A 515,356-nucleotide genomic window follows, 5' to 3' on the forward strand; every position below is an offset into this window, starting at 1 on the left:
AAAGTACTGAACAGAAAAAACGCTACAGAAAGCAATCTAGAACATAGACAAAGGACAGCAGCAAATAGCTTGTGAAATTCCTGGTACAGAAAATCTGAAAGTTTTACATATACTTCATTATTCAAAAGGAAGAAAGAGTAGCAATGACTGTTTTATATTGCTGTGGATTACTCACAGATGATGAAAGGGAAAGAAAATGTGGAGTAAGTAATGATCTCTTGGTTGAATCACAAGTATCTCTTAATATATGTAGTATAGTTAGTGATCCTACCTGCTGGCTGTCCTCTGCAACAGGCATGATCATCCATCTGCAGGGCTGAAGATGCACTGAGGTGGCTATTGTTGCCAATGCTATTCGCTGCTGCTCCCTTTTCCTATTTGGGAAGAGGAAGATGTTACCAGATTACTTGGAACACCGGTCCCTATGACAATAAAAGTAAACATAGTTAGTGTATAATGATACTGATAGCTCTTCTCTGGGATGAAAATAAGTCTTGTGAAACAGGTGGAGATGCAAATAATAAGCAGTTCTCTGCAGCAGTAGTGGAGCACAGAGTTATCAGAAACAGACAAGCAGCAGGAATGGACTTCAGCTGTGAATGTATTTTCTAAATTAACTTTTAAAACTATTGCATTAATCTGGATGTTGAGTAACTGCATCAGTAACTAATCCTTCATTCCCTTTGAGAAGAATCACGTGCTTTCCCCAGCTACAGAAATCTTTAACAAATTTCCCAGAGCATATGTGTGCAGTCTAAGTGCTCTCTTAATGATTCAGGTTTCCAAACAAACACTGTCCACTTATCTTCACTGATAACTTCAAATTTTGGTGCACAGCATGTCAGCCTTAAAAGGGAATTCATTTAAGGGATTTATTCTGTATTTAGAGTACAAATGTTGCATCACCACGCTTCCTTAGGTAACTTGCCTGTGGGGCTTTCTTGATATATAACAGACCTCAGAACCAGATTGTAATGTATGGTGTTGAAGGCACTGGCTATTTTTGTCCAGATTTGACTAACAGTTTTGTCAGAAAGCACTAGGTGCTGAGACTCTGAAAGTCATAGCCCAAGCAGAAGTTGTAGAATGTAGAATGTCTCTAATGTAGAACTGAGTGGTTTACTTAGCTTAATCTACAATTAAGGAGCAATACTGGGTCTGAGGCTAAACTCTTCATGTACCAGACCCTGAGTAAGAACATCTCAGTCCCTCCTGGACTATTCTTCTGCAAGTGTCTTCCCTGTTGAAATCCTGTATGTTTTTATCTTTCTAAGTACTATTTAAACTGCAGTATTCTGTCAGGCAAACCTTTTTTTGCATGTTCTCCCTTCTGCTCAAAGCAGGTGTGTTTATTATTAACCCATTTCCTAGACAGTTTCATTACCTTTTCTGGAGAGTTCTAATAAGGCTTGCTGGCCACTCTGACCAGTCATCACACCCGTGCGTGTGTTTTCCTTTCTGGTAGCTTTCCAGCCTTCCTATCAATCTGCTAAGAGGGAAATAATGCTTGAGTATGAAGATTCATAATTGATTACTATCTTAGAGATGCTTGAGATGATTAAAAGTTTTGTAAGCTGCTGAATGCACCTGCTATACTGCAAATTCATGACACTGTTTATTCAGCTCTTCCCACTGTCTTGCTCATGCTGCCAGTGTATGTGCAATGACTTATTACTTACATTCTTTTGTCTTATAAGGTGAAACTTTCATTTGAATGTTCATTGAATTGAACTGTGTCTAATATAGCATTTGGGTTGCTGCACCCTCAACAGATTCCCATTTCTCCCCCTTTGATTATTAACCCCAGCCATTGATGTGGTGATGGGCTGTGTTTGTTTTTCCATTGTACAATGGCTGGCCTGTAACTTAAAAGATCAGTGTTATCAGTGACAACTAAGTCTGTTACTATGTGGCTGATAAGCCAGGTTATGTCCATTTCCGTGTTTGTTCACATGGTGAAGTTTCACAGCAACGGCAAATGCAAGGAAGAGGAAGAATCTCTGTATGGTATCAGCAGCAGCTAAAGCATTCATTCACATTTGTGTTTCCATTCAAAAATACAATGTCTCGATTTAAAATCCCAATGTTAGTAGCTCTGTCTGCACACCAGAACTTTGTACAGTGTTCTAAAGCATCCCTACCTTTACACTGAGTAATCCTGTTTCTCTTCTTCCCCAGCAAATCCGGGTGCTTAACATGCAACCGCATTTATCATCACAGCTACAAAGGAGGACAGTGCTATTATCCCATTTACAAATTAAGAACCTGAGGCACGAATAAGAACAATGACACACCAGAGGTCACACAGGAAGTCTGTGGGAGAACTGGGAGCTGAACTCTGGTCATTCAAGTCCAAGGTTAGAGACTGGAACTTTCCTCTTTGATGCGAGGACTGACAATGCTTTCTTAAATTCAGTATACTTACAGGAATTTGGTGTTCTCTTTGATAATTTCTTATTATTTATTATGCAAAGCTGGGTGATGTATCAAGTCAGTCCAGCCTATTTTTCTGTTTTCTTTGTTTTCTTTTTTTCCTTTTGCATTGCCAGCTACCCATCAAACTACTAAGTTTATTAGGGTTTAATTTTCATATATCATTGCTCGTAATGGTAAATGTCAAATGTTATGCTATTCTCTTTCAAGTATTTGCCTAGATTATTAACAGAAGTCAAATCACAGACATGTTTTCAATGGGAAACATGGGCTAAGCCATCCGCCTTTTTTCTTAGAAAATACTTTCATGTTCTCTGCCCCGTCACCAGCGTTTTGGGAGTCCTAAACTCCTGGTGCAGGAGAGACCATTGTTTTACAAGTAGTGTAAAGAGATCAGTCTGCTACATCTACAACACCATGTAAAAACTGGACAGGAGGGCCCTCTGTATTGAAAAGACCCTGCAAAGACCATGTAAGTCAGTACTGAAAAGATGCTAGGCTCAGATCCCTAGCTGCATCAAATTACCATATTATGACATAGTTTATAGCAGACAAGTAAATGAGTTGTATTTTGTGTTTTGTTGCATCAAAAGAAGTCACTGAATCACCCTCCCTTTAGAGTATCAGGTCTCCTGTATTCAAAAATAGGATGATTTTTATAAGCTACTTTGTCCTGTTTCTTCCCTGACTTAAAATGTAACACTTCAATAAACAGTTCTGTTGATGCCATTTCTGTGATTATAATAAGGCAGCTTGTCCCACTGAGGATCAGTTAGGCTGTGACCAGCTAGCTCTGCACTAGAAACAGGCATGCATGTCTGTGGCCAATTAATATTACATGGGTGCAGCTGAAAGTGGGGACAGCGGTACAGTAAGCAGAGCTCCTTGGGTGAAGGAATTAAAAAGAAAAAGGAGCTAGAAGCTCCTCTAGCAGTGAAGGGGAGGTCTAGGGAAGTACCCTTCAGGGACAGTGGTCCTGTGCCAAGTGTGGGGAGAAAATAACAGCAAGCAGATGATACTAAGTTTTCAGTCTTTGTAGATGCTTCTGGGATCTTGAGATAAACAACTCTTGCTCTGATTACAGCAGAATTAGAGGAACTGGGAGAGTAGTGAGAAACAGCGTTGCTTAAGATATCATCTCCGTACAACTGTATTTTTGGTATGTCTACACTTCTAGTATCCTGTCAAGGGATTTTAACTAGCATGATCAATTCTAGCCTAGAGCTCACATAGAGATTTGACTGTTAGTCACATAGGTATCTCCAGTTTAGAAAAGTAGCAACAAATGATTGTCTACTACAAACTTTATCTTTCCTTAGCCTATAATTTAGAACCACAGTTACTGGGTTCTAAAAAACTCTGAATTTTAAATGCAAGCTTACTCCTCAGAGAGTACCTCAATTTCTCTTTAAAAAGATATGTACCCTAAAAAGAGGTTTACACATCAGATTATTCAATCGTCACACCTGAACAAGACAGATTTCTCAAGTAAAAGACTTGCTGTGTCAGAGGACATTCTGATAATAAGGTATTACCTCTCTTTGCCTTAAAATAGACCTATAAAAGAAAAAAAACAAAAACAACTGTGACTGTGGTTGAATGGCAAAGTTGAGCAGGCTTGCAAGCAGTAACACAATTTCCTACTGTATGAAATGTCTTCCTTATTCTTAAAGTGCCAATTATTTTCCCTTTTTCTTAATGTGACAAATCTTTTTATTACTCTTTCAGTTTATTTAGAAGGAGGAATTATCAATGTTGAGAGACTATTTACGTCTATTATGAGAAATATCTACAAGAAAAGAGACTAAACACCTGTACCCCATTAAGCCAGAGCAGATAAACTTGATACTTTAGCCACTAGAGGGACCTCCAGGAAAAGAACATACAAAAACATTTGCAAAGGCTATTTTGAAGTATTAGGTGTCTTTAAAGAAAAACAAAAAAGCTTTGCAGGTCAAACGAATTGTCCTTTGTTTATAATGAGCTCTGAAATAATAGGAAATATGAATTAACTATTTACCTCATAGATTTTGTCAAGAAAAAGCAACTTTTCTTCTCCTGGTAGGATATGAGTTTGGAGGGTTTTTTCCTCTTCACTGAATTAGTGAGGTTAGTACATCTGCTTTCAAGAGACTTGTAATTTAGCAGTAAGGTTATGTGTTGCTCTTTTGAGGAGTACAAAGCAAATACAGTTATTCTCTTTTCAGAGTTTCTGAGAAGAATAGGATTTGGATGTGGTTCAGATAGTCTGCAATCAATAAGCTTAGTTTCTCACTGAATGGTACTTTAGCAGAGCCCTCAGCTTATTTCAAATTTTAACAGCAGTTTAATAGCCCAATTAACAAATGTTAGTGCCTCACCATGCCTGCAAGTGCTTTCTAAAAAGTAGTTATGCTACCACCTGGATCACTGGACTTGTAATTAGCAATCAATCAGGGAGATGACAAGGGCACTCTAATGTTTCCTTTTATACTTCTGCAATACTATGGAGGTTGTGTTCTTCACACACAAAGTTTTGGGGCTCTGCAGAGCACAAATTGAGCAACCTTTACCATAGATACTGTAAAACATGAAATCCTGCTAATATAAGCAACTGTGCTTCTGAGACACTGAAGATGAGGACACAAAGACAAGAATTGCAATTAACCCAATTAGCAAAAGTTAAGGGATAGGACTAGAATTTGGCATTAAATCACAATTATGGAACAGGTCAAAAGAATTTTTGCAAGACCTTAAATTATGTTGCATTGTTTAGAATGGTACTAGCAAAATGAAAACTCTTATTTTGTGAGATGAAAGCAACCTGAAATTCCAGTTTGGCAGAGCTGATTGTTGCACAGGTCTCCTGTGGTCTATCCACTGAGTTTTATAGCTTCCATTTTGTTTGCATTGAGAGGTTACTTGCTGAGAAAAGCTGTAGCGGCAGGGGAGGAAACATTGCTAGTGCCTTTTCTATCATTCTTTGTTGTTTTTTGTTTGGGGCATTAGAAAGCTCTTTGATGAATTATTGTTTGAAAAATGTTCCCTTCTGCCACAGAGCTAGCATTATATTCCTTGCATTGCACGTGTATGACCTCCCACTGAAGTTTTCTAGTGAACTACCTGCAATTAAAAGACACATTCAACCACAGTTATGCTTAACTGGCAAACTGATGACTCCTGACATCAGAAGTGGGTGGCCAAGTGGGCCCTGCTGAAGAAGAATGATTACGTATCCCATGTCATTCCATACATGTGAAGTAGGATATTATATGTTACAGATTAACACGGTAACACAGTTGCAGGGAGGAAGTGTTCCTTGACCAGGAAGAGATTTAGTGATAACTAGTGATTTCTTTCTCAGCTACAAAGAGTGAAACCCTTCCTGAAATACCAGAACATTGTTTTATTAAGCACAGTCCCCTCCCTAAGTAACTATGGAGCAAAAATTTGGGGGGCACTTCAGAATTTCAAAAGTTCGGTTAATTTATTTGGAGCTTATTCAGCAGTGTTATTTGATACTGATTTTAGTCTAACAAAGAGAGGGTTTGTGACTAATGCAAGGAGGAGAATTTTCTTTTGATGCAAGGAGATGACATAACAATCTCTTCATTTGAAGAATGCCATTAGTCACTCTGCCCTCAGATACCTTTGCATGTGTAAGAATATGCATACCATATCCTGTATCCTGTATGGCATTATATCAGTAATCAAATGCCTGTTGAGTCTTACATGCTTCTGAGATTAAAATATACCACATCTGCAACAATGATGAAAATGAATGTTGCAGCATTTTGACAGCCTCTTTAGTTTTGTCGTTTGGAGTGATACTCAGAAGAATCCTTTTTCAATTATGAACATTGCTGAATGATTAAACACATCAAAGCACTGGGGAGGATGGGATACCACGGGCAACTGCTGAAACAGACTGGAGAGAATACATATACATGTGTGCACAAGTGTGTCTGGCTGTCAGAAATCATAACTGAGATCTAAAGGTATCTTCTCTTAGTTTTATCAGGCTTTCACAACTTTTAGATTTTTATTTTTACTACTGATGCTTTATTCAAGATTTGCAAGTAGGCTGGGAGCTGGAAAAAAGTATTGAGAGGGACATTTACAAGATGTGAAGCACCAAAGCAGTTCAGCTACATTTCTAGCTCCACTTTTTCTTTCTTACTGCCAGTGAGCCCTTGAAGGGCTCTGCCCTGAAGTCCTGCTCCCAAACAAGTAAACATTTAGGACCTGAATTCTTCAGAATCACTTATACCTGGAAGCTTTTGGTCAACCAGCAAAATAGCAACAATAGCAAAAAAAACAGGCTAACATTGTAGAAAAAATGTGGATGTTTATTGAAATAAACCAAAATTCCAGTTGGCTGGTACTGGCCTTTCATATAAATGAATGTTCACTAACAAGAAAAATTAAGAGTCTACCAAGTATTGTTGCAGAGATACGTTTGCTCAGTCTTACTTGGAAGGGTTTTTACTTTTATTTTTTTGACACTTTTTTCCTTGAAGACAAAGAATAGAGTATGTTGTAAATAACAGGACTAATCCTATGGACAAATAGCAAACATCTTTTTTTTTCCACTTGAAAGGTTCAAATGTAAGTTGCAGAGCAGTTAAGCATTTGAACATATGCATAACTTTGACCACATGAAAACAAAACAAAAAAATGGTTTGTGTGCTGCAAGTCTAAATACATGCTCAGAACCTTTCTTGAGACTTTGCTTTAGGACTTAAAACCTGAGCGTTGGTAGACAATAACATTCTTTCCCAGAACAGCACCACTAGGCTTTAAAAACCTATAAAACAATGTGAAAAGAGATTATAAACGTAGACATAACCATGCAGAAAGATAGCATTCAAACAGATAATGTTAATCAGGATTGTCAGCTGCTGGACTGGATAGCCTCCAAACTCCAGATATCTCGTGCATGCTACTATCTTCTGCCTACTGACCAGATTCCTAAACTTACTGCATCCACAATTAAAAATAAACCAACAACAAAGAGGGGGGAGAATTAAAAGCCAGTTTAAACTTTCTGAATAGAAAGTTATTCACTATTTTCTGTCTCCCCATTTGTCTTGAAAGAGACTGATAGAGGAGCAGACTGCATAAACACCTTTTAAAAGTGTGTCTTTTTTGACAGTGATTCATCTTTTTATGACGTGATTCGTTACTGTGGTCTCTGACTTACAAGTGATCAACTGCTAACTTGTTAGGTTGCTCCTGCTTTGTTAATGTTTCAAGAGGAGGCGCATGTGTTTCTTTTTGTTTTTCCAAGTCCTATTCTGTCTGTAGATAGTTAATTTGCCACTGAAGGCAGCATTTCAGAATAGATGAGGCTATATTGTCCAGTTTTCAGGAAACAATTTATTGAGTGTATGGTCCAGGCCATACTTTGCCCGTGGACTAGGCTGCTGTAATCTCTGTAATTCTTAAGGATGAACATCTCCGGTGTCTTTCTATGCAGCACTTGTCCTAATTACCAGCACTGTACTGTGGTGCTTTTCGAATGAATGGCAAAGGTGTCACCTTCCCTAGATATTCTTACCCCAGTACTTCTTGATGGTGCTACTGGTTTTGTTGACTCAGAGAAAGCCTAGACAGCAATCGTTAAGAGATGCCTCAGTTGCAGGTAGAGCAATGACACAGTAACTGTGGATCATGCTGATCAAGGAAGCTGGAATAAATTCACTTGAAGGAAAAGGTTGGCTTGAACTAACCTGAGGATTCTCCCTAGCCATACAGCTATGGGACCACAAGGCACTGTGGAGAAGGACAAAGTTATTACTGCACATTATAGTAATTTTTTCTTAATGGGCAGGCTTTAGGGGCATACTGCAGTTTCAAATGAGTTACGCTCTCCGTATCTGAAGTTTCTACCGGTGTGCTACCTAAATTGTTTGACTAGCAATGCCTGTCATCAGGGAAAATCTGCTGGATTTATACATAAGCAGCATGAACGTATTCAAGAGCCTGTAACAAAGATTTTGCTTAAATTTAAAACCTAAAGTTAAGCTGGCATAAAAGCATACCAGTTGTATATTAATAGATTGTGATCAATTAAAGAGAATGGTAAGTAAGATTACCAACGTGTCCAATGAAAAATGTGTACAGGTACTAAGAAAACTGTTCTTAATTGCAACTTGATGAATGAATGAAAACTTATAGATATCTCCCCATCTCCCCACTGAAATGTCTAAGTCATAGTCTTCCCAGGATTTAAAAAATGAAGCAAACTCTTTTATCTCTTTCCATTTTCCTTGCCTCTGCTTTGAATCATAAGGCTGAGCTTTATTTGTTCAACATGTTATTGTTGTGTTTTCAAGCTTTTCTTTGTGTCTGAGGTCTAGGTACTTAGTTGTTTTGCAGCTTTTAACAGGAACAGTTTTAAAGTAATGACACACCTCTGTGAACAGAATTTTTTAATTGTTAGAGAATATTTCAAAAGTTATTGTCATACAGTTATTCCTGAATGAAAGTATATAAACAGTCTAGGACTTTATTCTCAGTTCAGTACTGAGTCGCATGTACCTTCATCACTGGCTGTGTTTTTAAAATGACCTACTGACTTGATTAAACTGTGGATTCTCCAGGAAATGGAATGCAAGAAAATATTTGCTTTAATTCAAGAAAAAGAATAAAAAGATTAAGAGAAAACAACTCTCTCTTTCCTCTCCTTGAAAAAAGTTCTTTAACATGTCCCTTACTATAGCTGGGCAGAAATGAAAAGTGGCATTTAAAAAACAAAACAAACAAAAACCATCCCCCAAAGTAATCTAACAGCAAACAAGATGATTTCCATACCAGTGGAGAACTGGTGCAACCTGTAATCGCAAGGTAAAGGCTTTCAGAAGACAGAGAACACTCAGATACTTACTGTTTGTTTGAGTCTTAGCTTCCACAGGGAAGTAATCACATAAAAGACCAAGGTGTCTCTTTATAACTGGCTGCAGCAATTCCAGCCTGTAAACATTCAGCAGTGATTTAGCAGTATGACCTTACATGATAGTATGGCAGGCACAAAGTGAAAATAGAGCATGTAATGAGCATATCTGACAATGCATGCATAATATCGGTCATAATTTGGTACAGGATAACAGAAACACAGCCCCAAGCTGGTACAAACATTTCTGATCTACTATAGCCCAATGGCGGGATTTTCAGAAATGCTTTACCACTCCTCTTCCAATTAAATCACTAGAATTGGAGCTTTACCATCAGCTTAATTGGTGCACTATCATCATACTTTAGTGACTTATGATGTGTCATTTCTAGAATCAAAATCCTCTTAAAACATGCAGATTTAAAACAGTACTTGCACTCTGTGAAATAACAAATATCATGGTTGTTATTCATTTTGCTACAGTTCTGTAAATATTCAAAGTAGACTAAATTATTATTGTTCTAAGAAACAATTCAATGTCGTAGTTCCACCTTAATATTTAAAACCTATATCCTCTTTATCCAACATATTTTCCTACTCTCTTCACTATCAAAGCCTACCTACCTGGCTCCATAAATGTATTTTAACACTCATCTGCCTCTTCCCATTTTTAGCTCTTCCATGTATACACTGTACTCTCTGGATTCTTCTTCTCTTCTTTGACTTAAATAATTCTGTTGTTTTGTAAAACGAACATGATTAATATAAAGACATGGCTGCTTATGAAGGGGAAAAACAGGAATTGTCATTACCATGTTAAAGTATTCATCTTGAAAATGCTGCAAATTATAATACAGTTTTAGTAACTTAATGTATATTAAAGATAATTATTCCCTGGATACTCCTCACTAAATTGTTATCTATTTGACACTTTTATTTAAGTATGCTTTTGCCTTCACCTATGCCAGACAGATGTTTTAGCATTCAGTAACATGAACTATCTGGGAATCATCTAACAAAATGATTTTTGCTATAGAAAATAAATGTCATCATCCATCAGTAACACATTAAAAAAAGTGGATTTTGATTAATTCCTTGACTCCAGGGAAAAGATGTTTAGATATTGCCAAATACTAATTTAAAATATTTTAAAATTCCTTTATTTGTGATGATTCTTTGAAAGATTTAGCCAACATTAGAGGTCCAAACCAAAACCTTATGAAAATATTTCTGACCTGAAAAACAGTTCAATATATTGGGCTATGGAATATATTTGAGACTTTTCTTGTTTTGCAGTGAGAAAATTATTGAAACAAACTTTGGTTGCTTGGAACAGTTTCTCACTGAACACTGAGGATCAAATTTAGTTCTTAACAGTTTTCTTCCCTGCTTAGCTACATAATACCTCTCTAACTTTTGTTTTGGAAGGAAATTGCGTAAGTAATACAGAAAAATCCATTTTCTTAGGTTCAGATATATTGGGGTTTCTATTCTGTGTTTTGTTAATCAGTGGTTAAATGAGAACAAAATGCCATGATATTTTTTAAAGATTTTGAACAGTTCTTGAAGAACAACATCATATACATATGAACATACAGCCTCTTGTTTTGCTGAAGTCTGTAAATTATGTTTTGCAGCTGGCTCCACAATAAGGTCCTGTATAACTCAGACAATATGTTGGTCTTTAAAATAAAGCGAAACACTTACATAAAGAAACACATTTGTTAACTTTAATATCAAGACTTTATTAGGATAGTCCTCAAACAGTGAGCCTTCAAAGGTAGCAATGACATTCATTCTTCCATTAGTCATTTTTCTTGCAGGCTTATTGCAAGAAAGAACGATTTCTCAAAATAGAGAAACCTGGCTCTATTTTGACCAGATGCAGGAAAAGTTTCCTTTGAAATGCTGTTTTTATCAAGCTAGTTTGGTCTTCTTGCTCTGGTGGAGGGGGGGTAAGCCTGAAGAGTATGTTGTTGGTTTAGAAACAAGTTTTGCAAATTCTCTTTTTAACACTTCTGGGTTTGTATTCCTAAGAAGGAGCCAGATCCTTCACAGGTGTAAACCACTACTTTACAAGAGCCTACAGTCTTGCTTGTTTACACTAGTGAAGGATCTTGCCTAGTTCCCCTACATATGTGCGGTCTGACATTTGAATGGAGCTGCAATTAGCAGGGTTGTTTTTGTTTAACTTTATTTAGCACCTTATCTTCCCGCAACATTCTTGTCCGAGTACCAGTATCAACCATAGCTCTTACTAGTTCTGTTCTATTTCGGGCTAGAAGGAAAAACCCCAGCACTCCAGATCAAAGAGCACCCTCCTCTTTCGCTCTGGGAATAGAAATTGTTAACTAATTGGTGCGAAAAAGGCTCTCATTACCATGACAAATTGATTCACACCACAGTTAAGTAAGTCATAACTTACTCCACTACACTAGAAAGTTATCCAAGCCCTCAAAATAAGCTGTTATGAATGGCCAAACACACACACACCCTTCCTCAAAGACAAAATGTTTTGGTGTTGGTGAGAGACCCAACTTGTAGAGGATGCAAGTCTGCAGAACTGTGTTTACTGTGTTCTACAATTTGCCCAATTACTCAGATATTTGCTCCCTTTTGTTACAGTAACACCAGGGACTGCAAGGTCTGTTGGCCAGGCCCTTATTCTTGTTGCTTGTATTAAAAAGAGCCTCCCAGAGGATCCCAAGTTCAGCAGAGCTCTGCTGCTGCCAGATGCTGAAATTCCGCAAAAAGGGATGGAGGAGCAGGCCCTGAAGGCTCTGGTGGTCCTAAATCTGCGCTAAGGGGTTGTAACCCACGAGCTCAAGCCACTGACAGGCCACAGGCCTGGGAAACCCTTACTGGAGCTCTTTGTCCCCACAGATGCCCACTGGGCTGAGAAGGTGTGAAAACCTGTTGGGTTTCTGTGGAGCTGGCAGGCTGCTCCCGGGTCTCTACCCTATCACCCCCTGCAGCACGCTGGGCCTCGCAAAGGGAAGAGGCTGCCTCCACGCAGCCACGTTGGTGACAAGGAGACAGGTGAAACAGGTCCAGGTCAGCAATGAGGAGAGTGGCCTGACACGGAGAGGGGGTCCAGGCTCCAGCCAGGGCTCGCTGCCCGGCCCATGTCCTCCGGGGCTTACGGGCAGGGCCCTGAAGCAGATGCAGCCCTGGCCGCGTGCCGCCTCTGAGGCCGCGGGGACGCCCCGGCCCCCTCGCTGAGGCGGCGCAGCTCCCGCCCCGCCGGTCCGGGGCCGCCGCGCAGCGCCTCCCGGCGGGCGGCACCGGGACGCCGGGTCGGGCCCGCCCCCGCCGCGGCTTCCCCTCACCTTTCCCGGCCAGGAGCCGCCCCCGAGGGGGCCGGGCCAGCGGCGGGAGAGGGCGCCCGGCGCCGGTCCGCAGCTCCTTGGGGCAACGCAGCCCCGACACCGCCGCGCCGCCCGGCCTCCCTGAGCTGCCCCAGCCATGTCCTCCAGCTCCCCCCCGGGCGAGCACAAAAGCCGGAGCCTGGGCCGCCTGTCGCTGCCCAGGAAAGGCAGCATGACGCTCGGCAAGAAGACCTCGGTGCTGGAGCTGGCCGAGGGCACCCCCAACGCCCACTACGCCCCACTCTCCGCTGCCCAGGGCGGGCAGCCGCCGGCGGGCTGCAGCCCGGAGCCGGAGCGGCCGCTGCGCCTGAAGAGCGAGGTGGTGGTGGTGAACGCCGACTGCCCGCGGCCCCCCGTCAGCCTCGACCCCCGCGTCTCCATCTACAGCCTCCGCAAGCCCCTGCTGAGCCGCAGCAGCGTTCAGGGCAGGGTCTACAACTTCTTGGAGCGGCCCACGGGCTGGAAGTGCTTCGTGTACCACTTCACCGTGTGAGTACCCGCCCCGCTCCCCGCCGCCCGCCGGGCCCACCTGCTCCGCGCCCGGCGCCCGTTACAGCGGCTTGTCCTGTCAGCCGCGGCTGTCCGGAGCGGGGAAGCCGTCTCCCGGAGCGGCCATCGGTGCGAGGGGCTCTCAGGGCTGCCCCTCACGCCTGCTCGCCGTCCCTGAGGCGTGAGGTGGCCGCTGCCGCCCTGCCGCCGTGCCCCCTCCCCTCCCAGGGCTCGTCCTCGCCCGGGAGGCGGGGGAGCGGCAGCCCCGGCCGTCCCCTCCGCCGCGGAGCTTTCTAGACCAGCCCGGTGCTCAAGGCTTGAACGTCTTGCAGAGACAGCCTTCGGAGGTAGTCGGGTTTTTTTCCACAGCTGTGAAGCAAAACAAACAAACGAAAGTCACACTTCGAGGGAAAGTTTCTCTTATTTTAAACAGAAATGCTGTGTTTCAGTTCAGGAGCTCTTAGGTACATCTGCCAGATAGAGCAGGAGCTGGCTTCAGGCAATTTTCTTCAGAAAGTTACCTTGGGAGTTGAAATAAATTGTTCATTCTGAGCGTGGAAATGAAGTAGGTAACAGTGTCATCCATTCTTTAGTAATTTTTAATGCAGGGACTCGGGGGTTTCCAGCTCACTGCACAGCACCTGTTTCTGACTGAATAGGTGTGTTATCAGTGTCGCAGCCCTGTTTGAGGAGGATGAGAGACGGGTGACGCTCCTTTTTCTTGCCTCTTTTATTGCCACTTACTTTAACTCCCTGTCCTATTGGGTACGAATGCCATCACTGTTATTTTTAGACAGGAAGGAGGATGACGAGGTTTGGAGGATGTTAAAACCGCTTAGCTGCAGGCAAGTTGAAAACTGCTTTGAGTATAATATTGACTATGGAGCGCAGCATCCACCTTGAGCCAGTGCTTGGTAGGTCTGTGGTGCGCAAGGATCTCAAGTGACTCCGTGAGAAATCTGTGCTTTTTAATCGAGATGTTGTGGAAGGCTTGCATGACCCTTGAGCAATTTGTGTATATTAAATGTAGGTAATAAGGTCAGGCAGAATCATGGTGTCTGTTTATTGTATGCATGTACAAACATACATATATACGTACTACATATATACATGCTTATTACAACAGCTCGAGGTAAAGACATTTTACGGTCAAAATCCAAAGACTTTGATAAAAATCAGTTTTTATGATCCAATTATTGTATTCTGATTTTAAATTTTGTTTTCTAAGTAATTATTATTTTAATCGATTCAGGATTGTGTGCTTATATTCCACATTTGAGGATTCTGGAGTCTTTAGGTAGTCAGGTAAGTGGTACCAACTTTATTTTAGTGGAGGGAAAACAGCTGTCATCAATGTATTTAACTGGGAGATGACTGTGTGCAGCTGCTGAGATAATTGTGGGCTCCATTCTCTTTAGCATTATGATAATGCCATTAGATGACAAAACAGCTAATGGCCGTAATTATGAAGTGTCTAATAGTTGTGGTTGAACAATGTAAAACACTTTCAGGAATAGGAGTTCCCCCCCAAAAAAAAGGAGTTTTAGGCTGCTATCTTTTATGATTTCTGAGCTCTTTCAGGTGTTTCAAGTTATGTATAGAAGGAACAGTAAATTGTGTTCAATATCTTAACTAATCTTCTCTAAACCTTGACAGTGGGCCTAGGAAAACCCTGAAAAAAACCCTGTTAGATCCCTTTATCTACTTAAGATTCTAGCCTGAATTTTACCTTTTTTTATTTTTTTGTCTTCAAATATTAGCAGTGTGGATTAGTCCTATCTGTGCAAGAATTAAGATCTTGTAATTTTACTTTAGGAAAGAGATTGTAATATGTACGGGAAGTTATTGCCTGTCTCTCTCCCCAGTACACGCTTATGTGTGGTGTGAGCATTAGCTCCAGCATTTCCCCTCTTTCCAGAAGAGCTCTTCTGGTGCAATGGTGAAGGACAGTGGCAGTAAATATTCTCAAGCCTCTTACTAAGCATTGTGCAAATTCCTTCTCTTAGGACTCTGAAGAGACAGAAGAGGGTACTAATGTCCTCATATACAAGGCAATCTGCAAGTACCATGTGTGTATTTTTAGGCAGCCTCACTCTGATTTCCACCAGCAGAGGGAATTGAGTCTGTACTGTCCTCAGCTATCCCAGCTTCTCCTCATTTATGTGGTAGATAAGCCTGCACTTTTTGTGCCCATTAAATGTTTTATGTTACTGATCTTTGATCCATACCTCTCCAACTCTCTTGCGTTCTGAGCTCCCAAAGCAGCTTCCTCGGATGCTTGTTTTCTGCTGCACCAAGGAATGCTCTCTTTGAGTACAACCACTGCCAGCCAGATGCTGAGTATTGGTAAATTAATAGTTGCTACACAGCAGAAGTTTGTTACTAAAATCGACTGACAAAGCAGACGGTTTGTCTGATCCAGAGAAGCTGTTATGCCTCAGCCTCTACTCTGGAGGAGGCATGGGGCCTGCTTTTTGCACATGGTTTGCTAGCTTTTTGCACGTGGTTGGTGACAAGTGATGAGCTGCAGAGCTAAAAATGACTCAGAGTTATAAGACCTCCCTCTGCTGTCGTGCATGCACTTCTCTCCCACTGGAGGAAAAAACTTGATTGTTTTGTTGTCAGCATACAGGCAGACATTCATAGAGAGCTAAGCTGGGTTTTACCTTGTGATGTGCAAGGACCCTGATGGTCACCTCTCCTGCCAAAATGAGCTTAAGAGACTGATGTCACTTGCCTGTTGCCTCTTTGTGACTCCCTCTGCTGGCTACCTCATGCTTTATTCTGGGGGCTTTTGGCTGCATGGGAGGGCTCGGTCACTTTCTTAAAGGTTCAGAGGGGAAGGAAAGGGAACAGGAGTGGTGTTAAATCAGGGCATAAAGACCAAAGCTGAGGGTCCTGGCCAAGATCTAGTGCAAAGATGGGAACAATGAGCACTGTGGGCTTCTTAATTTTCTGTCTGTCTGTTGCACTGTTCTACGTTGTGTGGAGTGTGTGGCTGTGTTCTTAATTATATGCTGAAATGATTAAATTTAAAAACAACTCCTGGAATAGTCAATGTAACTTGTTCTGGACCTGTATCTCTGGCTGGTTGTTGAAACACTGTTTATCAAGTGATAAGAGCTACATCTACTGATTGCCTGTCACACCCTTTTCCTGCTCAGGAATCTTAGTCAGTGCTAGCTAGAATACTAATAGCTAAGAACTGATATTCAGAACTGATTTTCCTGAGTTTTGTGTTATAACGGTTAGAAAAGGGAAGTTGAACATCAAGCTTTAATCCACAGAGTCTATGTTGGTATGTTTGTTTCATATTGTTTAGATTGCTGTATGTTTTGGTGTGCAGCAAAGCCTCTCCTGTACCCCTTGATCTAAAGGATGGAATCTGCTTATCTCATACAGCAATAGAGGGTTGCTGTACTAGATCAGGCCAATGACCTGTTGCTTCTGAATTGTTATTTCTTTCAAAAGGCAGCTGAAATATCTGTTTTCCAAGATGCAAATGAATATTCTTTCTCTCTTCTTGATGTTTTTAATCTTCCAGGATAATTGGATAGCACAGTCGCTGATTAAATTAACTGAACTCTGCACAGGTCTTTTCTGAGATTTGTCTTATTTGCTCAGACCAAAGAGCAGAAGCATCTCAAGGGAGCAGAATAAGAAATGAATTATTGTACCTCATTTATTCTAGATTTTTATAGGCTTAGAAATAGTCTCTATGGGGAGAAGGAATGGGGAATGGGCTATTAATTTACGACTCGAAAAAATCTGCCTAAAAATACTAGTGGAGATGGTAGAAAGCCACACGACTTGGTTTGATGTTGTATTAAATTTCATTTAAATATATGAAGTGTATAGTATATGTACACTTAATTCTACCAGTGCAAGTAAATTGTGCTCGATGGCTGAAGATATACCTGTGTGGCTTCTGCAAACAGAACTGGTGGTTGCTTGGAAACTTGGATTTTGCAAGCAAGAGCTTGCCCTGTGGTATGGCTGCATGTATGGTAACGTCCTGCCAGAGCCACCAAACCCCCCTTGGCTGTCAGAGGTGAGGAAATGACTGAGTGCCACTGTTCTCAATGACCTTGGGAGCTAGGGCATCTTATCACACTTATCATAGTAGTGCACCTTGGGATAGTGGCTTTGAGAGGTGAAATGTTCTGCGGCCTTAACGAATCAAGTTTTCAGGCTATGTGAAGAGACGTGGACAGACAAAAGAAGCTTAAATTCTGTCTTCATAGTGGCCTGCTGAAATCTGAGACTCTGTCCCAGTGTTAAAATGACTGTAAAGAATAAGTGAAGTGTTCAGATATTTTAAAAAATTATTTTAGATTTAAGTGCATGAGGGAAGAGCTTCTCACCCTCTTTAAGTAGTTTAAAATAAAACCTCTTAAAATGTGCCTGAAGAAACTCAAGTTACGAGCTTTCTGGTGTTTTCTCATGTTCTCAGTATGGCAAATAATGACTTCTGGCAATGTACACTGCGTGTTGACTCCCCATGTTCTTTGAAGTGTTGGTTGTTACCAGAGGGAACAATTCAGAAACCGATGGACCATTGGTCTGTTCTGGTGTGGCGGCTCTCCTTTGTTGCCATGCAAGATAATCAGCTTCTATCTTATCTTTGCATGCCTGTACCTGGTTCAATTTACTTTACCTTTGTATAGGTTTGGTTTAATCAGCAATGATTGTCATTGAGTTTGTTTGAATCCCAAGATGTTTACATAAGCTTGGACTGGCTGGTGGTTGAGATTTGGGAGACTGGTCTCTAGAAACAGGCAAACTCTCAGAAGTGTGGCTGCATGTGTACACATGCAAAGATAAGAAGCAAGGGTACATAGAATATTCCAGTTGTGTGTGTATCAGGACTTCCAGTAATCAATTATTAAAGGCAATACAGTGTTTACATAGTGCTGTTTACATACAATACTTTAAGAAAGAAGCATAAATCCAACTTAAAATCCTGTTTTTGTCATGTTTCCAAATGTACTGCAAAATACTTCCAAACCTACTGGTTCATAGTGTGTAAACTGTTGAGGAGGGAAAAAGATCCATAAAATAATTAATGTGTGCATGTGCTAAATTTTCTTTCAAACTGAGTAAACTGAAAAAAAAGGGCAAAAACTGTAGGGGTTTTTTTTTTTTTTCTTTCCCGCCCCTCCCAGCCCTAGTCCACCGTTTAGCGTTTTGATTTGCAGCAGAGGGGACATCTTTGCAACCTAGCACTGCGTATCTATCAATATGCCTGGCAATGCTTTTATCTGAGACAAAAAGGGATTGGAAAGCCAACTTTACTTATTCCCAGAGAGGAGGGAAGACCTTTTGCCTGTCCCATTATTGCAGCTGGTCGTATGCGTAAGACAGTTTGCTAATGTTCAGGAGTTGCTGTTGCAGGGTCAGCCCTGTTTGCTGATCAGCCAGATATTGAAGTTTTGAGTCTTGGCAGATTTTGGACACAGGTGAGGTGTAGAAGTGACTTAAAGGTTTTGCTGCATGCAAAACTTCTCTGCTGCATGCCACAGGGCAGCCCCTTAGCTACTATATTGCATGAAGGTCCTTCTTTGGGACTTGTGTGATTGAGATAGTATTTGGGTTGGCCGGTGTACAGCTTTCCACTCTTGCCTTGTGCTATGTTTTCCAATCTGTAACTTGACAGAAGTTTCGTTTTTGCTGAGGACTGTCTGGCTGTCCTGTGACTGAGACCAATCCAAGTCCGTGCCAAGAAGACCTTAGGAGTGACAGCATAGTTATAGGGCAGGAGAGGTCCCCATTTCTCTCTCCCAGTGGGACAGTAGAAGTTCTCAGGATAAGAAACGCAGATAGTAATAACTGCATAATTGACTAAAAATGAAAAAAAAAATTATCCAAGTTTAGTTAGTAATTGACTGTCATCAGAAAGAAAAGCAGTATCAGAAACCAGATCCTCTCAATGTCAACCACTAGTAGTTAATGCCTGGAAGTCTCTTTGAGTAAACCACCATCTTTGCATCATTTGTCGCGTTAAATGACTGCTGCATGAAAATGATTGTGGAAACGTATTTTGATTGTTGAAGGGGAAGGAAGGTGAAAAGCTGGGTATCTTCTAATTAAAATGCCTTTTGAAGGCTCACAGTAACTCTAGCAATAATTACGAAAATTCAATTTCTGTTTGGAAATGGATAGTGTGATGTGGTTGGCTACTTGAAAAAAAAAAACAAACAACCAAACCAAAACAAACAACTTGAGTTTCATTTTGACCTGTGGTCTGCAGGCAGACACAGAAGCTGTGTGAGGGGAGGGAGTTCTGTCGGGGCAAAAAAGACTTTGTAATTGTACTGATGTTTAGGTTTTCACATAACTGAGGGAAGCAGAAGGCTGTAAACTTCTGAACGCTAATGCTCAGTGTAGACAGGTTGCATGCAGTGGAGAAACAACTCTGCGGAATGCACACATAAAAGTTATAAATGTATTAAATTTGGGCAGGCTTTCCTGGGGGTAGGCCTTCTCTCTTTTCCTATCATCCTTCCAGTATAACATTTCAAGTCCTTCTCTGGTGTTTGCTTTCTTCCAGGAAAAGAATTATTCTACCTTTAAAAGTTGCACATGAATGATCTTAAGAAAACCAGTAAATGCAGTATTCACATTTCTGTGTATCTGTCAAATGGTTGGTTGGGCAATTCTGGCATACTTCCTTGCCCTGGCTCTTCAAGTGCCAGGGAAAAAACGTGCAAGGCTGTGTAGATAGGCCTCTTTCAAAACTTTCATTGCAGCTGAATCAAGGCTAGAGTTGAGATTCAATTGCAGTGAACTAATTAGGCTGAGCTCCAAACGCCTGAGCGCTGGATGTGTTACAAACAACGGTGCCAATATATGCTGTAGGGAACTATGCACAGGCACAGTGCTTTGCTGACTTTAAACTTGGCAGTACCTCATTAATTTTGTGTGTTAATAGATTGTTTAATGTGCATTAGTGGCTGAACACAAAAGCTGTGAACACTTGCTCATTCAGTTCCAGATGGAAAATAGTGTCTTGTTGGGGGCAAGGTGTTTTCTGCCTGCCACCGAGAGGTCCAACACAAGTTTCAAATGCGTTGGAAAGTTGCCAGTTGCAAATAAGCCTGATGGGTAGTCTAAGTTACAGAAGAAGAATGTGTAGATTAGTGAGTTTTTAGGTAAGGTACTAGCTCTCCTTATACAGTCATGCTTCATCTGGCATAATGGCCTGTGAGAACCATTATAATGCCAGCAATGATAATGGGAGAGCATATGTATTTGCAAGCTTCTGCTATGGTAGTAGCTACTGTAATTTACCTCTTATCAGAAAGATATATATGTGTATATATATATTTATTTTTTAATAGCAGAGGGAGTGTTCAATGCTTTAGAAGTTAAACTTAATTTTACGGTATGTTTTTTAGACAGTGATTTTTTTTTTTTAATAGGAAATTCTAAAGCTGCTCTAAATTAAGTAGTATTCTTTGGCCACCAGTTTGTGCACACCTGGAGGACTAGAGAGGTGCTTGTTGTGAACTTTTCCCTTGTCTGGCATGACCAATTTTTGAGGACACATGGATTTTCATCCTCTTCTTTTCCCTACTTCCTGGTACAGAATAGTGAAGTTACAGTTGTTTTCTGTGTTCAAGGAGCTATAACAAATTGCACAGAGTGCAAAGCAGGGCCTGGGTAAGTGTGTAGGTATAGTGTAAGTACTTAAAAAAAACCAAAACAAAACCAACAACAACAACAAAAAACCACCAAAAAACACCACCACCACAAAAAAAAAAAAAAAAAACACAAAAAAACCCAAAGTACCACATTTTTAAAATGCCATTTTCTCCCTTGACACCCACACTTTACAACAGAAAACTTAGAACCTGGAAAAATTACAATAAAAAATAGGCAGGCACAGGGGAAGCCAGTGATTAAAGCTTAGGACAACCACTAAGACAAAAGCAAGTTTTTACTCTGAACTGCTTTAGTGTCAGAACTGCCAGCAGTATAAGTCAATGAACACACATTTTCTCAAAACTGGCTGAATCCTTTTTGAGCGTAAGCAAAAAATTTATCTGTTTGTGGGACTTTATGCAGGGAATATATCAGGCACTAAAACTGCAGCCTTGGAATTTTATCCTTTTGAAAGCTATAAACTACCAAAAATAGGAAATTATACTGCAAATCATTAGGTGGCCTTTAGATAGTCCTAGCAATGTGTCTAGAGTAGGTCTTTTTAGTTTTTCTCATATGTTCTTCACAATCAATGTGGTGTGTTAAAATTTTATGAAAAATGTTAACAAAAGCCAAAATAAACCTTGGGCGAGGTTTCTGCATCCTTTTAAATTTCTTCTGCTTCTGCAAACATTGATACTGATCTTTGAATTTCATATTAAAGTTTTCAATAGGAACATAAATCTCACACGTCTTGCTAATGCCAATGGACTTATATGTCATTTGACAATACAATTTTGTCATATTTGTAATAGAAAACTGAAAGGTTTTACTCCTAGCTATGGAATCCCTTTTCTTTTGCATGTCTTTTTCTGCTGGAGTTATTTAAAAAGTAAATGCTTTGTTATAGAACTTGACTAGTGCTTACTTCAAATGAGAAATATACCGTTCTTAGTGAACTAAGATCTTGAAATAGTAGAAAATCTTTATCTTTGTTTATCCTAACAGGTTGTGCTCTTGTTTATCATCTATTAGCTTTACTCTAACACAGCCTGAAAAAAATAGAGCATACATTTTCTTTTGCAATAATAGGAAAGTAAAAGACATTTGTTGAAGTAATCAGTTTTGATTCTGCAAGAAATGATCATCATGAGTTTAACTTCACTGTGCAAATAGATACTTGCTTTCCAGTGGGAGCAACTAGTAAAGACCAACTAGTAAAGGCAAAAACTTGTATACACATCTCCAAAATTAGGGCAATTAAAATTACTTGCCAGACATTGTTCACAGGATGTGTAGAACTCAGTTAAAATTGTTTTATTTAAAATAAGGTATTTTTTTTCTGAAAGACTAAGCATCTTACAGTGCTAATTCTGTATGAACTTTTACTTTGTCCATATGGCTGTTGTCTCTTGCCTGTAGTAAATATGTGAAATTATGTAACTTATGTACCCAGGTTTTTCACCATCTCACCAGTAGTTTCATTGTAGATTTTTAGAAGTAAATGGTCTTCCCTCTCTCCTTCCCTACTTGCATGTGTTCTAGACTGGGTAGGAACACAGATTTGTCCCCTCTGTTTAGACCAGAGAGTGGTCACACTTGCAATAAGCTGCTTGCTGTCAGGCAGCAGTCTTAAACCGGCACAAGAAGATTGTGCTGGCTTGGATATGTGTAACTCCTGTGCTCAGAAGTTACTGGTCTCCTCTGCAAATGTACTCCTTGAAGTCTTGGGGATGTATTAACTTTTTTTAATTTTTAACAATATTTTTTCATTGCAATGTTAATATTACATGATTTGATATGGGTTGGATAGGGAAGAAGATTGGTCACAGTTCAAGAACAGAACATAAATCATCCATCAGGTTACTTCCCTGAATTCTCCCTAAAGACACTAGGTTTAATAGCAGAGGTGTGGTACTGGTGGCAAAGATTACAGAACCCTTGCTCGTCCCTAGTACAACAAAGGCTGCAGTCTTTGTAGTGAAAGTATCTTCCTTCTGTGAAGTAAGGAATTACCTTCAAAGAGTATGTTTGTTCCTGCAGCAGCTATCCCTTTCCCAGCAAAACTGAATCGTCTGAAAATGGGCTGGAATTACTAGATTCTTTCATGATAACCCTTGAGGGCACCACAGTCCAACTAAGAGCTGAAGTAAAGGTGCCTCATCTCCAGTAAGGATGTTGACAAGTAGAGCAAAGGAGAAGGAGTGCAGGAGATAGTTGCTGCTGCTAATCTCATTCTTACACCCTTCAAATGCCTCTGCCCAATTATCTGTGCAGAGCAATGCAGATAGGGGACAAAGACAAGAGGAAAGATCTTCCATCCTGTGGCTTCCAAAAAAGAGAATGCCCTGTACTGATGGTGTTAAGAATCAGTGGTGTTTGTATTCTGTAGAACAAAGGCTTTATCTGTCCTTTACAAACTTCAGCAAATAGTTCTTAATTTTTTTTTCCTGATATTCTTCCTAAGTAGATCTAGTTGAGATTATTTGATTTGTTTGTTTTTCACTCCTGTCTTAGAAGACACTGAAATGCAGTCAAACCTGACAATGAGTAAATAAATAAATGTGTATTGCTTTATCCGTAGTGTGAGTAAACTTCATGTGATTGTATGCTTTTATCTTATCTGTGACCCAGGAAGTATTGATAATGGATTATCTCGGCACTTCACACAAAATAAACCTGCTCACTTGATGTTTTTCATGTCGACAGGTCATCCAGCATCCTAGCACAAAACAGTCTGAGCTCCCTGTTTAAACAGTATGTAAAGTATGACAGGCACAGACATCTAAGTCTTACATGGTCATGTTAGTTGTATGCCTTTGTAGTTCTCTTCATGCAAGACAGCTCTTCGTAGCTTTTAGTCGTTATTATGACATGATCTTATTTGGACAGCTATGTATTTGAACCATAAAAATGAGAAAAATGCTACAAGAATGAGGGGGAAAACAAGGCTTTTGGATTCTGCAGGTTTTACAGCAAATGCAAGACTGTAGCTGTACTGTGTTAATGCTAGCCCTTCCTGAATTGCTTGTTGCACTCTGATTGTCAAACACTGAGGTTGTCTCTTGATGACTTCTGTGGCAGTTTCTTTGTGTGGCTTTAATATAAAACATATGTTCATAGAATCATTAAGGTTGGGAAAGACCCTTAAGATCATCAAGTCCAACCGTTAACCTATCACTGCCAAGTCCACCACTAAACCACGTCCTCGAGCACCATGTCTACCCTTCTTCTAAATACCTCCAGGGATGGAGACTCAACCATTTCCCTGGGCAGCCTGGTCCAGTGCCTGACTACCCTTTCAGTGAATAAGTTTTTCCTAATATCCAACCTAAACTTCCCCTGGAGCAGGTTGAGGCCGTTTCCTCTCGTCCTATCGCTTGTTACTAGGGAGAAGAGACTGACCCCCACCTCGCTACACCCTCCTTTCAGGTAGTTGTAGAGAGCCATAAGGTCTCCCTTCTGCCTCCTTTTCTCCAGACTAAACAACCCCAGTTCCCTCAGCAGCTCCTCCTAAGACTTGTGCTCTAGACCCTTCACCAACCTCGTTGCCCTTCTTTGGACATGCTCCAGCACCTCAATGTCCTTCTTTTAGTGAGGGGCCCAAAACTGAACACAGTACTCGAGGTGCGGCCTCACCAGTGCTGAGTACAGGGGCACTATCTCCTCCCTGGTCCTGCTGGCCACACTCTTCCCGATACAAGCCAGGATGCCATTGGCCTTCTCACTGTAAAGTGAGACTGAGAAATTGAGCAGACTGTGTGAAAATGTGCTGTACTATGAGAAGAGCATAATTTCTAGATATTTTCAGTTGATAGTATCTGTAAGAGTAAAGTGACACTAGCTTATATCTCTTATATGAAATAACGTAGATAACATTTAAGCAGGTTTTGATAGTAGCTTTTAGCCTCTGCTGAGGTGGTCTGCTTTTTCTGAGGAAAGTTTTATATCAAATGCCATTCTCTTCAAACAAACAGCGTTCATTTCAGGAAACTTGCATGTGGTCTGTGGTGGTCATTATTGAAATAATGTATGCAAAGTGCCATGTGATTCTTCTCTTGAGGGATTCTGCTAGAAACTACCTAGCAAGTAATCAAACTATTTCTAAGCACTTGGAGGAAATCAGTCTGTTAATTTATACAACATATGTTAGCAGTCAACATGGATTGGTCAAAACCCAGTAATCTGTCAATTTAATTTCAGACTGTGATGGAGTAAAACGGTTTGTGACTAGAGGAGACCCAGATGTTGCCATATATACCTTTTATCAGATTCTTCACACTTTCTGTGTTTGCTTATGAACATGGTTTGTTGATGAAATTGATACTGTGTGGACAGGAAATGGAAATTGAGAGTACTGTATTTCAGCAAAGGTGTAGACCAACTGAAAAAAAAACCTGTCTGGTGGAAAATAAGAACCACCCAAGGACCAGAAGACATGATATTGTGATCTGAGGGAAAGATAGCTTAGCATGAAGAGTAACAGTGGGAGAGTGGAAGGTGGATGACTTGAAGTCTTAAAAAAAAGACTGCCCTAGGTAGGAGGAAAAAGATCTGTTCTTCATGTTCAGATGAATTAGATAAGAAGTAATTGTCTTTAAAGCATACTTTGAATTTTTCTCGTCACATGAGAGGGATAGTGGAGCAATGAACTGCATTGCCTGGAAAGGCTGTAGAATCTCCTCCCTGGAAGGCTTTAAGCACAGGGTAGACAAATATTTGTCAGGGTTCATCTAGGTGTAATTGATCCTGCTGCGGGACAGGTGTCCAGGTTTTTGCATTCACACTGTGAAAGGAATATGTGCAGATCCTGGGAGCCGGGCAATTTCTTAACCTTGTGGCACCTGAGTTCTCCTGCATTTGGCATGTGTGTGCGTACGGTGGAGGGCTGGCGCTTTTTCTGTCCCCAGCCTTTCTGTTTCTTCCCCTGAAGTACCTTTGCTCCTTTCATGTTAGGTCAATCCAAAACCCGCTATGAGTTTTTTGACAACAGGTTTGTTAAACATGCCACCTTCTTTGCTGTTGATGTCATCTCTGCAGGTAATCTTCAGGCCTTTGTGCTACGTGCGATGACCAGATTCCTTTGACTCTGGGGGTTTTAGCTGGATGGATACATGAAGGATATGTGCTGTTTAGGTGCTTCCTCTGTTGATCCTTCCAATGTGCTTACAGCAAGATGGAGTAAAATTTTAAGACTTTTCAATGTGTTGCTGCTGTGGTAACAAGAACTGCTCCTTTCCTGTCCAGGCTGTTCTGTCTTGCTGTTGAAACTGGCAAAGATCTTTGGGATGAAATACTACGTATTGTAGATTGTTAGTTGAATCCACCGTATTTTGAATTTACAGGCTGATTTAACAGTGAGTGGCTGATAGAAATCTAGCAGGTTGTGGTGAGTGGGTGGCTCTTCTCACATAGTTAAGAAAAGTGACAGTTGTATCAGGGTTTCAAAGGAAATGTATCCTTTCTGTTAACTCTCTTGGCATCATAGTCCTTAGCAGGACAGCCTTGTGGCTGAGGCAAAGACCTTGCGTGCTTTGGGTATCTCATGAGAACTGGATCTCACTATGGGGAAGTTTAGAGAGCATCTTGATTGTTAGAGCTCTCCTCCATCTGGTAGCATACGTGAAGTTGGGTCTACATTGTTCGCTACTGTTTTCTACTTTGTGTTTTTTCCATCTCAAACTAGTTTCCCAGCTTTTTGAGAATGGCCTAGTTTATTATCCTTGATAGAAAATATCGGATGCCTGGATCTTGGACAGAGTTACCAGAAATAATTTGCTTCATTTCTGTCATTCTCCAGAGTACTTCCCTCCTCCGCCCCTTTTCTGGTACCCCTCTTTGTGAGAGAGAGATAGACTCACAACTGAGCATGCTGTTGAATAGGTTCTCTGTATCTCAGGGATGACAGGTTTTGTTGCAAGAACTTTCTAGTTTCGGCATGAAAGGAGGTGTCAACCCATTTAGGACTTAAGAGAGCTGAATGATCTCATCCACAAGTGATGGGTGATAGCTGTGCCCTTGAAAATCCATAAGAAGGGCACTCTGTGTCTCAGCCTTTGAGTCTCATTTTACCAGCAGATTATTTTATGAACAGTACTTGTTTCCTCATGGCATGTGACTATTCCTGCTATGACAAGGTGACCTGCTTAGTGGGTGAGGGAAACGCTGTGGATGTTGTCTACCTGGACTTTAGGGCCTTTGACACCGTTTCCCACAGCATTCTCCTGGAGAAACTGGCTGCTCATGGCTTGGACGAGCGTACTCTTCGTGGGGTAAAAAACTGGCTGGATAGCCAGGTCTGAAGAGTTGTGGTGAATGGGGTTATTCCCAGTTGGCGGCCGGTCACAAGTGGTGTTCCCCAGGGCTTAGTATTGAGGCCAGTTCTGTTTAATGCCTTTGTCAATGATCTGGATGAGGGGATCGAGTGCACCCTCAGAAAGTTTGCAGATGACACCAAGTTGGGCGGGAGTGTTGATCTGCTGGAGGGTAGGAAGGCCCTACAGAGGGATCTGGACAGGCTGGGTTGATGGGCCAAGGCCAGCTGTGTGTGATTCAACAAGGTTCAGTGCTGGGTCCTACACTTGGGCCACAACAACCCCATGCAACGCTACAGGCTTGGGGAGGAGTGGCTGGAGAGCTGCCTGGCAGAAAAGGACCTGGGGGTGTTGGTCAACAGCTGGCTGAATATGAGCCAGCAGTGTGCCCAGGTGGCCAAGAAGGCAAATAGTATCCTGGCTTGTATCAGGAATAGTGTGGCCAGCAGCACCAGGGAAGTGATCGTCCCCCTGTACTCGGCACTGGTGAGGCCGCACCTCGAGTACTGTGTTCAGTTTTGGGCCCCTCACTACAAGAAGGACATTGAGGGGCTGGAGCGTGTCCAAAGAAGGGCAACGAAGTTGGTGAAGGGTCTAGAGCACAAGTCTTAGGAGGAGCTGCTGAGGGAGCTGGGGTTGTTTAGTCTGGAGAAGAGGAGGCAGAAGGGAGACCTTATGGCTCTCTACAACTACCTGTAGCGAGGTGGGGGTTGGTCTCTTCGCCCCAGGAACAAGCAATAGGACAAGAGGAAATGGCCTCAAGTTGCACCAGGGGAAGTTTAGATTGGATATTGGGAAAAATTTCTTCACCGAAAGGGTAGTCAGGCACTGGACCAGGTTGCCCAGGGAAGCAGTTGAGTCCCCATCCCTGGAGGTATTTAAAAGATGGGTAGATGTGGTGCTTAGGGACATGGTGTAGTGGTGGACTTGGCAGTGTTAGGTTAACGGTTGGACCTGATGATCTTAAGGGTCTTTTCCAACCTAAACGATTCTATGATTCTATTCTTATGAGGCTTTTTTAGGCTTTCTGTTAGTCCATGAGCCAGCTCTAAGTTATTAACAGTAGCAAATGTGTCCCTGAAATTCAGCTGGTTAATGGGATCATCAAGACAGGTTACCCAGCATCAAGAGTTGTGTTGTAATAGGTGAACAGGTGACAAAATCGCCCCATCTCTTGCTTAGTCGCTAGGGTTAATTGACATGACCTTTGACTCGCTCGTGGCTGGTCCTTCTCCAGCTGAGATGTACCTATGTGCAGGAGTTGCTTTAACCCTGTACTGCCTGGTTGTCACAGATATGTGGTGGCCTGTGGTTGTATGATGCTCTGTGGCAGATAAACTCAGGCCTTCTCAATAATCTTCAAGGTTGTTTGTGTGAAGCTGAAAAGAGATGGAAGAACATAGTAATATGTCTGCAGGTTCCGAGTTAATGCAGTATGTTAAGATCTTCCACAAGACTGCAGAAATGAAGTATCCTTCTGTTGTCAAAATTCACCAGAATTCAGCATACCTGATTATCTTAATGTCTCCTTTCTTGTGATCTGTCAAATGGTGACCTGGAGCAGTGTCCTTACCTTTATCTAGTTCTGTGCTGTTGCAGCTATGTTTAGAGCTCGTGTGGTACTTCACCGAACGGTTCTGCGGTTATTGTTCGTCTGAAGGACTCCGAGTTTTGCCTACGGGTAGGGCTTAGTATGTGGAAGTTGCTAGTTGAACATGTTTATCAAGAACCATTTCTGACAATGAGTAATAATGTTATCTACTGTCAGCTGAAGACTTCAGAGATGCTGAAATTCCACTGTGTCCACTCTCTTTCCCACTTTCCCACAAGAATTTGTTTGCACTGAGTTCTATATTTGATAGGGAGTTGAAAGGAAAGATAAACCTTTCATCAGATATACTTGTGTCCTGAGCAGAGGGAACACCACATGGGCTCACTTGCCAAATACAACAAAGCTGCAGTATTACTCAGCTTGTGGTGGGATGCCTGTATATCTACAGTGGATGGATTGTATGTGCAATTTATGTATTTCTAAGAGCTCTGATTACTGCTTAGTAACCTCTTTTCCTTTCTGTGTAAATTTTGGGGGAAAAAAAAAATCCACAAATGCATGTTCTAAGTATTTTTTTAAATTTTTTTTTTTCTGATTTAAAAAAATACAAAAAAGTAAGAATATTAATTGGATTTTAATTTTGTAATTCCTCTTCCGCACGCTTAAACTTTATAGATGTTTTTAACTAGTGCTTGCCTATATTGAATTGAGAATTTTATCAATGAAAACTTAGGGAGGCAAAGGCAAAAATGTCATCCAGATTCTTAACAAAAGAAAAAGGAGTCTGTTGCCACAGCTGAATCAAGAAATAATAATGGACTTTTGTTCTGGTTCTTTGTCAGGTAAATCTCTGATGTGCAGTAAGGTACATGATCTTCCAGATTGTGTGTTCATATATGCACCTAGGTGCGCACATATGTGTACGTAACTCTGAGTGTTACCAAGCACTTTGCAAAAATCATTATAATGGAGATTGAGGCTATCATTCTGTCTTTTTCCACAAATGGGAACTCAAGGCATAAGACTAAACTCAGGTTTTGCCCTGTTTGGTGGTATAGTTCAACTGGTCTTAAATATTTAAACAATTATTTAGTGATGCCTCCTGTCTGTTTTTATCAATTACAGCTCTTCTGTTAAAAAGGATATTTTTTATGAGCTGAGAGGTATTTTTATGTTTCAGTTACCACCTGTTCAGAGGAAAAAAAAAAAAAAAGAAGAATCAATACAGCTTCATTTAAAATTGTTTACTTAATGAGCTAAAACTCAGTAATAAGGAGCTTGATCCAATCCATCAACTGCCACTAGCTGTGCGGTGTACTGGTTGCACCTGGCTTCAGGGCAAATGCAGTTTTGGGAGGAAGGAAGAGAAGCAGTCTTGCAATGTTAGGAAAATAACAGCCATGTGTATCTTTGGTTTTCTTCGCCCTCATAGAAAATGCAATCTGGTGATGCCTCTCTCTGGTTGCTAAAATGAAGTGCTCTGTGTGTTCATTGGAATTGCAGCCTCTCTCTCTCTCTCGAACACCACATCTCTTTGTTAAGCAGGCTTCGTTGTCACTGTCCTTTTCATACGGTCCCTCTTTTCGCCTGCTCCCCACCCTCCCACCCATCCCAAATGCTCAAACCATGTGGTGTGTAGAAGAGACTTTATATTCTGCTGAATCTTAGCCACCAGTGGCTGTGGAATACCACAGCCATGGGAAAACTGTGCGAGTTTAGGACAGGAACTGAGGGCAGAAATTAAATCAGTTGGGGTAAAGTGCCACATAGATGGCAAATGATTAACCAGAATAAAATTTGGCTGTACCACTGAGATTAGCACCTACCTTGTAAAATAAAACTAGTATTATAGGGCATGTCTTTTAAAGGTATTTAGTAATTGAGCTCTGCTTTGAATAAGTGGTTTTCCTATATAGTTAGGAGAGGCCATGATGGTGAAAGTAGTTTCTTCACTTTTCTGTGTTCTTCCATTTATCTTATGGTAAACATAGGGAGGAATGAAGTGCTTTTTACAGGATACTTGTAGGGAAAGTGTTGCTATTGCAATGCAAGGAAGATAAATAGCCATGGGAAAGCCAGACAATGTACGCTTTCATTCCCACAGTGTAAACGTGACTTCTTTATATTAATGAGCTGAAATAAGTTTGAATACATGGAATGAAATGGAGAAAAATAGCCTAGACACTAAAGAATAAGGACTGCCTGTAAATTTACTTCTTCCTTGCAACTCCTCTGAGTCAGCTTTACTGGCTGCTTCATATCACTTTGTTTACAGAAGAGGGGAGGAAGAGACTAGTTCTGTCAACACGCTGTGGACCTGAATGAAACAGATTTACTGGCTGTAGCTTTCTCTCCACTTCCTATCTCTAAGAAATTTCATGCTAGTCAGATGGTTTTAAAATATGTGTTTCTACTGCTTTCCTAGACCTAAATGTGGATTGTAATTGAGCTGTGACTGCTAGATCAGCCTGGATAAAGCTGTGTTAAGCATGAAGGTAGAGGGAACATATATGCAAACCCTGCACTTGTGCCAACTGGCAGGGCGTGAGTTGGTTCTGGCTCAAAAGCTACGTAGCTTCAACAGTGTAGGTTTGCGCCTGCGCTAGCAAAGCCTCTGAGAGGCAAGGCTTATTAGCACAGGTAGGCACTAACAACTCTGGTTGGTGTTGGGACCAAAGTTGGCATTGAGCCTAACAGAGGTAGTGACTACACCTAACTAGGTAGACATCGCCACTATGTACTATACCGTTATCTTCTAGGGCAGGGATCTTCACGCCTTGTATGTCTTTACAGCATCTAGTAGTGTGGGAATACTCATGGCCCTACGGTAAAGTGACAATACAAATAGGTCTGTACCTCTGAGTTTACCCTTCCCTGATATGGCACTAGTACCTTAGAGCACTTTGCTTTCCGTACCCCAGGATATGCGTTAATACAGTGCCATCAGGGACTGACCAACACCTGTATCATAGATAAGGTTTGATCTTTCTTCCTCCCTCACCCACAAGTTAAAGTGAAGTTGTAGGCCGTTTGTTCTAGCTGTAGTGAATAACACCATCTGACCGCTCTCTCTCCTGGCATCCAAGTCTAAAGCTGTTATCAGCACTGCTGTGGCTCTGTGAAATCACAGCGGTGGTTGATTTAGGGGGAAATTGGCACCTCTCTGACAAGTGCTGGAATGTCCCAGTCTGTCCTTGGCGTGCTGTTGGCATCTTTCACAGCAATAAATCCCTAGTCAACAGTCTTGATCATGGGCAAACACCAGCCGAGTGCACAAAAGCGCTTATCTCCTGTTAGGCCGTGCATTCATAAAAAGCAAAGTCATAAAAACCTTCAGTGGCTGGCAATTCCAGAGCTTACTGTTAGACTTGAAAAGAAGTGATGAAGAACACAGGCTTCTTATCAATTTTAATTGCTGGGCAGTAGAGAGTTGCCGTTTGTTTAACATCATCTGGTATTAGCAACTCTGTTTTACACTGTGTGTTAGAGAGATGTTGCTGGCAAGCAATATTCTGCTGAATGTGAAATTAAATTCAACAGAAATACTTTTTTTCAGGAAGAAAGGTTGAACAATTGAATTCAACAGGTAAAGAAAAGCAAAATGGAGTCTTAAGATTAACTGGAGCTGCATAGTGCAATGTTAAGATGCTGAATTTTAGACAGTTGTTTTTTTTTGAACTATAGATGCTGCTATGTTGTAATTACTCAGCATTGCTGCTGAAACTAAGTTCTGTATTACCTAATCTTTTTATATTGCCTTTTTAAACATTGCATTAATGCTTTTGCATTTATGTAAAAATAGAAACTTCAAAGTTAATGTTCACTGAATGGTCCTATATTCATGCCACACACTTAAAACCAAAATTCATGCCACCTTTAGGAAACTGGGCCAGAGGTAAAGTCACTTTAAACAGTTGCATTAACGTTCATAGGTGGTTTTGCCCGTGAGAGGTGTCTTTACGTTTTTTGCTGGATTTGAGCAGGCATGAAATCCTACGTGGGTCTACAACTGGATCAGTAGAAACTGGTAGATGTGCAGGTTTTTGAAATGCCAAGCAAGCATTTTAAATGCAATTAAAAGTGTATCTGAGCTACTTTTAAACAAAATAGTAATAAGAAAACTCCTTGGATTTTAGTTTCAAAATTACTCTGGAACTGCGACTTTGAAGCAAGAAGCTGATATGAGAAAAATGTGTACTTTGTGGCAGCTGCCAAGGAGCAGATTGACAGCAGTTAGTTAATCAGGAGGAGCTGCAATGGAAGCCACTTCTCTGATCTCAGCTCTACCCCTTAAATAGCAGCTGTGTCCCAGACTAATCAGTGTGGTATGTAGGTGGGATTTTCACACATGGCTGGGGAAGATACGTTGGAACGTTCCTCACTGGCTTGAAACGAGAACTGCATTCAGTCACTCTCTGTAGCAGCTTTGAAAGTCATTTTTAAATGAGACTTGACCAGAAATAACCAATTCTAGGAGTGTGAGTGTGGCTGTTTGCATTTAATGCTTCATCCTTTTTGTTGAGATGGTCAAGAAAGTTGGTTGTTTTGATGGGCAATTTGTTTGCAACTGTCTATTGCCAAAAGACATGTAGATGAATTGGGGAAGGGGAAGAAAATAATGTGTAGAACAGTCCTGTTGGCACTTAAAAGAGGTGATAACAAGGACATCTGTATTTTGGTGCCATACATGTACGTGTAGAGAATAGATGCCATTACCTCTCCTACAAATGTGTATGCCTGTTACTGTGCTGTTTCAATGTCTGGTATTTGAAGTAGCATACAAACATAATTTCTCTGCTTCCTTTCTTTGTATGTATATCTGTCTTCATTTGAAATTTTTCTTTTTCCTCTGGCATTTTTGTTTCTTCTTTTCTTGTGTGTGTATGTGTCTCAGCTTCTTTGGACTCTTGGGAGAGCAGTTGTGTATTAGATTAGAAAAAGCAGCAATGAGAAGCTAGGGCAGTTGTTTACTTACTGTGTTAAACTCTGTCCATGCTTAAAGTGGAAGGAAGCTGCTTTTCCTTGTGACTGCCAGTCACCAGGATTTTAGTGTTGTGGTTGTGTGGAGTTTTTTTGGGTTGGTTTTTTTTTTTTTTTTTTCTTCTTTCCCCTCCTGTATGAGGAATTTCATAGTTGAAACTGCCCTGGCTTATGAAATGCTGAACTACTCATGTCTCTTTAGTTAGCTTATGGAGAGGAACACTCCTACAGGAATAATACATATAGCAATAGCCAAGCTATTGCTGGCTGGCTCCCTGTGCGTGATTAAACAGAAGCAGGAGGTAGAATCAGTCAGTTTTGAACTGGTGACCACTTGAAGTCTGTTAGTTCAGAGTACCCTGGCAGCATTACTGTGCTGCTGCCTTTGTGTAAATGGATAGGAGGTGTGTATTTTTTCACTTCTCATCTTTGATTTTTCTTTTACTCTTTCCTTGAAATAGCAAAAGCTAACAAATACATGTCAGAAAATAAATGTTTACCTTTCAAGCAAAATCTTTCTAAGCTTTCACAATTCTAGCCAGGGAATAGATTTGCATTTTTGTTTGGAGCAAGCAGTTCCTGTTACTCATGAAACAGGAGTGGCTTTTTAATAAAGACACTGGATCTCTGCTATGCAATTACCAGAAAATAACCAGTACAGGAATTCTGTAGCGTCAACAGCTTGACAAGCAAATGCTTTCCGAACTGCTTGTAAGCTCTGGTGTCGACATAAACACTGAAGAGCAAACTTTAATGCTTAATACATGCACTGCTTGTGGATTGGAAAATTTCTGCCTTACCCAATATGTAATACAAATGCATGTATATACCCAGTCTTGTTAGCTGGGAGACTTGCTGGGAGTTCAAGGAATATGAGCGCTGCAGAAGGTATGGTACACATAGCTATGAATATCTGAGTGTATGTTCTGAAGATTAATTGGCTGAATGTAGACACCTTTTGAAAGGCACCAAGTCTCTACCTTCTCACGCCTGTGCTGATATTAGATGTTCTGTAATCTGTTTTGAGCACAGCTGATCTTTTAAACAACTTTACGGTAAAGTTGTGTGCGTGTGTGTGAGTGAGTGTGTAGTGTTGTGTTTACCACCACACCACACTGCTTCATGGTAGAGGTTGCTAGGTGCTAGGGCAATGCAAACCATAAATAATAGGGATCATGCTGGAGTCTCCTGATGAAGTGTAGCATGAGACAGCCTCCACAGTAATTGCTTCTGTTTTGCTAGCCTCAAGCACAGCTATCTTCTCTAAGGCTGGGACACATCCAGTTCAAAACAGAGGGCAGTGCATGGAATGAGAGGTGCCATAAGCAACCAGAAGACATTAGTGGCGGATATTCATGAAGGGGATCTTGCCTGGAGCCAGCCCAGTGAGCTGAAGCATGCACCTTGGGGAATGTGGAGCCCTGCAGCTCAGCCAGTGGGATGGAGGTTTCAGGCTACTGAATAACTCTGAGTTCTGCCAGGGAGTTATGCATGACAATCTGTTTTGCTTTCAGTGATTTTTTTAAATTTTTTTTTTCTTCCTCTTGTCGTAACTTGTATTTCAGTTTTAGTTCTCCTCTGTAGGTGGGACTCTTGCTGATTTCAGTGTGATACAATATTTGAAATGTTGAGTATTTAAAAAAAAAAAAAGTAATCAAAACCCACTGTATAATTGTTCATTCAGAGAGTACTCAAACATACTGTATCCTCTGATGAGATGCACTCTTATTTGTTTTCCGTCTTCTTGACCTATGGGTCTTCCATGTGGGCCTGCCAAAGACATGTGACTGTATGATACGTATCTTAGGAAAAACAAGAGGAGATAGAAAGCCGAGGAGAAATGTGAAGAAGGGCAGAAGTTTGTGTAATACCAGCTAAAGCAGTGAAGGTAAACAGATAACTTTTTGGTGTGGTGGCAAAGTTAACCCAACAGGAAGGTTATTAAGCCTAGATATCCTTGTTTGAAGAGCACTTCAAGCTCTCTCAAATATTGTTGGCCAGATAACTGCAGTAACACATTGGGGGGTACTTGTTTATCCTTGTTCCTTTACCATCCTGATATGTGTTTCTGCAGCATAGAAAGCGTGTTCTAGTGTGCAGCTAGAGGCTGAGGCAGGGGTATAAAAGCTTGGAAAGCCTCCTTGGTGTTTGCTGAATTGAGCTACCACACCTGAAGATTTCTGACCGCATTCTTTTGTAATCCTCTAGCTCTCAAGCCATTTAAAAGCTATGATTTCAGGTGTGTGATGAAGGCTTTTATGAATCTACTATTACTGTGTGGTTTTCAGGCAGCTGGCAGGATCCAGCTCTCTCTGGTAAGTCTAAGGTTTCAGTAAACAAGAGGCCCTAAAAATCAAACTAACTCTTCCTCCAAGAAAAATATTCTACCAAGGTTAAACTTAAAGAAGCCCAGAACCCGTCATTAATTTTTGCTTATACATTCTCTCAGATCTCTTTAAAACATCTGTGTCCCTGTAGTACAGTGACTGTTTATTTACTTGGTGGTGATTGGGTATTGTGTATGTATGGCTGTAATACTGCTGTAGGGTGTCTGTATTGTGTACTTAGAAGCCAGCATGGGTAGGCATATGGCTACCTTCTTGCTGGCTGGCATAGAAATTCCTTAACTTAACTTGAATTTAGTGCTGTAAATTTCTGTGCTACCTGGCAAATAGATTTGCATATGCATGCAACTTTCAACTAATTGCAGTGAAACTCTTAATAAGGTTGATCATCATCTTCCCTTCTCTCCCGTTACACACATTTGAAAGCATCCTAAGCTAAAATATACTTTGCTGTCTGCATCACTGCACCTTAAAATCTGAATCTTTATTCCAAATTCTTGAGCTACTTGAATGAGAACTGTAGTTCTCGCTCATAGATTATTGCACTGCTGTATTGCAGTTGCAGAGCCTAAATCACCTATCAGTGTATGAACCTCTTAACCACTGGTAATACTGTCATCCGTTTCTCCTGTGTGAAAACAGTGTTTGAGTCCCTGTGTGAACCTACTCTTTGCTTTGTTTGAAAGTAAGTGCCCAGAAATGGAAGAAAACAATGTGCTTCTTTTTGGGTCAAACTAAAAATGGGTTTGGAACTCAATATGTATATGTTGTACTGTTAACTCAGAGATATTTTCCAAATGTTTTATTTGAGAATGTGTCAACTGAGGCAAAGATCAGATCCAGAAATCTGTCATTCTCAAGGCTGTATCCTTTGTGGTGCCTGATGATAACCCGGACCAGGGAACCAGGCTGGCCAATGGTTCAAATTCTGGTATGCTTTTGGATCATCAAAGCTTCAGGCGGTGATAATAAATGAACTTTAAGTAATTTCATTTGCTACAGGAAGCTGTACTTTTGTATCTAGAGTATAAGTAATACATTGTGTGTAATGGACAGATTTTTAATTGATTTTTATGAACTGTGGGTGCCATTTTCATTGCTGCTTAGACAACACAGTTCTGCTGGCAATTAAAGGGATCTGTGCACTTAGGAGTTTGGAAAAAACCTATCCTGAACAACGTAAAAACAAACAAACTCAAAATACTGAAGAAAAAAACCCAAAACAACAACAAGCTAAACCCCTAAAAAACATCTCCTTTCTATTCACTGCTCAGCGTTACAGCTGATACAGGAAAGTACCTACATGTTAGAATTACTAATGATTTCTCTAGTGTATATACTAAATATTTAGAATGTTCAGGTATTACCGCATATTGATTTTTCTTGTCAGGCTGCATTGGGACTCAAATCATTAATGTTGTTGATTTAAACCTTGACAGTTAATACATTGAAAGTTACCTGTCATTACATAATCGTAGAATTATAGAATGCATTGGGATGGAAGGGACCTTTGAAGGTCATCTAGTCCATCCCCCCTGCAGGTGGCAGGGACATCTACAACTAGAGCAGGTTGCTCAGAGCCCCATCCAGCCTGACCTTGAATGTTTCCAAGGATGGGGCATCTACCACCTCTCTGGGCAATCCGTTCCAGTGTTTCACTACCCTCATTGTAAAAAATATCTTCCTTATATCTAGTCTGGATCTACCCTCTTTTAGTTTAAAACCATTACCCCTTGTCCTATCATTATTGGCCCTGCTAAAAAGTCTGTCCCCATCTTTCTTATAAGTCCCCTTTAAGAATTAAAAGGCTGCAATAAGGTCGTCTCCCCGCAGCCTTCTCTTCTCCAGGCTGAACAACCCCAACTCTCTCAGCCTTTCCTGATAGCAGAAGTGTTCCATACTTCTGATCATTTTTGTGGCCCTTCTAATCTTCAGGCTTAGTTTATTTTTCCCATTTGTTTGGGATGATGGGAAACAGTTTTGATTAAATCTAGTTTCAAGATCCACAATAACCGAGGTGACAAAGTTGGAGGGAGGAAGAAAACTTAATTGGAATAATCTAGGCTGAATAACTATGGTTATGTATTCTTCAGGTGCTTAGAACTAGGACACCCTATTGAGTGTCTTATAAAGACAGTCTTGCTGATGGTGAAAACTGACTCAAAATACTGGAAAGCAGTTTTGGTTTTGTTTCTCTAAAGTAACATAAAACTACGGCCAGCAAAACTAAATTATATTTGGCCTATGTTTTGTTCTCTGTTTTCAGTGTCCATCTTTCTTTTGGGGGAGGATACTTTGGAAGAGAAAAGGGAAAGCAGGCAGGAATGCTAGCAGCCTGTGTCTCATGATTGGACCTCCAAGAACAATATGCTCAGTTCAAGCAATGGTGAACTTTTCCCTGTATTAATGAAATAAGTGACACTTGTAAAAGGAAGATTGAAAAAAAAATTAAGAACTCAAAACTCCCCAAACTGTTTCATTAGGTGACTGAAATTATAAGATAATAGAAGTATATCTTAAGACTCTTCAAACCAGGCAAATGAGAAATTAATTAGTACTTAATGATTAATTAAAACCCTAATTTGGAATGAGAAACTTTTTTCTTCAGCACTGTCAATTTAACCAAAATAAATGCATGCTAATGATTGAAAATTCAAAGGAAAATTGTTCAACAGCATGAATAAAGTGAAAATCATCCTTAAGTAAGTTGTACACAGTTGTGTTCCTCTCTTTGAAGAGCTTTGAGTATGCATTCAAGTTAAACTCTTGTATCTTTCAGCTGATGAACAAAAAAAGGCCTACAATCCTCAAGAAATGCTAAAAACTATAGGAAGACTTTTTCTAGTTTTTTTTTTAATATATATATATTTGGAACATTTTTGAGGGGAGATCACAGATAATCAATTCTTCATAGCTTCTTGAAAGAAGCAGGATGTTAAATGTGTTCTTCCAAGGCTACCTTATTGTTCAAGTTCCTTGTTACGCCTTTTGTCCTGTGATGCCTAGAAGAGGACTTGATGACATGGAGAAATCCCACCAGTCCCTAGCAAATATTGTGGTGTTGCTTTTCAGTACCCTACCTGCCTCTCTTTTGTGGTTTTGTTCCTTTTCTTAGGTTCCCGAGTTCCTCAGAGGAGACAGCGTCTTTCTATTCTGCGTGTGCTTGTAGGATATCTAGTTCAGTGGAATCCCTGTGCTTGCTTATTGTCCTCTGTGGTTGCAAATAATTTATCATAGTTTATAAGTGTTTTTTCAAATGAAAGCAACAACGAGATGATGTATTGGAAAAGCAGCTACACAAGAAATTGTTAAACTGTCCTTCAAAAAGATTCTGCTTTCTTCTCCTTGGTTTGGCCTATCTGTTGTTCAGAATAACCTGTTCATAACACCTGTTTAACAAGTGTTATGCAGAAACGACAAAAAAGAGTAGCCTTCATTATCCATCTTGTGTTGAGTTAAACACAATATTCCAGGAATGAGGAAAAAATGCAGTGCATGCAGATAACAGTCACACATTGAAAGTTTCAGATGTCCTTTTTCTGCGTTTTGCTGTGGTGGCTTCTAGGGCCGTTTATTGTTTGCACTTCTGTAGTACTTAAAAAAAAAAAAAAAAAAAAAAAATTGGGCAAAAGGTGCCTAAGAATACTTAGGGCTAGCTGCCATTTCTGGCAAAGCAGACTGTATTAATAAGCTTGGCACTCATCTTTTTATGGGTGTATTTTATTGTTTCTACATGTGCATTTGATTACCCAGAAGACCTTTAGTTTCCTGCCCTCTCAAGGTGGAAAACGGCAACAGTTATAACCATCAGTGCAATCTGACATGCAAACGGTGACCTTGAATGTGTTGGACTTGCTTCCTAGCCTTATTTGGGAACCGCTGGTAAAAAGCCATTCAGCTAAAACACAAGTTTGAAAGGGGCACCTTAACAGCAGTGTAGTGGCCTAGGGGAAACAATGTTATGAGCTGCACTTTAAATATTTATGGTTAATGAGTTAATGTTACAAATCTTTTGCAGAAGAAACAAAGGCTGTTTGCGTCAAGAGTTTCCATGTTATGTATTTAAACGGTGTTAGGAAGAACTTTTGTGTGTGAACAATAGCACATGATGATAGGACGGGTTGTTCATCTGGTGTGTGCTCATCTAAACTAGATTGTTATTGAGTGCCGTCAACGTACCTGGGAGGAGTAAATATGTATGGCATTCTGCAAATGGATGTGCTCTTGCATTACACTACCCTGTGGGCTTGGAGGGTTTTTTTCCCCCTTGCCCCCTATAAGAGTGGTGTGCCCTTAGCTATTTCCCATTTGCATCTGCAAACCTAAGAGCCTACTACAGCTGCCAGTATTCAGTGGAGTAATCCATGGCTGCTGTCTCTTTCAGTTTGTGACTATGGTGTATCTCTGTGTACGTGAGCCCATTCTTCTCTGAGCCTCTGTGTGTGCAGTGTCTTTGCAGCTGGTTAATTGTGTAAAAGAGGAACTCACTTTGAACTGATGAATTTGGTTGAGCATTCGGTTATCTCTTTTGCCTAGAATCAGAAGTGCAATGAAGTTAGTTTACTTTGAGAGACTGAATAAACAAGAGCATGTGAAAGAGCCAAAACTAAATTATTTTTTATTGCCTGAAAGTTCTGTTAATTCCCCAGATATACTGGTTATTGTTTCCAGAGATAGCAAACAATGAACATTTGAGGGCACCCCCTTGGACTATATCTGCATTTTTTAACCTGGCTTGAAGACTTCCTAACTCTAAAAAAAAAAAATGCTGTTAGAGTGCTAATTAAAATCCAAAACATACTGCAAACATCCCCCTGTTGAACATCCCCTTTCTGAAAATTTCTGATTCTCTATTTTTAAAATTACTGAAAGTGGGCCATGAAAATTATTTTCAATTGGTCACTTTTCCGTGTTTGCTTGTTCCCTTTGCAGCAGTGACAGAGCAGGAGAAAAAGAGGGGAAAAAGTGAGTTTAGAAGACTAGAAATTGGGGGAGGGAGAAAAGAAAATTATCACCAATTGTTTCTCCCTAAAGTCATGACAGAGACAGGATTTAGATCCCACAGCTTTTTGGAAAATGCCCTGAATCTCTTGGGTAGGATTTGGTCTCAGTGTATGGTGGGGCACCTCAAAATGTGACAGAGGCAGTCCCTGGAAGCCTACCATTTAAGACCTTTTGGTAACTTCTGCTGCTAAAGGCGTGTGTATTTGAACGTTTGTGACCTGACAGTATACCAGGCTGATCTTCTCTGGAAGAATCACTGGTAGTTAGGAAATTCTTAATGCAGTTCTTTTAATGCCTGCATGCTACCTGACGAGTCTGTCTTGTATACCATCAGGGCGCTTTTCTAGGCCTGCTGGCTAAAGCACATTATGATGACTCTATTTTATTTGGTCTGAAGTGAGGTTTAATTTTTAAGTGCCTTTTTTTTTTTTTCTTTTAAACTTCAGTGTAGCAGCTATTGTGATGAGTTGCCATCAACAGATGATGCCTTTCTTAAGAAAAATATCAAGCCATTTCTGTTGTTTTTAATACGCATCAAAAAATTAATGCATATTTTTTCTGGTCCCTGTGAGGACTGACATACTGTTTCACACAGGAAGAACAGGGGAGTGACAATTATCACTTTCTGCTACATTTGTGTTGGGCTTGTGGACAAAGGTAAAAGCACTGATGGCTTTATTCTTATACTAAATCTAATGGACTCATCCATGCAAGGATTTGTCTGCTGGTGGAAACAAAAGCCACTTTTCCAACTCCCAAAACCTATGGGAAAAGATTGTTAGGATTTTATGAGACTCTACTAGCATCATCACTCTCGTACCATGAATCCTCTGCGTCTTTCATGCTAAAAAAGGTTAGAAGTTGCAAAATGCCAGCAGGCTTACTCCAGGCAGTCTTCCTGATTGCGTGCTGGCTGATAAATTACTCATAGTATTCCTCCGAACCTCTGATTTGAAGGGCGTAGCTGTTGCGTCTTTCTCCCTGATTTTTGGGTTCATGGAGTTGGCTTATTTACCGTATCACCCCAGAGATGTGAAACAACAGGATTTCATCCTTTTGGAAATAAGTAGATTAAGGGGTACTGGTTGGAGAAGGATGAGGAAGGGGCTGTCTGTCTTAGCATGGAAAATTTTTACTTCTCACTTAAGTCTTCCTCTGAGCTATATCAAACCAGAGAAGGATGTTCAAGTCTGTTCTGGGTCAAAGCCCAGGAAACTTGTGAATCTTTTTTGCTTGGATTTCTTTAGAAAGTATGCTGTGAACTTTATATCCTGAAGAGTCAATTTCCAGATGGTTTCAGGCAGATGAATCTTGTGATGCAAGGGATTTCCTTTTTCCTGATTGCTCCATTGTTGGCTTCTTGCCCTTGTGTCTGTGGCTCGGTGGATACAGCTTTTGAGGGTGAACTTCCAGTAGAGTTGAATGAGAGTGCTTACAGTTTGTGGCAGTCTTAGCTACAGCAGGACACTGAAAATAGTGGTGTAGGCTGTGACCTTTTCAGTTCTAGCTGAGAACTCTAGTTGCATAAAGAAAAGTCTCTGCTGTATTCTTTTTTGGCTGTTTTGAAGATGGGTGCAACATCTACCTTTCTCCAGTTGTCAGGGGACTCTTCACCCCATCTCCGTTACCCTCAGAGCGACAAATCACAGTGACACAGTCCATCTCTCTCAGCACCCTCAGACGCAACCTGTCTGGTCCTGTGGTCTTGTGTAGGATGAGTTGTCTCAAGTCATCCCTAACTTGATCCTGATTTCTTCCTGGTAGTTTGTCTCCTCCTTGACCCTTGCATCTAAGCAGAGAGGTCAGGGAGACCTTGCTCGTGGAGACTGAGGCAAAGAGGGCACCGAGTGCCTTAGCCTTAGGTGTCTCTACTGCCACTAAGTCACCCACTCTATTCACCAATAAGTCTGTATTTCCCTTGTTTAGTCTTCTACTACTAATGTAGCAGTAGAAGCTCTTCTGACTGCCCTTGACGTTGCATCCAAGTGTCAACTCCAGCCAAGCTTTGGGAGCCTGTGGCACCTAGTACTCACAAGCTGTCTCCCATCCAAGCAGTAACTGGGCCTGACCCTGTCTAGTTTCCAAGATGGGTGATATCAAGTGATGTGATGATAGACCACAAGAGATAAAACTTTAAGAACATTCTGTGATTTCAGAGAGTAAGATAATCCCTCAGCTTCTAAAGGAAATGCGATATAAAATGTAAGTGTGTGCCTGCATATGAGTATTCTGTGGTTTCCCTTTCAGGCTCTGTGCAGTTCCAGCAACCAGCTGTCTTTCACCTTCTAAGACTGGAGCCGTGTAGCTGAGGAACATTAAATTTTGAGTTGGGACACTGATCCTTAAATGCTGGTTTGTGGAACTGAAATAAGTTGACTTTAACATAATTTGAACTATGATTTTAGAGGTATACAGTAATTCCTATAAAGCTTAATCTTTGATGGAACAAATGGTATGGCTAAAGTCTTTAATACTGCTTTCCTTCTATCCTTAAACACACAATGAATTTAAGTCTTAAACTTCATTCTGAGTGAAGGCAGACAGTGGATAATTATTCTCTCTTGGTATTGCGTGATGTTGTAACAACTTAGAATGCTGCATTGTCATACACAGAAATGACTGCAGGTCAGCCACTTGCTCTTGCTCTTTGTATGATGTGCACAAATAGAGGTAAATCTGTATTTGTGTTACTTTAGCTTTGGATTAGAGATGGCTTTATTGCTGACTCAGGTAAAATACCCGAAGTGAGGTCACTGCTTTAGCTTCTCTCCTTTTTTGTTCCCCTTCTCCCAAAATAAAATCAGAAAACCTAAATCTTCCGGTCACTTACTTGAAGTAAAACACCTTTCATATTTCACACCCACCCTGGATTTCTTGTGTACCCGATACAGCTTTGAAGATCTTGGTACCCCGTATCTCTTTGATGGGCTTGACCACTGCTCAAATGCTTATTTCCTCATTGCATGGTTCCACAACCTGTTACAGTGTTAATAAGGCCAGAAAGAAATACTGGGAGGTCTGTCCATCATAGCATTTGAAAGGTCATGCAGGCTTAAAAAAAGCAAATGAAAACCTCAACAGATGTTGACTGCTTTATAATAGGTAGAAATTAATTTATCCCCATACAGGATGCTCATGTGAGGCCTTGTCTTGCTGCAGAGGCTGAGTAGTGCAAAGGGATCTGTATCTGTGCCTACTGCAGTGGTGTGACTCTTCACCTCTGTGTAAGTAGAGATCTCTGCTTACACAAAATCCTGAATCAAACAATGGACTTGGGCACCGTGTGTGCAAAATTAATAAACCCTTGGTGTTTGGGAGGTTAATGGAATGGAAAAGGCTTCTTCAGAGAATGGTGTCTTTCAGCCCTTTGTTAGCTAAATCTCAAATTATTTAGTAAGCAAAAATCACTACAAAAAAAAATAAAAGCACTGTAGCAAAAAGAGCTACACTGCTGCACAGTCGTCTTTCCAAATTTTGATAGGAAACACTGATCCTTCCCTCATGCTCAAGCTTGTAACATGCGGTTTTATCTTCAACACAGATTCTTAAGTCCTTGCATACATCTATATCATGAGCATTTTCTAGTATAAGATGCAAGGAGAGAGATGGTGTTCTGTGTCCTTTTTGGCCCATAAAACTCATCTGAGTTAATATCCTCTTGTATTTGAGTTACTGCTTTGTTTTATCTTTGACAAATGCAGCCTTGCTCGGCTTATAAACATACATGATGCTGCTGCTATAAAGCACTTCCCCCCCCCCTCCTTTTTTTTAATCAGATGATTTTGCCCTTTCACTGTTCTGTTAGCATTACCGGTGGTCTCTCCCTTTCAATTTGTCTCAGATATAAGCTACATGACTTTGCTTTTTAAGGCCTTCAGCTTTCCACTCTGTATCATTTTCTCAATGTCAGAAGGCCAGCATCAACTTTTGCTTTCTGCTTTCATTCCTTTGAGTGAAATTATCAAGCAAATACTTTTGCCCCATGCTTATGAGTGACTCTCTGTAAGCCTCCTCCAAAAGATGCACATTTCTTACTATTTAAACACCTACGTAGATTGTCAAGTTTATTCCTAGCTGTCATGATAAAGCAGTTTCTGATGGGAAACCGCAGCCTATAATCAATGTTACACTGTGGGGAGTGTCGGTGGTGATTATTGTAGGAAAGGAAAATAGAGCTGGATGTTAAAAATGAGGGTGGGAACCTTTGGGGTGGCCAAAGCAGTTTCAGTCCTTTTGCCCCACATCCTCCGTACCCCCAGCCCCCAGGCAGGATGTCTCCCCTTTGCTGAGGGGCAATGCAGGGATTGCCCTCCCTGTATGGAGCCTTCCCTAGAAGACAAGAAGGAGAGGGTACCAGGGATGCATAAGGACTGGGTCAGGGTCTTTCTTGAGGCTGGTCCCAGTTCTTCAGGCTTCCCCCCTTGACATTACTGACCAGCAGGGTGCTCAGCATTGGGCACCAGGGTAGATGGCCAGCAGGCTGGTGGGTGTGCTGGACTTGTTCAGATGCGGCCGCCTTTGTCCCTGCTGAGCTGGCAAGAAACATCTCCTGCAGTGTCTGTGCCCAGGCTTGGTGGTGCCTGCACTGGAATTGGTGAGTGGCTGGGAGATGGCTGGCTAACTTAAATGTATGCCACACTGGGCAAAGACAGGAGGCAGCTCTCCCCCTGCCTGCTGGCTTCTTTGGTGCAAAGAGCTGGCCCAGCCAGCACGTGGAAATCTGTCTGAAACTCACTGTTAGAAGCCAGGTCCTTGAGGATCTATCTTCAGCTCTGCATTAGACTTGCTGTATGACCTTGTACAAGTCACTTGATCTCTCTGCTGTTCGTTTTTCTTTGTTAGCAAATGAAGATGACAGTTGCTACATAGGTCACTGCAGTGGAAATTTGCATGCACTAGGAAGTAGCTAGCATCCATTTTTTTTCTCTCCCATTGTTAGCCTGACGAAAGAATGTGCTCTGTGCCTGCAAACTTGAAATCTCTATACTATGCAGTATGCTTTCAGTAAAAGTCAGTCTGTAAGAGCAAGGGAACTACCTGAGATCAGGAAGTATATTGGGGTAGAAGTTATCCAGAACTTTTAATTTCTTGGTTTGTAACATATTTTTGAAGTATCAGACTTTAATGCATGACTAGTTGATAGCTGGCAAATAAGAAGATGGTGGAATTTTAGGAGGAAGTAGAGTAAGAGAACTAGATACTACTGAATTTCTTTAAAATACTAAGTAGGGAAGGCCATGGAGTGGGAGATCTGTTAATGTAAATTAATTCGCCTAGAACTAGACCTATCTTGCCACAGTGTATATTGCAAAGCATGGAAAAGATGGCCATCCTTGATTTATGTTAATTGCTTTGGTAGCTCTGAGGTTCTCTATAATCATTATCTGTAGTAAACATACACAGGCTAGAGAGGTGAGCTGTAAATGGCTCTTTATGAATAGGTTTTCCACTTTTAATGAACTACAGGCTGATTGTTAATGGTGAAAACAAAATTCTCTTCGAAGCCTTCTCATGGTGCAGCAATAATAAAACAAGTGGTGGTGGATATAATGTAAAAAGGAATATCAGGCTGACATGTTAAAAAAAAAAAAGTCAGCTTTCCAAGACTTCTAAAAGCTTTTGTGGACAGTGTTTTAGCTGGTGCAGTGCTGCAGTTGCCTCTGTGCAGTGTTCTTGTTTTTACCCTGTGACAGACTTGTCTGCCTAAAGGATATGTAGGTGATGAACCAGACAATATGCTAGCATCTGCTGCTCTTTATCCTGTTGGCACATTAAAAAAAAAAAAAATTGAAAAATTGGAAACCTCTTTCTTTTTAACCTTTTAATTTTCTTAGACAGCAAGTTCATTAATCAGCACATCTGCGTTGGGGCCAAGCATACCTTCCTGAACACAGAGGAAGGCCAGTTTGGTTTTCAGCTGTGATTAATGGAACAAATTTTCTGAAGGAATAGATTTAAGGAAGACATTTTCATGAGACTTGAAAGTCCCATTTCAGAATGTAGTAATTTTTAACCAGAATGCATTGCTTTTGAGTATGTGCCTTTTAGATGTTCTTGTAGGAGAAACAATTCCTAAGTTTCTTAAAAGGGCTTTGACACAGCTAGCCTTGGAAGTGTGTGGGTAATGACATGTAATGAAATATGTGCAGTACCCTCTTTCTGACCCGTTATTACTGGAAAATATCTGCCTAAAATACTTTCTAAAATGATTTGAAGTTTTTAAATCACAATGGAAAAAGCTTTGAAAAGCTGTGCAGCACTGTAACAGTGTGATTTTTGTCACATTGAAATGATATTTAATGGCTTATTAAGGGCAGGATCAGGATATCCATTGAAAAACATTTCCCTATAAAAAAGCATTTGTCTCAAAAGAAAACTTAAGAGTATATAAAATTCTCATTTTTCTCTGAAGTGTAAAATTTCCATTTTTATGGAAAAAAGGGCCAAAAACTTTTTTTTTTTCTTAGAGTTAATGGCTTGTCTTTTATTGCCTAAGCCAGAAAGAGGGAAGGATAAAAAATAGAAACAATGTGCATAGAAAATTTAAGTTTAAAAAAATAAATGTCCATCTAGGCGTCACAACTTTTGACCAGATTTAGTTTTGTGTATTAATTTATGTTCTTAAAAAATAAATATATAAATTAAAAAAAATATAAATAAAATAAAGCTTTCACTCATTTTAATAAAACAAGGGTGCCTTCTCAAATGCATCAGTACCAGCAGACCAAACTGGAGTTGGGACTTCACCTTGCCTTTGCAGTGTGTTCGGAAAGCTACTGGAAATGGCACTCCTTGTCCATGAGCTGTTCTGAGAAAACTTGCTGCTGCGTTGGGGCCATCTGCTGGAGTCTTCCCTCAGGAACCTTGTTTCTTCCATGCCTGTGTTACTCCAGACAGACTTTATTTGTTTCTTCACTGAACCTTTTTTTCCCAAACTCTTATGAATGCTCGACTTCTGATGCTTTCCATCCCCAAACTGTTCCTGTGCTCCTATCCCTTAATCGTGATAGGGAACAGCAACAATTTCTCTGACAATTTACCTTTAAGTAAAGGAGTTTGTCTCAAAAAACAAAAAAACAAACAAACAAAAAAACCCAAAACAAACAAACAAACAAACAAACAAAAAACCCCAAAACTTTCAAACAGGTGATTTTTATTGGTTAAAAAGGAGCCTGTTTCTGGAAGTTGTCTTTACTGTGGGAGTAATAATATAACTTATGCTTAAGTGGCTGAGGTGAATGAGAAACATGTCTGTGTGCCAACTTGAGCAAGGCACAAAAACTTCATGGATCACTTTTAAAAGCTTAAGGATTATTGTTTCAGATAAAGAAGTTTCTCACTGTTCAGAATAATTGGGTTGTTTTGTTGAAGCCTATTGCCGAGGGAATTCATGACTTCACTGCTCAAACATAAATATTTTCTTTGCTGATGTGCCCCACTTATTTCTTTACCTGCAATGCTAGGTTTTTCTGAGCTCAAATGAAGTTCTGGAGCCAGTATTCTACTGAAAAGAACATATTTTTATTATAAAATACTGCTCTCCCATAAATCTGTGTCAGAGACGGACGATGTGAAATTGCCCCCTCCTTCCCAATTAAGAATTCACATCAACAAAATTTGTTAGGATATCCCACAGTAGCATGATTTTCTTTTGGTATTTGTTGAGTAATGGGAAACAGTATATAAAAAGAAATCTGGAAATGTGAAGTTTATAAATTAGTTGTCCTTAGGTTCCTTTTTTTGAGACAAGTTATAATAATTCTCTTTTTGAAAAGTGATTATTTTATGGGGAAGACACCTTGGGCATGGGAACTTGCTATTTATTTATTTATTTATTTCTATTTTTAATGGTTGTGGCCCTTTAAGCAGCAGATAGTCAAAATCTGTGTCACTATCTACTGTATTTATCTAAGAGATATTAAGAAACATATAAACAGTGTCTAAGAAATCCAAAAGCCAGAGGCTTGCACTGGTATCCAGTTTCTGGCATTCAGTGTTGCTTCATGTGGTAATCACATGCAGACTGTCTAGAGTAGGAATCTGCCCAGGCAATTGCTTGGAGAAGAAAAAAAGGAGTACATAGATGAAGAAAGTTCCCTTCCACTTTTTTTTTTTAATTAAGCATATCCTGTCAGCTGGTCAAGAAATTAATTCTGCTCCATCAGATTATGAAACAAATGTTATGTGCTATGCACATTAGAGATACTTTGTTATTTTCCCAAATCTGCTGCCAAAGACTTTCCAAGCAGAACAATGCTTTTGTTTGTACTGACGAAGGTGAAACTGCATAGAAAAGTATTCTCCAATGGCACAGGTGCCATTTCAATAATGTCCGTAATCAAACCATGTCCTTCAGGCTTATGCTGTACTGCTGACTTTTCTTCTAATGCTGTTTGGCATTACTGGTGTTCCTCAGCCTTCTGCAGCTTTTGAAGTGCTTTGTGTCTTTAAAAACAATATTCATTATTGCAGGGTGGGTTTTGACATTGATAAACAGAAAGAGTAACCCCTCTGTCTCCAATTGGTCCTGTGGACTTCAAGGAAACGAAGCATGGTACTATTTAAGCTTTAAAAAAAAAAATCTTCATGGTCTGGCCTGAAATTCTGAACTCTATAGGACTTTCTTAGCCTGTTCTGAAAAAATTCCATTAAAAATGAAGTTGTGCTTTAATCTGGGCAAGCCTGTTGCTAAAATCATTTGGAAATAAGAAGTAAATATTTCATTAAAGCTGCAGTTTGAAAAGGAAGGTCAACTATTTTTGTCCTTTGTAATTTTCTTTTCTTTGTCTTGTGACTTGCAAGGTGACTAGTATGTCCTGAATATTGTAATTTTTACCTCTTTTTAGTTATTATAAAATTTATCAATTAGCATGTAATAAGGATACTGATTCTTCTACTTGACTAGCTTTTTAGTTTATTAAATTCACTAGAGACTGAATGGTCAAATAGATTAGGATCTGTAACTGGAACTACATGTTCAAAAGGGATCAGTGCTTCAAGTTGAAAATCTATGCAAAAGAATCATGGCTGAGGTCCTGGATGATGAACGTACATGGAAATCTGATCCTTACATGGAAGAATTTTATGGATTACTTGATGCATGTGAAGTGTAATGGTTTAATTATGATGCACTTCCAGAATTGCCTTCAAAATATTAGGCTGCTTTTAATCGCTTTCATTATAACCATACAAATCTTTTGTTTGTTAAAAAGCAAAGCAAAAAGTTCAGTGCTTTTAATGGGTGATTCTATGGTACTGTGTTTCTCTCTTCAACTTTCATCTCTGCTTTTTTCCCCTCAGTGCATTGCCACCAGAATCTACAGGATGTAGTTCTAAACAATAAATTCCCATGACTGAAAACTAAACAGGCAGAATTAATAGATACTATGAAGCGAATGGCTACCAGAGAGTATCTTACGGAATATTGTGACTGGCAGCCAGTTACGCACATGGAAGGATATGCATCTACTGCAGTGTCACATAGGTGGATGAACTTGACCCTGCAGTTTTCTTAGGGTTTTGGATGCTGTTGCAATGTTGTTAATGCTTGTTTAAAATGTCTTTAAAATGTTTAGGGCCAAGAATAGTATCTTTAAGCATAATTTTGCCATGAGGTCATATGTTACTCAAATGGATGTTCTTAATATGTTGGCAGATCATATCAATACATTTTACTGACACTTTCTAAACATACACTTGAAATGACAGATTAATCTCAAGGGCACTGAACTTTGACAGAAAATCATCATTTTATATTTCCTGGTAGTTTAGCTATGATATGGTGACTTCCCGGAGAGAGCTCTTCAAGGTCTGCCTCTCATAAAGGCTTGCCCCCCCATACTTAGCTTTATGTATTACAAATGTATGTTTATGATTATTATTCATTGCAGAGGACCACATATAAAACTAAGTACATATTTAGAAATATTGGCGCTTTTAAAAGAAATAGGCAGGACTTGAAATAACAAGCACTATGGTTTAATGCCCTAATACTTCTGGTATGTATAAAGTTTAAATGAGATGGAGTTCTTTTGAGTCCTAAATTTGAGTAATTTAATATTTTGACATCTTAATGTTGCAGATGTACTGCATGCTTTCCTCCACACAACTGAAACAAGTTCATGTTCAAACTTTTACATATAATGTCAGGCCTTGCAGTATTAACAATTAACTGGAATGTCATTTATTGTTCAAGTCAATTAATGTGCCAAAGAATTCAAATCTCTTTTTTGCCTTTTTCTGACTTGTATCACTCTGTTCTAAGAAATGTATTCCATGCTGTTAGCAAGCACTTGCTATGTATAGTTTGAAAGCCTTAGTAAGAGCTGTAATAGAAATCATTTTACGTCCGTGTTAACATTGGAATAGCAGAGCAGGCAGTGTGCTGTCTCCCATGCCCTGCACCCTTGCTTCCTCATACTGTCTTGCGATGCTATACCAGAATTATGAGAAATACTGGAAGATCTTAATAATCCCAAGCTAAGTTTCATAGCTAAGCTCCACTGCTGTTTCCAATGAATATGTATTTTTGAGCTGGAATCTGCCCTGAGTGAAGCCCAAATTCAGCAAGCATTTAATAAAGTGCTCAATGGCCAATTGAATTCAGATGAGACTAACTATGTGTTAAAGGAGAGTGTCAAATCATAGCCTTAAAATGATGCAGCTTAGGGACAATTCTTTGTAAGTTCAGGGAGATGGAATAGCATAACAAAGTTCAGAGGGAGTTTCCATCCAAGGCTTTTTTTCTTTTTTTTTTGCTCTGTTCTTTTGATTGCTTCGCAGCTAGTACGATGAATAGCCCAAGCATCTGGTCTACACGAGTGCACTGACCTTTTCCACTACTGTGGAGGTTGCAGGACTAGCAGCAAAGGTTAAGAATCTTAAGATAAATCATAAAAGTTATTCATCGGAATTCTGAATCTGAGATCTCATTTACAAGTGAAAAATAACATTTATACATACAGCAAAATACTTGCCAGCTCCCTGTGGAGATAAGTTGGTGTTATACGCCAGGCTTTAAAGGGACTGTGCTAGCTTTCCCGTCCTAAGGCTGTGGCCCATCTTCAAATGTGCCACAAAATGTTATCATCTCTCAGGTCTTTTTTTCATGAATGAATTTTGACAAATCCTTGCTCCTGAAGTCACCTGACTGAGAATTTGAGATTTCGCTACAAAATAAATACGGCTTCTTTCTTCTTCAGCATCAAAAGACAACTCCCAGAAATGTTTAGATGCCTCATATTTTTTACAGTGGAAACATGATGTTTGGGCAGCTGAATTAGGTATACGCATGCTGATATATTTTTCTTGTATAATGTTACAGCAAGTATGCTTTTAATTGGTACTGGTTGGGGAAGACAGTCTCAATGAATATACTAATATTTACAATATAAAAATATGCATTTTATAACCAAACTTTCTGATCATTATAGTGGGCAAGTCTTCTAAAATTCCAACTACAGAAAAGTTCATGGAAGAGGAAAAATAAAGCGTGTGTCTGGCAGCTTCAGCGGTGAGGCCATTACTATGAGCACAGCAGGGTTGTGTGTCCAGTCAATAGTTGATTTTTTGTTATGTTATGTAGAGCCACTGTGTTCCTGAATAGGAGCCCTTCCTGTAAGGTTCAGTGTATTAAGCATCTCAAACCTTTGATTACATCAGCTTAACTCCTCTTACAAGGAAGTTCTTTGGTAGTTGAGTGTACAAGTTTGAAGTTCCATTTTGAACCTTAAGTGTTCTGGACACTAAATCACCTTGTAATGTCACTTGGATGCAGGCCTCAGAACTGATTATAATTTTCTTGAACAATTTTCTTCTAATGTTACTTTATTTTATTTGGGACAGAGGGGTTTTTTTCTTGATTTTATTGCTTTCCTTTAGTATCCCATTAGAATTTAATCAATTTTTTTCTGTTCAGTGCATTGGCTAGCAGGTATGGCTGTAAAAGACAGATAAGCTCAAAGTCAAGTGAGTCTTCCATTTGATGCTTAAGAGTTTGCCTAATTTTCTTCCACCTTTATCAGTTCATTTTGAAAGATGCTACTTTCCTCTGTGAGTCTGGGTTCACTCATGTACTCAACTTGCTATGGTCACAACACCACAGCTACTGCCATAGATTGTCAAACAGATGATTGCTGTTGAAGGAATGCTACTGATATACTGAAGTATTAAGTTTCTTATAATTTTGCACTGAACTGTAGATTTTCTCATATGCTGACACTGCCAGCCTGCTGTTGGATTACAAATGGTTAGTGACGGCACTTAACAGAAACAGTTGACCCAGGCCATGCCATTTTTGCGCTTTCAAGAAAATACTTTTTTCTGTGATACAGCCAAACTTGTTTTGCTTCGGTTTCATCTGTGGGTGATTGTATTATCACAGATTCTTGTATTACCACTCATACAGTGTATGGTATTAACAAGTATGCCAGTGTCTGTGGGGATGTTGTATAGATTTGCAAGATTTATTTCTGAAAGGGTAAAATTAATTTATAGATCAAAGTCTTGAATGGTTTTAATGCAAGTTCAAATGATACAGCAGAATTTTTAGCCCAGTGATAGACAATTGGAATTTCCACAAAGAGCTAACTTGACTGCTGGAATGATGGAAATAATTATCCTCATCATTTTCAGCCTGGAAAAGTGTCTATTGTTTGATGAGGGCACAAAGCTAAAGCTCTTTAAGCACAGCATGGATTGCATTTTAGGAATTTAATCTATTTAGGCTTTTTTGAGGAAAAGGAGTATTAAGTGTTTCTGTATTTCATGGCACAAATTTATAGAGATTTCTGTATTTACAGAAAGATTCTGTCACTGTAAATGTAAAAGCTGCCTGTCACTTTCTAGACTTTTTTCATTCTTTTCCTCCGGGGCACTTAAAATTTCCATCATGCTTAAAGCAAACTAAGAAAGTCAAGTTGCCATAGCTTCCAAGTGTTCCTTCAGCAAACACTTTCTCCTCTCCGGAAATGGAAATATGTCTATCTGCTGAAATCCACTGCTTTCACCTTAGGAATGTTATCCTGTCATGGAGTTTCTCTTCCTTGTTTCTAAGCTGTGATGCATTAAGGGTGTCCTGTTTCTCCCCCCAACGCCCTAGATACGTGCAGCAGAGAACTGAATGTGGAAAAGCTCAAAAGATGGCGCCAATACTGATTCCTGTGAAAGCATCTGTTGACTGTATGTTTAGATAATTAAAGCAGAGGATCATAATGGAAATGGTGGTGAGAGTACTTATCCCAGCTTCAGATCTTTCTCGCAGTCTTCATCTTACTTGCCAGCACTGATGAAAGTGCCTTTCAGGCACAGTTGTTTCAGGAGAAAGGAGAGCGAAAAGGCATTTGGGGGATCAGGTGAGGTGGTAGGCCAGAGCTGCTCAGGTCTGGTGTCACTTTTGTGATATTTGGAATAAATCAAATTAAGCATCTATCCAGGTCAGTAGCTCGAGGTATGATTACTTCTTTCCCATTTGTGTATTTACCTATCTGTGGCTTTTTAGTCCCTGTCACTGTTTCACTCTATTCACAACTAAAGGTAAAGGTGCTGTCAAAAATATCAATGTTTTCCTGTCGTGGAGGGATTTTACTGAGCTAGCAATGTGGGTGTTTCGTTATAGAACATATAGACATGTAAGTCCTGATTTGTACCACAATAAAATGAGTATATGAGTTTACGTGCACTAGTAAATCAGTTGTACAACATTGTGGGATAGTGCCTCTCTCCTTAGGTGTGGAGACAATGTTTGCTTTCTTCTGCCTTGTTTTACTTCTTTGGGGTAGGATAGCCTTCTTTGTTGGCTACGTGCAATATCCAGAAGCTGGTTACGAAGCAAGCAATTCTGTGAGCTGAGAAGCTGACCAAGTCTGGGTTTTCTGCAGTATTATAAGATGCATATGCTTTAGGAGGCATAATACAGTGTCCTTTGATCTTTAATTAGGGAGGGAAAGTGATTTGCAGCAGTATTGCTGTGATGAAAGTAAATGGGGGGGGGGCGGGGGGGAAGAGGGGTAATAGATACAGCTCTTGAAAATGCTCTGTCAGATGAAGCTATCAAAATAGTGTCTGGCGAGCCCAAACAAGAGAAGCCATTAGGAGTAAATATTGTTGCTTGTTTAAAGAAATATTGTGTATTTAAGGAAAGTAATTTCAAATTTATTTAAAAAAAAAAGTACAGTATTTTATTTAGAAAGATTTATTTAATTTAGGTTTGATAACAGCAAAGCAGAGCAATAGTCTAGGCTTGGCAGTTTTTCAGAAGCTGGGTTTTACAAAGCCTCAGAGAGCTTTTAGTATTTTTCTTTTAATATTTGGATATTAAATTATTTTAAACTCTGCTGTCTTGAATCTACTGTTACAAGAAAAGTGGAATAGTGATGGAGTGAGCCCTCAGACCAACTGTATAAAACTCCACCTAGAAAACAAGTTTTACTGGTATCGTGGCACTCAGTTTCTAAAACATACCTCTCTCCTGTCTTTTTTCCCTTCTTATTAAAATGAAAACTTATCCAGAATTGGCCAGTAAAAAGAGAAGTCCTCTATTGCAATAAGAACAAACCATTTGCTTTCAGTGGTGGTGTGCAACTGATGTATTGTCCTAAGCCCCTGTTTGCAACTCATGTTTGTTTTTGCCTAAATCTGCCTATTGTGTACAATAAGGCAGGTGTCCACCCCCAGCCTGACTGCAGCACAGTGTAAGGGTGATTTAGTCTCAAATCCTTTGAGGGCCCTTTGAGGGATGCTACCTGTTCTCTTGCTGGTGTGAGCACCACCAAGTGACTTGGCCTGGGCAGCTGAAAAGCCATGGTTCAACTCTACTTATGCTTGCATGTGTGCTTAAACCAAGCATAGGCTGAATTTGGCATGGATGCTCACCTTGAGACGGGCAGTGTGTTAGAGCTGCAGGCAATGAGTGCGCAACGGTGGATGTCTTTTGGAAGATGCTGCTGGATGGTGGGTTTTGCTTTGAATGGTGGGGTGCTACAGGACTTGGGCAAACCTGAATGTGGAATTGAGAGGATGAGGACAGCACGCAGGACTGTACTGGTTTCCTAATGGTATTTTAGAGTGACAAAAACTGAGGACAAGATATTCCAAGCAAAATAACCTGTGAAAATTGCATTTTCTCTCCTGCTTTGTAGTGTTTCATCAAACCACAAGAATAAGAGAAAATCTTTCATTGTTTTACAGTATACTCAGTGTACTTTTCTAGTCTTCAAGTAAGAGCACTAATGACACATTTTTCTCTTGCTAAGCCTGAGGTGCATGTGAAAAGAACTGCAAAAATTCTTTTGATTTGTAGTACTGGGTGACATCCTTTCCCCGTTGCGCTTGTGCACTTCCTCCTTCCGTGGCTGTCATGTTGCTATGCTGGGGTTTCATGTCAGTGATCAGGCACATCGGAAACTCGCTATCAACCATCTGAGGAGCCCTGGTTAATCTTCTGCAGTCCAGTCGTTCACATCTCTTGGGCCATGCACTTGTTTTAAATGTAGCATATACTTTTTTCCAGTTTCTTGCACAGTACCTATCATCTTTTTCCTGTTCAACCATGCCTATTCTCAAAGGAACCAATACCTCGTTGCAGGATGCAATAACATTGCTTTTTTTTTTGAGCAGTTAACCTTTCTTCTTGAAGCATCTTGACGTCTGGTTTACATTTCTACTGCAATCATACCCTTTGCCAAGACCTTAAAGGCCTTTCCTGCAATAATTCTGGTGCTGTATCCTAAATGACTTTTGATTCATTGTGTGCTTTGTGCTTTGGGACATTGCCCGTAATTTAAATTATTTTTACAGACTCTAATCTCCCAGAAGAGCCACGTAAGTGTGATAGAAGCCTTGCTTATTTAGCCGTATAGCTAACCTGTTTTTCTTGGTATCAGACTATCCTGTATTGTATATTATCTTTCTTGTACAATAAAACTGCTTTCTCACATGGAAGCTAGCAGACAGCATTTCTTTGACAGGGAGTCAAGGAGCTGGTTAAAAATTATGCCATTGTTTCCTTCAGGAAGCACCAACTATACTTTGCCTTACGGTTGGAACAAATACATATTAACAGGAAGCTCCATCTGATAGACCTAAGCTAACACAAACAGAGCATTCGCACTTTGTCTGCTGAAGGTTTTTTGGTGGCAAGTGACAACTGAGAATAGTGATCTGTCTATGAGCTTGACCTGTGTAGGACATAACAGAGAGGAAGCGTGTGTGGTACAGGAAACTGTTGTAGCCAGTTCCTGGAGGGAATCATGCTCCTCTGCATGAATGCAAGTGTACTTCTCCTTCTGCTGGGCATCCTCATACCACAGAGAGGCTGGAAGATGGGAAGGGGCTGTACCCCTCCTTCCTTCCCCTGCCTCAAAAACAAAACAGAAAAAGATAAGACAAATCCTTAGAGGAAAACCATGCAAAGAGCCTGCATGGCCAGAGATTTAAACCCCCACCCTTTTTTTGTTATCAGGAATAAGGTACTTTTGTTTGGTGTTTTTTTTTTTTTTTTTTTTTTTAACTTGTTTCATCTTCAGCTATGGTTTCTGTAAGTTGCTGGTCACTTCTAACCTCTTGCTACAGTGATTTTTTTTTTTTTTAATATTTTTTTTTAATAGTTTGCCCTATTTGTGGCTCTAGACCCAAATTAAAATTTATATATTTTCAGCAGTTAAACAAACTGGCTAGGCAGCACAGCTAATGCAGTTATTATGCAATTTTCATTCAAGGATTAGAGAGTTCACAGCCATATTCTGGAAGAAAAATACAGCGTTAATAAAAATGTCAAAGTTGGCCAAAGGTATGGGCAAAGATGATTTGAAGTACAGGGCTCCTTCATTCTAATCATGTACCTTCACCAGACCATTCTCTTAAACAAACACTTGTTTTTTAATGGAGGAAGTGATGGAGGACCTCTGACGTCCACCAGTTGCATAATTGAATGCTCATTTAGTCTTCTATTAGTAGACTGGCACTGTGCTCCGGTAGTTTACAGTCATGACAGAATTAGTGTCTTTTCAGTGTTCAGTTCAGAGTAAGACCTACGTATACAGGATGTTTGTGTGTGACTTTCATCAAGAATGAAAGGTTGTGGGGTTTTTTTGTGTTTTTTTTTTTTTTTTTCTTCTCTGCATGGTGAAATCCAGTTCCTTTTTTAAAAAACAACCCTATCTGAGTTTTTCACTTCTAAAAGCACCAGTTGGCATTTTTATTCGACACTATACCTTGATAATGATCCCATAAAATAAATTCCCATCCTGTATTAGCTTCCTGGTGATGCTGTTTATGATCTAGAGTCCTTTCCTCTCTCTTGTTGTCAACTGTCCTCCATTTGACAAGTTCTAGCTATTCCCCTTCTAACTTCTACCTTTTATTAGAATTTTTTTTCCTCAAGCAACCCCAAAATGCCTTGAATGAAAGAACAAGAAAGACCTGGTGTCTAGCTGCAGTAAGAAATTACTTGATATGGATTAGTATGTATGTTTACCTAGTTGCACCATGAAAATGACCGTGCAGTACTGCGTGAGGTGGTTAGGGATTTATGTTGACTTGTAGTAATAAAAACCCGTTCAGGTTTTTTATCAGGGTTTTCCTGATGAAAATTAAGTAAGGAATGACTTCTCTGGCCTGGAATGGGACAGAATATATGACAAAGTTAAAGAGTGATCCCTTGTCTTCAGTGTGTGTCTTACCTGAAGTTGTCTGTCTAAATCCTCATTGCAATAACTCTTTTTGTTGCGTGAAAATGTCCTTTTATGTTACCATTGACCTTCTGTGTTCACGATCTGAAAAGCAAGTGTCGGTATATGTAAGCCACGGAGATGAAAGATGAAATAATGATGCTGTCATATGTTTTAATGAACTAACATGAACTGGGTATGCAGCAGCATTATAGTTTGCAAATTATGATGATCAAGATAAGAATCTGCCCATATTTAATCTGCACACTCATGTCATTCATTCTCAATGTCATCCTTCCACTTCTTCTAAAACTGTATGCTTAGAGGAGGTTAAACTTTGTCTGTATTACTTTGTTTACTGTGTTTACTCTATGAAATCTATCACAGTTGAAAGCTAAATGGCAAAAAAGTTATTTACTCTGTAAAAACCAACCAACCAACCAAAGCCCCACAAAACAAAAAACCAAACCCACCCCTGAGTTACAGGGTTGGTGAGGAAGTTGCATGGTCGGTGATTGATCATGCATATGACTGAATAAAGCTGTACATTCAAAGGAAGACAATCCAGTTCCCCAAAAGTAAGGTGCAGTCAGTGGGAGGCTTAAGGTAGAATGTTACCAAAGACACGAAAGGACCCAAAAGACTTTTTTATTTACAGAATATTTCTTTTTTAGTTTCAGTCATTTTCTCCAGTAGACAGACAGGATGAACTACAACTAGCCGTTGACCTCATGCCAAAAAAAAGAGCACAGATTTAGCAGTTATATGCTAAAAATAATATTCCCTGTATGCAAGGGCACTCATAGTTGGGTATCTTCAAGATTGATAGATGTAATGAATAAAAGTTGTTCAAAAGTAAAGAGCAGACTTAAGCCATCTCTTATGTGACATTGAACAAGGAAAAACTGGCTGTCTTCCTGGAGGGTTAGAACTCAATTGAGCTGAACTTTGCATGTCCCTTCTCCTCTATTAAATATTTTTGAGGTTTCAGCTTAATTTAGGGCCTAATGCCAACCTTTTCCAGGTTCATGGAAAGACTCCCACTGAAAGTATGTAAGAAACACTGCAAGAAGGAATAAAATCTGCCCACATTTTAATACTGGTTTTGATGATGATGGCTGCGTGTGCATGAGACTATTAATCTTGTGAGTAAGTACTTCCAGCTTGTTTCATGCACCTTTTTTTTTTTTTTTTTTTTAAATGTTCCTGGTCGTATCACTGGACATATTTTATAAACCTTTATCGGTTCTCCTACCTATGACATTTATTCAATGAGCATTGTTATCTCTCAGTAAGTGGTTAATTGTTCCTTTGATCATTCCACACATTGTTTCAAGCCACAAAAAAGACATGCTAATGTTCTAAAACCATAGTTAAATACAGAAAAACAGTAGCAGCTCAGGGCTCGACGCTGCAAAGTACTGATAGCTACCTGTAATGTGTCAAGTTTCTGCAGCTGCCACTGAGGTCAGTAAAAAAGCCCTAAGTCTGTATCTGTTCTGAAAGTCAAAATATATCCTAGAATAGTCAGAAACCATTAAATCCATCTGTAGCTCTTAATATATTCCCTATATATTTCCTATATCGTGCTAAATATAGTGCATACACTAGCTGGTCATGTTTACCTGTCAGCTGTATGGTTCTTTCCTGGAGATGCTCTGACGTCTCAAACCTGTTTGAGACCAAAAAGTATCTAAATTGTCTGGCTGACTTCATGGAGTAAGCCAAATTTTATTATTTATTATATGTTTGCCCACATATACACACCTGTGCACACACTGTCTCATGTAACTCTACATATGCCTTGTCTATATATGTGCTTTTCTCTTTAATGGGTAGTATAGCATAGACACACATCCCAAGTTGATGTACAGGCTTAGATGGATGTAAGCTCAACCTGTTACTGGAGGGCTGCATCCTGATGTTGTTTCATGGGTGCTGAGATATCTCCGCTTCTGGGTATGACTCTACCAGGTATGTAGTGCTTGTAAAACAGAGTTGAAAAGGCAACCACAGAAACAGACTTCCAGTAGAACAGTGCTGGCTGTCTGAGAGGAAACGGGTCACCTTGTAATAGTCTACTGAAAACCGCGTCCATGAAAGAAAACATCTGCTGCTTTGTAAGTGTTAGTGTCCACACTGCTTCAATACTTGTTTCATGGTTTCACATCCAGAAGTACAGAGATGATCAGACACTCACAAAATTCTTGGTATTAAAAGAAACGTAGCTCTGTTAGCTACGGGTTGACCACAAAGCCAAGTATTTTTGAGTGCATCTGATGCAGTATCTGTCATTTATCTGCATGCAGGCAGATGCTACTTGGTAACCTGGGACAGGCAATATGAAAGCCTTCACACACTATTGCCTTATCTCTAATGCTTGCTTGGCCCCACAATCTAAGAGTTAGATCAGAGCTCATGAAAGCCTGAACTTCTCATCACTCTGCTTCCTTTCTTGAAGATGGTCACATTTGTACATAGAGTATAAAAAAGCAACGGGTTTCAGGAGATAAGATTGGCGGTTTCCAGGAGATTAAGCCTTTTCTGACTGCTAGAGTTAAAGATATTCCGGTGTTCTGCTGTCTGTCTCTCCTTTAGAGGAAAAAGGTGTATTATACTGGAGTCATTAGGGCAGATACAATGGTGAATGTTTGTTCAGCTACCCCATATACAACTGGTGAAATCAGCACAGGGCTCTATGCTTAGCAAAGTGTTCCAGAGTGGCTGGTGCTACTGGTTAAAACATTCATCTGTCTTAGATCTTTAAGTCCCTGAGTGATATTATATGGGAGCTAAGGTATTTTTAATTTTTTACTGTGAGACAGAGAAGCAAGGCTGGCTAAGTAACATGCTTTTCCACTTGTTACGTTACAGTAAAGCAGCTTGGCTATGACCCAGTGAAGAGTAAATGACTGTTCTGTGAAGTCTCGTAAGTGTTTGGGGATTAGCATGTACACTGGATAGCCCACACTCAGTTTGCCTAATTTAAATGTCCGTGTTTAGATCCTTTACCTGCTCAACAGTTGAAATAACTAAACGTTTTGCACAAAACTTGTTTCACGTGGGATATAAATTGCTCCCTGACGGCGTCCGGTGTCTTTCCACTGACAGCAGAGCTTTGACGTGCAGGTGAGGCTTAGTTTGTCTGAAACAAAGCTCTCAACTTAGCTATCTGGAATTATGTGGTTGATTAGGGTGGGGCTGATACATCTGCCTACTAGTAATTTGTCTCATGCTGCTTATTGTAAGGTTGGTTTCAGTTGTCCATTAGTTTGTCTGATATTAACTGGTTGGATTAACAGTTTACATGCTTAGCATCTGTATCAAGGTGAGTACTTTTTTGGGAAGATGTAGTAATAGTGATTACAGTGAAGTGATATTAAGTGTGATAAGGTTGTTTTGGGCATGTGGAAATTGTAACGTTTGCTTTGAAAAAATACACCAATTTGGAGGCTTTGACATTTCATCTTCTGTTGTCAGGGTTGTACCTTTGATTTTTCCCTGTGAAAATTCACACAAGTTCAGTTACATTCTAAATACCTGGGGGAAAAAAATCACAGCTCTCACATGAGTAGTGGAAGCTTTATGAGGCTTGACAGTTAAATTTCCCCAGGATGATTTTCACATAGAGCAAATTCAAGTTTGAGGCAGAGTCTGTCCTTGCAGCTGTTGTTTGTAACTATTTAACTGCTGTGGACTTGTCTGCTGTCAACAAGTTGAAAGTAAGCAGTAACTGAGAATCTGCGCTCCACTTCTGGCTGAAGAGAGGGGATGTAGCTGTCAAAAAAAGAAAACAAACAAACAAACAAAAAGTGGCAAACTGTTTTCCATTTTCCTGGTGCCTCACTCCCTTCTTATGCTTCAAAAGTTGAGGAGGAAGCCACTAGTACTGAAACAAAAACAGGGTAAGAACCAAGTGTTGGAAGGAAACGAACAGCAGGCTGATCTCAGAGGAGGACTGTGTATTTTTTAATCTCTTAATTTTGAACCCTCTGTTCCTTATGTGCATTCATCTAGTCTCAGAAACAAAATAGTGATGCCAGCGTGACAGGGTTAGTAGCTTAGCTGTGGTGCTCCACTGGCACGGCTGTACTAGTGGGGCTTGTGGGCATCTTCTCTCTAAGGCCAAAGAAAGAGATAAGAAGCAGCAATATCTGACTGAACATCTTTGTTTTGCTTGGGATAATGTGTATTTGTGGGTATGAAAGTGTTTCATGCTTCAGCCTGGAAAGAGCACAACAATACATTTCAAGAGTTTTCTCTGAGGGTGGGGAATAAAAAGAGAAATTAGTAAGACTGAAATGGATCCATGTGCATAAAACTCCATAAAAGTAAGTAGTGCGGTGACTGGCACTTGATGCAGTTCTTATGTCAGCCTTCAGTTTTTCTAATAGTAACAAGCAAAGAGCTTTGGCAAATGATTTACCGTAAGTTTATCTTCTTGTCACTTAGGCATACAAATGTTCACCTTTAATCCTTATTAGGTTCTCTTTAGTTGTGTTTGTTTAGGAAAAGTACAGAAAAGGGATAGTCTTTGCTTTGGTGCCCTCTTGTGGTTTCATGTATTGGCCGAGTTACACTTTTAAGAAGTCTGCTACTCTTAAGGGATATAATAAGTATTAATTGTTACCGCTCAAGGTGTATTCAGACAGCTTACACCATCCCATGCAACTCGTTGTTTGCTGGACTTTTTATCCAGAGACGCTTAGCTACCTTCGTGTAACTGAAGCCATTTATGTTCATGTTGTCATATGTATTAGTCTTGAGCAATTGTGGGAATATTGCAGATAGAAGGGCTAGACGCTTGGGGAACATTTATGTTATGTTTCAAATGACTGGCTCATCTTTGCGTTCCCCTGCCTTGTCTGAGCACTTTACTTCCATTTAAGAATGGCTAAAGTTAGAGATATAAGGTAAAATGAGACGATTTTAGAGATAAATCAGAAACACCCATATATTTATACTTTGCCTAGGTAAAAGTATATTCTCATATGTGTATTTGTGTCAATATGTGATAATCTCTGTCCTATTAACTTCAATTTGTTATCACTTACTAATGTGATTTTTGTACCTAATTACCTACAAACTTCCTCTCCACGATTTTGTAGTGTGCTTACAATATCATTTGTCTATGTGTGCATTGGACTTCCATGTGCTGCATTTTGAAGCAACCATTGGGCAGTCTAGCTTATAATGTCAGCCTTGACACACTTTTGTTTTCTTGAGGGCTTGGCCCTTCAACAGGTTTACCCAATGCAGTTCTCACTTATGTGAAAAACAGATAAAGCCTCTGGGTGACTTCGGCTGAGCCGTGCCACTTTGCAGCCACTGATGTCCTGTTTTAATATTTCTCCTCTTGAGTTCAGTTTTATTCATTATGTCAATTCCTTTTTGTTTTTGTTTTTCTGAGGAAAAAAACTTGATTAACTGTTTTAGAGATCTGTAACGGGGGGATGATGTAGTTACTGGATTTTGCACCAAGTTTCTATCAAGTGCAAAGGATTGGTGTTGCTTGTCTCAACAGAATTGTGAAAAATATCCCTAACAACTAGCTCTGTGTTTAATAAGTGAGTGTTTTAAGTCTTCTTCATGGCTCATGTCATGTTTTAAAAAGAAACATGCAGTTGTTTGGGAACTGGAAGCTGCCTATGCCTAGTGTGTAGTGGATAGCATCCAGTTTGGGTCTTAAATGTTTTGCTTCCCAAATGCGTTATGTTCCTTTAAGGCAAGCAGCAGTCCTGCAGGGCGGTGGGCACAGCTGAAGCTGCTCAGGGAAGGGGTTTGAAGGCAGAGGCTGCAGGGTTGGTGGTGTGGTTTCGGCTGGGATAGAGTTTATTTTCTTCCTAGTAGCTAGTATAGTGCTGTGTTTTGGATTTAGGATGAGACTAACTTGTTAACACACTGATATTTTAGTTGTTGCTGAGCCGTGCTTACACTAAGTCAAGGACTTTTCAGCTTCTCATACTGCCCTGCCAGTGGGTAGGCTGGAGGTGCACAAGAAGCTGGGAGGGAGCACAGCCAGGACAGCTGACCCCAACTGGCCAAAGGGCTATTCCATACCATATGTGTCATGCTGAACAAAAAAAATGGGGGGAATTGGCTGGGGGCGGGGCAGGGCACAGCTGCTGCTTGGGAGCTGCTGGGTTAAACCACAAGAGCTGGGCAGCCTTGCTCCCCAGCTGGGGGAGGAGGCTTTCTAGGGGCTACAGGCAGTTGGGCTGAGTTTGCTGCAACTCCCTGGCTGTCCCAAATCTTACCTTGGGAACCAGGACCCTCTCCCTAAGGACTCACTTGGGCAGGGGGGACCAGGAAACAAACCCTTATATTCCCACTCTCTCTCTGATAGTTGCTTTGAAATTTTGTTTTATTTAAAAATGGAGTCACTCCTAGGTTGTGTTTCAGCTGCCAAATGTCAGATTTTATTTATCTGAAGCCTTTTGGAGATTGGTTATAAAAGACAGCGTGGGCAGAGCCTCTTAAGCTTTGGCTTAGCTGGGATTTCTCTTTGCAGTTTATTAGAATTTGGAACAGCAAAAAGGCAAATATTTGAAACATTTGGGGGGGGGGGGGTGTTGTGTGGTGGTGATTCAGCTGCAGTAGCCCTTAAAATGGGAAAGAACAAGAAATACTGTTTTCCTGAGGGGCTAGGAAACAGCAAGTCTTAGAGGTAGGCTAAAGCTAATGTCATTGTGTGGTTTCATTTGATAATGTCCAACCCAGAAGCTCAGTGTCTGAAGAGAAATAAACTATGCAACAGGAAGCAGGATCACTCAAAAGTTACCAGCCGTGTTTTAAGATAATCCAATACCAATGACATTTCTGTGTGTACAGATAATTTGTAATGGCATAATTATCTGTCCTCCTTCTAGGTTCTTACTAGACTGCATTACATTATTTTTATTTTTTTTTTTTATTTACAGCTTCCTTATTGTGCTGATATGCCTTATCTTCAGCGTGCTTTCTACAATTGAACAGTATGCAGCTCTTGCTACAGGGACGTTATTTTGGATGGTATGTATGTGGACGTTAATGTGATTGATGCATGTTTGTTCTTAATGTGCAAATTCTGATCTCCTGAGCTAGTACCATACCAAGCAGAATGTTCCTTATGGTTTAATTGACAAGAGGCTTTTCTGCTTTTCCCTAATGAGACTGTAAAGCCACAGAAACACCAAAAGTCATGGTAGCACAAACCCCAAGTCTTACCCTATACGGCCTGTGCTTGAGGGCATCTATGTTGTGTCCAACACACACAGCTGTTCTAATTAAGCTTGAATCCCTCATATTGCTCAGGTTAATCTATTTTTCAGCCATACTGAAGACCAGACACCTGACTATAGGGGGGGGGAAAAGTGAGTGGAAGTCCTTTCTTTTAGTTGATGTCAGATCCAACTTTCTTTCACAAGTGGAAAACTCGTGTATTTTCATTGACTTTAGAGTTAAGACAACTTGCACTGCCTGTCTTACGCACTTTCCCTTCAGTAGCAAAAACATAGTTACCTTTTGTTTATAGTACACTAGTGCTGCAACAGATATGTATCAAGAAATGTTCCAAGAGTATTGCTGTCCTGCCAGCTTAGATTTCATTGAAAAGCCTTAGTTTTAAAGTTGGAGAGGCATGATTTTAAACCTACAAAAAAAAATTTATAAATTTGTTGTACCTCAGCGGTGAGGACCCCCCTGCTAAATCATTGATTTCTCTGTATTTGTAAATAAATGACCATTATTTTAATTGTGAAAACACTGTCACTGTATTGAGAAAATCCTAACTAGCAATTTAAATGTTTGTTCAAAATAGTTCTTGTAGCAGTGTACCAGTAATATCATCGATATGTATGATATCATTATTAACGTGGAAAAGTTCACTTAAAAACCCCATTGATTATAATAAATTTTGTCAATTTATCTATTCAATATGCTAAGGTTTTATACCTAATATGAATACTGTAAGAATAAGAATATAGTATATTAAATTTAGTGTCAATCACGCTATTTCTATTTAAGGTGTCTTCATGTCTGGTATATTATTTTTAACTAACTTGTAAGATATTATAATTAGTTGCCAGCTAAGAGAGTCTCTATGTGTATTTCTGAATCCAGTATCTTTTCTGTTTTGTGGTTTGGGGTTTTCTTTTTGTACAGATTTAATTTTTTTTATCCATAACCAGTAGTTATGGATACTTCTACCAATTTCTGTGATGAATTTCACTTGTGATAATCTCACTCATCTTTGCAATATATCATAATATTTTACATGTGTGTTGTTTCAGTGAAAACTTCTAGTGAGAACATAACCAGTGATGTTTCATATTTTTTTTTTCTCCTGTGAAATCATGGAACTCATTTGTGTGTTCATACTGTACGCAGTATGTACTGTCTGTATGTGTGTAATACATTCAGTGTAATATGTATGCAATGCGTTCAGGATTACATACAATGTATGTAATATCCGCTATGTGTGCTCACACATCCATCCACTGTGGGTGTTCATAGTACTCTGTGTTATCTTGCTTTCTAACTAGCGTGACTCGGTGTTCCTGCTCTATATCATGAGAAGACCTATGGTTTATTTGTAACATTGAAATCCTGTGATCATGGTTTCTTGAGAATTCAGCAGTTGTTTGTTTGTTCAGTATTGGCATATTCTGATATTGTTTTCTTAAAGGATTAACTGTGGTAATTTTTAAGAAATTTAAGGGGATTACGGTGATCCATTGGTCCAAAGCAGTAGATGGGCCAGGGTGCACTCTGCTCTACCCAGTTTTGGTGGCACTTTCAAAGGAGCTGTGCACCTTGCAACACAAATATAAATGTCGGAATCTGGTTACTGTTAGTGTGTACCCATTAAAATTTCCTATTCTGTTCTTATTTTTATTTTAAGATTTTACTTTAACTCTAATATATCATTGCAAGCTTTCAAAATTAGATGTAACTGAATTCTTAAGGGGGAAGTTAATCACAGGTGACTGGTTGAAGAGAAAGCGTAAAAGGCAAAGAAACAAGTAAAAGAAAGTATAACAGCATACAGGGATTAAAAAACAAAACAGGAGAAAACACAGTACAAGCTTCCAACCCAAATGGTGATGTAAGAAGACTTATTAAAGTTTAGGAGGGCATTCTTTCTACTGCTTTGCAGTAGGAATTAATTTCTCTTCTGTGTTTGTAGAGGGACTTTTAGTTATTCCACAATAACAGTTTTAATTTGGAGCCAGACAATGAAAGCAGGTAACATTGTCATCGTAGGTGAGCAAAGAAAGGCAAACAAGTTGATTTACAAACTAATACTGAGTGAGAGAGACCTCAGAGGAGCAGCAGCGTAGCAACAAGCTATCAGGAGGAGCACGGGAATCTTGAAGAAGGTTTTCTGCTTGGGCTTAACTGGGATAGTGAGAAGGAGGGAACCTTCGGCCATGTGGAGTTTGAGGTTTGAGACCTCAAGTCATTCCGTGAAACTTGACTTATACTGCCCGAGTGTGTGCTTTGTGAGATTAAAATAATTAAACACTTCGAGACCTCTAGCTCTTTCTTTTGAAGATTATAAAATTGAGTCCACCTTTCCCTATCTGCATTCCAAAGGGAAAATTCCTGAAGCTTTGTCAAGAACAGATTGCCTTTTATTTAGACATAATTTCCTATGTAGGGTAGAATTCTCTCTAAATGAATTATGCTTTGTAATGCATCAAATATAAGGCTGAGATAGTTAGTGGTACAAAATGTGCAGTGTCACACTTTGAAATTTTGCCTACTTGAGATCTGTGGATGACTTGTGTTTTGGGGGGAGGCTTTGACCAGGCAGCCATAGGTCTGGAAATGCAAGAAATGACTATTTCAGGCTGAATGTCTGGAAATGAGTGCTCAGAGTTAGCATGTGGGTATGCTGAGCTGAACAGCCCCATGGAACAAGTCTGATTAGATGAGCTCACTGCATGGGCACTGTTCATCTTGAAAATGAGATGGAATAATAAAAGCACGTATGTGTTGTCTGCAAACTCCTGTTGTTACAGAATCCCTTCTACAGCCCACTTGGGAGTTGCATGGCATTGAAGATGCATGTTGGGTAAAGTACAGAATCTGTTCCTCCTGACTGAAAAACTATTCAAACAAGACCCTTGAAAACACTCACAATTAAGAACTATACTGCTTTGTTTCCTCCAGCCAAAGTATTTTGCTCTGACCCCGTGAAAGATCTAAGCACCTACACAACTTCAGCAGATAGTCTTTTTGAAAACAGGGACACTGGTCACATTAAAGTTGCAGATGGAAGCTGAGTGTGCCCTTTTTCATGAACAAGAATTTCATGCTTCAATAATATAGTCATACAAGATATTACAATTGTATGAAAATAAGAGCTAAAAAGGTGGTTGAGATTATATGTATGTATTATTTCCCATTTACTCTGGAGCTGCTTGTCTTACAATATCGCCTCCTGCTACCAGCAGAATAAATAGAAGATGTTATGTTACCAATAATTTTAAAGCATTTTAAAATGCTTCTATTTTTCCTAACAATAAGAAAAATGCAAGCTTAACATTGGAAAAATAAACAAGGGAAAGTTTATATGTGCTCCAAGTGGTGTTCCAGCTTTAGACAAAAAGCTTACAATTAGCTGTTGAATCTTTCTCTACTTGTCACCACACTTCACGAGGCAAAGAGCCTTGATGAAAGCTATACCTAAATGCAGTTGTAATGGGAGATTAGGAGAGAATTGGCCTTTTGTTAGTTTCCAGAATGCAGTGAAAACTGTTTAAATTTGCATGTGTTTATTTTGTCTTTTTTTCACTAGATGGTGCTGTTGGAGGGGTTTGACTCCAGTTACTCGTTGGCACTTGCCCAGCGTGAGCTGGAGTCTGAGCCAAGACTGTGAAAGGATCATCATTTTGAAGGGTATATGTACACTTGGCCCATTCAGAATAGTGGTGCGGGAGAGCTTTTGCCATGACTCATAAAGAGAATGTGGTATATCTGTGTAAAAATTGTTTTTGAGACTACAATATTTAAACTATGGAAAAAAAGTAATTCAGAGATGTATGTTCCCAGAGAGGCCATATTTTTCTTTTATTTTCATAAGCAAGGATTTTATGGTGCCAGAACACAGCAGAATGCTGTTATCTCAGCATGATCTAAGAAAATCCAAGTGCCTGATCCAAGGGGATTAAATATTCTGCTGAACCAAAGGATATTTAGTGTGCCTGAAAAAGCTATTTTCTGGTAGGAATCTCATTTCAATATCGATTCCAACAAAAAAAAAAAAGGAAGGCTATGTTTTTATGATGGAAGTGTAAGCTCTTTCCAGGTTTCTGTTTTCTGAGTTCCTTTTCTACTTTAGCATACTTCTTACTGAAGAGATTAAACAATTTTTAAACATTAAAAAGAGTCAATTAAGATAAAAGATAATAGTTTTGGGTGGCTAACTTTGATGTTACTGGCATTGAAATTATTCCTACAATTAAGAGAAAATGGCACAGAGTCTAGGCCTACGAGAAATCTAGACATTTTTTCTTTTTTTAATATAATCTTTTGTTTTGAGTATAAGCCTTGGATTTTGTGTGCTGCAGTGTTTTGAGCGTCTCGTGAGAAAGAAAGAGAAAAATACCTACGGCTTTTGATTCTGAAGATGGTCTTCACAGAGAACATTTGTTTGAAATAGTTCGAAGTGGTGCCAGCATTTTTTTTTTTTTCCTGATCATCTTCCTTGTTTAAGAAGGCCAAGACAGAGACTTACAATCTGGACATTGGTGCATTTTCATCCTTTTGAAAAATTAAATGGGATTAATGTCTGTAAAGGATGCTTGGTGATAGCTCTACAGACTGATCTAGTCTACAGACCCTTTATAAAGAACAACTGTAGCTGAGAAAGTGAAAAATCTGTCTTTGTAGCCTCAGCAATGTCTCCTGGTCTGACCCAGAGCGAGGTCAGCTGGTGTAGAAGATGTGTTGTGGACTTGTGCTCTTTAGTCCTTTTCCCTTGTTGGACCTGCAGATAGACCTGCCCAGGGAATCACTCACTGCAGCATTTCCTTTCCATCACTCCGTTAATGGCTGAGGTTGAGAATCCTAGCTTTCATTTAAAGCCAGCTCTCTACATTTTAGTTTGTAGTAAAAAGGCCAAATGTGAGTGATTCGAAGGCTCACCCTTTTAATTAGGTGACTGTATAGTTAGTAGCTGGAACAAGGAGCTTCCTCTGAATCTGAACCCAGGTGTTTCTCGCTGCGCTTCAGTCTGTGGTTCTGATGTTTGTGGCTGAGCTGTGCTGGCAGATAACATGAGTGCTTCCAACCCGCCTAATTGCAAAATCAACTGTGTTGGTTTGCAATGCTGCTGGTAGTAACATCTTAACTTGTTCCAGTTGTTGGCAAAGCAATCCTCTGTCAACTTTCTGGTCTGTATAGGAGAATTATGTGTTTAATGTAAATGTGATGTTAAAGGGACTTAATTAATTTGGTTCAGAAGGTTGCATGAAAATTATTTTAGTCCAGCTTAAATTCTGCTTTATGCTCATTCTGAACAGGTCTGAGGGAGCCAAATCAAATGCTTTTAAAGTGGAAATAAGATTGTCTGTTAGGGACAGCTGAACCAATTTAATGAAATGGGCTTTAAAAAAAAAAAAACAACAAAAAACAAAAAACAACAAAAAAAAAACACACACAAAAAAAAACCAAAAAAAAAAACCAAAGACATGCCTGTTGTTATTGTTTGGTGTAGGTGAAGTCTGAGCTGAACAGGAATGCCAGGAAGGAATGAAGAGGTGATACGGAAGGAAAGTATGCTAAGACCAGTAAGGGAAAGATGAGCTGCTGCTTGTTTTCGCATGTGCTAAAAATCAAACACTTCTAGAAGGGAGCTATAGTTTCCCTTTAAAATCTGCAGAGGGCAGCATTGGATCACGCTGTGTCCGGTCTGGGGTGGCTGGATTCAGACCTCGGATGGTGTCCTGAAGCAGATAAAAATATCTTTTGGAAGAAGTGAACTATTAATAAAGAGATGGTTTTTCACATGGCCTTGGGGAATTTTATACGAGTAATCAACAAAAATAATTCTGGGAGAGAGGGGTGGAAGATAAGGGCTGTGTAAACATTGCTGCCAGAAACAACTCTGGCCACTTTGTGGTTGTAGCCACAAAATTCATGCTGTTTGGCCTACCTGATTTCTCATCATGTGGATGGCTTTTAGAAAAAAGTGAGAACAATTAAAGCTTTCAGTGAAATGAATTGGACAAGCATCTGCGTGGAGAAGAAAGAAAAAGATACTAAACTTGTTAGCACACTGAAAGATTTCCAGTATGTTATGTCCTTCCAGGTATGCTCTTGTTATTGTGTTAGATGTTTCCTTTTCAGTGGGGAAAAAAGAAAAAGTTTATTTGGCTAAACTTCTCTAAAGTTATCACCAAAAATGACTTTTAGATATATATGATAAAAATAAGCAATGATTTTTATAGAAAATTAAAACTTTTTTATATGTATTGCATACACTTCCTCTAGCAGGTTCAAAAGTTCTGGGTTTGAATTCTTATTTTAGTCTGCTACACCGCAGTGTGTATTTGATAAAGATAAGATTGAATGCAGAAAATTGGTTACTTCCATCTCTGCCTTTTCTAAGAACTATGAAAAAAAAATAATCCCTCTTCTTGGATTTCTGTACCTGGAGTTCTGTGGTGGCATACCTCAACGCTGTCATTTAAAATAAAGTCTGCAACTACCTTGCTGTGAGTAAAGGAAGTGGAATTTAGCATTTATCTCCACAGTACGCTGGGATGAAATGGCTATGAAGCACCAAGCTATTGGGGCTCGAACTCTGAAGACTAAGACAGGCTCTGGGAAGAGCGACCTTCCTCAAGCTCACGGTGGAGCTGGTGACAGATTGCAGGCCAGCACGAACCGCTGCTGATAGATTGGTGCCGTCTGCTGGCTGCTTGGTGGCCTACATGATCTGACATGGTGATCTCTCTCACTGGCAGCGCGGGGCTGTTGGCCAAAGCCTGAAATGAGCACGGTGCCAAGTTGTCCTCTTGTGCTGAGCAAGCTTCCCAGCTTTTCATACATGAACTATAGTAGCGTGATAGTTTTCAGAAAACGTTGCTTTTATATTGTATGCAACATTTTGAAAAATAGGGGGATATGTGCTCCAGAGTTATTAATAGTTCACTTGTTCTCAAGCTTGTGTTTGCTCTCTTAAGTCACATAGTATACCGGTGTTTTGTTTCTTTATTTTTTAGTATAGCTGCATTCCAGTAAATTCTGTTCAAAGGTGTGTCTAAGAAAATACCAGCACTGAAAAAAGTATGTTTCATTCACTGTTACATCTATTGTTTAGATTTGTCAAGCTTTCCACTTAAGGGTTAACGTTTGACTAAACTTTTCTGGGGTGTAAATCCCCATCAAACTCAGAGCATTTGCTTGGTAAACTCTAAAAGAGACATGGTAAACGTATTTTCTTTGAAATTATACACATTTTTCACTATTTAATATTTTAGTAAACAAGCAGAGTAATACGAATTCCATCTTGGAAGAAAATTTAAAACTGTGAAATACTGGTGCATAGTAGAGCCAAGCAGTGAAAAGAAAGATTTTTAAATTTAGGGTTTATCTGGATTCATGTGTAATGTTTGCAGTGACAGGTGTTTCCTTTATGCTTTGCCCAAATGTCTGGAAAGTAGTTTGTCATTAAGTGCTACATTCAGTGTGTATCTCAATTTCAGTATAACTGGAGGGTCTATGGCTTTGTTAGGTCCTTGTTTTCACATCTGACCTCAGCCAGCTGGAGTCTATTGTTTTAAGCGTAATGTAACAGCTGACATAACATAACGGATATCAAGCTGAAAAACTGAAACAGTGCAGTGAACTGATGCAAAGAGAGGGGAAAGGGAGAAGTTAGGAAGGAGGGATGGGCAAAACTAGCTTCATGATTCAAAGTGGAAGCTTGCTGGCTTGTTTTTCCAGGGGGAATTAGCTAGGAAATAATGGGATGGCTCTGTTGAAGTTCTATTTGCAATTGATTACATATGATAGACTACTGAGACAAGTTTGAGTTTGCCAGCTGTCACTAGCTGGTGGCTCTTGAATGGCTTTAAGTGGCCCTTGGTAGGCAAAACTGGAATAAACTCTGCAGGTGTGGTGTAATTGTAGTACAGAAGAGCAGTGAGTGCCAATGTCTTAGAAGAAAGGAGGTTCCAGGAGTTAGCAGAGAGAAAATTAAAGAAATTGAATGCATTAAGAATTTTATTTTGCGATGTTGGATTAAGTGGGTTCAATTAACTGGCTAAAAAGCAAAAGCAACTGGACTTCTTGGTGGCTTTCTTTTTCTTGGCAGTTTCTAAAGTAAGCTTCTATGAGTTCATTTTCTAAAAACTTCATTATTTCATTTCTTGACTTCTGTGTTTGATGGTAAGAAAGCTGTGCTGGTTTTGGCTGGGATAGAGTTCATTTTCTTCATACAGTGTTGATAACACAGGGATGTTGTCGTTATTGCTGAGCAGTGCTTCCACAGTGTCAAGCCCTTTTCTGCTTCTCACCCCACCCCACCAGCGAGTAGGCTGGGGGTGCACAAGAAGCTGGGAGGGGACACAGCCGGGACAGCTGACCCCAACTGACCAAAGGGACATCCCACACCATATGACGTCATGCTCAGCATGTAAAACTGGGGGAATAAGAAGGAAGGGGGGGATGTTCGGAGTTATGCTGTTTTTGTCTTCCCAAGTAACCATCACATGTGATGGAGCCCTGCTTTCCTGGAGGTGGCTGGACACCTGCCTGCCGATGGGAAGCAGTGAATGAATTCCTTGTTTGGCTTTGCTTGTGTGTGTGGCTTTTGCTTTATTAAACTGTCTTTATCTCAACCCACAAGTTTTCTCACTTTTACTCCTCCAATTCTCTCCCCCATCCCACTGGGGCGGGGGGGGAGCGAGCGGCTGTGTGGCACTTAGTTGCAGGCTGTGACAAAAGTGCATCTCAGTATTGAGCGCTAACTGCTCTTGGAAGGAGAACGAGTAAACGAACATCCTGTTACAAACTTAACACACCACGGAAAAAAGTGACAAATATCTGACTTTGTGCACAGAGAAGGAGCAAGAAGGTATAGAGAACACCCTGTTATTTCTTCATATGTATTTATGCGTATGCTTCTTTACATATGTATTTCTATATATAGAACATGTTTCTATTTTTAGCAATGACTAGAAAAAATACTTCTAGCTGGATTTCATTTGTATTGAGTAGAGCCTCTGGCTACTCCACCCTACTGAGAGTTTATTCTATGGTTTTAGGAGAGGCGGGGGTGGGGGGAGTTAAGACTCTATATGCTGGCTTTTTTGTGTATATGGGTATAGGCGACCAAATTAGGTTCTACATTTATAAGTGAAGTTTTTATGGCATGAGACTTGCAATTGTGCAGTATGTTTAACTTTGTGCATATGAGTAGTCATCATGACTTCAGCGGAGCTTCCTGTGTGCATAAATATTAACAGGATCGGGGTGTAATAAGAAAGGCTTCTTCAACAGTGTCTGCTTGTACTTAGGGATAACCTAGGAAGCACGAGAGTTTGATTTATGTAACTACAAGCTGTATTTATCTCACATTTAATGTTTTAAATTTATTTTTATCTAATCTACTTTTATTTTGGTAGTATGAAAAATGTCAGCATGACTGAAGCATCAGTTCTGTTAGACTTGTCTTGCACAAAGAGTTTCTAGGATTGTTGCTGTTGTAATATGGGGCCCTGTCCTATTTTATCTCAGTAATCAGAAAGGTCTTGTGAAAGAGTTTATTTAGACCTGTTGATTCAGTGGCTAGTAATACACAGCATGGGCATTTACACTTTACCTCAGCTTATAAAATAAATTAATTTTGCTGTAGAGCTGAGAACTTGGTATTTGTATTGATGTGCTGGAGAAGTCTTGATAGGCCAGAGAGCTGCCACATACTGCATTTTCTGCTCTGCGTACCTGGCATGTCCTGTGCCTTGGCTGCAAACAAGGATGGGTGCCCGTGTGCCCTGGTGGGGACAGCGTCAGAGGCTGTGCGACGGAGTAAGTTCTGTAGGTTTCTCTGAGTTGCCTCTAGGGACCAAACATTGGGACAGATGCCCTAAAACTTCTGCTTAGGTATGCCAGTTGTTCATTGATTTCAGGGACCTGTACCTTAGTGTATTGTTTACATCAGGTATTTCCACCTAATGCATCAAACATGAGCATATTTTTAAGTTGACGGGGAGTCAAGAATTGTTATTAGCTTTCAGAAACAGTAGGACTTTGAAGAACTAACAAAATAACCAGAATGCCTGTTTTCACACCCAGTCTGTGAAAGCAGGCTAGGTACTGCCTCACTTTGATGATTTCCCTTATGCTAATGACACTGAGGCTGACCCTTTTTTTCCCCTCTAGCATGCTGTTAACATCCTTATTAAGGTACCTTTCAGAAACGTTCCTTTTGGTTGTTGTTTCTGTCAGCTTGACAGGATGTGTTTGCACGTGGAATGCATGCAAAAGGAGTTGATTTACTTGTCCTTTATCCCTCTGCAGCTGTTTCACAGATAAAGGTGAGAAAGGAGGTCTGCTGTAGAGGTAATTTGACTATTACATGGTTCCCTGCAGGAGGGTGGGTACAACGTATTTAGGTGCTGTTTTGGCTGCAACGTTGCAGAACAGTTTTAAATCAGAATATGTGTGTATGATGACTGACCTCCATCTGGCCTACGGGCAGGGAGCTTGACAGCTACCTTCTGCGAGACGAGCTGTGCCCAGTCATTGATTTAGTATATGAAACTCAAAACGAGTTATACTTAGTGGCCAGGGCAGGGGAAAAGGGAGGAGAGAAAATTAAATATTTACTAATCTTACTTCTGTAATGCCTTACAAACATGAATGTACTTAACCTTGCAGCATTCTTGGGAGGTGAGTATTAGCAGTTTTACGAGTAAAATTGAGTGACCCATAGCTTTTCCACCCTAACTTGGCTTTGTGGGATAAATCCTTCAGACAACCCAGGCTGCACTTTCAAGAATGGGTTTCAGCCTGCATAAACTGGCACTGCCACCTGAAGAAATGGTCGTGCTGCTCCAGTCCTTGTGCCAACGCAAGCATTTGTGCAGCTATGTTGTAAACTGCCTTGGAGAACCCAGATGGGTTCAAACTAACCTTTTTTTTGGCCAGATGAGATTGCTTCTTTTGGCAGCAGTGCTGGGTTAAAGTGTTTGTGGAACCATAGAGTAAGATTTGTTAGCTTTTGATAGTTAAAAGCATGATGGAAACTTTCTGCAACACGATTTACAAGCAGACTTGTGTGCTGTCCTTCTAAGAAAGGATATTGTTGTTGTTTATGTTACAGCCTATTCAAAGGGCCCTGCCTGTAAGATCAAGTACAACGCCTAGTAGAGCGGGGGGCCCATACGCTCTAAAAGATAGTTCCTACCCTCATAGACCTTGCAGCCTAAACAGACGACGTGGTGAAAAGGTGAGCGGAAGAAAGTGTGAGTTGCCTCTTGCGCAGCCAAGCACTGAAGCAGAGAAAGACTGTAACTTACAGAAGTCCTAGCGTTGGCCTGCTCCGTGTGTTCAGGTTCAGTGATGGGCCTCAGCAATCATAACACTGAAAAGACAAATATAGTTAATTTCTTGTCTCATTTCTTAATTTAGAAAGCTGATATTTTGGCTCTTATTTTACATACTTAGCTCTGTGCCTCTCTTGTATTGATTTGACTGAATAATGAATTAAGTAGCATTTTATATTTACTTTGCATCTGTTTTGCTGCAGGACAGCAGGATATCAGCCTGACAGCTGATTGAGACCAACTTGACTGAAATTAATTTTATCATACAGGTCTAAGCATGCCTGCTATAATCCGGAGCCAGTTATTGAACTCGAATTGGCAGCTAGGCTGCCTCTACAAACAAACCTGTTTTGTTCAAACTCGACTAGAACAGACAGGGTGTAGGTAGGGTTGCAGAAACAAGTCTCTCTGGAAAAGCCTAAGAAGCACTCATCTGATAGCTCTTCGCTTCTGCCCCTCAATGGATTTTACTCTGCCCGGGATTGCATTGTACTGCGTTTGCTTCCATAGTCTGCTGCAGCGCCTAGCTGCCCCAGAAAGCTTTGTTTACCACCAAAGGTGGTTAAAACTAATTTGATTAGATTGAAGAAGACTAAGAGCACTTCCACAACGGGTTACTGTTGTTCAGCTTTGTGGGTGGTAATCTCCAAGATGAGAGGTACAGTAATGAGGAGTTGGGTGTGGTAATATCTTCAATCTTTTACTGTCACTGAAGTGATCATGAGCACGTGGTTGCACGTGTCAGTATAGGCTAGTCCCATAGGGTATAATTGTACTATTATGTCATCATTATTTTAATACAATAGCAGGCATGTTTGGGTTTGAATTACTGTAACTATTTTGATTTAAAAAAAAAAAAGAAAACCCACAGCCAAGCCCCAAACCCCACATATCTCTACACAGAATACCAGTACTAAATGTATGTGTAGATTAGTCCTGAGATAGCAACTTACCTTATAGATTCCTAGTGCATGTGTGTATATATATATAAATATAAAAAGCTGCTTGGAAATGAGTGGGATTTTTCAGACATAATGACATGTCTTTTCATACTTGCATGTTACGAACCAGCTCATTAGTGAAACAGTTAAATATTTAGCCATTATGAGTCATGTGCTTTTTTAAAGCAAACGAGTTAAAAAGCATGTAAAGAAAAAATTCTTCCCTTACTCCCAATTCTGAACTGGAAGCTTAGTGAGTTGCTATCTCTTCCACAAGGAAAAAAATGCAAGAAAATTAGGGGCAGAACTCTCCACTGGTATGCGCTTACAAATACATTTGTGATACAGTGGGTAAGATGGAGGGAATCCGTCTGGGATCTTATAGACCTTGAAAGCAGAACAAGTTTTGCAGCAGTAATCAAAATGAATAACTGTAAACAAAGACCTATTTTTATATTTTGGTAACAAAACTAGGAAACTCCATGTTAAAATGTTGGAAAAATGCTTTCAAGTAGTCTAGTGATAACATGAAATTTCATTTTCTTTTCTTAATTGATTATGTCGGGTTAATGGCCAATGAGAGTCAGAGGTGAGCTCAGCCATGTGTCAAGTCGCACAAAAATGCGCAGTGTGGCCATTCTGTCAAATGACAAATCCCAAAACAAACAGGCAGCCTGTCAATCTTTACTTTCTCAAGGTCAACAAACCATGGTTCTGAAATGCTAGTGAAGCCATTAAGAGAAAGCTATTTCAGGACCTGATTCCACTTTTGGAAAGCATCTGAACTCTGGTTTCTAAGTGTTCAGACACAAGGGACCGTTAGGTTTCACGTCGCAGGCAGCTTCATTTATTTCATAGCTTATGTTTCTCTCTTTAAAGTTTCTCTCTTTAAAACCAAATCATATCTTCATAGATATGTAATGAGCTCTGTGATCTCTATCTAAATTGCTGATTTCTTCCGAGTTTGTCTGCAGTTAGCTTTCATTTGGAAAGAAGAGACTAGTGTTTGTAAATGGGCAGGGTAAGGCATTTTCTTTTGGTCCTCTTCTCACTGCAGTGTTGCTTGCGCTCTTTGCTAGGGAGAGAGAATCGATGCTAATTCAGACAAATATCCTCTGGTACTTTAAATCTCCGTTAAGTAGGGTCGGGTAACAGGGGCCTAGATTTTAATGTCTTTTTAATATAAGAACTCCTCAGCGCTATGGTTCCTGTAAATTTCCTGCAAATCTTTATAAGTCCTCTTTAAGTATTGAAAGGCCACGGTAAGGTTGTCTCCCCGGAGCCTTCTCTTCTCCAGGCTGAACAGCCCCGACTCTCTCAGCCTCACCGCATAGGTGTTCCAGCCCTCTGATCATTTTTGTGGCCCTCCTCTGGACCCACTCCAACAGGTCCATGTCTTTCCTGTGCTGAGGGCTCCAGAGCTGGATGCAGTGCTCCAGGTGGGGTCTCACCAGAGTGGAGTAGAAGGGCAGAATCAGAGAGGTTGTAGATGTTTCCACCCCTGGAAACAGTCAAGGTCAGGTTGGACGGGGCTCTGAGCAACTTGACCTAGTTGAAGATGTCCCTACTTATGGCAGGGGGGGTGAACTAGACAACCTTTAAAAGTCCCTTCCAACCCAAACTATTCTATGATTCTTTAAAACTGCTACTGTTTTTCTTTTTTATTCTTAGTCTTGGATGTAAGGCTGAAAACAAACAGTAAAAATCTTGGAAAAGATTTTTGTTTCTCTCTTCTCATTTTGTTTTATTACCCAGTAAGATAACTTTTTCATGTGCTGTGGGACCAGGAGTAAAACAATGGCATCTGACTGACCAGCATAGCGGAAGTGATATACAGAACAAAGAAGGCTTTTTATTTGTAATCTCTTAGTTTTTTATTCATCTCAATTCATAACACAGGAAATCAATAATTTTCAGTTGCTTTGGTAAAGTAGTATTAGGTCAAAATCAAGCAGTCCTTTTAACAAGTGAGCTTACTGTAATGTTCCCGGCCATAAGGCTAAAGTTTCAAAGCAATCTGCTTTTTACTTTGATTTATTTATTGTCGGTAGCTTGTCAGGCCTTTGTTTGAATTAGGAGCCGTTGTGGGCAGCCAGAAATTGAACTTTATGTAATATAATCTATCTGTCACTTAATATCAATTCCCTAACAATGATGCTAACACATTCAGACTTTAGCATCTGGACCTCGCACTTGAGTTTTCAGCCACTAGGTAGGGTCTAATGTTTCAGTGCTTCCATGTAGCTCCTTCCCAGCTATTTCCCATCTGTGTATGACTGTCCCACTTCCCTAGGGGTCAGTCACCAGTGCTGCCAATGTCACCAGACAAGCCTTTTCCCAAGAGAATTTTTTTTTTAACTGTATCACTTGTTAAACTGTACTAGACTACTAGATTCATTGCCTTCACCTCAAAAACCAAAAAATTCATAATAAAGTAGAAGGTTGTGGGATTATACTTGAGCATGTCTCTGAGATGAATATATAGCTTTTTATTTCATGGGCCAATTCTAAAAAAGTGGTTCTTCAGTCTCCTTTAATGTTTTACAAAATGAAGGGTAATGTTTCCATGGAACAATAAGGTGTGATTGCAGGAAAGACTAAGAACAAGTGTTATAGTCTACAGCTGGGTTCTCAACCTCCCTGACAGTCAGTTCTTGAAAGAAAAAACTATAATATTTAATGTACTAAATGCTATTAAAATTTCAACCTGCCTTCCACCTCCTTTAGTACCTTTATGGCTGTGAGGCTTTTCTGGGAATGTGCCTGTAGGTATTCCATGCTTTCCTAGCTGGGGAAGGAAGACCTTGGAGGAAAGCAGGCAAGCCTGTCCTTGAGCAAGAAAAAAGGATCTCCACCCTGGGCTTCCTGTGAACTTCCAAGAATGTGCTTCTGTGATTGCTGCTGCTGTTTCACATGCCACTTGTGGTGCCTGGGAGTTGGCTGTAAATGAGGGTCCCTTTGTGCTTTGGGCCCGAACGTAATATGGAGACTTAAGTATTGAAGAATAAAAGCAGTAGGCGGACTGAAGGACACTCTTCCCCAGATCTATGCTCTGTTTTGTGGGCAGGAAAGTACCTTTTAGTGCTAATGACAGAGGTCTGAACCATCAAATAAATAGGATATCTTTTCTCCTATGCTGTCCCTATGTTTTCTTCTGTGAATTGGCTTCTTATTTTAGGTTCACAAGTTGGAAAGCTTGACTAGAGCCAGTGAGGCGGAAGCTCAGCCCGGAGCAGTACCTCTTCTGTCTCTTGAGCAAGTAGCAGGGAGGGAATGAAACTTCCCTCAAAACATCTGGCTGCGCTGAGCTGTGCCAGTATGTCCACCCCCAAGGGAAGACGACTGACTCCTAGGGTGGGGCCAGATCAAAAGGAAGGTGCAGGGAAATGGAAACGGGTGAAAAAGTATGCCAAAATGTTTAAAATATGGCTGCTGCATCTGTCCAGTGGTCTAGCTCCTGTTTGTGGAATAAATTTTATGAAAGATGCACTTATTTATGTTAGCCTGTGATATGTAGGTCTATACCAACCGGCATGTTTTAAGAGGTTGGGAAAGAAAAGAAAAAAAGACTGAACTATTTTGCTTACACTTTTTGCTTTAAGGTAATTTAGTCTACAAATCTTTGAAGTAAAATAAACAGTGTATTTTAAGTAGCTGAAGGCATTTACTATGTTTGCAAAGGCCTTTGCTCTTTGCAGTCTGGTTTGAGGAGATTTGTTTTTGTCTAGAAGAAACAAAAATATTTGTGAGCTTGCTTTTGACTCCTAGATTGCCAGGACTCCTCTTCTGTGTGAAGTAGAATTGTACAAAATATCATTTTAATATGAGTGCAAAGGAGAGAGAAACTGCTAGTGGGGTGATCTAGAACAGCTACATTAAAATCTTTCTGTCAGTGGCTGCTTTCAAGAATGATGGGTTGTATTTGTTTCAATTTCCTTCCCTGTAGTGTTGCTGGCAGGGTTGGCGCTAACAGTGGTGTTGATGTAGGTGGTGTTCAGAGAGGTTGCCCTCAGGAGCCGAAACAGGTAACTACCGCTGCGCGTCAGGAACTGTCCCTGAAAGTCTCCTGTGTGTTTGTCACCACCTGAAATTTGGAGCGCCTTTCCAAGTTTTGAAACAGTCAGTGGTCCTGCACTGTGAAATCTTGTGTTCATCTGGTGTAATTGACTCAGCTGGCAGGGACAGATTTATTATTAGCAATGGAAACCCTGTGAAACATGACAAACCTTGAAGTCAGATGAAAAGTGGCATTTTCAGCTGCATTTTACTTTGATTTTCCCTGCCAGCTGCACTGTGAATGTATATGGACCAGACCTGAAAATACATTTGTAAGCCCAAAATGCCAATGCCTGCAGCACTGTTGTTAAGCTTTATGGGATACAAAGGTTTCACTTGCAATTTAAAATGGTGAGCTACAGATGCTTATTTCCTCTTCACACATGGGTGGGAATTTAAATTCAGGTTTGGTACCTACCTGTTATATTTTTCAGTGCACTTGAAATTGAGTTGTGGCCTTTTGTGGAGCTTTGGGGTTCAGAGAAGTATTGCTACTGCCTGATTCAGAGTAGCATTACTGCCAACTCAGAGTAAAGGAGTATGTTTACATCTTTCTACACTATAAATGTGTAAAAAGACTGTCCTATAAGCTAGTGATTCACTGTAAATATTAATCTTTGCCCTTCATTTTAAGTGCATATGCACAGAACAGTCATCTTATCTATGAATGTGCTTTGTTAAATCACATGTGATTCTTATTCTGCAGTCGTTTGTGTTAGTATACCCTGAAGTTTAGAAAGAACAGTTAAGAGCAATTGAGAACATTGAGTGTAGAAAGATATTATGTTTTTTTCTAAGCAATGTGTCAGAATCAATGACCATTATGAAATGAAAAATGATGGCAATTAATTACTGGTATGTAATAAAGTCAGAAAACACCTTGAAGTGTGAAAATGTGATTCTGGTAAAGAGATAAACACACCAGATTAAAAACCAAACAAACCAACCCCTCCCAAAAGACTTGACCTCAAGAAAACAAGCCACACAAAAGTTGGTGAAATCTACTCTGATGTGAAATGCTTCATTTTTCTGGCCATCAAAATACTGAAGTAAAACCTCTAAATTTGTTCAAGTAACTCTTGCAATAGCAACAGCCATGCATGAATTTCTCTGCTGTCTTCTGAGATATTTACAAGGAAAACTACTTAAATCCTGGGTTTGCCACTAAATCTTTCAAAAAAGGAAAAAAAACACACAGGAAAGGTTTGTGTACATGACAGAATTTTGCTTGCTTATGTTGTTAGAGCTTGATTTTGCTCTTTGAATATAAGGTTATGTTTAAAAGCTACATTCTTCTGGCATCTGCCCAGGTTATGTTCTTCAAAAGTCTTTAGTATGGGCTAAAATAAGCAGTAGTAGTAGTTAAATATGGCACAGTCAAAGCAAATGCTTTGATCAAGTATCGTTGACAAATGTACTGTTATGGAAAGCTTTAAATAACGCATTTTATTTCTGTCTCACTGTAGTGCATGGTATTAGATGAATCAAAACAGGTGGATTCTAAAAGTTACATATCTATCTGGTTTAGAAATTGATATGGTTAATCAAGAATTATAGTAGCGCTATGTGCATGTCTTTTAATAAGTGCATTTAAAAACACATTTGGCAATAAATACATCATTTAGTTACATAACCAAACCATTAATTTAAGGAAAAGGTTAAGCAAAATGATGATGATGTCTAACCTCTTGTATGTATATTGAACCTAGCTACTTAATCCTGTTTGGATAGAGATTTCAGCTTTTGATAGTGTTTATACTGTCTCAAGCACCTGTACATTGTAACCTTCTGGAGGGAAATATTAAAGACACCAGCTACAAAAGCCTTGTACTGCGGGGTTGTTCTCTTAGTGTTTGTGAGATACTGTCATGTTGCTTTGCTGCTTCTTTTGCACTTGTAGGGTCTGCAGTGATTGTGATTCAGAACAGTGTCCCTTTTTGACAGAGAAAGACATAACTGTTGATTTTAAACAGGGAGAGGCCTTTGCCATCATATAAATATGTTAAGGAGCTTTCTTGTGCCAAAAACTTAAAGCTATGATCTGCTAGATACAAACCGCTTGGTAAATTGGCACAAAAAGTGACAAGCTAGCAATAGCAGCTCTTTCAATATACATTGCACCACAAAACATAACACCTAAAAATGAAGAATCTCTCTCCCTGATTTTTTCAGGTGTTCAAAATCTGACCTGCATAAATGATGAGAAGGAACTGTAAGATGCTGTGTTGCACTGCGGTGGTTCTGTCTGAAAAATTAAACCTTTGAGCCAGCATCTATGAGACTGTTTCTGTTGAATTCAGTATCAACAGATGCAAAAAATTCACCTGCCTGTCCCCCTGGGTGTGAGTTGTTCCCATAAGAGGTGGGAGACAGTCATCTCCAGTGGCTCCTTTGCTGCTGCAGTTGTTTGCAGTCTGCATTGTTGGTTTAACCTTCTGTTGGTCTCAGATTAACTTAATACAATAGAATGAGAATTTTATGGCCTACTGAAGAGCTGGCATGCACTCACTTCTTTTATCCCTGCTGTTGGATCTGGCAGAAAATCAGTGTGTTTACCTCACTGTGGTATGGCAAAGCTCTTTCTTGGTTTGGGTGGGGTTTTTTTGTTTGTACTTCATAGCTTTCAGGAACCTGAGTGCTGCTTTTCCTTGAGGCTGAAGTATGAATACATGCCATCGAACCTGAGGCTGAGATGTCAAAATTAGGGTCTCAGCATGTTTCTGGAGGTGCCCCTCTTCTGCACAAGTTTATGGATGGAGCCATGGGTTTTCCAGCAAAGAGCAGAAAGTGAGGTGGGACGAATGCAGGCCTAATTGCATTTCTGAAATGAAATATAAGCTTCTAAAATCTCTAAAAAGCATGGGTGAATCTTTATGATGTAGGTGAGGAAGTGTCAGTAGACAGATGTCCTGTCACTACCATCTCTCTGGCACAGTTTACGCTTAAAGAATCCAGCTTTCTTTACAGGTGTGCAAATTTTGCTCCTAGTGCTTACATCGCTTTGGAAGATATGATAGGGGTTACTAAACCACTGAAACACTTGTGAAGACTTTGTCTCAGGATATAATGCATATTTATAGCTGTTGTGTAGCTGTATCAACCAAAACTGTTGTGCCTTGTGATGCACCCCCTGATTTCAGAGTCCTATATGTCCTCAGGAGAGCTAATAAGCTTGTTTGTTTTTCTGATTTAAACAAAGTCGTTACGTTTTCAAAGCATGGAGAAGCAAACAAATTGGATACTTCATTCTCTTTTGTTGGATGCAGTTGTATTTTATTAAAAATACACAGTTGTGTACTGCTGTTGCAGTACAATGTTTATGTTGTACGCTTTGAAAGAATGGTAGGGATGGTTGTGATATAATGTCCAAATACCATTTCATCATGTGATTTTTCTAGCAAAATTGCTTTAAAAATAGAACAGAAAAATCATCCCTTTACTTCTGTGGAATGTAAATGCCCTGATCATCTCTGGGAAGACTAACATTCTTCAGAGTTTAAATGAATTCCCCCCCAAAATGGGAAGCCAGCTCCATGGTCTTGTTGCAGCAGTGTTGTACTCGACTATTCATTGAAAGCCTTTTTTTAGCATGATGCAGACTGACTGCTCTCACTTTATTGCTTTACATTTTATCAGATCTTAAGTGATCTTTAGACTCAAGCATCCGTAATCCTTTGCTGTGGCAGGGCTGTAAGGGTAAGTACCTGAATGTAATGAACAAACGCACCATGAAGTGGAAATTGCCACATAGATAAGGTCTAGGGAAGCTGGATTTAAATGAAGAAAGCAGTAAGATGTAATCTCCCAGCAGATCTGAAAGGAAATCTGATTGCACTGCCCGATTTAGAGAGGAAACACTGATTTTCACTGGTGTAGTTTATCCAGCTTTTAGTTATCCTACATGTTACCATACAATTATTGTGGTCTATAACTGCAGCACTGGGAAAAAAAGATATATAAATTTTCTTTGTTGATAATACCCCATATATAAGCCCCTGTGTGCTTCGTTCATTACAGCCCTGTCACTCCGTGCAAGCCACAGGGTGGCTGTTAAATTGATTGGTCAAACCTGTGAAATGTTCCTCTTAGTGTCCAGCTCTAGAGACCGTCTCTGCTTCTTGCTATGGATGTTTTCCTCATTTGTAAATTTAAATGGGAAAAATGTCCAGCCCTGTTGTTCAGTATAATGCAAAGGAAAATGTTGGTGGGGATCTTGCAGGCAACCTAAGGTTTTGCTTTTTTTTTCCCCCTCCGCTCACTTCGGAGGATCAGCAATTGCTGCCCCCTCATCTATAACTCCTTTGCTGTCCTAAGTCCTCGCTTAACTTTTATCAAGAGGTTAATGCCTTTTACCTTCACCCTTGTATGATACCTGAGGGGGGGACACAAAAAACCCTCTGCAAAACATGTCTGGTGATGCTGACTGGCAGGATTGCTGTAAAAGGAAAGCGAGGAGGAGCCCGACTGCTTTCTCTGCGTGCTGCTCCAGGCTGAGCGTGCCCTTATTGTTATTTCTGCATGTGCTGATTCAGCATTGCAATGGTGCGTAATATATACAAAATATGAGTGGCTACACATGTCAGATTAAAAAGTAAACAGGTCAGAGTGTGTCCTCCAATGCATATTTATAGCTCACTGACATCAGCAGGAGCTACATACGTCTGAAGGCAAATTCAGCTTTTGTGATAAGTGGAAAAAAGTGTGCCTTAAGCAAAAGGAGAGCAGAGGCTGCATATCATACATTTAAGTAAACATCACTTTTCACTGTCTTAATATATACCCTACTTACATTGTATATCTAACGTTAGTGATTAGCGCCTGTTAGGTATAAATGTGGTGACAAGCTGTACCTTTCTGTAGTTGCTTAAAAGTTACAAATAGGCATGACTGAGTAGTTGAAGGACATTGAATTAAACATGCTTGAATTAATAGGGTAATGATTTGTGTTGCTCAGAGCTATAAAATAAACACTAACTAGAGCTCTGTGCTATGTGGCAACCAGATCGAGCCGTGGGGTTGCTGGAAGTATTCTGAAATGACTCAACTTTGTTGTTAAGTGAGAGAGATAATCCTAAGAAAGCTCTCTATGTAGGCTCCCTGTTAACGTTTTAAACCTCCCTTTGGCTTGTTGTTATGACTTCAAAGATACTCTAAAGCCTTTGTTAAATTGATCATTAACTCGGCAATGTTATAATTAGACATTTGAACTTGGCTGCATTCAAAAAGAAAAAGCAAGAATGAAAATCCTGACCGGCGTTGTTTCTCTGCAGCTCATCAGCATGGTCAGAGACGGATTAAAGTTCCACAGGAGTTAAAAAGCAATGGGAGTTGAAGGCATTATCCAGCCTTGCAGGAAGGATAGGGAGCCATTAATCCACAAAGTTTTTCTTTGAAAGTATGGAGCAAGAATAATGTCAGGAACCTGAAATGGGTTACTGCTGGAGATTTAGGTTTAAGCTCATAAAACCATTTAGATGGGAATGTTGGGCTAGAAGCGGGAGTTGGGGAAGCCTTAAGTTTCCAGCCCAGAAATCGAACATGTTTTTCCAAGTGGTTGTGTGCTGCTGCTGACCTATTACGAGTCTGTAAAACCAGCGGAGGACCGTAAGGCAGCTTTAAACAATAGCAACGAGCCCAAGTGGCGGCTAAGAAGATCGAGGGTTGGATGCTGTGGTTAAAGTTAACGAGGTCCAGGGCTGGGAGAAGCTCAGTCCTGTATCTCCCACTTTCTTTCCTCAGTCTCTCCTGATGGAGTACGAGTCGAGACAACAGCTGGTAGCTACTATAAGCCCGGCTGCATAGTGGATGGGAAAACCCATCTCCATAGTAACAGAGAAGGCATTGCATGTGCTGCTCCTGCTTGATCTGGGGAGTAGCTGGCTAAAGACATCTGGTCAGTGTAGCCAGTTCTCAGGGGAAATTAGCTCATTTCATCTGATAGTAACCACAGAAACTTTTGACTTAGTTTAATAGTATGATGCTGAACATGAGAGAGAACTGACTGGTTCAGCAGTTTTGAAAGTCAAAGATTATCTAACTACTTTTAGAGAATTATTTTTTTTTTTAAGTAAGGCTATTGCTTGTGCTCGTTCCCCCACCCCCCACTCTTCCTCATGGTGATGTGTCTGTCTAATATGATGGTGATTCTTCAGTGTGGGGTGGGTTTTAGGAATTTAAAGGCAGTTTTCTTTTTGTAAATATTTATTTCTTCTGCTTACATGAGCTCTTTTTATTATACAGTGAACCCTCTAAGCCTTTCATCTTGGTGGAGCTCAATATAGTGCGAGATACTGTCTGTGTTAACGTACTATGGCTTGTACTCTAGAAAGTTCACTCCCCACCCCAAAAATCTTGAGTTAATTAACTCTTAACTATTTTCAAAAGAAATATTCTGAACAGCTCATATGGCTACAAATAAACCTCAAAATAACTGGTGAATATGTGTAAACGTCTTGAACTATTTAACATCAATGAAATCAACTACAGATCATATTTTTGTGTACAATACAGGAAAATTCCTGATTGATTTTTGCAGAACAAGTTCTGCATCCAATATGCAGAGACTATGCTGAGGATATGGTGGTTGGGTATGCTGTTGTTTTTTTCTGTTTACCATAAAGTTTGTCAGCTCATACTATTCTGTGAAACATTCAGAAATTTGGAGGAAATTGAAGAATGGAAACTTTTTTTTCTATTTGCACTTGAGGACATCATTATGTATTTTTCACATGCCAATAAATGAACGTAATGGATAATAGCTTTTCTAAAAGTATAACACATGCAGAAAAGTGTCTTATAAGAGGCCCAAGAGTAACATCCAAAATGTGTGAGGCACAAATAAATGCCTGATCTTCCACCACTTCCCACCCACTACTGACACCTACTTCTGGTTGTAAATATTTGAACTCAGTGGGTTGTTGTGACCATCATGAACTAGAAAATGAAAATGTGTGGACAGGCATAAGCCTGAACCGTATGTCTCTCTTATTGAAGACCAGCAGAGCTGTCAGTCTTTGAGAAGCCCTACCCATGATGTCTGTTTGAGCATGTGTGGTTGAATGAGAGAAGTGTGTTCGGCTCTGCTGCACAATGGCAATAAATTATTATATGGAGACTAAGAGCTGCTAACTGCCATAGTTCTTAAGAAAGATCAGGGGAATCTAAAGGTCTTAAGAGAAATCTGAGAAATGCTTATAATAAACAAAGGGGCCTGAGCTTCCTAAAACAAGTCAGACAAGTGCAGCAGATGTTCGAGGGCCCCAGGTGGGTTACATAGATGTTAATAAACCAGATGAGCTGAAATCAGTTAATGAAAGAAGTTTAATCAATCTGAGTTGATTCAAGAAGTGACTACATGATGAATACATACTCCTTATTGAATGAAGATTCATTGGTTTGCTTTCTCTCCTGAGCTCATGCTCTGATGAATCAAGAGCTACATCTCTCTGTGGAGTTAAACCACTGAAACTAGGTGTCAGGTTTTTTTTTTCCCCAAAATGCTTCCCTTTCCTACCTGGAAACAGTCATGTAACAATGTGAATAAGTATGTGGGTGGGTGAGGGTAGAGAGGACATGGAGGAAATCTTTCCTGTTTTACTCTTAACTTCATATTGAGTTTCATGGCAAGTGAACTGTCCTTGAAACTGAAAAATAAACATCTTGGTTTCAGAAGTTTAAAAATTTCTTTCTGAAAGTGATTAGCATTTAGTCACTTTTTTTCGTAAACTGAGGTTACAGGAATCAATAGGCAAAATTCTACTTAATCATAGAAAAATGGTATTATTCTAGAAAACCTTATGATGCTAGGGGGCTTTGGGGGTCTTGAGGTGGACGGTTGTTTGCCTTTCTGTTTTTTTGTTTGTTTTTATGAAGCTGAATGGCTTCGGTTGAAACTTGCAATAAGTCTTCCTGAAGCTGGATGTTGATGAAGATTAGAGAATCCCAATGAGTGTGATTATTAACATGAAATCTTTTCTCCCAGGGTCTAGAGAGGGTATTTCTTTTCTGCTGGGCCTCTTATTTTCACAACACTTTCAGGAAATTTAAATCTCCTCAGATATGCCTGACCTTCTGAGCTGTCCAGATCAGCTAGTGGATTTGGGAGTTTTGAGAGGAAAACTGGAGGCAGACAAGGTAATCACATGGACCTCTCTAGGGAGACCAGCCCAAAAATAGAAACCCCTCATAAACCTCTCTTTCAAGTGAAAACCGATAGTAAATGTCCTCTGCTGTTTATACCATTGCTCCAAGCTGAGAATACTTTATTGAATAATTCAAAGCAGTTCTAGGCTGACTCTAAATTTTTTTGCAGCTTTTAGCTGTCTAAAAGTTAGGTTAGGTAAGGTAGCATAAGCCAATCACATAGGCTTTCTCTTCATGGAAAAGGATAGGTACTCCTGTAAGTGTAGTTTATTACATCTTAAGGTGCCTAGGACACTTGAGATTAATTTCCCTTTGTATGTGCCTATTTCTCTCCATGAATCACAGAAAAAGCCATGCATGTTTACCCTATTCAAGTACTTGGAGTTTTCATTCTCCATGAAGTCACTTTCTAGCCAGGCAGTTAATACTAACTTAGTTAATCAGTATTAATACTAATGTTGTTTGTATAATTGTTTGCAGTTATGCACATGCTTGAAACACAGCACATGTGGTCATGGAGGTTTTTAACAGTTTAGCTGGTATTTGGAATATGGTACAATTACATTTCTGATGCCTGGATACATGCTGGCTTTTGTTTGTGTTTTCCTTTCAAGAAGCATAAATCGTTGATTATGTGGCTGAGTACTTAAATATATGTAGTGTAAAGGTGTAATCTTCCCTTTTCAACAGATAGGTTCAACTCTGCTTGTTTGTTATGGGTTGCAGTTTGCTTCAAGGGTCATCCCATTGATTTGGATGGGAGTATTCAAGTATAAAGTGATATACAGTGGAAGAGGTGTCAGAAATCAGCTCTGTGTGATGTAGCACGGGCAGCTTAGTGTTAAAGCCCTGAGCCAAAGTCTAATCCTGTGATCCAGATGAAACAAAATGTCAGAAGTATTATTCCTGCCAAAACTTTAATAGCTTCTTTTATCATTGAGTCCTATGATCGTGTTGGCTCACAGGCAGAGTTGCACAATGTACTGAGCAGCAGTAAGAGGTACAACCTGAGCAAAAGAAGAGCTTCTCGGCTCTCAAAGAGGAATAAATACTTCAGTGGGGTTCCTTTGAGCCTGAATTCTGACTGACTTATGTTTGTATTTATTTTAACAGTAAAACAAGTTGAAGGTTGGGGAAAAAAAAAAAAAACCAAAAACCAACACCCTGCTTTCCCTGCTTTAAAGAGTAGAAAGAACTACAGGACATGAAGTAAAGTTAAAAGGAACTCCTTGAATGTTGTTAAGGATTCCAAAAGTAGTCCTTAATTGCTGCCAAAACTAATGCGGCTGGAATTTCCATGGAAAACATCAGTGCAATAGCCAGTTAGTATACAAATACCTCCAGTTTGCAATAGATTCCGCCCCCCCCCCCTCCAGCTTGTTCACCCTGTTCTCTGTATTAAGAAAATGTATCTGTGTTTAACACTATGCTTAAGACTGAAACAGTCAAACATGAGTTCTCATAGCAATATTAGGAGTCACGTGGTGGTAACTACTTGGTGTTGTGCGGGGAACTGATTGCTTATTCTACAACCATCATTGTTTGCTATCTTTTTAAACATAAAAACTAACCAAATTTGTTGAAGAGAGAATTCCCGCAGCCTGCAAGTAATTCACAATGTTTAAAAAAAGGGCTTTTGTAGCATTTTTCAGGGTGATTTAGCACCCGAGATGAACACATTTCATGTCTTCATAGTACGAAATATTCATTACTATTACTCAAAAAGTGTGAAACCACAGTTAGTATTACCAGAGAGTTTCTACCACTTTTTGAGTGCTGTCAAGCATGCTGTTTAAATAGGCACAATGTTTCTGGCTTTAACAGTATGCCGTTTGGGACAAGTAATATGGCTCACGATAACAGAATTCTCTGATGTAACATGCTAGGGGCAGATTTCTAATGAGGAAAGCTTTTTTGATGGACTTATTAAAACATGCGTTCATGTCATCAGCTTTGGTATCCCAAGTGCAATAGCTTATAAATATTAAAATACCCAGTTATGGGACACAGCTGTACCATACTTTCATGTCTATAGGTTTCCTTTGGCCATCCAGCTGATGAGGAAATGCACGTTGTACACAAAGCAGTCCCTTATGTGCTTTTCTAGTGTAATGTAATTGTTATTAATTACACCCTGAACAGTACTAGCAATTGACACTTCTGTACAAAGTTAAATGTGCAATGTATTATGTGTTTGGGAAGGGGAAACATGAGGTTGTCATTAAAGCCATTTTTAGTGGAGCTGGAAATAGGATGCAGATCCAAGCATGGCAGACCCACTGTTTCATCCACTGAGAAGGAACTCATCAAATGAGTGAGTCTGGTTTTGCTGCCTCGCTCCCTTCAGCAGAGGAGGACAGGCCTCTGGTTTCCATTGTAGCCACCTTTACTGATGCTTTAAGAAAACTGGAAAACTATCCAAACTGAACTGCAGTTTAAGTAGCCTCTTCCTTCTGTAAGATCTGTACAGTTGGCTAAAACCTTTGACATTTGATCATTTCGAGAGATCTTGGCCACTTGAGATATTATTTCTTTTGTAAAACCATTAAAAAAGGATGTAACCCAAACTCTTTACATGCACTATTCATGTGTCAGTATTTGATTGTTGTGCATCAGGACTCCCTTTTTTCCTCGCCCTTAGCCCTAGAAAAGAACTTAGCCTGGTAATTATTTATTTTGCACACTGAGAAAACATTGCTTTAAAAGAACGTGTTACAGTGGAAAGAACATTATCACCTCTCAGTAATGACATGATGTGAAAAATATCACACATTTCAGTTGTTTGTCACATAAAGTGGTGGCTTGCGTATTGGGTTAGTAAATACTAAGGTTGAGTAGCAAGGAGTCACCTTTCTTTAACGTAACCTCTTGCTTGATTTCTGTTAAGTGGTACAAGTCTCGGTTCTTACTAGTTTCTCCATTGCTTTTTGTATCTTTTTGGGTGGGATGAGCATCTTTGGTTCCAGTGGGTAATCTTAGCGCTCTGGATTGGCAGTAAGACCTTTGGTGTCCAGACTACACTTAGAGGTTTTTGTTAATATTACTTCTAACATAACAGGATCTTGAGGGGCTTAAGCAGGACAGACATACTAAAACCAAGTTTTTGAAACAGTGAGTATCGAGAACTGCAGAGAAGGTGTAAAGGGAAGGCTAAAAAATGGGATGATCTTTTTTGACATTTTAAAAACAAAACAAAAAAGTTTTTAGAATTACTGATACAATGTGTCTAGCCGTGGAGTAAGACTGCCTTGTCACATAAGGTATTGGGAAAAAATGTTTGGAAATTGGGCATTTCCAAAGATGTGTTTAGTTTAATTACTAATTTAAGCAACAGTAAATCTCGGATCAAAGAGAAGGCCCTAGAAAATTCAGCTATTCCTAGAAAAAAAAAATCATACCATGAATCACCTGGAAGTATCGCTCCCATAGAGAGCAGGTATGCCTCAAGCTTTAGAAAAATGAGTGCAATAGCAATGCAATAATATGAAGTCCTGCTCCACTGCTACCAGTTGGATGTTCTGATATGTTAATGCACTTAAAATGCATAACCAGTGCTTTGGTTGTTCTAATAACGTGTATTTTAAAGCGGACTCTAAATCTGTCCTGCATTACCCAGTGTTACAGCACAGAAAAGCCTCATCTGTCTCTAAACCATGCTCCTTGTGCCCCTTCCTTTAAGTTGCACTTGTTTTTCCCTCTTCAAGTACCACTCCACAGAGGGGATTCTTCTGGTTGGGTGGCTTTTGCTTGCTGCATCAGCTGCCTGCTAGCCTATGTACTGTTGCAGAGCCTTTAGTTTATTCTTGACATGTCCTAGGCATTGCTTTTATAAGGTCTCTCCTTTTCCAAAGAGTTTTGAAGTACAGTGTTGCTGAATTCTGCCAAATATCAGTTTGGGGTTTGTTTTGTTAAATTCATTCCGTATAATGCCTATTAGTTTCCTGAGGTATTTGATGTCTTGAAGCTCAGACCAGCTGCCACTGAGAAGGCCATGGCTTTTTTAAGAATTTTTTTCTTCCAGCAATGAATAGTGCACTTGTCCTTTATTTGTAAAGGGAGCAGGGGAAAGGTGATAGTGAGTGAAGGGGGTTTCACAGAGCTGGAGTTCTCCTTTCGTAACTTTGAATTCTGCAAAGAGCTGCCTCTGTTGCACCATTTATTTATGTTGGACCCAAAACTGATAGAAACATGAATCCAAGTAAAAATATAAGTCTTTGCACATAACGGTAGCTTGGTTAATGGGGTATGCAACTTCAGAGAGATCTGGCTTATATCTTCATTTTGCAAATGTAAGTTTAGTTTGGTCCGTTTGGAACATTATCAAGGCTCTAGGGAGCGTGTGCACTGAGTTAATCATGTGCTTTGGTTGGTATAAATTAACTTCCCATTTTGGTATGCTATAATCCTGATGCGCTGAATGATAGCCACAACTGTTTAATGCTCGCTGATTGGAACGAGCGCAGGAAATTGGCACGAGGAGGAAACTACTTGCCTTCAGTATGTGAAATGTATTTGCCACTTAGCTGAAAATGCTGACTTTGTTGCCTTCAGTTAGGTTTATTTTGCATGTCAAATGATTCTCCTCTCCTCCTTCACAAATTTTAGAGGCAACTGTAAAATGCTGACTGAATGGGCTGTGTACATATGACATCTGAGAGGTTTTTTATTAGCTTAAACTAGCACGTGTTTTCCTGTGAGGAGTATTAAGTGCCTGGACTACAGGTTTAGTGTATGACTGTTTTTGCAGCTGTGTGGAAGAGCATGATGCGTATTCCCTGGAGCAGGCCTGGGAGCGAGCTCAAGTATGTTGAGGCAAAAGCAGGTTGTGTTTATGGGAATGTCAAACAGAAATATGGCACTTGAACTCTTATCGACACTCAGCCTGATACCGGTAACTGAGCGGCAGTCACCCAGATGTGTGAAAGGAATGCCCCACTTCTAACCACACAGGGTTTTGTTTCAGAACTTGACAGCTCTATTCTGCAGTGCTGTCCTGCCAGTCTGCAAAAAATGAGAATTTTCTTTTTGTTTTCTGGAGGTGGTTGAAACCAGCGTTAGACCATTTGAAATTTAGTTCTTGTTAAACTGTTACTGAAGAGCATGGTCATTGCTCAGGCCAGAAATCTTACTTTTGGAGGATGAATTTTGAAAACCTGCTGCTTCTAGAAGAAAAGGATATCACGAGTATATGTAGAAGTAGAGGTAATGTCCTGCTTTTGGTGACCTCTCACTCTTCTGGAAATGTCTTACTTGCAGAACACATATCACATTCCAGAGAGGGTCCCATAAAGCTGAAAACCATATAGAGGAGCTGGAAGGGTAGAGCTGAGAATCCTGAAGCAAGGCTGTCTGGCACACTGTACCATTCTGTAACTCCCTTCTTGGAGGGGGAGCAGGGCTGGGGGGGATGTCTTGTCTACACAAGAGGGGTCAGAAATTAGAACTTCATCAAAGAATTCCTCTTTGGCATACTCTGTACCTGCTTGTGCAGGAGCAAGTTGTTGAAATAGCTCATGGGGTTTAGATGGGGGAGCCTCGTGATGTCGCTGTGCATATCCAGCTATACTTCCATCCACAGTGCTACTATCTCGTTGTCTTGGAGCATTGGTGTGGGAGAGGGTGGTGAGAGAAGTGGGTTTCTCAGACTTGGAACAGAGTTAAAGACTGCATGTGGTTTGCTCAAAGCCATATGAGAAACCTGTAGCTGAATAGCAAGTCAAGCCCTCATCTCCCTTGTCTTTTCAGTTGTCTTGACTCCTGCTTACCTATGGAACAAAGAGGGGCATTGCTACAGCTTTCAGGCGTGTTTTCTCTTTGTCTGGACTCTGGGTAGCGCCCATAAGTTGAGAAATCTTCATAGGTCAGGATGTCTGGGCTGTGGGTGAAGTTGAGATGATGCACATGCAGTGCTGTCAACTTTGGAGGAGCGAGATGCTTGAAGAACTAATAGAGCTTTGGAGGTCAGGTTTACTCCAGAGTGGGGATGTAGATATCTTTCGTCAACTGGTGACTGTACAGGGGGAGAGAAATAACAAAAAAGGAAAATTAATTTCATTAAAGCTTATTTTCTTACAGTCCTTGTTTTACAAGTTTCTAGAGAGAAAAATGTAGTTCCTAAATTTTCTGCTTTATAATAAAAAAGTATTCCCTTTCATGCCTTAAATCTGCAGACATACATCTTATGTTTTAAAACTCTATACATTTAAAAAAAAAATCTCTAAAATTTAAATATAAAATGAAACTTGGCTGCAGTTTGTGTAAAATATGACTCTGAAAAACACCAATTTTCAAGAGCAAACATTGATTTAATGTAAAAGATAATTGAAACCTAGAGGTTTCTAGCTTCCCATCCTTCCCAGTCTTTTTCTTTTCTTCTGCTCTTTTCTTATAGAATGAAAAGAGATGAGTAAGGAGGAAAAATGAATATTCACAGAAAGCTTATTTTCCACTTGTCAAAACCAGTAGAACAAAAACATTTTTTCATCAATAATCTTTCTAATTTCTGTTTTACAATGTATTGTTGCTTCCTGGCTGCTATCACAGTGTGGCCTCAAACAAAAAACCAAATGTACGTTGGTGTGTCTGAAACCACTAAATGTCAAGTGTTGCTGTTACCAAACTGTAGAGCAGGTGATCAGAGCTTGGCTGATAATTCTTAAAAATGCCATGTACCATTACATTCCCCTTTAAGTATACAAAGTGAAGCTATTGCAGGTTAAGCTGGGCTGATAATGGCCAGATTCTTCCTTTTGTGTGGCTCTGCTTTCAGGTAAGAGATATTGTGCAATATTTATTTTTCTCTCAGAAAGGAATAGTGTTGTAACAGTGATAGTCTAAGGGTATAAGAGAAATATGGTTTGCTGGCAGACACAATAGCTTTTATTGCCCTGTCATTTATAGCTGGAAAAAAACAGGCATACAGTCTCTTCATGAGGTCCCCCAATAAATTCAGTGTTAGCTGTGGACCAAAGGGAAGACTTATGAACTGCTCGGTGTAGGACATGGTGCGTATGAAGTAGCTTTTTTAAAAACGAGTGAGGAAGGTTATTAAATAAAAAGCATGCATCAAGATATTTGACAGGATAAAAATAATCGGATCAGGGAAAGTGGCCACTATATAAATAGTTTTAATATGAAAAGTTCTCTGTAACATAAAAATATAGACTGCTTGACTTAGACTGATTTTTTTAGTAGTCTGTAACAGTTCCTTTCTACTCGTATTAGCATATTGTATGCGCTAATGAATGAGTATGCATCTCTGTGAACTGCCTGTATGTGTGCTTAATCTTAAGTAGGTGAATAGTTCTTTTGAATTCAGTGAGATATAAAATTAAGCATATGGTGCACTGGGTAGAAGCCAGAGCATTTTTCACTTTGAAGGAGAGGGTCCTGTATGAATTCCTTCTAGAGACTTTTATGAAGCCCTGAATAAGAGGTTCATGAAATACACAGAAAGGAGTGGGGTTTTTTAATCATTTTTGCAACAGTGTTAGCATGTTGACGCTTCCTTTCTCTTGCCAAATACTTTGGGTTTAAAGTCTAGTTATTGAGCATACTTTTTGATGGGGGAGAACTCCACACTAAAACAAGTATCGTAAACTAAACGTGCAAGCCCAGCTTAATTTACTTCTGTAAATTCCTGGTGGATATCATCAGCAACTAAGTTCAAAAGCTAAGGACGGCGGCATTATGAGGAGACTTGTGCAGGGGTGACGGTGTGGAAAGTTGTTCTAACGCAGCCGAGCTCTGAGACCGTGCCTTCACGTGCAAAGTTACGCCACTGACATCTGAGGCCTTTCGTAGTCAGTGGAAAAATTTCAACTGCCTGCGTTTGGATTTGGCTGAAACCTCTGGTGAGAAGAGAGCTAAGGAAATCAATTAAAGGCTTTTTAAATGCACCTAAGGGAGTTAGGTGCTTGACTCCTACTGAAATTCAATAGGATTTAGTTGCTTGGAGCCTCTGGAATATCTCTACCTAAAATTGCAGGCCTGCGGTATTCTTTATTGGTCCCAGTGCTATTGTTCTGTGCTCTCGGCACCGATTAAGGGAAAATAGAAAAGCTTCGGCACAATCAACTGTTCTAACTCTGTCTCCCAGAAAGCGTCCCCTTTTTTTTTTTCAGGATATGAACACTTACGTAAATACTATTTCATCTTCATTCAAAACATTAATAAGGGGACTTTAATGATGTCCAGTAACTTCTTAGGATTAATTATGGGCCTCTGAAGATAGAAATGTGATACTGATATGATGTTTTTTGTTTTCCGTTGCCTGTTTAATCATTTGGTGCCAAATATGCTAACTAAAGAATTTTAGCAAATGATACTAGGCTTTTTGAAAGGAAGGAACACCAAGTGTTCTGGCTTTAAATGTCTTTTAAAAACTTCTTGTTATTGTTTTTTCACTTGAAAAGATGCAATTTACAAGACCTTTGGAAGTGAGGAGATTAAGTAGGGGGAGAAAAATCCCCAATCCTAAATAGTGCTTTTGGCACTTGCTGTTGCTCAGTAAGTGTTTATATATATGAAAAACCATTCATCTTTTTATTTTTGATCTGTACTTCATCAAGTTGGGATTTTTACATTATTGAGCTTGGTGTCTGTCTTTGTCTGTTTGCCTAGGCCATCTGATTTTGCTGTTCTGCGTATCTTAGAAAACACAGTACAGCTTTCAGGAAAAAATCCTGCCTTTCTCAACAGAACAAAGAGGGGCCTCTCTATACAAAGTGAGTGAGATTAGAAGAAACAGTTGCCGTCACTGCCGTTAATTTGCATACCCTGCTCGGGCTATACACAAGTGCTGTCTGAAGCATTTTGCAAGCCCTGGCATGTCAGGTGAACAGTGTGCTGCGAAGTGGACTCTAGCTCGCTCTGAACTAACGTGTAGCCTGCAGTGGTGCGGTTTTTGCATGCCACCCTTCTCTAAGTGTAAATGCAACCTATTGCTCTACATGAGAGACACATTCCTGCCTTTTTTGACCTTTCGGTGGCTGTAGAGTATATGCTGAGCCTGTTTTTCTGTTGCCCAATCCAGCTCCACAGCCCTTGGCTGACAGCAAGTGCCCCATTCGTCACTTCGCATTAGCATCAGCAGATCTATTGTCCCCTCTCTTGGCTCCTTCAGAGACCTCCTTGTCACGACTTCTGAACAAAACTTTTGGCAGTGTCCTCGCTCTACTACTGCTGCCGGAGATTGTGAGGAGGTTACTGTTCCACTTTACTGTTGGCTCACTAGCTCTGTAGCAGAGCTCCTCCGTTGCCTTGCCTTACAAATAGGTATCGGTGCAAGTAGTGCCACAGGAATCTTATAGCTGAGGTAATGCTAGTTGTCATACAACCTCTATATAAGCTACGGGAGAGCTTATTTCCTTGTTTAAAGGGATTCATGGGAACTTTATCATCCTTGAAGCTAGAATCTGAAAGAAGCCAGATTTGAAAGAATCATGGGAATAATGTGGTTGATCCCTCCAATGAGGATAAATGTAATAGAGCTTGTGATATGGCAGAGATAGGTGGGAGTCGTATTCCTGTAAAACGTTGGGGTGGGAGGAAATTCTTACAGTACAAGAACTGTGTGCTTATGAGGCTTGAAGTTGTCCCCCTCATCAATGCCACTGGTTTTCCTGTGCTTGTTATCTCCCTTTCCTCTTAGGGCAGCCACCTCTATGGCAGATGGAATAAGCTGCATGTTGTCTTTGATTTTCAGTCTTCAGTTGCCAATCAGAATAACACAGTGGTATGCTTTGCCTCCTTGCTCCTAAAACATGTATTTTACCTCTCATGTTTATGGACTTCATTGGAAAAAAAAGTCTAGACTCAGAGTAAAGGCATTCTTGTTCATAACAGGTTTCAGATGACCTCATCTAGTCCTCCCACATCAAACGGCTGCATGAACTTCTGTGATGCTCCGTGCCCAGTTACAGCTTTGAGGTCTACAGGTAGAGCCTCAGGCAATGTATTCTCTATGCAGATGCTTTCTCAGCTTCCAGAGACAATTTCTTTATCTGTTAAATAGCTGCTGTTATGGTGTCATGATCCATTCTATGTCAGGGTTTTGTTGCGTGGTTTTGTTTTGGTTGGTTTTTTTTTTTTGTTTGTTTTTTGTTTTTTCCTCCTTTTCCCCCTCCAAGTTATTAATCTGCCTAGTTGCTCAAAAACATCTCCTTCAGCTAAGTTTAGGGGCTCTGTCCTTCCTTTTGGAGTTGCTACTGCACTTTATCTCACAGTGTGGATGTTGGGTGCCTCCCAACATTGGATTGTAGCTCTTCCAATCCAGTGGGGGTGGAGTAGTAAAGGAAAGGCTTTTCAAGATGCATTTATTAGCAAAATAAACCAGACATTAATTTTGCTAATATACTTGTGTGTATTTGTTTTCATAGATCTGACTCTCCAGTCACACAGCTGAAGAAGTCTGGTTCCTCCTTCAATTCAGTCACAGTCCTTTTCATAAGTAACTTTTCCCTGTTGTCCACTGATGGAAGGGACTTTCTTGTTCTTTTGCCTAATAGCATCCTGAAGTTTGTCAAGACAGTAGTTAGTGTCTTTACCCATAGCAGGTCCGGTTCTTCGGTGTAAGTCAAACTTAATATGTGGGCTTTTAATCACAGCTGTTTTTTGAGCCCTTCTCTGTATGTTCCCTGTGTGGGCTTATTATGAAACTGTGATTAATGCATGGGAACTGTGGAGATGTGGGCTGTAATGACGGATAGCATGGGTGTGTTTGTCAGGGGACTGTGTTTTTATGGATCTTGCCTAAATTCCTTCATCAGGTGATGAGAGCTGTACTTTAGCCAGGTGATTAAGTTACGACGTATTTGTCTTGGGCTGAGGATAATTTTTATATTTTGATGGCTCTTTCATTATACTTGAAGCAATTCCCAAAGCTGTTCATGTAGTACCCGATCAGCTCAAAGGAGCTCTGTTTCGGTGTCAAAACTGTGAAAGTGATTAGAGAGATGCACTGAAAAAAAATCTGTCATGAGACTTCTGAAATGGATTCCACACGCTGACCCCAGTCCTGCACCAATGCACCAGTGAGGACTCAAGCTCCTTTACTTGTCTTTATGAGAAATATTCCATTTGCTGGCATCTGCTAAATGGCTACCTGGAGATCTATTGTAATTTCACCAAGCACTGTACCGCAGTAGAAATGCCCAAGGCTTGTCACACTAGTCTTGTCTACCTGTTCCTTTTAGTTGAAAGTGTTGTGAATTTACACATGAGAAGTTGCTCGCAGATGAAGAGTTACCGACACTGATAAGAGTTCTTCAAGAAAAGCGATCCACATGTATCTCATGTTCGTTTTATCTACCTTTTCATCCAGAGTTAATCCAGTACTCGGCTATGTTGGGATTATGTGGTTGAGAAGGCTTGAAGATGGCATTAAACATATGCCTGGGCTGAGCAGGAAGGATGGCAGAAGTGAGGGTACCATGTACAAATCCGTAATTAAAAGGAAAAAGAGTCTCTCTTCTTAAGCAAGAGGGCTTCTGTATGCCCACAGTATGAAGGTACGCAACTGTCACATCTCAGAGGGCTCTCTTTACCATGTCAATGTAAGCTTTTTATCTCAGTGTTGTATTTCTGTTTCCACCTTGTAGAAAGGAGATCACAATTACGTTACATAACGTTGAGGAGATCCTTGCACAGTGCAGTTCTTGTGTGTCTGTAATTTTAACCAAGAAAACTCTTCCACTGAGCTTTAATCCCCACTCCTACTAGCGTTTTGCAGGCAGTTTTGTCTGTATTTTATTTTTTCCCTTGTGCTGAATGTTGCTTTGTTTCTTATTTCAGTCATTCTTTACATCTTCTCTGCTCAGCCCTTTATCCTGCCATTTTCCTATATCAGCTTCTTGAAGCCATATTTCAATCTAGCTGGTTCATTGTGAGAAGCCCAAGCTTTTATACAGGGCACTTAGTAGGTAAGTGTTAACCAGGCAATTAGAAGAAAGTATCAAAGGAACAGTGGACCAAATTAATCTGTAGTGCAACTCAGATTTGCTGAAATTCTCAGGTGTGAGGCATTGCTGCTCTCTGCCAGGGTAACTGCTATTAAATGGAATTAGCCCTAATTACCACCAGCATAAATGAACTAAGGATCAGGTTGGCATCCTTCTAGTTAATGTAAAGTTTCATGTTAAGCTGTTAATCAGGAAAATATAGGCAATATTTTAGTAGCTCAGGAAGGCATAATTTGCTAATCTATTTTTTCCTGCAAGTTTCTGGCTGCTAGTATAAGTGTGTACTGACAGAAATTCATCAGCCTCCCCCACCCCCAGGAGACTACTTATTAGACTTGTGCAACGCCAGATATTAAAAACACTTTTGTCTGTCACACAGCCACGGGCAGGGGAGGGGGAATTTGCCAGTTGCTAATGGATACCTGGAGTTTTTGTGTATGACCATGAAGAACAGCTTGTGCACTTTCACCCCCGATGTTCCCTGAATAACTTGGGTCTCATTTAGGTCAATAAGCCTTTATCAAAACGTCAGGAGTGAAAAATGTGTCTTGGTGTAAGCCGACTGGTCGTTCCCTCCAGTCACCGGAGTCTATAGGACAATCAATGTTCTCTAAGCTTGTCTGCATGTCACGCAAAGAGCTGGATGACAGTAACCATTGACTGCGTGTCTGTCGCATTGTCTTTGGGACAGCCTCCATTTGCATACTTGCCGGTGTGCCTGTTATCCAATGAACCATGGAGGGCCTTTAAAAAACATACGCGCACAACTCCGATGCAAATTTCCTACGCAGAGAATACACGCTTCTTTAAAGCACAATCCAGGCTTTCACTTCCTACCTTCTTGCTATAAAACTGAAACTGTGATCCTGACAAGGGCACGGTGCCTGGTCAGAGCGCTGTTTGTGGTTTCATTGTGCTGAAACATGAACTTTTCTCTGGGTTTTTCTTTGCCTACCAAGATAACTTTTTTTGTTGTTCTCTTGCTTTTGGGGATATCTGAACAGTATTATCTGTGCTATCACATCTGATGGGAGGCCATACATCCCTTCCTCAAATCAGTTATTTTGAATGAAGGACAGTTTTTGCTCCCTGTATGGTTGCTATTGTCTTTTGCTAAGGGAGTTTCCTCCGTGGTAGTGATGAAAGGAGACGCACCAGCCTTCTGCATACAGAAGAGTAGTTGGATATTAGAGTTTATTGACCACGTCTGTGAAATGAATACCATCACCTGATTAGAAAAGACAGCCTCTGGTGCTTTATTTTGCTGTGACGGTTCCACAGCACCTCATGTAAAGCAGGGCTTGTAATTTTGCCATTCACCGTATGTTTGCAAATGACATTAGGTGGAGCTGGACAAAGGGAGAGTTTCATTGCACTTGAAGCTTCTGTCATAAGACACAGGCTTTCCCTAAAGCGTCTGCTGCAGATGCTGCTTCTTTAGATTTATGATGTTCATTATGACTTTATTTTATTGAAAAATATTTAATAATAGTTCAATTTAGAAAAAAAAAAAGAAAAGGTGAAGGGCTCTGGTGGATCCTTCAGAACAAAGCTGTAGAAGAGATTCTTGGCTGGGTTGCAGGGTCTGAGCTTCATGTTTATTACAACCAACAATCTGGACAGTTTCATTATATCTTGAAAATCTAACTGGAATACAAGTGACTATAAACAATTGTGGTAGCTGTTCTGCTGCATCTGACACCTTTCACACGTTATGAGATTGTCAAAACTAAGGGAAAGAGTCCTGGCTAATGTTTTCCTAGTTTTTCTAGAAGTGTCACAGAGTCGAACTTCAACACTGTAGTGCCCTGAGATGAACAGATTGTTATGCCATCAGGAAACCGGTGGTTTGGGCCACAAAAAGATTATAGCGAAGTCAACTGATGCATAACATTTTTTTCCTCTCTCTGCTGTATAGAGACCTATTATTTTACTCAGTATTCAGGGCAATGTCCCATGCATTTTTGAAGCTAATAATATGACTCCCATTCATCTTGACTGGACTAGGGTTGTATCCTGGTTATTTCAGTTAATTTAGAAAATAATCATAGGTACCACCTTGAGTCTCGTTTGCCAATCTGTTATGAAAAACAGCAGTGAAGCCTGCAGAAATGCAAGGAGGCTGGATAAAATGTTCAGCAGCATGTTGTCATCTCTGGAGTTGCTCTTTATATTAAATCACTCTCTGAAATAAGCAGTTCGTTCTCTTAATCTGCATTATCCTACGTAACTGTGATACCTTACAATTGGGTTCTCTGCTTTACTCTTTCCATATGCCATGTGTGGTATGTTTTCAATTACAAGCCACTATTACCTTGCCAGTCAGTACATTTTGCTGTTGGCTCTGATGGAGAATGTGACCAGCTATTAATCGAGTTGGCCAATAAGGAAGTATTGCAGCTGCCTGATACTCGAGGAAACTATGCTGAGTATGCTGTGCTCAACCAGTCTGTAGAAAAGCAAGGTTTATCTGCATATTGACTTGCAAATACATACTGAGTTCCAAATACAACATAATTGTACCTCTGTCTAATCAACAAGAATGTCAGATGTCTTTGACATCTATCACTTTGTAGGCATTTCCAAAGACATACCTTAGCGTAGGTCTGCGGTTAACGCGTAGCTTGATACCAGCAGTGCTTCAGGACTCGATCTGTGTTTCTGCTGAAGTGTCTCATTGTTGACAAGAGGATGGGAAAGGTGTGCTTGAGATCCCACTATGTTTTCAGTGCATCTGGAGACTGACGTATTGGTAACGGGTACTGAAATCTTTCTTCAGTCCATGTGAGATTAAAGGAAGACTGGAAAACTATAAATAAGTGGGAGGTTAAGCTGATACAGTAAATGGAATTGAAGCACACCTCTTCCCGAAATGAAATACGCTAGCAAAATACTCATCTTCAGAATACAGACTCTGTTTGTTTTCTTTGGCTCAGTCAGGAAACTTTTTGTTTTAATTAGACCAAGTGAATTGAACAGAATCGTTTTCAGTTTTAGTACGTGTAGACAAGCCAAACTGCATGCAATTAAAGCATTTAAACGTACTCTTAATCTTTTCTTTCTTTTCTCTTACAGATTTTTCTATGTTACTTTAGATCATTTTGGTATAGTTGACATTTTTTTCACCTTTCAAATTTTACATTTTATTTTAGCGTTTCCTAATACATTCTGAAAAAAAAAAAAACACCAACAAAAAAACCCCAAACAAACAAAAAACAAAACAAAACAAAACACACCAAACCCATACAGTAGAGAATTAACCTAGTTCCCTGTCTGTTTCTTTTAGGAAATTGTATTAGTGGTATTCTTTGGAACAGAATATGTGGTTCGGTTATGGTCAGCAGGATGCCGCAGTAAATATGTTGGAATATGGGGAAGGCTTCGTTTTGCTAGGAAACCTATTTCAATCATTGGTGAGTATGCACAGCTTGCAAAGTTGATGTAAACAATGAGTAAAGCTTGTCCTTGAAAGTTTTGAGCAGTGGAATTTCTGCAGTAGTTGAAGCCAAGTTAGAGCAAGGGCTCTTGTCATTAGCATTAATGTAGATCTCAATTTCCTTTCAGGAATCCATGGCACTGTCATTTGAGAACAAATGTAGCTTGGTTTGTTTTTCCAGAAGAGCAGAGTGTTTTCTTTTCACAAGTGATCTGAAGCTTTGCCAGAAATAAGTCTTGGCCATAGGCCTGTCTCCTGTGACCTCAGGATCCCAGACACTGTACAATAACTACAAATGTATTTTTTTGTAAAGATGCTGAACGGCCTTTTTTCTTTTCCCAGCAGCCGTTTGAATAATTTCCTATGAGTTTATTTTGCACACCAATTGAGCTATGTACTGCATGGTGGAGCATGATAGATGGACTGTAGTTACTTTGTGTATCTATTGGATAAAAATACAGTTTTCAGTGTGATGCATTTGGAACTGGGCACCTGACTTCCCTTGATATTCACTGTAGTTGGCTTCCTAACATGACTTCAGTGTTCTTTGAAATTGCATCCATGTATTCCATATATGCCTTCGGCTGGGGCTGCACGGCTAGAAGGCGCGTCCCCTGGGTGGTGGATAGGGGATCCCTCTCTGGAGGGTGCACCGGATAAAATTGAAGAAGGTGCCGCGAACCAACGCAGCCTAAGGGAAGGCCACCCTGACAGAAAAACCACTGGCCCTCCAAGTCATGGGGGTTGGGCAGGAGGCCAACTACCTCCTCCCGGAAAACAAATAAAAAGTTGCAGAAACGACGAGCATCAACTCAGAGATGGAGAAAATCAGTAATGAAGTGAGGAGGAGGAGATGGAACTGGATTGGTCATGTCTTGAGGAAAAAACCAACAGAAGACTGTGCTGTGGCCCTTGGGACTCCAGAGCACGCAGCCGCAGACCGATCGAAGTGGAAGAACGATGTTCGCGCCTTGTGTGCCTCCTGGCACTGAGAGAATTCAGATCAGATTCCATATATGTCACAAACCATTTTTTTTTCAATGCTTGTCATGCATTTAACCATTTCACTGAAAGAAACATAATAATCCAAAATCAGTCTGTATTTTATTAGCCAATGTTGAGAGAACTATGTAAAGACTCTTGCCCTGAAGCACTTAAAATATAAATGGATTAAACGAACCAGATTTTGGAAGAGGACTATTGTTATAGAAGCATAGTAATTCTTGTTCTGTGACATAGTTTTTTCCACTACTCAGAAACATTATTTGTTGTTGAGTAGACGATATAGTTTTTCATAAACTATTTACAATTTTGCTGAATATAAATTACAAAATTTTGTACATGGGTATTTTTACAATCATAACATAGTTTAGCTTCTCTGTGCATATATATATACACATATATATAAAATAACAACTGTATCTCAGGTGTGACTGCAACTATAAAATGGCTTTGACTGCCTCTTTGCGCACTGTCCACAATCCATTTCTCTTGAGACCTAGAACACTCAGAGTTCTGAAACATCATCCAATTTATTTCAGCTTGGAAAGCAAAACAAACCTCCACTTTCCCAGATATGTATCAAGAAATATTTCATTCTCCAAAATACAGAGTTCCTTTCCAAAATTAACTAGGCCTGAGGCACAGTACAGTCCTAGGGTAATGACTGACACTTAATTAGACTTGTACACTAATTCCAATTTTTCTCTCCCTTTTAGACCTGGACAGATGAAATAATAGTAAGGCAGTTGTCTTATATATGAAATAAATCCCAAAACCTCTGTCAGTGAATATAATACTGTCTAAGACAGGAGAGAAAATAAGATGCGCAGAAGAGATAATAGGTAGAAACTGCTGAAATCCTCAAGGGTTATAGCTAATAAGGATTCCAGGCTGCTGAGGCTGCTTTACAGTAACTCATATCACTCTCATCATTCATCTAGAATGTGGCCATCTTGGACCCATCCCAGTAAAACCTTTATATCATATCACACAATTATATTTTCTTTATATGCTACAATAGAGACCTCTTGATATATAAACAAAACTCTTAATTTGGGGTGACTGTTCAAATTGTTAAAATAATCTTGGCATTCGTTCTAGTAACAGTCTAGCAGAAGTATTGCAAGATGCTACTAACTCATTTTTTCAATTTACTTTTATTTTCCAGATTTAATTGTAGTTGTTGCTTCCATGATAGTTCTTTGTGTGGGCTCTAAAGGTCAAGTCTTTGCAACCTCAGCTATCAGGTAATTATATACAATGCAAGAAAATAGTGTGACCTGAATAAGGTGTGTGGGTTTTTTTTTTTTTCTTACCTCCTGTTTCAATTCTTGTACGAGAAAATGAGTCACTGCTCAGAGTCATGTAACAGCGCAGATCAGCAATCATGTATGGGTGTGAAACAGTGATCCCATTAAGTGTATGGGAAATTTTGCATGTGTTGTCTGGTTGTAATGCATTTATGTCTGGTGGGGATAGAGGTGCACATACTCCCGCCCCCTTTCCCCAACTTGGTGGGTTCTGCCCAAATCCTGTTTTAGTTTCTTGGCTCAGTTTTATAGCAGCTCTTTCATGCTTCATGTCTCTGTCTTCAAGCTGCTTCTTCATAAAATGCCAGGGGTTAATGGTTGTAAATTCCTGATGGACTGAATCCACCTTGTGCTCAGGAAAGTCACACCACTTGGTTTTCTTGAATGAGAGGGTACATGGCAGTGTACTGTGCTCTGCGCACTAGCTGCAGTGATGCTCTAGGATTGCAGTGACTCTCATAAAAAGAACATTTTAAAATATTATTGGACTGTCTAGTTCAAATTGCCTGTGAAATTCCTCAAAGGTGAGGAATTTGGATCTTTAGTTAGCTGTTTCTGTATGTTGTTTCCTATCCTGGCGAGCAGGTCAAATATGAGTTGATGAATGTTTTCTAGAGCATTCACAGTTTGTATCCAAAATTCCTGAATCCTTGAGTTATCCTTACTAGCCATGTGTACAAAGGTCTGTCCATCTTGTGCAATCTCCCCATGCTGTCTTCATAACAAACAAGATGAAAGATGGGTGAATGGAGTGAAAAGAGACAGGCTGCTAAGTCTAACATAAAATACTATGTGTCTCTTAAAACGGTCCTTTGGAAGAGAGAGACTTCCCCTCTCCGCCTCTATTTCTTCTCTTGTATCTTTAGGCTCTTCATTAATTTAAAAATTGTGTTCCAGGGGCATCCGTTTTCTGCAGATTTTACGAATGCTGCATGTAGACCGTCAGGGTGGTACGTGGAGGCTGCTGGGATCAGTAGTCTTCATACACAGACAAGTAAGTTTGAGAACTCTGAGGAATGGCATAATAATTGATGCAAAAGTCCTTATATTCAGAACAGCATGTATGCAGACATGCTGATGATGTCAAATATATTGAGTGTGGAGGGAGGCAGGCAGTCATTTATTTTAACCAAGCATGGTTGTTCTGCCTTGTTCAAGGGACAAAAAGTTCCTAAAAGATTAAAAATATTCACCTCCACTATGGCAAACTTTTGACTTGTAGTTGGACTTAACCACAGAAAATGAGACTTCAGAAAAGAAGTCTGAATATTTCTAAAAGTATGTTTCTAAATTCCAGAGTTGTTTTGAATGTGGCACTGTCTGAAAAAATTACCCACCTACTTTTTGGTGACCACAAGGTTAACGAGTCACAGTTGCAAGTGAGGAGGTTGTTTTGACTCTGTATTTGAAATATGCATGCTGGGCCAAGTCATCAGCTATGGTGTAAATTCGTTCACCATTATGTGCAGTGGATTTTTGTTAATTTGCACAGCCAACAGTCAGTGTCAATGTTTATTAATTGCTGAAATTACATTCTTCTGTTCTAATTATCATTTAAAAAACCATCAGTGATAGGCAGTTGAAGTGTCTCAAGAGTATTATAATGCTGTTATTTTGATTCTCTTTGCAGGAACTGATAACTACACTCTACATTGGATTTCTGGGCCTGATTTTTTCCTCTTATTTTGTGTACCTGGCTGAAAAAGATGCTGTAAATGATTCTGGAGAAACAGAGTTTGGCAGCTATGCAGATGCCCTGTGGTGGGGAGTAGTAAGTATAACAATGTCACATGTACTAAAAGTAGTTAACGCCTTCAAATATGGAGTAAAGTTCAAGGAAGCATGGAGTAAGAACAGCACTTTGAAATGGCCTTTTGTTGCTTCAATACACTTTCTGGTTTTGTAATTCTGTGAAATTAAGAAAATACTATAGATGATCAGTAGTTTTATTTGGTGTTTATAGTCTTATTTGATCCAAAGTTATGAAATTATGTATACAAGCTGTAGAAACATCTATTCATGTTTCTTTATCCTGTCTTTCCGTCTGTTATAGTGATTACTTCTTGCTACCTTTCTCATGGTAGGGTTCAACTTTCTAAAGTGGTTAGAGTCTTGCTAAATCAGGGCTAGTGTTTTGGGATTTTGTGTATGTGTGTTTGGGGTTTTTTTTGTCCTGTTTTTAAAAACAAAACAAAAACCCCCAGATATCTGTGGTTTGCAATTCACAAATTACTGTCTGGGACAGTAATTCCCTGTTTATTCAGAATGGATTAACTCCAGAACAAGGAGCATCTGAGACACTTAAGAAATCCAGGCACAGGACTGTTTTAAAGTGATTATATTGCTTTGGAACCTACTTAGTATCCTAATGTGGCATTTGTCTGTGCTGTGTCGACATACCATCTTGCTCAGAGATTTCTCAGGTTTCTCAAGGTTACTTGGCAGTGCTAGGTTAATGGTTGGACTTGATGATCTCAAGGGTCTTTTCCAACCTTAATGATTCTATGATTCTAAGGTGCTGCCACACTTTGGTGTAGATGTATCTTTAGTTCTGCTAATAAAGTTCTGCTTTCTTGCTGTTGCTAGTGACAGTTGGCTCTCTATTTTCATTTAGTATATGTACTTACTAGTTTGGCAGGTCTATTCTGGGATTATATTTTAGTAAACATTTTAATTTTGTTGCTTCTGCTAGTAACAATTCCCTCTTTCTTTTCTCTCATGATATGCAAATATTAGGTTGGCTGCCGTGCTCTGGGATTTCCCATCTGTAATTGTTTCCCTTTCCTTTTCCTATTACAGTTCAAAGAAGGGTACTTTCTGGAAGCTGTTTTTCCTTATCGTTAGCACTCAAGCAATGACTTGTTTTCATCTGCTTTAATTGTATGTAGCATAATAAAACAAACTGTCATCATTAAATGCTACAGATCTTTAAAATGCATAGGCGTCACTAGTGATTCCATGCTGCATTTTTAAAGTGTGCTAATCTTGTAGAGTCTTCTCTTTGTTGTTTTAAATCAGAAGACATTGTTTCTTTTTTCGTTAAAAATGAGACTACTGGTAAGTCCTATGTACAAGAACGATAGGACTAACACCTCCGTTTCACTAATAAAACATTTTTTAAGAAATATTTTTAATAAACCTCTGCGTGTGTGCGCTTATGTAGTCTTCTCTCTATAAACAGTACCACTTGCTGTTTCAGGAAGGAAAGATCTATTGATGAGCAAGCCTCTTGCAGGTCTCCTGGTGCTGAAATGCATATGTAGCCTTTTTTGAATACAACAGGTTCTGTTTAGGTTGCTACTGAGATCTGCTGCAGAATTCTTTCCTCTTGCTGTCTGCCGTGGTTAAATACAGCCTCTCTTAGGATCAGAAATTTTGCTGTGTAGCACAAGGAAGTGGCTTTCTAGCAAGTAGCTTTTTCAGTGCTTTCATGTCATCACAGCATTTTTATTTTCCAGTACAGTGGTCAGATGACTCGGTAATTAACAGTGGCAGATGTAGCTGCATTTAAAAACACATGCTGTCGTTGGCGTTGGCATTAAAAATTGAGTATGTGACAGACCAGATTGGCTTACTGAAAATACAGTAAAACCTTCCATAGAAGCAATATGATCTGTCAGGATATTGAAATATTCTTCTTTCAGGGAATTATTGCTCAGTTAATAGGCATGACAGTTATTTTGTCTTTTTAATTCCAATAAACTTATTATCATAATTACACTTATTGATTAAATATTCTCTCTCTGTTATAACTTCTATTATGTTGCAGCATGCCACTTGAAGTGTGAGACTGCATTTAACGAACCCATAATGTGATTTCTTTAATATTAAAAATAGAATTTAGTGTCCTTGTTCTGCTCTAAACACAGATGCTATATTTCTGCTAACTGCTAAAAGGATTTAGCAAAGCAAAACTGAAATCGATTCAGGTCTGTCCATTTCTGGTGTTTTGATACTGTAATATTCTTCATGCTTTCTGCTAGGAAAAAGCCCTTTAAAGATAGGACAATAACTGGGAGGTCATTAAGTATCAGGATGCTTCCTAATGAAGGTCTCAAACTCATACAAAAACCTTCTCAAAGTGTTAGGTCTCAAAGGTTTCGGTTATGTTTCAGCCAGAATTTTTAGAATCACTTAAACACCACAAATGCTGGCCACTGAAAGCCTGTCTCAGTCTGTTTTGAACTGGACACGCAGAAGAGGATAATCCACAGCTCCTGTTTCAAAAATCATCAAAGATACATGATCTGTCTGTAGCTGATCTCACTTCTCTGAAAGTGCACTCACCTTGCATAGTAGAGAATACTTCTAAAAGAAAAGTACTTGATGATGTTTTCAGATCCCCTTTCATACTCTACAACATTGCACTTTTTTGGTTATCTCAGTGTATGTCTGCGCTGCTAAACAAGTTCTTCGAGTAGTGGCAATAGAATGTGTGGCGTAGCAGAGAACAAAGGAAACCATATAAAAGGTCTGTGTTACCACAACTAAACTGCATCTGGAATTGGGTACTTTTATATTACTGTGCTTTGCTGACTAGAGACATAACCATAGGGTGCATAACTTTTAATTAAATGTTCTTCATTGTCATTGTTATTTATAAATCTATATTGCTTTTCCATTTCCATATGTAAATTGGCCTCCTGGGCTTTATTTGAATTTCCTTAAGAACTCTGGGCTGTAACTATTCACCATTCCAGTTTATGGGCTTCTTGAAGAAACCTGAGGTTACCTTGTGGCACAGAGTAAAGATTTGTTTGTGTTATTGCTGGTTTTGAATGCAGTGCATGTTATATAAATAATTCTGCCAATGGCTGCGTATCTGTTTGTCTTTCAAAAGACAAGTTTAATATTTGCAAGTAAAATACAAGTAACATTGCATCTTTTAGCTCCCCAGAGCAAGTACTAAAAATTAGTCTATGTTGTCCTTCATGTCCAGACTAACAGTCTTAAAGACCTAGTATAGATTCTGGACAATAAAAACAAGAAATTTTTTTTTAAAAAAAAAAAAAAAAGGCATGCTAAATGTTCTCACCAAATCTGTCAAAGCTGACACCTTCAGGGACTGTTATTGGCTCACTGTCTCTGGGGTTTTTTTGTGTGGTGGTTTTTTTGTTGTTGTTTGTTTGTGGTGTGGTATGGGTTTTTGTCCCACCCCTGTCCCCCCCGCCCCTTCTTAAGCATTAAATTCAATTGTGCCTCAGGCAGACTGAGGGGACCTCTCCTTTTGATACCCACTGAATGATACACGATTTCCAACCTTCACATCTGAACAAACATCTTTCAGGAAAACCATTATGTGGATTGTGCTAACAGTCTCTTTGATCATGAACGCTGTTTGCCACAAGCAATTATTGAATATAGCCATGCATGGATATTGCACTGCGCCTGTTCCTTTGAATTGGTTTGAATTGGATCGAGCAATTGTCTGCAAGTACCAGCTTTAGTTAAGAGTTTCTTGTTCCTTTAATTCACCAATATATGCTTTCTCACCAAGGACCAAATTCAACAAAACATTGATAAGTTGCTGACTTCTAAGCATAGATAAAACTACGTTCCCATTTAGTGAAGCCTATCAGTATGTGCTTAACGTAAACTGAAAATCAAAATTGTGGGAAAGCTGTGCTGAAAAGTTGCAGAAAATACCACTTGAAACTACATGTGCATAGAACTTTTGCTAAATTAGAACAGATCTGATTTAATTTATAAATAGTTGAACATAAATATTGAAAAATTGCTACATAAAAGGAATCTTGTGTTATGCAGAACCCTTCCCCCCCTCTAAATTAAAAAAGCTGTTGAGGACTGTACACTGACTTCAATGTTAGACAGAAGGCAACACTTCATTTTTATTCTTTTTGTGATTTGCAAGTCAAGAATACAACAATAGTCCTGTTATATCATTTTTTTTTTTTCTTTTATTCTAATTTTTGGGATGAAGTGTTTGGGGTTTTTTTTTGGGGGGGGGGGGGGGAGTTGCTTATTTTAAGAATTTTTGGAGTGAGGGTTGGAAGATGTAAGGGTTCATGTATTTGAATGCAATGCATTGCAATTGCATGCAATCTCCGCATCTTGCAACTGCCTTCTCATCTCTGAGCTTTAACTGCATGAGCAGTTCCAGCTACGTTTTATTCTCATTTAATGAAGATCTGTGGGGTAGATGTGGAGAAACCTTTTAAAATTCTTACTTACAAAGTACAGATGTAGATATTCTTACATCTAGAAAACACTCTTGGGACTTATTTCCTTAATTCCCAAATCTTTAAACCTCTATAAAAAGATATCAAGGAGCTAGGAAAAAAATTATATTTAGAAGAATCCAGAAATTTTCAACAGTTGTTTTCCATTTGATGAAACAAAAGCAAAGTATTTAAAAATTTAGATAATTTTCTATGTCAGGATGTAGAAAAAAATAATTATAATTAAGGAATTCAGCTTTCATTTAAATTTCAATAATTAGCACAAATTGTGCTTCTGTTGAAATGGGTCTGTAGGAGGCCGAAACTAACTTCGCTCTGATTTTCCTCTGTCACGTGGCTAGAATTATCCTCATAGGAAGATGTTTTAAAATTTCTGTCCTAAGATATTTTGCTACCTTGTATATGCTTACGCATTCTTTTTTTATTCCCCTTGTTGTACCTAGATAATGCTGTTTCTTTTCAGTGTAATTACTATGTTTTGTGAGGTATAATATCGTACAAATACTGAATGGAAAATAAATAGATGCAGAATTTCCATGAACAGTTCAGAGATTGTAGTCAAACTATCTGCATATGTTGATAACTTACCCCAACACTTCCTTCAATGTCACACTGAGATATAGAGGGTACTGCTTCAACTGACTGCTTTTTCTGACATTTTTTGTACAGAAGTGATCTGTTGAGCAAGGTCTAGGTAAGAGTAACTCCTCTACTATAGATTAAGAGCTATATGCGCTTGAGTTCAACACTGGTGAGATCAAGTCCAATAGGCAGAGCTGGCTGTTGACTTTGCCAGCAGCGTGACTGACGGTGGCCAGCAGAGCTCCCACCATTTGCCATTCATCTGATCAGTAAGCAGAGAAGGGCTGGCATACTGCAGCCTCCCAAAGAAAGAGGGTATTGCTGTACTGTAAAATTTAAACAACTCATGATGGATTAATTATCAAGCTAGGATACAAAGCTGCTGGATCTCCTATGAGTTTTATTGCTTGTGTCCATGTATATGTTTATTACTGAGTTCAGATCTAAAATTGTCTGTTCGGTCCAAGTAAAAATGATCATAATAATGATCAAATGAAAAAAACAAATCAAATAACCATCTTCCTGGGAGGTTTTAAGTCTTTTTTGCTGGACTATGTTTTCCTGATTTAGTTACCTTTGTATTTTGGTAGGGGTGCTTGTAGGGGGAAGGAAAAAAAAAAAGCGCTCAGATGAACCGCAACACTTTGCCTATACCTTCAGTAATAATAAACAATTCTCCCTATTTCTGTGCAAGTTTATGTCCTGTATCTTGTCATCCTTGAGAACTACTGCCAGGATGATCCAGGGGATGAATAGACTATTTTGCAAGAGCAAGCGACAACAGCTTTTGTTTGTGAGGCTAAACACACTGAGAAAGGGATTCAGCGGCCTTTGGAGCGTGCTGTGTTGCAGGTGTGTGTACTGCAGGAGCGGGATAAACTGAAGCCATGAAATGGTGGAACAGAAGAACAAGGCTGGAAACCCATCTTTCAGAAATGAAGACAGGAACCTACAAGAATGTCTGGTACCATCATAAGCATGAGGTTCTGGAATAACGTCCCAACAGGAACAGTGAGGGGAAAGCCAACTCATTTTCAGATGGAGTTGCATTTTCAAGACATAGTGAATGAGATGACATAGTGGGGCAGACTTGAACTAGCCAGAAACTAGGAATAGCAACCAGAAAATCCCTTCGACCCTTGTATTCTTACTGACTTGGTTAAAGCTGCTGTAGTCCCTTTTTCATTGCACAGAACAGACTTAGCAAATTTATGTGACCTCAATGCTCTAACTTAATTTTCCTCAGTTGTTTTTTTTAAGACTCTTCTAGTTTTATCTCTGAGATCTCACAAGCGGAGATTTTTAGTTTGGGCCACCCTTTGATTAGGACATTTAGAGTGGCCAGTAATTTGGTCGGAATTGATTGATGGCTGAAAATGACATCTTGAGGAGGTATTAAACTAAGATCCAAGAGTGATGGCTAGGCAGCACTGAGGATCTATTGTTTGAGAGACATGACACTGAAGTTAATATGTCTGTCTGTTGCATTTGCGGTTGGATGTACGGTTCCATTTCATTTCATATCCGAAGTTATTAGAAGTGTTTCAGTGTCCTTCAGATGTGGTTGTGTATCAGTTATGTACTTCAACTGAATCAAGAATGACTGTGTGAGCCTGCAATGATAACTGTATGAAAACGACTTTGAAATTTTAAGAAGAAAAAGAATCCAAACATCCCCTTTAAATGTTTGTAATAGTAGTAACCAGGAAGTCCTTTCTTCAGCTTTGGATTACAATTTTAATTCCAATGTTTCAAAATATTCATGTCCTGTAGAACATGGTCTTTTAACTTGTTCATCTGAAGGATGTAACTTGAATCTTCTGAGAGTGCTGCAATGTACATAGGGGTCATTGGGAGCAGAAAGTGGAATTTCTGTTGTGTGAATCGGTTCTTATTGCTAACATCCTTATATGCACAAGGAAGAAAAATATTGTCATTTGGAAAAGAATTCAAAGTATCAAAAGATCACTAGGGGTTTTTTTAGTTTTATACAGGTTGCATACTTTACACTAAAAAAAAAAACCATGAGTGTCTAACCTGTTTGCACTTGTTCTGCATAGATTTTAGCAACTTGGAAAGATTCTATTTGCATGAATGCAGTTGACTGAATAAGATGTCAAGCAGTAGAAAGGCTTTTAATGTGTTCATTAGAGGTGTAGAAGAAAGCATTCATACCATTTTGCAATTTACTGTACTTTAATTGCAAAGAAGTCAGGGAGCCGTTTTTGTTTCTGGTATATCACTGGACGTTGTTCTTGTGTTACTTGATTTAATCAAGATGGGTATTGCGAGTGGGTCAGAAAATTCTGAGTGGTATTTGGTATGCAAAACAATGCCTAGTGCAGTTGGTTTTGAAGTTGCAGTGCTGAAAATTTAGAAACAAAGTAGTTAAGGTATTTTCTATAAGGTGACTTTCCCTTATTTGCTTTAATGCGTGGCTTTTTTAATCTTTTGGCTTGTGTCTGCTCCCTCAGTCCTGTGATTTCTGCCTTTTTAATACTGCTGAATCATGTGTTCTTGTATGTTGTAGCTGTTTAACTATCCAAGTTTTTGCAAGGTACACGGCAAGGATTTCATCAACAGAGCGTTGTTACTCACCTGATTAGTTTGCTGGGCTCACTTTAGCCTGATAGCCTTGAATAAAATCCCTTCCCTATTCAGTGCTGACGAACATTACTATTTCTTCTTGCTGTGTGGATTTTTGCTTCGTATTTCCTCCCTCAGACTATTGATGCATATTTAATAGGAACAAGATTAGTCTTAATACCAAAGCCTGTGGTGATGTACACCAGATCAAAGTTCTGAAATAGTCAATGGATGAATATGATTTTGTTCCTAATTAAAACAATTAGTTTTACATGCTGCTTTTCAATGAAAATTTAATGTGTGAGCTGTTGTATCAATTTAATTTCATTATGCCAACATATTTACTATGCTAGAGTAGAAGTTGAGTCAGTATTTCCATTATAAGATCCTATTTTACAACTGTAAAATTAGTATTGTACTCTTTAGGGCGTTATAATCTGGCTGTAAAAATTCATTTAGGGCAGAAACTTGGCATGTAAGGTTTCAACAGCATATATCTTGGGGGAAAAAGAAAATGTAATTTTGGAATACAATGCATTTGTAGATGGATTAGAGTTATGAGGGCAGAGAAAAATGTTAACTTAAACACACGCTTTGATTTGCAACCCGATTTCCAAAGTGTTTTTTAAAAACCTCCTAAACAAACAGCACAGAAAAGACTTTTCTGGTGTCACTGGTGCTTCATGTAGACCAATTCAGAAGGGATGGGTGGGGGTGGTGGTGGGAAAGGAGAGATGAATACTACTTAGTTGTATATGAATTTTTCTTCAGTTATACTTCAGTGAGCTCAAAACCACCTATTTCTTTTCATGTTTCTAGTTAATGTATATATTTCAACATGATGGTAAGATTGTAACACAGAATAGATGGAACTTCTCAATGACAAGGATTTGTAAATATTTTCAAAAACTGAGGCATAAACCACTATCTTGTCTCATAATGTTTTATGTAAGAAGGTATTGGAGGCCGTCACTTTTCCCATAATTTTATTTCCTTTTTTATACCATATTTTTTGAACAGGAAATTGTAATAAGAATTTAGGATTTTTTTTTTTCTTGTTTTAAAAACCTGGCCCTCTTATGTAGGTAAGGAGATAATGTCATCCCTTCTGTTCCTCATCAGGCCCTGATTTAAGGTGGTATTTCAACAAAAATTTCAGGAATACAGGCAAAGGTACTTAGGTACATAACTCACCTTACTAATTCTTAAAATACTTTTGTAGGATATGAAACAGTTTTGGAAATAAGCCACTTTTTAAAACTTCTATTAAAAATTAAATGCTAATACTTAAATATTCTAAGTATCAATAAAATAGCTTGCAACAAAACTTTTAACATCACCATCTCGAGCAGCTAGAGCTGTCCCTTTTCATGTGTTTGACAGACACATAATGATGTTGTGTAGGTGGGCAGGTTGAGTATGGATGGCTTGCTTCGTGTGTTTCTGAGGTACAGCTCAGGTCAGAACTTACACCCACAGGATTTCTGTCTGGTGTCTCATCTTTTAGTAGGAATGGACAATTATTAAACTGGCTGACAGCCACACTTTTCCTGAAGCAGTTGTCATGACCTTTTATTTCCCCAAACCCAAGTTCTCCATCCCTTCACCCCCTTAACAAACATCTTGCCTCTATAAATCTGTGCTTCCTTACTCTCCTCCTCAGGAGATGCTGCCCTGGGCATTGCCTGCATTATGCAGTCACTAGGTAGTACACATTACAGCAGACAGGCGAACTAGGAGCAACTGCAGGACAAGGTGGGGATGGCCTCTGTATATTATTGTCTGGGAGTAACGTCCTCTGTGTCCTGGGCAGCTGAAGGCTGTCCTGTCAGAAGAAAATCTGAACAGCCAGCAATTGAGGTGTGCTTCAACTGCTTGAGAGCTTCATGCGGTTTCGCATGCTCTGATTTGGTTAGCCTTCTTCAAAGCCACAGATAAAAATCTCTCTAATTTCCAAATTCAGAAATAGCTTGTGGCATAGGTGAATCTAAATTGCTCTCAAATGCCAAATGTATCCTGCTCCAAACAAATCCATTCTTTCCTTGAGCTCATGCAAATAACGACTTATTAAGCCTTGTTATGCTACATCACTCTGGTGGTAATCTTTACTTCAGTGTTTTGAAACCCAAACTCAACAGATGTTTCCTGCATGTGTGCATTAAATTATCTGTTCTTGCTCTCGATGTATTATATGAAGTAGTGATTCATTAGACTATGTTTTCAGGATCTTTACTGCACGGAAATTTTTCAGCTTCTCTTGCTATTTATACCAATGTTATTCTCTAGAATACTTCATGTCTGACCCCAGTCATAGTCCATGGTTACAGTGTATATGTATGCTCCTTCTATGCCACAGCCCTGTAATACTCTCAGCAAACATCTCCTGCCCATAAAGAAAATCAACAATTCAGAACTGTTGGCAGCCTCCCCTTAAGGAAAGCGCATGATGTGGGCAGGCCACCCATATCCCACTAACTTCATGTGCTGTAAGCCACAAAGACTTAAATTAATGGTTTTACATTACAAGATTTTAAACATGTATTTTATTGTAATTCCATTTCCTGTACCTTTTTCCATCTATTACAGATAGGGAAGCAAACCTGGAGAGGAAAGTTACCTTCATTAATGTCACACAGACTGTCATTGGGAGAGTTAGGAATGCAACTAATGTTTCTTTAAATAAAAAAGGAAGACAGAACAACAACCCAAAATTGCCACGTTAATACTTGCTATAATGCTCTATGTATTTTTCTTTACAGGTGACTGTTACAACTATTGGCTATGGGGATAAAGTACCTCAGACCTGGATAGGAAAGACCATTGCATCTTGTTTTTCAGTATTCGCAATTTCATTTTTTGCACTACCTGCGGTAGGTTATCTTGTGCTTTTGCTGGCAATTTGGTGTTGACTCATTAGTTGTCTGAGGAAACTTTTGTTATTGATTTTTTAACCTTTCATTTAACCTGATGTTATGAAAGGTTTGGATTAAACTTTTATATTGTAGTTAAAATATATGTAGCTTGTAGAAGCAAAAGAGCTTCTCCAAATAGCTAAAAAAAGTAAATATGCAGTGTTTATTGTATGCAACGCTAGATTTGGTATGTATTTGAGAAAGATATATTTAATTCAAAATACTTTTTCTGCCCGTCTCAGAAGCGTAAAGGAAACTATTTCTCATGCTAATTATTTCTGGACTCAGTGACTTAGTGATGTTTTGGCTTTTTAAGGCATTTGCTCATAGTTTACTCAACTGATTAGGTCCAGGGTGAACTGCAGAATTTTCATACACATCCTTCTTCTAGCAAAGCTGCCAAAAAGGTGTCACTGGCAGAGAGACAACAATAAGCAACCAGGGACACTGATGCAGCTCTTTTGCCAAATTAGCATCTGTCCATGGCCAAAGTCCCATTTTCAGAAGTGATGTAGGGCTGAGCTTTTAAAGGTGTTTGGCACTTTGTTTGCATGGAAAACAGGCTCCCAAGTACTTTCTCACAAGAAACAAGGAACTTGAGTACCAAGGGTAAATTCAAAATCAGGGAAACCTGGACTGTGGCTTGAAAATGCAAAATGTTCAGTGCTAAGGGTAGTTAAGGGTATTTTTTTCACAAATTTAGCAATACTCCTGAATTGTGCTGTTAAAATGTTTGTGCACCCTGAAATGTGCTGTTAAAATGTTTATTTTTCAGCAAGTTTTTCAGTTCAGTGACACAAACAGTTCTGTTAGCAGATGTTAATGTAGTTGTGGCGGGGGAAGTGGTGGGGATAAGCACAGGATGGATGAGAAGAATACCTTTATACCAGTACTGTCACAAAAATTCTTCACAACGTGAAACAGTAATTATTAAAACTCTTGTGGGTTTTTAAAATTAGTCGCTTACTTTAAAGGTATGCAAGCTTTTGCAGAGGAGGGCAAGTGTCGATTTTTAGACTCCCCAGTGTCGGTTTGCCTTTAAAGCATATTCTTCCCCTCTCCTCATTCTAATCTCTTTCACATTTATTCCTTGTTTAGAAGAGAGATCCAGTAAATGAAATGATCGGTAAGAAAAATGCCAACAGCTACTATTTTGACTGAAGAGTTGTTTGTTTTTTCCTCAGACTCGGATGCCAGCAAAGTTGTTTTATAAATAATTGTGTAGCAGCCCCACCTTCACAGCAATGCTTTTATGTTTACCTGTCAGATTTCCCTAGTCTTTGGAGAAGTAAAACAACAACAAACACCCCTTTATCAGTGTGATTTTATTACTGAATTAAGTTGTTCTTGGGAATTGGCCCAAAGGGGAAATTTAGGGTTTGAAGCTCTAGCAGTAAATAGTTGATAGGTAGTAACTATTGCACGCTGCCTTGTTGACGTTTTAAATAAGGGGAGCTGGCTGAGATCACAGTCAAAAGTAATTGTTGTGGCTAAACACAACTGATATGGGTTCTGGATCTAGCAACGATCCTTCATTTCCCAAATAAGTGATGTTTGAGCATTGTTAACTCTTTGATCTTTACTAAATGAACGTAATAGGAAGGGCCTTTCCTGTTCCTTTCAAAACACTTGATGATTAATACAGTTCTTAGAGGTTCAGCCAAGATCACTGGCTGCTCTAACACCTTAACTACCATATGTAGAAAATGAATTATGCTTTTGTTGAGTAGGTGTAGTCATGTAAGCTGATTTAAAGAAGATGTCATTTTTATTTGTGTTACTAAAACCTCTATTAAATATGTCTATAGCTATGCAAATGACTACATAAATGACTCACTCTGTACTTAATTTTGGACTTAATAGTTTTACTATGTTTGGAGAATATTTTGAGTTGTACACCATCCAGTGCCATTAGTCCATGTCCCTTTGTCCTGAGAGTGGATTAGATGGCCTTGCGTTGAACTCACTGAAGTCCTGACCATTTTGTAATATTCCTTTTCCTCCTCTTTGTCCTCCCCTCCCAGCATGGGTTAACATATGGAAATAGAAATTACTGTATTATGGTTAAAAGGTCTTTCTTGTGGCCTGAATCATGCCATGGCAAAGCTTTATTTCTTATAAAAATGAAGTTGAGCACATCAGGTTGATATTTCTCCCTATTCTGTCGTTACACTGCACAAGCATTTATAAGGCTTTTAGAGGGCATGAAATATCATTTCTGCTTGGTCTTTAGCATTGGAGTCCAGCTGACTTAAATAGGCTTTGGATCAGGGCATGATAGCATTCATAGTTTGTTTCAACAAGTAATACTAACTGAGTCTAAAAACTTAACAGTATTAAGTCATTTCCTCTAAATAATTAGTTGGGTTTTATGATGCTGAATAGAAGTTTATTAATACAACATAATTTGGCAAGCTTATGTGTGGGTTTTTTCTCCCTGAAAAAAAATTAGATCTGTGTTTTCTTTCTTCCCACAGGGAATTCTTGGTTCAGGCTTTGCCCTGAAGGTACAACAGAAACAAAGACAGAAGCATTTCAACCGTCAAATTCCAGCTGCTGCCTCTCTTATACAGGTACTGAGTTCCTGCGTTTTGCGTACTATAATTTCTTTCCATTTATAGTTTTTTTTTCAAAACTGTTGGCAGTATTTCCATGCCTGATTCCCATTAAATATTGTATAGGAGTTACAGATGCAAGTCTCTTAAATGATTTTGGAAATCCCACCTTTAATGTAAACTAAGGAGCAGAAAAGTTCACTCCCAAATCAGTGTAAACTGTTCAATTCAGCTGGTTAAAATCAAAACTGAAGGCTATCCTGTAGTTATTGAACCATTTACCTGGGGAAAATATTACGAAATACTATGCTTGCAGTAGTGAAAAATAGAGAGGAGGCTTCATGTAAAATTGTACTTTTAAAAAATACATTGTTGCTTGTAAAGACAAATGTGGCATATGCTTCATTTTCCTTGGGACAAATAAATTCTTAAAAATCTCAAATTTAGGAGAATTAAGTCAGAATGTTAAATAGGAAAATCTTGTCTCAACTTTTCAGCTCCAGGATAGGTGGCTGGGAACCATTCTGATTCTGCAAAATCAGTCTTTTCGTGTAGGATAGCATACAGGCAGAAAAATTTTGATCTCCTCTGTTAAAAATACAGTTGCAGTTCAGTGTCAGTCAGGTCAATGAGATTTTATCCTCTACTTCAGTGGAGCCAGCATTTCACTCTGGAGAAGTATTAATATTGTTTCATTCTAGGTTTTTCCAGCTTTTCCTCCCTGACTCAGTAACTGCATGTAGCTTTAGAAGCACAGGGATCAAATTTAAAAGAAATTTAGATGTACACCTAATCCGTATCATTTTTGCATTCTCATATGACTTATTTCTCTAGCTTCATGAGTGAATGTGGATTTCCAGGTCAGGCTCTTTATGGAAACAGTAGCTAACTGTAAAGTTTATGCTTGAAACTAAACAGTCCCAGAGTTAATGTGAAAAAGGTTTAAATTTAGAGCTCTGGTTATAGCCAGAGATTAGCCAAAAATCTTCAGACTCAATGTGTTTCGTTTGGATTGCATGATCAGAAAAATGTATGGTTTCGCAAAGAATGGATTTTTAGTGTTCCCACTGATTCTTTTGGGAAATCAATCCCAAATTATTGGGAAGCCTGAGATTGCATGTCCAGAATGTTGTACTTGGCTCCATCTGAAATGTTAAGGAGGAGTGGAGGACAGACAATGAGTTACTGACTGCCCATTCTTAATAGTGATAATTATGATTTAGTACTAGTCTCAAACTTCTAAAGGTCCAATTTAATAAGAGCTCTACAAATGTAGTACAAAAAGTTTATTCTTAAACGAAGAAGTTGGTGAAATAAGTACAAGACAAGACAAGAGCTGAAATGAGTGATACTTTTTGCCTGTATTCCTTCTTGTTTTATTCTAGAAGCCAGTTGTTTCTTCCAGTATCCTGTTAACCATGGTGGGAATTATATGGTGATTGTCTGATCCTTTACTTTCCAGCTGCTGTCTCTTTTCCTGTGTCATTTTGCCTTGCTTTCTTTCTTTCATCTAGTGTTTTCTGGCCTTTCCCACTTCAGATTTTGTTTGTGTATATGTGTGTCTTTTTTTCGTGTAGTGTGTAAGTGAGGATCTGCCTTTTTAGTCTGGAGACTAATTACTAATCAACTCTGATATATTTACACATTTAAGAGAGAATGCAGTAGTGTTTTGTCTCTGGTTGGTCTTGTTTCCTGGCCCTGCTTTTCCTCCTTTTTGTCTTACAACATAGTACTTTAATCATTGGTGGTTGGCAGGAGAGAGGATTGGTTTGGGGTTTTGGCTCCTGGTTAACCATTGGTGCTGTTCCCTCATGCTCTCAGTCTTATTTCTTCATATGAGTATAGCCCTACTGACCACATCATAATTGTTTGGTTTGGTGTTTTTTGGTTTGGTTTTGGTTTTTTTTTGTTTTGGTTTTTTTTTTTTTTCCCCTCTCCTGATAGTACTCTTGTGAGGCAGGGAAGAACGATTTTTGTTTTCTGAGTAGGAGCCTGAAACACAGGATGCAATAGGCAAAATGCTCAAAGTCAGAGAGGGAAACTAGGGCAGAGCAAGAAATTCAACCCCAATCTTTTGAGGCCAGTCTAGAATTCTCTCTTCTTATTTGTTTGTTACTAATGCAAGCAAAAGTCACACTTGAAAAGACTGATCTTCCTTTCTGGTTTGCCCAGTTCAAACTATGTGGCTTCCGTTTACTAAATAAGGGTTCTAAACCATGCTGAGTTTGTTTCCAGTGGGGAAATTCAAGAATACTATTAAATAAAGAATGACTAACATGCTACTTGGAAGTTACTTTGTGGTACAGATAGCTACAAATCTGATTGCATTGATTGTTCTGTTGCTTAACATATTTGTTCTAGACTGCATGGAGATGCTATGCAGCAGAAAACCCAGACTCTTCTACATGGAAAATATACATTCGAAAACCTTCCAGAAATTATCATTTGCTGTCACCCAGTCCAAAACCGAAGAAATCAGTGATGGTACCAGTAACTAACATTTCCTATTATAGTAACTTAAAATTTTTAAATTAGGTTGAATTTATTTACTCTATAGAGGCTATTTGTTGTGTTTGTTTTACAAATTATTACTTGGTTTTAAAGTTTTATTTTAATTTCAGTTTTGAGATTTTCAGTATACAAACATTTTAAACTATAACTTAATTCGCTTCAGTTCTCAAGCTTGACTTTTTAAATGGATCTGTGTGTTTGGAAAAGAGCAATAATGACTTAACTCAGGCACATCAATCAGTAACTTATTGTTGTTGTCTGGAAAACTATAAGCAAAGGAAAAAAACAAAATTCCTATTTCCAAAACAGTAACTTTTAATTGTTTGTTTTTGTTTTTGTTTTAAAAAAAGCAAGCTGCTGCCTCTCTCAGCTTTTGATTGTGGCTTTTTTTAAGCTTCTGTGGTGAAGACATGTTGTGCCTACACACTGTAGTATTTTCATATAAACTCATTCCATAAGTTAAGAATGTTTTTGTTTAAGAAACAGCAGCAAAATACCTTTGTCAGAATCTTTACATTATGTAATATTTCATCCTCTCAATTGTAAGAGTATTGCACAGTTGTCTCAAGCTGGAAGGAGAGGATGTTGTGCAAAAATCTTCCCTAGTATCCCAGGTTCATCTGAATTCAGTAGCAATATATCCATTTGCTTTTTTCTGAAGGTATGATTTATTGCATCCATAAAATGGTAAAGATATTCTAGAATAGTTTGATTTATATAAACTGTCACAGAGCTAGCAGATTTTTTACTGCAGGCAAGGGATTTGCTAATGGCAATGTGCAGAATTCTAGTCATTAGCCAGTTTTGGTGGAGTGGGGGGCAATCTTACCGAGAAACGCACAGTGTAGCATCATGAAAATGTAATTGGTCAGGCACTCTTTTGACTGGTTATTGCTCATTGGGGACTGCATTATTATTGAAGACATTACTGAAGAGACAACTAAATGTGGCTTGGTTTGAGTAATTTAATGTATGTGTATTTTTAGGTTAAAAAGAAGAAATTTAAGTTAGACAAGGACAATGGGCCTTCTTCTCCAGACAGGATGTTAACTGTTCCACACATCACTTATGACCACGTGACGGAGGACAGGAAACCTGATTTCAGTTTTGAACCATATGAAAATTCTGGTAAGAAATTCCATTATAAAATGGCAGTAACTGTAATGGCTTCTATTAGTGATTTACACACAGGTCCTCTTTAATATCTGTAGGAGAGAGGATGAGGACAGAACAAGCACTTGTTCTCGTCATGTTCTTTGCTTTTTGACTTTGATTGCTGGCTTCTCTGGATAAGATTCAACCATTCCGTTAATAAGCATGCTCCACTGCAGACAAACTAAGATTTGTCATTTCTACCTGCCAGAAGAGGTACTGTCTCTGAGGCTGGTGCACACATTCCCCAGTTCTGCATTTGATTGAAACTACAGGGATTAGCTGTCAGCTTTTCCATGTGAAATTTACCCAAGATGTGTTACTGTTGTGCTTGTACCTCAACCAAAAAGGATTGACACATCTTGGCTGCACTGAACATAGTCTGCTACGTGAAACCATCATGTGCTCCTACCATCTGCTCAGTGGAGTAGGCTGTGAATCAAATTTTGAAAGCAGAAGTACTTAAGATAAATATGGTTCCATCTGTATTAACTGTCACTGTACAAAATGGTACAGTATGAGGAAAAGAAGAAAGGACTTTGATAGTCACCTTATAATTAATAGCTTAGTTATAGTTGCTTTAGCTGTAATGAACTTCCAAAATAACTCTGAATTTACAATGTGGCTTTTTTACAAATGTACTTTTATTAGAAGCTTTTAATGTGTATTGCTCAAATTTTGGCAGCAAGAACGAGGTTTGGTTTTTAAGGTGTGTTTTATTGATTATAGATACCTTAAGTACTTATGTTTTCTCTCCTCAAATATTTTGCTGACCTGATGAAATTTAATGGCCTTAAAAATAAGATAGCAATGTGGGCTGGCAGCAGGCATATTTTAATTCAAGCAGAAAGTCTCACCTTCCATGTACTTTTTTGGTTTGCTTCTGTCTTGTCTTGTTCTGTAACATCCATGCTTCTCCACTCTTTCTTGGCCTCTGTTACGGTATGATTGTGAATTGTATCTGGTGGTAGAAATGACATAGCTGTTAAAAGGTGGACAAGTACTAAGTTTAGTCTGTGTCTCAGGCTTTGAGTACAGATACTTTTCTTAAAAACAATTCAGTGAATGAACTGTACAAATGCTTAGATTTGTGAAGTCCCACCTTTTATCACTAAGTTTCTAAGCTGGTTAAAGGACAATATGATTTGCAGGCAGCCTACTACTGCCACTTCAAAAATCAGCTCTAAGGCTTTCAATAAAAGGATTTTCTCCAATTTCTTCTGACACTTATCTTTTTTCTTTTTTATCTGTGTTCTGCTCTCTCTAAACTGTTACAAGTATACAGGACAAACAGGAATGTTAAAATTGCTTGGTAAGTTGAGGAAAATAATTCTATCTATGGCATGCCAGCTTATGACAATGTAATGTTTGCAGTGCTTTTCATGTGTGTCTAGTGCTGTATAGTTTCTAAGAAATCTTTTGCAGCCAAGGAGATCTAGACAGACAAAAATGTACATTCTCAACCTTGTAATCTCAATTGCACCCACAGTTTCATTACAAAGAGAAAAGTGAGCACTCATTTATAGTAGATGATCTCTTTTTTATCATTGAGAAAAACTGCTCATGTATATATAACAAATAGAAAAAGATAATCTACATATAAATAAAGTATAATTCATCCAGTAGTTATCTGAGCATATAGCTGAGAATAAATTTCTAAACAAGTAGATCGGGATGGAAGAAAAACTTCCAGTTTTGACCTCCAATATTGTGCATTCTGAAGTGCATGCACCTGTTCCTGTAAAAATGCTCTGTAGATATTTGTTAACAGATGGGGACCCATAAATTAAATAATTTATTTTACTGTTTGTCTGGATTCTGTGATCACTTAAGCAGCCATGTAGTCCTGTGATGTTTCCAATGTGCTTTCTTAGGCACTTTCTTAACAATTCAGTGTTCCCCAAAGACTCTAGGATTAGAGCTAGGTCTGAGCAAAAAACCTCTGTGATTTAGTGAGAGTGCTGTGAGCCACCTCTAAGTTGTCTGCTCTGCATCCACTAAAGACAATAGAGGCTTCCTTTCAGTGATCGAGTGCAAGGATGCTCAGGCTTGAATTAAATTGTCTGAAAATACAAGGTTCAGTTTCTCCTCTGAATCCACGTGGAACACAGGTGACCCCCTGACCAATCCTTGATTTGCCCATTTTCCAGTTTCCACTTTTCTCTTGTATTCCAAGCGGTGCATCTCTGTTGGGGCTGAGCATGGTGCAATAAGCTCAGGAGAGCAGCAAGAGCTGCTATTCTACATGAACAAGAAATTCCTTCATCTTGGGGAAATACCAGAGGAGCTTTGCCAGCCACCATAGGTTCAGTTTCTATTTCCTAGCCAGGCAGCGTGAGCTCGGTGGACTTGGGAGGTTATCTAACACTGTTCTCACAGTGACTCAAAGAAATAGAGAAGAGAGTGTATTTGTACTTACTGTGAATAAGATCACCTACACAGAAAACTGAAGCTGCCAAATCAAAAGCTCAGAAACAAGAAATTAGAAAGTACAAGAATAAAGCGTGCTCATTCAGCTTTAATGTGGTCCTCAGAAAGTCTCTAGTTACATATCCATATGCTGCTTTCTCATATTCAGTAAATTTTGATTCTCTCTTTGGGCTGCGCACTTATATTAAAGTCTTCACGCTCCTGGATCCCCATCTGGCTTCCCTGCCAGTATCCTTGTGCAAGCAGAGATTTCCACCTCCTTTTCTCCCCTCCTCCTTTCTCCTGGCATCGTCAGTTCAGCAAAGACCCAAGAGCCATGGCTGGAGCGTGCCTAGCACTGGTAGAACACTTGCAAAATGAGGGTTTTTTCAGATTTTTTTAACTCTAATACATTTATATTTTGAGAGTTTTTCTCTCTGCATAAAAGTAAGGCAACACTTCTGAAAAATATCTCTCTGTCCCAGTGTGCGAGTCCACAGGCATTTCTTAATGAAATAGTTATTAAAAGGATAACACTATACAAAAGAACTAAACATAGCATAAACATTATGTTTTGCTGAACCTCTTTCTCATCATTGACTCCTCTTGCTTGCCTGAAACTTTTCCCCAAGAATTCAGCCTGAGGCAGGCACTTGGCTTAAATAGTTGATGTGGGCAGCGTGAAATGCTTCTTTATGGGATGTGTCAGGCAGCTTCAAATGTGGGTGGCAGTACTGGTCTGTCCACCTGACAGCACTGAAACGTGACCAGGAGCTAGCTACACCGTGAACCAGAGCAAGAGGGGTCTGACCTGTGTGAGGTTGTACACTTGGGAAGGGGAACCACTTGAGGAAACCCTAAAGTCAGGAAGGAAGGGGCAAACATAGAGATTAATTTCCTCAAAATGGGACTGGTATGTAGGGAGAAATATCTTGCAGCAGGTGACACTGTCCTGAAAAATGGGTTTGAAGACACAACAATGCCTCCCCTAGCGGTGATTTAATATTCTGCTAACATGAAATGCACACTAGAAGAGTTTCATACAAACTCTTTTCCACAGTATTTTTTATTTTGTTTTTAAAGATGTCAGGTACAACATACTATATTTTAGGTATGTCTACATCTCCTCAGCTGCCTGTCTGGAGCTTTTTTTCTCCCCCCTGCCCCATCTCTCTTTATTTTATGTGCATCTTTACTCTGACTCAGATTGTCAGCGCTCCTGGCCATCATTTTCCGCAGATCAGCAGTCTCCCAGCACTCCTTCCTCTCCAGGTAAAGCTCATAATATTTCATTGCTCCATCACCTTTGTTAATTACTAAATCTTTGCAATGCTCTGTCTGGAGTTGCTTGCTGTAGCACAGAAAATTATAGTGCTGTTTTTTAAAGAAAGCATAGGCATGTCAGTAGAATTTTGAGTTTGGAAGGTTGTTCAGGTTATAAATTGCAAATGTTTAAATAAAAAAAAAAAAGAATTTTTCTGCAGACCAGAGGTATTTTCTAAATGCATTAATTAAAAATCAGAGTTTCCATGAAAAATACTTTAAAGCATTTTAAATTTTTTGTCTGTGCTTGCAAAAGAGAAAGCGTAAAATATTTTCTGTCATGCTAGCCAAATACTCCACTACCAGAAAAGCATCTGCTTACATGTCATATTGTGTATAAAATTGTTGTGTTGGTAATATAGAAAATCCATCAGTAACTTCTTGTTATTGTGATTATAATCCTCGATTGAAAGTTCATAGTATCATGGAATGGTTTGGGTTGGAAGGGACCTTTAAAGGTCATCTAGTCCAATCCCCTTGCAATGAACAGGGGTATCTTCAGCTAGATCAGGTTGATCAGAGCCCTGTCCAACCTGGCCTTGACTGTTTACAGAAAGTTCAAAATTTCAGTTTTAAAGCAGGGGTTCTCATATTGTGGGGAGTGTATTTTCTGCCATTTCAAAGTAGTACTTGGCTCAACATTATCACTTGGATAGTCGTGCCTATTACCATAGTTGCTGCTGCTACCCATCAAAAAAAGAGAATATAAAGCTTGGGAACCCCTGAATTATGGTAAATATCCCTTGCTACACGTGTTTCCTGTTTCTTTTCACTCATTATCCATTGAAAATGAGTTTCTAAAGCTTCCTTTATTTTTTTTTCCTTTAGCCTACTTATTTAGAAATTTAGTGTCTTTTTTTAACATACTTTTTTTTGACACTGCTTTGTGAGAAAGACTCCTTCAAAGGCAAATGGCTATGAATTTATTTCTATAAATAAAATATGCTGTGGCAGCATATGCTCCCTGGTGCTCTGCTTGAGCATTGTTTCAAGGCACTTTGTGGCAGGGAAGCTCTCATCAATGTCATGTTCCTTTTTTGGTCCCTCCTCTCTGTGCAAGCAGGTTGCATGGTAATGTTCTGAAGTGGTTCCTCCTTCACGTTGGAAGCAGCAATATACATTTAAGAATGAGAGCATACAGAGCAGAGGGCTGCACCGGTCACCAGAACAGACTGATCTTGGTTACGATCTTAGAAAATTTTAAAATAAAAAGAGGGAGGGAGATACCATGTTTGCCTCATATTAAACCGCTCTTCATCTCTGTATTCTCAGATAACAGCACTTTCAAATAGGCTGAGGTACAGTCTTGACTTCTTGTTCCTTTTTCATTGTGCCACTCCCCTCCCCTCCCATGAAACTAAAAAGCAATAACTGTGAATGATCCAAGAACAGCCGTTTTCTGCAAATCCACTTGTGTACTGTGTGTATTGTCTCTCGTAAGCACCGTTCAGTGAGTGCTCAGCAAACACTTCGCATGGTTTTAGGTACAGCAGTTTTGTCACTTGTCATCAGGAAAACTAAAGAGGCTGTGAGTCCTCATTTCCTAGAAACTACGAAAGTTTCATTTGTGTATTGTAGAAATGAAAACAGTGAAAATTAGTGAAAGCCAAAAGGATTCTGTTTTAAAGACATTTTGCTGGAATTATTTTGTTTGTTTAACAGCCACTACCTTGGATGATGGCTACAGCAAAGTGATTAAATAACATGATACTAAAACCGAAAAAAAGAAGCTAACATTTGCTAAAACTTACTATGGAATTCTCATTTTTAATTGCTGGAAGTGGCTCCTGCTTTTAATAATTGTATCTCCTAGCAGTTGTCTCTTTAGCCCCCCCCCCCCCGGTGATTTCATGGGTCTTCCTCTCCTACTACAATTTCTGGAGAGCAGACTTTCCCGTTGTAATTTTGAATGGCCCTGTGCCTGATGATATAACAACATTTTATCTTCTGATTATTTGTAAAAGTTCAAATCCATTTCTGCCATATGATGATATCTACTTGCTTGAGTAAAATGGTTGCCTGTTAAAAAAAATTTGTTTCCTGATATCTCCACTTCTATTCTCATTAAATTCAGCTACATTTAAGTTAGCTGTTTCTGCTATATTCCTTTAGCTTTCATGTTGCATTTTGGCAGGGCATTATTTACTGTTATAAAGTATTTTATTTAATACAGTAGAGACTTCATAAATTACAACGTTATAATGATTTCATTGAATGGTCCAGCCAGTTGCACAGATAAAGATTTCTATGAAGGTGTCACAATCTACCTATGATTTCTACAGAATTTTCCTTGTTGTTTTCATTCTCTATAAAATTAATTTACAGTCATGTATAAATACAATAGTGGTTTTATTTATATGCAGATTTTTTGGCTTCTCTAACAAATGTTAGGACCATGCTGGAAAAAACACTTAGGGTTCTTAGTGTTAGAGTCTGGCAGAACTTAGGAGCCTGAATTTAAAAATGAAGTCTGTAATACTCTGCCTAATTTCTTGGATGCATGAAAGTGTTGGTATACAAGTAACTCTGCCACTAGGATCTTTCAATATCTGAAGTTTTGTGAAACGGCCTTCCCACTAAGGACCTCATCTTGGATGAACTGAACATCTTGCCACCTGTCTCACATCTGGGCTCAAAGATGAGGCATCCTTGTGCCTAAGCGTGAAAGGGATCAGGAACCAGCAGATCAGCTCAGACAGTGCATGACAGGAGCTGACTGCTCACTGTGAAAATGCCTGGGCTCCTTTGTCGATCTAGGCCAGGTTTCTTGATTTTAGTCGCAGTAATTACAGCACAGAATCTGGTATTATAAACTAAAACATGAAGTAGGGGTGGTATAAAAAGGAATTGATCTTGTCATTGAATTGCACTCATGCATTGTTGCTGTAGAGCGGTGATCCATGGTGTGGCTCAGTTGTACAATAAGTTTTATAATGCACGAAGCTGCTTGTTATATAGGTACTCTACATTCTAGCATATGAGGAGTATGAACAAAAAAAAAGAAAAAATATTAGCTTTAAGTCTTCAGCAGAAGTTGAAATTCTTCGGGTAGAAGACGACTTAAAGTTTTACTTTTCATGAACTCTGCAGTGTATGCAATTTTTTTTGTAGTAACTTCTGTTTTCAATATTCTGTTAAAATGTACAGTATTTCAGAGAGCAAATGAATGGTAGACCTTTCTTGAAAAAGCCAAATGCTGTTGCTTTAACTGTTATCTGCATGTTCCCTCACAGTGAAAAAAAGCCCGACGTTTTTAGATGTGAACACAGGACCCTTCATCAGGACCAACAGCTTTGCCGATGAGCTTGACCTGGAGGGTGAGACACTGTTGACCCCAATAACTCACATCTCGCAGTAAGTCAAGGCTATTGAACTGTGCATTAGTTGACTTAGGCAAGAGAAGCCAATGCAGGTGGGAGGAGCTGAAATACGGAGCTGATAGGGCTATCTCAGATATCTGCGTCAAACTCTTTTTACCTTGAAGTTGGTGTATACTGTTCTGAGTGCCAGTAAATCTTCGTGTTGACCGAAAGAAAAGTTCACTTGGCTGTGACATGAGGCTTTAGTTTTTAGCTGATGTCTCTAGAGGGCAGCTGGGGGGTTCATAGCCTCAAGATTTTCACATGGAGACAATGTGTGGGAGTACTTGCCTGTTGAGAATCATATTATTCCCTCCACCATTTTACAGTGGAATAGCCTTAAGGTGCAAATTTTTAAATACTACTTGTATGAAATACCAGCGTTTCCATTTCAGCAGCACCTTCTCTAATGGTCAAATGATGATCTGCATTGTAAGAAAAGATCTGTTTTGATCTTTATTACTGCTTTGTGGTATATAAAAATGGTCTGAAACAGGCTTGTATTTTTTATTTTGTTGGTTTTTTTCTTTCTAAGAGAAGATTTTCTGCACGTCTTTTATGCTAAAATGTTATCTCCAGGTTCTCAGATTATTCTAAAAAATTGAGACTTGCAAAACATTTTTATTCAAATGCCTTAAAAAAGACCCCAAACTTCGGTCATTGTTTAATTCAAACTCCTAACAAATGCTTATTATTTACCATAGTAGATGTGTGACAATATGTCCGCTAGCAGAGGATTGAGACAATTTTTCCCCCCTCCTATTGCTAGAAATCTGAGGATTTCTGCAGTGAAACCACAGATGAAAATTCTTGGCATACTTGTATTTCTGAGGTACAAAACATGCAGAAATGCCTGCTGCCAATTTTCAGGCCTTCTTCCTATACAGTGTAAATAGCAGAGAAGCACGAACGTACCTTTTATAGCCACTTTAGAAGGGCATTTTTTAAAAAAAGTAGGTTTGGCGGCAGTCTTCCCTGCCCTCAAACAAAAGGATTTGCATTTTCAGCTGAATCGTCTAAATGTACATATGTTTGTAGGCAGACGATTTAGGAGACTTCTATTCTGGAAGATTTCTTGGTGGTGCAAGCAGAAGGAGGAAGTAATAAATTTTCTCAAGCCTTAGACAAGAACAACGGAGCAGCAAAATCAGATCTAGAAGTTTCCTTTGCGTAGCTTTTTTTAAACTTTAATTTACCGCAGCATTGCAGGCTTTCTTTAAGAGAAAGGAGCTTTGGTGCTAGGAGTTTTCATTATTCTTTTTGGGTTTGGGAATGATTTAGTTATTTCTCATTGTCACCTTCATTGATACATTTCAAATAATAAGGCGCTCCATCACTTTTAAGTCCAACTTGTGTAACAGCTGAGATTTTTTTTTTTTCTATAAACTACCTGTGGGAGACATTAGGATACAGGTAATGTGTATCAGCTGAAGAACCTTACTAAAACACTAGGGTGTTTATTTGGTAACTTATGTATTTCTCTTTTATTTCCTTCATTTTTGGTTGTAACCTTTGAAATCTTCCTAGATTGCTCTAGGTTGTCAGTGATGGGATGGTACAAAACATGTCCCCATATATGACTTGAATTAAGTCTCTGCTAGGGTGGAAGAAAATGGAAATCATTGTTTCTTTTAAGACTTTGGTTTTAGATTCAAAACTGGATAAATTGGATTAAATGCAAAACTGGAAAAAATATTAATTGAAATGTGTCTCTTTCTTTGAAGCATGGGTGCCCAAACGTTGTAGAGCCTGAGAACTGTTCACTTAAAAGTGCATTTACTTTGTATGCAGTTTATTAAAAGGCCTGAAACAATGCTGACCAGCCTATAGATATTAGGGTTTGGCAAAAAGTTAGTGAAAACTCTGTGGTTTTTAATGTCAGTTGGCGGATTGGCATTCAGGTAACAGATATTCCCAAATATTTTGAAACGAAAAGTATTCTAATGTTTGTTTTACTGTTGGGTTGTGCATTCTGATTGCATTTGAGGCTGTTGAAAAGCAAGCTGCTGTGCGGTGTTTCACTGGGTACCTGTGTTGCTGGATGCTGAAGACCAGTCAATTTCAATGAATTATTTAGGACAAATACTTCTTTTTCATTCTGCATTTCAAAGTCCTAGGGAACAAATATTTTTGAGCTGGTCACACATGTTAGTAGGACCTGCAAGTTAGACATGTGGGCATAGAATTGAGGATCGAATTTGGAATTATGCAATAGATACATCTCTGTGTGCAGAGCCACATACTAATTTTCTTTTATTATAAAAGTGGTTAGTCATTTCAGATCCGTGTCTGTGTGTGTTTTTAATTCAGGCTTGAAAGTTACGCTGTGCCTGAGAGAATATAGGATGAATTATTTTGTTCTGATGTCCGCAGTTGTGAAGCATTTTATTTCCTTAAAGCCATCATATATACAGTATGATCGCTCCAGATTTGTTGATAAGGAAATAAGCAACCATATGCAAGTCTAAACCCTAGTACTTCACAAAAATACAGCACCAGCTATGAAAACAAATTAGTATGGAAAAGTCAAATGCAGTGCAAATATCTCTAGTTTCAGGTCTTAAAAGCAATTCAGAATCTATCAGAGGATCAGAAACATGAAGACAGTTTCAGAAGTGGAAGCATAATATAAAACACTTGATCTAAGGATGCTTGGATTTGGGATTCATAGAACTGTTTCCTGGTCAATTATATATTTATTGCAACATATGAATTGGCTTATCCATAACCCACAGAAAGGTGACTCCAGAATAAACATTAATTTTTGAAAGTCATAAATACATGAATAAATATTACGTAGTTAATTGAAGACATGCAACCGGAAAGTGACTTTTAGTTGACAGTATGAAAAATATTTCCTTTTGACAGGTACTGTAAATCTGGCAGAAGTGTGGGGTACCTACTGTGTTACTGAGAGGCAAACACTTGGTATCGTTGTGGCTTAAAAAAAGAATGAGGCTAAGTTTGTTTCCTCACTTGCATTAGGTCACGGAAAGAAAATGCCATCTTTCAGCCCTTATGACAACGGGCTTTAGGCTTCTAGGCCTAAAGTCCCCTTTAAATTGAATTTCAGTGCCCTGCTTGTTTATGCAAAAAATATTCTCTTTTTGTAAATGTAGGTGCATATTCTCACTGAATTTAATAGGACTGTTTTTGTGTCTAATAATAAAGATGCAGGTGTAGGCTTTTTTGCAGGACATACTTCTGGCTGTATTTTAAATCTGTTTTGAAATAAATATTGTACTAAATGTAGCCCTGCTTCTGTGGAATTAGAAATGGGAAATCTTTCATGTGGAAAGATTACTGTTCCAGTTAATTATTTGTCACTGCCACTTTGAGGAAACAGAAATAATAACAGAAGCACTTTGAGACCTGATGTTCAAACAGGAAAGTGATGAAAATGTCATAGAAAAAAACAGATTTGCAGCAGGTGCATGCAGAAATATAGAGTAAGATAGCAGTGCATGGAAGAGTGACTGCACTCTTCCTTCTATGTGAGAAGTCTTATAAGCAGAAGATGCAGGTTCAAGCAGAGCAGTCTGTAATTAGCTGTTACGGATCTCACCTATAAAATGAAGCGTAACAGTTTGAAGAATGCAGTACACACTGTGTTTGAGATAAGACTTGGCTCTTCAGTGGTTTGTTTAATGATTGTTGTGGTCTGTTCTGTTGTAAAAGTGAAATAAGAAACTAGACTGTAGCAATACCACACCTCTCCTTTGGACTTCTCACTCTTTCGTTCTCTCTAATCAGCACGTTCCCATATTGTCTCCTGTTCCCTGTTTCACTGCATTGGGTCTTTTGTTCTATTTGCATTTTAAAGCAGTGGAAAATCGATGCTACTTGTAGCTGAGCCTCAGCTACCAGAGGTTCTTTCCCTGTGTTCATATAATAGTTTAATTTCTTTAATTTTTCAACTTTACATTTGGCATTAGCTGAAGTAGCAAAAGAAATTAACCAAGCTTCTAAGCATACAAATGGGAGGGAGAGGGGGAAGTGGTAGGTGGAATTGAGCTGAAAAAAGGAGAGAAGAAAATAATGAAGAACTCTGTCTAATGTTTCTTTATATAAATATTTCTCACCTCTTCAAAGAAGTTTAAAGAGCTCTGCATTCTCCATGGATCTTTCAGAAATGCTACTGAATCAAAAATAAGTGTGTATATATATATGTATTCTATAGTTTTCCATTCTTGGGGTTCAGCAGCTCATTAGACAGTGGCTTGTTTAATCAGATCTGATGTATAGATGTTTGGTATTTCTTCCTGCTTCTTAGTAAGAATAATCTTTTAGGGAAATACTAGCTCTAAATGTATTGTAAATTTACTGCAGAAATCGAAACATAAATCAAAGGTCATCTCTGGATACTGTATTTAAACTCTTCATATATAAAAAAGTAGCTTGATTTTTTGCAAAGTTTAAAGAAACTGGGGAGACCCCTTGAACAACTTAGACCTAGTTCTATCACCTGGAGTATCATACCAAACAAGTATTTGCTGTTATAAGACTAAACCAATGTACTCTCTAACTATGCAAATTGCTGGCAAAATTCTTGATCTTTAAATTGTGACTATGGTATTACTTCATATACATCTTTCTCTCTAATGTTTTTTGAAAGAATTGCTGTGGATCCAGCTGCCTTCAGGGAATGTATTTCTTGCTGAAAGCAGTTGCTGTATGGTCAAAATAACAATAATTCTTGATGTTTTAATGACTCTTCCCCACATGTTTCATGTACCTCTTTATTGGGGTGATGAAAATACATTTCATTAGCTAAAGATTGGTTTTGTCAGTATACATGTAATATAATTTTTCAATGGAGGCTTTCTTGCAATGGCATACTGCTGTGATCTTAGGTTTAATACAGTAGGCTTACACTAAAATAAAAGCATTAGATTAAAAACAAAAGGCACTTTCTTTTTGTTGTTAAGTGTGTTTCCATCCTGAAAAAATTCTGTGTGGTGACATCGGCTTTATCTTCTCTACTATCTCCGTCAGCATCTCAGGGGTGGTAGAGAGCCTTTTAGGCATTGTATTAGGAGTAAATGGGAGGCTCCAGTGGTGGAGGTGTTTTTAAAAATAAACCCAGCTTTGTTAAACAGCACAATAGATGGAATAATTAAGCAAACAAATTTAGTGCTTTTTAATAATTTCCAGATTAAGAGGAAGTGATAACAGGTGGATCTTTCTGAATGATTGAAATGAATGCTTTTGAACACTTTGAAATATAATTGAAATAATCAAAATAAAGTGTGCTGGTAAACACGCAGTGCAGTGTCCATGGTGCTGCAGTTACCACTGGCTTTTCTTAGAGATTATATTTTCTTTCTTTTTCCTTTAAGATTTTCATTAAGTGTTCTGTGTTTTAATTACTGGCATATAATCTGTTGGCATGAGATATAACCACATTGCCAAAAGCAAACAGTGCTGAATGTGTTTTAAAACTGTCTCTTTTCTGTTGGATTATCACTGAGTGGAATCCCTATTTGCTTTGATTTCCTAGCTCATATTGTAGAAGATTCCTGCTTTTATCTTCCTCTTCTATATCAAAATGACCCTCTGAAGTCTGAGCAAATATTTCTTTTTCACTCTCGAGTGGCCAGATGTAACGGCTGACTTCTGCTGTCACAAGAATTCTCTCTGAAACGCTGCTAACAATATTTAAACCATGATTTGCATGGGGCCCATTTTATCGTTAATGACAGGGCACGTTAGAAGAATAGCAGTGATAGCAACTGTATGTAAGAACGTGCTTGAGTTAAGACCAGAGCTTAATGTTCAAACATCGCTGGTTACTGTTATGTGCTGTTATTCCAGTAATTTACTTAACTTGCAACAGGAAAGTCTTCAGTACTTGCTGTACGCTGGGCAGCATCCCTTTTTCATTTGGCACGTTTCAGTATGTCGTCAAGCTCCCTTAGGTATGCTGCCTACAATCGCTGCTGGTTTAATAGTTATTCCCTTTGGTATGGAAAAGCATCATTATATCCTGTGTTTTCATTATAAATTAACCATAAACTTGGCCGTAGAAATCAACCCTAGAACTCTGGATGTATCAGGAATCTGATTTTTCTCATCTATTCAGCTGCTTTGAGCCACTTGAGGATATGAAGTGTCAATTGGGAAAGTTCCTTTTTCAGAAGGAAACTCCAGAACCATGGTAAACGAGACACTGTAATGATTTCAGTGGCGTCACCCCATTCTGGTTTCTCGTTGCAGGTTACATGGGAGGAGAAAAGAGCTGTGGCAATCCAGTCCTAAATATGGCTAATCCCTTAAGTAAGCAATGATCAACACAGTATAGTCATCAAAAAGGACTCGGAGCGTCTCTGATTTAAGTTAAATTGATTTAGTGTGCTAGGTAGTCCCAGTCTTAGGGGGCTGGAAAGCTTGTCTGCAGCTCAAGAGCTAGGTGATGGTAGTAGAGCAGGACATAAGCAAACTTGCCTCTTAAATGTTGAGAGGCAAATGGGTATTTTAGTATGTTCATCATACTTTGTAAGAACTTTATTTCTGGCTTATGGGTATTGATACCAGCTGAAAGCACTGCCAGAATAGCTATGGCATTCCCACTGTAGCAATGAGTTAATAGTACCAGTGTTGTGTGTTTTCGAGTGCAGCTGCCCTGATCCAAAATCACTGTAAAATCTTCCCTGTACCTGAAGAGTACTGTAGCCACTGCTGTGCTGAGACAAATGGGATGCCTTGTTTCCAAGTGCTTTTGCATCTGTCTGTCTGTACGTATTTAATCTGCCATCCTACACCTAGATTGGAAGCTTTTTGAGCTGGGGACTGTTGTTGTTCTGTGTTTGTATGATATCTAATAGGCGGGATCCCAGCACACAAACTGTTTCTGTGTTCTGCATCCGATGTCTGCCACAGAGTTGACTGAAGTTGACTGATTGTGTCTTCCCTGATACAGGCAGTTACTTATAATCTTTGTTTTCATAGATGGATTACCTGAGATGTGCTGAAGACTTGGGCAGATCTTCATGGTGTCTTATTTCACCATCAACACTGTAGCAACTGAGCTGCTTCCGACAGTGCAATAAGTAATGTGGCTAACATCTGTCCCATGTGGTTACTTGTCCCTTTTATCTTTAGGGAGAAGTTCTCGTGTACTATGGTGGGTGGTTGCTTTTTTCATAGATTAGATAGAGTGTGTAGTTTACATCTATAGATCTGAAGACCAGAAGGGATAATTAGATCATCTCCTTTGATCTTGTAAAAGACAGGCTGTAGCGCTCCATCGAGTTGAATGCAGCATTGCTGTGCTGTGTTCTTAATATTAGCAAAAACGCAGTAACAGACTTGTATTTCACAAGCTTCGAGAGTGAACAGATGAAAAATTCAGGCAGGAACCTAGAGTTTGCAATTTCACCTCTCCTTTTATTTTAACTTTCTATCTATTTATTTTTCGAAGAGGGAAGTGCTATCATATACTGGTGCTGCTATTTGCCCGAAGGTAGTACTGGACAAATATGTTCTGTGTTAGCGGCTGCAAGCCTTTATGAAATAATATTCTCGTGATCTTTTCTCCCTTACTACAAATTGTCACTGATGTATTCAAGTACAGCGTAAAATTACTATTTGGCTATTTTATGTTACTGACGTAGTATAAAAGTAATGTGTTGACTTTTCCTAGTGTACAAACTGTCTAGGCAGAAGCTAAGATAGCTTAGCTATTTCTTTTGTGTTGCAGATGAACGTTGCATTCCTTGGTCTCCAAGCCCTGGTTTACATCTTGATTGATGTTAAGTAATTAAAGCAGACTCCAGCTGCTTAGTGATTCAGAAGTACAGGGCTCCTATGCTGTAAAAACAACAAGCAACTCCCCACTTACTAACTTTTATCATCGTTTACTTTGGGCACCATGCAGAATAATAAGTGCAAAAACTTTTTTTTTTTTTTGGGGGGGGGGGGGGGCGGGAGACAATAAAAGTGTCCCACTTTTATCTAGCATTTCTAAAATTTAAATTTATTATCATCTTGAGTTAACTCCAGAATTAAAATTCAAAGTGTAACTAAACATTTTCTTTCTGTTATGAGGATGGAGGACGGCTTTACTTCTTGTTTAGGTGTGGTAGATATACCAAAACAAGTTAAAAACTTGAGTAGTTTATAATGTGCACGCTTCTTTTGTTGGGAGTCATTTTATCCAATAAACAGTATAGAAATTTTGTTTAATGGTTTATTAATTATATGAGAAATAATAGTTTTCTTCTAATGTGGTAACAAATATTCATTATGAAGTTGTAAAATTTAATACTTTTAAATAGCAGTTAAATTAGTATACTTCAGAAGCTATGGGAAGCATTATGCCCACACCTGCTGCATATACTATGCTCAATCAGTGTAGCAAACATACCTGGATTTGGCCTCACGGCTCTCCAGCAGCAGTCAATCTGATATCAGTGCAAGGTTGTATGAATGCCTGTCAGGATCGATATGTGCCAACCACGAGACATAGTTGACCACTGAGATTTATTCCGTGTGCAGGCACAAACTAGTAAATAAGCATTTTTAGCAAAATTATAATTCTAATATTGGTCAAAATGTTAGCATTTGTAAACTTTTTTTTTTTTTTTTTTTGTGGATATGAGTGCAGTTACAGATATCTGTGTCTGTGTTTGGGGTGGACAGAGCGGAAACCAACACAGCGTAACAAGCAAATAGTTTGTGTAATGTATTTTTGACCTAATCATCTAATTCCAGGCTCAACTATCAAATCCAGGCATGGAACATTATGGTATTAAAACCCAATAGCATGTGTGACCCAAGGGACCTTTGTATTTTAATACTTGGATAACATTTAATTTCTTGTGAGAACATCTTTTGTAGCGAAGTGCATTACACTGGAAAAATGGAAATCAACAGCTGGTTTAAATATTGCTGAATAGTGCAACGGGACAGCAATGCTGAAGGAAAATCCCTTTTTGTAACAGTATTAATGCACAGGGAAACAATTCCAAAAGATGTAGATGGGTTAGTTTACCTGCTGTAATACTATAATTGTTCAGGAAATTGCATGCTGTACATTCTGTGGGTAAAAGTGATCTGAAAATTGCTCAAACATATCGTCCATACAAGTTGGTTTTTCCTTTTAACTTCATTCCACAGTGTTTTACAAAGATAAATATTGCAGTTGCAGTTTTTTTCACAAGTAAATGCTGCTCCCAGTATGACCAGGACATAGTTCAGAATTGATATAGCATTTTCCTCTTGCTGTACTTCTCTGGAAATCCTTTCACAGCGTTAACACAGTAAAAAGCTTCTCCTGCAGCTGCTGTTTCTGATCACTAGTGATGATTTTTTTTTCTGAAGTTAAAAACATGGTCAAGTACACTTAACACCCTACTGATGTAGCAAAGCTCACTGCAATGGATGGTTTTGTTTGAAACATTTGCCAAATCTAAGGCAGAGCTGTAAAGTAGGGAGCTCTACGGATCATCTCGGATGCTGGTTCCATGAAGAGCAGCATGCCTGGCCGTGGCTGCTTGCCCTGGACAGAGAGCCCATGGGAGGTCATGGAGCTGTTGACTGAAATTTGCTTTCTTCATGTGACTGCAAGGACTGAAAATAGTGGTGATTTCACTCAGTGTCTCAGGGACTTTGTGTCATTCCCATGTGTAGAACTGTATGTTTTGTTTTACTCGCTGCAGGAAGTTATACTGGGAAAAGCTAAAGCATTTTCTTTGTGTTGCAGACAAAATACCTTAAATACCTTACAGTAGTTGTCAGCCTGTTAGCAAACTAAAGCTAAGCACCTGACCCGTTGCTCATGGTTGTGTTTTGGTCTGTGTTTTTCTCGGGTTCCTGTATCACACCCATTTCTGTGGCTACTGAGTGCCTCTTGGGATAAAAGTAAATACAGAAGCTAGTCATCGCTATGTCCGGTTACACCTCTATGTCTGTCTTTCCCAAAGAAAACTGATGTGTTTATGTTTTGTTTTTTCACTTTTTCTCCACATGTAAAATGCATAAATACAATGTCAAAAGGGAAATGGATCAGAAAGTGGTAACTGTTGTTGTTGTCGGTCTGTCTTCATGTCCTTTTGGTCAGGGGCCTGCCTCACAACCAAGTCCCTTCTGTGCAGCCAAGTGTCATTTGTACAGCAACGTCACTGTTCCTGAAAACGGGAATTATTGGGAGTGGTGGGGATCCCAGGGGCTTGATCTTTTAGGAATTTTGGGCCTGTATGAGTTAGAGCCTTGAAAATAAAGGCAGGGGATGTTCAGTGTGACACAATGTCCTGTGGAGAGCCAATGAAGTGAGCAGAGCACAGCAAAAACATAACACTCGCTACGTGATTCTTGGTTTATGAGAGGTTGTCACGCTGCGTTTTGTAGGGGCAGTGATTTTTGAGGGATGGCAGGCTAGATCTGTAATACAGGCTGTGTATGAATGGAAAATACCAGGGGATGCCAAAAATGTTTTGCGGTCACTACAAAAGTTCAGTTTACATGCAGGAATATGAAAGGTGATGAACACAGAGCTGTAGCTGGTGCGATCTTGCATTTGGAATTTACTTGTTTGTCTACATCTGATGGTAAGTTCACTTCGATTAAACCTTTAACATACAGGCAGTGAAACTTACTTGAATTATCCCCATGATTTTTTTTTTCCTTTAGTGCAGCTATTACCCTGGAAAGCAGTTGAACCTTTGTAGCTTTTTTTTTTTTAAATCCGTACCTATTTAGACACTGGCTAGAATTTGAGAACACATCATAGACACAGAAGTCATACCAGTGTTGCTGAAAATTTGACCCCCATATGTATGGGATCTGATTTTTTTTTTTTAATAAATGCAAACAAAAAATTGTGAACAAACACCTTTTTTTTGTTAAAGGTATTATTTTATTAAAGAAATAATCTAGTATTTAAAAATTATTTCCTCATTTTTATTTGATGAGAGAACCCCAAAATACCACAACATTCCTTAATATTGTGTAAAGAAAAGTACTAATTGAATTCCAGGGCAACCAGTTTATACTCACGTTTGCCATAGAGGCTTTCTCCATGCAAGTTAGCCTCAGTTCAGTGACTGCTGAGCCCTACCTTGCTTGGAACATTCTGCAGTAGGAGTGGGATCCAGAAGTGCTCAAACTGAGCATAACTCTTTGCAAGGTGCGGGTTTGGTATGGTGGGCTTCACAGGCATTAGGCAGTGGCGAATGGTTTGAAAATCCTCACAATCCATTATTTTAAAGTTGATTTTAACACAAAATGGAAGCTTTTCTTGGACTGTCCCACAGATGGTGGGACATGCAGGACAGCATCAGAGCGGTGCGGGATGTCAGTTTTCTTTTTGTTAGCGACATGAGCTGGCAGCAGCGCTTAGCTGACCACAGCTGGGGTTGAAAAACTGAAGAAACAAGCTTTCTATGAAGCATTTGTTATTCACCTAGGTCTGCAAGTCAGGGGTCAAATTCCCCCCGTTGCTGAACGTGAAGTGTTCCAAGAGCTTTGTGTTGGGAGCATAGGGAGGTTGCAGGGGTGAAATGCATCCTTTTCTTCTCCAGTCCTACCTGAAGGCTAGGATGCTGAGCTGCCAGAAGTGTGTGCTTTCATTGTATTGGCTTCCAGAAACCCCGTTCTGGATTTAATGGTTGGCAGTATGCATACAAACAACAAAAGTGAGTCCTGTCTGGAGATGTTATGCTGTACCTGTTACTCCTGAAAAGGGACTGAGACAGAAAGCTTGGTCTGAAAGTACTACTTTATCTTAGCGCAGTATTGAGGAAAATTTGGCAAACTGGGATTAACAGGCTGTATCATGGGCGTGTGTTCTCCTATACTCATCTGTTTTTAGGGAAAAAAAAAAAATTAAGATTCTGATATTGAGAAATTTTGGTTTAGCAACACAACTCCTCTTTCTTCTCTTTCCACCCTATACTCTCAGCTGTTTTTCAAACTGTGCAACACTTAATGGTTCTTGTTATTACCTATTCCATAGAATAAGTAATGCAGGGGAAATAGGAAGTCAGGTGCATAATTAAATAGATGTTACAAAACTTCATCCATGTTCTAGCTGTGATAAATACGCTAACAAGTTGAAATGCCAGTCATTATTATTCCTGTTGTTTAATTACTTATTACCTCAAAATGTTTATGTTTTGTGAGAAATGTCTTTATTTAGAAGGAGAGGTAACGATTTGCATATGTGCTTTGTCCTAGAGGATGTGCACTGTGCTTGCGGGTGTATACGGAGCCTATGCTGAGAACCATGTACATGGAAAGTACTATACGAGAAATAGTTGTGTCTGAGTCCTAAAATGGCTGCTGGGATAATAAATAATGGAGGGATGCAACCACAGTGTATTTGTTCTTTAGTGAACTTAGTAAGTGTTCTCAGTCCATCTGCTTTTTATTTTAGAAACCTAATCCAATCCTGTCTATGTAAAATTTTCAGATACTAATTTGGAATGCATTCTTATCCACACCCTTTGTTACACTCTAGAATCTTGATCTTTTATATATATATATATATATATATATATATATATATATATATAATTTTTTTTTTTTTTTTTTAAGAAAGGCTATTTGCAGTCTTCCTTTTTAGGCCACCCACATGGTGGCACCTGCCAGGTCTTCAGGGGTACTTCCTTTACTCTGCAGGACTCTGAGGTTTTCTGTACGTGTGTGTGCTGTGTCTCATCCATTCATCATTATTACATCTTAATGTAGGTCTCAGGTTTGCTAAATTATGTTAAATCACTTCCATATTGAAACACATGAATAATTTTAAATCACTTTGTGCTGCGAACAGCAGGATCAGATTATTAGAGCTCTTAATTGTTTCTGTCTTTTTGTCTGAAGGCTTTTGGTCTTTTACTGTATATTATGAACTGGCAAATAATGTATACTATAGGCCTTGCAGCGTTACCACCAATGGCATATCTGAGACACGGTACATCTAGGAACTCTCTTTTTCTGAGGGAAGTACAGTTAAAGGTATGAATTTCTCAAAAAGCAGTTCAATATAAATCATACCTAATGGAGCTGTAGTCATTATAGTTTGCAGATCCCCTGAGAGAAGAATGAATTATTAGAAATATTTGTATGGCAGGAGTCTGTCACTTGTTAATGGCTTTTTTTAGGCATGCAAGGTGTCCCTGTGTCAGAAAGAACTGAAAGAGGGGAAAGGAGGGGAAGAAGAAAAAAAAAAAAAAAAAAAAAAAAAAAAAAAGAGGTGAAGGGAGGCAAGGATAAAAGCAAGCCAAGTGTCTGAAGTCTGGGAATATTGACATCTAAATTGCAAGCTTTGGAGTTCGGTTCCTCTATGATTAAGCAGGGCATTTGTGTAGAATGCAGAACATATAAAACATGCAGGAGAGAAATGAGACCGATAGCTATACGGAGTTACACGTGATGGAGAAAACATCCAAAGTGCATGTGGCAGTAGTGACAGATCTACTACAGAGACTGAAAAAACAAAGATAGAGTTTTGATAGCAGGAAAGCAAAACGAGTTGGAAAGCTCTGCCTTAATTACTGGCTTACCCTTGTCCCATCTGTACTTCCTCTGGTCAGCTCATTTAAAGGCTAGAGCATTACAAATGCCTCAATAAATTTTTTGGGGGGAGGGTTGGGAGGAAGGGGACAAGTCTTGGAGATGCTGTAGTGAAGTAGACGGGTTGTTGGAGAAGGAGAGAAGAGGAAAGAGAGTAATTGAAGGATGTAAGCTTCGGTGAACAGGAAGGATAGTCATGTCAGCAGTGACAGAAGGAGGAAGCGAGCTGAGGGTATGGAAGAAAAGTTGGCTGATCTTGGTGATACCGTCAGACACATTTATGCTTGGAATGTGATGCCTTTAATTCTGTTGGCATTGGTGTATTTCAGAGACTCACATTATTAAGGTTGGTTTGATGGCTTCCTATTTTTCAGATATTAAATTTGTGATGCTGCATTCTAGACACTTGGTACTTCTCTAGGAGCTGTGTGGATGTGGATATATGTTCAGAAGATGCAACTTCCCGGAAATTAACTTTGTCATTTTTTGCTCCTACATTTCTATCCAAAAGCTTACAGGTTCCTGATACGGAGATGTGAAATCTGCTGTGAACAATACTGATCTTTTAGAATATGCTGCTCGTTTCCATCAGTTCAACTCAGTTCTTATCTGCTTAGTTTCAGTTCTTCACTTTTTCCCCTCAGTGTTTCCCTTTTCCAAGGTTCAATGGAACACTTTGGCCCAGCATATCTCCCTGCACCAGTGCTTCATCCTGCCTCCAGACTTCCGTGTAGAGAAGACATTGGAGTTCTGCAGATAGGAAATTATTTCTTCCTTCCCTGTTCATCTTGCCTACCGTCACTCCTAACTAGTGTGTGTGCTCACACGGGGCATGTGCCAGTAGGACAGAGATGGCTGCTTCCTTAGAAGAAAGGAGAGGAGTCCCTGATGGCTCCACAAACTTTAGAGAGCACCAAGGGAAAACTGAAGGAGAGACCTGTGAGCTGAAGTCAGTGCTGAAGGCCAAAGGGCAAGCAGTCTGGTGGTTTGGATAACAATTCATATAACAGTGCTTTTTGTTTTAGCTTTGCCAAGGACTGATAGATGGGTGAAATAGGCAAAAATGATGCATTTTCTGTGGCCGTATTGTGGCTTAGGTTTTTGAGGGGGAAAAGTTCTAGTTCAGTCTTTTTATGCTGCTTTTCAAAGATTGTCTTCCTTGGCCAGAGGGCATCTCTTTTTTTATTTATTTGTTTGTTTGTTTATTTAAATTTCCTTTACCTTAGTCATAAAGAAAGGCACCCAGTTCTTCCCTTGGTTCTTGATGGCAAACATCTAATCTAGCTCTGACTGACTGCTATCTGCCAGTATCATCGAGAGGCTCTCACTGACATTCACCCTCTTGGCTTAAAAAAAAAAAAGTGTCAAAAAAGCATAAAAATCTGTCCGTGTTTCCTTGATGGCAGTGCTCTCCTATCTCGCCTAAGTCCAGAGCCTTGTTTAGCACTTCACAGGTGCCACGCGGGTTACTGATGCCTGGATAAACCCCACATACCTATCTTGGCCCCTTATGCTAAAGGACAGATCATAGCATTTCGTAACACATTTGAAATAATTTCTGAGTTTCCAAACACATACATAGTGTGTTAATATATGTAAATTATGCATGGGACCAAATTCTCATTAGAAAAATACTACAGCCTTTATGAATCCCTCAGAACTTGCAAACTGAATGTGTTCAGCAAAGGTGGTGGTTTTGCTGTTGTTTGAGCAAATAATTTTAAATGTAAGTGGATATCCTGTATATGTCTACGTGCCCACTTGGAACTCTGATGTCCTTTGTGAGTTTTCCCCTTGTAGTATAGTATGTTGCACGTGTTGACATAGGCTTCTGTACTCAGAACTACTAGTGAATTACACTGTATGTCTTAACTTGGTGCAGTTAGCTAATAATCTTGCTATATGATTTCATATAATTAACTTTAAAACTGACCCATAAGAAAAAAAGGAATTATGTAAAAAGAACAGCCTTTGGGATGGAAACAGCTTTTTTCCCTTTTTTTTTTTTTTTTTGTTGTTAATAAACCTCAGTGATTTAGGATTGTATCACTTTGGAAATGTGTTGCTATTTTCAAAATTGCTTTCTATCATCCATACCTTACATTTTGTTTTGCCATAGTTTCAAGAACTGTAGAGCTCTAGTTTCATACTCAAGAAACTAGTTTGTTTGGATTTTTTGGGGGGGTTTTGGTTTGGTTTGTTTTTTTGTTTTGTTTTTTTTTCCTCATATTAAGGAAAGAGAAAGAAATTAGAGATGTGAGAAATCCCCCTGCTAAAGGAAGGGGATCTAGTCTGACACAAGGGGGCAGTCATGTTATATATGAAATTATGCCTACTTTTGAGTTACTCCGCCATGGGTTAACAGTCAACTGGATGACAAAATTAGTGTTGTAGGGTGGCATGAGTGCAGTCTTACATTTCAGCAGGATTCACTGATGTTCCAAGTAGAATGGTTGCCAGAATTTTAGGAAAGATTTATTTGTAATCTTTTTTTGAAGGGGAAAAAAAAAGTCTGTGTGTATATGATAAACTGTTTTGTTCTTGAAGGTTAAAATATATATGTATATGATAATGTAAGTGTTAGACAAGAGGATTGCATTGCTTTCCACACTTGTCACCTACAGGCATCTCACTTAAGTGTAAATATCGCCTCAGGGCTGGGGAATAAGAGGAAATCTAAACATAATATATCTTTTAAAAACTCTGGATACGAAGGATTTTAGTTGGAAAGTGGACTGGGTTTAAAGATTGTTGATTCTTTGAGAGGGATTGAGTAGGACATCTCTCCAAATTTGTTTTGGACGGGAGATAGGATAGTGCTCAAGAAGCCTCATTTCCCTCTTTCGCATCCCTGCACATTGCATTCCTGGAAAGGCCAGCTGGGTGATGTTCGACACAATTAGCGAAGACTCCGTACAATTACTGTGCTTGTTGGGAAGCATTAAAATTTAAAGTTGGCAGATAGTGATAGTGTTTTACCTGGGTCATGGTCCTCTTTTTTTTTTTTTTGTTTGAAGGTTCCAACTACTCTCAACATGAAAGTGAATCTGCTTGATTTGCCTTGTGGGTAAGGTTGCATGAGCACAGAGTTCCAGAACCACAGTTTTAAAGTAAAGTGATTTTAATCCTAGTCTGTCTTGACACATCATGAACAAGTCTTGCAGCATAGGTCTCAAACATGGCCTTGCATACAAGTTTCAAACATAGGTCTGTGATGAGAATAGGTCATAGGTCAGAGGAGAATGCAGAGTGGAAAAATAGTTAGCAGCTTAGCATGTTATCTACCTTTAAGTTTCCTATTAAGAGAGATCATATAGTTAAAAGCGGATAGATCTGATCATTAGTTGCTTTAGTATTCTGCTGCTGAACAAGGCTACCTATAGCATTCTTCACTTTAGCATGTCAGAAATCTCCCTGGTTTCTGGAAATTATTGATAGAAGGAGGAAAAACCCTTGAAAGATGAGATAAAATGTTATAAATAGAGCTGGAACCACTGAGCCTTCAACTAGACGTAAACAGGGTGTGACTTCGATGGGTGATAATCCTAAAGTTTATGTTGCCATCTCCTAGTGTGTCTCATTGAGGTCATTATTGTAGAATGTGAGCTTTTACTTGGAAAACAGTGGTACTTGGGAAGTTGCATTTTTTAATGTTTTTTTGTCATGGCTGACAGCATTTTGTTATATACATTTTTTTGGGACTGAGTACTAGGTTCACCATGTATGGCATACTTTGCTGTCATGAAAGAAAAAAAGATTCAGATGATTTCTCCTTCATGAATTCCCTTATTTTAACCTTCTTAGCCAGGTAAGATTAACGAGAAAAAAAGAGGCAGACGTGCATGCACTGCTGCATAAATCTTGTTTTTTGCAAGGACGCATCTTGTTTTTTGCAAGGACGCAAGGCCAATATGATCCCGTTGTCTGCGTGTCACCAGTCGCCAATCCCCAGATAGCTGTTGAAGATGTTGTCCGGTGTTACCTTAATTTCATAGGAGTTAAGTCTAAATGATACTCAGTTTCATTAAATAAGCAGTTGTGTAGGAGAGGAGGAAGAGGGAAGCTCACAGGTGGTTCCTCCACTGAAGTGAACGGTTTTAGTCCGCATTCAGTCTTACTGTCACACGAGGCACAATCCACACAGGGAGCCACAAGAAAACAAGTTTTGTAAATTCTCCTGTGCATACAACTATTTCTTCTATTAGAGAGAGAATGAGATGATATCTAAGCTTGAAAGTTGGGAAATGCCTATAATTTAATGAAGTGAAGCCCTACAGTAAGTATACATGTGTACACCACATAAGCAATGAAATTGTTAGGGAAGATTGCAGCGACAGGCTGTTTTCTCAACTATGCTTAGACTTCTTGTAATAAGCCAGTATCTTTACAGCTGTTAAATGGTTGACACCTGGGGACAACCCCTGTCCCCTCCGTAATTTTTCTGTTCTTGACAAGTGGGTTCAGATTGATTTCATATGACACTTTGATGGATGTTTCGATTCAGGGAATGAATATTTCACTCTCGCTCAAAGCCTGACTAGTGAGATTACACTAACCTTGAACTCGGTGTTTTCACTTCCAGCATCTGTCTGCTCCCGACGTGAAACTGTATATTCTACTCCAGGTTACAGAGGGAAAAGTAGATATAACAGCTCTGTTTGGGACAGATGGTGAGAAAGATACTGCAGCAGTTCTTTGACAATGTAAGGCTTAGATTATCAAAGTAATTCATTTTTCTGACATTTTACTTGTCTCCATGAAAGGACAAAACAAGTGAGGTGTACATGCCAAAAATATCCATATTCTCTGATAGGGCTTGAAGAATTTTCTTTTTCTTGAAATTACATCTCATAAGGATTGTGTAGGAGTCCATGACTGACTTTTCTCCAATACTTGTTCCTCTAAGCTGTGGCATCTTAACCTTGGTTTTGATGCATTCATGAGAGGGAAAGTGCTGCTGCATTATGGGAAGTAAGCTACAGAGTGTGCTAATTAATCTTTGTTAATTATAAGTGGGTGAATATGTTCTTATGGGCCTTCCTATAAGACTGTTAAACTACAGTTTTTTTATCAAATGGAAATTAAGTTAAATGTTTGTTCATCAGCTTGTCACGGGAGTTGGCAAATCCATGGATAAATCAGTGGCTGGATTCCTTTGTCCTTTTGTCCCTTCTTTTCACTGGAAAGACAAAGTATATAATTTCATAATCTGTCCCATGGATTTAAATGATTTAAAAAAATACCTTTTTCTCTTGTAAATCTTTGCCATAGGATAAAAGTTGTCAATATCTGAAGGATGAAATTCAAAGTGGTAGCATGTATATTTTCAGAAGTTCAGTTTTAACTTTGGGCAGAGGGCTCATTTATAATCCCTGTTGAACAATGCGTTTGTTCTCTTCGACAGTTGAATAAGGGGAAAAGACATGTTGAAAAATGTGTTCCTGTCCTCTTTTTCTGTGTGCTTTTCTCTACATCTGTGCTTAGCAGAATCCCTCAGGGTATCCTGAATTGTATTTACCAGGAAGAAAGAATACCTGACTAGACTAGCATTACTCCTCATGATTATGGTGTCATCAATTAACTTATATGACTCAAAAGTGAAGCTTGCCAGTCATTTTAAAGCTTTGGATAATGAAACTCAGGAAGTTTGTTCCTACGGCAAATTTCTTCAACCTTTGTTTAAAATAGTATAAAATAACTTCCTTTAATTGTGGAAATATACTGTTGGCAAAAGGCAAGGGCAAACTATAACTCTTTAAACATTAGAAAACATGAGTCCATCATATCTGACAGGTTAGAACTGGTTTCTCCGCACATCCAATAGTAGACAAATAGCAACACTGTAATAATTAAAGCTTAATCCATGTAGTCATAAGCTATTATATGTAATTGTGATTATTGCAGCTTAATGAGTTTTGCTTTTCTTATCTTTCAGAGTGGGATTTTTTTTTTCCCCCCTCCTTAAAGAAGGGGAAATGCCTCAGTGCTTTCGAAGGGCTGGTAGGACAGCTTTACAGTTATGTAAGCAGCTGTCTGCAGAAATTCATTAAATGTCCAATTGTGCATAGCCCTGTCTGACCCTTGGTGCTCATGCCCCTGCCAGCTACTTTCTCGTCTCTGGTTGATATTGTGGATGTTCATTTACAGGGATGCAGACTTCACTGGTCCTCCTCACAGTAAAGTATGCCATGATCCCTTTAACTTTATAGGCAGGGGTTCATGTTTTTATGTGAAATGCAAAAGGAATTAGGTCTCTAAATGGTGTGGCTTCACAGAAGAATGAATATGGTCCTGTAGACATACTTGTTTCTTACTACTTTTCTGTTTAATTGTTTGAGGCTCTTCCATTTTCTTAGGTGATCTTCTAAGAGATCCAAAAAGTGGGGGCTTTTTAATGTCCAGCTGTACAGATTCTGTTTTTGAAAGTACTGGTGTTTACTGGCCTACGACGCACCCCACCATGTCAATGAGGGAATCATGAGCAATTCTAATATTAAAAGGAAGCATAGATTATTAGTATTTCAAGGGGTGCTCAACAACTCGTATATTTGGAACTTGTGACCTTTACATCTTGTGCTTATTCTGTTCTGTTTTATACCACTATATCCATCTTCTGTATTCAGATTTTTAATTTTTCAACATCATAGTTCCATTTAGTTTTCTTCTTTAATGAAATTTCATGAAGATTTCTAAAACAGATCTCACAGCTGATGTATTTCTTAGTTCTACCTACACAATGATGCCATTTATAGCCAAAAGAATCTTAAGATCAATGTGGGATTCCTTCTGGCTTCTGTTAAGATAGTGAACAGTTTGGTTTTGTGGGTTTTTTTTTTTCCCCACTTGTTGAAGCTGAGAGGTGGCAGGACTAAATCATGCCAAGACCGAAGCCACTAGACTTAGCAGGGTTAGTCAATAACCAGAAGATAGGCTATAGCTGGAAGTTTTGGGAAACGTTTTCTTGACAATGTACGGCAGAACTAAAAGGGTTGTTCTAAGGTTGCAAAATACTGTTAGGCTGTGCTTTCTGCTTCTTCTGCCCCAGTAGCTGCACTGATAATTTTGTTTGTTGCTACAAGTAAATATTGTAGCATGCATTTTGTTGGACGGTAATTCTGGTATTGACCATCCCATGCTTCCCACAAAATGCCAAACACACTCAGCTGAGTTGGTAATTAAGCCAAAGGAAGCATACACAACTTTGGGGAGTAGCAGTCTTGTGAACATGTAGACCCTGATTTAGGTAATTGGTTAAGCACGCACTTTGAGTGTTTTCTGAGTCTTAATAGCTTCAATGGAGGTAACGTTTTGTTAACATACAGCATGTGCCTGCATGTGTTGCTGAATCAGATCCAGCTGAATCCCTGTAAAAGATCAGGGATTAGAACTGAGATTCTTCCATTTTCTTGTTTGGACTGTGTCTGCCAACTATGAGCCAGGTTGAGTAATCATAGCACTGCCAGGCTTGAAAAGGTCATAAATTGTGAGTTGGGCCCTGCTGAATCACAAGACTTAAGGAAGTATTGACATCTCTTTTTAACCTTTTGTTTTCTTAACACTTAGGCTACACATAGTTTCAAGCCCTTCTGTAAAGCTAGAAATACACTTAAAAAATTGAAGGCGTTCCCATAAATCCTTGGAGTTTTTTTCTTGAATTCTTTCTGTTGATCCGTATATCATTTTTCTCACACACATGTACATCCTATGTTTTTGTTTACTTTTGTCATCCAGAGAAAGGACACCAGATCAGTTGATGACTTTGGAGAGGGAGGAGAGTTCTGGTGTCCTGGAGGATTCTTATGTATGTACAAAATAGACTAAAGGATAGTGAAGAAACTGAAGCACAGAGAAAAAGGAAACCTTTATTATTTCACTAGTTAAAACAACTTTTACTATGATTTTGTCTGCTTTGGCCGGTACATATGTAGAATTTTAAATCTAGAGTGTTCGTGAGCTTGAGCTGTGAGATATATGTCAAGAATCAACAGTGGGTTTTTATTGCCTAGGATATCTGGGTAAAAGGCCTCCGTTTTTGCGACAGCGTAGCAGGAAGTACGCAGCAGAAGTCCAGGGAAAACCCAGCACCTCGGCCCCTTGAGCTGGGGGAAACTAGAGAGCATCCGAGCCCAGTGCCGAGCAGACCCCTGAGCCATGTCCAGCGAGGACGCTTTACCCTGACGGCGTGGAAGGCTGTGGGTGTGCGTATGTATAAATGTGTGTGTATGTTCATTTACAAACTCATTAATTCAAGTGAGCACTTCCCTTTTTCTACACCATTTATTCTTCTCTGCTTTTAAGCTGATTTGTGCTCCTTAATTGCTCTTGTACTTTTGGCAGCTGAGGTGCCTTTTGTGCAGGGAAACCTGATTCCGTTTTCTATCTAAACTATGACTTGCTTTGCATTTTGTTAATATTATGAACGGATTCTCTGCAGTGACCTATTCACACCTCCTCCCCCCAGCGTTTTATATCTCTGAAGTTTTCTGTCGATATCCATTTTCTTTAATCTAGGAAAATTAATGTGTGTCCAATAGGGTTATCCTTCCTTTCTACTCAGCTGCCAATGCAAGCAATAGGAGATGTATATTATGTACTGTTGTCATAAATTGTGATTCATATATTGACAATTTCTACTTAAAATCTTTGCGACTGCATGCATTCTCACAAACATGCCCACTTAGTTCTCATCGGGAAGTATAAAACGTATTTCTGAAAACCAGAGCAAAAGTGTTTGTGAACTCGACCCAAAGGTAGGCAGCGGGTAGCTCGTTTCCCGCCCAAATCCCGAGGTTTGCTCTGCATTCCATTGCTGTGCCGTGTGTTTGTCGTCCAAGAGCAGACACATGTTCAGTCTAGCAGCTCCTCTTTCAGCCAGTGTTTGAGCAGCGGTTAAAAGAAGATGCACTCATGTGGAAAATCCTGGCAGCAGGCACCCTGGATTGTGTTACAGCAGCTGTCCTCAATGGGAAGGCATTGATGTTTACAGTGTGTGTTTTTCCATGGAATTTTGTTTGTCTGCTGTATATATACAACACAGGCTATTCTTCTCTGTCTCATGTGTTTTTTGGTGCTTTATATACAAAGTATTTTCTGTGGTAATATTTATATATTAAATGGGAATGCAGATGTAAGGCAGACACTGGCTTGAAAACATTCACAATTAAAAAGTCTGATATATGTAGTAATTTAGATTAATCAGCATCTTTGAAACAAACAAAAAAGAGGGGCAGAAAAAAGTCTTACTGATACAAAACATGCAATCTTGCTTCAGCATACATACTGAAAAATCTGGGGAAGAATAAGAAATGCTTTTTTAAAGAACCTATTTATCAGCACATTAATTAGTAAATTCTTTTTCATAGATAAGTTATTTTTTTCTTTATTTGCATGGAACCTTGAGGTGGTGGTGTAATCTGAATTGCAAATGGTTTAACTGTCAGTAACAATGTTGGATGTCTTGATATAGGATGAAAAACCCTTTTTTGCATTATTTGTCCCAACATATCAATGCAATGTGGTATCAGTTTTTCATAGCTATTTTTAGTGGAGTCGTTGTTTTAGCACATAGGCCATAATTGGCACAAGTATATGATGATGTCACTCCTTCTGCCTCTGTCATACTTCCATTTATTTTGGGGGGAGGAAATTTTTTCTTGTTTTATTTTTCACTTGCTGAGGTCATGCCAGTGGAATTCAGTGGGCCTTGCATTGTTTTCCAAAGCCATAGTTCAGCAAAATGCTTCGACGTGCTTGCTCAAAGTGGATGTTAGGCAGCTACGGGCTTGGGTAAGATTTAAGCACTATCTTAAGTGCTTTCTGGAGCATCAAGTGATTTGTAGCTTATGGATAAGCAAATGCTATTTTTTTTTTTTTTTCCTCTCCTCTGGGCTCACGCCTATAACAAGTTGGATATGAATTAAGTCAAAAGCCATTTCCACATCTGTGCAACACCCCTGGATCATTCCAAGATCTGCCGGTCCTAACAGCACCATTGTGCAATGCAGCGAGGTGTGAAAAGGGAGCCTCAAGGCAACCAGACCCTAATCCTTTTGAATACTTTGTGAATAAAAAGGAGCTGCTTAATGCATGTATGAAATTGAATGGCATCCCGAACCCTGTGTATTCTACCTGAATATGTTTCTTTGATCTTGAGAAACGTCTGCCTTTGGCTTGGATCACTTGCTGTTTTGCCATTGTGGTACGATGTAGATGGAAAGCTGAAGTCAAGTAGTCTAGCCACTCTTTGGCAATTGCATGCCCTGAAAAAATTGTAGAACAAATTTTTACATAGCATTTGGATAAACACGTGCAGTACTAGATGCACAATTGTCTTAGGTTTACAGAAAGAAGTAGCGTGTTTGTGTACAGGTCAGCCAGCCTCCAGTGTCTTCCCAGAGACGTACAAAATCACACCCTGAGGCTTGCAGTCTGGCATAATTAATGAACATCAGCGGGGGGGGGGGGGGGGGGGGAAACCAACAACAACAAACCAAAACCCACAGAATTTGTGAAATAGTCTGCTTTGACTTTTTAGAAAAAGTCAGTGTTCAGTACTGGGACTTTAGTCCCTATGCTGAGGTGGTGCATGGGAACCCATCACTGTGTTACACAGTGAGACAATCTCTACCCGTACCACCAGGAGCTTGAGTTTCCATCATTTGCTAGCTTCTGTCTTTGTATGCTGGAAGAAAAGCCCCAACTTTTAATTGCTACACTTGCACAGTCTTTTAATTGAAAATACAGCTTTGTGTACAATGTCAAGCCTTCACATCTAGTCCAAATGTTTTTCAAAGATGCATATGCCAGCAGGAGGCTCTTACTGCAGTGTGGCTGCAACAAAGGCCAAAACAGCGTGAAAAGTGGAAGGTGTACAGGGCTGCAGTTCAGACAGTCTTCCTTAGGCATCAAAAATATCTTATTTTTACTAGTACCTCACACAGTCAAGCAGTCATAGTTAGTTTCAGCCAAGTCTTCCTTCTCTTTGATCTCTATGCTGCCTGCTATTATAAGATACTGGATTATCACCTCCTCCCTCAGGCTGTCTCCGAAGTTTACAGATGCAAACTTCCAAATCAAACAGTTTATGTTCAGCTGGTTTCCCCTTACTCCCTACCACTGCAAACCACCCAAAGCAAAGTTCACAAAAGAGAAAAACAGAAGTGCAAAACAATAAATTATCACCTATTTCTTCTTAAAATCTTTTCCAAAGTAATGTTGCTTACTCTTTAATATGGAGCTATGATGAAAGCAAAATCACTTTGCAACTTGCATTTTAGGTAGGGCATTTGTATATTGGCACTGCTAACAGTGATGATTGTTTCTAAAGAATTCACAGTAATTAATTGGTGTGATTTTGTTTTTGTTTGTGTGCATGTGTAGCTGTACCTTGTGCCATCAACTTTGGCTGAAGTGCTAGCTCAACAATAGGAACATTGTGTGGGAAATCAGACCTACGTGGAGCTGCATATCAACATTTTCACCAAATTGCTTCCTTTTTTTCTTCTTTCACTAGAATTATTAAAGATGTAACCACAGAGCCTCTTTTACAAAGTGCAGATCCACACTGCTGTCAGTTCTCATTGCATTTCTTGAACACGTTGTGGCCTTGAAAGCAATTTTACTATAAATAGTGCAACTCCAGTTTGGGAGTTTGGTAAAAAAAAAAAAAAGTAAGAATCTTTTTAATTTTATTTTCAGAGGGAAATGTTGCTGCCTTTTCCATTCCTTTGTCTGGGATTCGAAGCAAACTAAAGTAATAGCTTGAAAGCTTTTTAATTTCCCAAGTGTGTCTTCCATTACCAATGACACTTCCAAACTCTGTTGCTAAACCTTCTAATCTTTAAGGTTGTGTGAGTGTAGGCAACTGTCAGGGAAGCTGCATAATTCGGCAGTGAAGTCATGCCTGATTCATTGACCATTATTTATTATACAATTATTTCTGCAGTTCCTAAAGATTATAATCCTAGTGGTAAACGTTGATGGGAAGACAGCAGACTTGGATCAGGAATGAGATGATCATCATTATATGCTAGAGTGAAATCTGGTAGAAGGCATTCCATTGAAAAATATTGTATTTAACACAGACTGCCTTTTTAAAAAAAATGGCTTAAAGAGCTTTTAAAGTATTTTTTTACCAATTCATTTGAAAAAAGTGTGAAAATAATTTATAATTCCTTTTTGTTTCTTCCCCATTGGTGGATATGTTTTTGACTTTTCTTTGTTTCTTTCTCCCTCCTCTCCTCAGCTTTTCTTGTTTTCGTTCATTAATGTAATTTAATTAAAAGATGCTCAGGAAATTCCGAGTGCATGGTGCAGGTGGCTGGTACAGCCTTCCCGCACTCAGCTTCTCTGTATCTCAGTAGTGTAACCTGTGTATTCCTGTCCTTGAACTCTTCTGAGCTGGCAGTCAGTGGCTCTAAGTAGTGACAACCTGTATTGTGGCTCTGAGAAGATGACAAGTGGCAGCTGGAGACTGGTTTGGGAACAACTGCATTTATTTTCATTTGAAATATAATCTGCGCCTCCTCCCGCTGTCCTTCCCCCAGTGTTTTGAATAGAGCACTCAGGGAAGGGAAGGAGAAAAGAGAAGTTTGGCTGACACTTGTTTACCTTGGGTTTAGTTCAACAGCGGCCTTGGCAGATTGGGCAGCCCTCGGAGTTGGTAGCTCGGTGCCGCAAAGCAGTGATGTGTATTTTGCGTGCTGCACAAAAATGGCCCCAGCAGCTCAGGCAACATGTAAATTTATATTCAATGATAGCATTCCTTTGTTGTGAGATAGAAGGTGGGTAGTTCCTGGCTTCATGGAAGTCGGTGAGGGTTTTGCCAAAAATTTGAGCAGGCCTTAGATTTTATCCACAGTTTTCAGCATTGTTTTGTTTCCAGGATTTGTCCCAAACTGTAACCTTATGTGCTCGGCTGTCTTTAGTAGCTGCTTTGTACAGTGGATGGATGGCATAATCAAAACTTAGTGCTTGTCTGAGGGTCTTGGATACTGCTGCAGTAGAAATGGTGCTAATCTAAACAGGATCTGTGTGCTTGTGATTATGGTTTTTAAACTGACCTGAAAGCAATGTACTGTGAATTACTTCAGTACTGAAGCTGGAATTGGAGTTGGATGTACCAGAAAACAACCCAGCAGCTGTCTTGAGATAATGAATGGTGCTGCAAGAAGGGAGGGGGGCTGATTAGTGGGGTAGAAGTGCAGTAAGCATGATGGATGTGTTTCTTAGAAACCAGCCTGCAGAAAGCTGGATATAAAGATACAGACCAAAATAAAAAGCTTCATATACTCTCCTTAGGGACGTTAGAAACTTCTAACACATCCAGTTTTCTGAATCAGTACTTGTCATGGTGTAATCCCATGCAGGGGAGACACATGCTTTGGAGTGCATAGAAGCATCAGAACAGGGCAGTTCAAAGATATAAGTCCCTATTCATAGAACCATAGCATGGTTTGGGTTGGAAGGGACCTGAAAGATCATCTGGTTCCAACCCCCCTGCCATGGCCAGGGACACCTTCCACTAGATCAGGTTGCTCAAAGCCCCATCCAGCATGGCCTTGAACACTTCCAGGGAGGGGGCATCCACAGCTCCTCTGGGCAATCTGTTCCAGTGCCTCGCCACCTTCAGAGTGAAGAATTTCTTCCTAATATCTAATCCAAATCTACTCTCTTTCAGTTTAAAACCGTTACTCCTCATCCTATCACTAGAATCCCTGAAAAAGAGTTCCTCCCCATCTTTCCTGTAGGCCCCCTTTAAGTACTGGAAGGCTGCTATAAGGTCTCCCCGGAGCTTTCTCTTCTTCATGCTGAACAACCCCAACTCTCTCAGCCTGTCCTCATTGGTGAGGTGCTCCAGCCCTCTGATCATCTTTGTCGCCCTCCTTTAGACTTGCTCCAAGAAGTCCATGTCCTTCTTATGTTGGGGGCCCCAGAGCTGAAGGCAGTACTCCAGGTGGGATCTCACAAGAGTGGAATCGAGGGGGAGAATCACCTCCCTTGACCTGCTGGCCACGCTTCTTTTGATGCAGCCCAGGATACCATTGGCTTTCTGAGCTGCAAGCACACATTGCCAGGTCATGTTGAGCTTCTCATCAGCGAGCACCCCAAGTCCTGCTCCTCAGGGCTGCTGGGATTCTCCGCCCAGCCTGTATTTGTGCTTGGGATTGCCCTGACCCATGTGCAGGACCTTGCACTTGGCCTTGTTGAACTTAATGAGGTTTGCATGGGCCCATCTCTCCAGCCTGTCAAGGTCCCTCTGGATGGCATCCCTTCCCTCCAGTGAGGGATAGAGACGAGGATGTCATGTGGGACAGTGTCAAATGCTTTGCACAAGTCCAGGTAGGTGACATCTGTTGCTCTTCCCTTATCCACCAACACTGTAACCCCATTGTAGAAGCCCACCAAGTTTGTCAGACACAATTTCCCCTTAGTGAAGCCATGTTGGCTGTCACCAGTCACCTCCTTATTTTCCATTTGCCTTAGCATAGTTTCCAGGAGAATCTGCTCCATGATCTTGCTGGGCTTAGAGCTGAGGCTGACCAGCCTGTAGTTCCCTGAGACTTCCTTTTTTCCCTTTTTAAAAATGGGGGTTACGTTTCCCCTTTTCCAGTCAGTGAGAACTTCACCGGACTGCCGCAGCTTCTCAAGTATGATGGATAGTGGCATAGCAACTTCATCTGCCAGTTCCCTCAGGACCCACGGATGCATCTCATCAGATCCCATGGACTTGTGCACCTTCAGGTTCCTTACATGGTCTTGAACCTCATCTTCTCCTACAGCGGGCAGTTCTTCATTCTCCCAGTTGCCTTCTGCGACTTGGGCGGTGTGGCTTGAGCACTTGCCGGTGAAGACTGAGACAAAAAAAGTCATTGGGTACCTCAGCCTTCTCCATATCCCAGGTAACCAGGTCTCCCGTTTCCTTCCAGAGAGGGCCCACATTTTCCCTAGTCTTCCTTTTATCACTGATGTACCTATAAGGAGCCTTTCTTGTTGCCCTTGAGATCCCTGGCCAGATTTAATTCTATCAGGGCTTTAGCTTTCCTAATCTGATCCCTTGCTGCTCGGACAATTTCTCTGTATTCCTCCCAGGCTGCCTGTCCTTGCTTCCACCCTCTGTAGGCTTCCTTTTTGAGTCTGAGTTTGTCCAGGAGCTCCCTGTTCATCCACGCAGGCCTCCTGGCGTTTTTGCCTGACTTCCTCTTTGTTGGGATGCATTGCTCCTGAGCTTGGATGAAGTGATCCTTGAATATTAACCAGCTTTCTTGGGCCCCTCTTCCCTCCGGGGCTTTATCCCACGGTACTCTACCAAGCAGATCCCTGAAGAGGCCAAAGTCTGCTCTCCTGAAGTCCAGGGCAGCGAGCTTGCTGTGCGCCCTCCCCAGTGCCCTAAGGATCTTGAACTCCACCATTTCATGGTCACTGCAGCCGAGGCTGCCCTTGAGCTTCACATTCCTCACCAGCCCCTCCTCGTTGGTGAGAACAACATCCAGCACAGCACCTCTCCTCGTTGGCTCCTCCATTGGTTGGAGAAGGAAGTTATCATCAATGCATTCCAGGAACCTCCTGGATTGCTTATGCCCTGTTGTGTTGTCCCTTCGACAGATATCGGGGTGGTTGAAGTCTCCCATGAGGACCAGGGCTTGCCAACATGAGACTGCTCCAGTCTGTCTGTAGAGGGCCTCATCCGCTCGGTCTTCCTGGTCGGGTGGCCTGTAGCAGACCCCCACTATGATATCACCTGTCCCTGCCCTCTCTTTAATCCTGACCCGTAAGCTCTCGGTCGGCTCCTCATCCATCCCCAGGCAGAGCTCCATGCACTCCAGCTGGTCATTGTCATAGAGGGCAACATCCTCTCCTCATCTCCCCTGCCTCTCCTTCCTGAAGAGCCTGTATCCTTCCATTCCAACACTCCGGTCACAGGAGCCATCCCACCACGTCTCCGTGATGCCGATAAGATCATAGATAGCCCTGCAGGTGTGCGTGCATCTCTAACTCCTCTTGTTTATTCCCCATGCTACGTGCATTTGCACAGAGGCATTTAAGTTGGGCCCCCAATGAACCTGACTTACTGGCCGGAATTCCTTTGTGCTGCTCTTCAGGTGCTCTCCTGCTGCCCTGTGATCCTTCTCCAGGCTCTGGGAATCTGTTGCTGGCACTGGCATCCAGCTGGCAGGAGTGGGATGGATTGAGGTTCCCCTCCCCTGGCAACTTTAGTTTAAAGCCCTCTTCACCAGCTTGGCAAGCCTATGACTGAAGACGCTCTTCCCCTTCTCTGACAGAAGGACCCCATCAGCCCCTAGTAGACCAGCTTTCTCAAAGCGAGTCCCATGGTCTAAGTAGCCAAACCCCTGGCTGTGGCACCAGTCCTGTAACCGTTTATTGATTCGCCAGATTCGACTGGCCCTTTCAAACCCCTTCCCTTTCACCAGGAGGACTGATGAAAAAACTACCTGTGCTCCAGAGTCCCTTACCGCCGCTCCCAGGACTCTGTAATCCTTCTTGATACTCCTCAGGCTGTTCCTGGCTGTATCACCAGTGCCCACGTGAAACAACAGCAGCAGATGATAGTCAGTGGACTGTATGAGTCTTGGTAGTCTCTGGGTGACATCCCTGATACAAGCCCCCAGTAAGCAGCACACCTCTCTAGAGACTGCATCAGGTTGGCAAATGGGTGCCTCACTCAACAAAGCATCAATAAAGTAAGCACTTGATAATAAATTAGGAACATATATGAACTAAGAAATAAAGTACAGGTTTTATTCTTAGTAACTCTGCCAGTACTGGTTTGCCACAACTTATTTGCAATTTACAGCAGTCATAGTTTCATTTGTTCTCATAATACCTAAACAGTATTCTAAGCTAATAATAGATTTAAATTTGTATTTTAAAAAAAAAAAAGCTTCTTTATAGGAGAGACTTGCTACATGATATATGCGTGCTAAACACAAAGTTACGTGACAGGTTTGCACTGCAGTACTGACCATGCACGGTGTTCATTCCAGTTGCTAAGCAGTGCAGAGCTTTCTAGGACTTGAGAATGAAGATGAAAAATTAAACTCTAATTGAAGAAATTTAATATAACCGTCCATTGGGAATATGTGCAAAAGACAAGATAATGTTGAAAAAGAACTTTTAAAAAAATATTTTAGTTAATATCTTAATTTAGCAAATGTTAGAGTAAGCTTTTAAGAGAAATTTGATTGAAATTTTCCTTAAAAACTATAGAAGGAAAGCCTCAGGATAGGAAATTGTGACTGATGCCCTTAGCTAATTTTAAGGAGAATACCCACTTTTACTATCCTTTTATGTTCTGCTAGTAAAAAATATTGTACAGATTATCAAATTACATTAAACCCTGAGAAGAAGCTGACAGCAAAGCCAAACACTGTCTCCTGGACTATTTTACTGTGTGCTTTGATGAGCAATGTTTGATGTTTACCATTTGTTTTGTAGTAGAAATATATTTTGTGGCCTCAGGCAGAGAACTGTACCTGAACTGTTCTACTGTTTCTCCCTCTTTCCTCTGAGTATGGAAGAACTGTTGAGTCACCTGTGTCTCCTCCAGTGCCTGAACTTTTTCTACACCTACAAGAGCTTTTGAAAGCAGTATCCTCAAGTAAAGTAGGAATGAGCTTTATTTTGAAAGTTTTACTTCTGTGAAAAGGTTTTCTCTGTGGCACCTTTACATACTTTGTGCTAGTATTTACCGCCATCATGCTTTCTGGGTAAATTTCTGAAGTGGTATGTACATTTCGTAGGGTGTGTAGGTATATGCTTAAGGTTAAGCACATTACAAATCGCATCCTTACTGAGCAAACAATCTCCTTAAATTTAATTAAAGTTAACGGGATTGATGATATGCTTAGAATTGGGCACAGTCTTGAATATTTGTCTGAACTGAGACTTTATGCCTTTGAAGTAGTATTTTAGTCAGTTCTGCAAGCAGAATGGAATAAAGGATTTGTTGCTGTAAATGTCTCATAACCATGGTAAACTCTTTTGCATGAAGGAGACTGATGAACAGCATGTACCTGGTATAGTAGAGATTAAGAATGTTGTTATTGCAAAGGAGAAACCAGGTTTGTTGGGTTTTGTCTTTTTTGTTGTCAGTTTGAAAATATAAAAATTCAGGTTTAATTCAAATGCTGACTTGAAATCAACCAAAAAATATCTGTGATGCTTGCGAAATAATTAACTTCTGACGGTTATTCTGAACTAGTGCATTGCTAGTTTGCAGTCTGAGCAGTTCAGAAATAGTGCACTGACCGTTGAATTGAAGACAAGCAAATCAAAGCCGCTTTTCCTGTCACACATACTTGTGTTAATCCTACTACAAGAGACCAAGCAGAGACACAGTAGGTGTTAAGAATTGTTGAAAAGTTCAAAGTGTGCGTACGCGGTAGGATGCAGTGACTCCAGGGTGCACAGGCTTTGAAAGGGTGATGTTGCAGCCTTGCAGAAAGGCTCTGTTCCTTTTGGACTGGTTAAAAGGTACTGTTATATTTGGTATAGGAAGAGGCTGTGGAAAGCTGAAAGGGAACGACTGGTAGCCAATGTCTGTGTGGGGTCCTGAATACTTTATTTTAACATATTCCACTGCAATCACATTCTGAACAATTCACACTTCACAGAAATCAAAGAAGGAAGAAAACCATTTAGATCATCTTGGCTAATACTCCTGCCAATGCAGGACTGTGTCCTACTGTATTTTCCTCTGGTGTTACACTGTCCATTTTTATCTGACTCAAGGGATAATGCATTCCCTAAGAGACTGTTTCACAGTCTAATAGATTTTACTGTTAGGAAATTTTCTGTCACTCTGTAAACTAAATTTAACTTTGTTTATATTCAGACCATTACTGTGAGACAAATCTCCAGGAACTTAAGCTAAGTCATTCCCTTCGCTGTCCTTGGCAGTTTACACCATTCAGGTACCTGTAAGTCTGATAATTGTGCTATTAAAGAAACAATCCTACTGCATAAATTTTTTCACAAAAAAAACCCAAACAAACAAACAAACAAAAAAACCAAACAAAAAAACAAACACAAAAGCCCAAACAAAAAAAAACCCAAAACACCAGTTGAGTGTTCATCAACCTGGCATTTTTCCATTGTAACTATGTAAAAGTTTGTGATGAAATTCAACCCCATGTTTATAGCAGCACTTGTGGCTCAGCGATGTAGCCTATGCTACATATGCTATATATTTGGTTTAAAGGTAACACTGTACACAGTGACAGAAATACAAAAGACATATGAAGCTGAAGGCAGGGGTGGTTTGGTTTGTGTGGAGGGTTTTGTTTTTGGGTTTGGGTTTTTTTTGTTGTTGTTTTTGGGTTTTTTTGAATCACACATTGGACTGTTTAGTTTTGATCCAGATGTGAAAAGGAATTTCAGCCCCTTTACAACAGGCTGGTAACTTAAAAGAGCCATAAAACTGATGGTTTGGCGTATTCCCAGTTTAGGGAGATCTACATAGACTCTGCAGCATCTGACCTGTAGGTACAGAAGAAGTATAGAAAGAAGGGGTAAAACAAACAGTTGTTGATACTGCTGTCAGCTCAGTGGGAATCCAGCAGATATCCCCAAACCATCAGCCTTGCCACCTAGCTGTATCTAGGACACAGGCATACATGGACAAAGAGACCAAAGTGCAGTTCCCAAACTGTGTTTGGTTCAACCCCTGGCTACAGGAGGATGCAAAATGGGAAATTATTCTGTGAGGTCTGACAGATCTCTGAGAGATAGATCTAAAGTGATAGACACAAGGATAGGATTCACAATGCTTGCATTAGCCCCAACGAACAAGTCTTATTTGCCTGTGCAAGTTGCATGGACATATGGCTGGCACTGGCCTGGCAGCTCAGCTTTTGGAGGTACCCTTCTGCACTGTGTGGCATGGCTGTGAGTAGATAAAGGTGTCTGCAGTTGTATTTCATAACTGCTTTCTAGAACTCCTCCAAAGTTTGAATACTCTTGAAACCACATCTCTGGCTTTGGCTGTGGATGGTCTTTTTTAAATATATACCTCTATGCCTAATACAGACCCAGCATTGTGTTTCTCTGGTAGAGAAGGGAGAGGTGATTATTGTGGAGTCAGGAAGAGAGAATTAGGGCCTGATAAGGGCCCTGGAGATGGAAGGCCGATGTGGTAGTGTGTCCGAACTGCCTCCCCTCTGATTACTGGTTGAAATGTCTCATCTTAATTAGAAGCTTCCTGGCAGCTGTGGATAACCTTCAAGGTTGTAGCGCCTCATTTTTATTACCTTTGGCTCTCTGGTCTGTTACAAACAATGTGTCTCATTACAAAATGAAAAGCTTTGTCTTCCAAAATTAGACTTATAAAAAGTTTACACTCCATATTCTGAACTGTCTTTGGCTGAACCTTCTGCTTTCCTTTTTGCTATGTGTTTATCCAGTACTACTTGTGGAATCATTGTGCTCGATTTAGGTATCTGACTTTGCAAGAGCTGATTTATACCTATGCTTGATGTACATCATCTCTAGATGGAAAAAAGTCAGTTCAGAAAGCTTCTTGCAACTGCTTGATAAGTAGAAGAACATTGTGGAATTGCTGGAATGTACTACATCTGAGACGCTAGGGTTGAGAGCAATGCTCTGTGGTTTCTTTGGGAAGAGGAAGGTTGAATCAGCATTGCAATTAAATACAGTCCGTACAGTGAATGGACTGTAGACCTTGTCTTTTCAAGGTGGCATTTGTTATAGTAGCCTCTGAAAGCACTGCTGTAGTTAAGCATCTGTAAGTACTTTTATTATAAACCCTTATTTTTATAGCCTTATAGCTTGACCATAGAAATTTGCCCTCAGCAAGAACTTGGCACACAGTCTGTTGTCAACACAGGAGTCTAAGTTATGTATTTATTATCTTCTCCTTCTTAAATCTAATTCATTCTAATTAGAGATGGGCTTGTGCTGCAGAATCCAGATCCAAATCTTAAACTCTCCTCCCCCAGGTTTAGAGGATGTATAGACTTGACACTTAACTTTTGGGCCAACCTTTTGTTTAAATTCAGCTGGCAACAGTTAGGCAGTGTTGTAGTGTCAGATCCTTTTACTATTTTCTTTCAAAGAACAAAATTTTTGTCGGCAGTGTCCTTTCTTCCATTTAGAATGATGTCTTCAGAAATGCTCGATTTATTTTTGACTATTATATTTTGGAAAAAAATCAAATGGCTTCTAAGTTTTGTTCTGTTTGGAAGAGAATAAAAAGTTGGAAGGCATCGCAACCTGGTTTGGTTTCCTGGAAAAACACTAGTCTGTACTGCTTATGTTAATAGCTCCTAAACTCCCGGGCCTGGGTAATGGCTTTTAGCTCTGGGTGTCTCTGGAAGTGAGGTCAGGCTTTGCAGGAAGATACAGAGCCATGGCTTGTATATGCAGGGAGAAGCTCAGCTGGAGTTGAAACCGGCCGGTGGTGTGTCAGACAAGAAAAAAGGCTTTTTAAAGTATGTTAATAGCAAGAGGAGGTCTAAAGAAAACATTGCACTGATACTTGTTGAAGATGGTCACCTGACTAATAGGGACGAAGAAAAAGCAGAGGCATTCGATGCTTCTTTTTTTTTTTTTTTTTTTTTTTTTTTTTCCCCTCAGTCTTTAATAATACAGATAGACCTTGGGCAGCCTGGTCCTCTGAGTCGGAGGACCATGAGTGTGGGAACAATGACTTTCCATTTGTGGACGCCAAAATTGTAAGGGACCAGCTGTATCAGCTGAATGTTCACAAGTCCATGGGGCCTGGTGGGATTAGCATCCCAGAGTACTGAAGGAGCTAGCGGATGTTATGGCAGGACCCCAGACCAAAGGTCTTGGGAGTCTGGGGAGGTCTCGGCTGACCAGGAGCTAGCCAATGTTATTCCAATCTACAGAAAGCATGTGAGGGAAGACCCAGGGAAATACAGACCTGTTAGACTAACCTCAGTTCCTGGAAAAATTATGGAGAAGATTGTACTGGGTACTATTGAAAGGCATTTAAAGACTAATGCAATCATCAGGCACAGTCAACATGGGTTCACAAAGGGAAAGTCCTATCTAACTAATTTGACATCCTTCTATGACAAGGTCACCCGCCTAGTGGATGAAGGGAAGGCGGTAGATGTAGTTTTTCTGGATTTTCGTAAGGCTTTTGATACTGTCCCTCACAGCATCCTTCTGGACAAGTTGTCCAACTGTGGGATGAGCAGGTTCACGGTGTGCTGGGTGAAGAACTGGCTGAAGGGCAGAGCTCAAAGCGTTGTAATGAATGGGGCTGCATCTGGCTGGTGACCGGTCACTAGCGGTGTTCCTCAGGGCTCAATTCTAGGGCCAGTGCTGTTCAATATGTTTATCAACGATCTGGATGCAGGAGTTGAATGCACCGTTAGCAAGTTTGCTGATGGTACCAAACTGGGAGGTGCCGTGGACTCTCTTGAGGGACAGGAGGCCTTGCAGAGGGATCTAGATAGATTGGAGCATTGGGCAATGATCAATGGCATGAAATTCAACAAGTTGAAATGCCAGATTCTACACCTGGGATGGAGTAACACTGGGCACAGGTATAAATTGGGAGAGGAGTGGCTGGAGAGCAGCCCTGCAGAAAGGCATCTGGGGGTGCTGGTCGGCAGCAGGCTCAGTATGAGCCAGCAGCGTGCCCTGGCAGCCAAGAGGGCAAACCGCATCCTGGGGTCCATCAAACACCGTATCGCCAGCCGGTCAAAAGAGGCGATTATCCCGCTGTATTCAGCATTGTTGTGGCCTCACCTCGAGTACTGTGTGCAGGTCTGGGCCCCACAATTTAAGAAGGGTGTGAAGGTCCTTGAATGCACCCAGAGGAGGGCAACAAAGCTGGTGAAAGGGCTGGAAGGAGTGTCCCGTGAGGAACAGCTAGGCACTCTGGCTTTGTCTGCTTTGGAGAAAAGGAGGCTGAGGGGAGACCTCGTTGCTCGCTACAGCTTCCTGAGGAGGGGAAGTGGAGAGGGAGGTGCTGAGCTGCTCTTCCTGGGATCCAGTGATAGGACTCGTGGGAATGGTTCAAAGCTGTGCCAGGGGAGGTTTAGACTTGGCATTAGGAAGCATTTCTTTACCAAGAGAGTGGTCAAACACTGGAATAGACTTCCTAGAGAGGTGGTCGATGCCCTAAGCATGTCAGTGTTTTAAGAAGCATTTGAACAATGCCCTCAATAATATGCTTTAACTTTTGGTCAGGCAGTTGGACTAGATGATTGTTGTAGGTCCCTTCCAACTGAAATAGTCCAATCCTATTCTATTCTGTTCTGTTCTACCTCAAGTAAACTCCTAGGAGCAAACACTTTTCCGGGGGCAGAGGAACAATTCAGCAGCCTGTGCCTTAGAAAACTAGTGCTGCAAGAATCCCCCTCAGTTGCGCATATCCCGCCCAGGTTCCCCCTGGCTGTTCAGAACTCTGATTTCTACTTAGATCTTTCAGAGGCGATGTGTCAGTAAAGCAGGGAAATGCAAGTTTAGCATGTATAGACCCATGCTTCCTTCTTACAAAACCAGGATAAAATCTGGGTGAATTATGTGTCTAAAAAACCACTGAGCTCCTCAGAGCAATCCCTCAAGAGTCCTGGGTATGGGATGAACTTTTTTAGGCCAAACAAGCTTTTCAAGCCTCCTTTGGCCTGACTGTTGTCTTGCAATGGTGCAATGACCTGCTTGCCTTAAGAGGATGTACCTCATCTAAATTTCTCATATACCTCTTGTCCCTGAGTTTATGCCTGGAATTTGCAGGCTGGAATCTCTTTTAGTTTCTGGCCAAAGAATTTCTCCAAGGTAGTGGCACCGTCAGTAGCAATCCCATTGCTGTTCCGAGGTGGAGCCATCAGTGCGCTGAGGCTGCTCTGCCCCAGCTTTCCAGGCCTTTCTGAATTCCTGATACAGTATAAATGCTGAAAGCCATGTTGATGGTAACAGTTGCCTTGGATGTTGAAATACAAAAAGGCTTTGATGAAATCATACCGAATTTGTAAACAGACACAAATCTCTCTCCCAGTTTATTATGGCATAATCCAAACTTTGCCTAACTACTAGCATCAGTATATATGAAATCCATGACAGACATTTAGCTAAGCATATACTCATGTTTTTAATGAGGGAGTAAAAGATGTGGTCAGAACATGTCTGCCCCCAAATCAGAAATGGGAAATCCTTATTCACACTGTGTAAGTTAGGGTTGACTTTTGTCACCACCTGTCATTCTCAGCTGCCTTTTCTACATGTGGATGTGCAGAACTAGTAAAGAAACAGTGCTTACACTTTTCCAGTATTAGTTGAAAGGTGTTAGTCTCTCCTTCCATTCTCAGTCAGGGCATGTAATTAACTTGCGGTGGTTTCAATCATCAGACTTCTGAATACAGAAGTTTTCAAGTATCGGTCTATTTAAGTATTGTATACAGGGATTGTGAAGCATATGAGGGGGGTGTTATAGATAAGTCGGTCCTTTCATCCTTCCCTCCCTGTGGGGAGGACCAGGGTAAGGATAAAACTTTTTTTTTTTTTTTAACGCGATTTGTTAACCATTAAAAAGAAAATAATTTCACTTTCAAGCTTTGGCAAAAGTTTGGACAGCTTCTTACTTCATTCCCTGTGGTTGTTTTTTCTAGGCAGCCCACTCCAGTGGGATGCATAATATTTAGTACTTTCAAAGTGAGTATGAATATTTATGTTCCTATGCCCCACCTCTTCAGGTATCCTCAGCAGAATGTATGCACCTTCTTTATGTCCTTGCTTTGAATCTCAGTCCTCTTGAGAGGAAGAATTACATGTTTGTCCGTATCTCCTCTTTCCTTTAATTCTTTTAAAAAAATGCTCTAAATGTTAGCTTGGGGACAGAGATATTTGCTGATAATGTGTGATGGAGAGCTGCTTGCCTCTGGAGCAGCTGACTAGTCATTCTGTGATATGCTATTGCTAGATACTTTGTTTTGCCTTTATGGCAAAAAATACGGCAGTATTTCAGAAAATAGAAAAGGAATTTTTTTTGGTATAAATATTTTTTTAAAAAATAATTGAAATAAAAAATTATCTGTGAATGGGCAACTGCAGTATTACTTTTTGTATATAACTTGTTTAATCTGTTTAACCAGTAAATCATAGAATGCTTTGGGATGGAAGGGACCTTTAAAGGTTATCTAGTCCATCCCCCCTGCAATTGGCAGGGACATCTACAACTAGAGCAGGTTGCTCAGAGCCCCATCCAGCCTGACCTTGAATGTTTCCAAGGATGGGGCATTTACCACCTCATCTGCTTAAAAAGTGTCTTGTTTTTATCGTAGGACTTTCAGTTACCGGACTATTCAAACCCCTGTCTTAGGCAATGGCAAAGTACTCTGTATACTGCAGCACTTCACCTCCTGCTTCTATCAAAGGTCATTACGTCTGCTTAACTGGCTGGTAATCTGGAGTTCAACAAGGCTCACTTCTCATTAGCCCATTTGTTTTCCCATTGTCCTTCCTTCCCTGTGCATTGACTACACCGAGTCTAGCTGGTTTAGAAGAATAATAATTGCAGTTGGAACAAGAGGGATTTGTTTTGCACATTAAGCCCTTCTAGAAGTGCTTTATCCATGGAGTATAGCCGTGGTGTTCGTAGTCAGGAGGCCAATAATAGTGGTTTAAATCTGGCATAAATCAGCAGCGTGCTTATTCACTAAACTCAAACTGACTTCTTATCCTATGCCTTTCCAATTATGCATTCATATATGCCTTCATTTTATAGATTCTTCACTCTGTGCTCTCAGTCTCCATCCTTATTCCAGATTACTTTGGAACTGGAGATAGTTTAAAGAAAGAAATTCTCACATAGATAATCCTGGTGATAAGGTCTGTGTTTGCTCTCTTGTTCCTGCCTTTGTTTCCTGTCAATGCAGATAGTGTTAGGACTTTGTACAAAACAAAGGCAGACAAAAATTACTAATATCCCATGTATTGAATAGGTCTTACATCTTTAATTACTGTATAACTGCTTAATTGCTGTATAAAGGGCAGTCTTCCATAAATGTCCAGCCCTGCTTTTTTAGGTCATGGCAGTCGGTTGCTGTGGTTATGTAACTGGGATGTTGTACAATTATGTGTTTTGGTGTGGCTGAACACTTCAGAGTGGAGAAATCTGAAGAAATCAAGAGACTGCTTTCCCACCATGATTCATGTTAAAGAAGAAAAGGTTACAAGTGCATACAGAGCCAAGTGTCTCCTAAATACTTTGGGCTTGTGTTATCGTTTTATTGCCGAAGGGTTTTAGATTAATTTTGCAAAATTAAGTGATCACTTTTAATATGAGTGGTTACCCTCAAAGTCACATTCCGAACCTGTTTACTCATACATAGTACAAGCACAGGTTTTGTTACTGTATGTTCTCTTTAATACATACTCAGTCCATTCATACTAAATATATCAGGGTGATCAGCACATGACATGAGACAATACTTGAGATGCGGGTGGCTCTTACGCTGGGAATACGTCCTGTTACCAGCAAAAGCAGGACTGAACCAGAGGGAGTGCTGAGACCATGCAGGATGGCACCATGGTGATGGAGTTGCAGTTGTTCCCTGTATGTGAACCTTTCTCAAAGCTCTGTTTTGTGTTGGCTCTCCAAAGTATGTGATATATCATAGGATTTTTTTGATCACATGAAAATTTCAGGGTCAGGAAGATGCATCTCTTTGAAATACAACCATGTCAGTGTAGTTCAGTGCCATCTACAGAGCCGTGAATATCGCCCCATCGTTTGTGTGTCTCTTCACTATCATGTATTATCCAGTCGTTAGTGGGTGAATCCACAGCATTGTTTAAACTTTACTTTCCAATGATAATTAGAAAATTATCAGAAAACATGTGATCACTAAATCAGGAGAAACTAAATCCTCATTATATCGTGCTCACAAAATCCAGGCCAATTCATTCAAAGCTGGGGAAATAATCCAGATTTAAATCCATGTGACAAAAAAAAAGAATTTGACCCTATGTGTATAGGTGCAGATTAGCAGAACCAGTAATACTGTACTTGCAACACACACTTGTAACTTACAGTGATCCATTGTAAAATGTGTTCTTTTCGGAACATAAGGTAGATTAAAGTGGTTAATGGCTTATTACTCTAGCTCTTGCTTCAACAATATGATCAAGAAGGTTAATGACATTTTGTTTCCACAGTGCTGTACTTTACTCATGTCCATAGCTAATATGTATTTTTGTGAACATTGCAAGCAGCTTTTTTGCTGTGGCTATAAATCACGTTGTTTCCTTGACACTTTGGGTGTCAATAGCCAAGAGGCGTATAAAAATAACAACCAATTTGTTCATTGGTTTGAATTTGTGCATGTCTCCATTGACCCACCAGGTATGTTTGAGTGGTGTCTAGGTGAGGTTACAGAAGGGACCAAGAATTCCTTAAGCTGTGATCTTATGGGCAGGTGATATTGGTTGGTGAAAGAGCAAAAAAGGTTTGTCAACAGTTACATTGGCTCCTGAGTTACAGGGGTGTGCTCTCTCAACTTCTCCATTTCAGGTGCTCTGCTTGGGCGTTTAAGAATCACTTGATTTCACTCGGTGGTGAAGTCAGAGCTCTTAGCTAGCTTCTTTTTTGGAGTACTGCTACTGTATTGGACACAGATCAAGCTTATCATCAGTGTAATAGGTATTGCTCTCTTAGAGTCAATAGCTGAGTAAATTTAGGTAAAAGACTGGATCACTAGCTTTCCTGTCAAACTGCCGCCTTCTCACTGTGTGTTGTGCACTCTTGTAGGGCAGCAGTGGAATTTCCATTGAATGTCTAATCATTTAGTTAAAAAAAATTTTAAAAAAATTCACCTGTAGAAAAACAAGTAACTAAAAGAAGAAATAGCTAGCTTAGAAGTTCGAACTTCAACCGATGTTTCACGTGTTACTGTCACACAACGGAACTGGAGCATTTTTGGAGAAAGAGGGCAGACGAGAGAATTGATGCGGTGCTCACCAAGAAGAGCTATCCGTATGACAAATTAAATGTAGTAGCAATGAAGAGCTTTGCCCAGGTTTAGTAACAAATGGTAGTTTGGGCATGTTCACAGTACCACCATGCTGCATGAAGAGCCTATATGTTTGAACTCTACATTTCTTTAAAGGTGACAGTTGAATCAAATTGTATATACGAAATAATGCAAACAATGTCCGTATGATCAAAGACAACTGGTCTTGAATTTGTAATACTGGGTTAATGTTAAGGGTTGTTTTGTGTTACCTGTTCTTGTCACTCATCTTTTTTCAACAGAATGCACGTTGCTCTTCTATTTATGTATTCCTTGCTACCCTGACTATAATAGCATGTATTTTTCTCTCTAGTTTCAAAATGTAATATGAAGTGCATTTGGACTTGTATGCCTTATACATATTTATTAATTGAGTTCAGTCTTCCTGTGCACAAAGAATCAACATTTTTGCATTTGTAGAGGCAGTCCAAAAGCCTAAACTATATGTAGCGTTAGCCAAAAAAAAGGCACCTAGAGCTGTGGTGCATGAAATAGTCCAAAACACAAAAATCACTTTACAGTATTTTATTTATCTGAACAATGGAGAGCAGTGTGTGGATAGTGTTCAGTGTCTTACCAACTAATTGTGGTTGAACCTCACTGGATAGCAAAAGCTTATGTTAAAATATTTGCCTTTTTTTTTTTTCTTTCTTTTTCCTTTTCCTTTTAAAGACCTTTCTTTCTTCATCCCCCCAGCAGGGAAGTGATACAAATGCAGCAATGTTGCCTTAAAACAATATGTACTAAAATAAATATTAAGAGACTAAATTTTGGTAATTATAACATTATTAATAAATATTGCTCTTAGAACTTCAATGTAAAGCATCTTCATTACCTAAATATCTGTGCTTTTGTCAGATGTTTTTTACATCTGAGATGTTTTCTCTAGTATGTTTTTTACATTGCCTAATATTGAGTGAATGTTGACTTGAAATATTATTGAGAAAAGCAAAAAAAACACACTGGAAATGTGTGACTTTGTTTCAAGTGCAGCTTCACTGCAAAGGACAGCTTCTTAGGCTGTACTACTCATGTAATTCCTCCAAAATGCTGACAGAGATGTTAGTGAATTTTACAGCCATTGTGAGCCTGAGTTAGCAGTATAGGGCCTTCATTTTATATAAAGAAAAAAAAGTAATCTGTATTGTATGTTCAGTCTACCTCCTCCAGATTGTAACTAGATCTAGTTTGTGGTGTTTTTACTTTGCAGACAGCTGTTCTTGATGTACAGCCGACTAGTCCGATCTCATATTCATTACCAGTTTGACAGAGAGGAAGCTTACATGAAGCAGTGTTCGCTCCACACACAGAAGCATTTACAGTTTTGACAGTAGCTTGTTTTACTGTACCTGAATGTTGTACGTATTCTTTTATCTGTTGTTTTATTGAGGCGTTTGTTATTTACTTGGGCACACAAGTTCATGATGGTGACTAGGTTTGAGTGGAGTGCCTTTTGGGTTTGTTGCAAGGTTCCTCTGCATTTTAGTGTCTTGTATATAACCCTGTTCCCCGTTAAGTGAGAACTGCTAAATCATATATTGAAATGAAGCGGTGGAAATGGTGATGGTGAACTGTTCGCCCATGTCCTATCAAGGTGATTTTCCTTCCTGTTTGTTGGAACTGGATACACATTAAAAATCTTGGAAAAGAATGCGCAGATGAGGTTTTCAGAATAATAAATTAAATTACACAGTTTTCTCCAGATTTTCCCAGTGAAAGACCATAAAATTAATTACAATTTATTTTGGTCCTAATAGTCATGAATTTGCATTCAATCAAACAGAAATTGCCCTCTGTGCCGTGTTTTTTATTTTGCATAAAGCAGTTGCCAACTGGACGCTCCTGGGAATATTTTTATGCCCAAGGTCTGTATTAATCCTTTCTTGCTAAAAGACACATTTCTGAAATATTCATCCTGAACCTGCCATGCTGTTGTCACATTGTGCCTTTCGTGATGTGAGCAGTTCTGGGACTTGTGCCAGCATTGTTCCTTCCATTCAAATAGAAAATTTGCTACGAAGTGTCTGGTTCTCGGATGAATAGCACGATGCTTGTTCGTCGACCTGACTTTGGTGATTCATAACCCAAATGTGTGATGCCATGCAAAGCAGGAGTAGCCAGTATGCGGCCTGTCAGGTTTACTGACATTATATTTGCAAGTATAATTTTAATTGTATGTGTACATAGGAAGGGGGGAAGGGTTGATCATTTTAAATAGGAGTCAGATCTTTGAAATACTAAGTTTGTATTGCTTCATAAGTTCTACAAATAATTAAGTAAAAACTGAATGAAAATGAGGCTTTGATTTATAGCTTTTTTAAATCAGAAAATGTGACAGTGTTACTACTTCTGCTGTCTTTGTTCCTGAGACTGAATAACTGAGAAATATATGTACGTACTGGGAGAGGGTCTTGAATCTCTTGAAGTTGCAGTGTGTTCAAAATGTGTGTTGGAACATCTCACTCAGAAGAGTGTCCATTTTAGGGGGGTTTAATCTATGAAAGATTTGTTTCAACTGGTAAGCTAGAAATAGTGTTCCTTCAAAGGAATTGGTGTACAGCAGAAAAAAGTCAGTTTGCAGATTTTTTTTTCTTACATGCTTTGCAATTTTAATTAGGTTTTTGTTTTTTTTTTTTAATATCTACAACAAATGGTTTGAATGCCTTACTCTGGTCTCTGTGGTTTCATTTAAAATGCAGTTCTATTTTAGCTCTGAGTATTCTGGAGAATAGCAAGAATAATTTGATAATACTATTCCCTTATGAAAGCATTTAAAGTATAATAAGTGTTTCCATTTCAGGACTGTGGAGTACTGTCTCGTTAAATTATATGTTGTACTTGAATACATCATTTATGAGCTTCTTGAACCAAATTTTGCCAGCTATTCTGAAATTATGCCAAATTTGGGATTATTTTGTAATACGTACTAGAATCTACCTGCAACACAGCTGATAAGTTCTCTTAAGAAATTGTGATAGTTTTTGTATATAAAAATAAATTATTTCAATTAATTACTAGCCAAGTTAAAATTATATAAATAAGGATGTTTCTAATAGTAACTACATCTTATACACATCAACATGAAGTTCAACACAAGTAACAGGGAAAATAATAAGAGTTCTTTCAACTTTCAGTTCATGGGGCCATTGAAGGCTTTATGGTCAAGATGCAGTTATTAGTTTAGAGACCTAGGATACTTCTGGATCAGGCTACCATATTCCCTATCGTCAAAAGCAGGACACAAAATATGTGTGTTGGGGGAGAGGCAGCACTTTCGTTTGAGCAGTAGTTACATGCCTGAGGCTCCAAGCCACTGCATTTCTACCAACTCTCTTGTAGTAGCCCTCCCTCCTTAATCTAGACATCCTTCCACTGTAGAGCTCCTGTCCTCCTGTGTCTTGTCCTAAAGTATCCACAAGCCTCCAACTGTACCCTTTCCTTTCATCCTGCTTACCAAAAAGTTATTTATTCTCTCATTCCTCATCAGATCACCCTGGCACCTCTGGTCTCCCTCAGATCCCTGGTGTTTTCCTGTCTCTCTGCCCCATGCTTCTCGCGAAAGTTGGTTGCTATTAAGGTCACCCGCTGTGTTGTCCCCATAGCACTAAATGCGAGACCCAGTGCTCAAATTCCCTGGTGTCACTGGCACTGTGTTCTCTTGTCTGTTGGAGCCTGCCCTTGCGTTGGCCATCAGTGTGGTACTGAGATCTTGCTCTTGCTTCTGACTAGGATTGCAGAAGCCCGGAAAGGAGCTGCCTTTACTGAAATCTGTGGACATACTACTGTGTGTAGTATATCTATCTATCTATCTATATATGTCCTGTATATGTCCATATATGCACTACTCCTGATGGAGGTGGAGGAACTGGCTTGGGAAAGGGTGAGATTCTTCAGGGAAACCAGAGCATTCTTTACCCCTGTGTGGACCTCTGAAAAAAAAAAAAAAAAAAAAATTCCCCTCGATTTCTCTGTTTCTCATTAGCTGCTAATATGGATAACAGATAATACATATGGGTCATTTTTTTTGTTGAAAGTGGCTGATTTAAAGTCATTGTATAATGAAGAAGTATAAAAAGGGCATCACTTCACTACCTGTCAAATGGCTTGATTTCTAAATGAATGTATATACTGTCAATATTGCAAACTCATCCAGGAATATGAAAGTCAAGAGTTGTTTCTTTGCTCCTGTGTCATTGCTGGTGATATATAAGAAATTAAAACGAGGACCTTATTTTGATGCACCACAATACAGTTCCAGGCAGCCTGCAATAACATGGATATAAGTTATGATAAATAAAATGTACCACAATAATAATTATTACTATAAGCTTGTAATATTTGTTAAGTTATAGAATCAGCAGAAGGTCTTTATCATCACTTTAATGAATATAAGAGTATGGTCCCATTGTAACTATCTTCTGTGTGTTGGAGTCAGTATTTTGTTCTCAGTTTTGACCACCTTTCTCCCAAATTCTTTACCTACTGGGTATCACGTGCTGGTAAGGCTACAGGAAACGCTCACATCATGCTTAGGCCATTGCTAAATCTATGAGCTAGTATTTTCCAAGAAAAACAGTGTAAATTGTATTTTAAAAGGGAAATGTTATTAGACACACAGTTAATTGAATTGGATTAGCTATGCATCAGCTCTTCAGTCGCAAGGATTCACTGTCCTGCATTTCTTCTGGATAGAGATAAACCAGAGTGGTTTGACTGAATTCTGTCTTTCATAAACAGGGAAGAAATTCTTTACTGTGAGGGCGGTGAGGCACTGGAACAGGCTGCCCACAGAAGTTGTGGATGCCCAATCCCTGCAAGTGTTAAAGGCCAGGTTGGATGGGGCTTTGAGCAACCTGATCTAGTGGAAGGTGTTCCTGCCCATGGCAGGGGGGTTGGAACTAGGTGATCTTTCAGGTCCCTTCCAACCCAAACCATTCTACGATTCTATGATCTTTGTATCAACAGAAGCGTGGTAAGACATTGTATCTGAAAATGGCGATGCTGATTTTGGTAGGCTTACCTGCATTTTACTTCAGAGGTTATCTGCTTTCACCAGCAGTTGTCAAGTTCTTAACATGGCTGGAAGCATAACTGGAATCACAGTTAGTTATTGCCATTAGTATTATTCATACAGCTGCTTAACTCCCATGTGTGTTTGCAGAAACTGAAAATATTCCACTGGATGTAGCCAGCATCTGCAGCCCTAGTTCAACAAAGCTTAAGGAGTTTCTTAAATCACGTAGAAGGAGCTACTGTATCATTCAAATTAAGCGCAAGCTTAAATGCTTTTCTGAATGTGTGAGGGTCTGCAAAAAATGTACAGTAGGTCAGGTACAGTAGGATGTTACAGGATGCTCTTAAGTACAAGACACTTGTTTCAAGCACGTTCAAATTGTGCTCATAAGCTAGGAGTTCTGCCATTAGCAAAACAATAAATAATTTTCAAGGGACAGTAAATCGGGTAGAAAACATTTGCTATATCTTTACAACAAAGTATAATGCAGTAAGTCCTATACTTAAAAATAAATAAATATTTATCTACTAGAAATAATTTCTTGACGCACAAATCGCTATTCTGTTAAGTGCTTGTTTCACTTTAAAATTTAGGATAAACAAATTTCCCTGTTAGATATTGTGTATTAAATGTTGGCTTTTCTAATTGTTCTAAAATTTAAGTCACTTTTAAGGATCCACTTAAGATAAACAGCTTGGTCTCTTCGTTATGCAGCCAGCCATATTTCCAGATCAGTAGCACATATTTTGATCATTGAATGATTTTATGAAAACACTTGGACGGTTCCAGGGTTTAACACTCTGGTGGATTCCTGTAAAATTAACTATAGAAATTAAACCACATTTTTCTGACACACTGCATTATCTGCCTATTCAGAATGAAAAAACTTTCAGAGTAAATACTTAAACCTAGAGTTGTTTAGCCCCTATTTCCCAGCTTCTTGCTAAGCAATTCAATAGAAAAAAGTATTATTTTTATCTTTAAATTTGTTGAAGTCGTCATTCTATTTAGAGTCAGACAAGCCTGAGGTCTAAAGTTACATGAATTTGGTCAAACTGACCCTGAATTCTTGACTGTAAACACCATAAATCTTCCCTGCAATAATTAGTTTCACATTGTAAAGGCCATGCTGTGAAGGGTAATCCCTCATGCAACAAGTTAAGTTTCTAATTTGTTTTCCATAGCACAATGAATTCCAAAAGCTTTCACCATGTTTCTAGCGAGTCATTTATCAGCTTCATAATAAAGCATAGAAGGGACAGCACAGATCATCTGCAACAGAAACCAAGTTGTGTATTTCTTTATGGCAAGAGTAGGCAACAGTGCCCATGGGCGACAGGCTTTAACATGATTTTTTTTTTTGCTTCCATCATTCACTTTGTTTTATAAAATTTTAAACTTAAAAATCTTTCTGAAAAGTAATCAAAATCTGTAAGCTGAGCCCAGAGATTGAGTTTCTCTATTAATTTTCATATAGAGAGTATATCCAACAGACCTCGGTAATATGCCAGTCTCCAGTACTTCTCCATTGAAACACAACTTTGCAGTATTGCAAAAGGCTTTGCCAATCGAGGGAAACATCAACACTGTGACGCAGCTAATACATAAGTACAGAAAGTGCTGTCTTTCATTCTATCGTGTCATTTTTCAGAATTGGTCTATTACAGTTTTTCCTAGTCTAGAGTATAGAATTTTGCATATCTATGCTTTATAGAGTAATAAAATATTTAGCATAATTCCTTTTCAAGTAGGTTGTAGTAATTGGTTTGACAGCAGTAGCATATATCTCAAGAGCAGGCATTTGAACTGCGGCTTTTAAATCACTGCTAAACTCAGTAATATCCTTCATTCCATCTTGATTCCAGTGAGACCTATCTTACTTTTTTCAGTATTTCAGGTTCAGTTGGGGTTTTGGTTTTTTTCAGGTGGTGGTGGTGTAAGAAACACTTTTTTGTGCTTTGTTTTTTTTAAGGAAGTTGATTTTTGGGGAAAATGTATCAGATACTTTTGACTCAAGTGAGCGTCCCTTTAAACATCATTTTGCTTCTATGGTGAAGCAAAAGTCGTTTCAGCCAAATAGCTAAAAGAAGTCAGCAGAAGACAGCATTAATCATGACATACCTTTTTTAGGATAATTTGGTTAGGTCAAAAAATATCTGCCTTTCTGCTTCAGCACATGCCAATCAAGAATTCCAGACCACAGTCCTTTTCTGTCACCCTTGGATTTTTGCTTGACCTAGAACAGCATGTCAAAAATGTTTATAGGAGAATCCTGTGAATGCCAGCCAGGAACACAACTCTGTATCTCTGAACATGCGCCTCTGTACCAGATGCTCTGCTAAAAAAATATATTGTCCTGATGTAACTTGTGTTGGGGATTATTAAAGCACTAAATGGGTTATTAAAGGTTACGCTTCACCCGGTTCCTCCCTTCCCTGCAGTTTCCAAAGAAATTGTGCAACTAAAACCTGTATCATGGAACAGGAAAAGGGAAAAAAATAAGCAAGCAAAAAGAGAAACAGAGAAGTTGGACAAGATGAAGTATCCAGAGACAGAATACTTGACAAATGCTTCATGTATTTTAGCAGAAAATCTGGGAGCAGGCTGTTCTTTAGTATAACAGAGATGATGGCATTCTAGCTGAAGAGCTTTGTTTCTTGCTCAGGTGGCTTGTCTGAGGAAAGATATTCTGCCTAACAGTAACCCAGTGTCAGTGACCATTATTTTCTTACCAGTTTTCTTTTCAAGATAGATGTAAATCTACAGAAATGGTGCTGTCTGGTGAGGCACAGCGTTGAGGAAGTTGTTGGGTTCACGAGTTGGAGCTGAAGGGGCCAGAAGCCTTTGTGATATACAGAGCCTGTTGTCGTTTCGGTGGCTACGTAGGGGGAGGTAGAAGGGCCAGGATTGAGTGCAAAAGCTCCTTTAGGGCTGAGCGTTGATGATTAGCAATTTGATTGATGCACAGATTCTAGTGCTTTTGAGAATCAGGACTTAATTAGTAGGACAGCTGCTTAACGATGTTTATCATCAACACTCAGTGTGTTCTGAATCCAGAGCACGTACTTGTGTTCTGTTTTGCAGGCCTCATCACTGAGCACCATCCATGTATTATCGGCTTTATCTCCACTGATATTGTCACCCTAGCAGGAAGAGTTCTTTCAAATACAACAAAGTGTACCAAGAACAAATCCAGACTTAAAATTCAAGATCTTTTAAAGTCCATTTAGGACTCGCCCCAGATTACGCTTCCTTACTGCAAATGTTGAACATCTACAAGTCCTGCACTGGAGGTCTATAGTAGATCCCAGGTGCCGCAATTTGTGCATCCACAATTAAGGGCTGCAAACCAAAAATTGTATTGAACTGTTGTGCTCAGTGTTGCAAAGGTAGAGAGGGAATTGAGTTTTCTTGGATAAATACATACCCCTGCCCCATGCATAAGGCTTTCCCTTCTTCTGTAATTCCCTGCTTCATTCAATGGATAACACTGAACAAGTCTGGTGAGTTCATGCATGGTCAGGGATCCTGTGTCCTTCCTGCTGCAAGTATTTTGTAGGGTGGACCAGTGTAACCGTTGACTGTTGAACCCCTAATATCTGGGATAATATGAGCTAAAGCTTCTAGTTAACTCACAGCAGGCAGTGCTGTACAGTTATTTGACTATACAGTGACCTTATTTCTAGTGAGGTTTATTAGCTTATTGTGAATATGGGCCCTGCTGAACATTAGGCTGTTTCTTTCAAGCTTCTCTGATGTCTCTACGTTCTTCGTAACAGCATCCGATGGGGTTGTTAGCTTAGGCACAACACTATTGCTCTCATCCTTTTACGAGCTGTAACACCGACTTGTCATCTCCCGTTGATCCTTGTGTTCCATGACAACTGCTCTCAACTCAGTTGCTCATCTCACGCCATCGACTTCCTTCCTCAGTAGTCAGAAAGCCTAGAGATGATGTCCCTCAGTACCTGCACAAATGTCGTTCTTCAGAAGCTCTGAAATTTGGGGATGTATTATTTGAAAAACTACCTGAATCCTTTTGAAATGCACATTCCATGTTGAAAAAGCCCTGAAGAAGATAATCCCATTGACTTAGTCTGAGGTCTAGACTTCTCAGTACAAAGGTCTCTTTAGAAACTTGGTCAGGACTTTCTAGGAAAGAACATCTCTTTTCCTCCTGGCAACAGTGATAATCCCCTACTGTTCACAGAATGTCGTTTAAGTTACTTAGAGGCTTTTGGCTTGCTCATGGATGAGACTGAAGATTGGCTTCAGCTATAGGTTTGGGAAAATTTTCACAGGAAAGTTCAATCATTAGAACTAGTCAGCAATTTCTTGTGAATTTCTGAGAGGCGAGAACTGTCAAAAAAGAAACCTGGCTCATCTTCAAAAAAGGTTTTACAACAACAGAGTCTGTTTTGATCTGTGGTTCAACTCAAAAAAACTGAGAAAAAAAGATCTGAGATAGTTAAAATGTCCCTGTTGACTTTTTTTTTTAAAATAAAAAGATCTTTCATGTTGAGGCAACACTTTGTAATGAAGTACAAGCTAACCTATCCTGGAATTTGAAAACCAACTTTTAAAGTGCTTTGATTGACCAAAACTGGAGCATTGTTACATTTTTATTTGAAAATCCTCTTTTGATTTTTTTTTTCCTCCCCCCGTCTTCTGGGATGGGAATGATTTCTGAAATCATATATGTTTTCACAGAACAAAAAGACTCTCTTTCAGTCAGCTCTTGAATCTGTTCACTAGCTGAGGATCTGCCCCGTACACTTCTGTGAGCCCCTTGAAGTGTTAACCTGATACTCTGTTGAAGTGTGGGTTAGCTATATCACTTTCAAAGGAAGCAGAGATGTAGGGTCGCATTCTGAGGTCTGTACTCATGCTGAAGTAGTGCCTTGTGCTGCCTAGAAGTCACACTGATTTCACAGAAACTATTCATGGAAGAAAGTCTTCATCAGCATAAACAAATACCAAAATCTTTAAAAATCTTTACATACAAATGGTACTTACAACACATTTGGACAAGAGGCAGAAGTCGTCACTGATATTATGCTGCTTTATTTTAAGGATCAAAAGCTGCAAGAAAATGTATTTTTCTCTCCACCCCCTGCTCATCCACACATGCTTTTTTTAAAATGTTGTTGCTTTGGTAAGAGAACATATCTTGCATTTGAAAGGTTCAGTTTATGTGGAATTTAACATTATATTGACTTTCAAGTCATATTGCAACTAGGAGCTTATCATCTTCTGGCTTCAATGGCAAATGTATGTATTCTGACACCTTAGAGGATTTTTTCAAAAAACTTCTGAGTTGCAGTGGATCTGTTTCAGTTGTGCTTTTACTGAGGACTGGTCCTTCAGGGAGTAGGCCTCTTCTGAAGAGAGGACAGTGGGCAAGGTGGAGGCTTAGCACTGGTAGTTTTGTGTATATTTTACGTGCCACTGACTCACAAAACCTTGCTAAAATCCACCAGGCTTGTCATTTAAGGAAAGCTGGTATAACTGAACTCACTTGGGAACTTTTATGATAACTTTTTGGATATTGAGCTTTTTATGCATTGATATATTTTGGATTCTTAAAATCAGCTGGACTAGGATTTGTTAAAATCATGCACAAAGCCTGCATTTATAGTATGACTTAGTTCACCTTATGCTATGAATGTAATATTTTTTTGGAATTATAGCTGGAAAAATTGAATATACTGTTGTATGTCAGCTGTTTATAATCAAAGAAATATGTTTAAAAGAGTTCTAGGGCCTTTATAAACTATGCATGCAAATTACTTTTGGAATTGTTTTATTACATTCAGTTGTGAATGCCATTGCTTTGGGTAACGATTCAAATCCATTGTTATGAATTGATTACAACCATAATATAGCCTTTTGATACATTTAACTTCACTTATTTCAGCTAGTCAAAGGTGCCTGTGTGTGTTATGCTGCCACGGGATATGGAATAATTAATTTTTAATGTTCTGTTTATTTCTCTAGCGCGTATTTTTTTTCTAAAAATAGAACGCAAACTGTTGAAAAACTGAAGAGATTTGATTGGACATCAAATGTATTTGCGTGCTCTTTGCAGCAAGAACAACTAGTGAAATATTTGAAATAAATTGGCAAGGAAGTGAACTTCTGGTCCGTGCACTTTAACTCCCTTGGGAGTGTGCTGTTCATTTGTTAATACACACAACACATCATTTGTATGGAAGATGCCAGTTCCTGCTGTGTTTCTCTGTTTTTCTTTCATTTGCATGCAAACATGCAGTACTTGAGTTCTACAAATTTAACTGCTGTGATCCATGGGAAAATTTGCTGCATTTGCATGCATAAATATGCAGGGTTTCTAACAGGAAAGATTCATATTAAAATATGTGTGCGTGTACATCTATATATATACTCAGTTAATGTAAGTATATACATTTAAAAACGAAAAAGCCAGGGTGAATATAACATGCATATCTTACATATCTGATTTTTATGCCTGTGCGTGTACTCTGTGGCTAAGCAGGGATAGAAAGCTAGTTTGAAAACATTCTCAGGCAATGGACATGGCTGCTGCTGGTTTTGTCCAAAACTCTACCACACTTATTTTTTTTGGGCCGGTTTTGTAACAGGGCAGTAGTCAGTCCCGTATGGTTTATACAGTGAACTGAAATGTACGCAAACCCTTTTGCCTGTTTGTCAGCCTGAAATATGAGAGCTGTGCTTGTAGGTGTTAGGACTCAGACCTGAAGAATATGTGGAGAAGAGCAACCAGTAGCCGTGTTCTGTTAATACTAGCTAGACGAAGCAACCAAAAGTGAAGGGGCTTGCAGAGTGAACTGCTAGTAAAAGCACAAATTGGTATCAGCTAGCCATGAATTAATTGAGGCTGGAAAAGGGAAAAAAAAATGGACTACAAGAAAGTGAGGTTCTGGAGTTGCCCTCCAACGGGAATTTGAACAGCAGGAACCAAACTGGTACTTGCATAGCTTGAGTCAATTGGTGGAGGAATTGTGTGATGTGGTTGCTGAAATCATAGAAATGCAGGGGGTCCTTCCCTCCAGTACCTTCCTGTTGGTAACCCACAGTGGGATTAGCATTTCTCAAATGAAAGTAACAAAGATGGGAACAAGACGTTCAAAGGAATAATTTTTACTCCTTTTAAATGTATGCATCCTTCTTATATAAGGTTTACCATCCCCTCACAGAATTGCAGGCTTAATGCCGGCCACCGCAGCAGAACGCTAAAAGTCTGCTCCCATCCTCTGAACACCTTGCTCTGTCCTTACCTCCCTCACCCACAGTGCTTTTTAAAATGGCAATTATTGGTTTCTTTTCCAGTGCAAAGTACACCAAATCCAGAGCCATATCTGATTCCTGCTATTAATCCCATCATATTGCTATTAATCCTAGCATCGAGGTTGACATAAACTAGTAACAAATGACTACAGAGTAGCTCCAGGCCTATCATATCAGTATCTTCAGAAATCAAGTTAAGTATGAGGCAAATGAATATAAACTTAGTTGTTTGAGTGTAAGTCCCCCAATTTAAGCTTTTATATCAGAGCAGTATTTTAAAGGCATCAAAACTAGTTTTTTAAATACCTTAATTCCAAAATTTTCCAATGCATTTAGAATCTTTCTATTCTAGATCACTTGATGGTCAGTTTTTCCTAGATAACCTTTCTTTGTTTATATTCTTTCTCTTCTCCATTTTTCCTATCAGGTTATGAAATTGTGACATTTCTTTGTCCTTAGCTACATATCCTAAGTATTATGTTTTGTCATCTGTGCAGCAGGTTCAGATGATGTATATAAACAAGTTGGTCCGTTTAAGCTTTAGAAAGGAGAAAGAACAATATATGAAAGCAAAATAGCTTTCCCTTCAGCGGTCTCCCAGTGAATGCTGGTGTACCACCCAGGCTTAAAGAACTGCCGTGCTTATGAAAGCAAAAGCAACACAGAATCAAACAATGGTTCAATTTCATGCCTCATTTCAGACATCGTTAAACATATTTGGTTTCACCTCATCTTCATCAAGGTCCCAAAAAGAGACAGGAGCTCTGATTAATGTATATTGCAGCGAAAGAGGAAGAGGGGAAACTTCATAAATCTTTTTTTTTTTTTCTGATTTCTTTGCTGCTTTGCCTGCTGTTGTGCATCTTTCTATTCCTCCTTTTTTTTTTTTTTTGAGATTATTCTTTCCTTGTGTTTACTTCTCTCATTGCTGCAGAGGACATAGCACAGTTATTAAACCCCTGGCAAAAATCAGCTTGGCCTTGCAAAACTGCCCATGGTTGTTTCTTCTACAGATTACTGTTCTCGTCAGAATTTCTGCACTGCCTGACCAACACCTTGGCGCTATTCCTCTTTACTTTGTTTTACAGAAGGGTTGAAGACCCCAGATAGAATAACTGTTGAATGTTGTTTACTTTATTCTCTGGTATAGAAGAAAATATTAGCACCCTGCTTTATGGGCTCTCTTTGCTGTTCTTCCCCTGTACATGTTTATAGCTGGTGGCCAAGGAGATGAAAACCTGTTGGCACCACTCTGGCACTGCTGAATTCATGGAGAAATGGCTGCTGGGTACGATGGAGACTGAATTTTCATTGTAGGTATTAGATGTGAGAAAGCCAGGACTCCATTTTCCCCTATCATCCTTCCTTCAGGAAGGTTCAGGTACAGCAGGCTCCAGGGTGAAACTACACTGTCACCATATTAGATCCCAATTAGTGATCTATAGGGTGTGGTGCCCTGTCTCAGAGGCTGGCTGGCATGATGATAGCAGCTGCTGTAGAGAGTTGTGAACATTTGTGTAGTAGTCAGTTATATGTTAAAATAAAATTGGTAAGATGGAGGAAGATAACAGAGAAAAACACACCTTTCTGGATCTCGCTCATCGCTGTGGGATGTTGGCATTATAGGACCGCCAGAAGCAAGCTTCCTCTCTGCTAAGCCGCTTCCATCGGTGCTTCAGACGTGTTCACGTCCACTAAGCAGAAGGGGTCAGGGGCCAGAGAGAGCCCTTACCTTGGTGGGCAGGAAGCCACGCGCTGGGACAGGCAGCGATTGCAAACAGCTCTCACGGCGTCGCTTGTAGCCCCTCAGCTGCCAAGGGGCCTGCATAGGAAATATATTGTACCTGAAGGAGTAATAAAATCTTGGTACCAAGTGCTGTCTGTGTAAACTACTCTGAATCATCAAAAAGGCAGTGCTCCAAAGAGTAGAGGCTTTGTAGTTGTTAGAAATGGGCTGCTTAATCTCTGGACATAACACTTGAGAATTTTGGTTTGTCTTCCTGTAGTTTCATTCAGTTTGATGTTTGTCTCCCCTTTCCTTTTCTCTCTCCCAGCTCTGCTCATTTGATGGTTTTTTTTCCTTCCGCTGAACTTTGGCTCCCTTTCCTGCACCCTTATTGGGACATTTTTTATTTCTTGGACTGTCCCTTTCCCCACCCAGCAGCCATGCTCCCCATGCTGGATTAGTGCCTGCTTCGGGACCTGCTGTGTCCAAGCGAAATCTCGTTGTCCATTGAAACCTCATTCATGTGCACTGCAAATGAAACCTTGGAGGCCAATGGCGCTGACACGCAGAAGAATGAAATACTAACCTAGGTGAAGTTTTGGCCTTTGTTACTTAAAGGAGGTACAGCTAATTCAGTATTACCTGTACCTGCAGGTTTTTCCAATAAAATGTTTTATTGTAGTGCTTTTGTGGCTATTGAATTTTGAAACCTTTGGAGAAATTTTAATTTTAAGCTAATTACACGACGGCAAGCTGTTGAACTGAACTTTGCTTTTGTTTACGCAAAATCCAGAGGAATGAGAGAGACAGGGACTTCACTAAAGGACATTGTATCTAATACCAAAAACATAAGCTAACCTTGATGATTTACATAAATGCTACAATATGTGACTTAAATGAAAGTTAGCATTTCATATTTTAAGTGCAACCTCTTGCCTGTATCATGTGGAGATTTGAAGCAAGTCTTGCAAAAATTCCTCAGCTCAGCAAGCTCACTCTTAAGCTAACAGCTAATACAGTGCAGAGATCAAAAGGGTTGGTTCAGTTTTTTTTGGAACCTGCACATTGAGATAAGATCTACATGAGACCAAGCTGAATATTTTTCATGTTACATCTGTGGTTTACCAGAAGTGACAGTATCACATAATTAGTGATGTAACGTTTGAAACATTTAGTAAAGTCGCATGTGGATCTAATCTTTATGCCTAGTGGAGCTGTTATGTATTTGTATAGACTGTAACTTCTTTTCTGTAATGTCTTTATAGCTCATAGTTGATTGGAATGATGTCTATTATAATAATTTTATGCCTAAGGGTAAAACTTATTGGACATAAATGGACTAATATCTCTTGAATTCTGGTTGATTTTGCAGCAATAAAAGAGCTACGATTTGCCACCTGCTAAATCGTTTCTTAATCTCTTAAATAGCAATATGTGGTCTTTTATTGGTAATGATAGTTACAAGATATAATAACTGTCATTATGATATAATATTGTATGATAATTTAAGTAGCAAAATCTGAAGGCTCATGAATAGTGGAACTGAAAATGAATTAATTACATTTGTAATTGTTTTTCCTTATTTTAGTCTCATGCTGCAGATACCCTGTGGCACATTCTGAAGTGCCTGGCTTTGTGTTAAGAAGAGAAATTTTGTGCACACCTTTCTGGGTAATTTCTGAGTTTCACTCCATGGCCAAAATGGGTCTTGACTCACCAGAAGGAGAGATTCCTCTGTATTGTGGTGCAGGAGGGAGGCACCTTCTGCGTGCTGTGGACAGCTTCCCATGCTTCAGTGCTCATTGGGGCACCGTGGGAATAATAAGAGTAGTATTTCTTTACATATGTTCTTCTACAAAATACTTCCTTCCTAAATGGAAAGAATATTTCTTTCCTAAACTGTCTCTGGAGCTCCTGATAGTGACAGAGGGCATGATGAGAGTGCCCTCATCTCTGGCACTGCAGAGTGCAGGTGCACTGACTCTTAATTCAGTGTCTGCAACAAACCAGTGATTTGGGCTTGGTCTTTGTATTTGTTCACATTTTTCTTACATCTTCTCTTTCCGCTTCCATATTTAGTGGTCGTATGCCTTGCATATTCTCTCTTTGGCAATATCCAGTATTTTTGTTGGTTCCAGTTAGGATAAAATTCTGTTGGTTGTAATACTAGTTGTGCATGTTATTGCCATTAAGAAGCAGTGGTGGGTAACTTTCAATTGTCTGTTTGAGTAAGTGGAAGTGATGCATCTTCTTTGGAAAGTGCTTTTGATCTACTGATTGAAAGCTCTGTATTAGAGGTAAGAAATATCAATGTTTACTGTTAGCTACCATCAGTCTGCCAAACTAACAGAGGTTTACCAAGCAGCAACCGCTCGCTTGGTACTTTACATGCATCTATTAGTGCGCTTCCTTCCATGGCAGCATCAGGAACATAGGCCTCTTATTTTGATTCACTGTTTGCTTAATACATTTATCTCTGCGTGTATGTGCATGTAAATTCAAAGAAAGGAGCACACCGAACTCTCCTTCAATTTCGCATTACAATAAACATTTAAAATATTGGAAAAGTACCATCAATAGGGTTGGCTGTTTGAAGCTGCCTGTGGCGTGAAACACGTGAACAACTCTCAAGGTTGGATTCCTGCTGTTTCTTGAGAGAAGGCCATGCTGTGTCTTAGTTCTGTCAACCATAGTTATGGGAAATATCTGTTTGACTTTTTTTTTTTTTTTCCCAGGTGTCTGTTGAAAGTGCTGGCAGGTTCTTTGCCCTTATTTTGCTGTATTTTTGCCTGAAGCAGTGTGGTATACCACGCACAATCAATTCTCAGTGATTTGGGCAGTAACTGAATAAATTTTAAGATCGGTTTCATAGTATAAGTTGTCATATATATGCAATGACAAAAGATGACTAAAGACTGAGTTGTTCAAAGACCAGACTTTCTCTAATGACTCCTTGTTGTAAATGAGCGTTGTCAAAGTGGCTGTAATGTTCGCTACTAGAGTACTTTCTTTTTTTAATGAATATTATGAATTGTGACATTCATTGGGACTGCTTGTGATGATAAACACCATGACTCTGTATAATAGATGTTTGCATGCTCTGGCCCTTACAGTTTCTTGCATCAGCTAATGAGAGTATTTTATATGTGCAAGTGTCAGAGAAATTTCACCGTACTCTGTGACTAATACTTAATAATAATTCTAGATATAATCAGTAAAATATCAGCAGAATTGTGTGCAAGTGAGTTTGGGTTAAATAACCTTTTTATTTTTAATTTATTGTAGTTATATGGATACGGTCCAGAGCATACAAACTCCAAGTTTAGATCCACTGAGATGTACATGATAAAAATTAAAGGATTTTTTTTGTAATTCAGGACTTCAGAAAGACTTTTTCATAAGTATGCTTAACCTATGGAATGATGTCCCCAGAGCAGTCTTTGAAATCACTGTGCTTAGAGGCTTTTAAAATGGAACGCTGTAAAATGTTCATGGGTAATATGCCATTGGCTGAGAGACAGACAAGAGAGTTTGATTAATTTCATTTCCCCCCCTATTATTTTTTCAGCAAGTTGCTGCCAGTTTCTGTCTCTGCCTATGTAAAGGTACCTGGACTCACTGAATCCTTCACTGCTTGAGAAATTTCAGCTAGTACAAAACGCTAGCAAGGCAGCAGGTTTTAGTCTTATTTGAAAAAAAAAAAAAAAAAAAAGGAAAGGAAAAGAAAAGGCACAATTAGATACCTTGAATCCTTCTGCAACCTGCGATTTTGGGGTAACACACTCAGAGAAAGAGCAGATACAGTCTTAGGCTGATACGGCAGCAAGCAAGCATCAGTGTGTTAGCTGAGGGAGATTTGTTTGTACCGTGATATATAGCAAGTCTTATTTCCATCCTCTTTAATTAAGCAGGGTAACAGCCTGTTGGTTCTTACCGTGGTTTCCAGCTCTGTTTTTAGTTATCTGGGGCTTTATGATCTTCTCTCTGTGTAAGTAATCTAACAATAAAATATTCTATATTGGGCAGCGGCATGGAGCTGAAAATGGAGGCTGAGTTTCATTCTGCTTTTGCACCTCTAGGACAGGGCAGCTGTGCGAGTGCTCAGTCAAGGACACTGGAAGTGACATTTTTCATTCCCTCGCAAGTGCCAAAGATGGAGCGTTACTAGGCTTGTCACATTCTCTAGCATGCTGAGTTACATGCGAAGAGCAGATATTTCCAAAGTACTGCATTCATGGTTCATTTGGATGAGCAGGCATTTCTAATTTGGCACCAGCCTAATGAAAAGATGCATTCCATTCCAGATTCCAGCAGCTGCAGACTTCATTGACTCCAAAGATAATGCCTTTAGTTTTGGCCGTGGAACTCGAGTGATACTTCAGCTAACTGCTTCTAAATCCAGTGGTTGTTATACTTAGAGGAAAAATAGTGAAATAAAATAGTTACACTTTAAATTCACCCTTATGTTAGTTTTTGTTTGATTTACTGGTAAATTATAGATATACTCTAGTAGATTAAGTAAGAATTTATGGCATGTTTTATACGCAAAACACCCCCAACCCTAACAAACCCAAAGCATGTCTGACAGAAGAGGTAACACAGAGGACTGATTTAATATATAAATGCTAAGCAGTTTTGCTAGTAGTGGGAGTGAGTCGTGTGCTTTCATTTCTGCATTTCTTTGGATTCTGAAGGGGAGAATGAAGGGTAGCAGCTGAGGTGGAAATTTAATTTTATTACATATTGGGAGGTAACTACAGCGAATGGTAGGTGTAGCCTTGTATGTTTGAGAAAAAAGGTAAAATTTGGACGTTGAATCTTTCAGTGTTCTTTATAAATAATTTACATTGTCTACTTCCAAACTGATAGAAGCTGCCTGTTCCTGAGATAAATGTTCTTTTCCTAATTTAAATACAGAGCAGAGGAATTCCCACTTGTGACAGTCTGATAGAAGCATTTACCTGCTGCTTCTTTTGCTTGCTCTCTTCATTTTGACCTAAAAATCAGTGTTGAACTTCTTTGAGTAGATTAAGTTGAGGGATAGATCCATTAGACTTCCGCTGATATCTGAAATTTAATCAATTGACACCTAATTTTTAGAGATATGAACATGGCAATAGGACAGAATGTCCTCGCCCTGCTAATTTCAGTTTAATGTACCAGCAAGACCTGTAACGCTCACAAGAAAGGCATGCCTGCTTATTAGAAAAAAAGGCAGGGACTTTAAAAAAGGAGGAAGAATAGTATCAACATGACACTAATAAATTTTAAAACCAATTATACTGATCTGGTTTTCCCGCACATTTAACTTGAGCTTTGAAAGTCCTGTATTTTAACAAAATTGTCTTCCTTTCTATGTTTTTGCACTCTTCTACTGATGATAGACTTTTTCAAGCTTTTTAATAATATTGTCTAAGAACAATATAAAAAAACTTATTCATTATAAGGGTGAGTGCAATATGTTGATAGAGGGGCATGTTGCGCAGAGCTTTCCTCCCTGAAAGCTACGGAATAAGCCTTGGTGGTGGTAGAAGTGGAAGAAGGAGAAGGAACATGTTTTGGAGGGGTGGAGTGTTGAGAACAGGCTGTACTATCAGCTTTTCCATGCAATGAAGTGAGAATGAGATGATTTTTTCCTGGATGTAGTAGGATGAGAGGTGGGGTAGTAAGCTGCTCTTAGACCAATGGAGAAGGATCGTAAAAGATCAGAGCAAACAATATAAGAAACGTCTGGCATTGCCAGTCGTTGCAGTAGGGTGACCTGTTTGGGTGTTCAAAGTGTACAATTTGGAAGTATTACCTAGAGCTGCTCAGGAAATAAATGAGAGAGGCAGTGATTTCCAACCCGGAGGGTAGAGTCAGGTTACGAAGCTTCTCTGTAGATATTGAATAAAAATAATCTGACTGGTAAATGTTATTTTTTCCTGACACATTTAGGATTCATATATGGTTGCCTCTTAAATCAAGTTACTTGGGCCTTTTTAATACCAATCTATGAATATGGGAATTTGACTATAAACACCCAGGTTTGAGATCCTTACCTGAAAAAATTTGATATTGAGATTTTTCTTTTCTTTTCAGAATGATAGGTGTTATCTCTTTTGATTGTATTCCATTTGTATAATGAGCATGTTTTATTTCATGACAAGCCAGGCTTCTGTGATAGATGAGCTTTCACTAGTAGAATGAGCATATCAAATACAGAAAATTCTTTTTTTGTGTGGCTTTTTTGAGGTTTTGTTTTTAATCCTGGCTTCACTCAAGATACCAAAGTAGGGAGTCTCATTTTTCTTTTTTTTTTTTTTTCTTGGGTTTAGCAAAGCATCCCTTGGCTTGGGCACTGCTGTGCCACAGTGGCCTATGAAAGTTTTTAAGTCAAAATTGCCTAACACTGACTTTTTTTTCTGAATACTGCCACAAGAAAATCTTGGCAGTTTATTCAGATATTATCTCTTGGAATTTACTCAAAGCCTAAGTTGAGGAGGTAGTGCTGATTTATAATTACGAGGCGGATAATCTAAATTCATCTCTGTTTTTATAGGCATCCATTCAGAGTAAGAGATCTGGACTGGGAAAAAAACCCAACAAATCATAAATGTAAAATCCAGACCCAGATCTCAGAAGTAGAGAGCTATAAATGTACTTTTTAAAACACAGAAATGGCAGTTCTACTAGAAACCATCTTAAGCATCTCTGGTAGTGAATAGGTTTCATTGAACTGCAAAAGATTTTGCTTAGTTTTTCATTTAAAAAAAGCCTTGTAAACCATTAAGCTTTTTGGATCCTTTTTGGATTCAGTGACAATAATGACTGAGTAAAAGATCTGGTATATAAGGTGTTTTATACTAAGCACGGCTCTAACAGCATTTTGAAACTAGCAGCATGTTAATGGCACTTTGCACTGCAGAAGTGTATTAAATTAATACCTAGATTGAACAAGTAAATACAGGCTTGCATTTTGTGGAAACCCCCCCAGTTAGTCCTTTATCTTCTGTTTGCTCAGCTTTTAGGAAGCAAGTGTTAAGTCACAATGCTAACTAGAAAAAATTAGTTCTATACTTGTTATTTGACACTTTCTTCATGTGATTCCTCCTAAAATAGTGCTTATAATGCCATCACATTTTCCCCGATATCTTCTTGTGTAAGCTTCGTTAACCTTTTGGAAACACCAACGCTGTTTTCAGATTTTGTAACAAAATATTGCACATGTGGCTTTTATAACATTTTTACACTCATTTTTTGGTATTAGGATAATGCTAGGGTAAAAAGTTAAACACTGATATTCCAGTTCCCCAAGGGAGCATTCACTGGTTTTTATCTCATCTCTGTTACTGAATTCTTTTGTGATCTGAACTCTTTTAAATATAAAACACTCCCATTTTCTGGAGGTGGAATGTGAGATCTAAAGATCTGAATTTGAGAAAGGTTGACATTAATAGTTGCAGCTGAAATCAATGGAAGCTGTACTTGACTCTATCAACTGTCATGTGATGCTAACTGCAATTGATTCATTTTCATGACCAAAAATGCAGATATACTGTAATACTGAAAAAGACGCTGCAGAGACATGCAAGGGGCTCAGCATAGGTGTTCAGTGGGTCCTGGTGCTGACTCCAGTAGAATTATCTCGAGTATCTGCAGTTCTCCTCAGGTGGATCACATCATGGAAACTGAGAAGTACCTTTGTTTTGAAAAATCCGGCTTTTACACATGTAAAGTTAGTTGATGTTTTTGGCCATAATCACCCTGCCTTTCTAGTTTTGATCTGCAAAGTGGGAGTGTTGTCATACCAGTACGCTGCCAGGAGTGTTTTGAAGCTAATGTATTGATATTTCTAGAGTATTTATAGTCACTCATGGAAAGGACCTTGAAGTAATTAATCATTCTGTAGTCATCATAAGAGTTGGAGAGTGTGAAGCAAATAAAGAAGGGGTCTCACAATTCATGAGTAGGAGAAAACAAAATGCTTATAGAATGAGTGGTCCCCTCTGTGAACTCAGATTTCCAGGGCTGTTGCACAAAAGCTGTGAGTGAACATTTAGTGAAAGTCTGGACGATAATGCTAAGGGAAAGAGGACTAGTACTGTGTGCTTTTCAGCTTCTGAGTGCATGTGTCTCAGCAACAAGAGATTATATATAATAACCCTCCATGCATATACTTTTCTAGCACTTTTTCCACTGTATATCTGTAGTAAACCTCAGTTAAAAAAAAAAAAAAATCAATTTCAGGTAAAATTATTATAACAATGACAATGTTAGGGTTTTTTCTTCCGTTAATTATTTATTCCCTTCTGAGATTCTCTCTTATTAAAGTATATTTAGGGCAAATCATGGGCACACGTTCCTTCTCAGCCGTAAGCACATGCTTTTACACAAAATTAGCATAAAGTTAGGAATGCTTTTTAGGAATGTACATTTTTTTTAGCTAATACAAAACAATGACCCAGTTAGACAAAACACTAGCGCTATCATACTGGTTTTATTACATAGGGCATTATAGGTGAATATAAAAGATATAATTTTGTAGTTCACATCTTCACATGGTCATGGAAAATGTCTGTAAGAACGATGGCTAGAGTCAAGCACAGTTTGCGGGAGTTTCAGGGATGCACTGAAGTGCATCTGCTTTACCTCGGATATTCCAGGAAGGGGTCTTTGCTCACCATATGTTTCCAATAACACCCAGCTGGGTTGTAGTTTTGTGATTTGGTCTACTGGGTGCTGTAGGACTATCAAAATCCATTTTCGCTTCTTACCACTTTGGATTTGAACTTTGCTTTCCAGAGGTAAAAGCCTAGAGGTCAGTAACGCCGTATTCCAGCCAGGCCTAACATGTTACTATTAAGTCCAATAATTATAGGTATTTCTGAAAATTTTTCAGTAATAATTACACACTTTGACAGATCTGTGCCTTGCTGAAAATGTGATTTTTAGCATGTATTGTGATTGATTACGCAGTAGTGAGTCTCTCTAACAAGATGAACAAATTCTTTATTTTATTACCTGAAACAAAACAGAGCATCTATCCAAATGTTAATTCAGCAGTTGACCATATTAGTTCCATCTGAGGAAAACCAAATCCCAATTACTTTCAATTATCCCCAGTACCTCATAAAGAGCTGGCTTTTTTGTGCGTGGTCAGTTTACAAGAATAAATGCCATCCTTAAAGATTTGTTTGTTCAGAACACAAAATATCCCAAAGTGTTTACTTACTCTCTAAAAGAATTGTATTTGAGTGACTATATAATTGTATTTGTTTGGCTCACATTTAACAATGAACATTGAATTTAAAAAGATTTTTTTTTTCTTGAACTGAAATAGTGAAAGCAGCAGAATAAGAGCAGCACATACACCAGAAAGTGCCTTGTGTTAACTGTGGTACCAGAGATAACGTGGTTGGGGATAACAGAGCTGGTCTTCAGTTTTCGCAAGCACTTGTCTACACGTGAAATTATTTAGGAACAGCAATTCTTGAATAACTCCATGTGCTGACACTCTTTTTTCTGTTTAGCTTAACACACTTTGATGGGCTAAATTAAACAGAAATAAGGCAACCTTATTCTGGAATAAGTGTGTCTACATGTGGAGTTATTCAGGAATAGCTGTTCTTGAGCAGTCATTACTAAATAATTCCATGTGTAGACAGTCCTTTAATCTAGCAAGTTCTTAAGTCATTTCTGAAAACATGACTTAGTTTCCTGTGTTATTAAGGGACAATCTAAATATTTTTAGCAAAAGTATTGTTTTGAAAAAAACATTTAAGTTGCAGCTGGTCTTGGAAGTTGTAGGCTAGATAAGGGGTATCTGGTTTTTTTTTTGCAGGGAATATGATGCAAAACAAGAAAAATGTACAGCAAAATCAAAATAGCAATTTTCAATACAGCTCAAATGAAGAGACTAGTCTGAACAGTTCTAGAGTATCTTTACTGAGAAAGTGGCGTGAGAGAGGTGATTATTGCTTTAAGGTTATTTGCCTATCAGTTCTGCATCTGGTTGTATTTAAATTAAGACAAGAAATTCTAAGTCTCATCAGTGACAGAATAATATTGTAAATGACATTGTTTGCCTTACAGTGAAAACTTGTTTTTTATAATGAGGGGATTATTTCCCTGTATTAAATAGGTACATGGAAATTCATTACAGTCGGGAGTTTCAGGCCAGTGAAACTCAGCGCTTACATCCTATTTAACTACAAACTGTCTTAATCCATTTATCCATTTCACTTGTATAAGTTACCAGTGGAAATCTGCATAGCTCCTAGGACACTGTATTCATCTTGGCTATTCGAAGAGGTGTGTTATTGCCTTGAAAATGGATTACATAAGAAGGTTCAGAATTTAAAACACATGTTTTGAAAAACCATCAGACTATCTGTTTTTATTAGAAATGAATGAGCCTCAAAAATGAAATATTCAGAATTTCTCTATAAAGAGATTTTCTGCAAAGAATGAAAGGTGCGCTATAGTAATTGGTAAGAAGTTCAGACTATGTTATGTTTTATAAAAAAACCATTCTGGGTCAGAGTTATTTTTATATTCACAAATGTAAATATATAGCATGGTATACTATTGTTAATTCAGAGCAGTGAAACAAAAGTGCACGATTCAGATGATGGAGAGATGTTTAAACAAGCACCAAATGCGTATGGCAGACGAATACTCAGTATGGCCCTGGTATTGCCCTAATAGTGATGGTGCTGTTGGGACAAGCTCTCACTTCCTGTAGCAGATTTCCTTACAGTGTAAGTAAACAAAAGATGTATGCTGGTTTTTTTGGTTTCTTTCTCTGGCATACAAATCTCCTATTTTTGTGTGCGCACAAAAACATAGATTTTGCTGCGTTGTTTTCTCCCACTCACATGAATCACATTCTTAACTAAAGGCAGCCAAACTAGCCTTCAATGTAAGCCTTTCTCCTAAACACCAACGTTAAAAAATTATCCTGCCATGAGATCATAGCTGACTTAATTAAAACAAGGCTAATGTGGAGCAGAATTGTACCTGATTTGTCTATCAGTATCCTATTCTTTTCCCTCTTTATCATAATGGAGCTGGCTAAGAAGAATTTGACTGCATTTTTGCTCCCATAAACTCAAGTGAACTTTGCCAAGATCAAGACATACAGGCAGTATTATTGCAAAGTCATAAATGGGATTTCTGTAGATTCTCCAAATACCTTTTTGCAGACTACCAATAGGCTCCTTACTGGGCTGAGGTAATTCAGCGTAGGAGACTTGATGAATAAACAGTAAGGCTGTTGCTGTGCTAATGTTTAGGGACAGTTCTATATATTACTGTATAACCATGAACTATTGAATCAGCAGTGGGAAGGGACTTCCAAAAAAGCACACACTACTTTTCATGGGACACTGAGTGTGTACAACATTGGGCCACAGTACCTCTGATATCCAGCTCTTGTTCAACAGCCTTTGGGTTGCTTAAATTCATGGTAAATTTATTTCCCCACATGAAGGAGTCTGCAAATCTCATAAAACTGGAATTCTGGTTAACAAATCCAACAGGCTTGTGTTAGGAGTCTCTCATTTATACCTCAGTCTCTGCAAAAAAACAGGACAATTCTGTCAGGAAAATGAAAGCAAAAATGGGCTGTTTTTAAAATGAAAAGGCAGTGCTACCTTTCTACCTTCTAGAGAAGGATGCTTCTCTTCTTGGGGAACTGCTTTGTATCCCTTCTTTTTGACATGGTCCTTCCTGAGAGGCAGACCTCTGAGCTTTCACCCTTTCTCAAGCCAGAAGTGTTAAGATCTGCAATTTAAAGTCTGTTTAGATTTGGGCTGCATCTCTTTCTGTTTGTGCACAGTTCTCTCATAAAACATCCACGCAGCCCTTCCAGACCCAGTGGAAGGCACCTACTAAGTGCCCTTATAATAAACAGAATTACATGTGATTTAGTATAGCCCATGAGGGAAAAATCCATTAAGCCCCACGTCAAGATTTTGTTTGAGGTAATCTCAGGCTTTCACATACTTTTATTAAATCAGAGATGTTCAAAACATTGTTTTGCATTAGCTCAGATACCAGTACTGGTTTAGCTGCATTCAACTTGAAAATTGCTGCAGCTTCCCTTTTCTGCCCCAGGTAAGCCAGCAAATTGCAGTTCAGTGTTTGCTTTGGGGTTGCACTGGTCTTTGGATTTAATACTGTGCTCCGGGGCTCCTTTGGAGGAGGTAGTGTTCTGGTCCATCTGGAGCCGCCATTCTGCTGGAGTAACGTGCTGCTTCTCCAAAACCTTAGAGAAGGAAGGGACCAAGTATCAGTGAAAAGTTTCTTGTGGGTTCATGCTTCCTGCTTAATTCTCGCTAAAAGTAAGTGCTACATTTGCTAGATTTTTTTTTTAATATGAAGTGGGGAAAACCCCCACATACATTCCAGGGTTTTTTTTTTTCCAGTTGGAAAACTTGTTAAAAAGAAACTGAGGTACGTATGTGTATGTGCAGATACACGTGCATTTTGGTAGCATGTCAGACTGACCCAACCTTTCTGTGTAAACAGGGTTAATGAACCTTGCAAGGCACAGGATTAACAAAAAGAAAAAAGAGCTCAGGAGTAGTGAAAATGGCCTCAACATTAACTGGGGAAATGGGTTCCTCTCCAAGTATGTCCATTTGGCAGCACTCATGGGCAAGCAACGTGACGTTACCTCTCTTTTTTTTTTTTTTTTCTTCTTCGTTTCATTCCTTGTCCTATTCTTTTCACTCTGCCAGCTATTCGAGAAATGGACTTTATTCATCTGCACAAAAGGCACAGTTTACAGATGCCTCCTGATCCTTTAAGGTTATTCATTCCAGGGCAATGCAAAACTAAAATACACATTGCAAGTTTAGCATCTTGGGGTCGTCTGTGAATGTATATGATGACTACAGCTAGAATGGGTGAAAACAGGCTAAGGCCGCTACTGCTGTTAAATGATTTTGCTTGCAGAAGTCTTGTGGGCAGCCTGTGTGACAAGCTGCAGTATGAACATATAAAAAGCCAGAATTAAGCCATGACTGTAGTCTTTAATAATTATTAATGGCAGTACATGTTTATGAATTGTGGTGCTGTGGGTTTACGTATTACATAAAAATTAAAACGCATTGCTGTTTTAAAAAGAACGCTATTATCCCATCCCTACTCCTTTTCTCCCTGCCCCCTATGTTTTACATTTTCTTTCCTCTAAAAGAAACCCTTTCTGATTAAGGATCATGTTGAAAACTCAGCAGTTTTTAATCCAGCTCTCTGCAGGCTGCAGTTCATGCTTCATTTAACTGATCGGTTCCACTGCTACATTACTAGACAAAATCACCAGTTTGAAGAGAGAAGCAATTATAGTAAGTCATAAAAATGGAAGACCCCACATTTTAAGAAATGAAATCCAGTTTAAAAACTCTCCACTTCTCATACAGATGATTTGGAGGATGTTTTTATACACGACTAAATTAATAGCACAGTTTTCACTGTTTTGCTACACTTTGTATAATGAATCCTGATCAAAACATGAAGTACGTGCTTAGCTGTTCAGCAGAGATTGTTAAAAAGATTATTCTGTGTGCTTTGAAATAACAGGAAGGTTGCACGTGAAAAAGTTTCAGCAAAGCAATGCATAAATGCTGGTGTGAACTATGAGTGTCAGACTTGAACAGTAATTGATAATGTGAATCTTGAGGTTAGCATAAATAGGGCTTCAAATCGGGAAAAACGATGCTTGTTATTTTGTGGGGTTGCTGGACTATAACTGTGTGAACAGATGCATTGTCAGGGACAACAAGTCAGACACTGAGAGGAGATGCTGTCAGAAAACAAATTTCATGTCCTGCTGACAAAAACCAAAAGGTGTTGGGCCAGCTATGGAGCCCTAAATACTCCCATGGACTACTGCACAGGACTTGTTTAACCTGTTCATCTTACCATGCCGTAATCCTGGAGGAGTCCTTGCTAGTGTGTGTTCTTGACCTAAATCCTTACAGGTTCAATACAGTTGCAACGTGTGCTTTGAAGGTTCAGAAAGTAGCAGACCCCTTCAACTGCCTGTCTTCTCTGTGTGTGGAGGTATATAGGGATGCGCATGCATTTGTATAAAAACCATAGTAAGCTTTTATTTACACTGAGTGTGTAATAATTTTTTTTTTTTACTTTTTGCTTATTCATACTGTTTTTGTATGAATAGTTGTGATGACAAGTCCATATTAGCTCTTGCTTTAGCACAATACTGTTTAAATGTGAAACAATGCTTGCCCATGCAAGTTTTCTTTTCTCCATTCTCCCCTCATTCACATTTTTCTGTGCTGTTTCAATTTCTGTTCCTCATCAATCCTTCTTCTACGACTACTGACAAGACTCTCGGACTAGACCACCTTATTATAGCTGAAAGTATAGCAATTCTGGATGTCTCTTGCAACCGACACCTCAAATTTGGATGTTTGAAATACTGGGCGTTTCTTATTAAAGTATAAATCCACTGTATATTTGCTCAGTGCTTAAACATTTATCCTTCTCTTTTGAATACGAAAGATCCCATTGTCTTGCTAAAGCTTGTCTTGATACCTTAGATATTTAGGGCATTGTGCAGTAGTTCAGTTACATGAATCCAGTAGTTGCTAATCACATGGAAAAATCCACATTGACCATTTTCACAGTTATCATTTGCAGATGCTAGGGTGCTGGGCATGCTCTAAAAGCAGGAGCATGATAGAAACTGGAAAGGTGATCAGATAGCCTTGCCTATGAAGGGTTTTCACGGTGTGAGATTATTTTTTTCAGCATGTCAGCCCCATGAGAATCTATTGTGACAATGCAAAAAACCTAATTGTTTTGAGATGTTTAGCTGGTGCCCTACAGGTGAAAAATGTGTTAGAGACTTTTATGGCAAATATTCCTAAAGCAATGTGGCACCTCATGTGGGGCATTACAGCCTGTGACCAGCAACACAAAATCATGAAATTTGTTTTGTGAGAGCAGTTTCAAGTTCTTTATGTGATCATTGTGTTGCAGCTGAGTCCACCATAAGTCATGTGGATTTTCTTTTTCCTCTAACATGCAGCTTTATTTTCCACAACAGTAAATGTATTTTTCCATATGGTGTGGGCCAAATTCTGCTTTGAGCTCTACTTGCCCAGATGAAGCAAATTCACTCCCAAGTTACAGCACTTTATAAGGCATATCAATTTCTTACTGGAGCAAAGGTATTTATATTTATTACTTTTTCTCTGAACTGATGCTCAAGTTAGCACATTGCCTCCTCCCCCCCCCCAGTCCTACACTAACAAAATAATATAAGACAACAGGCCATATGACTTAGCTGTGTGTTAGTTATTGGAGCAAAAGACCTAAGGATGAGATGTTTTCAGGAAGACAGAATTTGGGCACACGTAAAGAACGCTCTCTTCAGTAAGCAGCACCAGATAGCCAGAATAAGGTTAAGTAATTTGTCTGACTTCTTCTTAAATTGTTTGAAAAATAATAGCTTTCTCTCTTCTTGGTAAGAATGCACTAATTTAAGCTGAGCGGGATATATTGATGTATTGAATGCGTTTTGCTACAGATAGTGTTTCAGGCTCAATGATTTAGAGATCTCTGAAAGCACAAGGTGGTTTTGGATATTTTTATGTTTTTACACCGTAGGTAGGTGACAGCATGACGTAGTTGATTGGGCAGATTCTGTGTTAGCATATAGCATTTCGTTTAATAGTAGCACTACAGTCAAGGAGAGATTGCTACTAAATCCAGGAAATATCATTTGGCCATCTAACTAATCCCCATATTTTCAGAGGCGGAGGGAGAAAATGCTATGGGTTTGTTTTGGTTTGTTGGGTTTTTTTTGTTTTGTTTTATTTTGTTTTGTTTTTTCTTTAATTTATAGAAAGATACCTTAGGTTAATCCATTTTGAATGTCAAGAGGATAAATCTGACAGGAGTCAGAAGAGCTCCAGTGGGACTAGCACTACAAGTTACAAAACAGCTAACATCATCCAAGACTAATTTCTTTCCCCTGTTTGTCCTACTGTGGAGGGAGAGTTAAAAGGCAATTCTTGGGGAGTTGAAAGGCTCCATAATAGGGCTCCTCTCTCTAAGGGAGTAAAACTGCTTTGTGGCCTTTGTCTTCAGGCTGCTAATAAACCATCCCATGCTGTGAAGCTTTGAGTTCACTCTTAATTCAACTTCAGTTCAGCTTCCATCAGCTTTGGTTTCCCTGTCTTTGTGAGTTGTTTTTTTCTTAAATACATGGTGTATCTAACTCGCATTTGAGCTTTTTCATTCATTGCCCGAGTTTATAAATGTACCAGCTTCATAACACCCTGCTTGGAATTTTTTGTCAAAGCATAGAAATTACCAGAAGCGTTTCAGTAGCTGAGAGTTTTGATGGTTACTGTTGTCTTTCTGTCTGTGTCTCAGTGCATGTCTCTCTCACTCTTAATGCATCTTACAGATGCAAGGATACATTTACCCATATGAATCTGGGTCAAATCTTCTGGACTGTTCATGAGGACACGTTACTCTGTGCAGTTGGGATTTGGCTGATCCATCTCCTTCCTCCCCAGTCCCCAAATATGTGACCAATAATTTAGTAACATATTTGTCTGCCTATTGTTTCTGCCTCTGCCTTTCCAGATGAGATCAAAATATAGTACCTGGACTTGTAAATGCCAAGTAATCTGCACTTGGCAAATTACAGATTTGGCAAGAGACGGTTTGAGGGGATGTTCGGTTAATTTTGCGATCCATGAGGTCTGACACTGGGGGAGCAGCTGCAATGGGCCAGTTCCAGCCCTGCCAGCCCAGCAAGGTACTGTTTATTGCCTTTGTACCTAGAAAGAGCTTAGAGAATGATGGGGGGAAGAAGGGGGATCTCCCGCCTTCTGGTGGGAAACAACACATGCTTGTGATGGTGGCTGGGGCTGGGCAGGGAGCGCTGCTGCCCGCCAGGCTTGGGTCCATTTCAGGGCTCAGTAATCGAGGTGGTGTTCTGTGCCCTCTGCTGCTTAACCCTTAAACTGCCACTCTTGTAGGATGGCCAGCACGGAGTGATCTGGGAGTAGTGGACACACACAGTCAATGCACCTTAACTTCAGAACAGCTGTCCTGACAAATATTGGTATGATTGTGTCTAGAGCCAGAGGGAACTCTTAAAATAAAATTTAAAAAGACAAAGCAAAGGTTCCACAAAACTTCCTTTGTTTGGGGTTTTACTCTAAACACTCGCCTAATCGTTTAAATGTCCCTGCAAGTCACATCCTTTTCAACTGAACTTAAAATAGTTGGAGTTTCTGTTAGAAGTCGTTTGAAATGAAGCGGTGGTGCTGCATATCTCGCTGAGCATTGGTTGCATTTGTGCAGGTGCATTTCCAGCATTAACAATACAGGAAAGAAGTAGATGAGCTTAGTATGGGGTAGTGTGTTACTTAGAGAACAAAGGAAGGGTCTCGTGCAGGAGAAGGTTAGGCTGGATGAAGTATGAAGTACCATCAATTTAGTAGTGAGCCGAGGCAAAATCCTGTTACTAGAGGGTTGGGCATTCTTCTCTAAAAGGACAGAAAATGACTGCTCACGGGTTGGATAAGTGCACTCTCCGCTGGGTTAAAAACAAGCTGAATGGCCGAGCCCAGAGAGTGGTGGTGAATGGAGTTAAATCCAGTTGGGGGCCAGTCACGAGTGGTGTTCCCCAGGGCTCAGTATTGGGACTGGTCCTGTTCAATATCTTTATCGATGATCCGGATGAGGGGATTGAGTGCCCCCTCAGTAAGTTTGCAGATGACACCAAGTTGGGTGGAAGTGTTGATCTGCTGGAGGATAGGAAGGCTCTACAGAGGGATCTGGACAGGCTGGATCGATGGGCCGAGGCCAGCTGTATGAAATTCAACAAGGCTCAGTGCCGGGTCCTGCACTTGGGCCACAACAACCCCATGCAATGCTACAGGCTTGGGGAAGAGTGGAGAGCTGCCTGGCAGAAAAGGACCTGGGGGTGCTGGTTGACAGCCGCCTGAACATGAGCCAGCAGTGTGCCCAGGTGGCCAAGAAGGCCAATGGCATCCTGGCTTGTATCAGGAATAGCGTGGCCAGCAGGACCAGGGAGGTGATAGTGCCCCTGTACTCAGCACTGGTGGGGCCACACCTAGAATACCATGTTCAGTTTTGGGCCCCTCACTACGAGAAGGACATCGAGGTGCTGGAGCGTGTCCAAAGAAGGGCAACAAAGTTGGTGAAGGGTCTAGAGCACAAGTCTTAGGAGGAGCTGCTGAGGGAGCTGGGGTTGTTTAGCCTGGAGAAGAGGAGGCAGAAGGGAGACCTTATGGCTCTCTACAACTACCTGAAAGGAGGTTGTAGCGAGGTGGGGGTCGGTCTGTTCTCCCAAGTAACAAGCGATAGGACAAGAGGAAACGGCCTCAGGCTGCGCCAGGGGAAGTTTAGGTTGGATATTTGGAAAAATTTCTTCACCGAAAGGGCAGTCAGGCACTGGACCAGGCTGCCCAGGGAAGTGGTTAAGTCCCCGTCCCTAGAGGTATTTAAAAGACGGGTGGATGTGGTGCTCAAGGACATGGTTTAGTGGTGGATGTGGCAGTGTTAGGTTAACGGTTGGACTCGATGATCTTAAGGGTCTTTTCCAACCTTAACGGTTCTATGATTCTATGAAAATTGGTAGATTGGTCTCAAATACCTAGTTTGTGATCTTTTAAGTTTGCAGGGAGGGCAGAGAAGCTAGATAATGAAGGGGTTTCACTGTAATTGGTCTTCTCATCTGCTTTTCAAGAAATATATCTCTCTCTTGGGTTTGACGGGTTGTATGAAGCTATAAGCACTCTATGGGTTTCTGTTTTGATAAGATTATATGTGATTAGGTCTTGCCAAGTAAAAAAGTTGGGAGTCTGATGGGCATCTGCTACTGTCTTCTCAAAATTATATCCATAAGAAATCAAAACAGCATGAAAATTAAGCATACAGTTGGAAGTCAGATGTTCTGTGTCTTTATAAAGGTATGAAAAGCAAGTTATTTCTTGCTATTAATTTTAAGATAAGTGAATTAGTCTTACACTAGGTATTGGAGAACTTAGTCACACAAATTTTAATTTGTTTCTGACTGAGTACTGCTTTCGAATCTATAGCTATTCAGATGTGGAACTAGCACACACGTTTACCTCGAAGGACAAACTCTTTGCTGTGTCATAAATATGTTAGGAATTGTTATTTCCAGAGTGTTGTGTATATGGTTGTCTGCAGAATGTGTTTGGGGTTTTTTTTGGTTCTTGGTTTGCACCTTAATTCTTATCCAAAATATAGCAAATCAAAATGTACTTCAGTTCCATTTCAAGAAGTGAGATTCAGGTAAAATTGGTTGTGCTGCTAATGGATGGAAAAAAAGCTAAGTACTCCAAGAACTGGAGGGCCAAGTAGGAAGGGGTAGTAGAAGATTCAGGGGTTGGGAAAAGGAGATAAGACAAAAAAGGTAGATCAAGGGAGGGGAAAATGGAAAGGAAAGAGGGCAGACAACGTAACAGATGGAAGATTAGATTGAGAGTCCTTTATGCTTAGAAAGAATTAAGATGCAGAAAGGGAAATAAGATCAAAAAAAACGACAGGAGTCATCATTATATGAAAACAGTACATAGCCTGAAACTAAATACTGAACTTTCATGTCAATTTGAGTGATTTTTTGAAAATGATAGCGTAAAAAATGTAATTCTGCACAATATCAGATTTTTTTCTTTTTTTTCTTTCTGGGTTTTGAAAAACCTAAGCTTGTTTCTGAGCAATATTTCTAAAAGTTTTTTCCTACAAACTCAAATAAAGAAAACCTGAGCGTAGTTGGAGGGAGAGGAAATACTGTATTTTAAAGTGGTACTATCTGCCACATTCCTACCATCAGTCTTTGCTTTTAGGACTGAAAATCAAACTGACCTTCGCCAGCCACTCTACTGCAGCTGAGAACACATGTTGAGAAGGCAAAGGCTTGCACACGTAAATGTGATTTTGTACCCTTGGTTCATGCCAAAAGAAAGTACAATTATTCTCTACTCAAAAGTCTCAGTGGGAACCCTGGCCATTGTCAGATGGGTGCTTTGTGCACATCTGCTGCATTGCCCAATGCTTGACTTGACTGCTCACCCTTTCATTGAGGATAAACAAGGAAATAGAAACTCCTGCTTGTGTAACTAAAAGGATATGAAAGGGTATGTCCTCCTTCGAAGCATTCTAGCAAAGAGTAGCCTGGCTTGGAACAAATACAGAGGAACAAAATATATCCGTATTTTACCACGTCAGACTGCTACTTCACGCATGTAGCTGTGGTACCATGGATAAATAATTATTCTTAAGACTTTTAAAAATGTGTATATCCCAGCTCTGATATATACAAGTAGATCTCTAAACAAACATGTCAGGTGTGATTAGTGTTGTGTGCAAACGGACTGTCATGCAGTCTTTTCTGTCCATATCTGTCTCCTATTTGAGTTGCATTCAATAAGAGACGCTGTCAAATATCAGAAAAGCAATTTTCCAAGTTTCAGTTTATTCATGCAAAAGGGGGAATAACCAATGCATTTAAAAGCACTTAGAATTTGTTGCTATTAAGAGAATTTATTTTTCTCCCAGAAACTGGCATTCCAGTAGATGCAAGGGATGTTACTTACATGTCTATCTGTTGTGTGACTCTCTTCCTGGAGTAATATTTCTGACGAGAACTGTTTGCTATGAAATTGTTTTGACCCAAGAATAACTGTAGGTGTAAAATTGGTGTAATTGTTTATGCCTTCAAAACAGTGCTCACAGAAAAAGGACAAAACTAACTTGAGTAAAAAAAATCCATGACCAGAGAGTAGCAGAACATTTCGGTAGGGTTGACAAATGATGTTTTGACAGGCTCCTGCAATCATTCCAGTGTGGTTTAAAGTTGCCTGAAGCAAGCCTGCAAGCTGCCACAGCCTCTTACCTTCACAGTTTTAAACGCAAACCTTCTTTTCTGATCAGAGATTTTGGATAGTCTCACCACCTCAACAAAGCCCCTGGAACAGAGAGAAATTTGTGTGCTACGTAAAATAAGCCATCATGCAGGAGAAGAGTTACAGAGCACTTTCAGAAAAATTGCTTGGTTTCTTAACTAGACAAACGGGAGGGCAGTGCACAAGTAGGAAGCGAGGGCACCCCAAACAAACCTCAGCTAGGGCTTTGCAAGATGAAAGGTAAGCAGATACCCTGCCAATAGCCTGTGTAAGGAAAGGGCAGGCCTGTATACGACACATGCTGTCAGCAGGCTCCCTTTGTATTTTTCAGTGCTGCTACACCCTTTCACTTAAACTTCCCTCCTTCCCCTCAGGGTAGCTCCCACCACCCTCTGACGCAGTCATTCCTTACCTAGAGTGTCCGTTTCAAGAGATCCCCCTTATCCCCCTTGCTTGGCAGCCAGTGTCCTGTAATCATTTCCCAAAGAGGAGAAACTGAGAAGCATTCAGCCGCCCTGAAATGTGTGGGCTTTGACCCTTTCATGTGAGTGTACTGATGCTAATGAGTGACTCGGCATCGTGCATAAAGCATGTATGCTTTGTGAATAAAGCATGTGTGCAGTTTTCCTTTAAGAATAAACTTTATTCTGTATTTTTCATACACTGCTACTTTAATTCCTTCAAAATGAAGGAAGCCACCTTACTCCCACTGCTACCAGCATCTTTCAGCTTCCTTCTGGGGTCAGGCTCGTTTCAATGCATTCTCTGCTTCAGCCCCTGTCCCCCCTTTTCCCCTGCTGCTACGTACAGAGAGGACTGCATGACAGTCCATTTGCACACAACACTAATGCCTCCCAATTTAGGCAAGTGGCAAGCCTATCTACTTTTATAAACTCAAGACTCAGTACTTTCAGAAGAACTATATTTAACAATGTCCCTGTAGAAAACAGCAGTGAGTATAGAGTTATAGCAAGCTGCCCTTCATATGCAGGGATTAACCTTTCAGGCACCGGCAAAATACTTTCAAAATAGATATCTCATTTTAACCAATGAATAGGTGCGGCAAGCTTTCTATGAGCAGCAGCCAATCATCCTCATGGAAATCTCTTTAGATTTTGAAAGCAAAACTCAAATCAGGATTTACACTTTAGAGAATTTAATAGCAGTCTCGGTGGCTTTGTAGAAGGCGACTCTACTGGGAGCGATTCAAGTGTCGACACCTAGCGCCATTTCAGATGACGTAACTTATGTTGCCTGATCTACAACTACCTCTCCAGAAGGGCCTGGGTCTGATGTCATATCTGCCAACCCCATGCAGGTGTCTTGGATACTGTAGAAGTGCCTAAAATAGCACTACATGCCTCTGTGCTTGCATTTAAATCCCATGCTGCTTAAGCTCCTGCTCTGATGTGTAGGAAAAGGCACTGTGCTACTTCATGTCTCATTATTGGGTGAAGCATTAAGTGAAATTCTGACAGCTTACAAGCTTTATAAATGTCAGAGGTGGTTTTCAACAGAGGCAGAGCTAAATGCTGTGTCCAGTATTTCAACTTAAAAGTATCACCTTAAATCTTTCCTCTGGTCAATGTGTTCCTTCTGTAAGGTTTTAATCCTATTAGCCTTCCTTCCTTCAGCAGCAGGTACTATGTGAATCAGCAAGTGTTCTCAAATGTTTGGAATATCTTCCTATACCTGTATAAATGCAGTTAGGGTTTATAAAATATTTGTAATGGTGATTTGGTAGTAACAAAAATGATCCTTGCTGTGAGAGGCTGCGGTCTGTACAACTGCCTGATGTACCACCTCAGCCATGGGTCGCCTGTAGCATCCAGTGTGTGGCTGGAACTCAGAAACCACCGTTTGCCGTGAGCGCAGACAATGAGACAACAACTAAAGAGTTGCTGCTTTACCTGACTGTGGCCAGCTTGATCTGAATTGATCCCGAAACTATTGGCATCATTTCTTTTATCTTTCTTCTGAGATAAGTCTTCGCAATTCCAAAAATAGAAACTCATTCCGTGATCTAGAGACGCGTCTCTGATAGCTTGTTTCTCACAATTTAGAGAAGCCCGATGAGAATGAGAGAAAAGTAGCTGATTACCTCAAATTGTGTTGTTCATCGCACAAAGTGTTGAGCATGTTTGCGTGCAAGGTGCGTCTTGATGGATTCACTGTCATGCAGTTTTAAACTTCTCTTTCAGCAACATATGTTAGTTTCTGTGACCTTTCAGATCAAAATATTTCTTCTCAGCTGTTGGGAAGGAATGAAAACATAAAGACCTCATTGCCATCATGGGAACTGGATGATATGATGTCTTTTGAATGAGGTTCTTTACTTAAAATCTTGCTGGATTTAGTGGCTGACTGAGGCAAATATTTCCATACAAACATACTGCTAAAAAAACGAGGATCCTCAGTCCAGACTCTGAGGGAGCGGGACTGTTCATTTTTTTATGGTCAGTTTTATGTGGATAACAGGTAGTAGATAAGAAAAAAGTTTCTAAGTTTTGAGAATGAGGGCTCAAAAAAGAAAAACAGCGTACTAAGTTCTTGGCAGGGCACTGTAGTGTATGTGTAAGGGCATGAAGAAGCCAATGAGAAAGCTTCAGAGCTCCAAGTACCCTTATTCGCTGTCTCAACTACATGAGGCATATGGTGGGTTTGCTTTGTTATAAACATTGGTTTGGGTTAGCTACAGGAGGCAACTGATACTTCTTCCTGAAGACTGGATTCATTTTCGGTTTTGTTTGACACATTTGGGCTAATCAACCCAAATGACATCATGGACATCGAATTGCGCTGGCATACATGCTAAAAATGATCTGGTTGGAAACTTCCAGCTAAATTTCCATCAGTGGAAAATGCTTTCTCAGCAAAAGCAAAACTTTATGTGAGATCATGATAAGGTTAAGGGTTTTTCTGTCAGAAAACTTAAAATATTCCATATGGAATGGGTCTCCCGTCGTACCTGAAAGCCTTTTAGATTGGGTAGTTTGTTACGTATTTTGTACAGTGTTTTGCTGACCCACAGCACTCATTTCCCTCCTCATCCTTCAGAAGGAGAAGAAAACCAAGACTTATTTCATCATAGGAGATTATTGGATTTTCATGTCTTTATTATAGTCCTTCCCATGAAGGAGGAAGTTTGCCATGTCTTGTTTGGTGGATGCTCAAAAGGATCCTGGCCAGCTTTTAGCTGGAAGGCTGCTATCATTTCATCCAGTTTTCTAAGGCACAGAAGAAAGATTAGCAAGAAACTGACGGAGTTGGGGCTGGGGGCTCTCTTGTGAACTGTGAATGTGGGAAGGAGAGGACTTTTTTTGTTTTCTTTTTTAAATTTAGACAGCTTTAAAAGTTTTAAAGCAACTTCTAAAGAAATAGTTGTGTCCTGTTGAAATGTTCCTTCTATTAGCCAAAATCAAATGCAGAAACTGCAGAAACCAGAAGTGTGATGGTGTGTTCTTAACAGGTTCCTTTCTTTTACATAATACTCCAGTTCCACACCTTATTTTTCCTTACGATAGCAACAACTTGTCTTTGAGATTTGTCTAACAGAGCTTACCTCCTGTTGGTTACAGGCCATCACTTTGTATTGTTTTCATCGATGAAAACCACTGTCAACAAAACAGAATTATTGTTGGTCGCTATCAGCTTTGTGTCTTTTGTTGTTTCCCTGCTCTGTCTATTTGATGCTCGTTTATGTCGGGTTTTTTTTTCTAAGCAACTCACCCTCATTTTCACTTTACAGCTCACCCTCTTTTTTTTTTGTTTACATTGTGATTAGTATATTATGTAGAGCAGATCTGAAAATGCTGGTCATTTTTCATGCCCACAATGTATGTGATCAGGTTGATAAACTGAAAAAAGCTGAATCCCCAAACCGCCCTTTGGAAAGAAAACTAAGTGGGAGGAGTACAGTCCTAGTCAGTCCACTCCTCCATGGAGTCTGCTGAGCCACTGCAACATAAGGATTTGGTTGCTAATTTGAGTAGTGGCACAAAACCATTAAATAAGCTTGTCCTTCAGTTGCATAAAAATGCTCATTCGTAAGCATACAGGACACATTGCAGAAATGGAGTAATATATGAACTGTTTTCTAATAGAAAGTTTTTTCTTCCCTGGCTTAAACCTCAGTATAGTTGTAGTCTTCAAGAATTTCTCAAATTATTACATTTCCATTGGAAAGTGTGGGGAACTGCAAACAATTTTACATTCCATTGCTACAGGTGGATGGACTAAATATTTATTGAAGGGATTTTGCTACTGTTATCTCAGGAAAAGATATTTCTGAAAGAAGGCTAAGTAATTTTTTGTGCAGTTGGCCTCCAGGTACCCTCGGGCACAAAAAAAATAACATGAAGTTGTGGGGGTTACTGATGTAAAGAAACTTTTCAAGGAGAAAACTCCGTGAAATCAAAGTATCTGGATTTTATTGTGATAAAATGGAACTTGCAATTATCTTCATTGTCTTGCATCAGTTTGAAGCATGTCCTTGAAATGATGTTAGGGAATAATTAATTATATTCTCCCCTTTTCATGCAAGATTGGAGTGCTAAAGCATGCACTCTTTGACTTTTGCAAAAGTTGGCTTGAGAGGAGGAAGCTGTGCTGGTGCTCTCTTTGGGTTAGCCCCTTGCTTATACCCGGGAGCTAAGCGGGGCTGTTGGGAAGGCAGCCTTTTGTGCCCTGTCCTGCTGTGACCCGTATTCTTCAAAGTGCGCTGATGACCAGCCAGGGCAGCTGGTATCTTTTATATGAGGTGAGATGCTTTTAACGCAGCGGGGGGCAGAGCTGGGCTGCTCTCTAATACATGTCAGCTGCTCCTGGCCTCAAGGACAATACTGAAGCCAGCATTAATGGGAAATATCCCTTTCCCTCTTGGAAAACACATCGTTTTGTCTGGTTGAGATGTATAAAAGTAACAGGAAGACCGGACTAATTTGGGAGTAGGTATTCTACCTCTGCAAACTGATATAACCCTTACTAATACAGAGTTATTCTTTCCTACTAATTTTGTATTGCATTGAACATGAAAAAAGCTCCTCAATGCAGAATAATGAAAAGACGGAGGAACAAAATTACTACTTATAAAAATAATTCTTTGGAAGTGCTTGGTATTGACGTTCATGTGATCCCATTCAGGTCTACAGAAAAAAAAAATTGTAGATGGAAGCAGTACTACACCAACGTTCCCTTTAAGGGAATAACATAAGAAAAATTAAGTAGAGAGCTTTTGAGTGGAGGTTACAGAAACTGTAAATTACATGTGACATGTTTGAATTATCAAATTTTTCATTGTCTAGAAGAGGTTGACTTGTACTTTTAGAAGAATAGAAGCCTGTAACATCTGAGAAGAGTATTGAGCTGAATTGGAAATGTGTATCAAGAAAAAGAACTTGGAATTACAGAATCAATATTTTAAAAAATCCCAGGAGTATAAACGCTCATGCTTTAAGGAATACCAATTCGCAGACAACTGTTGAGCCTTGGAGTGTAAGAGATCTTGGGAAATGTTTTGTCAAAACTGTCTGGAAATCGGATTTCTTTCTTTGAAGCATCTGGCCCTGGCTACCCTGCAGACTAGTTTGATCCAGAATCACATTTCTCTTTCTAAAAGTAAAAGCCTGTTCATTGCTAACAACAAGAGAGGATTAAAACATATTTACAAATATAGTAAAATGAAATATATTGGTATATTGATAAAATAATATTGTTAGCTGCTGATACTGTTAATCAGAGCAATTCTAAAAAAAAATCTTGCCTTATAGAAATGGGATTATGGTGCCATGTACCAGACGTTAAGAGCAGAACCAAAGATACTTTGGCTAACATAGACTTCTGGTTGCTGAAGTCTAGGGTTTTTTTGCACGTTTACTTACAATCTTCCTAAACCTTTTCAAATACCTTTATGTAACATTTAATCACTAAAATAAGATTCATTGAATAAGGATATAGTTGCTGATATTTAAATCTAATCTGTTATTACACCGAAACTTTTCTGAAGTCAAAGTTTGAACTCTCAAGAAGTGTTTGTTTGATCTTGGAGAAGATATCCCAGTGATTAATGTTAACGATAAGGTGTTGATTGGTGCTTGGGAGAACCTATTCATAGAAACAATAGACTATTATACTCTACTTTAACCACCATATAACAATATTTAAGCTTTACTCCGTAGAAACAATAGTCTTATTTATACATCCCTGTATGCCTCTAAACCAGCATTACAGTTTCTGGCTTCCTATTAGGTTGAAAGCGCCCATTAATATTTTCAGTGCTTGAAGAGTTCAGTTCTATACCAAGGTGCAGAAAAAAGCAAGTGGAATTTTTCAGCCTGATTGTCATCTGAAGTTTACAGTAAAAAAAGCTGAGCAGTAGAACTGCTAGCTGTATATTGCAATTCATCTGAGAGGTGTGCTGTGATTTGAGACATCACAGGCGAAACCCTCCTCCTTTTTGAGCCAGACTGCACAAGCCCTCTTTCAGTGTTTCCCACTGTTGCCAAGGGTAAGAGCACCAGGTGCACCAGATTTCTTACCAATATAAAAATCATCCAAGAAGATCAAATTTACTAGACCTCAAAATAACTGGAGCATCTGCTCTTCTCAAAGGTGAATATTTGGTCCTGGAAGCCTAACAGAAGTTTGGTATAGTAACTTTATATTATTGTTGTTACACTATTTTAAGTTGTTTAAGTTGAGCTGTGCACTGAAGAGCTTACAGGTTATGGGAATACTTAGGCACTAAATGTATGAACTGAGCAGAGCATAGATTTATCTTATTGTGTTTATGCTGCTTCAATTTAAGAGTAAAGAAGCAAGCCTGAAACCCTTCCTTCCCCAGCTAGCACGTCAATGATTATAATTTAGCAAAACTGGTTTTCAAGAAGTGGAAGTGTAATCTACCCGTAGAGTTGGGGAGAAAGACAAAATTACCACAGGGATGATGCAGAACCTACATCAGAAACTCTGCTACCTCAGATCTTGGCATTTAGTTCTGGAAATAGAGATCTTTTCTACTTGAACTAAAGTGGTGTTCATTTGCTTATGCATAAAAAATTATTAATAATCTTTTTAAGCCAAATCCAGAACTACTACGTTTTGCTTTGTTAACACACTTGTGTAAGCTGATACATAAACTAAAGAAATATTATTGATGATAGTGTCATTTCATTAGTAATGAATTTTTGCACACTCAGATCACCTGGCATTATATTAAAATTAGACATGAATACACAATTATGTCTTTAAATAGCCCATGCACTTAGTCCTGTATTGATCTCACCTTTGCACAGAGGTATACCATTGGAGAGAGGAAAGATGATTCTTCATACCGTGTAAAAAATACACATAAAAATTAAATGGTCTGAGTGGTTTAGACTGGAGTAATACTTTGCATTACGTAACCTCAGTGTTTTTCATCTGATACTAGTCACTTTAAAATAACAATAATGTGGTGCAGCAACCACAATAGTTATTTTTTTCTTTACATACCACACGCATACCAAGCTCTAGAGGGTTCTGTGGAGGTTGAGCTACATCCAGCTCATTTTTAAAGTAAACCTTAGTTCTAAATAGCCTTTCTCTGTTTATTAGTACAGCTCATCTTTTAAAACAGACTCTGCATAGAGAAGGAAGGAAATTATCCTTATGGACTGGAAGAAGCCTTCAGTTTGGAAAAGATGGACAAGAGATTCTGGTAGCTATCAAGGCCTATGATTTTGGTTGCTACCAAGGTTTATGGAGGACAGTGAGCTCAAGAAATGTGAAAATTAGGGTCTAGCATAAATACTAACCTGTTTGAAGGATGAGGGAAGGCTTCCAGTGTAGCATGAAAGACAAACTCAGACCTAGGATCAGAATGACAGGCTGTAGCCAACTGCAGGAGCTGTGGAAGTAAAGACCATATAACCACAGACCTACTGAAGGTGGATGGGGAAACAAGGAATAGGAATTGTCATGACAATGGGAAGGGAAAGCTGCAAATCCAGGCAAATTGCATGGGTTTTCTTCTTTGAAGAAACTGATTGGGTTTTTGAGGAAAAAAACCTAGTATGAATAGAGAAGAGAGTGAAAAAACCAAAGACAACAGGCTTGTGTTTGCTCAAGTGTAGATTGATTTTTTGAGCAGCTTTGTATCATGATTTGTGGGTGTAGGGTGAGAGGGAGGACTACCAAGAAAGGGCATTGTTACAGTGGAATCTAACTCGAAAGAGGAGGATTGTTTTGTATATGCCAAAAAATGGCAGCTGGACAAAAAAGAAAAGAAAATGTAAATAAGGGCAGACCTTTATGTACGTATATATTTGAATTTATTAGCTGCCAACGTTGTCAAACAGAAATGGCATTTGATACTTTATATTCCTAGTTATATGTATTTCACTCCTACTGGAATTCCTCTGAAAGACGGTTTGTTTGAATGTCGATCTGGTTTAATGTTTGTTTTCAGAAAGCAGAGCATAGAGTAAAAGAAGACAAGATATTTCTTCTAGGACAGAGAGCAAGAATCCTAACAGTATGCCTAACCGTCACATTAACGATTGCTAGAGCCTCATGGAGACACCAGTCTGTCATTACCTATACACGCTGTCACATTATTTAGAAGTACATTTTGGAAATAACATAGATTTTTACATTTAGGAAAAAAATAAAAATCCTGTCCTACTATCACAACTTTACAGAAAGCAGTAGTTGCTGCTGTTTCTTTCCATGTGCAGCTGGATCTGTTTAATAAGAACTCTGTTAAATCCATGCTTCTGAAGTCTCAGTCAGGCTTTATAAAGTCATGATATGAAGGCTCCCCTTCATGGCTTTACTTGGTGCGTCTTCCTCCTTCCCCTGTGAAACTCCAGTTCAGGAGCTGAGGAGATCAGGATGCCCTTCTTGTAGATACCAGTTCCTGCAAAGACGTGTCATACTAGCCCTCACGTAGAGGAGCTTTCTCAACAAGGAAGGCACTGTGAAACATGTTTAAAGTCGCATCAAGTCCCACCTAATACCACCTTAAATATTTTCTGAGTCATTTTATGCGTTCTTCATCCAGGAGTATGTTTTATTGTATCCTTACCCCTTCCACTTCTTTCTCGCTTCTATACTTTCCTGTATTTAAAAAAGTGCTTAATTAGTTGATGGTTTCAGATGCAGTAATTCTGCATCTGAAGATTCTCTTCTCAAAGATTTTTTTGACCAAAGAACTGCACTGCAATCAAACGGATGATTTGCACATTGCAGTGTATTAAAACAATATGGATCTATCTGCTTAAATCCCCACAGGTGTACTATATTCAGGTTTCACTGAACTCAAGTCGTTCCTTGCATATCTGATCTATCATTGCTCTGGTACCTGAAAGAGAGATCATATCCGTTGTTCCATTGTATTTTGTTTTACGTCGTTTGCCTATATTGGAATGGATAGATGAGATACTTAGGGCCTTGTATGTTGGCTTTTGGGGGGCAGGGTATGCAAATCTTTTTTTGACTTTTAACACATGCTTCCTGTTGGTCATTTTTGCTGTATATGATCCATCACTGTCTTAGAACATATTTCAAAGGTGTTGGAGTGATGTGCTCATTTCCTGTCTTTTTAAGTTCAGGCACATTCTTTTTTATCTTGGGAACTTCATTTAGTAACCCAGGGTCTCTTAAGATCAGACAATGAAAGGCTCCACCACATTTTCTTGCTAAAGAGGTGGTGTGAGGATGACATCATTCATCTGTGCTAGACACTGACTCATAGGCATTTGACCCGAGGGTGGAACCCAGTAACAGGGGTTAACATGAAGTCAGCTGCGGTTGCACAATGCGTTTCACAGTTGTTCTCCCTCTCCTTTTTTAAACCATCTAAATAATTGCAGAGTGCACAACATAACAAAGTACAGCAGTAAGGGCAAACATTGCTTTTGGGCCTCTTCCAGGGCGCTTTGTAGACCACAATGAAAAAGAGTAGGGAAAATTTTGTGATAGAGTATTGGATTTTACATTTGGATGTAGAAATAGCTTTGTCCAGTAGCCAGAAAATGGAAAACAAATTTATCTTAAAACTGTATAGCATACAACCTGTTGCATTAATTTTCACTGTGAAATGCTAGACCTGTTTTTAGATACGTAGGGCAGTATCATCTTTTTGATAGGATACCTTTGAGGCATTGGTGATTTACTAGTATCTAAGACATGTTTTGATTTGTTCTTTCTTTTCTCCCTGACATTTTTTGGCTATGTTTTCAGCTTGTCCACAATTGGTTTTTTAGAATTCTTTGCTTCATATTCTGGCACAGGGTCTGGTCTCCTTGTGAAATACAGCCTGAGTGTGCATTTAAGGGCTGAAAGTCACCAGAGGTGTAACTTGCTAGAATATCTGTAACATTAAGAGCTTTAGAAAGAGAATTACCTGTTGGGCTCTCCAGTTTCTTACGCTGCTTGAAACTTGGCAGAATTTGTTATGCAATAATATTGTGGGACATTAGAAAATCTAAGGCTTTCCCTTGTTAAATCAATGGACCAGCAATTACTTTCTGCTTTTCTTGTTAACATTGAGCAGGAGCATGACTGTTTCTTTTTGTAGACCACAGGAAAACTTGCCCATTGTGTCCAGCAGAGATTCAGACTGTTTCACTAGACTACCTGGGGAGGGTGGCTGCCCCTTCCCCACCTGTAAGTAACGCAGGGAGCCCAGCTGACCTGCCTGGAGGTAATGGCGTCAAGAGGCCGATTGCTCAGGACTGTCTCCAGGATCTCCCTTTCCGTTAGCTAGAACTGATTTGATGTAGGCTCTTTTTATCCTTTTATAACTTGAGAAGCATGCTTTTCCCTGCTTCAAAAAGCTGTGGAGACCGCTAAACACACAGTTTATTTTTGCCTACTGGTGAGTGCTGTGTAAGTATTATAATCAAAGAGAAGCAGTTGGAACAAAACACTGACTTCCAGTATTAGATTCTGGAAATCTTCTGAGGCTTGTAAGCAACTTTACATTTGAGTATAACATGGTTTAATACAACACTTTAAATGCTTTTCTAGATGGTGTATAATTATTTACCTAGCACTTTCCATTTCAAGTGTCTGAAATTTATCTTATAAATAGGCAAGATAAGTGGGAATTTATGTTTGGAAATTTGAAGATTCTGTTATAGAACATTTTGTAAGAATGAATGAATTATTAAAATTAGGATTGTTACTGAGAAAGAATGATAACATATGTCTAATTTTGAAAAATACTCTTTTTCCAAAAACGATCTAATGGTTTACAATGTACGAGGCTAGACTCCCCCCTCCCCTGAATTTTAAGAGACTTGTAGATCACTGCTGTGTCCTATGTTTAATTAGAAAGTATGTTAAGTATTTCACTGTATAGCTCATATGGGTAGATATAGTTTAGTAAACTTCTGGAGAAAATGAACAATGTAAGGCTTGCTTTTAAGAAAGTTCTCCCTGTGTAAATGCAGTGTAGCCTGTTTCTCTCTATTCAGCTGATTCAGCAAAAGGTTTAAGCATGCACTTGCTTTTGTATACACAGTTGGACTTTAAGAGGTTTCTTAATTGAGAGCCTTTGTCCTTGATGGCTGATTTCTGGTTGAGTAAAGGTCAGAAAATCTGGTTCTTGAAAAAGATATGAATAGGTGGAATGTGATTCTGCTGCCTAACTTCTTTCCAAAGGCTGATGTGAAGCCTTGGAGTTTGTTAGACAAATGCCCACTTCAGTTGTACATAAATAGTTTTCTATAAAATTAACAGAAGCGTTATCTGGACAGGACAGTGTAAAATCTCTTTGGCTCTTAAAGGTGATCTATACTTGAAAATATAGCTTGGAAAAAAATATTTTGAGTATTGAACTTCATCATAAAATAGGGAGAAAGTAGTCTCTCTTTTCCACAGGCATTGTTGAGTTCTGATTCAAATTCCATGCAAATTACTGACCTTGGAAACACCATGGGGGCAATCTTTACGTAGGCACGAACAATTTCTCCAATGTACTAAGGCATAAATAGTCTTGGTTTTGACATCAGACATGCAAGAGTTTTTTCAGGTTACATGTTTCTGGAGAAAATGCATTTATTAAAGTCATTGCACAAAAATCTGCTTTACAGTTACTCTTCGCTAACCTTTTCCCAGGAGATTGTCCAAGGTAGTTGGTTATTTTCTGAATTAACTTTTGTCTGGGCACTAGAGGATGCAACCTCTATATGATTTTGTTAAGGTGGCTTGAGCCGTCTCTTTGAAAGTAACAGAGGTTTGTGTTCAGTGATCCCATGAAATGAGAAATACCGATACCTATAGGCATGCAGACAGCTTCTAAACATTCTTTGCCCTTCACCACCTTAGATTATGTACTTAACATCCTGCTTTTGATCATAAAAATATTCATTTAGAAATGAGTATGATTAATCAAATAGTTATTCAAACTATTCAATTTTAAAGTGTATGTGTGCTGTGACTTTTTTTTTTTACACTCATGCACATATACCACCGATGTTATGATTTAAGTATAGTCATAGACATTCTTTTTGTTTACTAAATTGCTTATCTCTACTGATCTAGTGAAAAGTGGAAATGTTTGCTTTTGGAATTATAGGGAATTACAGTCACACTTACCTACAAGGTCTTCTCTCAAGGAAGCACAGCGACAAGCGGGCTTTTATTTATGGCAAATGGTGAATTTGCTGAGTTTCACTGGGGGAAAAAAAAAGAGGAGAGGAGGAGGGGAGGTAATATACTACATAAAAATATATATTTTTTTTCAAATCCAGGACCTGGAAACTTTGTTATCTGCAAAGCACTTTTTTTGGCCCTCCAACAAGAAAATGTACCACAGAACAAGGACAGAAATTTTGTTTGCATTTCTTTGCTTCTGTATGAGGAAAGCACAAATTGTAGCCTGTATCCTCCAAATGTTTTGGGTTTGGTTTGGTGTTTTTTTTTCAGATTTCATCTTGGAATTCTGTATTATTAAAATATAAGTTTATAAAGGAGAGTCTGTCAGAGTCTTAACTGCTGTGGTGCTCCTAGTGCTACTGCAATTTTATATGTGTTTCATTATATGTTGTACATAATTTCAGTATATGATGTACACATTCCTAAACATTTAAGTGTATCCTATGAAATAACGGCACCTCATAAAAAGGGATCATTTTCATACTAATGATATACTTAAACTGTTCAGAAACTAACTGAGCTTGCAACTTATTTCCTGAGGCAGGATTTGGGGATATATTTAATTTAAATGGGGCAGCCATAGTGAGTTATGAATTGTGAAATGACCACTATGTTTACTGCTTAAGAGGTGCAAAATTGTTAATTGATACATGAAGTCTCCCTTACCAAGTAAATTCTCACGTTGCATGTCTGTATTCTCAACAGTTATATCCAAAAAGTGATCTGCACATTTAGAAACTTTGAAACCTCCTCCGCTGAAAACTTTGTTCAGCCTTTTAAGAAGAAAGTAAGGCAGGTTTTTCTATTTCAATGGCTCAAATTCACTCATCATTGAAAACTAATGTCTTCTTTGGCTTAAGGTAAAATGTGACTGTGAAATCACTTCTTAATGTTCCTCAAATTTCTGCTTCTCTTCTTTACCTCCTTGCCTTTCCTTGGAATAATGGAATTAGAAGAAGGGGAAGAATTCCTAGCAAAAATTAAAGATCACGAAAGGCGGGAGATGCATCCTGTGTATTGCTCCACAGTCATGTGTCATTTGTTGCTTGCTTTTCTTTTTTCTCCCACCCTGTGTTTGTACTGTTAAGGTGTCTTTACGCTGGAGGTAGAAAGTTTAAATTTAGTAAACAGTAGTCTCACAACAAAAAATACTGGAGGCTTCTGTTATCATTGACCAGCTCTGTTAGCATACACGCAGGTTTCAGAGCCTTTAATTTCTATAGTCTGGGACACAAAATTGAATCTCAGCTTCTGCTCAGGCCTTCCAGTTCTTATGATTTTATTGAAAATTTTCACAACATTTGATTCTCCCCCCCACCCCCCAAAGACCTAATTTTGAAACCAGGAGCCACTAGGAATATTTTAGTGTTTGTTTCATAAAAAGCTTTTCACTACAGATAGCTTGGAGGAAGGTCAGAAAATGAGTGCAAGTTGCCAGGTTTCCTCTGTCACATCACTATCAAAACTGAGGCTTACAAAAAAACCCTGCAAGTGTTGTCACACTTAGGTAAAGGATAAAAATTAGGATTTCTTCTTCTGAGAGTTTTCCCTCAACTTTAACTTACTGAATTTGCAGTGACTGGAGGAAAAAGAGCTTGGTGTGAGAGCACATTATTTGTTTGACCCTTTCCATGCATTTGAAGCTTTTTTTTTTTTTTTCATAACTGCCATGTAATTTATGGGATTGTGGAAGAGAGAGTTGCGAGATAATCATTTCTCTGAGATAGTGCATATTGAAGAACTTCTGTCTTTATGTGAAAGAATAATGGTCAAGAAATGAGACTCACGTTGTTGCACCCTTGAGATAGTGTAACGAAATTTAAAATAAATGACAATGAAATAATGTTAAATCAAGGAAATTCTCAGTGACAGTTAAACCTAAGCCATTAGTCAGGTGTGCTCTAGTGATTGTTTTAAATGTCAGATTTACATTCATCAGAATCTGAATTTCCTGTGCTTTTTTTGTTGTTGGGTTTTGGGGGGGGGGGGGGGGGGAATCAATACTCTTTGAATCAATACTTTTCAAGAAGATGCATTTCTTGTGCTCCACTTCCATGTGACTGAGGTGCATGTGTAGTTCATATATACCTTATATTTTTAAGAGGGTAATGGCAGTTTCTCAGTCTCTCTTCTGCTCCGCCATCCATGTATTTAAGGGTTCCAAGATACAGTGGGAAGCGTTTTCTCTTGTGCACTGCAGGATTCCTAGCTGCTTTAAATGACAGTTTTAAATTAGTGCCTCTGCTTTCATTTTACTGTGTTCCCTTCCATCATCCATTTCAGTGGTGAAACTTGACTTGGTGTGTATTGCAGTCTAATAATGACTTGCCTTAGGAGCTGTCTGGCCTTGTGCCAGGAGCAATCAAAGTGTCATTACTTAATCGTAATATGTGAGTTGCCATATCTCATTGCAGTGATAAGGAAATTTCCGAGGGTGAGGAAGGAGGAGAAATAGGAACATACAGTGAGAGAGATGTGCCCTGGAAGAGAAGTAACTGTACAGGTTTTGGAATTAGGCATATATTCCTCACACTGGACAAAAATAGCCCATAACAGTTCAGAAAGTCTAAGGATATACATTTTTAATTTATCAAGCTGAGTTGAGATAGTTAAGATAATAAAGGAGGCTTTTGTTTTCAGAAGTGCTGTCTGCCCCTCGCAGCCCAAACCTTTGAGCAGAGCAGGTATTGGGAGGCTGGTCCAGCCCCAGGTAATGGATTCCCATACTGACAAGTCCCTATCTTCTTTAGCCTGAGTGTTACTGTCAGAAGATAAAACGGAAGACCCAGCTGTCATGCAGAGTCACTTTAAAGCTGATTGCATCTGGCAAATACCAGAGAAAACTTAGGAACCTGGCTTGCTTAAGTGGTTTTGTAAATCCTATCTGACTGTCTAATTCTGCATCTATAAGCATGCAATTACTCTTATTTTTAATCTGACTGTCAGACTAGCGATTTATTTCACAAGCCATCACATAACATGTCTGTTTCACACTTTAAGAAGAAATATATGGGTAAGTAAATCTCTGTAACTACGCAAACATTGTTTTTGTCTTTTGCTCCAGTAAAAAAGCTTCGCACAGCAGTAGATGAGGATACGGGGCCAGGAGCATAGAATAAGATTTCTCAGAAACTCACATTAACTAACATCATGCACATTGAATTAATGGAATCTTGTCGTCACCTGTAAAATTTCTGTCAGCAAACATCTGGGTTAGATTGAACTTTCCAATAAACTGTGTTAAAATTGACAGGGCACAAAAGCATTTGTATGTGAAACGCTGAGACAAGAGCTCTAAGAATCGTGGTGCTCTCCAGACTGTCATCTCAGAGAATTAAAATATCCTCAAGAGGGAGATGGGCTCTTTCTGTAGAACTGGACTTGACTTTGGCAATTCTGTATGTTTAAAAAAAAAAAAAAAATTTCTAAATAAAATCCAATCACTGCAAAAATGTTAAAGCCTTGACTTTGGCACAAGACAAAGGAAAGAAACTTTGTCTTCAATTTCCACGAGCATCTACAGCATGCTGAAGATAGCATGCTGAATCCATGCAGAGAGCGCTGTGTCATTGTGAATGTAGGCCTAGATTAAAAAGCAGTTAATCTGCTCCGTCTTTTCCCATGCTATAAACTTGTTGCTAGCATACCAGTTGTGAATGGATTGTTGGTCTCGGGCTCTCACTTAGGTAGCACAATGGTACTGCAGTTAAGTAATGTCAGGGCACAGGCCTGTAGACACATTACAAGGGGTTATTTTTCACAGGGCACAATTGCCCTGCTCTACTGATTTTGTTGTATTTTTATGGCTGTAAATAATAGTCAAGAAAGACAGGAAATTCCGTTAAAACATAAGAAAAGGCATTTTCGCTTGTGAGGATGCTCAAACGCTGGCAGAGGTTGCCCAGGCTGGTTGTGGAGTCGCCCTCCTTGGAGATATTAAAAACCTGACTACGCACAACCCTGAGCAACCTGCTCCAGTTGACCCTGCTTTGAGCAGCAGGGTTGGACTAGAAAATCTCCAAAGGTCCCTTCCGACCTCAGCTATTCTGTGATTCCATGAAAAAGCATATTTCAGACTTAATTTCTCAAGCATTTTCTTTTAGCACCTCTATATACTGTAAAGTTAGTTAGGGATCTTCACTATTAAACCTCTGTTGTTTCTGTATCACTGTTTTTGTAATGTGGTCTTCCTAGTGATTAAGAAGTAGCGGTGTGTCTGTGTCCCACCATTACTGTTATGGAGACAGAGGACTGGCTTACTGGGATTGGGAACAGCACTGGGGTTGAAGGGAGGGGCACAGTCTCTGGGAAGGACTTGGGTGTGACACTGGAATGGCACTGAAACATTGAGCGGATGTGAGTTGTTAGTCCAGTACTATGGCCAAAATTACTTTTAAAATGAAAACGCTCAAATTCCATTGAAGTAAAATTCAATGTTTCAACGTTAGTGATGTTTTCTTCAGGAAAATGCTTTTTCTCAGCAAAGAAGGGACATAGTAGAGAGTGAATGAGGTGTGAGGTCTTGTGTGCTTTTCTGATAAAAATGGGTACATTTGATAGCCTTTAAAATAAGCTTCTGGTTATCTTTTGTTGCGTTTGCCCTACTTCAGGTGATGACATGTTCTACATTAATTTTTCAAAAGTCTAAAGTGTTGACATGAGATGTACTATTTGTTCATAGAGGAAGGAGAGAAAAGGTTTCAGTGTTTTGGGGACACATAGTCCTGATATGGTGCAAACCTGATTTCCATCCGCATTGCACCGAAATGAACAAGGCTGTTCTTTTGGCAGGAAGGCTGCTTTTCTCTAAAGGCACAAAGCCATTTTTTCCTCCAAATTTGACTGTTCTGACAGGTGTATTACAAAGGCTGAACATGGTAACTCAACTTCTGCTACTTTGTGGGTGTTACGTTAATTTTCAAAATTGTGATGCATTTCAAAATCATTGATTTTCTCCTTTTAAACACATTCTGTTGTCTTGTTCCACCTTGCCATCTTTCAGTTTTACCTAATTTTCCTGCCATAGTGTTTCTGAGTATCCGTCTGACTCAGTTTCTCCACTGCGCGTTCACTGTACTCCTGCAGCAGTGATCCCTGCCTCTTATCCCGCAGAGATAAGAGGAGGTCGGAATTAATTCCTCACTGCCCGCCAGTCATCTGGAAGTCTTTGTCCTTGCCACTTGACTTTCCTCAAAATACCTTTCTTTACATTAAATCCTTGTCTTTCCAGCTAGTTTTCTTCCCCAGTTTTGACTACTAATGGATTCCGTTTCTGTAAATTATCTTGTCTCATTGATATTCTATTAAAAAGTATTGCATATTGGGGGCGCAGGCCTGATGCCTACCGCTCCCCCTGAGCAGGGCAGGGAATAGTGTACAGAGAATATCCACCCGGTAGGACATGCCACTTATTAATGAATGCAGAAATTTTCTCTTCTTTGCACCCAATATGCCAGAGATAATTATCCCTCCTTATTTCAGCCATTTTTAGCCTACTGCCTTTGAAAAACTGAGAACAGTGAGTTTGAAAAAGACATTTCTAAGACTTTTAAAACTATTACTTCAGTAAAAGAGAACCAACGAGGTGGCTAGCAAGTGCGAATAGCAATGTCGCTTTCTTTAAAATGCTTTCAGTCAAATGGGATGTGAGCACCTTCTGTCTCTCCATTCCCTGCAGGGTAGAAAGAGTCTTTTCCTGCTTTATTGTGTCTGAGGCAGGTGTCCGGAATGGGAGCGGTGTCCTCGCAGAACAGCGTGGCTGCTGTGGACTCCAAACCATCAGAGCCTACTGTGCCCTTCCTTAAAAAAACAACAAAAAAAACCCTCAAAACAAACCAAAACACCCGAAACCCAGGTACTGTGCCAGCTGTAAAAGGACATAGAAAAGAAAAGAGCATGGCCACTGAGAGTGAAGCAGGAAAATCTGCCATAGCAGCTCCTGTATGAGCTGTCAGGCTGAGCCTTTCGCCATCTTTATTTTGTAGCGTTTGGGAGACCGGGGCAGGGGGTGGGGGGCTGCCATTCTCAGAGATGTGGCCAGGGCCAGGCTGTTTTCTGCCTGCGCCAGCCATTCTCTCCCATTCCTCCCCAGTATTTATCTAGGTATTCACTTGAACGTGCCAGTATTTAAAACTCAGTGTAGTTGCATTTTATTTTGCAAATACCAGCTTAGACCGGGAAGACCAGAAATTAAAGCAACAGCAGCTGTCTGTGGTAGGACCAGGAGATACAAACATGCCTGCATACAGAGCCCTGCAAGTTGCTTTTGCCCTCCCTCCTCCCCGACATACGTTTTTTCAGCTCATTGAATGTCATTTGTGCCTGTGCATGGAACAGGTGTCTCTTGTGAACTCCTTAAATAAACTGAATTTTAAAGAAAGATACTGATGTCAGTTTACACAGGTGCAGACATCATTCAGGAGAATGCTATTTGCACACAAACACACTACTGTTTACTGTCTGTGCTGCAATCAGAGCAGTGCCAGAAGGGCACTGAAGCAAGATGGAGCATGGTTTGCTTTGCTGCTTCTGCTGTCGATTGATGTGAACTTTCATAAAGTTCCCTCTCGCTGGGCAGAGAGTCCTTTTGCTCCATGAAGCATTAAAAAGTGCTCTTTTAAGGAGTGACTCAGAGGAAAGCAGAAGCTGTTACTAATCATGATATGTGAAATGGAATAGAAAATGTGTCTGTGTGACTCTTCATGGTTTTGCTTGGTAGCTTAGCAGGAACTTTGTATTTGATTTTGTTTGTTTTTCCCCGCCACCCCATATTACGGCTTATCCAGGGCAGCCCACGCTAGGAACAATTCAGTTAACTTGCAGCATCTGTCAATGTGTGACCATGCCCACAGATTACTTTTGAGACAGCCCTGCCAATGCTGAAAAAAACAACTAATTGCAGATGGCCCATAAGCAAAGGAGCGCTGAGGTGGGTTATTGTCCCACCTTCACAGCCCTCTTGAGCTGATCAGAGACTTGGCCAGTTCCAGTATAGCAATGAACACAGCTTGTGCATTAAAACAGGGTGAGCAAGTAGGAGCAAAGTTGGCCATATCTAAATCACACTCTGGGCTATCACAGCGCAGGATAGCTTAATACAGCTTCAGAGAATTTAATTTTCATCAGATTCCCCAGCATCGCTTATGGTCTGCATGGCTGCCCAAAGCCCACAGCGGCTGGAGCTGCAGGATCCCTACCTACCCTGGTATCTTTGCTGTACCAGACCTGTCTGCCACATGCGGTCTGTGGTATGTGTGCAAGGAAAAAGTGCTGAATGCGTCCAAGATATCTTGTTCATCACACACTTAAATAAGAGCAACAGTAGGATTCCCAGCATGAACCTTTTCCTTTGTGTTGTATATATTTCAACTTCTGAGTGAAGGACGTCCACAGAAATGACAGACTTTTCTCTGGCAAGAAAGCCCACAAGCTCTTAATATCAGCCGGTGCCCATTAATTAGGCTTTCTGACAAAAGGCATGCTTGCCACACCCTTTTACATGCATTGGCCTGTGTAATTTTTTCCCTAAGTAGAGCTTTTAGGTATATTTCTTCCATTGAAAATAGTGCATTTAAAAAAAAAAAAAAAACACCAAACTTTTACAAAAGCAAATTAAGAACAGATGTAGCTGAGCTATACTTTTTAACCCAGGAGTAATAAATGTTTGGAATGGGCTGCTGTGAAGGTTATTAAGACTAAAACACTGGGGTCATTCAAATAAGAGTTGAGAGCATCCAAGGGGATGGAATTGGAGTAGAAAAGAAGTGGATAACTGAACATTATCCACTGTGTTCTTGATGATGCATAACACCCTGTGCACTTGTTTTATGTTGTATGACTTGAAAATCTATCTGCATTGGTTAAACATAAACTAAGGATTATGCCTTGGTAAAAGCTATGGAAAGTTGATTATATTAACAAATGCCAACAAGCTAGTCTCTGGACTACATCACTTGGGAGAAGTTGCCTCAGGAGAAGAGCTGCTTGATTTTATTCCTTCTCCGATCTCGTGGAGGACATAGATGTGACAGCTTGAAACGTTTAAAAACATTTACATTTTATACCGGCTGTGGTTACCGTGGAGAGATTTAACACACTGTGAGGAACATAGAATTTTGAGGAAAAAGTAATATTTTAAGTGTAGTTTAAGTCCATATTGAACAGATCATTATAAAGATAGGAAGTAGAGACTTGTGATGTTCACAATGGATGCAAATTAACAGCAAGAAAAGCACTACACTCTGTGCTTGTATCTGGTATTCCGGGATTATTTTCAGACATTTGGAGACAATGAATTTACCTGTTGTACTGACTTCACAAAAGTAACAAAATTTAGTAATTATGTGTCCGAAGTTTTCAGTTATCCAGCTTATAAATAGCATACTGAGCATTAATTAAGCCTTGCAGCGCTGTGAGACAGACATCTCCTCCTATTCCCATTTTAAAGACAGCAAGATACTGAGAACCCAAACATTATGATCAGCTCTCCACTTCTTTAATTGTCCTCCTCTCTGGGCCTATGTACAGTAGAAGAAATTAAGCAAATATTTCTTTGAGCCTGAATGGTGGTCACTTGAGAAAATGACATTTGCTTTCTAAGCTGTGCACTATTCTGTACGTTCCTGTCGAGTACCTGACATGGATCTAAATACTCACGATGCTCAGAAACACTAAACAGCTTTTCGGCTGCAAACATCATTTATCAAAGCTGTAATAAGGGCAGCTTGCACAAATGACTTGAATACAATGGAAAGTCTGTAAGCTTCCACTGCCTCTGTGAAGTTGTTTCTAAAGTTGTTATAAAACAAAGGGTAGCTTTCCCTTTTATTGTCTTGCAAGGATCTCGCTGACTACTACAGACCTGAACTTTAACCTTGCAGGCTATTGTTCTTACCAAATTATAAAATATTTATGAGTGGCTAAAAGACACAGCCTTTTTTGTTTTCTTACGAGATTCTCACAGCAGAGCGAAGTGATCAAATTTTTATCCCAAATTGTGAGGGTTTATGATGTGAGGCATTCTGTAGCTAATGGTTGCACTTGTAAAAATAACAAAGGAAAAGCAATAAAGAACAAGATTTGCAAATCCCATGAGGCCTCATCAAGTAGCGAATATCTTTGGAGGTGACTTCTAGAAATGAGAGAAGCCAGAGTGCCTTGACAACTCGCTGCCTTTGTTCTGTTACAGGACAGTCCAATGCCCCTATGTTAGACCTTTGTTAGCCTAGCTCTCTCTCAAACGGGTACCTCCACATGTGCCTTAGCCCTGGTAAAAACAAAGGCTACGTGACATGACCTCTTTTCCTGTGCACATTTTAGCCCGGAGCCATTGGTCCAGCCTGTCTGAACTGATGACAGTCTTCCAGGTGCTGTTCTGATCTTAATCTTCTGGCTGAACCATAGGCCTAACATGGTAAGCTATAAATCTCCCCAGGTCACCGAGAAGTCTGCTGGTGTCATTTCTAATTGACCTCAGGGAAAAGAGACCAGCTTAGTTCATAATTTCCTAGGTTTACAGGTTCACAGGCTGGCATTTCCAAAGCGGTGCTCGTGACTTTTCAGTAATAAATTACACTGAAAAGCCTACAGCTACAATAATTTATGATCTTTCTGCTGCTCTTATAACACGTGTTAATTGGAGGAAAAAAATATTTATAGAAAGCTTTCAATGGAGTATTGGGAGAAAAAAATTGCATTGGAAAGCCAGTGCTTTCTACTGAGTAAATTCTTTTGTGTAAACATATTTAGAATTTTCTCTGCAGTAGTAAGAAGAAATGGACTGCGGTATTGGAGGGAAAAAGGCAGCAGTTGCATAATGGTATGCTTTGCAGTATATTTCATGGTGCTTATTGCTGAATAGCACTCTGTTTTTATACTCTGAGTCGAGCACTAGGAATGGATCTTTGGTTGCAGAGATCTGCCCAGCTCTAACAGTTCTTGTAAGTTGTGGTAGAGTTACCTCAGCTAAGAGGTTGCTCTCTGGGTGTAATAACGTGAAAGGATATGAGGAAATACTTAAACACCCAAAAGGAATGAAGTTCTTGGTCAGTTTTACATGAACTGGTCTTTTGACAGAATAAGAAAACATTTTGCTTAATCCATTGCCATACTTGAAATATAGTCAGGAGCTAGGAACTGATTCAAAGCTCATTGAAAGATTCCCGGTGACCTCGCTGTCAGCAAAACAAAGAGTTGTTTAATTGCTAAACATGATTTTAGTGGTATCATTCAGAATTTTTTGCAAAGGGACAATACAATTAATCTCAATTAAGGCACAGATTATTAGCACAAATTTGCTATTAAAATCCTTTAATACAAGTCTTTCCTTTTTTTTTCATTCTACCAACGTCTTGAATGTGCATGCATTTAAAATTAGTTAAGTGTTATTTTGATGTGGAATAACCCAATATTGTACTCCTTTAAATCTGAACAACAATTTCATACTTAGTCACAATTCCTGGAATTCCTGGAAAAATTTCAAAATTGTTAGCTCTGATTCTTATCAAACTAGATTTTCAGCTAACACTGCATAATGAATATCTTACTTGTTGCCCATTTTCCAGTGGCATTTTGGGTTCAGTTACTGCTTCAGAGCTAATCCACAATTACATTATTTTATAATCTTTCCCAAATTCTTTGGAAACTTTTCCAGAAGGCTTCTTCGGAAAGCTGTACTGTGTAAACATTTCAAAAGTGAAACAAAAGAATTTTCTACCCATTTTTGAAGAATGAAATACTAAGCATAAACATGGTACTTTTACCTATTAAGTAAGAGTGAAGCAATTTGGAAAGCTGCCTTTTAACTGTTCTGGTTTTCAATATCAGCTTTATGATATCTTTAAAAATTAATTTAGCACCTTTCAAAAATACAGCACTAATTTCCTGGTAGACAAATGAACTTTACTATTAGGTTTGTTTTGGGAAGAATGATTCATTTATTCAGTTCACTGCTACTGACTGGTTTTAATTTGTTATTGATTCCTTATGGATTGTCCAAGTCACAAGTTATTTCTTAAGAGCTGTGCCACTATTTAACTTGGCATTTCTGACCCAAGCTTAGCTCATACACGAAGCTGTGGATCTAAGACACTTATATTAATCAACATTCGGTCTAGTCTCATACTTGTGGATTACATTTATATTCCAACGATGTTACTGGAATGGTTTATGCAAGGCAAAAAAATAAACACACTGAGCCAGGAAAAAATAAATTTCATCTTTCAGCTGTCTTTCTGCTCTGTATGGTCACCTTTCTTTTAACCAGTTAATTCTGTAACAAACTTGTTTCAGAGAAATGCGCAGCAAGGACAAGTCATCATGTCCCCTGGGGCAGGGAGCATGGTGTGGAACCAGCACATACGTGAGAACGTGGATCCATCTCACGCTCTGAAGTAAACGTCTGGTTCCTTCCAAATTCTGCTCGGAGGGTTTGTCGTAACCTTTCCATGCAATTTGATTTTTTCAAAGTTAATTTCCTATAGTAATTGCTGCAACTACCTGCTTAATGTTAATACGCTTACAACATGCTTTTATGTGAAAGACACAGAAGTTTACCCTACGATGTTTTCTAGCCCATGTGAAGTCCTTGGTTATATCTACTCAGACTGTTTTCCTATTATGTTCTCTGACACCTGGACGTTGCATATGAAGTAACAATGCAGGAAATAATTAGGAAGATTGTAGCCAGTCACTTGCCATAACTGTCCCTTAATTTAAAATTTAGTAAGGCAATTTAGCAAATTAGCATAATGAAAGGAAAACGTAGTCCACTCACATGCGGAAGCACTAGTAGAGGTTGAAAAATAATCTTAACTAGCAAAAGCAACAGTTAACTCGAAATATATAACAAGAAAAAGGTTCTAGGAGTCAAATGATTTCACTTACATCTGTTTTCTAGCTAAGAAAGCTGTTCCTCATTCCTTGATGTTTGATGAGCCTCAGACATGCGTATGTAAAAACGACACACACATCCTTACTACCACCAACTCCAGCTCTCCCTCTCTCTCTAATAATCTAGGCTCCTGCTGCTTCTGAATGTAGACTATTTCAAAGATATTAAGACACCAAAGCAAGTGCATATTTAGCTGGATTACCAAAAATAGTCAACCTATTTAGGTACTCGGCTCACTCAGAAACAGGTCATCGTAGGTAGCTTTGTCCCCTGTCCCCACAAGCTGGAATCTACCTCCAGGAGACCAAAATGCCATGAATCCCAGGAGCCTCATCTGACAGTGCAGCTTAAGTGGCTTGTTACAGCTAAATCCCAGTTACAAAGAAAAAGGTGTTTTCCCATGAAAAACATAGATGAGTGTTGGGTTAAATCACTGATGCTACTATTTAGTGCTGTCAAGGAATGCTCCAAGAAGGACCTGATTTTCTGTGTTATTTTGCTGACAAGATCGTTTTCCCACAGTTAAAAAGCAACCTCCTCGGTGTGTATTATTTTTCACCCAAACCCACTTTAGTTGTGTGGGTTAAATCCAGGCTACAGTCCTTGAAGCTTTGCATCATCCCTATCGATGTGCTTAGCTACACAGATGAAAACAGCTATGTTGGCATATGTGCACACGCATGCACAGCTGGCTAGAGGTCTGACCTCTCCTCTTGCAAGATTTAAGGGCTGAGAAGAAAATTCCTTCTAAGGAGTAAACATAATGACATTTTGATCCCTTGAGAAATGCTGTCGTAACCCTGCGTAGACTCTCACACTGTTTGGATTTTATTTTTAGCTCTGGCAATCTTGAAGATTAATAAGCATAATGTTGCTGAAATTACTCTGCGGTGTAATGTTACCTGAACAAAGTGTTACGTAGTTGAGTAATGAAGCTGAAATGATGGCTTAGGGAGAAGCACATGCTACAAGTTGCACAGCATTTTAGGAAAAGGCCTATTTCAGGTTTGTTCTGCCAGTGGGCTTTTGACTTGTTGCTGTTTCAAAACACTTGCTAGCTAGTGAGCCACAGATAAGTGCATAACAAAAATTGCACGCAGTGTTTCCGAGGAGTGGGACAGAAGAGGGAAGTACAATAGAGAGGTAAATTGCAAATGCACTTCTCTGTTCATGAGTAGACATACTTCTGTAGCACTAGCCCGGTACGTACAGAAAAGCAAAAAGGCGTTTATCGAAGCTAAAAGCTGAAGCTGATGCAAAAGCAGAAATATAGTGTTTATCTCAAGTTCAGAACTTTGAATTCTAATTTTTATGAGGGCTTTTAGTGAGTAAGTGTATCAACTTGCAGTAATTCCACTTAAGCCACGGGCGTTACTATGGACTTAAAACACTGGAGCACTTTAAAAGAAGACTTTGAACTATAATGTCTACTGCAGAAACTGGCGAACATTCATTCATAGGGTTTTTTTAATATCGCTTGCAAAAACAAGTGAAAAATATCTTCACACACACAACTGTCTGATTTGGTGAAATTTTATATTTATTCCTATCTCCTGTTTTTTATGATATAAAAATTGTCTCAATTTTCCACTACCTTTATTCTTAATAAATAAGTCACATGAGATTTTTTGTTACTGTGTTGCATAGGTACACCTAAGAAAAAAAGAAAATCTAGCCGTGTAAAACTGAACCTGCCAATTATTTCTGAGAAACTTAACACAAGAGACTTGTTTGTAAATGTTATGAATGGTACTCAATGAAAACTTTGTTTGATTTCACTTATGTTTAGTATAATTTGTTCTGCTCTAGGGCATCCTGAGAATAGGAGATTGTACGCAAATGAATACTGAGTGAAGCAAAGATCATTAAGAGAGGAACTGGGGGGGAACCACACATGCTGGACACAATTATGTGTGTGTGCTATATTATGCTATCTTGGACACATCAGCACTGACTGCTTTGTTCCTTAGAATGACCTTTGATCAAGAGAGACTGCATGTGTCTTTGGTCATTCCCACATCCTAGGCTACTGTAGATGAAGGGAATTTCTGTGGTGTCTTAACTATAATCTCACTGGGAGCTGCCTCATTGTGTGCAAACACTCTGGTAGATGTCTGCCTTGTTGGGAGTTTACAATTGGAGGAAAGGATGGTGGCATTACCTCAAGCATACTAGGCATTGTGCCAGTGTAACTGAGCAGATGGTGACCCGTGGGTCATGGGACTATATTTCTGAGATAGATGGGAAAGGAAATTCTACAGTTTGCAGACCAGATGGAGAGTTCTCACAGAGCTGGCTATAAGGAGTGTATCTACACGTGTGTGTGTGTGTGTGTAAGAGAATGTCGAAGCAGAGTAAAATAGCAAGTGGATATTGTTAAATTTAGGAAGAAAAACTTATCAATGGCTTTTACACAAGAGGATGTCAAGTAATAAAGGTATTTTACGTGGCTGTTAAATGCAGCATTCACAAGTTTCCTGCTAGTTTCTGTACCTCACTCTTGTTTTCATTACATAGCATTTGAATTACTTCTGTATAAAATATCTGTAATTAAAAAGCCCTATTGTTCTTATTCCAAAAAGATAAGTGATTTACTTTCTCTCTAGTATTCACTTTATCCAGATTTTTCTTTCAAAGTGGGGTTTATTTCCAGATAAATTACTTTTTTTTACAAAGAGAGTACCAGGTGCAAAGTTTCTTTACCTAAAATGATATTCTCTGTCTGCCAGAATTGCCTTCTTTCTCCCATTATTATTTCTTGAAGGCTTTTGGGGGCTTTTAGTTGTGTCACTTGAAGGACGCTTGCAAAGCAGAACAGATATTCCTCAAGCAGTAAAGAGAGCTCTGGCTGCCAAATGTCAACACTTCTGTAGGTTTGATTTGCAGGTTATTTGGACATTCAAAAAATTGCTGCTATATTGATCTGAAAATATAGAAAGTATTTGATCTCTGGGAGTAGAGTATATACTTCACTAGAAGGACTAATAAGCGTCTGTCAGATTTTGTGTGTCATGAAATAATATATGCATTACTAAAACAAGGAAGAGAGGGGTTTCTTTTTCTGAGAAATTTCCTTTGATTCTCTTTTAATGAATCCATGTGCCAGTACATAATCCATAAGCCATTCCAGGAAGGAAAATTCAGTTGTAGGGTCTCTCTCTCAGGATGGCAATTACATATAAATCAATGCAAAGAACCTCCTCCTGGTCTCTCTGCAATGATTGTGGCTACAGGAAAGGGCAGTTATTGTGCATTGTTCACAGTAAAAAAAAAAAAAAGACAAGTCTTGAGCTCTTTTTGCTTTGTGATTTGTTTTCCACCTTGAATTTAACTTCTAAAGAAAACAGTTCAAGAGGAGCCCAAGCAACCCTTTACAGAATGAAGAGCATAAAAGTAATAAATATCTTCAGAAGTATAAACTATAGGATAGACCAAAAAGTTCTGGTTGCTGTTATATTTCATCCTCCATCTAAACAAGTGAGGTAGGTGCAGAATAGTATTAACTGTGCTTTCAAGTCAGTAAAGGTATATACAATAAAGGGACTGCAAGAGCAGTACCTGCAATGGGAACTACTGAAAGATATTGCCTAGAGAATTTTGTGTTTCCTTAAAGGGCAGTATCCACTCAGAAATGGATGTGCTAACATCTTTTATTTGAAGAGCTTAACAATAATTTTTCAGCATTATTTTCATTTTTCTCCTGAATTTTAATGGCATTTAGCCCTGTCCCTCAAAGGTAGCTCTGTACCCTTTAAACTCAATACAGTGGTTCGAAGCTTTATGGGCAGTTGTAGAACTGGAGTCATCTCCATTCAATTTTGTTTGTATTGAGCAAAGTTGGGAATGGAAGAGGGAAATTTGGTTTCGCTCTTCCCAAGTGAGTGCTTTAGATACTCGGCAAGTGGTAGGAGTCGACACTGCCTTTTCAAAGCCAGGGTCCGGGCAAGGTTTCATCCAGTAGTCATGTCCTTAACACTGGATGCCTTTGGAGAGGCCTACCTGAGAATCTGTAGATGCCTACCTGTAGGACAATATCAGGACATACTGGCACATTCCACGTGGCAGACTTTTAGGCATGTAGGTGATGTTTATGGGCAGAAACTTTGGTATCTAGGTAGTTACGTTCCTCTGAGGTAAGAAAACACGTCACTATTTGAGATCAAGATGCTTAAAGAGATATTAGGTACCTGTCTCTCTGTGTCTGTGTCTCTAATCCCACGGCCCCAGGTAGCGAAGCACATGCCTAACTTTTAAGAAGGAGTGGTCTCAGTAACTTAAATGGGACTACTCGTGTACTTATAAGTTAGACATATGTTAAAATGCTTGGTTGAACTGGGGCCCAGATTTCTATTTTTATGGAAAACTCACATGTGCAAACAGTAATAGCATAATTAATCTCTTTTCATGAAGTGTTGGTTTTAATAATTTTACTTAGGGCTTATTGTGCACAGTACTTTTCATCTTCAAGGCCTTTTACAAACATCAGTGCAGGGATTTAAATTGGGTGTATGATTGTGGGAAATGCGCAGTCTTATATCTGACTTTGCAATTCTGTACCTCCACGTTCTTGGCAGGAGGCTCTTGCCATGCAGCTGGGTTGGCTGAACCAGGAACTTTGGCTCTGTCTCCACTTAGCACCTTGGCAAATTATCTCCCAGGTGGAATTCTGGAGGCTGTAAGTGGTTTCAAAGCCTCTTCCAGATCCAGATTTTCAAGCTAATGACTTCATTCACCACTGAGTGAAGCAGAGGTGGTGATGTAGGCTGCATTTGGTGTGTTTGGCTCTTATCCCTTCCTTCTCTTCACCGCAAGCTACTCAGAAATGGGAGAAGGACCAGAAAAGCACATAGGCCAAAGTTACATTTAAGATACAGGCATAATTCTTGTTGGCTTCAGAAACACTTGACGTATGTGCTCAGATCTCAGTGCTGCCTATATATTAACTCATCACAGCGCTTTTGTCAATGTATAGGATCTCAGCATCTGATGATGGAGGGCTAATTCCAAACATGTTTCCAGGGCATGAGAAGCATTTGGGGTACAGTGATACTGACCATTGATTTAACTCATGATGCTGCCGTGCAGAGTATTTTACCGTACAAAAGGCCTGGATTGCAGAGATCCTTGAGTTTTCTTCAAGGACTGGAGGAAGCCCAGTTGTTCTGCCATTTGGTTGGCTTGCCTGCTTGGAGCGAGGTTTCTCATTCTTCCATATATGATGAGGTCCAAGCCTTGCTATTGGTGTGACTTTGGTTTTCTCTCTGTAAATCTCAGTAGTAGCAGCTAGGTGGGAGAGTCTAGCATTTTTTATAATTTTTTTTTCCAAGAAGAAAAATTTCTTAAAAGATTTTTGTTTTACGCAGTGTTTTCAGCAAAAGGGCTCCTTCTACTGTTGCAATTTCCATTTCAAAGGCAGATGCTTAAGGTATTTACTTCTATCCCTTTCAGAGTAAAAATTCACATCGGTTCATGTTGCAGAAGAGAAATTACTGTCTCTTCCCATTTTCCTGTTCCTGACCGGAAAGAGATAAGTTGTGTGTAACAGAAAAGGAGCCTTTTTTATGTGGGTAGCTCTATAAAATACTTGGGTGGATTGCTGTCTGTGACACCGGCCTCCTTACCAAGTTGTGTATTTATTGTTGGTTCCCTTGGAAGATACAGAACTCAGTTAAAATATGGGGAAAGCACCCTTTCCTGCCCAGCAGTCTTCATAGGTGACGACACTGCCCAGTCCTGCTTTTTCTCTTCACCTTTCCTGGAGGTAAATAAAGATGTTTAACTAGTGCCGTGGTCAAACGAACACATTTCAATGCATGAAATGAATCAAAATATCATATGAGGGGAGTAATTAGAGTGCTGCAGTTACAAACAGGCTAATCCTGTAAAAAGATGAACTCCAGGTTATAGGAGGTCTTGGATTTAATGGTGTGCTAGTGTTCATCGCTAATGTGTGTGCCACTGCGCTGTGCTTAAGCGATATACGTGGGAACTCCTGAAAGATCCTCTTCACATAACTAATAAGCCACTAGAAATTCTTTAAAGGATCACACCCTTTAACTAAAAGTATTGCCTCATTAGGAATATCAGAAAATAGAGAGTCTGAACAGAGATGAAAACGGAGCTTGTGACTTAACAGTTGAAATGCAAATCTAATTAGTCTGGTATTTTAAAGTATTAACAGGGAGCCATAAAAAAGATGGATTGGAATGAAGAAATTCATTGTAAAGAAAATACTGGATAGTGACAAAAGCCCAATTTATTAACACTCCATGATGTGGAAACAATGAAAAGGGCATTAATTACTTTACTAGTACTTATTTTGCGCTGTTGCCCAAAGTAATTGGTTTATTGACCTCTCTTTAATCCTGAATAGTTCTAAAAAATTAATTTCAATGGTGAAAATGAAGTTCTGTGAAGGAATGTAGGCCTGTTTGTTCTGTCCTATCTTACCTTGAGTACAAGAGATACATTGCTTCAAACACATCTGACTATATGTGGAGGGTAGGATATCTGTACGTTCTCTGTGTCCTAGATCTGCGTATGCAGGCATTAGTTTTCAATCAGTGCCAGATATATTTATTTTTTTAAAAGAAGTGGCTATAATAAGATGTATTTGGTATGCTCTTCTATTCTCAGTTTAATTTCAAGTATCTCTAAGTACATGCTCCTAATAATTAATTCCTGGAAGGAAGTTCCTCATTTATAGTTTTTATAAAAACTCCCCTCCGCATCTCCAGACTTCTGCAAGGCAGTACATGCAGCACTTTGAAAACACATGTGTTTGGCTGTAATTTACTTTTTTAGATGTATTCCTTTTTGTAAATAGTTTGAATCTTTCACACTTAGGCTATATATATGTATATATTATTTATAAAATATTTTTTAATTCCGTACTATTTATAAGTAACTATCTTTGGCTATATGAGGGCAGAAAATTAAATTGGAAAAAAAAAAAATTAAATGTATGGAAGTGACTGGAATAACTTCAGATTAAAATTTGGGATGTGCAAAATCAATGTTGTTTTTCTTCTGGGAAATTTTTAGCAGGTGTAAGATTCTCAGTGCATTTCTGTGTTTGAGGAAGAGCTGAACGAACATTTTCAGCTTATTTACGTTGATAAATTGTATCAGCCTTGAACCACTGAGATATTTAATGGAAGCTGACATTCAGGTACCACTCACCCATATTTTACATAGCCAGATGGATATTTCTGAGTCGCCAGGTTGTGTGATTGCTGTAGTATCCTACTGTTTTCCTATTGCTTATCTGTATATTGGTTACCTATTTGTGACTGAAGAAGACGGGTTTTTTTTGCTAAGTTTACCATAAGAATCTTGTTTGTTTATTTGTCATTGTCATAATGAACAAGCACGTGGACTTCACTGACTATATCTTCAGGGTATCAATCTTGATATGCGCCCAAAAGACAGATGATGAATAGCAAACAAGTATTTTTGGCTCATGGGTGCATACGCAGCCCTGCAGCAACTGCTTGACAGAGAAGCCGAGGCCAAAATACACATAGAAACTGGCCTAATTTTCCTTTAAAATGTGTTCCTGAGAAACAATAAGAGGACAAAGAAAGAATGAATTAAGTAAACAGTAGAATTCCTGTTCTCATTTTATGCAGAAGAAATAGGGCTTGCGCTTTTTTTAGTGCTGTGAATCAACACCTGTTTCAAAAAACTTCACCACTGAAGAATGGAAGAATACCCAGTCGACTTCAAAGCAGAAATACACCTAACTATAAATAAATAAATAGAACCAGTTCCTGGCCATAGGGACGTTTGAAATCTCGACTTGAACTTCGCAGATCTCAGCATCTAAGTAAGCCCCAGAATTTTAAAGTGTTTGCAATCCAAATACATGTTACACTGTTAATTTTTGCATATACAGTTTTAGCTTTATTGATATAAATTCAGAGGATAATCTGGTCTTCTGTAGTTCAAAGCCTGTTTACCATTTAGAAATTTGAGGTAAGAAAAATGTCTTACTATGCACGTCTCATTGTCTGAAGAGAAGTTTCTCTCTGTCACATTGTTCAGCATTTTGTCTTCTCTGGTCGCTCAGGAAACTACCATCTCCTGAGTCTACTGATTTCTGCTCCCTGCCCTGCCTGGGTACTGATACCCTTCTGCTGTCCTGGCTCTGAAAACACTCCACAGTATTTCAGACCAAAATAATATAATACTTTTATATTAGTGAGTACATCACAGCTCACCACCACCTCACACTGAACCATTGGTTTCATAACATCTTTTAAAAAGATTCAAAGACCCAGCAAAGAGAAGAATTTTCTCTCCGTTAATGAGTTTAGTGGTAGCTAAGCTTGTTACGAAGACTTTTAGATGATTTTGTAAATAGTGAGGCTTTAAAAGGAAAATGCCTACAAAGCTGTTCTAGATTCCACCCAACAAAGAGACTGTATCATTCATTTCAAAATGTTAATGTTTTTTGTCTCTTCGCCTTCATTTTGGTCAAGCAATCCCATATAAGTCATCTCAGTGCAGCCATTATTTATAGCTAATAATCTCCTTTAGCTGCCAAACCGAAACTAGATCTCCTTCACTCTTGAGCTGAAAGCGCTTTTCTTTCTACAATGTGCTGGAAATGTGCCAGTTTACCAGTTCCATTAACTTAATGAGGTCTGACAGCCTGCAGCAAATTTTCTCATAATCTCTCTTGGATTTAAATTTGGTGCTGCACAAACAACTGAGTACGACCAAGTAGTTGCTTTTTAACTCTATATATTCTAAGCAAAATTCCTCACACATCTTAAATACAAAGCAGGCTTGAGTCTCTCTTTTTTGTGGGCAGTTTTTTAATCATGCAACAATTATTAAATTTACTGATTAACTTTTTAATCTTAACAATCATCTGAATGCTGTATTTGTATTGACTTGTTAAACATCAATATTAAAACTTCAAGTGATTTAAGTGCAAGTGATTTCAAGTGTAGTACTGTTGGTGGTAGGAGAAGGATGGTATTTATTTATTTTTATAATACACCTGAATAGTTATATGAGCTGTGAGGTTATGTCATGATTTTCACAGACTAATAAATAATCACTCTTATAAGGTCAACAGTAGTTTTAATGCAAGGTTAATCCTTAGCTTCTGTTTTCTAATACTTCCAATGATTACAGTTCACTAAAGGCTGTAGTATGTTACTAAATTCACAAAAAATGGAATCGCTTGGCAAATTAAGCAGGACAAAAGTAAAATCTTGCTTTCTCTTGCTTGAATACTACCTTCCTACCGGTGACAGCGATATGCTGAAGGCAAAGCTGAAAAAACAGGCTTATTAGTCATTGCAAGAATAGTGGGTTCTTATTTGTATTTTTTTAGTACATCAGATTTCCATGAATCTGGTAAACCACTTTAAATGTAACAGCATGGCATTGTAATAGAAAATTCCTAGTGACAGACTGCACTTTGAAAATGAGCTTGGAACAAAGGTTTGGTCTGAATTTAAAATTGCCAGGGGTATTTCCCTTCGCTGTGTTAACGCTTCCGCTGTGAAGTTTTTACTCACACCAGCATTTCCCAAGAAGCTGTAAATTTTGTCTTGAAGTGCTTTGGACATTACAAGACCTCAGTACTTGGGGTAGAAGGTGTATTGGAGGAATCTTAAATTTGAAAGTAGATAACAAAGAACCTCAAACAGAAGCATGCCATCTCACACTCCCTCTTTATCTGGAGGGTCTTCTTGCATGGGCTTTGTGTGTTTTGTATTTTATCACTATATTTATGAGTATTAACTTCATTATATAAATATTATCAGGCTGAATGTTTGTACCTCAGCACCATCCACGGTCTTTTGGTTAACGTCAAGTTCTGCAAAATTAGTGTGTTAGTCCTCTGTTTAATCCATTTTTTTCCTAAAACAATCTTTCGGTGAGCTGTTTCCTCATTACAAGAGGGCAAAAAACCTTAGGCCTCATCCTTGCAAAATCTTACAAGGGTGCTTTACCTTGCATGAGGTATTGCCCAGTGCACTTAGTGGAAGTGTTCATATATTCATAGCACCATGGACTTGTAACTGCAAGATCTTTTTAGTTAAGTTAGAATATCTTTTGTTTCTGATTCCTGGAGAGACTCTTTCTCACATAAACGCATCAAGTTTTTATGTGTGCAAACTCCATGGAAAATTTGAAATACTATTTATATTTAGGTAACAAAGCAGTCCAAACGAGTCGAAGATAAAAATTCAGCATACATGTACAACGTTGTATGGAATGAGTATTAACATCTTGCTCTTCATGCTGGAAGCCATGTTTTAATGGAGAGAGCAGGGAAGTCACCTGTATGCAACCCCCCAGCTTTAATCCTGCTTTTTCTCAGCAAGTGCTAAATGCATAGCTAAAAGATAGTTTGGGACCTGTTTTTCGATCTTGAACGTGGGTCAGCTCTCATGACTTTTTATGACCAGTCTCATCATGTCTATTTTGGGTCATTGTATCAGTTCAAGTCCCAGCTCCTCAAGACAATTGATTTGTAATTTCCCATGAAGTAGTAGTTGAAAGAAAACACTGAGTTTGCCCTAATGCTTTAAATGCCAGAAACACTTCTTTTCCTTTTTTTTTTTTGTTTTTCTTTTCTTTAAGAGGAAATAAATCACATAGTTTGGAGCTCCATACATGTCTGATTCCAACATGCTGACAGTGTGGTCATTTACAAAAGTTTTTGATTTTATGGTCCTCAGGCTTCCTAGCATTTTTTTTTTCCTCTAAGCCAAGATCTTTCTTGAGTCCCTGAATATACTTGGTTGAGCTTAATATCCGAGTTTAAACGCTATTGTATGTTTTGTTGCTGTTGTGATGCCTTATGCTCCCTTAAGCAAGCACATTGCAAAGTCTGGGGAAAAGGAGATTTTAGGGGTGTGAAGGGAGGTGGAGGGGCTTTGTGTCCTGCCGAAGCATTGAACAGTCTTGTAGCAAGGCTGGATGTTTCTTGCTATATTTCTGAAAATGTTCTGTCAAACTACTTGCCTCGTATTAGCTCAGCTGAATACAAGTTGCTTGAAGTGATTGCAGATAAAGTGAAATATTAAAAGAACAAAAATATTCTTCAGAACACGTACCCTTGAGACAGGCAGGTACTGTAAAGTCTGCATGAACATCAACATAGCAAGAGCGTGTGGCCGAACAGTGTTTCATGTCACCTATATATCAGTCAATTCTGCTTTGGACTAATAAACTTAGACTATACCATTCATTTATTTTTAACGTCAGCGAGTGTAGTGAGGCTGTGTTCCTGCCAATGACCCTGTTTTTATAAAACCAGTCATTTTTAGAAAATGCATTGATTTCTTGCATGGAAAAGCAAATTTAAAGGGAAATCTGTATAATTGCAAAGCTTAGTTAAGAAAATTACATTAAATACAAAAAGTGAGCAATGGAAGTTAAATGTGAATGGGGGTGTTAATAGGAGAGAAAATTAGCAGCTATAGAGAAATCTATATAAACTCTCTTTTTTGTTTTAATACAGATTTTGCATTCTTGTTTTGTCACTGTGCCATAAGTGGTCACACAAATGTTGCCTTCCATAGGCACAGAAAAAGGTAGGAGGGCTGGGGACTGACAAAATATGTTGTACAAGCAGGTTTGAGAGCAGATGCAGTGGTGCACTTGGCTTTTGCGCTTTGGCTCTAGCCAGAAACCAGGGCTTTCTTCCTGTGCAGACCACTGCTTGTTCTTTGTGCCTTTATAAGCAGAGATGCTTGCATATTTTATGGCTGAATATTGGGAGATATACATATGATCATAAATTGGGAAAATGAAATATGTTTGTGCATGCGTGCATATACAATGTTTTCCAACTGTATGAGGTTCAACAAGGCTCAGTGCTGGGTCCTGCACTTGGGTCACAACAACCCCATGCAACACTACAGGCTTGGGGAGGAGTGGAGAGTGGAGAGCTGCCTGGCAGAAAAGGACCTGGGGGTGCTGGTTGACAGCCACCTGAACATGAGCCAGCTGTGTGCTCAGGTGGCCAAGAAGGCCAATGGCATCCTGGCTTGTATCAGGAATAGTGTGGCCAGCAGGACCAGGGAGGTGACAGTGCCCCTGTACTCAGCACTGGTGGGGCCACACCTAGAATACCATGTTCAGTTTTGGGTCCCTCACTACAAGAAGGGCATCGAGGTGCTGGAGCGTGTCCAAAGAAGGGCAACAAAGTTGGTGAAGGGCCTAGAGCACAAGTCTTAGGAGGAGCTGCTGAGGGAGCCGGGGGTGTTTAGCCTGGAGAAGAGGAGGCAGAAGGGAGACCTTATGGCTCTCTACAACTACCTGAAAGGAGGGTGTAGTGAGGTGGGGGTCGGTCTCTTCTCCCCAGTGACAAGCGATAGGACGAGAGGAAACGGCCTCAACCTGCTCCAGGGGAAGTTTAGGTTGGATATGAGGAAAAACTTATTCACCGAAAGGGCAGTCAGGCACTGGACCAGGCTGCCCAGGGAAATGGTTGAGTCTCCATCCCTGGAGGTATTTAAAAGATGGGTAGACGTGGTGCTCGAGGACATGGTTTAGTGGTGGATGTGGCAGTGTTAGGTTAATGGTTGAACTCGATGATCTTAAGGGTCTTTTCCAACTTTAACAATTCTATGATTCTTTTTAATTCATTTTGCTTGTAGGAAATGTTGGGCTAGAAAAATGTTAGTTCACCAGTATATAGCTCCCTCTATTTTTCCTCGTGTCTTCATTCTTGATTGGTATTTCAAAAAAAGAGGAAGGTGTTCAAATAATTTCATGGGACTCAGAATTTTTGGCTTTGCCACAGGCTTCCTGCATAACCTTGGACAAGTTTCTTAATATACCACATTTTGTCAGGGGCCTAGACAAAGGTGGTTATGTGAAGCAAGAAAGTATATGATTATGTTTTCTCAAATGAGAGATCTCCATAATAAATCTACCAGACAAGTCAGGCACAGCAACTTCTAATGAACCCTTAATCTGTAAGTGTTTTTTAATGGGATGAAATTATCCTCACCAGCAGATCTGAGTATTTCTAAGAAACTGCACTTTGACTTTTTAGAGACAACCTCAGCAGATGTTCAGGCAGCTATCCAGGTATCTAAAGATAATAGAAAGAATTCCAACCCACTGATGTCAATAGCAAAACTTTTATTGACTTCAGCAGGCCAAGATTTTACCCCATCACAGATCTGTGCTAACCCTTGTGAAAGAACAGCTCTCCGCAAATGGATGAAGATGAGAAATAATTTTAGAGCACATCCTCTTGTATTATGACCTCTCTGCCTTTTATGTTCTCTTTAAGAACTGGTGTGAATACGTAGTTGAACACTTAACTTTAGGATGTGTGAGAAAAACAAAGCATAAATGCTCTTCTTGACGTTCCCTTGGTTCTTCTTCACTAACAGGCGATTATACATTTGATACTTCCTGAACACTGCTTTGAGCACTGGCAATGCCAGCACCGATGTTGTCATTTCTCCTGTTTAAAGATAGATAGCACCATGCTGGATACCTTTCCTGAGCTTCCAAGAACTATTCAGTCTTCTCTAAGCACATTTTTTTAATAAAAAAATCATTACCATTGTAAATTGTTTGAAGTCTTGAGAAAAGAGAGAGTATGTTCTTGTTGAATTCAGAAAAAAAACTATGTGCTTTCAGGTCAAAAGTTCTCATGTTCAGTCCTCGTTGCCAATTATCTACTTAGGTGAGAGTACATTACAAAAACTAACCGACTATGTGTTGTTATATGATCCACATGTTTTTATTTAAGGCTGTCTTGGTAACTAAGTAACATATATGAGTAACACATAATAGGGCATATTTTTTATTCCAGTGGATTCATACCAGTTATTTTAGCTATCTCACTTAAATCCTCTGAATTGCCACTGACTGAACAGGATGCTTGGACTTCTGTCTTTTGGGCCTCCGAGTTAGATGTATATCTGCTTTGTTTCTAAGTGGAAAAACACTTTGAAGCTTACACATTGGTTCCGTATATAAAATCCTTGCAAGAATCAACAAACTTGAAAGGCCCTGACCTCATTTACAGGATACAGCATTTCCTCCATTTTGTATTCCACTTCTTTTTTCATTCAAACCAACTGCTTTAATATTCGCCTTACCTGAAAAAAACGTGGACTAAACCTGTAGTTCAGGAGAAGCACTCCCAACAATAATCAAGCAAATATATATATGTATTTATATACACACAGAAGGGAAGAAAATAAAGCTATGTTTCCGTTAAAACTGTGAGGATTGTGCTACTGCTACTGATACATCATTTTGTGGTGTACTGTTTAACATGAAAGGAAGGGAGATTCCATTTTTTTATCTAGAACTTCGTGTTTATGGAATTCCAAATAATAAAAAACTCTTTTGAAAACTAGATAGGGGTTTTAAGCCTTATTAGATATACCTATTTTGTAAGAAGTCAATATGGTAAAGGACTGTCCAGATACAGTTTGGACATAGTTTAATTTGTGATGCAGCTAGAATTATTTAAGAAATGCCCATTATTGTAATTGAAGGTGAACTTTTACAGTGCTTTGCTTTAACTTTGAAGTATTAGAATAAAAACAAGCTTTGGGACAGCTCTTTGTACTACAAAACAGTGTCTTTAGCCATTAGCACTTTAATTTTATCTGAATGTGAATCTTAAGCGTCAAGTATTGTTTAAGGACCCTGCAGTTTCTCTTCAGTAATATACATCATAACAGCATTTGCTTCTGCCCAGATTCAGGAAAACATTCTAATATGAAAAATCATTTAATGTGGCCTTTATTTTAGGCCTGATTGCAACCAATACTTTCCCTAGTATCTTGGTATTCATGTGTCCTTGGGAAGCAGCAGCTAGAGGTGTCAGTACAGGCTGCTGTGTAGGATAAAACATTTCAGGGCATTCCATACTGCTGGAGAAAAAAGGAACTACATGAAAAAAACCAGCACAAATTCAATTTAGTCACCTAATTATACAAATATGAATAATTTGTTTGTCATTGTTCTATTTTATCTGGTTTACGTACATGTACACACAGACAACACATGTAAATACTGTTGAAGAGAACAATATTTAAACTTAGAAAATAGGGAGGAAAGTATACTTAGGTATATTTAGACTTCCACTTAAATGTAGGCAGAGGCCGTCTGGTTACAGGACAAACAATATCAATTTGATAATCTGTTCTGGAGAGCAATGTCATCTTAGTCTTCTCAATAAAATTAGCAGTGGATAAACATTCGGAGATTTGAGTAAAGATTGCCTCATATGGAGTCTCTCAGACTCATCCAAATCTCATGAGTTTTCAAACTGAGTCATGAAAGTCTTGTGGGAAAAGAATTTGAGCGGATTTTTTGTTTATTTGTTTTTTCCTGCTTCCAATTCAGACTGGAAATTCTGTGAAAATGTTCTTTATTGTGGCATTTCATCATTGGTGCTTTAGGTCTCAGCTTGCAAACAGAAAAAATAGTATGAAGAAAAGATACTTAAACCCTTTTAAATGTGAAAAGTCCAAGTCTTTTCCGAAGACCAAACCATTTGTTTCTGGTTTAGTGTGAGATTAAGTGAAATTATTTCTGTTTGAATTAAAGACCAGACTTTTAAAGGTATAAAGCAACTCTGAGACAGATGGGTAATCAGTAGGATTTGCCTAAGTGTTTTGTAGTTAGTTGTCTGTCTGCGTCTTTAGGAATTTATTTAGTATGTTTAAAAAAAGTCCAATGTTACTAAGAAGTGCTAGAGGCTGAAATTCTCAGTTGCAAAAAGCACGTTTGCCTTGCGCATTAAGCCCTGCTATTCTTAAGAGATGTAACTTTTCATAGGTCTCACGCTGGCCTTGCTACAGGGATAAATAGCCCACAGGACGAGCAACAGTGACAGCTCCACGGAGCTGCTTGCCAACAGACATCAGGCCTGGCTTGAAAAAAGTCATTGCTGAGTCCCTGACCTCTCAAACGCACAACGGAGTCACCGTGTCGTGCACGCTGTCATCAGGCATTTTCTGCGCACGAGGAGCTGGCTGTGCCTGGCTCTGCCTTTTTGCGTAAGCCGGCAAACAAATATTGATTTTTAACAGCTTCCCGTTATAGCACTCCAGCGTGGAGTCTCTGCCTGTAGTCACCTACTCCGTTACCCAAACTTGTTTGCGATTTGTCTGGGTTTGGTTGAATTTTAAGCAATTTATCAGCTTGTTTTCCCTTGCATTCTGACCAGGCTGTCAGTTCATATTAAAAACATCATTAATGATGTGACATTAACTCTTACGATAACCTAATAGTTGCTTACTATAGGACATTTAATAGGATTTTTAAGTGGAATTCAGGATACATGAGTTGTTTGTCAGCAAATCTCCAGGAAATTTAATACAAACTCAGAAATGCTGGGAGAAAAGGCAACTTCAATGTTCTTCTAATGTTGTTCTTTCTTCTGTATTTTAAAAGCCTTGCAAAAGTTGAGTAATAAAAATATGTAGAGGAAGAGAAAGGGCGGGAGTATCCCATGCACTTTCACTCTTGAATGTGGAAAAGCCTAGATCCTCATGATTACCTATTTGCACAAATACCTATGGTATTGCTCAGCCTCTAGTTAAGGTTTCAGTAGATTAATCCAGTGAGAGTATACTTTCATAAACTGGAAGGAGAGGAAAATAATATGAATAAAAAGGGCATATGAGGGGGAAGAGCAAATACAGCCTCAGAGCCTGGCTTAGCTGAAACTGCACCATCCACAGACAGAATACACTTGGCTTGTTTTCTCTTTTCATACAGGCCAGGAAGAAAAGCGGTATTCAACCTGCACAGAAAGCCGCTCAATGGACTCAGTAAGGCGATGCCCACTCCCATGTGTTTCAGCATTGTTTCAAAATTCCTGATTGTTTTTTCAGTCCCCAAAGTGAGCAGAGTTGTAATAATAAAGACTGAAATTAAAGACCTGAATAATGTAACTGTCAAGTCAACTCTCTGCTCTTCATTTGAGGGTGGCATCGTACATTAGCACCTCAGTGCTGGTAAAAACTCTGTGATACACTAGAATACAAATGAGATAAATTTTGTTTCAGTGTTCCTGCGTATGCTTAGCCTACTCTCCTCTCTGCTCTTGGCCTGTGCAGAACTCATGGATATGGTGGCATATACAAGGTGTAGAAGTAGCTGGTAGAAAAGTACTACTGATTTTCCCCACTTGCTCAGAAGATTTTCAGTGAGGAATCACTGCTGATGTCTATTGAAAGTCATATTGTTAATAATGATTTTGACTTCTCATCACCTTAAAATACCTTCTCGATTCTGGTATTTTCAAAATCAAAATTTACTCCTTTTCTCTCCAGTTCTTTTCTGCAACTTGCATTAACTTACTTGCTTTGTATTAAATGAATACTTTCATATACGTATGTATGCTAACTTGTATAAATGGATACTTGTATAAATGGATACTTTTATGAAATAATCATTTAAAGCTGGAAATAATTTATGGTTTTGTACTGCCAGTGTATCTGTAAAGTGCTTACTAGGAAGTGCTAGTGTGGTTTGGTAAGTCCTTTTTCCTCAAAAAAAAAAAAAAAAAGGTCTGGGATCTCGCAGAAGTTTGAATGAACAAGTTTTTGCTTGGTTTTAGGGCATCCCTATCATTAGTTTAACACAGAAAGCACAGCTGCAAAACTAATAACTACATTGAAGCCTAATTTTGCTATATTTCTATTTAGCGTTTGTGCTCCTCAAAATACAAGGGGTATATTCTCTGAGTTGCGTTCCGTTGTGAAGAGATGCCGTGCAGCTAAAGAGTAAGGAGAAACAGAAAAAAGTTACATTGCAGTGTTGTTTAGTACAAAGGTGGCAAGGAAGGAAATGTGGAAACATGCCTGCATGATTATTGAGCAATGCAACACAGAGCAAAGCCACCCATGAGGTTTGATAGCTAGAGTCACAGTAGGCTATGAAGGGCTGTGAAAATGGATATAAGTAACTTATGACTGATACAACAGAGAGGAGGAACCACAGGACAGACGCAGAAAACATAAAGGTAAAGGGGAGAAAAAGGTAACTGAAAAGTCTAGGAAAGTCAGAGGAGAAGAAGAGAGGGGCCAAGAGCTAATGTGAAAGGAGGCAGCTAGAGAAGATAGCTGACTCACAGTGGCATAAGGGGAAAAGAGGAGATAAGAGCCTCATGCAGTGCTCTTTCAAATAGGACTTTCATAATTGCTTATCTAATTAAATCAGTGGAGCTCTGATTTGAACCAGCTGAGGCTAATTGCATCTGATTCTGCCTCTTTTGCAGGTAAGACATTTGAGTTGTGTGTGTATATATATACACGTTATATGTGTCTTATCTTGCATCCAAAAAAAGTAAATTATCATAGTAGTTCACAGTATCACAGACAAGCAAGATATCTCTCTGCTTTCCTAGGTGACATTTGCCATGTGTTTTGCGGTCTGATGTACAATGTTAATCTTGAGGTGGGAATCTCCTGATTCTCAGACAGGTGTAACACAAATGGTGTCAATGCTGAGCCTTCTTAATTCCACTACTCCTATGTTCCCTCAAATGACTGTCCACCCTGGACTGTAGTCACGCTTCTGGACATTGGTATTTTAGTTTTCATTTCCATTTAACTCTCTCTGTGCTGATACTGCTAAGAGAAACACATGGTCGTATTATTTCTTTGAATACTGGATTCCTTGACTGTATCGATAACACTAAAAAAAAGATTTCTAGAATAAATAGAGCCCACCTAAAACCGGCCAGGACCAAGAGATTCCGATCTGCTACACTGAGTGTGTTTGAGCTGATGCTCAACCCGTATTGAGGAAATGTTGCTTTGCAGAAATGTGTGTTGCAAAACTGTAAAGTTATGAAGTGGGATGATATTTTTAACAAAGTACTTGACTGTAAATCATTCTGTAAACATCATCACGTATTTAAACAATGAGATAGGAATATTAAGCAAAATATTTTTTTCTGGGTAACAGAACTTGAGTTGAAAAGTACAACAGGCTTGTTAACAGTTTCTAAATTGAGAGGGAGAAAGTAATTAAAACACATGCTGTTTTCCATATCTAACATACTAGAGAATAATTCTAGGCCAAAAAATACGTTGTTGAGCTGTGCTTGTGCTTTGAAGCCACAGAAAGAAATGGAGTTTGCATACCAGAGTAGTTAGTCCCAGCCAGTTTCTGTCTCCAGCATATCAGCTCATAAAATTTCTCCTGTCTTTTTTGCAATAGTAATAACACAGCATATTCTTTAACTATTAGATAGAACAGGAGAACTCAGATGTTTCAGGTCAGATTTTCCACACAAAAGATATGAACCTAGTTAGTAAGTGTGTATCTAGAATTCTCCTCAATATATGATCTATATTTGCTATCTTAAAAGTTTTCTTATATGTACAAATTTTTCAAGTTTCTACTGATCCCTCGATATGCTCAGCAAGTGTGTATGTTCAGGTGCATGTTCTCCCCTTGACTTCCATAAGGCTACTCACGCACATCCAGTCCTCCACCCGCATTGGTGAGATAGGGGCCTTCAAAGCACCTCGGGACCTTTAGGCAGGAACTTTTGCGCAGGATGTGCTTTGAAGAAGGGTTATCTAGCTAGCCATTTTGAACACATAATTCAGTAAATGTGATGCAGCCCGTATTTTTAGTGGCTTTCAAGCTGCGAAATGCCTCTTCCTTCATACTCGTACAATTTGCACATCTGGTTACATATGGAATAGGTCAGATTGTCACAATTATTTAGGTACCTCATGAGATTTTTCAGAACTGTATATCCCAACCTAATTAGGTGGGCTGATAGACATCTTTGGAAATCCCAGTGGGGACATCTAGAAGTGTCTGTATACAAATATGATCTTGGGTTCACAAGAGACAAAGATGAGATCTGGATCTGAGCATCTGCAGGACTAAGTGAAGCAAGGGAGATTGTATTTGAAATTGGACTGTGGCTTTCAAAACTTGCAGCAATAATATGATGAGGGTGAAGCAGTCGAGGGCCTAATCTTAAATTTTCAACGAAGTATGAATTTATGAAAAAGTCAGGCTTTGGTTTGAAACAATTTCCAAAAAAAAAAAAGTCATGGTGACTATTCTGGTTATTGACATTTGCTAACACATGATTTGACATATCAAATGTTGGTCACAAGAGAGAATTGTGTTAATAACATAAATCCTCTTTTAACTCTCTGTTTTTCCCAAATCTTTCTTTGCAAGTACAATTACATACAACAGTTTTAGCAAGCTATTTAAAAAAAGGACTCAGATTTTTTTTTAGGTTATCTCTCTGATTATTGTAGCACAAAATTTTAGCCATGACTGCATTTTTTGGATGCTCCCACAACATGCCCAATAGCTAAGACTGAATTAATTTTCATGCTGCGTTTTTCTAATGTTCTCAGGTAGCTACATCTTCACTTTAAAAAGATTCAGCTGCCCATCATTGCCACTTTGCAGACATTTTTCCTATGAATTGCAACCTTTTTACTGAAGTACAGAAACACCCTAGCTTTTCATCAGGAGACATGGACACCAGTACCACTTCACTGAACTGCAGCCAATAAAGGCACAGAGGTTAGATTACCATGGGCAAATATTTTGTGTGCAGATGAGTGATGTTGCAATAAGCTTAAAGTTGTCTCTCCTCTTCTCCTTTCAACTGTCCTGGGTTGGTTGGTTTAGGATTTGCTCTAAAATATTACGTTGGTGTAGAGATTTAACATGACGTACCATCATACTTCATTTCAATCCGAGCCCGTTTCTGGTTTTAATCAAACTGTTGTGCCATGTATGTGAGTGAATTTCTGGAAGTACTGGAACTCTGACCCTGATAAGGTGTAGACTAATGCTTCTTGGCAATGCTGATATTCCAATCCATTCTTTTACACTGTGTTTTTTTTTATTTAAAAAAGAAAAAAAGAAAAAAAAAAAAAGGCTGGATCTTAGGATTCAAGTTTGAACAGGCTATGCTGTGTTTGGTTTTTTTTTTTGTCCAGTGAGCCATAAGAAAGGCTAAAATGATAGGGAAATGGCTGGGGATCTTAAAAGATGATAAATAAATACTCTTTGCATCGTCTTAATGCTCTTACATATTTCTGAAGAGAAATTACTGCTAATGTGTTAGTATTAGTTCTCCTATTGCCTGATTAAGGAGTTTATAACCTTATGGTGAGACGACAGGCTGCTAGTTACTTCTTTCCCAGTGAAATATAGCCTGATATTCAAAACCAGAGGCCTGTGTTTGCCAGGTCTTGCTCTATAAGAGAGATCCTAATCTCAACAAGATAAACTGCTTAAATAAAAGTTGATGAAAGAACAGTCCGAATAGTGGATTATGCTCTAACTGTTTTACAGTGCTTTGCTTTAGGACAATTCTGTGCTTGTGTCCTTAGGGAAGTCAGTCAAAGAGCTGAAGTTTTCAGTGTTTACAGAATTGTATTTATCTTGATTTTTACCAAGTTAATTTCTGTTCAGTACTTGCATATTCATTTTCATTTTGTACTGGGAAGAAATTACGGGGAAAGGGTTAAGAGCATGCTTGCTCTTCATCTGTTTTAAATCCATAAATGTGAGCCCCTGTGCTGTTTCTAAGTTTCAGATTACACTCTGTGATTTATAGGAAAAGGCTGTTCTCCACAAGTTGAAATCCCATGTGTTTCTTCACCATTGTAAAATAACAAATCCTTGAGAATGCTTCCAGTTGCAAAAATTGCAGTTTTGAACTACATTTGTAACTGCTTCTTTTTTCCCGAAGTGATGGCATTGGCACGGGAGGTGAAGTCCCCTTGTCCTAATGCTATCTGTTCAAGGTTTGCCATGCTTTTCATTGCAGCTTACACAAACTGTAGCGACACCTTTATGCTTATAGTCTTCTATCACTTTATTTTTGGAGGATACACCCACTAAAAAGTGCAGCTGTGAGCAGACACTTGTATCATTCTGCATAAGTTACATCCAGAGCCCCTACAGAGATGGCAGGCCAGAAGCCACAGTGACCTAACAGTCCGTCAGCTTCCAGTCCCTTCTAGTGTCTCATGGTGTAAATCAGCACAGAATTTGGCCTCGTGTTTTTCAGTTGATTTCTGTGGCAACGATGGGGTATTTTTTGATATGGTGTGATTTCAGCATATAGTGCTTAGAAACAGCTTCACAGCAGCAACATCCGTCTTCTCTTTTTCATTATTAAATGGCAGGAGAATTTGCCAATCATCTCTGTAGTAGAAAACAACAAGGAAAATGTTACCATTTCTGAAATAGTATTTTCACTGATTTTGGTAATGTAAATATTGCTATTCAAGTCAATTGCCTTTTCCTTTCAGGTATTTTTTCCTGCTGTAATTCCTGTCTCTGCAACAGCAGAGCTGTGTTATTTTGCTAGTCACAACTGTGTCATGACTTTCATTTGTGTTGAACAGCTGAGATACTCTCTTGATTTACCTACTTTGCCTTGGTAGAATAGCCTGAACTTGTGAGGGTGTATGAGTGAATCTAACCTCTTGTCCTCTTGATTGGTTTTACAAAGGAAAAAACAACTTTTTTTTCTCTAGTCACCGTTATTTAAAAATACATCTGTTACTGAGATGAGGGTAAAAAACTGAAGGAGGTTCTGGCTAAAGTCATTGTCTGAGGTTAAATAAGTGGCTGCGTCAGTAGTTGACCTAATAAAAGCTTATTTCTTTTGTCTCAAAACAAAAGGTTAAATGGGATGTTATTAGCAGTATTATGTGACGAGTCTTAATTAACATGTGGGATACAGCATATATTAAACGAACATGTTAAAGTATTATGTAGAGTGGAAACATAATTGAGAATTCTTAATGAGTTGATCATAATTTTGACACTTTTATATCTCATACTCAGCATTAGATATTTTTGTGTACAGGTTGTATCTGATGTGTATTCTGGGCTGTGCAATTTAAGCCAAATAGAAAAGCCAAACTTAGCCTTGAGTTTGCAGTGGTCTTGTAACTCCCTACCACGAATACAACAAAGAGCTACCGTGTGGTGTTAACAGCTTGTTGAGCATAATGAAGTAGCGTAACATCAGCCGGTTTAATATTCAAAGGTTATTGTAAGTTTAATAGGCCAACAATAGAGAGGCAAGTAACCATAGGCAATATGGTTATTTCTTCCTAGTATCACTGATTGTAGCCCTGCATATCCTTGTATAATTCAGAGCCATGAATGACAAGCTCTGCAAAAAATATTTTTTTTAATCTGAAAAGATTGCTCTTAACCAGATGCTGCAAAATAATAATATCCATGGCTTTCTGTGTGCACTAAACTGCAGCTCCATTGTGTTCTGTCTTCAGCTTTTTTAGAAAAGGAGTTTAACGTGTCAGACTATGTCTGTAAGGCAATGCCGTACATTATTATTTACTTATCTGTGATCTCATTTGTGTCTAGTTACTTTCAAATTGCTTGGCCTTGAAACCGTGTAAAAAAGCACCTGCCATGTGCCTCAACAAGATGCAGAGAGCAAAGAGCTGAATAAAGGTTCACTGTGATTTGATACGGGTATCAATATCAATTGGTATTTGATAACGGCATCACCAAAGGTAGGGAACAACAGCCAATTCTGACAAAATGGGAACTGGTTTTTATATTTGTCCTTCTTTCTCTACAGGGTATTTCAGTACCTTCCAAAAATAGTTTTGTCTTCCTATTTTTTTTCCCCATGTCCTTTGTTCAACTCTTCATACCCTGATAACAGACATAAGTAAAAACAGAATTGTGAAAATATACAGAAAAGGCGATTTAGGATGTACAAGAAATCTCATGCTCTTGCCTCCTTTCAACACAAACTTTTACAGTAAGGGTTATGTTCTTAGCTAGCATCGTTGTGGGCAGACCACAGAGGAAACCTCTGATGCTACATCTGTTTGCCCCAGCATACCATTAGTTCTAAAAACGTATCTATGATCTTTATTCTAGCTACATCAATTTCTCTTGGTTCTGGACCTACTATGTGTTGGACCATTTCCCTCAAGAGAAGTTCAACATATTTGAGTGTTGCGCTCCAAAATCCTATGCTGTTTAGCTATTCTGGATCCTCTTCTGTTTAGTTGGAGATGAGTTTTTCTTTTGTTTATCAGGTTATGCTGAGGAATAGAGGGGCACCTGGGGATGGAGCAGAGGGTCAGCATGCTTGAAAGCTTTGCCCTTAATGGTCTGTTTATCTTCCTTATCCTGGGTCCAGTCTCCCAGTATCACATGAATGCTTTGCAGAAAGCTGTTCTTGAAAATTCAGTTGTGAAATGATCCACCTTGAGTTACAGCAATATAGTCATTGTGCAGCAGTATAGATATTAGAGAGTTTGTACTTCGGGTGAGTTATGAAGGCAAGCCCCCTGTGAGACTTGTGTTCCCTATCAGAAAAAACGGCTTCCAAAAACTTCTGCGCTTCGTGCCAACGCTTGCTGATCCACGTGGCAGTTATTATTTTTACCTGTGTTAATGCCAGGTCAGGAGAGCAATGGTTCTTTCCCTTTTCAGGCCTGCATTTAAAGATTCACTTCAGATTGCCTTGGTATGAGCATATCTTAAAGGGCTAGACTGATTAGCTGTATTTTCCAGAGTCGTTCTGAGTCTCAAATTGCCATTAATGCCTGAAACAAGTCAAGTCATTTGAGCTTGTTTTCCCCATTCCATATGGACCCCCACCTCCTGCTTCCCCACTGCCCCTTGGACACCTCTCCCAGGCCACGGGTGCAGAGCTCGGGATTCTTCCTGACCTGCCAAATGCGGCTGCTCAGGTTTCCCGCCAGCTGTGCAAGGGCTTCCAAAGCAGGAGAAAATCCCCAGTGCTGTGCCGAAGCCAGCGTGCGTGCCCTTCTCCAGCTGCGTGCCAGCGTTACATCCCTGCTGAGGTGCAGCTGAGAGCTGGGGAGATCACATCACACCGCGAGTTGTGGTTGCTGAGCTGCCCGCCCCATGGGGAGGCTGCATCTTTCCGACGGCTTCCTCCATTTATATACCCTGCTCCAATGGCATGACTATGAAAAATCTACACAATTTTTTTTCCTTTTTAAAACATTTCGTATAATAGTAGGCTATTTTTATTATTAACTGAAGATATTAAAACATTGAAATCCTCCAAAGGTAATGTTATTTTTTAAACTTGTTCTTTTTTGCACGTCTGTTAAAAATCCAGAAACCAAGCTAAACCAGACTATCTGTAGAGAAAAGAGGATTGCTATAACTACATGAAAGGATTTCTGAGTTAAGCCCATGACTTTTGAGAAAGGAGACATGAAAGCTGCTGTAAAATAAAGTACAAATCCATTAAAAGATGACTGTGGACTTAAAATTACATATTTTAAATAAAAAAAAAGACCAACCACAAATAGTTGGGAGAATACATAGTGGGAGAGGAGCTTACAAATGTTAATTCATCTTAAGCTAATTCCCCTGAGGCTGTGTTCACATCCAGTAAATAACCACGATGTTTACTGGCTGAAGAGTTCACCAAAAGAGTGAATTTGACATTACTGTTACAGAGTTGCAGAGCAATTTTTTAGTTTATAATAACTAATGCTCCTGTGGGAAGTCAGCCCCTGCATTCCGCTAGGTAGGGAACAGAAATTACGTTATGAGACACATGCATTTAAGTCAAAGCAGCTCGTATTTTTAAAATTAAACACTTGAAACATACTAGTCTGTAGAAATTGTTAATCAAATGTCCTCACAGAAATCATTCGCTGCTGACATTGAATTATTCAGTGCTTAGATGAACAAATGCATTTGATGAAATCTTACCTGTTCATTACCAATTTGCAAGCATGAATAAGTTCAGTAGATATAGATCTTTCATAACCAGATTACTTGTTTGCTGACAATTACTAGAATGCCTTTGCTAAGACCAAAGAAGTTTTAAAATCTAGTTTACCTTCTATTTTGATTCTCCTTATTCTACGTATATCTGTTATTTCTCTATTCCTTTTGCATTTAAACCTGTGAGGACCGTGGAGGTGAGGACTGTGGAGATAGCTGAATTAATTTCATTTGTCTTGTCACTACTTTCTAATTTTACATTTGTGAATGGATGAGAAGTCCAGAGGGCAAAGTCTAGTAAAGAATGTTTTTCCATTAAAAATAAACACATTCATACATTGAAAATGTTATGGGAGCATTTACGTAAACACTAAACTTGGCTGAAGCCCATTTAATAAAACTTCAGTTTTGTAATCGGTTTGCTCTTCAAGTGTCGTCATACTTTTCTAACACTTCTGGGCAGCTTTTACTGGTTTGTCTTTAAGATGGTTTTTGTGAATCATTTATGGGTGAGGGTGTATTTTGAGAGCCTCCGATAAATGTATCGTAATGATGGCAAACAACAGTTGCCAAGCTCTAGCAACAAATGAAAGGAAAAGCTGGGTAGCCTACATTGTTTGAAATAATCAGTGATTCTGAGTTTGTTCCTGGGTACGATGATCAAGCATTTCCTATTACAGAATACAGAGCGATGCAACCTAACCCCTTCCAACTTATCGCATCTAAAACCTTGCCCAGTACAGAGAGACTCCCATGAACTGTAATGGGCAGGGAATGACAGAACGTGTGAAAAGACAAGAATAACCTTGAGCCACAGCAAATTCTATACCAAAAGCCCCTGGAGGACTGACGATGAAAGATTTCATTAGATGTTAAATGCACTAATGAAATGGCTTAATATAGTTACTCTGAATCTCGTCCACCAGATTCTGTGACAAGGAACACTTTTCAGTGCCTGAATGGAAAAAATATTTCAGTTCACATGCACAACATATTATTAAAATCTGATGTGTTAAAGATAAAGTTCAAGTCTAAATAATGATTAGTGCCAAAAACTTCAGGCCAAACTACTTCAGCCTTCTTTCTTAATACTTTAGCTCTGTCCTAAGTCAGAAATTTAAGATGACTGCAGAGAATTTAAATATGTTTGAAAACTGAGCTTGACTTCAAATCAGTGTTGGGTTTACTGAGAAATGGGCATTTTGTAAAAGATATTATAAATCTGTGGCTCTCTCCTACTGAGTTTTTGTTCGTGTTAAACTCATTCTGAATAGACAGCGTTGACCTTTTAACTCCGATAATATCAGCGTCCGTGTACATTGGGAGGTCTGTGCCAGACATTATGGTCCTGATAATAAAATGTTCTACAAATGAACAAAAAGGCAAGTGTTATAAATAGGAAATTAGCACCACCTTTCCTCTGTCTTGTTGCTTTAATATTTCTGTTAACACTAAACCAATGTGTAGAACACCTTCCTGAGATGAAAAGGGGAACAAACTTCTAATGGAGATACGAAGGATTTGATATAAAATGCAGCAGCTTTGTAAGGACAATAAATATTTCTAATTAGTAATTGTTTTTCCTTTCTTGTTCTTTAATGAAAGAACTGTGTATTTCAGAATAGGGATTATTATTATTATAATCTTGTAAAACTTCATTTAAAAAAAAAAAAAAAAGATTTTATTTTTCTTGAAACACAAAACAACCAAACCATGCAACTGCTTGCTTCCTTTTTTGTAAAGCCATCTGGTTTTTGTAACCAGAAATCTTAGCCTTGGTCCCAGAAAGCGTTCCTCTGGAGCAGCCTGCAGGTCCCCTTGCAGGGAGGAGGCAGGCGGGTGCTGCTGCAGCCGGTGACGTTCACTGTGGCTGTTGGTGAGTGCCGGGCTCGGGGATGAGCCACGCTTTGGGAAACCTATTGAGGTTTTGGCTGGCTGTGTTGTGAAAAATGAATAATATTGCATTCAAATGTACAAATGGCTCCATTACGATAGTTTAGGGCATTTGTAAATGTGTAACAACTTTCCAACCAAATGAGAACGTCTGTAAAATCACCTGAAGTTCTTCATCATGCTTGTTTTTCAAACTACATGAAATTACAGTCCAGATTTCTGATGGACTAATGAAGAGATCGGGTTTCCTCCAAATGACTTGTTGTAGGTTAAGTACCCTAGCAACAAAAGGAGGCAGGAAAAACTAATGATTTCTAGTCATTTTATTCTGTCAGGCTTTCTTTTGTAATGCGAGTGCTCAATCCGTTGTATTTTGTTGCCGGGTTTTTTTTCCTCCTTATTTCTTATGACTTGAGGATTTGCCTGCATCCACAACGGGTTACTTTTTCAGTGCACAATTAAAGCAAGCCTAGTTTATACCTACAAATAATGTAGGTTTGTGTGCATCTATTGACCCTGTTACCACCGGGGTGGTTTTCTGTTGTTGATGAGTTGTTATATCCTCCTTCATCCTTCTGGATCATTCCTATGGGTTCTGACAATGTTACAGCTTCATTGGCGGCTTTGGGACCTAATTCTATGCGTTCATGTCCACGGCAAATGTCATGTAGTATGTGCTGTGGTCAAGGTGATCTTGATGTCCTGTTTATATTGAGAAAGAAAATGACTGGAGGCCAGTGAAAGCTGTTGGCAATTTTTCTTTGGAAAGGTGCAAGCTGAGATGTTGTCTAGTATTGGAAGCAGTAATCCTTAGCTTGATTTTACAGGCATACAAACTACTTCAGCTTATTTTTGAAGGTAATATGCTGATGGTTATTGGAATCACTCAAATGGCAATTGGCAAGTCCCTTCAGATGGTGGTTATCATGAGATTAAAGGTATGGTGAGGGCGAGGCTCTAAGCCTGATGAATGCTCAGGAGAGGAAAATAGCTTCGTTAACAAAAGGGCAAAACCCTTGTCTGCTGACCCTGTTGCTAATGCACTTATCAAACAAGCCTTCTCCCAAAATTAGGCAAAACCAAATGTTTAAAAAAAAAAAAAGAGATTTCAATTGCAAGAGAGCTCAGCTCCCACAGCTGCACTGAAGCAGGTGGGCTCTCTGTAGCATCCCAGCAGTCCCTGAAAGCTGTGTCCCTGGGGGCTGAGGGAGGGCAGCTCTGCCATCCGAGACTCGCTCTGCGCGGCAGTACTTCTCCAAAGGGTGTCTCCCGCTTGCTGTGGGGATGCATGCACAGCGAAGGTATGTTGCTGCCGTCTGTAGGCACTCGCAGATGATGTCATTTCCCGCCACATTCCTAAAAAAAAAAAAAAAGGTATTCATGAAACTCTTGCTCTGAGGACGGTAATGTATCGAGTGGCTATCTGGCATCTGAGCATGCTGTATGTCCCCAGGGGTTGCAGACAGACATTCTGTAACCAGAATTCAGAGATGTCACAAGTGGCTGAACAAACAAATATCGCCAGTTAATGGTTAAACTCTCAATTTACCAAAGCATTTGTTACCAGTTTGCGAAAGAGATCAAACAACCGTGAATCATAACCTTGGCTACTAATTAAATCCTTTATTCCCTTCCCTCATCGCAGAAGCATTTAATCTTGGGGAATCAGGACAGCCTGTTGTGCAGAATTAGATTTTACAGCATAAGCAGAAACAAGCTTACTGTAAGGTTTCCTACTGGAGCTGGAAATGGGAAGGAATAAAATGAGAATATTGACTTTCCCTTCTGGCATGGAAGTTCACGTTAGCACTGAACAATGATTGATGTAAAATAGCTGCATTGGAAAATCATTTTGGTGGTATAGTTTTGTTATTTCACTGAATGGCGAATATAATTTTTATTATCTGGTTGTCTTGCTTATAGATGAGACTCGTCATCTAGATAGAGAATGAGGGATTTGGTGTACTTCACTAGTGACCGTCTGTCCCAAAGAAAAATATTTTACTTAGAAATAATGGACTGTGAAGAACACCCCAGAGGAAATGAGGCATAAACCAAAATACTACAAGCAGTTTTATGGCAATTGAAATTTATGTCTATTTGTCATAAGATGGTTTTGTGTGCATTTATGTTTAGGATGTATAGCTGCATGACAGTTACTCTTTCACGCCTGATATTTAATAGCAAATTAAGCAGCGTTTATCTTTTTGGCTCCCATCTCTGTGAAGCAGAACTTAAAAACCCCAAACACTTTATTTCCTTTGGGTTTTGGGGAAGTTGTCCTTGTCCCTAGAAGCCGAGTGATGCAGCAAGGGCTCACAGAACGGGAATACCATGAACTAACACCAGGCTAACTCCGTTCACCAGGACTCGATCCAAACAGGCAGCCATCCCAGTTAGGAGGAGCAAATTTCCATTTTTATAACATGAACCATGATCTTGCAGTTACATCTGCGGGAGCAGGGACCTAGAGAGAGTCTCACTGAGAAGAAGGGTCTTTCTGTACAGATCCAACTGCAGATTCACGGATCGGTGCATAATTATTGAGGCACAGTCACTTTATATAAATGCACTTACACTCTTAGCGATCTGTAGACCTGTGGTGAAAAGTATATTAGTTTGAAAAGCAACCATATTTTACACTGTATCTGGAGAAAGCAATCTTATCTTGACGTCATTCCTAAATCTGAGCAATTTCTGCAACAAAAAGAAACCACCTGAGAGGCAGTATCTACAAGTAGAAAAAGTTTTTGGCTTCACAGAAAGCTATTTTCCCACTAAAAAGTGTGAGTTTTCAGAAAGGGTATGCCCCAGCTACGCTTGCCATGCTGTTCAGAGGACAGGCATCCGCCATTTGCACATGCAGAACTTCTGTTTGCTGGAGCAAATTTGTCCTGAGGAAATAAGTGAATACTCACTAAAATTCTAGGTTATATTCACCTGAAGAGGTTTGGGTGATACGATGCTATATCCTACCGAAGACCCAAACCTGTACAGAACTTAAATATGATTTTTTCCATCCCATAGTGGGTATGAATGCTGTCAGGTTCAGTACAGACAGAAAGCACTGCCTAGTGACATCTCAATATGCCTGTCATCGTCGCTAATAATAATTTTATAAAGATAAAATGTCTGGAATATCTAACTCTGCTCTTACTGCTGCTTCCCCAAAGCCATCACTAGAAGTCTGTTTGGGATGAGAATTAGAAATACTAGATTTTCATGCGTTTAAAAAGGAAAGAAAGATTGTGCAATAATGTCATACAAGTGCATGTTGATGAGAGTAATAGAATGAACAAGTAGAATAAATCATTGGCATAGCTTAAATGTTTGATTTGATATTTTAATGTTAAGAAGAAAAATCCATCGTTCTTGCAAACTTTGAAAAATTTAAAATATCCATTGCTCTTAATGAATTGTTTAAAAACTGATATCAGATACTATGAAAATCTGTTATTTTAAAGTACAAAGAGCAAATTATTATTTTTTAATTCTGTTTTCAGTTCATATGCATGTGCTTGACAAGGGAGATATGTTTGTTTAAAGACCTTCCAGATTATTTTGGTTTTATAGACACTTACAGTTTGGTTTTGGGATATATGTGTATGTAGATGTTGCATTCAGCTGTCAGAAGATCATTTGGATTGTTTAGCAGTCAACTAAAAAATCTTCAAAGTGTTTTTTTTTTTTAATAAATTTTGAAAACCAAACAAGTAAGTGAAGAAACATGTTGTACAAGACTTAGGGGAAAAAAAAAAAAAAAAAAACCACAACAAAAAACCCCCAAACAAACAAAAAAACAACAAAAACCTAACTAAAAACCCACAAGCTGGAATTCTAGAGTGACCATGTGTGAAAGCTGTGTATGCCTGAATATGCAGGAACTTGATAGATGGGGTTTTTTCAGAGAAGAAATTGGGAAAGATGGGTAGAGATTTGCTTAGACATAGGAGGAGGTTATGTGGACCCAGCTTTTTACTGTCAAATGCATGCAAACCTAGCATAGGTCAGATAAAATCCTGGATTGTTATAGCCACCTTGGAAGGTGGGGAAGGTCAGCATAATAGTGTGTTCTGCTCTCAGGCTGAATCTCAACTGCTTACATTACACATTCACACGATAGTGAAGCATTTACTGCAGGCTGTTGTTTTTATTCTCTGGATGGAGATGCTCTTTCCCCCCACTCACCTTCCTACTTTTTCCCACAGGCTGCGAGAACACCACCGCGCTGCAATTAAGGTGATTCGTAGGATGCAGTATTTTGTGGCCAAGAAAAAGTTTCAGGTGAGTTGCGAATAGAAAGCTCCGTTTCTAAATAAACTCTTTTATTCTCTTGATTCATTGTTTCTTTTATAAACTTAAGAGAGACTAACACAATTCATTTTAGTAATGGTGAGCTACACCCACTATTCTCTCCCTCCGTCAATAGGGTGGTTGTTTAGCAGTAGGTTAGTCAACTGTGGACGCACTGGAAATAGGCTAAACTCCTGAAATGCAGTCTGAATTAAAATGTTATTTTCTGCTAATGGACTTGACCCTTAACCCTCTGTTATCGCTGTCTCTTTCTTGCAGTGCAAACATTCTCATATGTCTCCATTCATTCTGAGCTGTATGTTACTGTCATGCTGAGTCAGTAGGATTAGAGATTAAAATACTACCTACCTCAGCCTTGTTGCTGTCTCTTACTCAATGATAATGAAGTCCTGATAAGAAACTGGGGTGGAAATTTGTTAGTGTATTGGAAGGTTTCTCCTTCCTTTTCCCTTCACTCCTCTGTGTAGGTAGGAGGCCTCCTGAGTTTGTGAGATATCGGTTCTCTTTACTCCTCTAGCCCTCACTGACATACGTTTCCTCTGTGCCACTTCACTTGCTGTGATATCGCCATACCGTAAGCATTTAACAGTAGCTAATTAACCTTGTTGCCTGGTCTGAATGAAAAATTCTGACTGCAAACTTTCTAAGAATGTGGTTTCTAAATCAATTTCATTAATCCAATAAACACCCATGTGTCAACAGCCTTCAGCTTGATTTAAACCAGGTGAATATATATATGTAAGAAATATATTACTTTAATTAATAAGAGAATCCTTGGAGAACAGACTTCACAACTGAAAATGCAAAGAAACAGAGGGGCTTAACTGCCCACATCCATTTTCATATATGACCACAGCACTACTGCTTACAATAGACTAAAAAGCTTTCCTGTGCTTAATCTATCCCCCCATAAAAGGGGGGAGGAAGGGGTGTCCTTTTTCCTTCAAATATTTGAAGGGCGCAAAAGTTTAGGACCAAAAAGATGATGATGACTAACAGTCCAAGAGAGCATCATTTCTGTAAGGCAATGCTTGCTGCTACTTCGAAACTGTGATTCTGACTTCCTTGTTGAAATTTAGAAGAACTGCCTGAATTCTTTAGCAGTTTCCTACTTTGAATCTTTTTATTAAAATTCATGAGCAAATTTATGGCTAAGGTTGCCTGAGCTTTTCAGAAATTTGTTTGTTAGGTATAATGTATTCAGACTGTCATCATATAGGCTGAAATCTCTCATGTCTGGGGTTCTCCCATGTCCGGGGTCACAGAGGGAGCACTTTCAGAAAGTTTCTGCTAGCACATTTCACCTGTTTTTTTATTAGACTAAAATTAAGAAAGGCACACTGTCTGGACTGCTTGAAAATCATTTTTAGAGTCATTTTGTTGAGAAGCTCCTTAACGCTTGCTGGTCAGCACTTGTAACTTGGCAAGGGACGTGGCCCATTCTAGTGATGTGTCTACTGCTGTTCTGTGAAAAACTGCCTAAATGTGGCCAGCTACATTAAACTTTGATTTATTCTCATTCTAAAACCCAATTGTGATCCTTTGCTCTGTGGCAATTACTGAATCACTGCTCTCATAAATTTAGATCATAAAATATTTGCCATGGTATTAACTAAACTGCTTAGAAACAAGAAATCTCCACATTATATATCTACTTCCCAAGTGGTATTTGTCAAAAACAGATTTTGAAAATGCCTGAACACTGTGTGCAACATTATCCACCTGGCAAATAAACGAAACTCCCCTGCGGCAGATGACTTGATAGAAGCTGAAAAAGCATTTGACTGAATAGAATGGGACTATTCAGTTCATACTTAAAACTTGTTTGTGCTCGGTATCCCCGTTCCTAATCTGGCTTCTCAGTTGTACTCTCACTTTCACATCTGCAAAAGAGCTGGTCCTGGCCATCTACAAAATCCCTAAACAAGGTTGTCTCTCATCCTTCTTTAGGAGTGAGTCTTTCTTCTTCCTGAGCTATCAATATTAGCTGTTACTAAAGAACTAAAAATGTCAGTTAAGCTGAAGTGAAAAGTATCTCAAGTCACTCCTGCGTACAAGTGGTACGCTGCTGTTTCTGCCAGAAGCAGAATCTTCCAATAGGAACGTACAGGGGATATCTGATACTTCTCCATAATATCTGAATACAAGGTTATGACCGAGTTTAAAAATTTGGAGAGCGCCAAAGGTACAGTTTTCAAAAGCACCTAAGTAAATTAGTGCACAAAGTCACCTTGAAATTCAAGCTACAAGGTGCTTTTGAAAATCTCTCCTGTAATTAAGAGATAAGCACTGTCATTACTCTTTCCTCAAAAGTATGTTGTAAATCTGCTTTGTTCTATTGTATGCACATAAAATAGTCATAAGAAATTTAAATGTTTAAACATGTGCCAAGTAATGACTATACAGTTTCTAATAATCAGTCCAACTCAATATCTGAAATTAAGGTAAAGCAGAAGATGCATTTTAAAAATGTATCTTCCAGCATTTAGGAGGCCTGCATAGCTGTTTTCTGGTAGATATTTGCCTTCTAAGCTTTTTGTGTTTATGTGAAATGAATCTTCCTAAAAGAAAATTCAGATTTTTTTTTTCTATAACTACTGAAGAAAACCCAGCCGAAGTCCATTGGACTATTCATGCTTAAAATTAGCTATAACATAAGTAATTGCAAGGCCAGCACTTAAAAGGAGTATTTTTTAGAGGTGCCTCCGAAGCTTTTGGGGAGGGGAAGCATAGGAAGAAGGAGAGGAAGAGGAGAATTTTGCAAAATAGGTCCCAGCATGAACCCAACATGGTTCTTAAACTATACCAGCTGTTTGCAGGATACACCTGTATGCCTAGATTTGTGTAGATACATTTTTTTTTTTTAAGAGCTCAATTAATAGCAGGGGGTGATGGCACCACAAGGACAAAAGTCAGTTAGAAAGCAGAGACTTCCTGTTTAAAAAAATTAAATAAAATAAATAAAGAGAAGCTAAACAAGGATACAAAGAAATTTCAAAGGACATGAAAAGCAATTCTTTGTGAAGCATCACGCTTGGGCATCATTTCCTCTTTAAGAGAAGGAGAGAAATTTATGCTCTATTTTAAAGTCCAGGTTTGAATACAGTTCGTATGATGATGTCCATGTAAGAAACCAGCATAATATTATAACGAATTAATACCTTTTTTTATGGATGTGTTTATGCTCTTGTAAAGTCTGTAGGACTGTTTCAAATCATGTAGGAAAGGTTGTATTCTGCTAGTAGTCAACGCAAGTCCTGTGCATCAGTTAAGGTGAATGGCTCACGGTTAAGGAAGGATTCTGTAGATTATAGGGGAAACGGTACTTAGAAATTAATGGTTTTCTAGGCTTTGATGACTCCACCTACCAAAAATGAATTTCATATATTAGTTATAAATCACATGTCTTTGGCACAGTCTAACGTTACAACTGAATTTCAGAAAGGAAATCACCATACTCGGTTATTCCATTAGCTGGATTCATGAGTAAATAACCTTTGTCTTCCAATTAGGAAAGTTTCTAAATGTCTTAAGACTTACGCACATGGACACAACAGATCCAGAGACTAGGGATTTGATCTGATTTCCCATTGTCATTTTGAAATCTTTTTTTTTCTCTTTCCATGTAAATTCTTCCTGTTGAGTAAATCAGTTTCCTTCTAAAATACGTTTTTAACTTGTGTTATGTTTCTCACCATGGCAAATATTCTATACATAGCATAAACTAAAAATACAGGTTGGACTTCCACTGATGACGTGTGTAATTGTTGCCTGGTTTGTTACAATTTCACTGGAAAATCTTGCATTTATAGTCTTATAATTCATCATCTTATGTAATTCATTTGTCAGGGTATGAATCATGAATTGTATGTGTAATCTTTTCAAATCTCCACACTGGGCTGTACAAACAATGTAGTTCAGAGTGTCCTGTGCTTCAAAGGATGTGCTACCCATTTTATTTGACTGTTATTTGGTTACATTTCCCAGAAATTCCCCTTGCACGGATTCCCCTCTCCCTTTCCCGGGTCTGCCTCCCTGCGCATGCAGTTACTAGGGAAGAGCAGCGGCCGGTGGTTCACATTTAATATTTGGCATTGGCTTTTGTGCCTTTTGCAAACTTTCGTCTTGATGGGGGAAATTTTAACTCCTTTAAGATTTTTGCCACAAATATTGGTTAATTAGCAGAGGGATGAAAGTAAAGAAGAGAAGTTAAGGAAAGCTGTGGGACTGGCTTCTACTTTTGTTTCTTCAAGACTCATCTATTGCCTGCTGCAGGTTTTTTTCCCTTTACATAACTAACATATTGTCAACATCAAGAGTATTTTCTCTTGAAAGATCAGCTTTCAATATGAAGTAATTACAGAATAATCAGTACTGACTATTACATATCCTGTCCTACTCAGAAATTAACCTTCATTCATAAATTCTATTTACTCCAGGCTTTCAGTTCTTTTAAAGAGAAAGAAGCAGCTCAGTAAATGAAACCCAGGCAGGGACATACCAACTCTTTCTACTGTCAGACACCTGCATCAGAGTACGAGGATGGCAGGAGAAAGCTCTGCATCTTTATTCTTACTGAACAGATTTTCTGAACTTGGAGTTTTCAAGCTGATCTTGCAGATTTCTCTCTTGCTTATTTATAATACAAAAATAATCCAAGAGTTCTTTTTTTTATATATATATATATCATCATGTTTACAGTACTAGTCCATGGAAAGACTTACGGGCTTATGCCATCATTGAATTATATTTCTTTCTTTGTGGATGCTAATGATTTATATGTGTGTAAGCAGTCGGGGTTCTTGAGAATTCTTCTGTGTGCTCTTCGGTTAGATGGAAGCAATTCCCATTCCTGTTTAGCCTTCTACTAGAGAGTATCTCACATTCACCCAAGGTTTGCAGTTGGCTTTGGGGAATATAGCAGACTGAAATATAATTTGTTTGATGAAGTGATATTATTAAAGTAATGATTAATGAAGTAATGATTCCTAAAATGTGGGAGCTACCTCCCAGGCAGGTGCAGCGGACTGCATGAAGGTGCCACAACCTGGTTTTTATATTGTATCCCGCTTTCCTTTGGCTTAAAAAAAAGAATGTATTTGTGGCATGGAATTGAGGAAAACCTGCAGCATGTGAAACAAGGTTAAGCAGTGCAGAGACATCTCCTGCTTTTGAAGTACAGGTGACAAAATATTTCTGAGACCTCAGATGGGATACAAATTGTGGTACGTTAGAAGCTACCGCTATAAACTCTTTTCCTTGTTCACAAAAGATGCAAGAAAGGAAAAGTTGTAACTCAGTGTTACCAAGGTCTTTACCAAACCTTGAAAATTATCTACAGAGTATCTATAGACAGCATAATGAATGAGTCAGGAATATAGACTAATAGAATAGTTTGAGTTGGAAGGGACTTTTAAAGGTCATCTAGTCCAACACCCTGCAATGAGCAGGGACATCTTCAACTAGAGCAGGTTGCTCAGAGCCCCATCCAGCCTGGCCTTGACTGTTTCCAGGGGTGGGGCATTACAACCTCTCTGGGCAACCTGATCCAGTGTTTCACCACCCTCATTGTAAAAAATTTCTTCCTTATATCTAGTTTGAATCTACCCTCTTTCAGTTTAAAACCATTACCCCTTGTCCTGTCTCAACAGGTCCTACTAAAAAGTCTGTCCCTATCTTTCTTATAAGCCCCCTTAAAGTACTGAAAGGCTGAAATAAGGTCTCCCCGGAGCCTTCTCTTCTCCAGGTTAAACAACCCCAGCTCTCTCAGCCTGTCCTCATAGGAGCCCTCTGATTTTTTTGTGGCCCTCCTCTGGACCCGCTCCAACAGGTCCATGTCTTTCCTGTGCTGAGGGCTCCAGAGCTGGATGCAGTGCTCCAGGTGGGGTCGCACCAGAGCGGAGTAGAGGGGCAGAATCCCCTCCCTTGACCTGCTGGCATATCATTTATTGTTACTGTATTGTTTGACTGATTTGATTAGCATCTTTAAGAAAAAGTTTGCTACCAAATCGTAAGCTCAGGTGTTACTGTTCAGTCTAATGTGTGTGAAGTTTACACCCTACTCCTCTCTCCTCTCCTCTCCTCTGTTGTGTTAGAGTTTCATTGCTGCTTCTCATAAGTAGCTCTGGCACTGATTGGACACTAGTTTCTAGATGTAGGGTTACAATATTTTTAATTTGTCACTGCACTTTGACAAATTCATTCACTTGCTTTCCAGTTAGTCTTGGTGTTTATTGGTTAAAATTATAGTCTCTTTCTTTATCTATAATACTACACAAAAGTGGTTTTATTAGTAATAGGTCAGATTAAGGCTTTCCCATCCCTGAGGTGCAAATTACAGATACAGGGCTTTCTCCCTGGTCATTCCTTGCACCAATATTTTCCCAGTATTTCCCAGTAGATCTGAAAGCTCAGCCAGTCTTTCTGGAAGAGGAAGTCGTGCACCTTCAGCCAGGATTCTGCTTTAACCTTCCCATGGTAAGAGCTCAGCTGAGAACTCCAGCTGTCTTGCTGCTGACTGAGAATAAGGGCTTGCACCTGTGAAAGACCTCTTCACTGTTCAGTGGCTGAGGAGTATGAACCTTATTTCCAGAAGAAACTAGAGTGACCACAAACTTCTGAGCAAAGTGGCAGATATACTTTTTTTGGCCCTAAGTTCTTTTGGCCTCAAGTTCGGTGGATAATCTCTTGAAAAGCATGTAGACCTGCAATAACAAAAAGGTGGATGAAATCAGAACTGTCATAATTATTCCACAAAAAATGTATGATCATGGCAACAATCAAAATATCTCAAATGTTTACACAGTGTTAAAAGGGGTTAAAAGAACTTACTGTTTACTCTTGAAAAAAATCTAAGTTACCATAGACCATTCCTACATCCTTGTGGCTTAAAGGCATGGGTTTTGTTTTTTATTTTACAGCAAGCTAGAAAGCCCTATGATGTCCGAGATGTTATTGAGCAGTATTCTCAGGGTCACCTCAACCTGATGGTGCGCATCAAGGAGTTACAGAGGAGGTATGTCAATGAAGTTCAGTGTCTGTATCCGTAAACACCAGCAGAGGGATATTTGTAAATAAGTCAGTAATTGGGGCCAGGGATCAAAAACTGACAGGGTTACGGGTGCCGTATTGGTAGGACTGTGCAATGTTACGGAATATGAAATGGCATTCAAGTAAGTTTTTCTTTTCACACAGGAAGAAAAAGGCAAAGAGCTTATAAGTTTGATGATTGGGACTTAAAATTTTCATTATACTTACGTGTATTGCCTCAGTCCCTGCTAGCTTTGACTATATGCTGTAATGCAGGGGATGTATTGTACATACAGAGTGAAATACTGTCACCTGCTCTGGTAGAATTGCACTTAAGAGCAAACCAAGAGATGACAGATGCAACAAGCAAGCTGCAGAAGAACAAGGAAAAGAGGAAACAATGCTGTTCACATGGAAAAGCAACGGGTGTGGTAAAACTTTACAGTGGTTAAAGAAGCTAAATACCAATCTAAGTCTAATCCCATTTTGTTGGTGTGTTTTTTTTGGTTTTTTTTTTTTAATTTCAAGCTATTCTTAGCCCAAAGCAACTGCTTCACTTACAGTACGAACTAGAACTATTTGAACTTCACTTTGCTTGTTTGTGAAGAGGTCTCCGCACTCCAGCTAGAGAAAGAGAAGATGCTGGTTCAGGCTGATAAAAACTAAAAATTATTCTTTTTGTTTTATAGGTTGGACCAATCCATAGGGAAGCCATCTCTTTTTATCTCCGTCTCAGGTAAGTTAATATGAAGGATGTGTCTAAAGTTAATCTGATGAAGATATAATTAATGGAAAATACTTGTTAAAATACTTTTTATTTTGTTGGCAAATTTTTAAACAGTGCTAACCAGTTGTGGTCTGATGTTTGGGCATCCACAATAGTATTTAGTCAACACCTTTAAAATAGGGTTGTTCTTATTTAGGTATTTTAAGAACCTACTTTCACTGAAGTTTTCAAAATATGGGCTCTAATCTCTCTGAGACTCACCATATTGTCAATAAAATGGTGTACTATGATTACAGAGTTCCTGTGAAATGAATAACATTCATATAGGGCTTTGATAGCTTTGGAAAGAGACTGGAAAAGGAGCACAAAGTACTAAGTTTGTTTGTGACGAGTCTGGTGAATGAAAACTCTCTGTTAATATCATTTTCAAACTCATGTTTCTATATAGTTTATAGGGGAAAAAAGATAAAATGTTACCAAATGCATTGTTCAAGTTGGCTGTAGGGTCTTTTGCATAGTGGCAGAATGATTTTAAATGGTAATTAAAACATTAACTAAATTGGGAATAGTTTTGTTCTCCCAGGTTAAAGTATAAAACTAAGGTTGAAAGTGCCTTAAACTTAAGGGCTATTAAAAGCCATGGCATGGGCTAACGCTATAAAAAGAAACAAAAAGCTGCTTTTAGGGAATAGAACTACCAGCCTGGCAAAGGTGTTCAGTTACACTGCGTTGGTGGGCTAGTTAAACACACCCTGTTGTGGCTTGCTGCTATTTTGTTATACCACCATATATTAATTTGAAAATGTTTCTTGTTCCACAGAGAAAAGCAAAGATCGAGGGAATAACACGATTGGTGCCAGGCTGAACAGAGTGGAGGACAAGGTAAGCCTCAGTTAGACTGGCAGCGAATGAGGCCATGGTCTGTGATTGAACAGTGCTTGTTTCATAGGATGTGGGGAAAAATTCAGCTTAAAAGAGAGTTGAATGCCTGGCTTTTCCAGGTGGTGGAGCATAATTTTTGTGGCAGATTGCATTTTTGGTTCTTTTTTGACATTTTAACAGAATAAGAAAAAAACAGACTTCAACTGATTTTGGTCTCTTTTGGGACTCGCTTGGGTTTTTTATTTTTAATTGTATATATTACACATGTCTCAATGCTCTACTTCCTTCCTCCACAACAGATAAAAGGCCCTGTTCCTTTAATACCTCAGTATATTACTGTCCCTAAGATTTGCCTTTGATCGTTGCTCTGCTGTTTATATAACTCCACCTACAATTCCTTAGAGAGAGCGATAGCAAACCTTGTTCTGTCCCGGTTTTCATTTCTTATGACAAATGGAGTTTCTCCTTTCAAGTGACATGAAGCCATAAAAAATCAGACTTGTTCTATAATCTCAAATTAACAGTCAAGTGCTTTGTAATCATTTATTTCAATGCTGGCTGTGCTTGAAAAATTAGATGGCAGGTAGAGGCTATGTCATTGTTAAAAAATACAGGTTTGCTTATGTTGGTATTAAGGAAAGAAAGGGAGAGTTTAAGAGAAATGGTTTGAAGCCTTTACTGATTTCTTATAGTGATTCAGTGAGACGGTGAAAGAATTTCTTCACCTTAGGATTATTTCACTCATGTATCTAAACTCTTCATTCGATATTGAGTGAAATTTTTTCTTGAGGAAAAGAGCTTTCAGAGTGTTTCTTCCACAACTGTAAGTATGTGATAACGTCATGAAGGATTTGTTCTGAAAAAATATCCAGCAAATATTCTGCAACGGAAAAGAAGTGTGAGCACCACATCCCAAAGGATACAAACTGAGCACCCTGATCTGTATTGATTCACTTGTGACATATCCGTTCATTACACATTTCTCCTTAAATATTTAAGATAAACTTGAATGATGGTACTCAGAACTATACTTCAATCTATTGGAAATAAAAGGCATTTTAAAGGGAACAGGTGCCTTTTGGTATATAGGGTGACACACAGAAAGGGTGATGTAGAAGGTAGGAAGGTACAGTGCATTTTGCACTGCTGGCAACAGACAGGGTACACCTATCTCAAAAGGGGAAAAGGATCTTTGCACAGGAGTTAGCAGGGCTCATTGAAAGAGCTTTAAACTAGATTTGAAGGTGGAAAGGGATAAAACCAGGCTTGACAGAGATAAGCCTGGGGGTGGCATGCCGATGTGTGAGGGATGATGTACTAGCAAGATCCTTCAGTCTGCCGTCTCAGTAGAGGCAGGGGATGGAGAGCCATGCAGCAGCAAAGACGCAAGGGTTATAGATGTGTTAGAAACCATGGAAGCTTCTGAGAATGGTCATGTAGGTATTAGGGTTTCTGTCCCCCAAAAGGTGGCAGGATCAATAGCCCAACTGAAGTGCATCTACGCCAATGCACACAGCATGGGCAACAAACAGGAGGAGCTGGAAGCCATTGTGCAGCAGGAAAACTATGATATAGTTGCCATCACGGAAACATGGTGGGATGACTCGCACAACTGGAGTGCTGCAATAGATGGCTATAAACTCTTCAGAAGGGATAGGCAAGGAAGGAGAGGCAGTGGGGTAGCCCTGTACGTTAGGGAGTGTTTTGACTGTCTAGAGCTTAACGATGGTGACGATAGGGTTGAGCATTTATGGGTAAGAATCAGGGGGAAGGCCAACACGGCAGGTATCATGGTGTGAGTCTGTTATAGACCACCCAACCAGGATGAAGAGGCAGATGAAATATTCTATAAGCAGCTGGGAGAAGTCTCACAATCGCTAGGTAGGAGTTGTGGTGAATGGAGTTAAATCCAGTTGACAGCTGGTCACAAGTGGTGTTCCCCAGGGCTCAGTATTGGGGCCGGTTCTATTTAATATCTTTAACAATGATCTGGATGAGGGAATCGAGTGCACCCTCAGAAAGTTTGCAGATGACACCAAGTTGGGCAGGAGTGTTGATCTGCTGGAGGGTAGGAAGGCCCTACAGAGGGATCTGGACAGGCTGGGTCAATGGGCCAATTGTATGAGGTTCAACAAGGTTCAGTGCTGAGTCCTGCACTTGAGTCACAACAACTCCATGTAATGCTACAGGCTTGGGGAGGAGTGGCTGGAGGGCTGCCTGGTGGAAAAGGACCTGGGGGCGTTGGTCAACAGCTGGCTGAATGTAAGCCAGCAGTGTGCCCAGGTGGCCAAGAAGGCCAATGGCATCCTGGCTTGTATCAGGAATAGTGTGGCCAGCAGGACCAGGGAGGTGACAGTGCCCCTGTACTCAGCACTGGTGGGGCCACACCTAGAATACCATGTTCAGTTTTGGGCCCCTCACTACAAGAAGGGCATTGAGGTGCTGGAGCGTGTCCAAAGAAGGGCAACGAAGTTGGTGAAGGGTCTAGAGCACAAGTCTTAGGAGGAGCTGCTGAGGGAGCTGGGGTTGTTTAGTCTGGAGAAGAGGAGGCAGAAGGGAGACCTTATGGCTCTCTACAACTACCTGAAAGGAGGGTGTAGTGAGGTGGCAGTTGGTCTCTTCTCCCCAGCAATAGGGCAAGAGGAAATGGCCTCAAGTTGCACCAGGGGAAGTTTAGATTGGATATTGGGAAAAATTTCTTCACCGAAAGGGTAGTCAGGCACTGGACCAGACTGCCCAGGGAAATGGTTGAGTCTCCATCCCTGGAGGTATTTAAAAGATGGGTAGATGTGGCGCTTAGGGACAGTGGTGGATGTGGCAGTGTTAGGTCAACGGTTGGACTCGATGATCTTAAGGGTCTTTTCCAACCTAAACGATTCTCTGATTCTAAGAATCACTGTGCAGTGCTCGCTTGGATCTGTGGTTGGTAAGTGTTGTTACACGTGGAAGCACTTTCCAGAAAGTCTGGATTACATTTATTTATTTTCTCTCCGTAATGTCAACTAACAGTGTCGAACACTAAAAAATGTCTTGTGACTTGTGACAAAGAGCAATGACTTTTCAGTTCGGACAAATAGTTCTCAAATGACAGCTAAAATAGCTTCTCAGTGCTATTTGTAAAATCTCCAACGAGCCTGGGAAACTTTGGTGTCGTACTGGCTCAGAGATAAGCTGTTTTGGGGTTATTAATTACTCTTTTTACATCCTTACAAATAAGTACACCGTGAATTTATAGTGACTGTTGTTTTATGTCTTGTAATGGGACTGTAAAACACTCCCTGTTTAATTTTAGTATAGCCGGGTTAAATTTTAGCCTTGTTTTAAGTAACAGACCCTTCTTTCTTTGCAGTTGCATGAGGTCATCTGTGGTTTCAGAGTTGTATGTTATCTGCCCTATACAGCTAGTCCTATCTGCAGGAATTTTATCTGAAAGTAGCTGAAAGGCTAAAAATAGAGAATTTCGGTTGGACTCGGCAAACAGTGGTATACATGACAACCCACTGGCAATGCTGAGATCCCATTTTTGCTGCAGCTGCAGATGGTGGCCAAAGTGAGTTTTTTGGTATTTTAGCTCTTTGAGATTGGCCTTCTCTTTCCTGTAAACTACATGGTACGTGGTATGCTTTCAACATACAATTAAATCCTTCCTGAGCTGAGAACTGTATAAAGGATATCTATATCAGCTGGTTTTAAAGGTGACTATATATTTTAAACAGTTATATCCCATTTGGTTTGTGAATTAGTTTTGAATCTTGGACTTCTGAAGGAGAGATTTTCAGGGGTGCAGGCTAGTGTTAGCATCTAACCACCTTTTGTGCATTTGAAAAATCTCTTTTAAGTAATTTTAAAATGAGCCGTAGCCTTCGGAAATTATTTGGACACTGCTGCTACAGCAAGAAATTACACAGCACTTCCCATGCCACAGGAATAAGCTGAGTTCTTCTAATAGATCTTTCTCAATGATCGTTAGTATGCTCATTGCAGCAGAAGGCTGGTGTACAGTTGTCAGAAAGTCTGTGTTAAAGCAGAAAGTGAGTGAAGAAGCCCTGAACCTTCATTTTTTAAACTTTTGGGTACTTCTGCTTATGGATGTCTGCTGTCAGCACAGGATCTACTACTTACACATCACAGAGGCAGAATCGAATTTTATGGATATTCCTATAGGCTTTTGTGGAGGTGGATTTTAACTCAAGAAGCTTTTACAAATAAAGCTAATTCTGTCTTCAAGAGTATTTAATCGTGTTGCTGGGACATCACGTCACTCTTGCAAAGCTTTGGTACTTGCGGCACACGCAAACATGCTCTAGAGGCACATATATGGCTGGCAGTACAGAGGGGGTGGCACTTGAAAGGGACATGTTAAAAATAAAATGCTTAGAGTCAAACAGCAGTATATTGACAAGAATTATGATGCTTTATGGCACAAATCTGAATTTCGGAGTATTGAAATCAGCAAAAAATCATGTTTTCTTCTTTGAAATTTAGGAACGTGTTTATTGTGGGGGGCAGTGTCTGTAGAGTCTGTTCATCTTGTGCACTGAGGGAAACTTTGACCTTGTAATAAGTATACAGCTTGTTCTAATGTGACTAAAGATTGTTTCCTAATATGCAAAAGCCAGGAGGATGAATCACACTTGCAGGAACCTTCCTGTGTAGAATTTTTTCATTTTGGCAAGCAATTGAAAAGGTGGTTTTGTAAATATAAGTAGAAACTGCACAACCTGATAGGCCTTCATGAAAAGAAATCACAATTCAACATGTAATGACAGCATATTTTGACTTTGCCATTGTTCTCTGTTGCTTATAAAGCTGAGGGTAGCAAATGTAGTTCTTCTAAAGGTGTATTGCCATGGCTGCGTGCAGGCAGTTGCAGGTACCCGCCGTGCCCACACCCCGATCTGTCAGGACACCAGCCAGCTTTGGTCCAGAAGGCATGTAGCTGCAGTAGTGCTCATAAACTAAGCACTAAGCAGCAATGGTCCAAGTGTGTGCATGTAGATACGCCGATCCGGTCCCTCAGAGAATGTTGTCGAGCAGGATTACAGCAGCAAATCAATTTATTTGTGGTGACCAACCTTCTCTCTTTTTATCCTGAAACATCTGTGAATGACCGTTCAGCGTACCCTGAAGAAACCTGGCTCGCTACCAAAATCAAAATCAAAAACAGTTTTTCCAGATAGGCCCAGCTGTGTGTGTGCAGCGCTGTTAATCCTCAGGCAGAGAGCACTGCGTGCCAGCGGTTTCGTTCTGGGTGTGCCCAGCAGCTCCATCCAGGAGCAAGCCCACAGTGCACTCAAGAACTTCTGTATGCTACATCTCTTTTGTTTTCACTGCTTTAATTGTAGCTTGGCTATAAATGACTGTAATGCTAACTTTTTAGAATAAATTAATCTGTTCTTTTTCAACCTTTTGCCAACCATTAATTTAGATATAACAGGCACAAGTTGCACTTTTCAGGCAATCAGCCATGCTTGTTGCTTGGCTGCCCTGAGATAATTCAGTCTTAAATATGGGCACTGCACAAAATCATCTAGAATATACAGCAGGGGCTAAAATTGGCAGTGCCTGGACTCTTGCCAGTCTGTTGTGCCTACGTACCAGACTCCCCCAGATGTCAGTAGGTCCTGCCTGTGGACCTCCCAGAGCAGAATAACAGAACCGAGATTTACAAAAAAAATTTTAAAACCATTCTGAGCAGTAGACATTATGCTCTGTTCTCTGTTAAGTTGTTTTAAAAATAGGACTTGAACTTCTTCAATTATTTGGACGCTTTAAAATTTGCCTTTTAAGAATAGTTATAGCAATCCAAAGCAGTTTTCTGGCTGTCCCTTCTATTTACTCAGAACTATTCTTGTACCTGACAGGAAGTACATTGTTAATATCAGTATTGCCAAGGTCACTGCTAACATCTTATAACAGTTTTTTTCAATTATATAGAACATTAGGAGTAATGCTATCTACTGCTAAATTTTAAGCTGTAGAGATTTAAATGGAGATTTCTGTTTACACAGAAGGTGTGTAGTAGTGAGGCATGTGACACCTTTTAATGTGAATCCAACAATTCTGCAAGACTGTTCGTTCCAAGCGTATGCACATTTTGCGTGCTCACAGCTGCAAATGTGAACCCTTGTATTCTGACTAGTACCAACCCAAAGAGCAACATGCAGAACTTCAAACATGCGGCGCAGCACTGAACAGGGAATCATTTCACTTTTTCGCATTTACTTTATAAGCAGATTGCACCACTTTTTAAATCAATTAAAAACAAATCTATCGCGTGAAAACATCAACCCTAAAAACCCTATGCCGCTTGAGTTGCGCGCTGGAAATCTGAACTGATCTTGGAAACCAAAACTGAAAGGGAGTTCTCTTCTTTGCATAGTTCTTTTGAGTTCTGGTTATGGTGATTTGGTTTTCTGTCTTCCATCTACTATGTCTTTGATTGTTAAATGTATAGATCCCATGTTCAGTAAAACTGTAAGCATATGATATATATTTGATACATTTTTCACTGTGAATGCTGAGTATGAAACTTTTAAAGAGAAGTGCGAAGGCTTTGAGGTGGCTTCCAAAAAGTGGAGGAGACCTGTGTGTTACAACATTAATATACGTGGTATGACATTTTTTTCTGGCTAAATAATTTTCTGTAATTGTTTTGCCAGAACATTGATTCTATCCATATGTGTATTAGAAACCAGTTTGGCTGGAACCCTGTTAAACACAGCCCAGCTGAACAGAATGACCATTGAGAAGTCTAGGTCTAGTTACTGATTTTACTCTTGCTCTTTCCTGCTCTTGCTTTCTGATCAACTAATAGTTCCCCATTGCAAAAGGTTTCATATCCAACGTATTTCTTTAGTTGATTTGCTCAAAAATATATGAACTTGAGTTATATATTGCAGAGGAATTTCACTGTAATGTTGATAAATTTGATGTTTCATTGTATCACAAGGTAACTTGTAATCATGCCATTTCTAATAATGAACTCCCAGCCCATCCAGCACAGAAAGGTTTAGGATATGCTCCAGAGCCCTTTAAAGGTGATGGGAGTCTTTCCTTTGACCTGGCAGGCTGTGAAGCAGGCCTTTTAATCAAAACATAAGGTAGCCTCAATGAGCCAACGTTTCAGCCTTCCTTCACCAGGGTAGGCAGAAGCATTAAACTTTATCAAAGTTTGCATGCCTTTGAGCGGATTTGTTCTTTTGGTTAATGTGATACAGTTTTGCTCAGTAACACAAACGTGTTACTTACATGACAACATTTCTGTCATAAATGGAGGTATAAATCTGTATATATGTGTGTCTCGTTATTGCATGCTCCATATTTACAATCCTAAGAGCATATATTAGGTTGCTTAACATTTTACTTAGAAAAGTATTATCTCATCTACCTCTTCCTGGGTTCTCAAATACCAGGTTTCATGTTGACAGCTTGTTCACCTAAAAGAATTCTTCATGTGTGGCCAGTCTTGCAATTTTATGTGAAATATCTGCCTTATCTAACATAGGATCAAACCTTGGTGGGTTTTTTGTCTGTTTTTTATGGCATTCTGTAGCCTGTGGGAACAGTTACTCTGCTTCCTGCTGTAACATAGCAATTAGTGCAAACTTTGAAAAAGGCCCTGACTGACGATGGCCTTCTTGCACATCAGTGTGTAATGGATAGGGACATTTTGGCTTTATTTTTAATTGAATAATGATGCTGAAAAATTGATGGTAAAAGACTGACAACCAACCACCTTCTGAATTTCTGGTCAGTGCTGGAAATCCTGGTTAGAGCCATTAGTCGTCGGTTGGAAGAGACGGCCTCAGAAAGTGTCTGGTGTGGAAATATTCAGCACTTTGCAGGCTGAACGTATGTGAGGCAGTTCAGGTATTGAATATTGGCAGCTTCTGCAATAGGTGTGTGAGGATTTGCCTTCCTTATAGCTACAAACAGAGCAAAAACTGTGGGTTTGGATTGAAATTTTAAAATATATGCAAAATCAATAAAAATCAAAACAACCACCACCAAGCAGTTACTCATCTTGTATACAGATCTTGCAATAATGCAGAAGTAGTAACTTGAGGGATGTGGAGGAACATTAAGAGGCATATGGAAGATTAAGTATCCCTATTAATTTAATACTTAGTCTTTTTCCAGATGCCGAAGTACAAGCATACGGAAGCAATTTTGGTGCTGAACTTTGTGATGGAGGATGCCCATTTTCTATAAATTGGACTACAACTAAGCACATCTTTCATCAATCTAGGTCATTAGGCAGCCTTAAAATTTTAATAGCTTTTCTCTCACCAATCTGAAAATATCTCAGTGGGTAAACAAAGAAAAACTGCAGATTTCCATTTCCAGTATCCTATGCTTTCCGTCTCCCTCGCTACAGTGAAATAAAATTATCAGACATACGTGTTAAAAATGAAAACAAAAAATAATTACTTGTAGGGTTCACTGCTGCCAGAAGCTTTGGTAGCCAGAATAGAAACAAACTGAGAGACAGATTAGGCAAATTCATGGAGAAGGGCTCGCTTGAGGATTATTAAACAGGATGTCTGTATGTAAACTCCAGTTTAGCAAGTACTTTAAACAGTAGTCAGCGATGAGTTGGTAAAAAGAGGAAAAGCATGATTTTATGTATATGTACTTTCTTACACTCTTTTTTTAAGGCTCTGCTACAAGCTTTGCACCAGAAACCAGATAACTGGGTGAGATAAACTTTAGTCTTGTTTGATATAGCCCTTTTTATGCTAGTTTGTTATGCACAGCTTCTTGCCGCTGGATTTGGTCACCCATACAGCTGAACGTTGCTGTGCAGTGTCTTAGACCTGATCTCTTTATGAAGGCTGTGCAAGCAGACCACTGTGCCTGTATAGAGGACATTCCTGGGAGGTTTTGCAGCACTGTGCCTTGAAGGTCTTTGGAATAGCCTTCACTTGCATCCATTTGTTAGCACTAATTTCATCTGTTTGAAGATCATTAGATCCTACTGCAGCATAAATGAAAAACAATCAATTTTTTTGCGTTAATGTTGAAATTGTTTAATATATTCCGTGTTAAGTACTATCTGTAACCTGTAGGCTATTGTCTTGGCGCAGTAGCTTAGATACAGTTACAGATCTGGCCTACAGAGCAGTGTTACAAGCTATCATGATGTTTTATGGTCTGTTTCTGTAGTGTCGGCCCTTGGATCACAGGAAATGTGATGATATAAAAAAAACCCAAAAAACAAGTCTAGCATCTGAACATAAATAGCCACAGACGGTGAGGATACCGCAGCTCATTAGCTTATTTGCAAGAATTGAGAATATACGCTCTCTCAAGCCTGTACAATGAAGTTAAGCAAGACAACATATTAACTATATTCTAGAGAATAGTGACTGAAGGTAGTTCAAGCTAGCACACAGTTGCTGTGCTAGTGTTCAAAAGCAATGATTAGTTAAGGTCTGGTCTTTCAGTCACGTGCAGTCACCTGTGATATTCCTCTACATATTTTATTAAAAGTAAAACAGCAAAAGTGAAATACTCCTAAAGAAAAGATTTCCTGTTTAATTGAGTTGCTATAGATTTTACCCCAAATTTCTAACACTTCTGGATGCAGACAGTAGTTTGGAAGCATGATGCCGAAGGCAGAGTGCAAACCTTTACAAATACAAAGTGTTTATATATATATATATATATATGTAAATTTTTTTTTAATCTCATTGATTTCTTCCCTGTTTGAGATCTGATTAATGACTTTTGAATTCTTAACACTGGCAACAGCTGCATGCTTGTGATCTGCACAGCTGTCTACTTGCTTATTAACAGCAGAAATCCCAGAGGAATTTTAGGTAACATGCAATATATCCTATAAAATCTAGGAATTGGGAGGGGTGGGAAATGGAGGAATGAAATAATGCATTACCAGCTGATAATCTTTTAAACAATCTTCAGATTAGTTGCTGGTTTGGGGATCAGCTGTTTGTGTTTATATTTTAGTAGGTATGCAAGTGGATATAAGGTCTGCAAATTGAGATGACTCGATCTTTTATTAAACCACATAAACCCTGTTTTGTCTGGCATTCAGTGATAAACCCAAGCAAGATTTGAAACGTAGCTTCCATCATTCTTGTGCATAGACTGTTTACATTTGATGTGGAATGGAAATGCATGGGGAATATGCTGAAAGAGAATGTGGAACAGTTGTATGGACTAAATACCCTGTAGAGCGGATCACAGAAAAGGGATTTAAGCGAACAACATGTGTGCACAGTATGCTACACGGAAAACTTTTATTTATCTTTCTTATAGGTTAAATGAAAAGAAATGACCATAAGATCATCTCTGCATTCTGTTTCTGTGTGTATGTTGCAGATGAGCAACCAAAAAGCATTCTAACATGAATGGCAAATTTTGGTTTTGATACACTAGGATGAACCTCTATTGAAGTCAGATGCATCAAAGTTGAAATTGTTCTTTGTCAAAGACCTGTTTTTAGAGTGATCTGGCTGGAATGAAAATATTTTATTTTCATTTCCAGTTGAGTATCAGGGAGGAAAAGTGCATGGAGTTGAAAGGACTCTATTCAGGCTGCAGCCTTTTCAGGTTGGAATCTATTCAGCTCTTGGAAAAGATTCAGAGTAAAGGAAGGTATACTCCCTTTCTTACACAAAGTCCATACCTTCTGTCACCCTATCTGCTCCCCACGCTCCCCCCAAATAAAAATTGCAAAACAGAAATGATGCTGTGCTGCTTCGATTGCAGGAGAAGGAGCCTTTGCTGTCTGACTCCTACTTAGAACTATGGGAGTCAGAGGAGAGATAAGAAGAAAAATAGGCAGTCAATAAAGAGTAGAATATGAACACCTGGTTCAAAGTATACCTACCCCTCCTAGAGTTCAGGAAACCAAGATGGCAAATATAGTTTCCCCAAATCCTTCTCTGTTCCTGCATCCTACCCACTGCTGTTGTGACAAAACCACACTTCATCTTTCAATAAGAAAATCAAGATTTGCATTACTTCTATAAAAATCTAGAACAAATATGATTACGATGACTTTTTACATGTCTTTAAAGTATCCCAGTGTTTCAGCAGTTAGCACAGGGCTGCGAGCCCGTGTCACAGGTTCTCCTTCTATTGCAAAGTAACTGGTGCTACACTTGGTAGCTCCAGCGACCAGCCAGCAGCCCAGCCTGGCAGAGTGTGATTGCCCTTGTATGCCATGGGTGCGATAGTCTGATAAGCTGCCTCCCTTTAGGATGGACCTTCTTTGTGGTAGCTTCATTAGGTTCACCATAGCATGAGAGCTCCTGCTCCGACAAACTAAACACACAAAAATAGAGAAAGGGAGGGAAAAAGAAAATATTGTTTCCGTCTTTTACGGCTAAGGTGCAGGATGTGACTTGCCTGAGCTCTATCACAGTGGCATCTGTGGCACAGCCAGGAATTTAACTTAAGCCATGTCTGGGACTTAACCGCAAATCAGCATTCCTTTTTGTTATTGTGTTTAAAAGCCCCTCTAGTTTTGAATAGTTATATTGGCCAGGGCAGTGTTCAACATAATCATAGCCCATTAATACTAAAACCATCCAGTACTTGAGAACAGCATATATAAACACATAAACCACACCAACCCAGCCAATATAAATGTGCTGGGACTATTTTAGACAGTAGATTTTAAATCATTTAGAAATTAATCTCCTAACATCATTTTGTTAGGAGCCTAGGGGTGGAGAGGACTGAACGTGCTTACATGACACAGAAACTGTCCTACATATAGATAATTATGCGTGTAATATGTAAGCTAAACAAATTATATTAAATGCTGTATTTTCACAGTCAAGCAGAGAGAAATATTCAAGTGAGTTCAAATATTCATGTACGTTTCTATTTTAAAAGTCTTGGATCCAGCATTGCTCGCCATTGACCGTTCTCCGACATCTGTTAATCTTGGGTTTATTTCAATTTCTTTCTCTCTCTTTTTTTAAACAGATGACTCCACTTAAATCAACGCTTGGTTTCCATTAGACAGATAGAAGGTGATTCACTTAGTAACATGTGCATCTTTATCTAGTTATGTCCTAATAGCCTTAATATATCAAGGAAGCTGGTGTGATTAACAGCACTAAAGGCTTTGTCAGACACTACACCTAATAAATACTGCCCTTTGTCCAGACATAGAAAAAGAGTGAATAAATACATTGTTTCCAAACTGAAAATGTGTACAGCCTTATAAATATTCCAATATTATCCCTATAAAAAAATATGTTGACAATAGAAGTTACATCTACATATATGTCTGTGTTTGTACATGTCTACCAATCCAAGTGTGGGTTGGCTCTTTGCCCTGCCTGGGCTGTCCTTTTTCTGTTTTATCATTTCATAATGGAGCCACCATTCCTGTGTGATTTTCCTCCTGTTCACTTGAGCTTTGTGCAGATTCTTTGACAGTTCTTTGTCTCTCATTGTCATAGCTTACGTGTCCCAGGGTAGTTGGATATGTGAGTATTAGCTGTGCCACTTTAGTTAATGTTAGCAACGAAGACATCTGACTCGGCTTGATTATCATGTATGATAATCCTGCCAAATGAGGTAGTCAAAACAAAAACCCCAAGAGTAAAATATATTCAAAATGTCAGCTTGAATGGAGATGGGGTCCTTGCTTCATCATAGCTGAAGTTTTCTGGAAACTTTCCAGTTGTGCCACCAGTGTCTGTGATTGCATGCTGTCGTCATCAGGGTACCGAAGGAAGCCTTTATTCTGCTACTCCCAAGTTTCTAGAGAGTTTCAACCAGAGGAGTTTTACAGGAGGACACCTTAAAAAGGAAATGGGCAAGGATAATTTTCACTACTTCTCAAAAAGAGACTGACGGAGCCATAATCACAGATTCTCTACCTCTGTGTTTGCCTCATGTTACATTAGGGAGTTTTGTCCAAGCTTTGAGGTCAAATAATCAGTCCCACAGAGATGCTGCCAAAACCTCTCAGCAGAATGTTGGTAGCAGAAGTGACTGGGGGGGGAACACAGTGCCTATTCACTGACACAGAGGAGCAGTGGTTTCTGCTATAGCACTAACCCCATGCTCTTCCATCTAGCACAGTGCACTGCAGGCACACTGGCTTGGGGCCCAGAGATCCATCCAGCAGCATTTGGGTGGCACTGCATCCTCGCGTGGCTTTTTAGTTTGGGCATGATACTTTGCAAAGGTCCAGCTGTTTCTGGTTTAATCTTGGGCAGCACTGGTTCAGCTATCTTTGCAGCACGCCTTTGCAGCCAACTTGACACGATGTTCAGAATGAATGGGTCATTCATAGGCTGCTCCAAGATAGTGGTTGGCAAAACTGGTTTTGAATCTGAGCCCTCTGAATCTCTGTGCAGAGGAATTTCTTCATCTCATGGCTGTTAGAAAAAAAGGCAGTGGAAAGTAATTTGCTTGGCATAGAGAAAGGGGAGGAGGAAGATGATCAGTTAATGGTGCTATACTTGAGAACTAAAGGGGCAGTGATTGTCCTGCAAACAAGGTCACCTTCATTTTGTTATCTGTGCACTGGCTGTACAACTTCAGTGAATAATCGATTATGGATCATCATATCAGACCTGAAACAGAATGAGAACTTTTTTGTTGTTGGTTTGGAGTGGGTTTTTTGGTTATGTTATTTGTGGTAAATCCAGAGAGCCCAGCTTGATGTATGTTATTTTGTGCTAAGTCCAAACAAATAGTTTCCTTTTTTTCTCCTGTCCCTTTGGTATTTATTATCAGTGAACACATAGGCCAGCTGTCATTCAGTCCTGAGGTGGCTGCTGTAATAAAAACCTGACCAAGCACAGCGCACATGCATAGCAGTTGTTTACAAATGCTTCACTGATTTTGATGACTACAGGATTGGCATCTTTTCTTTCCACTGCTGGTGGAGGGGCTGCAAGATAAGAGGAGAAAAGCAGCAGCCTTTGCAACTTTGGGGTTTTTTGTATGCCATATCTGAAGGTATAATTAAATTAGGACACAAGCAAATTCATTAGATACATCAGTGACTGCTACATTTATATTATTATTCAAAGAGCTACATGTTAGAGGAGTGTGAATTATACTGTGAAACAAAGCCCTAAAAACAATTGACCTTAATTTTTCTGCACTGAAGTTCCCCATCCGTATACTCCCCACACCCTTCCTGAGAGAGGCTTGTGCTAATTAATAACTGTGAAGCAAATAAGTGTTAAACTGGTAAGTGCAGCAGAAAAACTTAGAGAAAAATGAATTGTTCTGTCTTCAGAGGCACAGAGATGCACTGACGTTGTTGAAGTCTTTGGGATCTATGGCCTTTTTGCAGCGCAGAAACATGTAATGGAATTAGTCCAGCCCCAGCTTGAAAATAATTTCAGTTCATTTTTCTCTCCAGCTGCCCTGTCTTTCTCCACAGCTTTGACCTGTATCATAACCTTGAACAGACATCTTTGCCCCTCTCGGCTTCTGCTCCTGAGTGAAACCTGGGATGCTCATCTAGGCTGAAAGCTCTCTGAGCTCCAGCCTTACCCTGTGTTTAGATGGCACTCTTCTGTTTTCCAGTGGTGCTCGAAATTGGATATTATCAATGCCAAACAATAAAACAGTATTCTAGCCCAGAAGATTTATGTATTATGGATGCCTAGGTTTTTAAACATAAAATATAAACAATGTAAATACAGCAGTAACAAATCAAAACATAGGTATTTTCTATGCTAGATAAATAACTAATAGTAGTAGTATAAAAGCTAGTAGTATTCTAAAAAACAGTAAAGAACTTCAGAAATTGTCATAGAAAAACATGGATTCATCCATTTTTGTAGTATGATTGTAGCAAGGAAAAGTAAAAGGAAACCAGTTACCAAGATAAATTATTAGAGGTAAATTGGGTTAAATATAAGTCCAGAAAAATGCAATTGCTACATATATAGTACTATTTCAAACATTTTGTGTGATGTTTTGGTCACCATTTCTTCTGGAGGAAATTATTGCTAACCTTGGAAAAGGCAGGCAGGATAACTTTAAATTGAGATTCCTTCTGGTACAAAATTCTTACAAGTGTATTATTAATTCACAATAAAAGTGAGAATTTTGAGTAATTTAGATGACTTTCTTAACGACATATAAGTATTTCTTCAGAGTAAAGTAAAAAACCTGCAGAGTAGGGTACATACTGGTCACACTCAGAAATGCTTTCTTTCTAGGCCACAGGTGGAAAAGTGTAGGAACAATACCAATATTGTAGACAGCAAAGCATGCAGGAAGCCCTTGGAAGAGTATGGTACCCAACAGTTTAAGAGACAGCTAGATATCTTTTTGAAATGATCTACGTAAGCTAACACAAATTGTATGTATGTATGTATGAAGGTAAGGGCAGACTGATTTAATTAGAGGTTTCATTAAGGATGAAATTGTATTAGCTAAGCTCAGCTGGCAATTATCGGGCAATAACTCATGCAATAGGGATCTCCTCTCCTTCCTCTATCTTTTCTATATCCTCCTCTCCCTGCTGAATAGCTCTCCCTCGCATAAGGCTGAGGGAGCTGGGGCCAGAGCGTGTCTCCTCGCTGTGCTGGTGAATACTTGTGTCAAGTCCTGTGACGTCTGTGAACTTGCAGCAGCTTGAACCTTGCATCTAACCTGGATCCCGGAGCAGCTGGAGGGCATTGTGAAAAAAAAAAATAGAAAAGCAAAAAACAAAACAGTGCCAACAAATAAAAATTCCTTTCCAGTTTCAAAAAAATTGTCTGGTAAAGTGTTGGAGCACATCCAAATGCTCCTTGGGTGTTGTCCCGATTCTCAGCAATGCAGAAGGTAGAAGGTAACTCTGGAAGCATGTAAGAGGGCTGTCTCTAGCAGGACAATGTGTGTGCACATACGTACAGACTCCTGTTTACCTCTAGCAAGCCTTGAGCTCAGAGAATTGTAAGCTTTTCTGACCTGTGTTTTAAACCCAAAAGAAGCAGAAGTCCTTCCACAATGCAAAACCCCATTTTCTTCTGCTTTACCATAGAAAATCCCCCTCTCCATTGAAACTGAGAACTTTGCACTCCATAGTAAATAATAATGAGGATTATTGTAAAAGACTCAGGTTATTTCCGCCCTCCTCCTAAGCTTGCTTTCATTTCATCATAGGTTTGTTTTGTACCAAAATGAAGCTGTGAGATACACACATTGAACAGAAATCAAAGTCGTGCTTTCATCGCAGTCCTGAAGCTAATCGGTTGGCTTGCTGCTACAGGCATCCGCAGGCACCTTGTACTATAGTACAGTTGTGTTATGACTTTGGAGGCCCAGCTATTTTAAATCATAATGGTGACACAGTATGCGTGCTTTCTTTCAAAAAGCCTGGGCAAGCCACGCTGGGTTGATTTTCTTGGCACGCTATGTACCTATAATTTTGTCTTCTGTTTTGTAATGTAGGTATCTGGGCATAGAATCAAAAAGCTCCACTGGATATATAAGAATTTTTTTTTAAAGGAAAACACAACAACAAACACATTCTTTGCTTTTAGATTGATAATATTCCTTTAACAGCTATAGATGTTTAAGAACAAAGAAAGTTACTGGGGGAAACAAGGAAAAAGAAACATTATGATTGTGGGGGATGTTCTGAGATTTTTTTTTGGCAAGACTGTCCAGCTGGTTTGTTAGCGAATTTTTCTACCGTGATTTTGGTCCTCTGCTAGTTATGCTTACAGTGACTGGGTTACTCAGGACAGCTCGAAATAAGTGATAACCTTTCACGAAAAACCTGAAAAGCCAGGTATGTGCTGTAATAGTGGTCAGCTGAACTGACTTACTCTTAAGAACTGTCTAATGGATGCAATTTAGTCTGTGTCGATTTCCATCATTCGTGCTGCTAAAGGAAGTAAAGTCAAGATAGGAGGATCAGTTCTGGTGCTCCCCGTTTCATCTCCCAGTAGCCTGGTTTTCAGAGGTGGTGGCAGGCACTGTGGTTGCTCAGCATCCCTTTAAAAATCAGCCCCTACCTCTCCTCTGGAAAGAAATATAATGCCGTATTGCCTGCGCACGGTTGGAGAGACAGCTGCTTTTCACACTGAGGACACTGAGCATCAGAAGAGCTAAAGCCACGCTTGCTAATCACTATGAAAACAGAGGGAGTAGAGTTCAACAAGGTTCTCAAATGATCTGTGATTTGGGATAATGGTGTGATTAACCTTATGATAATAGCATGAAATGGATAAGTATGGATAGCTGTATCAGGCTCCATTCAAGTACAAACAGGAGATCCAGCTTCAACTGGAAAGTAACTAAGAGGGACCTTTCTGTTCCTGTTTTCTATTCATCGTATGAAATTGGTAAATGCTACCTATACTATTAGGGAGGAGGCTGAGGAAGAGTATCTCCTGCTAATACGCTTTGCTTTTCCTACAGTGCAGGAAACTGCCCAAGCCTGAATATAAAGAAAAAAAGCGGGTGAGGGGGAGTTGACTAATGAGGTTTTATTTGCATATTTTTGCTAGAGATCCATCACCGTAGTATTGGAGTATTACAAATGAGAACTTCTTGTGCATGTGTTATTTGGTCATCCCTAGCTATTTCCTATGCATCGATAATCAACTGCTCTAAAACACAATATTGAAAGACATTGTTGTGATCAAAAGTTTCCGTATTTTCCCCAGTGACTTTTTTTTCTCCACTCTAAGAGGGCTTTTCCCCGCAATGGGGAACAATACGTTGCATCCTTTTTTTCTCATCTTCCTTTTCACCTCAGATTTGTCCATTCCCTGTGACTGCTGGTGGTGGTGCTTTCCCTAAGTGTTCAGATTTGACTGCTTCTGTCAAAGACTTTCTGACGTTACCCTTGTTTCCCAGAGGCAAGAAGAAGAGGATAGCTTGGGTTTGGTTCATGGTAGTCTGTAGACCTAAAGCCCTTCCAAAAGCGTGTTCTGTTTCCAGACAAGAGGATTTGATTTCAGAAAATTAGTCTCTGTAGCTAGTTGTAGGGAGGCAGATTGGTTAAAGTTTACAACCTCTTTTTGTTTAGCCTCTGGAACAGTGCCATGGAGTCTCAAGTTTCCTGTATAAAGAGAGATCTGTATTCGGTCAGAAGGTAACCAGGCAAGGTACATGAAGGCTGCAGGGTGAATGGCTCTTTCTACAATGAAATCAGTTTGGGCTCTTAAAGATCCCAGCAGTGCCTTGTCTCAAGACAGCGTTCAGCAGGCAAAATTCCTAAAAACTTCAGGGGGGCAAAATAACCACCCTTGAACAAAACAAAACATAACTTCAGAAAATACTAAACAGGAAGAAATTTCCTGCAAATCTGATGATCCTTATGAAGTTCCTTGGCTCTCAGGGAATCAGAAGAGGTGGGGGCTACCCACATCTTCATTTCCTTCCCAGTGAGTCCTGTGTGCTTTAGTTGCTCACATGCATACACATGGGGAATAGTATCTCCTGCAAAATATCTTGATGCGCTGCTGTTCTGGGAGAAAATGCACCGATGCACCTTGAGTCTGAGGATTAAGGGTCTTAAATAGTTATTCCTGCAGAAGATTCACCTCGCTCCCATCTTCCTGAAACTGAAGGTGTCACTCTACAATTGCTAAATCACATTCATATGTTACTCCAGGGTCCAGAACCTTTGCCTCAGGCAGAGTAAAAGACAGGAAGAAAAGAAACACGCTCTTAGAAACATTGCATTCAAGTAACAGCTGCATTGGGAGAGATGCAGTAGTGAAGCTCTGTGTTTTTGCAATCTCATTTTCCTGATTTCATCAAATTAGTGAGGAAACACATCTCCTGTTTTGTTTGCTCATTTATTCCTTGGTACATTGTAGCCTTTCAGTAAGTTTCCAGTTGCATGCTATTTGATTCTTTCTTTGCAGTAATTTACAGAATAAATTCCATGACGAAGCAAATAAAATGCTAGGAATCTGATTTTGGCCATCTTTTCACACGGTTTGGAGAAGTGTGCAAATTGTCTAGATGTGTGTAAGCTCATCCTTGAATATCAGCAAGTTAACTCCGCCGGCACAGCTATCTAAACTTTGCCATTTGCAGTACGTAACTTTAAAATGTTAGAAAACTTGATGTTTCACTGTTCCTGAGCACCATACATCTCTTCCACTATCAGTTGCTACTCAGAAAACATCACCAAATTAATGACGGTTTATTTAGCAAACTCACGAAAGCCCCAGTATTTTTTGAGTATTTGCGGGACCTTGGTTTTGGTAAAACGATGAGGTTAAGGCCTGAATTAATTTCATGCGATTCTAGATACGTAGAACCATAGCACTAACATCCCTTTCCAGGCATCTGAGAAAGACTTTATCCTCAAGCCAGCTTCTGCAGTGTAGGTGGGGTGAACCCAAGGCTGCTGCAATGTGCGGAGTGGAGCTGCAATTGCCAGGTGGCTTTGCGAGGTCCTGGCAATCTCTTGCTTTGCTCATATTACAAGCTGGTCCCTTCTGTGCTGGATTTTTGCAGGGATATCCAGGGATTGTAGGTCTTGCAATAAAACCTTCCCAGAAGTAAACATTTCTTGTGGTCGTCTTGTCTCAATTCCTGGTTTTCTAAAAGTACATCTGATACAAAGGTGTTTGAATGTTTGTCTTTAAACAAATGGGCTGGAGAAGTGCTAGCCACGGGGGCAAGTGTGTTGTGTTTTTCCTGATTGACTGGTGCCTGTTTTGTTTTGATTTTTATGAAATGCTAATTATTTTTTGTACGCTGCTTAAACTAAGCAAGAAACATGAAGTAGGTACAAAGTCTAGTTCACTAAGTGTGCGAGGTGATGCCAAGCGGTGTCAAGTAGTCCTCTTCTGGCAACAACGGGCTGTTGTTCTGTATCCTCACACAGGTTAACCACAGAGCTGCTCCTGAGAATCCGCCTGATTTATGATGACATTGCTGGCAACAGCCGAAAGCTCTCTAGCAGAGCTTTCCACAGTGCTGTGTCAGCAGTTTCTTATATATACACACACATTCTTAATATACATATTTATAGCAGAGAATTCTGACCCAATTCTAGTATTCATCCTGTTTTTCTTTGCACTTAAGTGATGTTTATTCAGCAATAATGTATCTACCTACATCTCTGGTTGCAAGTTTAGCGTCTGTACCAATTACAAAGCTGTGCTAGTCAGAACAGCCCTGGGAAATGAATTATATTGATCTTGTGCTGCAAGTGCCTTGCTAGGAGGAGTTCTTGGGAGGGGAAGAGGCAAGTAACCGGGTTTCTGGGATGATACAACTTGTCTCAATACAGCACATAAAATGTTATCAGAGAAGCAGCTCTGAATTCACATACATAATAATTATAATACAATTAAAAATATAATTTGTCATCAGAACTGTTTCTGCTACATTTGAAAGATACATCTTTTCCAAATTAAAAAAAAAGCCTTTCATCAACGTATAGCAGAATTTGCTTTTTAATGTTTGTATCCTGTAGTATCATTCTTGATACCCTCTTTTTACCTTTCCCTCCATCCCCCAGGAATTAAAGAAACTCTGCCCTGCCTTGACTTGTATATAGTTTGTGCTTCATCTATTTCTTGTTCCTGTTCTCTTGTTAGGCAAAAATCCAGATAAAAACTACACAAATGTGGAACTCATGAGATTTGTTTCTTCAACCTCTAGCTGAACATTTTTAGTTTGGGGGTTTTTCCTGACTAATTTTGGTAGGTCCCCCGCTCTTTGGTTCGTCTAGATCAAGCCACAGTTTTGTCTGTTCTGAGGCAGTAGCATCATGTAATCCTCGCCCCTGAGCTATAGATGTTGTGACAATATTGAGCTACATAGGGTAATATAACAATTTCTAGAAGGCAGCCTGTGGGCTGTCGAGATCTGGACAGTCACATAGTTCAGGCTTTTACTCCTTTCTTCCAGCTTGTGAATGCATAAATAAAAAGACGTCAAAGCACATAAACCACTTTTTTGCTATTATATTGGTATTTTATTGTTTCTTGTAAGCAGTCAGTGCAGAGGCACGAGGTTAATGATAAATGGTGGCCAACAGGAGGGATACAATGCACGCGATGACAAGTGGGACGGAAAGCACTGGTGAGGCATTCCTGCTATTGACAGAGATGTCTGGGAATACCCAGCCTATACCATGTTCAGGTCCAAATTCTTCCTTTGCGTACAAGTGCCACAGTATATCACATGCAGGCACCACAAACCTGACTTTTTCTGCTATTATGTCGCTTTCTGCTGTGATGTTGTCCAGCATCTCAATAGACTTTTCAAGGAAATAATTCTATACCACCTATTGAAGAAACATTTTCTTCTTAATTTTGCAAAGGGGATTATGGTTAATATCTAGAAGTGCCTAGATTTGGCGTTCTCTGTTTTTCCTAAAGAAACTCTTGTAGCCTATGAGTGAATAATAAGATTGTTTTGTTTGAACAGATGGATTATTATTCTGCCTTTTTGTTTGGATAGGGGGTTATTTTTAATAATTTGCTTGACACAGTAGAATTTGGAAAAAGAGCTACTGAGTTCTCTCGTGTTGTGGAAGTACTCTTGATCACAGATACATTAAATGCAATTTAATAGCTTCAGTAATGAGAACACAGTAATGTTCTCACATAGGTCTGTGACGTACTTCACGTGGAATACAACGGGAGCCAGATGTAAGCTGTAGGGACTATGGGGAATGAGGAACATTTCTGCAGTAAAGGTTGTGTTAAGAACTGGACTATCTCATTTACAGAATCAATACACTTGCAACATCATATGGCTATGCATATCCTTCAATAGGGTAGAGAAAACAACAACAACAACAAAAAAAAGACCACAAAATTAAAGTTGCATCTACAATTTTTGTAGTGAATAAAGCAGGATCGGACAAGTAATGTGTTCTTTGTTAGTCCCTGCTATTTAATTCCCTGAATGCTGTCCATCCTGGGTGCTAGTGAGACAGAGAAAGCTTGGGGGAAAAAAAAAACCAAAACACAATCATACAGTGAAAGTGTTACTAGGGTTTCAGAAATTTAACAGAATGAAGGAGAACGTTTGTTAAATGCAACCGTATGGTTGTGTGATGTCTCATCAACTGGGCTGGAGACTCCTGTACCAACCACACAAACTTCTGTTGCCTACATGAATAAAGTAGCGTAATAAACCATAGTAGTTTATTGTCCAGTCCACAAACCAGCCCCAGGGCCAGACACACAACCCAGGTGTCTGCTGGTGCTTGCTGCTGTCAGGGACTGGTGAGCCTTGGTAACTGTGGTTTCCATTCAAGGCTACAACAGGCAGTGGCGTTTTGATGGATGCAGGATTTTCTGTCTATTTTCTGCCAGATTTGATGTCTTCTGCTGTGTACTCCTCAAGGATTTTTTCCGAGATTTTTTTTTTTTCTTCTGAAGCCCGGAGGCCTGGAAGTTGATTTCCTTTACTCTTTCCAGTCTTCACTCATGTTTATCATCTCATTTCCCCACTGTTCCCAAGCTCACCTCTGCCATAACTGTTTTCCAGGTGGTTCCCACTCCCTCCTTATATATGTTTTTTCTCTTGTTTGCATTTGAATCAGAGGTTTTTTTCTGTGTTGTCTTGGCTCAGGCAGGATTAATTGGCAGTGCTGGGTAAGTCTCCTGCACTCACTTGTGGCGATCTCAGTCTTGGCGTAATCCACACCAGACCTGAATATCAGGCGAAGTGAAAGTCATGGGTTTTTGCTGCTTGGGAGCATGGGCTAACAGACTGCTAAGGGATATTTGCCGCTGGCATCTCTGTACTGGGAAGGTAAAACCTGCCATTTTCCAGACAGCAATACTGTGGTTTTCAGGTGATTAGCAAGAAAGCACATCCTTTGTCCAAAATGTTGTCGTATCAGAATTGAGGTTTCTGCTTCAGAAGATGGAGAGCCAGAGCTTTCCTAAAAAGTATTTTCTTTTTTTTTCTACATAAATTCATTTTTTCTTGACATCACTGTTAGAAAAGGCAATTAATTTGTCATCTGAAATTTCTTAAAGACTTTGAGGCAGATATTCAACATGAACAAAACCAGGCCCGAGACTTACACTTGGCAGAATCACTAAAGAGTTATCATCTAACAGGAAGCTTGGGATAGACTATACAACTGCTAACGTATTAGTTACAACCGTTCTTATTACCTGAGTGAATGTCTGACCCATTTTACAACTCTAAATATACATTCTGATGATGATTATAAACCCTTTTACAATTGGGCATGTCAAACGCTAACTGAAGGAGGAAATGCAATGCCCTCTTAAGGATTTGATTTTATGACCATAGAAAGTGAGTTTTCTTGTCAGTCTTCTAAAGCCTTTTGGTATTGGCTTCTGCCAAAAAAACAGTATCGGTGAGACAGTGTTATTTATCAGTGAACAAGCAATTCACTGCACTGGGTAAACAGGGCTATAGTTCCAGGAAAGCTCAAAAAATAGGAAGATTTCATGAAATGAAAAAATAGTTCTGTGCTAAAATTGTGTGTGTGTGCATGCATACACATACATGTCTACCTAGGTGTTCCTTTGGTTTTTGTAGAAGATTTTGAAACATTAGCTGTAGTAAAAATGAATAAATAAATATCCATAGCTGCAACTGCCTTGAACCTGTCGCTGACCTCTTGGGCTGTGTCAGGCAGCACACCTCTGCAGTAAGCGCAGCAGACTATAGGCAGGGCGACTGCTTGTAACCAGCCAGAGAGCACCTTCAAAGGAGCGTGAGCTGAAGTGGAATTAAAAAGCAAAGGGGAAGCCAGGAGATAAAAGAGATAAAGGCAAACTTGCCCATGCACTACTGTTGTGCGTACCTTTACAGCAGTCCATCTGAGTAAGATTGCCAGCCTCTTTCTTCAGTATTAATTATGATGTTGCAATACACCAGCACTTAAAAAAATCAGTCAGCAGTTTCAAAGATTGTTTTCACTCTACCTTCCTGTGCGTAAGTCTCATTAATGTCAGTCTGACTACAAGCACGCAAGAGAAAAGGACAGTAAGTTTCTAGAGCTGGCTCTGAAAAGCACCAGGAACTGAACAGCAACAGCTGTATTTAAGCCTTAATCTAAAGGAGAGATGCTCTCCTTTAAATACTTCCCTGAAACAAGAAAAAATAAAATGCATGTGAATGATAAAACTTATCAGAGATAAAAAGTAGGCATTAGGATAATACAGAGTTGCTTGGCATTTCCTTGTGAGTCTGACCGAGCTAACAGCGAACAATTACACACTGGTTTAATTATGCTGCCTTAACCCACCGGACTCCGCTGACCTTCACTGGAGCAGGTTGTGTTCTCTGGAAGCGCTAGCTTAAGCTGTAGCACATTTTGAGGTTATTTGCTCATTGTAAAAACATCTTGTTTGAAAAAGACTATTCCCAAATTTAATGTTGCACACTTGGCTTTAATTCAGCAAGGTACTTAAGTACATGCCATGTGTAAGTATAAATGATTACTGTCCACTTCAGCTGGAAGTACTATTGCTTCAGATTTATATTCTGCTTAAGTAGCTTGTTGAACAAAGGTCCTCATTTGTAGTTAGGTTTCTTTTTTTTCTTCCTAACTTTAAAAACAACTGTGACTTTACTGTTTTTAAGAAGCTTCCAGCTTTTACAAGGAGAGTTGAATCATGACTGCCGTGGCCTTTTGTCTCTGTATGTATAAATCCTGCTTAGTGTGTGAAAGCAGAGGACTCTAACCACATGTCCTAAAATCCATGTATGGCTAGAAATTTTTAACTTCCTTATCTCTGGGGATAAGGACTAGACAATTTGCCAGGACAAAAACTTCACATTCCCAAAGATCAGATCACTGCAGTGAAATCAGGGCTAAACAACTTCAGAAGCTTGCTTTATGTGCCAATAAGTTACATATTACAGTGTTGACTGCTGAAAAGCAGCAGAGTCCCATGTGTCCCATTCATTTATGCGGGACTCATGAGATTTCCTTCCAGCCCTTTACTCCTTTTCAGCAGTCAGCACTGTTGTATACTATTTAGGAAGTCACTGATAAATCTCACATGGCAGTACAGATTAGTGGAAACAGGGTATGATTAGAGCTGGAAGTGCTTTTAAGACGTCTGCAAGGTAGGTCCATGTGTAATTTCTCTCTTATTTTCTGCAATGAAAAAGTCTTATCACATTTTAGTCAGAGAAAGGATCCCTCATAGTGAAAATAACTGTGAAGGCTGCTTAGAAAGAAATCGGTTACAAAAATAAGAAAGTTGCTGCCTCTTGGGTGTGTAAGGAGGAACAGTGATGAGTTTTAGGCATCAGTAAAGCTCAGAAGACTTGCATGGGAGCTCCTTCCCCATGATATTTTTCACAGTAAATAAATTCAGAGCCAAACGTTGGCATCTCCCAGTGTGTCATGGGCAGTTAACCTTGAGATTAGCTGGATGTTTCCCAGCAGCCTGCTAGATGCCTATGGCCGCAGAGGGGTGGGATGTGGCACACACTGCTCTCAACGCTGCTACATTTGCCTGGTTAAAGCAGCTCAAAAGATGGCCTGTAGCATCCCTAGTCTGAGTCTCCTATCTCTCACCATGCATTGCGTGGGAAGCCTAAATACCAAACTCAAATCACAGGCCATCTACGTAAAGGTTGGGGATTCTGACACTAGGTTTGGCAAGGCCCAAGTCTGCCTGCAGATCTAGTCTTTATTATATGGGTGCATCAAATCCCTACCTATGTAATGGGTGATGGGATATTTCCTTCCTTCTACTTATTGCTTTCTTCGTTTTTTTTTTAAACCAAAAAGTTCTTTGCAGCTGGCTCAACACCATTCAGGTCATGGCTGATAACCCTCTTTGCTCTACTGTCAGTGTAGCTGATGATAAATAGAAAATTGGGAGAGAGAGCCCAAAAATCTAAATAAGTCGTTTCCATGCTCCTACCGTTTAGTGACTTGAGTCTGCTGGTGGACTTCTGCAGAGGTCTGAGGAGCACTGCAAGGCATGTAGTGTGACTTGACAGGTTGAAACGGGATGTGCCCAAAGGAGAGGAGGAGAACCCAGGCTGGCTGAGATGACAGGGAAGGAGCTGGAACAGGAGAAGGTGTTGACATTGCAGGGAAGCACACACAGTCCAGGAAAGACTTTGTCTCATAGTATTTTTTTTTAAATGTGTTAACTGACACATAACCAACCAAAGTTTCATATTCTCCAGAGGGTTACCCCGTGTTTTGACATTTGGGGCATTGGGTATTTTTGTTTCCATTTTCCTGTCTCACTGTATTCTTGTTGCCCCTGGTCTCTGAATTAAATGCCACTTGCTCAAAGAGACACCTGGGTCATGGTGCACCCATCCGAGTCACAGCAACTGTATCAAATTCATGGAACTATTGTAGAATTAAGTCCTTTGGTTACGTGCAATTAGTGTAACTTTACAGAAATTATGGCAAAAAAAAAATCCATGAGCTAAATCGTTGTGAACTTTACATTTGAACCCCCAAATTCATTCTTTTACAATGAAATCACTATTTTACTGAAAATACAAGGTTCCTTCAGCAGCTTCTTCACAAAGGTACAACCCAGAAAGCCCTGAAAACTAAAAAATAAGAACAATAATAATTACTGATATGAAGTGGGAAATTCTGCATTTAATGTGATTATATCAATAGCTGTTTCTTCTTCCTAAGCCAAACATGACATCTCTTTCCATCGTTTTCCAAGGAAAGCACTCATCTGTGTGCTTGTACATAATCTGGCATTTCTCCTAGCTGTTCTCTGGATAACATGTTGGGTTTTTTTCTAAATGGAGTAACTACTTGTCCATCAAGAATAGTTTGTTAAACAAATACTGAGGAGGAGCTATGACACTGAGCATTTTCCACTGAATATTATTACATGTGCGTTTTCGTAGCACAACCTCTGAACTTTTATAGATGTCTTACACTCAAAAGAGAAAAATGGGAGAGAAAGTATAACTAATTTACTAACTGCTGACAAAGTCTCCAGATATGCAGGGAATGGGAGTTGCTTCAGGAAGGGAGAATTTCCATTTTTACAGGGTGGCTCCAAAGAGCAGTGTTTCTGCGATCTTCCCCTCCCCGCAGTCACTTTGATTTACAGGAACTTAAGTATATCCAGGATTGCCTTGAGCCCCAGTTCAGTTCACATCAAAGTGTGTGGAAAAACTGCCAATTAACTTTAAGGTTGTAGGATCGTGACCTTGCTTCTCAGATCAGAAGTAGGATCACAGGTAGCAAGTTAGGCAACGTTACACTTCAGGACAGTAGCACCTATAGAGCCAGTAAATTCCAGCGACCTATATCCTGCTCTGAGGGGAACTGAACACTGATTATAAATATGTACGTAATCATGCTTGGGAGAAATCTCATTACATTTTTCACAATTTTAAATTATTTTTACCTTTGTTTTCGAAAGCTATTTGAGAATTTTGTGCAAGAAAGTTTTAGTATGGTACTTCTCCTTTATCAGAAAAAAATTTTTCAATGTGTATTTTATATTTTCTATATTTTATATTTGTAAAAGTGCATTTTGGCTGAAGTGCTTACGTTTCATTTGAGGAATCAGTTTAAAATTCTGATGACCAGGCAACGCTGCCTGCTGCTTAAGCACTATTGAAAATGTCTCCGGAGGTCAGATAAGTTTGTACTGGTGTCTGCAGGTGAGCTACTAAACTGCATTATCCAATTGCCGTTTGGAAGACACATCTTCATTCTCCCATCCCATCAGGTTCCCTACTGGATTAAGACTCTCTAAAGTGCTGTGCTTAGGGATTTCTGTGATGTAGGGCTGGTTGGTCAGGTGCCTTACGGGGAATGCATTTTAGCTGAAGAGCCCTGTCCATCTGGAAGGATGGAGGGGTTGGCCATCTGAACTGCTTTAGCCATGGGACAGCTCTGCTGCTCCAGGTGGACATCGTGTAATGTCTTGCCAATCTCAGAAATTGTATTTTGACAATGTCTATTTTACTCATTCAAAAAGGAGTTTGTATTCAGGTACAACACTTTGGCACTTTGTGTTTTGTACTGAGCTATACTTTGACTGTAAGATAAATGCATTGATAGTCTTTTTCCCCTTGGGAATTGTCATGAGTGGACTCATGGGCATTTCTGCTGAAGCGTGAGAGCTCTAAGAGTTAGGGGCTGCATTTTCCAACTCTCATGCTGCTGTCTTGAGTACAAGCTGCTTTTACCAGAGGAGGTGCAACACCACTTGAAAAGTATTGGTTTCTTAGTGATGTGCAGTGCTAACATCAAAAAGTCCCTCGCTTGGGCTTGATGTGCTTTTCATTAAAGCCCCTTGGAGGTCAAACAGTGCCAGACTGGGTCCCAGAGGCACAGAGCAGAGAACAGAAGAACTCTATCAAGTTTACACGACACAGAAACACTTTCTGCATATGGCTTCGCACAGAATACTCACTTTGAAATATTTTTCCTCACATAAAAATCACCGGGTTTTTTTTTCAAAGCGCAATGACTTGTAAGGAGCTGTGTGATTTATTGTTTGTCCTGTACTTTTCCTTTGCTTTATAGAATATTTAATTAGCAAAGGTCCTTCTGTTACTGCACCTTTTGAAACAAGTTCAGGATCCCTCTGACAGCTGCCATTTTTTATACCCTGATACCATTACCTGCAGCAAATCTCTGCTGCTCGAGCTTGCTTTTTTGTGATCATACTCAGTCACGAAAGGCCGTGGAGTCTCCCAGCCTATTCCTTGTCTTGTCTGCTCTTTTTTTTTTGAGGAAGCCAGATGGTGTGTGCCACATGTAATTTGTGTCAAAACTAGTTAATACTGAACTGCTGCAGCATTTTTTTTAATATATGGTGGATCTCATCTCATAACAGTTGATGTATTTCACAGCTGTTTTGGTTAAAGGACAGTAAGTGCGCTCTGAGCGAAAGAAGCAGGTACTCGGTCATGGAGACTCAATCCAATAAGACAGCTCTATCTTATGCTATCACTATACAAATGGCGTTTACCTCAGTATGGTTAACATTAATCTCTTTCTGTAATACCAACACGGATCGTTTTCCTGAGAGCTGGAAGGAGATGCTACTTCTCTCCCCCTCTGGCACCTCAGTAGATGTTTAGTATCTGCATTGTCATCTGGTTAGCAACAGCACAGGCATAAAAGAGATTTGTTTCTATTGAACAAAATCTATGGAATTAAGCTTTGTTTTCATTAAATCTATTATTTGGGTCTGTAGCATGATGGATGACAACTAATTCCAATGCAGCTGAAAAGATAATTTTAAAAGACAGTGAACCACAACAAAGGCAAAAGCTTATGTGGAATACGTGGTTGGCTTCATGGCAGAAGTTGCATAAAGGAACAGTATATTCATACATGACAGCATCCTTTTCAGAGGGAAAAGGCAGGAAGATTAAATAGAGTGGATGTTGTAACATGTGTTTAATGTACTGAGGTAGGTTCCTTGCCTCAGTAACATATACTTTGATGAGAAGAATTTAAGATCATTTCACATGATAGAAGGTGAAATGTTCATGGCAGAGACTACAAAGCAGCAACATTTCTTTTGCAGGTGCTTGAGCATCAGTGTTTATTAGTCATATATTACAGGAAAAGCTGTTTTGGTAATGTAAATAACTGATTGTATGTTCACAAAGCAGAGTAAAATTATTAAATCAAGATGTTGATTGTAGCATTGCTCTGTGGTACATCTAACATCCAGTCTGGATGGTGGTATGGACATTTTTTAGTTTCAATCCTATCTGTACTTTATTGCATGAAACATGTTACAGGTTTTTGTGCAAATTTACATCATCTCAATTATATAAAAGATCAAGAGCCCTTAGAGTTGTATTGGGCTGCTGTATTCTTAAAACATTTTTCTACCAGTATCTGTGTTATAGGCGAATACAGTACATTAAATTAAGCGGTCTTGCAAGATGCCAATGATTTCTTCTCTCTGATTGTTGAAAAAGTGTTTGTTTTTTTTTTCCCCCTGCTTAATCTGTTTCCAGAAGAAAACTGTCCAGTTATATCTGTTTTGTGCAATTGGCCACAGAAGTCATAATGGGATGTAAAAACCCAGCACGTAAACCATGATGATAGCCCTGTGTCACTGGTGGAATAGACTCTGATATCATTCAGGACGAGATGGCAGGTTCCTGCCATCCTTCTAAAGCTTATTATTTAAAAAGGTGTGTTATCGGCCTAAAAGAGGAAAAGAAATTCACCGTATTCATTGGTCAGTAATGTTTATAGAAATGGGACCTTGAACAGTCAGGGTGTGTTTGACCTTTGACTTGCAGAAAATTCCTGGCAGCTTTGTCCAACGAAAGGACTATTTACGGTGGGTGTAAATGTATGATGGATGGATGTATGATGAGTTCTGAGATTTGGCTGTGATACCATGAAATATCAGGAGTGATTCAAAGTCAGATGAAGTAAATGAACAAAACACCAGAGTAGGCTTTAATGTCTATGTACGAATTTGTAAAACACTCCCTTGGAGGCAGGCAGTTACATCTACATCTAACTGGCAGAACCTGTGGGTACCTTTTGCAGATAGCTACATTTATCTGCATATATTTTTATAAAGTAGATAGATATAAGCCATATATATACACACGTATATATTTATTTCAGGAATAGAATTGAGAACATTTGTGAGAGATGAAATTAAATCTTGGTTCCAAAAAATCTGTTTTTAAATCTTACAGCTTTGTTATGGTAGTATGTTTTATGTTACATGAATTACGTTCTTTAATGTGAATATCTGGAAGATACATTCACCATCGGATTTAACTTGCATTTTGGAATGTCCACAGAAAAAGGATCAGCAGAGCAGTAATAAAAACCAGGCATTTAGTAAATTTTTTTCTGACACATCTGTGAGCAGTAAAGAGACACAGGGTTTTACCAGCCCCAAGCATTCAATCATAAGTGAAACTTTACAACTGCAGTAACAGCAGCGCTGTGAAAACATTCACTGAACTGCCACAAACTCTCTACTTACTACTGAAATCCTTAGATAAATATTGAACGAAATTTCTTATTGCAAGGCATGGCAAAGGCAAACAAACACACTTTCATATCCACTTTTTTCGCCTCAGAGGTACATCAGGTGACACAGAGGCACGCTAATTGAAGTTGATTTTTACAGGCTTGATTTCCAGGCTCTGAGTTGCTACAGGTGCATCTCTCTTGTGGTTAATGGGATTGAAGGGCTGAGGTCATCAACATAGCAAAAGAAAACATCATGAATATACAAAATCTGCATATGTGGCCACATACAGCTTCTGTATTTTTCTCTTTAGCTTAGCATCTCACAAATGCTGTCAAGTTAATTTAAAGATTGGGGTCTGTTTTGTGTTTTGACAGTATTAGAAAAGGATGTTTACAAGACAGGCATTAAAAGATGCAGACATTCCCTTAGTTTGTAAAGCTTCTGCTCTGCATGCCTAGGTAAATGGGGCTTTCACTTCATGGCATGAGGAATGCTGTTTTATTTATCTTTGGGCAGATTTTATTTTCTGTTTGGGTTTTTTCTGTTTAATCACATTCTCTGACAATATTTTCAGTATTTCAGATTCGCAGTAAATTTTTGTCTGATACAGGATGAAAATAACATGACAAAAAAGAAAATCATGTATTGCAATACCAATATGAGAAGATTTCTTGTTTTTCTGGTTGTGTTAATACTAATTGAACCTGCAGAATTGAATCCGGAGTGACTCTGCCCGTGGAATGGTTTCTGTGTTCTTCTGCCTTTGCCCTTGGGGAAGCCAAAGTATAAGAAAATCACCAGAATGTTGATTCTGTGCCCAGAATGCTTAAATTCACTTAATGCCAGGAAAAGCAAATATGTGCATCAGCAGTTGGTCAGATGGTAAAACATTTAATTGTTTTTACCAGTAAGATGCACTGTGGAGAGGGCTTTTTATGCAGCAATCTTTAGACAATATCCATTCACATACAGCGTGTGAGCTCTGGGGCGGATGGGACTTTAACACAGGTACCACTAGGCTGGAAGCAAGTCGTACAACGGCAGAAAATATGTCAGGTCAGAAATAGAAAGGCAATAAATGTCATTCCTGTGCATTATGGCTTGGATTTCCAAACAAGCCTAAGGGGCTTAGCTTCTCAATGGCCACTGAAAGTGGGAGCATGTAGGAGGGACGGGGGTCTGAGCACCACCTCACGGGCTGTGATGGGTATCTCCATTTTGCATAGGAAGTGCCACCTCTAAGTTCAAAATGAAGTACTGGCCTCCACAAAATTCAGCCTCCCCTAGCACTGGGCAGAAAGCCTCTGGCACGTGTCCACGTTGGGCCAGTCTGGGCAGGTTGCAGAAGAGAAAGCTCTGCTTGTTCAGGTGGGCCCCAGCAAACTGATGACTGCAGTTTGAAGGGCTCATATTTGTCCCAGTGGCAATATCATGGAGCCCGTGTGGCACGTCAGGTCAATCTGCTGCTTGCTTTCTGGACCTTTAAAGGTCCCTTCCATCCCAAAGCATTCTATGATTCTATGAGTGACGTTGCTTGTAGCAAGGGTTTGATCTTGAAGCGACTGGTAAGTAGGAATGCTAGAAACCATGTCAGCCTGCATTCTGAGGGAAGAGTATCCGAGAAGAGGTCCTTCAATATCTCTGGGTCCTTTTGAAGTTCCTGACTTAGGACATCAGAGTCATATACCTTGGTAGTCAGCATTGTTTACTTTAGGAGTAGGCAAGCAATGTGTATGCTAGAAACTGAGTTAAACCGACACCTTTTCTGCATTTAGCAGCAAGTGTTGCAAAGTGGGCCAAGAACTACACGTGTGCCTGAGAGCTGATGTATGTATGTGGGCAATGCATTCGCGAAGCCATCCACAATAATGGGCTCAGTATTTATCATCACAGCAGGGGTAAAGACCAGAGGTGGGTACAGGTTGAACCGAATGCCACTAAATGAATGAGCAAGACACAGTGAACAGGCAGGGGGCTGTTGTGCTCTTCTCACCCAAGGATATGCTTCGGTTCTTTCATTTCTGTCCTCTTTGTCCTCCATACTAGTCCCTAGTTTTCACACTCTTACCTTTCCTTAGCAAATGGGACTTTTCAGGGCTCTGGAGTAAGCGAATGATACAACCTGTCGTTTCTTTGACATCCTACCTATCTGCAGCATGCAGTCACCAGCCCCTAGATCAGGTTCTCAGCGTAGGGTCACTTGCCTCCTGGGTTGTTCCTGTTCATCCTCCACTCAAAGGATATAGCAGTCAATTGAGTAAAAGTATAATGATTTGAAAAGGAATTTTTCATTAACATTAAGGAAAAATGAAGACCCTACAGTGAGGTTACGTTTTGTTTAGTTTGGATGAAGACAGCAACTCTATAATGTATTTTTGTTACCATTTCCATATTAAGTCTGTCAGATTATCAGGCTAATTTTGAAGATTTGTAAGCAATTATGTGGTGATGATAGCGTAAGTAAAATGTGTGACTAAACTTGTCTGGTCAATAACAGGAGGGGATGAACTCTTCTGGTCGGTTTCCAGGTAGGTCAGGGAGAAGTAATTGCTGTGTTGCTCAAATTAGAAATCAGAACAGTTGTTTTGGTCTGTTTAACCTCAGCTATGCCCAGCATGTCCTCACAGTGACCTCCCTGTTTGCTTATGAATAATAGCTCATCAAAGAGCCAACTGGCCACCATTTTATTCTGAATTCTTAAATGTAGTGCACAATTAGTAACATCAAAGTGACCACTCAAGAAATCAAGGCTAGCCCTACCAACCGCGTGGAGAGGTGGTGTTTCTGTTAAGTCTAGCTTCAGGTAATGATGCCGAGTTTGCTCCAGTGAGGATCCTTCAGCTCACAACTTCTCTGACCAGAATAATCTTTAGTTCTGCAAGATTTTTAATTTACCTGAGTGATTCTTGCATGCTACTGAAGAAAGTTATTTTTATTCACTCATATCCTAGCTTGACTCAGTTCACTTTCTTGTTTAAAATGGAAAAAAAAAGGTACATTATTCTGTACTTTAGCATCCTTGTTTTCTCTTCTTAAAGAAAACCCCTGCTGTGCTGCATGCCGAGCATGTCTTGAAGGGTCTTCACGTTCTGTTGAAATCAGCAGGAAAAAGGGTAGTTAGTCCCATCATTAACTTGGGATCGTGAATAGTCAGTATAGGTTTTCATAGAAGATGCACAGGCCCCAAAGTCCCAGGCAAATGTTTGTTTTGTTAGCAGGCAGCTGAGGTCCCACCTTTCCACCCTGAGGTTTGCTTGGACCAGGCAGGGCATCAGACTGGGCGATGTCCATGAGGTTGTATTCCAGCGCTGGCTTTGTGGGGGAGTCTCTAGGAGAATAACGTCCTTTTTTTTTCAGTTTACCTGTCTGTGCAACCAAAATAATGATATTTTCCTTGCTTTTTAAAGCACTTTTTGATCTGCAAGTGGAAAGAGCTACCAAGAAAAGCTAAATACTTGCTTCTGTTCATTCTTTTTAAGCTGGCTTTAAAACTATGCCACTACATTCATCAGCAGTTCAGAGCTTTTGAAGGCAAGGCCATTTTATGTTATGGTAATAGTGAAGAGTGTTTTTGTAGTGTGTAAATGAGTTTTATTTTTAGATTAAGAGTAGATGGGTGCTGACATCTGTTAGTGTTTACTGAGAACATAAAAATGAAAGAAACTAAATATTTTGTAGCACTGTACCTACATTTGGCAATAGCAAGCCAAATATAAACTTCCCAGCTGGTGTGTAACTCTCAAGTCCAGCCTGGTTTTAGACTTCTCTGAAGATCCAGCAGTCAGAGCTCTAGGAATATTCAGAGATACTCAGTATGTGTTCTCCAAAAATTTTTAGAAAAACAGGTAAGTATTAGAAGTCAGTGGCAAAAATCAATACACTGGCAGTACAAGGAGACTACTTCAGGCTACGTGGATTTTCTGATGCACAAGGAACCATGCTTTAGAAACTTGGACTTTAATACTGCATGACAAAGCCATGGTCAGGCCCTAGTCGACTGGACATCACTGGCAAAATTCCTGTTTAATTCAGCTACCAAATATAGATCTCAGAGCTGAACACATAAAAATTCAGGCATATTTTGGAAAAGCACTATAAAAAGTACCTAATGTAAAGTACTATGTATTTACTGATCTATCACTGTTTCTCTTTCAAATCTCTGCGTTCCTGTTCTTTCCACGCTTTGGTGTCCCCTGGAACAAGAAAAATCATAAAACCAACTGATAAATATGTTAAAGCTGCACCTTTTTCCCCTGGCATGGTCATTTCTGGATTCACTTGCCAATGCAGTTTGCTATTTGATTTGGGTATTTCTCCGTGACCTAGGTTTTCTGGTTCGGCAAACACTAAAAAGGAGGGAAAACCCACCAAAGTATAAAGATACACCAGCTTCACCCACTCATCTCAGGAATGTTCTTCGAGCCCAGCTGGTAGCTTGGGAGAGGAAAGGCTCCAAGGAGAAGGCCCAGACCCAGTGGTCCTCCAGCCTCTGGCATGGACCTGGAAATTAAACCCTCGTATAACAAGTTTTGCTCCTTTTCAGAAATTTTGAATTTAAAAGGGGATTTTTATAGGAAGGGACTTTCTCACCCTTTACCTGCAAATCCTTCCAGCTTTCCCTACCAAAAGTTTAAGGTAGGATGGAGTGCCAGAAGACTGTGCCGGACACCAAACCAGTGCTTTGAAGTATATAAAGGAAAAATGAAAGGTACCTGGCTTGACTGGAGAGGAGTGGGGTAAAAAAGAGAGGTGATAGATTTACAAAGTAAATGCAGCCCTACATAAGTGACCTAAATATAGATGAGCATTTCATGTTCCCTTTTATAAACCTTGTGAAGTTTTGAAAGTACTGAAATAGTGACGTGTTTATTTTTTTAAACTTCTGTTTGCTTGAGTTCAGCCCATCCCTTTCTGCGTGCTAAGCCTGCGTGGAGGAGCTCCCACCTTGCAGAAGGTGCGTGGCCAAGCCAGCCCCTGCCCCATAACTGTGAGCTGTCATTCCACCCAGGGGCCGTAATCACGGGAAATAAAATCAACAGGAATGTTACACGAGTGTGTGTACATACCAGTCCTCCAAGTGACTTATTTATAGTCTGAGCCTTAATGTCTGTTCATTAAAATCTCACAGAAGTCATTGTCCCCCCGCCCTTCAAGCTATAAAAGTCTACTTAATACACTCTTTCTCAGAAATCAGCAGCTCTCCAGACCTCGTTGTACTATGCAAGTTATGACAAAAACTCAGCCTTGCGCTGAGCAAAGCTTGGGCTTTGGCATTATTAGTTTCCCCAGCATCACTGCTGGGGATCGGGGCGCAGCTCGGGGGCTTTGTTTGTTTTCCATGTAAGAAAATACAGTAGCATTTCATAAAACGGATTGAGCTGGGGTGGCGCAGTGACGGGTTATTGGCCAAGCTGTGCAGCGCCGCAGCAGCGCAGGCTGGAGCATCGTTAGCCAAAGCACATAATACATCACTGTCCTCTTTCACAGCCAGTGAAACGTGAGGAGCAAAAGGGAAAGGATTTTAAAATGCTATACTTGACTTTAGGTAGCTCTGGTCTAAAGAAAGTAAAATGTCTGGGTTTTAGAAGGATGGGGAGGACAAAGAGGCAAAAATGGCTCCTGATTCAGATTTTAAATTATTCAAGCAAGTAGCTCTTGTTCTTGTCGGACAGGTACTGAGATGTATTTGGGTACCTAAATGCTGTTGATGTCGGTGGGAGTGGAACACTTAGATATCTTTCAGAGGTTACTGTTAGAGTTCAAGAGAAGGATTTCAGAGACACTGAACTTCACCGCACCTTGATAGAGCAAATCAGTTCTGACTGATGGAGTGTCGGAGGCTTTTGTCTCGAGGTCAGATCTGGTGATGTGCCGCTTCATTCGTTCAGGTATCCAGCTCCAAACCTGTAGCTGGCTCCCGCCAAATCTGCACAGTCAGCTAGTCAGGAATGGGCACTGGGCTGGTGCTCCCTGTTGGGATCCCAAACTGGGATGTTTCCTCGGGAATTTGCAGCCAAGACATGTACCGCCATGAAACACCATCACCTGCTACTTTGCCTTTCCTTGAATGAGCAGCATATACACAATGGGTTTTGTGAAAGCAGGCCAAAATGCTACTATGTGCACAAAGAAAACTCAGTTTATGTATAGGGAGGGTTTTTCCTTGACTCACTTTCAGTTTATTAATAAAATCTTTCTTGGTGTTTTGGTAACAGTGACAGGTCCTACATTTCAAGTAGGACAAAAATACCTATAAAATCTTAACCCGTTATGTTAGTTACAATCCGTACTCGAGCATTCTTCCAAGATTTTTCAAGCTTCTAAATGCCTAAAAGAGTTGCTATTAGTTTAGCACAGTGCTCTGCCAGCCATCTGTTGTGGTTTATATCATTAAATATCAGTAGGGGCTATGTATTACAGAAGAGGGAGAAAAGCTCTGACATAGCAGAGCTCGTCTCCCAGAGGAAATGGTGGAGAGCCAGAGGCTACATCTTTTTGGACATTTAAAACAGCTCAGAGTGAAGCGTAGGAGCTTGTACCGCAGGGCATTTTTGCAGTCCTACCTATGAAACCACAGAGGTCTAGTCTTCCTGGTTCTTGGAGGGCAGAAATCAGGATAATGTCTGTAGACCTTAAGTGTAAGCTACCACTTGGTGACTTTAGAGCACAATATTTTCCCATAATAAATCTGCATTGCAAATGAAACGACTTGAAATATGTGTCTCCAGGAGAAGGAATATACCTTATATGTATTTGCATTTCAATAGCACCTAAAATATGTGGTGCAGGTCTTCTGTTTGCATCTGGCTCTCTTGGATAATCAGAAGCCCAATGCCCAGAGGAATTGCTTTTGAAGGGAACAGTTCACAGCTGGGTCATGAGATTATAACAGTTTCACAGGGACTGACTGATGGAAGAATTGCAGTCAGTTTGGGCTCGTGGAATAGCACTGCATGTTTATGTCTCCGAATGGTCTGTTCTTTTCTGTTTTACCCAAAGGAATAACATCCTGATGGTTTTCTCTTAAACAGCATTAGCATCTGACTTTGCAAATATCACTTTATTTATTCCACTACGCTGCATATGCATGCTTTACTGGGGTCTGTCCCGTCTTCCCAACTTCTTCAGCTGGAACAGGCATAGCAGGTAAAGGATGATTAACAGCAAAGTACAGTACAAAGCACATTTAGCAATTTGCAGTTAATCCGCAGTGTTCACCAGTTCAGACTTTTGCATTCAGCTGTGACAGTGTCCTGCAGGAACAAAGGAACAGCGTAGCATGCAGCAAAGGATGATTAAGGTGATAGCCTAGGAAATTATACTGCTCCAATTCACTGCAATTCCTGAAGATGTGTTGAGACAAAGAACCGTGGATTGCCAGTGGGCATGTTTGTACACAAAGATACAGAGAATTTTGTTCAGACATGCCTAAGCTCCTTCTGGTAATGACATACTTAAATCTAATGAGTGTGCTCTATGTCCATATCGCACACGGTATTTCATATTCGGAAATATTTTAGCTTGCGTATTATTTATATGATTTTTTTTTTTTTAATTAAAAAAAAGTCACCAGAAACAAGTAGGAGTCCAGACCTTCAGTCCAAGTCCTTCCCGTTTCATCACAAATCATGTCATGGCTTGTTTTTTGTGAAGGAAGTATATCTGAAAGCTAAAAATGTCGATTTCATTTACTGATTTCTTGCCAAATATGCATTAATCTTTTAAAAACACAAAATATTTAGAAGTATTAGCCTTCTATTTGATTTTTAGCTACTGACATCTAATTATTAGGTACACACTGTGCTCAGAAACACTACATAGTATCTGTTTCTAGGACTCTCCTCAACAGAGCAGGGCAACTATTACAGTGTGCACTCACAAAATGCTGTGCTTCATCTCTGGGTGTAATCCATTGCTACTTATTATCTGTCTTTATTTTGTTCCTGTACTTGGTTACTTCACAGATTCCTTTAACTTTGTCCTCATTAGTACCCACAAACACATCCTTCATGAACGTCGCCAGTGTTCTTTGTTATCAAACACAGATGTGAAGAGACCACTGAGATTTTCTTGATTCTTTTTCAGTCATTGGAAATTTCTTTGTTGTACTCTTTGGTCCCGGTCCAACTCTGTAGGAGTCAGTGATTGTCTTTCCACCATCTTCATTGGCATTTGGATCTTTTCTTTAATAGTTCCACTAAGTTCATTTTATTTTCAACCTTCAAGTATGTCTCAAAGTTATTTTATTTTAAAATTCATTATGATTTGGCATTTGACCTTCAAGGATTTTATATGTTTTTGAATACCGTCTTTATATTCCGTGCTTCTTGTAAAATTCAAACCTTGTTGCAGTCCTTTGCCCATGCGCTTACTCTCCCGCTCTCTCATTCTCTTTTGCAGAACTCTGTTTTCACTCAGCTAACAATAAACTACTTATCATTGGTCCTTACGGGGGTTTAGTTTTAGTTTTCACTCTCCATAAGGATATAGGTCCCGCCCAAGCCAACTCCACCACCTCTTTCAACTTCAGCAAATCTTGTCTACTGTGCCTCTTTGCCAGTAAACACTGCAAATTTCATTAAAATAGATTTCATTTAATCAAATCAGGCCATGTATTCACAATCATTTCAGACAGTGAACTCGAGAGCCTTATTAAATACTAGTCTTGTTTTCCACACTTTGCTTAATCATCACCTTATTGATTAGTTTGTATTGGGTTTGCATGGCAAGGTTTTGGTAGCAGGGGTCCACGGGGGTGGCTTCTGTGAGAAGCTGCTAGAAGCTTTCCCCACGTCCAGTAGAGCCAATGCCAGCCGGCTCCAAGACCGACCCGCCGCTGGCCAAGGCTGAGCCCGTCAGTGACGGTAGTAGCACCTCTGTGATAACACATTTAAGAAGGGGTGGAAAAAAACTGCGCAACTGCAGCCAAAGAGAGGAGTGAGAATATGTGAGAGAATAAACTCTGCAGATGCCAAGGTCAGTGAAGAAGGAGGGGGAGGAGGTGCTCCAGGCACCAGAGCAGAGATTCCCCTACAGCCCCTGGTGAAGACCACGGTGAGGCAGGCTGTCCCCTTGCAGCCCATGGAGGTCCACAGTAGAGCAGATACCCACCTGCAGCCTGTGGAGGACCCCACACCGGAGCAGGGGGGTGCCCAAAGGACGCTGTGGTCCTGTGGGAAGCCCATGCTGGAGCAGGCTCCTGGCAGGACCTGTGGACCCGTGGAGAGATGAGCCCACACTGAAGCAGGTTTGCTGGCAGGACTTGTGACACTGTGGGGCACCCACGTGGAGCAGTTTGTTCCTGAAGGACTGCGCCCCGTGGAAGGGACCCACGCTGGAGCAGTTCGTGAAGAACTGCAGCCCGTGGGAAGGACTCACGTTGGAGAAGTTTGTGGAGAACTGTCTCCTGTGGGAGGGACCCCACGCTGAAGCAGGGGAAGAGTGTGAGGAGTCCTCTCCCTGGGGAGGAAGGAGCGGCAGAGACAGCGTGTGATGAACTGACTGCAACCCCCATTCCCCATCCTCCTGCACTGCTGTGGGGAGGAGGTAGAGAAATAGGGAGTGAAGTTGAGCCTGGGAAGAAGGGAGGGGTGAGGGGAAGGGGTTTTTAGGATTTTTTTCCCCAAGTCAAGTCTGTTTTGCCCGTGACGGTAATTGGTGAATGATCTTTCCCTGTCCTTATCTCAACCCACAAGCTTTTCATTGTATTTTTCTCTCCCCTGTCCAACTGAGGAGGGGAGTGATAGAGCGGCTTTGGTGGGCACCTGGCATCCAGCCAAGGTCAACCCACCACGTGGTTGTAACACTGCAGTGCAGGAGGGGCTACAAGCAAGATCCATGCTTGGTTGCGCTGGACTGACGAACACACATAGGGAAGGAGCAGCCCCTGTTGCAGTATTGAACCAGACAGGGCAGACATGGTGAGAGAGCAAAAGTAAAGTTCCTTCTCAAACAGCTGAAGTGACTGGCCAGCAGCTCAAAATAAAATCTTTACCAGTCCACCTTCCTTTTCCAGGTTAAAGCACATGTGTGTGGCTCCCTGTGTGTGTGTTTGGAGTTTTGGTGTTTGTTTTTTTTAAATCAAAGGCATTGGCTTTCTTTTCTAGTACTGCAAAACTGAATTTAACCTTTCAAATCTTAAGCCTAAAGGCTGCTATCACTTACTACCTCTCAGTGCTAGCGTGTAGTTTTTTCTGATTGAATGTGCATTCAGTCTTCCGAACTAGGATCCTAGCGATATAAAAATCACCTTTCTTCGTGTACCACAGTGGTATTAAAAGAGGCCAGTCATACTGGTGCCATTGCAAATGTCCCTCCTAAATCCTTCTGCCACACATTATCCTCTAATTTTCACATCTGCAATTTTTCTGCTGTCTTAGCAATTTTCTTGGACTCAAGGCTCGTTAATGGTTACTAAAGCAGGACCTAATCAACCCAGTTAATTTCTGTAAAAACTGTTCTTTCAAGGTCCTCCTTTCAGCAGCTTTAATAAACCTTTTTGTTGGTTTGGTTTTTTGCTAAATAATTGAAAAGGAATTTGATATTTCAGAATGTCATTAAAGGGAAATACACCCAGGTTATATGGATATACGTCTGCATTGTTCAAAAGCCAGACCTGCGCAGCAGTGCCCAAGAGCAGATGCAGAGCAAGAGCGGAGGGACAGATGCACCCTCTGATGCCAACAGCAGGGAAGGGTTATTCCCCCTACCTGACTCATGTCAAATAATGTCACTCATTCATGTTAGGAGGGATTGGCAAATGCATTACTTTATTGGTTTGGATTGGATTTCTTTTTTTTTTTTTTTTTTTTCCCCTGCTTTGAAAAGGAGAGGAGCTGTGATGTTACACAGGAGCTGAAAGTACAGGCAGGGCCAGTACCATGGCAGCATGAAAAATGGTATGAGATAGCTAGGATCTCCCCAAGTATATGCACCTAGAGGAGAAATGGCTGCCAGCAGCTTGGTGTTAGAGGAGAAAAGAAATTGGCCTTGTTCCCAGTTCTAGAGGACACAGCACAAAAATCACCGTGATGGTTTGCAGTTATTTGTACTGCCAACGGTGCCCTTAGTAAGAGGAAGAGCTGTGGCAAAGTATCTACTTGCTTTTCAATCCCATGGTTAGGATGAATCAGTGCAGCCCTAAGGGGGGGATTTGACTGCCATTACGCAGGCTTTCTCTGCCCTGCGTAGAAGCAGGGCAAATGGTTTCATTCTCCAGTGCTTTTGGCCCTGTATCTTCCTTGAGCAGGAAATTAATACAAAAATGGAAAGTAGTTTGCCATTAACATGGCAGTGATTATCTGAGGGCCAGACTTGGCATCCATTGAAGTCAAAGGAAAAAAAAAATTTCCATCGACTTCCAAGGGCTTTGGCTCAAGGCCTAGGAGAACCTCTTCAAATTTCTGAGGATTGCTAGGCTACTGAAAAATAATGTACGTACAGTGCTTCAGTGTACATATGTTGCTTTGATTATTTCATGAATATCACGTGCTTTGATGTTGGAGGCTACATAAAGACCGCCAAAAAAGATCTGTTAACTAATGACTGTGTTTATGCTGTAGTAGGCAAATGCTGAAACTGAATTTGGCCTTTTTCTCCTGGGACTGAATCCAAATAAATGTCATGAAGTAACTGCACAAACAGCACTCACTGGAAAAAAAAGGTCTTTGTTTCACTAATAAGCTCTTTTAAGGAACAATGGATACAGTTTCTCAGTTTTCTTTACATCTGACAAAATAAAGCAGGCAAGAATTCTATTTTAAGGCCCTTTGAATGAAAGCAATGAAAATTGGTTTGCTTAACAAAGGTAACTTGACTAACTATTTGTTGTGGGTAGGAAGATGTGAGAACCCCCATGAATGTTTCTGGATTCCTGAATTCGTGGCTGTGGAGGTTTGCTTGTTTGCTTGTCTCGTGAGGGCAGTTGGGTTCCAGCACAGGGTTTAAGTGGGGCAGATTTCACAGCCCAAAATACACCCGAGAGTTGCAAAGTAGCTAGTGGATGCTGATGTTCAGGAATCCACAAGAATGTGTCTTTCGGTGGAAAGTTACACCATCATTTAGTTTACTTCTGATTCTTGTTGAACTATAGGTTGGGTATCTGCTTTTATTATTCGTTAGTAGCTTTTAATGTCTGCAGTAGCCCTTTTGGGACAAATGCTCTTTTAGTTGAGTGTCTTGCAGCCAGGTTCCTCCTGAAGTCAAGCTAACTCTACATGCACTACATACTGGGGAGGGACTGCTAGTTTCCAAGCCATAGACAGACTTCTCCAAACCCAGCCATGTCACCAGAAGAAGTTACCGCCTTTAGCTGCTCACTGCTCTTCTCCTGTCAAAGGCTGCTGCCCTCTCCACCTACTCACACAGCAAGTTGTGTAGGAGCTCCCTCATTTGTTTTAAGCAGAATCAACTCCATTTGTTTTGCTCGTCGTTGGTCTGCACCAAGATAACTGGCTCAGCCTGAAGCGGGGCCTTGTAGGAAGTGTTCATACAAACTGTTGAATGAGCACATCAGTGGGGGTGATCCCTAATGAGGAGAGCAGGGAATGGTGCTGAGCAGCTGAGAGTAGTAACCTCTTCCAACTCACAGCAGGGTCCCGAAGAGTACATCTGTTCATGGCTTCTGTCTACAGCTCCTTTGTAGGTCTGACCAAAATGCTTCTGGCAAAAAAGCAGTTCCTACGGGGCGGGGGAGGGGGGCAGGGGAAGGTAGTTTAAACATTTTCTGCAGGGAAACATTAATTTGAAAGAAATTCCAACAAAAAGTGAAATGGTGCCTCTAGTGAAGGTTTTCCAGCGAGTTCAGTGAAGTCAGGATTTCACACAAAAATATTTGCCTCACGATTTCTCGCAGAACAATGCTTTGTGAATTGCAGATTTAAATTTGCAAATCTACATTTTTTTTCATTTAAAAAAAATTGGTTTCTTCAGCAGTTCTAACAGCTACCACTATACTGCTAGAAAAAAACAGGATCATGTTTTGCTCCCCCTCACCCCTGTAAAGACTTCAACTCCAAATCCTCACTGTAGACTTTGACCCTAGCTATTTAAATGGTAAACAACATTAAAATGGATGGGCGTGACTGTAGCCACCAGTCCCAGCTTGCAATCTGTAGCGGTGGAAAGCCTCATTTCCACATGGCTCATCTACGGTCAAGTGTGGAGAACAAGATGTTTATGGCCTGTTCTCTGCGGCAAGGGAGACTTACCCTTGCCATCAACTCAAAGGCACTCAGTGTGCTGCCCACTGCGTTCCCTCCAGCTAGCACTTAGTGCTTCAGAGCACACAGTCCTGACGTGAATGCACAAATCTGTAAGCTAAATACTCTATATTTCCTGAAATAACTACATTACAGTGGGGCAGAACTTATATTTTGTTCTTTGTGTTCAGATCAGGGCATTGTCATTTCTGATTTCTTTGTCCTGTAAATATGCATAAAAACCCCCAACTTGTAGCATACTCATAGTTTAACATTAAATTTCAGTAAGTATCTCTCAGCAGGTATTCTGTGTTAAATAATTTGACAGTCTGTTGGTGTAAGACTTTATCAAGGGAGTTTCGAACAGTATAGAGCAGATCCACTGCCCCAGAGCTGTAGAACTTCTCCACAATTACCCCTGTGTGTTGCTTAAAAAACATTTTCAGAGCAAATTGCATATGCCATATTTAGAGTACGCCATCTCTTATTTCTTCAAACAGGTGAAAAGCATGGACCTTAATGAAGGCATAAATCCTTGGTGGTTAATCTTTCTAAAGAAATGCAGTAGTGTTTGTGCAGGGAGGAAATTATGAAAAAAATCACTAACTGCTGAAAAAATGCAGAATATCTCAATATCGCCATTTATATAAACAGTCAGAAGCTGTTTGCTTTATAGTAAAGAATACAAGGAACTGACTTTTATCTCCTCCCCCACAGATTTCAGTAAATAGTAGTCTCAAAGTGAAATCGTCTTCAGCATTAACTATGAAACCATGTTATGATGCCGTAGTCATAAGGATGCTTCCAACTTCAGTACTGCACTGCAGAATAAGCAAGAAATATCTTATAAATAGGGCCTGTTAAAAGAGGAAAGAGCATAATTTAAGGATCAGTATATAAATAAGTTGTAACTCTTTTTTTGAATCTATATTGCTTTTCCTAAATGTACTAAAACTGTAAAGTAATATCAGTGGAAAATTGTACCAGAATGATTTGTTTTCATAGTTCATTTATAGTTAATTTCCTGTACTAGTAGTACAGGGAAAATGATTTAGCAGCAAGTCTAGTGTGAATTCCTTACAAGAAACCAAAAGATAAATAGCTTACTCCCTACTGCCTAAAGGTTTGAGAGTGCGGATGAACTGAATTAATAAAATCTTTGGAGTCTTTGTGTGCTCCAGTATGGAAGGCATGAAAAGTATTCCTCCACTGTGCAGTTTATTTTCTGTACATGTTCTCCAAGAAGGCAGCCTGGAGATAATACAGGACAAGTTACCTTCAGTTTGGAAAATCGCAGTCTGCTTTTAAGGTCTCTCCAGGCCCAGCAGAAGGCTGCGGGCTTCCTACCCTCTGCCTGGGGAAAAACTGAAGGTGCCCTCACACAGCTAAGACATTTGGCAATCAGATTAATGCAGAAAGGGCTATTTGCTGTGCTCTTTCCCTTCCTACAGAGATATGTGCTGTTGTCCTCCATATACATGAGCTCAGCTGTGCTAACTCATCCTTCTAATTTCTTCTATGGGAACCTATTTATTTGGGGGGGTCACTCCTGTATCTGAGTGTTTGACTGCTGTTACACTAAGATGGTTTTGTGCTTGCTTTGCCCGCCTCTCAGCTGCTGCTCAGCACTGGTGTGCTGGCAGTATCCATTTGAGGGAAGGAAGAGAAGCAGGAAAGGGATGGACTTCTCAGCAGAACTTGGCAGGATTTTTATTTTGGTACAATTTGACCCTTGCTTAAAAGAAACAAGTTAAAATATATATAGGTATAGTAGGGTATATATAAATACCCCACTAAAATATATGTAGGCAGAGGGTAATAGACACAACATATCCCACTCCTTTCTCATTGGCAAACTAATTAGAACAGAGAGTACAAATTAATGCTTCATGCTTGCTCCCCACTTTTCCTGCCCTCCAGCTGTCTGGTTTTGAATAATAATTTGCATTTCCTCCCAAACCTCTTCTAATAAAAGATCTAAACCTCACTGGTCCTGAACTACTTTTAGTAGAGAGGACTGGACTGAGTCTGCTGACCAGCTGCTGTTGTAGCTCTGAAAATCAAATAAATTCATCCCCCACTCATTTGCTTTCATCAGTTACATATGAGATACAGTACAAATGGGATGGTCTCAATTATGAAGATCAGAGGAGTTACACAATTAAGCCTGCTTCTCTATTTCATTGATACAAAAAAGTAAAATACACGTTATGCTTTCTTACCTAGTTCACAAACCTTTTCTATACTGGAATATATAAATACGAATTTAAATACTCAAATCAAAACATGAAGTAAGCAAATGCATCACTGATAAGTGATGACTTCGTGATAAGCTACGAAAACTTTGTTGTTCATTTTGTAGAGGATAACTTTGGTTCTTCTGTATTGGGTATTAAATCAGAGACTCATATTCTTGACTAACAAAATGCAGTTGAAGCTGTTGATAAACCATGATGTGAACTGGTAACAGAACCTTTGACATTTGCGTCTGTTCAGCTTTCTCCACCTGGAAAATAAGGATCAACCAATCTGCAATTCCCATGTCAGTGTTTAACAATGCTGACAGCTCATTTAAAAAGGATGCCTAATGATGAAGTGCATTAAGGGATGTTATTTGTTTTCTTGCTGTGGTGGATATTGACCATCAGTCTAAGACAGTACTAGCCGTCTGATTACAAAGTTGTTATGGAAGGAAAAGGCTGAATGGTTGAGTTAAACTCAGTAACAATTAACTGTGTTTCCTACTGATATTTTCAGACATGGCAATTTGAGTTATTAGCATCCAGGTTCATCGTGTAACTGTTAGGGAGATGTTGGCTTGACTGTGGAAAGTGCCGAGAGCTTTAGCTGAGTAGCTGACATCTTCCATAGTACTACATTTGTACTTCAATAGCATTGCTGGAAAAACTGCCCTTGACTTGAATGGAGTAGGATCGGGTCCAGGTTTGGGTGTTGTTCATGTTCTGCAGAGGCAGAGACGCGTGAGAAGGTCAGTGAGACTCTGTGTGTGGCCAGGTGGGGATAGCAGTTAAGTGAGGAACCTGCTTGTGTACCGGCTTTGATGAACTGATGTCGGGGTATTCAGTGTCTTCAGCCATGTAAATGATCTTATTAAAGTTATGTGAGTAGTTAGACTGTGAGGATGAAGGCGGTTGTAGTGAACGTGCAAATAAAAACCACTGGCTGCTTCCTGATACAAAACCAGATGGCACTAATATTTGTAAGTTAATTGAAATAAGTTACTGATGACTTAGTAGTGAAGGTCAAGGAAACGGGCAGGTTTGGATTTGCAGGCAGCTGGAGAAGGTTATCTATTTGCACTGTTTCTACACATAACTGTAAAATCATTACTGCTGAAGTCCATAGCAGCCCTATTTATTTGTTTTAGAAGTGTAAAACTGACATTTATATTATAGTAGAAAACAATATTTTAATGACTTCCCAGCCAGGAAATAGTGTAAAAGCACTCATACGGACAGAGTGACCTGTTTGAAATGCTATGTATGGATTGCCAGTGGGGTTTGACAAGATGCCTGCTATAGGAGGCTCAGATCATCTCCGAATGGTCTCATGGATCACCCACAGATTTGAAAGATGGGAAGCAATGGCTGTGAGTAAATGGCTAGAGAGGTAGTGGTGTATTCCCACAGGGATCTGGCCTGGAGCTTGAGCTGTTCCATGTATTCATAATAGATCTGCACACTGGTGAGCTGACAGCATTTGCTAGTGATCCAAGATTATTCCAGCTAACGGCAGTTAAAACTAATTGTGTGGAGTTGCATGATACTGAGTGACTGGCATATGAAATTCAGTGTAAACAAATACAAAGCAATGTACATGGAGAGAAACATTCCTGCTATATACCAGGCTTGCTCTGAATTAGCTGTTACTATTCAGGGAATGAGGAGTCCCTGTAGATAAAAGCATCCATTCACTCCTCAAATGCTGTACAGAGAAGAATTAGGAATGGCACAAAGAATGAAACACACATTTTATACGTAATAAATATCTTATTAATATAATACAGAACAAATGTAGATTTCCAAAGCATTGCCGTGGTGCAAGGGCGCAAGCCCTGCTTTATCAAGTGTCTGAGTATCTGCGCTGCGGGCAGATCAGGGCTTTGAGCCGCCATGCCTGTACTGGCAGGGAGTGGCGCAGCGCTCCTGTCTGCCTACTTTGCTGGAAGACCAACAGCTTCACCAAGAGGGGGCAGTTAAGCGTAGTATCTTCTTGTATCACCATAGCAAGACTTTTCAGCAACCTCTGTCCAAAAGGGCTTTTGATGAGATGTGAGATTTGCAGTGCTTGAGTCCATTCCGGTAATGATACATGGGCTCCTGACCATGTCTTAACATGTTATTGTAGATACTGCATTTATGTGGGTTTAACTTTCAGATACCAGTTTTATCTAAAAACATACATTAAAGTATTTGTACACCACATTTCCATTATTTGTCCATTGAACAGATGATGGCGGACCAAACTGTCGCAAAAGATGCTCTTACTGAGCCAGCACCCAGCACAGTGCTGCCCGGGGCCTTGAGCTGCAGAGCAGCACACCGAGATCCTGCAGTATGCTCAGCACTGTCCCTTGTCTCGTGCTGGAACACCTCTTATTTGGAAAACATTTTTCTCAACAAAGTTTCTCAGTGACTTCTATTTAAATCGAATTTTTTGTGTAGTTGTAACCGAGAGCCCCTGGTGTCCTACCTACCATTTTGTGTAACGCCACTGCCAGCTAAACACTCCCCTTGCAACCCCACCTAATTCTGCTTTCCCTTTCTCTCCTCATTTGTGCTTTTCTAAGCATTGATTTGCCCTCTGGCAGCACCACATTTTGGTGAGAGTTGCAACGGTCCTTGTGTGTGGATGCAGGGGAGTACATGTAGGTGTGGAGGGGGAAGGGGGCACGAGTTTATACACTGAACAGAAGCAGCATTTGGGCACTCCTGGGGATTTTCTTCAAGCATGCAGGGCATGATCAGGTCCACAGCTAGTGGCTACAGGAGTTTATAACATTGCTGGTGTGTTTATAGAATGGCGTGGAAGGTGCTATATAAATAACAATTACTCTATTAGTACTAGTAATTAGTTTTTATACCCTACGTTCATTTTATGCTCTTGCAAAGAAAATGCAACCAATGCAGACTACCTTAACCTTCAAGCGTCTCAATGCGGTCCATTCCAAGGGTTAACCGTACTTGTAGTTTACTGTATTAGTCCCAGTTGTATTTGACATAAAAATGTTTTTATAGCACAACCAAATACCAGCATATTTGCGGTTGCAGTCAGATGTTTTTAACTATATTGGATATAACCCACAATGGTTTCAGAAGATATTTCCATTGTTTTAGCCAGATTTAGAGAGGCTGGATTAAGCCATGGCACACCAAGCCCAGTGGTGTTTATATATGTCAGTATCAGTCTTAAAGGGCAAAGAATATGATGTTCCATAAACCTTTATACAGAAATAGATACCTCGCAGCAAAAATGTTTTTCTAAGATCAGTTACTATTTCAACTATAATGACCTGCTTGGAGAAGGTCAGGGGCCAAATTCTACTCTCATTTACACTGGCGTAAATCCACAGTAACATAAGTGTAGGATTTGGGCTCGGGAGTGTAATACTTTGGAGTTAATTTTCCCCTGACCCGCAAAATTTTAATGCAATCTGTTCTGTTTGAGCTGTTAATTTAGCAAACTATTCCATGGATAAGAACCTGATAAACTACGTAACACAATAAATTAATTCAGCTGGAGCTTCAGGGCAGAATGTAGTCCTGGGCAGCACTTGTTTTAATTGTCTCTTTCTAAAAACAAAACCATGCCAGTGTTGATCTGCCAAAAGGCTTGTTCAGGTTGCAGATGTTACCGTTTAAACTGAATAGATGTACGTTGGTAACGTACTGAAGTTCTGATCCAACTTTACAAGTGTACCAGTCCCCAGAAGTCCTCAACGCCTAACTGCCAATGCAAACACCCCCCAGTCTTTGTCCATCTTCTGAATGAACAAAAGTTCCAGTTCATGTATGTTCCTAATTTTTGCAGTTCAGTTCCAGTTTTAAACTTTATAGACTTTTCCCATGTCATCTTTAACTTTCGATTGCAATTAGTATTTCTGATCTTTACTGCTAGCAGTGAAGAGCTCATTTAATGAAAGATGATTTAGTACCAATTTAAACATCAAAAACTGTTGTAATAGATATTATGTAAATATGAAGGATAATTTTTTAAAACCGCATACCTGACTTCTGCATGTGCAGTGCAAATCCAGTGTGTGCACACAAGGCATTCCACATTGCTCTTGAAAAAAAGTAGAAGATCTTTTTTTGGCTTGAAATAGTAAGTTGTTTAACGTAGCCGAACTCAAAACCTGATTAACAGATCCTGTGCTATCAGCATCCCTTGTAGCAACTGGCTACCTGGGACACTGGACCCCACCAGGCTACAGATATACAGAAAATGAAGGGCCAAAATATTTCAAGGAGCCTATAAACTCCTCCACATATCTTCTAACCATGCCTCTTTCGCAACTCAGTCCCGTATCCGTTAATATGACACTGCTCAGGAACCTGAATTGGGATTCTTCTTCCAGATTTCAGATGTTTCTGCTTCTAGTAACACACATCTCTAACTCTTACGTAGCCCAGCCACCTCCTAGCATTTCACCTCTCGGGTGCCAGGACCTCCATCATGAACATGAAGGCAGCTGACTGATCATCTGAAGTGCAAACTCATGTTAAGCTACCATCCTGCCTAGAAGATTTTCACACCGTACATCTATATGAGCTCACGTTGTTATCCTGGGCAGTGGGGGAGATCACAGAATCATAGAATCATTTAGGTTGGAAAAGACCTTTAAGATCATCAAGTCCAACCATTAGATGACAGTCAGAAGGGCCAGTTTTGCCAGTCTGACATTAAGTAATACAGATCTGGTTGAATTTCCCCACTCGACCACGCAGTGTGTTAGCAGATAGCTTCTATATTAAAACCTGATGTGGTTTTGGATATGCATTGGATTAGTTTCTCTCAAATAACTGTTCCCGTCTAATTTGAACATTACACAAATACAGTAACAAGTGAGAGGACTTTTATTGTAGTTTTAATTCAATACAGAGCACAATATATATAACCATTGAAAACAGAACCACAACTTGACAGACTCAGATCTGGCTCTTCCCTAATCCTGCGGGCTCTGTGCAAAACCCTAATGGAAAAATACCCAGGAAAGGATGGGATGAGATGAAATCAAACTCTCTACAGTTCTTTGGAGATGCTGCTGCCCTTGGGGAGGACCTGGGGTGGAGGGAGGACCTAGTCAAAAACTTGCCCCTGAGACTCTGTAGGGAATCAGGACTTTTTCTGTCAGTATCTGAAGCTCCATGTTGAAAGCTGCCTTCTCTTCACAGCTTCCCTCCCATACTGGAAGCAGAACTTACTTCAGAGCCCTGCTGCTGTTTCATGTTCGTGTAACTGCAAAAGGAAGGGGACTCTGAAAGTTTATGGTGGCATTTGCTACACTAAGCACCAGATGGATTTTTATCCAGATGTCCTAACAGCTGCTGAAAAGACACGCTGTAGAAAACGATTACTTCCCAGTTACACATGCCATTCCTACATGTAAAAAAGACATGGAAAGGCACTGGTAGAGTTAGGGGTAAAAGGAAGCACGTGTGTTACTTGCCTCATTTCTCACCTACTGTGAGAAACTTGGGGCTTTTATTCTTGTTCTTCTTTAGGTCACTAGAGATTACAGAGTTCCTTATTTCTTGTTTTCCAATCCCCTATTCTGAAGCCCATGTTTGAGCTCAGATGTGGCAGGGAACACTGCGCGTGGAACCATCTTCTGCATTTCAGTCGGACTCACTTCCACGTGCTCTTTTGCAAAATGTGCTGGTCATGCTTCCACGCCTTTGATTTCTGTTACTCCCGTTTTGTGAAAAACTGCAAAGCACAGATTGGGAGATCCAAGTATAAGTCAATTAAGTTGATGAAAAAATTCCTTTAACTTCAGTTAGACAACGATTTTACTCTTACCCCTTTCTCAAAAGAAATGATGGCAAGATTGTGCAAGCATTAGCATCTACCACCGAAGGCCCGATGCTACAAAGCACTTGGCAGACAGTGACGTATTCCCAAAGAGCTGCAAGGGGTTTACTGATCCCCACCCAACTGAGTCCATGTACCAGCCCTCACTGTTGCCTTCCGTGGGAAAAGTTCTGGTTTTATGCATGCACATCTGAGGAGAGAATCTAATGATTCCCATCTCAAAAAAATACGGCCAGCTGGCCTGTTTCAAAGTTGGCTGTCTATAACTCTATCCTTGCATGCATCCCAACATGCTGAGCAGTACTAGGAGTTCGCCTCTGCAGTCAATGAGATTGCTCACAGGATAAGGTGCTTGAGGTAGAATTAAAGGCTCTGGGAAAGGCTACTCACCATGGTATGGGCTAGAGAAAGTTGATACTGGAGGTGTCTTCTTTCTGGAAAGGAAAATATTTAAGGAATGTGTGTTTAGCTGCTAACTAGATGCAAGCTGTATGTGAAATGGGCATGAGAATAGCACTTGGTTCCGTTTTGCAGTGTGAGTGTGTTTTGGAAGCAGATCCTTGTAATCAAATAGATTCAGATATAGTATTTTTCTTTGGGGAGGGGGGAGGGGGGGGGGGCAGGAGGGGTTGTTCCTGTTTTCTGTAGGATCCAGTCAGCATCAGGACCCCATTGCATTACAAGTTACTCAAAGGCACAGAAGGCAGCTATCCTGCCTGAAGAAGCTCAAAGCCCATAGCACAAAGAAAGCTGTTGTACATGTAAGAGAAAAAGTCTGCTCTGGCTTTTTGCTTTCAGAGTAAGCACTTTTTTTTTGGAAGTAGTCTGAACAAATAACCAATTACTTTTTTTAACCAAATATTCAGCTACAATCATATCACTATGTTAAAAACTCTGTGTATATTTTGTATTTTTAATTTTTTGCCCTCAAAATAAGTAAGAATTAGCGGCTGTACTTAAAATGTGTTCTGTTCAATGTGTGCTGTAATTGCTTTTGTTCCCCATCACATCAAGTTTTTTAAAAAAACAACCATTCCAGTGAAAATTCAGCCTCTTTAACAGTCAATATATTTCTCTCTTGCTCCATTAGGAAGCTGATCCATCTTCAGTTTCTGAATGTCCTAGTAGTGTCAGTGCACACGTCTTCTGTCAAGTTCAATTAAGAATAGCTCAGATGACAGCAGTTGAGTAGTTTTCCATAGCAAATCATAACTTCTTCACCTTCTCAAAACTTCTGCAGATGTTTCTATGACAGAGTATCAGTCTGCATTTGGGCATCATTCCCTCATTAATGTGAAATAGTGTGACTGTGTCTTCTTTTACATGAGAAGCTTTGTTTCATTTTCTCTGCTGTTATTTGAGTTTCATTTTAGAGTGTGCATACACTCAAATTTCCCATCTCGCAGCACAGCTGGCTATACCCAAGAGTGTGCAGTCTCGAGTTTACAACTAACACTGCTGAGGGGGGTAGTGCACAGATGAGGAAAAAGGAAGGGATGCAGTAGTACAATCTTTATAATGTGAAGATCCTGGATTTATTTTGTTTAGGCATATGTATCTCTATAGCTTGGTCAGAGTAATAAGGGAAGGGTATTGCTGTGTTGCAGTTAAGGCGTAATTATGCTGTTTCCAGTGTGTAATTACAACTTATTTATGATCTGCCAAACCTAACCAGTTTTCTTACTGAGACCCCTTTGGCAGAAGTAGTCACATGTGTATTGTTATAGGTCAGGTATATTAACTTCCGCTGTACAATGTAATTATTCTGGGCTTTGTACTATATTTTCTGGTTATACGTGTTAAACAGTATTGATCTTAAAAAGAAAAACTTCACTGTAGCTGAGCTGAGTCCAGGCTCAGCTCTGTGCAAGAGGATGTTAACAGCTGGCAAATGACAATATGTCTCCTGGATTCTTCCATCATAGAAATTGCCCTGCCTCATGTTTGGCATGATATGCTTCCCGGCGAGCATTGCTACCGCATGCCTTCTGCTTTTGGGAAGGGACGCCCAAGCCCTGCTCCGACGGGGGGCTGCTAGGGATCCCTAGGTGCCAGCTCCTAGGGGCTCCTGTTGTCCCCAGCCTAATGAGTCTGATCCAAGTAGCCAGGATATAGAAGCAGACAAAGCCTTTTACAGAAAAACTAATGATAAAAATGTTGATTCTGGGGAGCAATCAAAATGACATGTGGGGCCTGATCTTCAAATCAGTGGAAACTTGTGGAAGTCCTTTACTTTCATGCACAGAAAAGACCCATATGATGTGTAGTTCTCTCAGATTTTAAAAACAAGACAAAAAAGACCAACCCCAAAACCCTGTCTGCACATTCTGGCAACAGCCCATTTACAAGGCATTTGACCATTTAGCCCCAGTTAAGACCTCTTTGAAATCACTGTCTAACTTCCCATTGCCTGGATTTTCTCTGAGTCCCCAGTCTCAGCTGTTGATGGAAGATACGGTAAATAATGTCGGACACTTGAAAAACGCAGATTAATTGTATGAAAACGTCATACAGGTCAAGGGAGATTGTGTTTCATGTTATTTACTGATACAGGGCAGCATTACCAGTGGAATTTGTACATCCTATGCTCTAACATACTCATTCATTTGGCACTCCTTAATGGAAAACATGGAGCAATTATATGCAGACAATGCTGTAATGGAAAATAATTGAAGACAGCCATGGTTTGGGTTTTTGTTTTGGTTTTTTTTAAACAATGCATGCCAGGTCCTGCATGCAAGCATCCTTTTTTTTTTCCCCCAGCATAAATGCAGCCAACTCTTGAACCACATACGAAACCACAGTTCTGGTGCTCTAACTTCACAGCCAGCTAGAAATGACCAAAACAACATCTGCTGCAGTTAGAATTTGAAAGTACTTTTTCACTTTGTTGAGTTCCTTTCTCTGCTCAAATCACCCTCGGCAGAGTTAATGTTTTGTAGCTGTTTTATCTGAGTAAACGGAAAACTTGATGGTTTTCTGAATTTCAGCAAAGGATTTGTGTGAAAATCCATCACGCAAAAATGGATAAAGTATATGTGTGTATAAATCTGTGTGTATGTAGTATCTGAAGCATTTCTTGTTATGTCTTCCGCAGTGCTGTAACAGTTCAAGCAAGCTCCTTTTAAGACAGCATACACTTAATGTTCCCTTGCTTTTTATGGTTTTAAACATCAGTGTTTACCTCTGCATAAGTGAAGCTGTCAACACAGCACTTCTAATATTAATGTGACATATATGCCTATTCTTGTTGCTCTTGTTATTATTAATAGTAACCATAATATTTGAATTATGGTAGTACCTCAAGGTCCAGCCCTCTTCTCCCTAAGTTTTTACAAAAAAGAGTAAAGAGAGGGTCCCATCCCAGACAAAAGATCAGTTGAAAACCAGGCGTGGAGAGAAGGAACAGTGAGCTGCAGCAGATCAGAAGAAGAGCTGAACTGATGGTGATGATGCCACATGCATCAGAGAAATCAGAAATAATCAAGATTGATTGATTTGGAGAGTCAAATACATTTAAATACTCTTGAATGTGTTGTAGCAATGTGGCTGAACCTCTGGTACTTGTATTGACCTCAGCTCAGTACCTCAGGCTTTTCAGCCACGGCCAAGAAGCAATTAAGTAGGTCAGCAGCTTTTAGGAGTCTTGTACATCCTCTTCTTGACTGGCAGTGGGAGCGGAGAGGAGGTTTGTACCAATGAGAAGCTGTCAAGAGTGCGTGAAAAACAGAAGATTGATTCTTAACCCCTTATATATTGGCTTAGTGAGGAGTTACATTGATCCCCACTAAAGATCTGATCTTGTATGCCTTACGGCAGTAACCGATACTGAATTGTTCAGTAATCCCCCTACGAGTACAGAGGACAAGCGCACTCTTCCCCGCCGGAGCCTGCTGCGGTGTTGCTGCTGACATTGTAGCTCCTTCCCCAGTATGCCCCGGGGTCCCCGCTCCAGCCCGGGGTCCCCGCTCCAGCCCAGGGTCCCTGCTGCAGCCCACCTCCCCTCCCTGCCAGCAGGACTCCCTGCAGCACCCAGCAGCCCACCCTTGCGCCTGACTTCCCTCCACTCCCCTTGGAAGGACTCTGTTTCCAGGGTTAATTCAAAGAAGCCCCTGCAGGTCTGGTTTGGGTTTACCAACCTGAAATCAAAAACGACTGCTTTAATGGATTAAGCCTCAGGCTTGAAGCATGCGGTGTTGAATTCAGATCAGATGTAATTGGGGATATACTATATGCAAGTAAATCTGTGTGAGTGACTGTAAGTTAGTGTTGATTTGTACACCAGAGGCAGACAATGAAATGCAGCCAGCATAAAGACATAAGATGAAACAGCCGCACCTGACTTTTTATTTCTGGATATCCTGGGCCTTAGCCAATGTGACTACAAAGCACATTCTGGCAGATAGCTTTGCTTGCTACAGCACCACCATTTACAGTGTCTTCCCAGTAAACTTGGTCCACAGAAGGCCTGAAACCATGAGGCTGACATAAGAAGTGAGCAAAATGTGGCTTTTCATGTGTATTACTAATCACGTTTCCTAATCACATAAATATACGTGTTACAGTGGAATAGAAATTAACTCATGGATCAGCAGTGATACATGATGCTTTGTGGTACTCTTCAGCATCAGGGAAGCGAAGGTTTGAGTGGAGAGATGTTCTGTATGAGGATCTTTTTTCCTAGGAGTTGGTTCACACGACTAAAAAGCTAGAAAGACTCCATCCTCTAAAGAGCTGGTGGATACTCTACTTGGAAACAAGTAGATTCTTTTAAAGCAAAAATGGGGATTTTCTTAACAGTATTTATTTCAAGAGTGGCAAATTTTTACATATGAGTAGTAGTTTATTTTATATTGGAATTTATATTGTGTAATGTTTTTACTCGGTTTATACAGACAATTCTCTTGGACATTTTGCAAACTGTGCTGATAGTGGTAGCCTTGTTCACGGAAGAGAAGTGTTCATGTTCATGTACATCAGCCTCTCCTTCTGTATCTTAGCCATCCATGAAAGCACTTCATCAACTTGCAGGGTCCTATGTGATGACTTTCATGCTCATGTTGTTATGAGAAGGTTGAGAACTTGTACTTCTTCCATGTACCAAAAATAATTTGTATCAGAACCAGAGCAGTCAAAGACCTTTTCTGGCATAAAGGCAGGCCTTGGTAGAAGTAGCTGTTGGCGTAGTTTTCCTATCTGTTTTCTGTAGCTTAATGCTGTATGTTCCCATGAACTAATTTAGGAAGTAGCTTCAGCGTTGTAAACCATTGCATGAAGAGTAAAACATCCATTAAGTTATGGCTATGGGAGTGGAGTGACGGAGTGGAAAGCAAAGAGTGGAGGACTGAGAACTGAGACATACTAGATTTTCTTTCTTGTACTAAGTCATTCATTGTCATGTTGGAAGAGTTGTCACATTGGAAAAATTTCTGTGTCTTTTTCCTTATCGATAAAATATGAGTAGTTCCACAGCGAGCTCAGAAATCGTGGGAAAGGTACAATATGAAAGGCTTTGATGTGAAGTGCTGTGTGATCACTGTGCCTTACTGCTACTGATCCTTTTCTTTAAGCATGTACAGAATACTTGTACAGCCATGTTTTAATTACTTGACCATTATTGACAGTATTATGCAACAAATCTATCTGTTCTTTGTTGTCACGAGATTATAGGAATTGTGAGCATGCAGGCATTAAGAAAGCTTCAACTACTCTACTTGCATTGCTATGTATTGGTGGAAATGAAGGCAGGAAATCCAGCCTCCTACAGTGACAGATTAATAAATTACAGTATAATTCTGAGCTGGTGAATTTATGAATTGTTTTTTTCTCTTCAAAAGCTGAGTTGCACCCAACTATTGAAGGGGGAAATGTGGCTTTGTCATGCCTGTATAACTGGCACAGATCCAACATGATGCAGTTTTAAATTCTGCATCTAATGATGAGTTTTAAATTCTGCATAAGCCAAAGATGCAAACAAGAAAAGATGGGTTATGTTAGATGTTTTTGGAAATAGTTGTATGTGGAGACTGATCACAGTTTGCAGCTGATTCAGGAGTGCTACGTCCATCTGTCCTCCTCGCCGGGGTGATAATGGAAGCGATTAGTGAATTGCCAACATGGCAAGTAACAGCCTCCCTGGTGGCATTGGCTTTGACTGATTTTATGCAGCAGTGAGAGGCTCCATGTTTCATGCCCAGTGACACCACGTCCAGGATCAGAGGTTATAGAGCTGGGAGGGCAGAGACAGTATGATGTCTTCATCGCTCAAAGGAAAAAAGCCAAATATGCTGAACACCAGTGCTGTTCCCCCAACTGCCATTGGCATCAGCTCCTGAGACACAGGGTTGCCAAGTCTCTTGGCTGATATCTGCCATTCTGGCAATTGGAGCCATCAAGAAAGAGGGGGGAGGAAAAAAAGAAAAAAGATTAAAGGAATTACAGGAGTGATGAAGTAAGACAATTTTAGGGTCTGGTTCTCCAGCTAATATCAACTCACTGTGAACAGCAATGACTTCAACACTTCAACAGCATTATTTATGGATTGGGGTCTTACAACATACCTTGGGAGTACATCGGCTGCTATTAAACAAATATACATATGGATATTTCTATATATATATAGCCAAATTACAACCTGGGGGTGCATAGGATTACCCAAATATATAGAATAGGAAATCTCTCTGCAGTTATGAGATTATAGCTGTACACAGCAATGTCTCCATGGTGTCTAGGTGTATTTCTGTGCTCATTAGGGTGAAGATAGCATCTTTCTTCAGTTTTCTCTCCTGGTTCTTTCCACAGTACAAAGCGATGGCTCTAGCCTACAGCTGTCTGAAGCTTTTTTCTCTCTGTCCTTCCCCTACCTTGTTATTCATCCCTTCTCAAGGTTTTTGAGGACATATATGTGATGGTTGAAACCTGCAGGAACCAGGTGTTTTCAGAGCCTGACTTACAGCTGTGACACCCATATCCCTTCCTCCAAGAAACAGAGTAATCCTGAATCTGTCCAGTTTCCATTGAAATGGCTTCCCATAACAACCACTGAAAAGAGACCCTGATCTCACTCCCTAAACGTAAGGCACTAACACTTCTGAAGGTCTCTTTAGCTTGGTACGTTTCAGGCCTGGAAATTATTTACAGAATTTTTATGGGAAGCCAAATACATCGATAAACACATTGAAAATACCTACTGGGATAGTGGATTATAGGGAAACTGAGAGTGCTGAGCTTCAGAATTATGAAAATATTTTGAACTGAGCAAATGATGAATGTGATGCCCTATTATGCAGTTTAAGCCAAAGCATACACTTATATGAGCTCATTTAATATGGTATCAGTTAATACAGTATGGTGAAAATAACCAAGTAAATCATTTTGCTTTATATTAGTGACAGTGCTTTATGCTCTTTTCACAATCATGTTACCAGAGCACATTATCCGTTGTTGATGTAAATGATTAAACTTTAAAAATATAATTCAAAATAAGGAAAAAAAATCTTGAAGAGATTCAAGTGCTGAAGGTATCTTTCTGAATTTTCTGTTATTTTAATTTAAAAGGAAAGTACTTGTTATTTTTCCTGTTAAAATTTTCCCCTTTTTAAAAAGAAAATAAAATGAGATTATTTCTCTCTTTCTCCCCTGCCTCCTTCTTTCCTTTTTCCTTCACCTGCCTTCTGATGTAAGGGAAAATGGAATGGAGAATAAACATCTCTCTCATTTTCTAGGGCCCCTCCTTAAAAAAGTCAGCCTTATCTGCTTGCGCGTTCTTTCCCTTCATGCTGAAAAGTGAGCGTGTGTTCTTTCAGCACCCGACAGGGACCAGGGAAAGGGCTAGTTTCTCTGGAAGGGTTTTCTTCCTGACTTGCCTGTAGCAGGATCCAGGCACTCTTTCCAGGGAGCCTTGGTGGGGGACGGGGACTTGGGGGGGCAGACTGTGTCCCCCGGGACACGCGTCAGGCTGAGCTCACCCCGACCCGCCTCGGCTCGGGACTGAAGGGCAGCCAAGAGCGGGGTCTGAGCCGGGCAGCTCCTCGGGGATATCTCTAACCACCGCAGGACGTTTCCCGTCTCCTCTGCAAGTGGGGCGATATCATGTATTTAAAGATCTGAAGTGCCCTGCGTCATAACGAGAGCAGAAGCGTCCAGGCAAACTAGAGTTGGTTTTGTGGCTGGTGCTGTTTTCAAATTAGAAAAACAGTCAAGGGCTTTCGGATAAGACGTGCATGTCAAAAGGCAATAAAGAAAACAACTGGTCTTAAAAGCTAATCACCATGCACCGTTGTGATTGGGACCGAAAAATGTTAGCTAATATTTTAAATGTGAGTGAAGGGTCAACAGATGAACCGTATTGTAAACATACATGTCAGCAGGAGGGCAGGGTTGAAGATAAAATTAGAACCATGTGCTTCTCCATTTCTCATAAGGCACAGAGGTTGTGACCCCAACGGCTTAAAAGTCCCTCAACAGGGAAAAATATAATAATGTCATATGTCACGCAGGGAGATGCTGTGCTTATTAATTTTGTAAGGTACATACAATTGCTAAGAATAATGTTTTGTACTGTGAAGGAGAGAGTCTCTTTTAAGAACATCTGGTTTTTATCAAATAAAACTACTCTTGAATCAGGTCTTAACACAATACATGGAAATACAGTTAGAACTTAGAATGAACTGTAACTAATCCCACAAACTGAAGAATCAGCACAAATCACTAAATATGATATTTAGAGCAAATGAATGCAGTCATCTGATAAACTTTGGAACTGCCTTGTTACTGCTATTTATCCAGTCATTAAAGAGCATGTAAAGAGGTGCGAGTTAGCATCTACCCCATTTCCACCCTAATACCTGAGGAAGCTACAGGCTTTTTCTTTCCTTTTTCTTTCCCCATTAATAAATTCTAAACGTTTCTTTCCGTGATGCAATTATGTGGTCGTTGTGCTCGTTTTTAAGTTAGAAAGAGGAGCACAGAGGAAGGACTGACCACTGCACCCAACCCAATCCCTCTCAACTAAAGACGAGGATGGCGAGGTGGTGCTTTGAAGGAGAAGGCACCATTGTATATATGGCGCCTCCATGGATGGTTTAGAGATGGCAATGGCAGCATGCTGTTACAGAGAGGTAAACCATCATATTGCCTACCCAGAGCTTCGGCAAGTTCTCATGCGCAAGAAACAGATACGTGCGCTGCAGAAATCATTCAGGAGTGATACTTCCCTGGAATACTAGACATTCATTGGTCTTGTGTCTTAAAAGAAAAAAAAGAAAAGGTGTTTTTTAGCATTTACTGTGCATCTGCTCTTATACAACAGTGTCCTCTAGAGGAATAAATATGGGATGGAGAGAAAAAGGTCCTGAGTTCTGATCTTCACTTTGGGTGATTTTTCATGTCTCGGTAGAAAAATCTCTCTGTTGCTTTTTCCTAACACTAAAATGAAACGTACCTGTTTCAAAGCATATCTCTTAATATAAACTATCTGCAGCTTCTCTGGTTCTTTGAAGATCCAGAAGGTGTATTTTTGTAGTAGAGGCACATCACAAAATGCCAGGGTCCTCCTGGCCTTCCCATTCCTCGGGGTACTGCAGTTCCAACCTCGTTGGCTTCTCTTCCCAAGCCAGACTTATCTTCCCCTTTTCTCCTTCCTATCACCGTTCCATTTGTATTTCTTGCCTGCCAGATAGCTATCTGTTTTATCTCCCTTTATGTGCATTTCAAAGCTGAGACCCTGAAATATCTGGGATGAAAATTGCCCTCAGAGGGGCCAAAGTGAGGAAGGAACTGGATGTTCTGCTTAATTCAGATGAATCCATGCTAAACCTGTGTTCAGCTATTTTCTCAAACGCAATTATTGAATGCCCCCCAAGCCAAAAAGACTTGTCTGTTGACTTTTTTCCAATTCCTGTGTTCATGGATATGTAGGTCTTTTATAATAGTTTGTCATGGTATTCAGGAACATCGCGCTGGAAAGAACCACCTTCTGCCTCTGAGGCTAATCTCCCACAGTTGCAACCATGAGAGAGATGCCCAGTTCAGGAGCGCACGGACCTTCCGTTCCTGTAATTATAGCACACAAAATACTTCTTATCAGCCTCTAAAAATACAGATTTATACTGGAAGGTCAAAAGCTATGCTATAATCTGCCATAGGAACATAGCAGGAGAGATCAAGGGCATTGCAAAATGAGATTGTGTGCAAAGTACAGCTCCCAGGTGACAAAAAAGCTTACCAATAACCTTTGCTTCTGAGGAAAGAGGGAAACCCAGTAGGGTACCTGCCAGTATGACCTGAAGGAAAAATCTGTGCTGTTTCGTGAGTGCCAGTGGGATGTGGCAACTAGACACTGAAGGGAATGTAATGGTATGAAGCGTGAGTGTGTCTGCATCTCTTACTGCCAGTCTCCAGTTGTTCAGCGGAGGGAGGAAAATATCAGAAACAAGGGCAGGAGGGTGAATACTTCTCCCTGGCCACCAGAAGGTATGAAAGCTTGAAGTTAATTTGGCATAAATACACTACAGAGATACATTCCCCTTTCAAACTCCCTTGTATGTACCAATACACTGGATACCTACAGATGTGCCTCAGAAACATATTTTCTGGGAATTTTTCTCTATAAATTAATCAGTCCCTTCCCTAATCCCCTCAAAATCCATCTGAAAGCCATTTAGGTATCCTGTCACCCTGAGCTTCATGTGGAAGCAGCTTACAGAATTTCACTCTACAGACAGCTGAAAACCTTTTTCTAGCTTTAACTACATTTATTCATGATCGGTTTATTGCAATTTGATCTTATGCTCTACGGACATAGTCATACAGGGCCATGATATCTTGTCTCTGCCTTTGCTTTATGAGGCTGAACAAGCCAACTTCTATTTTCCTGCCACAGGATGCATTCTCTCTCCCTTAATAATCTCTGTGATCCTTCTTTGAAACATGGTTTCTTCTAAAATGCTGTGATCGTCCTTAAGTTATTTAGAAAAAAGGTGGGTATCTGGGAAACTTGAGACCATGAATGTTCATTAAGTTGTGTGTGTGCATATGTTAAAACATATAAATGATGCACTGTCACATATATCTACACATGTATTTTAAAATGAAAGAAGAATTATCAAGGTTCAGGGTCTTGCCAAGCTCTTAGCCCTGTGCTTGGGCTGGACAGACCTCTTGGAGTCCCCATTTTCTCAGTTTGAGTAGCAAGATGGAAGGTGCAGCACAAAGACAATCAAAGCAGATCTAAAAACAATAAACAATAACCACCTCCTCTTCTCTTCTGAGAATTGTGTAACCTGACCTAGTTACATTTTTAGAAAGTTGGTATGGGCCCCTACACGTATGGCTTCCAGCATAAAGAAACCCTAGAGCCAGGCATGTTGTTATCATGTCACTTTTCATACTCCAGTCATCTTAAGGGTTTTTATTAATATTTTAAACATTGTCAGAAACACTGAACTCTGTCTGTTACGCCATTCTAGTTTTAATTTTCTTTATTTAAGGCTCTTATAAATGCATACGGCTTAAATGCTCATATAGCTGTCAGTACTTTCCCCTGATTTCATTACCTGCAAATTCTTGATAGAAAGCTGTGCACTGAAACTACAATGTTGTGGAAGACTTAAAATGGTATTTTGGATGACTTCTCCTGGGTCACCTTGTTAAGGCAGTCAGCACTTACTTAAGCTACCCGTCTTGTATTTTAGTAAATGTCACCATATTCTGTTCTGTATGTACTCAAAGGCTACCCAAATTCTGGGCCTGATTCTGCAGTCACATCTGCACAAGCCTAGATGTATACATATGCAGAGCATCATTAACTCTAGCAGTGCTTCGAGCAACCAACAGTTCTATAATCTCGATTAAATTTAATAGCCAAAAGAAGAGGCTAACCACGAATCAGTGATGGTGAAATATAAACCTTGCCCACGCCACAGAAATAAGAGGGCTCTGTGTTCTCGTACCCTACCCCAATCATACTTAGATCTGTTTGAAAGCCAAACCAAATTGTAAATTAATCCAAAACCAAACCGCAAACTGGCTTCTGGCGCTTTAGATGCTTTTATTTAGGTGCCACCCAGTTATGGAGGCTCCAAATGGTCTATTATTGTGATCCCATAGCTTCTCTTTCCTGAATAGTCCATCAAACTTTTTCATTAGAAAACCATTTTTTCTTCTTCTGACTCTCTTTAGGTTTTTTCCTTAGACACCAGTCTTCAAAAATTTCTTATGTTCATCCCCATCCACTTAAGCTTTGATAATGAAATTTGGGGAGAATAAGAAAAGGTGTTTTTGATTTGAGAAAAATTAGTATGTCTTCATAGTTTTTGGAAGGCTGTCACAAAGTCCACGTTTGTTTCTTTCATTGCTGGGTTTAAGATGCTCCAGTTAAAGAACTACCAAAAGGCAGATTCTTGTAGATATTAGAAAGCTGTGTTGGTGAATGCTCCTGTAATGGCGAAGGAAAAGGATGAGCACTGCAAGCTTCCTGGCTGTGCAGCTCCGGATGAGGTGTAAAGGTTTGGATTATTGCTGTTGGGAACATAGGTGCTGACTCCCTGTTCTCACCTCTCTTTGAGCTCCAGGTCTGTAGGAGCCACTGCCTTAGTCGAGGCAAGTTATTGCTAGCAGCTTATCCCTGTTCCCACTGGGTTTTGGACAACATGCTTAGCTTCTGAACTGGAAAAGGCTATGCACACAGCCTCAAAAGGTTGTTGACTCTTGGTCTATTGACTGTGATGTGGCATGGTATGGCAGTGCAGCTGCAACAGAGACAAGGAAATGATAAGTGAGATTCTGGTTTCATCAGAGTTGATGGCAGAACCTCATTCACTGCAGCAGGGCAAAGGTTTCAGCCCAGAGGGAGGGTGATTCATCTTGACTCTCTGGGTGTTTTACTCTAAGTTATGACCTCTGATCTGTAAGTCTAGACTCTATGGTCAGGGGAGGGAAAAAGGCATATCTAGAGCATGATGCATCTCAGCCTAAAATAGCCATCTAAAATAAATTGTGTGGACTACAACCTAGCTATCCATTTCTGTCCGCTGACTCTAAAAAGCATCAATATGACTAGCTCCAAAACACACATCTATGTTGATACCTACAGAAAGATCATTTGCTGGAGCGGACTGAAATTACATGAGAAAAGTCCCACCATGGTATTTTGCTGGAAAGTCACCCTATCGCTGCTGTTACATTATGGACAACAATACAGCACGTATAGTGATATTCGGCAACATTCCTCTGTGTGAGACTCAGGAGTGACTCAGGGATCAGGATTGTTTGTCTGTGGTTCCTAACCCCTCCATTTGCACGCTCCCCTGTGCCTGTGAGGGGGAGGAGATGGGAAGGAGGAAGGCATGTTGAATTGGTCTTTATCCTTTGTCCTTTCTTTCTAGCTGTTTGTTTTCATTTAACATTTATCTTAATTTTGTGTTTCTCCATTTTCAAATGTTCGTAATTTAACATTGCAGCTTCCACTAAAGAGTGCCATTCCCTCCCTCAATTCAAAATAAATGAATGAAAAAAAATCAATAATCTATATGTAATGTGCAGGATAGCTGTAAATGTGTACTAGAGTATCTATTTGGACATTCACTTTCAACAGTTTTTAAGCAATTGCTTTTAGGTGTCATGGTTTTACAGTGACAGGCTTTTGTACAAAATCTCATGACTCATGAAAATAGTGTTTTTCACATTTCTAATTCTGTTTTGCTCAACTTTTTAAAAACTTTATTTTTTCTGTGTGTGAGATGAAAAGTTGTTACTAGTTTACCATCCCCAAGGCTTTAGAAGAGATCAGGATATTTCAATGATGTGATGCCTGTGGATGCAGAGAGACACTTTGTTGGTATCTAGCTGTCCCCAGTTTCTGAGGCCGCCCGGTTCACGAGAAGCGCTTGTCACAGCGCCATCAGGCGCCCTGCAAGTTTTACCTCTAATTTCTCTGATGTCTCTTTATGTGAGGCATCTCCATTTAAAAAAATGAACTTTTAGTTCTGACATCTCTTATGGCATGAGGGAGGAAGATGCCTGTTGTTCTGTCTGCTCTGCACGGCATCATTTGCGGGGATATTGCCAGATTCAGCTTACTTCAGGCCTGTGAGCAGCAGTTGTGCTGCTAAAAGGGAGAATATCTGAAAAAGCAGGGTGACATAAAAGAATTTTATGAAGTCAGTAAAAGAGTGATTTAATTTTTACTATGCATACAAAAGTATAGTTTGCAACAAAATTTTTGCTTGCTCTGTGCATTTTCAAAAGCTCAAGGCTGCTGTCTTTCTAGCGCACTGCACCCGGGCTTTGTTGCTGCTAAGCACAGAGATTATTTTCTGGGTTTCATTTTCAAACCATAGTGAAACTGAAAAAGCAACGAGGGCTGGATATGAGTGCAAATTATGAAGATGAGAAAATACTCCCAGCAGATAGAGCTCTGTAGGGCAGAACCGATGGTTCACATCACTTGGTAAATACTTAGTACTATTACTACAAAACAAACACTGGGATTAATCATAAGAAAAGTCCACAGGTTGAAAACCTTGAATGAGCAACTGTAGAAGGATTTTCAGAACCGCTTCAGTCTGTTGATGTATCTCGCCATAAAATCTTTCCATATTCATATTTGTTTTTTGGCTGAAGAAGTTAAACAGTGGTCTGGCTGCTAGTACAAAGTGTTCTGTCTCCCTTCCCCTCCTGCCTTCCTGTATTGCCATGGCTCCAAAGTGAGGGAGGAGTCCGGAGACTGAGCAGAATCAAATGCAGGTGGGGATTATGTGCTAACCAGCCAAGACAAACAGCGCTCATGCTGTCTTCTATCTTTTTTTTCTTTTTTTTTTTTTTTTTTTCCTTCCCCTGAACTGTCCTACTTTTGAAGCTATCAGCCTGTTTGTAGCTACTAGGGCGTGCAGTGGTACCGATTGCTGCAGTGTTGCATCTCCCCGCCGCAGGCAAATGCACGGTCTTGTTTCTTTTACATTCTCTCTCCTCCCCCCCCAGTCTTTTTCCCCCAATGGTTCACTTTTAAAAGAAGAAAAAAAAATTAATGCAGTGAATAATAGATCTGTGCAAAAAGCCCGGTAACAAAGCCAGGAGAAACTTGGCCAGCTTTCAGCTTTGTTACAGACTCAAAGCTCAGCCCAGGTGTGTGGAAAATTTTGCGACTGTTCTCCAGACTGCTCAGCAAAACTGGGCCCTCTTGTACTCAGACTGGAGCTGATTTCTGGTTTCACATGGCAACATGAGGAAAATCCAGCTCCCATGTGGTTTGTGGGTCAAAACCTTGAACTGAAACCGAGGGACACCTAACCGTCAGCCCACAAACCCAACCAAAGCAAAAGATTTACAGAAAGGCTGTGTCCCACGGTGCTGAATTTGATAGATCACTAATAGTTTTCCTTGTAAGCCTCAATTTTTAATTACAAAAATCTGATTATTAAATTTTTTGTCAGAAAATCATACTGAAATTTTGCACCTGAGATACAGTTAATCTCTTACCTCATCCAAAGACATATGGTGAAAAAGTTATACTGTAGTAGAAGAAACTAAAACCAATCTCATCTTCTGTTGGCTAATTTGTTCCTTTAGGCAGCATTTTGCCACCTGATCTTTCTCTTGGGTCCAGCTCTGCCCTCGCAAGGTCTGTCTTTCTGGTTACTGAGCATAACCAGGCGCTGCAGAAAGTAGTTTCCCTGGGTCCCAACAGCAGTGGACACAGAAGCACAGCTCCTGGAGTGGAATGTGTGCATGTAACAAATACAACCCTGCAGTCACTTTTTATATGCTATAACGTAAATGTCAGCTAGTCCCCCAGGTATTCTCTAAGGCAGCACAAGGTGACTGCTGTTGGAGAGACCTGCCATGCTTTATCACGAAGGGTGGTTGTTCTTTATTTCTTTGTTGCCTCCTTAAATTTAAAACGCAAGTCATAAATTCTGAAGATATAAAATCCATACTGGCAGCTTCCTTGTTTCAGCGGCATGGGATGGAAGTCACTTGGCCATGGGCTGCGAGTGGTACCTCCCATCTGACATCCTGCCCACCCATCCTCTCCCTGCTCCCGCTCCGAGGAGCTCCGCTCAGCTCCCTGCCAGCTCACCGTGGTATCTCCTTCACTCCCCAAACAAGATTACATGAAGCGGAGGATCACCTTAGAGAAACAGAAGGCATTATCAGGTTGTGGGTGTTTTCCTCTGATCCTCGAAAAGCCTCGCAGGCTTCCTTGTCATCAGCTAGGAAAAAAAGCCTTCTGCCATCATTATGTCCTCGTTGAGAGGTGATAGAGGATTTAACTTCCGTGGGTGCAGAGGAAAGCTTTTGCCAGCAGTGAATCAACACCCAGCTCCCATGCCAGCAAGAAACCACTCCCCAAAGCCAGCACCCGCAATCTGCTCAACATTTCTTGCTAGGACTCAGATCCCAGCTGCCTTTAGGGCTGTAGGCAATTACGGAATATGGTAGTTCCTCCCCTTTTTCTCTTAGCTGCATAGCAATTTATAGATCAAAATCTGGTTTTGGTCCGTGAAATACTACTCAATGCACAACCAGTCATTTTCTGCATTACTAGAGGTATCCAGGTGCTTTAAAAGTGCATCCCAAGTGGAGCACAGGGCGAATACGCAGCCTGGAAGGGCAGCAGTTGCACTGCATGTGTGGCAGTGTCCTCATGCAAAGAGGAGGGTCTTGCTGCCTTCTAGCCAAGTGCCAAAACCAGTCCTTTTTGATCCTTCTGCCTCAGGAATGTCTAGTGATAGCCTAATATGCTGCAAGGATTGCAACACTAACTAGCAAAGAGTAGCAGAAAAAAAAATACTGTTAACTGAGAGAGCCAAAGATTCTTCTGTAAACTCTTGCTGCTGCTTTCACCACGCTCGGTGGGACATGAGGATGGGCAGTCAAGTGCATGGTGACACGGAGACATAAACTTCCCAACAAGAGCTGCTGCCACTACCCATCACTGTTTACTCCAATAATTTTTAAGGATGGTTATCAAGATTTTTTTTTAAGTGCTTTCTTTTTTTTTTTTTTTTTTCTGTTTCCTTATCATATCCTGGGTTAATACAGTTATTCTAAATCTTGTTTAACTTTGTTCTCCTTGCTCAATTTGGGAGAATTTAACTTGTCAGACTTTATTATAGTGAAGATCCTCTTTCCTGCTTCACAATTTAGAGCAGTGGGATTGCAAAAGCTCTAGGGGAAAAGTCAGTTAAATGAGCGATGAAAACACTCCTAAGGATTTTAAGAATTTGGATTTTGTTTGCTTTTTGTTTTTAACAAAACCTAATGTCAATTTGAATGCTAAATTACTTGATACTGTTTGGTTTTAAAAAAGCAATGGTAATACTGCAGTGTAGGTCTCCCTGGTTGCCGTGGTGCTTTAGCTCAGAGCAGGAATGCACTTTTGAAGCAATCATCTGACAATCCCCATTTATTACGGTTTTGGTTTTGTTGAGAGCAGTCTCAGAACATGAGAGAGTTATGAATGAAATCAAACTGTACATATGGTCCAGGAGTACACTTAGCACACTCCCACCCCTAAGGGGCATTCCCTCCCTGGGTCCGGACTAGAGTTAGTCTGGAGCAAAGCCACCTCCCGAGGCGTGCGGTGGTGAGGAGGGTTCTGCCACACCAGCTGCCCGGCCGCAGAGATCTCCCTCACCTGCACTGCCTCGCTTGCTGATGCAGAGACAGCAGCTGGTTCCCAAACTCGGGAAACTCTCTCCCCTTACCTTTTATTCTGCACCCAATGGGAATGCCCAGTCTGAAGGGTAAGAGGGAGAGGGTGCGCATATCTGTGACTTGTTTTATCGTTACGCTTTATTTAGTTATTATTCTTAGCTAACAAAGATAGCTCTATGGTTAGAACCCCTTGGACTCAGCTGGCCTAGATTCAGTTTCTAATCTTATATATTTTCCTGCATTATTTTAGGCAAAGCTATACCGTCATACAGCCTGAACTCATTCCATGTGAGTTTACCGTCCCGTCACCTAAACTCCTCTAGAAATAGGGACCTCCAGAGCGTTTTGCACTGGGCACACAGGGAATCTAAACCAATTCCACTTCTGACATAAAGCGCTTCTGGGTAGGATGGCCTTGGTACCGTCATGCCTCGGGTCCCTATTTATCATGAGACAAGAGAGGGGATGTATTGATGAGGAGGGAAATCCATCTAGCCGTCTGTCCTGCCCGCGGCAGTGAACAGCATGGAACAGAGCAAGCCTACAGTGAAACGTTTGAACTACACTTGAACTTATGAGAATCTATGTAATTTTTCATGAGGTTCTGGGAAAGCAGTTGTTAATTGGCCTCTACCTAAAATTCTTGTGAAAAATCATTATTTTTGTCAGCCTGAGGAGAACACATGGATTGTGACATACAGCGGACATCCTTGCAGTTTGGTAGTTGTGGCCTGCCATCAGATTACATTTCAGTTATTACACATGAAAAAGTATGCTTTCATTGTAAGACAGTTCTTTTAACCTTTAAAAGATGGAAACTTTATGCACATGCTCCTGCGTCTGCTGAGTATTTTTATGAACGTGTGATACAAAAGGGGTTAAAGTGCTCTTGGCCTCTCCAGTGAACCTGGTATAAGAGCAAAACACCGGAGGACAAAGGGTGCCTCTGCCTTTGGCCAGCTGAGTTTATATGGCATTTGGGGTCTATGGGAAGCAGGTGTTTTCTGTAGTTCTCCATGTCAGTGTATTTTAATGTAACTTTCTGCATAAAGCCGCTCTGATGTGAAAATCCGGCTTTGCACAGCACTTTGCTACTGCACACCCCGTGTTCTGGGATTGATTGTGTCCTTGGGGAGTACAGCAACCATGACACCCATCTTTGCTGTGCTGGTGAACTTCTCCTGGTATCTTTGTAGGAAAAAATACACAGGGTAGTTATGGAGTGGTGAGTTGTGTTAAAGTTGTTGGAGGCTCAGCGGGTGATTTAATGGTCACAGCTGTTTGTTTGCAGAGGGGGTTTGGACAAGTGGAAATACACTGACCTGCGATCTGAGACCTACTCCTAGCTCTGCAAGCTCTTCCTATGTGACCTTGGGCAAATCACTTCTCTGCTTTTCCTCCCTCCTTTATCTGTCTTGTCTATTTAGTCTCTCAGGAAGCTCTTAAGAGCAGAGACTGTATCTTACTCTCTGTACAGTGCCTAACATAACAGGGCCCCAAGCTTCCTGAAGTCCCAAAGATGCTGTTGCAATACAAGTCATAAATGTTAAAGAGGTGTAAGAGTCTGGCCCAGCTCACCACCATCACCATCTGTTTTTCTGTGACAAATTAGTAGTATGAAAGCACGCAGCTGAGTGATTAGAGCTATGACCATTTGCTAGACTCCCTAGGTTCTGCTCCTGGGTTTGGCACCGCCGTGCTTTGTAACAAGAGCTGTTTAAAAATTTTCCAGCAACATGCTGTTGGTTTTTCTTCCTTAGAGAGTGTCAAATTAGTAAAAACTGAAAATAAGGAGAAAAAAAAAATCAAAAGCATGCCAGTTTCAACAAAGCTTTAATGGGAAGATGATTCAGGGGCCCAGGTTGGAATTCCTCAAAACCAGAAAGCAAGCAACCTCCTCCTCTCGCCTCTTCTAGAGGAGCCAGTAGTGTTCACATGCACTGGAGGAGGCTGTGGTTGAAATCTCTGCTCCAGCGAATGTTTTGCATAAAGAGGAGGTTATGGGACTTGGTAATGTCATGGTGGCTGGGGCCATCGCCTGGGGTGCGAACGGCTGGTTCTTGGGTTGAATTGCACAGAGCACCGATGTGGGCCCGGCTTTCCCCCCTTCCCAATAACTTCCTCACCAGTAGACTCTGCTGTCCCAGGGAGGAAGGAATTGAGATTGTCTGTGTAGCTCTACGCTCACAAATTTGCAAGGTTTTGAGGTTGTCCCCAGTGGAAAGGGAGAAATAAAAAATATTTTATGTTTTGAACAGATAGGGAAGCCATTTTCTACCCAGGTCCTTGTGAAAGCAACTTAATTTCTTATTGTCTCCGTACGTCCTCTAGTAAGTGGGTACACTGGTGCTTTTAAATAACTTTTGTAACATGCTTTGTGATGTTTGACCAGCTTTATCACTTCTCCTTTGGGGCTGGTACTTCATCTGCTCTGGCTAGAAGTGTGGAAAGGCAGCTTTAAACAGGTGGTCTGTGCCCTAGAGCTTAGGCGTCACATGGAGCAGCCTTCAGGCAGTTGTCATCTAACCTCAGCTGCAGCATCAGCTAAGGAGCTTTTTGCTCCGCAAATAATCATTAGCTTTTGGTCATGCTTCCTCCACACAGCACTTCCCTATAGTGATACAATCAGCTATGCCAACTTTCCCCACCACCCAGAACTCTCCTGGAGAAAGGGAATCCTCCGGCTGGGAAGGGAATGCAAGCAGCAAGCAAGCATGCACCGCTGCTCCAGGATTTAACTCTGCCAGGATGAAATATTCTTAAATCTTACGAATTTGATTAATTCTTTGCACTGGAAATTTTAAAATATACCCTGCTTTAAGTCAAATTGTTCTTGGCTTCTTTTTAGTAAGTCCCTGTTATTTCTTGGAAATTATGTCATCCAAAAGACTTAAACAAATACATCATGGGGAGTCTACGTTTAGCCATAAAACTACCATGTTTGAGCTTCTGTCTGATATACTGGGTGAGGCAAGGACTGGCGATGATGCTCGTTGTGTTAATCAAGCCATTGAATTACTAAATTATTTCTATGTTTTTATTCTACTTTTCTGGGAAGAGGCTTCCTTGACAAGCAGGTGTTTCTTTCCAAGATCATAATCAGTGCAGAAACATAGGGTAGCTTGGAGCTGTCACATTTCCACCAAAAGTATTTCATTACTATTATGTTTATGTCTACGTCCACTTAATGAGATTTCTATAGATCATGAGACCCACTTAGTATGTCCTTAACCCCATAATGATAGGAAATGGTACTCTCGACTGCCAGACTGATTTCCCTTGTGAGGGTTATAATGTTAACATTTCCTTTCCAAAACTAAGAGCCATATGTTGCCACATGGAACTGCCATCGGTTGCTTGAATGAGTCAGTGCCCTGAATTTTATGACAACTGGAATGACTACTGTGGTTGAAATGAAACTTTTTGACTTCAGGTGTTGCAATCACAAAGGAGGCTAGTGTCTGAAGTGAAGTGGAACATGCCGGTGCAGAAGTGAGCTCATTTCCTAGCTCGGATCTGTCATTTCTTCAGAAGCAGAAGGAAGAGGATTTTGTATCTGTTCCTTCTTGCCTAGAGGAAAGCATGCTTCTTAACTGTTTGACAAAAGACTTAGAAACCTTGAGCTCCAATGATGCCCAAGTCACTTCAGCCACTGAATCTTGCAAGATGCAGTTTCATAAAACCTGCCACTACCACAAAGATTTGCAGGGAGGAGAAAGAAAAAAATTTGTTCATGGGAGAGATTTATCGCCCTTTATTTGCATTATTATCAAACTGAGATATTTCAGGATGAGGCAAAGGGAGGTGGTGGTGGTTTTTATTGTGATTTTTGACTCTCGAGGCTCAGGCAATTTTGTGAGCCTGTAGCTGTAAGTCCAGGAAGAAACAGGTGAAAAGAAAAGTAACTTGTTAAGGAATGTGAAGTTAACAGAGCACTGTTTCTTCAGCCCCAAAGCAGGAATCTTGAGAGACAGCTAAACAGGAAAGAAATTCTCCAGAATAAGTTATAGTGCCTGTCTGTTGTGGTGTAATTGACTGTTATTATATATAGGAGGTGTAGGAAGGCATTTGGTATGTTTTTGCCAATAAAAGAATTAATTATGTAGATCCCCATTTTCCCGTAATTAATTGCAACTGTTTCTGCCCTGGTATGTTTATAAGGCTTAACTGAACTTCCAAGCAAGGAGGAGAAGTTTAGCACAAAACATGACTGAAGGAAAGTCAGTTTTATCCAAGGGTTTGCTTTGGCTTTTGGTTTGTGACATCTAACATGATGGGTTTGGTAGTGGTTTTGTTACATAAAGATGATTCAGTGCTGCCACGGGCTATTTGACATCAGAAACTCAATTCAGTTGTATTGATTGATTGATTGCCAAATCCAGCTTTCTGCAGATTCCCAAAATAAACTGAGGCATGAAAAGGGAACCCATTTTTTAAAAATCCCTGTAATTACATAACCTTGAGACTTACCTACAATGAGTAGACACTAACTTTCAGGGCCCACTCTTAAAATTGTATTTCTTCATGTATTTCAGGCCATTGAAGGTTTCTGTGTCCCTTCCTCTCTCCCAACCCCCCAGTCTCTCTCATAGTCTAACATTCAAGGTGTCTGCAATACCAAAACTAAGTATATTGTTGGTTTGTGCATGTCATAGCTCTTAGTCTGAGGGCCATGAACTCAGCAAGTGTTTCTCTTCTAACATAAGAGGATGGAAAGAGGTAAGAACTCGTGTCGTCTCTGAAGTGAGCTTTGTGGAGCCATGCCAGTGTTCTGCCAAACAGAGGTCTGTATTGCAAAAATGTATTCCTGCAGGTAATTTTGTGATTAGGGGGAAGACCAGAGATTGATGGATTATGGGTCTGACTCAAAATTCATTGAAGTCAAAGGAGAGATCTTCAGTGATTTTAATAAATGCTATTTTAAAAGTCTGAATTGGTGATAAGCCAGTACTTGGGTTTGAACTCTCTCAGAATTTGGGAAACAGTTGAGATATGATGTAGTTAAGAGCTATGAGTAAAGTTTGACTCTAGAGCCCTAACTTCAAGAAATTCCTGTGTTGCTCAGCTCCAGAGCTTGCTTTAGAGTCTCTGGTATAAAAAATCTGTGAGATTTTACAGTGCTAAGTCCTAATTTTACAGTAGGAATTTGAAGGATGCGTCACAGTCAATTTCTTTCGGGTGAAAAAGGGATAGAAACACAAACTGTCTGTAGGTTGGATTTCCCGGTTGACAAGGTATATAATTATACAAATTGTCCATATGAATGGCCAACTTGTTACATAAAGCACGTAAAATTAGTATAGCGTATTCAGCCTGTGGTGTGTTTCCCTCTGGTAGTCTTACCGTGTAAGGAGTCATGCAGAGTTTCAAAGCCTCATCTACTGTTCTAGTGCTAATTTTCTGTCTGAGCAATAGTAGCTGATGTGGCTGGAAATGCAATCTTGTAAAAGGAACAGAGGTTACTTTAAGATAATCTCCATTTTAAAACAAGTTCCACCCAGCAAGAAGTTGCATAGCTTTTATTGTAAGTGATAATATTCACTTTTTTTAGTTTAATTTGGATTTATTGATGACACAGCTTTACACTCCTGAAAGTTGAATCATTGACAAATAGGTTATTCTCCAATTTGCCTTGGCAAATCATTCACTTTTCTTAATACACCTTTGCCAGTAGTCTAGACCACTCATATAGCATTGCTCCAGAGGTGCTGAATGGTGTTATATTCAGAACAAATTCACACTGTACCAAGTAGAAGCCACCACATTTTTATTTGATGGATGACTCTTTCAGTGTCCTCGGCAGTGTGAAGACAAAATAATTTCCTGAAAGCATGGACAGTGCAAAATTTGGAAGCGTAGATTTGTTAATATATGTTTAACATATGTAATACTTATTAATATATATAAAATGAAGATACACAAGATCTCTCTGGAAGTTTTTGTTAAGCTTTTGAGTATGTTGAACAACAAGTGTTTCTTAGAAATGAAAAGGAAGGCTTTATGGGATGTGTGAGTCTCCCTAACTTATTTGCTAGTTTATAAGGTTTGGATGGATGAATTTTGTTCTACATTTCAAAAGCATCATGTTTGGTTTCTTAATAGCTATTTCATCTGTGCAGCTGTCTCAAGTAATTGGTTTTGATTATTGGGGGCTTCTAAGTATGAAAATCAGACATTTTGTCATTTTTGAATATAAAATAGATATTTCTTAAAACATATACTTGTGTGCTGACAGAAATATTTGTTAAAACATGCCTTTAAAGGCTAATACTAACTCACTGTCATGCAGTAAATCCAGTCTTTCTTGTGGAATATGCTGGACTGAGACACAAGTACGGATGATTCCAAAGTCTGTACTTAACCTGACACAAAGCACAAACCATGAAGAAGATAGTGAAATCTTCTTCAGAGCTCCAAATCTTGTTCAACTGAGCGTCCAAGTTGCCAGAGAGTACCTATGCCATTTCCTATTAAAATCCAGTTCACTATGAAGAATCCATGGGTGATTCTTTCATGCTTTCATCTGTTTTTGTAATAGCCATCACAAACTGGATAATCTAAAGATGATGAAAATTTTATTTTTCTTCCAACTTCTTATTGTCAGTGCTAACATAAATCAGCTTAACTGTAAGAAAAAAAATGAAGAAAAGTAAATAACAGCTGTAATTGTAAACATTTGTAACATAAGTTATGGACATGGGATGCCAGAATTTGTAATTTTTAAAGAGTATGTTTTTATAGTACAGAACTGAATACTGCAAAACTGTGTAACAGCATAGAAATTCATGTGACTTTTCTTCAATGATGTTAAAAGCATACTCAACCTATCCCTTTCCAAGCAAGACAGAATAACTTCTTCAAAAACTTGATACATTTTTAAAAATAGGACATAGGTATTACCTGGTGTAAGCTGCCGTAACACAATTTACTTAACGGAAATAGTGATTTATCCCAGATGAAAATCCAGCCTAAAATCTTTAGCATTTTGTTTTCAGTTGGGTTGTACCTTATTAATTATTGTTGTTAAATAATATTAAGACTTGTTTAGACTGTTGCCACCGAAATTTCAGTTATTGCAACATTATTTTATCTGATGTTAAAAGGAACAATTTCATCCTGTCTTAATTCATGAAAGTATCTGTTGCTGTCTCCAAGTTTCCAAGTCCACAGCTTTGATGTTTCATCCTTCTCTTCACATCTTTCTAACTCCTTCACCATCAATACTGACCATGTGGCACATATTCACTTTCAAGACCTTTCATGATCTTCCTCCTGTCTGTCACCTTGCCTTTGGTTCATCGCTCACACCAGCTTGTGTCACCTACTTTCTAGGTCATTAAAGAAGTCCATTTGTACTTCAGCTCATATATCTTATCTATCTATCTATCTATCTATCTATCTATCTATCTATCTATCTATCTCTATCTCTGCTCGAAGTCGGTCTCCATAAATACCTTAAAGGTATTCTGCTTTTTCAGATCCTTCTGTAAAAGTCATGCCAGTATAAACTGCCTATCATGCTGCCTATGACATCCTTGTTGTCCCTCACCTATTTGTTATCGCTGTATGACACTTGGACTAGAAGACATAGGAAGCAGGAACTGTCTTTCCCCTGTTCTCTTTCTTTTTTAATATGGAGCCTAGCGCACCTGAAGTCCTGATCAGGTCAGTCTTCCCTAGAACTGTGATTGATAATAAATACATAATACAAATGATCATAATGGTTATTATTGCTCATGCACATGGTATAAGTGTGTAAAGGACTCCTCCAGTGTACATTCACACCGCATTTCCACACAGCACTTTTTCTGTGGCTTTTTAAGCTTCTCCAGGTTTGCTGTTGTTAGGATCAGACCTGCTAACTCGCAAGGAAGGGGGTCATTACATTCATAGGAAACTAAGTTCAAAAGAGGGCTAGGTTAGACATTGACACATAGACTTCATACTTGTGAAATTAACTTTTGAGAAAGGATTTGAAATGGAAAATGTTTGTCACTGCAAGGATCTTGTAATTACTCACTTATGATTGAGAAGGGATTTTCCTCTGTGTCTTTTAACTAAGATGAAAGTAAATCTACCTTTGGTTTGAGCTGTCATGTAGAACCAGAACAATTTCTGAACTTGCCTCTCTGTCCTTTAGAAATTACATACAGTCTTGTATGTGTATGTGCCTGTTACCTTGCTTAATGTATGTACTCACTGCAATGTTTTCTGCCTACATAGTGGTTTCAGATAATTTTCATTTTCTTCTCTAAGTATTTTACGGACACAGTTCAATTGCCATTGGTTTCATTGGAAGCTGGATCAGACCCTATAAAATGGTCAGTTAAGGGTTCTTTGATAAAAAGAAAAATAAATTTACTGTCAGGCAAGTTGAAGATGTAAGTGGAAGGGACAGCTGGCTCAGGCTTGTACGAGGTTATTGCCTTCTGTATAGTTTCAGGAAAAGATTAGCTGGAGGCTATTACTTATCTGAATAACTCCCTTCATAAAGTCTAGCCGTTAGCTATGTGAGCAGGGAATTTACAGTGTTATTTCCCACTGTTGTATTTAGTTAATGCAAAAATTTACGCTCGCCAAGCGCTGGTTTACAAAGTGGCTTGTTCATGACATGTAAGTATGTCGAAGGTAGTATTTGGTGTGAAATACATGAGCGTCGTTTGGGTTAGTATACAGTATGTAAGCCTCAGGACTTGTATCAGTCACTCCTCTGCCCCTGGAGTAACAGCGTTTTCTGACGCTCTTGTCCTATGCCATGATTAAACAGGAATCTGTTTACTGAAGGATTTCTACAGCTGTAAAACTAAGCAGAACACGTGTCCAGAGAAGCGAACAGCACGTCATAAATAAAGAACAGTTTATTCACAATCTCTCCGGCAGCTGATGAACCTATCAGGCACAGGAGGGCTTTCAGAACAGGAAACTTCTGTGAAGGACAGAAGCTAGTTTGGGATCAGTGATTTATCATTGCTGTTGTGTAAAAACAGCAGCGTGCTGACACATCTGTAGAGCTCGATATATGAAGCTGTTGTACAATTTGCCCCAGAAAGCTTATGAATAAAAAAATACTGATCTCTAGTTGAGTTCCGCTGGCCTCTGAATCGCATCTAGGTAAGGGAGAAGCCTGCTGGCCCAAGAGATGTCACAGGAGGGAGGTCTGGTCTGAAGCCAGGACCCTGGGCTGCATGTGGAAACAAAAGCAATCTTCCCTGCCCTCAAGAAACGTTTGTCAGCTGCATACTATCTGACCTGCTCGTTGGATCAGCATAAAGGGATGGGGGCATTATTCCTCTCCCATGTCCTTTACAGAAGCTGTGAGGAGGAAGCTGGTATCAGCAGCAGTACAAACTTACGCATTCCTTTGGCTCCGTCGGTGCCAAAGGTTCATGTATCATCACTGTCTGTGTTTGGGGAGAAAGGTCTGTGTGCATCAGATGTCCAAAAAAAGCCCCTGAAGTTGTTTGTGGCTATTCCTTGAAGCCATGAAATTTTTTCTGGATTTTGGGTGGGGTTTTTTCTGAGTTGAAAAAAATAAAATGAAAGTAAAACTTTTCCAAAAGGAACGTGTGAGTTTCCAGATGTCCTCAGACTATTGAGACATACTTTGTAAAGGAAGAATGTATCAAGTTTCTTCATGATGTGGTAGATACTTTCGACTACATGAGCCCCTATCTCAGCCTGCCTATTTTTCCTTAAGCTACAAATCCATAGAAGTAACTGACTAATTTGATTAGGATTGGTGAGAGAAGTATCCTCGAGGCATATTTTCCTCCTTACCACATGAGGAAAGCTGAAGACTACCTCATACCTATTTTTAACCATGTAGAAAGGCAAAAATTCTGTCCTTGAGGTAGAGAGGAGAGAAGGTCTAAGCATTCTCCTTTTCTCTTCAAAGTTAGTACAGGCAGGTTTGACTGCTCTGGAGATAAACTCCAGTCACTTCAAGCCTCTCCCATGTATTTTAGCAGAGTTCGTCAATCTAGAACTACGTGTCCAAGGTTCAGCTGAACATAAGCTCTGCTGCTGACACGCGAGCCAGGGAAAACCGCACTGAGACTCCAAACTCCTGTATGTGTTAAGGCTTGTCAGGGAAGAATACTTGGGTCAATACTGCCTAGCATTGGGTTCAGACGAGCACTCCGAAGGTGAAAAGGTTTCCGCAGCCTTTAGGAAACAAGCCATCCTGCCTTTCTGAAGGGCATTATTCACCTGGACCAGAGAGGCAGAGTAACACACACGCAGTGAATTTTCATTTTAAACAGTGAGACAGTGCAACCTGGCAGAGGCTTAGTAAAATGATGATGCTCATTGCATAAATAGCTTATGCTTATTATTGGCTGCGCATCCATTTAAACTAGAAAATACCCTTTCCCCCAAGCTAGCTGTAGTTTTTCCTCTGATTGTGCATTCCCGTTTGTTTCTTCTGATATGGTCTTAAAGAGAAAAGAAATCTGGTCTAGCAAATTTGCATAGCATAGCAGGATCCAGATTAGTGGCATGGGTACCTTGGAGTTTAGGTACGTATTTTTTTCTCTGAAAAATGGCTAAAGTAGCATATGAACAGATTCAGGGCTTGTTATGAAAGGATTAGGTCCAGCTCTTTTCTAGAACAAACTTGAACAAAAAACAATCTATTTTGTTCATCTTTCATAAAAAGATTAAGCAAACTGATTTATTATGTATTACAGTAGTCACGCGCTAGAAAATTCTTTCCAAAGCAAAGGCACTTTTTTTATTCAATTAAAAAAAAAAAAAAGAAATTTGTAAACAGGAATGGACAGGAACTGCTACGTTCCTGGGCTGATCCAGTGTGAACACGTTACTCTTCAGTTTGAAGGTGGTTGGCAACTTTTTGGCAGGAATATTAATTATTTAATTAATTCGTGTGGAAAGAACCGTTTGGGTTTTTTTCCTGCTCTCCTTACAATCAAGAGGTTTTGCCTGTTGGATGCTCCATCACTTCTTACATACCGCTTTTGCAACCTCCTCCTTTTTCGCTTATGCATGATGCTTTTCCTTCAGTTTTGTGAACCAAGTTGGATCAGTGGCAAGCTAACTCTCTCTGACTCTCAGATGCTGCAGCAGATTCCATGGTTTTATTGCTAAGCCATTGAGAGATTTCCCCCCCCCCCAATTAAAACTTCTTTGGGCTGGTTTCTGGCTAGCAGCAGTTTCCCCAGCTCATAAGTTTCAGACTCTGGGTGGAAGAGAGCCTCCCAGTAAGCACTGACCCTCCCCTCTGGAAGCCCCACAGTCCATCAGTTTTGAACACAACAGCCTGGTCAGCAGAGATTGTCAGATATGTTAGGACACACCATCAATTTAATGTGGAGACAGAAGCCCTTTGGGGAAGTACCTGGTGCTGGTGTGGGGGAGAATTATAGGGACAAGATTTTTGTCAAACGTCAGAAAATCTAAAAAAATGCATGTAGTGAATGTATTCATCTCTGCTGAGGTGTGGGAGGGTCTTTTCTTCAAGAGTTATCTCATTCCTAATGGGCAACAGGAGCAGAGAGAGTGCTCGGAGGGTAGGCACAGCAAGCAGAAGGAAATCATTATGTTGGTTTTTTTCTTATCGGTTCTGCAACTTAAAACTACCCTGAAGAGAAGTGTTTCGACAGAGCTCTTCACACTTCCAAACAAAAGAGCTTTTCTCTCTTCCTTCCCTCTTGCCCTCCCCCCAGTTTGGATGTATGGCTGGAGAAAAATGATTGCAGGCATTGTCTGGCAACAACAACCGCAGAGTCTCTTCTGGAAACAAGTTGGGTCAGGTTCATGAGCGCGCACAGAAAGAAAGAGAGAAAGGGAAAAAAAAAAGCAAGCTCCCTGGCCAGATAAATAACTCACTTTTGGAAGATGCTTCACCAGTGTTCCTGCTGTTATATAACAGCCTCAGCCAAGATCCAGCTATTTCGTATTTGCTTAAGCAAGAGAGTCATACAGGGAAAACATTACCGTGCTATGTTAGTTGTTTAGTCATTGGTACTGGGAGAGGTGATATGCTAACAAAAGTATGCAGTAACAAGCATTTAAAATGTGATGTTTTGTTAGTTTTGCAGTAAATATAGGGAAGATACTAATGACTAATTTCTGCTTTTAATTTAATTCGTGTTGTGAACATGAAAATGAGGAGAGAAATAATTTCACAGTGGCTGGATCCTCTCACTGACCCTATGCATGTTTGCATTTAAACAAAAGAAACTAAATTTCTGCCCATGCATTGCTGGAAAAAAATGTCTATAGTTTTGTCTGAGTATCATGACAAAGGGGTTTAATGTAACTTGAAGAAATAATTTAAGTATAAAATGGGGAGCTGATTAGAGCAGTAAAATAATCAGATGTTAAAAGGAGCAAATACAGTGTAACGGCTAAAAGCCCAGGAGTGGGAATCAGGCCAGCTGGGGTTCTGCTTCCATTCAAGCATGCTGTGCAACTCTGAGTAAGTCAATAAACCTTGCAGTGCTTCAGCTCGACCATCTGTAGAATGGGAATAATAAAAATATTATTCCCTGTCTCCCCAAACTGCGCTGAGCCATTGAGATGAGTATTGAGTCAGAGTGCTGTGAGTTGAGAAAAGACAGATTTAAACTTTCCCAAAGTTCAGAAGTTTGCTTCCAGTTCATTTCTATTTGGGAGGCTCAACTCCACCTTTGCAATTGTAAATCTGTTCTCCTCCCACCTCTATAGCTGGTAGGCGCCTATTGACCTAACGTGAACACTCAGCAGACACGATGCGTTTGTGTCCACGACAGTGTGGTTATGAGTCAAAGAAGGACGTTACGCTTTGGGAGCTGTGGCAACAGGGAAAAGCATGCACAGTTGAGGATGAAAAATTGAAGCGAAACCATGGGACTAGTAGTTAAATTCTTTACATACTTCAGAGATCTCTCTCTAAAACAATCCACTCAAGATCCTGCTAACCAAAATCTCAGGAGCCCGCGCTGTATACTTTTAATTACAATGGCATCTTTCGTCTTCAGGTTGTTTTGCAGCTCTCAGACGGAGCGTGCTGTAGAGCCCAGGCATCACCAAGAGGTACCTTTGCACTTAGCGCTCTGCACCCCGAGAAATACCGTTGAAGCGGATGAGGAATATTCTCAGCGTGCATAGTTGTTCACATCCATGAGTCTTGGTTAAGGCTCAAGTGTACACAGCAAAGGGGCAGTTGGGACACATGAAATACTATACAATTTAACCTTGCTAAATTATCTTTGACTTGTTTCTAGCTATAAATTGTTTTTCCTGTTAATTTTCATCTCTGATTCTGGGTTGTAGTTAGAAACAGAAGTGCTGAAATACAAATCCAGGCTTCCTGGTGTATTTTGCTCAACGTTGGAGTCCCCAGAGGTTGAGATAAGTTCCAGAGATGATTCCAACAGTTTGTTTGCTTGTTGAAAGTAATTTCCAGATCTCAGAGTAGTTCAGAAGGTGAAACAATCAAATAAATACACTCATGTGCAACATGCACAGAGTATGCCCGAGGTGGTTAATGGGGCAGAATGTTTAAAAGGCACCAGGAGCCCAGTTCAGTAAAGCTGCAAAGACCACAGCGGTTTGGACATCCAGTCTCTTCATAGGCTACAACTGAAATTTCTCACATCTTTTGTATGTTACATGCAAGCCAAAAAGCAAGCAAAAGAGCAGCACAATTATTTTGTCAGAGTAAAATGTACATTTTCTCAGAATATAAATTCTTTCATTTTGCACTCAAAAGTAATTGTAAAAAGAAATATACACATGCAAAATGTTTTACTTTTTCCTGGTTTGGGTTAGCAGTGAGGTTTTTTTCACACAGCCCTCAGTAAAAGTCTGCCGTATGGGAAGGGCTTAGAGTGTGTTGTAAACAGCAGGTTCAAATCAAGGCTAAACCGGTCCTCTCGGTCCAGCCAAAGCCACAGGGTGCTCGAAACTCCAATCTAGTGCAATATTGGAAAGGAACTACCGTGCAGTAAATCGTAAAGACTATTTTTTCATGTTGCTGCTCTTATATGAATTCATTTTCTTTCAGCTACAAAATAGGGTGAAAAATCTGAGAGAAAACAAAAGGAGGAAGAAAAAATCTTTTCAGTTACAGAATGACCTTTTTCATGGTCTTAAGTTCATAATGCTGCAAAATAGTGTATTTAAAGAAATTTTAAACAAACTACTAAGTTGAGAAGATTGCTTCCTTACATGCCTTAAAATTCTTTACTTCTTGACATATATTTTATTTTACATTTGGCAAGATCACAGCTTGAGCCCTGAAAATCATCTCGTTTTAGCTACCTCAAAGCAGTTTTAATGTTCTGAAGTGAATTTAAAAAGATCTGTCTTTTCTGATCTAATACTAGGAGATGTAATCCTGGTCTGTACATGCGTATTCTGTAACACTCAGTAAAAACTTTGGGAATGTAGTAAGTTTCCCATAAAGTTCTGAAAGCAGAGTTTTGCCTTTCTTATCTTATTGTCAAATGATTAAATATCTTTTTTAAAAAAAAAGAAAATTAAAGCACTAGGAGTTTAACACCCAGTCATCTGTGTGCCACTGAAGTTAGGAAATATTAAGGCTCATGGTTTACTCGAAGACATTATCTTTTCTGCTTTAGATTGACAAGACTTAACTATCATCTGATTGACTGTTTGTTTTTCAGTGTATGCCTTGGTCACCGGCAGAGCTCCATGCATCCAGTGTATTACAGTGGCAGGACTCCAAGGCAGTATTTGGCTATCAGTTTATTCACTAGATTTTTCATTCAAAATCCCTCTTGAGCTTTTCAGTATGGCTCAAATAAATTATTAGTTGGCTTAGAGTGCTGGCTGTAAATGTTTGGGCCTTTATTTGAGCATTAAAAAAGGCCTGGGAACTATTTCAGGGAAAGTATTATTAACAAATTCTATGTGATAAAAATCTACTATTTGTTTTGGTTTTCAACCAGGATTTTTTATTTTGGGGGAAAGGCAGGGAGGAGGTTGGTGGCAAGGAGAGCCATTCATATCAGAAACAATGTCATAATTACACAGAGTAGAGAGCCTGTCTAGAAAACAGGATTTTAAAAATTCTGTAGAAACCCCTGTAGCCAAAGAGAGAGATCCCTATGGATGGCGGAGGAGGGTCTCCAGCAGCCGAGTCAGTGGCCTGGTACAAGAGGCCTATTAGAAGCAGAGGTAAAGGTTTCATTAAGAAAGCATTTCAGACAGTCAGCAGGCACACCCTGATTTCCAGGAAATAAGTGTTATCCTTATGAACTCCTTGAATACAAATCAAGGTGTAAGCATTCCTGGGAAGTGGACAGAACATGCTGGAGTCCCCGAGCAAGTTTCCTTCAAAGGGCGATGCCTCCCATGTTTTCCAGAATTGCCCTGTGCAGCTGGATTTTCCACACAGCAATCCTCAGCATCTTCCTTTTCGATGTTAAATTCCCTCTACACAGTGTTTCTGGTGGTACGTTAGTCTCGTCAGGTGCGGTTGTGAGTCTCCATTGGTATTGCTGGTTGCATCATGGGGCTGGGTTATCCCGTGCAGCTTACAGATCTCGCTGCGTTTCTTCTTGAGCAGGGATATTCTTGGTAAACCCGGGTTTGATACAGTCCTCAAGAGACAATCGGGGCTAAGATTTTTGACCCGTGTCTCATAAAACCGCATGACCAGCTCTTACTGTTTTCTTTCCCCTCTGTATTTTCCCTGGTAATCAGATCAATGTGTACAAGACTGGCTTAACAAATTGGGCTTATAGGATCAAGATGGTTTCTTGTATCACCGAAACTGAACAACACCAGAGTTTAATGGAAAATTTTCACCTCTGATAATTAGATGGATTTATATTTTCCATCCATTTCCACACCTAAAAGTCTGGGAGAGACTTTTTTATCGAAACTTGAAAAAGTAGACTAGCATTGACACTAGTTGACTGTTCAGCTTGAAGCGCCCCCAGGGCCAGCCCTGACCTGAATGCTCCTGGGGCTAATCCTGAAGTAACTATGTTGTTGATAAAAAATAATTATTCTTGACTGTGCTTCTGCTCCTTTTAAAGTCAATGGCAAAGGTCTCACTGGCTTTAGAGGACACCCATCCTATTGTATTTTCACACAGTGATCCCAAAACACAGTCTGCTTTGGAAGGCTCCCAGGCAGGACTTGCTACCTGCTCACCTTGGGCAAAGCTGGAGATGGAAAGGTGCACTTCAACCATCCAAGGACCATACAGGGGGTTTTGGCAGTCCTGTTACTTTGCCGCATTAGCAGTTGCAGTTCTGTACAGGGAAAAACAATTTGCCTCTCCAGGGATTTCTGCTGGAAAGAGCCAGTTAGAGCCACTTACAGAAACAGGAAATTCTGCAGTTTTGTAAATGATTTTAAAACTGATAGCCCTCATGACAGGCGGTTCTTCAGAGGCCCTGCTGCAAAGCACTTCCCCAGTGTGCAGGCACTTGGGTCAACATCTCCAGAGGGCAAGCTGATGGCAAGTAAGGACTGAGAAATGGTCAGGTGTTGTTGGGGAGAGGGGATGTTATTCAAAAAGTAAGAAGTCCTGAACACCTTATTTTAGATAGAGCTGGCAAAAATCAGCCTTTTGGAAAAAATAAAAGTCCAATTAGAAACCTCTGTGTTGTCACATGTGAACAAGGCTACTTGGGTAACATTTTCAGTCAAACCTTCTTGGAATCGTTGATTTAGACTTTTTCATTTTAATCAGCATTTTAATCCAAGGACGTTGAAATGCTGCACTTAGTCTGTTTTGTTGTCTTTCTATTCCTCTTAGGCACTTTAGGATAGTGATAGGGTTTTTACTCTTTTAATGAAATGTTTCAGTACTACCAACATTCATTATGAAGCTAAAGCCATTTATGTGTTTCCAAATGAAAACAGTTTGCAATTTCCGCTCCTTGAAATATCTCAATATTTTGAGAGGTTAAAAAAATTGTGATATGCTGTAATTTCCCATACAACAGAAACTCTATTTACTGACCGAGGCAAGTAATGACAGTCCTCTTTTCTGTAAAAGTGACCAAAACTGTGGTATTGAAGCCAAGTAATGAAGCACGGTTTGTCTCCTATGTAAACGTATTTTGGGATTTATTATATGTACTCACCAGCTTGTTCTTGGGCATTGGGAGTGCTTCGGAGCCTTACCAAAACTTTATAAGACATTTCCCACTATAAGGCTTTGTTTTAGTTGTGTGCAACTTTAACCATCTGACCTGAAGTTTACCATGTTGGGCATCTGAGACTAAAATGTTTAGGAATGTGTCAGCTGAAAAGCTTCAGCCATTCTAAGAAGAAAGTTAGGAAGAGACACATAATTTTGCCCATATTATTGTGATTATTTTTAAATCTTGTAAGTGTTTTGAGATGCTCTCCTACATCCATACTTTGGAATGAAGACTTGAAATTTGTCTGGAAGTTGTCCTAATTTCAGGTACATTTATTTTTTCTCTTAAAAAAAAAATCAACCAACCAACAACAACAAAAAACTTTACTTTTTATTTGGCCAAAGTAAGAGCCTCTGAAATCACACATTCTTAGGGTAGAGGGGGGCAGCGGAGGGGGAGGTGCTGATCTTCTCTCTCTGGTGACCAGCGATAGGACAGGAGGAAACGGAATGAAGCTGCATCAGGGGAGGTTCAGGTTGGATATTAGGAAAAGGTTCTTCACTGAGGGGGTGATCAATCCCTGGAACAGGCTCTCCAGGGAAGTGGTTACGGCACCAAGCCTGTCAGAGTTCAAGGAACGTCTGGACGATGCTCTTAGTCATATGGTTTAGTTTTAGGTAGTCCTGCGAGGAGCAGGGAGTTGGACTCGATGATCCTTATGGGTCCCTTCCAACTTGAGATATTCTAATTCTATGATTCTAAGTAACAATTTAAAAAACAAATAAAACTACTTGATTTTCAGAGGGAAACTACTTCTGAAGTAGAAAACTACTTGTTTTTTTCAGAAGACAAAAGTCTTCTGAAGACAAAGTAATATAATAGTTCTTTACTAAAACATGTATAACTACTCTTTCTTTCCTTTTCTTTTTTTAGTAAGAATGTGTGAACTGCAGGTCAGATGTTTAGAGAAACCCATTAAGTGATTATTTACTTTTTTCCTGAAGCATGGCACAGTTTGTTGTTTCTGTGACTGCTTGCACAGAGGACTCTGCAGAGAAACAGCAGAATCCAGACTTCCTTCACCAAATAGGAAATGAAAATATGGGACTTTATTTCCTAAGTTTGATTCTTCTAAAGCTTCAAGAAGCAAAGCCACAAGTAACTATTGCTATGCAAATATATATATTCTTGCAAGAGGTTAGAGGCGTGTTGTTCCTCTCCTGTGCTTAGGCCCTGTATGCCCAAAGACTGAACGTGGCTCTGATGTCTCAGCGTATAAATACAGATTTCAGTACAGTCTTGTAGTTAGTAAGCATAGGGTTAATGAAGGAAGACGAAGTTGATTTGAACTTGAAAACTTTGCTCCGATTCCTAGCTTTTGCCCCAGATATTTTTTGTGTGAGCACAGGCAAGACATTTAATCCCTCCATATCTCAGTTCCATATGTATAAAACAGGAATGAAAATACGATCTTTGTCCCACCCCTTTTTTTATCTCATCTATTTAGATCATGCATTTTTCAAGGCAAGGGCTGTTTCTCTCTGTGCGTGCGGACAACTCATAGCCCATCAGGGCTCTGATCTCAGACAAGGCCCCTAAGTGCTATTAGTGTGTAGTAGCAATAATAATAATAACAACAACAACAATAATAATAACAACAGATGGAGTTTAAATTCTGACAGACAGCTCTGAGCCATTACACATTCGGGAGTACGAAATACAGTCGAGCCCAAGACAGCTATTTTCATCGGATGCGAAAGTTAACAGTTTGGCAGGGTGACCGAATTTGGCGTTATGTAAGCTGGGCTTTGCAACTTCAAACCCTGGTTTTATTTATGTGTGTTTTTTTTCTCTCCATCTCCATACGGTTCAGTCTGTGACTGGCACTGTTTTAGAGCTGGCTCATTGTGGGATCTACCCTTACTGCAAACGATGTTTGGAAATCTGAAAAGGTTTCTTTAATTATCTGAAAACCAGAGCCCATAGTCTACTTGATATGAAAAATAGGCCAAATTATAATGGTATTCATAGCCTGCTGGAATGGTTGGTTGTTTTGGAAAAAAAATGTTTTTAAAGGAGGCTTGCCAAGAAACTGTTCTCTCAGGAAATGATAAATGGCAGTTTGGAGACTTGAGTGGCCTGTACTGTACGTATGTGTCTCGGTAACTGCTGACTCAATCCTGCGTGCTCCTGATGGCTCCCACATTCGCAGCACAGGGAATTTACAGTCCTGATTCACAAACTCATTACTGTCCTGCAGTTCGGGACTTTTACACATGGCCTCAGGATTGTTTTATCTGAAAACAATGCAAACACATTTCTTTAAATTACACTTCAGATAACCTTTTGGTTATCATTACTTTTACAGTGTATGCTAAAAACCTTGCAATTTCTTTTCCAAAACTATAGCTTCTCTGAATATGTCCTGCCAGGTTTGGTGCTTTCTGTTTGTTTTCTTTTCTTTTCTTTTTTAGCATGTTTTCTATGAAGTTGTGAAGTTTTAGGAAATTTAAATAATAGAAGAATGAAGACATGGCTTGCATGACAGGCTTAGTTTTTTAAAAAATAAAAGAAAGTGCCGTCTCTGTGCACTGAAGAAAGATCCGCTTTAAACAGTGCACCATTTAGTCATATGAGTTCTTTGCAGTGATATGTGCTGTTTACTATATACTATCACTATAGGGGATATGTTGTGTGCAAGTGCACAAGCCTTTGGAGTGTACTCTTCTGAGTGCTAACAGTGATCCGTGCTTTCAGGCCATTTATATTACCTTAATCCCATTGACATCAATAAGTTTACTCCTCATTTACTCTGGGGTGAGAGAGAAGTGAACTGGGACTATTGTATGTTTAGGAGACATTGTTGCAAAACATGTCCCGTTCCTGAGTCACAGTGGAGGGGAGAGAGAGGTTCATGGGGTACGCAGAGCTCAAGGGATTATTTTTTTTCTAATGTTGCCTAATGAATCTGACCGAAAAGGGTCACACAAATGGTAGAAAAAATTTGCATCTACATGTCCGTGAAAATTTATACGCTGTGCTTGTAAACTACAAGATGAAGTATGAATTAAAGAGTTCGAAGATAATTTGATAGAAAGTGAATCGATTCATTGCCTTCAGCTTGAATGTTGGAGTTCCTAGGCACCTTATGAAGAATTAGTGTATTTGGTCATTTGCATTCTTGAAAACCTTCTTAGCATTCACATTAGGAGGCAGTTGTGAAAATGCTGAATGCTTCAAAGGTCCCTTCTCTGCCCTTGCTCCATTATTTTTCTGCCCTAGCTCCTGTTCTTTGCCATTTCTGAACAAATTCTTCTCCCGCTCCCTTTTTACTTACCCTGCTGTATGTTACTGCAGTGCAGAGCAGCTGTAAACAGCTGGGTGGAGAGCCCTGCCCATGCCGTCAGTGCTCCTTGCCTTTGGTAGAAATGGTGTTACTTTTATACTGAGGACAGCATGAAACCTTGGAGTGTATTTAACTGAAGGAAGCACCTACCTAAAGTAACTTTCCGCTCTGTGATTTCCCAGTGAGCAATCTGCTGATGGATTTTACGTGCAGTCTGACAGATTAGGAGAAGAGGAATACAAAATGCAGGTATCTCTGCCCCCTCTGACCAGTTAGATGCTGGTTTTCAAATTACATACCATTGATTCTTCAAGTTTTGCATACCAAGCTAAAGGAACTACCAGCACTGAAGTGTGAGCAAGCACCGTCTGGGGAAAACTGCAGATGTCTTCAACTGGGGAACTACATCAGTGAAAAAAATGAATGCTGACCTTGGCATTTGAGTTCCAGCATGATTTTAGGTACCTGAATAGCACCTATGAATTACAAAGTGGATAAAATTAAATTTTTTGACGTTTCTCACATGCTTACAAGTTTTGCTGGGTGAGGTATTGGTATACAGTGAGAGATGGAAAAAATGTCGTTTACATGTAAGTCACAAGAACGTATGCTTAAGTCTAGAAATAATGCTAAACTTCAGATTTCAACAACAGTATCTGATTACTCTCTTAATTTTCTCTGCTCATTCAAATGTTCCAGACTGTCTTCTTGTGCCCAGCAATGGGGTAATACAGTCTTTCACCTTTAGAGACTTCAGAGTGTGAGTATATTTCCAGGGTTGCCTAGTTTTGCAGCATCAGAATGACTGCTCTAGAAATATAATGATGTCTGTCTCCTGGGGTGGCTGATTTAAAACCTTTGCCATGAGCAATGACCCCCGAGTGAGTGAAGTGCGTAATTAGTACAGGTGTTCACTGTACTAACAAAAGCATTTTTAAGCCCTGGGACTGTCTGCAAAGATTGAGTTCATGTCATTTTCTACACATGGCAAGCTTCTTTGTCCAGCATGAACATACAGGCCCTAAATTAACTGTAGAATTATAAATAGACCATAGTTACGATACATAAAGACATAAACCTCATTTTGACCTCTTGTATTGTGCAATCACTATTACAGAAAGTTATAGACGATGTATTTCACATATACTTTTTTCCAAATACATGGATCTACCTTACTGAAAAGCTCACTGGGAGTCGAGGGCACTCAGAGAGTAAGGGAAGCGTTGAGCACCTTGCAGCACTGCGTCGCAAACGGGCTTGACAGAGTTTGACCTATGTGAAATATTCATATAGAAAGGTTTCCCTGGAAAATGACACTTATTCCTATGTGTCAGTTGTATGTGGAGAAACGCTGTGATTTAAACAAGCTGCTGCTTTAGCCAGAGGCTTATTTTCCTATTGTACTAGATGCTCTGTTGTGCCGCAGCAGGGAAAAAAAAAAAAGACAAAGAATCAAGATCAAGTGATATTTGTGATGATGTGTCTGTATGTCTGCACATCATCTGCAGGCTGTGGATTTATTAGTTTTTCAGTCAGTAGAACTGTTATATAAATAATGCATATCAGAGCTGGTCACACATGGTCTTTTCACTTGCACATGTACACTGCGAGTACTGTCTGAGCCAGAGAGGAGTAAGTGCAACCAGACCTCCTCTGCCTTCTCTGTAAATCAGCTTTTAAAAGGCAGCGTCAGACACTTGTGTCGTCACGACAGTCCATGTCCATCTAGAAAGATGCATCGGTGTGGTTATTGTGGGGGTTTCAGGCAGTGTGGGTGCTGTTTCTGGCTCAGCCATCATTTTCTGCAGGACTTGAGGGGAGTCGTTTCACCTTCTGTTGTTTCCATTTCCTCAGCTGTGAGTACTGGGTATCATAAAGCATTTTGAGGCTTGGAGGTCAAAAATGAAAACAGAAGCGCTTGGTGTTTTTATCATTTTTATTATTCCCGCTGTTGTTCAGCATCTATCTTAAAACTTAGATATAATTTGAGAAGATTATTTCTTGATTTGAAAAGGCTGTTGCCTGAATATATAAAACAACAATGCAGTTACTATAAAGTAAAAGGAAGCAACTTATAGCTGAAAGGAACTGTGATGCTTGAGACTGAATGAAACTCCTTTCCCATTTCAGAGCAGATGTGTCAGAGCTAAAATTGTTAGCTGAATCACATGAAACCATCCATGAAACTGGATGAAAATGTCTTAATTAATTCAGAATTATGTTAGCATTTTAATCTGTAAAGTCCTTAGCTGGTGCTATATGACAACCTTTTTTCAAAGGTTGCATGATTAGGGGTGAATTAATTTCTCCACTGAGTAGCTGATTACTGCCTCCATTGGATGGGGGAAAAGATACTACTTAGGAAAAGAGATTAGCAGAAGAAAGAAAATAAATAACTCCATAGTAACTTCTTTCACTCTTTCAAGGAAAATATGCAAAGGGAAAATAAGAAATGCCTGCAGCTAAACCAGTTTGTGCGGTGATACTCAGATCTTCCAAGTAAAGCACGGTCTGGCTTCTGTGAACACAAATGATCAATCTCCAGGAGGAGCAGGCTGCAGCTTGCTTCAGAAAGAAGGGTGCTGATTCTCTGGTGTTCCCTTCCCGGAGTGCCACTGTCAATGAAGTCCTTCCTGACTGGTGCCCAGGACAAACCTGGTCCCTCTGTGGAGGACCATCCTTTAGCTGGCAATTAAAGTGATGTCTCTCATCACCTGCAACCATTGATGATCCTGTAGCACTCTTTGTCTGTCTTAGACAGGGTTGGGTAGCTTCTTTCTGCTGCCGTGATGTTCTCCTATGCTTTTGTCATATCACTGCTCTTTGTTCCTATCTGTAAATGCTGTGGAGCGTTACCCTGTGCTGTGAAACAGATGCTGCCTCCCATCACGGAGAAGCTACATTTTGTTATTGATTTAACAGGGGCTTGTGCAGCCCTTAATGGCAGGGGCTTGAGGGGGAGATCCAGCTACATATTCATGCTCCTCCTTTGTGCAATTGCTGACAGTTCTGGTAGGAGGTGGGAGCGGAGAAGGGAAATGTCACAAAGCTTTATGTGCAAGACTGTCACCTCCTCTGCCTGAATGATCTTCCAGTATTTCATCATGTCTAGACTATATGTACTATGTTATCTTGTGTAGAAGCCTCCTCTATCATAGAATAAAATTACAAAGTCCAAATCCTTTTTGTTTTGAACAGTAATGATCATCATTATCTTAAGAATGAACAATCCAGGCTACTGCCTATGAAGCAGAAGAACAGCAAGAGGTGGATGCACATCTACCATCCAGAGCTGGGCAGATCATTTAGTCTTCAAGCCTGTCATGATGATCAATCAGCTAGGAAAGACTGTGAGCCTTTTACTTCCACCACTGAGCAGTTGCTTACACTGCCAATAGATCCACTTTTTGAGTCACGGTTTACCAGTCCAAATAAATGCCCAGCCTGGCCATATTCCTAGGAGAAGTTATTGACAAAGAAAAGCACTAAGGTTTTTTTGTTATCTTTTTCATCAATTACATTTTTCAAACACGTTATTTTATCAGAAACATTTGTTTACTTTTGAAGTCATTATAGCTTAAAATGTTATGGAGAAGAGCCTTGATATTTTAACTGACTCAAAACCAGAGGGAAACCTGCAATGGAACCAATTTGGAAAGTTAACCCATGCAGAACTTGTTACCGGCAGCAGCCAAATGATTTGTCTCTTAGTTTTCAAAATGAGTCAAGCCCCCAAAGTGTTAGGAAATTGGCTTAAAACCATAAGTTGTATTTAAGCAAATAAAAGGAAACAGTTATCAGAGTCTTTAAAATCTAGTTTCTGAGGCCTTGGTGTACACAGAAGACCTGTTTTCAAGGTTTCCTCTGCAATAATGTTGGTTAGAAGCTAACTCTGGAAATCGAAGCTGGTATTCTCGCATAGCTGGTTGGCTTCAGAACATGGAATTTAAAGAAAAATGTCTAAAACTACAAAATGCATAACAAAATAATCACTTCATTTGCCTCAAATTCAACTGGCAGAGCTGTTGAACTCCTGCAGGCATGGTAATGACTTTGTATGACCCATGAAATTTGACTGAAAACCCTTCTTCATTAGCAGTTGGTTGCCTTTGTTGTAGTTTTGCTCCTGGTATCCATAAGATCTACTAGTTTGCCTTTATGAATAATACGATGACAGCCAAAAAGCAGGTTTTTTTCCTTTTAAACATGGTTTTCCACTGGTAAATATATTACTTTCTAGTTCACTCGTTGGTTATTTGCTGGCTTGTTATTGATTGTATCTGCCTCCACTTTTTGAAGCAGTCAGTAAACGAATGAAATGTGGTGTTGGGGTGTCCAAGGCAACTTGATTTTAGAGCATGCAGAGCGCCTGCATCTTCTCTGGATTTCAGTGGTTTTGCTGGGTGCTTACATTTCTACAAAATGAAAGCATTTTTATTTTTAGTGTATTCTGAAGGAGGTATCTCCGAGGATATGATTTCAGCAGAAGTGAATGGTGGTTGGAAGGGCTGGGGGAGTAGAGTGGGCTTGCAGACTTTTTATCACCAATAAATTTCACCTCTGATCTCTGTGCAGCCCCTGGGAATGAAAAGTGCCTTTGGAATTGTGTGTGGTTTTCTTTCGTTCCACTGAGCTTTCCCACTGAAATTTTCTGTCTTGCATCTGTGTCTTTGTAAAGCTTAATGCAATGGCAAAACAAGAGGTCGCCTCCTTTCTGAGGGGCAGACTCAAGCATACAAGAATACAACCCTGGTTTTGTGTGTTCAGAATGGGTGCAAACTTGCCACCTTATTTATCACCAAGCTTTCTAACCCTCAAATGCCATGGCCCATAAATGACTTCTCCATAATAATATTTATCAAAGTATTTCTGGTCTAATTATTCATGCTGAGCTTGTTCGCTAAAAATTTCTCTTGAAAGAATCTTTTTAAAGATTTTTCTTTTGAAAACAAATTCATGACCACATCAAACAGAGATTCATGCTGCCGTTGGTTTAATTACCAGCAGCCCTCAGGGAATCTCAAAACTCACTCTTGTTATAATTGCTTCTCTCCCTTTCTCTCCCCCACTCCTTTTCCCCTTCCATTTTTGATTGCTGCAGAAGTCATCGTATGGGTATTAATTTTTTAAGCTCCTTTTAGGTACAAAGGAGTTTATGTCCTTTTTTGCCCATAGAGTAACTATCAAGTGGTAAATAATGAGTAGAATATGGATGCTAAAAAAGGAACTGGCCAAAAATATTTTTGTGAAAAAACAGTTGAAGTCATCTTGTTTTTTAACATTTTAAGCAAAAAGCAGATAATGGTGCCCTTCCCTACTCATGCCATGCCGTAAAATCAGATCCATAACCTGTGGGTGTGTCTCACTTTCTATTCCAACCAGAAAAGCCAGTGCACCTAGTCTGGCTTTATTCCCTTTGAAAAGCAGTATGGATGCCTCATTGGGGTGAAGTGTGAAACATAACATAAGCGATGCTGACCTAACTCGACGTGATACATGGCATATTTGCTTTAAAAAGAGCAGCAGTCTCAAATCTGTTTTGAATTAGGAAAAGCGCTTGAGAGAAAGAAGGGGAAAAGGGAACCGTTTCATAGCAGGCATCTGAAAAATAACAGTTTGGAGGAAGGAGGAAAAATTGTCAGGCAAAACCTAACAGTTAAAGCTGAAAAATGTATTTCTAACACTGGGGATTATGAGTGTATACCTTATTCTTTGTTTTTTTAAAAATAAAATCTTGGCAACTTAAGTGCGTACTATGATGATCCAGAACGAGAACAGCTACTCAATGGTGAAATTATCAGCAGTACTCCAGCAAGAGGTTATTAGTCATAGTCCCAGTATCATACAAGAGCCAGAGCCAAGGATTCAAGAAGCAAAACATTCCCCTTTGGAGAGAGGTCAAGATTAGTCACTTTTGTTTTCTTTAATTGGTGAGGGTGGTAGGGGGGGATGGTTTGGTTTGGGGTTTATTTTGTTGTGGAGAAGAGTTTGGGACATATTTTTATGCTAGTTGGGTCTTTTACTTTTTTTTTTAACCCTAAAGTGTTGTAAATATGCCACTGTTCCACATTGGAAACGGGAATCTACAGCTAGGAGAAAGCTGTTGTCTGAGAGCCAAACTTCTGACAACAAAAATATGGAGTGATATTCAGAGGCTGTACTGCCGTGATTAAACCAGCAGAAAGAGTCCTCCAGAGGCAAGTACCGTGGGGAGTTTTCTTCACATCTGTGGAACTGAAGCATCTGACATATAAGTGCCTGTTGGCTAAACAGAGAGTCTTTCTTTCCCCTGCGGATAGGTGCCAGGGTGCTCAATCAGAAGGACCCAACACAGGAATGTTTTGCTGAACAAGAATGTGATTGAGAATGGGAAAGCAATCAGTTTTCCAATCTTCTGTCTCATTAAAAAACAGAAAAGTGCTTTGAAGTTTTCTTTGAGATCTGAAGATCTGCCCAGGACAGGGGAAAACATTTTCAAGGTTTTGTTAGAGCTTCTCCTTCCAAGTTGAAGATGTTTAGCGTATCTGAAGGTGGGCCATTAACCTTGCTGCCTCAGTTTTCCCTGCTTTGTGCTAGCAATAACAGCACGTATCTGCTGCAGTGTTCTACTGTATAGGTACACAAAGGCTCACGCAGTGCTTTGGATATAAGATGCACTAATGACAAAAATAAGGGGCTTTTTTTCCTGGTTTCTTTAATCAATACTTCCCTTATATTTCTTGTTATCTCAAGCCTGTTTGACATCTTCCATAAGGCTGGATTTCAATTTAAGCATAATTTGGGAAAATGTTTATGATGATGGTGCTAGATGGATGTCCAGTAATTTTTGTGGATACATAAACTTCTCATACTTTTGGTGTCACTGATTCACTTGTAAAGCAAGAGTCCCTCTCTTCTTGCCAACTTGTGTCTTATTTTTAAATGCAAATGGAAGACAGTTGTGTCTGGTCAAAGAGATATTATTTCCTGAGGGTGGGGCTATAGTAAATGAAGATAAGCAAATTCTTGAAAAATCCAGAGTATTCGGTTAATAGGATAGGGGGATTTTATCTTCTTTAGTAGCTTCTGATAAAAGTTATATTTAGAGATAAGACCCTAAACTTCACTTTCCTGCCTTCATGCAAGGAGAGAAAAACATTCCAAGCTCCCTTGTTCATCTACTGATACTCTGTTAGCTTAGAGGAAAGGGTTAAAAAAATAAATATCTGACCTTTGTAATATTTTAGAGAAAAAAATGCTGTATCCTGAGGCAGTGCTGGGCCAAAGACTGTAGATTTTGGACACTGTCCTAACTTGAAAATTTCCATGTGTTTTAAGTCTTGTCTCATTTATATACAACAAGAGTCAACCACAAATTTTAATTGCTTGGCTATAGCCCTCTGGATGCCAGATAGATCTGCGAGCGTTGTGCACATCTGGGCATGCACTCAGAACTGTGAGGCCAGCGGGACTGGCCTGGGAGCTTGGGGAACGATGAGCAAGCAGAGGGGAGTCGTCACCCAAATCTGTAGATTTGAGAGCTAAAGATTCTCGAGCTAAAGATTCTCAGGAAGAGCTGATTTCCAGCGGTTTGGGTCTTTTAAATAAGCCAAATATTTTTGCAAGAAGTTGTTAATAGCAGCAACAAAAGTGCTGAACCGAGGCCACTGTTCTCAGCTCTCTTCCCAAGCAGCAGCCATATCCAGTCCCTGCCTCTTACCATCTCCTCCAGCCACATCCATCATGGTCCTCATTTCTGCCATGGCTAGCAGCATTTTAGGTCATCCCTTTCCAACTTTTTTTTACCCTCGGGCCTTTCTGAATCCTCTCCACTCCTAAAATAAGCACTGCACCAAAAGCTTTCCGCCTTTTGAGGTCTTGTACTCTATAACAGTCCATGGCCAAGTGTATTTCACTCTCCCATAATTTAGTTCTTCCATTTGCCAGTGTCCTACCGACCTCCTTGTTAGGAGAGGTATATATTCATCTTACCTTGCTTCCTTTAGTCAAGCAGCAAGTTATAGCCGGATAATTTTATGAACGTGACATGTAAAAACCAAGTCAACTTGTGTGCTTGTAACTCTTGATTTCTATTTATTTCTCATAATTTTTAAGATCTTAAAGGAATTGCGCTCTTATATAAGCACAGCATCTGTTGTTGCCACTTGTTTCTTTGTAGGTCTCGTTTAGTAGTTCCTCCTGTACCTGAAGTTTTGCCTGCTGCTGATCTGCAGCATTTATTCTCATAAGGATTATGTACTGAGTTGTGTGTAAGTGGCTGGAAATAGTCAAAGATAGCTGTGAAGGTTTCTGTTTTATTGCATAACATCTTCTTTAGCTACTGCTGTTCCTGAAGGCTGTATCTTCATTTTCATTTGGGGAAAAATGACAGTATCATAAAAGAGGCAGTTATAAAAACATGCTTCCAATGTTCTCTGTTTGGTAACAGATATGCTGTATTTCATATTATTTATTTATTTAGACGCATATTACTGAAGCGGCTTTTTCATATCAGTTTTTCAGTTTTTGACATGTCAGGGCATGTCTCTTACTATTGTCCGTTTCAAACAGAATTCAAGGGAGACGTCTAATCTGAAAAATGGCGTTATGGTTGTAATCTACACTCTTCTAAGAACCATGAAAAGCTACAGGAAAGAAATGGAGCTGAGTGAATAGTTAACCAGCGATGTGGTATTTCCAGAAACGTTGAGGAAGCTTTTAGAAAAAGATGTTTTTCTTTGGGGAAAAGGACATTTGGAAAGGAAAAATAATTCTCTGCAGTATACTTACTTGCTTATCAAAATTGCTTTCCCAATTTGAATGGAAAGAAAGAATGCATAAATCAACCCTGTCATTTCTCCCATTTCCTATAGCTTGAGCATCCGGTACCCTAGAGCTTATGCTGTACAATCAGGACCAAATTCTTCAAACAAACAAAAATTACTTTAAAATTACTATATATATATTTTATATATATATATACACTATATATGCATACACACACACTCTATATATTACTATAACAAGTGTTACAGTCAGTAATCAAATGGCCACAAGCTGGTGTTACCAGTTTGTTTTACTTCCCAACATAATTAAGAAAAACGTGTGACAAAACTGAGTTTCTATACAGTACATGAGGAATTTACTATGCCAAGTCAAGACCTTTTTAATAGCAGTTCACTGATATCAAGGTAACTTCTGGAGAATCGGAGCCAGCGACTGCCTTATAAATCTGGTTGTTTCTGAGCTCTGACCCTGATGCAACAACTCAGAAGTTTCTTCCCAGTCCCAGGTCATCACCCTCTCTTGAAAGCACAAGCGGCATACCCTGATTAATGGTGAATTATCAGCAGCCATTTAAGGGTTACTACTACAAAAAATAAGGGGTTTTTTTACACTTTTGAGAAGTGTAGGAGAAATATTTTACTATAAAAATAGAGAGTAAGATGATATCAGCAACAGTCTCAGTTTACTGAAAAAACAGAACAATTTTTAGTATCTCAAAGCGAAGAAGAGATTGGCACTGATAGCTTTATGCAAGAGAGCTGATTTTAGGACACAGTGTGTAGCAAATGCCTTTCTTTCCAAAGATGCTTTTTGTCTCAATTTTATCTATTTTATTTGTCAGTTAAGACAGTGGTTACTGTGTTCATACAATATTTTCATTGACTAGAAAGTGACTTGTGACATGCAACCCTCAAAAGCTGTTAATTTTGTTCCTCAGAAGCTCAGCCTTTATTTTTCTAGCAATGAGTAATCTTCTATTAGAAGAGAGTGTTTTCTCACTGGCTCCACTTCCTCTATCCTTCCCCCAGACACCACACACATACTCCCTTCTTTGGCCAACTCTCAAGAGAAAGTACAGACAGTCTGGAGAACAAATCTTCCTTCATGCAGATTACATTCTCCTATAAACACCTCAGCGACGGGTATATAACCTCCAGCAAGACTGCTGCCTAATCTCTGGCAATGAAATAAACAAATCGAAGCCAGGAGCTTTGATAAGGGGATTCACAAGAATCTGGGATCTTGCGTACTGTAAATGGAAGGAAGGCTCTTTCCATTATTTTTGAAGAATCATGTACCTGAAGAAAGAAACTTCCTTTAATAATACTGAAATTATTGGTCTCTCCTGCCACTATTATAGTTACAGAGAAGTGTTAAAAATAAGTCCTCTATGAAGATTCCCATACCTATCCCTGAGCTTCTCTAGAAAGCCACTCCTAACATCATCTTTGTTCCTGTCCACAGAGCCCTCAAAAGTAAAGCATTAACTTTTAGAAATATTGAGATACCAAAACGTGCAGGGACTTAGCAAGAAGAGGAGCCAGGGAAGCTGCTCTCTGAAGCTTCCTCAAATATTCTCAAGAACAGTACTTAAATAGGATGAATCCCACCAAAGAAAAACATGATTTATAACCACACCTTCACTTGCAGAACACGCTCGCTGTTTTCTTAAGTACCGCTTCATACTGATAACTTCCTTCTTATCATTGCCATTATCAGGTATCATAAGTCCTGGAATATTTTTTGCCTCTTATCTTTTCTTCAACTGAGTCATTAGTGTGCCTGATGATGATTTTGTTAACAAAAAGGACATTTTTGTGTGTTTTTTTCTGAAATATAAAGCTAGCTCATTACTGAGTATAGTATTGAATAGCAAATGCATTAGGGATTCTATACAACACTGCTTACGAGGATGCACAGATGAAGAGAGAATCGTTTTCTTTCCCTAGATGTTTGCCATACTACAGAGCATTAGGGTCCCCCTTATTAAGAGGCCACCAGGAGGGGTAAATACATGAAGATCTCCCCAGTCATCGTCAGTTATTTTGAAAAAGTGCCTTAAAGAGTTGGTTCCCTTTGAGCTAAAAAGCTGCACCCTCAGGAATGAATGCTACTCAGGGTAAGTCAGGATAGCAGACTTGGGAGCCTAATGTTGGAAAAGTAGCTGAAATTTTCCTTTATCGCATTTTTGTTCAGCCAAGCGTAGCTTGCGTTCTGGTTTTCCTCTTCTCCTTTAGCAGCTTCACGCTCGGCTTTCTGTATTGAGAATAAGCACAGTCCCCCTCAACCCGCTGAGTGAGCACTGCGCTGATAAAAAATCTCTTGATTAAGCACAAATTATTTGTTTAATTGGTCAACCACGTTAAGAACATAGGTAGTTATAAACCACCATTCCGTCCAAAGGGACTACGATTTTTACCCTTAATAATATTTACTTTTGAAATCTCTGAGAATGAGAATGAAGGGCAGATGAGACAGCTTTAATCAACAGTGTTAATCAACCTTGATCCCTCCAGATCATGGAGCAGCGCTTGGCATAAGTTATTAGTAATTTGTGGTCTTTGTGGCCTAAATTATGCCAAACTCCTAATTTCATCATTCAGCTTCCCCCTAATCCTGAGTATCCATGGCTGAAAGTAGCGTTCCCCTCAGCTCTGTAATTCCACCTGTCCTTGCCCCTTCCCAGTAAATCCCTATAATTAGTTTTGGGAATAGGTCTCCAAAATGCTGCTCTTTAGTTCTGCATTACAGGGGTGCATGAAGGAGACTCTCCTCCAGATGTCCCTGGACCACTCAGGCTTCTTTGTTTTGGTTGGTTTGTTTGTTTGTTTGTTTTTAAAAAGCAAGGAAAGAAATTCATTGTTAAATTCTATGTTCTGAATTGTACCATGAATGTTATGAATGCTTAAAATTACAGGGCATTTAAAATGAATATAATGTAAAGATCTGGAGAATTTTAATAGATAAATTGTTCATTATTTTGTTCTCTCCTCTCATCACAAGAACAGTTTCTGTCTTGTTCACTAGCACCTCCTGGAATGCCTTTGATACCTTTATAAAAGTTGGCATGTGACTTTATATCGAGTTGTAGAGAACCGCTGCTCCTGAAACCATGACCTAAGAGGACCTTGTGGTTCGTAGGAACTACGTCATCGCCACTCGTCTGTTGTGTGGGGTGTCAGAGCAGTCCTGTGCCTCTGTGACTTTTCAGGGAGAGCAAAAACCCGTTCTGTACCATAGCTACATTTCTTTAGGATTTGCCATTTAAGATTTGTGCTCTAATCTTCCAGCCTTTGTGAAGAACTAGTTGGTTTTGGGTTTTGGGGGCTTTTTTCGCAGTGCACTGCATGGATGGGACTTTTTTATTATTATTTTTTTCATAGCTAAGAGCTAAGTTCAAAGCTTGTTTAAATCTGCTTCTCTCCATCTGCGCTGAATTTATGATCCTTCGATCTTTTTTAAAAAAAAACTTAGCAGATGAAAAAATCTTGTTTTCATACAATATTTCAGTAAGACTTAGGAATAACTGTGGTGTGTAATTTCTGAAGAGTTTCAAACATTGCCTCCTCTCCCCAACAACTATGAAATACAAAGGAAATTATTTGCATATAAAGAATTTGATCATCCAAACATCATGCTTCTAATGAAACATAAATCAGCTAGAAAGAGCTTACTTAGTTTTTCCTAAAAGAAACAAATCAGTCTGAGTTATTTTTCTACATAATTAGCAATGTTTGCTGTTTTAAGTAGAGGGATCAGAGTTGTCCAAAGCAGTTAAGATTATAGCAACATCAGCAGTTTTTCTGTTTGCTTTACTTTCATTCATTCTGGCATCATAGCTAATTTGTAATCAAGTAAATGTGTTTGAAAGTATGATTCAGGGGAGATGATACACTTCTCCATGCTAAGTGCATAAAGCTTGTTTAATGAAAAAGGTATTGCACACAATGACATTTTTCTAGTGGGTATAATTATCTCTGCAGCAAACAAGTGAACGATGTATTTCAGGATGTGTGTTTGGCTGACAAGGAGCAGGTTGGGCATGCTAATAAGCAAGGCCATTCACCAGCAAGCCTCTTACTCTTCTACATCAGAGGCCTGTGATGATAGTAGAAGTTGCCGTCTGGTGGCTTTTAATTGTCTCTGTAAAATGTCTCATACTTGAAGCAGACACCCCTTTGGCAGAACCGAGGACGGGGGCTCATCGTCCAATTGCCGTCTCATTTGCAAATGTCATCTTTTCTGATCCAGCCCCAAGAAGCATGAGCAGAGCGATGTACAGAAACCCAGACTGCTCCTTCTCTTGTAATATCCAAAGAATATGTTACTATTTGGGATTGACAATTCAGTCCAAGATTGATTCAGAGCCCACTGAAGTCACTGGAAGTCTGTGATTGCCAAAAACTACCACTGACTTCAGCACGTCTTGGAGCAAGCCCTCCACAGGCGCAGAACTTCCTGGGAAATGGCTTGCTTTATTGGAAAGCAAAACTGATTAAACAACAATTAAACACAACCCACTATCTGGACCTCCCTCCACAAAAGCTTTGTGGCTTTAGAGCCCTGCCCCGATAAGCAGGAACGTGGAAGATGAAGGTCTTTATTTTTTATCTCATATGGCTCAGCTCAATAGTAATTAGCTTCTGCTTCTGCTTCTGTGGGCCTCCTGCACTCCACAGCTGCAGCAGCCAAGCCTCGTTCCCTAGAAAAAATTAGACAATTCTCTCTGGGAATTTATTTCCCAGCAAGAATATTCACGTCTCACTTCTCTCCAGTACTTCATCACCAAGATGCACAGCTCTTGAAGGGCTATCCAGATCTCGGTCCAATCTACTGTCATGTTCAATAGCTCATCACTGCAAGAGTTTCATAAATGCACATTTTCCAGATATATCTTCAGTCTGTGTTTCCTCTGGTAATCCCTGCCTGGAATCACAAATTAAGAAATTTATCTATAAAAATCCCCTATTTGGTTTAGAATAATTAGCAAAAAGACATATCTTCTTAGAGGAAAAGTTGTCCTTCGGACTCTGAAGATAGCTGTTTGTCTGCAGTCTTCCCCTACAGTCCTTCCAGCACAGCTGTCTCAGAAAGCAAGCAATACCTGGGCAGCGGGGGATGGAGGAATGAGGTATTTTTGCAGGCTTCACTAGCACCAATTTCTACTGTTATGCTTGGAGCATCATGAGTTTGCCATCTGTGATGGGCACCATTTGGGCAAAGCATGCCTTTTTTTAAGGGAGTGAACAAGTAGTGATGAAATGAAAACCTGATGATCTGCTCGATTTTCCATCTGTATTTTCTTCTAGAAATCTTGAACTTATGTGTTCTTCAGCTTTCTCGTTTGAAGAATCTCATCTTTCAACAGCCATTTCCATCCAGAATTACTAGTGTTTCATGTACCATCTAGGGTGCTTTGCCTAATGTTTTCAAAATCAGCTGCAAAGTATAAATCTCTGGCACCTCGTATTTTTAAATCACTGTATCTGCTTCCCTACCAGTTGTACGAAGTGTTTGAAAAAAACAGCATTTTCTGTGCGATGGAAAAACATTTTAGTCTCTGCTGAAATCCTCCAGGTTTGTTGATGTTCTGCTCAGCCTTACTGTCTTTTACTATCCTGTGTGATAGTTGGATGATAGCCAGGCACATATAAATTGCTCCCACTCATGCTCTCTCTGGCGGTTTTGTGTGCCTTTCGCTACTTTCTAGCAGATATTTTAGGCAGCAATCTATTCCTATCATGGTTTTTTTTGCTTACTTTCTTTTCCCTTTTTAAAACATATTACATCTTTTTGCCTAGAATTTACTTAGTGCTTTAGGATCCCTGTGGATCGATGGGTCAGAGACTACAGTGGCAAAACCGTGACTTTCTCTTTAGACTTGTAGAAGGGAGTAGGAGGCCATAAGAAAGACTCCTACTGCCCAGTTTCAATGCTTGCCGTGCCAAGGGGCAGAGTGGGCATGACTTTGAAGCTGGAAGTGCCCATCTTCCCCTCAGTACGTTGGAGGCAGCACAGAGAGGAGGCTTCCCATGCCAGATAGAAGGGGTGGCACAGATTACTTCTTGAGTGGAAAATGCAAGAAACCAGATACTAAATCTGTGGTGCTCCTAGAAACATTTTGTTGTTGATTTTCCTCTGAGTACCACAAGTGTACATTAAATAGTGTCTAAATTTTGGACAAATCCATAACATAGTCTCTATTAAGTACCCTGATTTTTTGTTATATTTCCCCTTAAAGATTAGAAGAAAGAGCAGAAAAAGCAAAAAAAGAAGAATTAAATAACTTAAGGGGCTTCTGTCTTCTGTCTAAAGGCAGAAGAAAATGAGCATTATGGATTCAGGCTGAACCTTCCTCTGCAGCCCCCCAGGTGAAAAATTAGCTTTCACCCCTCCTAGAAGAGTTTCTGGCTTGCTGTGAATCACGTCATTCAAACAGCAATCCTAGTGAACACTGCGTCATTGCGGGGGGGGAGCGTAACACTGAATCATGCCCCACTCCCAGCCCTGGCCACAGACCCCAGCTGTGATACGCTTGCATCAGCAAAAATACCTGTGGGGCATTTTGTGGCCTGAGCTGGTGACTGGGCCCAAGTGTAACACAGAGCATCAGTCAGTCCTAGCTTAGTGTTGATTAGATCACTGCAAGTAGAGCAGATATTCACTAGAGCATATTGATATTATTAAGGCATATAAGCGTTTTAGAAGTTTAGCATGTTTTCAAAAAAATATGGACATAATAATAACAAAAAACCACAGAAACTCAGTTCTGGGACTTAGTTCTCTATCCCAGCACATCTCTTTAAAAGCCCATTTGTCATGTGTTCATCCAGGTATAAAATGATTATCAAAGCACATAGCAGAGGTGAGTATTAACAGGCCTGTCCTCATCCAACTCTGACCTATTGCATTAAATTTCTAATGCTCTGTTTGATGGATTGTGAATCTGTGGTGTCTTTGTAGAGGTTGTGATCCTAATTAAGAAAACTGTCATTTTAACACTGCATTTGTATCACGTGGTTTGTTGCAATTTTCCCACATGCTGCTACTAAACAAACCTTCCCTTTGCCTTGGTAGGTTACACAAATGGACCAGAAACTGAACCTCATTACAGATATGCTGCATCATCTGGTTTCCCGTCAGCAGGGGGATCAAGGGAACAACAGATCATCTCAGAGAGGCAACAACGTCAGCTCGGATCTTTTTCTCCCTAATAACACCCTGCCGACCTACGAGCAGCTGACAGTACCGAGAAGAAACGAAGATGAAGATGATATATCCTGATGTGGTATAAGTCTGGGTTGGGTTCTTCCCACCTTTCTCCTTTAAATGGGACTAAATCTTGTCAACCTCGAAGGAATTAAGTTCATCAGCCATCCAAGAAAACATGTGACTACCATGTCTATACCATTAGTCTCCAATATGCTCTTCCAAAGCCGCTCATAATAGCTGAAGGACTGCCAGGCTGTCTTCTACCAGGCAAAACTTAGTCGTTGATTTTGTTCACGAAAAATGATCACAACTCGTTATTTCTCAGAAAGACCAAAACGATGTGAGGACAGACAAAATGGCAAGGATTTAGAGCTCCTTTAATAATAATAATAGTAATAATAATATTCTAATAATACTTGAACTTAGATGGAAGAAGTGCATTCTGTTTATGAATCTGCAGATAGCAATATATTTCTACTACTAAGGTTTTTAAAACAAACTAGAATAACTTATGTTGTTTTTATTGTATAAACGTACACTAACATTCTAGAGAATGACAAACCACATACTGAATGATTTTTCTTTTTCTGTTTTATTTTAACGTTGCTACATAAACAGTTATCAGATAATGACCAGGTTTTTTAAATCTGTTTTTCTTCAGGGAGGAACTAATCCTTAATCTGGAACAATACTATTTATAGTGGAAAGTGCTATAGATTTTTTAAGATATCAGTTTTTCATGGGGAGACTATAAAGTATTACATAGAAAAAATAATTCTGCTTTCTAGAAAATTGTTGCCAAAGAATTTATATATAAATAGAAAACACAGTGGTCTGAATGTGCTTGTCCTGAAATAGCTTTTTAAAAAGAAGGCCCACTACTTCTTAAATCTACTGGGTTTTAGCTTACGGTCGCCAAGAATAGTACAAGAGGCTGAAGTGACTGGACTTGCTGGTCAAGTGCTCGAGCTGGCCACTTACTGAGCATCAATAATCCTTGCAGGAATCGAGGCCCCAGTTCAGGAAAGCATCTCTCATCCCAACAGCATATATGACAATTTGAATAGTTTCCTGAATAATGTCTTAAGAAATTCAACTCCCTACAAGAGTCATTTGGTATTGAAAAGTGCCAGCTCTAATTTAGAGGACTGAGGGCCTCAGCTACAACCCACAGAGCTGAACCACATTACCCCACATGACAGCTGCAATAAAGCCAGCAGCATCTGGCTCAGCGTGATTTTTCACATACACAAGGTGAGCAGGATTTAGGCTTTGATTCCAAAGGTTGAAATTCAACCCTTGCAGATAGTCAGCACCTGTACCATAATAGCCCTGCTTTGAACGTGGAACACCTTTAAGGCTGCCAGAGTGTCAGGAAGAGCTATTTAGTCCAGTGTGGTGGTGGTGGTAGCCCACAGCACTGGCAAAAGAGGGAGATGTAGACAGATTTATCAGCTCTTGCACTTTGAGCATCATACCCATCCAGTGGACCCTATTTCCCTCACTGCAGGGCCTGTACCCCACAGCGGTCTCTCCCTCTCCTGGAAAACTGATGCCCTAAAGCCTCGTAACTTTGCACAGCAGTTAATGTCACCAGTCTTTAATATCTCTGAGCAGTCTGAAATACTGATGTGTAATGAACTGAGATCGCAGGGAACCTTCTCGTAGTGCTGCTCATATTTTGGGCTTTCTTTTCAACATTTCATCTCTTTCACTTGGACTGCAGAGTATACTGTATTTAACTTTACAGATTATGTTACAATTATCCAGCCTCGCTGCTGTACGGTAGATAAATGTTAAGGGTGTAGTAATTTACAGGCATAAACAGGAATTGTATCTGGGCATTATGTTTTATAGAAATCAAAATTATTGTCATGATTTTGAACATTTTTTAAATGAGATTGACTATGTAATTTCAGGTTATCAATCAGCCTGTTAATTTCCTAATAAAATACAGGACAAGAGTGCCATGTCTTTTGGTTATTCTAAAATCTGGACACTTGATACACACAGGAAAGCTGTTGGCTTTGCTTTTGGTTTTTCTCGTAGCCCACCGTACAGTGTACAGATGCCTTATTTGCAATGCAGGACTGGAAACCTTCTGCTGATTCTTTACTAGAGAAATAAAAGAAAAACAGGCCTTAATCAGCTGGGGTGGCCTTGAGGAGAAAGGCGTGTCTTGTAGCCCTTGCTGAAAGCAGCCAGGTTTATGCATTTCTAGGGGTGTTGTTAACCAGAAAATGCATCCCTTCCTACCTGTTTGTTCCCAAGACCACACCTACATTTTCTGTTTGGCAGCTAATCTCAGTGATAACAGTCCAGCATAGCAAACATTTTATGCAAAAGATAATTTCCCTTTCTCGATGTGTCAGTTGGTCTATATCCATCCGAAAATCACCTGGGAACAACCAGGTTTTACAGATTCTCAAGGCTGGTGGCAAGTTGTTGCGAGGTCGGTGATTCCCTCACCTGGGTCCAGCTGATCCTTTCAGAAAGAGCATGAGCTCTGGGACCTGCTACTTCAAATCTGATAATCCACCTCACCCTAAGAAAAAGATGATCCATTTTCCCAGCTGAAGAGGGATGTCATAAAATGAGCCATCCAAATTTGCTGTGCAGCTGCCTGGAGCTAGCCATCCCCAAGTGCTCTCCGCAGACAGGTCTGACCTCTCTGCTTGGAGGACCGGGCTGGATTTATCTTGCCTGCTGCAGCTTCATACCTCTACGACTTCTCCTGGAAGTAGGTACCTCGGCTTCTTTCTTTCACAGAGGATTGTGGAATGGCAGCAGCAGGAAGATGAGCTGAACAACTCAACACTGGACCAGCCTGAAGTAACCAGCATGCAGTGAGTATGTGTTTCTGCTGAAACCTTATCTGCTGGTGTCTGCTGTTCATCCCAGCTGTCCAGAGTGGGTTTTCTTAAGTGGGTAGGAAATGTTTGTAAATAGCTTGAGGGGGAGCAAAAGAAACTGTAAGGCAGGCAAAGCCTTGACTTTATAATTTTCTACCCCAGTTTTGTAAACTGTGTTAAAATAAAGGCATCTGGGGCTGGAGAAAGGAGTCTCTTTCTTAGAGCAGCTCAATAGCAGTTTGCATTTCAAGACTGGTGTCAGCTACGCCTGGACCCCCATCCCTGCCTAAAACAATAAAGGTCAGCTAAAAAAAAGTCATCTAAAAAAATGTGAGTTGGCTCAGCTTCCCCAGCCTACCAGGGTCTGAGTGCTACACAAGATACAGAAGGTAGGAAGGTGAATAGGAGAGGAGGAGGAACATGGGGCTCCCCAGCTGAAGGTGATGATGAAGGCTCACCCTGTCTCAGTCCACAGCAGAGGCAGATAACGTGCAAGTTTGCAAAAAGAAAAATTAATTGGGGGGGGGTGATGTGTGCAAGGGAGGAGGTTTAGGAGATGAGCAAAAGCAGGGGCTCCTGGTTAGGGGGCTGTGTTGGGATTCAAGAGAGAGAAGCCCTGTGCCTGGCATCAGCTTTAATCTACAGTGTGACCTCAGGGTGAGGCATTTCACCCGTTGGGCCACATCTGCTGCCCCCTCTCCTGCGCTCAGCCCACCTGTCTATTTAGACCACAAATTCCTCGGGACAGGGACGGCCCCTTTCTATGTGTTTGCTCAGTGCCTAGCACAAAGGGACCTGCGCTCTGGGGACTCGAGGTACCACTCTCACATAAATAATTACTTGGGAGGTAGGAGCCACCCTGGAGCCCTGCTATACGCAAAGTCTTTATTATTCTGAGCCCGGGGAGTTTCAGAGTTGGAAGCGCCTGCTGCCAAACTGACAATTAGAGGATGTTGGGTTTTAGATCCCTTTGACATAGGATCTTACAAAAGAAGACCAGGAGTCCGGCCATGACTCATTTTCAGTTGTGTATTTTAAAGCAGATTTGTTTCGAATAATGCAATGGGCCTGTGCTATGCTCGAATACTAGCTGAGACAGAAATCTTTGGATGTCAGTGGATTAAATAGCTATTTTACTGCAGCAAGTTAAGGGCTGTTGTTGCTAGCAGACACCTCTGGGCTGATTTATCACCCATCAGTTCTGAGGAAGGTGGAAATATTCCAGGGCACTGAACTGAAAAGGTCTGGGCAAGAAACAAATTGCTTTTCGAAATATAAAAAAGTAAAATACAGGAAGATTTTCTTTTCTGGGAGTTTAAAGGAGAAAAGGTAAAAACAGTTTTAAGCTAATCCTCGTGTACCCTGCTGGGATGGGTATTACTGTTCTCATTTTGCCGATGGGGTGGTGGTTTGGGAAGGGGAGGGGCATTGAGAAGAAAAGGAAAAAGATTAAAGGCCTGATGCAACTCCCATTTATGTCCTACTCCTGTGAAAATGTACGTGTGTGCTTCATTTACGCACAGGAGTTGGGCTATTGCCTGCAGTGGGACTACTCAGTCCATGCGGGTCAATGTAAGCCTTTGCAAGTTCAAAATGTGTAGTAAAGACACCTTTCCATGGTCTCTCAGTGGAAGGTGGGCTCAGTGGTATATGCAGCGTTGCTTTCCTCGTGGCCACAGAGCCCTGTGAATTCACAAGTTTCTGTTTCCCATTTCTGTTTTCAAATCATTGGTTTATAGTACTCTTGCACGGCACTTGCGTTTTCAAGGCACAACAATTAGAGGTATTTCTTTCCACTTCAGCGATACGAATTTCCTTAGCTACCACACTTGAACACACACAACGCAATGTTTCTGCCCAGAGAGCAAAAGTCTTTTTCAATGGCCTCTAATTTAGTTTAAAATAGCTTGTGTAACGTTTTGCATCCTGGGCTCCCTGAGCAGCGGCAGCTGTGATGAAGGTGCATGGAAGGCAGCGAGTTGTTACACCAGGGCGATGTGGAGGTGACACTTAGCTACATTCCAAGAAGGATTCGCTCCCATGCGATAACCAAAAGTTGTTGAGTTCAAATTGAAAATAGCAAGTAATTCAGTTCTATGAATGCTGGCTTTTTTTCTGTCCTGTCCGTGGGGTGACTTTGATGTCTAAGGAGTGCAGATTTCAGTTGAGGCTTTTTTTTTTGCGGCTGTGATGTAGAGCAGGTTTGTTGTCTGTGTCGTTCCCCTGGTGCCCAACGAGATGTGCATTTGCGCTCAGCCTTTCCTCGGCGAGGACATTGATACCGGGCACATCTCTCTTCTACATCAGTGCCTATTTTTACAAAACTTATAAGAACTTAATTATTTTGTAGACCTCTACCCTTCTGTTGAGTTGAACAAGGTCAATGGGTTCAAAAGTTATTAAGGGGAGGCAAAACAAACACAGCATTAACCTTGTTTCCACAGGAACAAGGCTAAACGTCCTCTCTCCCCCTGCCCAGACCCAGAGGTCTGGAAGAGATGTAACCTCTCACTTTTGAGCAGAAGACATCCTCTAATTCCTGGGGTGAGGAGGAGACTTGCAGAAGACTCCCGCGTTCTTGGGAGTTGGTAGCTCCTGCAAGGCTTAGTGCACCTTGCCTTTGGATCAGCTACTAAAAGATGCTGGAAAATAGCGTTTTTCTTATATTGCTCCCAATGACAGTGACCTAAAAGCTAATACGACAAAATGCTCAGCACTGCAACAAAGAAAATGCAGGTGCTGGATAGGCATATTATGAAAGACGACCATGCGTGTTATTGTAATACGGCGTGGTGTCCGGTGAAAAGATGTCTACATCGCTGATGAGGGAGCGCTGCCGGGGAAGGGCTGGCCTGAAAGAAACAGCATTGTCCAAGTTCACATCGCTCCCACATGGGCTGGCAACTGCTGCCTGTGGGGAGAGGCTTCCCGGGGGCCTGACATGAGGCATTATGCTCTCTGCCCATGGATTTGCGCCTAAGAAGAACGGATCTATAAAGCCGGTCTTGAAACCATCTTGGAGCTGCATTTGCTTCAGAGCTAGCATTGCTTTGGCGCGCTGCCCAGGGATTTAGGCTCAGTTAATCCAGGCTTGGCTCTCCATGGCAGACACCCATGGAACAAAGGAAATAAAGCTTCCACGACCCTGTCGAGTTGCTGGTCAATCACTCGGCCAGGTGCAGAAAGTGGGCTAGGCAGCCTTCAGCGAGCTCTCTGGGATCAGAGAGGGGCAAATCCCCAGTGGGGGTGAGCAGATGAATCTTTAGAGATTTTCTTGCCATAATTTCCCAAGTCTGGGAGCGTCGTGCTCTGAGCCCCCGGTGCCTGTGCATTTCACACAACCTTTAAAGCCAGCTGTGCTGAAATGCATCACTGCTGCTTTCTGTGCTGGCAATCTTATAGAGAAACAAAAAATAAGAAGCCAAGGAGGAAAATAAATTCAATTTTCAGTTGTACTGTATGTTATATCCTTAGGAGTATATTGATCATTAATTCATAAAGATTAATATGTTAGATAGAGTTGTTACAAGCACTACCAGTACTGTAAGAACGATAAGCACGTATAAAGAATTAGGATTACAAGCAGCTTGTGAGATGCTATCGTCTGCAACTGTTGTTTAAGCATTGCCTAATAATTTGTTATTTCTAATGATTGCCTCATGGGGTTATTAACTGAGCTGTCTCTAAATGGAACCTAAATGTAAATGTGATTCAGATTTTACTCCTTTTGCATCCTTGGCCCTTATTCTGCATATAAATCTTCCGCTTTGATTCCATCCCTTTTCCTTGATTTCCCTAGGGATTCCCTTCTAAGTGTTAACTGAAACACTGGATGCGGGTTTGATGGGCAGAGGGATACGTGCCCTTCAGATCATGTTTAGGAAACACAAGTTCCCACTTGTAAGGACCACAAGTTCTTACACATGAGGACTGATCACAACTGCACGAGGGAGTTTTCTGCAAGCCGCAACATCTTTTTAATCATAGTTTGTCTTTTAAAATCTGGATGACAGAAAATGTGCTTACCCCGCTGAAACCCTCCTCTCGCTGTGCTGCAGGAGCTGCGGACTCGCAGCCAGTGCGACGTGTGCTCGCTTGCAGCCATTATAGAGTGGATTTTAAATAATGCATTTGCTTAAATGGTTGCAAATGTTTCTCTGTTATTTCAGTGGGCAATCAAGCAAATATTTTATTTTCCAATTATTTTCTCTCCTGTGCTGCAAGGTGGGGGATCCTCAGCAGCCACAGGACAGAAACCAGAAACAGGGGAGCAGAAAAGTGCACCAGAAGACAGGTCCTGTCATTAAGCAAAAAGGACTGCCCCAGGGCACACGTTTCAGTCCCTGTTTCTTGCAACGTGAGCATCGCTTTTACTACCCTGTCTTGATCTTCTTGCACCCAAGTGCTAAGCCTTAATACACCTTTGAAGTACCCTGAAGTGTCCTGAACCTTAATTTCCATCTGGTTCTCCCACTCCTATGAGTATATCTGGGGCTCGATCCAAATCCAGCGGAAGGCAGCAAGGCTTTCAGCTGGCTCCAGTGGCACTTGGGACGGGCCCAGGGGATGTTTCCTGGTGCCTGCACTGCACAGGCGTGTTAGTCACTGCTCCTTGGCATCGCACAGCCTGTGATTAATGTTTCCTTCCTACGCCAGCCCTTCAGACCGCCGCTTCGACTCTGACTTTTTGTTTTCCTCCTTCCCCCCTTCCCGGCCGAAGGGGAGAACAATTCCTGGAAAAGAAAAATGCTCTTTTCCCCGCGTTGCTGAAACCTTCGCAGGGAGCTTCAGGGAGGAGAGAGGAGACTTTGGAGAACATATGGCTAAAAGCGTTTGGGGGTTTTCAGATGGTAAATGACCGATGAGGTCTCAAAGGGGTTTTATTTATAAATGATAGACTCCTGAGAGAGAAATAATTGCTGCTCTCCCAGGCGTAAAAAAGCAATTCACCTGACATAAAACCCAGGGATAAAATTAGCTAAATGAAAGCTAGATATGGTAACTGTATTAAGCTTTTTTTTTCCCCCCTGTTGAATGGTGAATCATTTTAATTTTGTTTTCCCCTCCTTTCTTGGAAGGAGAAAAAAAAAGCCAAAGCCAAAGCAGTGCCTTGGGTCTGAAAGAACAGATGGTGCCCTGGGCGGCCCTCCGGAGCGCTCTGCAGCGTGCATTCCTCCACTCCGCCACTCAGATAACTGAGTTATACAGCACACGACCATCTGGTGTATGACACATCTTGTGTCCCCCGGACAATGCCCCGGCAAACCTCTTCAGGGGAGAGGTTAGTTTCTAGGGTAACAGCAGCATGTGCAGCTCCAGGCCTTATTGAGATTCAGGGCTCCTCACTTGTCCCTATTCTTCTCCTCCCTATTGTTGTCACTTGAGCTTTTGCTGCTTGGTTACTCCGAGACTGACAATATCCATCAGTATTTTGTCCCTGGCCCAGAAACCATTGTCTCCAAATTTTGTTTCATTATTTATGTTTTCAATATCCAATGGTTGGCTGAAGCATCTGCTGTAGAGTGATAAGGCAAGTGCCTATTGAGGAGGACGGCGCTGCTGCCTGACAACGATGGTTTGAATTATTTAGGTTGTGGTTGGACAAGCCTTTGCAAAAGCCAGGGTATCTGTGTAGCACTGAGGTGACTTTATTTATTTGTTTGCTTCAGGTTTTTTAGGTGCTCGCATCTTTTAATCTAGACCAAAAAAAAGCTTAAAGCCACCATAGATAAGTCAGCTCTTGAAGAAGTAGGCCTGCTCATTGACTGGAGGTCTCTGGATTTTTCCTTGCTGGGAACTATTCGAAAAAAATAATGGGTTTCACCGTCCTTTTGGATTTCTAAGGGGTTTCTTCTGAAGTGACTTTTATTTTTGAGTGCCTCTATTCTCTGCTTATTTAAAGAGCCAAGGTTTGGACTATAACCATGAGCAAGCACAGGGACTATGCATAGTACTCTGAAATTCAGTTTTAGCAATGTAAGTCAGATGGTTTCACCAGCAAAAAGAAGTAGTAGATAGATGTTTTCTCCATCAATAAAAGATATATGTCCCACTGAATCCTTTACTCTGTTGCAGAACAATTATATTAGCAGCATTACCTTCCTCAGATGTCTGTAATTGTCACAGTTAGCCAAAATCCCCCAAACTTCATCTTATATCTGCATGGAGTAGACTGTTCATTCAAATGAGCAACCTGGTCTGGTGGAAGGTGTCTCTGCCCATGGCAGGGGGGTTGATGATCTTTAAGGTCCCTTCCAACCCAAACCATTCTATGATTCTGTGATTCTATGAATGGAGTTGAAAATACTTGTTTAAAAAATTAAAACATCAAGCATGAGGTTTAAATAAGTATTAAAAACACACAATTAAGGAAACACCAGTGATGTCTAAGCACAAATATGCTGAGCTGCAGGCCTAAGTGCTTTCCTCAGTCAAGGTATGAGTGACTTTAAAATACTGCATTGTATCTCAGGTTAAGGTCAAGTATTAGAAAACCAGCAATAACAGTTAAGAGAGGTTTTGTATCTATGTATCAAATAATAATAACATATATATCTATGTTGATATTGTGGTAAGTTTATTATAATGTCAATCATCTCATTCATTATTTTCACTCATTTATAACTTTCTAGAGATTTTACTTTCAAAGTAACACTTTTAAAATATATATATATATGACCTAAAGGCAATTTTTAAAAAGATTTGCCTAAAATGTTTCAGATCTACTATAGGAAAAGAGGAAACAAATTTCAGAGTTTTCCCAGCATGAAACAACCTTTGTTTTGTAGGCCTCAGAGCCAGTGGCAGAAAATGACAATGAGATGTAACCCTGAGCCAGAAGACTGGTTTTAAATATTCTCATGAAATTCAGTTTTGATTCGCAGCATAATTTTCCCCTGACCTGTTCATTAGGTGTGCCATAGGTGTAAGTGTATTTACTTGATCACATGCTTGAGATGCCATGTGATCATAAAAGTAGAGACCACACTAGAGTGCATCTGCAAGAGGAGATAGAGTTGATCATGAGCAAGGCTTGCTTAGCCGTGTTTTGCTTGGCAGCTTTCAATAGTGAGGAGGAGGGGCTGGAAGTATCCTCACTTTGTTATAGATTTGGACAGAGTTCCTATTTTTCTATCTAACTATTGAAAGTTATCAGCAATTTCCTCTACCAGAGTCTCTGCATTATCTTTGTAGGTGCAAACCCGTCCATCCTGGCCAACAGAGCGGGACCAGCTGGGAAGGTACAGGCAAAGCACCTGGGCTTGTGGTGTTTGTGAGTGCACAAGAAAGATCCATACATTGATATCACATAGATTGGAAACCGGGTCTCAGCCGTGCAACCCTTCTCCCCCTCTCGCAGCCCTCCCTTCCTCCCCTCTTCCAACCTCAGAGATGGGTGGCTGCAGTCCTGAGCTCCCGCAGCATCTCTCCAGCTTCAGAGCACGAGAACAACTGAAAGTGATCCAGAGCAGGCAGTCCCCTCCTGCAAAAGGTACTCTTGATCTGACAATAGTATCAGGGTGAGGTATTTCTTTAGAAATTGTGGAAGCTACCTGGAGTACTGAGCCTTCAGCGGGAGTGCTGTGTAGTAGTCTGGTTACTTGAGCTGGATGAGTCTTTCCTGAAGGTGGCATGGAGCAGAAGCAGGGTAACAAGGGCAGGCAGAGGAACCGAGAGCCTGTATTAGGAGTTTCTCTGAGTAACCTAGCAAAGCAAAAGGCTAAGTTTGCTCTCCATAAATATAGACAGGAAGGAGAAGTGCTGTTTCACCCAAAGGACAATATTACTGCAAGAACAAATATGTAAGTAAGTTGTCCGTGAATACGTTCTTGAAGGTTTCTATACATTAGAGAAGGGGCAACAGCACCCAGTGTAAAGACAGGGGACCAAAACTCACGGCTTTAAGATGTCACTTAATTAATTTGTGAAAGAGATCATAGGCTATGATTGCCTGCAAAGGCAGGGAACTGGTCCACGTGACTCAGGACATCGCTGCTGCTCCAGTATTTCGTAGGTTTTAAAGGCAGAAAAGCCCATGAGACCCTCTGGTCTGAACTTCTGTAGGATACAGGCCATAGATCTCACCCGGTTGCTCTTTGCTGAGCCAAGCAATTTGTCTGACTTAAGCGTTATCTTACAAAAAGTCATTCGGTCTTGACATGAAGACACCAAGATCCACTTCTTTCCCTGAGGTTTGTCACAGCCTTAATCCCCCCGCTATTGAAATGGACATCTTCTCTTGTTTTGGTCTGAATTTGTTCACCAGTATCTTTGATTCTTTTTAGACTTTCCACAGACAAACTAAAAAGCCTTCTAGCATGGGAAATGATCCTGCCTTGGCAAAGATTACAGTAAGCCTGGTCTGTGAGTAAAGACTAGGGTAAATACATTAACTGACCCAGCAAAGTCGAGGATTTTAGCCATTCCTTCTGTGCTGTACCTTCAACGTTTAGTCATCCTTCTGACATTGTACCTTCGTATTTTAGAAGCTTGTTTGAAAGCAATAAAATTGCCTCAGTGCCATGTTGCAGCAGAATCACCCAGGTTTGCCTTGGTGACTGTGCCTTTTGCAAAATCCAGTGGTAAGGCTTTGGGATCCTTAAATACTCATGTGCACTGTGGGGGCAGAGGAAAGGGAAGAGCAGGTAGAAAAGGAGGCACTGCAGTATTGCTAGACATGCCAGCTGCCCAAGGTATCTGCAGGCAGTGACCAAAGGACCTCAGTTGCCATGGCTGTCAGTCCGTACCTAGAACAGCACCGTGCGTATTTGAAATTATTTTTAAAATACTTAGGAAAGGAAAATACGCAGGACAATAAGCCACAGAGTTGGACTCCTGAGTGAGGATGGGTCTCCCTACACCTTTTTAAAGAAAAATGAAATGGGATCTGTGCTTTCCTTTTTTTTTTCACTGGCCAGAGCATAGTGCTGCCTAATGGGCAAGACCAGCCCTGCTTTCTCTCCTGTATAATACTATGGGGAGTTCCCCGTCCTGTGCTGAGCCAAGCTGTTTTCATGAGTATCAGTCAGACTGGCATAAACTTCATCATCCGAGAAAGTGAGGAGAGTGTGTGTATATGGATATATGTGTGCGCATGTAGTATCCATCACCAGAGAGGGAAAGATTTTATATATATATATACAAAATTGTTGATCATTATTTAGAGAAATGTGAACCTACAGAGGCAGAGGCACAAGTGATACATGCAGTATGGAAAGACATCACAGAACTCACTTCATTTCTAGAAGAAATTATTGCCTGCAGACTCAGCCTAGAACGGTTTGCCTGAAGAAGCTGTTTTCATTTCTCTTGTGGAAAAAAAGAGCTGCCATTTTCTTGCCTCTGATAAATCCAGAGTGACGAAGGTAAACCAGGCAGACCCTGCATCTAGCAATATCCCTGCCATTACTGCCCTGTCACTTCAGGGCAGACAATTAGGAGCAAATAGGGGCGAAAAGAGTTGTGATCATAAGGCTAAGCACAAGGGGTCTACATCTGTGAAAGCAAAGGTTGCTTATAGGAAAAATCTTAACCAAATCAGGAGGCAATTACCATCTTTCCCATTTTACAGAGAGCAAGGACAAGCCACAGAGGACAAAGCTTTGCTCAGTTACATAAAGAGGTGATCATTTTGCTAGGTTTGTACTAAGACATCTCTGTAGTGTAGGAAGGCCGCACTTGACCACACTGCTAGCCTTTGTCCAGACCTCCGAGTCCCAGATGAAGCCAACCAGTTGTTCATAATATCTGCTTCTGCTGAGAGCACAGCAAATGGCTTCTTAGCAAAGAGGTTTCTCTTTGGAAAGGATCACTGAAGAGTCAGAAAGGCAAATTAAATTAGGAAGCATAAAGCAGAGTGCCATGAGCAGAGGGCAGAAGAATATACTGCCATTCGCGTGTGAAGCAGATCACTTGCTAAGAAGTCAAAAGTACTCAGTTTTTTCAGGAACATCTGAATATTTTTAAACTTTAAAAAAAATAATGGCACAGACTGTTTAGAGGAAAAAGCAAAACAAAACAAGTGGAGCCATGAGACACGATGCAATTTGCATCTAAATACATTTTAAAGATAAGAACGTGTTCAGAGGAAAACACAGTATTGCCAGTTCACGAGACTTACTTTCTGGTATCTTTGTGGGAACCAAATGAATTGCAAAACATCTGCAAGGTCCAAAGTGTCAATTATGCCTTTATGTACATGGAGGAAATGTCACATGATGGAGGCAGTCATTGGACATGGTCAATTGTAGGGTTTTATCCTCTGCTTAGCCTTAAAGCCTCGCTCAACAGTCAGGTTAGACAATGGCACTGTCAGAGCGGGAGATGGATCAGTTTGGCCACTCAGAGCAGTTGCTTATCAGCACAGAAAGTGTCCCCGGCCTCGGACAGCACTGACATTTCGTTTGCAAAGCCTGGCTCAGGGCTGCTCCGAACAAGTCTCCTTCCAGATTTGCGCATGTAGAAGCAGCCAAATGAAAAACCGGACACAAAGCACAGATATTGGCTAGGATTTGCAAAAGTAATCATGCAAATGAAGTAGGCTTCCCAAGTTTCCCTCAGACCAGATCTGTGTTTCTTCATCAGATTTCTTCTCCACAAGTTTTTTAAAAAATGCCAACTTTGCAGAAGCATCTTACAGGAACATATAAAAGGAGGTTGTGCATCATTCAAGGACCGTAGAGAGCTGCCAAACCAGAAGAATGGTTTCGAAAGGCCCATATGTGTGACTGCGAATGCCAAATATCTTCATTTTAATGGCTTGCGTGTTACAGTTCATATTAAGCGCTTTAGCAAGTCCCAACAATATTCTTTCCGGAGTTGCAAACTTGCATGGCTTCTCCAGGAAACTTTTAAATCCAGCAACATTTGTAACATACAATTTGTGTGTGTTTTGCTGCAGTCAACGTCTGCAGCAAAACAGCATCTATAGTCTGTAAAATTGCACAGCAATGCAACTGGCACTGTTTCCAGCTTCATTCCAGTCTGGGGTCTGATCTCCAGGTCCCACCATCTTTCATTGCTCTCTAGCCAATGCTAGCAGTGTGCCAGATGACATGCTTAGGTCCTTCAAAGCCCACACAGATGCTATCACAACCTGTGTGCAACACTAACCTGTAAGAGGGGAGCCGTGGGTGACATTTTTGTGGAAGTTAATGATGGATATTTCTGCAGACCATCAGAGAATGCTCCAAAACTTGGTAGTTTCTCCAAAGTCCTGTTCCTAGGTTTGTGGAAAGAAAACTCCGACAGCCTGAACTACATCAGTCTTGTCACCTCCACAGCTGCAACCAGCATCCTCTTAGCCTTTAATTACACATCATCTCATGCAGGCTGTTGGCACTGGTAAGCGCTGTTGGACTTGATACAGCTCCCCTCACATCAAGGGAGGTTTGGATTGGGCTTGTAATCGTTATTATATTTAATTATTATATTATTGCATCACTATGGATGCTCTTGTAAAATCTGACATCTGTGTGACTGGGCGAACGTGTCTGGATTCACTCCGAGCGGGTGTCCCACCAAATGAGATGCCATTCACAAGATGCAAGCCCGGCTGGATAAGAAAATGAGCAGCAAATGGGGGGAAGGGGGAGGCAGGGGGAGGAAATGTTTGATAACTAGTAAATAACTCTTCATGACTATGTGCGCTTCTGCTGTCGGACTATGGTATTGTTGGTGTCAAAAGCCTTATAAGCTAGAGGGAAAACACAGAAGCTAAAATATGTCATGCACAGCCTAGTGCATCCTTTGGGTTTTTTTTTCCCTCATTAGGTGTTGAGTGGTCGCCACATCATACCGGTCCGAGTGCTCGTACGTGGCATCTCCCAGCGGTACCGTGAGCCCACGATAATACCAACATTAACAATTCTGAGGCCAATCATAATACCAGGATTACCCAATTCACATTCTCGTGACACAAGCCCTGGGCTTCACTGCGTGCTGCATGCCCCAACAGTCCCTGCTCAACCACCCAGACCTCCTCCTGCTGCACACCCAGCTGCCAATACTGCAAAACCATGCAGCTCTCCGGGAACTGGAGGACAGTAGGCAGAGTAAGTCACTGAATTTTGTATCAAAACCACTGGCAGAGATTGTAAATGATTTTATTCTTTCTTTTCATCTCGAGCTCACAGAAATCCTCTTGCAGAATTTTGTTTCGCCAGGCCAAAAGAAATCCAGGAAGCCTGGTACATGGTTTGAGACCAACTCATCGCTGCATAAGTGGGGCCTCGATTACAACACGTCCGGAAACAGGCGCTGGCTGGTGTGGAAATGGGGCCAAGGCAGGGCATTTGCTTAAAAATAATTCTTTAAAGGTCAAAGTAGAAATATGGGTCATGGCACTCTAGGTGTACCATCCAGACAAAGAGACAAATGAGCAGAAAGTGCAATGTGCAGAACAAGTGTCTTCAATTGCTTTAGAAAGCATGCAGCCAAACCTGTAAACTATGCAGTAGGGATAAAATCTGTTCTGAATTGTAGAAGCCTTCACATTGTTTTAACTTAGATTTTTGTATTTAATGTAGCTATGTTTACCAGTGCCGTTTCAGCTAGAGTTTGGGAGAGATTTTACCTGCAGGAGGAGTTCAGGTCCCTACCGCAGCAGCGGCAGTCCTCCTCCCACTGCCCGCTCCCTGCATCCTCCCACCTTGGCCTGCAGAGGCTATTAAGTCCTTGTTCTGTCTAAAACACTGGTCAAAAGCCTGGCTTTAATTAATATACCCAAAAAATGAGCATGACAGTTTTGCTCTGGTTGTGGCTAGCTGTCATAACCAACAAGTTACAACAAGGTAACCCATACACTTAAATAAGAAAAACAACTGGAAGAGGGATAGGATTTGCTCTGTTGTTGAGGAGTAAGTTGCCTAGTAACCAACATGAAGGTATTTATTTAAAGTTGTTGGATAAGCCTACCAATACAGGTATTCCAGGAAAGGATGGAGTTTGCTTCACGATTCCAGGAATGAAAAGGAGTTTTATGAAGTGAGCAGACGCGCATCACGTGCACAGTGAGATAAACCCACCGGACGGATCTGAAAGGCAGCATGGATTTGGACGGTTTACATGGACGTGAATTTGGCTCTGTGTTTTGCAGGGGAGAGCTATACAAGATTGTTCTAGCAGTAAAATTACTTGAAGAGATGATTCTTGGAAAATGTTTTTAATCTGAATTTTAGGGCAACAGTTTCACTGTGCCAGTGAAGCTTGTGTAAGTAACAGCTCTGCAAAAGAGAACATTTAATACAGTGTAAAATCCAGCAGCCTATGGTGAATGGATCAGGCTCCAGCCTGCAAAAACCTCTCCATAGAAAAACAGTAATTGCCAGGAGGGGTCAGACTGTTGTTGTCCATCATCTCCTGTCTCTGCAGTAGACAATGGCTTATGTTTAGGAAAAAAAGTCATACAAAACCCTACAGTTTCCAACTGGAGGATAAGCTATCCATAAGAATTTCTCATTTCAGTGTTGGTTAATGATGTCCTTTCACGTGTTTAGAAGAATTATCGGCCTACTGAACTGTAACTTAAAATAGAAGTGTCCAGTCCCTCCTCTTCTAAGCTCTTGTCATCAGAAAAAGAGCACGAGAAAGTATTTTATGGACTAATACTATTTTGGGTTCTTGAGAAGTTGCTGAGTAACCAACTCATAGGGGTAGGATTCCTTCAAAACCAGTTGTGCATGGGAAAATGTAGGTTTATCAAGAGAATGATTTGTATTTCTTCAAAATGTCACGCAAAACGCAAAACATGTAGAAAAACGTGTTGTCCTTTACTCAGCATACTGAGAAAATGCCAGATATGAGGACTATCCAGACGGTAGTTTCCTCTGGACTTATTTTAGGGTGGCACTTCTAGCTTTATTCTGCCTTAAAGGTTAGGATAGAAAGCTACAAACATGTTGGTAGCTTCCGTTAGATAATGTGCTGTCTGCAAAACAGAAAGGATTGTTTCTCCTCCAGCTGCCTCGTGCCTCCTTGCTGACACATTCACTGCTCGCAGGTAATATAAAAAGGCTTTTTCTACTCTTATCGCAATGAGGATTCATTGAGATTGCACAAATGCATTGTTCGTCCAGGCCTGATGTACCTGCTCCTGGAGTTGGTGCAAATACTGTAAGGGGATGCAGCGGGAGCTGAGCCAGGCTTAGCGTTCTTCTGGTTACACAAATTGTAGGATGAAGGCCGATGCCTCCCAGGAAACCAGCCCGCCGCACCAATTCACTGCTCAATATTACGCTATGGCTTGAAATTAATGGTATTTAGGCTACGAACAGGGAAAACATAGCTGCTTAAAATGGCAGCATTGCCATCACTTGTGACCAATGATCATCTGGTGACTTGTTCTCTGAGAGTCAAAGCTTCTGAAGTCATAGGAGCATATGAAAGTCTTAGGTCTTTTATTACAAAAAGTAGCTGCTTAGCTCGCTATTTGGGGGGAGAAAAAAGCTAAGAAGTGTGACCAGATTGGAAAGCATCCTGAAAGCCAGCAAAACCTGATTTGTATGCACCTGGCACGTAATTGACTTCAGCTTGCAGCCTCTGAGCACTGCTGTGCCCTTTGCTAGATCTGGGATGCTCACAGATGTGGGATGGCCAGCAATTTGAGAAGCAGGAACAGCCCTGTGAATAAAGCTCCCCTTCTCCCTGCCAATCTTTTGCTGACCCTGCTTACCTAATTCTCTCTGCAGGGAGCCTTGTAAAAGACCATGTCCTAGGTGAGTAGTAGCACTACTAAACTGTTCTCCGTGGAGGAACACCTATTGGGGTGGGAGGGTGTTATTGTTTTAATCTTTCTGTATTTGCCTATATAGAGCCTACAAAACACCTCATCAGCTCCTTTTTCTGATAACCACAAGCAAGGAGAGTTTAGGCTGGTATTTTCCTTTTGGTGTATTTTGGAGTTGTTAGCTAAGTAGGTTTGGCTCTAGTTGAGAAACCTGCTCTATGCTGGTTTATCAGGCAAAAATTAAGAGCAGAAAACATGTACTGAGCTGTTAAAAAAAGCACCATCATCTCTGATGTTATCCACAGATACACATCTAGGTTTTAACCAGGTATACTGTATAGGGGAATCATGCAGTATGTATTTGGCAGATATACAAATGCTGCAAGCTGCTACTGATGGAGAAATATTTCAAGTGTTAGAGAGGGTCTCAGCAGTTGCTCAGCTGAGGCTGGCTGTCCTCTAGGAAAGAGCCCAGACAGGTCAGGTTGGGCTGGTTTTTTTAGAGCTGCCTTCTTCACAATGTGATGACTTGATCCCAAATCTATCTGTTTATAACCTGGGTGCTCCTTCTCCAGCTCAGGGCTCCCAGCTCCCCTGGGGCTGCTGCCTCTTCCACAGCCCCATTCACCCCAATTCCATTTGCTTATTTTTCTTCCCTTTCCATATTCAACAGCACAAAACCAAGTTAAAGCAAGTTTTCCATACATAATTAGCAATGTTAGGTCCCTGTGTTTCAATGAAACTAGCCTGAACCTCTTGAAGGTGGATTTTGGCAAGAACAAAGCACCAGCCAGCTGAAAATTGGGACCAGTTGAGAATCCCCTCCCATGAGGCATGCAAATTTTCCAAACATTGTCACAATCCTGCCCTTCAGTTCTTCACTACTTTGATTAAAACTTTTTTCTTTACACTCCTAGTGTTGGCCTCACTAGTTGTCTGATTTTTTTTTTAGACTTTTAATATGTTTATTCAAGTAGCTTTTGTGAGGATTTGAGCTTTATCTCCCTTGTTTGAATACTCTTCCCATCCCTTTTTTCCCCATTTGCCAGTCTGAAATTCTGCATGTTTTGTTACCTCTTCCTTTTACTAAATATTCCTCTTAAAAATACCGCATTTGGTTTTGTATAATGGTAGATTTTGCTCCTGGAACAACTCTGCCACCTCTCTTTGGCCAAATTGCATGTACATCAGTTCTTATTAATGAAACATTATCTAACATGACACTTCCAGTATTTAAAATCTATCAAAAAATCAACATTTAAATGCTTTAATTTTACCATCACTCACCTGGCTATTGTGAAAAAACATTATCCTAATTTTAAAATCACTTTAGGTGTTTGTACAATAAAATTAAAACTGTACATACTTGTCTTAAAAAAAATCATCAGGGTTACTCATGTTCTCTATGTTATCACCAGAGATTTAAATGTGCTACATAATCTGTGGCCAATTAAAACACTCGCTGCTCTGTGATTTCTGTTCTAATTGCAGCAGCCAGATTGGAGTCTGGGTTGGGAGGAGTTTGGGATGGGTAGGCAGGTGGGACGTGGGATGGCCACAGGGGCAAAAATGTCTCTGTTTATTCCTGCATGAAATACAGGAATATATTTCAGTGAAATACAAATAAAATTTTAAGAAACCGAAACTTCTAGCCCTACCATGTGGATAAACATCTTTAAATATCAAACTAATCAGAAAGTTTTTTTATTGTCTCCTTTGGCCTGAGAAGACAGGCAAAATTGACAAGGTTTTGAAAGTGCACCTGAGGATCTGCACTGGTAGTTTCAAAGCTGATGCCATTTGCCCCCTTTATCTCAAAGACAGGGTAATTCCGAAGTGCTGCATAGAAAAGGCAGTATTAGATACGAACTGTTCCAGTGCCAAACATCTTGGTTGAAAAGTCCAACTGTTGTGAGAACAGGAGCAGTACAAACACTTAAATTTTCCTACTCCAGTATCATTAGCACCCTTAGCATCTTGTAGCTGTTATTACAATCAGCTGTGTTAAGCTCAGCACTGACTGGAATTGTATCTCACTGGAGTGGAGCAAGTGACTTTAATTCCTGGTGGGTGGCTTTGGACATGTGTCTCAGTCCCAAAATAGACTTGCTTTTTTGTTGCCCTTTTTCACCTGTTACTCTCTTGTTTCCCTTGTAACCAGAGACAGCGCAGGTTGTCTCCGTAGCCCAGCTTAGCTAGTCCGGAGTCACAGCTTCATTTCTTGCTCAGCATTAAGGCCTCCACAACAGGAGCAGAAGTGGGGCTCCACACACACCTCTTCACCCAGAAACACGGTGGCAGGTGGGAAAATGTCCTGTAGTGCCTCTGCTTGTCTACCCCCTCACTCTCTTTGGGCTTATTCACCCAAGGCGGGAGGTGAGATTGCAGCGAGGCACGGCGTGAGCTTAACATGTTTTTTCCCCTGCTCTCCTTTTCGAGGTGGATGCTCAGCAGCCTCGGGGGGAATGCACTTGTGCGAGTCGATTGCAACGTAGGCTTTGGAAAATGGCTCAAACTATTTTTTATCTAGACTGCTTAGATACGGGGACAAGGCACCGAGACTCCCATCCTCTCCCACCTCTGGGTGCCACGCTCCCACCCACAGCAGCACCCCAGCGAGGCCGAGGGCTGCGCTGGGGATTTTGATCGCTCCCCGGAAGAAATCTGCCCTGTGCTCTTTTTTTATTTTATTATTATTATTATTATTATGGTGGCGTTTGCCTGCCGCCGCCCAGCAGAGCGGCTGGGGCCCTTTGGGGGGCCCCCTCCCCGCTCCGCCCCGGGGGCGCGCGGGGGCGCGCCGCCGCCGCGGGGCCAGCAGAGGGAGCGCGCGCGACGCGGTGCTGTTGCGGCCCCGGCCCCGCCGCCGCTGCCGCCGGCGGGAGTTGGGTGCCTTGGGGGAAAATGAAGGTGTTTCCGAAACCGCCACGTCTGGCCCTTTCCCCACCCCGGCTGTTGTCTGCGCGAATCTGATTTTTTTTTTTTTTTCCCCCCCCTCATCGTTTTACGTTGCGATGCGATTTGGGCAGTTCCTGCTGCGGGGCTGCAACGTCGCGCTAAGAATTGTAAGGCTGTGCTTTGTCCGTCAGAGCATCTCTTTAACCATACTAAAAAATCCACAAATAGCCGCTTTCCCTTTTAAGCAGATGCTGTTTTGGGGAATGCCATCTCCGTTGATGCTTGAAATGTGGTGAGCATCACCTCTGCGGTCGCTGTTAACGTCCATGATTACAGGTGCTGGAGCTGTCACGCTCTGCTGGCGGACAGGGCCCAAACGCTAATGGTCCTTGATGCAGGACTGGTTCGATCATGTCTTTTGCATGAAAATTATCAAAGCTTAAAAAGAAAACCAGGTCATACAAAGAAAAGACTCATGAAAAGACCTATGCACCAAAAAAACTGATTTCCGCATCTAGCACTCAGAAATGACCAGCTGCTTTATAGACAAAAAAAAATCAAACAAACAAAAAGCCTGTGATCTGAGACCCCAGACTTACAAACCGAGGCTTGATGGGCAGCTCCTCCACCTGCACAGAAACCCACTGACTTCAGGGCAGTCTGCACAAACCATTTTGCAGGAGTAGACCTGAAGTCAGCAACACAGATAAGCGATGTAACATCAGTTTGTCCGTTGCCCTTGATTATATTCTTAGCCCATCCTTATGCCCTATCTAATCTTTATTTTCAATGTATAATGGGGGGAAGTGGCCAGTCCAGATGTCTCTAAGCTCCACTCAAAAGCCATTATCTGGCAGGTCTCTCTGCAGGACTGTGCTAACGGTGGGAGAGTTTGTAGTGGATACATACTACCTATCCTCTATTTTGATGCTTCTACCAGTAAAAGATCTAGAGTTGTCTAATATACTTTAAGCAAATCATCAAGACAAGCAATAAGAAAGATGATAGGGAAGGAAAAAAGCAAATGTTGGAAGGACCTGGATATTTTTGAGAAGGATTAAGAATAATCAAGCTTGGATCTGCAGAGCTTCCGCCCCACCCCCACCCCCCCGACAAGCCCAAAACACTCCCTGCCCCGCAAGCGCTTCCTACTCCCTACTTCTGTCTTCTTACTGCCTTTCTCTGACCTCTCCAAGACTCTCAGCTGCCAAGGTCCCACCTATCCAGGCTGTAAGTCTGTGGGTTGTTCTGTTCCCAAGTGGTCTCCGCCTGCATGCTCCTCCTGGACTTGGAGGGAGGAGGCAATTGAAAGGAGGTGAAAAGAACTGTTTCTGGCTTGCAGAATTCAAAGGTGTTTTCTGAGGTGGAAATAGCTCCTAACACAGAGATTTCTTCTGCTGCTTCTCACTTCTGAGTGTGGTCCCATCAAAAGAAGGCTGAAGGAAGCCACATAGAGGGGAAAGGAAGGAGCTTGCATTGCTGCTTCCCCTCCTGTGCACTCCCAGAGACCTGGGACTCTTTGGAGGCTGACGCAAGGCAAACCTGAAACAGGCTTGTCCTGGAGGAGCCTGTGATTGCTAGTACAGGTCCTACTGCTGTGCAGTCCTGGGTTATATTCTCCTGGTGCAGCTGAAGCATTTCGTATATCCAGCCAGGAGTTGCTGGTGGTCCCAGCTGCACTCCATGTTGTGGCAGGGGCCAGCAACACAAGATGAATTGCAGCAGCAATGGAAACCTGTTCCACCCAGCTGTATGTATTAATCTCCTGTCCTAATTCACCAGAAAGGCAAAAACATGTCTGCTGGGATTTCTAGACTGCGGTAAGGCTGGAGGGGAAAAAAACAAAAACCTGTGAGGCTAACTGCAATCCATATTCTCCTCCTTCAGAGTTTGCCAGGGCTGCCTCAGGACACAAAGTGGGCAATTACTTAGGGCAATGGACTGCTCAAGGCAGCAAAGTGGCCTGCAGGCTGTTTTGCCTACACCAGAGCACCGTGACTGCAGTGGTCAAGGCTGGGAAACAGGAGCGGGCACCAAGCAAGAGCATGGCCTTGCAAATGAAGCACTGTGTGCTCCTGAGCTTGTCCTGCTTCCCATCAGGGAGCAGCCTGTGTTGGCAGGTGCGTGCCCAATCCATGGAGCAGCAAAATCCAGTCTTGCCTGCACTGACCAAGATCTTCCAGCTGGCTCTGCCTGTTGCTTAACTCAGGTAAAACAGTGAACCACACAAAATCAGATCCTGAAATACACACGTACACACATGCAGATATAAATATATACCATGTGCCAAACACAAACAAAATAGTCTCCTCTTGTATGTATTTGAGCACTTCTGCTTTGGTTATTATCCAACCAAACATCTTTGTGGGAAAACTTCTCAGCCTTTTTTTCTTTTTACTAGAGAGGACACAGATTTACCTCTGCCTAAGTTTACAAACACCACCTATGTCAGATTTACCTTACCCCCTCCCAAAGATCCTGCTATTTAATAAGATGCAGGAATTTGTCATTCTGTTTTTAATTTCTTTAAGACACCCACATATTGTAGGCTATCGCACTGGCACTTCATCTAAGAGATGGGTCTAGGGCAGCTCAGGCCACTTTTTTTTTTTCGTTGCTGGTACAGGTGAGTTTTTTTAAATCCTGTTTATATCTGACATAAATTATGCTAATGGCTGCAGCACTCCGATCCATGTTTGATACCAGGTTTTGAAGTGGTTGTTGCTAATACATCAGTCATGAGGGCAGACAGAGGAGCTAAGCCATTGCCTTCAGTTAGGTGGCCCACTTGGCATGGGGTGCTGCTGTTTTGTTCCATAACCCTTAAAATGTCTTTTCTAAGCACTGTATGTTTTTCCCCGTTCCTTCAGAGTCCTTTCACAAACCCAAATCTTTATTTTCGGGCATCCTATTGTGTGCTCTTGCTATTGTACCTAGTTTTTCTCTCCCTCAAGAATGAAACTCAGCCTTAACAGCTAATAAAGTCATTTGGGGGACTACAAACATTAACACAAGGTAAACACGAGGTGAAGATGAGGAATTGGTTAGCATGCCACCTGCATGACCAGGATCTATCCAGCTGTGGAGCACTCTTACCTTACAGAAAGTAGCATCCGCTCCAATTAAAATAGACCTTGAGGGTACAGTGAGGACTGTAACACGTTTGTACTCCGGTGCCGAGCCGTGCGCCAGCCCCAGACGTTGGAGAGGAATAGCTGCTGCTAACAGCTTCAAGTGCGGTGCAGAAAGGACCTAAGAAAGAGGGGAAAAAAGCAGGAAAGAGCTTATGCTTGGATGTCTAGGGCCATCTGCCACCGCAAAAGTACAATACTGGATTCTTGAAATGTAAAAATAGATCTCAAAAGAGACATGTTTTAATGAACTGAACACAAAGAAACATGGTCGAAATAAACCGAAAACAGAAGCAAGGTTCAAGGATCTGTTTGTTAAATGAACACCCAAAGCCAGAATATGTTTTTAGTGCTGGAGAATGCTGGCTGTCTGGTTTCTGCTAAAGCCTCCAGTCTCTCTTTGGGATGCATGTGGGAGAAGGAGGGGGTGAATGGCAGCCCTTGTTTGTCCTCTCTTGAGGAATCTAATTATGTATCAATTGATTTCAAAGCCTGGAATAGTAACTCTCTAGAAAACACTCGCTCAGAGACATTGTTCCAATTTTCGCCTGTTCATAATTTATTCACCTCCGGTTTCAATGAGAAGGGCGCTCCCTCATACTGATTCGCCCCCCGCAAGCTGCACAGAAAATCACAAGTTTGTGGACTTCTAAAAAAAACAAAACCAAACAAAACACAGGCACACAGAGCGGCGAGGCGAGGGGACGGCGCCTGGGCAAGCGGGAAGGAACAAAACGCGGCTCCTCCATCGCAGGGCTCACGCACCCTGCAGTGGCGGGCAACCCCCGCCATCCCCAGCTGGGAGCAGTTTCTTCCCTCACCCCTCGCTGCTGGCACAGCCTGGAAATAACCTGGGGGGCGAGGAGAGCCGTGCGCCCCAGAGGAGCGTTGCCGCGCCATGGCACCGCAGTGCTCTGAGCGACAGGGATGTGAGGTGCAGGCTGCTGCTAGTCTCCTGGTGCTCAGTGCCCAGAAAAACGCAAGGAGTTTTGGTAGCCCACTCTACAGCCCTGGTGCCACCCTACCTGCTCAGGCCAGCCTGGCTTGTGGCCATCCTGGGTCTTCCCTCTGCATCGTGGGTCTGCGGGCCCTCACCAGCCTCCAGTCACACCAGAGCGGCCACCGTGGAAGACCCCATCCCTGGGCACCCATGGGTCACCTGCACCACACGGTGTGGGGGGTGACCGGCCAGGCCCACAGCCCCTGCAGCCCGCAGGCCCCCTGTGTGTGTGTATTTGGGGTGGGGGTCCCCCCGAAACCCCGGCTGTTGGCTCACAGGGGGAACCGCTGCCTCGTCCCCACCCAGGGCAGGGTGACGGCCCCCAACAGGGCAACCCCTCCCTCAGGGGCTGAGCCCCCCCCCCCCCCCGAAAAAAAAAAAAAGGCAGCGGGTTGGGCGGCTTGAATCCATCCCTCCCCGAAAGCAGCCGAGCCACGAGCCTCCTGTCATTCAGCCTTCTGCCCGGCTGATCACTGTGAAAAGAGCCGCCCCGGTGACAGAAACACATGAATATTGACTGCAAACAAACCCCGGGGGAGCGGCACCTGGGGGGCTGCGAGCGGCGGCCCCCCCGCAGCCCGCGGCACGGCGGGGGGCGCTCACCTGCTGCAAGGCGCGGGGGCACGCGCACGCACAGGCGCGCGTGCCGGCGCAGCCACGCGCGCGCGGAGATGCGCACGGGCGTGCGGAGATGCGCGCCGCAAGCGCGCGCACGTCCCTGCGTGCACGCGCACCTTCCCCTCCCCGAGCAAGGGGCTCGGCTCGGCGTGGCAAAGCCCGGCCCCGCCAAGGCGGGGGTCCGGCTGGCCGCAGCCCCCCCGCGTACCTGCCGCAGGGCGGGGAGGCGGCAGCTGAGTCTATATAGCTGGTGGGTTATAATGGGGCTGTCCCCCGGGGGGGAGGACCATAAAAGAAACACGTTTCATTTACAAGTTTCCCCCAGCTGGCCCCCGACTTTAGTCCTTATTCCCTTTCTGGAGAGGGGACGGGGGGAGATGGCTCCCCCGCCCCCCCCCTTTTCATGTATCTACCCCAGGCCAAAATCTTTGCTTTCACTTCAAAATCCGCAAGCTTTCCCAGTTTAAAGGCCAGAGTCATGGGGGAAGGGGGGGAGGAGACAAAAGCTCTAACCCTCACAGTTCTCCGTTTCTTTTTGGGCCATGGCATCCCTGATTTTCCCTTTCCTCTCTACCATCCCCAGGGAAAAAAAAAATATTAATATTTGCTTTAGAAATATATTTTCAAACAACCCTTCTCTCCCTCCCGGAATTAAATAAACAGCATCTGGAAGCTAATATATCACCAAATGCCCCCCTCCTTTTATTTTTTTCCTCCCCTATTGTTTAGGGCTACGGCTATAAATAACGTTTCGGTTGGGTTTTATGGACGAGCCACGTTTCTAAGGTGTCCCCCCGCTACACTGTCAGAGCGGGGTGCAGCGCCGGGGTGCAGCGGGGCCGCCCCCCCCGCCAAGCCCCTATTAACCGCCTATTACAGGGGGTGGGGGCAGGGAAGGTGCAGATTTAAATGGTCTCCCCCCCCCCCCTTCAAACGCAGACAATTTTGATGAGTGGGTTTTTGTCCGGATGGTTTGTAATGGTGCCTGTTTTGGGGTGTCCCGGGGGGTCCGGGAAGCTTTAATTCGCTCACAAAGGCTCATTTGCAGGTCAATGCCATGGCACACTCGCCTCTCCCCTTTGCCTAAATCTCCTTTTGTTCCCCATCGCCTGCTCCTCATGCCAGATGGCCGCGGAAAATGCTAATTTTCTCTCTCTCTCCCCCCCTTTTTTTCTTTTTTTTTTTTTTTTTTTTTTTTGCATTTAATTGCGGCTCTTTGCAGATGGGGGCTGCGGAGTGTGTGCTTCATTCAAATGAGGTTTGCTTTTTGGTTTCCAGGCACGTTTCTAAAAGTCCGATCTGAGTCAGGCAGGGATTAGTTTGACAGGGAAGTGATCAGATTAAAATCCGTGCATGAGCTCGGCCTCCTCGCTCCCTCCCTTTAAAGCTCTCCTCCTTCCCCGCCTCACCCGTCGCTTTCCTCCCAGGAGAAAGGCAAATCCTTCTCTTTCCTGAGCTGGCGCGAGCCATTTGGGGTGGGAGGCAGGGTAGATTTTGCCTGAACCCAGGGAAAATTCATCTTCTTGGAGCAATGGGAAAATAAGCTTCCCTTAGCTAGCATCTTGCCATCAGTAGGGTCATAAAGCTGGATTTGGCATGAAAATAAGTGCTTTCTCTCTTTTTAAAACTTCCTTTCGAAAAGGCAAGTGTTGCTGTTGATGGGATGAGGGGGAGCAGGTGCCACCGTGGGTCTGGGTGTCTGAGGGTGGGGACGGGGACCGGGGCGTGCAGAAGGGCAGCCGTGGGCAGCTGCTGGCACCGTGGCGCAGAGGGACCTGGCCACCTCCAAATGTGTGGTGCAGAGGGGAGAGCCGCTGAAACGGGTCGGGAAGAGATGCTGAGAGAGGTGTGCCCTCCTCGTCAGGGGTTCTCCGGGGTCTCAGTTTTAGTAGGATGAGCTTGTCCCCAGATGTGGCTTTTGAAATGCCTTAAAAGTGGTCACACCTAAATGCTTGCTCGCAACAAGGAAAAAAGTGCAAAAAGCACAGAAGTGGGGGTTTCCCCTTTAAAGACAGTTAGACAGTGCTTGCAAGCAATTGCATGGGATGAAACACAGACTCCTTCCCGCCTTCTTTTTATCGGGGCGCAAGTTAACGTGTCCCACTGCCTGCTGGCCATCGGCTGCCGCAGCTCAGCTGTGCAGGGCTAGCTCAGGGCAGAGCCATGGGCTGGGGCTGCCCCTTCGCGTGGGTATTAAAGCCCCCCACTCAAGGCTTTGTAACTTGGTGTGAAGGAAAGGACGCTGTGCTCCTCTTCTTCACCCAGCAGCAGGATGATTTTGCCCCTGGGGTAGAAGGGGTCTTCAGCTAGAAGGAGGGTTATTCAAGGTGCATCAGTTGGGTAAGCATTCCAACTGCTGTGCTGCTAACGCAGCAAGCAAAGCCCCCAATTCCTTTCCCTCAGCCCCGTTTTTAAGGCACTTCTGTATTTTGTGCAGCACTGGGTTTGGAAGCATGTTCTGCAGCAAATCCCGCAGCGGTAGGAAAGGCCCGGGGATCTGCCCCAGTTGCAGACGGGCTGGACGCGGATTAGGCACCACCAAGCTTTTCAGCGGGACCAGGGCTGGGGCCCTGGGGGCGCGCAGAGGCAGAGCTGTAGGAGGGCTGATAGTGAAAACGCAGGTGGCACCTTCGCAGACCAGTAGTAGCTTGGCAGGGGAGAGTCGCAATCTGGGCTCACAGAGGTACATGGGCCTCTTAAAAATGCTACAAGCCTGTTCCCATGATAGAGGGGAAGTGGGAAAAATATATTAACATTAGAAAAGTCTTTGAAACTATAGTGCAGAGAGACAAACTTATCAGACAGCTTATCATTTTCTGTTCAATCACGAATCTACACTTTATTTTTCCTGTATGGCTTGCTTTGTTAGAGCAAGATGCTGATATTTTCTTGCTGACTTTGGAGCATATTAGCCAACTGCTTTGCCTAAGTTCTCCTTAGTTTTCTGGCTTAATTAAAGCCAGCCTGCAAACACTGACCCAGGTGTTAGACATGCTGGCAAATTGCTGGCACGGACACCTGGATCTGTGTCTGCAGGCTGGGGGAGCTGCTCTGGAGCAATGGTTGGCTGTCAGGTAGTACAAAGTGTTTTTATACATGTATGTACACATAACACTTCAAACTTTGGGGTTTTGAATGATCTGTCAATTGTGATTTGTTTTGGAGCTTAAGACAAGCAACCATTAAAAAAAAATTAATCATCCTTTGTGATTTGATTGTGCCCCGAGAGAGAAACTGCAGGCTTCAGCTTTGGGACTTGCGGGTGAGAAAGAATTAGGCGATGCCTTTGCCTACCAGGTAGGACTCTGAACTGGGGGGGTGCATGCAGTCTGCTTTTTGCCTCTCTCACCGGTGGGGAATCACAGCTCTAGACTGAATTGGTCTGTTGAAAATGAACAATTGCATTACACTGGATATTAGGGCTTAATAACTCATTGTGAATATGGTCTAATGTGGAAACAGCCATTCCATTTGGGATAACTAGCAGAAATAAAAGCAAAATTACAGTAGACAAAGATTTAACCCTACTATCCCTTAATTCTTTAGTAATTATTTCTCTCTTTCTCTCTCCCTCTTTTTTTAAATTCAGGTCAGGGAGGGGCAAATCCCATATATTCTGGATTTTTGTTTAAGTTAGATTTGTTTCTCTAAGAATTCAAGAACATTTATTTGCTTAAAAGCTTGCCAGTAAAAAGGCCCCTGGTCTAATCCCCTTTCTGCTACACACCAATGAAACTTAGGAAACTCTTTGACTATTGACTTTTTCACGTGGAAACCGATCTGCTGAAAGTGAAAAGAAACCATTTCTTGGAGGGGGGAAGAAAAACCTCTGTGAAACTCTGTTTTGAAGAAGTCGTCGTCCTTGGCCTGTGGAGTAGCAGCAGAAGCAAAGGCTTTTTGATCCTCAGATTTGTAAACTTGTAGACATAATAATGCCATTTCTCTAGTGTTAGCAGGTGTCCTGTCTGGAAGTTGCTGCCTCAGCCTCCAGCAGAGCTGGGAATTAGAAAATTGTCTGTCTTTCCTGAACCGTGAAGTGCTGCTCTTAAATAAAGGCCAGGTCAGATGTTAAAGGGACATTCTTGTCTCCTGAAGCCGAAATAATCTACAGTCACGTCGAGAAATGAAGGCATCGTCCTCCCAAAATGGTCAATCTCTTTATCTCCCATTATAGTCTGCAGGGTCAAGAAAAAAAAATGCTTCCATGCTGATGTTTTGCAATATTTCTCCTCAGCCTGTAATTATCCTGGTTCTGTATAGCGGAATTTCAGGGAAATATGATAATTGGGAAAGTTTTATTCTCTTCTTTTTTTTTTTCTCCTCGCTGTTGTCCTTCCTATGACGGAATAGTTCAGCGAACACAGATCAAGGTTCAAATATAAATTCTGTATTTTCTCTCTGCTTGTTAATAGCTCCCAAATGAAATTAGGAATTTTTTTTTCATTTAATATGATTAAAGAGAATTTTTGCTCCAAGTCCTCAAAATCCTGCAGAAAGGCACAAAACCAAACCAACAAGCACATCTTTTAATTCGCAGCTAATTCCGTCTGATAAGGTGTCTTTGCGCACTGTGTTTTATGGGTGTTTGGTAACAGTGATTATTACAGAAATTATCTCCAAATCTCCTGCTGTATCCCCTGCAGAGGTGGTTGCTGCTGCTTGGAGCTGTGCTGTCCTGTGCTGCACACCCAATAGCAAATGCAAACTGCTGCTTTTATTTTATTTACACTGTAGGAAGGCTGTGCCTGGCCATTTCTCGGAGGAGCGCCCCGGCTTGGGAGTTGTGCTGATGGGGAGAAGGGGTTTCCCCTAGGTCCCCCCCAGCCATGCCCTGCTCGTGCTCCCAGGTGCTGGAGGGGGAATGTGAAATTTGGCAGGGGGGTGGACTTTGTGGCAGGGAGGTGCCTTTCGCCATCCCTGCGCAAATTAAACATGTGTTCCCCAGTGCTGCCAAACCCCTGTAACATCCAGTAACCTGCTGTGCTCCTTGGGCTCCTCGCCCACGGGACAGCGGTTCTGGGTGGTGGCTGGAGGAGAGGAGGGATGAGATGGGAGTGCGGAGGTGGGTTTCAGGTACCACCACACCCTCTCCAGCAGCTCTCTGGGCAGAAAAACCTGGTCTTAACAGCTCCAAAAGGTTTGGTCTTGGCACAAAAGGCGGGCTTCCTTCTCTGGAGGGGTACACATCCAGACTCCCTTGGTTAGCGGGACGAAGAAGCAGGTTTGGCCTAAAGATGTGCAGAACAAAATGGAGAACCAGGTGCCAGGTGCTTATTCTTCTGGGTGAGAGCAAAGCCTAAAAAACAAACAAACAAAAAAACAAAACAAAAAAACCCTCAAACAAAAAAACAACTCCAAAGCTTTTGAGACCGCCAGCCAGTGGATGGGATGTTGTACAAACCCAGCAAAACTGAAGCCATGTTAACTAGAGCCACATTTGAAAACTTCTTGAATGAAGGTCCTAGGAAAAGCAGGCTCTGCTAAACCAATTACCCTTGGATGTATGAAAACAACTTAATTCATGCCCATTGTTTTCCAGAGTAAATTGCTGTAGACTTCAGGTCCCAGTATGTCACAAGCTGCTTAATGTGACTCAAACAGGGACTTTTCCTCAGTGTTTTCATATAAAAACAGATGGGGGGGTGTGTATTCTTGGGGGAGGGTGGTTTTGGTTTTATTTGTTTGTTTTTAAGGTGGCTGGTTTGCAGGTGTATTGCCATGAGCCCTCACAGAGAGCGGCATGCAAGAGGAGCTGTGTGCTTGTGTCCCTCTAATCCAACATCACTCGAAAACGGCCTCGATCAAAGCATCTTCCAGCTCTGAAAAAACTCTTCTCCTTCCTCCCACCTCATAGCCAGGCACAGCAGTGATTTCCTAGGCTTGTTGTGGTGGCAAGGGTGGTGGAGACCATAGTCTGGGGTCGAGGTGCTGTGCCTGCAGGAGTTTGGGAGGTCATCCTGTCTCCCCCCTCCTGGAGAGTCAGCAGGGTGAGGGGGGGACTGATGGGTGACAGGCAATGGAAAAAAGATGTGGTGAGGTGGAAAGACTTGTCAAAGCTCAGGTAGTGATTTCTGTTAGTGTAGGGGCTTGAAAAAAAATATTGAATGTGTTTTAGATTCCTGTTCTAGGTTACATCCAAGAAATACTCTGGTGTGTTTGATGCGGAGCAGGCGAGGATGAGGGAAGACAGGGCCTTGGCTCTGCCCCCTTGTGTCTGTGCACGATGATAAAATCTTTTAATTAAATGATCGCATTGAGTGCACAGAGTGAACGGTGCTCGCTTAATGAGCAGTTGCTCAATTTTGTTTTTCTTGCCGTTCAATGGACGGTGCTGTGTCTTATTAACTGCGCACTATTCAAACCCTGCTCAAAGACATTATTAATTTCCCTGCCGGATTTATACAGCGCTGCCTATGGTAGTATCCGAGTGCTTTCCAAACATTAATGGATTAAAATATAAATGGTGAGTGTTATTATCCCTGTTTAATGATTGGGGGCCAACATAAAAAGAGGTGGGAGCTAATAATTAATTTGGAGTGCTGGTCCAAGGTACCCCATAGCTGACCCCTTCCAAGCCCTGAGCTTTGTCTGGCCGAAAACACGTGCAGAGCCTGGTGCTCGGCGACCCTGGCTGCAGCTGTGGATGCTCAGTGCCTTCGCAAGTCGGACCCAAGCGTCTCCTATCAGATGCCCAACAAAGGGGGACACAATTAGTGGCTGCTTGTGAAAACCTCAAGCACCTTGCCCAGGACTGCACAAAGCCTCTGTTGCAGGAACAGGTCGGGAGGAGCCAACTGTTCACCAAAGAATAAAAACCTGTATCCAACTGTTGGCATTGGATTAAGCACGAAAGCATCCTACAGGCCCTTGCTTTACTTTCTCAGGTTCGCTGGCAGGAGTTTACCCAGCAATTTCCCCTTTGCCGCACAGCCCAGGTTCACCCTGCAAGGGAAAGCACTGTGTGAAGTGGGTAGCCTGTGTCCTGGGGGAAGAAATGGTGTGCATGGCTGTGAAAATGCACCGTGAGCCAAGGATCTGGGCTGAAATCATCCAGACAGCTCAGGCACCTCTGAAACTTGAGCGTTTCCTTCCCAATCCTCATTCAGCACGTCATACAAGCGTAGTGCGTGTGCGAGAGAGCACTGAGTATGCTAAAGCGAACCTGGTAGGGGAGAGTGACTAATCCTGGGGTGATGTAAAGCCTGGTGACTCCTCAGCAGGGCTGGGACATTTTAGATCCCACACTGACCTGGGGCACAGGGATAAAAAATAGCAGATTATCGTTAGCACCCATCTGCATATGAGTTGAGGGGAGGGCCGGGACGTTACCGGATGAGTTTCATGGGTGTTTGCTGGCAGCAGAGGTGTGTTGGGGCCAGACAGCCTCTGAAGGAATGGGCAGAATATAAATGTAAATTAATATATAATGCAGAATATAAATGTCGTGGCCTGTTTCCTTCTCTCCCTCCCCTCACACACACCAGCAGAGTTTGGTGCCCTCTGCCCAGCCTCTTCCAGCGTACCCCAGCCTCAGCTGTCCTGCTGCTCCACCTGCACCCTGTTATCCCCATCCTAGGTGTTTTCTGGTGCTGCCCCCCCATCCCTGCCTCCTGTTCCCTCCCCTGCATCCCTATCCACATCCTATAGATTGGGACCCCGTGACACCACGGATGCAGACGTGAGGCTGCACAACGACCACTCGCCACCGGTTTTCCTGGAGCAGAGGCTTGGCCATGCAGATGGGGGAAAGTGGCTCCAAAATTTAGTTTGTCCTGTGTTTAAAAGAGTTTGAGCTGTTTCTCTGTCTCATAGCAGGGCCTGCTTCAGGGCTTTTACATTCTGTACAGCTCATCTAACTGCTTAACATCTTTCTTTCTCCCTTTTTCTCCCAAAATCTGTCCCAACAAAAGTTTCTTGGAAATATGTAGCTAAAAATCCCCCTTGGTTTAAAAAACAAACAAACAAAAACATGAAGTTCTTTTCATTGGGAATTTCACCACCGACACCAAAAGAGATTGTGTGGTCTTTAGTACTAGGTCCTGTGTGACGGGAGAGGAGATACTTGATTCTCCTCCTTTCTCTGTGAGTCAGAATAACAGATATAATCCCATCCTTTCATCTTACGAAAAGACTTTTGGTTTGTGTTTTGGCCTGCCTTGTTCCAAAAATGCTTGTCAAGAACATTTCTAAGAGGGTACAGGCTAGTGGAGGAGAAGGCATTGGAAAACCATTGAGAGTTTATTGTGCAGCAATAGGTGACAAGGTGGCAAAAAAAAAATCCAGCTCCCTGATTAATTATTTTATACTCCCTGATTAGTTATTTCATGTGTATATGTGTGTGTTTGTATATATGATTGCACTCTTTCTCTTCATATCTGTTTCTCTGCTTAAACATGGTCAATTCAATTTCTGTCTCCCCGCGTGCCTCCTTTGCCCCGATCTCCCCACATAGCCATCCTACCAAGAAATTGCGACTCATTGTAAGTGAATTAGGCATTTAGTGAATTTATTTTATTTTTGTACCCAAACGTAGCAAGTTATTCTTTAAAAATGATGTGTTTTTTTTCCCCATCCTGTTACCTACACCTCCTGCTCATTAGTGACAAATATTTGCTCAAGAAGTGGAAAGCAGCTTTTTGTTTATTTTAAGCAATAATAGTACACGTTTTGGCCCAGAAAGAAAGTCGTAGCTAGGAAGGGGAATGATTCCCAGTGTCAACCATATGTTGCATTCATCTAACTGAAGTGGCTTAATTACTGGTAGATGTTGCCGTGCTCATAAAGATAGCGCTAACCTTTTTGCCAAGATTGTTTGCTGATAATTGCATTTCCTAAACAACAACAACAACAAAAATCTGAAAGACTTTCTCCCACGAAGCTTCCCTTCCAGTCTTCCTGCAGTGCCCTTTCCCTTTAGGTACCCACCGCAGGATTCGCATCGAGAGATGCTCGTACGAAACAAATCTCTGGAAGTCTGGCAGCATTAACGCTCCCGTCTCGGTCTCTCTTGGGGCAGGGGAGGAACTGCAGTAGCCATCCTCCAAACGCACAGTTCTGCTCCTCGGGAGAGGGAGCGGTGGTGATTTGGGGTAGATTATTCCTCTAACTGTGTAGCTGGCTTCAGCTTGGGATTAAGGTGGCTCAGATAACGACCTGACTTTTTGCAGCTGTAGTGAGCGGCAAGCACGGTCCTTCAAGACCCCTGATATTTTGAATCCTTTCCAAAAATATTCCTGTCCTCAAATCCAAAGTGGAATTTGGGATTTACCACTAAGGGGTAAGTGGGTTGGCAGTAACAACCGGCAGCCTCCCTCCGCTTCTGCCTATGCATTCTCATGATAAACGGCACTTTAAAGCCCCTCTGACAATGAATGAGTCCTAGTTAAATATTTCAAGAACTTCTTTACATGGTTTCCTCTGATGCATGTACTGTTGAGACATCTGTCTTCCGTACTAATAAAGTAGTCTAGATTTAAAATGAACTTCATTGGATTGCTTTGAAACTATAGGCACATATGGTTCATAATTAGCTGGATATCTCTTATAGTTAAATGATTTTTTCTCTCTCTCCCTCTCTCTGTCGCCCATTCGCATCAATAATAGAAGCAAACAAAGTTCCAATTGTTCCCTGTTGCGGGACATTATGTGCCTGAATAAATGGATGTTGGCTGTGTCTACATGGATTTGCCATATGGCTACAAAGGCCGAAAGAATAGGGGCAGTGTGCTTTGTGCCGGGGCGAGGAGGGCCGGCCGGGCTGGGTGGGGCAGGGCGCGGGGGCGGCGGGCGGGCGCACACCTTCCCGCACCCCGGGCCCTCGAGGAGAGCAGAGCCCAGGGGGCTGCGGGACGCGGCCCTCCCCGCAGTGGGCTGGAAACCCGCTGGCTCCTCTCGGGCGATGCCCAAGAGCTGGAATTATTTGCTTTAATAAAGAGCCCCCTGCCTAAACTCTCCCCGGGGTGAGAGCTTTCCTCCCGGGACGGGCTGGGCACACCTCGGGGCAGGCGGCGGCTTCTCCGGCCGAGGTATTTGGGAGCTCGGAGCAGGGATCTTTCATTGCAGAAAGTCCTATTATTAGTTGGGGGCTGGGACAATGGAGGTCCCAAAGGCACCTGCTTTCATGAAAGCAAGAGAAAAGCCCATAAATCCTGGAGGATCCAGCTGCCTCACTCCGGGTATTGTTGGCTTTCATAAGGAAAGGGAAAAGCTATTTTTCTTTTCAAAGGGGGGGAAAATCGTATTGAGTCAGCGGCCACTGATGCGGGTGCGTAAAATAATCCCCTTCTGATTAAGCGATCATGGAGCTGGAGGTAATCAATGTTACTTTTACAGCCAGGAGCGTTTGGCGGCCGTGACGGGGGTGGGGGGGGCCGAGAGGAGCGCTGCGGGGGCTGGGGGAAGACGATGTGGATAAACCCCAGCCTTATTCACCCTGAGCCTTATTCTCTCCGCTCCCTCCCCCCTCCGTGATAGAGCATCTTTGCCGAGCTCACAGGGCCGGGGAGCGATGCCCTCGTCCCGTTCCCCCCGCCGGGTCCAGCAAGGGGGTGCAGCGCTCCAGGGAGGTGACAGGGCAGGGAGTGGGGTCTGAAAGGGACAAATCCTTCAAGCCGGCCCCTGCGCCTCTAGGACCCCGCTCCTCCTCCCACATCCCTGCTCCCCAGCACCGCAATCCTTGTGCCATCTGCACCTGGGACCACACCTGGTCTGGTCCCCCCTCCCTGAGCGGCGCAGGGTTTGGGACCCTGAGCAGGGTGCGTGCCCTGATCCCATCAGGCTGCGTGTGGATCCCATGGCTTTAACCTGCTGCGGGGCCAAGGGGATAGGGTGCCCCCCGCAAACAGCCTGGGGATGCGTGGTTGTGACAGCACTGCCACCGAAGCGTTAATGCTGAAATGCTGGGTATTTTGTCTGTTGGGAGGGTTTATTTTGTCTGTTTGTTGTTTTTCTTTTTTCCCCTTTTTTTATGGCGAGCTGTACTTTCCCGAAAGCACCGCTGTGCCTTTGCCCTGTAAATCATTGGTGGGCTTGGGCGAGGGCTACCGGGAAGTGTTTCCCTGCAGTAGCCACGCATCGAGCGCTGGGTTGGGGTCTGAGGGCCCATGGCAGGGGGGTGTGTGTGGAGCTTTGCACAGCCCCCCAAGGCAGGGGGGGTGCCCCCAGTGCTGAGCCCACTGAGGGGCTGTGGTCTGCACACACCAGTCACCCCCAGGCTGTCCCCGAGTGAGGCAGGCAGCAGCCCCAGCCCCGATGCAGTGCGGTCCTCGAGGGGGGTCAGATACAGCTTTAGTAAGAAAAGAGGGAAACGGTTAAAAATAAATACTCATAAAACGTGCTGAAAGGCCGACTTCAGCGTAGGATGAAGGGTGTGCGTCCCTCTCACACTTGGTTAACTCCAGCAGTACTCAGAAACACTTGTTTTTAAGGGAAAACTCCTTTCCCCGCCGAACTGCACGCAAGCTTCGCGCCGCGCGTAGGCGGACGCGCCGTCCCGCGGCGGCGGGGTCCGGGGCCGGGGCCCCGGCTGCTGCCCCGCCGCCGGGGAGGAGCCCCCGAGAGCCGCAGAGCCGGGCCTGCCTCCACCGCCCCGGCCTCCGGGGCTGCCCCAGCCCCCCCCGGGCTCCCACCCGCCCCCCCGAGGGCGCCTGCACAGCTCACACCAAGCAGCCTCGCAGGGGTTCCCTGGATTTTTTTTTTTTTTTTATTTATTATTATTGAAATTGTGGCGTTATTTGCAATGGCAGTGGTACAGACCGGCTCAGGAACCATTGAAACAGATTTGTCTTCAAGTAAAGTCTAAAAAATATTTTGATTCATAGCTACATCTTGTGAATGCAAAAAAAAAAAAATTCCCACTATAAAAATAAATTTACATTTTGTAAATAACAAAAGCAAATATAGTGCCCTTTGGCTTAACCAAAAGAAAAAAAAGACTATTGGATGTCAAAGTTATCCACATTTCTGACATAAATAGAAAATATAAGTTAGTATAACTCTTAAAAAAAGTTTTGTACAAATATACACTTGCTTTTTTCCTTTTTCTTTTTTCTTCCTTTTTTTTTTTTTTTCTTTTTGCACTGAGAGATCAGCAGAGATTAAACATTTCATATAAATGACTTTTAAAGCTTTACACTTCTGGCCAGTGTACTCACATTAGGCATAATACATTTCTATATAAAACGTAATACATTGCACAGTTGTACGTTAACACTGCTCCGTGCGTGGCCGCGGCCGGCGGGCAGGCGCTCCGGCGCCGGCTCCAGGTCCCGGTGGGCGCGGGGGGGTCCCGGCTCGCCGCGCCGCCCGCCCCGGCCCCCCGCGCCTCCGAGGCGCCTTGCCTCCGGGGGCGCCGCGCCTCTCCCGTGGGTGCCGTAGTGCAAAAGTCTGGGGGGGAACAACAAGGAGGAGAAAAAAAAAATCATCAGAAAAAAAAAAAAAAAGGTGGTGGCGGTGGGGAAATCAAAGAGCGACGCAGAACGCGCCCGGACACCCCCGCCCGCCCCCGGGGCTGGCCTCACCTGGCTCACCGGAGCCGCTTGCGGGGGGTCTGCTCAGCCGGCACGGCGGCGGGGGGCGGCGGGCAGCCGGCGGGGCGCTCCCCCGCCGCCTTGGGCTCCGCCGGCCTTTTCCTCCTCGCGAAGAAATCTGGATGGGGGGCGGAGAGGGGGGGATCCGTCAGCCGCTGCGGCGGGACGCCCGCCGCCCCCCACGCCCCCCCGGCCCCCCACGCACCTGTGATGCGGGCCGTCGGGCCCCGCCGGCGGAGCCGCATGCCGCGGCGGCGGGGCGCGGCGCGGTTCTCCCGGCTCAGCCGCCCCGCGGGCCCCTTGCCGGCGGCGGGGGGCGGCGGCGGGGAGGGGGGCGCCCGGCGGAGGGGGACGCGGCGCCGCCCCACCTGCAGCGTCTCCCGGTAGAAAGCGGGGACGGCGCCGCCCTCCACCTCCTCCCAGCGCAGGCGGCCGGGCCCCGGCAGCGGCGTGTCGGTGTGGAAGTTGTAGTCCCAGCGGCGCTGGTCGTCCTCCCCCATCTCCCGCAGGCGGTTCCGCAGCTCCCGGCCCAGCTCCTCGTGGTCCACCGGCCCGAAGAGGCTCCTGCAGACGGGGCTGCGGCCGTGCCCGGCCAGGGCTCGCCGGGCGGAGAGGCGCTCCAGGGCGGCGGCGCCGGAGAGGTGCACGTTGGACATCGCCGCCGGGGAGGACGCGGGGCGGGTGGGGTGGGCTGGGGCGCGGTGGGCTGGGAAGGGGTGGGTGCCCCCCCGCCGCTGCTCGCCTGCCGTCCTCTGCGCGCTCCGGCCGGCCCTGCCTCCCGCTTCTGAGCCCCTGCCCCCGGCCGCCTGGCTTTTAAACCCCGCTCCCCGCGAGTGCGAGCAAAACAACCATTAGCATAAGAGTATTTCCCTGCCATCGGCCCGCCGCGATTGGCGGGGACCCCCCCGCCGCCCCCCGGCCCCCGGCGGCAGCCCTCCTGCCCGCGCCCTCCATTGGCTGCGCCGGGCAGCGCCGCGCCGCCGCCGGCCGCATTGGCCCGGCCCGGCCCCGCCGCGGACCGGGGGGGGGGCGGCCCCGGCGCTGGCCCGGCCCCGGGGGGCGGCCGCGGCGCTCCCCGCCCGCCGCCGGCCCCGCTGCCTTTGTCTGCCGGCGGCCGCGGCTCCGCCGCTGCTTCCTCCCCGGCAGCTCTCGGGGCTGGGTTTTTCCCCCTCCGTGTTGCCTTTTGAGCATGCAGGGGTGCGTGGGGGGCTATTAGTATTATTTTTATTATTAGTGTTACTTTTCCCGGGGGGTGTCGCCGGGAGGTTTTTCAGCATCCGTGGGGCGCGGGGGTTTGGGGCGGGGGAGGTGATGCGTGTGGAGGAAACCGGGATCGTTCCTGGCTCGGGGTTTTTTATGACGCTGCTGCAAAACAAAGCGAGATGCTTGCAGATTTCAAAACAAGCTGAAGGCTATTTTTAAAAATAGGGCTTCTCAGCTGCATGGAAGTAATAAGTTGCAGCCTTACTGAATAGAAATACATGAAAACCACAGCATTTTCCTCTCCTAACTTTAAAACCCACATAATACGTGTTTGTTCACTGCAGATGAACTAATCTCGCTATTGTGTTGCCAGGGATCAGCTGGCTTGTGCTTTACATTTTCTGCAGGTCACTGCAATCATTGCCTTTTGTTGTTTTGGGATGGGGGAGTAGGAAAGGAAAGGGGGGGGGCATAATTGACACAGTGCTAAAATTGGGCCCAGAACATCATCGTAATTTTGATGCGCGCCTCGGAGGCTTGTTACCACAGTGAGCTTTTCATCTGCAAACAACAAGGGAAAAGATGGACCTTTATTGCTCTTCGCGCATTTGGGGACACCCTGCGCATTTGGGGACACCCTGGCTCTCCGTGTACCTATGGCTCTTGCCTCTGGGAAACTTGAACCCTCGAGCAAAGACAAGTTGTCTGGTTTTATTCCCTAGAGAGAATAAAATTAATTTTAAATCCTAGGGTGGTGCTGGGTGTGCAGAGACTGCCTAGGTGCCGCCTTACTGCAGGGCCGGAGAGGTCACAGCTTGAGGTCCCTTAGGGCAATGGTGACCACAGGCAGGTGTCAGCTTCAAGAGGGGCAATAGTCTTTGCACCCACGGAAAGCCCTTTTCCCCAGCGGGGCCAAAGTCAGTCATCTTCCTCCGTGCTGTTTCCACAGTCAGCCCACGTCTGTGACGGCGCAGCCCTCCAGCACTGCTGAGGGCACTCGCTCCAGCCCTTGCCATGCTGGTGAGGAGCCTGGGCAGCCAGGACGGCTCCCGCGGGCTGCCAGGTACTGCAGCTTCAGTGGTGCTCCCAAAGACCGGCCACGCCAGGAGAGACCAGCAGCACCTGCAGTTTTGGACCCGTGGACCTGGGCTTGGCCATGGCTGGTGCAGAGGTGCAGAGAGGAGGTTACAGCCTAGCTTACAGCACGGGAAGGGTGTTTCCATGCCCTGGCTGATGAGCAGCAAGACACCGCAGCAGTTTTGATCTCCTGAAATAATTTTCTGATGTCCGTGGGGGCAGGTGGGCTGCTCATCGGGAAAGGTCTGTAGCTTTGCAGTCGAGAGAAGACCTCACAGCAAACATCTTCAGGGTGCAGATCCCCGCTTGCTTCCCGGGCAGGCGTAGAGTTACACCTGGCAGAAGACTTTGCCGGCTGATGGTACAGACACACCACTCATTTCACAAACAGTGGTAGCACAGGTATTTTAGGATATATGAAGGCTTTGTTTAAAAAAAATACCAGTTTAGATGTGGTGTTCTCAACAGGTATTCTTGCTTTCCCGTGTGAGCTGGACCACAGCCTACCAACGTGGCTATTTTAGGCAAATACCACCACACTGTCCTTTCCTTCCCAAAACAGCCCTTGAGGGTGGCCATGTGGAGGTCTCCTGGGCCAAAGGATGTCATTCAGTGAGCAGGTCATGAGAAGACTCTCCTGGTTCCTCACCACTAAAAGCACATCATCTTAAAAAGCTGGAGGTGAGCATCAGTTAGCAAGGGTTCGGCCAGGGAGAGAAGGGGTGGATCCCGGGCCAAGCTGGGACGATGGGGGAACATGTTGAACATGGCACAGTGTTCAGCTGGGACTTCTTTCAGCAGCCATCAGACACACCTCTCAGGATGTAGGATGGGGTGGTTTTAGAAATAAATGAGCTATGCGGAGAAAATGCCTCGAGTTCCCCGAGAAACCTGCTGAAAAAGTGCCCTCTATTCAAGATGTGAGCCAAATGGCAATGGCCGGGTCCCCGCAGACAGGGGCTCTTTGTGAGGAGTCCTCGCGAACCTGCTGCCGTCCTCCCCCAGCGCCAGGAGAGGCCAGCGGCCGCCTTTCCTGTTTTCTGCCTCCTCGGTTTTATACATTCCTGCGACGCAAGCCGAGCAAGCAAACCTCCCTGCTATTTGCAAGATGTGGGCGTGCCCTCTGCAAAATCCACATCGTGGTCCTTCCAAAGCGTTTGCAGAGGTTAGCCAATATTTACGCAGTGCTTGAGGGATGCTAGGAACCACGGTTTGAACGGGAAAGTATTTTTAGGGGTTGCCTCGTGTCTGAGGCTGCTTCACCTTCCAGCTCACTTGGGAGGTAAAGCAGCTCAAGTTTGAGGTTACCAGCTCTTTTTTTTTAGCTCGTCTTCCTCACTGCCAATGCTCCCCATCTCTTTGACCTGTTTTTTTTATCCCATTATACACTTATGTGCTAAGCTGGTGGTGATAATGCTGGGGGCTTTCCGCTCACAGTTGCCAGTTGTAGCAGTGTCCGTGCTTCTCTTCTGTGTGGAGATAGAGAGCATCCAGCCCATTTGAGGAGGAAATACTGCCTGCATGGAGAGATGTTTTTAATTTAGTGAATCCGTGAACTCTAAGGCCAGAGGGGTATGTTATGATCCTCTAAACCAGCAGTTTGCCTAACACGAGCCACAAAATCTTACCCATAAGCTCCTACCACCAAGCCCATTAGCTTCTTTAGAAATTCCTGCTCCAGAACACGGAGCGGAGTAATTACCGCTATGGTTAGAACAATGCCCCATAAGAATGAAACATTTTTGCTTAAAATATCGAAGTCATATCTCCTTATGTCAGAAAAAACAATGACTTTAGCGTGTATTCCTGCTGGCTGCTCTGCTTCGAAAGGGTGAGGGGAGGGAAAGCAATATCTCCTTTATGGTTTGTGCATCATTGCAAAGGGACTGTGATTGCAGGAGGTTTATTGCATTTGACTATTCCTGTTTGGAAAGAGTCCAGGTTGACCGTCAGAGCCAGGGCTGAGTCTGATAGCTTGGAAGATTGGGGAAGAAAGGTCCTTGCACTGTAAACTAAGCAAAGAGTAACCAAGGAAATTTGATAAGGAGTTATGAAGGTAATAAAAGAGAGAGCCTCAGCACTGTGGTTCTGACGGGGCTGGTTGCTGCGGAGCTCCAGGGTAACTTCTGCAGCACAGAGGGCCTGGTGAGACATTTGTGTGTGGAGGTGAATGGGTCCCGATGACATGATGCCACAGAGGAGCGCTCCTCCGTCTTCTGGAGAGTCTCGGGGTGAACACCTCCTGCAGGAATTGTCCTCGGCGTGCTGCCAGACAAGCAAACCCGTTGTTGGGCCCCTGAGGGTTGAAGGTTTGTGCTTTGCTCCCTTCTCATTTCCTTTAATACACCATTATCGAATACGCTCAACAATGTTTAACTCGGGATTCTTCAAATGCTGTGCGATCCCTATGGAATTGCTTTATTTCAGAACATGTTATATTCCATAATTGCTTTAGCAGAGACACAGACCAATAAACATCGGTACTTTATCTCCCATGCACTTCTCTCTTACTGTGCTTGTGATCACAAGCAATTTGCAGTTTTGCATTTGTACCAGTGGCAATTTTGCATGGTAGTTTGGAATCCTGCTTAAATAAACCAATTGCAATTAAAGTTCAAGTTAGCGCAGACAGCCCAAACTTCTCATCGAGGCTTTTTCACCAGCAAAGTAACTCTTTGAATTATTAAAGCCAGTGTACATTCAGAATTTTCCATTTCTTGACACAGTCATAAAAAGTCAAATTATTAGATTCGATAGCTAGGCAAAACTACGCTAGTTCAGGGGTTAAAATGGGAAAAGATAATCTGAACAGAACCCTGAAAAAATTCTGGTAGTCTTAATTCAATTTGAATTGCTTTTTTTTGCATTCTCTAAAATCTGCAAAAGCTAACATTTCAGAAAAATGCTTTATTGCATTTAATTTCCTTTAATTTTTTTTTAATTATTCTTTCTGTTCTTGCTTGTTGAAAGAAGAGCTAGCCTTGCTGTCCAGCTGCTGCGCATCATTAGGGTAGCACAAAGGTAGCAGTGAATTTAGCCTAATCTATTGATGGACCTGCCAGGGCACCGGGGGCCATCGCATTCTCTCTTCACAATCTTCTTTTTCTCTTTCCATCATGTTGTTTTACTAGATGAAGTCCACTCGCCATCTGGCCCGTCGTGACTGATTGGAAGCCTGACTGGTTTGCAGGATGCTCTCCGTGAACCGCGGTGTGGCAAGGCTTACCGACACCGTGCTGTTAACTTGGAAAGCAGGCTGGGAATGGCGGGTACCAAACAGCATTTTGGGCTCGCAGTACGTACCCGTGGAGGGTGGCTCTTTTTTGCTGACTGTCTGTGTAGTCATATTCAAGCAGCAGTAAAATATGCCATTTATTTATACTCCCTGCTTTTCTGTTGGTATCATTTTGTGAAAGGCATTCTCTACGCTCATAGGTACTGTTCATTGCCACTCTTTGTATCAAACGAGAGGTTTGCATTTTGCTTGTTTTGACATTCCCTTTGCCTTTCATCTTGATCCACGGTAATATTATTTTTGGAGTAGCTTTTCATAGGTTATTTCTGCTTTCTGTAGGGGGGGGTGTGTGGTGAAGGGGCCATTACGCAGGTTTTATTTTGGCTTTCATGTTTCTTAAGTAAACAGTTTTGTTTTTTTTTTTAATGCTGATCATCGTGCACAAGTCCTGAAGGAGATTGTTCATGGCCTGGACTGTTGCAGAGGGGAGGTGCCTGGTCCAAAAAGAAGCCCAAGAGCAGTGGTAAGTGCATCAGGAGTATCTTCAGATGGATCCCAGTGCACGCCTAGAGGAAACAAAATCTAAGAGTAGGAAAAAAAACCCAAACACTAGAAGATGCTTGAAATTTGACTATGAAAGCGACAGACTTGCAAAAAGTGGAGGGTGTCTAAAGAATCCTGACGATAAAGACCTTAAGACAGTTTCAAGGGAGAGTAAACGAATCCAAGTCCGAATTGCCCCAGTCATGTCCTCTTCCCGGCCCCCGGCCGCCTACTCCTGCCCGCTGAAGGGGCCACCGAGCTGACTGAGCACCGGCCCGGACGGTGAACGTCCGTGCTCCCGCCTTGCTCTCCCCGCCCGCTGCTGCCCGTTTCTGCCCCTCGTCCCTCCGCCGCCCGGCGGGGCGGCCCGGCTCAGCCGGGGGGGCGGGCAGGGGAGCGGGGGGCCAGCCGCAGCCGCGGCGCCTCCGCACGCTCCGCCAGCCTCTGCCTGCCCGGCCCGGCTGCAAAATGAGGGAGAAGCACGGCCTGGCCCCGGCCCCCTGCCCGGCCGCTCCGCCCGGGCCGGGGGGCGGCTTCGAGGCCGAGCGGCGGCGGCGGAGCTGCCCGCGGGCCGTCCCCTATGTGCGGGGCAATGGTGCCCTCTAATGTCGGCCGGGCCCGGCAGCGGCGGGCGCTCGCCCCGCTGCCCCCGCTCGCCCCCGGGGAGCGCGGCGGGGCTGGGTTTCCAGCACGATCCCCCCCCTCCCCCTGTGCATTTGCAGCCGGTTTTCTTCCCGCAGACCCCGGGCTTGTTGGCGTGGGCTCCCGTGATCCCGCTCCCGGCGACGGCTGCGTTTGAGCGCGGGACTTCAGGTGCCGCTGGATGCATCATCGCAGGGGCTCTCGGCAGGGCTGTAAATAACAAGACGCTGCCCGCTTTCTCCCAGCTCCCTCCCAGAGGTCAGGTTTGCCGGGGAGACTGCTCTCCACGCCACCGGCCTGCAGACAGCCCTCTGCAGCTCAAGTGAGAGCAGCTTATTGAAGCGTGCGGCTTTTCAGTCTACGTGGCGTGCACAGTACTTCCAGAGTAATAAAATATATTGTAGCTATATTCACCATCCTCTAGATTTTTCAAGCTGTTCTGGGTCCGCATGATTCCTTGACAAGATTTATGAATAGAAGAATACATTCACTTTATTCTGTGAAAATTAGGATTAAGGTATACCTTGGCAGAATCTACCTTGGTAGAATCATGGAGTGGTTTGGGCTGGAAGGGACCTGAAAGATCACCTAGTTCAAAGCCCCCTGTCCCCTGCAGGGACACCTTCCACTAGACCACGTTGCTCAAAGCCCCAGCCAACCTGGCCTTCAACACTTCCAGGGAGGGGACATCCACAGCTCCTCTGGGCAACCTGTTCCAGTGCCTCGCCACCTTCATAGTGAAGAATTTCTTCCTAACATCTAATCCAAATCTACTCTCTTTCAGTTTAAAACTGTTACTCCTCATCCTATCACTAGAATCCCTGAAAAAGAGTTCCTCCCCATCTTTCCTGTAGGCCCCCTTTAAGTACTGGAAGGCTGCTATAAGGTCTCCCCGGAGCCTTCTCTTCTTCATGCTGAACAAGCCCAACTCTCTCAGCCTGTCCTCATGGGAGATGTGCTCCAGTCCCCAATCATCTTTGTGGCCCTCCTCTAGACCCACTCCCACAGGTCCACATCTTTCTTATGCTGGAGGCCGCAGAGCTGAACTCAGTACTCGAGGTGGGGGTCTCACCAGAGCGGAGTAGAGGGTCCCTTGACCTGCTCGCCACGCTTCTTTTGATTCAGCCCAGGATACAGTTGGCTTTCTGGGCTGCGAGAACACATTGCTGGCTCATATTCCATTTTTCATCCACCAGTACCCCCAAGTCCTTCTCCACAGGGCTGCTCTCAAGTCACTAATCGCCCAGCCTGTGTCCATGCTTGGGATTGCCCCGACCCAGGTGCAAGACCTCATACTTGGCCTTGTTGAACTTCATGAGATTTGCATGGGCCCACCTCTCTAGCCTGTCAAGGTCCTTCTGGATGGCGTCCCTTCCCTCTGGAGTATCAATGACACCACTCAGCTTGGCGTCATCTGCAAACTTGCTGTGGGTGCACTCAGTCACACCGTCCATGTCCCTGACAAAGATGTTAAATAATACTGGTCCCAGTACGGACCCCTGAGGGACACCACTCGTCACTTGTCTCCACCTGGACATTGAAACATTGACCGCAACTCTTTGAGTGCGACCATCCAGCATATTCCTTATCCACCGAGTGGTCAACTCGTCAAATCCACTTTAGAGACAAAGATGATGTGCAGGACAGTATCAAATGCTTTGGACAAGTCCAGGTAGATGACGTCAGTTGCTCTTCCCTTATCCATCAATGCTGTAACCCCATCATAGAAGACTACCACATTTGTCAGGCACAATTTGCCCCTAGTGAAGCCATGCTGGCTGTCACCAATCACCTCTCTGTTTTCCATGTGCCTTAGCATAGTTTTCCAGGATCTGCTCCATGATCTTGCCGGGCACAGAGGTGAGACTGGCCAGCCTGTAGTTCCCTGGGTCTTTCTTTTTGCCCTTTTTAAAAATGGGGGTTATCTTTGCCCTTTTCCAGTCACTGGGAACTTCACCAGTCTGCCACAACTTTTTGAATATGATGGATAGTGGCTTAGCTCAATGGTAGCTCAAACCCTGGAAGTCCAAGGGAAGGAGATGCAGTTGTAGAGGACGTGGACCTTGAGACACATACCTGGTTTCGTGCAGGGCTAGCATGCCTTGGGTTGCCCCAGGAGCTTTGTCTCCTCTACATCCTTCTGTGGCTGGTTCCCTCCCTAGGAGCGGGTGGCAAAGTAATATGGTGCTGTGGGATCTGGCTGTTCCTTCTCTCCCTCCCCAAGTTGGATTCCCTCCTCTTATTTGCCTCACCCTTGGGGCTTGCTCCCTCCTTTCCCTGCGATGGGGTGTTGAGATATCATGCGATGACGCAGCATGATGAGATAATTTCTCCCCCCTCCCCACCCCCTGGCTTCTTGTTTGTATTCTTTAATTAATTTATCTTCTTGCCTACAGCTCTGAATTTGCTTTTAGCGTAGTAACGTTCTGAGGCCATAGCACTAAAATTTTATTTGCTCTTAATCTTGAAGAGCAATCGTTTTATAATCTCTCTGCTAGATTCATAGCATTAATTTTGCTGCAAGCTTTGAATGTGGACCAAACATAACTCAGCCAGTGGTGAACCTGCGAAGGGAGTGGTTTGATGAGCCCCCTTGGGGGAGTCCATCACATTCATTTTACAGTTTAACTATAATAAGGATGCCCTGCCCGCAATACGGTATGAATTCCTACAGAGCAGGCAGTTAATTGTACCTGGATCCAGCAGCACACTATAAACACGTTTATGCCATGCAGAACAATTAGTTCTGTGACTCATTGCTGGGAGCTCAGCCTATGTTATATATGGGGCAGCATTTAAGCATTTGTATGTGCCACCCGCAACAACAATCAGAACAAATCCTGTTAGGGTTCAGCATCCCGCAGATCCAAAGAGAAACCAAATGCCATATCCCCTAACAGAGCAGAGAGGGTGGAAGACCATGGCTAACACTGACTTAAAGGTTTTTTAATGGTTTGCATTATATCCACCAACATAGCAATTTCATAAGGAGCCAGTTCTTGAGTTCTAGATGAAAGCTGAAAGGATGTGCTGCCTTGGGCCACGGTCAGAAATGTTGCTAAATACTCTGATTACTTGATTGTAATGTCCTTTGGTAGATGGTGGAGGCCAGGAGAAAGCTACGTTTTTTCCTGCACTGTGATGAGGTTGAAAAATCATCAGGTCATTCTGTAGCCTTAAAAGTTACTCTTACCAGCTGCTCTGCCACTTCTTGCAGGAACTATTGCTAAAACAAGTTTGTAGGGCAGTGATCTCCTGGTGGCCCAACCCTGAGTTTCAAGCAGAGTGAGTTTTGAACTGAGTGAGGACAGGAGGATCAGGCACTAAGATGCGCTTGCACCTGACTCTCGATTAAACTTTAATTTCATAAAGGTGCAATTAAAGACACACCTGGATGCTGTACAGGATAGCAGGTATCTCACTGTCCCCCAGCGAGCATGCAGTCACACATGAAGGCATTTCAAAATGACATGGTACAAATTCTTCTAGTGTGAACCACGAGCCACATTCTCAAACATAGTCATGACCAAACGAGTCTGAAACAAATGTTTTCCTAACACAGTAAAAGCAGAAAAGGAGCTGGATGAAAGACCTGAAGATTAAATCCTGGCAGCATGGAAATCAGAGGCAAAATTCCCAGTGAATTGGGGTCAGGGTTTCAGCCTAGAGCCAAGTAATCCAGATCTTGCAGCTCTTCTCAAAGTAAAAATGAGTCAGTTGGTCATCGTTAGCATTCAAAGGGAAAATATAAACCAGGTGAAATCATTTAAGCTGACAGTGGCCAAGTGGTAGTGAGTTTGCTCTGGAAGGAAAAAATATATCTGGAGGTGCTATGTTTATGGAGTCTCATTGCTTTCTAGATCAAATACACTTGCTTTGCAGATGGGAGAATGGCTTTTTTTTAAGCTGTCAGCCTGTAGACTTAATCTAGAGCCTTTCCTTTTCATGCACCACAACCATTAAGCAAGACTTTCTGCGGACCTGCCCCTGCAGTCCCGTGGCGCCTCCGGCAGGAATCGAGGCAGTTGTCGCTTCACCTGTGCAGAGCTGGCTGAATTTGGCAAATGATTTAATTGCTGAGGCTCAGGAGGAATATAACCCACCGCTGCCCTGGTTCTGCTGGGCAATAAATAAAAGGCATAAATCCTCATTTTTTCATCTTGAAGGTAACGAGGAGAGAGCCTGGGCAGAGCTGCTGAGTAGATGGGTGTTGGTTTTAACAGGCGTCTCCAGGACTCAGCCAATGTAGGAAGCCAGGGGGAATTTCTCCCTAGCACTGTCCCTGGGGCAGTTTGACAGAGATAATCCCATTGCTGTCTGGTTGGGCATTAGGAAAATGAGCTGGGATAGACCCCTTTTTCTAGTGGCACTTTTTCTCTTTCTTTGTTTCAAATATCTTAATTATTTGCAAAGACCTTGAATCCAATCGCTGCTTTGGCAGGACGGGTTCTCAGGCAGTTTGGATTGAAAATTTGCAAGACTTGCTTGATTTCTGGAGAAGCCAGATGATGGATCCTGGTTTTAGTGCATGGAGACTTTGATGTAGGGAGTTGTGTGTTCCAGAAATGGAACACGTGAAGCAGGGAGCAGAGCTCCAAGTGAGCTCTTCTTGGGTTATTTCCACCCTCTCCAGAGTGTGAAAAGATTAATGAATGCCAAATGGTACTTACAGTGGCAAGTCCAGCCCAAGACTATGCAGGCATTACTGTTTTATGCCAGCCTTGCATTTGGCCTTAGGAATGGCCTGGAATTAGGCAGCCATATCAAAGCAAAAAGCCTCAAAAACAAATATTGCAACAGAAAATGTTTAGCGCATTCTGGTCAGAGCCATCATCCAGCCCTCCCACGAGCAGCAGCCAGCTCCAGTTGGGGCTGGCAAACTCTTGTCCTTTGGCAAGTTTAGAAGCACTAATTCCCTCTCCGTGCTCTTTCCAGCGCATAAATGCTTTTGCTACTCCTTGCACAAGGGTCTGGGTCTCTCCTTCTCTAGTGGCAAGTCCACGACAAGTGCTAATACCTTTGCTCAATGACAAAAAGTCAGGGAGGTTGTGAGCCTGCGATCATCTTGGGGACAAGCTTTAAAAATTATTTTAAAATATTTTTTAAAACTAAATAGTTCTTACGGATTTTGTCTTAGGAAAACCTCTGTATGCCACTCATGTCCCACTTTAAATTGCTCCTGATGCCAGAGTTGGATCCTAACAGTGTGCAAAGTTTGCTCTGATTCTTTACAGAGTCGAATTTCATTCATAGCTCCTGGTATTGTTTCAAAATAATTCTGAGGAATTATTGTAAGCAATGTGCTTTCAAGAGAGCACTTTAATGACACAATTTGAGCAGGTTTGGGGATTTTTTTTTTGTGTCAGATGTACCTGCAACATGTTAGGAATGCATCATCATCCTTTGCTCTGAAGAAATGCCATGCTTATAGAGATTAAACTGGAAAGAAGAGAAGCGAATGGTACCATGCAGGTGCTGGCCTCTTAACAGCGAAGTTTCAGATGTATTTGAAGTGGGACTTATTCGTATGATAATAGTAGATTGACTGGAGGCATGCGTCTTCTAAATTTTTCCACCTCTTATCTATCTGTCCATGCTAGAGTTGTATTCAGTGTTCAACATTGGTTTAACTGAATCACCTTGAAAATTTTCCCCAAACCACTGTGAAGATTCCCGATATCCCACTTGAGAGCCATTAGTGGGTCCCCCCTACAACCTCAGTGCTAAGGAGCCCATGAGGAAATTCTACCTCCAGCAAAGGAGGTTTGATTTCTTTTTCTCTCAGGTGAATTCAAGCAAAGGGCAGATGGGAAGGCCAGGAGGAAGCAGTGAAGGGTCTCCAAAGCCTTCTGGGGGTTTGAACAAAAAAAAGCAGTCTTGGGACTGTCATCCCTCTTGTATTCCTAACTAAAATCAAGATTGTAATCATTCTCCCCAAGTAGGCCTGGCTGCAGCCTTTATTGCTGATGCAGGGGATGCAGACCTGGCTGGCAGAGCGAATATTGCCAAGAGCTTTAAAAACTGCATTTTTCCCAGGTGCGTTGGATGACAGGCAGGAGTATGCGCTCTGCTCCGACTTGCAACTGTGCAAACTCGGGGGTTTGCTCTGACCATACAAATCCCATTCAAGACTTCCACTGAAATCAAGTGGTGTTTGTGAGAGCGAAAAAATAAAGACCTTGGGTGAGGCTTTGAAAGGCATTTAGAGTCCAGATATATCAAGAGGTGTCTGGGCACCTTTGGGATTTCACCACCTCTGAGCTGCTGATAAACCCAGCCCTGTGTCACTATGGATATCTTTGTCCCACCTCTTCCATCCAAGGGCAGCGAATATCTGCAACGTAGGGTTGTCTCCCACTCATGTAGCGGATGGAGGCAGCTGGGCACAGGAGCAGCTGTCCCCTTCCCTCCACGTCCCACATTGGCTCCACGCAGGCCCTGAGTCCATGTGGAGAAACCAGCCAGCCAAATGGAGCAAGGCTGGGAGGGTACACGCATCTCCCCTGGCCCTGAGCAGGTAAGGGTTTGTCTGAGGATGACACAGACCCTCCTCTGTGCCGGGAATCCATGGCTGGGATGTGCAAGGTTTTCCAGACACATGCTTTTCCCTTCTCTAATTGCTTTATGCAGAAACATACATTAACAGAAACAATGAATACACATCCATATTTTGTTTGTTCTGTGTATAGCTTCGTCGGAAGGCTAACCGACAGAGAGATTCTTGTTACATTGTGTTGCTGGTGGTCTCCTGAATGCTAAAGAGTTATAAATCAGGCAATTGTTAGATTCTGACACAGGAAAATGTTTTGGTAAATGCAGGAGGCTCAAGACTAGCTGAAAATGTCTGGGGCTCCCATTGTGTGCTGAATGTAATGTGTGCAGAGGAAATCTGCAGCATTCCTACGGCAAACCACAACAAGAAGCTCCATACAGCCCCAATCAGTTACAATTCTCATATAAATTATAATGGCTTAAATGTTATTTAAATGATAAACAGCTTTTGCATTCCGGACATTGCTGCGATTCCAGAAGGTGGCTGTATAATACCAGCTGAATGAAATATTGCATATTGCAGGCTAAGTATGAGGCTTTATTTGTGTGTGTGTGTATCCGTTTTTGTCACATCTAGCATATTCTTTGGCTATAAACCTCGGACTTCCAACGCACTGTGTGTATCTTGGAGCCCAGGGCTTCATCCATTATCCAGCAGCGAGTTGTCTGAACGTCGGTCACGCCAACATGCCAGTAAGCTGAAGACGCAACCACAGAGGCGGCAGAAGTATCCATCGCTTCTGGGCCTTCACCATCCCTCATTAGCGTGTACAGTTTCACCTGGACTCTGCTCAGCAGCAGATGGTATAACCACTCCTTTAATCACAGTTTCCTACATAGATGGCAATGTCATGCTTAAAACAAGCGTGGCTGGAGCATTAGGAAGAAGAACGGCAAGTCTGGGGGAGATCATCCCTTGCCCAGGAGGGAGCTCACCCAACTGGGCTTTAACTATGGGAAGAGTCATTTTTTTCTTGCCGATTCATCAATGTCCTAGCATAGCGGACCACTAGAGGCTGGTGGCATGTGCTGGCTTTTGATGCCTTCCCTTGAAGAAGAAGGTCAGCGGCTGCTCCTTGGGCAGCCCCAGCAGCTCTTCTCCACCACATGGCAGCAGCTTATTGAAACTGGAGGGGTTTCTGTTTGCCCAGGAGAGATTTTGGGGCAGAGGTGGGCCACAGCCATGGCAGCACCTGGGAGATGACTCCAGAGGTGGTGCTCTGGCTGAGCTGAAATACATCCTAAGCAAGGTGCCACTCGGTGTGAGAAGGCACAAGAGGCTGCTGCTCCGGCGAGGTCCTGCTGGAGCCAATGAGACTGGATGGGTACAAAGAACTGAGCTTTTTCTTCCTATTTGGTCATGTTATTCTTGGTGTAACTCTCCTGAATTCAGGCCACGGTATTTTTCCAAAATGCTTTTACAATTGACACAGTCTCTGCCACATCTGCATATTTTGTCGTCAAATTCCAGCATTCAGAAATGTTCTCTTTTGGTTTAATTTTTCCAGAATATTAGAGAGGAGAAACTGCCCTGTGGTTAAACAACAGGACTGGCGTCCAAAGAATGATGGAGTCTGACTCCAGCTTCTTCCACAGACTTCCTCTGTGATTTCAGGCAAGTCATTAAACCCCTCTGTCTGTTAGGCTCCCATCTGCAAGACAAGGAGGATCTAATTCTTTTCCCTCATCCGAGTCTCAGCCTCTTTTTGTGTTTGCAGGGCACCAAACGGGGCCTCGATATTAGTTAGAGCTTTGGGGCTTTACCATTAAAAAGTTAATAATAACCAGCCATATTTCAGATAAAATGTGATTTGCGGTTTAATATGCTAAGTAACAAAGACTTTACCAAAAGAATGAACAATAGCCTTTTCCATTTCACAAAATAATTTGCCAGGCAGAATAAGAGCACCAGCATTTTTATGAAAACAAATTATAAATAATTGCTTTTTGCAATTTAATACACACATAGAAAGAGCCAAAAGAGTTCAGCAGCCACCGGGAATCTGATTTCATTGCCGATTTGGACTGTCTCCATAGTTTTTATGAAAATCCCTGAAGACTGTGCTATTTTGTAAACTAAACATGGCTTTTTTTGCTGGCCATGTGGAGTCTTTTTCCATTCATTAGTGAGCTGCTTTTTTTGTGAACACAATTAGACAAAGGAATAAATCAGTCAACAAACATGGGACATAATTTTGGCAATACCAGGCCGTCTATGCTCTTATTTGCTTAACTGTATAAATCTCTCACCAGACTACAAATGAGACCGGTTCCCTCAGTGTCAGGGTCAGGGGAAGCGAGGGATCAAGCCAGATCCTGTGGATCTGATAGCTCGCGCCGCCCATGGCTGGTGTTGAGCGGTTTCCCTCATTATGGCAAATCAGCATTCCTGCTATTGGGAAATCACTTTGGGAGATTTCTTCCCTTTCCTCTCTTGTATTTCAGAGCGTAAGAAGCATCACCAGGACGATAGGTCCCTGAGAGCTGTGTCTCCGTAAAGTGTTTTTATGTGTTCCCTTGCCCAAATATCTGCATGCCTCACTGGTTTTGGTGCAATGGCCTCACAATGCTCTTGCAAGGAGAAGAAGGTATGCTTATCACTATTCATCTCGCACCTCACGTTCCTCCTGGCACCCCCCAGCACACAGCCCATAGAAATGCAGTTTCTCTTTGCAAGGAGAAATGAAAGCTTTGCTGGATCCAAGAGGCAGCGATTCCCTGTCTGGCATTCCCAGCTGGCTCTTCTGCCTGCCGTAGGTTTAGGTGCGTACCCCCAAGGGCAGAGATTTGCTAGTCATCTGTGTTGGTGCAGGATTTGGTTCATCCTACTGGTTTTTTTGCATAGCTGGAGAGACCTGCCAGCTCGCATTCATAAAGGATTTGAGGCCTGAGAGATGCCCTTCATCACTGGGCAGTACGTCTGCACTTCTGTCCCTCTTTAAGGCTCTTTTGAGGCTCTGAAGCTTGTTTTGACCCTCTGCAGACAGGTGAATCCCACCCAGAGTACCTCATGTTGCTACAGATCATATTAAGCTTCCTCTGTGAAAAAATACAAGTAGAGAGAAGGATTTGGGGTTTATTTCCCCGCTGTTTATCCTTTTTCAACCAACATTTTCAACTGCTGGTATTGCTGTGGGTGGATTTCCCCTCCCCATGCATATGCACTTTGAGCTGGCCTTGCTTCCCATTTCCAGTAATTTAAGAAAAGATTTCTGCCCAAGTAACATAAACAGTAAGTCTTTATAATTTTTTTTTTTTTAAAAGATGTTCTCAGGTTTCCCACTCTGTTTTTCCAGAGATCACCAGATAAATAGGCTTCAGGAAAGATATACCAGAGAAGGCAACTATAAATACTCCGAAAATGTTGAGAATAAGTGTCAAGACTTAATGCATAGCTAATGGCCTAATCTGCAGTTTCATCACAAGACATTTATCTCCTTGCTTGCTTTCACCATAGTCTCCCTGGAATATCTGTGCATTTAAAGTTTATTTATCCTACCCAGGAAAATTCATTTCTTATTCATAACCTATTCCTCCCCAGTTTTTAAATTAATCTTTATTTTTTAAAGATGGCTTGTCAGTGACTGAGCGCTATCTGTGTTGTAGTCTAAAATTGAGCTAGAAGGAGCCTTTAGATAAAAATGCACCACCAGCCTATGCCATCTGTCATTAATGGCACATTATTGCTGAACTGGCTCCTAGCTGGATGACTACAAATGCAGTTCAGCGGGGCATAGCTGGGAGCGGAGTTCATCTCCATCATACTTTGGCTCCTGCAGACATTTTCAGACAGGCTTCTCACTTGGGGGAGGAGGAAGATCTGCCTGGTGTCAGTCACACTGGCCATTTCTCCATCACTGCTCGTGCTGCCATGTTTAGCCCCTAGATCGACTGATTCATGGGGCAAGATTTTAAAATATCAGGCGCTGAAAGTCAGGAAAGTCCAAGTTCCTGTACAGAAGACCTTGTGGGAAGACACCAAGATGATTTGGGTCTGCCAACGTCTTGGCCAAGTTTGGAGAATACAGCATCCCTGCATCCTTGGGGCCAGGGCAGCATGGACATGGCTTGGCTCACAGCTTGTAAGGGTGGCTTAAAAACTGCCACCCTCTTCCCTTTGTCCTGTCTATGCCAAAGTGCAGGGATGGGGAGGTAAATGATCCTGCCCAAAGAGACTATTGCTAGAAGAGGATTGCTGAGTTGGGCCCAGGGCTCGTTCTTACCTGCAGTCTGATTGGGGATGCTAAGGAGCAGGCTTGGGCACTGATCCATCAAGAGACATCCAGTGATGCACAGGAACCGAGTCCAGTGATCATAGCTCATTCTCCATGGTCACCTCCACGCCAGGCGCCGAGTTTAGGTCCCCACTTCTCAGAACTGTGTCTTTTGCCCCAGGGGCTGAAAATTAAACTCTGTTGGTTTTTGTTGTTGTTGGTTTGTTTTTTTTTTTTTCTGCGTTTCCCTTGTCAATACCAGTAAAAAGAAGCTAAATCTGAGTGAGAGCATGTGGCTGGTTAGCTGTCTGCACTGCATGCCCCGGGCAGGACGAGGCTCGTATCTGGTGGAGAGTGGCTGCATCTGCAAGTCATTGCTTCCCTCGGTCGCCTTGCTGGGATCTGTTTTCAGTTGCTGCTGAGACAAACTCACCAGTCAAAATATTGATGCTTTTCAAGTCCAAGTCAGCAAGTTTCCCGTAAGCAGTGTTTTACATTGCATTTGCATGAGTTGCTTTTTTGGTTGTCTCAAAACCTCCATAAACAGAGTTCTGTCATTAATTTTACTCTTCTATTCAATGCTGGTAATTTGTACATTGTGCCTGACCAGCGCAAACCAGGGAGTGACGATGTTGGTGCTGTGCTGCAGGACATTCAAAGTGCAGGCAAATCCATTGTTTTGCGCTGAGATGAACCAAATGTTGAGCACCGATCCTTTGCTAAATTGGGATACATGCTGGGTAATCTTCCTTCTTCGGTAACAAATACAACTTCTAGGGCGTTGTGAGTTGGCTCTGTTTGAGTGCTGGTATCACTGTAGGAAAGTCATTCTTTAAAGGTGCTTTTTTACTCATGCTCTGGCTGATTTTGTGAAAGGTTGTTTCTTTGCAGCCTCCAGCGATAGGGTACCTGCCCCTGGTGAAACATTAAACCTTTGGTCTTAACCCACCTTCCCCAGGAGGTAGAGCCTGGCAGCCCTCACCAAATCTGGGGGCTCTGCAGCGACATGTGTTGAATAAAAAGGTGTGCCTGGAGATCTTACAGTTCCTTCTCCCTCGGCTTCTTTGGAAACCTGGGAGCCCTGACAACCACTCCAGATCCAAGCCAGCAAACGTCTGTGGATGTCCTTCTATTGATGTGTCTGTGTCAGCATTCATGGCGAGTCAAGCCTCCGTTTCTGAATGGAGGTATTACTAAATTAGAGGGACTGGCTGACGTGGTCAATGACAGAGCCTCAGGCTGGAGGGTCTGCATGAAACGTGAGAGCTGGGTCAACCAAAACCTCAAGGTTTTCAACAAGTAGAAAGTGTCAACGATTTGCCCCAGGCCTGGGGCAGAATATCCACCTGCATCAATGCTGGCTGGGGACCAACTGGACACATAGCAACTGTAGCATGAGGACCATGGTGATGGGAATGCTGTGTGGGCCAACGGTGCATGCTCATCGGGAATAAGGCAAACCATGTAATGGGCCATTTGAAGAGGAGCATGGCCAGGTTGTCCAGGGAAGTTATTATTCCCCTTTGCTTGGTGCTGGTGAGGCTGACCCAGCGTTGGGCCTCCCAGTTCAAGCAGGTTGTGGACAAACTGGATTGGACCTAGGGGAGGGCTACCAAAAAGGTCAGGGGTCTAGAGTACATCATCTTTGAAAGAGGTGGAGGGAATTGAGCTTTTTCAGCCTGACAAAGAGGAGGCTGGGGTGATCTAACAGCCACCTGCAACTACTTGAAGGGCAGCTCCAGAGATGATGCAGCCAGACTCTTCTTGGTAGTGGCAGCTGATACCATGAGGGACAACAGCTGCAAGCCGCTGCTTGAGAAATGCAGATTGGACATTAGGAAAAACTTCTTTCCCAGATACTCTGGGAGGGGGAAAATCTCTTTTCTTGGAGATTTTCAAAGCTTGTCTAGAAAAAGCCACAGCTGAGTGGATGTGTTCAAATAGAAGGGTGGATGAGATCTTCTGAGGACCCTTCCTACGAAAAGTTCTGTGATTCTAGAAAACCAGGGCAATGGGATTTCTGCTTTCTTTTTCTCTTTAAAATAAAGATAATGCTCAACCAGACTTCCAGGCTTCAACAAGTCAGGAAACAAACAAATAAACCCCCAAGCAAGCAAGGAGACAAACAAATAAACCCCTAAGTAAACAAGCAAGCAAGCAAACAAACCCCCCAAAGGACAAATGAGTCTTGTTTATTTAATTCCTCAGTTTGCAGTCAGCCTCATGATTTGTGTGGATTTAATACTTTTTTTTTAATGTTTTTGGCATTGGCTGGTAAATTGGAGTCCAAGTGGAGTCACATGTGAACATTTGCTAGCTCAGTCTCTCTATAAATTTGCAGCACCTGGTGAAGAAGGAAGAATGGCTCAGTTAGAGGTGTTGATGAGAGCAACTCTAACTGCATGTAAGGCTGGTGCTTTTTGCAGGATCTGTATAAATCTACTGCAAGAAGCACGAGGACTTGGAAACAGCTGTTCTGTTGTAAGCTTCACTTGCAACCTCGAAAAATAAAATCAAAGTGCCTTTCCTGAAGAATTAAAAGAGTCATCTCTTCCAAGCCACCAGAGGTAATAAAAGTGAAAGAAGTGAAACAGTTAAAGAGTTGAAGAGTTTGTCACGTGCTCTTGTCTGGGGCAATGTCCACTTTTACCCCGCTGGGACTCTCAAGCTGGTCTTTGTCGTGATGGTACTTGAAACAATAAGCCCACCTGGGATAAGCTGAAGAACAAGATCTGTGGTTTGATGCATGGTTACCTTTGATCCCGCCTGGCAAGTAAGCGAAGGGGAAGCAAAAACCAAAGAAAGAAAGAAAAAATTAATCCCTGGCATGCTGACTCAGCACCTTTCACACTGTAAGCTTTGAACTGTACACACAGCTTCTCACCTTACCTATGCTCCCGTTCCCAGCTAGAAAGCAGCTTCGTGTCAGTTTTCAGCCTGTCAGCCTGCAGTAAGTCATTCCGTGAGCACTATGAACGCAAAAGCCAGCTCTGGAGGTGAGGAAGAAGCCTCAGGAATGAGGAGTGAGACCCTGGGGGAGAGCAGCCGCTTGGGAGAGGTCAAGAGGGGACAAGTGATCCTTGTTGCCTACCTGATTGCAACGCTAGAGCTGACCTTCCTCTTCATGCAGATGGGAGTCATGCCTGTGAGTATGAGTTGTCCTGCTTCACAGCACATCTTGCCTTCAACGCCTGGCTAGTTTTCTAGCAGTCAGAAGAGAGTTTCTAGGAGGAGAAAATGTATTCCTACCTAGCAGGCAAGCTGTGACTGCATTCAGGGTATGCCCAGGCAGTAAAAGCTGGTTTATTATTTGTACTGCAGTAGCACCTAGAGCCCTTTCCTGGCCTGATGGCCCTGGGTGAAGCTGATGTAGTTTGTGTCTTCTTGCTTGCAGTGGGAGAGTGACCCAACAAGCAGGCAGCAGAAATCAGAGGTTTCAGATCAGAGGTGGGTTTTTCTGAGGGCGTAATAAACCAGCTGTGAGTGGGAATCATTGCTTCTCACTTACTGGACTCTTCTGTCTGGTTTCATAGAATCAGAGGATCATTTAGGTTGGAAAAGACCCTTAAGATCATCAAGTTCAACCATTAACCTAACACTGCCAAGTCTACTACTAAACCATGTCCCTAAGCACCACACCTACATGGCTTTTAAACACCTCCAGGGATGGGGACTCAACCACTTCCTTGGGCAGCCTGTTCCAGTGCCTGACTACCTTTTCGGTGAAGAAGTATTTCCAAATATCCAACCTAAACTTCCCCTGGTACAACTTGAGGCTGTTTCCTCTCATCTTATCACTTGTTTACCGGGGAGAAGAGACCGACCCCCACCTTGCTACACCCTCCTTTCAGGTAGTTTCAGAGAGCCATAAGGTCTCCCCTCTGCCTCCTCTTCTCCAAACTAAACAACCCCAGCTCCCTCAGCCGCTCCTCATAGGACTTGTGCTCTAGGCCCTTCACCAGCTTTGTTGCCCTTCTTTGGACACGCTCCAGCACCTCAATGTCCTTCTTGTAGTGAGGGGCCCAAAACTGAACACAGTATTCGAGGTGTAGTCTCACCAGTGCTGAGTACAGGGGGACAATCACTTCCCTAGCCCTGCTGGCCACACTATTCCTGATACAAGCCAGGATGCCATTGGCCTTGCTGGCCACCTGAGCACACTGCTGGCTCATATTCAGCCAGCTATCAAGCAACACCCTCAGGTCCTTTTTCCACCAGGCAGCTTTCCTGCTCTTGTGAGCTCCTGGATCTATGATATGCCTGTCCACCCCTGTCTCTGGTGAGCCCAAGCCTTCTGGGAGATCTCTCCACTGGTTTTGTGCCTCCAGAGGCAAACCGCTCCCTCCTCCTGGGACTAAACCAGCCTGTGTTGCCCTGAGCCTGCAGGCTGAGAGAGTTTATTTATGAGAGGTTGCTGTAGTTGATCAATGATCAGTTACAGAGGGTTTGGGGACCTGGGTGCACAGCATGTACCAGGGAAGTGGGCAAGATTGGGGCACCTCCACACCTTCTGAGAGCTGAACTTGGCTGAGAGTTTTAAACAACTCTTAGCAAATGGCACAAAACAAAAACATGAATCAGAAATAGCTGTCCCTTGAGCATACAATTTTTAAATAAAAAACCCCAAAGGATTGTGGCTCTTCAAGATGTGCATCTGGGTTTTTTTGCAAGCTCAGGTTGTGGGTGTACCATCCAGATTATAAGTAAAGGCAATATTTTGTCCATATTGTGCCTGCATTTTTTTGGGCTTGCTCAATTAAACAACAGCTCCAAGACCTTACCACAGTCATCTCCTGGGTGGTGCTTGGGCTGCCCCAGGTGCGTGGTCTGGAGGCAGGAAGGCTACTTAAAATCTACCTCATCCCCCTTAGCAATAGCTGAATATGTTCAGCTGTGTTGGACTGCAAAGGTAAAGGGTGGTTCAGATTTGTCACCTGGTGCAAAATTGATGGTTTTGATCACATCCTGCTGATCGTCATTAGCAGATGGTGTCGGATGGAGGCTTTTGGTCTTTATTAAGCAGCCTGTGTCTGACCTATTAAAGATTTCATCTGTAGGTATGGGGAACTGAAGAAAGTGCTTGTTTGGAGCTGTAGTCCTTTCCACACTGGCATTAAGCTCTTTATTCAGAAATACAGCATACTTCATTTCCACTGACCTGTTGGGGTATTTTTCTTTTTTAGTACTTGGCAAAGAGCCTAGGTTTGGATTCAGTGGGGTTTGGCTACCTCCAGACAACCTTTGGTGTCCTCCAGCTTGTGGGAGGTCCCGTTTTTGGAAGGTAAGTGAGAACAATTCTCATGACCCTTTTCATAGCTGAAAAAGGCCAGGCATTTTTATACTTTAATAAAAAAACATTTAGTTCTGGTTCGTGGTCCTGTTGAAATGTTTGAAGATTTCATAAATGGGCAAGGGGAAAATAAATACTATAATTAGAAATACCGCAACATAGAAGCAGCCTTTATATTAACTTAGCTATGTTTTAATGACACACGTTTAAGCGTAACAATATACTGGGAACAGGCTTAAATCATCAGTGTCCTCAGAGCCCAGGTCCTAACGGCTTAATCCTGCAAATGTTTTACAGCCATGTGTAACCTTAGAAATGTCTTGTGACTGGGAAACCTAAAAAAAGAGGGTATTTATTGATGTTAAGTAGAGCTGTCAATGAAAATAATTAAGGGTCATGTTATTTCTACAGCTGACTCTCACTGTATCTGCATCAGTGTTTAATACAGAGCTAGACTTGCATGAATCTTTAAGAACTGATGCATCTATAAGTTTGTCTATCAAAATAAGACAAGAGTGGAAAAGATTTGGGTTTTCTGCCTCTCTACCCCATGGGATACATGCTCCTGTTCCTAATGAAATATAAACAGCCCCAAAGAAATTCAAGTGGTGGGAGAATGCATTCCTGAAAAGCAGAAAAAAAATTGAAAGAGCAGTGTAATCCAGGGATAGGAAACTAAAACGATCCTGAGAAAATCTAGGTTTTCTTGTTAGTCTGCTTCTGATCAACAAAGTAATAAATGGATACGGAGGTGGTGGTGTGTCCCTCAGTTTTACTGCATGGGATTTACCATTCTGGTTGATGTAGATTGTGAGCTCTACAGGATCCTCTGCTACGCAGTGTGTAGCGCTTCAGGGATCTGATCTCTAAAAGCCCTTGGACGCTACCACAATACACATATTAAAATTAATAACAGTATTAATAACTGATGTCCAGAAGAGATGCTGAAGTGAAGGAAAACAGCAAACCAGAATCTGTCTGGGTCTGGACTCCCACTGATGTAGATGGGACTGAAGGTGTATATTGCCAGATTGAAGCCAAAATTTGCAATGTAGGTTTGAGATAAAAAGGATTTTCTTAGATGTGAGGCTACTTTGACCTTAGTGTGAAGGTAGATAAAGGGAAAATGGGAAGGAAGGGGATAAGAGAGAGAAAAATGTGTAATTTAGTTCAGTTTTCTTTGTTCTTCTTGCCTGATGCTGATAAACAGCCATGAGAAGACGAAGCACTGAATTTACTCTTAAGGAACAAAACCAAAAAAGCCCTGGGCTATCTGGTTAATCATGGTCTTTAGGTTACAAACAGCTAATATAAACTTCCCTGGCTTTCATGTAAACAGAGAAGCTTTGTTTGACCTGTACCTCTTCTTCAACACAAACCCCTTTAATTACTTATGCTTAGCTTTGTAGATCAGTCTTGGCATTGGTTTTTGTTGTTTCTTTTAGTGTAAGCGCAAGTAATTTCTGTGCAAGGTAACATTCATTGCTAACTGTAATATGCAACTTCAGTAAAATGCAGGAAGGAGGAATTAGAGTGAAAAACTTTATCTAAGGCCTATTTTATGGTCATCTTAGTCCCAATTGCTCAGAACCCTTTCTGTGGTACTCTTGGACTTTGTCCAACTTAGCTTTTTAAAATATCTTGGAGTTGAATAAAACCTGAACTAAAACCTCATCTGGCTGTTTTGGTTTTTTTTTTTTTCCTCAAATAGAAGCAAATTTGAGTCACTATTGTGAAGTCTTTATTGAACCTAAATAGAAAGCTATCTATTTATTTTCTTTAAGTGGTGCTGAATGAGAAATGTGGCTTTGAACATCCTCTGGAAAGACATTGGAATAATTTCTATTGCTGTTGAACCTGAACTAAAAAATTAGCTAGCCTGATTCCCTGGTCTGAACCAACTCTAAGAGTCATAAAGGAAAACTTGAGGGCGCTATATGCTCTGAAGCGATAGTATTGAATGAGTTACCGAGCTGAGCTGCTGTAACTGCCTCTGTCTGTGGCTGGTCTTTAGCAGCTCTGAGATAAATCGTGTTTATTCATTGAAATGTCAGTGGAAGGGACTTAAGCAAGCACGTTATCTTGTGCTTACAAGGGGTCTGGAGACAGGCCGATCAGTGGCAGCTGTCTGCATGTTCCCCTGTTACGCCAAAGTGTCAGTGCCCACCTTCCCAGGTGGGGAGCTGGTGCTTCAGCACTGGTCCCTGCACTCCTCCTCCAGGCAGGGCTTTCAGTTTTGGGGGGCTTGTTTGGTTTTTTTTTTTTTCAAGGCAGAGTTTTGTATTGCCAGTATTCAGCAATGAAGAGAAGTTACCAAGTGAGCTGATCTCCTCTGAATATCTAGTCCTCTTTTGGGAACAGAGCATTTCTGAGAATCTGATCAGCGCTTCCCGTGGTGGATAAATGAGAGTGAGGTGGCCGTGCAGCTCCATCCACATGGGTGCATCATGCTTGTAATGACCTGCACAGTCCCACTTCTGACAACCTTGTACCATTTCTGTACCAGGTTTGCGGATCAATTTGGCACCCGAGCCGCCTTAATCATCTCCTGTGCATCTGGAAGTGCATTCTTCCTGCTCACGTCCATCTCCACCAGCATCCCGCTCCTCTTCCTCTCCAGGCTGCCAGCAGTGTTCATGCATGGGCTACCAGGTAAGGTCGGTCAGGGCTGAGTGACTTTCCAAATTGCTTTTATTGCCTGATTCCCCTCTTCTTGCTCGTGTTGCTGGAAGTCAACAGCACGAAGGAAGGCAGGAGGAACATTTGATAGTTAACAGGGGTGAAATGATGAGAACATGAAGCAGCAGGTGTATTGGTTATGGAAAGCAGGGCTGGTAGCCTCTAATCCCAGGTCCATTCTCCTGTATGATCTTGAACAAATTGCTTGGACTTCACCATTTAGATGTGGGTGATGAATACTTGCTGGCAGTAGTGCTATCCCAAACTTCCCAGTTGCCTTCTTGTAACTGGGTTATTTTATAGGAGAGCTTTTCCCTTTCTCCTGGTAAAATGAGCATATTAGTCAAAATGAAATGTGGTTACAAAAATATTACCCACCAAGCTGTTCTGCTTTAGTTGGCCTTTCCTAGATGTTTCTAGTAAAAACCATACAACAACCTTTAGCTACCAGAAGTCTGTGTAACTCATGCAAGAGGACTCAAGTTGATAGGGTGTTAAGTCTCTTCTTGCCACTTGTAAAGTGGTTTGAGTGTTTTGTTTCCTACGACTCATGGCCTGAACCAGTTCCACTCAGCCGTGTGCACAAGTATTTGCCCTGAGGCTGCAAGGACTGTTTTGTGGCAGGCGCTGTTTCTGTGGCCTAAAAATTTATATCCACTGCTCAGACCCTGTGACAAGCTTCTTTCAAGGGATTTGTTTCCCTGCAGGTGCTCAGAAGGTTATTACAGACCTGACTACTCCTTCCCAACGCGCTGATGCTTTGGGGAAGCTGGGTCTTTGCTTTGGAATAGGCATCATCATTGGCTCTGCCCTGGGAGGTGTCCTCTCCACCAAATTTGGGTGAGTGGTCCACTTGTTCTGTGTTGGCCTTGTTGTGACCATTGAGGGAGCTGCTAAAGGGTATTTTGCTTCCCCCCTAGCTTTTGGTGATATCTTACTGCTGGTGGCAGTAGAGGATTGTACCAGAACTCAAAATTTTCTTTCCATACTGCTACAAAGTACTCCCACTCTTTTTAAGGGGACCTTGTTGAAAATCTCATCTTCCATGTACTTAAATTGATGTAAAAAGAAGAAAAAGTGAGAAATGGAGTCTGTCTCCCAGTTGTCTTGTCTTAGGAGCTGAGTGTGCTGAAAAGCAGCCCATATTGCATGACTTGCTTTTAAGAAACAGTGTTGAACAACTGAGAAATGGAAATTTGGAGCAGTGTGAAACTCATGGAGAAACTGGTGTGCTTGGGGGATGCTCGATATAGAGCAAGACCTTGAGAAAGGGAAAAGCAAGCTTGGGACAGTGGGGGAAAAGAGTGAGGAGGTCTAGCCCTATTGCAGCAAGATGAAGCACATGCCTGCCACTTCCCTGTTTGCTTTTCACAGGCTGGCATGTTGTAGCGGGCTGCCACCTTCTCTTATAGAATCCTAGAATCATTCAGGTTGGAAAGGATGTCTTAAGATCATTGAGTCCAACCTGTTAACCTAACTGCCTGGTCCACCTCTAAACCATGTTGCCAAGCACCGCATCCACACATTTTTTTTTAATACTTCCAGGGACTGTGATTGTATCACTTCCCTGGGCAGTCTGTTCCAATGCCTAACCACTCTCTCCGTGAAGAAATTTTTCCTAATATCTAATCTAAATCTCCCCTGGCACAACTTGAGCCCATTTCCTCTTGTCCTGTCACTCGTTACTGGGGAGAAGAGACTGACCCCCACCTTGCTACACCCTCCTTTCAGGTAGTTGTAGAGAGCAATAAGGTCTCCCCTCATCCTCCTCTTCTCCAAACTAAACACCCCCAGCTCCCTCAGCTGCTCCTCATAAGACTTGTGCTCTAGACCTTTCACCAGCTTTGTTGCCCTTCTCTGGACACGCTCCAGCACCCTGATGTCCTTCTTGTAGTGAGGGGCCCAAAACTGAACACAGCACTCGAGATGCGGCCTCACCAGTGCTGAGTACAGGAGCACTATCACCTCCTTGGTGTTGCTGGCCATGCTATTCCTGATAGAAGCCAGGATGCATGTGCTCCAATAGAAAAGAAATGCCTGCTTTTACTGTATTTACTGGTATCTGTTTGTTATTAGTAAGGGAAGCTCCAAAGGCATGGTGTGTCGGAGAACTTTGGAGGCAAGGAAGTGCATGTGGCTGTAATCTTCCTGGAAGATTCCCCAGTGTTTCTCTGGTGGGGAAAAAAAAAAAAAAAAATCCCTTGTGCACTTTTGAGATTTATTTCGCTCTACTTCTTTTATGATGGACACTTGCTTCTGAAGATTCAGGTTAGCATGGAAATAACTTTTTTCTTCAACCTTTGCGGGCATTATAGCCGCTCTGCGGCGTAGGACAGAGGTTAAAACTCACTGGGGGAAGCTCTGGTTTTGCGGACTGGGGCTTGTCCGGGAGGGGAGCGGTGCCGCTGGCAAGTGCCGGTGTCCGCTGGGTGTCGCCGTCGGCCCGCCCGCGCGCTGCCTGCGGCTGCCCGCCCCGGTCCCCGCCGCCCGGGGCCGCCTGAGCGGCCCGGTCCCGCCTGCCCTCCCTGGCGCAGCGAGGCTGCCTCGGCAGCCATCGGCCTGCGTGCGCTTCGGGCGGCCGCGTCACGCGTCGTCGGGTTCTTTTTCATGATCCTTTTGCTGGTGCCGTAAGCACTGCGGGCTCTGCGTGGCGCTACGTCACCTGGGCGTTTTGCACAGGGCACGCTGGGTGGCGGTGGTCTCTGAACCCTGTTGTGTGTCCGCGCGAATTCGGGTGCTGCAGCGATGCTACTTTGCGGCTCAAGCCTTTGCAAAGGTTAATTGAGTTTAACCTCGCCGCCTTAGGGAGCAGCCCCTGAAAGGTCTGTTTGCTGCTGTACCTTGGCAGGGTTGGGGCAAGTTAATTGCTGGAGGCAATCTCGGGAGTTTTCTTCCTCTTGCTTGAAACCTGAAAAGGTTTTCCTTAATTCTTTTGTGGTTGGTGCCTGCTCCGTGTTGGCCGATTGACACAAGGCTGGCTAGGAGGATTCATTTTGTAGCTGTTATATGGTTACATAAAATGAAAATTGGGGATGTACATAATATTAACTAATTCAGGATTTGAAAGTATTTCTAGATGTTGATGGTTGAGTGGGGTTTTAATAAGTATTATTTTTAATCAAATACAGTGATTGTATCCCTTCTGCGTGTTAACTGTCTGAAAGTAAAGGCTACCTCTGTTCTCAGCTTAATCTTTGGTTATATGCCCTTATTTAAACACCAACATTCAAGTAGCATTCTTATCTAGCAAAAATTTATGGGGTTTGACTTTCCAGCGTGTGCATCAGTTGCTGGTTTATAGAAAAATGAGCAGTGGGAGAGAATCCCCTGTTTCAGTTAATGAGTTAGGGACACTTGAGTGCAGCCCGGGTTTGGATGTCAGGGCTTGGTGGTGTCGGACAACGGGATGCTTCCAGCCTCCCCAGGTTGCTGCTTCTTTTGAAAGCTTCTGGCCCTTACGTTTTGTGCCTGCAACATAACACCGAGAAAAGTGAATGTTGCCCCTAATTATGGGAAAGCAAGGGACCTGCACGTGAAAAACTACATGGCTTTTGACTTCCCCGTCGCCGGGTGGTGTTTCCCTGGGATCCGGCGGAGGGCAGCTTCGGCTCGCAGTTCGCATGCTGCCGCTGGAGCATCCCCTCGCAGGGCTTTGGGGGCTGCTCCTGCCGGCTCGTAGCGGGGCTGGGGCAAGCAGCCTGTCTGCCGGCAGCGTTGGGTTTTCTCCACGAGGATCTGTGCATCCCCCTGGAAGGATGGTAGGAATTGCCATTAACAAGGGACAAACCCCAGCGTGCTGGCAGCACCCTTCTGCCCACCCTGACATGCAGAGAGTTGATTTGATTTTATAAACAGCTGCACAGGGAGGCCACTCTGGGCGTTTGGTAGCCACCTTTGCCGCAACCAAATCCCACCTTTGCCCTGATGCCATGCTTAGCTCCTCTACCAGGTTTCTGCGCAAAGATTAGAGGAGCAACCTGCTGATTTTTAGTGTTTTGGCTGATATTGGTGGTGAGCAGGAATTCAGCCCTGTAAGCAGATGAAGACAGCTCCGTGCCATGAAACCACCCCCAGCGCTTCCCCAGCACCTCTGGCTGTGTCTGCAGCAGTGACCTGGAGGGAAAGGAGTGGGTGTCACGTTATGGACATACCTGAGGCTCCTTGGCCCTATTGCCGTATCCCACAGACTGGCTGTTAGTCATCACTCCCTGTTTTCCACATTTGTACAGCTGTACTTGGAGCTGCGTAATCAATTCAATTTTCTTCACAGAAAAAAGACCCGATCTCCTTCCTTTGAAAATAAGCATTTCTGCCATGTCATGGAAGAGCAAAGCTGGAGATTTCTGTCCACTCTGCATTCTTCGCTCTCCCTCACCACAAAGCTGGCCAGCGTTCCTCGTCTGTTGTTGACAGCATTATTCATATGTTAGCAGTGGTTTGTATACAAGAGAGGGGGTAGAAATCGGTCTCAGTTCCTCAGCTGATGTCATTTTGGTATTATTCCACTGTATTGTGTTTACCATTGATGTACTTGACCTAAAGAGCTGGGCTGTTGTTGTTTTCATTGTTGGAATAATATTTGTCAACTCTTATTTATTAAGGGAGCCCCAGGGAAGTTGAATGGCTTGTTCTGATTTGCATGAGACTTTTTTGGATGTCGGATCCTGACCTCTGCTCCTAAGCTCCAGCTGGAGCCACCAGCTCCAGCCCTTCCTCTTCCTCTCTCTGAAGGAGATTTTTCTGCCGTGTTTTCCAAAACTTTGAAAGAAGCTGTAGCAAAGGAATTGTGACTTTTAGTCAGATCTGGACATGTTTCATCTGTGAAATGTGGCCTTGCCTTTTGCAAATCAAGGAGCTGCTTGCCAGCTGGCTTTACCTTGCTGAATTTAATTGCTGGAGACCTTTCTTTTAATATATAGCCCTTTCCCCTCACCTCTGTACAAGCAGTGCGTACAACTGTGAAGAACATTCTTTCTATGGGCAGGGTGATGATCAGGCAAACTTACACCACCTGATGATCAGGTATAAGCCAATTTATTAGCACAAGCAGTTGTAATCTTAACCATTTGGAAAGTGTTTTCATGTTTGTATGCTTTTTTTTTTTCTTTTTTAATTGGGTGTTTTGTGGTCATTGATCAGTTGGATCAGGATTGTGGATATAAAATACCTGGCTTGAAAATAACTCCTGTAGTTCAGCTGAGGTCTCCAGGTTCTTGGAGAGTCTGCAAACTCCATCACAGCTCAACCACAAAAGGTGACTAAGAAAGAGAGCTCTGTTTGCTCTCTGCATATGTTCCCCCCTACCTGTACCCTTACTGGAAAGCTGTTAGGGGACCACAGGCTGCAAGTGAGTGTGTACCCCTGGAGCGAAGTGATACGGTATTTGTAGTAGACTTTGTGGCAGCTCTGTGGGTGAAGGGTGAAAGAAGAAGGCTGGATTAGTCTTCAAAAGCGGAAAGATGAGCCTAGGTAGCTAATTACAGAGATTTCATCCTTTCTTCTGGGACTATGATTAATTGCATTTGGCTTCTTTCTTCTTTCTTTCTAACAAGGACATACAGAAGCTTTGCTGCATGACCCAAGATTTGTTTGCTTTCTATGGACAAGGAGAGGTTTCTTTATTTTAGTGACTCAGCTGTAGGCTTAAATCTCTTGGAGCAATTATTCTTTTGAACTTGGGATTTTCCTGACCAAACCCCTTTGGTCTCTTATTTAATATTATTACAGCAGGCTTTGGGGATAGTTTTTCTTTTTTTCCCTGTCTGTGCTATTATCCTTCTTCCTCAAGGGGAAAAGAAGGAGCTTGTTTGCCTGGAGTAGGGAACTGCATTTCTTTTCAATAACCCATTTGAACAATGTCCTCTGGCAGGGAATTTCTCATCGCTTCGCAGCAGAGTGGAAAGACTGTGGGTGTTGAAAGGGCTGAAGGTTGGGAGCTGGGAAGGCGGGTGGGAACATGGCAAAGGGTGAGAGGGTTGCACTCCATTTTGGGACAAAGCAGGGCATTCTGCTGCTGGGAGCTGCTCTTGCTCCCTTCCAGTAGAAACCATGGTATTTCTCTGCCTGGGATGATGTCGATCGGCCAAGCAGCATGGATTGGTGACGCTTGTACAGGCGATGCTTTGTCCTTTGTATCAAGAGACTTTGGGGAGAGGGAAGTGGTGTCTGCTTGCCAGCAAGTCATCCACGAGCTGCAATGTGGTGTCACCGTTGGTTGAGCTCTGTGGTGCCTTGGGAGAAATGGGGAGGGAATAGCTAATGGGCTGTTCCTGAAGGAGCTGATGGTTTGGGGAAGGCACAGAGGACCTCAGTTGTGGCCTTCTGTGAAAAATAAATCAAACCAAAACAGGATCCAGAGATTCTTTTTCTCATTTACCCTGCATGACAACAATCTTAGTTTTGGAAGCCATGGTCCCAAAGATTGTCTGTGTTAACTGGGTCTGGATAGAGGATCATGCACATAATCCCTCCACAACTTCTTGGTTCAGAGTTCAGGTCTAGGACACTTCTCTCCTCTATTCCCAGCACCAGAGCTTTCTAGTTCCGATGACTTGTTTAACCTATTCTTGAACCTGAGAAATGCCTCAGTGCACTTTGGGTGGAGTTCACCTAATCTTAGACATCTACAGTGGAGACAGCTACACCTAAATTTGCTGTTCAGACTCTGTGTGGTTGATGGAGAGGCAAAAGTACTTCTACAGCACTGTTTACCTCCTCATGAAGCAGGCCTGAAACAGCTCAGGGGACAAACTGCTTCGCAAGCTTTCTGGTTGCTTAACACCTGAGTCCCAAACCACTAGCTTTGGCTATCAGCACATTGTGCCTGTGGTCACAGTCCTGGAGTTTGCTGGATCGTGAACATACCGGAAGTCACCAGGGTGCGGGTCCTGAGCAGTTTCCTCTGTGTTGCCTTCGTCCAACAGACAGGTCTGCACTAAGCTCATCCCCAGCCCTTCCTTCCTGCAAACCTCTACCCCACCTACCACTTCTAGGCCACCAATTTTAGATTTGGGTCCACTGGCTTTTTCCTATTTACCCATTGGAAGACCACACTGATACTGCAAAGGTGCCCTTGTTCCCCCTTTGCAGACCTTCAGTAAACCTGGCTCTTCCATCCTCCCTACAACCTCTGGTCTGAACTTCAGTGGAGGGGGAGGCATGATGGGGCTGAGAGCTCCTCTTTGGTCTTTCACCCATAGGTGGGGCCCTTTCCCAAGGGAGGAAGAGTGGGGTTCAGGGTAGGAGCCAGCAGCTCGTGGGAGGGAGAGTCCATGCCTCGTGGCTGCCCTCAAGGGTATGTGATGTGGCTGAGGAGGGCTGGGCTTGGGTTGAGCTAACTGGGTGCTAGTTGGCAGCCCCTTCCTCAGCCTTGCCAGGAGCTCCCCATTTTCCTTCAAAACCCTCATTCCCACTTAGCTTTCTGTAGGGATTTGGTGGGAGGGCTGTGAGCACAGCTGTGCCAGCTCACAGGGGATGTCCACCTGCCCCTTCTCCCCACAGCACCCTCCTTCCTCCTGGGCATCTCTGCCCTTTTGGGTTAGCTGCTTCATCTTCTCAGGGAAACCATGATGAAAAGGCATTAAAAAAAACATAAAGGGAGAAAGTATCCAGAACTTCCTTGTGTGGCTAGTTTGTGCTTCTTAGACAAAGAGCTGAGGTTTGGGGGCTGCTGGGAATTAACTTGCACCAGAGCCATGGGAAGAGGGTCTTCTGGCATGGTTTCCTTGGTGTCCGTCTGTGGGTTGACAGCGGTTACCCCAGCAGACAGACGGTTAGGAAATAAAGGGCGGGGAAAAAATACCTATGGGGGAGCTAAGGAAATTTCCCTGCTGCCTTCTCCAGCTTTCTTCGCGCCTGTGCGCTGGGGGAGGCTGCCCTGCCTCGCCGCCTCATGCCTGGAGTCAGAAAGTGAGGGGGCGGCGGGTGAGTGAAACCCAGTTTTGTGTGCGTGGTGGCCAGATCGCAATCAAAAGCGTGTGTGTTTGTGAAGTTACTTCTGCTAAACAATTATGGATGTTTGAACACCGCTCCCCTCGGCTGGTGCTTTGAAAGTGCTGGGTTTCTGTGCAGCGTGGTGCCCTGCTTGGTTGGTTGTTAGCTGTGTTCCTGCAAGGTTGGGTTGATGTGGTGGCTGATTTTTCTTGTCAAGCCTGGCTTAACAGCCCCAAGTAATAAATAGAAAAGAAAAAAACAAACCCCAAAACCTGGAATTTTATGGAAAGGCACAAGGTATTTTGGGTCTGGCCTCACTAGTAGAGGCAGTGTCGGAGGGCTGAACATGACCCTCACCGTGCGGGCTGCACAATAAGGCAGTGTCTGCTCATGACTCACTGGAGCTTCATCTGCTCTTCCCACTCCTGGAATATTTCACAACTGGGCAGCAAATCCAGCAGTATCACTGGGGATCAAAATCCGGGGAAATACTGTTTTCTTTGTTAAGAGAAAATAGAAAGCATAGAATAAGCTCTGGTTAAGTCCCTGAATTGGGGTTTGGGACTTGGCTCTGCCGCAATTTTCCTGTGATGCGAGTAAGTCATCCCGTCCCTCTGCATTGGTGTTCCTTGTGCATAATATGGGGCAATGAGATGGTTTTTCCTTCCCTCTCCCAATACATTTACAATATTGCTATTTAGATTATACAGCCTTTGGAATGCAGACTCTTTCTATCACGAGGTGCGCTCATGCAAATATCTACTACCTTGGGGGAATGCATCCAGTTTTTCCTGGATGTATCCTCCTCTTCATCCCCTGGTGTCCTGGGCAGGCAGAGTCTCTGAGCCCAGCTACGATCCCATTTTTTGGGCTTCTTTCTTTTTTTTTTTAAATTGTTTAGCAAAAGCAAGTGTCAGCCTTTTGCTGTTTCAGAAAAGCAGCAGAAAAAAAAAAAAAGCTCAGCCAGCCATAGAGCTCAGTGGGGGTGTCCCAGAGGTTGGGGGCTGAAGTGCAGGGCTGCAGAGCTGAGCCCAGGAAGAGCTAGCAGAGGGACCTGGAGGGCAATGTGGGGTGCCACAACTTTCCTTCATCCATGCCTGCACATGCTCATATGGCCAGCTCTCTCCTTTACATCTCCTAATCCTTTAGATTCAAAGGGTCATGCTTATGTTTCATTCTGATCTGCTTTGGTGAATGAACCCAGCTTTGTGGTGAGGTCAGGGCAGGAAGGATGTGGTGCTTCTGTGGGAAGGACTATCAGACGAGGGAGGGAAGGTCGGGATGAACGGAAATGTGCAGATTTGGCATGTGAAGGGTGAACTGGGAGGAGTTAAGACTTGGGGAGCTGAGGAGTGAAGCTCTGCAGGAGAAAGGCTTAGTGCTTTTAGATGTATTGGGTCATCTGGGGCAGTAAGATTGGGGCATTAAGGGGCTTGGGCTGGAAGGAAGTAGTATTTCCAAAATGGACCTTCATTTGCCATGGGGGAAGAAAGAGGACAGCACATTCAATGCTGCTGCTCTCCCCTATTTTACTCCTGCCTGAAATATGGCTGCTGTAAAGGATGGGTGGAAAAGCAGCCCTTGTGGAGGAGTTTGGAGTTAGGTATTAAACCCTCTCTGGCGCTTCTCTTGGCCGTTGCTGCCAGATGGATGGGATGAGCAGGAGGCTGCCAGGTGGATGGGGATATGCAACACCCTGTTGTCACAGGGTGCTAGTTCACCATGGCCTTGGGAGAAGGCCAGGCTGCTTGGATGGGGTGCTCAGAGGGATATAAAAAGGGTGTGACCTTTGCATGAACTACACCAGCTTCCACGGCCCCACCTGGGTTTTTGTTTCCTTGCAGTCTCTTTATGAAACCCTGCTCACAGCCACTCCACCAGCCAGCGAGAGCCAGAGGTATGTGAAGCATCCAGGCAGTGAATGCAGCCAGAGGGCAAAGGAGTTTCTGAATGGCCATCTCTAGGCTAACCCGAGTGCTTGTTGGGGCTTGTCTCTTTAACCTGACAAATCATGGGTTATCACAGCCAAGGGAGAAGGTATTTCCAGCATCAGAAACATTCTCTGTAGCATTCAGATTGCAACCTCCCGACTGCTCAGGCTGAGCCTTGTGCTGTGCCAAGTGGTGCAGCAAATGCTCTTAAGCATCACTGGCAAGCAGAGATGCTGATCTAAGAGGAGAGCAATGCTAACAGTGTGATGTGAGAGGCTGGACACCATGGTGAGGGTCTACCAGTGCACAGGGCATAGCACTGTGTTGAGCCAGTAGCGGGTCTGTGCCATAGCACATGCAGAAGCACTCTCAGTTTGCCCAGCTGGCGTTTGCAGGAGGCAGGGCAACATGCCCTATAGGGTTGTATTCCATTTGGGGGGATATGGGGCAGCAGCTTTGGAGGAGCAGCATATCTCATTGTAATTAACTATTGCTTGGGAGGTGGCTGGACGGCCTGGGAGAGACATGGACCCTATATGCTCATTAGAGTAATTTGCTTTGCTTTACAAACGCATAAGGGGCTCTGCTCTGCTTTCCAGCTGTCCTCTAAAGCAGAAGTGCAGTGATCAGGCTTTCCAGAAATGAATGTGGTTTTCTTTCAGTCTCCCACTTGGGGATGTCTAACGTGGATTTTCAGAGGATAGGAATTTAGCACTTCTGGAAATCTGGTCCATTTAAGGTAGTTCAGGATCTGAAAACTTTGAATATTTTTGAGCATCCGAGGTTTTCTTGTTTACTTGTTATTACAGCAATTGTTGCTTCGATTTTAATTTATTTTACTTGGTGGAGAGGGAATTATACATCTAATCCTTTGTGGTCTGTATGCAGTATTAACTTTCTCAGTCTTACTAAATGTTCCTTTATTCCATGATATTCTAGGCTGAAACTTTTGGACTAATTACTTCTTTACAAAACTTCACTGTGAATCCTTTTGAAATCTGCACCATTTTTATGGGATTTGGTTCGTTTCTCTTTGACCCCAGGGTATGTGATCTGAGACGTATTGAAGTCATTGGAAGTGTTTCCTTCGAGTTTGGTTTTAAATCAAGCTCTGAGTAAAGAAATTTGTAGAGGAAGGAAGGAAACCTCCAGAAACCTAAAAGATTCCTGCAGGATATTTCTTTAAAAAACGCAAATAATTAGAAATCCCCTTGGAAAAGCCATCTGGGGAGCATCTGAGCAATGCTTACAGGAAACCAGAGCCTTAAATGCTGTTCTCAGCCTTTAAAAAAACAGGGGATGAAAGGCAGTAATGGTTATTAAAGCTGAGAATGCTCATGCGTCAGATGTTTAAGCTTACTTCCTACAGAAGCTTAGAAAGGCTCTTTCCTGATATAAAGCTGTTTAACAGATTATGTGTATTGTGTGTGATGGGTTTCTTCCCCTCCCCTTTCCGACTGTCCGGACACAGTTGGATATCAGACAGATGATGGATTGATTCTTCTGGCTGATGTTTTCCAGTGTAGTCCTGGATGTTTCCTAGTCTTCCAGGAATTACTTTTCATGACAGAAGAAGACCTACTTCTAGATGGACCTATTGATGTTTAGAAAAGAAATTTTGAAACCATTTGTTGAAGAACTCCTTTAGGGTAACCGGAGGAACCTGTGGTTGGTGACACCAGGCTCATGCCTCACACTACACCCACACGTGTTCTCATTGCATGTGATTACATGGTCTGGGATGTCTAATTGCCCGATTGTAATCTATCCACCCTACGAAAAGTTGCATCATTTTGATTTTTGCCTGGGTGCTGTGTGGCAAGCACTTTTCAGATGGAGTCTCTTGGCCCTTGAAGGATTCATAAAGTTTTCCCTGTGCTTTTGTAGAAAGCCTGATTATTTTTTTTTTTTAATTTTATTTCTTGGGGATGGAGGTTCAGCTGTGGCAGGGAAGAATTTGCAATAGCTAGAAAAGTACATCCGTGGCGCAAAGCTACTCTGCATAACAGTGGAGCTAAATCGTTTGAAAAGTTTCCAAAACACAAACACTGCCTTGACTATTACAGCATCCAGTGTGAGCAAATCCTGTTTGCCCTTCTCCAGCTGTGCCAGTTCATCCCATTCTGTGCTGGTGAGAGGCCGGGTACCCACCAGGAAAGGGAAAGCAATCAAGAGCCACATGCGTTAGTCACCTACCTCAGCCTAACAGGACCCAAGGTCAGATGATGCAAAAATGACTGCCATACCTACCAAGAATAATCCAGCTAGGAGATAAGGCCTTGCCTATCAGCAGGTCTCCCCTGAGAGGGGGATGCGGCAGCGAGCTCGGCGCCGGGCAGAGGCGGCACCCCATGAGAGGGAAAGTGCAGGAATGCAAATGGTATGCTGTAACGGGGCAGTGAAGCCAACTGATGGCACACCCGGGCGCTCTTTTATTGTGGACAAGGATCTATTTCTGGACTTTGGAAATGAGCCATCCAAAAGTAAATATTTAGTCAGCCTTGCAAGCTGTATGAAATGCATGACGCGCCTGTGACAGGGCTGTTTTATGGGGATGGGGCTGACCTTTCTTTGCCAAATGTGATTCTGCTATAAAGAAAACCTACATTCAAAAGAGATGGTAAGGTGTGGGTGAAGTTTGGTTTTCTGTCCTAGAGAGCTGAGCTGTAAAGGAGAAAAGGGAGTCTGCCACTTCTGCAAGGATTTATAAAGGGCATGGGGGCTTTCTCCACCATGGAGGTTGTGCCCTTCAGAACAAGCCCTGACGCTGTGGCTTTGGCACAAAACTGAGGATTGCTGTTGATATTTGGCTTGCAGGCATGAGTGGAGCCATTTGGCTTTGTGTCGGGGTAGGCTTCTTGCTTTGTCCAGGAGCTGCAGCTGTAGCGTGCGAGGGCAGGGAGAAGGTGGTGCAGTGAAAAGCAGGGCTCGGTCACAGTGCTGGGGATGCCCTGGTCGCTGGAGCAAATGGGGATGTGCCATCAGACACCGAACAGGCATCTCCGCCTTGAGTCAATGATCCAGGAGCATGCTGCCAAGCAGCAACAGCTCCAGTTCTGGAGTGGGGCAGAGTGGGCCCCCAGAGAGGCACTGGGTGGTGTGGGGCGAGAGGGACGGAGGGCACCAGCAGCCAAGTGCAAGGGCTTGGCCAAAACTTGGTTGAGAGTAGAAAGCCAGATCTCCAGGGTTTTGGCTGTTGGAGAACTGAAGCTCAGACTGTGTGATGGTTGAGTCTGGAGCTGGGTTTTAGTTCATTTGGGAGAGGAGTGAGTTACAAAATGTGGATCTGGGTTCAGGTTACAATTCTGCTCCCCAGGGCTATTCCAGGTGTTCAAATACAAACTTTTGGCCCAGGCCCATCTCTAATTAGGCATATTCTTTAAAAGTATTTTCCTTCCTCGGCTCCTGTGCTCTTGGCTTGTCTCCGCTAGCCCTCTTTGCTGCGCTAGAGCACAGTTTGCTGCGTATATTAACTGAACTGTTTACACACCTGGTTTCCTGCAAGAATAGACACCTAGCTCCTTCTTTTGAAAAGTCTAGCCCAGAGGCTGTAAACAGGAATTGTGCTATGTCTGGAAAAGCTGAACTGCTGCTTATCTGCACTCCCTCGGGCTGTGGGAGCAGCAGCAGCTGCAGACGTGGGTCAGTTGAGCATTGAAACCAGCTTGCACACTTTTCCCACCAGTCCTGTCCTCCAGCCTGGCTCAGGTCCTCCAGCAGCTGAGGAGCCACCTTCACAGGGTTATTCCCTTTTATTGTGACAGTGACAGGAGGGGCTCCACCTGGCATTTGGGTCAGCTCAGATGCATATTTTGCATCATGTATGAAAGCTGTCAGTGTTATCCTGGAGTTATACCCTGTGCAGGACTGCTGATGGGACCTTTCCTCTCTTTTTGTGGTTTTACCTTCCAAGGTTAGTTTCTGTCCAAGCTCCCCAAAAGCAGTGGTGAGTTCATCACCCCTTATATACTCTTCTAATCACGGCTGAGGGGTATCTTTCATAACCTGTTGTGTGGCTCAAAGAGTGATTGTGGAAAGAAAAGGTTGGTAAGGCTTGTGTGGTGCGGATCAGATGAAATGGTCCTTCGTGGTGTCTTTGGACTTAAAATGTATAAGCATAAATGAGTGCCACTGCACAACTTTGATTTCAAGGTATAGGAGGAGGAGAAATGCAGCACAAAATCACTTGGCCGATGCTGTCAAGGATTTCTGCTTCCAAGTCAGGTAGTATTGGAAAACCCCATAGAGCTTCCTCGGATGCTAAACCAGACCTTCAGACTCTGCTGGGGAGTCCCCCTTTGTATCAGTGTGCACTCTGTGTTGCCTTAAAATACACAGATTTTATGGACATGCTGTCAGCTTCTGAATCCCACTTGGCAGCCATTGTTTTACTGGGTGACACTGAGTTTTACTCTGCTGAACATTACTTGACCTTCATCTGGAAGATACCACCTAACCTCTGTGTAAGGCCACAAGTTGGGAGGGTTGGTGTACTGTGCTGTTGGTGGTCTACAGGCTATGGAGTGTGATGCTGATGTGCTGGGCCTTGGCATCTTTATTTTTCTGTACTTCTTGAGGTTTCTGAAGCACTGTTGGTGAAGGCCCCTGGAAGAGTCCCCCCCTAGGGCAGGCCCTTGGGAAGGGGCATGCAGATGCCTCGGCTGGGAATGGGGAACAGGAAATCAGATGCACCTTAGGGCAGAATTTGCTATCCAAATTCCAGTCCAGCTAAGAATGGAAAGTGCTGCTGTTCCCAAAGCACTGGGCTGGACTGGCATTACTCCAACAAGCCCCCAAAGGGGTCACTAAGTCATCCAGTGTGGAAGGAAGGAAGGCGTGATCTTAGCTTTCAGGTGGCTGTGCTGTGGGGGAACTCCAGCAACTCTGTCTAGGACCAGCACAGCTCCTGATTGCCCAGCAAGCAGCAACTTCATCGTTGAACTTTATGTTGGCATTGATTCCTGCTTGGCTGCTGAGTGTTGGTTATCTGTCATAGGTGTTACGAGCTGTAAGGGCTGGGAAATCTCAGTTCTGGAAAGAGGCCCGGAAGCATGAAGGTGGCAGGTACTTTCATCCAGGCCTGCGTCAAAACCCTTTGCGGAGGAAGAGGAGAGAGGGCTTACGTTGTCACCCCACTTACCTTTTCCTCCTGCGCAATCATGCCCTTCTGCCAAAAAAAGAAATCAGGGCTTTTGCTAGAAACCAGTGGTAGCTGGATCCAGCGTGAAGCAGCATGACCGTTCGTGCGGCACTCTGTGCTCCTGCTAATGGTATCAAATCAAGCAGGAAATTATTTTTGGAGCAGCGAAGCATGTTGAAACCCAGCAGAAGGCAGCTGTTTGCGTAACCGGAGTTGTGGGAGAGCTGCCTCCCTTGTTGCCAAGTGCTTGACTTCCTATACTGGTGAGAAACGGTTTCCCCGCGGCGTGAGCAAATCCCCTTAGGCTTGGCAGGCTGGGCTTGGTCCAGCATCCATCATTCCTCTAGTGCCTGCTTCACCTCTCTGAAAGTCCCCAGACACTTTTCTGCGTGGGTCTGAGCTTCTGAGCTACCTGATTCTGACTCCTTAGATCACCACTCAGCCCTCTCCTTAAAAACAAATGACCTGCAAAATAAAGGGTTTTGTCCAGAGTTTCAAATGCATTTCAATTAACTCTCAGCAGAGGTCCACATCTGGCAAATGGCCCATGCTGGAAACGAAACATTAGTTCTGCCTCAGTCTGAGCATCTGTGTTGTGTTTTTACACACTGGCTGGGTTTCCAGTACCGGTTCGGTGCCTCAGCAGTACCCACAGTGCTTGGGCTGCCTTCGCAAGGATGCATCCTGGCACACAGCTCCTCTGGCTGCACTTCAGCAGCTCCTTTTCAATTTGGCTCTTTCAGCAGCTCGCAAGTGTCTAACGGGCTTGTTTTTTTTGTTTGTTTGGTTTTTTTTTTGGTGGGAGGGGTGGTATCTTGGCATGCTGCTGTTTTTCACTCTCTGGCAATACTGTTTGTACCTTTTCTTTCTGCTCCGTCACTGCAAGCTGGTGTCTAGGCACTGGCCTTGCCTCTCGGAAGTGGCTCCAGCTGTATGTTGATGGATCTCCTATGCAAACATGTTTGTCACCCTGGGCTCTGCTTGGGTCTTATACCCTCATACCAGAGCAGAAATAAATCCCTTCAGTCCTACAGTGAAACGTTGTGCCCTGTAAAATAACATCATTAACATGAGTCGCAGGATTGCGTTAGCCAGAAAGAATGAGATAAAGCCCCGGCTGCAGAGATGGCAATTGACCTGGTGCAGAGGGGGCTTGAATTCCTGCCTCCAAAATGCAATGCTCCTGCACAGAAGGGAAGGACCAAGCCAGCACGGAGAGGTTTCGAAAGCTGCCATGGGGGCATAAAGCCTTTTTTGTTTGCGGACTTATGTCATCCCTCGGTCATGCAAATGTCGCCCCAGAAGAAAGACTTTTTCACATTACTGTCTTGTTCTGGAAAAGTCCCTCCCTGATTATTCATGACTGCTGACTCCTCGAGCCATGTGCCCCTTTCCTAAGGGCTGTAGGGTGGAAAGAAATTCCCTGATGCAGTGAAAGGCAGGAAAAAAATCCTGTGCACCCGAACAGAGTCAGTCTGAAGTATTTATGGCTTTCCAGTTGGGTAATTAAGTTCTCATGCAGCCCAGTTATGGTTAGAAAAGGTCTGTCCTGCGCCAGGTTGAAGTTTGTTACCGTTACACGAATGTACGTTGGCAATGAGACCTCAGAGCTGAGGTGATGAGCAGGGTGATTTCCATACTCTATAAAAGCCTTGGTGAAGTAGACTAAAAATTAATTTTAAAAAAAAGCTGTTGTTTCACTTTATAGTAATCTTTCAACATAAGCACTTGATGGTTTCTGGGTGGTTTGGTAATAGATGATGGAGCCTTTTGTTTCTGCCTGTCCCATCCATGTCTAGGATTGCAGCTGTCAAACATTTCACTGTCTAGGACTGTTCAGTGTCTCATGTTTTCAATTGCAAATCCAATTATTTTCCCCTTGCCACTTCATTGCTCCCTGTGGCATTGTTATGCCCCGTGCCTTCAGTTTTTCTTCATTTGGTTTGGGAGGGAGACAGGATGGGGTGGGTGTACCCTCGGAGACCTCCCAGGTCCACCCCGAGCATGCTCCCTCCCTTCCATGCTGCCTTGCAGCTCTATTTCTTTTCTTCGTCACACTAAGCTGACCCTCCGTTGGTCTGTATCTTTTGTGCCCAAATGAGGGGCTTACAGAAAAGCGGTCGAACCCCCCTGTTTGGTGGCTGCTTTAACAGATCCCTCATGCTTTGTCTGCTCCAAAGCCATCCTATGGTCTACAGTGCTTCAGCCCAAATTTCTTGGGACCTAAACTGAAGCATTTATTAAGTTGTACCCCAAAAGGGAGTCACATTTCCTGAAAATAAAATAATATCCATCCCATAATAGTCCTGCAGTGCAAAGAAAGGAAGCAGCTGCAGAGTTTGAGGAGCAGTATGCTAAATTAATCTCAGTTTGAAACCACTAAGGTACGTCCTATTTCCTCAGATGAATGCCGTAGTTATGTCTGAAGTGGTGCCTCTATTTCTCTGCTGATGTTTTACCCAAGGGTAGATGTAGGGAAGGGTTTAGTTTCTTTTGTCGCCTTATCTCTGGGAACCACTTCAGTTCCATTTCAGTGAAGTTCCTGCAAAGTGTAAGACTAAAGGGGTTTATTGTCTCTTTGAACTGCCTTTTGCTCTGAGGAATGAGGATATAATTGTAACGTAGGAAGGACAAACTGAACATGTTCAGGCTTGTCCTGCCTGATCTTTTCCCATTTCTTTCTTTCCCCCCCCCCCCCCCCCCCCCTTGCAGCAAGCACTCATGATTGGGATTTTCCAACTGATAAAGTCTTGGCTAGCCTAAGGGCTAATATGCTCTTAGCTAAACGAGCTCTGTGGACAGCTGGATGTGCAGTTTCTTTTGATGCCAGCCAAGACCAGGGTTCGCCACTTTATTTGTGTTCGCCACCAGAGCATCAATCTCTCGCTGTTCGTGACTGCAGGATGAGTGCAGAGGGAGTCTCAGGCAGATTACTTTCATATTCCCTCTGGGATAATTTTTTCCACATGTTTAGTGATCTTTCAGTACTCTCTTCTCTTTTTTGGTCATGCTTGGATTTTACAAGGAATAGGTCTGTGGAAGAAATTAAAGGCAAATATTAACCAGACTGAAAGCAACCCCAAAAGAACATCCCTAAAGCCTTCAAATGCTGTGGTGTGTTGCTTTTAGGAAATCTCATTATTAGTATAGTCAAAATACACAGTTTCTTGGTTATATCTGTAAATACAATAAGTTGTGCTTAGTTTGTGTCATTTAGTAAAAAATTGCCTTTGTCTGAGGCTAGTTTAACTATTAGCCTTGGTCTGAAGCAGTGATTAAAGATAAAGATGTTGGTACTGAACCCATACTCCCTTTATTCTTCAACTGCTGCTACCTGATGACTTACTAAAGAGAAATGAAATTTGAGTCCTTTCCTGCTGCTAAACCATATCTCTGTTCTATGGTGGGCTCTATGTACTGGGTGCTGCCATTTTGATGAGTTTTGGGAACTATCGTATCTACACTGCTGATGTTGGACCTGATCCTGTAAACCAGTTTCAGCTCTTACTGATTTGGCATCTTTTCCATTATGACCCTGGTTGATCTTTTCCAACCCCTTTTCCATGACGCCCCCAGTGCAGCCGGGATTGCAGCGTTTCTCGCTAATTCCTCCGCATGGCTTGTTTCACTTTGACCCTGTGGTTTTTACTCAGTCCTTCCTCAGACAAGTTTCCACTGACTCAAATTTGTGCTTTAATTGAGTCAGGGCTCCAGGATGCATCCCCAGGGCGAAGCCTGTTTCTGGGCCAGCTGGTTCCCATGGAGCTGGGCCAGCCAACACCGGCGCGTGATGGCAAGGCTCCTCGGGAGGAATTCTTGAAACAGTAATAGGGATGTCACTTCCAAAATCTACATATGTGTGCTTTTCCCATCAATGGTGCTGTAATACGCAGTGCTGGTGTTGCATTGTCAGGGTGCCGCAAGATGCAGCAAGTTGTGAGTTCCTGTTGCATCACTGTTGTGGCTGGGGCAGCAGAAAAGGCTTCTGGGGGATCCAGGGAAAAGAAGGAGAAGAGCGAAAGTGTGGTCCACTGGTCTGAGCACTAAACTTGTACGTGAGACCTGCTTTTTAAGGCTTTTTTTCCACTATGATCTTTATGGGACCTTACCGGGGCACTTAGGTTTTTTGTGCTTCATTTCCCTGTGAGTACATATGGGGTGTTTGTACCACTGTCACCCATGTGGAGATGTTATAAAGGTAAATTGTGAGATTTAAAGTGTGAGTTTTTCAGCTGCTACTCCATTAGATCTGTCTCTGTATGTAAGAAAGAAAAACTTTATATAAGGTTTATTATGAGGACTGATGTGGATCCAGGTCTGGAGATCCTTGTACTCTGGACAACCCAGTATTTCCCTGGTGCTCTACAGATGTACATCCAACAGGCTTGGCAGTGCTTTGAAGTCCGTATTTTCATGTTTTTCCCCTGCTGAAAATAAAATTGAAGTGAAATGAAAACACACAATTCTTTTTCATTGTGTGCTGAAAAGAAAAAAAAAAAAAAAACCAACCACTAGTCACCTCAAAAGGTAAATAATTTCCTCATCAACCAGTTTGTCTGTTTATGTGGACGTATTTGGTGCACTGAAAGCAGCCAGCTTCTGCAAGGCTCCAGGATATCACAAGCACCAGTCTAAAATCATTGTCACTGCTGGCCACTAAAGAACGTGGCCCATTGCTGCCTTGAGTTACCTGGTTGCAGCATCTAAAATACAGGTGTTCCCTAAGATGTCCTGCCAAAGCAGCATGTGGCCTCTGGCTCTTGCAACACCAGATGGCTTGAAATGTAAATCTAGCTACAGCAAACCCCAAGCGTGCAGCAGGCCAGTGCTTCATTCATTGGAGCTGCAGCAATGTATAGTCAGAGGTTTCCAAACAACTCTGCAGACAGTTGGCTGCTCACACAGTGCTCACCCCTCCTTGTTTCCAGCTGCTAATTTGCAATTAAACACAACTAAAAATACAGTAAACACTCTGCTCGCAATTTTCCACGCGAGTCCATCAGGTAGCTTGCAGTTGCCGTCATTTGGTGGTGAATGGAGCAGGCTTCTGCCGTAAGCGTGTGGCTGGGTGGAGAGGCTGCCCATGAAGCTGCCTAAGATGTGGTTCCCACCGAGCACTCCTGTAAATACCAGTTTAGCATAATGCAGCTGATACTAACTGGCATCCCTGTAGGTGGTCTCAGTAGTGGGGCCAAGATGAAATGGGGTGGAGAATGAACGAAAGGCTTTTTCTCCCTAAGGGCAGCGCCTCCAACTGAGAGCAAAGGTGTGTTAGGCAGAAATACAACTGCTGCATCAGGTCTGCAGGTAAAGGATGTTCTCGTTCAGGGCTTTGGCAATGCTGGAATCCACTGAAATACGCAAGATGCATAGAAGACCCTTCAATTACATTTGAATGGTATGAAGTACATTAAATCTGTTTTCAATTTGTTGCTCCAAAAAGTGCAAGCAACTTCAGTTAATGTTGAATGTGCTTTTTAACCCAAATAAATTATTTTCTACTATGCTAAACAAAGTAGTTGAAAATACATCATTCAATGCAAAGTTTCTTAGCTGTTCTTTGGCTAGTGTTTGTCCTACAACCTGTGTAGGGGAGAAAACTACTACAATTTGCAAATAAGGAACACAGAACAACCTCCTTTCTGAATATATTTAACATGCAGAAACCATTGTCGTTATGGGGTGAGGGAAACAAAATACTTAATTGGGGGAGTTCAATAAATATAGTAACAGTGAGACCACTCCTGGTTTGAGCATAGGAAGCCTGCCCAAGCAAGCAAACTGTGCACCTTTAATTAATGTTTTCGCCATTATTGAAATGGAGTGACTCACTCTTCTCAGGCAGATGCCTCCTTCTGGGGTCAAACTCTTAATGAAATCAAATCAGCTCCACCACAGCCCTCAGGCTCTGTCTTTGCTGGAGAAAGGGTGGTTTTCAAGGGGCCTGTTGTGCAACTGAAGAGGTTGGAGTGAGATGTTGGAAAGTCTTCCACCTGATGCAAAATGTTATATTTGTGACTTTTGAGTGTTAGCATTCCAAACTTGCTTCCTGTACAAAATTAGCCCTAATGTGTCCTATTTCATTAAAAGGTCTTACTAGACAAAAGGTGCTGGAGTCCTTGATGCAGCACAGCAAGATTTTTCACACCTCAAGGTAGGAGGTGTTGGCTGCCACTACTTGTTCCAAGGCAAGATCAGTCTGTGCTGTACCTCTGGTAGGATGCTGCATTTACAGTTACTTACCTCAAGGTAAAGACGTAACTTGTTTTGCCAGGGATTACGTAGCTTAAAAATGTCATTCACGTGAATGCGGTCCTGGTAAGAGATGAAATTTAAGTGTCAGGCTTGGCTAGTCAATGACTTTGCTATTTACCTTGTTAGCCTTTGGGTGTGGAGGAAGCCCTTCGTTTTGTGTGACACAAGGATTGCTCTCTTGGATCACTGCAGTAACCTTGCCAGTGCCTTACTGGCAAAAAGGACTTGTAGAGGAAGAAGATCAAGTCCTTTGGTGGGCCAATGCTGGGACACCTCCAAGCATTGGCAAAATAGGTAGTTGCCTGCAGCGTCGGACTGTCTGCCCATAGTCCTGTTGTCTACTTGTCAGTGCCAGAGTGGCAAGAAGGCACGGTCGTTAAGGAAACCCAGAGCATCTGGCATCTGTGTCTGGTTTTGGAATGTGGGAGAGGTACTCTTGGAAGTAGCAGTCACCACCTGTCTCCTTAGTGCCAGCAAAGGCAGTAGTCCTGGCTTACCAGAGCTCTCTTTGTGCTTTCCTTCCCAGCCAAATCCTACCCCTTCCCCTCACAGGAACTACCTGGACCCCACCCCTCATCCTTGGGCAGCAAAATTCATCTCTGCCCGCAGATTGCTTTGAGCCAGCTCTGAGTAAGCGAGTGCATCATGATTAGTGAGAGGTAACAACTCCAGCTGATGCCAAACTTGAGGATCCTCCAAAGCCACTGCCATGAGCTGAGACCTGACATTCTGGGAGTGCAGCCCAGGTTACCATAGCAAATCCTCAACAGTTTCCTGCCCAGCTGAGTCTTTTGGAGTCTGAAGCATTGTAACCTCATAAAAGCTAGAAAAAGCTTGAACTCATTCAAAGATTATTTCACACCACCTACAGTACTCTATGAAGTCAGACATGCTGTAACATATGATTAACGATGTGTTCAGTGGTGAGTCATCGGGTAGTCTAGCAAGCACTGCTCACCTTCTAACCAGTCTGTGCGTGGGAGTCCTTACCCTGCGACACACCCAAACCGAGCGTTTTAATAATTTACCACATTCTGAGTTTGGAAGAGCAGTTTTCATTGCTTAATTAAAAAAAAAAAAAAAAAAAATTACTTAAAGGTTTTGCCACCCGTTAGAGAACAAACTTCCACCATGAAGAAGGTGGGGGGGGACCCCAAAAGCCTGTTATTACTTTGTATGGTTGGAGTATCCAAGAAAAAGACTGGGAAAAATCCATGTTTAAGAGATAGGGGATTGCATCATTGTGTTATATTAAACAGGCACTTGATAAGATACATGAAGATTTCTTGGACTGAAATGTAGCATTACCCTTTCCCAACTGAGTGTCCCAAGTGCAAAGTGAGAGTTGTGGTTATTCTTATTTATTAACAGGAATGTTTAAAGATTGTAGGAAAAAAGCAACATTTTTCAGGGAATGAGCAAAAATGAGCCTGTCTGGTTTGTGAGATGGTGGTGGGACACACAGTTTTCGTTCCTGCTGCAGAGGAGGAAATTGCACTTGCGTCTCAGTGTGATCTGGTATCCTTTCTCCAATAAAAATGATAGTAAGAAGCCCAGGGAAGAGAAAGAGTGGGACAAACTTGCATAATACCTCACCAGTTACTTTTCCAGCCTCCAACTATTTTCAACTCAGGGGATTTCCTGACATGAATGAATGTGGTTTGTGACCCTTTAGTAACCTTCAATGGATCATTCTTCCAAGTGCTTGTCCAGTTTCTCCTTGTACCTGTCTAAACCTTTTGCTTCCACAACACCAGTAGCAACAAACTCCACCGACCTTCTACATGTTGTGGGAAGAATTAGCCCTTTTTCTTTGTTTTGAACCAGTCTCTGACAGCTTTGTTTGGTGCTTCCCAGTTCTTGTGGTGGAAATGTCCATGCCAGTCACTTCCTAACCCCCTCCTCCAAGTCCCTCACGAACTTGTAGACCTTTATTAGATGTCCCTTGGACATCTCCTTCCCAGAGTGAAGGCTCTCAACCTCCTCAGGCATAAAATCAGTCACCATGAATTGTCCTTATTGCTGTCCTTTGAGCCTGTCCCACTTCTTAGATACCTTTTTGAGAGGAGAGGACCAGGATTGCATGTGGTATTCAAAGTACTGGTAAACCAGGAGGTTATACATTGGTCTAATGAGGTTCTCTTCTCTATTTGCTTGCTGTTTCTTTCATGGTAGTCCCTAATGTTTGATTAGCTGAGCACTGAGCCGATGGTTTTGTGGAACAGTCTCTGATAGTCCAGAGGTCTCACTCCTGAGTAATAATAAGCAGTTCAGAAACCATCGTTTCATATGTGAATTTAAGACTTGGTTTCCCTGCATGCATCACTTATTAAATTTAATCTGCACTGACTTTCAGCTGCCATGTTATTGCCCAATCCTTCAGCCCTGTAAGGGCCATATGCAGTTCCCCACTGGCTGCTCTTTTCCCCAGTACTCTTTTAGTTGCGTATCCTCAGCAAACTTTCTTACCTCATTGCTGCTCCAGATCGTTCACAGATAGATCGAACAGCACATGTCCCAGCCTCACCGGTGGGATGCCTCTGTTGTGAGAACTGACCGCTTACACCTACTCTCTGTTCTGATGCCTATCTTGACCTGCCCCAGCTCATCCAGTATTAGCACCACTGGGATCCAAGCCAGATGTTGCAAGCCCCCATTTAGGGAGTGCAGCTCATACCTGGTCCTTGTCTAGACTCCTCCATTTCTAGACATACAGGGTGATACCGCAGAGTGTGAGGCAAGCAATGCCTTAGCCAGCCAGCTGGCTAAAATCTTTTGGGGAGTGCAGCTTATTCCCCCATTCGTTATAAATGCATGTAAATGTGCAGGTGCTCAGTGCACCGGGATGCCAGTGGGACTGTCTACACCATGCAATAGGGAAAAGCAATTCTCACACATACAAGTGCAAGCTTTGAATTAGCAAAGTGCAGTATTTTGAAATGGGGTGTTTTACCAGAAAAAAACATATGAGAATAAATGACACTCAAAATTAGTGGCAGATTATGGGCAAAGCATGCAAATCCGCCCACATCCTATTGAAGCGTAACTGATATGCCTCTTCTGGCAATTAGCCGAGTTCCTTGGAAGAGTGCTGCATTGGATCAGGCAGCAGGACAGGCTGGCGCAGGCAGACTGCTCCAGCTGCCTGGGAATTAGCATCCTGCCACAACCGTCCCCTTCATATCATGGCAGCGGGATCTGCTGTGCTTGAGTTGGGGCTGTGGCAGGGGCCAGTTAGTTGGAGCTGCTTTGCGTTGCTGGGATTTTCTCTGCAGCAGGCGTTCACAGGAGGACAGATAGCCTTGTTGCTGCAGAGCCCCTGATTGACAGCCAGCCTTATCCGTTCACACAGAGCGCCGCTTACATAGGGAGCTGTGCCAAAGGAGGATGTTCCCTGTGGAAGAAGCCCAAGTGTTTTTATTCAATGCCCTGCACTGACCTAAAGTGTTTTTTCTGCAAGGTTGGGTGTCAAGTCCCACCAGCAACCCTCCTTGTGCTGGGTCGGTGACACACACAGGAGCAAATGTCACTTAAGGGAAGTTAAGCCACAGGTAGCTGCGATGACTTTGGGGATGGCTGTGAACTCTCGGCCCCGTCCCACGCCTGGCGTCCCCAGCACACGGCAGCTCTGACGTGCTATGTCATTGTACTCCTGGCTCTTTGCCCGGCTAACGGACCGGTGCCAGTCTCCAGCATCCCTCCCTTGCCCAGTTCTGATGGAAACGGGTGATGCAGGATGCCCATACCCTCCTTCATCTTTTTTTCCTTTCCCACCACCTGAATTTTCCAGATGTGGCTGCCACTAGAAATCAGCAGTTAAACGAGCACTTGTCTGCAGGTGACTCATTCTCGCCCTGTGAGGGGCTCTGCAGAGGGTGCAGATGCAAAATCTCACCACCTCCTTGGACAGCCTGTAATGACGTCAAGTTCACTGGAGTAAAAAAGAGCCTCCTGCTCTCCCTGAAGCAGCAGCCAACTTGGGCTGCTCCTCATCTGAAATATACGTGGCAAAAAGGACACCCTGGTCATGGTTTCCAGTTGCATCAGGCCAGTGAACTCCCTCCTTTTCCTGCTGATGCATGGGTGGGGATGGGTGTCTGTTCAGGTTTTACGTTCTGTCTCTGGAGAAATCCCAAGCTCCCAGTGAAATAATGGGAAAATTGCAACCAGAGGAGTCCCACTGAGGGACTACAGTGAAATACAAGTGATTTATCCCAGGCGATTTGTCCTACCTCTTGTGAAGTACCTTCTACCTGACCACAAGAAAGCAAGTGAGAAAGGGCATCTTTCTCTGGCACATGTCCCTTGGAGGCTGCGTTTGTTTCCACTCAGGTTTTAACACTCCTTCAGCTGGCATTAACCTGCACTCCTTGCTTCACATACCGTTTTCACGTGGGCATTTGCTTGGACAGGAGAGCCAGGGGGAAAGACTCATGCCACACTTATTCATGCCTCTGTGTGATGTTTTTTCCATGAGGACAGGGAGTAGGAACTGTGGAAAGGAAGGTTTGGGGTTTTTTTTGTTTTCCTCTCAAAGGCCAGGATAACGTGATGGGTGGTACTGGCTGCCCTTCACCAGCAGTGCTGCCTTGAAGCCTGCGGAGCACTGGGCTGTCTGGGTTTATTTGTGTTATTGTGCCGTTTCTTGCCCTGGGCTGTGGAAGCTGGACTATCTCTGTACATTTGCATGAACGTCCTAGGAACCGTGTGAAATTCTTTGAGGCTCAATAAATCCATTTTTGATTGAGGCTTTTGTGGTTTTGTTTCTTTAAGAAGCTTTGGTGAAATTTTGTGCTTGCTTTTTTTGTCTTTAGGAGGAATCTCAACAACATAGACCAGACCACGAAGGGTCAAAGATGAAATACATTCAGCAAGCATTGTCAAGGCAGTAAAAGAAAATTCCTTGAACGAAACCATCACTAATTTAAAATGTTATACACTAAGTTTATGTATCACTAAGTTATCAGGAACACAGTGGCCACTGTTTGCTTTCTTACGGACCCAAAGCTGTTTACTGGAGAGCACGGTTTGGTGTCATGGTTTCACCTGGAGTTTTTTTTTCACCTCAATTTTTTGCTTTTCTTTTTAACTCACCAGCTGTTTTTCACCCATAGCTGCCCCTCTAAGGGTGTGAGTGGATGAGCGGATAGTGTGGCCAGACTGCAATCAAAGAAATATTTTGAGAGTCCTTTCAGAGCTCTTTGAGGAATCTGGGCCTGCTATGAATGCCGGCTTTATGCAGCGCTGTTTTGAAGTAGGAGTGAGTCACTAAAAAACAATTTGTGCTCTCTCCATGTTCAACTTTGACTTTATTAAGAAAAAGAGAAAGAAAACAAACACAATCCCATTCACTGCTGAAATACGCATTGATCCTTTAATCCTCAGGGAATCGTTGGGAACTGCTTCCTCCTCAAAAGAATCGCTGTATTGACGCAACATTTAATTGTGCAATTACATACGCGCATTTTTCTCCTGGGCTTTGCAGAGCAGGGCTCTGTGGCTGGAATGCTAATCAGAATTGATACTATCTCCCGGCACACACAGCCTGAATGCAGCCTCCTGGCTGGCAGCAGCACTTAGGTACCTTCATGGGTCTGTCCCAGCCTTTTCAGGCAGGAAACCAAAGATGGGAATTGTAGTCCAGCAAGGTCAGAGGAAGGACTGGAATTTGGGCTGGAGCCCAAAACTGTGTCCCGTATTGGTTTGCTGTAGCTTTCCAAGGCTCCGTTGCCCATCGCTCCTCGGCACTGCCTGGGGGTTGCAGCTGGCAGGTACCACATAGGACTCTGTTCAAACGCCCTCGTCTGCGACCTGAAAATATTACTTGCCTGCAAATGCCTGGTCAGTAGCCTCTCTCCCGCCCCTGTGCCACTGCCTGGTCTCTGCATGGTGCACACGCCTTTGTGGGATTTCTTTTTTTCATGGAAGTTTTGCTTCAAAGCTACTGGGAAATGCTCTGCATGTGTGTTTGTACATGTATATGTATGTATATCCACCCACACATACTTGGTTGGCCAGGTCCTGATTTCCAAGATCTGTGTTTGCTATAAACTCCACCGGATTTTTCTGAAGTTTCATGTGTGCCACTTCTGACTTCAAGGGCATGCGACACTTGGGGCAGAGCTGCAAAACATCACTCCAGGAGTTGGGGAGCCTCTGGGAGCCCTTGCTGTCACCTGTGTTACTGCTTCACATCTTGGTTCGGAAACCGAACCCTGTTTGCGCTCGTTTGCCTCATACTAATTGACCCTGATGGGAGCGGGTTGCGAAGTAACGTAGAGCATGTCCTCGCTTCGCCTCACCCGGGAAGCGTGGTGCACATTGGGATTTACAGTTACCTCCAAGTAAATACAGGGGCTGGTTAAGCGTTAGTCGGGAAGAAATGCAACCCTCCTCCAGCTGGCTTTGAATGCTAATATTTTCTTTGGGTTTAATCTGTTTACCATGACATTACTATTAATGGTTTCATCATCAATTCTGCTTTCCCACCAGTGTTAAGGATGGAGTTTCCAGATGGGCAGTCCTAGCTGTCAGCCACATCCCTTATCCATGGCCACAGGCTACTAAGTGAGCCTTGTACCTGGCCACACCATCAGTCCTGTGGCAAGTGTGCCCTGGGCTCACCACCCCGCTTTTTTAAACCCTTTAAAACTCTTTTAATGGATGCTTTTAATGCATCCACCACACTTGCCTAATGGCCTCTGGGAAGTGAAAAGAAGAGGCTTTTGTTATGCTGTTAAGCAGCGTTTGGCTAATGTTATGGGCTCCTGACCTCCAGGTCCCTCTACTCATGTTTTCTTCTTATTTCTCTGAAAGCTTTAAGTCAGGGCAAGCTGAGGCTGCTCCTGTTGGCAAAAACTAGCAAAAACTAGTCCTCCTCTGAGTTTGGCTGTTTGCCCTCTGCAGAAGATTGCTCTGAGCCCTCCTGGCAGCAGGACCTTGGGGCACGTCTGTCCCATGCAGGATAGGGCGATGCATTTTGTTCCTCCCTTTCACAGCAAGGCTGAAAATACACAAGGAAGAGTGGGCTGCTGTAGTCTTACCTGGCAGCCTGAGAGGAACTTTGCTAGTGGAAAAGCCCAGGGAAGACCAAGGAAGGCTGCTGACAAAAGTCAGCAGGGGACTCTCTCTCCAGATGCAAGAGAAGCAAAGGAATTGTAAGTAATGTGCTGAAGTACACAGATAAAGTTACCTGAGTTATTTTGACCATAAAGCCCAGGACGGTAAAGGCTCTTAACCTCTATTAATCAGCAAGAAGCTGGAAGAGGCCGCATAATGATCTCAGCTGCTGAAGCTGCTGCACCCTTTTGCTCCCTTGAATTTAATTGTATTAGTCCTGCCTGTGTCCTTTGTTCTTCCGCCCCGCTCAGGAACTCTGCTGCTGGTTTTGGCAGGGCTCGCTCTGGCTCCACATGGCTGGTTTGCGGACAGCCAGGAGGGACAGGAGGGAGGGCAGGAAGGGGAAGAGGATGGGAAAAGGTCCCGCGGGAGCAACCTGCTTAATGTGCCTCATTTGTCTTAATAGCACTACCACTTCCCTTCTTGGTGAAACTTCCTCCTGATAAGCCAAACAGGCAAAATTGAATGCAGAAGGACTCCCACTTGATTTCAGCAGAGATGAGATTTCATACTTAAATCTTAAAAAAAGAGACGAGTGCCCGCGAGCCAAGTCTTGCACAGCAGGCGCTGCCAACCCAGCGATTGTTCCTACTCCCAGCCTTTGGCTATGCTGAGGGGTCAGGGTGTCTCACTTTTAGCTTAGCTGTTCTGGTTTGTACCACTTGTTCCTCATCAGACCAGTAAGGAATAAGAGCAAGAGCTTAGCCCTGGGTCCTCCATTTCCTTAGTGTGCAGAAAAAGGTCCAGTGAGCACAGCAGAGGGATTATCAGTGCTAACCTCCGTCTGTTTTCTCTGCTGGTGGCAATAGCATCACTGTACCCCTTGCCAAAGTGCTGTTCCTCAGGGCTGTCATGGGGTGCAAACCCTTCCCTGCCATCCTGCTGCTTACTGGACTCCTCCAAACCACCACAGCCTCCTTCCCACCCAGCTCCACAGGGCTGCAGCTCCCCTCCCAGCAGCATCCAAGGGTGTGGGTAGAGTTTTCCCTGGTGCCGGTGACATGGAGCAGCTCTAGCTGAGGAGCCGGCAGCATTATTGCAACTTCACCAGTTTCCCCAGCAAATGCATTGGCCTCCAGTCTCCTGTTCAGCATCATCGCAAGAATACTGTCAGCTCAACCTGGTGGCGTTTGTCTTCCCTGCTGCCAGAAATGATGATTCAGCACATGCACACTGGTTTTAGCACTTGTGTCCCTTTACATGACAGCGTAAATATTTCTGTGTCTTCATATAAGAGGAAAAGACACTGTGTATAGTCTCTCACCTACCCAAGCCCCAAAGCAAACATCATGGGGAGTTCAGAGGTGGTGATGTGTCACGGCTTCAAGAAAGCTGCCCTGCGCTGCTGCTTTGTAAAACAGTTGACTTTCACTGTAGGAGTGGGAGGATGTGTCCCACTGATGCCGTACTGGAGGGGTGGCACAGGAGGCGTCATGTGTAGTTCATGGGTTTAACGGAAACATCAGAAAAAAAGAAATGAAGATACAGCAGAAAAAAAATGAATGACCTGCTGTGTTGATATGGCATTTTTTATGACCCTTGGTTTTACTTCATCTTTCTTAAACAAGCAAACAAACAAATGCGAGAGGTGGTTTCCTGGACACGGATGCGTTATCTCCAATTCCAGAGTTCATCCCTGCCATGTAGGACAAGATAGAGGAGCAGCTAACCCAAGGGTGTACCTTCATCACCTTTCCATCGACAAACGATAATGCTTAATATGTGGAAAAAGATGAGGCGCTTACAGAAAGCTGTGGCTAAGAAAAGGGATTTTCAGATGATTTTGAATGCTTCAGGCTTGTCTGGGAAATGTGATTTTGAGCTCTATATTTTACTGGATTTCTCTGACTTCAGAGTCCAGCTGTACAAAATGCCACAAATCCATTACAGCAAGCCCAGGTTTTCCCAAATATGTAAAATGTCAAGGTCCTCCTCTCCCTTTCACAGCAACAAATTATCAGTCGTATGCTTGCAGTGAAGTAGTGCGTCATTTGCTTGCTAGTTTTATAGGAGGATGCTTCCCTCATTGCTTGCTGTAATTCTTCTTGGATCTGAAGAGTAAAACATATTTACGTTGGCATGTGGGAGTCTGGAAAACCTCAGGAAAAGATAGGACTGGAAAGGAAGTTTTTCTGTCCAACGAAAATTTTTGTGATGTGTTTTTTCCATATCAGAATGAAAGCTGAAATATAGAAATCCCAGAAAACATTAAGCCAGCTAGCTGCAGCTACTTATTTTGGTTATTTTATCCTTTCTATTTTGTTAGTAAATTTACTTTATGTTGCAGTGCGAAGTAGAAATTCCAGGTTTCTTGGATAAAAATGTGGGTCCACAAAGTTGATTTCAGTAGATTGGGAACTATTTGGCAGATAATTTTAAATCAGAAAGTGGCAATCTGGTACACTAAAAATAAAAAATAACGATCCAGTAAATGACTAATTTTGTGGTCCAGGGGAATTAGCGGAACAGCTTGGCGGATGGAAGGCAGCAGGTCTAAATTACTGCACTAAGTCCATTTGGAGGAAGATATTATCTGACTTTGTTGTTATTAATAATAATTAATGAGGATTAAAATACTCAGCCGGGATTTTTGCTGTTGCTATTAGTGGGAATATGTGTGTGTATATATATGTATTTGCTCTTTGATGCTTTTCTCGGTTGTTTGCATCTCAATCCTTTACTGTCTTGCTCTGGGACTTCAATAATACTCTAGAAATTATTCAGACCGCACCTTTGTCTAGCACGGAGGAAACTTGAGGCTTTTACAATTAGTGCTGCTGGTTATTCCATGAAAAACATATGCCATGGTCTGACAAAGAAAGCAGTAATAAAAAGTCAAGCAATAAGCAGTCCTTTATCAGCAGGCTCGCAGGGAGCATCGGTTGGCAGCTCGCAGCTCACTTTTGCATCCTGTTTTTGCAGCACAGGTTGCTGGGGATGCAGGGACGGCGCAGTCACCTCCGAGTCTGCATGGACTCGCGTGATTCCAAAGCCTTCTCTGGTGAAATCCAAGCATTGTTTTGCTGAAGTCCAAGGTACTTTAATTTCGATGCCCCAAAGAGACCATGATGGTCACTTAGTCTTGTCCCCTCCGTGACACCAGCCTTTGGTGTTTCTGCTGGGTATTCCCACCCCAAACCTGCATCCTGCGGTAGGTTTTAAGCACATGTTTTATGAAACTTTTTGACTAGTAGGGTTCCCATGCTGGGGAAGACTTTTAATGAGCTGGTTTAGTGGATAATTGCTCTCACTGTTAAAGAAAAAAACATGCTTCTCCCTTTGTTTTCAGCTCGACTCTCCCGAGTTTCAGTCTTCCGGCCCTGGACTTTGCTCCATCTGTGTTTGGCAGAGTTAAAGTCCTTCACAGTCTGAAATCTTCCCACATACCCTTAAAGCCTAGGAGGAGTCATTTCCTAATCTCTTTTAAGAAGACAGTGATAATTGAAGACTTATTATTGATTCTATTGACTTTTAGGTGGTTTGTGTTTGAGTTTTTTAGATAAGTTGTAATTGTTCCTTTTTATCATTGTAAAACTACTGTTAATAATTGCTGTTCACTGGGTCTACATCTAAGGATGTGGCCCCACTTCTGTTAAAGATCCAATGTTTGGGGCTCTGACGGGCAGTTGAAGGGGTGCTGATTTGGTTTGGGGCACCTTTGGAGAAAGGTGTGTCAATCAAAGTGCTGTTTACTCACCTCTTCAGAAGGCTTTGTAGATCGTGTTTGTTATTTTTAGCAGCTCCTTTTCAACTAGCATTGTGTCTCTGTTGGTTTCAGTTCTGATTGTAGGTTGGGCTGTATTCTACAATCCCATATCATCTTGAGTACTTTCTTCACTTTCCTTAAATTCATTTGATTTTGCTGAGAAATTTCAAGGAGTGAGATGATACTTAGATGAGTAAAACTGGGGATTAGATGGGGGATTAGACGAATCCTAACAAGCATTTGCTGTGCTTTCCATGGGAAGATTTCTAAGCTTCATTAAACAAAGAGGTGCTCTTTTCCCCTGACACTTATAGATTGAAAGCATTGTATTATACCCTGCTATTAATACAAATGATAAACTGTCTTGATGGCAAGAGGCACCTTTGGTGAAATTTCAAACCATGGTCATATCCAAAGCCCCCATGAAAGGATGTGAGCTCTTTTATAGCCTTATGTACTGCAACTTGAAGGGGATTGTTCCTCATCCAAGTGCCCAAGCCATTGCAGGACAGAGGTATAAATGTCTTGTTTATGCTATTTGTCCACTTACCTGTATTTTTTCTGTTTGCAGCATTTTTGTTCCTACGTATGTCGGGCTGGTGGGAAATCTCATAAATACCATGATAGTAATGGTTTGGATCCCTTTGCAGGCTAAACCAAAGTCAGACCATTGTGTGATGGACAACAGTAAGTATTTAGTGTTTCTGATAAATAGCACACGAATAGGGACAGGGGACTGACATGCTGTGAGGACTCTGCTAAAGGACTTGGGGTTGCATTTAAGGGCAAAAACCAACCTTGAAGTGCTGACACTTTAATGCCTAAGCTGTGCTTGTGGAAGAATATTTTTCTCTACTTGCTGACCACTCTGCCGTGCAGAATTGCAGGCTTCCAGCCCAGTGCTTGCTGCACATCTCAGAAAAGGTGAACATGGACCCCTCACTGGGGGTTAGTTTGTCCCCGCATGGGAGGCCATCCCTCTGTCTCACAAGGGTCCTCTGCATGCAGACCCAGCATCAGTTCCCAACCTCCTGCTGTCAGCAGAAAGCTGGTGCTGCAGATACTCACCTTTTCAGCAAGGTGATGGTGAACCTAAGCAGACAGTCTCAGAGTCTCTTGCTTCCTGCCTCTGACTTGTATAAATAGAGTATTAATCAATATGTCATCTTCTGTAGGCACATCACAGTCTGGCAGCGTGTTCAGCATCAGAGAAATTCTACGCCTGATGAAGTTTCCGGGAGTAATGGAAGTTTTCATAGTCAAGGTCTTTGCTGGACTTCCCATAGGTAAATCTTACCCATTACCTGTGATTGCTGATGTATTTAAAATAAGATGACATACACTGTAGTCCAGGCTTGTCTCAAGTTACTGAAAGCACATTGCATTTGATCATGGAGCAGTGAGGATTCAGCTCCTAACTTGATGCTGGATGCTTTCAAATGCTCTCAGCTACATAGGGTCAAAAACCTGGGACTTAACGTAAAACAGACTACTTGCCACAGGCTGCTTCTGCAGCTTTTGGCAAATCGCTTAATCTCTCTACCCCATCCCCCTGGCTGTAAATGTTTTTTTCCGCTTGTCTGTCATTTCTGTTTAGGCTGTAACCTCTTCAGAGCAGAGGGAAATCATTTGTACTCTGCCAGAAACACTGAGGTCCTTCCTGATTTTACTTAATGATTTCAAGGGGTATGCATACCCTAACCTTTTTACCAACAACTAAAAACTATTGCTGGACGAGAGGCTGTGGCTGCTCTAACTGTCAGCTGCATGCACGTTTCTTCCCTTGCCTGCTGATGGTGGTGCTTGTTCTTCTATATATTCTGCTCGGGTTTTTGTGTCATGGTAGGAACCTGCTGCTACCTCAAACCCATCCCAAACCTGCCTGTTTCCCTGCTCCCTTTGAGTCAGTTGCTGTCCTGGCATAAGTCCATGTCTCCCAGTTTGCCTGCTTATACATATCCTTGGTCACAGTTTAATAATCTTTAATTTTGCCTACCCTCTAGCTTCTTTCCCCCCCGCTTGTCTAGAGACAAGCCAGCATGTCAGCCTTGTTAGTGGTGGTGTGAGGAAAGGGTGATGTTCTCTGCCCTTCCACACGGAGCACCTTCACAGCTCTTTTTCCAGTCAAACCTAAAAGTGCAGTTTCTCTTGATTACAGTTTCAAGGATTGAATTTTGTACACGTCAAAACATGCATATCATGCATCTAAACAAAGGCAATTTTCCCTTCTGAACAAGGATCCTAAGAGAGGATTTAAGGTACCTTAATTTTTATACTTTGCATCGTTTTCTAATTCATCTGTGTCTTGAAGTTTAAATAACATGAAACATAATTTACAAATTAAATTCTAATTTGTAAACTGTAAATTCAGTTTACAAATGCAAGTAAATTTGGCTGTAGAGTGGCTGAATCGGAAGGGGATGGCATTTCTGGGCTTGGCCAGGTTTGTCTGTTATTCCTTTCTAAGGCTCTGGGGGAACAAGTCTGACTGGAGCTGTAGAATAGCATGCAGGGAAGTTAAAGGACTTCTGATTTTTTTTTTTCTTTTTTTTTTTTCTTTTTTTCTTTTTGTGTGTAGTTGGCATTGGCTGAGATCAGTAATGCCAGTTGGTCCTACCACCACCACTGGAGACAGGATACGGTCTCGATGGACTGGTGGATTGCCCTTCTAGTGCACTTTTTAGGTTCTTCTGAAACTAAACTTTTTTAATTGTATTTTTAAAAGTGTTTATAAAATCACAGCATTTCACAGAACGAGATAGTCAAGCGATGTTTTAAGAGGGTTTTCTTTGCTGATTCTGGCTCATTTCTCAGCTTAAAGTAGCATTCATTTCTCTGTTTAAAAATGCCATCCCGAGACCACATCCATATGCAATCTGCACGATAATTTCCTGTGCACTCTCCTTTTTCCAAAGGCCGGGTGAGATGCACTTTGTTTTAGTCATCCCTGCCGAAATGCAAATTCCTCCCTGTTGCAGAAGTCGTTCTTCTTTTACCATTACAGAGCAAAAAAGCGCACCCAACCAAAATAAACATCTCCTGCCGGGAACTTCTAGGCAAAGAGGATAGAGACAGTGAAGCTGAGAGTTAAGGCAGGACGTGGGCTGATAGTCTGTCACTGAAATAGCTGGGAGTATTTCAGTGAGAATAGGAATGGGTTCATCTGAGGCACTCCTGCTACAAGTGTAGTGCTTGCACTACAGCGAGGAGTGATCAAAATCCTCGTGACTTCTCGTTGCGGGTCTCTCTTCAAGTTACTGACCGTACAATGGCAGCTGAAAGCGGGATTGGGCCATCAACTATTTCTCTGCAGCTCACAGCTGGAGGCTGAGCTCCTCATGGGCTCATTTACCTTTCATCTCCTGGCTGCAACTGTATAATTAATTAGATTGCCCAAATTACAGACGGTTCTCTGTTTACTTTGTAAACAAGTTTGTGATATACACAGAAGAAAATCTTCTGTTCCTTATGGATCTCATTGTTGTCTAAAATAAGCTTGTTTGAGACCGAAAGAGCCTCCCTGGGATGGCTGCAGGGCCAGGAACCTCCTCCCTGTGCTGCATAAAAGCAGAGAGACGGGCTCTGTGCCGCTTGCAGGAAGGGGGGTGCCAAGGGATGGACGGGCAGCAGACCGCTCCCGCACAGCCAAATTACATCCTCAACTGACCTGGGAACAGCAAGTCTCATTGCATTGCGGTAGATAAGAGACAGAAAAGAAAACACGAGGATAAGAATGTCAAACATACCTCTCACTGACCAAAAATCACCAGGGCCTTGAAAATACTGATAAATAGCTGCTTGTATGAATCTTTGGCTGCCTAATCCCTTTGGAAAACCTGGTTTTAACTCGATCTCTTTAGCACCCACATCCCATTTTTAAAGGGACTTTCTTTCACATGCAGAGTAGGATTTTGCAGTGGGCCCTGGGGCCCTGCATCTCATCGAGTTTGCAATCCAGCGTAGGAGGGCTGAGATGGGCTCCCAGAGGCCGTGCTCGCCTTTGCACGCTGGCTCTCAGTAAGGGCTGCTAAGCTGGCCCTCCCAAAGCCACGGGCTGCTTTTAGAAATGTCATGTCTTTTTTTTGAAAAAAAAGTTTGCACTCCTGTATGTCCTTGGTGCTTTTCCTTGTCTTTATCGCATCTTGCAAGCCATTTACCTGCCTTCTGCTGCATAACCCTAGTTACTCATCCCTCTAGTGCCAGGTTTTCTAAGGAGTTCACCCCTTATTTAGACCACCCCCCCAAAAAAAGGCGAGGTTTTTGAGGATATTTTTTGCTATTTTCCATTTTTTTCCTGTTGAAAACCTGAGCCTCGCAGTGTGGATTAAGGCTTATTACAGCAGCTTCTGTGTGGGATTTTGGTGTCCTCAGAAGAGCCATCCTCAGGGGTACATTACTCACATGGCCGCGCTCAGCCAACCTGCAGCCTACTCAGGTGGGACCTGCTGAGGTCTTTGTAAGAAATGCTTATGCATGTTCAGATGAGCAGAAAATCTTTTGAGTTCCATCTAGGGCTCACCCTGCGGGTTTCACCAACAAATGTGTTGCCAGTGGGAGAGACCCCCTTTGTTGATGAAAGCAGAGGAAACAGGGGTGGGTCTCCCTTGTCCAGGTAGCTTTAAGTGACCGTGCAGGCAGGGGGAGATGACACCCATCTAAAGAAGAGACCTTTGCATCTCCAGGGGAGCTGTGCAATGTGTAACACTAATTAAAGAGCACAGCCTGTCCTCCTGCTCTGAAAGAAATCAGCTCATTTGGAGGAGAAAGATCCAAATCTGCCTTAACTTGGTGAGGGACTTCAAAGGGGAGAGGAGCTGTAGAAGCTGGCGCGTGGTACCAGGAAGAAGCATCAGGTATGTAGGAAGGTCGAACCCCTCCTAGGTGGTACCTGCAGCAGGGTAGCAGGATGAAGGGTGAGCACCCGCTTCGATCTAATCTTACTGCAAGTGAAACGAAGTGTGGTTTTTCTTTCATTTCTTCACGTGTGCCTTTTATGAACATGTGCAACTCTGTTGCCTGATTTGGATGTTGTGAGTAAATACTGTTATTTGCATGTTACCTTAAGCTGGCTTGAGCTAAGAGCGATTTCAAAGTAACTGGATAACGACGGGGTGCACTCCACGGAGGGGTGTGGTGAAGCCATAAATCTTCACGAGCCCCAGCTCCCCAGCACCTTCTTCAAATATCCAGAGAGTAGCAGAGCAGGGCAACCTTCTTGCCCCCCCATCTCTCTCCCACAGCACTATGGGGCCAGCTGGGGTGCAGCTATCCCCATTAAGGGGGGAAGAGGTGTCTCCGGTGGGGTTCAGGAAGGCTTTGTGGCAGGTCCTGGGGTGGGAGGGTGGTGGTTCCTTGAGGCAAAGGCTTGGGGTGCTTGGAGGGAGGTCCTTGTTGCTGCAGGTGCTCCACTGGTAGCAGCACCATCAGGCTGCTGGATGCGGTGGAATTGTGCTGGTTTGTTAAGGTGCAAGTCCTCCACGGTGTTTTAGTCAGCAATTCGGGATCGCTCTCCACACGCTTCCGGAAAATGCCAGCAAATCCTTCCCATGCCGCGGGGTTAGTGACTCACTTTGCCAGGCCACCAGCTCTCTTCTCAGTCCTCACACATTGCCTCCTGGCCTCTGTTTTCTTCAGGAAAGAGAGGACCGCCGCTGCCTATTTACTCAGTCTTTGTACCTCAGATGATCCTATGAGGAAGGGCAGGACCCCTAATGATCGTCTGCTCTCTTCTCTCCCCAGTAGGATCAGTGCTCTCTGACGGGCACGTTGTGGGGATGTTCATGCACAGAGAGCCCCAGTTTCCTACAGTCTTGGTCCATCTGAGGTGCACAAGACATTAGGGGAGGCAGCAGCCTCCTACCCCATACCAGCTCTTTGAGAGCAATGTTTTGTCATAATATTTTTAATTTGATGGCTCTTTGTGTACAATGGGAGTGTGTGTACATGTGTCTGTATTTGTGTATGTTTGGCACTGGGGCAAACGCACACTATTGTATTTTCATGTGAGATTAAGTGAGTGGGCATTTTCCGTTATGCTTTCCAGAAATTGCCTTAACTGAAAAGCAGACTCAGCCTGTGCCATTTCTGTCCATACTTTCCTGACTGCTTGTGTCAACACTGCTACCGGTCCAGGAGAGCGAGAGATTTCACGTGCCACCGACGTCACTGCCGAAGTGTGCAGTGAAACGCTGTATTTAAGCTGATGTCACCAGGTTGTTTCCCAGGCAGTGTTCCCCATGGTGAAAATCTAAAGTTAGGCAAAAGGGACGAGGAATCCAATCAGATTATTTTTATGGTTACAGTCTTGTCTGAACAAATGTTTTCTCTCTGCCTTAATAGTTAGTTTGGCTTTCGTGATAAAAATATTTACCAGTTTATAATAAACAGCTGAATCTACAGCCTACATAGTCACATTATTTTAAAGATGAAAGTAAGGGGGATAAAAAAGTTAACATTTAAAGATTAAATTACTACACTGACTTTGAATAGGATTCTGCTCATGTTTATATCCAGTCCTGGTAACTCTAGGGAGAGCTACTGACTCATACTGGAGGTGACTGGGAGCAGGGTCTTGGCCACTATATGCAGTGCAAGTATATTGATGTATGCTTTTCATTAACCCTCCCTCTAGGTCTGTTCCTGATTATGTTTTCCATCATCTCTATGGATTTCTTTGGCTTGGAAGCAGTGGAGTCTGGATACCTGATGTCATATTTTGGTGTTCTTCAAATGGTAAGTGAAGTGGAAGTGCCCCTCTTGCCACACTGCTATCTAATTTGCTACCTTTTTGACATATGCTCCCCCAAATCCAGGCATAATATTGATGGGCAAATCCTACCTCTGCCATGTGGCACTTCGCTTCAAAAAATAGAAGTGACTCGAAATTTATTCTGTTCCTTGGAATGGGAAGAAATCAGAGCAAGGAGTGTCCTGAAAGCTGTTTTCCCCTTGTCCCTCTTTGCAGATCTTTAAGTTGTGGAGCTAAAATTTCCTTGGGCTGACATGTTGTCCTGGTTTTTGTAACAAAAATTACATTGAAGCTAAAGTGCCTTAGCTAAGGTTTTCACTGGTGCAGGTTAGGTGATTTACATTTACTTAGCACCCTGTAAATTTATGTAAGTAGACAGTCTTACTGGCATTTTCACAGATGCCTTCAGTGTCAAGGAAGGACTCGTTTCGGCTGTGTGGAAACAAGCACAGCAAGCTTGTAATTTAAAAAAAAAAAAAATTAAAGATGGGCAATGGTACGTGATTAGGAGACTTGCGAAATGGGTAAAAAGTAAAAGTCAGCTGAACGAGGCAGTAGTAGGGCCAAAAAAATAAGATACTGTATTACAGCAGAATTTCCCTTTTGGAGGAAGAGGCTAATAATTTTGCAGAAAGAGCAACAGATGGTTATAAGCAAGCCTCAAGGTAGGAATGTAAGTTAAGCAATATCCTGAAGGAGGGTGGTCTTGTTATTAAATCTGCCTTCATTTCCTGGGCATTGCCGCAGAGTTCCTGTGGGATCTGGAGGAACTTCTCATCTGGGAAATGGTAGCTTTAGTTCCTTCCCTTGTGATTTGGATTTGACATAGTGCTATCAGTCACTTGGCTCTGACCTGGTCTTACCAAATCTGGGCATCTTGGACACCAGCTGACGAGCATGGCCGTACATCACCAAGTGGAGTCTGCAGAGTAAACTTGCTGGAGCTGAGGAGCTAGTGCCTTTGCCATGTCCATTCTGGGAGGGTGGCTTTGGACTAGCTGTCGCTCAGTCCCATGTGCTCAACATCTGCTACCAGCTGGATGCACCCTCCCGTCCAGTCCTGTCAGAAAGAAGACCAGTTTCCTGCTCCACAGCATGGAAACAGCATGGCGAGTGGGGTGATCAGTAGCTGCTTTCCAAAGCATGCTTCTGATCCAAATTCCACTGCTAACAGAGGCTTTCCCTACATTAGTCTTTGTATGCCCCCTCCTAGACCAGAGTCTGCAGGAATCACTTAGGTTTTAGAGGGGCTGAGTCACCCGCTGCTATCCGCTTCCCCCTGTGAAAGTAGAGGGACTTCCCAACAGCTATGTTCTTAACTTGGACCGATCAGTTAAATCCCTGTTATGTATGTCTACCCGGAAATCAAATTTGGGGTTGCAGCATGGATATGGTGTGCTTGTTTTGAGCCAGCTAACGTGGGCAGCAATAGCACAGAAGGTAAAAACAGCACTTGTACAGCCGGGGCAGGAGTGGCTTCGTGTTGCTAGATGGAGCTTGGACACTGCTGTTAGGTCCTGGATATCTGTCTTCAGGACACTGCTGTTAAGTCTGGGATATCTGTCTGTCTTCACTGCTATTGTTTCCCAGGTTAGTTTGGTTGAAACTACTGTAGATAGGGTTACCTGTGCTGCTGTGCCAGTGCACCCTATGTTCCAGATACTGCCCTGGAAGATACAGGAATTATAGCGTTCACTCTGCTTCCTAACGAATAATCAGATGTCAGTGCTAACCAAGGACCTGCCCCTTCCCATAGTCACAGGGTTTCATCCTGCAGAGGCCCATCATACCTATTACCACGCTCTAATCCAGCAGTGGCCTACAGGCTCAGGTGCAGCATCTGCTTTGCTGGGGAGTCTTTGCCTCGGGACATTTGGCACAGAAACTAGCTTTTGTCAGCCAGGCAGTTTTCTTTCATCTATCAGTGCAGTTTCTGTCCATGTTGCTATGCATATTCTACAGCACATGACTCTGGACATCAGAAATACAGGAGTGAAGCAGTCATAGGGTACAAACTTCTCTTCTTCATGATGTCGCATTGGGGTTTGCTGTCAGAACACCAAAAAGGAAAGGGAAAACAAGTGCTTTATTCTTTTTAAAAGCCCAGGACACCTGATTCCTGGTGGCAGCAAAGCCATCTTGCCCAAGAGCTTGCAAAGCACTGCTTTCTGCTTTGTTGCTTGTTCTTTCCACTTTATCAGTGGCAGTTCCAAGCTCTGCTCTGGTTTATGCAGGACCAGATCCTCAACTGGTCCAAATGATACTCTTACCACCTGGCTTTTAAATTATTGTAAAACATTAGAATTTGTGTCTTTACCTTCAAATCAAGTCTCTGGCTGGAACCGCCCAAAGGTGTCTCTTGCAGATAATGACTAGATTAATGTTCTACGGCTGCTTGCTGTTGGGGTTCCTCCAGTGGAAGGTGTATGCAGGGAATGCAACGTGTGCCGGCTCTGTCCTGCCGAGCCCCAGAGCTGCTTGTGTGCCTTCATCTTGCCTCAGCTGGCATTTCAGATGCATTTGTTTCTGTTGTACAGTGAATTGATGCTGCTGGAGATATAAATGCAGATTAAGGTGCAAGCAAATTCCACCAGTCTGGATGGGTGAACGGTGATTAATATCTGCTGACTGGCTTCCCCACTTCACTGAGTAAATTATAGCTTTATTCCTAAGGAATATAATGTCCTTTTCAATGAATTTCATCAAACAGATCTTCAGCTTTGATTTCTCATTCCTTAGTTTGCCTTTCCATAAAAGATTGTTGGGGGTTTTCTCATTCTCCTGGGCTTGCTCTGAGCCCTCCTGTTAGAGGAAATGTCCCCCTCCTGTTTGCATCCCTCCCTGGACCTGAAAATGGGTCACCTTTAAGGACTTTTATAGATGGGAGCAGACGTCAAAGAAATGAAGGGGAAAATAAAAATAGAGCCATGTCCTGTTTACTTTAAACCTCCCTGTAGACACTGAACACAGTGCCTGGGCGGTTGCACAGCACGGCTGGCTGATACGCCCAGTGCCGTGTCCCAGGGTCTTGCCTGCTCCCAGCAGACCTTGCATGCACTAAGCAGCTTCAGAGGCACACCGGGAACAGCAGAGCAAGCAAGGCTTAGCTGAGCCCTTTACTCAACTCTTCCCCAAAAGTCTTGTGCCAAGAAAAGCATTGCCTGGTCTGCCAATTCCTGCCAATTATTAGTAGTATTATTGCTTTGTGTTATTGTAGATCCTATTTTTTTAATGAGATCTTCTAAAAACGAACATCTTCCTCTAGCACAGAAAGTGATGTTGCAGCCTCCTTTCCCAGCCCTATCAGTAATGCCAGGATGACTCGAATAGCGATGGTCTCTTCCCGCTTTCCTCTCCCGCCTCAAGGATATTATGCTCCAATTGCTTAAACTAATTTTTCAGCTTCTCAGCCTCATTTAACCTACTGTGGTGAGAAGCAGCCAATGCACTGTAAACATCTCTGTTTCTCACTGTTCCTCCCATTCAAGCCAGCTGCAGAGCACCTAGAGAGGAGGTGTTGAATGGCTTTGGGTCAGGCCACCTAATTTTCAGTAGGCAACTCAAGTACTTTGTCGTCGGTATCTCAAACACCTCTTTGCATGGGGAGATCAGCACAGACACACCGACCCCACGGGAGGTGAGGCATTTGCCACCTTTGCAGAAGAAGGATGTTAGTGAGCAGCCCAGCTAATTCAGGCAGTGCACCTGAGGGATCCCATCTGGAGCTCCTCAGCCTCACCTCATTGTGCTTGGTCCCGTCTCGTCTCCTTATGACCCTGCAGGACCCCAACATATGGGGGGTTGCCCTGTGCCCAGCCTGAGAGGATCCCTGTGGTTTTGGAAGGCAGATTCAGGGCTGGTTTTTGGAGCCCGGGAGCCTCATGAGCTTTGTCTGGCTGCTCCCCAGAGCACCTCTCTTGGTTGCTCCCTTGCTGAGCATCATCTCTGTCCACATGGGAATGGTTCACGGCACTTGCCAGCAGTGAAGTGGCTCAGCTGGTGCTGGTGGTGGGTTTTGTTCTCAAAACACTGTGCATATAGCACCAATGACCAGCACTCATGGCATGGGGCACCCTCTTCCCTTCACCAAGTTGGCTGCCCACAGCATGGTCACACTTCACCCCAGCGCTGGTGGTACATCTCCTTGCTGCCATTTGTACCCCTGCGTGGAGGGTTGTAGGCTGCCTTGCTGCTGCTCCCAGCCTGTCCCATGGAGACCCGAGTGGCCCAAACGTCTGCTGATGTATTGTTGTAAAAGTTCCCATGGAACTACCTGTTCACGGTGAATGGGGGCTTCCCGGCTCTCTGGATGAAGCACTGGCGCAGGAGCTGGTGCCAATTTACTGTTCGTGGTTAGGCAAAGAGCATCATCTAATAGCAGAGGATATTGGAAAGTGTGAGGCAGGCTTAAGTGCAGTAAGGGTGGGAAGGTGGGAAGGGGGCTCACTTCTGGGTCGGGAGAGCCAAACAAGGTCAGAGAAAGGTGTGCAGGAAGGTGGTGTCATAGCATTGGGACAATGAGCTGTCTGATGAGGAAACAAAGTTGTTTCTTGGAAAATGATATGTGACTGAGGCTGGAGCAGGCTGATGGGGAATTGAAAATAGCAAGTGGGGGTTAATTCGAGCAATCCAGGGCTCTGCAGTGATACTTGAAGCACCCAGACAGCGTGGGGCTGTCTGATGAGCTGGGACTGTGCCAGCGTAAGTTGAGGAGGAGGAGTTGGGAGGGAGATAACGAAATGAGGAGGGCAAGGCAGACAGCGGGAGGGGTACCTCTGCACCATGCATCTTGCGTTGCAGAGATTCCCTTGCTCGTGATATGTTTGAAGCAACTTTATCTGATTGCCAGTGGGTCTCCAGGCAAGAGGTGTGAGAGCCCGTCAGGGACACAATCCGTCTGTCCTCCAGGGCTGGGCTTCCAGAGTCCTCTCATCTCAGAAGACATGTGAACGAAATTTCCCTCAGAGTGAATGCCTGGGAGTGTGAGATGCCATTCACTCTCCCTCCAGAGAATAATTAATTTCATAATAATTTAAAATAATTTAACTTTGCATAATGGGCAGAAGCGGGCCTAGACTCCAGCTTTTTTTGGAGTTGCAAGCACAATACCATGGAGAACTTCCAGGCATAGTATCTGGCTCGGAAAATGCCGCCAGAGGATTAGGCAAGTGAAATACCTGGAGTCCCTGGTTGATATCTAAAGTCACATCTGATGCTTAGATTCCAAACCACAGGAGGGGGTGGGGGAAGCTTTCCTTTAAGAACTTTTTCTCCAAAAAAACAAAGCAAAATGCACCAAACAAAAACTCTGGGTGGGACAAAGGTGTAGATATTTATTACCCTGAGGATCAAGAAATCATAAGACATCTGTTCTATTTACTGCGTTTAAATTCGTATTGTTATACAAACTCCACCTCTAGCTGTGCAGCTTCTTGAGGGACAAGTTGGTACGGAGCGATCCTGAAAAGATGAGAAAGATTCCTGGAGGAGAGATTTACATTGCGTATCATCTTATCACCAGTCTGTCCCTCTTGCTTTTTTTTTTCCCCTGCACAGCAAAAGAGATGATTAAAGAGCCAGGGATTTAATTACAGCCAGGTATGCCTAAGGGGAAAACCCACTTGGTGAAAGGACCTTGCAACAACAAACACAGTTCTCCAGTTTCCTGGCTTTGAAGGATTTAAATCTGTGGAGGGGGGCAGGTTGGAGGGGGAAAGAAAGCGATTAGGCAGGAGTTTGCAAAACATAGGGTCCTCTTCCCCCTCTTCAGCAGAGTGCTGCCTTCAGCAGTTTGGTCCTCACCATCAGCTCTCCTTCCAGTCCCACCGCCCTCCTGCTCCTCTGCAAGACCTGAACTACTTCTGGCATCGCCTTGTCAGTAAAACAACTCCCCTTTCCGCCACTCAAGGTTTTTCACCACCTTCAGCCTGTGCAGAAAAGCTTTGTGATTTCTGTTGCCCACTGCGGTCTGCCCCAGCCAGTGCCCACCCGCGTGTCCCACCCCAGCCGGCACTGCGCTCGCCCTGGGAACTGCCAGCCGGGCACAATTTCAAAGGCGAGAGATATGGGTCCAGTGTGTGGGAGGCTGCCTCTGATGTGAATCATGCTATCTGCGCCAGGGATGGGGCCCTGCATCTTCTCTGCTAGGCTCTACCAGCTTATCTGGCCTGCTGCACCTGCCTCTCTGACCTTCTCACATATTTTCATTTCCAGGCTGTTGGGTGAAAGGGAATTTATTTTGTTGCTGGGCTCTGTCAAGCTTTTGATCGGTGCTCATGGAAGAATCTGTAGAAAGAGTCCTGTGTCTGCTGAGCACGGAGGACCAGCCGAGCATCTGCGTAACTCCTCTAGCCTCCACCGATGAGGTTAGCTGCTTGTGGGTGCCAGTCCTGCTCAGCAGCAGCTCCAAACCGGCACCTTTCTTTTCCATCCTGCAAAGGATTTCTGAAATTTGTTAATGAGCTTAACAATAAAATGGGCAATTGGCTCTCCTGAGCAAATGGGAGCTGCTGTCTTCCCAGAAATCAAATACAGTGATAGAGGTAAAGAATATTTTTCTTACATGATCAGCTGAACTAGTGTAACGAATCCCCAGTTTGGCAAACCCAGCATAACGACAAGGAGAGATTTGGCTATTCTTGTGCATTTATTGGGAGACTTATTTGCCTTTAAAGAAGGAGGGGGAGAAGGAAAAAAAAGATGAGTTGGTTTATCCTGTGACATGTGTACACAGCCAGGGGCAGTGCCTGTTATTTCACTTGCAAACAATTTCCTCTCTCTTTTGTTTATTGATGACAGAAGGCATTCCAGCCAGGTACACTGGCTCTTCCCCGACTTCAAAGGAGGTCAGGTTACAAAGGCAAGTACCATCCAGGCAAAATGAAATGCAGAAGGGCAAGGCCCATCTCGGGGATCTCCATAGGAAGCTGCATGCAAGGGAAAAGCCCAGAACGTGCCAGCAGGAATAAAAATAAGGATAAATCCCATTGCTGCCTGTTTGGTGCCACCAGGGCTTATCCATGGGAGTGATGATGGCCAAATCATCTGGGATGACCCTGCTACCCCCTGACAATGGCAGCATGCATCCAAAACCTTACGTGGGAGAGTGCATATGAACCACCTTTGCTGCCTCCTTCCCGGTGCAGGCGGCTGCTGCTCATGCAAACCAGGGGACTGCGTGCCCAGGGAGAATTGCAGGCTGGAAGTAATCGGTTTTCAGGTCTCAATTCAGACTGGAACTGAGGCCAGACCTCCTGGTGACTGGAAACATTATCCAGCACCTAAATCAAGGCACTGGTGTCTGATAGTGTCCAAAGTTAGGATGATGGGCTTTGCCTGCCTGAGGCTCATGGCTAGATTGGCAACCACCATGGTGGGGAGGGAGTCTGGCAGCCCAGATAACCACCAGGGAGGCTGCAGTCTGTATAACCCAAGGATGGCTGCTCAGCCCGGAAGGGAAAGCAGGTGACTTGGGCTGATGCTTGCCCTTGGAGATAGTCCTAGCACTGAGTTGGTTGGTTCAGCAGTGGTGTTCTGCCTTGTGCTCATATTGCTGTAGTCCGAGTGATGGGGAAGCCCGTGCTGAATGCCTTGCCACAAGGACCACCGCCCTGCCCCACTCACTCTGGGGACAGCCCTGGTGGCCTCCAGTTTGCCTGTGTTCAGGTCCTGCCTGCTCTGCTGCAGCGGCACTTGTTCCCTGCGCTTCGGTGCTCACATGTAGTGATGGAGATGTTTTTGGGTACGCTACTCCCATAGCCATCAGACCAGACTGCTCTGGGATGTTGCTGATGATCTACCGCAATGACTCAAGGGAGGGCAGGGATCGGGCTGCACTTGCACGGTGTATCCTGATTAAATATGTCGTTCAAGTCTGGGCAAATTGAGAAACGTTTCCTTTCCTCCGGTGGCTCAGCAGAGCTGAACTGTGGTTCGGGTGATGCCACCGCTGAGTCAAGCCATGCCCTGTGACAGGGCTCAGCCCCGGTCCTGCGTGACTCAGCACAGCCCCCGCTGGGGCGAGCCGGTGGGAGGGACTGGGAAGTTGCAAAAAGTTAATGACGATTCTTCATTTTAGGAGCACTCAGCTTAATGAAGCGTTACTCAGCGGCTTCTCCACCCACCCCCAGAGTAGGAGCCGCCGGGGCTGGTATCAGCCTCCTCCTGTGTCCGTGGCAGGGCTTTCGGCCGGGATGATTCAGGTCACCCCATGCATCGTCCGAACATCGCACCGCAGCAGGTCTGCCAGTGTCCCTGAGGCCACTCGGCGGGTGACACGGCCCAGGAGAGATACATGGGGCCCATGCCACCGTCACGTGGTGGCCGGGCATACGTGAGCCAAGCTCTCAAGCCCTGCCTGCGGGTGGGGACAGGGACAAAAAGGAGGAAGGAAAAGCATTTACTGGGAACCAAAATGTCTGCTTGGCGCGATGTGCCCTCGTGTCAAAAATAGCTTGTGCTCTGAAGCAATGTGAAAGTCAAATTTTGATGTTTTCCGTTAAGTTGTAGCTTGTTGGAAATACATTCTATTTGTAGCTATTGTTCTTTATGTCAACTTTATTTTATTTTCACTCAATTGCTTTTTATTTTTGCTTTTTAATTTTATTTTAATAATTAAATTGCTTTTTCTGGACTGCTTGTCCTAGATTAACATTTCCTTTCTTTTTAATAGCTTTCTTATTCATTGTGCACTCATTTCCTTTCAGTTGAGTTTGGGTTTCACCCTTAGGACTAACGGAGCAAAGTTAAGCATAGCATCGTTCCAGGTCCAAGCAGAGCACTGAGGTTTTTCTCCAGGCTGGACTGCCATTGAAACAAAGCCATCACACCAAACAAAGCATTTTGAACGAGAGCTTTTCTTTCAAGTCAGAGGGATTTTCACTTAGATCAAACAAACCCTTTCAGGGCAGGGAAAACTCAGTAGATTCCTATCTGTCCCTCCCCTGAAACTCAGTTGGTTGGGGTTTGTTTTCAAACTGATGTCTTCCAGCCTCTGTCCTCTCATGTCCACTTGGGCCAGCGTCACTTGAAGTATGGGAGATGCTGAACAGAGAAATAAAAGAGGGAATCTTTGCTTTGCAAAGTACTGGAAAAGCCAAATAAATACTTTCTGGGATTTAATTTTATTTCTTCTCCTTTCCTCTCTCTCTCTCTGCAGGTTTTATTTAAAATCTGTAAAACCAGTTCCCCATCCCTCATATCTGCTAATACTACTGTATTAGCATCTCTGGCATACTTGTTTCCTGTCTAAAAACGATGAACCACCCAATTTGTATATTTATAGTTTAAAATAATGGCAAGAGAAGGTACAGGAAAGCAGGCATTTTCCTCCTCTGCATACAAATGGGCAGTTTTTCTTTGGAAGGACTTGCCAAGAATGAAGACAGTATTAATTGTATTTCACAAACACATAATGAGTTAGTTCGAAAAATTCATTTGTATTTGCAAGCATCTTTAGAAAGTTTCAGTCACTACTGGTGAGTGGGCAGTGATGGTAAACTCAGGTGTGCACCTTGAGTAAAGACCTTCAGCTGATAAGATGGATCTATCCCTAGGGTCCAAAATGCTTGAAATAATGGATCGTGTCTTCCAGCCATTTACCATGACAATGAGGTTCCTTTTTCTCCAAAAAAAGCAAGGGAATAACCCATTTGCTGCCTTTCATTTGCTTGAAGCACTGTAGCATTTTTCATTTGAGCTTGTTTAAATTGTTATTCATCGGGCTTAACTGTGCTTGTATGCTTCTTTTTCAGGTTGTCCAGGGTCTTGTTGTTGGAAAACTCACTAACCACTGCACGGAGAGGACCCTGCTCAGGCTCAGCGTCTTCGTCTTCGCCGGCGTGGGCCTAGGCATGGTAAGAGTTGGCATGAAATCATATATGGTGCCTTTTAACAATGCAGCGGCATGAGATCCATGAGATCTGGCTGCGAGCTCTGCCCCTTGAAATGCCACCACTGGCTTCGCTGAGTGGTCCTCAGGGGGGAAACCAGCTCTCCTGGGCCTCTGTGCAAACAGAGCCGCACTCAGCGTAAGCACCACACCAAATAACGATAAAGAGCCGCATGAGTAATAGTTACAGGGATTAAAAAAAAAATTAACCTCGCACAGAAACTTGTTAAGTCCCTCCTGAGTCACAGGATTTGCATAGAAATCCTGCCCTTGGTCTTGTCAGTGACTGTGTTTCCTGAACTACCCAGAAAGTAAATTAAGATTACGGGGGGGAAAATCATTGCGGTTGTATGCTGCTGTGAGAAAGCGGAGGTTGTGTGCTCTTCTTCTGGGGCTTTATTTTTGCCTAATTTCCCCAAGCTGAGAGTATTTGGGGAAGGAGGTAGCAAGGCAATAATTTTGTTCCTCCGTTTTGGGATGAGTGATGGTACTCGTTGCTGGTTGTATCTGCATGGGCGACACTCAATGCCAATCTCAAACCGTAATTGGAAAACTGAGTTGACGTAGGTAGCTCTGCCAGTAATCATGTTTGCTCAGATAAGCCACGCTCAGGGAACTGATAGATCTGCCCATGCGATGGGGACGTAGGAAGGGTGAACACCAATGGGCCCAAAGGACAGTCGAGCTGCGTCAGCCTTTTGATGTTCCCTGCAGGATGTGGCCTCAAGCCTTGCTGCCAGGGTGCCACTGCCCCCGCTGGCGCAGGTAGGATGGTTGCCATTCCCACAACCGTGCTGCAGCCACAGGGAGGTCAGGGCCAAATCCTGGAGGGTATTGAGGCTCGTGGTTCCCAGCTGCACGGATGAGATGAGGCACCTACACACCTTTGCTAATCTGAGGCTAAATCACATGTCCAGGATGAAGCTAGGAAGGGAGAATGGATGCAGACGAAAGGTTGCCTCTGCAGATGGAGTGCGGTCCCCCTCTCTGGGATTTCAGGGCTCACAGAGATGCTGCCGGGTAGTGGGATGCTTGGGAAGGGTCCCTTCTGGCTGGTGGTGCCAGGTTTTTGGCTGGCATCGATGTGCCACCTTAGCATGGGACATCTGCACAGGGCTTGGTGCTCCAGAGCATGGCCCAGGAAGGGCTTTGAAGGTCTTGCAATTGTTTTTTGGTCATGAGTGGGAGCAATTAGGTGGGACCAAGGTGGACCTGGCCCGTCTGGAGACCTGGGCGCAGGGCAGGGTGCTGCTGGGACTGGTTCCCCATGCCAGAGCCTAGTCCCACAGCAATCAGGTAGAGGGGCAACCATGGAGTAAATGGCTTTTGTGCACCAAGGTCTCACTGAGAGGGAAGGCTGGAGGCGGCTGGAGGTAGGAGAGAAAGTGTCGATGGCAGTGGAGGGGCACACAGGGCGGCACAGCTTGCAGCAGCTAATGCCCCAGCCTGGGGAGGCTCACGGCGGCTGTGTGTGGAAGGGAAATCGCTGCTGGAAGTTCGTTTTAGAGTTGGCAATTACACCAAGCCCGGAGGGCTGTGGACATCCTGACAGCATGGGCCTGGGGACAAGGGTCAGCAATGACTTCCCACGAGAACTATTCATAGGCAAACGCAGCTGTGATCCTCTGCACCGGGGCCGCCTTATTAAAAAGCGCTCTGTTCGAGCGGCTGCCGAGGAAACATCCGTTTCGGGGGTGGCTTTCCATCTTGGCGGGGATGAGTGCTGTCACAGCGGCAGGCCCCGAATGCAGAGATTAATGCGTGAAGCTTTTAATCCTGCACAGCCGCTGGTGGAGCAGCATCCTGCCTGCTGTGTCCTTGCTGCATCTGGCCTCCAAACGAAGCAGATCCCCCACCCAAAGGGTGGAAGTGAGGAGAAAAGCTAGCTGTTAATAAAAGACACTCTGAAACCCATCTTCATATCGCTGGGAGGTGGGCTGAAGTGTTTTTGGAAGGTGGGCACCAGCGGCAGCAGACAGACAGACAGACGGCGATGCAGCTGGGAAGAGACTGCAGGATGTTCCCAGCAATCGGCAGCTGGAGAAGGGAAGGGGTGGGCTGCGAGCTCAGCAATAACACCTGGAAAAGGAGAGGAGGGGAGAGCTGGTGTCTGATCTGCAGATACAAGCCGGGAGTGCGTGGGCAGGGATGTAGGAGGGCTTGGCGGTTGCGACGGGGAAGTTTTTCTCTTTGTCTGAAGGCATGGCTGCGCCTTGTCCTGCCTTGCTGCCTGCATTTCCCAGGCATTTGCTTTTTGAGCCTGTCTGCTGAAACTCCTGGTTCTGCCCCTCTCACCTGAAAAATGCCTTCAGATCTGCCTAGGTCAAAAAGACTGCTACCTACCTGGCTGAGGAGTAGCAGAGACCGGGCTCTGCCTGGCTCCGTCCTTTCCAAGTCCCAGGGGAGCGAGGAGCCATTTCCCCTGGTTTTACAGGAGGCACAGATGTGGCTCAGCTCTTTTCTGCCGGCTTGCTTTGGCCCATGAGGGAATTCATACAAGGCAGGGGAAGGTTAAAGCTGTTTTTTCCTATGGGCTCTGCAATGTTGTCCTGCAATGACATTTGCCCTAGCAAGGAATTATTCTCCCTCCGTCTGAATGTTTATGTACCAAATACCTGTTCCTCTGTCTTTGTTCTCCAGTTCCTTAATCAAAAGTGCCTAGATCTTAACCAAAATGTAGGCAAAGAGTCCCTCCGAGGAGAGAAACCTGTGTGTGAGTCTAAAGGGGAACTAGGAATAAACCTCAATATTTCCAAGTGATTAGTGAGCAATGTCTCTGGGCTTCTCCATCTTCTGTAGCCAAGAGGCAGAGACCAGATCTTAGGAGAGAGAACCCCAGAGAAAGAATCTTCTGGCTAAACCAGCGACAGAAATGTTTTCTAGCCGCAATAACACACCTTGAGACACGGGTGAGGGCAGGAGACTTGCAGGAAAGGGGGAATTTCCTTTCCATGCCCCAGAGAAATCCATTCATTTGACCAGTAGGGCTTGTGAATGAGCTGAGAGCCGCTCTAGCCCCACGGCTTAGGGAGCTTCACCGCTTTTGTTTCAGTATTAAACAGCTGGAGGGATGTCTCCACTAAGAATACATGCAATAACAAAATCATTATTCTCCCTAATTATGCTCGCTAATGTGCACTATGGCCAGAAGACCTATTCCAGATTACTGAATTCAGTGAATTTATTAGCAAGGAAGCAGCAGAACAGGATTAGAAATCCCAAAGGTACGGCATTACATAATGCACCGTGCTCATTTATTTTGACAAGCTCAGTTTAGTTTTAATTATTTATGATAATGAACTGAAATGCCTTCTCTAGGCTGTTTTGTATAAGTAATGGAGGCTTCCTGAAGTACACCACATGCATCTGCTGTTCAACATTTCCTCGGGAGTTGGACAAGAGACAGAAGACAGGGGGGAAGGGTGCGGGGACGTCACTAATTCCCAGACGCTAAAAATACCGACAGCAGTGCCGGAGAAACGTGCTGCCAGATTGTAGGGTATCGTTTGCTACTTGCATTGCATGCTTGGAATAATTCGCTGCAGACAAATGGTGGGCTATAAAAGACCCTGCTATGGCCAAAGCCACACCATCACGTACCAGTTGTGGATCCCACAATTTACCTAAGTCATAGGTTTGGCTCGTGATGTTTTTCTAGGTTGTTTCTTGCCACAAAGTCACCACTTGTGTTCTTTAATGATCCGTCGTCTGTCCCTTAGGCCCTGATGAGGACCGTGTGGCACTACTGCATCGTTGCAGTGCCGCTGGTGTTCGCCTTCAGCACGCTGGGCACCATCACCGACAGCATCCTCACCAAGGCTGTCCCCTCCTCTGACACTGGTAAGACTCATCAAAAAAGATCAGACTGGTCTTTTCTCATTTTTGAGTCCATCAGGTGCTTCCCAGCTCACACCGCTGCTATCGAGCGCTGGGGCACATTCATGGCGAATGCCCAGTTCCCCAGCAAATCTGACTTGGCAGTTGTGTGCAGCGGGTGTCAGCAGAGCAGATGAATGGAGACTGGTGGGGCTAATACAGGATGAGCTTGAACAACATTGAGCAAGCATCCTGCGACCCCGTGCTGCCAGTCCTGTGCCACCTGCTGACATCCATAGTGCCAGACGCAGTAAGGGAAGCCTCTCCCAAACTCTCCATGTGAACGCAAGATATGTTCAAGAAAAAAAAAAACAGCCGCTTTTCCACTGTGCGGGTGACTGAGGGGGCTGTTTGTTCATGTCTTTTAACTTAGGGCATCTCAGGAGGGTATTCTGGATCGCTCTTTGGAAACATGTTTTGCCTGATGCAGTAATTGCTGCCCTCTCTACATTTTGGCCATGTTTTAGTCGAAGAGTTACTATATTTCTCTGTATAAGAGGGCTGAAATGCAGTGGTAGACACACAAATCTTTATACCTGGGCTTTTTTCTTCTGTCGACAAAGGAAATACGCCTACATTATTGTCACGGGAGCCTTGCTGAGTTTGTCCCAGGATGGAGCTGGGTTAACCCAGTTTGGTGTCTTTTGCTGAAGCTCTTTCAGGGTTTGCTCCCCAAGCTGCGTTCACCAGGTACAAGAGAGTTTCTCTGCTCTAGCTGAGCCTTTCTGGGATGTCAGCCTGCACCCTTTGTCTTCCCTAGCAGCCCTCTGAGCAGATACCTCTGCACAGACCCTACCGAGAATGGCAGTTATAGTTTGCACAGCCCATTAGTGAAGTTTATAAAGCACTTTTGAGATGCTTCTGGATGAAGAGCTTTCCCAAATGTCACTTCAGTAGTTTATTTGTAGAGCTGACCACCGCATCTCCTACCAATGCTGGGAGCCCACGATTTCTGAGTGCAATACTTCTACCTGGGAGGACCACTTCGTTCCCGGGGAGGAGAGGACTGGGCATGTCCCAACCCCTGTGCTCGGATGGGAAGAAAATCTGCTGTTTCATGAGTTGGAGTGATATTCATGCAAGGAGGGAGAGCAGGGGGGGAAGGGCACCAAGTGGCTTTGGGATGTACAGCCAAGCTGGAATTCATCCAGGCTCTTCTCAAAGGGGCTTTGTGAGGAAAACTGGAACATTGCTTGGCTTTTAAAGCCTGAAGGCAAGCTTCGGTCAGAGAGGAAAATGGGTTTAGTTGCCTCACCCTGCTCCCTGCTTGCGTATGTTGTTAGGTCAGCTTGCGCCTTGGTGGGATGGACAGTGTCCGCATGGCAGGGCAGGACGGCAAGGAAGGACGGAGGCAGCCCGCGGGGTGGTGTGGACAGTTGGGAGGGGGTCGTGGGATGTCGGGCGAGCCACGGGCTATCCGGGGCTTTCTTCTGCCCATCCATCCTGGGCTGATGCCATGCCAAGTGCTACTACAAATTGCAGAGTTACAGCTGGCTCAAAACTGGGCATGCCAAGGAGGGATGCTGCTGGCACAGAGGATTGCAGTACTGGGGGAAAACCTTGTCTCCACCGCTCCACCCTGGCCCTTGCCTTTCAAACTCTGCTTCCTCCTTGGAGTGTTTCCAAGGGAAGAGGCATCTAATGGTTTTGTGCTTGTTTTGGACGCACCCGGGCCGGGACCGGGGCGAAGGCAGGAATGCCTGACACAGCAGAGCCACGTCCCGGCAAGCTGCCTCTCCGTAGCAGCTGTGGCAGTGATGGCGTGGGTGTCTTGCAGAGAAATGCGGCTATTAAAATGCCTGCCACCCGTCTCTGGCCGTGGGTGGCACCCCGCGATGGCTGCTCCACCCGTATGGCAGCTAAAAGGCCGCTCCTTTGTATCTGAGCCCAAGACCAGCTCTGCAAAGCGAGCATTTTGGTAGCACATTAGAAATCCCCACTTTTCTAAAAGCATGGAAATCTGGCTTTATGAAAAAGCCTTGCTGTCGTCGTGTCAAAAACCTGAGCGCTAGCTTGCAACAACTTTTAGTTAATGCAAGGAAATCACACACTGGGAATTTGCCTTTGGAAACATCACTTTTGAGCCTTGCTGCTGTCTTTTCCTGATGTTTTTGACAGCCTGGGGCCAGCAGAGTCCATGGAGATTTTTCTTTGGGCCAGGGAGAGGCTTTCCAAGGAGCTGGAGGTTGGGCTGAGCTCAGGTGTCCATCTCATTGCAGGGCTGGAACGGATGGGGCGTTGCAGGAGGATAACCTGTCCGCCCTTGCTAGGCACTGAGTCACTCATCCTTGCCTTTTAAATAGGTGTCTCGGAAAGGGAACAGTGGGATGTAGGATGGCACCATCCCTTGCACGCATCATCCTGCTTTCAGGACCGATCCAAGGTCACTTCCTACCAAGGCTGCTGAGTTTGCCACTAGCTCTTTGCTTATGGCTGGGGCTTTGCACGGAAGCGAAGAGAGCGGAAATGATTTCATTCATTTCCCTTTGATATTTTTTTTTCCCTCTCCTCATCTTCAAAGGCAGGAAGGGAAAATTCTGCCCCACGTGCACGTGCTGTTCATCTGGGCGTGTGAGCTGGTGGGAGGGCAGCCCCAAGCCCAGGGGGACTTGCATCCGCACAAGCACTCCTTGTCAACCCCAGTCCCTCCCCGAGAATGGAGGTCTTGTTTCTGCGCAGAGCCCTCCGCCCTCGGGGGAGGGAGGGAGGAAGCCCAGCAGAGCCTCCCTGCATAACGGGCCCACGTTTTGTGATTTTATTTGTTCGTCTGACAAGAAACCTTAGGAGGAGAGCTTTCAGCCAGGCAGGGCTCGGCGCATTGAACCCCCCCAGCTTTGCTTGGGCTTTGCTGGTTTGGAGGCAGCCGCTGGTGGCGATGACCTAATTGTTAAATTAGGCCCTGCGATTGCCCCGCAGGCGTGTGGCTGATCCGGGCCAGCACCATCATCTGAGCGCGGCAACAGGATGTGAGCTGGAAAGGAGGGCGAGCCAGGGCGCTCCGGCACAGCAGAGGGTGGGAGGAGGGATGGAGCCGCCCAGCTTGGGGAGCCTCAAGCACCCAACCCTGAAACCTGCGGGAGGAGAGGAGGGCTGGGGCAGGAGGGGAGGATGGGCTCCTGGCCGGGCTGGGCCGTGCCACGTATGGGAAAAGCGGGGAAAAAAGCTGGGGAGGGAGAAAAAATGGCAGGGAAGGTTCAGAAAGTGAGATCGCCGTGGTGAAGAAGGTGAGCATTGTGCGTTGGCAGAGCTGTGCAAAGCGATGCAGGAATTTTTCTGCTGATGTGGTGACCTGTCCCAGCTAAAGGTCTTGCCTTAAATGAGATCCATCAGATGCACAGCTTTGCAACAGAGCTAGGGCCACTCTGCAGAGCCGAGATTTACAATGTCCCAAAGCTCGAGGGCATCTGACACGAGGGATCTAATTTAAGCCCATTAAATAGAAATTATCTTTCTCAGCGACATGTTACAGAAGTGCAGAGGGAGAGCCTGGTCTTTTAAGAGGATGGATTTCTTCTCCAGGAAAAAAAAAAAAAAAAAGGAAAGGAAAAAAAGCACCTCCTCAATCATAAGAGCCAGTTTGGCAATTGTACGTAGTAATTAGATTAATTCAAATACCTAGAGGGGAAAAAATAATTGCAAAACCTGCCCAGAAAGTTTGGTGGTTGTGGGATGGTTCCCATTGGCAAAGGGTCAAGGCGAGGTCCCACCCATCGCCTTTGTGTTCCCATGCGCGGGAGGAGCGCTCGGCAGCGCTTCCCGGGAGATTTCCCTCTCCGCACAGCTACGCCCTCGGCTCGGGCTCATTGCACAAGTATTTTAAGCACGCTGATAAAAGCCCAGCAGTCACTGGCCGGCATTACGCGAACACCTGGCTGCCTCTTCTCTCCCTGAGCTGGGGATGGCTTCCCTGTGGCTGCCCACGTTAAGTATCACGCTTGGCTCCACATCTTCTTGCATGTGGGACAGCATCCTTCTCTTCCCAGACAATGCTGGCCTTGTGCAGCAGCAATGCCTCAACGCATGTCTTGGTGGAAAATTGATGCCAACAGCCCAAATAATCATACCGATGTTAAAAAAAAATGTGTAAACATCATTTCAGAGCGGGGCACAAGTTTCATGCATACATTGCCTGCTTGCCCTTCCTCCCAGTGTTGGGGGCTAATGATTTTCTGGCTGGCCAGGTATTTTCTGCTCCCCTGAGCATCATAGCTGTTCTGCACGAAGACTGCAGGGCAAAGAGCATGCCGGGTGCATGGGGGCTGTCTTTGCATCCCATGGGCCATCCTGGCCGTCTGTCTGCGCGTGGAAAAAAACCTGCCTTTGCCAAACTGGAGGTGCTTCCCCGTCCACCGGGTTCCTGTTAACGATGCAAATGGGAGAGCTGCTGGAGGGGGAACTGGCCCAGCCACGTGAAGGGCTTGCATTTCCATCCAAATTGAAATATCCGTTCTTTTTGCAAGGAGGGGTGGGGGAGTATCTCAAGGGGGTTCGGTCTTTATCTGTGGCTTTATTTATTTGTTCTTAAAGACCTAGTTAGACCTAAGCGTCTTACTCCTGCTAAGCCCTAGAGAGCTGTTCCTCTGTCCCACACTAGAGAATAAATGGCAATAGCAGCTTGGGTGGAATGGGGCCCTCTCAGGTAATTATGATATTGGAAGAAACCGTGATTTGCTTGGAAGCTTCGAACACAACCCTAGAAATTACCTCTCCATCCCTAACCCCATGCAGTGGTTACCAGCCCTGTTGAGTGCAACGTTCGGAAGCATCTTCTGGGGCCAAAGGCATCCTTGGAACCCGGTGAAGGCAGTGGTGAGCACCAGCTTGCCTTTTGGGCAGGATTATAGTCGTCTGGACCGCTCGGTGAAGAGCTGAGCTGGCTCATGGTGGAATCTAGTCCCAATGCCTCCAGGAGTCCTTAGCCTTAACGAACCCTAATTGGACCTCTATAAATTAATGCAAAAGATTATTTGAAGTGATTTGCTACTACTGCAGGGAAATGCCACCAGGGATGAAGGGGCTCCCGCACACAGTTGTCTGCTTTCCCATGCCAAGATTTGCTCTCACCCTGCCGTCTGCATGTCTCTGCCATCTCTCCTAGGTACCATGCTCGGGATTTGCGCCTCGGTGCAGCCCTTGACCCGGACGGTGGGCCCCACCATCGGTGGAGTTTTATACAAACAATTTGGAGTCTCCTCCTTCGGCTATTTACAGCTAATTGTCAATATAAGTTTGTTTGTTTACCTCTTAAAGAGTAAAATCCCGCTGAGAGAGATGAAAAGCCAATAATTCAGCTGCAAGAAAGTAACCCCCTTACTTTTTCCATAGCAATAAAGATGTTCTTGAGTTTTATTTTTGATTCCATAAACCTGGAATAAAACCATTTGAACAATACCTTGCCTTTCATCAACATTTGCATCTAGAGTAAGGGACAGATCGGTTTGCAAAGGCCTTGGAGCCGTGCTGGAGCAGCTGGCAGCTGTGGGGCCCCGGGAGCTATTGGGTTCCCCCCCCACAGCGGTGGCTGTCCTTGTAGGCAATAGCTCCAGATCCTCAGCTGTTGTCAGGCAGCATTCCTGCTTGGATTCACCAAAACTAAGGGGATTAGGAGTTAGTGCCTCTGCTCTGATTTGGCCTTTTATTTCACCCCCCTGCAATGGTACTGAGGAAAATCAGGGTAAAACATATCTGCTTTTCAGTGTCATTTTGCTGCGTTAAATGCACCTCTGGCATTCTTGTGCTAGAGAGGAAGCGAGGCCAAAGGCTTTCAAACGCTGCGGCCAAACGTTTGCTACATCCACAGCTCAATCATGTGCAACCCTGCCTCTGCACGAGCCCGGCGGGCGGCAGCGTAGCTGCCAGCAGCGTGCAGGGAGGATGCAAAGCTGCGATGTAGCACGCTGCGGTGCCAGAGTGCCTGCTGCTTCCAGAAACGGGCCAACACTCCTTCCAGTTTTTTTTTTCCCCCTGTACTGAGTCTTGGTCTTACTACAGGCTGCCTGTAATTACATACTTTGCAACTTCCTCTAGTACAAAGTCTCCTGCAGGAATTGCACTGATATTAGGAGGAGGAAATTACCTGATTGAAATTACCAAGTTTGGAGCATTAGTAGCGAGTACTTTGCCTGCTAAGCCCGTAGTCCTGACTGCCGGAGCTGACTCATGTGCTGCAGCATTGCTCTTGAGGAAGCCCAGGTTAGTTAGTTAGTGATAACTGAGCCTCACAAGATAAAACTTCAGTAGTTTTATCAAAAAAAAAATTAGCTGCTTTGTTCTCCAAGCTTCTTGGTCCAGGTGTTATCAGCAAAAGACTGTCTCTGTTCTTCCCAGTTATCCTGTAGAAATTTAACTCGATCTAGAGACTGCAGAGGTGAAGGAAGAGGAGAGACCGAGGAGTTCAGCTTGCTTTGTTGCAAAGCTGGGGAATCCCATGGAGCGTTGGCACTGGGTTATTCCGAAATCAAGAATCCAGTTTTCTGCCTTAGCACAGCACTGAGCTATGGGGACCGGGGGAAGGATGTGGGGCGCGAGCAGGCAGCAGCGTTTTATAGTCGCAGGGAGCTCTTGTGCATTCTGTAGCTCCCATTACTCAATTATATGGGAAAGCGCTTCACAAGCGGCGCTTATCCAAATTGTAGTAGGCTTTTTTATTTCCACCACTGACCAGAATTGGACCTCAACACGCTTTCCCTCCCTGGCTGGGAGACGAGGTCAAACGCAAATAGGTTATCTGGGCTTTCTCCACCTCCTACTGCCCAGTCCAGGGCACCAAAAAGCTGAGCTCACTCACTCTTTTTAAGCCACTACGCCACTGCCTGCTCCACAAACATGCATCAACAAAAGTTACTGCAGCCCAGAGTATAGTAATAAAAAGTGAACATTTCAAGTAATTTATTTGGAATGGACATATTAATGCAAAAGCAATATTAAGACCAGTAACTGCTGAAAGACATTCATCAAAATAAATACAAATATAGATACTACAAATAATTTAAATTGTGTTTAACACAGTCAGTGTTGAATCTTCCTAGCGTCTCATAAATAGAAGATAATCGTTCGCAAAGCTGTGCCACTCAAAACACGTGGCCGCTTCACTAGAAGTCCTTTACGAACAGTCTTTGGTTTTTCTTTAAATGCATCTCAGGCAAAGCTCAGGGCTCTTTGCTCAGCAGCCTCCACCGGCTTGGAGAAAACCAAGCTGCTTCCAGCTCTCTTCTTCGCTTTCCTTCATTGGTACCCTGTCCCATTTCAGTCCAAGACACTTGATCTGGTTTATCTTCCAGTGGTATGCTCTGAAGGCAGAAAGAGAAAGCAGGTTAGTTAAACGAACAGGACAGCGAGGCAGAAAAAAAAGAGGGGGCTCTACAGGGAGAGTAAGTGTTCAGCATTTATTTTCGCGGCTATCGTAGTTTTAGCAGATTCCGTAAGGAAAGCACTGCCAAGTGCCAGTTCTTATTTCCTCCCTAACAGCCGCAGTTCTCAGCGCCCTGCAGGAGCCCGGCTCCCACCAGAAAGTCCCAGCGCCGCATGGGGAAAGGGGGAGCGAGCCCCGAAACTCCTGCGCGGAAGCGACGGGGCAGCGCGCCCCGCTTTCGGGGTGCGGCCGGGCCCCCCGCGGGCCGGCGGCGAGCGGGGGGCGGCGGCGGGGTCCCTCCGGGGAAAAAAAGGGGTGAGCGGCGCCGGGGGAGCCCCGCCGCCCCTCCCCGTCTGATTTCCCCAAGCAGGCGGGAGCAATAATAAAAATTAAAAAAAAAAAAATTAAAAGCCCAGGCAGGAGCGGGCTGGGGGCCGTGGAGGGGCTCACCTGGGGCCGGGCCGGCCGGGGCGGGCGGCGGCGGCTCAGGGCGCCCGGGCCAGCCGCCGCTCCTGGGCGCCCGCCGCCTGCTCCATCTCCTGGCGGCTCTTGAAGTCCTGGATGGCCCGCTTGTTCTGGAAGTCGATGAGGGCCATGGTGATGGAGGCGTTCCAGCAGCTCTGGTCCGGGCACCGAAAGTCAATCTCCTTGCGGTCCTTGGTGACGATGGTGAAGTAGATGTACTTGCCCGTGCGCTCCACGCAGTCCACCTTGAGGATGGAGCCGAAGCCCAGCTCCTTGCCTTTGGCCCGCTTGTGCCCGTCGGGGAAGAGGCTGAGGCTGTCCTTGGTCAGCACCACCAGCTTCTTCTTCCACAGCTGGAAAAGGCTGTCGCTCCGCTTCTCCAGCTCGCCCTCGCGGATCACCTCGGCTTGCATCTTCATCCTCCCTCCCGGGCGGCTGCGGCTGTGGCTCCGGCGGCGGCTCCGCTGCGGCTCCAGCTGCGGCCCCTGCTCCGGCTCAGGCGGCGATGACCGAGCCTCGCCGCGACGGGAACAATTTATTGCAATGAATCAGCGCCGGGCGCCTTCCGGTGCCTCCCCCGGGGAGCCCGGCCCGCCGCCCCCTCGCCGCCCCGCCTCCCGCCCGCCCCCGGGCCGCGCTCCCCGCCCGCCGCCGCCCGCCGGCGCGGGGCTGCGGGGCTGCGGGGAGGGGGCGCGGCGGGGGCACCCCGGGGGGCAAGGAGAGGGTGCTGGGTGCTGCCCCGCCTCGGCGGGCTGGGTGTGGGGAGGTGGGTGCTCCCCGAGGGCCCCCATCTCAGCTGCCGCCGTGGGCAGGGGGACAGCGGCCGCCCCGGGAGGGGACCCCAGTTCTGCCCCCTTTCCCCCCGTTTGTTTTCTCTGTCCAGCAGGGACAGACCCCCGGTGAGGAGGGGGCCGCTGTGACCTGATGCAGCCCCATCTTGCCCCTCTGAGCACTCCCTGCCGCACCTCAGGTCCACTCTGGGGTACACGATGCTCCCAAAACCACGGCCCTGTGGTCCTGGGCCCGGGCATCTCTGCCACATTGGGTCTGCCCTGGCACCATCTCCACCTGGTGCAGAGCGGCCTGTGCGCTGCCAGTGGCAGGCCGCTGCCATCTCCCATGGGCACCCCATGGGCGTTTAGTTTGGGGCCCAGCCCCTGGCTACCCCAGGAGGCTCAGCCAGGACCTGGCCAAGCCCACCAGCTTCGTTTGAGGCCCTGCATCGAGCCAACTCTGCACCATCACCATCAGCCCTTCCTGCATCCTTTCCCCACCTCTGCAGTTTTGCATTAACACTGCTCCCCCTTATCTTTTTTGTTGTCCCCTGCAATCACCAGATTTATCCCATTTTCTTCCCCCTCCAACCTTCCCCCAGGGAAGGGACCACAGTTTGTTATAGTCTGGCCAGTGCCCAGCACCACGGGAAAATCAGTAAAGGCTGTGGTGGTTGGAGGTGATACTTAAGAAGCATGTGCAAGCCTGCCGTCCCTTCCTCTTCTACACCATTCATTTTGTCACCCTTTTACAACAGTTGACACAAGGCTGCTCCAGCTTCCTAGTTGTTGCCTTGATGCTGCAGCTGAGGGCAGGGCTGCCTTAATGAACTTATTCATGCTGTTTCCAAAGCAGTATTTGCTCAGCTATATGTACTTCATGCAGCATCACCCTTTGGACTTTGAGCCCTGTTCCCCTCCATCATTTTTCTTGAATGACCAACACCTCTATAGGCGTTTGCAAGCCAAATCCCAGAGGTGAGTTTACAAAGCAAGGCCTGGCCCCTTTGAAGAGTTTGGCAGCGTTCCCAGGGACTTCAGCAGGGTCTGAATCCCATTCCCCGGGAACAAATTAGAGCTACAGCCAAACCCGTTTCCGCTGCAAATCACTCCTTGGCTGGAGTATACGGCTGCGCTTTGATAATTCACGGCAGCGCGCACATCTGTGGGGAGGGCCAGAACAAAGCGGGGGGTCTGTGCCATGCTCTTGGGATTGATGAATGAGCCGGGCATGGTTTGGCTGAGCTTCTTGGGGTGGGATGGGCTGGGGACTGCTCTGGGAAGACCACCGCTCATGGAGTGGGTGAGCGGCCGCGGACCATATGTGTGGCTGTGTCCTGGCATGAAGAGCTGCAGACTTTTCCCTGAAAGTCAACTCTATAGCTCACTTTTTAGTGTGATATAGTTTGTTTTGATTGAGTAACCATCAGGCTGCACAGCTACATTTTCTGGACAAATGCTGGTCTGCTCTGTAAAACAGCAAGTTCCTGCCCAAAAGGCCCCATAAGAATAAGGGAGCTGGAGCCAGCCAGGAGCAGAGCTGGGTCTTAAGCAGAAATCATTATGATATTTTTAATTGGGCTCCAAAATACAACACGGAATGGTCTTTGTGCACAGGAAATGGGACACCACTTCAAAAAGAGCAAAAAAACAAAGCAACAAGTCAGGAGCATACAAGGAACATCTGGAGGAAGGCTCCCGGTGTGGAAAGGCTGCAGGACTTGGCATGTTTGTACACACCTTGCTTCAAAAGGTCCAGTAAAAAAAAAACTGAATTTGCTTTTAATGAAACTTGCATCTGTGGATGCGGGGTCAGCAGCCCGCTTTGGTCTCTGTCTTTCTGCTTTTGCTTTCATCTGAGTGATTTTTCTTATGCATTTATCCATCATTTTGAAAAATTCAAAGCCTCCCCCAGCTGTCACCACAGTCAACTTGTCTTAGCACTGGCCAAATTAGAAAACTGCTAGAAAAATAAAAGATTATTAGGAAAAAAAATGTGAAAAAAATTGCTCACAGCATAGAAAAAGGTAGGTTCTTGCAGAACTGGGACCCTAGTTTCCAGTGTATGTCCATTGTAGGAAGGCTCCACTTTTTTACATAGCATGGGCTTGTTAATTGGATAACCACATAAAAGGAAAGTCCAGTGCATTAAAATACCATATTTTTAGGTCTCTGGCATTGTGACCACGCAAAAATTCCATAAAGTAGGTTTTAAAGCCTATTTGCCTTTACTGAGACAGTAAACTGACCCCAAAGTGGGCAGCAAAGTCAAATCATGGGTAATCTCTTACGGGAACACGTCTCAGGAAAGAACAGAGCGCTTCAAGGCGCTCAGAGCACTCTGACCTGGGAACTGTGGCAATTGCTTACAGGTAAATAGCACAGCCCTAATCTTAGTGCATGCCAAGGTAGCTGATCACTACTGTTACAAGTATATAGCACTAGCTTTGCTTAGAAAAAGAAAAAATATGGATATATTTTTAAATAATAAGAGTTAATACCTTAGGTGAAGAGCTGGCAGCAGAGTGCACTTGGGGAGAGGGGTAAGAGATGCGATGCAGCCCTGCACTGTACCGTGGCACCAAAGCTTCGAACAAGCATGGGACGGCCGAGTGTCACAGGGCAATTTGAGTACGTGTAGGTAGTGGGTGGCTTTGATAATTAAGGGTCACAACCCAGCTTTAGCTAATAGGAGCTCTGGGTGACTGCAGTTCAGGTGACTGCTGCTGTCTCTGTCCAAGCTGGGACTGGTGGCTGGGAGAAACCTGTCTCTGCCTAAAGGGACAGTTTAGTTTAATTTGGTTCAGTTGTGTTACCAGCAAGCGCAAGAGAAGAGATTTTTTTTTTTCTTGCAACCCACCATGTCACCATGTCTGTGCCTCGGCAGAGTGTGAACTCCCAAATACAACTACTGTGGCTGCCGTTAAAAAAGGTCATCAGGCACCAGCCCTTCATTACCCCCAGAATACAAGAAATCTGCAGGAATGTGAAAATTTAGGAATTTTTCTCTCTTCTTAGAAAGGGGAGGGGGGGGGGGAAATAACGCAGTGGGGAGTGTTAAGCAGGGGGAGATGATGGAAAATGCACTGACATTCATTCACTGGAGCCTCGTCCCATGTGGCCGTCTCCCTCTTCCCGTGCTCACTGGGGATGCCAGTACCACCCTCTGCTGCATTTTTTTTATGGGTGTGGGATGGGGTGGCCACACTCAGCCTAGACGGATGGGCTGGTGGTGCCAGCTTTTGGAGGGTGGGTCGCTGGCTCTGCCACAGCACGTGTCCCTTAAGTGAGCGCCTGCTCCAGAGAAGGGATTTGATCATCATTCCGGAGTCTGAGGCATCATGTACCCTGCTGCTGGCAACATCGGGTTGCCTTAGCTACGTGAGTCACGGTAACAGCACAGGAGCCACGCAGGCGCTGCCAGGAGGAGCCCATGGTCTGAGGTCAAGGCTGAGGATGGGTAGGGCTCACACAGAGGAAAACTGCAAAAAAATGGGGTTTTGGCGATTTATCTCCTCTGCGGGAGGAGGTGCCACGTGCCCATCGGCGGGACCTACTAGCTTTCCTGAGGGATTTAGCAATGTATTTAGTCTGCTGAGGTCACCAGCTGTCCTCAACATCACATCTCCCTCCCAAGAGGTGGGGGAGCTCACGCTGCAGCTATCCGCCATTGCAGGGTACCGGTGTTCCTGCTGCCGTCATGTTTTTATTCCTGTTGTTGCTCTGTAATCCCGGAGATGTGCATCTTGTCTCTGAAGGGTCTGTCCCTGGAGAAGGATCCCTAATTTCTCTGATGTTACGCCGGTGTCTCAGCAGCAGAGGGAAGTGGAGACTCAAGGCCGTATATCTTCTTTTATTATAATGATTTAAACATGACATCTGTAGGGAAAAAAACTGGTTTACAGGACTGATATTGTAATCCTGCCAGCTGAAGTCAATTAGTAACAGAGAAACACATGCTCTTGCGTTGTAAATTGTTGCCCTCCAAGCTTATATTAGGGCATAGCTGTATCCACAGGTGCGTATAGCTAGAGCTCAGTATAGTGACCACTGGGTCTCCTAGGAAACTTGTACTCAAACCCTAAATAGCCATAGGAGAAGGGTGTGGGTTGCTACTGCGGAAAGGTTGTGAGGAGCAGCGGGTTTTTTCATGCTGTTCACATTTTTTTTTCCATTTTTTCACATTTTCATACTCTTTAAAATGTATAATTTTTTTTTTCATTAGACCATTACAGAATATCTCTGGGAAGTTTTTGGTATAGTTCCTTATTATTCTTCTCCTTCAGAAACGTCCTGGTACAAACTGGTGCCATTGGGTCCCCCCAAACCCCACTGGTCAGGTGGTGGGTGCCGGCCCCTCAGCAGGCAGGACCTCCTGGAGGGACTTGGAGCCCATCAGGAGCAGCTGCCCAAGATGGAGACACCCTGTGAGGGGGCTCAGTCTTACTGTGGGGGTGTTCAGGTCTTTCCATGAGCGCAGATGGAGCTCAGGTACTTCACTCCAAGATGGCCAAGTTCAGGTGAAGAAGCTCTTCTTTTAGGGGCAGCTCACTCAGAAAGGTCTCAGCCAGGGAGATGAAGGCCACCAAGGTTGTTTGTTTAATGATTACAGCAAATGAAACACAGCAAAGCTGGAGCTTTTGGGTTAGTTTAAACAAGGGCAGCAGCAGAAGCATCTTTGCTCCATCTGTGAGAATTTTTTTCGTACTGTACGCAAGCCATGCATTAATCAGCAATATCACGTAGTCCTGCTTGCTCAATTTACTAATATTTATCTGACTAAGACTCTTTTTTTCCTAAGAAGCTTGAATTGTCTCATCCCACTGACTCAGTGTGTTACCATTACATGTTGTAAACTGCTGCAGACAGTCATGGCGCAGGCATAAGGGGCTGGGGAAAAAAGATGTCATTTCCAGTAAGCCAGTCCTTGGTTGCACTCTGAAGGAGACAGCCAAATAAGGGCAGGTATGTGCCAACCCAAACCTGCTTAGGAGGGCTTCAGGCACTTAAGTTCAATACTGGGATTAAAAATTGGGGGCAGGGAGGCTGTTTTGCTCTGTCTCTCTCCAGCAGCCTGGGCATGACCATGTGTGTAGTATGTTCCCCACTCTTGGACATCGTGTAGGTGTTTAGTTTGGTTACAAAAAAAAAAAAAAAGGAAAAAAGAGGCTTGTGTTATCTGGTCTTTTGAGCTGTTGGTCATGCAGTTCCCTGCTCTGGTCCCCTGCCTAATATACACATCTTTGAGCCTCTTGGCCGAATTTTAAGTCCATATGGCAGAATTACCATATTTCCCCAGGAGGTGGAAAGTTGCTGCAAGGTCTGTGTGTAGCTGGGCATGGCTTGGCTCCCTGCTCGGAGGTGCCTGGATGCATCCTCACGTGGGAAGGAGGATTTTGACCCAACAGGTTGGGTTTGGTCCAGGACTGCTGTCTAAACACTGGCAGACCTGGATATAGCCTGTTCTCATGATCGTCTTCACAAAACGGCTTGCTGATCATCACGGGGGGATCCACGAATACCTTGAGGCTTATGTCAGCGGGGAGGAGAGAGCCCCATCGCATGGCTGCCGTGGGACCCATGGTGACTCAGTACTTCCCCTTCAATGAAGACTTATGCCGAGAGCATGGGAAGACCAGCGGCTTGCCAAGCACTGCCCTGAACTATGTGGTTATTTACTGGCCCCTTTGAATGCCATCAACATTTTTTCATGTCTAATGAACTCAGGAGATGGTTTAGGCTACAGCTCACGATTTTAAAATGGTGGACATTCCCCCTCCAATACGTTCAATTTCCCAAACCAAGTCTGTTGGGATAAATATTTGGGATATCTTTATTTTGCAGCAGCAGTAATAAATGTCTGAGACCTCAGCCCTGAATGATGCTGATGCGCTCTTTGCATATGAAGTCTCCGGTGATTACAGCTCATGCCATTCAGCTTGACATTGCCTGTCTGCTACTAGCCAGCCTTTTATTACTCTGGCGTGTTACAGCAATAACATTTACCAGAGATTATGAAGGGCCAGGCCTTGTAGTAACGTGCTGACATCACATGCCGAACTGAAGGTCACCGCTCTGGATAACCTGCCCTTTTGAAATCTGCAGAGATCAGTAAAGTGGCTTTTAACTATCTTTTTCTCATTTTTATCTATGTGTGGAGATTCTGGCAGGTCCAACGCTGCCAAGCACATACGAGCGGGATGTCCTGCATCACATCCGAGCACATCACTGGGCTGTGCTGCCTGGCGTCAGCGTGGAGCGTGTCCCGGCATCCCATCCTAGCTGTCCTGCCAGCAGATGATTGAGCTCCTTGCTTGGCGCATCCTCCTGGCCCTGCTTTCTGCTTTTCGCCTTTTTTTTTTCTTAACTAATAGTGTGTAAACTTTAAGAGTAAACACTGAAAGGCATTGCAGAACTGCCTAACCACAACATCAGCAAACCTGAGGGAGTTGGGGGGAAGATGAGGTCATGGTACTGTCCAGATTTGTGATGTTTCCTGTCTCCAGGTGGGCTGGAGAGCCATCACAAACAAAACTCCAGTGCATCGTTCCCTGCAGCAGCCAGGGCCGGGCTGTGGGGAGGAGCTGGAGGGGGAAGAGCATCCTTTCCCTCCTGGGCAGCCGGCATGCGCGGCAGGACAGGCAGTAGCACTGATGTTGTGTTTCACATCATCCTTTGGCTGCCAAATTTTCTTTCTGAAGCCAGGACACCACATTGTGGCAGGTGTGAAGGGAAGCGGTTTTTGGGACTGGCTGTCCTCTCCCGAGGCTTTCTGCCTCCTTGTCAATGTTCCCACTGTTGTACCTGCTACCATTACCCTGCTGCTGCCCCCTAAACCCACGCCCGTGGTGAGCTCTGCGCTGCTGCAGCCAGCGGGAGCTGAGGATGCCACGTTGCTCGCTGGCAGTGCCCAGGAAGGCTGGAAGGAAATGGGTGTCTGATACAGTGGATTAAAAATCCAAAAATACTCTCCATGCATCAGCCTCAGGTACTTCAATGAAATACAAAAACCATGGAACAGGAAAAAAAAACCACCTAAAATTATGGGATAAAAAGGAGAAGGGGAATCAGCAATGTGTATTTTTCATGTTTTGAATGACTTTCCCAAATCTAACCTGTCACTGATTTATTTCCCCACTCCAACCACCAAATAGAAGGGTATGGCATGAGTTCAACAGCCCTGAGCCATAGAATTTGGTGTGTATAAACTCCAGGTGCCACGCAATTTGTACCTGTCTTTGCCTTTTGCGTCGTACAGCAGGGGATAGCGGCAGCCCGTTTGCTCCACAGTGCCCGAGTTAATATTTGCTGATGGGGCTAACATGTAAAAGTCAGACTTCCTTTTTTCCTGCCGGTTACTCAGCCTGTCTGATGTTCGAACACCCTGCCCCACCTCAGCAAATATGTGCAATAAGTAGCTCAGGGCATGTTCCAGCCTTGGGTCCTGTGGCCAAGCCCAACTGTCCCGCTGTAACTTGGGCTGGGCTGAGGGCTGGGGCTGGGGAAAGCAGCAAGCATCAGTGATGCCGTTATTCTCCTCCTGACGGTCCCCATGTTGCTTGGCTGAACCAGGAGGCGCGAAAGTGAAATCCTAAGTCATAAAAAGCTGAGGATTTGCTTTTTTTCTGCTCCGTTAAAGAAACTACGTTTCAGTGGCAGGGAGAAATGGCTTTGCAGAAACCTCTGTGTGTGTGCAGAGAGCAAAAGCTGGCACTTTTGGAGATGGGCATGAGCCTGGTGGCCCAGTGGCCTGGCAGTCCAGTGGCCTGGTGGCCCAGGGGCAGCCTGTGCCGGTGCTGCTGGAGGCACCGGTGACTGCAGCTTTTATGAGTGGAAAAAAAGATGAAGTGAGAAAGTTTGTGATAAAGCAGGGAGGCAGTTAAGGGGAGGAAACAAGGGCACTCAGCATGTAACCTTGGCCAGGCTCTGCTCCCTGGGGACTAGCCAAAAATTAATTGCCCTGGATCCAGGGCAGCCAGCGCCCAGGTTAAAGTCCCTGCATGATGAGCGGGGGGCGGGGGGGAGGAGCCACGGCACTCACGGGGGATCAGAGGGGGCAGAGATGTATCACCCACCTGAAGGCATTCCACTGCTTTACTGGGGGTGGCTTTGTCCCCCGTTCCTGGAGCTTTCCTCGGGAGCCTGGCACCAACACTTTCCCCTTTGCATGCCCTCCATTGGCTCAGTGGGCTCCAGCCTGGTGCCTGGAACAGCTGTGGGGGGAAAAGTTATTTTCATTGAGGTGAAAACACAGGAACCCTCCTAATGCTGTGTAATAGCTTAAAACACAGAAACCCCCTTACTGTGGTGTAATTGCTGAATGCTCACTGGGCCAAATGTAATAAAAGCTTAGCTATTAACCCCAAATTATTTGTGTCTTTTAGAAGAGGGGTCCCTTCTGCAAGCAAAGACAGGTAGCACTGACTGGCATTTACCACCCTGGGATGGGTTTATCTATCTGAGCTTTTCTGGAGGTGGTGTAACCAGAGGGGGTGCTACAGCAGGGATAACATCATTTAAATTCCTTGTTTCCTTAATCTATTTATTGACTATCAGATATTTAAAGTACTGAGTCCTGCTGGCCAGCCAGCTTTGGAGCCAGGAAATAACCTCCGAATGGAGCAAAATGAGTTAAATGCGTTGGCAGGCGGCCGGGATGACTAAGTCATTCTTCCAGCCTTACTGGAGCAGGAGTCAAAGTCACGGAGCCGGACATATTTCCCATAATTGGAAGCCCTTGGCCAGAACCGTGGGATCCAGGGCTGCAGCAAAAGCTGTGGTGGGCTGTGAGAAGCCAGCGGGGCCATGGGCAGGGCAGCTCCAGGAGGGAGGTGCACATCGGTGAGTCTGCGTGCTTTGCAAAAAAGAAACCAATGAACAGAAACAGCAAATCACGCATTTGGCCAAGATAGTGGCAAATGAGGCTGGAGTTTCTGACATGGACACTGCCACCCCAGTTTCATTGCCAAGATCCTTCTAAAAGCTTCTTCAGGCTCGCACAGGCGCATCTCCATCCTTAGCTTTTCTTACAAGACCCTGAAGTGCGAAGCTATGTCAGAGCAGGAGCAGAAATGTTTGATTTCAGTGAGTCCATCTCCTTTCTTCCTTCCTCTCCTCCAGCCGTTGTTTGCCCGGCCATTGCCAGGATCACTCATTCCCTTCCCTTCTGGATGGGACTTATCTGCAGCCACTCCAGCAATGCGTGACAACAGCCAAGCACCCTGCGGGGAGCCATGCGGGTGCTTCACCACCCACGGCTTATTTCACCGCCCTATTGGCGCCACTCAGCTCACAGCACCACCAAAAACCATCATCATCATTGGACGCTGCTGGGAAACGGGCAATGGAAGAAAAAAACCAGGCGGTCACCCCTGGCATCGCCCGGGCTGGTCCCCTTGGCGGAGATCTTCCCAGTGCTGGGATTTTTGGCTCCAGCTGCTCTCTGAGCACATTTCTTTGCAGCATGCCCAGCCCGCAGCCCGGCCTCTTCCGTGGCTGATAAGAGAAAGAGCTTGGCCTTTATCTTTCATGACTCATGGCTGCTCCCGCTTCACTTGCACGTCAAGGGCTGGTTGCC

The 515,356-nt window shown here is 41.8% G+C and overlaps 4 protein-coding genes across 5 annotated transcripts; 2 read left to right on the top strand and 2 right to left on the bottom strand.

The window, feature by feature from the left end:
* Positions 1-12,772: 12,772 nt before the first annotated feature.
* On the top strand, positions 12,773-383,188 carry KCNQ1 (potassium voltage-gated channel subfamily Q member 1; the record flags this gene model as incomplete). The annotated part of the gene is made up of 16 exons (XM_082317249.1): positions 12,773-13,164; positions 65,590-65,680; positions 105,597-105,723; positions 107,917-107,995; positions 108,956-109,052; positions 109,689-109,829; positions 120,186-120,296; positions 122,816-122,911; positions 125,255-125,383; positions 126,391-126,532; positions 133,522-133,642; positions 266,503-266,578; positions 273,529-273,623; positions 274,327-274,373; positions 275,185-275,246; positions 381,274-383,188. 16 exons carry the CDS (start codon positions 12,773-12,775, stop codon positions 381,478-381,480), a joined length of 2,013 nt encoding a protein of 670 aa, XP_082173375.1. The 3' UTR covers positions 381,481-383,188.
* A 35,246-nt stretch (positions 383,189-418,434) lies between these two features.
* CDKN1C (cyclin dependent kinase inhibitor 1C) lies at positions 418,435-419,815 on the bottom strand (the record flags this gene model as incomplete). Of its 2 annotated transcripts, none has more annotated exons than XM_082317753.1 (3): positions 418,435-419,016; positions 419,151-419,277; positions 419,528-419,815. In XM_082317753.1, the coding sequence occupies 3 exons, from the start codon at positions 419,813-419,815 to the stop codon at positions 418,781-418,783; spliced, it is 651 nt and encodes a 216-aa protein (XP_082173879.1). In that variant the 3' UTR covers positions 418,435-418,780. The 2 variants fall into 2 exon arrangements, with proteins under 2 accessions (XP_082173879.1, XP_082173880.1); XM_082317754.1 differs by having other exon boundaries at positions 418,897-419,016; positions 419,365-419,815.
* A 19,754-nt stretch (positions 419,816-439,569) lies between these two features.
* SLC67A1 (solute carrier family 67 member 1) lies at positions 439,570-502,476 on the top strand (the record flags this gene model as incomplete). Its single annotated transcript, XM_082318625.1, has 10 exons — positions 439,570-439,770; positions 441,809-441,906; positions 444,422-444,567; positions 445,302-445,434; positions 477,249-477,364; positions 477,853-477,963; positions 483,309-483,409; positions 493,178-493,279; positions 497,034-497,154; positions 502,289-502,476. The coding sequence occupies exons 1-10, from the start codon at positions 439,597-439,599 to the stop codon at positions 502,474-502,476; spliced, it is 1,290 nt and encodes a 429-aa protein (XP_082174751.1). The 5' UTR covers positions 439,570-439,596.
* A 1,619-nt stretch (positions 502,477-504,095) lies between these two features.
* On the bottom strand, positions 504,096-505,486 carry PHLDA2 (pleckstrin homology like domain family A member 2). The gene is made up of 2 exons (XM_082318633.1): positions 504,992-505,486; positions 504,096-504,479 (listed from the first exon to the last, which is right to left on the bottom strand). The coding sequence occupies exon 1, from the start codon at positions 505,423-505,425 to the stop codon at positions 505,027-505,029; it is 399 nt and encodes a 132-aa protein (XP_082174759.1). The 5' UTR covers positions 505,426-505,486; the 3' UTR covers positions 504,096-504,479; positions 504,992-505,026.
* Between the last annotated feature and the right edge of the window lie 9,870 nt (positions 505,487-515,356).

Source organism: Platalea leucorodia (assembly GCF_965183815.1).
Source record: "Platalea leucorodia genome assembly, chromosome: 7".
NCBI classification, from domain to species: Eukaryota; Metazoa; Chordata; class Aves; order Pelecaniformes; family Threskiornithidae; genus Platalea; species Platalea leucorodia.

Coding starts and splice junctions, on each gene's coding strand:
- PHLDA2 (XM_082318633.1), bottom strand. CDS start 505,425: ATGAAGATGCAAGCCGAGGTGATCCGCGAGGGCGAGCTGGAGAAGCGG.